Below are 483,966 nucleotides of genomic sequence, written 5' to 3' on the forward strand. Positions count from 1 at the left end.
GTTTCACTTGCATATGTGACTGTAGGTTTGATAACTGTGTTGTAGTGTCTGATTTTAGTTCCTTTTGACAGGCATTTTTTGTTATATATGCTTTGAACAAGTCCGAATGCTTTCTTGAATTTCTGTACTCGGTTGTTTTGTGCTATTTTCTCGAGTCCTGTTGGTTCAATAACTTTGCCGAGATACTTAAAGTGTTTGACTCTGTTGATTTCACCAAAATTTGTTTCCAGTTTCGGAATATCTAATTTGGAGCACATAAACTCAGTCTTCTCAAAGGAGATTTGCAGGCCAACCTTCTCTGCACATTCTTTAAGGATCTCAATTTGTTTTATTGCAGTTTCTTCACTGTCAGTTATAATTGCTAGGTCATCTGCAAACGCTAAATATGGGATGTTCAATTTTCCTTTACCTCTTCCTAGTTCAATTGGTTTCCAGAAGTTTTGTTTCCTTAGTTCAATTTCCCATTCTTCCATTACTTTGTCTAAAACTATGTTGAATAATAGTGGCGAGATCCCATCTCCTTGTCCTACTCCTGTTTTAATTAAGAATGGTTCCGAGATTTCGTCTATGATATTAATTTTTGATTTGGTTTCTGTCAGTGTTTGTTCGATTAGTTTTTGGGTTTTGGTGTCTAGTCCACGTTCTTCGAGAATATTAAATAGAGACTGTCTGTCTATAGAGTCATATGCTTTTTTAAAATCAACAAATGTGCACACTATTGGTTTAGACCGGATTGCTTTCATTTTTAAAATAGCTTTAAGGTTAAAGATCTGTTCAGGGCATGATCTGTTTGGTCGAAAGCCTGCTTGGTAGTCTGAAATTGTATGTTCTAGTTGTTCTTGTGCCCTCTTTAGTAGACACGCGGATAAAATTTTATAAGTCACAGGTAAAAGTGAAATGCCTCTGTAGTTGTTTACGTCTGCTCTGTCTCCTTTTTTGTGCAGTGGACGAATTAGTGCACACTTCCAATCCTCTGGAATATTTTCTGTCTGCCAGATTTCTATGATGATTTGGGTGATCTCTTTTAGGGAGTTTGGGCCAAGGTTCTTCAGTAGTTCAGCTACAATTCCATACTCTCCTGATGACTTATTATTTTTGAGCTTCTTAATGTGGCTATATATTTCTTCCTGAGTTGGCGCTAGTGAACTTTCATTCGTGCATTCTGGTTGTAATCTGGGGAATCTTGTTTTCGGTTGTGGGCAGTGTAGAAGTTGTGAAAAGTATTTAGCTAGTTCTTGGCAATTTTCTTTGTTAGTTAATGCTAATTTTCCATTTTCTTTCCTGAAACAGAGGTTTCGTGGATTGTATCCTTTGACTAGATTTGCGAACATTTTGTAAAAATCTTGTGTGTTGTGGTTCCTGAAGTCTTCTTCTATTGAGTTTAGTTGTTCATGAAGATATTTTCTTTTAGTTTGCCTAAGTATTTTAGCTGTTTGCTTTCTCACTTCGAAAAATGTCTGTTGCGTGGTTTCTGATTTGTCACAATTGTAATTTAGGAAGGCACGTCGTCTCTCTTCTATTGCATTATCACAATCTGAATTCCACCATGGGTGTTTGGATTTTTTCTTTAATGGGATCAGTTCTCTTGCTTTCTGTACAATTTTTGTTTGGAAATCTCTCCAATTGTTTGCAGGTTGCTTTTCCCATACTTCTGTAATTTTTGATTCTTCGATTTTTCTCAGATCAAATTTGGGAATTAGTGGAGTTTTCTTTCCTCCTTTCCTTTTTGGAGTGAATTTAATTTTCACTCTGGTAAGATAGTGGTCAGAATCTATATTTGCCCCTCTGCGGATTTGAACGTCATGTATTTCTTTTTGGAAATCATAGGAAATCGCAACATGGTCTATTTGAAATTCCCCTAGCTGAAGGATAGGGGATCGCCACGTTTTTTGTTTCTAAGGGTCCTTTCGAAATGATGTTGACATGATTTTTAGGTTGTTTTTCTGGCACAGCTCGATGAGCCTCATGCCATTCTTGTTCGTGAATTTGTGTGCAGGGTAGTTGCCGACTGTTTTTTATATTTCTTTTCTTTGCTGATTTGTGCGTTAAAATCACCAAGGAGAATTTTCACGTCCTCCTTTGGAATTCTGGACATTTCATTTTCAAGTTTTTCCCAAAATTTTTCTGTCTTCTCGGGTTCTTTTTTGTTATCAATGTTGGTGGGTGCATGAACATTAATAAATGTTTATGTTTTGTTGGTGTGCTTGACTCGCATGGTCATTAGTCTGTTACTGATTTGATTCACACCTATAACAGAATCAAGGATGTCCTTATTCACAATAAAGGCCATGCCAAATAATGCAGCTCCTTTGCATATTTTCTTGCCTGTTTTACTTTTAAAGATACGGTAGTTATTGTAGTCTATTGTTTCTGAATCGGTGAATCTAGTCTCTTGGAGAGCAAGGATCTGAATTTTCTGTTTGTTGAGTTCTGTCATCAGATTATGTAACTTGCCAGTTTGTATTAGTGTTTGGATGTTGAAAGTGCCAATAAATGTATGCGACTTTCGTGGCAGTTTACCAGAGAACTCCGACTCTCTCTGTCGTACTAGCCCAAGCTCCCCAGAGTCCGATAGCTTGGTTGTCGCCACAGGGCGAGTGGATTGTCCACCTGGGGTAATATTAATTTTACTTGTACGAATCATACTGCTTGTAATTCAGTTCCAGCTATGCTGGGTGGTTAGAACCAGGGATTGTTAGTTCCTGGAGCATGGTGTTCAGCCGCACCTCACATGGTGAACAGACGCTGGCCAGAGTACCGGTGGTTGCCACACCGGTCTGGACTTTGGATATGCTTTATCTTCTCCGTAAAGCTCGCCAGTTCCGCCGTACCGATGATCTTCATCTCCGTCTTCACTGGCGTTGAGGTCTTCATCGTACCCTGACAAGGGGCCCTCACAAGGTACTATCACCCGGGCCAGGTGAACCAAGGTTTTTTAACGAGGTGTTACTCCTCCCCCTCCTCCTTTTGCAACCGGGCTTGGGACCGGCTTTGGGGGAGTTTCAGAGTATTATTAAATAAATAATGCAATTTTTTTCCATGTCATAATGTATGTTGAGCTACATTCACTTACTGCATGTTTACAGTGGTCCTGAGCTTTTCAACTGCATGTGCTAAGGCATTTGCAAGCACCATTCTATATAGGTTTTGTTATTGTTAGTTTTTTATCTTCTTTATTTTTTGTACTCTGAATGCCTCTCTCTATTTCAGTTTTCTTTTTTAAGTAATATTTCCTCTTGCATTTCTTTCAACACCCTTTGAATATGAAACAACCTTCAACATCTTCACTTTTGAGCCCTCTTTGCTGAGTTTGGTTGCATTGTGACAAAAAAATAGGGCTTCTTTTTTTTTAAGAAAGAGGTTCATACCCTCATCTGACAATTTGTTTTCATGGTTTCTCTGACCACTTCAATTTTTTTCCATAGCACTATGTCTGATTTGATACCCAATTACTGGCCAACTAACCTACGGTGCTACAAAGCTAATGACCACTTACCGACAGGACAAAAACTCGTATCTTCCCTCCTTCAGACCACTACAGTCTGTTTTGACCTACAGCATTAATATTACTCATAACATAGATAAGCTCTTACTCCACCACTTACTATCACAGTTCATCTGAAATAAAAAAAAATGTCAAGGGGTTAGTGTACTGGGAAATGAATGTAAGAATTCCAAGATGCTTAAAAACAGATCAGGGGTACAGCCATGGGAAATAGGATGGCTCCTTCCTATGCCAAATGTTTCATGGGTTGCTAGGAGGGGGCTCCTGGGATCTATAGGTCTTCAGCCCCTGGTTTGGTTTAGATACATTGGTGACATCTTTACCGTATGGATTCATTGTGAGGCTGACCTGTCAAAAGTCCTGGAATATCTGAATACCGCCTCTCAATTAAATTTCACATTGTCCTATTCTGAATATCGAGCTGCTTTCCTGGATGTTAATCTCATCATCCATCATTTAATATCCCTACAAAGCTGGCAGATTCCAACAGTGACTAATTTATATTATAGTTACAGGATACAATGTTTTTAAATTTTTGAATGAATTGGATTTTATGTTGTTCAGACCAATGTCAGGGTAATGTGTTCCTAAATGTTCACACAAATACCACTGGGTGTCTTATATGATTCCTGCCAAAAGATCAGAAATTATCTGTGTTTGAGCAAACTTTCATCAATAAGGATTGACGATACTCCTTGTGGTATTTCATCTGTGATGTTGTTCTCCATCTGTTTTTGTTATGGCAGTGTTCAACAATGCTGGCACATTTGTGTAATTATTTGCTAATTATTCTGGTGTGCCTGTATCATACACTCCTGGAAATTGAAATAAGAACACCGTGAATTCATTGTCCCAGGAAGGGGAAACTTTATTGACACATTCCTGGGGTCAGATACATCACATGATCACACTGACAGAACCACAGGCACATAGACACAGGCAACAGAGCATGCACAATGTCGGCACTAGTACAGTGTATATCCACCTTTCGCAGCAATGCAGGCTGCTATTCTCCCATGGAGACGATCGTAGAGATGCTGGATGTAGTCCTGTGGAACGGCTTGCCATGCCATTTCCACCTGGCGCCTCAGTTGGACCAGCGTTCGTGCTGGACGTGCAGACCGCGTGAGACGACACTTCATCCAGTCCCAAACATGCTCAATGGGGGACAGATCTGGAGATCTTGCTGGCCAGAGTAGTTGACTTACACCTTCTAGAGCACGTTGGGTGGCACGGGATACATGCGGACGTGCATTGTCCTGTTGGAACAGCATGTTCCCTTGCCGGTCTAGGAATGGTAGAACGATGGGTTCGATGACGGTTTGGATGTACCGTGCACTATTCAGTGTCCCCTCGACGATCACCAGAGGTGTACGGCCAGTGTAGGAGATCGCTCCCCACACCATGATGCCGGGTGTTGGCCCTGTGTGCCTTGGTTGTATGCAGTCCTGATTGTGGCACTCACCTGCACGGCGCCAAACACGCATACGACCATCATTGGCACCAAGGCAGAAGCGACTCTCATCGCTGAAGACGACACGTCTCCATTCGTCCCTCCATTCACGCCTGTCGCGACACCACTGGAGGCGGGCTGCACGATGTTGGGGCGTGAGCGGAAGATGGCCTAACGGTGTGCGGGACTGTAACCCAGCTTCATGGAGACGGTTGCGAATGGTCCTCGCCGATACCCCAGGAGCAACAGTGTCCCTAATTTGCTGGGAAGTGGCGGTGTGGTCCCCTACGGCACTGCGTAGGATCCTACGGTCTTGGCGTGCATCCGTGCGTCGCTGCGGTCCGGTCCCAGGTCGACAGGCATGAGCACCTTCCGCCGACCACTTTCGACAACATCGATGTACTGTGGAGACCTCACGCCCCACGTGTTGAGCAATTCGGCGGTATGTCCACCCGGCCTCCCGCATGCCCACTATACGCCCTCGCTCAAAGTCCGTCAACTGCACATACGGTTCACTTCCACGCTGTCGCGGCATGCTACCAGTGTTAAAGACTGCGATGGAGCTCCGTATGCCACGGCAAACTGGCTGACACTGACGGCGGCGGTGCACAAATGCTGCACAGCTAGCGCCATTCGACGGCCAACACCGCGGTTCCTGGTGTGTCCGCTGTACCGTGCATGTGATCATTGCTTGTACAGCCCTCTCGCAGTGTCCGGAGCAAGTATGGTGGGTCTGACACACCGGTGTCAATGTATTCTTTTTTCCATTTCCAGGAGTGTATTATGATCATGGCGAAATCATGTTTGAATGATTATTTCAATAGCTGACCGATTCTAGTTTGTAGCTTCAGATGGACTGTTTGAACTATTCTTTTGTAGTCAGTGCAGTTCTTAAAACAGCCCCAATAGCTATGGAGGGTAAGGGTCCACATTACTGGGAAACAAGTACATGACACGAGGTCATTGTGCACAAAAGTTTTGCGCTCACCGAGGCATCGGGGGAGGTGTTAACTGTGGTTGCACCATGTAGTCTTGCAGATGCTAAATGTAGGCTGGGATAGATAACATAGCAAGGAAAGGTTGTGGCTCAGTTAAGTCACCTGTCAGGACCAGGGGCTGTCGATATACCCAGTTGGTGTGAGATGATTCCACATTGGCCTCGTGGGCAGCCTGAATACCTAACAATACCAGTGACAAAGCAGTAAACCATTTGCCATCACAGCAGGTAAGAGTGGATTTCAACAAGTAGTGGAAATATTCCACCACACCATTTACTGTAGGATGACAGCTAGTGGTAGTATGGACCAGGGTACTGCAGGTCTCAGCGAGGATTCTGAACAAATGCGAAGTGAATTGGTGCCTGTGGTTGGATTTTATGTGGTGGGGGAACTGAAATGTGAATCCCATATTTTGATGAATGCAGCGGCGACTATTTTGGCCAAAATGTCCAGGATGGGCATGGCTTCTGGCAGTGTGTGAACCTGTCTATCATAGTAAGGAGAAAGTATCAGCCATCTGAAAGGGGGCAAGGCACCGATAAGGTCAATGTAGAAATGGGGGAATCGGTGTTCAACAGGAGGAAATGAGGGCGTTGGTGCATGAAAGTGATGGCCCACTTTAGAATGTTGGCATGTGATGCAGACACACGTGGCAGTCCCATTAGACACTGGGCCAGAAAAAACCCTCCTGGACAAGGGCAGCAGATACAGACCCCATTATGTGCTAGCCATGCAAGTGGTTGAAAACTGGTTTGTGGAAGGCCAGGGGAAGGTAGGGGTGGATGCTGTCTTTGGAGCCTGTGGGATGCATGGGGTCAGACAGGAGATCACACCCAACCTGCAGGTCAGTGCCTGTGACTGGGTGGAGGTGGAGGATGAGATCTGAATTTTGATCCTGATGTAAGTGGGCTAGTACGGGGTCGGTGGTTTGGGCTTTTGCAAGGGCCTTGTAATCTAGCAAAGGGCTGAGGGTACATGAACAGCTGAGGTAACCGGCAACGAAGTTGTCGACGCCAGCTACATGGCACATATCAGTGGAAAATTGAGCTATGTGCTCCTGATGGCTGAACTCCTGAGGTGATATTTGATCACTGTCTTTCTGGTAAAAACCTGCTGTGAGTGGCCAGTGGTCCATAAAAATACAGATATCATGCCCCTCAGCAGAGGAGCGGAAATAGTTCACTGCCTTGTACATTGCAAGCAGCTCCCAATTGTACGCAGTCCATATGCATTGCCGCTCTGACAGCTTGGCTGAAAAGAAAGCGAGCAGATGCCAAGCATCCCTAGTGTGCTACTGCAGGGCCATGCCAATCACAGACCGACTCGCATCAGTGACAATAGCGAGGGGTACGAAGGGGTGGGAGCGCTCCATGAGGGCCAACTCGGCAAGGTCATGTTTGGTGTGCCCCAAACTGGCTGTAAAGCTTAGAGTCCATGGTGCAGGTCTGTTACCTTTCGTTTTGCTGTCTTGCAGTGTGGCAGTGAGGGGTTCCTGCAGAGGCTGTCTTTTAGAAAATGGCGAAAAAATTTGCCATCCCCAAAAGTCTACATAGTTCCTTGTATGTTGCAGGGAGTGGCAACAAGGCGACCGCACAGACTTTCTTGGTAGGGGGGATGCAAACAAGATATTGAAATGATGTGTCCCAGGAATTCAATCTTGGCTACCCTGAACAAGCATTTGTTGATGTTGAGGATGATTGCTGCTCATTCCAGGCATATAACCCCCCCCCCCCCCCCTCCCCCGAGGTGTTCTGGGCATAAGTAAGAAGTTGTCCAGATAGGTAAAACGTTCCAGTGTGCCGCAGAGGACATCTCCCAGGAGACACTGCCACATTTGCATGGCATTATCGAGGCCGAAAGGCATAAAGGGGCTTTCGAAGAGACCAAAGTGTCTAATAATGGCTGTCTTCTTGACGTCATATGGTGCAACAGGGATCTGCATAAAAGCTTGTTCAATATGGAAGAACCGAAAATTGATTTGCTGTAACTGCGCAAAAGGAGGAATGTGATAACGGTCGAGAATTAATTATTTATTCAGGTGCCAATAATCACCATAAGGGCACCAAGTGCCTTTCTTCTTGGGAACTAAATAGAGTGCAGAGGACGATGGGCTTTATGAAGGTCATAGGATTATGGCAGCAATGTAGGCTGCAATTCCTGCCCACACAAACTTGCTTACAGCCAGTGGGAGAGAATGAATGTGGCAGTGTACTGATGGGCCCAGTGTGGTCATGATATAGTGCACTGTGTTGCTGTGATATAGTGCACTGTGTTGTGCCTGGGGGGAGGGGGGCGGGGTTTGAGGACAGTAGAAATTTGGAGAGGACATTGGCGAAAAGACTGGAGTAGGACAGCTGCTTAACAGTGGGAGTTGGGACAGAGTGGTGCAGAGTGCAGAGCGATGTGCTGCTATATTGATCAGGTGACGATGCATGAGGTTTGGGTGGGGGGGGGGGGGGGGGGGGGAGATTGATGTAGGAAAGGAAATCCACACTGAGGATCGGGCTGGTGACATCAGCCACAGAAAGACCAGAGAAAGGTCAAGGTCAATACGATGGGTATGGGGCCATAAGTGAAGATCACGGAACGATTTGCAGCATCGAGCAGGAAGAGGGAGGGTGGGTAAGTGCCTGCGAGGGAAAATGGACAAGTCCAAACTGGCATCGATGAGGTAGAAATAGGGAGGGTGGAGCAATGGTGGTCCAAAAGGAAACTGTTGTTGTGAAATTGAGGAGAAAGCAGGTGTACCTATCACTGGCCATCGAGCATTTTTGGCTGCCATGAGCACGGCAGATGGCAGTTTGTTGTGTCGCTGGCAAAACCCTTGTGTTACCAGCACACAGGATCAGCATCACATGGCTCCTCCTGCTCGCTGGACGGGTCGAGGAAGGGATAGAGATTGTTTCACCTGCAGGGACTTGTGTGCTGGCTGTCATGCAAGTCATGTGGGTAGTAACTTTGAGCTGTGAAGGATGGAGGTGGGGGGGGGGGGGAGGGGGGGAGGCAGCAGTTAGGTTGGCCATCTCATTACTGAGGCACACCATGACCTGTGCTAAATCAGACTGCTTGTCCTGAGGCACAGGCGGTGGTATCCTCTCCAGCTGCGTGGCTGGGAGACTTGCTGCTGTGATGGTGGGGGGCGTTCGGGATGGCAGAAGGCAGATAAGAAGGGGCAGTGGCTACTGCCAGCGAGAGGTTGAGGGATTTGAACACTTGATGTGGTATCACTGTGGTCACATTTATTAGGTATGATCCTACATGGCGAGGGTGGTACATATGGCCGCCAGAAAGTGAGAATTGCAGTTGTGGAAGAGGAGATTGCCAGGCAAAATAAGGGGTTTGGGTAAGGCATGGAGGTGCTGCAGAAGCTGAGTGGGCCTCAGTTTGGAACATTTGCCTGATGGAAACAAGGCCTGGGAGTGCTGTGTTTCTAACAACACTAAGTATGTGATGAGGTGCTTTTTCATTTTATCGCAGCTGCCGGATGGTGGAGGTTTAGTGATTATGTCATGAGCTTTCGCTACGACCATGGGTCCAAGCTGAACTGTGGTAAGAGTGAATTTTGTTGTGTCACTCATAATTCCAGATCCGGTGAAGATTGGATGTAAACCATAGGCCACCTGAGATTGCAGGTGAGCAGGCCCATTTGCATGGCCAAGATCAGGGGGAATGCTTCCCACTGCAGAAGAGGTTCCGACGGTTTGTTCTGTGGAACCATGCCCGAAATGCTGCACCTCAGTAACAAGTGTGGCTGGATAGATGGGAAGACCAAGATAGCATGCTTGGTGCCAACATGAACGATGTGTAGCACAGAAGTTTACAAAGGGCACTCTAATTGAGAGATGTGCTGCATGGAAAAAATTCAAGAATTGGGATCGACAGGCTGGGTACATGTGCAGGGTCCCCATTGCTTACTGGATGGCTCACCTTACCACTTAATCTAAAGAAGTAGTAGTCAGGAATGCAATGGAATGGGATGCTTGTCTTAGAAACATGCACGAGGGCAGAAATTTAACCACACGATTATTTATTTAAACACAAACGATACACAATCAAAAAATACTTATGAATTGTTTGATCATCTGTTCACTACGGTTTGTGTCCTTGTTGGCACACAATTTACTGTCTCAGCATCTGAAGAGGGTGTCTACAATAACAAGGCATTTGTTTCAAGGTAGGTAGCTTGAGTCACGCCGGCGAGAGGCCGCCACTGATCCTGTTCGGCAAATGAGGCTCGCCTGCAAGCTAATTGCACATTACAAAGCAAGGCTGACAGGACGCCATCGGGTCGCAGCAATCACAAGTCTTTGTATGGCACTCGGGTCCTCATTGAAAACACTGCACATTCACTGAAATTGTGTAGTTGCTGTTGCTACTTCTCCACACTTGTGTACACGTAAGAATGGTGTCATTGCCAGCTAGCAGGAAATCTGACGGAAGCATCCGTTTTTGCACATTGTCGTAGGGGAAAGACATTCCTGTCAACATTTGCCTGTCACACCACGGGCTCTTTGGAGAAAGAGCAGGTGCGCCCACGTGGATAGTGTCGCTGCTAGGACACTGTGTGTGCGTCTCGGAATTTGGAGTTTAGTGGCATCACATTATTACTGTCACATAGGGGGATATTTCAAATGTGAGTGCAGAAAATTTTTAGCACAACTTGGCACGAAAATGATACGTCCAAGCACCAGGCTTTGGGTGCAGAGCAAGGGAATGATTTTTGCCCCAGGTTACGAAAATATTTGGTTAGCTGACAGTGCTGCATCAAATCGTATGATGTCACGCAAATATTGGTTCAGCTCTTTTAAACCAATTCAATATGATGACTACTATGTTCAAATTGGAGACAACTCGTTGGTTAAAGCAAAATACAATGGACCCATTGAAGTATTATCATTAGTTGAGGAAGAATGGCAACCTCACACTTTGGAAAACACTATGTATTCCTAAGATAAAGTAAAATTTATTTTAAGTGGAAGCAATCACAAATAGCGGAACGAAAGTTATCTTTCATGACAAGAGAATGGAAATTCGCAATTCAGGTCTCATTGCAACAGGAATATAGATGAGCAATCAGTGTTACCGGTACCAAATTTTGTTTAAATGTCCGGATCTACTACAGACGAACACTATTTCTTCGAATTCCACAATAATTTTGCATGAGAGACTTGGACAAATAGATCTAAAGAATATAGCTGACATGAACCTAATTCCTGGTCTAAAAGTAAGTAAAGATGAAGAATCTCATTGTGAGTCACATCAGTATGACAAGATGAAGAGAAAACCGTTTAATTCAAATTTGGAATCAAGATTGAAAGTACCTGACAGATTTATTCATGTAGATTTGAGTTGGTGGATGTGAAAAACCTTCTCTTGGAGGTGCACATTCGCACATAGTTTTCAAGAATGTTTGCAGTATTGCAGTTCTACAGATATGTATATTTTCTTAAAAGCAAACATGATACTTTCCTTACGTTTTGGAAATTTTAGACTCTGGTTGAAAGGCAAATAGGAAACAAAATCAGAGTTTCGAGAAGTCACAATGGAACCAAGTTCAAAAATAAACAATTTGAAGATTATTTCAGACAAAATGGAATAGTACATGAGAAAACAAAGCCCTAAGCACCACAACGGAATGGCTGAATTGAGTGAGAAAACAGGTCCATTGTTGAATGTCAATGCACTTTGTTATTGAGTACAGACTTGCCCTATGAACTGTGGGCAGAGACAGTAAATTGTGTTGCATATATATTAAACCGACGACAATGTAAAGCGAACAGTAACGTTACGCTGTGTGAAACATGGTTTGGAAAACCTCCATCTATAAAACACATGAGCACGTTTGGATCAGCAGAATATGTACACTTTCCTGACCAGTTTAGATCAAAATGGGATAGTAAATAGAAAAAATTGATTGTGGTTGGCTATGATGGATATAGCAACATTCATCCCATTTATAATCGTGAGTCGAAGATAGTTATAATCAACTGCAATGACTCTCTCAATGGAGAGGAAACCCTTGACTTGAACGTGGAACAGAGATATGCTGAATTTTACCTAGGAGGCCATCCTGCCAAAGATGTTCAAGAGGAATCTGAAGAAGATGATACTAGAGAATAAGTCAAAGAAAATGAAAGGATGAACCTGCCCTTTTTCGGGACCAACAAATAGCCTGTTATGCGATTACCTTTGAACCTCAAACTTTTAAAGGAGGATTGGTGTCACAAGCAGTGTTAGAGGACAATGGGGTCTCCGAAGAAGAAGAAAACTTGGGATCTGGTACCATTACATACAGTTTAAGGCAGTTGGATGTAAGTGGTTCTATCGTGTGAAGCAGAATCCTGAGGTAAAAAAGGACCACTTTAAAGTAAAAGGTTATTTGCAACGAGATGGCATCGATTATGAAGAGACATTCTCTTGTGCAGTGAGATGCGACATAATCAGAGTTTTACAAGCCGTAGTAGCTTCACAAGATATGGGAATCAGGAAGTTCGATGTTAAGACTCCATTCCTTAATGCTCTTCCTCCTGAAACAAAGACAGAGATTCATAAGTTGAGTAAGTTTAAGAAAGAACTAAAAATATTTCTGCTAGAAAAAGATTTTTACAGTCTAGATGAATTTTTAAGTAAATAAACTGTAAAATTTTAATAATACCAGTAAGAATATTATTTAACTTGAGCTCTGTATCCGTTTGTGCTCTGTATGTTTTTTGTGTAGTGCTTTAATGATTCTAAGAAAATATGTATAGTCTTTTTTCTGTATTGCCACTCAAAGAATTTACTGTACAAATTTTGATATAATTAAGTACTCAAATGTCTGTATATTATCAAATTGTATTTGTAAAAAACTGACAGGTTCCACGTCCTTGTGAACCCAACACAGTTGGACCTATGGAACACGAAATAAAATCAATCAATCAATTAATCAATCAAATCAAAATCAATCAAAACGATTTGTTTCAGAAGACTGAAATACTGTTTGCAAATTGAAGAAGAGTGTATATGGACTCAATAAATCACCATGTTATTGGAATCAAAAATCTGTACAATTTCTGACAATGTTTGATTTAGATGTTCAAATGTATGTGAAATCTTATGGAACTTAACTGCTAAAGTCATCAGTGCCTAAGCTTCCACACTACTTACCTAAATTATCCTAAGGACACACACACACACACACACACACACACACACACACACACACACACACACACACACACACACAAAGGGAGGACTCGAATCTCTGCCAGGACCAGCCATTTGGTTTAGAGCAACTGCATGCAGGCAAATGCATTTTCGATACTTTAACAGATGACCCAATGGGTGACGGCATGCTTATTTGTTAATCTCCAGAAATATAGGAAAACACTTTGAATGCAATGAGATCAACGTTTGAAATTACTGTGGATAATTGAAAATAGTTCCGTGGACTTGAAATTGAAGACAACCATTCTGAAAAAGAAATCTGCGTAGATCAGCTAGGTTACATGAATCGTCTACTTCACAATTTAAACATGGGTGATTCGAAACCGAGCTCCACTTCTTTTGATGCTGGAACCATGCTGCAAAGTGAACAATCTCCTGCAAACCAAAGTGAGGTAAAGGGTGTGGACAGTAAGCCCTATTGACAGGCAGTTTGTAGCTTAATGCTTGCAGTAACTTTCTTGCTGCTGGACATCACCTTCGCTGTGAACATGGTGAGTAGGTTTCTATATAATCCAGGTCATAATCACTGACATGCTATTAAAATGATTAGGAAGTATCTGCAACGTCCAAGATCCTGGCTATAAGGTATAAAGCCGACTCAACTGGAATGGTGGTCAGGACTTTGCTATCTGCCGTTAATGACACACCAGTGTGTCAGTACAGGACACATCACCTCACAGTACATTTTGGATTGCAGCGCACTTGCAAATGGAATTTTGTGATTGCCGATGTATCTGAGCCAATTATAGGGGCGTATTTTCTTCGTCATAACAAACTTTCACTAGACGTAGCAAATGTACTACACTACTGGCCATTAAAATTGCTACACCAAGAAGAAATGCAGATGATAAATGGGTATTCATTGGACAACTATATCATACTAGAACTGACATGTGATTACATTTTCACGCAATTTGTGTGCAGAGATTCTGAGAAATCAGTACCCAGAAAAACCTCCTCTGGCCGTAAAAATGGCCATGATACGCCTGGGCATTGAGTCAAACAGAGCTTGGGTGGTGTGTACAGGTACAGCTGCCCATGCAGCTTCAAGACATTACCACAGTTCATCAAGAGTAATAACTGGCATATTGTGACGAGCCAGTTGGTCGTCCACCATTGACCAGACGTTTTCAATTGGTGAGAGATCTGGAGAATGTCCTGGCTAAGGCAGCAGTCAAACATTTTCTGTATCAAGAAAGGCCCGTACAGGACCTGCAACATGCGGTCATGCATTATCCTGCTGCAATACAGGGTTTTGCATGGATCGAATGAAGGGTAGAGCCAGGGGTCGTAACACATCTGAAATGTAACGTCCACTGTTCAAAGTGCTGTCAATGCGAACAAGAGGTGACCAAGACGTGTAACTACTGGCACCCCATATCATTACGCCGGGTGATACATCAGTATGGCGATGACGAGTACACGGTTCCAATGTGCGTTCACTACGATGTCGTCAAACACGGATGCGACCATCATGATGCTGTGGCTGCGTGGGATTAGCTGAGCGGTCTAAGGCGCTGAAGTCATGGACTGTGCGGCTGGTCCCGGCACAGGTTCGAGTCCTCCCTCGGGCATGGGTGTGTGTGTTTGTTCTTAGGGTAATTTAGGTTAAGTAGTGTGTAAGCTTCGGGACTGATGACCTTAGCAGTTAATTCCCATAAGATTTCATACACATTTGAACATGATGCTGTAAACAGAACCTGGATTCATCCGAAAAAATAACGTTTTGCCATTCGTGCACCCAGATTCGTAGTTGAGTACACTATCACAGGCACTCCTGTCTGTGATGCAGCGTCAAGGGTAACCGCAGCCATGGTCTCTGAGCTGATAGTCCATGCTGCTGCAAACGTCGTCGAAGTGTTTGTGCAGATGGTTGTTGTCTTGCAAATGTCCCTGCAGCTCTGAACAGGCATTACATTAGCACATCCGGTAGAGGGTACCGCTTTAGGCTAGGCGCAAACTGAGACGCGTGTAGCGCGGCGCTGCGCAGCGCGCATTTTTGTAACTACACAGGTTCAAATGGGATCGCGCAAATTGCGAGGCGACGCGACTGGGACGCGACACGCGCCTTCGCCAGGTCGCGGGGCGCTGTGATTGTGGCACAGTCTCTCGCGCCGCGCGTCACGCGAACACTGGGGGAGAGGTGAGGCGGGGAGCGGGAAAGCACTCCTGCCAAATGCTGACTTCGGCATGGCGCATATGGGTAGTGGAAGTATTGCCCATCCAAAAAATACGGCCTTGCGGTATACTGACTTTTATTGTCAATGAGCACTGTTTCGTTTTTCGCCGTTTAAGCGCTCCATCACTTTTCGTTAGTACACTATAGTTTTCATTTACATATATCTGTATACTTCTTTGTTTTGTTTGTTCTTTTGTCAAGAACAATGCACAGTTCAATAACTGGTGAGCCATTAGCCACTATAATTATATCTTTGCATCCATAATGTTTTCAGATCGTAAAAAGGGGCAGACGATTTATCGTAAGGGTAGTGAATAAGGAAGTACGGAATATTATAAAATAATGTTATCTAGAAGCAAGGCAGGATAGTAAAAGAAGGTTATGTACTTGCTGCCTGCTGACGTATCTCTACGATCTGTTAAAAAGTTTGGAAAGCGTAATTTCCACAGGTATGACGCCTTTGCGCTCCTGATAAAAAGCGTCCGAGATATGAAGTATACAACTTTCACTATCATTATTTGCATATGGAGGTAATAAGAGATATTATACTACGTACATGTTTCGACTGCAATCTGTAAACAGTCGAGAAGTCCTCATGAATAACGAAGTTTTAATCGGCTCGCCGTGACGAGAAGCATTTTAGTGGTTGCATACACACTGTCAGCATTAATAAACTAAATATACAACAGGTTACACAAATGAGGTAGTGGTCGGTATTATTTCGAAAGTATGAGTATCCTGAAAGAGTGTGGTGATTTGATATATTTAATTTGTTGAAATGTATTGCTAATAAAGACAGATCTAATTACATGACAACATCTTTCGAAAGATACGAACTCTTCCTCTCACAAAGCACACTTGGCTAGCTTCCGCATTCCTGTCGCGCGCGTTATTCTCAGGTGCTGATGATACACTGACCATTGTGTTGTGTCACGTATCAATTGTTTACTTTTTTCAATAACAACCATTTTATTCCGGAATCACACGTTGTCAGTTTGGCAAGGCGTAGGTGAGTAACCAGCATCTGGTATGTTTGAGTCATTTTGCCCGAAGGGTACACTCGTCATTATTTTAATATTACTGAGACGAAGAAAAGGAATAAAATACTTTGGTAAGTTTCCATTCCAGTCTCTCAGCGTGAAAAATACGACGGGTTATGTGATTAAACCAAAATTCCAACAGAATTGGCGATTTATTTTTGTGTGAATTGTTAACCTTTTCTCCTTCGAAAAAGCATCAACTATTTTTGAGTAACGACCATATTTATCTTTTTGACAGTTTTAATTGTACTTACTTCGCCAATACACAGTATAATTTGCACAAATTCATTTTTGCAGCGGCTACTGTGACAGAATTGTGAAACAGAGTGTCTCATTAAACAGTTAACCAAAAACCTCATTGCGTCGGTTTGTGGTAGCATTTTCATACTATGAAACTCTTGTTTCACTAGCTGTCGATAACTCTTAAGGAATTACAGTCACTGGAATGAAAAAAAAAGTAGACAGTACAACTTCAGATATATCGCCATAGATTCGAAAGTTCAATGTGTTGACGAACTGACAATGGACTCTCCTCCTTGGGTTTCATCATTCGCCAAAACCTCGTTTCGGTGTCTCGAGCGGTTTATATGTAGGGCAATTGACCTATGTCAGAGGGGGTATGGGAGGACAGGTAAGGGACACCTAGCTACACTGCATCATCAATAATATCACTGGAAATATGGTAACAGTGCACCATGTGCCAGAACTGAGACTGTCTATCTACTTGCCACTGTGTGTAACACAATCTCCTCTGGTTCTCACAGCCAATATGGGGACAGGGGCCATTACATTTCTGATGTGGTGAGGCCAATGGCAGTGTCCTATTTTCAAGGTCTATGTGACAACAAGACCACATGCTGCCTGTGCTGTTCTGACCTATCTTGATACACAGGCCACTTAACTTGCCCTGGTCAAAATATTCGCCAGATTTTTCACGACTCATCAGTCATAGATTTCGAGAGACTGGCATGTCACTACCCATCAACCACTTTGAATGATGTGCTGCCAGAGAACGCAATTCTAGCACAACATGTGGAAACCTATGCACCCCATATCAACTACAAATTCAATCCTGTATGATCCTAACTATATTGTAAATGAATAACAAGTAAAATTTCGTTAATCGCTATCCTTCCTGGTGTTGCCGTTTGAGTGGCCAGCAGTGTAGCATCACTACACAAATAAGTTACGACCGGAGTGATTGCAATGCGGTATTTCCGTATGAATTTTGTTGCCATCCGGTGCAATTTATATTGAAATGACCTAGTATTAACTGTGGCAGTTCTGACATACAAACCACCAAGTGCAATACCAGAATATCGTATCAAATGGTTGTTTGCAAAAACTTAAACCGATGCACTAAGGGCGCATCCGCTCGGAAGTAACACCATACAACGGTAACCACAATGTTTTAACTATCGCCAAAAAGTATATAACTATGTAATTAATTTTTTATTTGTTTGCAGGTAAATGTCAGATGACCTAGCATGCAGTTACATCCCCAAGCCTGAGTCCATCATTACTTCGCCAGAGGAGCCAAAACAAAATAGCGCTGCTCATCCTCACTCTATTTCAATTTTTAACAGTATTTCAGACATGTCACTATAGCAAAACCAAACATTAATTATCTGTGGGGTGGTTATAATTAAACTCCAGCTACTGTAGAGATTCCCCGTTAAAAACGAGTTATTAGAACAATGAAACATTGTGGAAACATTTTGTAACGACATGAGGAAGGGAAAGAGTGAATACACCACTGATGAAAATACATTTAAATTTCTTCATGGAAGGGTAACAGTTGTTAACTGCATAAAATGTTTATGTCCCAGGGTACAAACGTTGCCCAACGTAATGATCATCTGCGTCCACAAAAACCTGGATACGATTTCACAGCTGTTCGCAGTGCTTTTGAATGGTGGACAGTGGAATGTTCAGCTGTCGTGACACAGTTCGTGCACTGCTTGAAGAACACACATTGTGTCCGGCATTCTCAGCCATGGTAACAGTAACTTCTTCAACAATTTGTGGAGCAATTGGCAGTTGGCTTCTCCCAGGAACATTTCCAAATTGTGCAGTTAATTCGAATTTTTGAGTCATGTTCTTCAACCCTGACCCAGAAAGATGTCTTCTCTGTATTCTATCAACTTGTCGATATTCGTGAAGAGCAGGAGCACTGTTTCTGTTGTTTTGATAAAACAGCTTAACGTGTAAACTTTTGTCTGCAACTTAATGCAGACTGATGGTTGTGGTTCAGTCCTATGTCGCCGTACTAGTGCCGGCACCTAGCGGCAAGTCGTGACATTGCAAATCATGCAGTACAGTCTGAACAGCATTCCTATAAAGTTGGGTACTAAACTAAACCCTGTACGAACAGGCCTTGGAAGGCCCACCAGTACCGACCGGTTCCTTGTCATCCTCGGCACACAGGCGTCAAGGAAATGCTTCAAATGGCTCTGAGCACTATGGGACTTAACATCTGAGGTCATCATGCCCCTAGACTTAGAACTACTTAAACCTAACTAACCTAAGGACATCACACACATCCATGCCCGAGGCAGGACTCGAACCTGCGACCATAGCAGCCGCGTGGTCCCGGACTGAAGCGCCTAAGAACCGCTCGGTCACCGCGGCCGGCCCCACAGGTGTCACTGGAGGTGGATATGGAGGAGCATGTGGTCAGCTACTCTCCCGGTCGTATGTCAGTTTACGAGACTGGAGCCGCTACTTCTCAATCAAGTAGCTCCTCAGTTTGCGTCACAAGTGCTGAGTGCAGCCCGCTTGCCAACAGCGCTCTGCAGACTGGATAGTCACCCATCCAAGTGGTAGCCCAGCTCGACAGCGCTTAACTAAGGCGATCTGACAGGATCCAGTGTTACCGCTGCGGCAGGGGCGTTGGCCACAAATGTGGGTTCTCACACAGTAAATAGTTTTACTCTAGTATAGTGTTGGAGTCGATGCTCTGGGCCTCGGTGCCTGTGGCTGCCAGTTCGAGGGTCCACAGTGGGATGATGAGTACTTAGACATAGGTGGCGCGGTTAGTGCGCCTCCAGATGTCTCCAGTATCGCCACAAAGGAAAAAGGGAGATTGATATGTATCACGCGCACACACATGCAATAAATATACATAATCAATAATTTCAGATACTTTTTAAGCTTTCTATGCAGAAGTATTCTCTTTATATGAGAAAACTGAATACATTGGTTTGAAAAACTTTCCCCTCATGTAACGTGTGTTTTAGAAAAGTATTCAATTGCTGAGCAAAACTGACTGTTGGTTGGTTACCCTGTGTTACCCATGTGAACAGTGTCATGAATCAGAACTTTAAACTTCATGAAATGCAAAATTTGAAATAAAAAAGAGAACCCAATTAAATGCCAAAAGAAACTAATTCTAATTGTGCCGTACGGGATTAGCCGAGCGGTCTAAGGTGCTGTAGTCATGGACTGTGCGGCTGGTCCCGGCGGAGATTCGAGTCCTCCCTCGGACATGGATGTGTGTGTTTCTCCATAGGATAATTTAGGTTAAGTAGTGTGTAAGCTTAGGGACTGATGACCGTAGCAGTCAAGTCCCATAAGATTTCACAATTTTTTTTGTTTATATTCTAATTGTGTGCTCAATGTAAACTATAAAACTCAGTACCAAAGCACATTATTTAACGATGCTTGGTATAAAGTACAATATTGGACTAAGAATATGCAAAAAAATAAATTGCTTCTGTACTGTCGCGCGCATTATCATGGCTCTGAGCACTATGGGACTTAACTTCTGAGGTCATCAGTCCCCTAACTAACCTAAGGACATCACACACAACCATGCCCGAGGCAGGATTCGAACCTGCGACCGTAGCGGTCGCGCGGTTCCAGACTGTAGCGCCTAGAACCGCTCGGCCACTCCGGCCGCGCATTATCCTTCGCTGCTGACAATACACTGACCATTGTGTTGTGCGACAGATCAATTGTTTATTTTTTCTCAATAACAACTATTTTATTCGCGGTTACGCATTGTCAGTTTGGCAAGTCCTAGGTGCTCGTCATTATTTTAATACTGCTCAGATCAAGAGAAGGAATAAAATCCATTCCCGCCGCTCAGTGTTAAAAATAGGATGGGTTACGGGGATTCCACCAAAATTCTAACAAAATTGCCAATCTGTTTTTGTGTGATTTGTTAACCTTTTCTCATTCGAAGAAGCATCACCATTTATGAGTAAAGGCCACATTTCTCTTGGTGACTGGTTTAATTGTACTTCCTTTGTCACAATGTAATTTGCGAGACTCATCTCACAGCAGCTATTGAGATAGAAATCCGAAACGGACGGCCTCATTAAACAAGTAATTGGCAATCACAGAGCCGAATAGCTTTCGAAAGACGTCATATTATCGGTTTGCAGTAACATAAAAGAAGAAATTTCATGTTTATTTTCATACTAGGAAGCTCTTGTTTCGCTAGCTGTCGATAACTCTTAAACAATTACAGTCACTGGAGTGAAATAAATTAAAAAATAAGTATAAGTAGTGATATATCGCCATAGACAAGAAAGTTCCGTGTGTTTAATAATTGGCAAAACACTCTCCTACTTGTGTGCTATCATTCGCCAAACTTCGTTTCGATGTCTCGAGAGGTTTAGAAGATACGAGAGATGTTGCGAGTATTTCATTCTCGCGGGCGTGAGATCGGAAGTGAGCGCGCTACATGGGATCCATTTTCTCGAGATCGGAGGCAGATAGAGATCTCCTCCCAAGTCTAAACAAAAATTCAGCATGTTAGCTGAATTTCATACGCAGCAACATGTGGTGTAACATGCACCAAACGCAGAATCATAGCGACCCCTAATTTTCGTTGCAAACTTTTTGAGTTTTGCGTAGTGTCTTACTAAAATGTGTACATCACAATAAGAATGGTCATTAGCGCGGTGAGGGGCAATTCGTCACGAAGCTGACATATAACGCTACAAGTAAGGCAGAAATCATATATTTTCAGAGAATAGTTTTCTGTAAAATCGTTTGAGAAAGGTAAGAGGTTGCGCGCGCTCCGGTTGAGTCAGCGCAGAGCGTCGCCAGTCTGCTCGTGCGAAGTATGTATGGCGTACGCGTCGCAATATGCGCTGCACCCGCGCGACCTGTGCGGCACGTGCGTGTCGCGCTGTAGTGCCGTGTCACGTCACACGTGCTATACGCTTCTCAATTTGCGCCTAGCCTAAGAGTATGCTACGACTTGCATATCGCAGGCAACGGGTTATACACAATGCTGGTGACTACTTTGAAGGTCAGTAAAACTTTGAAACACGCATCTTTTTAGAGTTACTTATTTAGAGTTACTAATGCATTGATTCTTCATTAATCCACCATATCATACGTTCACCTCAATATTTACTGTATTACGGGTCTTATTTCAGCATTTCTCGCAGCGACTCCACAACGTTTCGATGTGGCACCGATTCGTTACTGGACGACAAGAGCCTGCAGCCACTCAGAGAAGTAGTGCGAGTTTTTCAAATCAATCATACTGCACTGAACGATCGTCGAATTGCGATATGGAAGTTACATTTTATGAAAGTCCATTGGTCCACATCCTCTGTTGCGCCACTCCCAACACGTCTGGGAGGCTTACAAATTTCATTTTGGTAAAATTTTGAAATATTTCAGTTGGCGAACGTGGAATCCAACTGACAAGGGCCTCCCTACAGTCGAAGAGGAAGGTCATCATAACTTTATGTGGTGCCATCTGTTGCGACTGTGCAGGTGCACAATCACCATCGAAGAGTCTTGCGGACAATATAACAAGTCCATAAACCACCAGTTGTGCACTCACAAAGTTTTTGGAATTGTCCTTAGAACCAGCAATGCTTTTAACCAGTCCGTTGCTGAATTATCGACACACGTGCAAACACTAACAGTACCAACTTCTCATCTATTGTGCATATACTATGACCAACAGAAACATGTGCAGTGAAATGTAACTTAATTTGAAGAACTGATGTCTATGCAATTATGAACATAAGAATACAATTACAAAGGTACAAGATACATAATAAAAGAACATAACAATACAGATAACATTTGTAGTAATAGGGGCTTTACAAAAGAATAGAAATAAACATATACATCAGTGTCACAGGAATTATGACATAAGTAAATACATAAAAGGTCTGAATAACTTTCGAAACATCAACTTCACATATGAGCAATAAAAAAAAGAGAATAAATAATGTCTTAACATCTTTACTAAGTAAATAACATATTATAAATGCAAATTATATTTGAGGATAACATTATTCCTCATCATAGTGAATGTAGATGAGTATTAGAAAAATTCTACAACATACGTCTTATCAGATAAACACATAAAGACAGTAAGAACACAGATACACAAGGGTACATAAACACATAGCGAAATAACATAAAAGGATAGGACAGGATTTGTTTTCAGTGTGACGTTTGCTATTGCAGTCCAACCCAAAACTTCATTTCATAGATGTGTCCTCTTATTTCACTTTTTTTGTATACTTTGTCAATGCATTTCTTCCAATTCATCACAACTCATTCTCTTATGTAGCCTATCCCCTCTTAACAAAACTTAAATCTACTGAGCTCAGATGCTAAACTAAGGGATGAGGCAATGCAGCAGCACAAAACAATTAACACAAACAGCAATGGCAAAAAATGCAAATTGGCAAAGCAAGCAGCAGTAAATATAAATTAGCAATGCAAATGCAACATTACAACTAATATAAGGCAACATGTAGCAAACAAGAAAAATATATCAGTAGTAAAACTGGCTTAATAGAGTAATACAAAGTGAAATTCAGTAGCACTATGCCTGGCAAACAGCAGCAACAAATGCAATAACTTAGACCTAAACATGATAAAGCTCAAGCAGAAAGAATATTTCAATAAAAATGGCCATATTTAATACCTATGTTACATCTTAACACTAGAGTGATGTATCACATTAACTTACACCACTAAAAAGTTACCAAATTGTTGAAAAAATTATATATGCAGGTCCTGTGAAGGGAAATGTCTTTTTGTGCTCCCTCGTTTTTTTGGAAGTAGATCATAAAATTATTATTTATTGGATCTGTAGGCATAAAATATCTATATTAGTACATCTATTAAATTTTATTTTAACCAATGCTGCAGTGCAGCTAGAAACTAGATATTAAACAAAATGAGCAGTCTCTCAACTAGAAAGACAGTAGTCATAATCAGGTGTATGAACATAAAAATTTCTCGTCAAATCATTAGGCATTTCAGTAAATATCATAAATTAAGAGCTCCACAGTGTATCCATATGTTTTCAAGTTTGAGCGTGTCGTGTTTGCGATGCTTTCTACAAAGAAATGTCAATAGCGAGGATAATGGCCTCCTTTTTTCTCCATCTGTGCCTCTGAAAGGCACACACTAATGGCTTTTTTCCAGGCGACTGTCGCGCAGCTGGGTGCTTACAGAGCATTAAGTCAAGGTGACCTACCTTCCTAACTGAAATATTTACGACGTCAGTTTCCGTTACAGTGACAGTTTGATACAAATAAAACTTCACAGGTCGAAATATTTGCGTTACGAATCTGTAGAAACAAAATCCTAAAAAAATAACACTGTCCAAAAACATTTCGTTGGCATTGTGATACATTCACGCATTTACACACATTTCTGGGATCAAGAAAGTACTATACTGTAACGTATTGTTGTGCTACGAAAAAGGCTGTCTCATTGTAGCTATACCACAAAAGTTACTACTAAAACATGTTCTCCTTTCCAGAAGAATTCAGAAAAATTGTGCAGATATAAAACAGATACACCACAAAAGCAACAATGTAAATTGTGTCACACATTAGTAGTGTCGTGATATAATTCTGTAGCTGTCAAAGAAACCAAATGCTAAGTCATCTTTAATCTCACATAAAGTACTTCAAATGAAGAATGTCTTGTCAAGTAAACCAAAATGTTGCATTAAAATCTCCTTAGCAGTATATGTTCTAAGTGTGTAAGCCTTATAGTCATTACGTAATCGTGCAACTAACAAGTAAGAATGTACACACACAGATCACAGCGTCGTCTTTTCTCTATAACAATGCATTTGTAATTAGTTGTCTAAATAAGTTGCCTAGTTTCTTGACTGGATAGTTAACTTTAAATCATTGTTGTATGTTAACAGTTTCTATGTCGAAGCGTACTAGTAATGTGAAGTGAAAAAATTTATAGTAAAGACTAAGTTAAAAAGCAGATTATCTCTCAATGAACGGTTTTACATGTGGAATGTGGTGCAATCTTTTATCCTTTCGAGTGTGCAGAGTTTCAACTCCAAAGCAATTATCATGTTCTATACGTCGGCAAGGAATGCTAAAATTTTTCTCAAGGTTAGCGTCAATGTTATTTTTCTCTGAGCCAGCCGGCGCACATGGCTGCCTGCAGTGCGAGTCATTGTCTGTCTCTTTGTTGGCGCGCGTCGTTATTAGGATTAGGAGACCTAACTTCTACAAATTCACCTTGCCAAGAGGACCCAGACCTGTTTGGATCCCGCCAGATCTGATGAAATTCAGGTCTGTAGTTATGATTATATCGTCTGTCGTCATGTCGGTAATTTCTGTAATTAATTTCTTGTTGGTCACGTGGTGGAGAACTTCTCCCTGAGTCGTAACTGCGCGGAGGACCGTTGTGTCTGAAGTTATTCTGTCTCCATTGATAACAATTGTTTTGGTTCCCATATTGTCTGTTTCTATGGTTGTCACATTCATTACTATGGAAATGCGATCTTTCTCTGTAATTATTACTACTCTGCCAACGGGTGTCATACGGGTGGTGTCTGTTTTGGTCACTATTTGCGTTGTAAGAATAGCCTTGTCGTGTCCAGTTATTATTTCTTTCATCGCGGAATTGTGACGGATGCGACCTGTAATTGTTGTGTTCCTGTTTTCGCGCCCCGCGATTGTCAGTGTCAATTTCCAAGTCTTGTAAGAGTCCCTGAAAAGCTTCAATGTCGTCTTTGAAACGTCCTGCCAAAATAATATGTCGTAAATGTTCAGGCAATTTGATTAAGCAAATGCGGATGAGTTCTGAGGGACTTTATGGGTTTGACAGGTACTGATTCTTGTGCAACATGTCTTCAAAATATTTCACAAGACTGGAAAATTCAGATTGTTCGAAATGTTTCATCATTATGATGCTATGTTTTACTCGGTCTTGTGTAACTTGAGACCAATATGCTGACAGGAAGGCATGATAAAATTCTCCTTCACTGTGACAATCGTGAATGACCGATCGCATTCTTACAGCTGGTTCATTCTCTAAGTAGCCACACATAAATTCTAACTTGTGCTCCAAAGACCGGTTGGGAGGAAAACAATGAGAGAACTGATGAAGCCATGCTTGTGGATGAATGTCGTTGCCAGAATTCTTAAATGTTTTGAATTTACATGTAGTAATGAACAATTTATAGTCAAAATCATCAAGTCGGCTTGTCGCATGTCGGTCATTGTTACTTCGTTTCGGCGGTTCAATCTCAAAATTCAGTGTGCCTTGCCAATTTCTTTCATAACTTCCGAAATGCCCTGTGTTATTATTTTGTGACTTTTCCGTATTTCTATGTCCCTCTTCCCGTTTTGGAGCGCGAGTGTCCTCTGAAATATGTAATTCTTGTATTACCTGTGTCAACTGATCTTGTACTTCCCGGATTTGATTCGATTTTGATTTTGTTTGAATTTTCTAATTTGTTCATACTCTTCTATGTCAGTGAAGGCTATGGGTCTTGTGTCATTCAGTTCATCATCTACATTTGTAGATAAGTTAGTGAACTGATCCGAAAGTTCGGCTACTTTCTTCGATAATGAACTGATTTCCTCAGTGTGTTTTTCTGAACCAAGTTTCAGAGTGTCCATTTGTGTTGAAATCGTATCTACTGTGTCCTTTAGGTTTTCCTGAGTTTTTGAAAGTTGCGTAACCGAATCGGTAGATGCAACTGAGTCAATTTAGCTTGCAAGGTGTCGTGATTTTCATGAACAATAGTTTGCAGTTCTTTTATGGCTGCTTCGTGATTCTGTAATGCATTTTCATGGCGCCAAAAAATAGGTTGAAAATGCTCACATATTTGTGTTTTTACGTCATTACAGACTTTTTGACATTTCGATTCGATTTTAAGTAACTCAGCAGTAAAATCTTCACGTGTTTGTTCAAGCGTGGTGCCTAACTTTTGAAGCTGTTGCTGTGACTGTTTTTGATTTTGTTCCATTGCATCTAATTGTTGCTGTGCTTGTCTCTTGTGTTGTTCGATTGTGGCTATCTTTTGAAGATTTTGTCCCATTGTGTCTATCTTGCTGTGTTTGTCTGTGATTTTGTTTCATTTGTTGCATTAATTGCAATAATACTGTATTAGTGTCTGGAATCTGTTCCTCTATGCTTTTCCGCAGTGCATTTGCACCGGCAACATTCACATTTTGACGAGCAGAAAATGTGTCTTGACTTCTTTGAGAAAACGCTGAGGACGCAAAACCTGGCTCTACAGTATTTGTAAGATAGTGTCCTGTCATTTCGGATTCCTGAGGCGAACTGTTGCCGACCGATCGATCGATAATGCTTCCCTGTTCAACTAATTGTTTCACTGTCTACACCATTATTTGTCGCCCGCTCCATTTCCCTATGCACAGTTACCAAATTACTATGTTGAACATTAGTTAGTTCATTACACGGTGCTATCGTCTTCACTGTCATTTCTCAGTTTACTTTGGAGCCTAGTACTACGTTTTTACACGCCATAATTGTCACAGTGTTTCGCACGATAACACAGAAAAGCACAATTGGAAAAGTAAAATAAGAAAACACATTAACATAGCACTGAAAATAATATCAAGTTAATTGCAAGCGCAACTGCAAAATACTTGGTGCAAATCTACATGCATGCCACAACTGTTTTACTGTACAACAATGAAAAACTACAACTACAAAGAAGATTCTCTCTACAATTACGCGCTATCAATAAACAATAGCTGCTCTAATTACACAAACTACAAGAAAAAATCAGAACATTCCAGTGAGGTATCCTCGGCTAAGGGTCGACATATATAACGTCCCCTTAGAAAAATTAATGAATGATTGTGCTTATAAACCTCTTACATTATTTGATTTTGAAACAGCTGAGCAAAACTGAACGTACTCAGACATTTACTAAAGTGAAACACAATATTTTTAGCGCAACGCATTCTGACTTTCAATAATCCCTACAAAAGAATGGCCCTGACTAACAATAACCTATACCTTTCATGAATCACTTCCCTCACAAAAATCTTCGTTACTCGAACTACTGTAATACAGCGAGCGCCACTACTGCCAGCTAAATAAAAGTCTAACTACTGAAGTGACTAACTACTGATAGGCATAGTTAGCAAATGAAAGATTTTGATAAAGAACAAACAATGTATTTACCTTAATAATGTTCAAAAGACGTCATATATATGTTTCAGTTCATGATATACAATAATACAAATTTACTGTCTGTGATGGACACACGTCCAGATCATGCGCTCTCAAAACTCCACCATCTCTCTCCCCACATCCACCACTGCTGGCGGCTCACCTCCAACTGCGCAACGCTATGCGCTGTTAACAGACAACTGCCCAACACTACAATAGCGAACAACAATGCTAACCAGCCACAGACTGCACACAGCACAGCCAGTGATTTTCATACAGAGTGCTACGTGGGGTTACCAATAAAAAAACCTAAACAGCCTACTTACAAGTTCACTGTCGATGAGGTGTGTGACGAACTTCACAGGCGCTCGACGGAAGGTTATAGGTTCTGCCACTCTGACGGAAATGTGGATGTGGTAACGCCTGAACCTGCTGGACTAGGAATACAAAACGTGCGCGTGTTCGAGCTACCATTTGAAGTTCCAGCGGATCTGGTCACCCTTCTCTTCAACACCATGGCACAGTCCACGGCCATACGGCCGAAAAATGGAAGATCTTCAATACTTACTCTGTCCCTAACTGGATGCGATAGGTCCGTATTGAATTGCACCGCCATATACCTTCGTATCTCACGATCGCTGGTTGCCGGTCGATAATTATTTACAACGGCCAGCCGAGGACCTGCTCCGGATGTGTACAGGCAGGACACGCACCAACCCAATGCCTGCAATGGCCGGCTGTTGTGACCGAGTGGTTCAAGGTGCTTCAGTCTGGAACTGTGTGACCGCTACGGTAGCAGGTTCGAATCCTGCCTCGGGCATGGTTGTATGTGATGTCCTTAGGTTAGTTAGGTTTAAGTAGTTCTAAGTTCTAGGGAAAGCGGTCTGCGTGGCGCCACCTGGGGGAGGTGCGTTACCTTCCAAAACTGAGTTAAAACCGCCAGGAGACCCTCTGATTCCCGGAAATCTTTAGATTTTCTGAAGTGCTCTGTGGCTCAGAGGAACGTGAGTGGGGCGGGGAACCGCAATGTCCTATCCCGTGGCCTTGACATTACCCCAGTACTCAGTAGCCCCCTTAGATGGGGTGAAGCTAACATGGGAAGGGCCGTAAATGCATGACGTTAAAAGGCTAGCCCTTAACTGGGTGCAATCCTCACTGATCCGCACTGGCCCACCATGAATTATCAGAAGCGGTGGGTGAGACATGGTCAGCCAAGACCCCCAGTACGTGTGGAGGCCCTCTGGGGAACGTAACTAGAGTTTGAGTGCCACACCATCTCAATGATGTCAAACTCCACAACGTAAGACTCGAGCCATACCATCATTCGTTCAGCATCATCACAACTTCATACCATCTCTGGGCTGTGGAAAGGTGAGGGTTGTCGTTGTGTCAAGGAAGGACGATAAACTTCCGTCAAGGTAGGGCGTTAAACGCCCCCAACCTGAGGCGAAAGCAAAAGGTGCATGGCGCAGGGGAAGCTGCGTTACGAGAGACACACCATCTGTCTCTCTTGAGTCGAGCTTGGCAGCTGGGCGAGGGCATGAGGATAAGTCAAACGACGATCCCAGAGCCCTACAGCCTGGCTGCTGTAGTTCCCTCACATCCTGGACGACGTTTAAGGTCTCCCAACCCAAAGCGAAAGCAAAGGGTGCATGATGCAGGGGGCGCTGCGCAACAGGGTACACTACACCTGTCCCCTCCAGGTTCTGGGTTGAGAGGCAGTGCGGGGTGGGTGCAACGTGATGTTAGCTTTGGCTGCGACATGTTGCGCTAGCCTGGCGCTGCTACTCCCCAGAACTCAGGGGCACGCACCAACTATGTCCCCATGCCAATGGCTGGCTTTCCGTCGTGGGATCCTGCCCCAAGTCGGCAAGTGTGCTTCGCCGCGCCTCTGGTTTTCCGAGGCGTGTTCCGCCAAGCCCAGGAGGTGGTAACACAGCCTGGTTAGATGGGTCCAGACCCCCGAACGGCTGGGTGACCGACCCACCACCTGAGTAGAAGTGGGTCCTTGGTTGTCAGGTGGAAGCTCGGGCCAGTAGGGGGCAAAGGGCGGGAGGTGCATCCACCTCCCTGGAGTGCGGGGTATACTTGCCGGTGCGAGAATGTTGAAATCGGAGGTGGATAGTTATCGAAGGGGACCAGTGCGCTGGAAACGTCGCGCTGAACCTGGCAGCTCTGAGGGGTCCTTGGTCTAGGGGCGAGGCCGGTGGACGAGTTTGCACTTTAGTCCCCCCCCCCCCCCCCCCCATGCCAGAGGAGCCGGTCCGGGGCAAGAGACGTGGCTCCCAATTCTTTCGCTTGTCAAATATGAAATGATGGCTGCAGATGAGACAAGCGATTCGAGTGTGCCCTCGAGGGCCTCTATGCTATCTGATCTCTCGCCACAAGATGGCTTGAGTCAAGCGATGGACGAAAGTACGATGGAACGTTTTATGAGGCTAAGCCAATTTATCGACCAGAATGTTAAGAACGCGAATATCAGCCAGGCTGCCGTTCAAACACTCAAGAATGAGCTGGCGGCATGGTCAATCGCCAACGCCAAGGTTGAGGGCAGAATAGAAGAATTATAAAAAGAGAATGGCAGACTTAGCAAACAACCGACAAAGACATGGGCTGGCGTTGTTGCGCAAGCAGCAACAAAGGCTCAAACTACAAAAGAAACAATTGCGGAAGTGTCGAAACGACCTGACACAGCGGTCTTTTTAAGACCACTCCCAGGACAGGACATTAAGAAAGTTCAGGAGCTCTTTGCAACCTCAGAAAACCCAGCTAGAGACAAGATTAAGATCAACAGGGTTAAGGCAATCAAGAATGTTGTTATTGTTGATGTTGCCACAGAAGAAGATAAAGACAAACTACTTGCAAATCAGAAACTCTGTAAATCAGTCCGATGTGAGCCCCCACGAAAGAGAAATCCACTGGTCATCCTATACAATGTACCAATATCACTAACAAACGAAGACCTCTGTGACACTCTGTACCAACAAAGTTTAGACGACATGGACATTGAAAGTTTTATGAAAGATTTCAAGTTAAGATATAGGACAGGACCGAGGGACCGAGATGTAGTCTACCACGTGGCAGAGGTCTCAGGGGCTCTTTGGAAGAGGCTAACGACAATGGGCAAGGTATACATAGGCGTTCATGCCATAAATGTTAAAGACTTCCTGGTGGTACCTCGTTGCTACAATTGCGCGGATATTGACCATATACATAAATACTGTACTAGGAGGCTGGCTTGCTCCAGGTGCGGTTCTGAAGATCACCTCAGGAAAAACTGCAGCAAAACAAGCGTTTGTGTGCCATGTACATGCAGAGGTAAAAAGTCCTGCGGGGCATCTGGCAGGAACTGCCCAACTTACAAGATGTTGGAACAGCCCTTGATAGCCAGAACTGATTATGGTTGACGCTGCAAATCAAAGCAAGACAGCTAAGAAAAGGAAATCCTCCAGTAAATAAAGAAGAGACACTGGAAGAGCACGTAAATTCAAAGAATTCATAAATCAAATACAGAACACCAAGAAACAAGAAATAACCGTGACAAACGTAAGAACACAAACAGAACCAGCAGAAAGTAGATATATCCATACAAACTGAACCCGTGAATCATGCTCCTCCAGTTGTCACCTCTACACTCAACCCTGAAACGGCAAATTTTGTCGCCCGATCAGCAACAACAAGCCAACCTACCTCAACACCAAACAGCCACACGCCAGATAATAACTAAAAACCCCAAAACACAAATACCACAATCCCTACACAAGACGACACATCCAAAGCAATCCTACAGGATAGCTCTGTCACAAGTACAACACTACTGGAGGCAGCAACGTCAAGACCCACGGGAGTAGACCCTAGGAGAATCTATCCCAACCTAGAATTCTCAATGCAGCTCTCCCACCTGGAGCAGCCGACTGTCCTCACTACACCACTCAGGCACGTCGTACTTGTAGGACATAAATACGGAAGAAGGGTCGCCTTCTCCACAATGCAGACTGTAGACAGGATACAGTCAAGGTCAATGAATATCCCCACCGAATTCGGAGCCCTGCATGACTCGCTCAAAAAAGTGTTTGAAAGGAGAGGGGGAAGATTCAAAATGGACGAAATATATGCACAGTCTGTCCTGGCTAATGGGCGAATAGCGTCAGACTGGAACAAACCCTGGCCTGAATGTAACTTCCACACATACTTCCCATAGTGACACCAAGCGTCACAATTGGACAAATCAACACCCACAACAGCCGTCTTGTCATGCAGGAGCTGCGAAGGATAGTGGAGGAGCTGAGACTGGACGTCATCTGTCTGAAGGAGCCATATTATCAGGCTGGGCAAATCCCCTTCATGTCAGCCTCCTGAAAAGTCATCTCCACTGAGGAAGAACCTCATGCAGTTATGATCATCACGAATAAAGGGCTGGGGGCAACAACAATAACGCAGTTGTCAAACAGCCACTGTAACGTCGTGGAGTTACAGACGCCTCTTGGCTTGGTATACGCAGTAAACATGTACTTCCAGTACGAAGGGAATTTTGGAGACTACTTAGATCATCTTGCAGAAACAATCACAGCGTTACAGGGAAAGAAGGTTATCATTACGGCAGATATGAACGCGAAATCCCCCCTATGGTACAGCGGTAATAGAGACACAAATGGTGAAAAGGATGAAGAGTTGATCATGGCCCAACAGCTTGTTGTGGCCAACAAACCAGGAAATCCCCCCACCTATACAGTTGGAGGTGGTGTAGGGGCAAACGAGGTATCACAGAAGGTCTTGCGAGACTTTTTAAGAAACCAAGACGGATAACATCGAACCCGGATTAGACTGAGATGTACTCGCCATACCGCCGGATGCGGAGCAGGCCAGCCTCTCATGACTGGAATCCGCCGCACTTCTGGACCAGGCCAGCGGGTGCATCACCCACCAGGCTACGACAACTGCACTCTACTTTAGATATAGGACTAATTAATCAGTAGTAGTAGTAGATTAGAACACTAACAAATACTAACAAGTAGGGACTGCAGCGACATCACAGACTTGGCCAGCCCAGTACCAGGGGCACGCTCACATGGGTTTAGCTCAGTGAGCAGACCTTTAAACAGTAGGTTTGTAATACCAACTGGCACACCCGTAATCGCTGCAGAATAGCTAAGTAGGATAGCCTAACAGATTAACCTTGCTCACAGTCAAGCCAGTTAAAATAATGAATTGTAGAAATTGTTGTATTTTGTTGTAGTATAATATATAGACCCACTAATTATTGAGGTGGTGGGTTATGTTGTACACTCCTGGAAATGGAAAAAAGAACACATTGACACCGGTGTGTCAGACCCACCATACTTGCTCCGGACACTGCGAGAGGACTGTACAAGCAATGATCACACGCACGGCACAGCGGACACACCAGGAACCGCGGTGTTGGCCGTCGAATGGCGCTAGCTGCGCAGCAGTTGTGCACCGCCGCCGTCAGTGTCAGCCAGTTTGCCGTGGCATACGGAGCTCCATCGCAGTCTTTAACACTGGTAGTATGCCGCGACAGCGTGGACGTGAACCGTATGTGCAGTTGACGGACTTTGAGCGAGGGCCTATAGTGGGCATGCGGGAGACCGGGTGGACGTACCGCCGAATTGCTCAACATGTGGGGCGTGAGGTCTCCACAGTACATCGATGTTGTCGCCAGTGGTCGGCGGAAGGTGCACGTGCCCGTCGACCTGGGACCGGACCGCAGCGACGCACGGATGCACGCCAAGACCGTAGGATCGTACGCAGTGCCGTAGGGGACCGCACCGCCACTTCCCAGCAAATTAAGGACACTGTTGCTCCTGGGGTATCGGCGAGGACCATTCGCAACCGTCTCCATGAAGCTGGGCTACGGTCCCGCACACCGTTAGGCCGTCTTCCGCTCACGCCCCAACATCGTGCAGCCCGCCTCCAGTGGTGTCGCGACAGGCGTGAATGGAGGGACGAATGGAGACGTGTCGTTTTCAGCGATGAGAGTCGATTCTGCCTTGGTGCCAATGATGGTCGTATGCGTGTTTGGCGCCGTGCAGGTGAGCGCCACAATCAGGACTGCATACGACCGAGGCACACAGGGCCAACACCCGGCATCATGGTGTGGGGAGTGATCTCCTACACTGGCCGTACACCTCTGGTGATCGTCGAGGGGACACTGAATAGTGCACTGTACATCCAAACCGTCATCGAACCCATCGTTCTAACATTCCTAGACCGGCAAGGGAACTTGCTGTTACAACAGGACAATGCACGTCCGCATGTATCCCGTGTCACCCAACGTGCTCTAGAAGGTGTAAGTCAACTACCCTGGACAGCAAGATCTCCGGATCTGTCCGCCATTGAGCATGTTTGGGACTGGATGAAGCGTCGTCTCACGCGGTCTGCACGCCCAGCACGAACGCTGGTCCAACTGAGGCGCCAGGTGGAAATGGCATGGCAAGCCGTTCCACAGGACTACATCCAGCATCTCTACGATCGTCTCCATGGGAGAATAGCAGCCTGCATTGCTGCGAAAGGTGGATATACACTGTACTAGTGCCGACATTGTGCATGCTCTGTTGCCTGTGTCTATGTGCCTGTGGTTCTGTCAGTGTGATCATGTGATTTATCTGACCCCAGGAATGTGTCAATAAAGTTTCCCCTTCCTGGGACAATGAATTCACGGTGTTCTTATTTCAATTTCCAGGAGTGTATTTTCATATTGTTGTTAATGTATTGTGTTAATAAAGATTTTAAAAAAAGTTCTAGGGGACTGATGACCTCAGAAGTTAAGTCCCATAGTGCTCAGCGCCATTTGAACCATTTTTTGAACCGATGCAGTAGAACGGCCCGAGGCAGCAACGATGGACATCATCCATCGTTGAGGTGCGTCAGTCGATAAACTGATCCGACACAGGCGGTACTAACGTACCACACGCTTCGACGTCTTCTCTCGCTAGCTGTGGGTCTGCGCACTGTGGGGATGCGGGAAATCACCGAAGCTCCGACCTCGGGGATGCACCCACCACTATGTCTGCCTCTAGAGATCCGCTGGTATCGACGTCCCTGGGAGACTGGGTTCAGGACATGGAGATGCAGGATGCGTTTCAGGACTCTGACGATACATCGATGCCGTTGGCAGCATCTACGTTGACGGCGACAAATGCCTAGGTCGGCATGACCCACACTCGTCGCTTTCTAGCTCTATGCCTTGAAGACGCTCTATGCCGCGACTACTGCCGCCCTGTAATACCAATGACAGCCCCCGCGACTTACTGGAACATGAATACCGCCTCGCCACGCTTAATGTCAACGGCTTTACTTCTGCTCTCAAAACCCGTATGCTGCAAGATATATTACGAGCTTCGGATCTGGATGTTGTTTTCCTTCAAGAAGTCCGATCAGGACTCTGTATCGATACTGCGGATATGACGCCTACGCTATGCCTTCAGATGTAGGGAGGAGGAGGTACGGCTATTCTGCTGAGGGATGCTGATGTATCCTATTTACCGTCGGCCCGGAGGGTCGCACTCACGGTTGGTACAGTACGTCTAGTGGACTTGTATGCTCCTTCCGGCATCGATAGAAGGAAAGAACGCCGCAGCTTTTTTGCTGAAGACATAGCACTGCTCTTAAGGGAAATGCCGACCACTTGTTAATAGTAGGAGATTTCAATTGTGTGCTCAGACCATCTGACCAGATGCCGCACTATACCACCTGCCCAGCACTTCAGGAGCTTGTAAAGGCTTTGTCGGACACTGGGTCATACAAAACGGCGACCGAAAGGCGTACACCTACTCTAATAGTCATTCCGCGAGCCGTTTGGATCGAGTCTGCGTCACACGCGGCCTGCGATCGGCAGTTGCCGACGCTGAGATGGGCCGGCAGCGTTCACGGACCACATAGCGTACGTGTGTACTCTCACCCTCCACCGACGAAGCAGAGGTCCGTGGCGCCTCAAAGTGGCCCTTCTTGAAGAGGTAAATTGCAGACGCGAAGTTGAGTCCACATGCAGCAGATGCCACCGGCGATTTCCTGCCTACGGTTCCGTACTTCAGTGGTGGTTACGGTGTGTCAGACCCGCGTTGTGCCGCACATTAGCCAGCTATGGACGAGATAGAACGCGCTGGTATACCGCGACCACTGATTTCTACTACACTGCGCCCCGCGAACTGGCTGGAACGGCAATCGGCAGTACACCACATCGAGGCACAGTTGCTACGTATCACCGCCTTACGTCTCGCGGGTGTGCAGGTGCGAGCGAGGACAACTGATGATGTTAGTGGAGAATGACATTCCCTCCACCATATCATTCAAGATAGGAGAAGGCGCAAGAGGCAGCTCACTACCGATGCCGAGACGGAGGATGTACGACGAGCTGAAACGCAAATGGACATTGTTCGAGAGTTCACACAGTCATATACACTTCTCTGCGAGCGAGAGTACAACATGGATGTAGGAATCAGGGAAGTCCTATCTGGCCTACCCGTCTCTCGGAACCCACAAGATGATGCTACGCTCTTGCTGTAGGTGACTTTGATAGAACTACGAGAGGCTATGTTGCGCGGTGCCCCCAACAAAACGGCAGGCTCTGACGGACTCCCTCTTGAATTTTACAAAAGCCTTTTTGATCTTATGGGCCCAGTGGGGGTCAGGATGTACGGACAACGCCTGAACCCCGATTTTCAGGTATCATCTGATTTCACTGAGGGTCTCTTGATTCCGGTGCCCAGATCTGGAGGAGACTGTCGCCCACTTGATTTTCGCTCATTGGCAATGATAAACACCGACTACAAGCTGTTGACATGCATCCTCCGTGATAGGCTCAAATCTATGGTAATTGCGGCCATCCACACTGATCAAACCTGCCTCGGAAGCGACAGCAATGTGTACGACTTTAACCACCTATAGACACGTGGTGGCGCAGAAGCAAACATGCCGCCTCCACGGCGCTCTTGTTGCGCTGGACTTTGACCTTGGGTCGAGCATGGTTTCCTACATGCAGCTATGAAACACATCGGTGTCCTACGCAAGACGACAAGTGTTGTGCTTCGTTTAATCCATGGGGCAGTCACGAGGATTATGGTAAACGGATACCGGTTCGCCCTCGTCCGTGTCAACAGGTCCGTCAGAGAGGGTTGTCCTCTTTCTGCCATGTTATTCACCATTTCCCTCGAACCAGCTCTTCACGGACTACGGAGACGCTTGGAAGGTCTTAGCCTCCGCTCCGTGACCTTTCGATGTAGCGCATACGCCGATCATACGATGCTCTTAGCACGGACAAGTAACGATATATGAACGGCGCTTTCCTGGCTCCAAAAGTATGGGGCGGTGGCAGGCAGTGTGATCAACCTCCGGAAATCACGCTACACGGATGTGAGACGAGGCATGCCTGCAGAACTGGATGTACCCGTGACGAAGGTCCCAATGCTCAAATGTTTAGGGATATCACTCCATCGACAAATGCAACGTACGGTGGCCTTTGCGTATCGTAAGGTCTTACGACGATTCCGCATATTGGCTCGCCTCAAAAAATTCAGATCGTTGGACACTTTGCAACGCGCTCATTACGTCAATGTGTACATGGCTTCTCAACCGCTCAATGCGGTGACTCTGGCTTTCACCAACAGACCAGATAGCAGAGGTGGCCCCACACACACTGTGCCCGCCGGTACCTGTTGGACGTTTATCACCCTCGCTATCATTGTTTTTCGTGGAGCACAGCTGGGAGTTACACCTGAGACACGGAATCCGACAGCAAAGACATATTACAGTGTTCTCCAACGCTGGAAAATGGCTAATGACATGGTAAGACGCAAACCAACGGTCGACTGAACGAGGGTTTGGCGAGCCCACACGGCCTTCCTGTCAACTTTAGAGCGGTCGACGTGGTATGTGGTCACTAACGAGAAAATTCCGACCCGACGAAGAGTAGCGTGCCATTCACCTAACTGACGACCCTATATTCCCCCGTTGCATGACAGTAGACACGGACAAACACAGACTGAAATATGGCCCCGCACGCGAGTGCTGGAAACTAATCCGCCAGATACTGGCTTCCCTTCTACGCCTCCCCTATTTTTCGATTGTGCCGCTGGACCTCTCTCATCCCGACGCCGTCTGTTTCCCGATGACCCGGCTGAATGCGGCCAGTTGGGTACAAGGAATAGCGATGCACTACGTGTACCGTGACGGCGAAAAGGAAGTCCTCGAATTGTAGCAAAACGTGATCGACGAATTCCTGGTCTTAATAAACAAAACGCAATACTTCAAAATTTGTATTAACTGTTTGGGATCGTCATTCATGGACCCACCGCCCAGCTGGGGTGTGAAACGTGTGAGAAGAAACTGACTTGCAGACGTGATGTTTCCACCATTCTCCTAGGGCAACAGATACAGTCTCTGTGTGCAGCAACCCCGGACGCTCCGACGGTTGATGACTGGTGATGATCATTGCAGTGACGACCAACTCTTACTGGCCGCCCGCTTCGATAAAGCGACCCCAGCGGGCAAGATCGCCCTTTTTAGTTCGCATTATCGGCATAATTTTTGGCGTATGGGTAATTTGTTTTTGTTGCTTATTATAAAAAAAAATTAAAAAGGAAACAGAAAAAAATGTGATGGTGCGCTTCGGTGGTAGGAGGAGAGAGACATCGTGGCCAGGCCTGGGAATTCAACCCCTATCTGCCTTGTGACCTCCAGCCTGCCGCTGACTGAGCCATTAAAATAAAATTAAAATAAAATAAACTTGATAGGCGGCGGGGTTCGATTTCCGGCCGATGTATTTGTTTTTAATTTATTGTTAAAAATGGTAAGGCGACCGCTCGCAATAAGTGGGAAATACGGATTCGACTCCCGGTCTGGCGTAAATTTTCAGCGTCGTCATTCCCTTGTACAGCTGAAGGTAGTCCTTATTCGCAACTGCGAATTCATATCGTGTGTTTCGTAATGGCTGTGGTGGCCAAAGGAACTCTGCATCGTAATAAGAATAACACAGGCTCTGCAATATCGTAGGTATATTTACGATCGCTCTCCTGCATATCGAGCATTAGGAAACCAGAGCTTCATCGTCAAACTATAGAGATGCCATGTTGCTGTCTTGCTCAGACATACGTATGAGAGAATTGAGATCATCGAGAAAAAAAGAATCTTATAAGTAGTGTCTACAGAATTTTTTAAAAAGAAAACACAGGCGTACGTATACTTCCATTCCTGGGGGAAAGCCATACTTTGTTCATCAAAGAGTGGTGACGGTATGTCGTCGTCACTCAATAAACGATACCGCTCACCTGCACTTCCGCCATTAGCACTGCCGGATTGACGTTTCATTTTCGCACGTAAGTCGACGATAGTAATGGAAGTGAAAAGGAGCTGCTCAGGTCGTCTCATTTGCGTCTAGCACCGCCATGCATGCCCCATCCTGCTCATGCTGATATTCTAATAGTCATCTTGCTCGTATCACGTATTTCATTATCTCGACATATTCTACAAAGGAAAAAGTGCTACTGCGTATTGTTTTTTTTATGGTACGAAAGCAGCCAGCATGCATATGCAAATTTAAGAAATCAAATCAATCATTGTTCTTCTTCAGTCAGCTTGCAGATAATGCACATTTAATCATTTCTACGCTATCTGCTAGGAAAGCAGTCGGCTGTGCGTGATCTCATATACTTAGCGTTCCTTTTTCTCCAACTAATGCTCCGGCTGTGCACTTACACGCGGTATCGGAAAGTCGATCGCGGCACAGCGCCCACATGTGGATTCGGGCAGCAAGTTCAATATTTATCGTGGTGAGGCCGCCGCGTGCATTGTCAGCGCGGAGCTTGGAGAAGACAGTTCACTTCCCACATGAGGAGCCTGCATGGATTCATATATTGGACGATTAGCCTTTTACTGTATGCAGGGAGGCCAGCATTGGAATATGGCAGCCTGAAAGACCGCCTCCGATTTAATCGTCATATAGACGAAGTTTCGAAATTTATTTTCCTCACTTTTTCAAAAGCAGCATAGGCGATGTATGTTACTTACCTGAAACCTGGAAGTGGGGAGCTGGTGAAAATGCGAACTGAATAAATAAAAAGCTCTTTTTTTTTTAAAAAAAAAGAACGAATTATTTATTGATAATATTCCGACTCCCAGATCAAGACATTATGCGTGTTTACTTTTCCGGAGATGCGAAAAGTGGCTTAAGCGGAAAGCAAACTTCAGTAAGACACTCGTTGTTTGCATCGATTCGTTCCAACATGTTGCTACCAAACTAAGCACTTCTGGGCCTATCAATTGGCTGCAAAGCATGCAGGAGTTGCGCTTTGTATACATGTAAATGCAACAGTTTGTGTAAAAACTTCACCACCGTGCTGTGAGGTGTACCCGTTTCTCTGGGAACAGGAGGTGTTGATTTCTGTGGACTGCTTTGAAATGCTATACGCACGACATCAACGGTGTCGTCACTTACTCCAGGTCTACCGGCTCTTGGCCCGTCACCAGCCCTGCCAGTCTCTTTAAACTTTCCATACCATCCCTTGATGCTCTTTACATTAACCAGATGTCGACCATAGGCACTGCGGAACTGCCGCTGCATTGTAACAGGTGACCGTCTTTCAAGAAACTACAAAACATATTGCGATTCCTCCTTGAGAGACGCCATTGTGAAGGCACCGTTCCTAGATTGGGCTGACTGTAACAAGAGACAGAGAAAAGCAGCAGACGCTGTCAGAGCACATGTAGAAGTAAATGGGAACCCCGCTGCGTAGCCTTTCCTTACATACAGAATGTACAGAATATACGTAGAATGCGTCACTCCAACCTACTTTGGCTGCGCTGAAACGCTAATCGTTTCCATAGACAAGCACTCGGTGCCCTTCATGCGGCTTACATATTTCACGCATGCCACTCTCAAATGGAAGCGGCGAACCACAAAAAGTTGAGTAAGGAAACACGGAAATTGAAAGCGCCTTTAATATTAAGAGAAAAACTAACGAAAAGACTGATTTTCCTGAAAGGACGCGGAAAGAAGTGAAAGGAACAGCATTTGTCTCCTTTACACACTCACGCACCCATGGTCTGCAGACTTGTGTTCACAATCACAGAGCTCAGGGAAATGGTAATAATGACGAGTGCACACTTGGATTCTATGTTATAGCAAATGGTGCTCATGTGACGCTCAGTGTCGATGGAAAGCATCGCTTTCTTTTCTGTTATAAATACAGTGATTTTTAAAGTAGAAGTGATCCCAGATTAGTTTAGTGCGATAATTGTTTTATCGATATGTATTAACAGGGACAGTAAAGCTCGAAGAATAACTAGTACTCGAGTAGCGACAGTATTAGCCTGAGCCGTGCTGAGGCGCTGCTGGATTGCTGTTTATTCTTCGGGTCAGTACATATCGATAAAAAGATTATTGTGATAGACTAATCTGGGAGCGCTCTATCGGATGGGCACGTAAAATTCCGATTTAAAAATAATTTTGTTTGTAATGGAAAACAAACCGACGCTTTCTGTTGATACAAGGTGTCGAATGAAAGACATAACAGAGCAGTAATTGTTTGGGTAGACTGCAGCTACACAACGTAAAAACGAAATAGGAAATACGTGCCAAAACACCAGAGAAAATACGCCTGACACCCTTAGAAAAGACACCGGGTATACTTCTCAAATTTTCGGAATATGCACCTCAAGTACTAAATTTCTCTGAAATGATATTTCGTGGACGTTATGCTATAGAGGTGCACTACCAAGTTAGCACTGAACAGGTTACATTGTGGAAAAAAAATTCAATGCCCTGAAGGACTGAGTTCACTGGCACCAGGATATTACACGTGCCGTTGCAGTCTTACTGATATAGTCGTCACGATCAGTGGCGATCAGATGGCGCTCAGAAGGACTGAATCTGCAGGCAGTAACTGCGCTGATTTTACAGGTGACCAGTACTTGTAACATTCATCATAGGGTACAACCATGCCCAGGTACGAGTACATACTCCGATTGAACAGCTTGAAACATTTGAAAGGTGCCGTATTGTGGGCTCGCGGGAAGCTGGATGGATGTACGGGCAAACTGCTGCCGGTGTCGGCCATAGCATGTGGGTGGCGTATCGCTGCTTTCAGAAGTGGTCTGTAGAACTTCCCCACGCCTAAAGACCCGGTTCTGGCCCCGCAGGGTAGCCGCACGGTCTGGAACCCCTGGTCGCGGGTCGTGCGGCTCCCTCCGTCGGAGGTTCGAGTCCTCCCTCGGGCATGGGCGTGTGTTGTCCTCAGCCTAAGTTAGTTTAAGCCTAGGGACCGATGACCTCAGTAGTTTGGTCCCATAGGAATTTACCACAAATTTCCAATTCCCCGGTTCTGAACCTTCGCGTAATACAGACGCACGTTAAGATCGAGGCAATGTGCGAGCAGCTGTAGCCTACCGAATATAATCTTGGGACGAAATCCCAGCACATGTTGCGCCTGCTGTGCCATCAGGGACCACTGAGAATCGCCTGCTTGCAGTAGGATTGAGAGCAGCCGTGCCTCTGGCCAGGCTTCGACACTGCCAATCTTGGCTAGTCAGCTGTCGGAAGCTGACTGGAGGATGGAAGGCGCGCTGTTCTCTCCAGCGACGAGAGTAGATTCTGTCTGTCTGTGGACGTACACACGTTGGCGTAACCTGGCGAGAGACCTATCGCAGAGTGCATTCGCCCACAGCACACAGGCTCCAACCCAGCCTTCATCTTGGAACGGGAGGATGGGTAAAGTAACCGTTGGCTACTGGTTGCTTAGTTGCACAGGCTTTTATCCTCGTGCTACTGCTATTTCTTCGATAGGAGGGTGACGTGCTTTTTCAGCAGGACAATGCACGTGCACATAAGGCTGCTGCGACGTTGGTCTACACGGTGTACAACAACTGCCCTGGCCAACAAGATTACCAGATCTCTCTTGCAGAGGAACTTACGCCTTCTCCACAGTCTGCAAGAACCATTGCTATATTGCAAAAAATGGCGCAGGATGCTGGGGACAATCTAGGCAGGATGGCTTTCGGCACTTTTATGATCGTTCTCATGCGAGAACACATGCCTGCGTTGCCGCCAGAGAGATGTACACTGTGTACTGATGCGACTGTTTGGGTACCGTTACTGATCTGAATGCGTTATGATGTATCCTTACAATGTGAATTACCTGTCATCTCAGCTGTCAATAAAATGATGTCGTTGAGGCTGTTCCATTTTTTCCCGGAAATGTATTATTCTATTATTATTATTATTAGTTAAATCTCCCAATATGTCGAAAACGTGAAACGACCCCTTAGAAAAATTATACATGACTGTGCTTAAATTGACACACACAATATTTTTGGCGCAACGTAATCTGACTTTCAATAATCCCTACAAGAGAATGGCCCTGACTAAATTAACCTATACGTTTCACAAATCACTTACCTCACAATAATCTTCGTTACTCAAACTACTGCAATACAGAGAGCGCCAATACTGCTAACTACAGGGTATTGAAAAATGACCGGTTTATTTGAAACAGCAATAAAAACTAAACGAGCAGCCATAGAAATACACCATTTGTTGCAATATGCTTGGGACAACAGTACATTTTCAGGCGGACAAACTTTCGAAATTACAGTAGATACAATTTTCAACAACAGATGGCGCTGCAAGTGATGTGAAAGATATAGAAGACAACGCAGTCTGTGGGTGCGCCATTCTGTACGTCGTCTTTCTGCCGTAAGCGTATGCTGTTCACAACGTGCAAGTGTGCTGTGGACAACATGGTTTATTCCTTAGAACAGAGGATTTTTCTGGTGTTGGAATTCCACCGCCTAGAACACGGTGTTGTTGCAACAAGACGAAGTTTTCAACGGAGGTTTAATGTAACCAAAGGACCGAAAAGCGATACAATAAAGGATCTGTTTGAAAAATGTCAATGGACTGGGAACGTGACGGATGAACGTGCTGGAAAGATAGGGCGACCGCGTACGGCAACCGCAGAGGGCAACGCGCAACTAGTACAGCAGGTGATCCAACAGCGGCCTCGGGTTTCCGTTCGCCGTGTTGCAGCTGCGGTCCAAATGACGCCAACGTCCACGTATCGTCTCATGCGCCAGAGGTTACACCTCTATCCATACAAAATTCAAACGCGGCAACCCCTCAGCGCCGCTACCATTGCTGCACGAGAGACATTCGCTAACGATATAGTGCACAGGATTGATGACGGCGATATGTATGTGGGCAGCATTTGGTTTACTGACGAAGCTTATTTTTACCTGGACGGCTTCGTCAAGAAACAGAACTGGCGCATATGGGGAACCGAAAAGCTCCATGTTGCAGTCCCATCGTCCCTGCATCCTCAAAAAGTACTGGTCTGGGCCGACATTTCTTCCAAAGGAATCATTGGCCCATTTTTCAGATCCGAAACGATTACTGCATCACGCTATCTGGACATTCTTCGTGAATTTGTGGCGGTAAAAACTGCCTTAGACGACACTGCGAACACCTTGTGGTTTATGCAAGATGGTGCCAGGCCACATCGCACGACCGACGTCTTTAATTTCCTGAATGAATATTTCGATGATCGTGTGATTGCTTTGAGATATCCGAAACATACAGGAGGCGGCGTGGATTGGCCTCCCTATTCGCCAGACATGAACCCCTGTGACTTCTTTCTGTGGGGACACTTGAAAGAGCAGGTGTACCGCCAGAATCCAGAAACAATTGAACAGCTGAAGCAGTACATCTCATCTGCATGTGAAGCCATTCCGCCAGACACATTGTCAAAGGTTTCGGGTAATTTTATTCAGAGACTACGGCATATTATTGCTACGCATGGTGGATATGTGGAAAATATCGTACTATAGAGTTTCCCAGACCGCAGCGCCATCTGTTGTTGACAATTGTAACTACTGTAATTTCGAAAGTTTGTCTGCCTGAAAATGTACTGTTGTCCCAAGCATATTGCAACAAACGGTGTATTTCTATCGCTGCTCGTTTAGTTTGTATTGCCGTTTCAAATATACCGGTCATTTTTGAAACATCCTGTAAATGAAAGATTCAAACTACTGGAGGCACTAACTACTGATAGGCATAGTTAGCAAATGAAAGTTTTTCATAGGGAACAAACAATGTATTTACACAATAGTGTTCAAAAGTAATAATGTATAAAGCAGTTCATGGCATCCAGTACTACAAATTTCAAAATTCCGCCAGTTCTCTCCCCACATTCACCGCTGCTGGCGACTCACCTCCAACTGCGCAACGCTAGGCGTTGTTAACAGCCAACTGCCCAACGCTACAATGGCGAGTATTACAACAATGCCAACCAGCCACAGACTGCACACAGCACAGCCAGCGATTTTCATACAGAGCGCTATGTGGCGTTACCAATAAAAAAACCTAAACAGCCTACTTAAATAGCCCCCATGCTTCCCACAAAAAATTTTACAAATGGTTTTGGGCACTGGCCAATACAGATTTGAAATTTTTTTCATAATTAGAATTACAATAACAAAGAAATCAAATGTACACACTTATTGATACAATGTTGGTCAAAAGCTAAAATTTTCTCACAGTCCATAAAGACAGTCCTGATTATCCATCATAGTAAAATAGCAGTGTTTTTGCTCAATGTCTGAGCAGTAAAAGAAAATGCACATGGAAGTAGTGAATTTCCATGCAGTCTTGAAGAAGTAGTGTTGTCCTTCCAATGGAAAGACAATGCTGACTCTTGACATGCAGACAGGGCCCCACAACAGAGCAAACCCACAGCAGAGTCAGTCGAAGTTTTGAAGAATATTGGTAGGTAGGTCGTCACAGAGTAGACCCATTGTAGTCCTGGTAGAGATTACGGTATTGGTGGGCCACCAGAGGTGCAGACCCACTGCAGTCCTTGTAGAAATAATGGTATTGGTGAGTCATCAAAGGTGTAGACCCATTGTAGTCTTTGTAGAGATGGCTAGCAGCCAACTATTGCGACTGTGCAGGTGCACAATCACCATCGAAGAGTCTTGTGGACAATATAGCAAGTCCATAAACCATCACTTGTCCACTCACAAAGAATTTGTTTGAAATGTCCTTAGAACCAGCAAGGCTGTTATCGAGTCCCTTGCTGAATTATTAACACACGTGCAAACACTATCAGTCCGTACTTCTCACATATTGTCCATATACTATGACCAACAGAAACGTGTGCAGTGAAATGTAATTTACAAGTTACTTAATTTGATGAACTGGTGTCAATTACAATTTTATAACATAAGAATACAATAACTAGGGTGCAAAATACACCATTAAAGAACATAACAATACAGATAACATTTGTAGTAATAGTAATTTGTAGTAGTAGTAATAGTAAAGAATAGAAATAAACATATACACCAGTGTTACAGGAATTATGACATAAGTCAATACATAAAAGATCAGAATAACTTTTGAAACATCAACTTCACACATGAGCATTAAAAGAAAACAGAATAAATAATGTCTAAACATCTTTACAAGGTAAATAACGCATTATCAGAAAAATTCTACAACGTAACTCTCATCAGATAAACACATAAAGACAGGAAGAACACAAATATGAAAGAGTACACAAACACATAGCGGAATAACAGAAGGGGAAAGGAAAAGGACAGGGTTTGTTTTACTGCAGTATCTTGCAAACAAAACTTTCTTTACTTCTTGAAGATCTCCCTTCATTCTTCATTATTTCAAGAAGTGCTATCTATACCTGCTTTCTGCACTTTTTTCGTAAAACTCCTCAATGCATTTCTTCCAATTCATCGCAACTCATTCTCTTATATAGTCTACCCCTCTTAAGCTAACTCAAATCTACTGAGCTCAGATGCTAAACTAAGGGACGAGGCAAAGCAGCAGCACAAAACAATTAATACAAACAGCAATAAAAAAATGCAAATTTGCAAAGCTAGCAGCAGTAAATGTAATAACTTACAGCTAAACGTGATAAACCCACAAGCAGAAAAAATAGTACACTTAAGACAACAACGCAGATAATGGAAATGTATATTCACATTTTAATGTCTATATAATTAAAGTGGTGCACCACAAAAACTTATTCTATGAAATAAATTACCAAGTACTTGAAAAGAAAATTATGTATGCAGTTCCTGTGAAGGGAAATGTCTTTTTCTGCTCCCTCATTTTCTTGGAAGTATATCACATTATTATTATATACTGGATCTGTAGACAGAAAATATTTATATTAGTACATCTATAAAACTTTATTTTAACCAATGCTGCAGTGCAGCTAGAAACTAGATATTAAACAAAATAGGCAAAGCAAGGCGTGAAACGTCATTCGCAAGCAATATGACGTTTCATAATGCAGTAAACAATCTTTCGACTAGCAAGACAATAGACGTGAAATGTTTCTCATCATTTCATTTCAGTAAATATCATAAATTAAGAGCTTCTCAGTATAATCTTATGTTTTCAAGTTTGAGGGTGTCGTATTTACGATGCTTTCTACAAAGGAATGTCAATAGCGAGGATAATGGCCTCTTTTTTTCTCTCCACCTGTGCCTCTGACAGGCACACGCTAATGGCTTTTTCTCAAGGCGGCTAGCACACCTGGGCGCTCACAACGCATTACGTGCACATGGTCACTTAACTTACTTGCCGAAATATTTACGACAACAGTTTCCGCTACAGTGACAGTCTCTTATAAAAATATTTCACAGGTCAAGAATTTGAGTTACAAATCTGTAGAAACAAAATCCTTTAAATATAATAGTGTCCAAAAAATTTTCGCCAGCATAGTGATACATTCACGCATATACACACATTTCATAACTCTTAAAGTACGATTCTCGGTTTCCAACATCCTTTTTCACAAACCCGAGTCCCTAACCACTACTCATTATTCCTTACCTTATTATACATATACATATTCCTAGACACTTCTTCAATATTTCATCATAATAAATACGTAGCATAATCAAATTCCTCATATAGCATCAGCTTATTGATCATAAACATACCGCAACAGCGTAATACACATCGTCATCATAACATCATAAAACCTCAGCCAAATCTCAAAATCGTCGTAGCTTCCTCCAATAATTTCAAAAGCTAAAAAAAATTCTCTGCTTATGTCAAAAGTGTCATCTACCTCAAACGTACTTTAAAAATCATGATCCCATACCAAATATGTCATTCAAAGCTCTCATAGTATCACAATTGTTCCGAATAAATATGAACAGTTCACAAAGTACAGACAAAATACAATTTCGTAAGTGTGAAGTTATCCAACTGTGTAATTACGTAAACATTTGTCACTGATGTAGTAAAATGAATGTTTGTCTCCCCAGTTAAATGATCAGATAGCTGTGTAATTAATGTGTTAGAGAAATATGGTACCGATGTGTAAAGTTGCATAAGCACATACCATATTAGCTAGGGTTCCTTGTGCTTGCCATACACATGGTGCACAAAGTAAGCGTGTACCCCCCTGAGGATTAATGTACACTCCTGGAAATTGAAATAAGAACACCGTGAATTCATTGTCCCAGGAAGGGGAAACTTTATTGACACATTCCTGGGGTCAGATACATCACATGATCACACTGACAGAACCACAGGCACATAGACACAGGCAACAGAGCATGCACAATGTCGGCACTAGTACAGTGTATATCCACCTGTCGCAGCAATGCAGCCTGCTATTCTCCCATGGAGACGATCGTAGAGATGCTGGATGTAGTCCTGTGGAACGGCTTGCCATGCCATTTCCACCTGGCGCCTCAGTTGGACCAGTGTTCGTGCTGGACGTGCAGACCGCGTGAGACGACGCTTCATCCAGTCCCAAACATGCTCAATGGGGGACAGATCCGGAGATCTTGCTGGCCAAGGTAGTTGACTTACACCTTCTAGAGCACGTTGGGTGGCACGGGATACATGCGGACGTGCATTGTCCTGTTGGAACAGCAAGTTCCCTTGCCCGTCTAGGAATGGTAGAACGATGGGTTCGATGACGGTTTGGATGTACCGTGCACTATTCAGTGTCCCCTCGACGATCACCAGAGGTGTACGGCCAGTGTAGGAGATCGCTCCCCACACCATGATGTCGGGTGTTGGCCCTGTGTGCCTCGGTCGTATGCAGTCCTAATTGTGGCGCTCACCTGCACGGCGCCAAACACGCATACTACCATCATTGGCACCAAGGCAGAAGCGACTCTCATCGCTGAAGACGACACGTCTCCACTCGTCCCTCCATTCACGCCTGTCGCGACACCACTGGAGGCGGGCTGCACGATGTTGGGGCGTGAGCGGAAGACGGCCTAACGGTGTGCGGGACCGTAGCCCAGCTTCATGGAGACGGTTGCGAATGGTCCTCGCCGATACCCCAGGAGCAACAGTGTCCCTAATTTGCTGGGAAGTGGCGGTGCGGTCACCTACGGCACTGCGTAGGATCCTACGGTCTTGGCGTGCATCCGTGCGTCGCTGCGGTCCGGTCCCAGGTCGACGGGCACGTGCACCTTCCGCCGACCACTGGCGACAACATCGATGTACTGTGGAGACCTCACGTCCCACGTGTTGAGCAATTTGGCGGTACGTCCACCCGGCCTCCCGCATGCCCACTATACGCCCTCGCTCAAAGTCCGTCAACTGCACATACGGTTCACGTCCACGCTGTCACGGCATGCTACCAGTGTTAAAGACTGCGATGGAGCTCCGTATGCCACGGCAAACTGGCTGACACTGACGGCGGCGGTGCACAAATGCTGCGCAGCTAGCGCCATTCGACGGCCAACACCGCGGTTCCTGGTGTGTCCGCTGTGCCGTGCCGTGCGTGTGATCATTGCAGCCCTCTCGCAGTGTCCGGAGCAAGTATGGTGGGTCTGACACACCGGTGTCAATGTGTTCTTTTTTCCATTTCCAGGAGTGTAATTATATCCTCAGGTGTTACAGATTACAGCAATGGAATGAAATGTATCACGGAAAACTTTTGTATCATTGTACTTCAAATATCTTTAAAAATAAATGTTTTAAGTACAAAATTAGTCACTCAAATACGTGTACTGTAGCGCTAAACTGTGCGTCGTGTTGTAAGATAATCTCTGTGGAAGTGTCGTAGTTATCGTCCAGCGAAAGCGAAGGTCTGCAGAAGTCAATGTACTTACCTCACGATAAACAAAAGTGAAATGCTTTGCGTATAAATATCTTAGTTACTACGCTTACTGCCGTGGTGAAGAAAGTACTGTGCTGTAACCTATTGTTGTGCTACGGAAAAGGCTGTATCATTGTAGCTATACCACAAAAGTTATTACTAAAACATGTTTTACTTCCCAGAATAATTCAGAAAAACTGTGCAGGTATAAAACAGAAACACCGCAAAAGCAACATTGTTAATTGTCACTCATTAGTAGCGTCGTGATAAAATAGTGTAGCTGTTACATAAACTAACCACTGTGTTATCTGGTATCTCACAGAATGTACTTTAAACCCAGAATGTATTTTCAAGTAAACCAAAATGTTGCATTAAAATCTCATTAGCAGTACTGGTAAATGTTCTAAGTATGTGAGCCTTATAGTCGTTACGTTTCTCACACGCCATAATTATCACGTATTTCACACGATAACACAGAAAAGCACAATTTGAGGAGCAAAATTAAAAAACACATTAACATGACACTGAAAATAATAACTAGTTAATAGCAAGCGTAGCTGCGAAATCCTTGTTGCAAACCTACATGCATGCCACAACAGCCTACTTACAAACGTTAAGCAAATAACTCAGTCAACTTTCCTTTAGGTTCTTCTTGTTGTTCCAATAGGCTCTCATTCTTTCTGAGAAGGCTTGTTTACGTTCTTCCGACCACTCTTCTCTGTACTGTTTTTGTTTTGCCCACTCTTGAAAACTTCCCAGTTGTCTACTTTGTGTCCAAGGATGTCTCTTTCCAAAGCCTTGGTTGATCTTATATTTGCGTTTTTGAGGTCCTTTCGAACTCGTTCGGCCAAGATGTTGAGTTCTTAAGTGATGTTTCGTGGTCTATTACCCTTTTTGTCAATCGATTTTCTGGTAGTCTGTTGAGATGCCCAAAGAATATCATTCGCCTTTTCTTAATGTCCGTTTCGAGGTTTGAAAACTTTTCTGTTGTTTTGAATGATGGTTGCCTGTAACCGTCTTAACCGTCTTGGTTACGTGTTGCCATTAAAATTTTCACAATGATTTTTTTATGTTCTTTTTTGACTTCTTTACATTTGCGTTTCGCTTGCGTAGCGGGCTGTTAATTTTATGACTGTGTTGTCTGTCTTAACGTGGATTATTTATTGTAGAGGTTTTGGACTAATCCCGAGGCTTTTTTATTTTACTTTTTCTAGGCGATTTTATTCTGTGATTTTTTCAAGGCCTATTGGTTCCATGATTTCTTTGTGGTATTTAAAGTACAGGACACTGTTGATTTTACCGTAACTCGTCGTCAGTCTCACGATTTTTGCCTTTGAACATAAGAATGTAGTTTTCTTGACTGAGATTTGTTATCCTGATTTTCCTAACCATCCTTTGAGTATTTCGAGCTGTTTGACGTACTCTCTTCGTCCTTCCTAAAAGGTCGTCCACAAAAGCGAGGTAGTATTATTATTGTTTCCAGAATGAGATTTTCACTCTGCAGCGGAGTGTGCGCTGATATGAAACTTCCTGGGAGATTGAAACTGTGTGCCCGACCGAGACTCGAACTCGTGACCTTTGCCTTTCGCGGGCAAGTGCTCTACCAACTGAGCTACCGAAGCACGACTCACGTCCGGTACTCACAGCTTTACTTCTGCCAGTATCCGTCTCCTACCTTCCAAACTTTACAGAAGCTCTTCTGCGAACCTTGCAGAACTAGCACTCCTGAAAGAAAGGATACTGCGGACACATGGCTTAGCCACAGCCTAGGGGATGTTTCCAGAATGAGATTTTCACTCTGCAGCGGAGTGTGCGCTGATATGAAACTTCCTGGCAGATTAAAACTGTGTGCCCGACCGAGACTCGGACTCGGGACCTTTGCCTTTCGCGGGCAAGTGCTCTACCAACTGAGCTACCGAAGCACGACTCACGTCCGGTACTCACAGCTTTACTTCTGCCAGTATCCGTCTCCTACCTTCCAAACTTTACAGAAGTTCCTCTGCGAACCTTGCAGAACTAGCACTCCTGAAAGAAAGGATACTGCGGAGACATGGCTTAGCCACAGCCTGGGGGATGTTTCCAGGCAGGAGTGCTAGTTCTGCAAGGTTCGCAGAGGAACTTCTGTAAAGTTTGGAAGGTAGGAGACGGATACTGGCAGAAGTAGAGCTGTGAGTACCGGACGTGAGTCGTGCTTCGGTAGCTCAGTTGGTAGAGCACTTGCCCGCGAAAGGCAAAGGTCCCGAGTTCGAGTCTCGGTCGGGCACACAGTTTTAATATGCCAGGAAGTTTCATTATTATTGTTGTTTGTATCACAATCCTAGATGTCTTTGGTGCTTTACAACTGAGAGCAGCGCGAAGCTAAATTTGGGGACGCGGGAGACAGAGGAAACTGCGACGCTCCCCAGAACAGAGCAAGATCCGTTGACCAGCCTTATCGTAAAAATGCCGTGTGAAGAGACTCGCTCAAGACGGCAGACGTGTGTAGCTGACCATTATGACGGATCAGATGGAGCCCAGGACCACATGTACCACGAGAGGTGCGAGTGTACGACGACATGACGTCATCGCTATAGGGGGAGTGTCACGAGGATCGTAACTCCCAGTAAAGATCATTTTGTTAGTACCATTTATATTTCTACATGTGTAAATTTTCCAACTTTCGAGCCAATAACGTAACATGAAACTTAGAGTTTCGAAAATGGAAAGGCATTTCACATACTAGTATTAGCTGCTCGCCTGAGGGCTAGGGGAGGTTGAAGGGCTTGTGGCCTCACCGGCTGCACAAAACATTCCAGCCAGGTAAAAGCGGCCACCCAAATGCTGACCGTACCTGCTGCCAATAATAAGTCGACACGTTAATCAGTTCAAAGAAACTGAGTGAAAAAAGACAGAAAGGGAAAGAATTACCACTCACTGAAGAATAGTAGAAAGATGTTCCAATATGTCGGCGGAAATAGGCAAAATAGTGAAATTGACCTACATACTAAAAAACAACAAGTGTAGGCGGAAATAGGTAAAACTAGTGAAATTAACCTACGTACTGAAAAACAACAAAAATATCTTGAGAGGTGTAAGTGTCACACTCATCTTGTTCCCCGTAGTAGAGATACTGAATGTAGTAGGCTAAGGGCGGCATGACTCCAATTTAGATATCAAATTGAGAAGCAAATTAATTAAATTGATAATTAATTACCCACAAACACGCCCACACCCACACCCACGCCATCTCAGATGACATCATGTGTTTTTCTCAGCCTGCACATGGGTCCCTGCACCTTCTCCCTCCCTACCCCTCCCCCTTCTCTATTGGTGGGCATTTTGAATTTCGGCTGGAATTTCGAATTTTAGCTTTAGAATTCAATTTTCAATTCCGAGTACGTAGTATTAACGGAAATTGTTTGTAAAACGGGAATATATGGTAGAAATCGACAAAAAAAATTCAGAGGACGGTAAATCGGTGAATTACGCTCTGAGAAGGACATAATTCGCATTTCGTAGGACATGGATACTCTTGTTTAAGTTCCGATCACTTCATCGGTTTCATAAACTGCGATTGCAAAGTCATTAAAATACTCCGCGGGACGCTGCCGGGCGCGGGTGCACTAGTGGTGCGCCAGGCTACATCCCTTCCCCGCCTCCTGCAGTACACCGCCTCGCGTGTGTGTGTGTGTGTGGGGGGGGGGGGGGGGGTGTTCGGTGCATCCTCCACTGGATCGCATTCATGACGGCTGCTGCAGCTGCCTCGCCTTGCGGGACATTGCCGGACCCACCTACCGCCTCCTGCCCTGCTCTGTGTTCATAACTTTCTGGCAGCCTTAGATGACACACCTCGCACCACATGCGCCGCTTGGCTTGGTGTCTGGCGGTCTGCATGGTGACCACTTGTTTGCCTCCTGCACCCACACTAACAGTCCCCCAGCCCGCGACTTCCACGCCACAGCGGGGCGGCAGCCAGCAGATGGAAATCGGCAGATGACTGTAATGTTATAACGGTGGTGGAAAACGGCCAATCTTGGGGCAATTGCCATGTAACTGTTTTATAAAAAAAGTTATGAGCTCAAATTGCGACAGTTTAAAATTTGAAAGCAAAGTATCCAAATTTTTCTAGATTGTGATACATTTTCGCAGCAAGCGATTACAAGAGGTCTTTTTTTCCTTGCTACTGCAGCATTCATTGCTGAAATGTTGGAAGAAATAGAACGTCAGCTGGTAGCTGAATGTCACGAGCAAGCTGACGAGGTTGTGCTACCACCATGTAAGTACATATCAAAGTTCTATGGTGGTAGTCTACATGTTCAGAAAGAATCTCTTAAAGTATTCAAATCGTAACAAGTGCTTATATCATTTCTACTGTTGTTCTAGCATTAGAGCAACAGCAGCTGAAAGCTGAAAGTCGCCAGCAAGTTGAAGAGGTTGGGCTACCACCATGTAAGTACAAATGGTTCAAATGGCTCTGAGCGCTATGGGACTTATCATCTGAGGTCATCAGTCCCCTAGAACTCAGAACTACTTAAACCTGACTAACCTAAGGACATCACACACATCCATGCCCGAGGCAGGATTCGAACCTGCGACCGTAGCAGTCGTGAGGTTTCGGACTGAAGTGCCTAGAACCGCTCGGCCACCAGGGCCGGCATGTAAGTACATCTCCAAATTCCAGATTCTGTGTGGTAGTTTACACGCTCAGAAAAGAGCTCTTGACGTATTCATATTGTAACAAGCGTTTATAAAATTTTTGATCTCGCTGTTGAGCATTAGGGCAGCAGCTGGCAGACATTGAGCGGCTGCTGGAGGCCGAAATGCAACAAGAACGTAAGTACATTTGTAATATATTGCTGTTAGGTTTATTTTTTTTTCTTGTATACACTTATGTGAAGGATATATTATCCATATTTGTGTATGTTGCCATGGATCAAGAGCAGGATGAATTTCTAGTAGGGCTATGCGTCGAGATTTTTTGTTTTTGTTTTTGTTTGAATACACCTCAATATCGGCGATTGCTGCGCAAACAAGTTCTCCACGTACGCGTACACCACCATTACTCTACCACGCAAACATGGGGGTTCCACTCGGCTGGTGTGAGACGTTTCCTGGGGGGGGGGGGGGGGTCCACTGGGGGCCGAACCGCACAATGACCCTGGGTTCGGTGTGGGCCGGCGGAGGGGTGAAGTGGACTGCGGTAGTCGTCGTGGGGTTGTGGACCACTGCGGCTGCGGCGGGGACGGAGTCTCTCCGTCGTTTCTAGGCCCCAGGTTAACATACAATCCAATACAATACACGTCAATATCTCGCTGTAGGAAATTCAGTACAAACTTTTTGTTGTTGTTGTTGTTTACTATAATCAATATCTTGTTGGAGATGACTTCCGTGAGATGGATCAGTGGCTCCACAACAACAACAATTCTGTCGAGGATGAAATACAAAGCACGAAACGATGGCTGCTGAAAGACAGTGTGAGCTCTCTCTTCTGGGAAAAGAGATGGAGATATTTGACTGGGCGGGAGAACTAGCAGGAAGATCAACTGAGCTGCTCAATTCTGAGACGAAGAGTGTAAAAGGTGAATGTCATCGTTACATCGTTATTATTCTGGAATTATGATATACTTAATTTTTGTTATTTGTTTAGAGCATATATTTTAAAAATCTTGAGCATTGTATTTAATTTTTTTCTGTTGTTCGTATGTTACAGAGATGCCACCAACACTGCCACGACAACAGCTTGCAGTGGCACGTTACGGTATGAAAGGTAGAATGAATTGATTGTTGGTGTTAATAACGATCATCCTCCTTTACCTCCTCTGCATTACTGCAGATGACGTGTCACTGAGCACATTTGATCTGTGCATGCAGTACACGTGAGGTGCCTAGTTGTTTCCACTGCACTATGTGGAATACGAAGGTTCTGTTATAGTTCATTAACCTGCTGCCTTCAGGTTGATGTCCCTAGCGCAGAAAACAGCACGCAGGTCGTAGGTTCTGTATCTTGAGGCTGAAACTGACTTTTAGCGAGGTTCTGTTGTGAAATAATGTGCCACTTCTTTGGGATGCCACTCGCGTATTTTAATATAGCCACACGAGAAGACTACATGATCTTAATATAACACCTTCTGATACAGAAAAGTACACGATCAAACACACTGTTTACGAAAATGTATCTTTACACAATTTGTGGCACGTGTCTGTGCCTCATGACTACTGGAGTGAATCTTTTAATAATGAATACTGGCAAACACATCCTGCCACAGACAACACGACTGTAAATCTCGACTGCCTAATCCGGAGTGACGAACAGAAACTTAAATACAAATTGGAAACACATCCTGCGACAGATAACATGTCTGTTCTTCTCGACTGCCTAATCCAGAGTGACTAAGAGCCCAAAACACTTCGCGCGCCATAGCAGAAAAGGCGTGACCCGAACCCTTCCGAAGTGCGTCTGCAATTTCGTCAGTATTTTGTTTTTGATTTAAATTGTTTTTAATAATTCTAAAATGACTTATTGATGGGTGCTGAGAGATATTTATATTAAAAAGTGAAGTCATTCCAATGAGTAGTTTAACTAATAATAATAACAATACTTTAACGTTTTGGCGCCCTTGCTCCGAACGCAGCGGCCAATCACAGAGTAGTAGCATTATGCAGGCGGTCTTTCTCACAGGAATGGTACCGAATCTAACATCTGTCACAGGTACCTCACACCACATTTTGTCATCTATACAGGATGGTCCACTGATAGTGACCGGGCCAAATATCTCACGAAATAAGCATCAAACGAAAAAACTACAAAGGACGAAACTCGTCTAGCTTGAAAGGGCAAACCAGATGGCGCTATGGTTGGCCCGCTAGATGGCGCTGCCATAGGTCAAACGGATATCAACTGCGTTTTTTTAAAATGTTGTTGTTGTGGTCTTCAGTCCTCAGACTGGTTTCATGCAGCTCTCCATGCTACTCTATCCTGTGCAAGCTTCTTCATCTCCCAGTACCTACTGCAGCCTACATCCTTCTGAATCTGCTTAGTGTATTCATATCTTGGTATCCCTCTACGATTTTTACCCTCCACGCTGCCCTCCAATGCTAAATTTGTGATCCCTTGATGCCTCAGGACATGTCCTACCAACCGATCCCTTCTTCTAGTCAAATTGTGCCACAAACTTCTCTTCTCCCCAATCCTATTCAAAACCTCCTCATTAGTTATGTGATCTACCCACCTAATCTTCAACATTCTTCTGTAGCACCACATTTCGAAAGCTTCTATTCTCTTCTTGTCCAAACTATTTATTGTCCATGTTTCACTTCCATACATGGCTACACTACATACACATACTTTCAGAAACGACTTCCTGACACTTTAATCTATACTCGATGTTAACAAATTTCTCTTCTTCAGAAACGCTTTCCTTGCCATTGCCAGTCTACATTTTATATCCTCTCTACTTCGACCATCATCAGTTATTTTGCTTCCCAAATAGCAAACCTCCTTTACTACTTTAAGTGTCTCATTTCCTATTCTAATTCCCTCAGCATCACCCGACTTAATTCGACTACATTCCATTATCCTTGTTTTGCTTTTGTTGATGTTCATCATATATCCTCCTTTCAAGACACTGTCCATTCCATTCAACTGCTCTTCCAAGTCCCTTGCTGTCTCTGACAGAATTAAAATGTCATCAGCGAACCTCAAAGTTTTTATTTCTTCTCCATGGATATTAATACCTACTCCAAATTTTTCTTTTGTTTCCTTTACTGCTTGCTCAATATACAGATTGAATAACATCGGGGAGAGGCTACAACCCTGACTCAATCCCTTCCCAACCTCTGCTTCCCTTTCATGTCCCTCGACTCTTATAACTGCCATCTGGTTTCTGTACAAATTGTAAATAGCCTTTCACTCCCTGTATTTTACCCCTGCCACCTTTAGAATTTGAAAGAGAGTATTCCAATCAACAATGTCAAAAGCTTTCTCTAAGTCTACAAATGCTAGAAACGTAGGTTTGCCTTTTCTTAATCTTTCTTCTAAGATAAGTCGTAAGGTTAGTATTGCCTCACGTGTTCCAACATTTCTACGGAATCCAAACTGATCTTCCCCGAGGTCGGCTTCTACCAGTTTTTCCATTCGTCTGTAAATAATTGGTGTTAGTATTTTGCAGCTGTGACTTATTAAACTGATAGTTCGGTAAGTTTCACATCTATCAACACCTGCTTTCTTTGGGATTGGAATTATCATATTCTTATTGAAGTCTGAGGATATTTCGCCTGTTTCATACATCTTGCTCACTAGATGGTAGAGTTTTGTCAGGACTGGCTCTCCCAAGGCCGTCAGTAGTTCTAATGGAATGTTGTCTACTCCCGAGTCCTTATTTCGACTCAAGTCTTTCAGTGCTCTGTCAGACTCTACACTTAGTATCGTATCTCCCATTTCATCTTCATCTACATCCTCTTCCATTCCCATAATATTGTCCTCAAGTACATTGCCCTTGTATAGACCCTCTGTATACTCCTTCCACCTTTCTGGTTTCCCTTCTTTGTTTAGAACTGGATTTCCAACTGAGCTCTTGATGTTCATACTGGTGGCTCTCTTATCTCCAAAGGTCTCTTTAATTTTCCTGTAGGCAGTATCTATCTTACCCCTAGTGAGATAAGCCTCTACATCCTTACATTTGTCCTCTAGCCATCCCTGCATAGCCATTTTGCACTTCCTGTCGATCTCATTTTTGAGACGTTTGTATTCCTTTTTGCCTGGTTCATTTACTGCAGTTTTATATTTTCTCCTTTCATCAATTAAATTTAATATTTCTTCTGTTACCCAAGGATTTCTACTAGCCCTCGTCTTTTTACCTACTTGATCCCCTGCTGCCTTCACTACTTGATCCCTCAGAGCTACCCATTCGTCTTATACTGTATTTCTTTCCCCCATTCTTGTCAATTGTTCCCTTATGCTCTCCCTGAAACTCTGTACAACCTCTGGTTCTTTCAGTTTATCCAGGTCCCATCTCCTTAAATTCCCACCTTTTTGCAATTTCTTCAGTTTTAATCTACAGTTCATAACCAATAGATTGTGGTCAGAGTCCACATCTGCCCCTGGAAATGTTTTACAGTTTAAAACCTGGTTCCTAAATCTCTGTCTTACCATTATATAGTCTATCTGATACCTTTTAGTATCTCCAGGATTCTTCCATGTATACAACCTTCTTGTATGATTCTTGAACCAAGTGTTAGCTATGATTAAGTTATGCTCTGTGCAAAATTCTAACAGATGGCTTCCTCTTTCATTTCTTAGCCTCAATCCATATTCACCTACTATGTTCCCTTCTCTCCCTTTTCCTACCGTCGAGTTCCAGTCACCCATGACTATTAAATTTTCGTCTCCCTTCACTACCTGAATAATTTATTTTATCTCATCATAGATTTCTTCATTTTCTTTGTCATCTGCAGAGCTAGTTGGCATATAAACTTTTACTACTGTGGTAGGCATGGGCTTCGTGTCTATCTTGGCCACTGTAATACGTTCACTATTCTACATGTTGTCAGGCTTTGTCGGTGAATCGCGATAGCAAATATCCTTCAACTTTCCCCACAGAAAGACGTCAGATCCGTGCGGGACATGGCATGGTACTTTCACGACCAATCCACCTGTCATGAAGTATGCTATTCAACACCGCTTCCACCGCACACGAGCTATGTGACGGACATCCATCATGTTGGAAGTACATCGCCATTCTGTGAAACATCTTGTAGTAACATCGGTAGAACATTACGTAGGAAATCTGGATGCATTGCATCATTTAGATTGCCATCGATAAACTGGGGGCCAATTATCCTTCCTCCCATAATGCCGCACCATAAGTTAACCAGTCAAGTTCGCTTATGCTCCACATGTCGCAGCCATCGTGGATTTTCCGTTGCCCAATAGTGCATATTATGCCGGTTTACGTTACCGCTGTTGGTGAATGACTCTTCGTCGCTAAATAGAACGCGTGCAAAAGATCTGTCATTATCCCATAATTTCTCTTGTGCCCATTGGCAGAACTGTACACGACGTTCAAAGTCGCCATGCAATTCCTGGTGCACAGAAATATGGTACGGGTGTAATCGATGTTGATGTAGCATTCTCAACACCGACGTTTTTGAGATTCCCGTATTCTCGAGCAATTTATCTGCCACCGATGTGCGGATTAGCCGCGACAGCAGCTAAAACACCTACTTGGGCATCATCATTTGTTGCAGGTCGTGGTTGACGTTTCACATGGAGCTGAACACTTCCTGTTTCCTTAAATAACGTACCTATCCGGCGAACGGCCCGGACACTTGGATGATGTCGTCCAGGATACCGAGCAGCATACATAGCACACGCCCGTTGGGCATTTTGATCACAATAGCCATGCATTAATACGATATCGACCTTTTCCGAAATTGGTAAACGGTCCATTTTAACACGGGTAATGTTTCACGAAGCAAATACCGTCCGCACTGGCGGAATGTTAGTTGATACCACGTACTTATACGTTTGTGACTATTACAGCGCCATCTATCACAAAGCGAAAAAAGTGGTCCAACTAAAACGTTCATATTTCTTTACGAACTACACGAATATGTAATAAAAAATGGGGGTTGCTATTTTAAAAAACGCAGTTGATATCCGTTTGATCTATGGCAGCGCCATCTAGCGGGCCAACCATACCGTCATCTGGTTTACCCCATCAAGCTAGACGAGTGCCGTTCTTTGTAGTTTTTTTCATTTGACCCTTATTTCGTGAGATATTTGGCCCGGTCACTATCAAATGGACCACCCTGTATCCTTCTTGCGTCCCCACTGCTCTGGGAACAGCTTGTTGGAGGCTAATATGATACCTGACTAAGCCAGAAATATTACAACGTGTACCTGGAGTGATGGTTGTGGGGACAGGTATTAAACTCGTACCTGAGCGACACGCACCGTCATGCAAAGTGCCGCTCGTTGCTGCATGAGAGGTAGCTGCGGATGCTGAAGTGCCAGCCCCCAAACCATGGCATACCATGTGGAGTCCGTGGGTGGTTCAGTCAGAGCAACGGCCTCCCACACTCCAGACTGGCGTTGGTGCTCTAACATGCAGCAGCAGCAGCATCAACGAGCGCCCTCTCCACAGCGTGAGTTCACCGCCCCCACCTGCTCCTACTCCATCTCCAGATGTTCGCCCTCGCCGGCAGCAAATGGTATGTGTGCCTCAGCGCATACCCCTCCCCCCTGAAGGCGCCTCTTCCCCAGCGCCCTCATCCCCAGGGTGGATGCAGTCGTCTCCTAGTTGTAGTATTAATGATAAGGAACCCGTGGCTAGTGGTGGTGTTCTACCCCAGCCAGATAATGAGAGACATCAGGTTAGTGGCGTCACGGCTCCTCTAGATACTCAGCGGTTGCTAGGGCCTTTGAAGGGCTACCTTGTTTACCAGAACTGATAATCCTGCAGAGGGTGTAACGCGAACTAGTCAGGTTTCTGGAAGCATGCCTCCCAGTGATGGAGGCAGAGCTCCTCAAAGCCCTAGATAGTCCGAGAAATAATACGTATCGTCAAGTGTAACACAGTACTCTGCTGCGAGTTGACTCACCCTCCCAAACAGCAGGCTGCCGGTGAGGAGAAAAGCCTGCACTACATCTGGGGTTACAATGGCGTTTTATCTCGGAGGAATCGCCGAGTGGTATCGTGAATCCACCTTGGGTGCTATATTTGCCCGGTTTTCCGATATGGAAGTAAGAGGGTCAACTAAAGCACTCAGCCAAATACTAAACCTCAACCTACATATTCATCTCAATGATCCGTTAAATGCAGGGTCCAGTTACATCAAAATCCCTGAGGATATGAAGAACAAGCAGGCTTGTAGTAACGTTCAAAATTAAAAGGATATTGCTTGCTTCGCATGGGAAATTCTGGCTTGCGGAAGAAATTACCATTTCAGTTACCATCCTGAGCACACAACAACACAGAATGTACCTAAGAATAAAAATCCCCAGATGTTATAATTTTGATAGTATCGAGTTCCCTGTAAAGATTCAAGACATACAAAAATTTGAAGCACAGTATCTTGGAATATTGGTTCACGTTTATGGCCCGAAGAAGAAGCAGAAAAGCAAGCCAGATGAACAGGATTAACATACTGTAGTTGCACCACTCCATTTTTAGCAATATGCATGTGAGCGTGATTTTTATGTTAACATGCTGCACTTCTCTGAAGGTGATAACCACCATTACATATGGATCAAATACATGTCCTGCCTCCTTTACAGCCAGTTGTCGAAAAAACAACATAAAAAACACATTTCACAAGAAACGTATTTAAAAAGGCATATGGAGGACTGTGAATCCAAGGAATAGGTACGTGTTGTTATGCCTTCAGAAGAAAACAAGTTCATTAAATTCAAAAATGCTCATCACCAGGAACAATGTCCATTTGTTGTGTCTCCTTTCCACTATCACCCGCTGTGAAGAGAACTCCCTTAAACTCACAGGTAAAAACCTTCAGGTAAAAACACGTATCATATTCGACGGCGTACCAAATTGCATGTTCATATAATTCAAGTTTTAGCCGCTAGGAATCTTATGTCGTGGATAAGCCTGCCGTTTGGCTGCTCACTGAGCTTGAAAAACTCTCAAGGACTGTTCACAGGCTTTACAGCACCAGCATCCCCAAGACAGAATCGGAGGAGGATAAAAAAAATATACAATGATGCGGTTAACTGTCATATTTGCGGGCTGCCGTTAGAGAGAAAAGCTGAAACTCCCTGTAGGGACAACTGTCATCTTACAGGGAATTTGCACGGTGCACCTCTCAATTCATGCAAGTATCAGTTACCATGACACAATCCCGTTTTCCCCCAAAATTAAAGTGGGTATGACGCTCACTTCCTAGTTAAGCAATTGGCTAATTTCGGCTGGGGGAAAAATCTGGTCAGTGTGACGCATGAGAGTTTGAGAAATATATTTCATTCTCCAAACGAATGACGACAAAAATTACTGCCCAATTCCTTGACACGCTACGTTTTATGCAGGCGCCACTTGAGAAACTTTATGATAATCTACATCGGGAGGATATGGCCATGACTAGTGTAGATTATGAGCATGCAGCAAATGTTTGAAGGGAATTCGGCATTCCCAATTTGGGTGAATACACAAGACTATACATGGAGACTTGCTTGTGGATGTTTTTGAAAAGTTCCGGAGTGTATGCATAGCCACGTACTCTTTGCACCCTGCCTTTTATTACAAGGCACCTAGGTTGTTCTGGAACACAGTGCTCAAGAAACAGAGGCGCAGCATCGAACTTTTGATATGCTTCTTTTCTTTGAGCGCGGGATTCGTGGTGGACTTCGCCTGTGTGTCCATAGAAACGCCAACGTAAATAATCGACTTATCGGAGCAGGGTTCAGCGCATCCCTCGATTCAAGTTATGTTCTATATTTGGATGTAAATAACTTATACGGGCACACCATGACGCAGCCACTGCCGGTTGGCGAGTTTCAACATGTGGTCGAAAATACCCTCGTATACCCTGTTAGTATGGATAAAATGACAAGCGACTTGCCGTTATGTCCAGAGCAACAAATTCCGCGAGGAAGCACTACCCCTAAACTGATAACCACGGTTGAAGAGAAGCAGAGGTATGTAATTCACTGTCATAATCTTCAGAAATGTCTCAGCTTAGGGATGGATATAGGTAGAATCACCTGGGCTATTTCCTTCAAAAAGCCCCCTGGCTGAAGGAGTATATTGAATTAAATACCGAAAAGAAGTGGGCGACTAGTGATTTCGAAAAAGATTTTTACAAATTGATGAATAATTCCATTTTCGGTAAAACCATGTGGTTGTAAGAAATGAAAGCGATATTTTAGTTAGGATCACATGGGATGAGCGTTGGGCATAAGAAACTGCATATCCAGAGCAAGTTTTAGGCAGGTCACTATTTTCAATGAGGACTTTGTTGCTGTGGAGATGTCAAAGTTTCAGTAAAGTTTACGAAACCAATCTATTTGGATATGCGTACACTGGACATCTTCAAACTCCACATCTACAGCTTCCGCTGTGAGTTTTCCAAAACTTATTTCGTGGAACCAAAGTTACATATGGGTACAGATAGCTTCAACTATCGGGCGAAGAACTGCAATCAAGATGAAGTAATTAGATGTCACTGTAATGAATTCGACACATCGGGATGGAGAGCCTGTAATCCTTACGGTATTGTTCCACATATAGGTAAGAAAGGGAGTTACTATATTTCAAACTACCTAGTTTCAACTACTTTTCAAGGTCACCGACTATGCACTCTCCCTATCCGAAATACATGCACATGGAGGATTGTATGTAGGAAATATCTTAGGATTTCTGGTACGTTAACGAATAATACAAGCAACTTTTCTAGTACAAAATCTTTATTAACTTTTGCATATACATTTACATACAGAAAACAACTGTTTCCTTGTTTTTGTTAAGTGCAGTTTTAATAATGTCCAATTTAATTTTTAACTTATAACTTAAATCCCCATGTGAATCATCAGTTTCTTTCTCCAGCCAGTAATCTTACAAAAACAAAGAAAATATGTTCTCGAATTCCAATAGGTATTTAATTTTTGTCCTGTAAAAACCTCTTTTATGGCTCTACCAATTAGTTATGTTCCCTCCGGCAGTTCTTCTAGACGAGAGCACACGGTAATTTTAATACATCCTCTTACTTCCTGCCTTACACTGTTGTTATAACATCCCACATATTCCTGGTTGTAGGCTTCCAGGTTTTCTGCTGCACATTCTTGTTGAATTTCGGTCAACAACGGTAAGTTCACAACTTTTGCAAACGAATTACCATTAAAGGTGGTTTTCCCTTGCTTTTAAACTCTGCAAACAATTGTTACGTTGCTAAGTGTACGACATCAAGCGCACCACATTCCGATAGAAGGTAACCATCCTTTTTAAGCAGGTCCGAGGAGGAATGGAGTTCGACAAACAGATTTTTCGTGTGTCCTTTAACATGATAAACGTGCTCCAATCCCCCGTTTTCGGCCAGTACTCCAACATATGGCCACTTACCACTGCTCTTTACAGTAAATGCTGTTATATCGTATTCCCCAGTCGTAGCCAGATTTCTCCTTACGGTGTGTTTAAAGCCATATGTAAATCTGGCTTGCACATCCGCAACAGCTTCTTCCTTTTCCATTTGCAGCTTGTATTCTTCCTTTATGGCAGTTGTCTTTTCCACATACTCCAGTTTTCTTTTCATTACTTCGACGTCCTCCATACACATTAACTGTACTTAAAGGTGTAATTTTTTTAATGGGGAATGGCTTAAGTCTGTTTGACACATTGATTCTTTTTCTTAGGACTTATAGTATAACATTATCTGTATCAACAAGTCCTAATTCTGCAATATCGGAATCGGACGGTATTGTGGAGAACAGTGTTCTAGGGTGATAAAATAAGTATCTTATGCTTTAACATAACATTTCTGTATAATGCTTATATGGTCGATATTGGAGGCAGAGTTAAGAATCTCCACGTAGTTTGTAAATGGCTAATTAAACTGTGCGCAGACAGAACATAGCCGATGAGCTTTTCTCGGTCTTGTTGTTGTTGTTGTGGTCTTCAGTCCTGAGACTGGTTTGATGCAGCTCTCCATGCTACTCTATCCTGTGCAAGCTTCTTCATCTCCCAGTACCTATTGCAACCTACATCCTTTTGAATCTGCTTAGTGTATTCATCTCTTGGTCTCCCTCTACGATTTTTACCCTCCACGCTGCCCTCCAATGCTAAATTTGTGATCCCTTGATGCCTCAGAACATTTCCTACCAACCGATCGCTTTTTCTGGTCAAGTTGTGCCACAAACTTCTCTTCTCCCCAATCCTATTCAACACTTCCTCATTAGTTATGTGATCTACCCATCTAATCTTCAGCATTCTTCTGTAGCACCACATTTCGAAAGCTTCTATTCTCTTCCTGTCCAAACTATTTATCGTCCATGTTTCACTTCCATACATGGCTACACTCCATACAAATACTTTCAGAAATGACTTCCTGACACGTACATCTATACTTGATGTTAACAAATTTCTCTTCTTCAGAAACGCTTTCCTTGCCATTGCCAGTCTACATTTTATATCCTCTCTACTTCGACCATCATCAGTTACTTTGCTCGCCAAATAGCAAAACTCCTTTACTACTTTAAGTGTCTCATTTCCTAATCCAATTCCCTCAGCATCACCCGACTTAATTCGACTACATTCCATTATCCTCGTTTTGCTTTTGTTGATGTTCATCATATATCCTCCTTTCAAGACCCTATCCATTCCGTTTAACTGCTCTTCCAAGTCCCTTGCTGTCTCTGACAGAATTAAAATGTCATCGGCGAACCTAAAAGTTTTTATTTCTTCTCCATGGATATTAATACCTACTCCGAATTTTTCTTTTGTTTCCTTCACTGCTTGTTCAATATACAGATTGAGTAACATCGGGAAGAGACTACAACCCTGTCTCACTCCCTTCCCAACCACTGCTTCCCTTTCATGTCCCTCGACTCTTATAACTGCCATCTGGTTTCTGTACAAATTGTAAATAGCTTTTCGCTCCCTGTATTTTACCCCTGCCGCCTTCAGAATTTGAAAGAGAGTATTCCAATCAACAATGTCAAAAGCTTTCTCTAAGTCTACAAATGCTAGAAACGTAGGTTTGCCCTTCCTTAATCTAGCTTCTAAGATAAGTCGTAGGGTCAGTATTGCCTCACGTGTTCCAATATTTCTACGGAATCCAAACTGATCTTCCCCGAGGTCGGCTTCTACTAGTTTTTCCATTCGTCTGTAAAGAATTCGCGTTAGTATTTTGCAGCTGTGAATTATTTAACTAATAGTTCGGTAATTTTCACATCATCAACAACTGCTTTCTTTGGGATTGGAATTATTATATTCTTCTTGAAGTCTGAGGGTATTTCGCCTGTTTCATACATCTTGCTCACCAGATGGTAGAGTTTTGTCAGGACTGGCTCTCCCAAGGCCGTCAGTAGTTCCAATGGAATGTTGTCTACTCCGGGGGCCTTGTTTCGACTCAGATCTTTCAGTGCTCTGTCAAACTCTACACTTAGTATCGTATCTCCCATTTCATCTTCATCTACATCCTCTTCCATTTCCATAATGTTGTCCTCAAGTACATCGCCCTTGTATAGACCCTCTATATACTCCTTGCAACTTTCTGCTTTCCCTTCTTTGCTTAGAACTGGGTTTACATCTGAGCTCTTGATGTTCATTCAAGTGGTTCTCTTATCTCCAAAGGTCTCTTTAATTTTCCTGTAGGCGGTATCTATCTTACCCCTAGTGAGATAAGCCTCTACATCCTTACATTTGTCCTCTAGCCATCCCTGCATAGCCATTTTGCACTTCCTGTCGATCTCATTTTTGAGACGTTTGTATTCATTTTTGCCTGCTTCATTTACTGCATTTTTATATTTTCTCCTTTCATCAATTAAATTCAATATTTCTTCTGTTACCCAAGGATTTCTACTAGCCCTCGTCTTTTTACCTACTTGATCCTCTGCTGCCGTCACTACTTCATCCCTCAAAGCTACCCATTCTTCTTCTACTATATTTCTTTCGCCAATTCCTGTCATTTGTTCCCTTATGCTCTCCCTGACACTCTGTACAACCTCTGGTTCTCTCAGTTTATCCAGGTCCCATCTCCTTTTTAAATTCCTACCTTTTTGCAGTTTCTTCAGTTTTAATCTATCTACCAATAGATTGTGGTCAGAGTCCACATCTGCCCCTGGAAATGTTTTACAGTTTAAAACCTGGTATCTAAATCTCTGTCTTACCTTGATATAATCTATCTGAAACCTGTCAGTATCTCCAGGGTTCTTCCATGTATACAACCTTCTTTCATGATTCTTAAACCAAGTGTTAGCTATGGTTAAGTTGTGCTCTGCGCAAAATTCTACCAGGCGGCTTCCTCTTTCATTTCTTAGCCCCAATCAATATTCACTTACTACGTTTCCTTCTCTCCTTTTTTCCTACTACCGAATTCCAGTCACCCATGACTATTAAATATTCGTCTCCCTTCACTATCTGAATAATTTCTTTTATTTCATCATACATTTTCTCGGTCTTGTACATCTGTCAATTTTCGGGTATTCTTATTATTGCAGTACAAAAATGCAGAATGTTATTAAACACAGCACAACAAATGTTTTAAAAAATGCCTGCTTTCTCCGGTGATCGAACCCGCTACCCCGGGCTCGGGAACCGAGAACGCTACCACGAGATCACGACCTGCGGACTGAGCACACGAGAACACACTGTAAATACTATTTGTTGGCGTCTACTACACGTTAACATTGTTGCACAGGGTCAAATACACGATTCATTCTGTGGTTGTATATTGTAGCCTTCAGCCTGGTAATACCATGCTGCTTAGCCAAGGAAGATCTAACAGTTTCTCGTAGTCACGTCTCAGATCACTTTATAAAACTATAATGTGGTTTCTAAAATCTCTGTTCACCCCAGGACTTGTGATATGACATATAAATTTGTTGTATATCTTTACAGTTGAGCTTAACCACGTTAGACAGTCTATTCCAACTGTCTTATCGTTGTCCACTATCACATTGTTGTTTCCCTGGCGGTCGCCTTCCAAGCAGAAGTCGTGGTTTGACATTAAGTAACCACACATCTCCATTTTATTAAAAATTCCAGCACAGTCTTGCGTTACGTCCAAACCCAAAAGGTAAGAGTCGTCTACATGTAACTGTTGCAACATTCCACGAAGCTCTTTCCTTAGAAGTTGGAGAATTTACTACGTTGATCTAAGTTAAATGAGCTACACATCTTCTTCTTTAAAGTTACAGACCGTCCTCTTTTTAACTCTTCTTGACAGTCCACCTGGCCACAGATTTTAACCACCATAATGTTATCACGAAACGGTTCTGTAATAGATGTAAGCTCATTTACATTCTTCTCGCTAAGTGGTATGCCGTTTTCTGTGTAATTTAGTAGCCAATGTCAGTAGCCAGATTATCAGGTTCTGCTGTAATAAGCAGAAACCGAAGCGTTCGTCTGTTGGTCTTGTCTTTCTCCCTCATAGCTGAGGGATTTTTATCGCTTTGGAGGAATCCATGTTGACACTTTTCAACTACCACGGAAGGCAGATCAGTTTCGGCTGTCAACTGAAATTCGAGAACGTACCATCTCCGTATTTGTCAAATTACTGGCTGGCGAAAGAAACAGATAATTCAGATGTGGATTTAAATTATAATACTCCGAAGAGGAAATGCATTTCAAAAATCACCTTCAATTGTTTACGAAGTGTGACCTCCTCCGTCACCCTTTTCGCACTGAACGGAGCTCTGCATAGACCTAGGGAGTCTCAGCAACCCTAAGAAACTATCTGTGACGCATCCCTCCCTAACACAATGTCGGTGCAATGGGAAACATTGTTCCTTTCGACAATATTGGCAGGGGTGTAGGTGTGCCAGGTGTCTCAAGCCCTGAGCAAGATGAGCAGATGGCGAAAATCTCTCTCGAGTCTAATCCGCAACTACTCCGCGAACATGAAACTTCCCTATTGCTCACTTTTCATGGATCAATTTAAGGCGTGCAAGATACCACATTCTCCGAACTACACAGGTGCTTTTGCCTCAGCAAAACACATTAGGTGGCTCAACGAGCATTCACAACAGCCTCACAATGCCGACAAAAGACCAAAGGCTGCCGCCAGCTTTGTAACCAGGGCGGGTGCTTCATCCAATTAAGGCAACATAATCTTACTTATGCTTGCTTGTAGCACGTAGTCGATGTCCTTCATATATGAATGTTTCTTCCATCCCACGTAATCTCCACCGTCGTAAAATCGTGTTACAGTTGATATTCGGCTCCAATCCACAAATTTGCCGGCCGCTGTGGTCGAGCGGTTCTAGGCGCTTCAGTCTGGAACCGCACGACCGCTACGGTCGCAGGTTCGAATCCTGCCTCGGAAATGGATGTGTGTGATGTCCTCAGGTAAGTTAGGTGTAAGTAGTTCTAAGTTCTAGGGGACTAATGACCTCAGCTGTTAAGTCCCATAGTGCTCAGAGATATTTGAACCAATCCACAAATTTGCCAATAATCCAGTAATCCCTATAATCAGTTAATTTAGTTATTTGCTTGTTTCATGGATCAGAGTTTTCGTCTGTCGATATGATGTGGATCGAGCCAGTTTTACAATCGTAGTACACTTTCCCAATGAAAGAAAATGGCAACATTCTCAAAAATCATTAACATGACTGACAATATTATGTTTGCAAAAACATACGCTTTTCCTAAGCTAATTGCCTTATTTTAATATTTATGCCTGAAGCTGGTCATGATTAGATAAGAGGCGCCTATCACATGGTTCTTATACTTCAGCAAAGCATTGAACACTGTCAAGTTCGAAGTTTTACTTGCTAAATTTAGCATGCGAATTTTCTCGCAAAGCGCAGTGTAATGGTTTCGCTCGTACGTGACGTATCGCCACCAATGCGTGCACCATATAGTCATCACTGAGGCAGGTAGTATCAGGCGCCCTCACGGTTCGGCATTAGCTGCTGTACTCCGCCGGCCGCGGTGGTCTAGCGGTTAAGGCGCTCAGTCCGGAACCGCGCGACTGCTGCGGTCGCAGGTTCGAATCCTGCCTCGGGCATGGATGTGTGTGATGTCCTTAGGTTAGTTAGGTTTAAGTAGTTCTAAGTTCTAGGGGACTGATGACCACAGCAGTTAAGTCCCATAGTGCTCAGAGCCATTTGAACCATTTTGCTGTACTCTTTTCCTTGTATATCAATAATGTGTCATTAGTTTCTCCTTATTGTAGATAACCCATGTGTGCTGATGACCTCCAGTTGTGTCTACGTGCAGAATCAATAAACTTGAAGACAGTTATCGAAAATATGAATACTCACCTGTGTGCACTATGAAAGTGGGAGCAGCAGCAACGGTAGCAGAAGTACTGACAGTATTATCTTATTTGTTCTTAGTTGGTACTGTTTATTCACGTTGTCTCTATATATGGCTCTGAGCACTAGGAGACTTAACATCTGAGGTCATCAGTCCCCTAGAACTTAGAACTACTTGAACCTAACTTACCTGAGGACATCACACACATCCATGTCCGAGGCAGGATTCGAACCTGCGACCGTAGCGGTCGTGCGGTTCCAGACTGAAGCGCCTAGAATTGCTTGGCCACCTCGGCCGGCTGTCTCTATATATATCCAACGCATTTTCGATTCTCATAAAGTTATTTGTCATTTTAAAAGTATTGTTATTTCTTAGGTAACTAGGAGGCAAAAAAATACGGTATGTGTGAAACCCTGGTACGATGTAAAAGAGAGTCTGAAGGCCCCAATCTGAAAAGATTAAATTAATTAATTAATTAAAATTAAACTAATAATTTTATCTCTAAATTTCCTACATAAGTTACTATATCTCCCTCTTGTCTACATACACTACTCTCTTTTCACTGTCCCTGTCTCTCTCTCTCTCTCTCTCTCTCCCACCGCCCCCCCCCCCCCCCCACCCACCAACTTTGACTCGCACCTCTCTCACTCCACTCTGTCTCTCATCCCTCTCACATCTCTCTCTCTCTCTCTCTCTCTCTCTCTCACCTGTCCTTGGACATCTCTCTCTCTCTCCCGCCTCTGTCTACATCCCTCCCCCTCTTTCTCTCAACCGCTATTCCCACCTGTTCCCTCTACTGACTCACTCACTCGCATACTCATAGACGGGGGTTGAGTTTTCTAGCAGATACGATTTAGTTTGTGTTTGAAGTTAATTTTATTATATATTAGATTCCTTACATCACTGGGTAGATGGTCCAAGGTAAGCACGTATAGCTTTAGACACAGCGCGCTTGATTGTGAAAGGGGGAAGTGTGCCAAACCTTGATCGAACCTGCACGGCGGGTTAAGGGTCACTGGTCTGATATACTGCCCGGTCTGAGTGCGGTTTTTAAGCAGTTTTACGTGCTCATTTAGGTAAATGTTGGACTGGTCCCCAATCTCCGCCTCGGCAAATACGGAACGGAAGCGGACATATAAAATACGATACAATGAACAAAATTTACAATATTCACAGAAAAATGTCGCACACGACTTTCCCTTCTAAGATTAGCCAGCGACTTTGGCGAGAAGATGAGCATCCGGTCACAAAAGCTAAAAATATAAGTTTGCCAAATCATAAATCTACGAGCACCTTAGTAGGGTGGATGCTATTGGAGAGTGATCATGTAGGCGGTCAAAGATTTTAAAATCTGAATACCCCATTCATTTTTACGGCACTCTATGGCTGAACGATGAATAGCGTAATTATTTATGAATATTTGTGTTGCTTTCGAATTGTAATGGATGGTTGATAACATACAAGCGAGGCAGTTGCCACTACGCCCAGCAGTTGAAAGAGCTGTCTTCGTGAGGTCCTGGAGCGCACACCTCATATTATTTTCATTACATTCTTCTGCGCAACAAAGCCTTTCTTCTTTAATGACGAGCTACTCCAGAATATGATACCATATGACAGTAGTAGATGAAAATAGGAAAGATAACTATTTTACATTTACATCTCCAAAATCTGATACGCGCAACACAGAAGTTTAGATACACAGAAAGATCCATAACATGTGATGTCCAGTTCAATTTCTTGTCTATATATAGATATAATAACGTAGAAGCAGGGGACCCTCGTGAAATTTTCGCACTTTTATAGTTTTAAATAATGACACTGTTTGGAATAAGTGTGGTCGTTGGGATAAGGGTAGTTGTGGGAATGCCGCCTTTCTCTCTGAACAAGCGTTTGAGCTGCTGCCACCCTTCCAGAGCGACGCTTCACACTGACATCTTCAAATGTTCCTTTGCTTGGCATCATCATTTATTATTTAGGTCAGTAGCATTTACAACACTCTGTTGTTGACAAAAGTTCATAATTAATGAGCAAATTCAGACACAAAATAAAAGATATAAAGAACCATAATTTACTGTTCATGACAGTATTTGACTGTCATCAACTGCCTGTAATTTATCACTGTCGGCCGTGGTATTTACATTTACCTGTTAGAGAAGTATAATGAGAAATACGAACATAAAGTTCAAACAAGTAAATAAATGCGAAATGTATAGGTTAGAACGTAGTGTTCGCTTTTTACCTCGTATATCACTAAGATCATAATAACCTCTACCGTAACTATTCTTAATTGTACTTCGTACTATATGCAAGCAGTAGGTAAATCACTATTCAAGGAGACAATTACAAATGTGTTTGTCGTTCCGAGAAAAATATTCGTTTAGAAAAGTCAACTTGTACGACGGTCAGAGATAATGGCATGGCCGGCCGCTGTGACCGAGCGGTTCTAGGCGCTTCTGTCTGGAACGGCACGACCGCTACGGTCGCAGGTTCGAATCCTGCCTCGGCATGGATGTGTGTGATGTCCTTAGGTTTAAGTAGTTCTAAGTTCTAGGGGACTGATGACCTCATATGTTAAGTCCCATAGTGCTCAGAGCCATTTGAACCATTTTTTTAAAATAATGGCGTACTGCAGTGGTCACTGTTAGTATCTATGACAATGCTGTGTACATATTGGCCGGTCTCTGTGACCGAGCGGTTCTGGGCGCTTCAGTCTGAATCCGCGCAACCGCTATGGTCGCAGGTTCTAATCCTGCCTCGGGCATTGTGTGCGTGATGTCCTTAGGTTAGTTAGGTTTAAGTAGCTCTAAGTTCAAGGGTGCTGATGACCTCAGACGTTAAGTCCCATAGTGCTCAGAGCCATTTGATCCATTTTTTGGGTAAATATTGAAACGTCCCTTTAGAAAAATTATGAATGATAGTGCTGGAAAAACTCTTACATTATATGATACAGAAACAGCTGAGTAAAACTCAACGTACTCAGACAGTTTTCTCTTTACTTATTGTGATCATCACTAAACTGACACATAATATTTTTAGCGCCGCACAATCTGACTTTCAATAATCCCTACAAAAGAATGGCCCTGACTAACAATAACCTGTACCTTTTATGAATCACTTACCTCACAAAAATCTTCGTTACTCGAACTGTTGGAATACACCGAGCGCCAATACAGCCAGCTGAATAAAAGATTCTAACTACTGAAGGCACTAACTACTGATTTCATAGTTAGCAAATGACAGATTTTGATAGAGAACAAAAATGTATTTACCTTAATAATGTTGAAAATTCATCACACACACACACACACACACACACACACACACACACACACATATATATATATATATATATATATATATATATATATATATATATATATATACGTCCAGGTCGTCCGCTTATAGTAACCTCTAAAAACTCTGGCATCTCTCTCCACATCCACCACTACTGGCAGTTCACCTCCAAGTGCACAATGCTGTGCACTGTTTACATCCATATGCCCAACACTATACAAGTGAATATTCCAACAATGAGTCGAACCAGCCACAGACTGCACACAGCGCAGTCAGTGATTTTCATACAGAGCACTACGTGGCATTACAAACATAAAACTCTAAACAGTCTACTTACAAAGCCCCCACGCTCACCACAAAAATTTTTAGAAATTGTTTTGGGCAATGGCCACTACACATTTTCTAAAAAAATTGTTATAGTAACGCTAATAAATATACTAAATGCACACACTTATTGATACACTGTTGATCAAAAGCAAAAATTGTCCTTACAGTCCATAAAGACAGTGCTGATCATTTATCACTGTAGTAATTGCAGTTTTTTTCACAAAGTCTGAGCAGTAAAAGAAAATGCACATGAAAGTAGTGGATTTCCATGCAGTCTTGAAGAAGTAGTGTTGTCCATCCAATGGTAAGATAGTGCTGGCTCTTGACATGCAGACAGGTAATGGGCCACAACAGAGCAAACCCACAGCAAAGTCAGTCGAGTTCTGAAGAATATTGGTAGGTAAGTCAACGCACAGCAAACACACTGTAGTCCTGGTAGAGATTGTCGTATTGGTGGGGCACTAGAGGTGCAGACCCACTGAAGTCCTTGTAGAGATAATGGTACTGGTGGGCCACCAAATGTGCAGACCCAATCTAGTCGTTGTAGAGATGGCTAGAAGCCACACGTTGCAACTATGCGGGTGCACAATCACTATCGAAGAGTCTTGCAAATAAAATAGCAAGTCCATAAAACACCACTTGTGCACTCACAAACTTTTTGGAATGTCCTTAGAACCAGCAATGCTGTAAACCAGTCCCTTGCTGAATTATCAACACACGTGCGAGCACTAAAAGTCCTTTTTTTAACTTCTCACATATTGTGCATGACCATCAGAAACGTGTGCAGTGAAATGAAACTTAATTTGAAGAACTGGTGTCTATACAATTACAAATATACATAATGAGAATACAATCATAAAGGTACAGAAAACATCATTAATGAACATAATATTACAGATAACATTTGTAGTAATACAGGCTTTACAAAAGAATAGAAATAAACATATACATCAGCTTTACAGGAATTATGACATAAGTAAATAAATAAATAAATGTGAATAGCATTAGAAACATTAACTTCACACGTGAGTATTAAAACAGAACAAAATAAATAAAAACCTAAACATCTTTACAAAGTAAAGGACGTATTATTAATGCAAATTATATTTGAGGATAACAGTATTCCTTATCATTGTGAATGTAGCTTAGTATTAGAAGATAAAAAAATTCTATGAAAAAGCACACAGACACAGGAAGAACACAGACACACAAGGATACACATAGCAGATTCACACAGAAGGAAAGGACAGGGTTTGTTTTCAGTATAGCATTTGGTACTGCAGTATTTATAGTATTTGATTTGCAAACAAAACTTTATTTACTTCTCAGAGATCTCTCTTTGTTCATCATTATTCCCAAAAGTCCTTTCTATGCCTGCTTTCTGTATTATAGTTATATCCTCTTTCAAAATATATTCTGCATTATACACTATCCTATTATTTGGCCAAACTTTTTCACATAACTTCTCAATACATTCTTTCCCCATTCTTCATACTTAGTTTCTTATGTAGTATTGCACCTCTTAAGCTAACTTGAATCTACTGAGCTCAGATATATAAACGAAGGAACGAAGCAATATAGCAGCGCAAACATTAACACAAACAAGAAAGAGAAAAAAATCCAAAGTGGCAAAGCAAGCGGCAATAAATATAAATTAGCAAAACAAATGCAACATTAGACTAATATGGGTCAATGAGCAGCAACAAGAAAAATAAATCAGTAGTAAAACTGGCTTACCAGAGTAATACAAAGTGAAATTCAGTAGAACTATGCCTGGCAAACAACAGCAGCGAATGCAATAACTTATACCTAAACATGCAAAGCTCAAGCAGAAAAAATATTATGGTAAAGATAGGCGTGTCTAATACCTATGTCACATCTTAACACTAGAGTGGTGCATCACGATACCTTACTCTACCAAAGAAGTTACCAAGTCGTTTAAAAAAGTATGTATGCAGTTCCAGTGAAGGAAAATGTCTATTTGTGTTCCCTTTGTTTTAAGAAAGTAGATAATAAAATTATTGTTTAATGGATCTGTAGACATCTATTAAATTTCATTTTAACCAATGCTGCAGTGCAGCTATATTAAACACAATGAGCAAATATATACATAAAGCAAGGCATGAAACGTCATTCACTAGCCATATGGCATTTCATAAGGCAGTAAAAAAATCTCTCAACATAATCAGGTGTGTAGACGTAAAATATTTCTCATCATTGCATTAGGCATTTCAGTAAATATCAGAAAGTACTAGCTCCAAACCATAATCATATGTTTTCAAGTATGAGTGTGTCATATTTGGAATGCTTTCTACAAAGAAATGTCAATAGCAGGCTAATGGCCTCTTTTTCCTACACCTGTGCCTCTGAAAGGCCCCCACTAATGGCTTTTTTTTTTCCGGCGACTGCCACGCAGCTGCGCACCCACAACACATTACATCAAGGCCACCTACCTTCTTTACTAAAACGTTTACGACAGCAGTTTCCGCTACAGTGAAAGTTTGATACCAATAAAATTTCACAGGTCGAAAAATTACAGTAGAAATGTGTAGAAACGAAATCTCATGAATAACAGGGTTCTGATACTCACATTAACACATGTACACACATTTCATAGGTCTTAAAGTATGATTCTTGATTTCCAACATCCTTTTCGCAAAGCAGAGTCCCTAACACTACTCATTGTTCCTTATTACACATATACATATTTGTCGACACTTCTTCAATATTTCATCTTAACAAATACATAGCATAATCAAATTCCTCATATAGCATTATCTCATTGATCATAAACATACCTCAACAGCATAATACACATCGTCATCATAATATCATAGTACATCAATCAAATCTCAAAATCGTTGTAGCTTCCATCAATAATCCCAAAACCTTTGAAAATTATCTCTGTTCACTTCAATAGAGACATCTAGCTCAAATGTACTTCAAAAATCATGATCTCTTGCCAAATACGTCATTCAAAGCTTTCATAGTATCACTATGGTTCCAAAACAATATGAACAGTTCACAAAGTACAGACAAAATACAATTTCAAAAGTGAGAATTAATGGAACTGTGTTATTACGTAAAATTGTCACTGATATAATGTTGTTCATCTTAAATGATCAGATAGCTATGTAATTCTGTCTTAGAGAAATATGGTACCGATGTGTAAAGTTGTATAAGCAAATACCATATTAGCTAGGGCTCCTAGCACTTGCCACGCGCTTAGTACACAAAGTAAACGTGTACCTCCTGAGAATTAATCTAATTATACTCTCAGGTGTTACAGATTACAGCAACGGAATGAAATGTCTCAATGAAAACCTTCTTTGTCTGTTTCTTATTAAAAAAAATCTTTCAAAAAATATGTTTCAAGTACAAAAATTAATCACTCAAATGCGTTTATGTAGCGCTAAACTATGCATCTTGCTGTAAGATAATTTCTGTCATCACTTAACTGTAAAAATGTGCCAAGTGTCGTAGTTATCGTCGTCCATAAGCAAAGTTTCGCATATACTTACCTCACATAAACAAAAGTGAAATGCTATGCGTATAGATATCGTAGTTATTACGATCATTACCTTGACCAAGAAAGTACTGTACTGTAACGTATTGTTGTGCTACATAAAACGCTGTCTCGTTATAGCTATACCACGAAAGTTACTACTAAAAACATCTTTTACTTTACAGAAAAATACAAACTGTTCAGATATAAAACAGATACAGCGTAAAGCAATAATATAAATTGTTTCACTCATTAGTAGCGTTGTGATATAATAATGTAGCTGTCAAACAAACCAAATACTAAGTCATCTGTAATCTCTCAGAAAGTACTTTAAATAAAGAATGTCTTTTCAAGTATACTAAAATGTTGCAATAAAGTCTCATTAGCAGTATATTTAGCTAAGTATATAAGCCTTAAAGTCGTTACGTAATCGTGCAACCAACAAGCAAGAATGTACACACAATAACACTGTGTCGTCTGTTCACTATAAAAATGCAGTCGTAATTATTGTCTAAATAAGTTCCCTAGGTTCTTGCCTGGATAGTTAACTTCAAAACATTCTTGCATGTTAAGTGTTATTAAGTGTAACAAAGCGTACTAGTAATGTGAAGTAGCAATTTTATAGCAACGACTAATTCAGAAAGCAAATTATCTCTCAATAAATGGTTTTACATGTGAAATGTGCTACAATCCTTTACTCTTCCTAGCACGCAGAGTTTCAACTTCAACGCAATTATCATGTGGTATACGTCGGATTCTGTAAGGTCCATTGTAAATGAGAGAGAATTTGTGACTCAAGTGTTTCTTCTTATGCGACAATGACTGAGCTTTAACGAGAATTTTCTGACCAATATATAGTTCCTTAGCATTTGCTTTACCGTGTAGTTTTCTCCTTTTATCTGCAGTAGAATTTATATTTTTAATAGCCAAATCAATTATGTCTTTGTGTCGAAGTTTACGTGTATTCGGAAAAGGTACAAGTTCTCTGATTCTGTTTGGTGGTTCCTCATTCTTCAGTACAATAATAGGTGGTAAAGCAGCGAAGACATGAGGCATTTCAGTCAGCACGTTTTGAAATAAGTGTAAATATCTGTCCCTATACTGATGCTATCTGTGACAATAAAGTCTGTAAAGCTTATTGATTTCTTTCATAATGCGTTCAGACGCGTTACAATGTCGTGAAATAAAAACAGGTTTGATTTTATGATTCTGTAGCATGCGTGACCAAACAGCAGATCTGAATTTGCGGTCCGTTGTCTGAAATGTGTCTAACTTCATGTAAGAAATTTTTAACAAAGGCGTTGGATACAGACCTTAATGGAGTGAAAGAAAGAAATTTTGAAATAAGTTCAGCAGCGACTAGAACGTACGAAAATCCATTCGATGTTCTGACAGGGGGTCCCAAGAGATCAACAGCAGCAAATTCTTTTAATTTAGATGGAATGATAGGAAACAAAGGAGCAGGATGTGGGATGGTAGATGGTTTAGCCTTTTGAAAACGTTTACAAATAGACAAGACTCTTCGAATTCTCTTTTCCATATTGTTAAAATAACACGTCGTCCGAAGAATTTGATAGCATTTTCGTGGACCAAAATGTGCGTAGCTGAAATGAATGTACCAAATGAGGTTATTAACAAAATCGTGAGGAATGCAAAGTACGCATAAATTGTCACCAACAGCGCAAAGATTGATGAGTCTGTTGTTTCTGGCCAGATAATAATGCCGAATCTGTGTGTGTCTGTTCATGACATTTACTTTTGATGTCTTTCCAAATCGGATCTTTACCTTGATCATGAGCAATGTCCTTTAAAGATGTGGTGATGAAATTTTCGAAGGTGACTTTCTGAATGTAAAGAATACTGAAATTATTCTCTAGGGTGCCTTCTGTGCTACTTTTCTCAAGCCCAGCCTGTGCAGACAATGCGTCTGCAAAAATGTTCGCCTTGCCGGTGATGTAGACTATTGTGAAGTGGAATTCTTGCAGAAAAAATGCGCAGAGTTTTAACCTGTCATGATTTAATTTTGAAGACATAAAAAATTGTAATGCACAATGATCACTGCACACTTTTATGTGTTTACCAGAAAGAAAGAAACGGAATTTATTAACTGCCCAAACGATAGTTAAAGCATCTAATTCATTAACGGGTTAATTTTTTTCAGATTTTGTGAGCACGGGGCTAGCAAAAGCAATGGTTTTCTGAACAGTAGTATCATTTTCTATAGATACTTGAAATGGGCACCAATACCGACTTTAGAAGAATCCGTGCTACGGCAGAAATCTTGTAACAGATCTGGATGAGGTAGTATTGGCGCATTAAGTAGCGCTTTCTTCAAAGAATTGAATTCCTACAGTTCTTGTTCGTCCCAGTTCCAAACAGTATTTTTTCCAGTGAGAGAACAAAGTTTTTGTGTAACTAGAATTTACATATTCAGAAAACGACGGTAAAAATTTACGAGACGTAGAAACCTGTGGACTTGTTTTTTTGTGGATGGAACTGGAATGGCTCTCATTGATTCTAACTTCTCAGGATCCGGCTGAAAGCCTTCAGAAGAAATAATGTGTCCCAAAAACTTCACCTTTTTCCTACCGAATTCAGATTTTTCCAAGTTGACTGAAATTCAGATTCTGCAAAAATACGTAACACACTGTTGAGTATGCGATTATGTTGTTCCCATGAGGCTTCTGCTATTAGAATATCGTCCACATATAAGGTGATAAGACGTTTTAAGAACTCATGTAATATGGAATTTAGCCCACGAATGAATGCTACCGAAGAAATGTTCAAACCAAAAGGAAATTTCCGAAATTGGTAACAAACGCCAAAACAAAGAAAAGCTGTGTATTGTCTACATTCTGAATGAAGTTCGATCTGATAAAAGCTGGATCTGATATCAATAGAAGACAACACTTTTACACCATTAAAATTTTGAAGTTCTTTCAACGTTTGCGGTCTGACTGTTTCAGGAATGATGATAGTATTGATTTGTCTCGAACCTAAGACAAGTCTGATCGATCCGTTTTTCTTCTCAACAACATGTAATGGATTGTTGTATGAACTTACTGCAGGGTCAATAATGCCCTCGTCCAGCATAGATTGTATTTCTGTTCTAACACGGTCACTATAATGTGCCGGAATTACGTATGTTCTAACACAAAATGTAGTATGCTCACGAACAAGAAACTGGTATTGAAATCCCTTGATTGTTCCTGTTTTGTGAGTAATAACTGTGGAACGTTTTTGTAAAATATCAAAAATGTCCTGCCCATCAGTGTCATTACAGTTCTCAATTCTTCGAATTTTATTCTGAATGAAGTCATTAGTATCAAATACGTCGTCGATATCATCCCTGTTAATACTTGCAGAGTGATTGTTAGTGCCAAGTTCCGTCGAAAGCTCCGAACTGTTGTCTAACAGAAGGTAAAGCCGATTAATTTCCTCGTCATGGTTTGCGAGCCAATCTTCAAATTTCAAAGCTATTGACTTACCTTCTTTCCCTAAACTTATTTCAGCATCGTGAAAGTTCAGGATTGCTTTATATTCATTCAAAAAGCCTACTCCCAATATAATTTCCGTCGACAATAATGGAACAATAAGAAAGTTCATAGAAAATCCGTGGTTTTGACAAAAGAATTCTAAGTTGGTATGTTAGCATAGATCTACACTTTTTCCAAAAATTGCACCTTGTAATTTAATCTTACGTAATGGAAGTGTGGGGCAATTGTTGGATTTGTCGCAATTGCCATAGTCTGTTTCACTAATTACTGAAATGGGACTGCCAGAGTCAAGTAATGCTCTAAATTTTACGCCATTTACTGTAATGTGAATTACAGGATATGCAATGTTATTATGTTTTACGTAGTGTTCCTGGATAAGATGTGCATAATATCTTCCATTTTTACGTAATTAATAGCTACGTCGTCAGCTTCATAAGTACGTTTTGTGGCTGCCAATGGTGTGAGTCATGACCAGTTGGAAGGAAAACAAGAGAGAATTGATCAAGCCATGGTTGTGCATGAATGTCGTTACCGGAATTCTTAAATGTTTTGAATTTATGTGTAGTAATGAACAGCTTATAGTCAAAGTCATCATGAAGGCGAGTCGCATATCGGTCATTGTTACGTCGTGTTGGCGGTTTCATCTCAAAATTCGGTGCACCTTGCCAATTTATTTCATAATTTCCGAAATGCCCTGTGTTATTATTTTGTGGCTTTTCCGTATTTCTAAGTCCTTCTTCCCGTATTGGAGCGCGAGTGTCCTCTGACATATGTAATTCTTGTATTACTTGTGCCAACTGCACTTGTATTTCCCGGATTTCTCTATTGCGTTGCGTATTAATTTGATTCTGATTTTGTTTGAATTTCCTAATTTGTTCATACTTTTCTGTGTCAGTAAACGCTACCGGTCTTGTGTCATTCAGATCATCATCTACCTTCGTAGATAAATTATTTAGCTGATCCGAAAGTTCGACTACTTTCTGTGATAATGAACTGATTTCCTCCGTGTGTCTTTCTGAACCAAGTTTCAGAGTATCTACTGTGTCCTTTTAATTTTTCCTAAGTTTTTGCAAGTTGCGTAACCGAATCGGTAGACGCAATTGAGTCAGTTTTAGCCCACAAGGTGTTGTGATTTTCATGAACGATGATTTGCAGTTCTTTTATGGGTGCTTCGTGGTTCTGTAATGCATTTTCATGCCGCGAAATTGTGTCTTTACAAACTTTTTGACATTTCGATTCGATTTTAAGTAACTCAGCAGTTAAACCTTCACGTGTTTGTTGAAGTGTTTCTTCAATTGAGAATGAGATTTCTTTAATTTGTTTCTGATTTTGTTCCATTTGTTGCTGTGACTATTTTTGATTTTGTTTCATTTGTTCCTGATTTTGTTTCATTTGTTGCAATAACTGCAATAATAATATATTAGTGTCTGGAACCTGTTTCTCTATGCTTTTCAGCAGTGCATTTGCACTGACAACATTCACATTGTGGAAAGCAGAAAACGTGTCTTGGCTTAATTGAGAAAAAGGTGAGGACCGACGCAAAACCTGAATCTACAGTATTTGCAAGATTGTGTCCTGTCTTTTGGGTTTCTGGGGCGAGCTGCTGCCGACCGATCGATCGACATACAACCGTGTTCACTAGCTGTTTCACTGCCTACACCATTATTTGCACCCCGCTCCATTTCCCTGTGCACAGTTACCAGTTACTATTCTGAATATTTGTTAATTCATTACACGGTGGCGGTAACACACTACTCTCATCTTTTCTGTCATTTCTCAGTTTACTTTGCAGCCTAGTGTTACGTTTTTCACACGCCATAATTTCACAAGATAACACAGCTAATCACAATTTGAAGAGCAAAATAAGAAAACACATTAAAAGAACACTGAAAATAATATCCAATTAATTGCAAGCGCGCTGCGAATTACTTGGTGCAAATCTATATGCATGTCCGAACTGTTTTATAGTACAACAACGAAAAAACTACTACTACAAAGGAAATTCTCTCTACGCGCTATCAATAAACAATAACAACACTAATTACTTAAACTACAAGGAAAAAGTCAGAAGATTCGGCAAAGGGTCGACATATGAAACGTCCCCTTAGAAATATTATGAATGACTGTGCTGGTAAACTTCTACGTTATTTGATTTTCAAACAGATGAGCAAAACTGAATGCACTCAGACTGTTCTCTCTTTACTTATTCTGATCATCACAAAACTGACACATAATTTTTGTTTTGTTTTTTTGTTTTTGATCAACGAAATCTGACTTTCAACAATCCCTACAAAAAATGGCCCTGACTAACAATAACCTTTACCTTTCATGAATCACTTAAACTCACAAAAACCTTCGTTACTCGAACTACTGCAATATAGCGAGCGCCAATACTGCCAGCTAAATAAAAGATTCTAACTACTGAACACACTAACTATTGATAGAAATAGTTAGCTAATGAGAGGTTTGATAGAGAACAATGTTATTACCTTAATAGCGTTCAAAAGTCATAAAACACACACAAAAACACACACACACACACACACACACACACACACACACACACACACACATATATATATATATATATATATATATATATATATATATATATAATTTTGTGACATCCAATTAAACAAATTTTCTTTTTTCTAATGGACACACGTCCAGATCGTCCGCTTATAGTAACCTCTAAAAACTCTGGCATCTCTCTCCCCACATCCACCACTGCTGGTGGCTCACCTCCAGCTGGCCAACGCTACGCGCTATTCACATCCAACACTACACAAGCGAATATTCCAACAATGTGTCCAACCAGCCACAGACTTCACACAACACACTCAGCGATTTTCATACAGAGCACTACGTGGCGTTACCAACTCTAAACAGCCTACTTACAATATTATTCAGTTAATAAGTACATTAAAACAAATAAAATGGTATTTGTAAGAAGAGTACTTGAAAAGGGAGTCTTTTAGTCGTGATTAATAAGTTAGCAGCTGGAAACATAGGTATGAGGCTGGGCATCTATGGTGCCCTGCTTGCCTTTGATAGTTAAAACTCTCTTTTATGTTAAAATTTTTCTAAAATAGTAAGCTTTAAAAAATCTTTCTAACGGCATCTCATTCATCCTTGTTCGATTGGTATGTGATGAGAAAAAGGGATGTTGAGTTGAGAAATTATACGTGTGATACTCTGTTTTATTTACTGATTTGACCTCCTGCATCATTTCTAAAGTTGTGTCTAGGCCTTGTGTTACGCCGAATTGCCTATATTGTATTTTATGTAAGTTCAGTGGCGGTGCACCTTAAGAGAAACAGTTACAGACTATTTTTTAAATGTTTAACTTTTAAGTGTTGAAGTCTATGCTTTTAAGCTTGATTTGCATCGTCAGCAAAAAGATTTATGCTTATTAGATATGTGATGGCAGATCATTAATATGTAGGAAGAATAAAAGCTGACCCAATATCGATCCTTGTGGTACACCTGTAATGCTTATTCCAAGTCAGAAGATGCTATTTCGTTGACTTCACTCTACGTGTTTCTTAATCCGATTCTCTTCATCCATTTACTCAGGCAGGTTGAAAAACAGTTTCTTGCAAGATATGTGTGTTCGCTGATCTGCCTGTTTCCTTCCAACTCTAATATTGTATGATTAATGCACTCAACACACAGTCCATTATACCTAATATCTGGCTGCACGGACTGTGTAGGAACACCACCTGGTCTCTACATCCGCATCTATATTCCGCAAACCACCATGAGGTGCACGGCTGAGGGTACGTCCCCTTGTACTAGTTATTAGGGTTTCTTCCTGATCCATTCACGCATGGAGGGCGGGGAGAATCATTGTTTGAATGCCTCTGCATGTGCAGTAATTATTGTAATCTTATCTTCGCGATCCCTATGTGAGCGATACGTAGGAGGCTGTAGTATATTCCTAGAGTAATCAATTAAAGCAAGGTTCTTGAAACTTTGTGATCGGATTTTATCACGATAGTTTACGTCTATCTTCAAGAGTCTGCCAGTTCAGTTCCTACAACACCTCTGTGACACTCTCCCACAAACAAACCTGTGACCATTCGTGCTGCACTTCTCTGTATAGATTCAATATCCCCTATTAGTCCTATCTAGTAAGGATCCCACACATTTGAGCAATATTCTAGAACCGGTTGTATGAGGGATTTGTAAGCAATCTCCTTTGTAAATTAGTTGCACTTCCCCCGTATTCTATCAATAACTCGAAGTCTTCGTCCTGCTTTACCCATGAATTATTCTTTGTGATCATTCCATTACACATCCTTACGAAGTGTTACACCCAGGTATTTGTACGAGTTGGCCGGTTCCAACAGGGATTCATTGATATTAACTCATAGGATACAACGTTTTTTCGTTACGTGAACTGCAAAATTTTACATTTCTGAACTTTTAAAGCAAGTTGCCAATCTCTGCACCACTTTGAAACCTTATCAATATCTGGCTGAATATTTACGCAGGTGGTGTGAAACATAGTGGTATGTCACGTATCTCAACAGGTTTTGTGAGACCTAGCCACAAGTTAGCCCGTACAATGACATCATTTTTCTTGGATCTCAAAGGTCCATTGACAGAGGGGCATGAGTGCGTAAACAGGTTCATAATTTCATCAGTCACACCAAAGATCTTCACTTCCAGAATTAATATGTTATTTGGGATGCAACATTGTTTGTATATGCATTAACTACTGTGCGACATTTCATTTCAGTCAGTCGGATTGTTGCTTTTGTCTTTTAACATGATACAAAAGCATGAATATGAGGTATAATAATAATAAAAAAACAAGTAAATATTTCGTAGCTGTTTGTCTGGTACTATACATCCCCAACATGCTGAGGCCATAACTAAATCAGCAGGGTCCGTTTTGTGGTAGAGTAGTATGTAGAGTAACAAGCCGAACGGAAATGGCAAGACTATATTTTTATCGAGTAGCCTTTTCAAGCAGCGCCCCAGCACTGTGGTACTGGTACTCTTCTTCTTTATCTGTTACACCAGTTTCCCAGGTTCTATACTGAATACGTAACAGAGACTACCACTCTAAGAAGCTGTTTTGCTCTGTGGAAATTCATGTGATACAAGGTCTCTTAATTCTTCTCTCAAATACACATTTTATTTCCTTTTCGATTCCAAGTGAGTTTCTTCGCTTTAGTTTTCTATTAGCTCCAAATTGCTGTTACGGGAACAATACGCATTCAACAATAACATTAACAGATATTACCACTTTCATACTTCTTTAAATTTGGACATCGTCACAAATTAGTATGAAAACAACAATCTACATCTACATATCTACATATATACTCCGCTAGCCACCAAGCGGTGTGTGGCGGAGGGCACAATTCGCGCCAAAGTCATATTCCTCCTCCTCCCCCCCCCCCCCACCCCACCCTCTGTTCCACTAGTGGATCGCGTGAGGGAAAAACGACTATCTGTACGCCTCAGTACGAGCTCTTATTCCCCTTATCTTTCAATGATGATCATTATGTGATTTGAAAGTTGGCGGTAATAATATATGCTCTGCATCCTCGTTGAAGATTGGATTTCGGAATTTAGAGAGTAGCTCCTTCTGTCTAGCGCGTCGTCTATCTGCAAGTGTGTCCCAATTCAATATTTTTATGAGATTCCTAACGCTCTCGCGTTGGCTAAATGTACCAGTCACGAATCTTGCACCTCTTCTTTGGGCCATCTCAATCTCTTGAATCAGACCCAATTGGTAAGGGCCCCATACAGACGAACAATACTATAAGACTCGACGAACTAACGTATTGTAAGCTATTTCCTTTATTGACGGACTGCAGCGCTTCTACCAATAAACCGCAATCTAGAGTTCGCCTTACCCGTTACTTGTGTAATCTGATCATTCCATTTGAGATCATTTCGAGTAGACACACCCAGATACTGATCATTTATTTTGAACTCATACATTAATGGGGATTTTCGCCTTGTTATACACAGGAGATTACACTTACTAATATTGAGAGATAACTGCCAGTCATTACACCACGCATTTATTTTCTGCAAATCCTCATTGATTTGTTCACAACTTTCGTATGATACTACTTTCCTGTAGACCACAGCATCATCGGCAAACAGTCTAATAAGGCTGCTGCCAATATCATCAACCAGATCGTTAATGTAAATTGTAAAAAGCAGAGGACCCATTACGCTGCCCTGGGGCACACCTGAAGTTACGCTTGTTTCTGTTGCAGTTACCCCGTTCAGCACGACATACTGATCCCTGTCTGTTAGAAAACTTTCTATCCAACCGCCTATGTCACTGGATAGACCGTAAGGGCGCTCTTTTTGTAGCAAGCGACAGTGCGGAAGTGAGTCGAACGCCTTTCGAAAGTCGAGAAATTTGGCATCAACCTGGGAGCCGGTATCTAGAGCCTGTTGTATATCATCCACAAAGAGGGATGACCGCTGTTTCCTAAAACCGTGATGGTTTCTGCAGATGAGCTTCTCAGAATCTAGAGAGGTCATTATGTCTGAACACAAAATATGTTCCATGATTCTACAACAAATCAATGTCAGCGAAATTGGCCGGTAAATTATGTGCATCCGATTTTCTACCCTTTTTATAGATTGCTATGACCTGGGTCTTCTTCCAGTCTCGTGGAACTTTCCGCCGTTCCAATGATCTCTGATAGATGACGGATAAGAATGGTGCTATATTTATAGCATAGTCAACATAAAATCTTATGGGGATACCGTCTAGGTCAGAAGCCTTTCTGGCGTCTAAGGATCTTAACTGTTTTACAATCCCAGATACACTAAACACTATGTGAGCCATCCTTTCGCTAGTTCGATATCTTAAAGGGGGAATGGTGCTGCAGTCCTCTATCGTAAACGAGTTTTTTAAAGCTAGTTTTAGAATGTCGGCCTTCTGTTTATCATCATCAGTTACATTACCCGTACTGTCATCAAGGTAAGGTATTGAATTATTTGTAGCGTTCATAGATATTACGTAGGACCAAAATTTTTTGGGGTTATTTTTAGAATCTGCAGATAAAATATTGCATTCAAAACCGGTAAAAGAATCTCTCATTGTCCTTCTGACAGCTGCTTTCATTTCGCATAATTTCTGTTTGTCAGCGGGGCAGTGACTACGTTTAAAACGACTGTGCAAAATTCTCTGCTTTCTCATTAACTTCCTAATATGGATGTTATACAATATATAACATACATAATTCATAAGAGTCCACTACACGAGTTGCATTGAATATGGCAGAGCATGTCCCTTTGTTCGGCATTTGCCGTCTTGATGAATAGAACCGCAAAGTGGTAATGATTGTAATCACATTCTGTAAATGAATCAAAAATATAAAAAAAAACTGTAGAGTACATCAGTTACCTTTAACCATTAGCAAAATGTTTTTCTTTTTTCTTCAGAGTACTAGCTTTTCCTAGAATTAGGGTTATCACATTCTGAATCCCAAAATGAGGACACCCTCAACGACATTGATCAACGCGCTTTAGGGCGCTTTCGGATGATAAGAGGGTAGAATAAGATAATCATCTCTGACATCATACATGTATATGGGTGCTACAATGTTTTTTTGGTTTTAAAGAAAAAGGTATGATTGCCGTAACCTTTTTCTGTAGTTTAGCTCAGGTAATTGGTCCTAGACTGGTTTTAAATAAAAAAAAGTACAATAGCCGTAAAAGAGTGAATGTCACGTTCCTCTCGAGATCCGGACTAATCCCTTTGTTCTGCCGAATGAAACATTATTAGTTCAATTTTATGTTGTCTAATTGCTAATTACATACGAAACAAGCAAAATAACTAATATTACACACATCGTACATACCTACAGTACTTCAGAGCCTATGGCCCGTGTGCATTCTTCACCGGATAGAATTTTGTTTAAAAGTTTCTTTTGTTGATACAAATACTTAAAAAAGTTTTGGCAATTTAAATGTGTAACATTAAATTTTACCATTGCAATACGTTTTACAAATTCTACTGTGAATCTATTTTCTCTTTCGCCGACTGTGCCTATATTAAATAGAACAACCTCTCAACCGAAGCGCTATGGGCTGGCAATGCAAAGAAAAACTGCGCAGTTTTAATTACTGCACTAAACTACTTTCCATTTATACTCGACTCAATTTTCTGGATGGCGTCATGATTTGATATTGAAACATGGGTCGCACGTCAGAAAACCACACATCGTGTTTCCCATAGTACTCACCTGAGACGAAAGCTTGGGTATTATTCGAGTTTATTCTTCAATGTGCCTTTCCTCTTCGGCATGATGAGAAATTATCAAATTATCTTAAACAAAAGCGAAACAAAGAATGATTAAGAGGTGTTGTTCAGTATTAAAAAAATCTTAACTTATAAAATAAAAGAATGTTCTGTGCCGTCGCCTATAGCCTGTTCTGAAAATCATGATTCTGCTGTTTCAGCTTACCTAATAAGACGATTTATTGTTTGAATAATACCTAATTTAAAGAAGTTGCAGCTGGATGAATACACCAGTTCCCTCAAATACGTGTAACGCACAAAAATAATCTGTTAAGTGAAAATCGGAGGTAAGGGGAACCGTCGCAGCCAGGGGACACAGACATCATGGCTATCTCTAGGCCGAAAACATGGACGCAACGAATGTAAGCAATATAAATCGATAGCTTCGGTTTTACTACTGTAATAGATCGGTTGTAAACAAACAACAGATGTTATGATTCAATAACCGAAGTAAAAAGTGTATAAAGTGTAGACGACACGAGATGAAAACAAGAATCGAAGTAGGGCCTATATACGAGGGTTGGAACTTTAATAGTGGCATTTATTTATTTACAGCTCGTACAAAATAGATACGTGTTTCAAAGCTTTACTGACCTTCAAAGTATTCACCAGCATTGTGTATAATCCGTTGCCAGCGATGTGGAAGTCGTAGGATACCCTTAGCAGTGCCAGACGTGTTGTCAGTTCGAGCGGCGCGATCTATTGCCCGACGAATTTGTAGCAGTTCTAAAGCGAATGCCGTGAAGTGTTTCCTTCAGTTTCGAAATCGAATTGAGCCTACGAGGGTTTGAGTCAGGGGAGTGCAGTAGGTGGTATAGCACTTAGCAGCCCCTTCAGTCAAACAAATCAGTAACAGCTTCCACTGTACGTGCTTGAGCACTGTCCTGCAAAATGATGGTTAGGTCCTGCAGAAAGTGTCATCACTTCTGCTTCTACGCTGGTCCTAGGTTATGTTCCAAAAATGAACAGCATAGAGACCGAAGTGATGACACTTTTGCAGGACCTTATCATCATTTCGCAGGACAATGCTCAAGCACGTACAGTGAAAGCTGTTACTGATTTGTTTGACTGGTGGGGCTGCTAAGTGCTATACCACATACTGCACTCCCCTGACTTAAACCTGCGTAAGTTAAACTCGATTTCTAAGCCTAACGAAACACTTCACGGGATCTCTCTTCAGAATTGCTACAAATTCATTGGGCAATAGACAGCGCCGCTCGAAAGGTCAACACAACTGCCCTGCTAAGAGTATCCTACGACTTCGACATCGCTGGCAACAAGTTATACCCAATGCTGGTGGCTACTCAGAAGGTCAGTAAAAGTCTGAAACACGTATCTATTCTGTACGAGCTGTAAATAAATAGTTGCCACTGTAAAAGTTCCACCCCTCGTATATTGCCAAAACTAAAAACTATGGACGTCAGCAGAAATCGTAAAAACGTGTGCGGATGCTGCATTAGACGGCGAACACGCGAACATGTCCGCATAAATGTGGATGTGTGGTAACCCTCACGAGAACGTTCTAACATTGTCTTTGGGGTACACCCGAAAGTACTTCTGAAATTCGCGCTTTCCACGGCTGCTGCCGAAACGTCCCGAGAAGAACCGAGCGCTCGCGCTTGCGCACAGCGCAGGAACAGCAGCGCCGCCACCGGCCGCACTCGCGCACAGCGGTCGCCGGAGCCCGCCGGCAGGCGGCAGCAGCCGCGGCGGCCGCCACGGTGGCCGCCCGCTCGCCGCTCGCCAGCTCGTCGGCGCCGTCGTTTTTTTTTCCTCCGGCAGTACCTCAGTGAGGCTTTCAAGTTTTTTCCCCCGGTTCTCTTTTTGTGGGCGCCGCTCCCTCCCCCCGCGCTGCGCACTTGCCCCCTCTCTGCGCCCTACCGCTGCCTCTGCGGCTGGCGAGTTTTTACCCTTCCTCCCCGCCCCGCGCACTTATATCTCGAGCATGAATCAGACGGCATTCCGCCGGCCGCCGGTGAGTGTGTGATGCGTGTGTGTGCGTGCACATGGACCCGCGCGAGTACATGAGCCCGGGACCCTCGGGTCTGCAGCAGCAGAAGATCCTCGGCCGCAACAACAACGGAACGCGTGAGTACCTCGGCGACAATGTTCCGCGCTGTCCGGCCGCTGTTATGGCTCCTGCGCGGCCGCCGGCGTCTGTTGCGGGCGCCGCTGTCCGAAAGCCCGGAAAAATCCTGCGCTAGTTTGCTCGCCAGGACACGCCTCCCCGGCGCACGCATTTCGTGCGTGCGTGCTCCCTGTGACAGCGTCACACGCCTCTGGCCTCGGTCCCATTATTTTCCGGGTCACGCGCGAATTCCGCGCGAAGCGTTTGTTTACGTGTCTACAAAAGCAGTCTTATCCAACTAACAGCGTGTTCAAATAGCACCTCTGACTCTTTTCCATTACAACATATTTTTTTCTCGATCTCTCATGGTGAATAAAATTATATGACTTGTTCCGTCAACTGTAAGCAAATGTTTGTTTATATGTATACTGAATTCTTTTCTACTTGTATTCTGTTCCCAAACGCGTACTATGACTTACGCACCAAAAGTTTTATGTCACCCGTAACAACGTACTTATCCCTGTCTACGTGTTCAAATATCATGAAGACTACGCTCTATTGCGGTTTGTCCTCTGGTTGTTGGCCGCCAACAATACAATATTATTGACGTCTTTTGCAGAAAATTTTTAACAACAGGCAAATTATAAGTAATCGGACCTAAAAACGCCGTTATTAGTATAACGATGTATGGTATGTAGTTCTGATTTCAAGCTACGTTCCTATTGTTGCTGGCACAATTTTCTGGATGTGTAGATGACAGGGTTCACCGTGCCCAAAAGTCATTGTAGTACATTGTTCTTAATTACTACAACATAAAATTGGTGCTAAATTTTTGATTCGTTCAAACTATTTTAACTTCCGAAGATTAGAGTTCTTGACATCTGCAACTAGATGCAAATACAATTTAGCAGGAATGTAAGAATGTTAATTACTTATGTATTCAATATTGATGCATAAATACCTTTTACCCCATGCAGAAACAAATGGTGTTCCTTACACTTTCCATTATATTAAAAAAAATGATTGTATTATCTCGATTTAGACCTTGCGTCTAATGCAATATCATTAGTTTGGAAAAAAAAAGAAAATAAATGATTACCCACTTTTTAGAGGGAGACACGTATCTAGTCTCTAGATCAGGATTTCCCAAACTGTTTGTGGGACAGTTTTCCGTGTGAAGTGAATAAGTCCTTTGCTAACAACTATTAATAACATGGCGTTTTTTTTCTTTCTTTTTAACATTGTATTAGAATTTTTGTGTTATTAATTATGATTTAAATTTGAAGTAGTCACTAAATAAAATAAGTGTTTAACATTTTTCAAAATTATTGATTTAGTAACCTTAGAAAATAAAACAAGGTGTTCCATCAAAATAACAGGATTCTCAAAGTGCTTCGTGAGAGGAAAAGTTTGGGAATCCCTGCTCTAGAACGTCAGTTACATCCTAGAACGCAGTTCACAGTAAATAGTTGTAATCTTGTCAAAAGCTCGTGTTTATTTATATGTAAGAAAGTACTCGTAGGCATAAATTACAGGAACGACACTGAAAACAGTTTATAGAGAATTGTGTTAAATTCCAAATTAACTACTTTTGTGGTTCGTGCATCGTGTTCAGGACTTCCTAACATGTTGGAAAATAAGTTTAACATTTTTATGCTAGATTACTGGTATTGGCTGGAGTTCTTATTGCGCACACCAGAAGTGCTAGAAATAGAATAATGGGAATGATCACCGAGATCGACCTATTGATATGTAGACTTACCGAACTAGTCATCATCAGCGGTATCTCTTGTTCCAGAAATACTGATGTATCGATATTGTCACTGTACTGTACGGTTACAATCTGGCCATCCATTATGTGTTGTATCATGTTTTGAGAAAATAAATTAATTTATGAAAGATGCCGGGGAGTGAGGGGGGGGGGGGGGGCGGGAGGTATGGAAGTAAAAGAGGAAAGAATCTATTTTCTGCCAGAGTCACCATTCTGAATCTCGTTATGAAATACTTTATAGCATGTTTAACGACTGTTAGTGCTCCCATGAAGCGTGTTTAGGAAATGAGATTGAAATTAATGCATTAATATCTATTGTGAAATGTAGCTCTGCTCTTCCATATCTTCGATCAAGTCATGGCAGAAACGAGCATTTAACGCAATTGCTACAGGCGTTGTACTGGTCAGTTACATTAAAAATCCACTTCAGCCACCACAACACACAGGGTGTCCAACGGGAATGGTCAGTATTCAGGGATTTAGTAGGAACGATCATTCGAAGTAAAAACTCTAGTAAACATGGCCTCTGAATTGTGTACCTTAAGAGCCGTGAGCACTTCTTCATGTTCGATACTGTGAAACAAATCTGTTCTACTACAAGCTCTTTGCTTTCCATATACTGGAAGGTGTTAGTATGGACCAAACCAAGAAAAAAGTATCCCGTAAACATGGGATGTAACGTGTATGCCTTAAGAGCCGTGAGAATTTGTTCATCTTCGCTTCTGTGAAACTCATCTCTTCCACTGAACAAGTGCTCATAGCTCTTAAGGTATGCACTTTAGTCTGAAAAAGTTGCAAAAAATCAGTCAACCAGTAGCAAGCTTTAGAGAGTCCCTGTTAGCAGACAATTTTTGCTTGTTTTGGTTCGTAGTTACGTCACCGAAAATATGCAAAGCGAAGAGCCTGCAGTTGGAGAGATTTATTTCGCAGCATTGAAGTTGAAGAAGTGGTCACATCTCGTAAGGTATGGATTTTAAGCCCATGTTTACCATACTTTTTTGCTCGGAATGATCGTTCCTGCCACATCCTCGAGTAGTGGCCGTTGCATTTGCGACACCCTGTATATGTGTCGGTCTAAGTCAGACATAAACAGTACATGAGAGCCACATTATTAGTGTTTTATTCACATAACATTCCTCGTCTAAGTCAGATTTACGTGAGTCACATTATTAGTGTGATATTCACATAACACTCCATCGGGTAACTACAGGTTGCTCTGAAGGCGTGGGAAGGAAAAAATAGTGCCCTTCGTGTATCCGACATTTGCTAGAGAATTCACACCTTTCACATTTTTTTTAATACCATAGTTGACTAGCTTGGTGTAGAAATTTTGAAAGTTAATTTCTGTTGTTTTTTTCCAAACACAATAAACAAATATCAACTAGAGCGTCCGTTCATTAAAGAAAATCACTTAATCGATTGTAGGATTTGTGCAGCCTTCGAACTTGGTCCGGCATTTGGGTTCGCATCGTGGCCATGCTACTGACTAAAAATAACACCATCTTAGGGAGTACAGTACCTAACTAAGTTTTCACTGCGGGTAAGGCAGCAGCCTACCTGCTTTTGATGCGGGTCATGTAGTCTGAACACGGCGTCACTTGCACGAATAAATGCTTCGTGATCTACCTGTATCCCATTTAAACTATGCAGCAAACAGATTTCTAAAGAGCTGCAACACATCCCACACATTTGTGAACACACTATTCGTTAGTAATAAGCGATATCGTTTTAAATTGTTCACTGGAAGAATATCTACATCGTCAAATACGAATATTGATGTCAATTTCTTACGATGTCTCCGGTTTGGTTCTAGTGCACAATGAACCGGTCGTGCAACGGAAAATACAGCGAATTCGCTAAATGTCGCGCTACACAGGACAGAGAATTACGAAATATGCACAGCAATACAGGGCAGGTCTCTTAATAATTTTCTTATAATGTTTACTTGAAGAGAATGTTCAGAGTGTGTAGGTTGAAATTAAGCACTACTCGAATTGTAGCGAACGGTTTGTCTAAAGCATCCACGCCGTAAATATAAATATGAGCCCCCTTTAAGAACAGTGATCGAAGACAAGTCGATATTTTCCTATAGTTGTGACAGCAGTGGAACTCAGATGTCCTAAAGGAATCATTATTTCTCTCTATGAATGATTAGCCTTCTACAATGATATGGAACATTGACATAGCACTCTTTTTAAATTTGTTGGCTTTCGGAATGTGCCCAGACATGCTATTTCAACACTGGAAATGTTATACTACAGATTGGACAGATTCCGACAAAAAACTGATTCAAAATCCACAGTGTTGTGAAACGAGTAAACAAGAGAAAAATGTAAGACAGGGTACTCAGAGGCAATATTCTATAAAAATCCTACTGGTAACACAATAAGAAATGATAAATCGTTGTTGGTACACGTTTGGGATATAATCAATTAAATCTATATTAATGACTATGTATCTAAATTATCACTAAAATGTTCTTTTGTGTGCCCTGTAACAGCTGTTTCAAAAGCTGCGGATAGAGAATCGAATATTTGCGTAGGTCCTTGTACCATCAAGATAGAACTGAGAAGAGTATACAAGATCCAGATTTGGGCATTACAGCCATATCGAGACAGCTATATCGAGACGTTGGCACTGTTGACGAACTCGTTCAGTATTTTATACGTTGTTATATCGTTGGACGCTTAGGAGGTTTGGAGGCTGTCGGGGTACGATGACCAGGAGCCCGAAGATTACTTGCAGGTACGTTTATGTTTTACGTGGTCCAAGGACATGTAGCAATATATGGTTTGGATCTTCCTCTACGCAAACGCATAGAAGAGTGGTGCTTAAGTTCGCCAGACAGACGTGTTTGTTGAATTTCCATTGATTAAATGTCAGCCGTGCTACAAGTGTCGTGAAGCATTTTGATATTTGTGTTTTGTTATACCAGGGTACACAGGATGAATCAGTGTGTAGTGTATGCCTTTGATTTTAGATGTCCTCGACCACGCCTTCTGAGGAAGGGTATCATATCTGTGAGAGGAAATTTGTCAAATTTAATAGCTCCATGTAGAGCTGCTTGCCTTGCTAGGACATCTACTTGTTCATTTCCCGGTATCCCAGAGTAGCCTTTCACCCATACCATTACGATGTTCCCATACTTCCTCCATACCCAAAACACAATGCCGGTTAATTGCAGAAACTACGGGGTTGGTACAACTTGTATTACATCGCACTCCCAATATTACATGCAGTATGGTAATTTAGCTTTCAGAATTTCAGTTTGTTATCGTTATTATCACTTGAAGTTTCTGAACACTTTACTGCTTATTAATTACAGTGACTAAAGTAGTTTTCCTTCGTCCATCTGACCCCGATGGAAGCAAACAAATGAAAACGAATGTGGAGCGAGCTATAAACTTAATTTTTCACCCTAATCCTCGAATGAACATAAATAAACATTTCGCTCAGTTTGGTCCTACAGCAGAATTAACGCGAATTTAACAATCAATGTGATGTATTGCATGTGACATTCGGCTGTATTATACTAGCAATGGGAGTTTTTCCATTTTGGCTTTCACTCCTCTTAACGCATTTCCCTTTCTGTGCCATATGTGCACCGCAGACTTACACCCTTCATACAAACGAATTCACAAACAACTGAAAATGGCACCTTTAAAAAAAATCTACACAAATTGTGTTTAATATGTTGTGTGTTGGTCATAACTGTGCAGTTTGCATCAACTACATTCGTGCGGTGGACGTCAGTGATAGAATATCGTGGGTTAATAAGTATGTATACCACATCAAGTCTAAATGTCCCGAGCTGCACTGCTAAATACGAAATTATCAGTCAGGTGCGTTTAGAACATTTGAAGCGTCACTTCACTATCTAACTGAGCCAAAGTGAGAGAGACAGACTAACAAAAACAACCCAAAAGTTTCTTGTGTAACGATTATTTTGTTACGAAGATAAAAGACATTTTAAGGCTCAGCAGTAATGTATGTGGCTCAGCAGTAATGTATGTGGCTCAGCAGTAATGTATGTGGTTGACAGTAATTATTCAATACGTATATTCAAAACATTTCTAAAATACACTGAAAAGATTGACAGTTTTTGAATTCACTATATGAACTCTAAGAACATGGCGTAGAACGAAGTCTCTTCACCGATCTGCATCAAAGCATTCGTGTCTTCCTTTAGAACACGGAGTATGGGCTGCTATGATCCTGGTAATCGGTATCGCTGTTTTGTTTCACGCTACTAGCAATGTCAGTTATGATCGATTCTTAGATAGCGATAACACACAGCCAAAGTGTTTCATCGATTTGCAAGCGAAATTACAGTTAAATTGAGCAGGCAGCCATTGCAGGATAGGTGATTTATCAAAATTTCTACTCATATGAAATAAATTAATCTCTTTAGAAACAGCCCAACTAACAGCATCTAATGTTTACAGGACGCTAAAGGCGCAGTAGTCTTTTGTGAGTGTTAAGTTAATCAGATGAATAACAGCTGCGAAACACAATAGCCCTCGGCTTCAGGTCAAGCACAGGTATATCATTTGTGGACCGAATCTAGATCTTGACTATGTAGTGACGACTGTTGTGTATTTATTTACTACGCATACAACAACCCTCACAAACGCTCATTTATTGCAAGACCTAACAATATCACTGAAGTAGGAAACTGTATAGGTTCTGTATGTTAATGCAGTTTGTTTAAACAATTTATAATTTTCCCTTCTGCCAACGATTCTAAAACTAATCCGTTTCCTAGGTAATAGATTGAAATTCGGGCCATTAGTTCGTATGGGAATTCCTTTATGCAACAGAATGGTTTTTCTATGACTTTTTGAGTTGTTACTCCACTGCTTACGAATATGTTAGCCAGTAATAAATGGTACTATAGATAAGAACCATTGTATTTTCGCATACACAAAAATGCTGCTGTTTCCGCGAATGTGGCCCATTGCCTTTCACGTGACGGTCTTACCTTTTCAACTGCAGTTACATAGGACGCAGAGGTAAGAGAAAAGAAGAATAATACCTGTACGTTATCTGAGGGACATGGGATTCAAGACACACCGTTTCCCTCATTCGTTACCAGTATTAATTAGCACGTAAGAACACGAGAGCAACAACAGCGGAATAATTAAAGCACCGTAGCGATTGCTTAAAGAATTTACGTATATACAGACGCTGTTACAAAATATTCGAGGTCTAGAAAAACAATGTTGATTATGAACAAAGAGCACGATATTTCCGTGACCGCTTTACCACTCAATACGTTCGAGTTCGCTTGTACACAGTGTAGTTGACAATGAGATAGAGCGAAAGTTATAGAAATTAGTAGAAAATAATTCTAACACCTCACATCAAATGGTTGTATATTTAGCACATCCCTGATTGACGTTCATGAAGAAAGGAGCTCCCTATCCTCGCAGAAAGGCCAAACTTCTTCAATTTAGACATTACCATCGACATCAGTAACCAACAGCATTTATTTAAGATACAAAGGAAAGCAACCTCAAGATACACAGTAATACCGGCTGGTTCCCAGCATCCCATATCACATAAACATGCAGCCTTACACTCCATGTTGCACCTCCTAGTATCTGTACCCCAAACCAAACCAGATTTTGAAAATGAGTTCAGAATAATTAAAGAAATAGCAATAATGGTTATAGTCCTACACTGATTGACAATATACTCAGGAAAAAGAAGAGACAGCGGATGATAACAGCCTTCCTTTATCTACCTCAGACAGTACAAAACCACGCTGATAGCAAATGGGCCCCGATGCTGTATACGCGTACGCCCTCACAGGTTCTTGCCAGGAAACTAAAGTCCAGGAAATATGCCCAGCTTTTTACAATAGGAATGCTGTTGCCAACCTGTTCAGTATCAAAGATAACATTTTTTTCTTTAGGACAGAGTTGAATTTATAGAATTTCCTGCCATCTGTGTGACAAATTATATGTAGGTCAATCAGGTAGGGCTTTAACCATTAGACTGATTGAACATGAAAGGAATTGGAGACTGAGAAAGAAAGATTCCACGTTTTCTGAACACGCTCTGAATAAATGGCATTCATGCGATGCGAAAGGTGATGTTCTCTGTAAAGTAGCTAAAGGAAGAAAACAAACATTACTTGAAATTTTGGCCATTAATAAAACACCAATCAAATAATCCAGATTTGGTCCTTAATGACCAAACACAGTTCCACTACTCACCGTTATTAAAGCAGCAGACAGTGATTACTCCTCTCACTATTAGCTAATAAGCTTGTTATAATTGTTCCACAGCCACATTCAATAGACGTCTTTCTTCCCCTCCCTTTATTCGGCCTTTTCATCACCTTCACCAGTTTGTCCATATGACATAGCGGCCTGTGGCATTACTCACTTGTAGAACATATCTACTTTATACACTCACTTAGATTTAATATTGGAATATACTGTAATGAAAGATTTATTTGTTCAGAGTCTCTTTAGGTGTTTTGTATCGATATAATCAAAAAATGACTATACGTTCATAACGAACTAATAATGTTATTGTGGAATGTTAATACGTTGTATTACAGTTATTAACATGTCTACGTTCCTCTAACAATCAACGGAATATTCCATAAATAGTATAAAATGTTCTTGTAGTTACTTGGAAACACACACGAGTGACTAACATTTTATTTATGAAAAAATTATAGCATGAACTGCTTCCAAACTAAGTATGTTTGCATGACTGCAAAACTGTATCGTTCCAGAAAAAAATTCACTTACTATGGCTTTAATATAAAGAAGCGGAACGTGTCTAATAATTAAATATTAAACTGCGGCAAGAAAAAGGACTTTGATTTATAAAACGTGTTTATGGAACTGCTGCAAAAGACTACTCCATCAAACTTGTCGATAAATGTTGCTTTAGGCAAGTTCAAAACTGAACACATTCAAAGCCAAAGTCAACGAGAGAATCTCTTGTAACGCGAGGACTACTCAAAGACTACACGTGAATTGAGCGCGTGGATTGGAATGGGCTCAACAGGGCGACGCCAAAGCGGAAAATAAGTCTTGCTTTAATCCAGAGTAAGTTACAGGATTTCAAACTATTATTCCACAGCTAATATACGATAGTAAATTATAATCCGTTTTTCTTATGTTATTTTTTAAGTAGCCTAAACCAGGAGCACAGTCAATGAGGTGGACTCTTAAGTTAATGTTATTACATGCAGCTCATTCCTCAGAGAAAGATAAAACACACGCGAAATTCGTGTAAAGCAATAAAGAATCACGCTAAAGTGGGAATCAGTTGCAAAAATCTAAGAATTTATCAGTTAGGTAATAATCTTGATGGAGATCGCTTTGTAGATATGAAGAGTAGACAATACAAATATCAAAACTAAACGGTGACTTCAGCTCCTAAAATCATTACTGAGACGCTGTTTACAGTGCTGTGGACAGACACAAAAAGTTTCATCTGTGATCACGAAGTTTTGTCTTTCTTTGCAAGGCAAATCTCCTTTGGAAAAAGTAATCTTAAAGTGGAGTTTATAAATACGTAAAGTATATGTCATAGAAGGGGAACGAAGGAATTTTGCTGTACGAAAAATTTATCTTTCTCCTAGGTGCAGAGAAATAGCTGTGAGAAAAACACTTTGTGACGAACACAAAATTAAAAAAAAAAGTTTCGTTCTGGATTTTTCCTGATTGTTACACAATAATCATTAATTATGTTTGAAATAGTAGGATTTCTGCAAAGGCATCGTGGAATATTTGAGTTCTTAAATAATTTTCCTTTGTGATCAGAGTCATTTGTTTTAAACAAATGGTATAATACAAGGGTGTAAGAAAGCATTGTATGCTAGTGCTGTGAGTAAAGTGAAATAGATAAGGTCCTTCAAACAAGCGGACTACACAATCTCAGGAGTTCTTAGCATCTCTTCCACCGGAGGTTAACTGTTGAAGATCATGATTCCAGTGAATTCGTTCCTTGTAATACAACCATCATGGAAGAGAGAAAAGACAGTACAGATAATAAGACAGCAATCAAATCATCGGGGAAGATGTAGGAAAGTACTGGGTCTCCGTATCCAGTTGCATAATTTGAGGTAAGATCTGGTGATTCTATGTCCTTAAATTTCGGAACAAACTTTTGTTTTCAGTTTATGTTCCTATTATTTGCTTGTTAAACGATCCAGTAAAAGACTACGAAATTGCGCCTATGTTTGTTTTAATGTATTTCTTCAATTAGGATTACATATCGTACATTTTTACTCGCTCCAGCTGTATATGGAATGCCAGGAGCATGTAGCAATATTAGAAGAAACAAATATACAAAAGTCTCTCCTTCGATATGGGTACTTAGATTACAGACGTATTGTAGATGTGAATGAACAGGCGGCCCAAAAAACATATAACGACTATATAGTACGACCATAGCACGTTAAAATTTTTCCACGAGTTCAACACAGGTGTAATAGCTTTCAGAGAACTCGTAAGAATAGAAGGAAGATATCTTCGTCTGCATCTAACGAATGTGAGTGATTAAGTAAAGTGACTAATATAAGGTTTTGGTCGCCACCATTCCGAACGAAAATCTTCATCAAACTCGATTTCAGTAGAAGATTTATATAGGCAATATTGAGATTTGAGGAGACAGACTAAGCTACACGTGATTCTTAAGGAATCTACGATAGTAACTTAGACCAAAGGTAACATTTATCGTGAATATCTTTGAGTGTTAGCCATTCTGTCAGCGAAAAACCGTAACAGAACATAGGCCTAAAATCTTGGGACTGTTAAGAGCTGACACCATAGATGCTATTGTCTAGATGCTATTGTCAAGATGAATAGTAGAAAGAGGGACATTCATTTTCTCTTTCGATATTAGGTTATCGAATTTTGCAGCTGCGTGGAAAGTCAGAATATGTGGATGACGTTTGACAATCTCTTTTAATTTTTTTGGTGGAAGATGTTCAGTAGGTAAGTGTAGTGGATATTAAAAGGTTTACCTTGCAGTTTTAACTACATCGGTACAATTACTGTTTTAGTCAGTTACTATCGAACTTTCGAACTTACTCCAGTAGATAGTAATGTTTTAGGAACGTGATTGGACGGGGTGATGTCATGTCGATTCATAGGGAAAGTAATAAGTCAGATGCTCAGTATTTCTTTGGGGTTTGAAGAAATACGTTAATATTTCCACGGATCGAGACAATAAATGACGAATGTTTGTAACATTAGAGATAAAATGGTGTAGAGCGAATAAAGAAACTTACGACATCCCGAAAGTGGCATAGCTCATATAGCTCATAGTTAACGAAGGCACATCGGTCAATATCTAGAAAACAAAACAGACATATTAATTTTGGTGTAAATAAATGTTTCGAACGAATATACATGGAGTATTCTTTATGGTAAATTTGCATCATTTCGTTCCGTTTCATGTTTGAGTGTGAGCTGTGCTCACGAATATGGAAAACTGTCAGTAAGACAGTATGTTATTAAACACAGTTTTCGCGTGCTGGAATCTACATCCCTTGCTCATTTCTTTGGAATATCGTGTGTAATCAACGGGAAGAAATGTGACAGTTCATCCTTCCAAAAATCACAATAAATAAGAACGTAAATAATTTTATTACGAATTTGACGGGACATGTCAAAGACACAATCCGTGAAGGAGAGAAGAAGATGTATTTGACCGTTTTATGTGATCGGCTCTTATGTCTGCTTCTCTCTCACTCTCACTCTGTCTCTCCTCCTCGCATGGGTACACACAAGACCTTGCAAATAAAAGCGTTTGAAAACGTGTGTTAAATCGACTAGATGTGAGAGCGGTAGTTTAAATTAATCAATAGGAAGGTTAACAGAATCTTCCGTCGGTTCTTTGTAAAACAACATTGTATGTCTCTTGCTTCAGAGACATAGCAACTAGGCTGGCTGAACATGAACGCAGCTGGAGGTTGTAGAATTCTGTCTCAACATTTGCTGAGCATGTACTGAGTGAGGGTCACAACTACCAGCCAGTTTCCCATGTACTTCGCTTAGCAAACAAAGGCCTGGAAATTAAAAAACATCTTGCTCACAGTTCAGATCTAATCCTAAATGAGCAGACACAGCTCCACACTTCTCCTCTCCTAAACTTCATATAACCATCTCTGTTGTTCATCACTTCCCGCACTGTGTGTTCCTACATATTCCCAATTTACTGTATTCATTAAGTTCTTTTGTTTTATTGAAGTTGTCTGTGTTTTCCATATAGACTGTAGTTCAATTGTTAATGCTTTCTTTTAACTGATACTGTATTACTGTCCAAGTTTAACAACTCTTGTCATTGTCTCATCAAATACTGTTTATATTTTACTTGGTTCATTTATTTAATGCAAACTGTTACATAGCCACAGTTTTGAATATAATGTTAATGTTAAAACGCAGTACCACCACACTCCCAAAGATTGCATTTACTGTATGTTCCCTCAAACTCCTCCATTTTCCTGCAGTTATTTATTTCTGTTTATCTTATTGATATTGCTTAAGGTCCTTACGTATTGTGTAGTTACATTGACAATTGTTTCTTCTTTCAATTGGTATGTCTACCACTCTCCATGTTTTATACCTCCTGATGTACCCTTGTCAAGTTCTAATTTTATATTATTTTATTACTTTTGTTTATTAATGTCTAATGTAGACTTTCCTGTCTACTCCATTTTTATTTATTCACTGTTCAATTTTTTTACCGTCACACTGTCAAAGATGTTACTTACGGTATGTTTCTGCTTCAGTCTAGACATGTTACTTCTCTTCCAATGTTGTTTGCAGACAATGTAACTTCTTTGGTGACAATACTCAGTAAAAGTCTGAATGACCTTGCAGGCCGAAAACTGATTAGCACAATAAAAGTAATATTGTAGAACAAAAGTAAACTCGTGCTTTTTATTTATGAGTAGGAAGGTTTTCAGCAACAAAATATTACAGTAACAAGCTACACAACAACTACAGCCAAAGTAGTGCATGTGACTGACTGTGACAGTCTCGTTGATGTGTTAATCTGGAACAAGTGTAGATCTTTTAACTTTTCGTGTACATCAAACATCACAAAATAACAATGAGAGAGATCAGACCATTGTGATGGGAACTGTGAGTCCCTCTGCAAAATTCGACTAAGTAGGCTAGATTTGCCTGCAACAGTCATGCTGCAGGGTAGCTGTTTCTTGTTGCCCTACACATAAGTGCACACATGTTACGACGTGTCCATCATTTAGTAAATGAAGTAAATAAAATTTCACCTCTGCCATAGTATATTTTGTTAATTGTGAAATTAGTTTCCGGGGATTGATCCTCGGTCTTCAGGCACTTTAACGTGGCTTTCCCAAAGACAATAATGACTCCGTGCACTAGACGCTCGATGTATGGGTTCTTGATGCTAGACTTGCTGGTGCGATGAGCCAAGTAAATTTGGAGGCCGTTAAATTATTCTTTGTCAGGTGGCTGTAACTGTTCACGTTAAAGTGCCTGAAGAGGAAGGGCTGATCCTGCGAAACTGGTTGCATAATTCATAAAAGACATGGTGGCAGAGGTGGGATTTTATTTACTGTATGTAACGTTAAAATTTCGGTCACTATAACTTCCCGTAGATGGTTTATAAGTATTGAAAGAATTTGGTTTATAAGTATTGAACGAATTTGGTGGTAAATGTCTCATCACTTACAAAAGAATGAAAGAAGCAGATGTAGAACTAAAGAAGAAGGCTTGACAAATAGCGCCCCGCGACGAGAGTGATCCTCGAATATTTCCAGTAAACGTCGAAAGACCTGACGTCAAATTCCAAGTTCATGTCAGTATTTATGTAGATAATCGTGACACGATGTAGAAACACAGTATCTGCCTAATCCCAATTCAGCAGCAATCTGAATGAAACCATTCGTTTCTTAATGTGGATACACGAATGAAACAATAATTAACCAGTCACTTTTTTTTGGTTCATTGCTCATTTCGATTGTTACACAATTGTCAATAAGTGGGTTACTTTGTCTCTTACATGTAGAATTGTAAGTGGCACGCAAGTGCATTATTTTCAGCTGCTAGCGATATGTTCAGAAGTTTAGCTGATGTCTTGCGGTAATAGTAAGATAGGTAACATCGGCCTAATAGGTGTTATTCTTTTCTCTGAAAATATAGAACATTTATTACTGCATTGATTACTTTGTGTTTAACATTTCGAATTGTAAAGAGCATGTGTTATTGGTTACCAACGATGTGATGAGAATATTGACTACTGCCTTGCATAAGTGGTAAAATACTGTTTTCCTTTTCATGTGTAGTACCTATCTATTAACTACATCATATACTCATTGTATGCCTGCCTAACGTGGCACATGTTTGTCACTGCGCATACAGCACACTAATATTTTGAAACATATTATATTAAAAATTAATTTTTATTTTTAATGGAAAGCTGCGTTATGTACGTGTTGGCAGTGATGAACATACAAAGAATTTTTATAACCCATATTACATACGTGGAATGTTTATGACGGAGTATCATGTCGTACACTCCGTGTTTGTTTTCACTCTTATAGTCTGTGTCCTACTGCAGCAGTGCTTGGCTCTGTACTACGTTACCAGTACATACAGGGTGATCAGAAACAGTCTGAAAAACCTGTAAGGGTGTATAAGGGTATGTTGTCCTGAGAAATAGCTAACAAAAAAGTTCAATACGTTACGCCTTTCCGAGTTAACTACATTTAAGCTAGCCAATCAGACCGTTGCTTGCGCAAAGTCAAGTGGCGCATCAGAGATAGTCGTCAAACGTGTTTTTCGTTAGTTTTCCTAAAGCCGGACAAGAGAACGATACGAAAATTGGACGTAAGACAGTACTAACGATCGAACCAGAGCGAAGGGCTGACCAGTCCCGTGCACTATCATCTATGCTATGAGAAGAACTCACACTAATTGTAAAAAGCGGCTCGCCTGAATTCGCGCGCGCAGCCACCTGATTGGCTAACTTGAGTGCTAATTAACTCGAAAACGGCGCGACGTATCAAACAGTCTTCCCACAAACTCCTCGCAAACTGTACGAACTGATGTTTTCTGAATGGTCGTACTGCACTACTAAGTGGACTGTGCTTGTCAATGTAGACTAACCGTTTCGTGTCTACGTGATCACACTCCGACGCCTGACCTCCCGCCCAGGGGAAAATATGCGTTAATGGCTTGTCGCATGTACTTGCAGATACTAATCAACCCAAAAACATACGACTCGTAATGACTACAATTTTTAGTTTGCAAATGACGTAAATATTGATGTAAAGTTGTGCAGTACACAGTCCTCAGTCACAAATAGAAATATCTGCACGTATACCTCTTACACCCTATATATATATACCACACTTCCTGTGACCTGTCGAAAAGCGATTGAGCTTCCAACAAGCTTGGCTGGGCATATTGGAAACCACAACCTTCTTTATTGTATTCTGAAACAAGTGAGCATTGTTGGATTTATGTTAATTCTAGCGTTGCCCCCACTTGAACGTCACGGCGAAAGAACCGATAATTTATGAATCAACCAGGGGTGGTTTGTGTTGTTTGACCTTGAAGGGTGTCGTGCAAGGGAGAGTTATGAGAAGTGATCTTCCTGGGCAATTCTACCAAAGCTGTTTTCCTCCCTAGACCCTGCGGAGCAATTTCAACTGGGACAGTTAATGTGAAGATCTGTTTTCAGCAGTTCCAGTGTTTCATAAAGCCATCTTGTCCTAGAGGGATGATTTGTTAAATGACGTCTTGTATGCTATTTAGAATAAGCCTTTCTAGGAGTTTATAGATCACCCTGAGCAGCGATACAGGACAGTAGCGAGAAGCATCTTTGCCTGGTTTCAAGATTGTGATTATATTAGACGGACTGAAAAGATATGATAATTTTCCAAAATAGGCTAAGATAATTGGCACAATAGTTACGTTTTTACCTATGTAGTTTTTTTTTATTCGAGGGATGTAGTAATTACATGACCAACAACGAGTTGCTGTCTCTCCTTTATTCAGCAGTCTTGGAAGAGTGGAATTCAGCGCTTCACGTTTCTGCTCATGTGGCAGAGAAACAATACGTTCCTGTTTGAAAAACTTGTTTTTCTCCGCTATAAGCTTGTGTGTTGTGGGTATTTGGGAACAGACTATATATTTTCATTTTTTACAGAAAGTGAGATGTGACGGTGAAGATATCTAGGAATCATTTTACAACGTAGGGTGTACAAAATTATTCATGGTGTTGCAGTATAATGAATATTGCAGAGTACAATTTATGCAGTATTTCCACGTTATTGTGCGTATTAAAATAACGCTACATGTTATGAAAAAGAACAAAATGTAATGAAAGTTTCGGATAATGTCCTTAGTAACTAATACGTTCTTGTGTTTGATGACCTCTTTATGTGTTTCTGGAGACGTGTACGTTATGAGTCGCTTTGGATTTAACCTTTCCTTTTTATATGTGTTCATCTACAAGAATGTAAACGCAGTGCTTCGCACACCTCGTGTTTCACGAAGGTACCCGCACTGTATGAAGATTTGTAGATTTGGCACGAGAGACGACTACGAAAGGCAACGGAAAAGCACCTCCATTATAGTTTAGAGCGCGAGGGCAGGCGGGATTCCCGAGAGTGCTCCTCGAGGCAGGCAGAACCAGTATGGGGCACGCTGTTTACCTCCTCTTTAAGAGTCAAGGTCTTTGCACATGACGTAAATGGCCCCCTGCGACGAGCTGTCCGCATTCTCACCGGACCTTCCCTGAATCGAGCTTCGCATGATCCCTCTATGTTGCTTGCTCTCAGGTTTCTGTCGACATCATTAATGACGGGGCGCACTAATTATCTGCTGAAGAGAATTTGTATCAAAGTGCGAGGTTGGGTTGAGAAATGTGATTACACTCTGCGGAATATAAAAAAATTTTGTTGCGATGTGTGACTTCGAGACTTGTGTTCAATTTCCAGCCAGCTGCAGCTAGCAATTATATTATTTAATGGCGAATGTTTTGAGTGATTCATGCCACATACTTATTAGAATTGCATAAATGCGGATATAATGTAGTGTTGAGGCACTTATCTTGAGACATATACAAACCGAAAAATCCCCCATAAGGCCTCTTCTTGGGAAAAAAAAGTAGCGAAAATTTCATGATATCGTGATAGAAGTAGGACACATTAAAACTAACAATATCGTTGAGATATAGACGCTTTATATGTATAAAAATATAATGTCCTAAATGAGGCGTTGCATATAGTAAAGAAACTCATATTGTACGTGTATGTCTATAAAGAGTAACAGCAACAGCTGGTGCGCTAATAACATCACCATTGAACGCCAGTAAATCCTCAAACACACAGGCATGTGCGCACGTTACTTTCAAACACTGATATGAAACGCTGTCTCCTGAAATCTTGTAATAACTCACGTTCTGTTTATAAAATTTTGTTATCGGATTTCTCCCATACTCGATTTCACAAATAAGAAAGAAATCACAAAAATACCGATAGCTTACAAATTTGTGTGCTGATGATATCAGACTCAGAGTGTATAATACACATGTTTGGGAAGAACGAGAGCTAGGGGAGAGATGCAGCTTTGAAAACGGATCGTGACTCCTGCAGTGGTGTATTATTGGGGCACAAGATACGCAACTTAATTTTTCTGCATATTGACGTTTTAGCTGGTCTTCTCTGGACTGGCACTGAGAAAGATACTTGTGACTGAAATGACTGTTAAGCTGTAGATTAGGCAGAAGGCAATACGTAAATGATTACGACTACAGAACTGTATACGATATTTTACTCTGAAAATTGATTACGATGAGAAAACTCTATTAACTACAAATGTCCTGTCATGATATCATAGGCGGTCGACAGACGTATCCAGGGAAATTCGAATTCCATCTGAGTCTACAAAGCATCAACAGTGACTGCTGGAGGTTTGAGCCGAGCTAATTGCCGACCAACCTACCTCAGAGATATGTGGTGGGTGGCATGTAAGACGAACAAGGGAAACAGTGACATTATTCAATATTCGAAGCTAGGGCATCGCCCTGGTACACCGATGAGCCAAAACATTACGACCACATGCTTAACAGTTTGTTTGCCTGTATTTGGAAGGAAATACATCACTGATTCTGCATATCAGGGATCCGACAGTTTGTTGGTAGGTTTGTAGTAGTATGTGAGACTAGATGTCTAGGCACAGGTCACATAACTCGCGTAAACAACGGGCCGCTGATTTTCGCACGCAGTGATGGTGTCCGATAGCGACCGAGGTGGACTTCATAGGACTTACACCAGGCGAATCTGGTCACCGAGATGACAACGTGAGTTCACTAGAATGCTCCTCAAACCACTATAGCACGGTCCTGGATGCGACGCAGGGACAATCATACTGCTGAAAGATGACATCACCGTCGAGGAAGACATCAAGCATGATGGGATGCAGGTGGTTCGCAGTTGTAAGCATGTCTTAGGTTACCATCATAGGTCCCATACAAGCGCAGGAGAATGCCTCCCATATCACAACACTCCTCCCAGCAGCCTGCGTTCGTGGCGTGCTGCACGTTTCGAGCCACCGTTCACCCAGATGACTGCGTTTGTCGAGACGACCATCGACCTAAAGTATCAAAAATGTCATCCATCCGAAGAGCCGACACGCTTCCATTGATCTACGGTCGAATCACGATGGCCGCGGGCCCACTGCAATCGTAACTGACGATGTCGTGTCAACATGTGAGCACATAGTGGTGGCCTGCTGCGGAGCTCCATGTTCAACAATGTGCCCTGAACGGTGTGCTCCGAAACACTTGTGCGTGCACCAGCATTGTGCTCATTCGCCAGAACTGCCAGAGGTCACCATCCATCCTACTTTCCAGAGCACACAATCCTGCAACCCCCACATTCTGTGAAGAATTTTGGACGCCCAACCATTTAACGCCTAGTGGTGGTTCCTCTTTCCGTAGATGCTCACGACAGCAGCACGTGAACATTCGACCAGCTTCGCCGTTTTCGAGACACTCGCTCAGAGGCTCTTCATAAAAATGATCTTTCTCACCCTTTCTCAAAGTCGCTTATCTCAACGGATTCCCCATTTGCAGCCCATATCTTCGCTAGGGTAACCCCTCATCCGTTTCTGCTTCGCTTCCATGCTTTTGTTACCGCATTACGCGCCCTCAACGCCACTAGGTGGCATCCATCGTCGCGGTGGGCAGTGGCAGTAACTTTTCGGGTGATCAGCGTATACAGTGTGTGACGTGACCTGACGAAGAAGCGGTACTCCAGCCCAAAAATCTCCCTGATGTAGGGATTTCTATTGAGATTACCGTCGGTGCGTGGGAGTGTGTCTCTCCAAACCATGAGACCTCTCCCGAGGTTGCTGCCATAGCCGCCGACGATGATCGCCAGGGGTAGTATAGAACCGTAAGTCGTCGCTGAGCACAGTGTGATGCCATTCATTAGCAATCCACTCCAAATGGAACCGCTTGTGGTGCGGTACTAACGCCAGCCTACATACGGGACAGTATTTCCCTACTCTGGGTGCTGTTAGTCTCACGGCAATGGTGTGGGACGACAGAATGTTGAAGGGAGTTGTTCGCGGACCGCAGCTGCAGATGTGAAGAGGTTAAGATGTGCTTGATGCACAATATGGCGATTCTCTCTTGCAGTGATCCCACGTGATCAACCAGAACCTTGGCGACGAGTACGTCTGCCCTCAGGTTCCCATGCAGTCTAACATCGGCCCACCGTTACGTCCGAATATCCCACAAATCTGGATATTGCACGATTCGACCAGCCGGCCGAATGGAGACCCACGATGAGTTCCCCATTCAGCGTGTGTGATGTGCTGATAGCGCTATCTCATACAGGTACGCGGCATCTCCATGTCCTTCACAGTAATAACTCAACATCTGATGCGCTCTGTTTACGTTTCAACTCTAATTATTCACATGCTCGTCGATGCTATGAACGTGTAGGAATTTACATTGACTTCCAACCACGTCAGAGGTGGAGTGATTCCTGTGAAGGACACGGAGATGCTGCATACCTGTGTGAGGCAGCGTTATCAGCACTTCACACAGTTTGAAAATGGACTCGTTGTGGGTCCATTTGGCCGGCTGGTCGAATCATCTAGTAGACAGTTACGTGGGGCATTCGAATATGACAGGGGCTCGATGTTAGACTACATGGGAACACGAGGGCAGGCTTCACATTTCTTGCAGGGAATGTAGTTGATAGTCGTAGGTCGCAAAGCGCCAGCATTAGAAAAATGCTATAGATACGTTCATTTCACTGTTTTGCAGCACTTCATAACATCCAGTTTTAAATGTTTCATAACAGCAGGCAGCATAAGTCACCAGTTGGCGCATAAGCCCACCTCAAACTCTTCGATCTCAGGTCACGTGCTTCGTCGGCCATAAGAAAAGAGCAGTAGCACACAAAAAAAGAAGGAAAGTTATCATATTGTATACCAAAGTAGTGCGAAGCGTCTACATTAGTTTCGACAAAATCATCAGACTACAGCAGGGAAAGCTTTAATTAAACGCGGCACTGCTCCATGACGAAAAAATTTTTATGTACATTATGCGGGCTGGTCATCCATCAGATAGACACATAGGTTATCCCTTACTGATGATTTAAGCAGGTTTTTCAAAAAAGGTTACACTGCAACATGATTGAAGGAAAACAGCAGTGGCCGAAAACAATTCGCCAAATATTATTAAACTTGTAGATGGAGTGTCATCACCATGTCGCAAACCTCGTTTTCCATTTCAAGAGTTCAGACTGTTAGGTGAACGTTATCATGTATACTTGCTCGGAAAGTGCCTGTCTCACGTAGCATTCGATGCAGACATCCGACTGTTTCGTGCTGTGGTGCCCTTCGGTTGGGAAAGCGCTGTCGATACGCTCTCCCTGCAGCTTGTCTATTTTCTTTCACAGACCCCTATATGATGCATATCAGCCTTTCAGCATATGTAAACCGCTCAATGTTCATTGCTGTTGTCATAAAGCGCTGATGTGACTGTACTGATGTGTTTACAAGGAAGCCACCGTTGTTGTCACAAGGCGTTGATTGTTGCGAATGAATCTGTGTGTTATGCAGACGCCAGAGCCAGGCATTCTTACACAGAGCAATTTAGCAATTTTGGATGTCTACATACCCCAGTCTGCGATACCGACACATCAGCTTACGCCATTACCACTGACAAAATGTTTCCTAACATATTTTCGCTATTGAAATATACTTGTTTTGATGTTCCCTACTTCTTATATTAATTTGAACGAATATTTCCGGAACACCCTGTATAGTCCTCAATCCACCATTCGGCGTGTGGCGGAGGGTATTTTCTGTAACAGTGTGTCTGCCCCTTTTTCCTGTTCCAGTCGTGTATCGTTCGTGGGAAATACGATTGCTGGTACGCTTCCGTGTTGGCTAGAATTCCATTTTATCATCGTTGTCTATTTTCGAGATATAGGTAGGTCGACACATTGTATTGTATGACTGGGTGTTGTGTGCTGTCCTTAGGTTAGTTAGGTTTAAGTAGTTCTAAGTTCTCGTGGACTGATGACCATAGATGCTAAGTCCCATAGTGCTCAGAGCCATCTGAACCACTCTTCTAGGCACGTACGCTCTCGGAACTTTCTAGACCTACATGTACATACATATTGCGTGGCGGAAGGTACCCTGTACCAACTAGTTATTTCCTTTACTGTTCTACCCGCAAATATAGCGAGCCAGTGGTCCTTACACTGAATGTACGTTGGCGGCAGTAGAATCGTTCTGCAGTCAGCCTAAAATACCGGTTTTCTCATTTTTCTCAATAGTGCTCCTCGAAAAGAACAACGCGTTACCTGCAGTGATTCTCATTGGTGTTCCCGAAGCATCTCTGTAACACTTGCGTGTTGTTCGAACCTACCGGTAACAAATCTAGCAGTCCGCCTCTGAATTCGTCGAGCATTCCTGTAAGCCGACCTGATACGGAACCCGGACACTCGAACAGTGCTCAACAGTGAGTCGCAGTAGTTTCCTATATGCGGCCTCCTTTAAAGATGAACCACACTTTTATTAAAATTCTCCCAGTAAAGTGAAGTCAACCATTCGCCTTCCCTACTACGGTCCTTACATGCTCGTTCCATTTCATATTGCTTTGAACGCTACGCGTAGATAGGTATGTAATCGACGTGACTGCTGGTAATGCACTCGAACATTATAGGTTTGTTTTTCCTACCCACCTCCATGAACTTATCTTTTTCTACATTTAAAGCTTTAAGAGCAGAGCATGCTGTGATGCTGAGTCGTGGCGCCTACCAATGGAGTTGGCTGACCATCTCCGTGACGCTTTAGCGGCTTATCAAATGAACCCGTAAAGAAACGCGCTGCTCTTCCTTGGATTTCTGTGTTTCCCCTGACGGTCTTCACGATTAGGGAAGCAGGGGAAATCAGACTATCTGACAAGAGCTTCATTAGAGGTACTGGCTATGCACATACAGTAGTAATCCACGGAAGGGTGCAGTTCATAAACAACGATAACATAGGGAGACGTCATAGTTTGTCGCCTGATACGAGGGGTGGCACTGCAAGCGACGCTGGACGGCGAACAGACACGTAATAAATGGACGCAGTGGTCGCTACCTTACATGTCATTATGAATACTCAAGCCAACCAGGCGCCGTCGTCTGGACATAAAAGTGGAAGCTTCACTAGGTACACGACAGTCAGTCTTAGTCCCTAACAACGATGATACAGGTCGTCACCGAAATCTTGGGATTTTATCCGTCAAGCTAACCGAGAACTTTGAATCATTATTACTTGTTGCTTGTACACTTGTTCTAAATTCGGACTCATTTAGGCTAATCCTTCTTTGCGTTCAATTTCTTCAATCACAAGTGTAGTTTTAGTGGTTTTTGAAATTATTTGAGCCTCTTCCTCCGCCGTTACGGCCAACGCAGCACTGCACGTTCGCACTCGCCCCGAGCGCGCTTCTTTCCGCCGGCTCGCCGTAGCGTCCGGTTTATTTCGAGTTGGCGCACGCGACGGCACTCCTCCGGCACGCCGTTCTTTTTAAAGCCGGCAAAAACGCGCTCGCATTTCCTCCTTCCTCGGCCCCACATCCTTCACGAGCGCCGCACTTTTTCTTCCGGAATAGGTGCGCTGTTTGTATCCCCCTGGCTGCTCCCTCCCAAGAACCCTCCAATTCTTTTTTATTCCCTTCCTGCCGCCGACTCTTTGGCTGCATCTTTCTTCTTCTCTCATTCCTGTCCCACTCTGATGTCGGTCGTTAGTTGTGTTTTATACGGACACTGTCAGCGCCAGGGAAAATAAAACCTTTTTGGAAAAAAAAGCGGAGCCATGTCTGAAAAAGTAACCGCTTCGTGGCTCGAAGCCAGGGTGAGAAAACTGCCCTCTGTGTCCCGGGATGGAAGTACTGCCAACACTGTCTGCTGGTCAATAACGCTTGCATCAACTGAGGTGGTGCAGCCCTCGCATTTGGATGCACGAGGGTTCGAATTTCCACTTTTTCTGTGGTTTTCTTTCTCTTCGCTGTATTCCTCTAAACGAGCTTACGCAAAAAAATTCATTGTTTATTGGAAGATGAGTTAAGACCTATATTACGAGTACCGGGTAATGATGAGCCATTACGTGACAATCCGATGCTCAAACCTCCTTTTTTTCTGTTTTTGCCCCGCGTCGGCGCAGGGTCGGCATGTTTATTAACGGATTTGGCATGCTTAAAGTCTGGCCCATCCTGTAGCCACCCCGTTAATCCGTCCCCTCTCTCCTCTCCAGGGACGGAATACGTGTACCCCAAATGACTGCGTGTAGTGTTCTTCAGGTGAAAGTGAGCGAAAGATTTCTAAATGTTTGCGTTAGTGTAACACAGGCGGTACTTGGGCACCAGCTCCTTACTCAGCTACTGAGATGTGGTAAACCGCATGAAAACCACATCCGGGCTGTCCAGCTCAGTGACCCACGTCGTTAATCCGCCAGGCGGATTCGATTTGTGATCAGCATATCTGCCCGTCCTGGAAACGGCTCTTTAACACGCACGGGTATCTAGGCGGGTGCGACTATGAAAGCCAATTACAAAAAGGAAAATACACCTTCTGGTTGGATTCACAACTGACATACAGCGTAACTGATGCACCGCCGATATTCTCAGTGCAATTGTAGGTTCTGAAAAGAAAGTAAGTCTAGAGTACGAGTAAAGCATGTATGACGAAATTAATGTTAGCACCATAAGCAGCTTTTAGAGAATAATATTTTATTGATGACTAGTTTAGGTACGTAATACCATTTTCAAGTCTACTTTAAAATACATACTAACAAAAACATTTTGTTAAATTAGGTTAACACATAAAACATCAGATCGAAGTTAACAGTTGTCTTTGTCAAGAAAACTTTACGTCAAAACATTCTGTACTGCTGTCGTATACTCTCCATATCACATTTGAATACAGCTCTGTCACAGTTGTACGACGTCCACAATAGGTCTACATCTAGGTGAGACCTGTTCATATATGTTCTCCCGAAAGGTATCAGATGATTTCGTACATTTTCGAAGCGTGTGAATGAACTGTCTCTGCGCGTTGAATATTCTGTATGCGAATTAATTTTACAGATGCCACCACACATAAAGTCCAGAGGACTGTGGTCGGTTGAACGTCTAGGGCATAAAGTGGTCCTCAGGACCTCAAAAATATGCAACCGTTTACCGTGTAGTAAGGCCATCAGAAGGTCGAAATCTATTGCGAAATGATTTACACATAATATGTGTTGAGTGCGAAAAGTGGCAATTATTTCTGAACAAGGAAAAGTGTGATGTCATCCATATGAGTATGAAAAGAAAACCGTTGACGTTCGGTTACACGATAAATCAAACGAATGTAAAGGCTGTCAACTGAACTAAATACCTAGGAACTGCAATTACGAACGACATAAATTGGAATGATCACATAGAAAATGTTGTGAGGCAGGCAAACCAAAGACTGCGCTTTATTGGAAGAACACTTAGGAGATGGAAGATGCAGCGGGTCTACTAAAGAGCCTGCGTATCAACGCTTGTTCCTCTGCTAGAGTACTACTGTGTAGTATGGGATCCTTATGAGATAGGATTGACAGAAAAAGTCCAAAGAAGGGCAGTTCGTTTTGTATTATCGCGAAATAGGGGAGAGAGTGTCATGGACATAATGAGAGAGATGGTGTGGCAATCATTTCTTTGCGACAGGGTCTTCTCGTGAAATTTCAGTTAGCAACTTTCTCCTCCGAGTGTGAAAATATTTTATTGTCGCTTATCTGCGTAGGGAGAAGTGATCATTGTAATAAATATTTTTAATGCAATTGTGCTGTTCCTCGGATCCTCGAGACACGATCAGATGTGCATGCCCTCCCCACAGACGAACAGACAATGAAGCCTGGGAGGTCGCGTGCATAATCAGCATCGCAGTGCAGGGAGGGTGTGAGCACTGGCCCTTACCTGCGCATCGTGCGGTGCTGGCTCAAGTTGTTCTCTGCGGCATGTGCTCTGAAACAAAGGCGTCACAGCTGGTGTAACTTCCCATCGCGGGAAATGTTACATGAGACTCCTCGATTTGCTTTACGCTGAATAACAGTTTCGGCACCCATTATGTTACAATGAGCAACATCATGGGTACAAAACAAGAAATATTACGTAATGATATATTGAATGTTTTGTACTCTAGAATCCATACGTATTATAAAAATGTTCACATGTTTGTGTGTGTGTGTGTGTGTGTGTGTGTGTGTGTGTGTGTGTACATCTCCTAAAACACTGGGTTGACCAAACGTGGTGCACATATACCTTACTGTCAGACAGCAATCGCTGTGAGTATAAGAACCATCTACCTATCATAGTTCACGAAATACGACGTCGTAAACAAGCAGACGCGTGGGAAACGGCCGTATCATGCATAACGTTTAAGTGTATTACTTTTTTTTTCACCCGACTCTTTTCGCAACACGTTTTGCAGCAGTATACACATATGCCGCTGAATGTACCCACCACCTCTATTCGTAACATATTTCGCTGACAATATCCAAATATGCCGATGAATGTACTTACACAAATGTATAATTGTACAATACATAGGCCAAGAGATATGACGTCATAAACTTTGAGATACGTGAAAAATGCCGCTTCAGGCATGAAATTTTAATACGTTTTTTCTTCGCCAAGACACTCCTACAGTCGATTCAACATAAAGAAGGCCTGACAGCTGGTAGGGCTTTTGACGGCTTTCAACCACGAAGCGTAAAAGCTTTACGCGAAAAAGATTGCCGTCTATGGAGCTATGAGGAGGCGTTGCCAAAGAGATGTTTACAAAATCACGTTGTAGACACGCGAAACAGCTGCGCCCAGCGGACAGAAACTGCCCGGGATCATATTTCTTAATTTAGACACTGTACTTATACATTTGTGCAATATGCATAGTTCTTTGTACGACTGCTTCATAATTTCAAATGTGTATTTACGAATACATCGAAACGAAATTTTTTCGATACTTCATTTCAAAAGCAGTTTACTTTTCCTAACAGAAAATTTGCAAAATGAATACCCGGAAAATGCCGAGTTTGTCAGCTAGTACGACTGTAAATACGAAAGTCCATATTTGATTGACGTAAGCACGTTTAAGTGGTTCTTGGAAATAATACGTTTAGAAGCTATCGCTGATGCGTGGACTGTCAGTTCAGTCTTAAATTACCTGACGATGATCTAGAAAATCGAAGGTGTTTCACAACAAATTATAAAATATTATCGTGGAACATTAATACTACGTTTTTCAGTTATATATATATATATATATATATATATATATATATATATATATATATATATAGAGAGAGAGAGAGAGAGAGAGAGAGAGAGAGGAACTATGTGTGTGTGTGTTCCTCTAAGCACCGATGTTAACGGTTAAAAGAAGAAGCAAGAAAACACATAGATTGAGTCATTATGAAAGAAGATTAAGAAGCGTTACCGACTTAGATCAACTTAGAAAATCAACCTTTTCAGACCTACAGAATGCATCCCATGTAATAATAATAATAATAATAGTAATGTGTGTTACACATCAGGAGGTCAGCTCGGACAATATGCTCTGAGCGACGTCATCATTACAGATAGGTAACGAGGAACCAATTCCACGTAGTGCGCTTTCATCAGACCTGTCTTCTGATCTATTATCTGTAGATTCGCCGAAACCAATTACCTTATGGAAATAGGATTAGGTAACAGTTATGGCAAAAATACATTGCAACACAAATTAGCGACAACTGAAGATGATTTACTGAAAAAGTCTTATAATACTTAAGGGGGGACGAAAAAATTCGCGAGTACATATAAGTTAATGTATCTTTTAATGTATGAGAGGTAATTGAACCAAATTTTGCACATGTTGTCATTATGATATTTGCTATGATCTCGTTTTTCAATTTTTTGTCAAATAATTTTATCAACATGTTGCTGGATACTTTTAGAGCGCACACTATCATATGAGGAACATTACTCATCGCTATCAAAATGTGGTGGGTTATTCTTAATAAGTAGACAAAGAAATCCGTGTATCAGTTTTTTTAGTTTCAGTCTTACAACTGTCGCAAAGATTTTTTAAATTTTTTGCACTATACAAAGGAATTTTTATTCCACAAAATTTACATAAATTTTGCATAATGCCCTTTGGAAAACTTAGCAGCACAAGAAGTTGTATTATAGTAAGTACAAAGTCTGTAGCAATTTCAGCGTTTTATGGTTCAGCAGAAAATATCCCTTACACACTTAAAAATATTTTATTATTGCTCATGGCAGAAACAAGTAACTTAACGTTGCCCACAACAATACATTTGGTCACTATCGTCTTCATGTAGCTCTTTTCTTCTAATCTGATACTTCTGACGTGCCCTTTTGGCAATATCCTTCACTGACATTTCAGAACTAGCAACACCAACATCATCAATCTTCTTCAATAGGTTTTCATTGAAGAAATCTGCATCAAATCCTACTCTCATAAGAGTTCTAGTTCTTCCAGTGTTACCAACACAGAAAATCATAAAAGCATCATATGACGAAATTTTAACAGTGGTACATGTGTAAAATGTTATCTTCAGACGTCTCTTCTAAATGAGCTTATTAAGCTTTCCTTTGGGTTTTGTGTTGCACTATGTGGCATTGCTTTAATAAACAGAAATTTATCAAATTGTAAGTGGGCTCACAGCATTCTATACCCTACAGATGTGTTCTCTGATGGCAAGAAATACTAAAAATTGCAAATATGGACAGAGTCGTGTAATCCAGTGAATGATGACTAGCATCACCTGTATAAAGTCCAGTTTGACTACTTGTTGACAACTGTAGACGAGGCGTGCGGTACTAACTTTAGGTACTATCCTGTGGTATTGTCTAATTAACTGCTGAGTTGAGTCGGTTGTGTGCTAATTTCAGTGTTTCAGTGGATATCCATTTGGGAAGTACACTGTTCAAAACAATCAAGGTCTGTTATGTTAATCCCTTCTGATACAGGTGATACCTGTGATCTTATTGCATGGCTTGAGATCTTCGCTTTCAGTGTAGCCAACAATTAAAAACATTCGCCACCTATTGGCTGTGTTATGCATTACAGTGCCGGAAGATTCCCTCAGAAGGAAGACAGTACCGGTGTCCCAAAGATTTCTGGTGAGCTACAGAGATGGCAGTTGTCATGTGTGGACGTTGTATTGTACCAAACATATACAATGCGAAATCTTAATACAGTGCAAGTAGCAAAGGCGGTCGGTTTGATCCAAAAAGGATTGATTTTCAGCCTTGTTTCTGTCTCTCCACGTGTCATCCATAGGTTGTGAATACGCTGCAGGGAGACAGGCGAGTTGGACAAAGTCGCAGGCCCATTACAACCCCAAGTGAAGACCGATATCTGGCCATCTCTGCTTTTCGGCGTCATGCGGATGCAGCCAGAGCACTGCAAGGAAACCTCAGAAGGATCACTAGAGCCCCTGTGCCCAAATCAAACTGTAAGGAAGAGGTTACGAGAAAGGACCTTACATCCCAGACGTTCTGTTCCGAGTACCAGGCTTGACACGACAACATCTTGCAGCTCGCCTTCCCATGTGAACTGCCAGCTTCGTCACTGGCGAAACGTGTTCATCACAGACGTGTCCAAATATGCTGTAACGCAAGGTGATGGGTGTGTTCATGTGCTAAGACCCTTGGTGAGAGGTACCTGCAAAATGCTGCCCAGGTTCTGTGATGCTGTGGGGAGGCTTCAGTGTCGACAGTCATACGGATCTTGTCCGTTACCCATGGTCGCCTTACCGCCAGGCAGTACATCGAACAGTTTCTGTTGAACCGAATTGCTTCTAATGCCAGGGCCCATGTAGCGGGCATCAGCTAAACTTGGAGACTGAAGTAATGGATTGGCCGGCTGCGAGTCCCGAGCTAAGCCCCATTGTGCATTTGTAAGACATGCTTGACAGATCGTGATCCACCACAGACCATCCAAGAACTCTCATGGGCTCTCATTCAAGAATGGGAACGGATACCACAGGGAGAACTCCACAGACCTATAAGGAGCATGCCAAGTAGGTATAAAGCAGTGATATGCGCTCACGGAGGGTGTACAAGTTATTGAAGCTCTCAAAGTCAAATGGAAAGCATCCAGGATAACGAGATAAATGATAATTTCCACTTTTTTTCAACACCTGTCGAACATTACAGTTCTTTCATGTAAACAATCGAGGATGTAGTGATGTTTTGCGGTGTACTTAATTTGTGAGTTACAAAGATTAAATTTGGTAACATATCCAGTCCTCGATTATTGCGCAGTGGAGTACTGCGAATGCCCAGAGTCACATTCCCCTAATTCTTTTGAGCGCTGTATTTTTGTGACGCAAGGCGGGTCCGCAACACAATCATTGTTGTCTGCGCCCCTTTTGGGGCTCAACCACAAGTAAGTTGTGCCTGAGATGTAGGCAGCTCGGCGCTCTTTTATGTAGGCTGTGTCCTGTATGTTCTGGGAGACACAGCAGGAACCATCCCGGCCTTTTGTCTTTGGCGGTTTAGGGACTTCCACGGACAACTTAAGTGTGGATGGCCAGATAGGGGATTTGGTCCATCGCCCTCCCATGTAGGAGTCTAGTGTCTTACCAGTGCGTCATCTCGCTCAATAGGAAAACAAGTTAGCACTTCGTGATTATCTTTTTAATAAATCGGCTTCATGAAATATTGTTACACTATTATGTCGGATAATGACACAAACTTGCCACCCAGCACAGCTCTGACAGTGATCCAGTCGCTCTAGAAACATGTATTCCTTGATGCATCTGCTGTAAATACACAATACGCTGACAAAATTTTGGTAGACTTGTATATGTCACAGTATTATCACCTTCGTAGATTCTAGCAATCTCACGATTCCAGATCCTTTTTTTTTCAGCAAAAATATTAGTGAACGTAAAAGGTAACAGCAAATAAAATCGTGAGCAATGTAAAATTACGGCTTATGTATTTCGCTTCATAGATATATATTTACCAAAGTGTCCACAGTTATCAACAGACCCCTGAGGCTTAATTATTGCTGACAAGATAAATGTTCCATTAGGTTTTTATGACGTGTTTAATCTGTTACATACGCTTCTGTTTCAAGTGAGGAAACTCGTGAATGTCCTTCAGCATTTCCTGCAGCTGCTTGGCGTGAGCTGCAGAACCAGTAGAAGCAAGATCCCCGGTGAAAATAAGTATACCGTGCATGTCACCCCAGTGTACCATAAAAGGGTGTTGAAACGAACAGCGGCTTTTTCACCTGTCTGTAGTGGTTTATTTTCGCAGTGTCAGCTGTTGAGAGATAACTGCATTAGACGCACTTCGATGACAAGAGGCCTCACGAAGTTTAAACATATACTAATAACATATCACTGAGTTAGGAAAACTACCACTGCCGGAAACAGCCGCTGTGGCTGCCGATTGCTCGAGTCAAATATTTTATCTAATCTGAGACTAAAAATAAATACATGTTGTAATCCTTAGTGCACTATCGACGGGACAGCGATCGTGTTGGTACCACAGGTTCCCCATAGATTGCAGGAACACCTTCTAGTAACCGTGAAAGATGGTTTGGTAGAAGGCTACCATACTTGTGCGTGTTCAGTATTCCGTCTATGAAAAATGGGCCTATGGACTGATGGTTCACTATCCCATACCACACGTTTACACTATGGACGCTGACTTTCCACATGACGAAGCCAATGGGGATGGTCAACAGACCAATAGTGCATGTTTCGGCGGTTTACCTAGCAACGATTGGTAAATGTGGCTTCATTACTAAACATCATACATCTGGCGTACCTGTCTTACTGCCCACGTACAGAGGCTAACACGATTCTCAAATAGTTTCCAAGCAGCCCTTGATGGGGAGAGATGTGATAGGGTTGAAACCTATGTCGATGGAGAATGCGTAGGGCACGCGGCTGACTCATATCACTTCCTCATGTGATTGCTCGGAAGCTAACATGTAGATCAACTGGAAGAGCAGCAAGAACATTAATTTCCCTCTCATCTGTCGTCACTTGTTTTCTTCTATCGTGTTGTCTACACTCTCACGTAACTGGTTGAAGAGCCTGTTAAATAATTGCCGAGATGTCTATATCTTGCCGCATACACCGTACAAGAAAGAACTGTATTCTTCCTCCAGTCGTACACCATGAGCACGTCGGTTTTTTCCGCGTTGGTAAATCCCATCGTCCACTCAGGATCGTCTGCTTGGAGTGTGACGCACAAACTGACTAACAAGTCGCAATGGACTGAAGGAACACACAAGGACACTGCAAGCAAACGTAACAACGTCGTACCTAGCAACTATGCAGGTTGAATGTTACAAACAAGTGTTGATCTGGGGACTTTTCAAAATACGATATCTCGTATATGACTCGCAGTAGGATCCTCCAAAATACACCACTGATGATTTACGCTACTTTTAGTTAACTAATGTCAAGAGGCATTGTTCCATTTTAAAAAGTGCATGTTTGCCAAAAATACAGTTTCTAAGTATTATTAGAATCTGTTAATTGGGTGACAATACGAACCCTCGGGGTTACCAGTCCATTTTGTGAAAACCACAGATCAATTTCCGCAATATTTGCGGTACAAGTTTTAGGTGATTCGGCCTGTACACCCCAACAGGCTTGTAAATAACAGTAAACACCAAAAACGCTAATAAATGTTTGTGGCCATTCTACTTCTACCTGTCACATAGAACTGCAGATCTAATGCCTCAAATGGCTCTGAGCACTATGGGACTTAACTTCTGAGGTCATCAGTCCCCTAGAACTTAGAACTACTTAAACCTAACTAACCTAAGGACAACACACAACAGAGAATCCCTGACACCGCCGGGAATCGAACCCGGGAACCCTGGCGTGGGAAGCGAGAACGCTACCGCACGACCACGAGCTGCGGACTATCTTCTGGGTGTTTTACTTTTTTTTTTGTTCTGTAGTGTTCTTAGTTGTTACGATATATAAGCTGGGAACAGGCACTTAACTCACACATATTGCTCATTCGAGATCTCGCACTGCCTGAAATATTCATTTTTGCCGTTGGTTCCTTATCTCAAAATACCCAGTTTAGGCTTCTGTAACGTCTGCACAATTTTTACCTAAAGTTTCGAATTCCCCTGTACTTGACGGTTCGCTGTTGTACCAGTATATAGGGTACACCCTCATAGGCTTGCAGAAAATAAAAACAGAAGTATAAACAGCGATGTGTGTGGAATAATGCCTTATGTAATTGTGACACAGTTGATTCTCTTACTTCTATTTCCCGAGACTTTTCTCCCTAGACATTTGAGGAAGTTGGTCAGAAATCTATGGACGGTTGCGTAGAGAAGACACGCCGTGTTTAGACTGTGCTCCAGTAGTCAAGGAATGGACGATCTGGATCCTACCAGGTAGCAACCAGACTCAACTCGGTGGTGTGGGGAAAGAGGCCGTGTTCACTAGTTGAAATCAGATCTGATGTCTGTTATACGATAGTGTTAGCACTTCCAAAAAAAGTCTGACACGAAAGATAGCGAATTATGTCACATAGCGTCTGGAATATCTCTTCTTATGGTTATCAGTCTTCTAGTGTTATTCTACTTATAGATTCTGTAATTTTTTATTGCTTTTGCTTACTACGGGCAGCATGAAATAACGTGTTTTCTTACTTTTCTCCTCTCTTTCTTTTCTGTGTTTTTCATTCCTTATATATGTTATTCCCTTCTTTCTTCTGTCCACAGCCGGCCGCGGTGGTCTCGCGGTTCTAGGCGCGCAGTCCGGAACCGTGCGACTGCTACGGTCGCAGGTTCGAATCCTGCCTTGGGCATGGATGTGTGTGATGTCCTTAGGTTAGTTAGGTTTAAGTAGTTCTAAGTTCTAGGGGGCTAATGACCATAGCAGTTGAGTCCCATAGTGCTCAGAGCCATCTGAACCATTTTTTTCTGTCCACATCGCTCCTGTCTTTTTCTTTGTTTTCTCCTGGAAGCCGCTGAAACTTTTTACTTTTGCTCTGAATTTTCCTCTTTCCCCTATTTCTTCTCCCGTTATTTCCATTTCTCTTAGGTCTACTTTAACTTCTTTGACCCACATCACTGATGTTTTTGGGTTTCTGCCAAAAAAGTTAAAAAGTTTTTTTGTTATCCTGTCAGCATCTAGCAATTTCCGGTGTCAATACAGTATAACTTTTCTCTTCTTCTTGTGTGTGGTATTGGTTCTGCTTGTCTTAAACTTATTTATTACTTCTTAATTTCCAATTCCCGTTCACATATTTTGGCCCAATAACTTTCCTGATTATTTTGCTTTCATTCTTTTCTGTTTCGCCTTATTATTTAGCTGTATTTTACAAAAGGCATTCTGAATCAGAAAGGCATTCTGGTTTAATGACAGCGTTGTAGTACTGGAGTTTCGCATTTGTGGAAATAGAATTCTCTAATTTTTCTTTTTTCTTTTTACTGCTATTGCAAAGAAAGCAGCGAAATACTACATTCTTAATAGCAGTTACTGTTGACGTGAGAGGTAAACGAGCATCGCGTGAGAGGTGTAACTGTGTCTCTGCTCTGAAGAGCTCTACAGTTCGCTCTCAAGCGCATCCATAATGGGTCCATTCTGGTCGGCATGACTCAGCTTGAGAGAATTCATAACGGGGCTGATGCTGTAGCAGCCTTTTCCTGAATAACGACCAGTTTATTTTTCCCCACCGTTATTAAGCTGTATCCTCAGAAGCGACAATAGCTGTTCCTCCAACCGGATGCAACAGTTCGTTTCGCCGTTGCACTGGATAGAGGACGTAAAACATAAGGTAGTAGCCGTCCACAGATGTGCCGACTACGAGAGTGAAGCAAATTGCATTGTGCGCTCATCCTACTCCAAACATAGATGTGTGCTTTCAGTCATATTTTTTATCGCCGCCCGATTTTTCGTATTTCTGACATATCTATAGCCTTCCTTTTTTTTAGAAGAAAGCGTTGCTAGAATCCGTTTGTAATGGGAACTTGATAGAGACGAAAACCGGAACAAAGTAAACGTATTCAGGCTAAATAGACTGTATCAAGAAAACCCTGAAAACACTTACTCCACAAATAATTGTTAAAAACAAGGCGACTAATCTTTCTGCAGTGCACGTTGCATTCTATCCGCACGCATCGTAATCAGATCCACCAAAAGTTGCACTTAACAGACAAGGCCCATGTCCTTGTAAAAAAAGATTTGAACACGTGTCAACAGCAAATATGTTTCCAGTTTTGCATGTGAACTGTTCCCTTAATTTCAAAATGTGTGGGACAGAATTCGTCCTTCTCTTTTCGTATCATTTTTATCTTTATTAATGAAAAGATAATCACAGAACTCCAACTTAAAATCATTTTAAAGTATACCTTATAGCCATCTACCAGTAACCTCCGCGCCCCCGTTGATTCTTTAAAGAATCAAGCTCCCCTTTATAAAACAGTTTCAATGGTCTGATTACAAATGATTTAATGTGTTAAAATTTTGACATTAAGCATGTAAAACCTTTATTGTTGAAGGCTCAAAACCCGATTTATGTTGGTTTTACTAGTTTCCGATTATTCACCCGTAAATTAATGAAAAACTGTAGAAAAGGTTTGAAAATATACTTAGAGTTTCTTGGAAATCGCTAACTGCTCTCGTTGTCGAACACTGTTTGAGTATTGTCTGGGTAATTTGCTCTCCGTTTTCATCAAAAGCTACTTTTTTCACATATATAAATGTTTATGTCGTCATGTTTATGACGCCTCCTGAACAAGAGGTCGTACAATGATACAGTTTTTCGAGTACATTCTGTAGTATACATGAATAATGTTTCCAAAATATGTGGCGAATAGGATCAGTAGTGAAGTAGTAATTAACTAAAACGTCTTGTACGATGCTGAAGTTTTATTGCATGAGCAGCGAAAATGAAGTAAGCGATAATTTTTTCCTTTCGTCCCTTTGTGGGGTATGTCAGCGAGAAACAGTTTCGTAAAGGTTTGAAAATAAGTGTAAAATTTGTTGCAAGTTACCAATCACTATTATTCTCAAAAACTGGATGAATGTAGTCTGGATACTTGCGCGCGGTGAGTTGCACTGCGCCAAGACTTGTACATAGTTTTTTCCTACAATACTCGTCTTACCTTTAACAAAATATGATACTTGTTAACGCGTAGTTTATAAGAGCATTTTGAATTTCTAAATTCGGTCAGTAATATTAAGAAATATCGAAAATCAAATTTTGTTTACCTTACAAGCCGTTACACAGGGACCCTGCAGCTAGGACCAGTTGCCGTGAACCGGGTTATTCGCTGATTAATACAGATATTGAATAGTTGCACATGACGCATCATAGACAACCCAGAGTCAGGCGATAGCCAACCTTCTCCACTAAAAACCCGGGAGGTGTCCCTCTTAACTCTTTCTCCCCAAAATTCCGTTGGGCATTGAAGGTATTGTGATCGGTTGTCACACAGACGAATGTTCACAGGAGCTAAAAAAAAACATTGACAAGAGTATTTCGTAAACTTTGTATGAACCTTGCTAAGGATGTAACATGCTATGCTGATCGGCTAGCATACAGAACTTCTGAATGAAACAAATGCAATGATATAATTATTTAGAAAACTCTACACGGATTTAGGGACTAGAACTTCATTTAAACCTGTAGACTTTGTGGAGAATTGTATCACGTGTCATGCGGCAGTTTATGCAACGCTGAAGGATAGCGAGGGTAGGCGAGGTGGAGTATCTTGATTGAGTGCTAGAGTCCGCGAAGTTTTAAGAATTTTTTGCGTCAGTCAGACCATGGACTTATCCATTTCATATAATTTTCCATTCTGCAATTGTTATGTAGATACTACAGATGAAAGTTACTGTTGTTAGACACATCTAAATGCAGATTGATTCAGCTCAACTCGAGAACTACAGAAAAATCCAACTGTAAGTGCGTCTTTGCTCAGTAATTTCTTGTCAGTGCAACTACACAGTTATAGCACTGCATTTGTCCACGAAGAACTTCCATTACAGAACAATAAACTACCACAGTTATGCATGGAAAAAAAGTTTGAGTGAAATGTTAAATTCTTGATAAGATGTAGTTGGACAAAATTTTAATATTTCACGACCACGGCCTCGCCTTCAGCTAAAATGGGAAATTCTAAACTGTAAAGTAGGTTACGGAAATACGTATTTCACTATTTCACGAGACTCGTCGAGTGACGTACTAGTCTCTCATTCGGTATGAGGGGGTATTTAAATCCCAGTCCAAACGTTTAAGTTCAATCTCGAGGTATTTTCTTTGCTAGTACCATGGTACTTTTTCTGTTCTTGTACAATCTGAGCTGAGCTCGTACTCCTTCTCCAATGACCTCGACGTTGACGGTACGCCAAAACATGATTTTCCTAATTTTTCCCTTGCAATTATTAGTCTAGACGAAAATTTATCGTATATCGTCAACAGATTAACTACACGAACGCATGTTTCCTCTCCTTCTTTGTGTCCAGACCTGTACCGCGATAATTGCCACGGAGCAAAAACAGAGCGAAGTTATAAAAACATGAAAAAAGTAGAGATGAGTGGAGCACTGAAGAAGGGTAGACAGGATCTGAGTTTCAAACAGGGGACTCGGCTGGACTGATTGGCTGGTCGCGGCGGCGTCTTGGACGGGAGCTGCAGCCCGGAAAACACACGCGGCCCAGAAAAAGACTGACCCGGATCAAAGCACCGGCCGCCACGGCCGTATAAAGCTGTCCCGCAACACCTCCGCCCCTGCTAGCAGCCAGCAAGTCACGTCTCTAGTTTAATTAGTGTAAGTCTAGGTACCGACGACCTCGGCAGTTTGGTCCCTTAGGAATTCACACACATTTGAACATTTGAATAAACACAACAGGTACAGATAAGAGATACTTTAGCCATCAATCACATATTCTCTTTCGCTACTTACAACAGTCTGCCAACGTTGGGGTGACTTTTCGATTTCGCGACTGTAGAAATGACGTGGTTTTGAGGCGAAGAACTCGTTGAGCCACATTCGTAGCGCATTTTCATCTGGAAAGCATGTTCCTTGAATGTTTTTCGATAGAGAGCGGAAAAGCTGAAACTCTGAGGGTGCAAGACCAGATGGATAAGGTGGGTGAGGAATGACTTCCCAACCCAACTCCTGTATAGTGTTTTTTGTCAGTTTAGCAGAACGCAGCCGGGCGTTATCGTGGAATAGCATCACTTCACGCAGTCTTACAGGTCGTTTTTTTTTTTCAATTACGTCTGCAAGACGTCTCAGTTGTTGATAATAAATGTCAGCATTGATGGCTACACCTCGGGGAAGCAATTCGTAGTACAATACACCGTCAGTGTTCAACAATATGCATAACATTATCATTTGTGGAAGAGCGCAGGTCTCTGCGTGGACGAATGATTCCCCAGACAATGCTAGCGAGACAGCTGACAGCAGTAGTGGTAGCAGATCAGGCGACAGAGGTACGAGCGACGACACGACAATACAGAAAAGGACTAAGAGTAAAGTAGTAGCATAGGCAAGATGTTGTAATAGAACCGCTGACGTAAGCAACCACAAACGTAATGATTGGTCAGCAGCCGTAGCATACGTACACTAGTGTTGTTACGCTCTTGGATGTAGCTCCCACTTATGTATTAGATATCTTTTTACTGCGGTATTGTAAATTAAACTAAGATATTCTAATGTATTAACAGTCATCAAAGTTATTCTTAATCGTACTTTAGCTATGAAGTTTTTATTTCAAAAATCTTATACAGTCGCAGCCTGTAAATGCTTTGTGCTCTGATTATCGTGCTGTTAATAGGTATTGGAAAAATGACTCCCGTTGCTTCCTGCCCCGTAGTAAAACAAGCGCATGGAGACGGCTAAAATGGCAAGAACCAGACAGTTCTTAACGTTTTTCAAAAAGTAACAGAGAAAATCAGCTTTGAAGTTTTGCGAGCAAGAGTGTTTAATATAGTTAAGGTACTTTCGTTTGAGAGTGACGCGTCGTGTAATCGGTAGCGTCGCTGCTAGCTCAGTAACTATCGTGTGGAGTGCGGGTTCGAGACTCGCTGTTTTTGTATTTTGTTTTTTAGATTGCTTTCGTTCAATTCGAATACCTACATCGCATCAAATTCATCAAATATATGCTAATGAACACATATCTAATCATAGTTTTTAATGAAAAACATAAATCTACTTGTTTCTAATTACATATCGCACGCAAAATTCCAGTTTGCATTAGACATATAAATTCATGATTAATGATATTTTATAAAATATTGCTAACAAACATTTAAATTAAGAAAACATTGCAAATAAATTCTGTGGACAAAAATAAAAAATCAGATACTCGTTATTTGGACTATTTCCATTATTTTATACTGTAGATGTGGTCTGACATGAACTAAAGTTAAAAGCGTCGGAAACACGGAAAACCATAATTTTAAGGCATCGAGCACACCGTAGAAATGCTGCTCTTTTACAGCTGTCACCTTAACATTGCAATCTGAAGCCAACAGAATTGATCTGGAGCCAAGTTAAGGGATTTGTCGAGAGAAATAACGAGACACTTAAACTGTTTGACATTCTGGAACTAGTGTACGACCTCTCTCACACGTCGCTGTCGACGGTGGTGGAATGCAGAACAAAAGGTCATAAAAGAAAAGGAGAAAACAGGGCGCTTGGTTGTCTTCGCGAATTCTGTTGTTGATCAACACATTGCCAACGGAGCGGACGGCAGTTTTAGTACTGAAACCGGATATGGAAGGAGCTCAAAGAATACTAGACGACTGACTTACCTTCAGTGGCTTGGAGTTCTGCATATTCACTGTTTGCACATTGTTTGTAACTTGTGACCCAAGAGGGAATGCAAAATGAAACCATAGTGAGAGACTATCTTCCCAAAAGACTCTTTCTAATAGTGACACTTAGTAAACGAATATGGTAGTAGTAGTAGTAGTAGTAGTAGTAGCAGTGTCTTTATTCATCCGGAGATCACTTCTTACAAGTGTTAAAGATCGCGAGAAAACAGAAATAAATACTGGTGACATGTGTAAAGTGTGTGTCAAAAAAGATGTAAAAAGCATTCGACGCTCCATCTGCAGTTACTGGTACCGAGAAAAGTGCGCAAAAGTGTCTGTAAAATTTATAACGTATCATTCCAAGTGAACATGCCAGAACTGCATCACAGAATCATTTTAGCGTGTAATAAAAAAGGTTATTAGGGACAAAGAGCAACTAATAAAAGTGGTTCAAAGTGATATGGACACTTTATACAAGAAGTATAGCACCCTAAGAGAAAAATACGCAAATTTGGAAAAGAAACTGCCACCACAAGATCGCGGACGTTTCAGTGACGATACTTGGCGCCAACTTATAGTGTCTCGCTAAATGCTGTACGTAATACTTTTGCAAAATCCGTAAACGTGAGAATTAAATTCGATCCTCTAGAAGTTCAAGAGCAGTACTGCGAGATTAACACTAATGAAGGTATTGTTTCCCCTACATTCAGGTGCGTGAACAGTCTAAAGAAAACGCAAACAAGCAACATCACTTCAAATTCGGTTCTGAAAACTGATTCAGTTTGTCAAACAAAAAAAACAGTGAAAGTGCAAATAAACAAAAACTAGTCTGTGTTACAAAGAAGAAAAAAACAGAAATCGACCCTTTTGGAGACAGTCACGGGAAGGGAATTTCTCAAGAATTGCAGGTGAACAGTAAATCGTCAACAATTACAGGTATGATTAAACCAGGTGCTGGTTTCAAAGAAGTGACAAAAGTATCGCCAAATATAATTATGACAGGCAGGACAGGCTTGTAATTTTTGGTGGTGTAAAAGACGTTTACGAGAATAATGCTTTGAAAATGTATAAACAGCTCTTGAGTCTTTTGCTAGTACTATCAAATACAAATATTTTACTTGTAAACTTTACCCGTAGGCATGATTTACCCGAACGGTTATGTGTAAATAAGGAAATTCACATAGTTAATCCTAAACTTAAAAGTTATTGTAGGCTATTCATTAATATGAAATTAATTAATCAGGCACACTTGATAGAGAACGTTTTACTGATCATGAGCTTCACTTAAACAGTAATGGGAAGGCCAGATTAGGGAACTTAATAAAGGAGCAATTACATGCAATTCCAAAATAACAGTCAGTGAACTGGGGTGGTATGAATTTCCAATTGTAGTAAGACCATCGTCACCAGCATAAATAACAGCAGCATCCCGACCAGCTACCCAAACAACAGTAGCAACAGAGGAACCTACCGCAGAATCAACAATAACAGCAGCAGCAGAACCAACATCAGTAACAGTAGTACAACAACAAACCAACCAAAATCATCGGCATTCACCGCAGCAGCACACAGCAGCAGCAGCAGCAGTCGTCACATCAGAAGCAGACAGCCACCCTTGCGAAGCCAGGGTTTTTGCTAACGCGAACCAGTAAACAACACCACATAACTGGGAAACAGTTAAATGTTTGCAAGCAGAGGAATCTACAACAAGGTATAAGAAATTTAAATCGAGTAAAAGAGAGTGTATTAACGGAGTGTAATGACGTAGGAGAGTCATTTCTTTCAAATCAACTAAGTATTACGAGTTTCAATATTCAGTGTCTTAAAAATAACTACCTTGAAGTTGTGATAGCAGGCTAATAGTGACAATATCGACTGCTTATTTGTTATGGAACACTGGTGTAGGAACAATGAATAAAAAACAGCGTAAATTTAAGTCAATATTATCTTGCCACTCAGTGCTGTAGACAAACTGCCAAAGATGGAAGTGTATCTATTCATCTAAATCGCAAACTTATGTTCAAACTAAGATCTGAGGAAGCTAAGTCATCAAGTTCTGAAAAGGTTTTTGAAGCAGTAGCTGTTCAGTTGTATACCTTAAAGGCGAAAATAATTATTGCAACAGTTTACAGATCACCATCTGGGAACACAGCTTTCTTAATTGGAAATATTGCTCAAAACTGTTTGTAATGAGAACTCTACCATAACTCTCTTGGGCCAAAGTTCGGTAAAAAGACAACTTTCCAGACATTTTAAAAAGCTTCAACGTGTTTCCCCCACATATCAGATCCCTCTAGAGCAACACACTCCAGTGAAAGTTTAGTAGACAATATCTTTTCCAGTGTGGTAACAAATGAAGTGACAGTAACAAATGTAAATATAGGATTATTAGCTCATAAATCACCAACCCTTAATCTCACTGTAACTCCCAAGAAGGAAAATATAGTACAAAATGAGTACAAACGATTTTTAGCTACCGAAAATTGTAATCAGTTCAAAACTATCTTCAAAAACGAAGTTTAGTCAGAAGTCTTGGTACAAACGAACACAAACATTTACAATACATTTGCTTCCACCTTAACGAGAAATTTTGAAATGTATTTCCCAAAAAAGCTTATGAGTTACAGATCATCTGTATCCAAGGTGCCAAATTCCTGGATTACACCAGGAATTGAAAAGTCAAGTGCAATCATGAAAGTTCTAATTTTGAAGCTAAAAACATGTCACATTCTACAGTTTGTTGAGTATGTGAGGTTCAACAAAAAGTAGTAGCAAAAAAAAAAAAATTATTCAATGGTAGATTAATAAGGCAGGCAGGTAACAAGTCCAAAATGGTGTGGGAAATTATAAAACATGAAACTGAAGTACATAATAAATAACAGGAAATGAATCATTAAAATAATGAAAATATCTGTACAGAAAAAGAAGTCATGGCAGACTATGTAAACAGTTATTTTATAAATGTTCACTATACTTTAAATAGAAATTTTAAGAAACAACAACAGTGACGGCATCAATGGCAAATATCAGCACAATGGCAATGCCAACAAGTGAACATGAAGTGCTAAAAACTATTAAAAGCTTGAATCCATAATGTCATCTGGAGTGGATGAAGCATCTGTGTCAATAATAAAGAAAACTGCATTATGTATTTTTAAACCGACAGTGCACATAATAAACTTGTCTGTTAGTGAAGGAATATTTCCAGATAAGCTTAAAATCTCTAAAGTTATAGCACTATACAAAATGGTGACAGACACAAAATAGAAAATTACTGACCTACGTCACTCCTCCTGGTTTTTTCAAAAATACTTGAGAAAATAATGAAAATCAGATCACAAAATATCTAGAAAAATATACACTAATGAATAACAGTCAACATGGTTTTTGAGCAGGGTGCAGTATAGAAACAGCCATCTTCGACTATACAACAGAAATAGTAAGAAATTTGAAGTTAAATAAACATGTTATTGGAAGTAATTTAGATTTGTCCAATTTCGATAGTGTGAACCATGAAATACTACTACTACTCTTGGGGAATCCCGTAGCCATTTCTCCCCAGTCAGAATTGTCTCCGGGCTATATTGATTGAATTACAAAGCACAACTTTCAGCATTCTTTGGGTTAGGTATAACAATTGTTAATTTTAAGCATTTCCGTTTCGTAACTTGTTTTAAGGTTACAATTATTTAAAGCTGTAACTTCGTTAAAATACTAAGAAACCATATAATCTTCCTTTTATGTGCATCTACAGTATAATATTGTGAAAACACAACCTGTCTTACTAAGTAGCAGGTCAAATGTAAATGGCAGCAAATCAAAATAAAACAGATCCCTACGGGAGCGATAAGCAGGAGATTCCGTACTACATATTGATTGTTGAAAGTAGGCTTTTGCGGGACAGTAGTAGCCTGTCTGCAGTTGTGTGCCAGTTTGTCAGCACTTCCGCGACGCCCTGTCTTGGGTCAAAAAAGCTGTCACCATTCTTTGTATACGTACGCCATTTTATGTGGTACGGATCCCGCACAATTGGGCAGCATTCCAGGAAGAGTCGCGCGAGACTTTTGTAAGAAATCTACTTCGGAGAACGGTATCCTACCATTGAACTAAAATCTGTCAACTGCTTTACTTACGAGTGAAGCTTTGTGATCGTTCCATTCAATACAAGCACGTATTGTTACGCCCAGGTATTTTTATGAGTTGACTAATTCCAACTGTAACTTATTCGCCCTGTAGTCATACTATCTTTTTTCGTTTTGTGAAGTGCAAAATTTTGGAGATGTGAATATTTGAAGTAAATTGCTAATCTTTGCACCTTGTTGACATTATATCGAGATATAACTGAAAGTTTGCGCTGCTTCTTTCATTATGGATAATTAGAGGATTTGTAAAAAATCTCGGGTTACTATTAATATTGACTCTAAGGACATTAACATACGAGGGGAGTGCAGTAAGTAATACAACACATTTTTTTTCTGTAGGCAGGTTGGTTTTATTCAGGATTCCAATACACCATACTATTCCCCACTCTTCTGGCTAGAAAACTCTATTTTTCAACATAGTTTTCGTTCAATGCGACGGCCTCACGCCGCCTTACTGGGAGACCTGTACGACAGCATGCTACCAGTCTACTCGTCGACGTCGGAGCGAACGTCTTGCTGCATCAATAATCTGCTAATCATTCGCGTACTGCTTCCCGCGGAGTGCATCCTTCATTGGACCGTCAGATGGAAGTCGGAACGCGCGGGATCCGCGTTGTGGAGTGAATGAGGAAGACGTTTTGTGAGCTCCTCTCAGATGCGCAGACATGTGTGAGGCCTTGCGTTGTCACGGAGAGAGAGAAATTCATTTGCATTTTTAAGACGGTGAACACGCTGAAGTTGTTTCTTCAATTTGCTGAAGATAAAACAGCTGCATGCGGCTGGCCGGGACGTGGGTGATCGGGCAGGTTTGCTCGACCTTGTTGCGATGATGACAGACACCTCGTGCAACGAGTCACAGTAATTTTATTCGCTGCCAGGTCCCACAGACATTCTGAAAGGTGTTTTGAATATCTGCAATGTTCTGGTTTCCAGCCAAAAGAAAATTAGAGTTCTCTGCTTGGAAAGCATCTCTGTTACAGACGCCATTTTGAAGGCTATTTATAGCGCCGCCACCTACCAGAGCTTCGTGAAACTACAGGGGCTGAAACGGGGATATTCCACATCTACATCTACATGACTACTCTGCAATTCACATTTAAGTGCTTGGCAGAGGGTTCATCGAACCACAATCATACTATCTCTCTATCATTCCACTCCCGAACAGCGCGCGGGAAAAACGAACACCTAAACCTTTCTGCTCGAGTTCTGATTTCTCTTATTTTATTTTGATGATCATTCCTACCTATGTAGGTTGGGCTCAACAAAATATTTACGTATTCGGAAGAGAAAGTTGGTGTCTGAAATTTCGTAAATATATCTCGCCTCGACGAAAAACGTCTTTGCTTTAATGACTTCCATCCCAACTCGCGTATCATATCTGCTACACTCTCTCCCCTATTACGTGATAATACAAAACGTGCTGCCCTTTTTTTGCACCCTTTCGATGTCCTCTGTCAATCCCACTTGGTAAGGATCCCACACCGCGCGCAATATTCTAACAGAGGACGAACGAGTGTAGTATTAGCTGTCTCTTTAGTGGACTTGTTGCATCTTCTAAGGTCCTCCCAATGAAACGCAACCTTTGGTTCGCCTTCCCCACAATATTATCTGTGTGGCCTTTCCAACTGAGGTTGTTCGTAATTTTAACACCCAGGTACTTAGTTGAATTGACAGACTTGAGAATTGTACTATTTATCGAGTAATCGAATTCCAATAGATTTCTTTTGGAACTCACGTGGATCACCTCACACTTTTCGTTATTTAGCGTCAACTGCCACCTGCCACACCATACAGCAATCTTTGCTAAATCGCTTTGCAACTGATACTGGTATTCGAATGACCTTACTTGACGGTAAATTACAGCATCATCTGCGAACAACCTAAGAGAACTGCTCAGATTGTCACCCAGGTCATTTATATAGATCAGGAACAGCAGAGGTCCCAGGACGCTTTCCTGGGGAACACCTGATATCATTTCAGTTTTGCTCATTGATTTGCCGTCTATTACTACGAACTGCGACCTTCCTGACAGGAAATCACGAATCCAGTCGCACAACTGAGACGATACCCCATAGGCCCTCAGCTTGATTAGAAGTCGCTTGTGAGGAACGGTGTCAAAAGCTTTTCGGAAATTCAGAAATACGGAATCAACCTGAGATCCCCTGTCGATAGCGGCCATTACTTCGTGCGTTGCTCAAGAACGATGTTTTCTGAAACCATGCTGATCACGTATCAATAGATCGTTCCCTTCGAGGTGATTCATGGCTCTGAGCACTATGGGACTCAACTGCTGTGGTCATTAGTCCCCTAGAACTTAGAACTACTTAAACCTAACTAACCTAAGGACATCACACACATCCATGCCCGAGGCAGGATTCGAACCTGCGACCGTTGCAGTCGCACGGTTCCGGACTGCGCGCCTAGAACCGCGAGACCACCGCGGCCGGCCAGGTGATTCATAATGTGTGAATACAGTATATGCTCCAAAACCCTACTGCAAACCGACGTCAATGATATAGGTCTGTAGTTCGATGTCCCACAGCAAATTCCGGCCGCAATAGAGAAGTTAGCCCCAGTTAAAATGAGTGGCAACTGGGATGCACCTGTCAGCAGTTGTTCTGAAGTGGCTCTTTACGTCCACCATGGTTGTCTTCTGCTAGCTCTGTTATTGGCATTACTACCCCGTGAGCCATTGGTAGCACTTCTTAACGATGCCCAAATTGTGAAAATGAGGCTCGTTGACAGAAGGGAAGATTTGTAGCTCGTAATCAGCAAAATTGTCACTGATTAGCTGAGTGAAACCGGAAACCATTCTAATACCTGAAATATCGCGGCTAACGAACCACTTATTATAGATGAATATTGATACACCGAGAAAACCTTCCACTAGATAACGTCACTGTTGATATTTTACGCCGAGTAAGTAAGAAAGGCGCGGAAATTTTAAAGTTTGCAGGCTATACTTCGCTTATGGCTAAAAGTAAGAAAAGTAGAAGTTGTATTGAATGGAAGAGGCTAGCTACTTAGCACTGACTTTGTATTGTGGAAAAAGTATAGAAAAGTAAAAGAGCTGAAGGATTGTAAAAAGACGAAAGGTCAAAATTGAGGAGAAATGATAAATGATGAATTCTGTTACATAGGAAATAAGATAATAAAACCAAGCCAAAGTAAGCTTAACACTAAAAACAAATTTCCGCAGACAACGAGAAGTCGTATGAAAGTGCAACATTAATCTCCAGAATGCCACAGATGCAGGAAATGGGAGCATTAAAAAAATCAATGGAGCACTCTTACAGGAAGGAGAGACGGGTGAGTGCAACTCGGTGTAACGAGTCCAGAAATGGTAAAGAGGGCACTGGAAGGAGCAGTATAGGGTGGTGATTAAGGGGAGTGGAGTAAATAATGGCGATGACAGTTACAGGGCTAGAAAACATAGATTACATAATGGAGGACATTAAGCGTGGTCAGCAATAGGCTGGACACCAAGAAAGAAGACGTGAAATCAACCAGAAGATAAATTGCCGAAAAATAAATTAAAAGCAGAGAAAAGAATGCAGTAATTAGTCATGATTGAATTATTTAACACTGAAGGCGTGTCGAGGCTCAATATTCCATCTTCCAGAAAAGGTCATCTAGCAACGCATCAGCGTCAGTGCCCGTCTAATCACTGTTTTAATGGCATCGCCTAGCGATGACAAACGCTAAATGAATATCACTCAATCGGAGCCCGTCACTGATTTTTCAGATGACGTGTACCTTGAAACGCGTCGTATAGTATTACTAAATTAAACTAAGACTGTGTAAAGTGTAGAATCTGATATTGTTATGTTACTCTCTTACGTAGCCACGACAAAACTGATCTCTCTCGACCAAGCTATCGAGGCACATGTTTCAGCCCGAGTGCAAAGAGAAGAGTGAAAGACTCGTTCTAGAAACCAAACCTAAACCGTGACTTACATACTGCCCCGTGATATTGTTTCTGCAGAGAGAGTTAGTCTAGCAAGGACTGCAAGGCATCTGTAATGTTTGTTAAGTTATAAAGAGGGGTAGTGAAGCTGTGAGGAAAGTGCGTCAGTCGTTAATTAATACATCAGTCGATTAGGCTGTTGTTCGAAAGGAACGGTTCTGGGATCGATTCCCTATTCGGTACAGAGTTTTAATCAATCAGGAAGTTTTAAATTAAAGCAATTGTCTCAAACTTAACAGCAGCACTGAGCAGAGCAGAGGTTCATCTGCACAACCAGCCCCATCGCACAAAAGACGTCACGAGCGCGTGTTTTACCGGGAAGGAGTGAGATTAGTGTCCTCGCAGGAAAGTTTCCTTGCAGAGAGGTAGGCTGCCCGTCCCCCGAGTTCCGTCATAGGACGGCTGTGTTCTTTCTGCGTAGAGACGGGCAAAGAAACCAGCGGAGCGAGACTCATCCGTCAACGCGGAGACCTTGTGGGGAGCAGGACCTCTGACAAGGGGCACATCACCCACGTCTGGAAGAATTCCCACGAGCGCGCCGCCTGTATTTGGAGTAGACGACTCAGACGTACGCAAAAAGGCTGTGCAGACGGACCGGTGCTCCGGCAATTACGCACACGGACGCACGTACGCACAGCTCCGGGATGATCCGCAGCCGTATTTTACACGTGTCGCCACCGCTGCGGCTCTTATGGGCCACTGGCGTTTTAATTACTCCGTCTGCCACCAAGCGGGCGTCAGCGCATCTTTAAGTTCTTCAGTGGTATCCGTTTTAGGTTCTGTCGCCTGCAGATACGTCTCTTAATGGTTTCGATGACATTCACCTGTTTCTATTTTTTGTACTGATTTTATTTTACCGCTCCTCCGCCTTGTGAAATATTGCAATCCCAATGTTCTACAATAACGAATCCTGTGTTAACACTGAACTGTTATGGATTTGTAATTAGGTTATTATGGTAGTGTGTATATATTTTCTACTTACCTTAGCGATAGGGGATGAATCAAAATCGGTTTTCCTCTCCTTTCTTGTTACAAATTTATCCATATTTAGGCAAACAGCACAAAAACAAACTCTAGCACTTATATTAAATTCACCTGTAAGACGTGAACTGATTAACAAAACGACAACTGAGCTCAAGTAAGGCCAACCGTTGGTTTTGGCTAAAATAGGGATGCGCGATATTTGATAGTGTTATGGATGTACAGACAGTTTAAATTTATTCTTGGCCTTGCTGACTATCGACAATGTATATCCCTATTCGTCGTATGATTGAAAATCGAAATATCTTTCAATTTCACTACACAGCAACTAGGTTGTGTGTAATTTCATTTAGGTGATAGGTTTCCGGATCCCTTCGACTCCCTCCCCCCCCCCCCCCCCCCCCCCGCGGCCATGTCCTTGCTCTTTATCGCGGGCTACAAAATGGTCCATGAAATTATTTAACAGCGTCCCACATATGTGTTCGATACACCTTCTCCTCTCCCTCTCTGTGTCCATATCATTCCTCCTCGCGTCTGTCCACCTCATCATCCCACTTCTATCTATCTACCTCTTTCTCCCCAATCTCTCTATCTCTTAATCTCCTCCACCCCATCCCTTTGTCAGTTTCCCCACCTCTCTGATCATATTCTCCCATACCCTTTCTCTTGCTCCATGCCTGGCTCCTCTCTTCCATTTTCACCCGATCACCACACCTCTACACTTTCCACCTGCCGCATGGATCTCCCCCTCCTCCCCTCTCTCTGTCCATTTTCTCCCCCTCCCCCCCCCCCGCCCCCATCTCACTCTGCCCATCTGATCCTCTGTCCATCTCAGTCTGTCCTCAGCCATGTTCATCTGCATATCTAGCCCCTGCAATACAATTCAATAAAGTAAGCCAATAATACTCCCAAAGCACACTTGTCATGTTAATCAGCCTACATATTGGGGCTTGGAAAACCAGTTCTTGCCACTGAGACGTAGGCTGCCCTGCAAATGAGGGTGATTTCGTAGGCCAACACTGTTGCTACACAACATGCCTGTTGTGCAGGGCAGCCTGCATTCCAGTGTTTTTTCGCCTTTTGTTTTCTAAAATATTGTTGGTCTTTCTTATTTATTAGTAGAAGTATTATTCACAATATTCGATGGTATTTATTATAAATAATGCATCTGCTGCAATTCTTGTTGCAACACTAACAAATGGAAAGGTCTTTTACGTGACTGCCTGTCTATAAATGTACATATCTCTTGATTTTATCTACTACCTTACGTTTGTATCTTTCCAGTAAACAGCTTTTGCAGTGACGGTGAACAGCTTCGAAATATTTGCACTTCCATTCAAATCAAAATACGAAACGAATCTCAATCTTGAAATCTTTGTGATGAAGTAAATTACTTCAGAGTGATGGTATTAATGTGACACCGAGAATATGGATATTATGCATGTGCAAACCGACGTTAGACCTTATACTTGAACTGTATTCAATTTAAAGGCGAAAATAGGATGAAAATTCTGTTGAGTTAACGAATAACTTCTATTAGTGTGTACGAGGGTTATTCGGAAAGTAGGGTCCGTTCGGGCACGAGATAGAAACCACAGTGAAAATCCGATAAAGCTTTTCACAGATGTGTTGGGCAGTGTCTGTAGTATGCCCGTTGATCACGGTACGTCTCTCTTTTCAGTTCTCAGCTCACAGTGAGCACGTAAAAATGCCTAGAAAATTGTGTCTCCTGCCACGTACGATGACCTGGTGAGAGACTTTGCGTGGTGTCATACAACGCCACATAACGCAACTGTCATTTGTTTCCTTCTTCGTGACAATTATCGGCTGCACACTGCAGAGGCAATGAGATGCTCCAGGTGCGTTTTCGATGGGAAGTGTTTGATCACCCACCGTACAGCCCGACATAAACCACTAGCTACGAAGACACCATTTGCCTTCTATGACGAGGGTATAGGAAAGTTGGTACAACGCTACGAAAATGTCTAAGTCGGAGCGGCGACTATGTGACGAAGTAGCTGGAATGTGTAGTTAACTGTTACAATTGAAATATTTTTGATTTCCAAGGTGGTTTCCATTTCGTGACCGAGCAGACCCTACTTTCCGGATGGCCCTCGTATCTCAGATCGTTGTACAGCATTACCTACCTAGTGTCCCCTACCAGCAGTTCACTGCTCAACAATCGACGAGTCCAGAATCTTCTATGCGATTTTCTCCGCTCTACTTCGAAAGTCGCTAACACAGTTAACGCAGTTGTTTCAAGCGCGTCCGTTTTCGTAGGGAAACTATGTTATTTGCGCGCCAAATTCAGCCGCGAATTGCCGCTAGAGAGCGCTGAAGTCGCAAATCACGATGAGAAGCACGTTCCGTGAGATGTAGCAGGTCGTTTCAGAGTGTGCAGCAACCACAACGGACACCACATCTGGTTCGCTTCGCGATGAGAAACTTATTTAGACATATTTGGTAGTGTAGAAGAGCAGAAAAAATCCAGGTTCAGCAGTTAATGATTCCGATTAAATGCGCAGTTCGTCGCGCAGTTTTTGTCGCGCACTGCACGTCGCCGAAAGTGCGTTGATTGTAGACGCGACCGTGAACGGTTTCGTTTGAAGTACGAACGTAAAGCCGTCGGCACCCGGACCGTGCATCCGGACGTTGGGCGTTGAGCGTTCCGAGTTTCTGACGTCATAGTGTCGAGTAGTGCGTTCGGGAGTCTTTACGAACGTGCAGAGCAATATCTGGCATGTCAGATAATCTGAGCGTGCGTCTGAGCGTTGACCAATGAGATGGCACGACGCCACCTACGTCACACGCACTCCGTCTCCCTTCAGTACAGTGTCGTGAGGCGCCATATTGGCATTCATTTCAGGCCTATATGCATATTTGCCGTTTCTGAGCACCAGAAAATTGAGAATCACTGGAAATCCCGTTGTTAAGTGTGTGATTCGTTCCAATACAATAATGAGAAACATCATATTCGTGGCCAAAGAATTATTGTAACTTGTGTATTATGAGAGTGGCTATTTGAAGGCAGCGACACACTGAAGATCCACTCAAAACGCATTGTTCTTGGTATAATTTGTTATAATTATATTGCAACTAGTAACATATCTACGATTAAGGGCCCGCATCTCGTGGTCCTGCGGTAGCGTTCTCGCTTCCCGCGCCCGGGTTCCCGGGTTCGATTCCCGGCGGGGTCAGGGATTTTCTCTGCCTCGTGATGGCTGGGTGTTGTGTGTTGTCCTTAGGTTAGTTAGGTTTAAGTAGTTCTAAGTTCTAGGGGACTGATGACCATAGATGTTAAGTCCCATAGTGTTCAGAGCCATTTGAACCATTTCTTTGAACGATTAAGGTTTTCAGCAAGGCCTAGAATATTAAGATTAGATATAAAGAATGTGTTGCTGGTTCAGAACCAGCACGGTAGCTCAGCGTATTCGGTCAGAGGGCGCCGGCACGGTAACTCAGCGTGTTCGGTCAGGGGGTTCGTTGCCCTCTGTAATAAAAAAAACTGAGTAAATGGATTAGCGACGAACTGAAACGGGTGTTTTCCGACGTCCGCCCCGAGCAGATACAACGAACGAAAACGAACAAAATGAGATTTCCAGAGTAAAAAAAAGAGGGCTAGCTACCCTCTGTAATAAAAAACTGAGTGAACAGATCAACAAAGAGCCTGAAAGGCTGTCATCGGACGCCCGCCACGAACAAATTAATCGACCAATATAGAGCAAAATAGGATTAAAAAAAAGTAACACGTAGTGTCACTGATCTGTATTGAGTTAAATTTTTTTCCTAACATTCGCGTTTTTTTAGGTTCTAATACTTTATTATTAGTTTAATATAAGTATTGCTATAATATTTGATGTTATCTAAATATAAGTTCACCTTTTTTTTTTTTAGAGGTGACTTTGTTCGAGTGGCTTAATTTACAGGACAGCTTGCGCTACGTGTATGAAGATATTTTGGTCATTTTTCTTTTCCGCTTCGTAATTCACGTGTTGCAAAGATTCTGCTACTGGGTAGGAACAGCGGTCAAGTCAGACTGACCATGGGGTTTTACTAAAATGTGAGAAGAATGAAATAGTGTTTATCTTATGCGGAGAAATATTCCAAATTTGTACCGCACTGTCTGTAATGGCATTTTTATAAGCCTGTGTCCTTATTGATTGGACATGGTATTTTTCTTTTCGTGGACGATGGAGGAAATGTGCGTTTTAATAGAGCAAACGTGGAAATTTTACTCGCGTCCGTTGAATAAACAGTGTGATTTACGAACTAGAAACATCCCTCAACTGCCACTGGAGTGCGTTGCGATCGCGTATACCACGTTGGGGCCCACGTACCGTCGCATCGTTCCTGAGCGTTCAGCAGCACGTTGAACTTGGCACGCTCAACGTTAACGTTCGGGAGCACGGTCCGTGTGCCGACGGCTTAAGGAGCGTTTCATGTTTCGGTTATTGCATGTTACAGGCTTTTACTCTGTTGTGAAGGTATCTTTCACAGCAACAAAAGTAACTGGGTTAACAAACCGAATAAATCGTAAGTGCGCAGCTGCAGCCCCATTAAGCTACGTTCGCGATGACGTCGTACGCTGTGGCCAATCGGCAGGCAGAGGCAGTGTGTGGCATCATAGAGTAAATATCTCAGGAGTGAGCATTCACATGCGCAGAACAGATTTTGTGTTGTCAACATACATTGCGGCGTGGTCACGTGTTCTCGGGACGTCGTGTGTTTGCCAGTATAGCGCCCTGTATATTTAGAATGTCACTACATCCCTAAAAAAGACGGATTCATTTCGTTCGTGTCGTAAATTATTTATATATGACATTTTAACAGTGTCCATTTGATACCGGGAATAAACCAGATACGTAACTTTTAAGAGCAAATGATATTACATTCTGCTTCTTTGCGATACATGTCGCAGTTCAGATGCACTCGATTTTTGGTAGTTTTCGGTACGATACGGCACTTTTTAGTATTACAGATCCTGACGTATATTTTTGCAGTGATAGTCTTGCAAAACGACTTGACAGTACGCTAGTACTTTTGCAAGTGTCCGAAAAACACCGAATTTGCCACACATTAGCGATTATATCCCTACTAATTCGTCCTTTTTTTTTGCTATTTCTGCGTATTTATTTTCTCGTTTTTGCGACCTAAAGCACAATTTTTCTTACTGGTGACACTTTGAAGTATTAATTTAACGCATTTTACGTACTTGCTCCCAGTTTATTAATAAATAGTAGACAGAGTAATCTATATACATAATCGACAAAGACTGAGTAATCTACTTATATACATAATCGACAAGTCACTTATAAATGCTTGGAGGATAGTATTTACTGAAACAACTAACCATTCCCTTTCCTGTTCCACCAGCAAATTTACGAGAGGGAGCAATTGTTTGTAAGCTTTTGTACGAGCCGTAATATCTATTATATAGTCATAAAATCGTAGAAAAATAGGTCTATAGAATCAAGCCTTAATTATAATGTTCTCGAAATTTTTAAATATATACAGTGTCTCTTACTAACGTGATAACTATAATTAGAACTACATGGTATGTACCCATGAAAAGTTACTATCCGTCCTTTCACATATTTTTCTTTGCATCCGTAGCAATAACAGTAATTCACCATCGCTATTACACTATCAACAAACGGTAAAACACAAGAGAAACTCTTGATATTATAAACTTCAAATGCTGCAGAAAGCACACACGCACAGCGAAGTCCCGAAAACACGTGACAATCGTGGTTTAATGTTGACAACATGCGCAGAACGCAATGCTCACTCCAGAGATATTTGTGTGTGGCACACGTGCAGCCTCGCCTGACCGCCGGAAGCGGCCGCCTGCGGCCAGTGGTGGGACAGCGCGGTGCTGAGTTTTTGCGCCGCTGGCAGTGGCGCTGCAGCGTATTTCCGGTTTCCGCGGACGCCGGCAGTAAATCTCGGCCAGCGCTGGCCAGTGCGGCGCAGCTACAGGTGGCCACGCCCGCGTGCCTGCCCCCTAATCCGTCAGCGCTGTCAGCCGCTGTTGCTGACGAGGCGCTCCACTATTCCGTGACTACTGGCGCTACTCACTGCGGCCCACCGTACTCGACGTATGAGGGTCAGCAGGTATCCGTCACTCGCCGAGATGTCGCGGGAGAACAGGTGTGGCCATCAGTTTCAGCAATCCGGGCCAGCGATCGTCACCAGTAGGAAAAGAGACGTGGCGGGAAGTTCCTGCACATTAGATAATGCGGCAGTGTCCTTCGTTAAATAGCAAACATATTCACAAGTCTCATTATAATGACACAGCTCACTCGGGTCGACCTAACACATTCCCTTTCTTTTTTTTTTCCGCTACGAAATGCTCTCCCGTGCCAACCTCGTCGTCTCAGAGTAGCACTTACACCATACGCCCACAATTGTTTGTTGGACGCATTCCACCGTCTTCCTCTAGTACAGGGCTTCCCAACCTTTTCAGCTGGTGGACCCCTTCTTCAGTCGAAAATCCATGGCGGACCCCTAGCCAGTCAAGAGCACAGTAACTTTAAATTTCAAAGCGAAACCCATGGGAACTGAAAGCTATTTAATGCAAGTTCCACGTTCCCAATGCCCCCCCCCCCCCCCCTGTAGTATCAATAGTCTTTGGTTTAGAGATTAATGAAAACAACTTGAAGGTCAAAACTCGACTTATGAAATAGGTGGTGCACTGACAAAGCAAGTTTAACATTTAATGATGCCTGGCGCCGCATACATGTCAGCGAGCGCTGTGATTGGCCGACAAAGCTCGCTCCACGCATGTGTAAAAGGTTTCAGCGCATCTACCGCCGTGAGCCGGCGCACAAACGACACCCGTACTGTTGCGAAACAGTCGATCAGAGAAACCGCGTTCTCCGGCACTAAACTATGTATGCGTTCTCACTTAGGAACCGCAGAGGTTGCTTGGGAATACGACCTGAAGAAAAAGTACACATGGTTTTCACACAAAAATTATAGTGATGAATCTGATGTTCACATTTTTATTCATTACTTTTACTCATTATTTTACACGATTTGGTGTAGGGTGGCTGCGGACCCCCTAGAAAGAGTCGGCGGACCCCTTTAGGGGTCCGCGGACCACACGTTGGAAGCCCTGCTCTAGTACCATGGAAGTAATTCCGCGATGCCTTAAAACATGTTCTAACATCCTCTCCCTCCTTCTTGTCAGTGTTTTCTACCTGTTCATTTCTTCACTGATTCTTCCAATAACGTCCTCATTTCTTACCCTACGAGATCACCTAGTTTTCAGCATTCATCTGCAACACCATATCTCAAATGCTTCGATTCTCTTCTGTTCCAGTTTTCCCGCAGTTCATTTTTCACTACCATACAATGCTGTGCTGGAAATGTACATTATCAGAAATTTCTTACTCATTGTTGAAACTAGTGGACTTCATTTGGCCAGGAATACACCCTTTGCTTCTGCTAGTCTGCTTTTTGTGTCCTTGTTTCATATGTCGTAGATTATTTTGCTTCCAAGGTAACAAAGCTCAAGTTCGTCTACTTCGTGGTCACCAATTTTGCTGTTAATTTTCTCGCTTCTCTCACATTTGCCATTTCTCATTACTTTCATGTTTCTTCAATTTACTCTTAATCCACAATCTGTATTCATTATATCAGGAGCAGCCAAGATTTCGGCTTGTGGGCCGCACGGGGGCACGAGTGCCAAGGTGCTCCGCCTGGCTGGCACGTTTCCCCCACCGACACGCCACGCTGTCTGAGCGTGTGGCGTGGGAAGAGCGGAAAACTGTGACCGTACCTCATTTAAATGGCAGTCCAGTCGCACTACATACGACTTGGTTTTATCACAAACAAAACAATTATTCAGTTAGATCCCACATGGATAAAATAACATTATTTACTTATTATTGGTGCGCTGAAGACATAAGTTTTATCTGATACAAGCTGACGGCATGCGGACAAATGGAGACAATTTCAAATACTTTCGCACTCAAGTTCCCACGTAACCATAAGTTACTTAGTTTCTTAATCGAAAAAGGGTCTTCCACACAAATATGTCGATCGACATTTTCTAGTACCAGTGCTTTCGCAGCCTCATTATGAAGACTTGGAAGCTCTACCTAAGAAAAGCAGTGTAAACGTCCTGGGCAGTTTGAACGTAAAAATGTTTGTTTTTAAAAATGGAATTAACTTTGCAGGTTAATAAATTACTCTGTCATTAAAAATGGAGTTAGCTTTGCAGATTAATCAGTTACATCTGCACATGTGCAGGGGTACTTTTCACTGAAATGACAAACAGTCTGGAAAACAACTCGAAAATAGATGTAAGATTTACAGTGTTCTCAAAACCCTTATAAAACTGTCCTTGTAATTCTTTCAAGGTCACACTCCATCTTCAAACCTCGTGTTTTCTTTAACGCCAATGGACTTAGGAACCTGGATTGTCGTTGTCAGAATGTGTCCCTTCCATAACACCGATTGTTTTTTAAACGCATCCCCATTAAATCAGAAATAACTTACCTTGTAGCGTCCTATTGCGGTCAGTGTGCAAACAAATCCACTTAAAATGCAAAGTCTGTAATCCATTCCGAGTGTTCTAATTTTCGTTTGTGCACTCCTTTCTCCGTCATAAATTCAACAATAGGGAAGTCGTTTCAACCAACAACTTGACTTAACCAACATAGTTTACAGTAATAAGTAAAATCTCTGTGCCCTTCCTTCAGTTCCATCGAAAACTATTTCAACTGACAATGAAATAATGATTACGATTTCAGAAATTTTACTGTTCGTACCAACAATTTCTTCATGTGCTCCATGCCTGAAATTGTAGCATCAAATGTTTCTTGATGTACAGAACAATGAATCCCGTCTGTCCATCGTTGTAATTTTTGGTCTTTCATTGTCAACTAAATCTTTAAATTCTTTCTGCATGGTACTGTAATGATGGTTCATAGCAAAAATGCAGCATCCGTTACTTAGGCGACCTCAGAATTATCATCCCTCTCTTCTGTTGTTCCCATTAATTTTAATGGGTTGCGACGATATGTCGTTAGACTGTCTCTTTTTATCCAAACAGTAATTGGACCTGTGAACGTCCTTCATACCACGAACAAAGCACTGACACCACGAGTCTGCCGAATTGAGAGGGTTGTGCCGACTGAAAAATTGCGCATTGCAGTACTCAGTGAAACGTGGCGCTGTTGCGGGTACTTAACGAGAGGGGCCGAGGGAAACTGAGTGGCCGGTGCTTGAGCAGCAGCCGCTCGGGATTAGCCGAGCGGTCAAGGGCGCTGCAGTCACGGACTGTTTGGCTGGTCCCGGCGGAAGTTCGAGTCCTCCCTCGGGCATGGGAGTGTGTGTTCGTTCTTAGGATAATTTAGTTCAAGTAGTGTGTAAGTTTAAGGACTGATGACCTAAGCAGTTAAGTCCCATAAGATTTCACACACATTTGAACATTTGCTTGAGCAGCCCGCGGCACGCACACTGCACTAGTCAAATTTGGCACGCCGCGACTGGCGTTCCATTCAACAGATCCTATAATCCTTTTTCACTTTCACTGAGGATAGCAAAGTCATCAGCGAATCTTATCACTGGTGTCCTTTCATCCTCAACTTTAATCCCATTCTTGAACCTTTCTGTTATTGCCGTCATTGCTTCTTCGATGTATAGGTTGAACAGTAGCATCGGCAGACTGCATCCCTGTCTTACGTCATTTTTAATCCGTGCATTTCATTTTTAGTTTTCCAGTCTTATTGTTCTCTCTTGGTTCTGGTACATATTGCAAGTTACCCCTCTTCCACTATAGCTTACCCCCATCTTTTCTCAGAATTTTGAACGTCTTACACCATTTTACACTGTCGAACGTGTTTTCCATGTCGATAAATCCTGTGAGAATTTCTTAATTTTACTGCAATCTTCCTTCCATTATCAAGCACAACGTCTGAGTTTACTCTCTGGTGGCTGGCATATTTTTTCCGCCCTGCCTCTAAACCTGAGGTCGCACATCATCAAGAATATAAAACAGGGATGAGCATCGGATGCAATAGATACGCCGCTTTTCATGACACCAACAATTTATTTATGTAACAGTACTCTTCACTTTGGTGAAGATATTCACGACATTGGCAGTTCTATGGTTTTTTCCACCTCAACCATACAGTTTTTTCTTCTTTAAAAAAGCTATGTTACTTTCAGCCGAGCTGTCAGTCTTTGAGGACAATACATGGATCGCTGATTCAATAGTAGTTAAAGGAACGTATTTGTACTAATCGTGTATGCCTCTTTCACTTTGCCGGCCTGCCGGCTGGTGTGGCCGAGCGGTTCTAGGCGCTTCAGTCTGGAACAGCGCGACCGCTACTGTCGCAGGTTCGAATCTTGCCTATCGCATGGTTGTGTGTGATGTCCTTAGGTTAGTTAGGTTTAAGTAGTTCTAAGTTATAGGGGACTGATGACCTCAGATGTTAAGTCCCATAGTGCTCAGAGCCATTTGAACCATTTGAACCTCTTTCACTTTCACAGAGACCGAGTGTATTTATAATGCCAGAGGCAGCGCCAGAGCACTGTATTCTGTAGAAACGCATTCAGCGTATATTCCTCAATTTTTAAGTTTATATGTCCAAACTTTTCGCGTTCCCGTACGTTTCACATGCTGTGGGTATCAGTGACACATGGTGTAGCTAAACAATGAGACACCAACCTCCGACACCGCAAACCGTGTAGTACCAACATAGAACGGTTTCGCAGCAGTGTATTACGCGGGTTCAATATCGTGGCAGTTTTAGGTGGGGAGTGTTTTGATTTGTGGTTTATGAAGGACTGGTAGAGGTCGGGCTGGTACCTTGGCGTTTACAGCACAGCCAACCTTTGCCGAATGCCTCGTGTGTCTTCTACTCTGCTTTGTTTTGCTTTGTGTTGTGCGTTGCTTGTTGTTGCTTTTCTCTTTTTTAATAGGATGAAGACAGTGCTCCAGGTCCATCACGTGACTCGAACAAATTCGCGCGACCCCTAAAAGGAAAAGGAGGTTTGTAATAAGAAGTGGTCACAGAATATTGATGCACAGTGTACTGGAGTGCTGCGAGGTGGAAAAGGAGCGCAAAAGCTCTTACACCATATTGCTAAGGACCACAGAAGATTTGCCGCGTACACCGGTAAATATTTGCGGAGCCTAGATAACATTAGAAATTTTGCCGGCTCTGCTCCAGATGAATCGCCATGATCTTCTGGAACGGAAAGGGCAGTTTCACTTACAATTTGTACAGCAAAAGTTACAAATGTACTATAGATGAACAGCGTATGTGGAGAGGAGCTCCAATTCCTGTCCTGGTCACCAACCTTACACCCAAAATGAAGATCGTAGAATTACTTTACAAGAAGGTCAAGTATCTGTTCCTGCGATTTCAGAGTGAGAACAAAAAGCAATTTACACAAGTACGAGGCGTTTCTTCTGAATCAACACAAAACAGACATCATAACCGTTCACGAATTTAGATCAACAAACGGTCACACTCAATGCTGAGATGCAAATGGCTACAAAGGCAACGCTGTTCTACGTCTAAGCACGATGTATCGTTAGTGTTGCCAAACCACCTTCATTTCCTGTAAATTTTTGAGCTGAGCGCCTTGCGTGGTAGTCCCTTGTACATATTTCCATTATTTTTCAACAGTCACATCTGCAAAATTTTTTAGATAAAACGGAGGAAAAGAACCAAGGATTTAGAAAATAGAGGACACTGTGTCACTAGAAAACTGAACCACTTGTGACAAACTGATTTCATTTTCGAACCCGGAACCAACGACACAGCAACGAACACCATTATCTTTCTTTATAGCAAAAATCTGTTTGACTGACCAAAGAATATCAATAACGACATGTTTAATTGTGTTTGCTGCAGGAAATTGATTAGAGTGTGTGGAATTACATCATAAGGAAATTATGACGAAAGTCCATATTACACAGCGTAGGAAATTAACATAGTTTCTGTCATAGAAAATTATAGTCATTCGGAAATAATGTATTTGTAGTTACAGTCTTGTTAATAGCAACGTCTTTTATTTAAAAAAGATGGATAGTTCTTTCCCGTACAACTATTTTCCGTGTTGTGCACCAGCAAGGGATTTTGAATTTTTTATCTTATTTTTTAATCTGTTTTATATATTTAGCCAGAAACTTGCGTAGGTAGCATCGATGAAACCTATTCATAAACTTTTTTACAAGTTACGCTATACATTTAATGTTGTATGGGTTAAAAGAAAAGCGAATATCGAGTTTAGCAACCGTGAGTAAATGTCCGTTTTTGCTACATTAAGCTATGTGAAGATCGTCAATTATCTTCGTTAAAAAAATCGGAGCTTTATTTTTGTTGGAAATATTTACGCACAGATAATAATATTAGACGGCCGTTAGTCTAGCCGCAAACGGCTAGTAGGGGGTTATGGTACAACGCTTTAAGTAGGAAGGGGAAAAACAATTCTTTTTTTTCGTCCAGAAAATGTGTGACCGAACGAAACCCTTAAGCCGCACGTAACTCTGAGCCTTTGAAAGAACTGTTTTGCATACAAATTCCCTCATAACAGGCACGGGACTTGAATGCTTTTTGTGTAACTGTTGTTTCTGTAACTGACATTGCTGCTTTCTAACCCTCACATGGGAAACACGTTTTCGTGTTACTGCCGATGTTTTAAAAATGCCCTTAAGAGTATATATTTTGCAAACAAAAGCAATGATCATGGCCATTTTCTGTACTGAAGCGTCTGAAAGTTCTAAATTACTGCGACATGATACACTGCCGTAAACACAAGCATGCATGATATGCAAGATTGTTACTGGTACGGTGCACAGTATGACGATATCAAACTAATTACACTCACTGTTTGCAATACTTGTCTCTGCGTCTGATTGCGATCCCTGTGCAAAAGAAACAAGGCATATGAATCGTATATGAAATATGCGCTTTAGGCAAATATGTAGCTTTTGAAAAAAATCCTCTATCATATAAATCTCTGGTAACTCTAGTGTATCTGTTTCAATTTTTGGCGAGGGTATAAAATGGACGGCTGAATTAGAGAATAGTGAGTTTCCTCTACTAAAACTTTATCGTACTTACGTTGTTCCATTACACACTCAGTGACATGCCAGGTTACCTACCATTATACAAAAATGTGCACTATTACCCAGCAATGAAAATGGTGTAATTCCATACACCACAGCCCTGCCCAAGGTTTTTCTTTAAGGATTTATCTTACTTGCAAAGCGTATACAGGAACTGTATATCAACTACTGCATATTCACCGTGAAACTCCCATAGTCCTACAACTAGTGCGCTAAAATTTAGCCAGAGTAGTTCAGTATGAAAGATACGAAATAACTCAAGTATAATGTGGTATTCCTCTTCCCTCCAGATTTATCAACAGTATCTCACTGTGATTAACTCTTGTTAAGACAAAACATAATTGCGACTAATTTAGGGGGGAAATTTGAGTCCTACTACTTGTATACACAGGAAAATCAAGCTGAAAGTCGGAGTTTGGAAACTATTTTTAAATTTATTGCTGGACTCGTCATCAGATTGATAGCGTGATGAAATGTTGCTCACGTTTTGTTTATGTAAGTTTCTGATGCATAATGTGTACATATACCATTATTTCGAGAAATATAACTGTTCAAGGCGTTGGCATTACTTATAGAAATATCTAGGATTGGAGAAGGAAAATTGGGGAATAGGGGAGGGAGGGCGGAAGGAGAAATGATTATTTTCATTTGTTTCTTCAATTTCGTGTACTACATATATGAAAACGCAAGGCACAAAGAATTATTAATAATGAGAGTATTGGGGTGGGAAAAGACTTTTATGAAAAGAAAGTATCTCAAAATGTGAGGCGTAGTTAGTAACCATTTTGTACAGATGCGCCTCCCTATTAGACTGCAGAGACTCATGGGGATTTTCTTACATCTGCTATTATAACTGGTTGAGCTTGTTAACAGATAACATAAAAGTAACCACAAAATCAAACATATTTTCACGGAACTCAATGAGATAGCAATACACTCCTGTTAGGAAAGTATCGTAAAAACTGTACTTCACTTTATTACAGCGAATGAGCAGTTATGAGTGATATGTTGAGGAAACAATTTTCGAATAAGATTCAAGTGGAAGCCAATAAATTTTCTTATCATCATGAAATATACACATTGTAATAATTGCTAATTATGTTGCAATTGCAACGTTCGCGTTCGTTTCATCATCGGGACATCAAGAAGATAATTGGACACAACATAAACTTGAATATGTGGACTAGATGGTTCCTAAGGTAACAGTGTGAAGGAAAGGAAAAAAACTATATACAAAACCTAGAAACAAAAAGTTCATTTAACTTTTGCACAGGCTCCGACTTTCTGTATAGTGTTTTGCTATTTATTGCAGCATTTTATCGCACTAAATGACAGATAATGATAGTGCTTCTCGAAGTAGTGACCGCAGATTACATGCGAAATACCGGGCGAGCGTTCTTTGGCGGCTGCTTCTGGCCAGTATTTCTCACGGCGATTACCCTCCTTTTTTAGCTTCTAGTTATTGGACGTAACTATAGGGGAAATATATGCAAACCGGTACATACGTAACTGATTTTGCGTGCTGACAACGATGACATCACACCGAAAAAAAGCATATTAATTCAGTGCAGCCAAAGATATTTGTAATTTTGATCTGGTACGGTCGTCAGAAAAGAGTGAGTGCACCAGTTTTCCGCCCCATAACTTCTATTTACAGGTTTTGTAGAACGTAAGATTTCTCGCCAATAGCAAAATCGGGTAAGAAGCGGTTTCTAGACAGTGAAGTGATGCTATAACTTTGTGCGAGAATGTATGTGCGTAGAGGGTATGAGACTCTTAAACGTCGAAGAGTTTACGACGATTCTTCACACTCTTCAGATGCATTGCTACTTTCTTGTTCTAGAAATATCCTGAATGTACAAAAGAGTTACGAATTTAGTATTATATTATGAACAATAATTATTAAAAAACTCTGTCAGTTAACTGAGAGTAGTAAAATACTTTTACCCGACGTTACTGTTCAAATGGCTCTGAGCACTATGGGACTTAACATCTATGGTCATCAGTCCCCTAGAACTTAGAACTACTTAAACCTAACTAACCTAAGGACAGCACACAACACCCAGCCATCACGAGGCAGAGAAAATCCCTGACCCCGCCGGGAATCGAACCCGGGAACCCGGGCGTGGGAAGCGAGAACGCTACCGCACGACGTTACTGTAATTTTCGTTATTTTATTGTAGAATGCCTGTGTTTATCCTCCGGGATCGGCTTAACCACTTTCTCTTTGCGCTGAAGGAGCCAGAGCGGTAAGCTTCAGGCTGTTAGTGATAGTGCAGAGCCGAAGCTCGACGCCTCTCTAACCTCGTCTCAGAACCACTCCCTCCGATTTTTGAGCAGGAAGTCAGGTTAAACAAACAATTCTTATTCATACAATTGCACAGTTCTAGGGGTAAAGAAAGTACCTAAACAGCAAAAACATGTTTTCATCAACGTGGCGACATATAAAGCAGTTGCTCAAGCTTTGCACATTGCCCATTCCTAGACCGCCCTCTGTGGCAGGGAGGGTGAGCGTATTGTATTACACTTTGATTATGTAACTAACCTGTAACTATACTGCCTGCTTTCATCTTCGGCACCGGGATGATCGTAACCAGATGGGGTATCACGGACGTTGATATAAGCCAACCTCTGAACCTCTGAACCATGTACAAAGCCCGCAGCAAATTACTGCGGACTACCGTGCGAATGCCTTGTAGGAGACGAGTGGAACAACTTCGGCTATCGATGCACGCCTCCCGCACCGACGCAAACCTACATATGCCGCATTTGTTCACACTTCCTAATGCTCCCACTCCCATTATGTGATTCCCGCAAGAGGGAGGGACATTCGTTGTGATCGTCGTTTTAACCCATCGAGGCAGGTAATACTTATTTTTCTATTATGCACTGTCCGTGTTCACAATTCAGATTATACAATTTTCCTTCAGCATATCGGTCCGGGAGGCGTGCCGAAGTGGTTAATGCGACCGCTCGGAATAGACGGGCAATCCGGGTTCGAATCCCAGTCCGACACAAAGTTTCATGCGACGCTCATAAATAGTACAGCTGAAGTCCACATAGATTCTTAATTTGTGAATAAAACTTCGTAATATTTAAAGAGCATTTCGGGTTGTCAGCAGTGCCTGTTCTTCAGACATGCATGCATGCATGGCATGTTTAATACAGCTGAACTCAATTTAGATTCGCAATTCGCGAAAAAGGTTTCGTAATATCACTGTAACTTCGACGCTATTATACTGAAACAAGTAACAAGTAAGTTACACAGGACTCTGTAGCCGACGTGGTGTAATCTTTGGTTCCAAGCAATCATGTCCGAAATGTCGAATGAAGTTTTCAGTGAAATCGTGTTGCAGCACTAAAGTCTGCGTTGTTCTTTTAAACTGGTATATTGCAGAACGTAACTTACCCCCGCATCTACACGAAACTGTATGGTTTACTGAAACGGAATGTTGTGTACTTACTGTGAGGCGTTGTGCGGTAGAAAAGATTCTTTGGTGACTTTCTGCAGGCGCTATCGCCTTTCTTCGACCTGTGATTGATGTATTGAATACGTTAATGCAAACTGTGACTGCTTATGAGGATAACCTGTATGTTATAATTGGTGAGTATGGAGTGCAATTAAATCCAGACCTGGAACATTACGTATTCCTCTCGAGTAGCACTAAGGAAGACGCCGTGTGTAAGGTCCTTATAGAATGGATTAGTAGCGTCACCCCATCAATCACTGCGTGCAGATTTGGTACCTAATGGAGGACAAACTGCATGTTATCACATGCTCATCCACTTGCTGGCTTTCTCTGTCTCGTGATGACTGGGTGTTGTGTGATGTCCTTAGGTTAGTTAGGTTTAAGTAGTTCTAGGGGACTGATGACCATAGATGTTAAGTCCCATAGTGCTCAGAGCCATTTGAACGACTTGCTGACCAAAGTCTTTCGATCAAAATTTCTTCTGCCAACAGAATTCGAGCTGACTAACTCCCTTGTACCGATGTTTAACGTCCTTGACTACAGAGGTCCATTTGTTTCCGTCGTTCGACGACCAGTTTCCCAAGGTAACTTGCTTCACTGCTGTCAGCTAATCAAAGAGCAAAAGATATTTTGAGAAAAGCTATGCTTTGAGAAACAACGAAATAAGTAAAGAAATTGGATACACGATTAATTAAAGCTGCTTACAGTAATTATGCCTGGCGAACTATAGATAATTCTCAGTACTATGCTCCATAGGCGAGGTGGCTCATTCGGTCATGTGTAATGACGTGTGACCTATAGATACCGAATAGATACCGATCTCATTGTCGCTTGTGAATAAATTTCCATCACCTGTACGTGACCCGCAAAGCTAGAAGAGGCGATGGTGTAAAGTTCCTGCACACAAACAGACGAATGTGCTAGATTAAGTCTCAAACCTCTCTTGAGAGTCTCAAGGAGTGAAGGTGTGTGTGACAGTTGATGGTGCTCCCTTCGTCGTGTGGGACACTAAATTTACGGAAACTGGCACCAAACAACGGATGCTCAACATCCGGAACAGGATTTTCTGCTGCATAACGGTGCATTTTCTGTGAGTCCACATTCTGAGACAGATACAAACAGGCTCCATCTGAAAAAATGAAATATAGTGCACCCAAATTCCCTAACCACTTATTTCAGGGACCACCGGTAGAATTGAATACTCACCGGCTGATCAACAAACTTTCAACTCATGCACAACAAAACATTCGTAAGACAGATATGCAAGTCCTTTTTGAAAGTGTTCTCACTGACGAGGCATCAGTTGTCACAGGCGCAACAAAACGGCGCTGCCTTTGTGTCAATTTTTTATACAGGCTATTTTTCAATTGAGCAACGTTTTCTGGTGCTCGACTGGTTTTCTAATGACAAGTTTTCTTATAACTTTGCTTGTTAGGTCACTTTGTTACGATATGTCGAAAAAAAATTTCGGCCAATTTCACTTTGGTCCACTTTTCATTATATTGGTTTCTGCCAGAGTAGCCACAGTCTCATGAGAAGTCGGGACAGTAGCAACCGTGTGGATCTATACTGCAACATCTCTGTCTCCTTTCATAAATTCCACACGTTATCACAAATGGAAACTCAATTTTTGCTAGAGTGCCACTCTTTGACTCTATGTTTTCGGTGTGTAATTCAATAAATCAATTAAAATACAACAATACTTGTTAAATTTCTTGGTGTCTTCGAGCGTTTCCGGTGATTCCTGGCTACTGTCTCCTCAAATACTGCCTTGTTGCTAACCATGTCTCACTATGCACACTTTATATTGCACCATGAGCGTTGGCAGGACCCACGTCTTGCTTCAGAACAGAGAGCAAGAATCTGGCGAACGCTGCGGAGACCCGAACGTACGGGAGCTAGCATGGATACAGCGTTCGCCCTTGGTTCAACTGAGGCGTTTTACCCTCATCGTGTTTCCTTCTTTTCTCTTCGTTCCCTTTTCTTTTCTTGTTCCGTGTGGAGTGGCGCGCCAGGAATGTGTAACTCCCGTCTCACGCGGCAATAGTATCGATCGGGCAGGCAGTGTTTCTTCGTCGTAGGTTGGGGAATGAGGGGCGGGGGGGGGGGGGGGAGGGAGAAGGGAGGCAGCTCGGTGTAGCTTAGAAGGAGGGTGCTCTGTGGGCCTGCGGAGGGACACACCCTATCTCATGACAGCTTCCGGCTTAATATCGGACTCCTAGATTATTCACAAATTCTCCGCTTCTATCCTTCAACCCTTTCTTGATATGACGAAAAAAAGAAGAAATCTTAAAATGATCACCCAAGACCAGCGCTCCTTGAAACCGGGAGCACTGAACGACTTCCAAAGTACTTTACACTTTCAGACTTTTTAGAAAGTTTTTCTCGCGGATACTCCCACAAAATAATAAAAAAGAAAACCAGTTTATCATTTAGTAAATGTTTGTTTCGCTATCCTGTGAGCGTATAATCCGAAACTAATAAAAGCCACATAATTAGGGTTTTGTATCTTCGGGCCGTAAAAGTTTTACATACTTATCGTCAAATAATTAACATGCTAAATCAATGGAGGAATCATACATTTGAAATTATTTCATACGGGAGTTCGATCCTTTTAAAGATTCGGGGATGGGGTGCCCCTGGTTTTAAAATTATCACGCATTAAACATATTCGAAGACCATTTATTTACCGTTGTACTGGATAACAAATAGTAATCTTATGTAATAAAGTGGGCGAAGGTTAACGTCTCATATACGATTCAGTAAAAACTAACAGCTCCATCACTTGAGATTTACAGCCGCACCAGGGAGGCCTCTCCGTCATAAATGCGCAGTAAATAGCGAAAATATCTTCATAGTGGACAGGAATGGAAACCTCCGTTCTGACAGACCGACTTATCTGATAATCTGTGTAGTAAAGCAGGGCTGGCGGCGGGAGGCTTGATGTGGCGTTTACTGCCGCCCGCGACATTTACGGCCGGACAGTTATCGCGCAAACAAGTTCCCTCGGACGGCCCGCTCTCTTGACAGACAATCGCGTTGCCTCCCGGACGCACTGTACTGTGGCTCGGGAACACGTGCTGAGGTCAAAGGGCAGTGGCTTAAGAGTAGCTACTTAAAGGGGAGAGCGCAACATACTTATATACAACGAATGCGATGCGCTCCTCAAGACAGGGATTCGAACCTTTGGTGGACGAGTGGTCTAAAGACTATTACTCACTCCGTCCGAAATGTCCCAGAAGACCCTAACGGTACTGACCGAGGGCCGTGTCATGCTCAGCCTACAGGTGTTACTGGGTGCTGAAATGGAGGGACGTGTGGTCAGTTTTCGTGACCGGAGCCGCTACTTCTCATACAAGTGGCTCCTCACTTTGCCTCACAAGATCTGAGTGCAGTCCGCTCGCCAACAGCCCTCGGCAGGCCGTACGGTCGCCTACCAAGTGCTAGCCAAGCTCGACAGCGCTCAACTTCGGGGATCTGAGGGGGAAAAATGTATATATAAAGTGGCAGACTGCGTCGACGAATGGGATATTGGCGACTGCGAGAGGATAGTGGAGACTTAATATATATTAAGTACTCGACCATCCCTTCGCTGTCGCCAATATCCCATTCGTGTACGTAGTCTGCCACTTTCTTTCACTAAGTCAAAGACAACACGCTCTGCGAGATAAGATATCGTCAATATCCAAGTAATGTAAATCAAGGATCGTACATTAGCTTTAAATAAGAAGCAACAAAAAATAGAATACGGTCCTTACAGGTCTTCTTCCATTGCAGGGCATTAGGTAAACAGAGTGAGATATTTAATATGCAGTCTGTATCAGTCATCTGGCAGTGCTATTCGGAGATAGTTCAGGAAAGTCACATTATATTTCTTATGAAATTGCCCCTTCAGTATCCAGTGTTGTTAAAGAAGTAGTTAGTTATCTGTAGTATACTTTCAGTATGCAGTAGACGCACTGTCCGACAGTTCAAAAGTGTTTTGCAAAAGAGAAGAACTTCCAATGTGGCCTTAGCACGGGAGTGATATTAATCTGTTGAGGAGTCGTCCCTGTTATCAGTACCAACGTCTTTCCAGTCCGACTGCAAATGCGCATGGCTTCGTGACAGAGACAGCAGCCGACATTGTCGGGTACCTAATTCCATGAATTATAAAGTGGACTCGGTATGAGGTTTAACTTAATTTAACTTTCCTATTTTAATAGTGTTTCTGTGGCGGACTATCCAATCATTGTCGTATATTCATGGTGAGGTGAAATCGAGACGTAGTAATAAATCATGATGAAATGAACTCGCAGGATGTAAACGGCAACTGATTACAATAACCAGAGAACAGTCTCCAACTACTGCACGGAAATCATTGGCAGTCACCTACAAAACCGTGGCTGTTTCGTTAAAATAGAAGGTCAAAGTTCAGCATGCAACAACTCATCGAAGGAATGCCTCTGGGACCTGTCCTGTTGCCCCTGCTCTTTATACTCTAGGTGAACGACTTACCAGTGCTCCCCAGTGCTGATCAGTAGCCGGCGCATCACCGCACCAATCACAGAACAATAGGCGACGTCCATCCACACTGCTCAACGCTGGGAAGACTGAAGTTATCATGTTCACCAGGCGTCGTCCCGATCTGCGAGACCGCCTAACGATAGGAAACGTAGAACTTCCTTGTAGGAACGAAGTTAAGTATTTAGGTGCGATTACAGACAAGTTGCTTCTTTTCAAGAAGGGGACTCATATCGTAAGGCTGCTTCATCGGCTCAATCCACACGAGCTTCTGCACTAAACTGTACTTATATCGAGTAACGATCCTACCAGCCATCGTTTGTGGTTGCAACTCAAATTTGAAGCCCATTCAGACCATACAAGAAAGGTGTTTGAGGATGTATTTAGGAGCACCTGTCAGATTTACATCACGAACTGCGCATAGAGACTCTCCGAGGAGCCATAGAAGCACCCACAGGGAGACTGATAAACAACGTCGGCACTTCGACCGACATCTCGCCACTCCGTGGGGTCAGTCATCACAGAAAGATGACATCGCATCCAGGTACCTCGGGCCGTCATCGAGGTGCCCCACTGAATGCAGTCTACTAAAGTCACACCACCTCAGAAGGGCTTAAGTACTCTGGAAGCCTGCAGTTTTTCTTACAAGTTAACAAAGAGAAAGTTACCCTTCCATCTAAAAACCAGAAATTCCAGCCGCACAGTGTTAGCACTTCTGCAGGGGGGGGGGGGGGGGGGGGGGGAAGGGGGAGGAGAAAACTGTTTCCAATGTACCACATCGATGTAGGGGAAGTCGATACGAACAATTTGATATAGAGCGCCTGTGATCTTTGAAGCCTGGAAACGACGTAAAACTGGCCTACAGACTTCACCTAAGACCACTTTCCGGGGCCGAGGTCGCTAACGCACGCTTATGCGGTACCACTCAACGACAGGGAAAGCTGGTTTGAATCCTGGTGGTGGCATGGGGAGGAGAGATGGTAGCTTAAAGTTCCTGATCACCAGACCTTGCATCAGTGTCCTGGTTCAAATACCAAACCTCTCCGCAGTGTCTCTTCAGATTGGACATATGACACTGCTGTGACGGTGATCCGTCCGGCGGATGGCGACCTTAAGCTTAGTGCTCCCCTTTGACCCATCATCATACAGCATAAACATTACACTACATACGCACACACACACACACACACTTAGTGTTACTCGTATTGTTACAGAGAATATTGCAAATAAATAAACTAACAAAAAAATCCGCCACGCGAAGTTTTTCTCGCTAAAATCGGCCTTAAATGTTGAACACATCTTGTTCTTGCACTTAAAAACCGTAAAACCGATTTTATGTGTGATTTTTTTTTACCTACAAATTTTGAGAAATGTAACGGCGAAAAACAAACAATTAAATCGTTTGTTTCAAATGGTTCAAAGCACTATCAGACTTAACATCTGAGGTCATCAGTCTCCTAGACAGAACTACTTAAACCTAACTAACCTAAGGATATCACATACATCCATGTCCGAGGCAGGATTCGAACCTGCGACCGTACAGTAGGGCAGTTCCGGACTGAAGCGCCTAGAACCGGTCGGTCACAATGGCCGGCAAATCGTTTGTTTCTCTGCCATTCTTACTACGAAGCTACTGTGCTTGTAAGAGTTAAATTTATATCGAGTTGTAAATGTAATTAGTCTTTACTTACAAACGAAACAACAAAGTTCGAAAATCTGAACGATAAAGCCGGTGATATAAGAGAGCGAGAGGATACTGAAAACCACGCGCGGCGTGCATGCGCCATAGCTTAGGTGGTCAATTTGGAGCTGTTTCCGTGCTTGATGGACCGCAGTCGTTCTGCATCAAATATTTCGCCGCGGTTTCCCCTACGACACTGTGGCACTCTGTAAGGTAAATTTATGGATTCATGGGCGTATCGCAAAACGGTGTACATTTCTAAGAGCATGAGGAACTGAAACCAATCACAATTTTAAAAATGAATTAAATATAGGAGGACAATAAAATCTCGTAACATTTTGAATCTCAATTCTTGAAAAACACTTGAGAAGCCATCGCGCTAGAGCAACATTTATTACAACTAATTATGTACTACAACCGTCCTAAGGATTAGCAACCTCGGAGACTCGTTGAGTGTACGCTTTCCTTGTAAGTTTCGTTCTCTCCGCCTATAATAGTGCGCCGCAGGTGTTATTAAGTAGTTGTTAAGGTCAGATGCGAAACTATGAAATTCTGTGAGCTGTTGAAGTTGTTATAGAGGACTTCCATCAAGCCAGGTGGAACATTTACGAAAAAAAAAAAACATTTAAAAAACATTTGAGACTCATTATGTGGCCCGAAGTTCCTGAACAGCGCAATCACGGCGTTTTCATACCTATAGATGGATGCAGTATCATCGTATTAAAATTTTACATTTGCGAGTGCACAGTGCATCGGTCTCTGCATTTTGTGCCTGAAGACGAGCTTCACGACCTCAAAAAGATAGTAATTAAATTAGAAAACGACAAATACTGCAGTTTAGGTATAGAAATAAAAAAGCGATGAATTGTATTTACACTTTAAGATAAAAAAGACGCATAACGGAGGAATTATCCGAATTGGACGGAAAACGGTAGATGTGATGTACGTACAGACAAACAAAGAATTATAATTTAAGAGAATTGGATGATTTATTTAAGAGAAAGGCTTCACAAATTGAGCGAGTCAATAACGGAGTGCTCCACCTTTGGCTCTTATGCAACCAGTTATTCCGCTTGGCATTAATTGATAGAGTTGTTGTATGTCCTCTTTGGGGATGTTGTGCCAAATTCAATCCTACTGGCGAATTAGATCGTCAAAATACCGATCTGGTCTGATGGCTCTGCCCATTATGCTTCAAACGCTCTTAATTGAGGAGAAAGATGACGACCTTGATGGCGAAGATACGGTTTGGCAAAAACGCAAGCAAACAGTAGAAACTCTCGGCGTTTGCGGGCGGGTATTATCTTGCTGAAATGTCAGCCCAGGATAGCTCGCCATAAAGGACAACATGTGGCGTCGCAACTAGTGCGCGATGGCCCATTTGTCTATTAAAAGCTTTACTTCAGAATGTATGTGGGCTGCAATGTGAGCCGGTAGAGTATTATACGGTCAGTAACGGACGAGTTGTGTCCTGCAGACTGACGTCACGACCATGCGTTGCAGCTGCGCGTGTGAAAGCAGTGGAGTAGCGCTGGCAGGCCACTTACATTATACGAAAACAAATAATATTAATAACTAATAAAGGAATAACCTGAGGAATGTCATATTTGATGTACATTCTTCTGTTGTGAAAACAAACAATATGTCAAAGCCTGAGATCAAAAACAGTTGTATTTTGAAAGTTAGTAAAACTAAAAAAAATGTAATTTTCCGACAGTCAAGAATTTAAATAAATACAGTGATGTAATAGTTCACCTTCAGTGACTATGTACGATGATCTGATAACACTTTCAGTGTTCATTTATAAATTTGGAAAGTTTTTAGTTTCAGAAAATCTCTGTAACTTTTCTACAATAATAATTTCAAGAATTCTAAGTAAATATGTGTATTGTGTGTTAGGGTGAGAGTGAATGAGAATGCGTGCGTGAGAGTATGTGAGACGTCCGGCATTATTAAAAATCATTCATGTAATTCTCTACAGGAACTGGCAAGTGCTCCAACTCTCTAACGTGGGAACGAATCCACTAGTGGTTCCCCAAATAGTGAATGTCGGATGTCCAAGTATGTATGTTTACGTATAAGACAGAACATTCGCGACTACTATTAAATAAATTTCCAGATGTAGAGTAAAGCTTGTAGTTAATTTTGTTTTGTTTATTTAACTAGAGAGTTTTGTGTTACTTAATTTGATGACGTCAATGAGCCTAGAGAAGTGGTTGGTGCTTGCTAGATTTTGGCGCGAGCCGCGCCCTAGAAGTGAGTTCTCATTGGTCGTAAGTGCTGACAGACAATGAGAAGCGAGACGGTTGGCCGCCTAGCGAGGAGATAGAGTTTTGAGTGTGGGAGAATGAGGAGAGAGTCGCGAGCTAGCTTTGATTGGAGGCGGTTGTGCTGGATGTGACCTTTCGCATTATGTGTAAGATGAAGTCTTGGGATGACTTCCGCGTTATAGTCCAGTGTTAATGGTATCTGGTAGTGACCAGAAACTGTTTATGAAAACTTTAGAGTGTTGTGGTAATTGGTTCCGACGGAAATCGAGAGTGAACTTTGAATTATATAGCGCGCGGTACTGAGTATATTCTTACTGATTATTTTATGGCGAGCATAAACTTTAACTAAAGACAATCACTGAATATCGTGTGCAGAAGTAATTGGCCGATCATTAACTGTGTTACATGTAATTGGTTTCGGAATTTGGGAAGGTAAAAGTTCTGGCTGTTTTAGGTATGGTGATAACTGTGAGCAGAAATTTTAGTAATTTTCGTAAATGTGGGCTGATGATCTTGCTTAACGGCAATAAAGATCTATTGAAGGTTTAAATTTGAACTTCATGTTTAAAGGACGAGTGACATCCCCTCTCCGAATCATTTCTGTAAAGTACATAGAAAATTTTCAGTAAATTTTACTTATAGCGGCCTCCGGCGTGTAGCTATGAGGTTACAGTTTCCTCAACACTGCTTTTCTGTGATCTCGCAAGTAGCTGCAGTCAGGAGTTTACGTGCGAAGATCTACCGCTGTAAAGAGGTAGGTGAACAAAAATTATAAAAGAAATTGCATTGCAGCAGCAACGTATAATCCGTCGCAATTGGTGCATCGCACGCACGCACGTAAAAAATCCGTCGCAAACAAAACGGTGCGTTAGAACGTCGCCGATGGACCGCTGTGCTGTAAGGATGCCGCGGGTAACAACCAAAGGGGTTCTAGTTTTCAGGCCGTACGGCGGGCATCAGTCAGGTTGGTAGCCCACTGCCATCCAGCGCATCTGCAGACACGTCTTCGACCTGGAATCCCATTGACTGGAGTAGATCTTCAGTGATCCGTCCGCTGAGCCCCGATGACCATCGAAGAGGTGTCTGAAGACACTGGGAAAACTGTTCTTCAGTAGGAGACTCTCCTCTTGGAGGAGCACACTTAACCACTGACTGCGGACTTACGCCTGCCCAAAAGGAAGCGCATGGAGATGATGTCACCTTGGCCTAGTCAAATATTCAAATATGAGTGAAATCTTATGGGACTAAACTGCTATCGGCCTAGTCACACTCCATCATGCATCCATGTAAAACTGCATCGGTATGCGTACAGTGAACACGGCGACGGACTGTAGACCTAGTAGCAGCAGAGTGTAGTTGGCCATATCTCTCGCTGTCGAGCCTAGTTTAGCATTGGTTCACCATCCACATCATACGCTCTCTGGAACTTAAAGTGGCAAACTGAGTCTGTTTCATTAACCTGCCATGCAGCTTCGTGTCCCTATATTTGCTAGTGGTGCCTGGAACAAGCATTAACGCGCAGTCCCATTCGGCTCTTTTAGGAACTAGTAATATTAACTGAAGCAAAACATGAAGTACTAGAATAATTGTAGTATAAATGTTATGAAATAGTACGTTTTAAGCTCGCCTGTTTCCCAACATTTTAATCGGACACCAGCTGTTAGGATCATGCTCTCGGTCTACATTCATTGCGCAAGAAAGACATGAATTCATTCATTTGGATAAGCTGGTGAAAGACGGGACACGCTCCATCTCCTGCAGTAACAAAATTTCTATAATATATACCTAGTACCGGCTTATGCATTTTTCATTTATTACAAATGTAACGGATGAGAGAGATGGAGAAATACACAACAATTTGCTTGCAGTAATGATAGTACTGGTTATGTAAATTTTTGTTTGGCCTGGGAAGCGGAAGATTCATGATGCGAACTCAGACGAAATTCATGCCCCTGTTTTTGTGCTGTTAGCTCTACCTGCTGCAATAGATCTTTATTAGTGTCTGATTACTGTTAATCCAGTTAGCCAATATAGCGGAACGTGTAGCGCTCAATTTGCCAGACGGAAAAAACCTGCGTGCTAGGTCAGGCCAGAAATCTTTTACACAACTCTTATATAAATAATGGAACAAGTAGGTTCTAGAACACAGGATCTTTGTGAGGTAGTATCACCGATCGTTTGTTCTCCGCGACTGTCGTTTGTTATTCCAGCGAAGGCAGCTGGAGTTGCAATACCGCACGCAGTTTATGACGTGTACCAGGCGTCGAGGCCAGGACTTGAGGCAAAATACAAGGCATATTCTATCAGCTCCATTGCTCCTCTCAAATGGGTTAAGGACAAGAGACAGGTTTACATTTTAGGTGAATAAATGTATCCTATGCTCTAGTGTTTGGTCCATACTGTCATAGCTTCTTCTAAGATGATAGTTCCATAGTTCACTCTGGTTAAAGGTCATTACTGATTTGCGTCGCCACACCGCTGGTTACGATTTAGAGAACTATTCGTCTTACCAACAGATTATTCAAATTTAAACAATGTCGTTGAGAGACCCATTAAAGTGAGGCTTCCTATAACGCTTACTAGTAACGCTTACTTGTCCGTATGACTAATAGCTTGGTTTGAATTGCTCCCACAATTATTTATATACCTTTTCTACAAATAACGATTGAAAATTATTACAACGAATTATACTAAGAAGTAAAAAAAGGGACTTGTTCCGAAAATGTGGTAGTAAGCTTTCTGTGAATAGCTGTTCACAGCGGAATTCCCGTTACTTGTCGGGACTGATCCTCTTCACTATGCACGAGCAGAAATTTAAGAAACAGCTATATCACTATGACTAAACAAAATGTGATTTATAAAAAAAGATCGTGGTCAAATAGTCGCTAGCAAGTTTCTCGCTTACACCCGGGTTAATACGCCAGCATGGGCTGTCTCAGGCACGCCACGATAACTTTCGTATCTTTCCCCCGAGACTCTGCCACAAAGGAAAATTGCGCGGGCTGCCCCTCTTTCGAGAGGGTTGAAAGTAACGGGGTGGCGATGACTCATTGCACCCCGCAACCAAGAAATATTTCATGGCGCGGAGACGCAGCCGTGCTTTCTCATCAGAGAAATAGCGGTCGATACTAGCGGTCCGTGCTTCTACAAAATGGCGTACTGCTGCCAACACTTTTTACTAGTTTAGAACGTAATACAGTCAATGACTTATTCAAATAAGAGTCTCATGTTTAGAAATCCTTTCGTCATCACTCCAAGACCTGGAAGCTGTCTGAGACCGATGAGGTATAGATTTTATAACACAGGTATTACATTCACGTGCGGTGTAGTTGCTCTTGTTAATTTTGTACCAGATCAGAAAATGGGAGTTGCAATAGTTACAAAACCAGTCCCAATAGTGCCGCCATGGATGTGTGAAATTTTCGAAATATGCAGACAGAATTAAAGAATGTTCCTGTCGTTCCTACCATGTAATGACTTGTAGCTTTAAAGTACGAATTTTCGCTTTGCATTAATTTGGTTATTTTCACTCTGAGAGTAGCGTCGATCTCTATGTACCCATAAATATGTTTTCCCTTAACAATATTTTGAGAACTTACCTTTAACGAAGTATTTTATGTGATTTAACGTAGTCTGCCGGAAAAAAGTCAATTTTTATTGAGAAGTTTGTCATGCACACCTGAATCGTAAGAGTTATTCCCTATCTGCGACTGTATGTTGTGAACTGGAACTGCATCTCCACTTTAGATAAGTTTTCTCGTCATAGAAGGTCAATGTTTTCTATATTAAGGTTCCACAATTCAACAAACAACCGTAGGAGACTCTTGAATTTTCATTTTCACGATTTCACAACCACGACACAATTTTGTTTATCGCCATCTTCTGAAGACAGCGCCTTGTTGTCTTAAGCACGATCCTCTATTCGCGGTAGCTACTTTGAAATCCTGGTCCACGGGGAACCCCATGACACTTTTTATGTTGATCAGGAAGTTGTTTTTCTGAATCTCTCTCTCTTTCCCTTCGCTCTGGCACCTTATTGCACTGTCTTAAGTAGAAATCCGGTGGAATCACATAGACCCCTGCAAACATAGTCAACTCGAATAAATAGCTTTTGGGTAAAGTAAAATGCCATATTACTATAAGAGGAGCCAATATTTCGACCGACTGGGAACGTTTACCGCGGTGAAGACCATCTCAAGTCGGCCGAAACGCCATTTCGTCCACGCAAGTACTTGTGACCAATTTTTTTCGAAGCTACATATCCATTAACTGGACTCCGATAAGGTTTCGACTTTGCCGTTCATTCAGTGTCTCATATACTCGAAATAAATATGGTCTCCACAAAATTTTTCTTTTGTATTTATGTGGTTGCTTGAAGACAGTTTCTCTCACGCTGAGGCATCTCACACGTATATTTCAGTGACTACAACTGAATACTGCCGTTTGACTTATGTGACTTTTCTTGCCGGTGCCCGACATGTAAAAATGTAAAAGTTTCTATTGCAGTGTGATCTAGAAGGTAGATGGAGGTTCATATCCTCCACAACCCTTCCTTGCGTACATGACTGTCCACGACACGTGTTATTTGCTTCTGCCGCCCGTCTTAACAAGTTACGTTTGTTGGCATCCGTTGGTGTCTGTTAATTTTCGTCCCAGTCTACTGGTTTACAATATTTCATCGATATGCTGTGGCAACCCTGCACCTGATTTGTTGTTGAAATAGTTTTCACCCGCTTTTCTTTCTTTCGGGCACTTCCGAGTCGCACGAGAACCAGAAAGTGTCTTGTGACACAAGCAGCGACGTTGATCGTGCTGGACAGTTACATTAAAATTGGCAGCTTTGGAAGTTAAGCAGCTGAGGGTGAGAGATTAACATAATTTTAATGAAATTTCTTACGAGTTCCTGTAAATCGTATTGAATTATTATGAGTAATTAATTCCAAACGAGTGGTAGATCGTTGGTTATTGCCTAAAGAATATCAAAGGGAGATGCACTGCTTCCTTAAATGGATAAAGGGACTGGCTAATGAAATAAGTGGCTCGCAGGGTTTGTAACCGCGATGATCCCCGGATTCCCCTAACTTTCCTTCCTCTAACCTCTTTGCAGCCTTTGTTGATTGGCATGTTTTAACAATCGATCAGAGAAATGTCACTCACAGCATCTTTTCCGCGTACGGAAGAGAGAACTCTTGAACCACGGAAGTACACGAGAAGTGGTGCTGGTTCTGAGACGATATCTCTATTTGTTGCCAGAAGAGTTGAATACTTCTCGGATTTTCTTGTCCCATGACAATAATATAGCGGCAGTTCTTCTTGGTGCAACTTCTCAGTGATAAACACACGAAATCGTACAATAATTTGGAACCTTAGATCCTTAGTCAACCTCGAGCATTACTTAGGGAAACTAATTAGTACGATTGCATTTCTCTTAAAAAAAAAAAGGAACTGCGCTTAGACGAAAAGCTTCTGTTCTATAAGTCTGTCAAAAATTGGAATTTAAAGCTGATCATTAGTTACCTGTAGTAATAACAAATGTAAAACTGTCGTGTCTACCTGTATAACAACACTTCTACAAAACTACTAGACGAATTTTTATGCTGTTTTTGCAAGTAACTTGAACATAGCTTGGGACACCGTACATGCATTATTTCATCAAAATCGGATCACGTAAAAAAATAATGATGCCGATAGTGGAGGTTTGCTAAGAGATATTAACAAAGATGTGTATGAACTTATTTTATTAATTAAAATAACTGGCCTTCTTTACAACGGCTGACTTTTCACATACAACAACAGCAATGCAAAGAATCCTACTACTGCAAAGAAGACAAAGATAAACAGCTGCTCTCACATAAACAAACTCTATACTCTAGTGGTCAGAATGTGAGCATAAACAAGAACTGCAAACACATGCAAATGCAATTGTGCAAAACCTTTTCAACAAACATATTGTGGTTTTCTCCGTTTGAACATGCTTATCTCCAAAAATACTAGACGAGTTTTCATGGGGTATTCACAGATAAGTTGAGAATAGCTTGGGGGACTATATGCTTTATTCAGTCAAAATAGGATCGCTAAGAAAAAGATAATTGAAAGTTTTATCCATATTTCCATATTAACATTGTATATGCGAAAGTAACTCCTGTTACGTTTTCACGACTTAATCCGATGTACCGATTTCGATGAAATTTGCTATGGATATAGCTTGAACCCTTAGGAAGAGCATAGGCTACTTTAGAAAGTGTGTAGTACAGGGTACATATCGATTTGAAGTGTATTATACGAAGTAGCTGTAAATATTTACTCTCTGAGAAAGCTAATTACTCTTTGGCTTTTGATCTTTATCATATCTGTGAAAATGATTTTGTTGGTTGATATGTGCTGCGTGATACGATTCAAAGCAGTGAGTACAATACTTACACAACCTTCAGTGTGTTTGATCCGCACTTCCACACGGTTTGTTGCATAATGTACCTGTTGTATAATGTACAGCTAATTCAGTAGCGCGATGTACAGACGCACCGCCCTATGAACGCACTGATCAGCAGCGACGGTGCACATGCCGACGCATCGTGCGTTTGGACAGCTTGCGAGCGCACATCACGATAAACTTTTACCGCGACGAGAAGACACATGAGGGCAGCTGATGTTATTGCTTACTTAATCACCGTCACTCGTCATTTGCATGGAGTTTTCGCAGGTAACTTCAGAATAGCTTGGGGCAACCTATAGGCTTAATTTCACCAAAGCAGGATCACAGAAACAAATGAGATCGTGATTTAAAGGTTAATTGAAAACTGCTGTGTCTGTCTGTTTGTCTGCCTGAAGACGCTAACCTCCAATACTACAGAAAGAATTTTCATAGTGCGTCCACAGGTAAACTGAACGTATATTGGGGCAAGGTATAGACTTTATTGCATCAAAATCGGAACACGGAAAAAGATATATGGTAATTAAATGTTTTATTTAAAATTGTTTGCTCAGCGTAGTAGTTTGGATGTTTAACAGTACAGAACACTAAACAAAAACTCCGAAGTTTATGTCAGTGACAGAAGTAAGCGCTGCTGCGTTATCTTTACGAATGCAAACAAACAGTGAATTTACTTGGCTAGCACGTACAGATTTACTGATTTCCCTTTGTGTATTAAAAAGTTAACGACATCGCTTTACCTCTTTCGATAGGTTTTATTTATATTCGTTGCCAGGAAAAACGAATTAACATTTCTATTGATTTCGGTGTCTACTCATTACATTATGATTTCGTTTTGTGTACGAATAAAAATTCCTAGAAAACTGTCGAGTCTTTCTGAATATACCAGTACTCGCTCTTTGAAAACTCCTTCCGAAAGCGAGTCATAACGTAACTCTGATTGAGAATCATGCTATATCTCGCTCTTCACAAACCTAGTTCTCTCCAACGTATTACCATAGAAGCGGAAATTTTGGTGGTAATTGGTGCAGGTGAGCGAGCTTTTATAACCCGAGCCCCGTTTGTTACTAACAGTATAGCACTTCGCTTTAAACTCGTACAATTGCTGATGAGCTAATGTGATGGCAAACCATACAGAAAGCCACGTACTGCGTGTTGCGGGCGTGTCAGTTGCTTTCTCCAACGGGCAGCTCTACATGGCTCTCTCCCATGTTAGTCAAGCAAGCAAGCTCTTCATTCATGTCCTCGATTCTGCTACGTACTACAAATATTGTGTACAAAGAAGCTTTATAAGTCAGAAATAAATTCCACTTAAACGAAATCATGGGCACAGCTATCAAAATTGCTTGGGCAACGTCGGATGTCTCAGCTAGTACACTATCACATGTTGTTTCTCAGCGAGGTGAATGAGTATGCAATTTTTGTGAAAAATATGCGATTTTCCCAGTCATCATGACATAGTATTTGCATCTTGTTAAAAATATTTTAAAGGAGTAAACGTAACGTGATATGAACAATGTTGTTTTTGTGCAGCTGATCAACTGAGCGTATTCGGTTGCAAGCTTACTAAAGTGTCTGTCCTTCACATAGAATAATATCAATTTGTACGTGGAGACGTTTTCACTAAAGTGATGCATAACTTTTTTAAAAAAAAATTATATTGCCGGCCTACCTACGTCTAATGTGTAACTCTTCCTGGCAACAAAAGTGCTTTCCATGTATAATAAAGGAGAGTTTGTTTTCTGGGGACGTACACGCCCACATCTCTCACCACATTTACGATTGGTTAAAAAAAGTGGAGTATTTCAGAAGTACTCCACTCTGGATGTCTGGTTACCTCTTGAGTTTCAAGCCAACAACAGCATTAAATAGTGATCGCTTGTAAGCTGTAATTGAGCGGCAGCTATTACAATACTTCTTTATTAACGCTGCTCTTCCGTAAACACCTTCCACAGAGTACTAATACAATTTCTGACGTGCGGAACACATTTCGAATTACAGCAATACCGTATAACAACGAGTTACACTTCATGAAACGATAGAGCTATATATTTATTCCAGCCAGCGACGAGCTGTGTGATTAGATACGAGTTTCTTACGACGAATTATCCCCGTCTTGTCCAAAAACCAAACCAGTATTGTTTTCGTGTTAGTTCTCGCCTGTTTTGCTTTTTCAGTCGTGCTGATGAAGCGGTCTTCCGCTGGTTCGATTGTTGTTTAGTTCCTGCATCACATCCGTAACAGCACGTCTCTTCACCTGTTTTCTAACAAAAGCTTCCTGTTAGTACATTGTTCTGTCATGTTTTCACAACGAGCATCTGATCTCATACTTCTGCACGGATGAAGTTTGGTCAACTAATGCAGAGGTTTCGAGCGGAAAAACCCGCCACTGCCTGATATACTGCTGCCGAAAAGGACATCTAGTTACCTTAGGATCCACCGTTGTACGTATTAATATTGCGAGGACTACTCCTGAGAGCCAAATTTCATTCTTACTATGCATGCTTCACCAGTTTATGTTGCTAGTGCACGCTAATGTGGTAGCACTCGATAAGGGAGAAGCAGTTTCTGATTTTAACGATTCTATGAAACTGTGATCATTGTATTTGTCCGGAAAGGAAAGGTGATATTGTACATACCGTGAACACTGGACTGTGATTCGTCCGACCGATGGGAAGTAGGTCAGAAGGGAAATAAGCCTATGTGCTTTCACCGGCTGAAAACACGACTTCGTTTCATTCACATTATAAACAATAGTTATGCCATTGAAGCATACGTAAGAGGAATCCGCCAGACATTAATACACCTTTGACACACCATGTTAAAGGAAGGATGTGGGCGTCAGCATTCAGTATGCCCCACAATCACCCATAAAAATCGACTGCATTACATCGTCAGCGTAAGAACGAGTAACGTCCATTGGCAGGCCAAACATTCGATGCTAGCTATGGCAAGACACTTGAAAGTGTGCGCTTATGTTCCAAAAGTAACGATTTTTGAGAATAATGCTATTGTAAACCCTTTAATCAAAGTGTGAGGAGAAGTGCAACAGATAACTCATCAATCTAAGAAGAGTTACACGCGCTCTACGAAACACCTTGTTTACAGACTGGAGTAGTGGTAGCTACGGTTTAGTTTCATTGTTATAGCAGCAGCTAATAGTAGCTAATAGCCTACGTGTAACCTGCAGACAGTTGTGCAGCATCGAGGTTTGCTCAATTGCGCAATAGCCTGAGTTATTTGTAATATGTTAATATATGTAACAGCAGACGGAATAAACAGGAAAGTAAAATTTTCATTCTGTTCGTTTGGTAAACTAATTTTCAAAACTAAACTTCTGATGTGTTTGTAAATTAAACTTTCCAGTTAGCGTGTATTATCAAATTTTTGACATGGTATTTAAATACGAAAAGCAACCAAAAACTGAGTTTGTTCCGTGCACAAAGTTTGATACATATTGGAATTTACCTGGATCGATAGAAAAACAGACAAATGGAGCCAAAGACAAACTGGTGTCGGGCCGTCGGAGAACGGAAAACTTGGACACTGCCAGTGTTCTCGGCAACTGACATCAAGTATTCGGTGGTACGTGCGAGGAAAAGACCTCCAATTTCAGGCAGCGGATCAGCTCGTCACGAAATTTGTGCTACAAAAGTTGTCTCTAATCTGAAAAACAAGAGAAAAACATTACAAAATGTAACAAAGAAACATATTGCAGCTTCTACATAAGACATTTATTATATGTATAAAAAGAAACCTGTATTATAGGCCACTGAAGATGCTTCATAAATAAAAGAAGCGACACGAGTATGAGAAAAAAAACAAACTGCCTTTCATTTAGTTGCATAGACGGAACACACCTCCATGAATGTCTGATATTTTTGAAATTTTGATCTACGCTGAAGAACAAAATGTGACTAATGTGTCGTTTTGGAGCGTAACGTCCATGTGCATGGCACTACCTTAGTGAAATGAGTACAATTCTGCATGTGTGCTCTGTTCTTGCCATACAGTGTTTTGGATCAGTTGGCCAAACTTTATATGTGCGGAAGTATGAGGTCAGATGCTTGTTGTGCAGGCATGACAGAACAATTTGCTGTTTAAAGACTGTGTTGCCCTTGAAAATGGCTGAAAGGTCGGGACTGCAATAGTTGATTTTATAACTACGTAATTTTTGCAGTCAGAGGCACCGATGATATCTTTCAAATAGTTCTCGGGTGTGTTCAGTTTCTTTTCATTTTCGAGAAACCCTCCATTCCTTGAAGTTATCGGTTGTACCCATCATAGGAACTGGTTGGTGGACGTAACGAAAATGAAATGTAGATGTCTGTGATATGCAATTAGGCGAATAAATGTTATATCGACCTAGCATGTCATTTCCTGTATACCAAGAGATATTAATGATCTAGTCGACGCGCTATTGGAAGTGATGTTAGAAAACATGTTAGAGCAACATGGATTCTTATATATGAAGACTATAATATATTGAAAAGTCTAGAGTAGGTCTTTAGCCTGCAGAGGATGTTGGATAGCTGTGATGATACAGGACGAAAGTATTTAGACGAAACGTCGGAAGATTACTTGCAAGAAGACCTTACGAACTGGCCCTCTTCGTTTTGCTTCAAACATGATTTGATGTTCAGTGACCGTACATCGGTTTCGTTCTCAGAAAAAATAGAAAAATCACCTTTGATGATCAGAAGATTTCCGAGCACTTTTAACTACACAACCATTCACACTTATTGAAAGAACTGGTGGTAACTGAGTGCGCAACATCAGAGTCTTGTATGTGAAATGTCCTTGGTTCGAATTCACTAGTCCCAACTATTATTTTTACTTTTATTTCAGTTCTATTTCTATTATATGGTTAACTTAATTAACAATTATTAAACCATAACTTTCAATAAAACTAACATTTTTTAAAATCACTACTTGCATGAAAATAAAATTTAATGATAAATGAAAAAAGTATATACGTCGATAAATCTAATGTTAAATGAAAAAATTCGCAGTTTCATGTGATTATTAATTAAAATAAATCAGTTTAGTTATATTAAAAATTTATAATTCAATATTTGATAATTAACATAAGGAATTTTTAAGTAAAATTAAAAAAGTTTCTACCAGTAAGAACCGAACCAAGGACCACAACAACACAATTTCAATCGATGTGAGCGGAACCATTGTAGGATAATTTTTTTGTCCGTCTTTCTTGTCCGTCTGTCTTTCTGGTCGTCTCTTAAAAACCCTTTTTTATATTCGCAAACTCACTCATCAAAACGTGTAGGTTACTTCGCGCTGGCCTAGAGCCATGAAATTTGGTAATAAGAAATAAGGACAATTTAAGGAAAAAATTCGGAAACTGTAAATTTGTAACTATATAAAGCGCAAAAATAGTTTGTCATGTGTTATCCGACTCTTTGTCTGTTCGTCCGTCTGTTAGGACACCTTTTTCTCAGGAACGGGGAAAGGTATCAAGTTGAAATTTATGTCACATGTTAAGGTCTATAGCCCTTGGTAGTGTAATAAATGTAAGCTTCTAAATCGATGAAGCGAAAAGATACAGCCATTTATGTCACATATTTGCGTACTCGCAAACTCTCTCATTAAAACCTACGGGGTTCTTCCCTCTGCCGTAGAATACTGAAATTTGGCAAGAAGCAAGGTTTGAGCAGAACAGACAAAGAAATAAAATCAACAAATTGTACGTCTGTAACTATACCACGCGGGATTAGCCGAGCGGTCTAGGGGCTGCAGTCATGGACCGTGCGGCTGGTCCTCGGGCATGGGTGTGTGTGTTTGTCCTTAGAATAATTTAGGTTAGGTAGTTTGTAAGCTTAGGGACTGATGACCTTTGCAGTTAAGTCCCATAAGACTTCCCACACATTCGAAATTTTTTTTTGCTGTTTTTTAAATCCGAACTCAAATTTGAAATTAAAACGTTCTCGAAAATCTCGGACGGCTCCTCCCGCCGGAGGTTCGAGTCCTTCCTCGGGCATGGGTGTGTGAGTTGTTCTTAGCATAAGTTAGTTTAAGTAGTGTCTAAGTCTATGGACCGATGACCTCAGCAGTTTGGTCCCTTAGGGATTCATGCACATTTGAACATTTTGAAAATCTTGGAATCTCTGGGGACCGATATCTTGCCAGTGCCAATGTCGATAGCAGACAAAAATGGTACAGATTCTCGATCCCCGGAATGGATGAGCTGTCTATATACAAAATTAAACACCTGGCCATATTTTATTTTTATTTATTTCTTTTTGAAAAAGTGGTTGGTTGATTTGTGGGAGGGAACCAAACTGCAAGGTCATCGGACTAGGGAAGGATGGGAGAGGAAGTTGGCCATGCCCTTTCAAAGGGGCCATCCCGGCATATGCCTGAAGCGATTTAGGGAAATCATGGGAAACCTAAATCAGGATGGCCGGACGTGGGTTTGAGCTGTCGTCCCTCGAATGTGAGTCCAGTGTGCTAACCACTGCACCACCTCGCTCGATTTTTCAGAAATGCGTAGTACTATTTTACGAAATTGATGCTCAGACCCTATGTGCGTGGAGAAAATCGAAGAGCGTCCCCACGTTAGCGGAAGAAATGCCACTCGAGTGTGTGGAATGCTCGACGAGAGCCCCCATGAGAGACGGCCGGCTAGGATCGGCGCGTGCATTAATGAGGGCGGGCGGCGGCAGGTGACGTTCCCACGGCCCTCGCCGGACGCTGCGCTCCGCGTGGCGGCCAGCCAGATAGCAGCGTGGTTTGATTACGCCCGCGGGCCGCGGCTGTGGCTGCGGCCGTAGAGGAAACCTGCCCACGCCGCCCTGCCCCGCCACCTGTCCCAGCCAGGCGGGAAAGTTCGCGCTCCCACAGATAGCGCTTCGCCGTATTCGGCTCCCATCGCTTGACCTGGAGCCAGCAGCCGCAAAAACCTCGCCGCGTCCCCATTTGGAGATCCCCGTACAATTCACTAGAGGATGATTACAAAGAACGCGACAGAGAAGTACTCACAAGGGGAGGCCACGACGCTGGGACCACGGATTTACTTCAAACTTTGTACACCTTTAGTAGGCCATTAAAACAACATAATATGCAAGTAGCAAGGTGCACTACTCTGGCAATTCTGACAAAATCGCAAAGAGAAGTTTACGCGTCTATTGCACTGGCCAATAAAAAGAAAATTTTTGGATGTTTCGTGCACTTCACGAGTCAATTCTTACAAATTTTTGGTCAAAAATTACGAATGTGACAATGAAAAATTTTCCTTACGTACTTCCTGTGATACGCACTAGGTGGAAGTATTTGATATTAATGGATTAAGAGAAATATTAACGGATTAAGAGAAAAAGATACATTTTAATTACATATGCTAATAACATTGAAAGTGCATTTGAATTTTTTAGCCGGCCGGAGTGGCCGAGCAGTTCAAGGCGCTATAGTCTGGAACCGCGCGACTGATAAGGTCGCAAGTTCGAATCCTGCCTCGGGCATGGATGTGTGTGATGTCCTTAGGTTAACTAGGTTTTCTAAGTTCTAGGGGACTGATGACCTCAGAAGTTACGTCCGATAGTGCTCACAGCCATTTGAACCATTTTTGAATTTTTTTAAATGATAGTTGCATTTTAGGTGTTCTACATTACTGGAAGAATACCTCGCAGATGGTTGGGTCTGAAGAGAATCATTTGGTGGGTGCATGAGATCGTCGTCCTTTAGCTTCCCTCTTGCAACTGAGTTCCGCAGCATCCCTACACAAAGACCAATAGTAATCCGCAAGCATTGCTTCGTTCCAGTGGCCCTGATAACAGAAAAGTCCTGATGGAATCTTTCTCCATGTTCATCACTGACAGCTCCACAAGTGGGAGGGATAAAGTCTAGGTGGAAGTGGAGAAAATGGATTTTAAGGGACATGCTGCATCGAAGGTCACGATATTTTTGCAGGAGCGTAGTTATCATCTCTTTTGTTGCCTAAAAATCCACGAACAACTCCCTTGAAGGCTTCCCAAACTTCCTTTTCTTTCCCACCGAAACTTGGTCAAATGCAGGATCCTTAACAAGTTCTCGAATTTGTGGCCCGATAAAAATATCTTCCTTCACTTTTGCATCAGTAAATTTAGGAAATTTCTCTCTTACGTACTTAAAGGCCCGTCCTTCTTAGTTCATACCTTTGACAAAATTCTTCTTAAAACCCAGCTTGATATGCAGGGGTGGAAGAAGAACATCTACGGGGTCTACATAAGCTCGGCAACGACATTTTACTCGCTAAGGTTCAAATGGTTCAAATGGCTCTGAGCACTATGGGACTCAACTGCTGTGGTTATCAGTCCCCTAGAACTTAGAACAACTTAAACCTAACTAACCTAAGGACATCACACACATCCATGCCCGAGGCAGGATTCGAACCTGCGACTGTAGCAGTCTCACGGTTCCGGACTGCGCGCCTAGAACCGCGAGACCACCGCGGCCGGCTACTCGCTAAGGTTTAGATTTCTTGTACGCCAGTCTGATTTAATATAATGCGATTTCCTACCCCCTACTGTCCCACAAACATAAGAAGCAGCAGTGTTATGTGTACCCCAGCTGCGTTCCTAAGAGCATGGCAATGACTTGCATAACCACAGATTTTCCATTTGTGTTCATGACATTTGATTGAATCTAAGAGGGCTGTCATATTTGCATATGTCTCCTTGAAGTGAACTGCATCACCATCGGGAATGGAAGGAAGACGGTCTCCATTGTGAAGTAACACAGCTTCCAGACTAAGCTTGGAGGAGTTTATGAATAGCCTCCATTTAATTGGATCATGTTTCATTATTTTTCTTCGCCAAAAAGGGAAGCAGTTCCATGTGAAGTTTTCTGTTCTATGAGACTGTGACATCACTTACGAGAAGATTTCATTGCTGTAGTCGAGACGCAAGAATTTCTGCTTTCTCCTTTGACAGGTCAAGGTCTCTGATGAGACTCAGTTCGTGTGGTTTATCATCTTTTTCCTCAAAATCAGGGTCACGGGATGTGGAAGACTTGTTTGGTTCTTTTTGAGTCACACTTTCATTTTCTACTTCAGAGACTCAATTTTCGGGTGGAGTAGGATCTTGTAAACTACGGTATTTGAACGCGGAATCGGTCGATAAGCAGATCAAAGATTCGGGTACTTAACTCTTCTTCTTTTCTTTATTGACAATTCTACCTTTGTAGGTGGAGTCAATCAGAAATATCACTCACCTGTATTGTTTGTAGGCTCCCGCCAAAACATAGGCACAGCAAAAGCCATAGATAATTCCCTATTTTTCAGCCATTCTCGCAATGTAACAGAACAAGCGTTGCAACATGTATGTGGGGCACAATACTTATCCTGGTTCCCTACTTTCATACCGAAATAAACCTGATAAGGCCGGCCGCGGTGGTCTAGCGGTTCTAGGAGCTCAGTCCGGAACCTCGCGACTGCTACGGTCGCAGGTTCGAATCCTGCTTCGGGCATGGATGTGTGTGATGTCATTAGGTTAGTTAGGTTTAAGTAGTTCTAAGTTCTAGGGTACTGATGACCACAGATGTTAAGTCCCATAGTGCTCAGAGCCATTTTTTGAAACCTGATAGGCAGTTTTCACAAGAGGCGTCAGATTGCTTTATGTGAGGAAAATGTTATTTCAACACAAATGTAAGAAAAATTATTCGCCTTATTAACACATTTTCGTGTCATTTTTACGAATTTTACAGTACAAAATCACTCTCAAATCAGAAGTTCTCCTTTAATTTCAGTAGAAACTATATGAAATCCATAGTCACAGCAACAGTATTTATATGACTTACAAACAGCTTAAGAGCATTTGTGTTTTGTTGTTGGACAGGTGTGCCAACTCCGATAAAAAAATTCCCCCAAACTAAATATGTTGACTACAAAAGTGAAATGTCACTTTATATCCAAAGCAAGAGCTAATCTGTCATTTTCATGGTGATTTTTTAATTGAGCAGATGGAAATACATGGGAATTAAATATTTTTGAGCCCGAAGAATTTTCATTGTTCGTCTGTATTATGCAAGTAACGTACCTGTGCATAGGCACCAGAAGTTACAGTTCATGGTGGTCTAGTACATTACCCCGAGCTCACATATTGCCCCAACACCACTGACAGAAGTCCCAGCGCCCTTTCTCTACATGAGCCATTCCTTTCTTGAATGTAGCTACATCAGCACAGTGCTTTTATCTCCACGTCTACCGATGGCCAAGAAAGCGTATGCCTCGCTGCAATCGCGGCTTCCACCGAATATGATTGAAGAAAAACATCTCCTCGTTAGGTGGAATGCCGTCTGGCGGGCAGTGCGTTCCCCTACTCTTGCGTCGGACATCCAGTCCATCTGGTATGTAAAAATTAGTGGGAGCAGGTCTGCCAGTCGGGTCTCTCCGGATCCACCTGGCACCATCACCATTATGTACCCCGTGTGGCGTGCAAGACGACGGTGGCTATCGACTTGTGGGGCGAGTTGAGTATGTTTGGCTTTCGGCCTGCCATATGCTGGAAGACAGTGTTTGAGGGTGTAGATTTTTCCGGCAATGTACGGAGTGATCAAAAAGTCAGTATAAATTTGAAAACTTACTAAGCCACGGAATAATCTAGATAGAGAGGTAAAAACTGACACACATGCTTGGAATGACATGGGGGTTTTGTCAGAAACAAAACAAAAAACCAAAGCTCACAAAATGTCCGACAGATGGCGCTGGACAGCAAAACGTCAGTGACTGCGCATGACAATTGTGTATAAAAGGAGCTGTAATAAGAGAGAGAATCAGATGCGTCAGCAGTCGCAGTATGTTGACGTTACCTGAAAAGGCGCTTTTAGTGAAGCTGTATTATCAGAATGGGGAATGTTCTAGTTCAGCGTTACGATCCTATCGCCACAGGAAGGGGATTCGAACGGATAAAGATCCGTTGACAAATACAGCTGTGGCGAGAATGATTTAGAATTTCGATGCCACGGGTTGTTTAGACGATAGACCCCGTAGTGGCCGACCCAGCACAAGGTGTAATGCTGCTGAGACAGTTCAGGAAGAAATGGAGACTGTAGCGAGTTCGTCTATGCACGGGGAAGTCAGCGCTCGTGCAGTCGCACGTCGCACCGGCATTCCATACACTAGTGTTTGGCTGGCACTGAGGCGTACCCTCCGAAGCTATCCGTACAAAATCCATCGGCATCATTTAGTAAAGCGGAGGGCATTTGCGGTGTAGGCGTTTCAAAAGATGGCGGAAGGTGACGATTGGTTGAGTAACGCGTTGTGGACCGTCGAAGATCATTTCACTCTCCTAGGGCCTGTCAACGCCCACAACTGCAGAACTTGGGCTACCGAAAATCCTTGAACTGTCGTGGAAACTCTATTGCACGACGAGGAAGTCACGGTATGGGTTGGATTTACCACATCTACCGTTACCGGGCCACTTTTCTTCGAGGAAATGCGTGATTCTGGTTTTGTAACTGCTACCGTGACAGGTGAGAGGTACGCCGATGTGTTACAGAATCGCATCCTCCCCAGCCTGGCTGATAAACACCTGCTGGAACGTACGATGTTTATGCAGGATGGCGCTCCACCCCATACTGCTAGACGCGTGAAAGATCTCTTGCGCGCGTCGTTTGGTGATGATCGTGTGCTCAGCCGCCACTTTCGTCATGTTTGGCCTCCCAGTCCCCCAGACCTCAGTTCATACGATTATTGGCTTTGGGGTTACCTGAAGTCGCAAGTGTATCGTGATCGACCGACATCTCTAGGGATGCTGAAAGACAACAACCGACGCCAATGCCTCACCATAACTCCGGACATGCTTTACAGTGCTGTTCACAACATTATTCCTCGAGTACAGCTATTGTTGAGGAATGATGGTGGACATATTGAGCATTTCCTGTAAAGAACATCATCTTTGCTTTGTCTTACTTTGTTACGATAATTATTGCTCGTCTGATCAGATGAAGCGCCATCTGTTGGACATTTTTGTATTTTTTTTATTATAATAAAACCCCACCTCATTCCAAGCATGTGTGTCAATTTGTACCTCTCTATCTACATTATTGCGTGATTCATTCAGTTTTCAAATTTATACTGACTTTTTGATCACCCGGTACATCCCCGAGGACGGTCTGTTGTTTGACAGATACTAGTAGCATGGCAAGATCACGGGTTTCGATAGTTCCCATCAGGCGTGATATCGTGGTGGGGAGGCAGCGTGCGGTCGCCCGACCCGCTTACTGGAAAGTAGCGCGACCGCCACGTGCTCGCGCGCGGTGCTACACAACACGGCGGGGCTGCGTGTTCCCACGGCGCGGCGCCCGTTCGACTCCGCGTGGTTTCTCCAGCACAGCCGCGACCGTGGCGGGGCGTGCCGCCTTCGTACTGCCTGCGTCCGCTGCCGCTGCCGCCGCTTCTGCGGAAGACGTTCGCTGCGCCCATTCCTCCCTTCGCAGAAGCTGCGCGTTTCTTTCTCGGTTCCCGCATTTCATCGAGTTTCACTGAATTTTGCCCGTCCGTCAAACGGCTTGCCTCTTTTTTCCTCGAGTGAAGCTCTTCCCTTAATTAGATCCGCTACAAGCAAGCAGCTTGGAAAGTACCGGTCTTCCGGCAAGACGTTTACAACTTGCAAAAACTCACAGACAGGAACCAGTATGCATGATCTTCTCCCTGACGCACGTCCTCTGCACGTCCCTCGCATAACCAAGATGGCGCAGTCGTAAGCCGCTGGTTCCATAATTGACTGGATGGAGGCTCAAACCACGGTCTAGCCATCCAGATTTGAGTTTTTTCGTGATTTCCCCATATCGCCTAAGGCTAATGCGAATGCTGAGATGATGACACTGCTCATATTCTTCATTGTTTCCGTATCTAATGATCTCGTCGTCCTTTGTTAACGAATGTCTTGAACATCTAAAAAGCTAGAGGGCACACCATTATTTCTTTCTACTTCATCCATATCTTTGAGTACTTGCCTTATTGTCTTCAGCATGCAACTACTTAAAAATTTCCGATACACGAGTATCTTTGAATCATTAATAATTTGTTTCGAATTTTACATTTTCAATTATACAACTAGAAACTGCGTGTGATTTCACTTTTTATCCACAAAGACATTATCAGTCGTAGTTTTTCTGTAATTCTTACTTTTGCACATGCAATTTCGTTGTTCTTGCGTTATAAGAACCTCATTAGTAGTAGGAGGAGATAACTGTTTAACGTCTCGGCGACAGCGAGGTAGTCAGAGACCGAGCGCAAGCTAAGATAATTCTACTCCAGTCAGTGAGATTCCAGGCGAGTATGGGTTTGCACATGCCCCGGACAGCGGTAGGATTCCAAGCTGCCTGTCGCCGGCCATACAGCCCGATGGTCTAGAGGCCATTTCTTTTCAGAGCAGGACCCCTTTGGTTGTCGTCCGCGACACCACTGCAGTACAGCGGTATGTCGACGATTTCTACCCCCTGTTTTGTTGCTCTTCGTGACAAGCTTACACTGCAGCAAGGTAATGCCTGTCCCCGCATGGCGAGAGTTTCTAGTCCATGCCATTGTGCTTGCCAAACTCTACCTTGCCCAGCAGGGTCGCCGGATCTCTCCCCATTTGGGAACGTCTGGAGCATTATGAGAAGTGCTAGGAATTTTGACGATCTAACACGTCAATTGGACAGAATTTGCCACTGTATCCCTCAGGAGGGCATTAAATAACTCTCTCAAAAGTCCGAATACCTGCTTGCATAATAGCTTGGTTGGTTGGTTGGTTGATGGGGGAGGGGGGGGGGGGACCAAACAGCGGGGTCGTCTGTCCTATCTGGTTAGGGAAGGATGGGGAGCGAAGCTGGTCCTCATCCGACGGACGGATCACGATCTACATTGTCCGCGGCCTTCATCTACATCTACATCTACGTGATTACTCTGCTATTCACAATAAAGAGCCTGGCAGAGGGTTCAGTAAACCCCCTTCAAGCTGTCCCTCTACCGTTCCACTCTCGAACGGCACGCGGGAAAAACGAGCACTTAAAATTTTCTGTGCGAGCTCTGATTTCTCTTATATTATCATGATGATCATTTCTCCCTATGTAGGTTGGTACTAACAGAATGTTTTCGCTATCGGAGGAGAAAACTGGTGATTGAAATGTCATGAGCAGATCCCGTCTCAACGAAAATCCTTTGTTTTAATGATTGCCACTCCAATTCACGCATCGTGTCTGTGGCACTATCTCCCCTATTTCGCGACAATACAAAACGAGCTGCCCTTGTTTGTACTTTTACGATGTCATCCGTCAGTCCCACCTGGTGCGGATCACACACCACACAGCAGTACTCCAGAATAGGGCGTACGAGCGTGGGGTAAGCAGTCTCTTTAGTAGACTTGTTGCACCTTCTATGTGTTCTTCCAATGAGTCGCAGTCTTTGGTTAGCTCTACCCACAACTTATCTATTTGATAGTTCCAATTTAGGTTATTTGTAATTTTGAGCCCTAAGTATTTAGTTGAATTTACAGCCTTCAGGATTGTGTGACTTATCACGTAATCCAAATTTAGGGGATTTCTTTTAGTACTTATGTGAATACTTCACTCTTTTCTTTATTCAGGGTCAATTGCCACTTTACGAACCATACAGTTATCTTATCTAAATCATTTTGCAATTCGATTTGGTGATCTGATGACTTTACAAGACGGTAAATGATAGAATCATCTGCAAACAATCTAAGAGGGCTGCTCAGATCATCTCTTATGTCGTTAATATAGATCAGGAACAATAGAGGAGCTATAACACTTACACGGGGAACGCCGGATATTACTTTTGTTTTACTCGATGACTTTCCGTCTATTACTACGAACTGTAACCTTTCTGACAGAAAATCACGATTCCAGTCGCACAACTGAGGCGATATTCCATAAGCACGAAGTTTGGTTAGAAGACGCTTGTGAGGAACGGTGTCGGAAGCCTTCTGGAAATTTAAAAATATGGAATCAATTCGAAATCCCCTGTGGGTAGCACTCATGACTTCATGAGTATAAAGAGCTAATTGTGTTTTACAATTGTATTGTCTGAATGCGTGCTATGTGTCAATAAATCGTTTTCTTCGAGGTAATTCATAATATTCGAACACAATACATGTTCCAAAACCCTACTGGAAATCGACGTTAGTGATATGAGCCTGTAATTCAGCGGATTACCTCTATTTCACTTTTTGGATATTGGTGTAACTTGAGCAATTTTCCAGTCTTTTACGTACGGATCTTTCCGTGATCGAGCGGTTGTATGTAATTGCTAAAATGGAGCTATTGTGTCAACATACTCTGAAAGGTACCTGACAGGTATACAATCTGGACCGGAGGCCTTGCATTTATTAAGTAATTTAAGCTGCTTTGCTGCACCGAGGATATCTACTTCTATGTTTATCATCTTGGCAATTGTTCTTGATTAAAATTCAGGAATACTTACTTCGTCTTCTTTGGTGAAGGAGTTTAGGAAAACCGTGTAACTTTTCTTTAGTGGCACTGTTGTCCGTGATTTCTCCGTTGTTATCGCATAGTGAAGGTACTGATTGCGTCTTGCCACTGGTGTGCTTTATGTATGACCAGAATAGCTTTGGGTTTTCTGCGGAGTTGTTTGGAATTTAATCCGGGACATTGCCACAAAGACTTTTACGCCACCACCCCTGCTCCCTGTGCCGCCTAAATACTGGTAGAGAAAATTTCATCCAACACCAGGATTCGTACGGGTCTACCTCCGAGTCGAGCGTCAACGCACCAGGTGTGCGTTAGCGATTTCGACTACGGAGGAACCTACTGTAGAGATTTTTTCGGATTTAACACACGGCACTGGTGCATAGTGAGAGTATTAGAAACAGTGCACAACCACACTTCTTCACTTTTCCAGGCATTCGAGTGAAAATAACGTCTTGCATCCCCTTGATTCTAGCCGCGCATTTCGAAATCTAGCAGCAACCCAAGCGGTACTGTCCTCACCTACAGAGACACATAGAATTGCATAAGTAATTGGTATGCATTTTTCTAAACGTGATCTCACATTAAATCAGATCAAGCTTTTCTTGGAAACAGATCGAATTCTATGAACAAGAAAATGAAAAAAATACTACAGAAGTCACGTGAACGTATCACACCAATTGTGTGATTGGATTGAAGAGTCCCTAGATAACAGAACGCAGCATGTCATTCTGAATGGAGAGAAGTCTTCCGAAGTAAGAGTGATTTCTGGTGTGCCGCAGAGGAGTGTCATAGGACCGTTGCTATTCGCAATATACATAAATGACCTTGTGGATGACATCGGAAGTTGACTGAGGCTTTTTGCGGATGATGCTATGATATATCGAGAGGTTGTAACAATGGAAAATTGTACTGAAATGCAGGAGGATCTGCAGCGAATTGACGCATGGTGCAGGGAATGGCAATTGAATCTCAATGTAGACAAGTGTAATGTGCTGCGAATACATAGAAAGATAGATCCCTTATCATTTAGCTACAAAACAGCAGGTCAGCAACTGGAAGCAGTTAATTCCATAAATTATCTGGGAGTACGCATTAAGATTGATTTAAAATAGAATGATCATGTAAAGTTGATCGTCGGTAAAGCAGATGCCAGACTGAGATTCATTGGAAGAGTCCTAAGGAAATGCAATCTGAAAACAAAAGAAGTAGGTTACAGTACGCTTGTTCGCCCACTGCTTGAATACTGCTCAGCAGTGTGGGATCCATACCAGATAGGGTTGATAGAAGAGATAGAGAAGATCCGACGGAGAGCAGCGCGCTTCGTTACAGGATCATTTAGTAATCGCGAAAGCGTTACTGAGATGATAGATAAACTCCAGTGGAAGACTTTGCAGGAGAGACGCTCAGTAGCTCGGTACGGGCTTTTGTTGAAGTTTCACATCATCAAGCCGTATATTCCTCCATCCTACGTTTATCTCGCGAAGAGACCTTGAGGATAAAATCAGAGAGATTAGAGCCTACACAGAGGCATACCGACAACCCTTCTTTCCACGAACAATCCGTACTGGAATAGAAGGGAGAACCGATAGAGACACTCAAGGTACCCTCCGCCACACACCGTCAGGTGGCTTGCGGAGTATGGATGTAGATGAAGGTGTACATACCCACCGAGCCCTTTGTCAAACCTTGTTTCCGACCGTCTCTGAGCGCTACGAGGTAACTGGGAGGAGTGGAGAAGGCATCGGTGCATCCCGCCACGCTTTTTGGTGAGTCGGCGCGACTCGTTCCTGGAGGCGGCATCGCAGAGGTGCACAATGCGGCGCGGAACGCTACCGGCGCAGGCGCAGCTGCACCGTGGCAATGGATTCCGCACACGAGCGGTCCGTAGGCAGGTGCACCAGAGAAAACACAGCGCTTCGCATACGAAATACGCCATTAAATTCGGGAAACATTTTTGCCATCCGCCGCTAACGACCTTAACATGTGATAAACGTCGCGCGACGGTGGCAGATGTGTCCGAGAATGAGGAATAAAGGCGGGAAGGGTTGTATATGAAGACGTTTTGGGGAAAAATCAAATTACGGGTGTCGAAAGGAGACGGCAGGTGCAGTACGGGCTTGACCACAGCTGCGTACCGACAGCCCGGCCGCCACAAATGGAAGGACTTGGTCTACGAGACGACGTGTCCAGTTACTGGATCTTTAAAACGAGCGATCAAATATTGTGCGCCGCATTTGCCGCAGAGCTCCTGGTGTCGATATGGCGCCCATTGACGACTTAGGGTGCAGGTCGAAGGAGTAGCAGTCAAACGACGTCGAACAACCCCCCCCCCCCCCCCAGACTGATTCGAAAACCGTATCCAACAATGCGTACCTATTTGTATCCTGTTCCTTTTGCGTATTGAAATTGAACGAAGGGGGTGGGGTGGGGGCGCGGGAAGGAAGTCGGTTTATATGCCTCTGCTCGCTCCTTAATATGCCTCTTGTGTAACTGTCACGCTTCCTAGGCAAGATATACGACATCGGCAGCAAAACAGTTACACAGTTTTGCTTGAATATCTGTCCTCTAAATCTACACAGCAAGATTTCGCGAGAACAACGTTGCTTTTCTTCGAAGTGTTCCAAATTCCGCCTGTGGCGAAATGTAACATACTCTCACATTTTTTTTCTGATTTTATATTTAAAAAAATATTGTCAAGTTAGCTCAATTTGGAGGTGTGGTTTAAACATGTGGTAGTCATAAAAGTATTTAGGTAACACTGAAAACTGAGTAAAATAAATAAAAACATTTTTAATGAATACAATATTAGAAACATTCTATAAAGTAGTTGAAAAATAATATAAACTATTTTTATTTTTAAATCACTGTGGTTTATCAAATAACGAGTCAAATTATGTAAAACTTCCTATTCTGACAGAAGTCACTAATCAGAACAATTCTTTATCAGCCCTTGCAAATTCGTTCAATGCCCACACATTACACGATACACGTAACCCACAGTTCTTCTTCCATGTCATAATAAAAGTTTCCTTCACAAAAAAGACATCATACGTCATCAGTGTCTCGCTTGATTCTTTTTCTGTAGAAAAATATAAATGACTGAAATCATCAAAGAGTGACGAGGCCAGTTCACCTGTCTGAGTTAGTTAGTGTTTAACGTCCCGTCGACAACGAGGTCATTAGAGTCACCTGTCTGAGACTCACTTGAATTATGTTCTTGGTTTTTTGGTTCATTTTCGTTTCTCTTTTCTGGTTTTCTTTGATTTTTCTCAAACATCGCTTGTATGGAAGGGATTTCGTCTACAAATTTCCATTCCTCTTTCATAGCATTTAGTTTGGGAGAATTAGATTTGGCTTCAGTGGCAGCATTTTATAAAGCGATTTTTGAGGAGTACCAGTTATCAGGACAGATTCCACGACTTTGCGTCCTTTGTTGCTCTTGACTCTGTTTGTCGTAAGGACTAAAAGCCGATGAGGTAGACCTGTTTGGCTGAGATTCCTCAATTAGAGGGCTGACAAGTGATATATTCGCGGCTTAGGACTGTATGAAGTGGATGGAAGGTCTTTGGAAGGTTGTTCTGGGTCATCCTGCCGTGGTACTACTTTTTGCTGCTTCACTCTGTAACTGGAAACAGTCGGCTTCAGTAAAGATATAACCTCTTCACTCTCAAACCATTAAGTGCAATTTGTTGTTTTTGTACTTCCTGCACGGAAACGGCACAGGTCAGTTATATTGGCAAAATGATCCAAAATGGGCCTACAGTCAGAACGTAGGCAGACGTGAACGTAGGCTCGAAATGTGCAGCGCCCCACTGGCACAGGCTGGTGGGAGCAGTATTATGCTGTGGGAAATATTCTTCTGCGCTTGCATGGGACCTGTGGTAGCAATCGAAGACACGCTGATCGCTCAAAACCACCTGCATCCCTTCATCTTCATACTAGATGTCTTCCCCGACGACGACGTCATCTTTCAGCAGTATAGCTGTCTATGTCTCGGAGCCAGAACCGTGCTACGGTGGTTTGAGGAGCGTTTTACTGAATTCACGTTTATATCTCGGCGACCAAATTCGCCTGATAAATCCTATGGAACCCATCTGGTTGTTGCTTTGTAGGTAGGATTTATGACATGACGGTTTCTGGAAGAGTAATTTCTTTTCAAACTGTGGGAATGGCAGGTGTGAAAACATAAAAAAGTAAGAGGTGAAATGAGATTCAGGCAAACGGATGAGCGCGAATAAAATGGTACACCTTACATTGGCTGGAGCTGCTGGAAAATGGAGAAAACTAACCCAGCTGCAGAATTTGGAATGAGAAAATGGGGAAAAAACTGTTACCTCGAAAAAGAGTTTTCTAATTTGGACGTTTTTTGTTCAAACTTTTTTCTGCGCAGTTTCGATAATATAAAAAAAACTCGTCTTGGTAACATGGTACCCCACACCACTCCATCGAAGCCAATGGAAACTGTTGAATCTGGAGTGAGCAGAATATCTTCCGGAGAACCCCAAGAAATAGTTGTTTACGTCTGTAGCATATACATGTTCAAATGTGTGTGACCACCTAAGGGACTAAACTGCTGAGGTCATCGGCCTCTAGACTTACACACTACTTAAGTTAACTGTTATGCTAAGAACACATACACACACCCATACCCGAGGGAGGATTCGAACCTCCGGCGGGAGGGGCCGCGCGAGCGGTGACATGGCGCCTCAAACCGCGCGGCCACTCCGCTCGGCCATACGTGTTCAGCATGCGTTAAGTGAAAATTAGTGCCATATAAGAATCGCTTTCTGTAACTGGTTTCTGAATCAAAATCTGAACTTGATGAATGTCTTACTGTGAACTGATGAAGTCACTTTCACATTTAACGGCAAGATAAATATCCACAGTACTCATTATTTTAGTCAGAGGAATACCCTCACTGGTTACGCCAGCAAGAGAATCAGCATGTCAGGACCATAAACATCTGGTGTAGACTCATCCATGATAAAGTTATAGGACTTTATTGTGTCAAAAACGGTCTCCATTTTTAACTACATTGATTACTTTTTTGGGGTGCAACAAAAGCGCTGTGTATCAGTAGTACCCCACAAACTGAGATGAGACAAAAATATAACTCGCGAAGCATAGGGTAGCATCCTAACCAACGGGAGATCGATTATCACTTGCTTTAAATGAATTCCCTCGCAGTCGGAATGGGGGAGGAATTACTTGCCAGTACGGTACCGGAAGAAATCCGGTTTGAACTCCCTCTACACAGCTGTGAGCCGTTCTTGCTTACACCTGAGACAGGGCAACCGGCCGCCACCTCGCGAAAACACCCATGGCTGTGTCGCAGCGGTTCAGCTGGCATAAGTTGGTAGCAGGAGTAGCTACCATCTCGCTGTTCTCCGCGCTAGCGTTCCACCCGCACGCGTCCTATGCTTATGTGCGCGCCATAGTGCAGCTGCACCGCCCTCTTTGACACTCGGCTCTGCCTGTAACATAACTGATACACCAGGTTTTTGTGCGGTTTGTTGCTTGTTATTACTGGCTATTGTGAACCGAATACTACCCAAGGGAATTCAGGGAACTCATGGAAAAATTTAAACTTAATGAAATTCTTTGTCCATTTCTCAGCCTTATCACGCAAATCATCATGTGATGAATTACTAAGAGATATAAACCGGTGAGGATACTATTTGTGTGGCTAAAAAACGCAATTCAAAAACTTCGTTATGATTCAAATGGCTCTGAGCACTATGGGACTTAACTTCTAAGGTCATCAGTCCCCTAGAACTTAGAAAACTACTTAAACCTAATTAACCTAAGGACATCACACACCTCCAAGCACAAGGCAGGATTCGAACCTGCCACCGTAGCGGTTGCGCGGTTTCAGACTGTAGTGCCTAGAACCGCTCGGCCACCCAGGCCGGCACTTCTTTACGGGACGGTCACTAAGGCATTATGTCTTGTGTGTCTGAATCTTAATGGCAAGACATTGTTTTGAAATCAGATCGTCTATACGTCCAATGGCTTGAACAATGCGCCGTTTTGCTCGTAATATTGTAGAAGGGTTCAAATGGCTCTGAGCACTATTGGACTTAACATCTGAGGTCATCAGTATGCTAGAACTTAGAACTGCCCGAGGCAGGATTCGAACCTGCGACCGTAGCAGCAGCGCTTTTCCAGACTGAAGCGCCTAGAACCGCTCGGCCACAGCGGCCGGCTTCATCTTCCACTTGCGTTCCATTTCCGTAAACATTCACAGTGAAAGCACTACGCTGCACACGCACTTGCAGTAATCCGGCAACACAGAAGCACACTGGATATATCAAACTAGGGAGGAAGAAGGAGGCTGCTTTAGTATTTCAATATGTTCAGCATTGAAATTGTGCCACAATGGTCAACTTCAGACAAAGTAGTAGGAGCATTATTCATTTGACGAGCCCAGTTAGCGAAACAGCAGCTACTGTTCAGCATTATACGTTTAACATCCGCTCAGTGACGATGTTCTTTTACAGTTCACCTCTACGAAAAGAAGTACATCGAGTCAGCAAACACGTAACGATAAGAAGTTCCGTTTATTCACTCATTCAAGCAAGTCGTACTACTTTCTGTCAAGCTCGATAGCGCACTGCTATTTCCACAGATCCCAATTCTTGGTGCAATGTAAGACTTTAAGTGGTAGCTGCAAAAGACTCTTGGGTAAGTGCAGTTTTACTGACTTTCATGTTGGCTGTGAGCGGAAATAGCGCAATAATATAGCAGTGGCTTTCCCCTGCGGCGTGCTCGTCGCTATTCTGTGCGCCTCCATCAGAAGTGGGACGCACTTTCCAGCATTTGCTCGGCTGGAGAAAAAAAAGTCTCCATGTTTGGGATCGGAAGCCATTTAAGTCGGTTTGGTGCAATCCATACAACGATTTTCTCTCTGTGGGAGCATTGTCGGTGGTAACAGCGGCTCCCCCCGTCGGAGGTTCGAGTCCTCCCTCGGGCATGGGTGTCTGTGTTGTCCTTAGCGTCAGTTAAAGTTAGATTAAGTAGTTCGTAAGCCTAGGGACCGATGACCTTAGCAGTTTGGTCCCATGGTCCTTACCACAAATCTCCACGAAAGCTAACAACGACCGGTAGAGCAGTGTGCTGTGCTGACCACTTGCCGCTCCGTATCCGCGTCCAGTGATGCTTACCGACTGGGGATGACACCGTCGGCACCGATCGGACTTCCGAGGTCTGTTCGGACGGAGAGAGAGGAACTGCAGGAATAATCTGGCTGTTTTTCAAAAGTAGACAGAGTTTTCAGGCATGAAGCAGAGAGTTTCTCCGCTCTCTATTCTGGTTTGCGAGCCTCGGGATAATTCTTATGACTCAATTGGGATAGATATAATCGAAATCAACATCTGTGACACAGAATATTCCACTCTGTACTCGAGTATCACTTTCCTTACTTTTACCGCCTTTAGTTGCTGTAGCAGTTTTTGAGATGGGACAGGTAAACTAATCTGATACTTGCCGAGAACATAATGAGATATCATCTTTGCACCTCAGTAACGTAGGCCGCGGTTTATATGGGACTTACGGGGAACAGCATATTATTAGTCTAGTTACCATACTACACTACTGGCCATTAAAATTTGCTATAACAAGAAGAAATGCAGATGATAAACGGGTATTCATTGGACAAATATATTATACTAGAAATGACATGTGATTACATTTTCACGCAATTTGAGTGCATAGATCTTGAGAAATCAGTACCCAGAACAACCACCTCTGGCTGTAATAACGGCCTTGATACGCCTGGGCATTGAGTCAAACAGAGCTTGGATGGCATGTACAGGTGCAGCTGCCCATGCAGCTTCAACACAATACCACAGCTCATCAAGAGTAGTGACTGGCGTATTGTGACGAACGAGTTGCTCGGCCACCATTGACCAGACGTTTACAATTGGTGATAGATCTGTAGAATGTGCTGGCTAGGGCATCAGTCGAATATTTTCTATATCCAGAAAGGACCGTACAGGAACTGCAATATGCGGTCGTGCATTATCCGGCTGAAATGTAGGGCTTCGCAGGGATCGAATGAAGGGTAGGGCCACGGGTCATAACACATCTGAAATGCAACGTTCACTGTTCAAAGTGCCGTCAATGTGAACAAGAGGTGACCGAGACGTGTAACCAATGGCACCCCATACCGTCACATCGGGTGATACGCCAGTATGGCGATGACGAATACACGCTTCCAATGTGCGTTCACTGCGATGTCGCCAAACACGGATGCGACCATCATGATGCTGTAAACAGAACCTGGATTCATCCGAAAAAATGCCATTCGTGCACCCAGGTTCTTCGTTGAGTACACCATCGCAGGCGCTCCTGTCTGTGTTGCAGCGTCAAGGCTAACCGCAGCCATGGTCTCCGAGCTGATAGTCCATGCTGCTGCAAACGTCGTCGAACTGTTCGTGCAGATGTTTGTCGCTTTGCAAACGTCCCCAGCTGTTGACTCAGGGATCGAGACGTGGCTGCAAGATCCGTTACAGCCATGCGGATAAGATGCCTGTCGTCTCAGCTGGTAGTGACACGAGGCCGTTGGGATCAAGCACGGCGTTCCGTATTACCCTCCTGAACCCACCGATTCCATATTCTGCTAATAGTCATTGGATCTCGACCAACGCGAGCAGCAATGTTGCGATACGATAAACCGCCATCGCGATAGGCTACAATCCGACCTGTATGAAAGTCAGAAACGTGATGGTACGCATTTCTCCTCCTTACACGAGCCACCAGAACAACGTTTCACCAGGCAACGGCGGTCAACTGCTGTTTGTGCATGTGCAATCGGTTGGAAACTTCCCTCATGTTAGCACGTTGTAGGTGTCACCACCGGCGCCAACCTTGTGTGAATGCTCTGAAAAGCTAATCATTTGCGTATCACAGCATCTTCTTCCTGTCGGTTAAATTTCGCGTCTGCATCACGTCATATTCGTGGTGTAGCAATTTTAATGGCCAGTAGTGTATTACGCTCCTATTTTTTCAAGGATATTTGCGAACGGTAGCAAGAAAGTCATCTGCATGGTCTTTATTCCACAAACTGAATTCGTTGTTGGTTGCTTGATTCGGGGGAGGGGGCCAAACAGCGAGAACATCGGTCCCATCGGGTTATGGAAGGATGGGGAGGGAAATCGACCGTGCCCTGTCAAGGCACCATTCCGGCGTTTGCCTGAAGCGATTTAGGGAAATCACGGAAAACTTCTATCAGGATGGCAGGACGCGGATTTGAACAGTTGTCCTTCCGAATGCGACTCCAGTGTGCTAACCAGTGCGCCACCTCGCTCAGTCTGACATCATGTTGAAGCCAGTTGTTCTGTGGCTGACAGTCACACTCTGTGCAGAACGGTAAATGATAAAAAAGGGGCACTAATTCTTAGGATTGTGAAGTCCTCAATGCATACTTAGTGTTGCTAAACGCGTGTGATTGATTTCTACGTGTGTCCTTGACGTGCTCCTTGGCTTTCTGTTCCCGCTGTTACCGCACCAGTTTAACTGAATGTTTGAGGAGTAGCTGATGCCACTTGATGTACTCCAGTGAAAGACATAAGGAATAAGACATGGAATTCTTTTACCGCTGCAGCATTTTAATATTTCGTTCTAGCGTTGATCACAATAATTACACACAGCACTGTAATTATAAATAACACATTACAGACGTCTACAGCTGAAGTAGACTGTGTGTCCCATCGTATTAAACTTTCTACTTTTACTGCTATCTCGACCCAGTTGAAGTACTCAAAAGACATGGGATAACCAACTGAATGAAACTATGAACACCAGTACAAGTAGTTGACAAAATTTATGTTATTCGAAAGCTAAAAGTACTGTAATTGTTATTAAAAATTAAGGATATCTGTTCTAAATGGTCTTAATTTGAATGTAATCTTCGAAAGAATATTAAACAAGCGATTTCCAATAGCGTATCCACGCTGGCATTGTCTACACTCTTACTCAATTTCTATAGCGTTGGTCTCTGCTACACTCCTGGAAATGGAAAAAAGAACACATTGACACCGGTGTGTCAGACCCACCATCTTGCTCCGGACGCTGCGAGAGGGATGTACAAGCAATGATCACATGCACGGCACAGCGGACACACCAGGAACCGCGGTGTTGGCCGTCGAATGGCGCTAGCTGCGCAGCATTTGTGCACCGCCGCCGTCAGTGTCAGCCAGTTTGCCGTGGCATACGGAGCTCCATCGCAGTCTTTAACACTGGTAGCATGCCGCGACAGCGTGGACGTGAACCGTATGTGCAGTTGACGGACTTTGAGCTAGGGCGTATAGTGGGCATGCGGGAGGCCGGGTGGACGTACCGCCGAATTGCTCAACACGTGGGGCGTGAGGTCTCCACAGTACATCGATGTTGTCGCCAGTGGTCGGCGGAAGGTGCACGTGCCCGTCGACCTGGGACCGGACCGCAGCGACGCACGGATGCACGCCAAGACCGTAGGATCCTACGCAGTGCCGTAGGGGACCGCACCGCCACTTCCCAGCAAATTAGGGACACTGTTGCTCCTGGGGTATCGGCGAGGACCATTCGCAACAGTCTACATGAAGCTGGGCTATGGTCCCGCACACCGTTAGGCCGTCTTCCGCTCACGCCGCAACATCGTGCAGCCCGCCTCCAGTGGTGTCGCGACAGACGTGAATGGAGGGACGAATGGAGACGTGTCGTCTTCAGCGATGAGAGTCGCTTCTGCCTTGGTGCCAATGATGGTCGTATGCGTGTTTGGCGCCGTGCAGGTGAGCGCCACAATCAGGACTGCATACGAACGAGGCACACAGGGCCAACACCCGGCATCATGGTGTGGGGAGCGATCTCCTACACTGGCCGTACACCTCTGGTGATCGTCGAGGGGACACTGAATAGTGCACGGTACATCCAAACCGTCATCGAACCCATCGTTCTACCATTCCTAGACCGGCAAGGGAATATGCTGTTCCAACAGGACAATGCACGTCCGCATGTATCCCGTGCCACCCAACGTGCTCTAGAAGGTGTAAGTCAACTACTCTGGCCAGCAAGATCTCCGGATCTGTCCCCCATTGAGGATGTTTGGGACTGGATGAAGCGTCGTCTCACGTGGTCTGCACGTCCAGCACGAACGCTGGTCCAACTGAGGCGCCAGGTGGAAATGGCATGGCAAGCCGTTCCACAGGACTACATCCAGCATCTCTACGATCGTCTCCATGGGAGAATAGCAGCCTGCATTGCTGCGAAAGGTGGATATACACTGTACTAGTGCCGACATTGTGCATGCTCTGTTGCCTGTGTCTATGTGCCTGTGGTTCTGTCAGTGTGATCATATGATGTATCTGACCCCAGGAATGTGTCAATAAAGTTTCCCCTTCCTGGGACAATGAATTCACAGTGTTCTTATTTCAATTTCCAGGAGTGTATATCAAAAGTCATGGTAATTGATTCGTGTATGCGCACATACTGCAACTAGCTCCATTCTGCCCTAAGTTTTGAGTAAACAGTCAAGACCTGTGTTCTTGTGTTAAACAGACGATTAAACCTCACCGTATCTTTCTGGTCAAATGTCCTCCTGACGCCCATAATGATCCATGTCTCGATCGATCCAGATGCTGCTTTGACATTTAATCAGAATAACAAGGCTTTCGTCGCCTAACGTGCTGGGTGACGTTGGAGGTTGATATTGGTACTTAATTTCCGTGAGGGAAAACAACCCTACGTCTTTCGATCTCCTTAAGCACACTGAGGTAACAAGTCATGGGATGGCGATATGCACATATACAGTTAGCGGAAGTATCGCCTGCGCAGGGTATAAAAGAGCAATGCATTGGCAGAAATGTCATTTCTACTCAGGTGGATTCATGTGAAAAGGTTTCCAACGTGACTATAGCCGCACGTTGGGAATTAACATATTTTGAATGCGAAATGGTAGTTGGAGCTAGATGCATGGGACATTCCATTTTGGTTATCCTTAGGGAATTCAGTATTCCGAGATCCACAATCTCAGGAGTTTACCGACGATATAGAATTAGAGTCATTACCGCTGTGTGCTGTTAAATTTTTGCATGCTCGTGCGAAAACACCATATATATATCACAGGAATCGGTGAAGAACATTGGGAGATTTACGATTTTGTACAACTGGACATTTATATCTACGTAAATAAAAATGAAAAGTTAGTTCGTTCTAAATCATAAATCTACGAATGTTCTTCACCGATTCCTTTATATTTTTTACACAGTGGTGCAGTAGGATACGTGAGTGCTTTTATATACCTACTGGATCGCAACATACAGTAGGCCTATACAAATATATATCTAATAATTATGGAGGAAATCTACATACTAACGTAAACGTAAATGTTAGTTGGTTCAAAATCTTACTTATTAGTAAATAAACTTGAAATGTATACAGGCGAGATTCTAATGAATATGAGAAAGGACATAGAATAAATATTTCCAGTAGATATAATAGATAAATATGTATGGAATATGTAACAGAGCAATGTTGTTACTAAAAATGTGAGAAAGTACTCGACCAAATTACTTCAAATTTTTACAAGTTACTGTAATAAACGTTTGGACACATTCGCGATATACTATATTTTAATGTATGTAATATGTACCTGTAAATATATATAATAGAGAAACGTTGTTAGCAAACAGGAAAGCTGTATTTATGGCTTACCAGGCTATAACTAGAATTCTACAACAATAACAATTGCAATAACAGTGAATAAGGCTCAAGGTCGGAGAGAGCGGGGAAGTGGAGACGGGAGAAGGGCGAGAGGAAACTGGAATAGAAAGCGGGAAGGAGGAGATGATGAGAGAGAGGGCGCAGAAGCAGATGGAGTGAGACGCGAGAGGAGAAGGTGGACATACAAAGTATGAAGGAGGCGACGGACAGAGGGGGGGGGGGGGGGGGGATACAGAAGGGGCTGGAGGAGACGGAAAGAGAGAGAGGGCGCTAGCACGCGGACAGAGTGGGGGAGGGAGGGGGCGTAGGAGATGATAGACAGAGGGAGGGAAAAGGAGGAGCAGGTGACGGACGGGAACATGGAGGGAAAGAAGATAAGGACATAGATTCAATTCCGATACGTGTCCTTTCGCTTGTCCTTCTCTTCCATTTCACCAGACTTAGCCACAGCAACAGCTACCGTAGTTGCCAATGATTTGCATCCTACTGTATGATGACCGTGAGGTACAACGGTAAGTTAAAACTTCGTTATCATGCCAAGCGCCAACGGCCTTGCCACAGTGGTAGCACCGGGCCCTTTCAGATCACCGAAATTAAGCGCGTCCGGGTCTGCCGAGCACCGTTAGCAAGCGGGGTGCATTCAGACCTTGTGAGGTCAATTGAGGAACTACTTAACTAAAAAGTACGGACTCTGATGACGAAAACACAACGGCTGGGAGAGCGGTGTACTGTCCACATGCCCCTTCAAATCCACACCTAATGACGCATTTCGCCTGAGAATGACGCGGCAGTCGGTCTGTACCGTCGGGCCATCCGAGGCGTGTTCGGACTGGGTCCGTGCCAAGAGCGTTTGGAAGAAGTTGGAGAGGGAAATGGGACGCACAGCGACAGCCATTACTGTGTGTCGGCCAGAGCGGCGTACCGAGACGTTTCGCCCTCGCAGCAGGCGCGCGCTTCGGCTGCGGGCGGGTCGAGCTGCTGGGCCGCAGTTAGCGCGCGGCTGCAGCGAAATTCCTGCCATGCGCCGCCGCTGCCCCCTCCTCGCCGCGAGCCGGCTCGGCCGTGGCACGCGTCCCGGACGTGAATCAGGCGGCCGCGGGCCCAGCTGCTAATTGTGGACCAGCCGCTGCGCTGCAGCGCCGCCGACCCGCTGCGCTCCCGTCACGTGTCGCGTTTCCCCGATATTCGCCAACGGCTGCTAGCTCTGTGCAGTGCCAACCCCGGCCAGGGCACGCCACATTACTTAAGTGGTCATTTACTCGATCCTACGAGCGCGCAACATGTGGTCAGACGTGTCACAAAGTTCACGTCTATACATGCGGCGTCGGCTGCTCACTGTATCAGCCTCTGCTGTATTACACGAAAAGGATAAAAACGGACATTACGGCAAAAAGACTGGATGATCGACAGAACCAGAGGAGAAGCCGAAAATTTCTCCGAAAATAATTTTTTTTTAGAGGACGAATATTTGTTTCAAAATTAATTGAGAATCGACGATTGTAGTTATCAATTCGCAGTAGGACTTCTGCAACAGTAATCAATTATGCTTCCTTTCAGAGTATGCTTAGCAATCATATACAATCGTTCACTAGTCGAAAGATCCGTAGGTAAAGAGTGGAAATTTGCACAAGTCACTCCAGTACCCAAGAAAGGAAACAGGAGGAATCCGCTGAATTACAGACCCATATCATTAACGTCGATTTGGAGCAGAATTTTGGAACCTATACTGTTTCCGAACATTATGAATCATCTCGAAGAACGGTTCTAGGTAGCCGAACGGTTCTAGGCGCTTCAGTCCGGAACCGCGCGACTACTATGGTCGCAAGTTCGAATCCTGCCTCGGGCATGGATGTGTGTGATGTCCTTAGGTTAGTTAGGTTTAAGTACTTCTAAGTTCTAGGGGGACTGATGACCTCAGATGTTAAGTCCCACAATGCTCAGAGCCATTTGGACCATTTTGAAAGAAAACGATTTATTGACAAATAGCCAACAAAGATTCAGAATATATCGTCCTTGTGAAGCGCGACTAGTTCTTTATTCTCGTGAAGTAATAAGTGCTGTTGATAGGGGCTGTCAAACTGACTCTATAGTTTTACATTCCCAGAAAGCTTTTCACACAATTCCTCACAAGCAAATTCTAATCAAATTCCGTGCCTATGGACTACCGTCTCATATATGTGACAGGATTCGTCATGTCCTATTAGAAAGGTCACTGTTCGTAATTAATGACGGAAAGTCATCGAGTAAAACAGAAGTAACACCTGGCGTTCCCCAAGGGTTATATTCCCTCTGCTGTTCTATATCTACATAACCGACATAGGAGGAGGAAGCGTCTCAGAATGTTTGCACATGATGCTGTCATTTACAGTCTTGTCAGGTCAACAGACGATGAAAGCCAATTGCAAAATGATTTAAACAAGATATTTTAATAATGCAAAAAGTGTCAACTGACCCTAAATCAGGTACACGGTTTGAAGCGCCGTGTCATGGGTGTGTGTGTTGTTCTTAGCATAAGTTAGTTTAAGTAGCGTGTAAGTCTAGGGACCGATAACCTCAGTAGCTTGGTCCCTTAGGGATTCACACATATTTGAACATTTTGGCTCTAAATCATGAAAAGTGTGAAGTCAGCCACATGAGCACTAAAAGGAATTCGCTAACTTTCAGTTAATGATAGATCACAAATCTAAAGGCCGTAAAATCAACGAAATACTTAGGGATTACGATTACGAATAACTTAAACTGGACGGATCACATAGATAATGTTGTGAGGAAAGCAAACCAAAGGCCTGCGATTTATTGGCAAAACACTTACAAAATACTACAGGTTTACCAAAGACACTACATACGCTACATTGTCTGCCTTCTTCGGGAGTATTGTTGTGGGATGTGGAATCCGCATAAGATTGACGGAAGACATCGAAAATCTTTAAATAAGGGCAGCACGTTATGTATTATTGCGAAACAGGGGAGAGTGCCGTGATATGATAAGCGAGTTCGAGTGGCAATAATTAAAACAAAGGCGTTTTTCGTTGCGGCTAGATCGTTTTACAAAATTTCAATCACCAACTTTTTCCTCGGGTGGAGGGAGCAGGAGATTATTTATTTATTTATTGTTCCGTGGGACCAAATTAAGGAGTAGTCTCCATGGTCATGGAACGAGTCAATACATGAAATTATAACACGATAGTAGAAACAGATAAAAGGAAATATGAAAAACATATTCAGGCGACAAGTAGTGAGTTTAAATAAAGAGAATCAACAATGTAACACTGGAATTTGCTTAATTTTTCAGCTCTTCTAGGAGCTCCTCGACAGAATAGAAGGAGTGAGCCATGAGGAAACCCTTCAGTATAGACTTAAAAGAGTTTGGGCTACTGCTAAGATTTTTGAGCTCTTGTGGTAGCTTATTGAAAATGGATGCAGCAGAACACTGTTCTCCTTTCTGCACAAGACTCAAGGAAGTTCATTCCACATGCAGATTTGATTTCTGCCTAGTATTAACTGAGTGAAAGTGTTTAACGTCCGTCGATAAGGAATGTATTAGAGACGGAGAATAAGCTCGGGCTAGGGAAGGTTGTGGAAGGAAATCGGCGCGGGCCCTTTCAAAGGCACCCGGCACTTGCCTGAAGCGATCTAGGGAAACGGCGGAAAACCTAGATCAGCATGGGCTCTGAGCACTATGGGACTTAACTTCTGAGGTCATCAGTCGCCTAGAACTTAGAACTACTTAAACCTAACTAACCTAAGGACATCACACACATCCATGCCCGAGGCAGGATTCGAACATGCCTTTGTAGCGGTCGCTCGGCTCCAGACTGTAGCTCCTAGAACCGCACGGCCACTCAGACCGGCTAAATCTGCATGACCCGACACGCGTTTTAACCGTCGTCCTCCCGAATGCGAGTCCTGAATGGTAACCACTGCGCGATCTCGCTCCGTTTTCTTCAGAGAGCGGGGAAACATTTCGTTGGCGCCCACTGACGTAGGGAGAAATAATCATCATAATAAATTCAGACCTCGCACGGAAATAATTAAGTGTTAGTTTTTCCCACGCACTCTTAGAGAGTGGAATAGTTTGAATCTAGATGAAGATATAGATTAAGTAGGATACTGATGAGGAAAGCAGTTTCTCCGAGGAGTTAAATGTGTTAGTGTGAATTCCTAAGGGACCAAACTGCTGAGGTCATCGGTTCCTAAAGCTGATTGTGCGATAATTTTCGCACTTGTCAGCTCTTGCACTCTTCGGAATTGTGTGGATGATATTTTTCCGAAAGTCAGTTGGTATGTCGCCAGACTCATACATTCTACACACCGACGTGAATAGTCGTTTTGTTGCCAATTCCCCTAATGAATTTAGAAATTCTGATGGAATGTAATCTATCCCTTCTGTATTATTTGATCTTAAGTCCTCCAAAGCTCTTTTAAATTCTGATTCTAACACTGGATACCCTATCTCTCCTAAATCGACACCTGTTTCTTCTTCTATCCCCCCGCATAGAGGCTTTCAATGTCTATCCGCTCTCTCTTTTGCATTCAGCAGTGACATTACACACTTCTTAAACTAACTTATGCTAAGAACAACACACACACCCATGCCCGAGGGAGGACTCGAACCTCCGGCGGGAGGGGCCGCGCAATCCTTGACATGGTGCCTCTAACCGCGCGGCCACTCCGCGCTGCCCGAGTAGTTATCGGCTATTCCGTGCTACTGTTGAATCGAAGACACAAAACTACACTTTTGGTGCCTAAATATCCTTACTGCCAGCAAAAGTTCTCTTCAACGTGTCATTGACATGTATTTCCCGGCAGACTGTCAACCAGAGATTTTATTCTCTTTTTAATTTTTTCCACTGTTTCCTACGTTCTTATAAAGTTTTGGTTTAGTGCTGTATCACGTTTCTTCCTGTTGTGATAAACATCACTCCTAATCTCAGAAAGACACAGCTTCAGTTACTATTGTCAGTTCAAACTCTCGCACGCTTTTTGCACCAAGTTTTCGTGTTCTGCCTGCTTTCTGATGGAAATCACTTTTGTCAGCGTGTCACAGAAACTGAAAGTGCAGTACCGCAGATGTCTTCACCGCCTGAAGGCAGACGTATGCGTAAACACTTGGTCGTATTCGTGTAATATCGTGTTTGCTTCATACACGGATGAAGAGTTGGCTTCGGTTCTGTGCAACATGCAGCAGGAGGGAGAAAGCGAGTTTAGGTAGTCGGGATAAATCTGCGGACTCGTGTTGTATGCTAAAAGTAACTTGTACGTTGACACTAGTGGGATACACTGCTGATTTATATTTCTCTATATGGATGATATTAATTTGAAACTAAATATTTGTCCCGTTCGTGGATTAAGAAATCGCGGTACAGTTGAATTCCCATCCCACCTAGCACTTGTTGCCAGCACTAGTCATGCAGAGAGCATTTGTACCCGCTAAGTTGGCAAGTGCAGTGCCACACTGAGGCTAGGTGTCATAATGTGTGACAGTGGGGTGCTAGTCGTTGTTGAGTGAAGGTAGTGACATGTACTTGGAGAGAGAGCTGTGGGCCATGGATAGTAGCGGAGAAGGCTTCGCATATGGCACCGCGCCGTGCATGCTGCGCCAGCCGGTCTCGTTTTTGGATCGGTGCCGCTAACCCAGACAATTTGTCGGAGATGGCGAGAATATGAAGGTGGTGGATGGGGCAGCAATTGTAATCATCAGAGGCAGCCGTAGCAGAAGCGTGAGTGTCGATAAGGCTACTCAAGTAGGAACTTCCGAAGAGGGAGCCTGCTGGACGTGCCGAAACAGGAAGATCGTGCAACAAAGCAATGAGGAATCCTGCCCGGCGCTGCGGGCTTGGCCCGTGGTGGCTTGCTGTCAACACAGGGCATCGGTTCCAGCCTGGACGAGCGGACGGTGCTTCGCTTCGTGTATCCTGTAAACATGGTGCTACCAGGATACAAGTTATTATTAGCGGCAGAGTGTCTTCGGTTACGACAGTTAAGGAAGATTGTACCGGCTGTGCTCTGTGCAAATCTTTGTAATGCAGGCAATTGTGTCTGCCTTGATCAGGACGAATTATGCAAGAGGTCACAACTGCGACGAGGCCACTGTAGGACCCAGTGCATTAATCCTCGAGAACCTGGACTTTATTTATAGTGTTCAGTGAATTTGCACTTCTCATTTATTGTGGCTATGATCAGCAATATCTGGCCTTTGTTGGTGTCCAACAGGAAAGACAACGATATCTGTCGCCGTGGTCATGCGGGATCACGCGGTCATGTAATTATGACTTGATTTTGTCCACAATGATTACGAGGTGCCATTGGAAAGATCTGTGTTAAAATTGCGGCTCTGTCGCATGTTTACTGGCTAAATAACTCTAGAACTTAGGCGCTTCGAAGGTCAAGCAACCATCTTAAGAATTACTGTACAAGGAACCTCTAAGAGCGATCCATATAAAACATAAACAAGAACAATAAAAGTAATAAAATAATGTGGCTACTTCCCTTGGAGCGGTGTATTCTTAAGATGTACATCCACATCACAGTCAGCTGATGATTTTTTATATGTTGACGGTGATGTGGATGTACATCTTAAGAAGAAACGACTGCAAGGGAAGAAGCCACATTATTTTATTATCTTTATTGCTATTGTTTGCGTGTGGTATACGTCGCTCTTAAGAGGTTTTTTGTACAGTAGTTTTGAAGCTGAAGTCCTGACCTTCGAAAAGCGTTAATTCCACTTTTTTCACACTGTAAATACGTGAGCCGAAATTTTAATGTTAATGTCCAACTAATTTTAACTGTGAGGCCTGTAGTAGAGTTATGGAACGTATCGAGACAAACCAATCCTTACTTGACGTTTTGAGAAATCACCACTGTTGAACGATTGTGGACAATATCGCTAACATCACTCCCCCACCCGACATGAAAAAGACAAATATGCGAGGACACTCATTGGTTTTGGTGATATGTGTTGTTTAGTGATAGAGCAATGGTTCGGTTCCAGGAAAAATGAAAGTTATAGTTTTACGTCTTGTCGCCATTATAATCATTAAAGATTTTGCAGGTGTTCAGTTGGAGCAAGGTACGTCCTTCGCATCTTTAAGGATCCATCCTACATTCAATTGAAATGGCTTAATCAGCATCAATATTGGGTAGAAAATCTCAAGAGTAGAGTCTGCCGCTTAACGGAAAATGATTTTTGTCTGTTCTTCAATTTGTCATCTTTCATTCACGAAGTGTTAGTGTCGTTTTCAGAACCAGGAGAGAGATACTGAGTCTGGATTGCTCAGTCAGCAATAGCACTGTCCGTAAAATCCAAGGTGCCGGGAACGATTACCGGTCCAACACATAACTGAAACATTTCATGCAGTTTGTGTTGAGTCTTAACTATAAAAGTTTAGTGTTGGTAGCTGCAGTAAAGTATACTGTCGTATTTCAGTTGTTGATGAGATTTGTGTTACGTCTTAACTATAAAAGTTCAGTGTTGGTAGCTGGTACTGTCCAATTTCAGTTGCTGATGAGATGGAGAGGGTGCAAGTTGGCGCCACCATAATAGACTACACCTCTCGAACAGTACCGAGGGGCCACCAAGCTCAGCGTCCCCACCCCACACACGTATCACATACCCTCACTCCATGTGACACTACAGAGACATTTGAGGTGTTACACAAGAGATTTGTTTGTGGTTTGTCGAACAGATCCTTCCGCCCTTTCCTCCCTCTTCATCCTTCCTCGCAACAGCATGTAATGTATTAGCTACGTGAGTTACAGAACCGGGTAGGCGACTTACAGACATCAAGATTTTCAAAAATTTGGATCATGTTCCACCCAAAAGCTGAAAGAAACAAAAGAAGAAGTTTAGGGGAAAAAAACAAGACGTAGTCACTGGAGACGAAGCACAAGGGTCGAGAAGGTGATCATCACTCGTGTCGTTTTGAAAGAAGACGTCCACGTATTCGCCTTAAGCGATTTACAAAAACCACGCAGAGTCTAAATCTGAATGACCGGACTGTGATATGAGGCCCGTTCCTACTTCATGTGGTTTCAGTGTTTCAACAACTGCGTCACCTAACTTGATGGGTTTAGCCATTGGTTTGTTTACTCTTTGAGACGAGAAATTCCCTTTCACATAGCAGGGGCAATTATCCATCCCTAGTCGCAAAACACTTAAACGATACTCATGTTTCTAGTGATCATGTACAATCTCTTACTCAGGCGCAGAAAATTAAAATTTGTTTCTGATTATTAAACAGAAGAACTCATAAATGCTTCCGATATTAACATTCGCGTCGTAAAACACAGAAACCATAAAAAAACTGGAATATAGCCAGTGAATTTATAGAATGCCCTTACATGAAATTCTGGAGTAAGCATGAAGTACAGCCGGATAACAAGCTACCACGTGAAAGATGTGTAATTCTTTGCATAAATTACCCCAACAGAGCTAACGCCCTGAGGTTCTCTTCTTCTGTGACTCCCTTCCTCTGCGTTGCTTAGCGTTCCTCGCTGCGTGAATACCCAGTGCTGTACCGCCGCAGCTCAAGGAGAGCAACCTGCCTGCCAGTTATGAATGGACTAGCCGGTCCAATACGGCTTTCGGCTGTTGCCACACGGACAGAGAGGAAACTGGTAATAATGACATAACTCATCTCTGCCGCCGCGGTAATCAGTTGTGCACGGACGGGAGAGTTACGCAGAAATATTATTTTCACAAACAAGCTATATGACAACCGTATGTTTCAACCCTCCCCCCCTCCCCACCTCCCCCGGCCATGAACCGTGGATCTTGCAGCTTGCGTTCCTCAGCGATACAGATAGCCGTACCGTAAGTGAAACTACGGTGGAGAGGTATCAGCTGAGAGACCCAGACAAACGCGTTGTTCCTTAAAAGAGGCAGCACATTTTTCTGTAGTTACAGGGGCAAAAGTCTGCATGACTCACTGATCTGGCCCTGTAACATCAACCGAAAGGGCCTTGATGAGCTGTGTTGATGACATCCTCTTGGATAAAATGTTCCGGAGGTAAAACAGTCTCCCATTCGGATCTCTGGGCGGGGACTACTTAGGTGGACGTCGTTATCAGGAGAAACAAAACTGCCGTTCTACGGATTGGACGGTCTAAGGCGCTGCAGTCATGGATTGTGCGGCTGGTTCCGGCGGAGGTTCGAGTTCTCCCTCGGGCATGGCGTCCGTCATCCTCGCAACAAAATCGCACAAACCTGTCTGATATCTCACTCGCAGACTGGCCACACATAGTTGTGACTCCTGCGATGTTAGAACCTGCGAACGCTCCCATTCAAAATGATCGACGGATCACCATCAAACACCTCACTGCTCACTGGACGTCTTTGTTGGTACTGCTAACACACACGTCCACCTTATGGGGTACTCAAAGGTGTCTGCTCACTGGGTTCCTTGCTGCCTAACAGAAGATCATAGAGAGCAACGAGGGACGTCTGTGCCGAAATGCTTGCGCGTTACGAGGGTGAACGCGAAAATTTTTTGTTGAACATCGTCATAGGCAGTTGATCATGAGTTCATCACTTCGAAACGGAAACAAAACGGCAATCCACTGAGAGGCGCACATATTACCTATGGACGCACGTGCCGACTTCAACCTGTTTGGTTTAATGAAGGATGAACTCCGCGGGAAACAGTAAAAGGATGATGGGAAGGTTATTGATGCAACAACACATTTACTCCGACGTCGTTCAGTATAGTGGTACCAAGCGTGTATACACGTCTTCTCAGTAAGGTGGCGTACGGCCGTCGCGTTGTAGCCCAAAGAGTTGGGAATAATGCGGTATGTTGGAATCGTGAATAACGCAGCCTGCTTTCAGAAAAAAGTGTTGAATTACACTATGTGATTAAAAGTATCCGGACACTCCCAAAAACATACTTTTCCATATTAGGTGCATTGAGCTGCCGCCTACTGCCAGGTACTCCATATCAGCGACCTCAGTAGTCATTAGTAATCGTGAGAAAGCAGAATGAGGCACTCCGCGGAACTCACGGACTACGAACGTGGTCGGGTGATTGGGTGTGACTTGTGTCATACGTCTGTACGCAATATTTCAACACTCCTAAACATCCCTACTGTTGTAGTAGGCTGAAGAGCCAACACCGTTTTACTACTGGAGGCCGAAATTCACGCGTTTAGCTCACGCAGACTGGCGTGAGGAGGGAAGGGCTATACTGACGTGAGGTCTGGAACATGACAAGGAATTAGAATTCAGAAAGCGGACGTAATTACTTTGATACTTAACTTTAATCCATTAATGATGAACGTCACTCTTGACGGTACATGATTCACAATATTATCTGTTCAGAAGACATATAGTAACTGAATATGGCGCCTTGCAAGGTCGTAGCAAATGACGTAGCTGAAGGCTATGCTAAACTGTCGTCTCGGCAAATGAGAGCGTAGGTAGTCACTGAATCATCGCAAGCAAAGTCGGCTGTACAACTAGGGCGAGTGCTAGGGAGTCTCTCTAAACTAGACCTGCCGTGTGGCGGCGCTCGGTCTGCAATCACTGATAATGGCGACACGCGGGTCCGACGTATACTAACGGACCGCGGCCGATTTAAAGGCTACCACCTAGCAAGTGTGGTGTCTGGCGGTGACACCACACCTACATCCACTGTTTCCGACGTGATAGTGAAGTGGAAACGTGAAGGGTCACGTACAGCACACAATCGTACAGGCTGACCTCGTCTGTTGACTGATAGAGACCGCCGACAGTTGAAGATGGTTCAAATGGCTCTGAGCACTATGGAACTCAACAGCTGTGGTGATTAGTCCCCTAGAACTTAGAACTACTTAAACCTAACTAACCTAAGGACATCACACACATCCATGCCCGAGGCAGGACTCGAACCTGCGACCGCACAGTTGAAGAGGTTTGTAATGTGTAATAGGCAGACATCTATCCTGACCGTCACACAGGAATTCCAGAGTGCATCACTGCAGGTACTATGACAGTTTGGCGGAAAGTGAGAAAACTTGGACCTCATGGTCGAGCGGCTATTCGTAAGCCACACATCACGCCGGTAAGGGCCAAACGATGCCTCGCTTGGTGTAAGAAGCACAAACATTGGACGACTGAACAGTGGGAAAACGTTTTGTGGAGTGACAAATTACGGTACACAATGTGGCGATCCGATGGCAAGGTGTGGGTACGGAGAATGCCCGGTGAACGTCATCTGCCAGCGTGTATAGTGCCAACAGTAAAATTCGGAGGCGGTGGTGTTATGGTGTGGCCATGTTTTTCATGGGGGGGGCTTGCACCCCTTATTGTTTTGCTTGGCACTATCACAGCACAGGCCTACATGGATGTTTTAAGCACCTTCTTGCTTCCCACTGTTCAAGACCAATTCGGGGATGGCGATTGCATCTTTCAACACGATCAAGCACCTATTCATAATACACGGCCTGTAGCGGAGTGTTTACACTGCAATAACATCCCTGTAATGGACTGGCCTGCACAGAGTCGTGACTTGTATTCTACAGAACACCTTTGGTATGTTTTGGAACGCCGACTTCGTGCCAGACCTCACCGACCGACATCAATACTTCTCCTCAGTGCGGCACTCCGTGAAGAATGGGCTGCAATTCCTCAAGAAACCTTCCAGCACCTAATTGAACGTATGCGTGCGAGAGTTGAAGCTGTCATCAAGGCCAAGGGTGGGCCAACACCATATTAAATTACAGCATTAGCGATGGAGGGCGCCACGAACTTGTAAGTCATTTTCAGCCAGGTGTCCGAATATCTTTGGTCACGTAGTGTATGTACTGGACGCCCCTAGTACAAACGAGTAATAAGATCGGTATGGGTGAGGGACTGATAATTTAAATATGTTTTATGCAGTAGCCGAAAATGTGTGTTTGTTACATCACAACCATCTTTCGTTACGTAGAATTTTAGGTTTTAGGTTATGAAGGTGTTCATCTGACACAATCTATTTGGTAGATTGAAGGGTCGTCTCCTGAAAAGAGCGGTGAGACCAACAGAATTATATCACAACATCCAGGAGGACTTTATTGAAAGTGACAGTGAAAGTAGAAACTCAGATTCGTGTGCAATAAGTGCGTAGCCCACGTCATTTATACTTACTGAAACAGCTGCTGCGTCCTTCCTCTGGTGAGCTGTATGTTTATTTATGAGCACAAGCGCTGCTAGCGTGCGCTTGCAGCTCGAGGCATACAGTGGATCAGGTAAATCTTCGGTTTAGCTCTTGGAGGAGAATGGATGCGTGTGTTTATTTACTTAATAAACAATTAGGCTGCTGACTTAGCAGATGATGGAAAGGAGGAATCTAGAAACAAACTAAGCTATAAATCACAGCAGTAAACACAGCAGCAGTTTTTAAAAAGGAATCATTCAGACTCAATGCGTACGGCCTTTAGCCAGGTTTGACTGGCATTCACTCGAACACTTCTATAGATTTGGCATCGAGACAAAGATTTTCGTTATCAGTTTTCTCAAACGGAAAAAAACTATTTCTATTAGCAATTTCGTGCTTGTGCTTTGTGATGAATGATTATTTTTCTTAGCATTTTATAAATACGGGCGCACGCTGAGAAGTAACGCCTCCGAATTTTTTTGGTGGAAACTCTTAAAGCTTTTTAAGTAAAACAAACGTCATTAACATTCTACATCTTTTTTCTTCGGGCCCGCATATTTATTTCTCAACATAGTCTCCCTGACGACGATTACACGTTTCTCCTAACGAGAGACCAGTTTGCTGATACCGTCGCTGCTGAATGTTTGACTTTGTCGACAGAACCACAACCTCACAGTTTTTTCATTATCAAAGTAAAGTCCTCAAAGGTGTTAAAGAGCAGATGAAAATCGGATGAGACAAAGTCGGAAACGTATGGAGGATGAGTGATGGCAGTGAACCCAAGACGTCGAATTGCTGAAGATGTCGCAGCGCTCGTGTGTGGCCTTATATTCTCATGCTGAAGGAGAGGTTGCTCCATGTGTGGAGGAACTCTTCGAATTCAAAACTCCATTACAGCACTTTGTTTCTCAAGCACCGATATAGTTACCTTTGCACACCACCAGGTTACACACTACAATTCGGAGTCCTCTATCGGCAGAGGGATGCAAGTACGTAGACATAAAGAATAAACGTGTAGGACGCTAATACCGTTTATTTTACTTAAAAGGCTTTAAGAGTTTTCCTATAAAAATTCGGATGCATTACTTTTCAGCTGGACCTCGTAGGATGAAAAAGGAAGAAGGCAAAACAGAAAACGGTGTTAATATAATTGCGTGTCGGATATCCAAGTCCCAAGTTGATCTTGCAACTTGTTTTCTTCCTCTTGACGTTGCTTTTCGTGAGACAGCTTTCAGCGCGTCTCAGTTATGCCGAGTTTCATCTTGATTATTCCTCATAAGGCAGCAGGTTCTCTTCTCTCCGGCCAAAGGGAGGGCATTCCATATCATCTCCAGAGGAATCACCTTCAGCAACAAGCTGCAGTATTCAGTCTTCTGTGTTGCTGAAACATTTCCAGAAGTTGAGATGAATCTTTTCAAACGACCAGGCAGTTTTCCTGCCCTATCCTTTGCGTCTTCGAGCTGGCGCTCCGTCTTTAATGAGTTCGACGTCGACGTACCGTCAGATGATTATCTCCTTTCCTTTCAAATATCAAAGTTTTACTATATCGATCGCAGAAATAAGTACTTGGTATTCCCTTCGATAAGCTCGAATTGGAATGATCTCGTCGTACATTCCTCTCAGTTTTTGACATTTTACAGATTTAAAGAGAAGAAGAGTGTATTACAACTTAGATTTTTTTAATTACTACTACTAACGCATAGTATAACATTCTCAGTGCGCAAGAAGGATCGTAAATACTCAACGAACTGTGTGTAAAACACAAGCTCATGATAAGTATGCAAAGGGACACTTAAAATGTTTTTTACTATGTTTTTCCTCTTTTTTTCGCTCTTTCCATGTTCATCCCTTGGCAGCTCAACGACTTTGCCTTCGAGTCCAGAAAAAAATATTGAAGCCCTTGATAAGCAGATCGAAGTCCAAATGATGACTCGAGTGAAAAGATCTGCTCTTTCCGCAGACAAGTTTTTAGTTTTTGTTGCTGCTTCAGAATTAGGCGCATTGACATGAGTGGTCTGATAGTTGCGGAATTAAAGCATATCTGAAGAAGTTTGCATATCTGATGAAATTTTCTGCAAGGAATTTTCTCCTGCGTCAGCTTTACATGATGAAAAACTTCATTTTCCTAGTACAAAATTTTTCTTTTACATCTCGCCACAAGAGGACGAGGCTTCTCGCCATGTAAGAAGCGTATCGGTGTGTGACTTGGTACTACGTCAGCATCCTGTAATAAGCGTCATCATAATCCAGCTCGACTGGCAATGGAGAAGCGGTATACGAAAGACGTTGCCTTGCTCTTCAACATAATATGTCATTTACCAGGTCTGACACAAAAGAATTAGTGTACTTATTAAATTGGTTCAGTTAGGGATGATGATCTTCAGGTTAGATCGAGGGTCCAGCAAGAAGCACTGAAGACATATCCAGTTAAATTTAACCTTTATTAACCTTTATGCTTTTAGTATTGTTGTGCTGTTGTGTGACGATACTTGAGGATAACACAGAGGCAGATCATGCATCTACTAAAACGCACTGCGACAACTGCCTCGATTGTCTAAAGCTGTTAGAACATTGTCGATTATCATCACAGGTTTAAGGTAAGTTAGAAGCAGCATTTCAGAATGAAATTTTCACTCTACAGTGGAGTGTACGCCGATATGAAACTTCCTGGCAGATTAAAACTGTGTGCCGGACCGAGTTCGAACTCTGGACCTTTGCCTTTCGCGAACAAGTGCTCTATCAACCTTTTTTTATGTCATTTTGTTCGTGATTGTCCATGACACCCATCGGAGTTAATCATTGATCCTTCGCTCAGTTTTTATTACAGAAGGCCCTCTGACCGAACACGCTGAGCTACCGTACCGGCCACCAACTGAACTATCCAAGCACGACTCACGAAACGTCCTCACATCTTTACTTCGTCCAGTACCTCGTCTCCTGCCTTCCAAACTTCACAGAAGCTCTCCTGCGAACACTGGAAGACTAGCACTTCGGGAAGAAAGGATATTCCGGAAGTGTCCTGAAATTAATCTACCAGAAAGTTTTAGGAGCAGCATGCCACTACACGGTCTAAAAAAATGATTCAAATGGCTCTGAGCACTATGGGACTTAACTGCTGAGGTCATCAGTCCCCTAGAACTTAGAACTACTTAAACCTAACTAACCTAAGGACAACACACACATCCATACCCGAGGCAAGATTCAAACCACAGCGGCCGGCAAAGAGCATGTTATTTGCATGCTTGCAAAGGGGACAATTTTCCGAAACGGCTAAGTCTGTAAACTGTTCAACTGCCGCCGTCGTTAACGTATACCGTGCATAGTAAAATTGCGCTATCCAAAACCAGTGCCAAGGCAACAGGGGTGAACGACGGCTGCGGAGATTAGTACGGACAAACAGACGTGCAATTGTTGAGCAACTGATCGCCCAGATTTCCAAGGGGCTACCAGCAGTGCCTCCTCACCCGCCGTTCGGCGAACGTTGCTGCTTATGGGCCTTCGCTGCAGGCGCCCAGTTCATGCAACCTCGCTGACTGCTGTTCATCGGTGACGAAGACTGGAATTTGCACACCAGTACCGCAACTGGACGTCCACCGACTGCCGACAAGTGGCCGCTTCAGATGAATCACGTTCTGTGCTCCATTGGACAGATGGTCGTTAGCGTGCAAGGCGTGAAATGTCTGAAAGCAAACAAACTGCAGCAATCGTCAACCTTGTCAACCCCTATAGGCAGTTCTCCTCGGCACTGTGGCATCAACTTATATGACAATGCGAGGTGTCACACCTCGCAGTGAACGTGCGTTGTTCGTAGGACACCGGGCTGAGTTTACTATACTGACCTGGCCACCAGACCCCCTCCCCCCCCCCCCCCCCCCCCCGGATTTACCCAACCAAGAATCTGTGGGACCACCTCGATCTGGCTGTACGCCACACGGATCCTTCGCCGAGAAATGAAGAGCATATGGGCAAGGCACTGGAGACGGTATGCCTGTTGGTACCTTCCAGAAGATCGTTAGCTTCCTAATTTTCAGTTGTTGTGACTGTACAAATAGCCTACCTTGATATTTCTGCAAGGGAAAAGAACGGCTTAAGAACAACGCACAAATCGACTTTGTAGATTGGTCTATTTATAGAAATACTCTTATACGCACAATAGACTTTAAATTTTTATCTGAATCATCTCCAAGAATTAGATAAAAATATTTCCCATACATCAGTTCTGGCTAAGGTTTTCGGTAGGTTTTCCTGAATTCTAAGGTAAATGGGAGAACTGGAGCCGGCCGCGATGGCCGAGCGGTTCTAGGCGCTTCAGTCCGGAACCGCGCGACTGCTACGGTCGCAGGTTCGAATCCTGCCTCGGGCATGGATGTGTGTGATGTCCTTAGGTTAGTTAGGTTTAAGTAGTTCTACGTTTAGGGGACTGATGACCTCAGATGTTACTCCCATAGTGCTTTTTTTTTGAGAATTAGAAATATTCCAGACGGGGTCTCCAACTGTGCCACCAGCAGTTTGCTGGTATTTGGCTAAACAGGCACTGCATATGTAACGTGTCTTTATTCGAACAGCCGTGAGCCAAACCTATAACGCCCTTGTGTCGTTATTGAACAAGCCGGTCTTTATGAGACTGATCAAACTCTCTGCTAGGTGAATGTTAACGACCGTCGAACGCCTTGAAAATTTAATCTGAGGGAAACGGTAGGATTCAGAGCTTTCTAGCAATTTGTAGCGCTATAAACGATATTTAAATAAGGTTGCCGGACGCTTTTAATATGCGAAAAGTAACTAATATACACACATTTTCTAAAAGTTTTAGAACATGCTTTTTATCGCCAGCTCTTGTGTTGCTGTTTTGATATGTTGCTTTACAGGGTCATCATTTTCACCGAAGTGGGAAAGTGAAACTTTTTCGGTATTCTTGAAACAGCCGTCCTTGTAACGCTACGAATCTAGAGTGGCTTGTTTCTTTTTATTTATTTTTATTTGGTAATTTTGTTAGTAAAAGTGGAAAGGTCCAAACACAAAGAGAAAAAGAAACATAGTGGCAGAACAGCAGCAGTATTCGAGGCGTGAGAGGTAGTGAAGCGCTAGTGTGGCGCAGTTCTATTAACGGTACGCGCTGGGCAGTTGTTGGCGAGCGCAGTAGTAGCGCCCAGTGAGAATACTTTGCGTCAAATAAATAGCTTCACGCGGTAGGCAAGCCAACCGTGTGCCGTACTCGCGCGGATAACTGACTCGAACTAAATGCAAGTGGAGACCTCACATATTTTTCGTGACCATTAAAGAGAAATATGGCGTGCTAATTCATAGTCTCGTACACTGTTCGGTGGGAAGCTGGCTCTCATTTGTTAGTAAGTATGTGTTCCATAGAAGACTAATTGATATGCATTTTACTAGCAAAGGAATAGGGAAATTATTTGTTCGTGATTATTCTGAAAGCACTATCACCGTTTTGCGTCCACACGCAATTACGCTAACATACTGCTTTCTCAGTGGTTCGTATGCGGACACATCCTCCCGTAGAGAATTGCAATTGGGACGTATACTTCAGTAAAACAACACAGTTAAAGGGAAAAGGATATTCACAATGAGTTTAACCGACACAAGCGAACTAATAGACATACATTTTTTTTAATTTATAAAATATTTTTCATTGTTTCAGAATATAATTTTTCTTCTTTTTATTCTTATTCCTTTCAATCCGGCATCAATCTATTAATTTCGTGTAGTTGGTCAGTAGCGTTTCAAACTCCACGCTTGTCGGACAATATCAAATTCTCTTCCATACTGGCCACTGAAAAACTCGGCCAAGCCATGAAAGTGTCAGCGGCACATGATGGACTGGGCCTTTGTGTTCCGTAGCTTGGATACTTGTCATCTTTACAGCCTGTATCGAGAACGTCTCGTGACAGTTTGCAGGAGCTTTTTTGTTGTTACAAGCTGAAGAATAATACTCTTACATTTTGTAGACGTACCGCATTTCACAAATTATTGAGTCAGATTAGATTCAATGAAGCGTACAGCACCGCTCATTAATTCCAGTAAACCGTGACTGTTATCCTATATTTCAAATATGAACAGAAGCAAAACTTTATTTCTCCAAAAATGTAATTATATACATTTAAACACATATAATACAAAATAAAATATTGTATTTTACTTTCATCATAGTATCCTCCCTTGGATTCAGTGGCTGCTCATAAACTCGAGGCATGCGGACAACAGCCGGCCGCGGTGACCGAGCGGTTCTAGGCGATTCAGTCCGGAACTGCGCAACTACTACGGTCGCAGGTTCGAATCCTGCCTGGGGCATGGATGTGTGTGATGTCACTAGGTTAGTTAGGTTTAAGTAATTCTAAGTTCTAGGGGACTGATGACCTCAGATGTTAAGTCCCATAGTCCTCAGAGCCATTTTTGAGCCATGCGGTCAACAAGTTTTTGTAGGTATATGATTCCAATCATCCTTAACGACGTTCCTTACTTTTTATGTGAACTTTCCGCATATGTCTGTTCATTTCATCCCAAACCGTATAAATAGGATTATAATCAGAGCTTTGGGACAGCCACACCAAATCTTTCAGTCACCTCCATTTTTTCTTTGGTGCAGTCTGCTACTTACAGAACGCCAACCGATTTTTAGGTCATTATCCGGTTGTAATGTGAACCCATTTCCTATTGAGCGCAATTCGCGTGGTGTCGTACGGTACTCAAGTAACCGATGGTACTGCTTCCGGCCCATACACTCTTCTGTTTTCACAGTGTCACAAATTCTATCTCCTCCAAAACACCCCCAAACCAGAATAGAGCTCCTACCGCGTTTAACTGTACGTAGAAGTCTCTTTTAGGCCACCCTTTGTTCTTCAGATCGGCGAACAAATGGCCTCCTGGTACCAAAAATCTCAATTTTCGATTCAGATGTGAGCAGATTTAAGTCTTTTCTTTTTATTTACGGTTCTAGGCGCTTCAGTCTGGAGCCGCGCGACCACTACGGTCGCAGATTCGAATCCTGCCTCGGGCTTGGCTGTGTGTTAGGTTTAAGTAGTTCTAAGTTCTGGGGGACTGATGACCACAGATGTTAAGTCCCATAGTGCTCAGAGCCATTTGAACCATTTTTATTTACGGGCTTGGAAACAGGTCTTCTCGCTGTCACACGTTCCGTTCAAGCTGGCATCAGACAGTCTCCTTTTTACTGTTACAACGGATATATTTTTCACATTCATTTCTACCAATTCTGCGCGAATTTGTGCATATTTCTCTTACTAGTAATATTGATAATTGTTTCATCACTTTTAATTGTTTTACAAGGTTGCTGTGGTAGGTCCTTATTATTAACTGTACCTTCAGGTGCTAAAGGGTGCCGGCCGCGGTGGTCTCGCGGTTCTAGGCGCGCGCCCGAGAATTATCGCACAATCAGCTTAACAGCTCAAGCATCCAAGTTGCTGACAAGAGCCGGCCGGAGTGGCCGAGCGGTTCTAGGCGCTACAGTATGGAACCGCACGTCTGCTAGGTCGCAGGTTCGAATCCTGCCTCGGGCATGGATGTGTGTGATGTTCTTATGTTAGTTAGGTTTAAGTAGTTCTAAGTTCTAGGGGACTAATGACCACAGCAGTTGAGTCCCATAGTGCTCAGAGCCATTTGAACCATTTTTGCTAAAGGGTATTTTGCATCCCCCCTATAGAAACGTCACATTGCTTCGCAATTTAGGGCATAGATAAACTTACTTGTCTGAGTGCTTCAATTGCAGCGTGTTTGCTTGTGGATATCTCAACTCTTGGAGCATTAATAAAGATGTGCTCACTGTCACTAAGGAACTGGACATCACATTATAGGTAACAACAGGACAGTATGGAATTGGCATTAATTCGTCACACGGCTAACCAAACATACCAGTTTAGGTAACTATTTTGTATGTACATTACACTGTTCTGGATAATATTGCATGTAAATGAAAACAAACACATAAACCCGACATGTTTAACATTATTGTACCATTACTTTATTTACTCAACCTTAGCCACAGTATTATATGGTTCAAAAATGGTTCAAATGGCTCTGAGTACTATGGGACTTAACTTCTGAGGTCATCAGTCCCCTAGAACTTAGAACATCTTAAACCTAACTAACCTAAGGACATCACACACATCCATGCCCGAGACAGGATTCGAACCTGCGACCGTAGTGGTCACGCGGTTCCAGACTGAAGCGCCTAGAACCGCACGGCCACAACGGCTGGCTATTATATGGTATCTACAGGGAATTAGATGCCAGTTATTATGTTTATTAAAATTTATGACCGGGAGTGCAGTTCCTACTTGCGATGCGTCTTCTTTTAATATAGTATATGATTTGACAGTTTCTCTATCTTCGAAAACAACCAATTGGTGGTATGCACGTTCACGGGTAATAGTTATAGATAGTCTCTGCTGGGCTAAAAATATCTGATAACTCGCAAAGGGAATGTTGTTGCATTGTAAAACTGCCTATTCTGTAGCCAGAAGGTTAAAAAGAATCGAGTTAAAATTTTCTTCCAGTTGTATTTATTGACGTAAAAATATTATATGCCATCCACCTCAAAGCTAATTCGCGCCATCGGACACCTTTACTTGCTTAAATCGAGAGAAGAAAGAAGAATAAAAATAATACTGTATTGCAAAACTGCAGGGGAATTATATAAACAATGTAAAAAGCTGAAGTTAAAACATTGGGGTTACGTTATGGATGATGAGCTCTTCTGTGGGAAATCTTTCTTTATACACATAAAAATTTCGATCTTATTTTCCTGTTTAAAATCGATTGTTTTCGCATTTATGTAGCGTAGAGTCCCTCAAAAGTCCATTGCCATATTGGTGGTGAAAGAAAGTGGATACGCAGTAAATAAGTACGTGATTAAACTGCGAAAGGGGCACGGAGAAAGGGAATAATACAGAGAGGAAGAAATCGTACGAAATAAAACTGCAAGAAATTAATGTCTACATCTTTCGGGATGTTGAAGTAAGAAGCAAAGGAAAGGAGAGTACTTCTTCAGATACAACGACAACGCTCAGAGATGAGCCACAAAAAGAAGTCGCCGAATAAGTATTTCAACCGCGGCTGGCGTCCCTGACCGTTAGTAATACAGCTATGGAGATGCCTTCGGCAGCACAAAAACTGCCTGTATAAATTTCAGTGTGTTGTTACCGGACAAAATAAGACACTGAAAAGCCGTTGCTAGCCGTTATGTGTGTGTAGTCGTTATTTCGAGGTAAACGAAGCAAGCCGTGAATGAAAAGAGAGCATCTAAATACTGTCGCCGCGCGCGTGCAAGACCTCCGGAGAACAAAAAGCGTTCTCTGTTCAAGTGAGCGCGTGGCAGCGACTATACGAAGGCCATGTTGAAAAGAAATTGGTGGGACGGAAGGGGGCGAGGGGAAGGGGCGACGGAAGGGGGTAAAAACTTTTGTCCGCACTACCCTGCAAATCCGCTGGCGATATTTAAAAAGTGGTAGTGGGGCGCGGAAGCTCGAACGTCCCCTCGTTAGGGTAGGTTAGGGAGGGGAGCCTTTTTCATTGGTCGCGGCGAACAAACCGGCAGAGACCGTCCCTAGCTATTGGCGAATGCGACGGGTGGTGGGTCGGTCGGTCCGAGGGGGCTACGACCCCTCGGCTAGTGCGAAAAAAATGCAGCCCCCTTCCACGTCTCCCCCCCTCCCCCCCCCCTCCGCCTAGGATGACGTGTGCGTCGTTTTTGCCTGCTGGCCACGTCGCGAAGTGCCCGACCCGGAACTCGCGATAGTTTTTTGTTTTCGGCCAGAGGGCGCGCGGGTAATTATGAATACGCGCCGCGTCTGTCCCGTGTTTCCCCTCTCTTTTATTTTTTTTTTACCTCACTGGCTGCTGCCAGGTAGCGTACGCCGATATGCATATGCTCGGCCGATAATGAGAGGCCGACTGCTTTCCTCCTGCGAGGCGGGACTGTTTTTGCGGACGTCCGCCGTTGTCTTCGGACCTGTCTTCGGCCGGTCCCAGGGCGACGCTCGTCCTCTCACGAGTTTTTCTAGCCGTGGCGTGCTTTTGTCCGCGTGGACCGGTGGCTGTGTTTAATTGCTGGCGCGAGAACTGCATCTTCCCACGGGGCAGTGCTCCTCATCGCCACATACTACGCCAGAGGCGTCCTTTTCTTTCGACGAATTCCGTTTGTACCTGCCTTTGTCTGTCGCGGATAACATTCTCTGTATATGCTGCACGTACACCTGACTTGGAAAAAAAATGCTCTCCCCACATCCGTCTTTCACACTGGATAAGAGCCGTTTGTAGCCGACGGCGATGAAAAATTCTCAAGACTTGACGGACTACTACAGCGAATACTATACCTTTTCGTAGGGACGGTTGTTGACCGATAAGGTGGAATAGCATTTCAAAATTAAACAATGTCTGTGGTTACATAAATGGAGAGTGATGAAAAAGTAACGGGAATTTTTGGTTCGCTTAAAGAATTTTTATTTATTTATGAACATCAACTTTGTCCCCTTAAAAGTAGTCCCCCTCAGATATAATACACTTGTGCCAATGCTTTTTGCAATCATTTAAGCTCTTCTGGAACTCGTTTTTCGTTATGGTGTTCATCCGTGAAGCGACTCTGTTTTTATCTCATCAGTGGTTGCAGAACAACGTTCTTTCGTGGTTCTCTTCAGCCCCGGGAACAGAAAGAAGTCGTAGGGCGCCACGGCTGGCGAATACGGTGGCGGAGGCAGCATAACTGTTATGTTTTCTGCCAAGAAATCACAAGCAGAGATTGATGTGCGAGCTGGAGCATTATCGTAATGCAGTCACGACGAATGGTTTTGCCACAGTTCTGGTCGTTTTCTTTGGCTTGCCTGACGCAAACGGCGCATAGTATTCCTTATTGACATTAGGAGAGGAACTCGTGATGCACTAGTCCATTGTAGTCGTAGAAAACAGCGAGAAGAACCTTCACATGTGATCGAATTTATCGAATTTTATTACGTTATGGCTCTTCAGGCAATTTCCATTGGAACGTTTGGGTTCTTGGTTTCGACGTCATATGCATATAACCATTTTTCGTCACCCGTTATAACCTTCTGTAGAAGTTATCGATCATTGACGACTTCATTCAGCTATTTCTGGTGCAATAATTTACCAACAGCCGTATGTGTTACAGAAATTTATTTTATGAACTTCTTATATGCTACCAGCTTCGGCATTACATTGATGCCATCTTCAGGCCCCACACGTGTTAGTCGTAAAATCGCTATACACGGAAGGAGCTATATAGTTGGATGCGTGAGTAAAATCGTTATGCAACAGCTCTTGGTGCCCAGGTGGCTCAGACTGCGGCGCCTCAGTCTGTGTCGCCTGGCTTTTGCATAACGATAACCGTACCAATCACATACCGATGTTAAAATAAATTCCGGCTATCTCGCTTGATCCGGAAGCATGTTACTGACACCTTAAGCCTGGACCTCTAGGAGAGGTTTTCCGGTGGGCCTAGGAACATATGAGATGTATTTTATGGCTTACATGTCCTGTACCAGGGAATCTCTATGTTAGCCCCTGTTAGTTGATTTGTATGGACATTCTACGAAGCTCAATATAGGTCTGTTGTCCTGAAACCTGGTTGTGTTTTTCTTTTATTGAAAAACAAAAAATTGTTACGACTGCACCGAATGTTATCAACCATGATACAGACGTTTAACTCTCGTTAGCCTCGAAATTCATCTGTGATGTGTGTTCCATGCCCAGTCTGTGAGCTTTGGGGAACAATAATGGCATTCAGGGAATTCTCCTAAATTGATAGCGTTTCGATTTGACACCGCTTGGTGGCAAGAGCACGAATTTCGCTGCTTACTTAATCAAAAGTGTTCTGCTTTATTCCCACGACTGGACCCCGTTTCAGACGACCCATCTAAAAATTTGTTGTGCTCACGGGATACCGGCGTCAGCGACGAGCAGTTCTAACCATCTGACCGTGGAGGCAGTCTGCCACAAACGTGCTTTGTTATGTGTCCTACATGTTGTGGAATGCTACGATAGCTGAATTTTCAATGCTGTGTGTCGTTATGAGTCACTAACGGAAACATATTCAAGAAGTTCTCGTGCTAGAAATCTCACTCACGGCGGAGCGCCACTTACTGTTCAGTGCAGACCGATGGCCGTTGAGATCCGAAATGGTAACCTCTCATTCCCAATTAAATGTCCTCGGTGTCACACGCCATCTTGTAATTATTGCATATACATGAAGCTAACGACATTCCATGCCCTCCAGGAATTTGAATTAAAGTAGTTACTGTTACGGCTTATGAACACAAACGTCAAACGGCTGTGATTAGACGTACACATAAAGAATGTCATTGTTTACACGAAACTTTATGATTACTTTCACTGCTTTGTAGCTTCTTTTCTCAGGATGGTGTAAGTGTTATGCTTTCAATTTAAAAAAAATTGAAAGCATGCATTACTGCATTGGAAGTACTCTTGGAAAAAGAAACGAGTAAGAGGACAAGTAAATTGCATTTTCTCATCTTTATAGCATAAGGTCATAGAATGCTCATTTGTATTTCATTGCAAGCGTCATCCCAGTTCTGGCAATACAACAATAGTGTTGAAAGCTCAAGTAAGCGTTGTCGAAGACAGCTTTGTAACAAACCAAAAGCGGCTCCTAGTAACCCCCCCCCCCCACACACACACACACACATTCACACACATTCGCATGTGTCAAAGTTCATGTATAGAACAGGAAGAAAACTAAAGTGTAAACATTTGAAATGGGTTTCTAACAGTGGTTCGGCTCGCTATAATGATTTATTTCGTTGAATAGATTCGAAGCGATGGACATGAGTATGAGTGTTACAGTCTGTTGCAAATTGGAGCAATGCGTTGACGAATGCTTTAAACACCGATGACCAAAGAACTCATGGGCGCAATGAGCTGGATTGTTGACAAGAATTGGGAGCTAAGACCAGAAGTTGTTGTCGGTATTAATGATTAATGAAAACAAATCCAACTAGTATGTTATTTTGCAATTATTTGCTAACCAAGCTACGAACTCATCGGAACAAAATAGCCAAGCCATCTACTTCTAGACTCCGCAAGCCACATTACGATGTGAGGCGGGGGGTGTTTGCGGTGGCCACCCTCTGCCCCCTGCTTCGCTCTTCTGCTCACGAATGGCGCTTGGGAACAGTGTCTGTTGGTAAAGGTCTGATGTTTTTGGTCATGTTCATTTCACAAGACGTATGCGGGAGGAACTTAATTTGTTTGCCAATTCTTCCATTACGTACTCTCTCGGAATTTAAATAGTAAACCTTTCCGTTGTGGACAACGACTCTGTTGTAGCATCTGTCACTGGAGTTTGTTGAGCTTCTCCGTAATTCTCTTACGATGACAAAACAATCGTTATCACGAAAGAGTTTCGCTCTGTGTTGCGTCTTGCCTGCATTAATCCAGCCCGATACGCATCCTAGACCGACGAGCCGGACTCAAGAAGCGGTCAAACAAGTGTTTTTAAGACATTTCTTTTGTAGCTGAATTAAGTTTCCTTAAGATTCTTCCAGCGGTGCCTAGCCTGGAATTTGCTTTTGCTGGGCTTCGTTTTACGCGCTCGTTCCATTGGATCAGCGATCGTCAAACCGCGGCCCACGGGTTGATAAACCAGAATCAGTTATTCTTGCGACCCGTGGTTCTCAACCGTATTTTATAATTTTATAATAACGTGCATTAAATAACCAACAGACGAATACGCAAATGTCGAGCTTCTGCAGTTTCCTTGCCCAGTAACAAAACAAAAATAAAGGAGGAGTAATAATTTAAAACGACGTTGGTGGATTCTGCAGTTTACCTCTGCGTACCGGTCAGCTGCTATGGCATATATATTGACACGAAAGTAACATGGATCCGTGAACGCGCATTATAGAGCCGATCATCTTAAAATGCGATACTCATTTGAACCAATGAATATGAAATTAAATCAAGGTTGTTGTAATACAATACTATGAGTAGATGAAAAATGACATTCGAAACGTTTGTTAAACATCTGTGATCGTGTCTCACCTTGCATAATGCACATTATGATTCCTATCACCGCGTAGGAAACCTTTTGCCGTCAAAACAGCTTCATTCGTCTCGGAAAGGATAATACAGGTCCTGTACTGTTTTGGAGGGAATCTTATATTATTCTTGGGGCATCGGCCTTGCAGCAGTGGATACACCGGTTCCCGTCAAATAACTGAAGTTACGCGTTGTCGGGCGTGGCCGGCACTTGGATGGGTGACCATCCGGGCCGCCATGTGCTGTTGCCATTTTTCGGGGTGCACGCAGCCTCGTGATGCCAATTGAGGAGCTACTCGACCGAACAGTAGCGGCTCCGTAACGACCGAGAGAGCGGTGTGCTGAGAACACGTCCCTCCTTTCGGCATCCTAAGTGAGGATTACACGGTGGTCGGATGGACCCGATGGGCCACTTGTGGCCTGATGACGGAGTGCTTTTTTATAATATTCTTCCTGCTAAATAGTGGCAAGCTCAGGAAAGAATGTTGGATGTGGATAGCGATCACATGCCCTTCTCTCCAAAGCAGGCCACAAAGGCTCAACACTATTGAGATCTGGCGACTGAGGTGGTCAATGGATTTGCGCCAGTTCAGCCTCGCCACCACAAAACCAGTTCTGGACGATGCGAGTTTAGTGAACCTGAGCCCTGTCATCTTGGAATAAAGCATCACCATTAGGGAACAAACATTGTAGGATGGAACTGATCAGCCAAAATAGTCACATAATTCTTGGCAGTGACACAACGTTGCGGCCTAAGCATGGAACGTTAGAGTACTACGATATGGCTGCCCGGTCCTCGCCGAGCCCCCGCTATATTTTACTCTTGGCACGTAAGCTCGACCAGAAGTTGGAAACAGTGTGGAACAAGACTCATTCGACCAAATGACTTCCTCCCTCTGTTGCGTAGTCCAGGTCTTATGACTCCGGCCCCACATCTTCCTGTTAGGGGCGTTTGCATCACTTATGAGTGGTTTTGGGATTCCAGATAGCCCTGCAATTCCATACCTATGGAGCTCCCTTCTCGTTCTTTTGGTACTGTCGGATTCGGGAATGCGAAATTCAGTTCTGCAATGACTTTTGCAGCTGTAGTCCCCTTACTTTTCGTCGCAATCCGCATCAATGTCCGTCTGTCGCAATCATTCAGCACGTATTTTCCTACGCGTTGTGACATAGCGGATGATGTTTTTCCGCTTTCCCTGTATGCGGTATAAATCTTCGATATGGTGCCTCTTGAAACAGCCAACACTTCGGCTACCTGGGTTAGGAAACCATCCACCGTATGATCACCAATAATTTGCAGTCATTCGAATTCACTTATATCCGAAAAATGGCTTTGAGCACTATGGGACTTAACTTCTGAGGTCATCAGTCCCTTAGATCTTAGAACTACTTAAACCTAACTAACCTAAGGACATCACACACATTGATGCCCGAGGCAGGATTCGAAACTGCGACCGTAGCGGTCGCGCGTTTCCTGACTGTAGCGCCTAGAACCACTCGGCCACTCCGGTCGGCACTTATCTCCGACATAATACACTCACAACTACACAGAACAGTGTTCTGACTACGGCTGACACTTGCAACGTATTGAGGATAATGCGCAGGTGTCATTCGTGATCGAATACAATAGCGCAACCTACAAGTTTGACTACCTTCTGTATTTATATTCAAGTATATATTTCTCGCGGTGTTCCCGTATTTTTGTCTAACACCTGTAAGTACAGTTAGTGTCATTAATCAATTAAACAGCCGCTCATACAGACAACACAACAGCACTTCGTCAGGCAATTACGGTGTCTTATATTGTTGAAGGTGGCAGAAATTTGGAAAAGAGAACAGTCAACGCGATGTGTTTCGTTCCGGATGAGGTCGACTTTTAACGATCAGTTCATCATGCCCGGCGGCCAACTTATCGCACCCTTACTATAGTTAGTCTACTGAGAGCTCATACCATACTAATTTACGTGGTTACCAGTTAATAGTAAGATCGGTACATATGCGGCCACAGGTGTCGCTCTACAATGTCAGTATTGGCCCTTGGACAAAATAGTTTGACGATCACTGCTCTGGGTGGCTACTCCTACGTGTGTTACAGTAATTACTGCTTACAGTAATTTGTCTCCAATTACTGTATCTGTACAGCCTTTTCTCTGTTCCTTTTTCTTTTCAACTTTATGGTATAAAATTGATCGATAAATCGCAATAATAAGACACGGCTTAGGCCATGGGTTCCAATATTTATTCCCTCAGTCTGGATTACTCCTACATTTTCCTGAATCATGTCAGAAGAATACCGTGACGATACGCCTCTCTCTTCATCGTGTAACTGAACTCTTGTCCTGTCCTAGAGACCATAGTTTCAAGTGACGTTGAACTACGAAGGACTACTGTTGAGTGATATATACTTCCAGATAATCTGTTAGCAGCATCCGAAAGAGAATTATGCATGCGTTCCTTTGGTTACTAGATTATTATTTTGATTCGTAACATTTGCGTTTGCAACAAGAAGGGTCTGTCCTAACTCCTGTGTCATATAAGCCACTGATACTACGGCGTCTATAACTACACCTCGTGCCTTACTGATAATACAAAAAAAGGACGCATTAATAACGGACAAAGCACAAGAAAGAAAGATTGTACACCACTGGCAATTAAAATTGCTACACCACGAAGATGACGTGCTACAGACGCCAAATTTAACCGTCAGGAAAAAGATGCTGCAAATGATAAGCTTTTTCAGAGGATTCACACAAGGTTGGCGCCGGTGGCGACACCTACACACGTGCTGACATGAGGAAAGTTTCCAACCGATTTCACATACGAAAACAGCAGTTGACCGGCGTTGCCTGGTAAAACTTTATTGTGATGCCTCGTGTAAGGAGGAGAAATGCGTACCACCACGTTTCCGACTTTGATACAGGTCGGATTGTAGCCTACCGCGATCGCGGTTTATCGTATCGCGACATTGCTGCTCGCGTTGGTCGAGATCCAATGACTGTTAGAAGAATATGGAATCGGTGGGTTCAGGAGGGTAATACGAAATGCCGTGCTGGATCCCAACGGCCTCGTATCACTAGCAGTCGAGATGACAGGCATCTTATCTGCATGGCTGTAACGGATCGTGCAACCACGTCTCGATCCCTGAGTAAACAGATGGGGACGTTTGCAAGACAACGACCATCTGCACGAACAGGTCAACTACGTTTGCAGCAGCATGGACTATCAGCTCGGAGACCGTGGCAGAGGCTACCCTTGACGCTGCATCATAGACAGGAGGGCCTGCGATGGTGTACTCAACGACGAACCTGGGTGCACGAATGGCAAAACGTCATTTTTTCGGATGAATCCAGGTTCTGTTTACAGCATCATGATGGGCGCATCCGTGTTTGGTGACTTCAGGGTAAACGCACAATTGAAATGTGTATTCGTCATAGCCGTACTGGCCACCCGGCGTGATGGTATGGTGTGCCATTGGTTACACGTCTCAGTCACCTCTTGTTCGCATTGACGGCACTTTGAACAGTGGACGTTACATTTCAGATGTGTTACGACCCGTGGCTCGATCCCTGCGAAACTCTACATTTCAGCAGGATAATGCACGACCGCATGTTGCAGGTCCTGTACGGGCCTTTCTGGACACAGAAAATGTTCGACTGCTGCCCTGGCCAGCACATTCTCCAGATCTCACACCAAATTGAAAACGTCTGGTCAATGGTGGCCGTGCAACTGGCTCGTCGCAATACACCTGTCACTACTCTTGATGAACGGTGGTATCGTGTTGAATCTGCATGGGCAGCTGTACCTTACACGCCATCCAAGCTTTGTTTGACTCAATGCCCAGGCGTATCAAGGCCGTTATTACGGCCAGAGGTGGTTGTTCTGGGCACTGATTTCTCAGGGCCTATGCACCCAAATTGCGTGAAAATGTAGTCACATGTCAGTTCTAGTATATTTCTCCAATGAATACCCGTTTATCATCTGCATTTCTTCTTAGTGTAGCAATTTTAATGGCCAGTAGCGTATTTCCCTCGCTCTGTATCTGATCCGTAGCGTAAACTTCGTGTACGGAGACTTTGGTCGCCAACAATCATTCTTCCCACGTACCGTTTGGGCATGGAACAAGGAAGAGAGGAACAGATAGTGTGTCAGAAGTATCCACGGCCACACACCGTAAGGAGGTATGCGGAGTACCATTGTAGGAAAGAAATTTTAACGCCGGCGAAAATTCCGAAACTGCGGCTTCCACCCCAGTCAAGAGTTTCCGGATGCGACGAGATTGGTGAAGCGACTGTGATGAGTTGCTGCGGTATGCAGAGAGGCGTCCTTGAGGGTCCGGCGGGCCTCACGGGGCGGCCGGGACGGCCTCCAGATTCCGTGCGCTATGCCGCCGCCGCCGCCGCCTCCGGCGTTCCCATAAGCAACCGGTCGGCCCGCCACCGCCACCGCCACCGCCACCGCTGCGGCGCCTGTCTGCCGTCTGGGCGCGTTTTTAGCGCCGCCTCTCCGCGCCGCGCCGCTCTGGCCGGCCGCTTTTTGCGGTCATCACCTGCGCACAGCGCGCCGCCGCTCACCGTAATATGGCGCTGCCATTGGCGCTCTCCAGATTGCGCGCTGCGCCTCTCTGGGTCCCACCCTGTCGCTGCGCCACTTTTCCCGTCCTGTTTCGATACTAATCCTATTCATTTTCGAGTACGACGTGCTAAGCAAACTTCTCGAATTTTCATAAATTAGGGGGAAAACTGAGTTGAAAGTCCCTGGCAGATTAAAACTGTGTGCCGGACCGAGACTCGAACTCGGGACCCTTGCCTTTCGCGGGCAAGTGCTCTACCATCTGAGCTACCCAAGCACGACTCACGCCCCCTCCTCACAGCTTTACTTCTGCCAGTACCTCGCATCCTACCTTTCAAACTTTAAAGTAGCTCTCCTGCGAACCTTGCAGAACCAGCACTTCCGAAAGAAAGGATAATGCGGAGACATGGCTTAGCCACAGCTGCGAGGACGGGGCGTGAGTCGTGCTTGGGTAGCTCAGTTGGTAGAGCACTTACCCGCGAAAGGCAAAGGTCCCGAGTTCGACTCTCGGTCCGGCACACCGTTTTAATCTGCCAGGGAGTTTCATATCAGCGCACACTCCGCTGCAGGGTGAAAATCTCATTCTAAAAACTGAGTTGAACTTAACCTACTGATGCCGGATGTTGTCTTCCTCCCGCAACGTGAATACGATGTGGCGTGTGATGTCATATGTGCGAAAACAGGAAGAGAACTGAACACTGACAATATATTTGTTTTGTGTTTTTGGAATTCAGGATGTCTCACCGAATTGTAGCGTCGCCCGATGTCTAGATTAGATTGAAACATGACGGTCTCGCTGTGAATGAGCGAAGTGGTATCGAATGCTTCAATTAATCCAAAAATTATAATAACTTTGCAACATCCGTATTGATTTCTGTTTTATATGTGATTAGGTCATGGTGTAAGGAATGTTTCTTGCCTGATGTTTCGTCTTCCAAAGCTTGAGACATGATCAGAGACTATAGAGGCGTAACTGGTTTATTGTTAAACTTAAATAAATATACCAAGCCGAGTTGTTTGCACGCAACCGCGTGAAGGTTGGATGTTACATCATGGAGCTTGTACTGCGGAAGTGTTTGCGTTGTTTGCTTTATGTAGAACTGATATGTTCCACAAAATGTGTAATTGGTAGCCTTCTTCTTTCCTATTGCAGTCTTTTTTCAAAAATATCTATTCCCTTTCTGTTCATGTTCTGAGAGTTACCAGTAACTTCGATCAACACTCGACTACTACGGCAGTGCTCTATGGGAATAGCTGGAGGGCTGGGTTGGGCTGTTTTGGGGGATGAGACCAGACAGCGAGGTCATCGGTCTTATCGGATTAGGGACGGACGGGGACGGAAGTCGGCCGTGCCCTTTCAAAGGTACCATCCCGGCATTTGCCTGGAGCGATTTAGGGAAATCACGGAAAACCTAAATCAGGATGGAAGGACGCGGGATTGAACCGTTGTCCTCCCGAATGCGAGTCCAGTGTGGAATCCCTGGAGGGAAGAAGGCCTTAAGGAAGTTTAGAGAACTGGCGTTTGAGACTGACTGAAGAACGACCCCAACAGCAGTTGTACGGAATCGACAGTCTTCAAAGGAGGATAGAAGATGAATATCAACAAAAGCAAAACAAGGATAATGGACTGTAGTCGAATTAAATCATGCGATGCTGAAGAAACTGGATTAGGAAACGAGATACTTAGATCAGTAGATGATTTTTACTGTTTGGGCAGGAAAATAACAGATGGTGGCCGAAACAGGGACGATGTAAAATGTATATTGGCAATGGTGAGAAAAGCGTTTTTTATGTCGAGAAACTTGTTAATATCGAACACAGGTTTAAGTGTTAGGAAGTGTTTTCTGAATGTATTGGTCTGAAGTGCAGCCATGTAGGGAAGTGAAACATGGACGATAAACAGTTTAGACATGAAAAGAATAGAAACTGTTGAACGTGGTGCTACAGAAGAATGCTGTGGGGGTTTGGATGGACAGGCCATGTAACCAATAAAGAGAATGGAGAGAAAACTTCGTTAAAAGAAGGGATCGGTTGATAGGGCAAATTCTGAGACATCAAGGGATCACCAGTTTAGTACTGAGGGAAGCGTGGGGAGCAAAAATCGTAAAGGTAAACCAGGAGCAGCAGATTCAAAAAGTTGTAGGTTGCAGTAACTAATCAGAGATTGTCCAGAGATGAAGAAGCTTGCACAGAATAGGGTAGCAATCTTCGGATTGAAGACCAAAACAATGCAAGGACGACAAAGACGAGATAAGCGAAATCAGGAAGCATATAGATAACTGTTTTCTCCTCGCTTCGTTTGCGAGTCGACCAGGAAACTGAATAAGTAGCAGTAGTAGAAGGCACTCTCTACCGAGCACCGTGTGGAGGCTTGCCTAGTATGTATGTAGATGTGGGTATGTCCAGCAGTACGAGACAAAAAATTGGGCACGGAAATATGTGTTAGACGTCGATCTGTTGCCAATAAAACAGAAATCTTTAAGGAAATAAAAACCGGCCGTGAAAGCCTGCATCCTAGATCTTTTGTTTACGTAAATAAACAGATTCATGGGAATCGATATTGCTGAGCAGACAGTGGGTCTTCTATATTGTTCGTCGAATGGGAAGTGGAGAAAAAACTTGGTACCATTTGGAAACAATTACTTAATAATTAGGTACGGCACCGAGCAAGATGCAGAATACGACTAAACTAGTAAGCCGTGCTTGACCCAGAGGCTTGCATAGTAGGTATGTCGGGAATTAAAACTGAGCTCCAGTAGAGTAGTGCCACTCCAATAGGCGCCCTTACACAGCGTAGGCAAAATTAAACTGGAGATGTTTATCTCTATGACTTGAATTAAGTTATGCTACATGTTACATACTTCTTACAACAACAAAAATGTTCAAATGTGTGTGACGTCTTATGGGACTTAACTGCTAAGGTCATCAGTCCCTAAGCTTACACACTACTTAACCTAAATTATGCTAAGGACAAACACACACACCCATGCCCAAGGGAGGACTCGAACCTCCGCCGGGATCAGCCGCACAGTCCATGCCTGCAGTGCCTCAGACCGCGCGGCTAATCCCGCGCGGCACATACTTCTTACTAAAGATTTTCGAACGGGCCACCGTTTATGTCGATACAGCGATTGAACGATATATCGAATTTGAAGAACACATGGAAGATCTGTTTGAAGGATGACGGCAATAGTGTTCTTAGTATTAATCGTGTCGCTCTTCCAATCTGTGAGGATGACCTGAGTACAACTGATCCTGCAACGTTCCCAGTAAACACCGTAATAGAGGGAGAGAGCAGCGTTGTCTTGGATACCAGGACATTTGTGTGTGTTTATTTCTTTCAACTGAGCGAGTATTTCACTAACGTCGTGCCAAAGATGTATGGGCAGTGTGTGCTGTCTCCTCTCGCTGAAACACAGGATGTCTCAATTACACTGAAGATCCGCAGAAACTGGTACACCTGCCTAACATAATGTAGGGCCCCCGCGAGCATGTAGAAGTGCCGCAACACCACGTCGCATGGATTCAACTAATGTCTGAAGTAGTGCTGGAGGGAACTGACACCATGAATCCTGAAGGGCTGTCCATTAATCAGTAAGAGTACGACGGGGTGGAGATCTCCTCTGAACAGCACGTTGCAAGGCATGCCAGATAAGCTCAACAATGTCTGGGGAGTTTGGTGGCCAGCAGAAGTGTTTAAACTCAGAAGAGTGTTCCTGGAGCCACTCTGTGGGTCTTCTGGAAGTGTGGGGTGTCGCATTGTCCCGTTCGAATTGTCTCAATCTGTCGGAATGCACAGTCGACATGAACGGATGTAGGTGATCAGACAGGATGCTTATGTACGTGTCGCCCGTCAGAGTCGTATCTAGACGTATAAAGTGTCCCACATCAGTCCAACTGCACACGCCCCACGCGATTACAGAGCCTCCACCAGCTTGAACACTCCCCTGCTTACATGCAAGCTCCATGGATTCATGGCGTTGTATCCATACCCGTACACGTCTATCCACTCGATACAATTTGAAGCGAGACGCGTCCTACCAGGCAACATGTTTCCAGTCATCAACAAACCAATGTCGGTGTTGACGGGCCCAGGCGAGGCGTAAGGTTTTGTGTCGTGCAGTCATCAAGGGTACACGAGTGAACCTTCGGCTGCGGAAGCCGTTGAATGGTTCGTACTCCGACACTTGATATCTGCAGCAGTTTGCGGAGGGGTTGCACTTCTTTCACGATGAACGATTCTCTTCAGTTGTCTTTGATCCCCTTCTTGCAGGATCTTTTTCTGGCCGCAGCTATGTGGGAGATTTGATGTTTTACCGGATTCTTACACTTTTGAAGTGGTCGTACGGGAAAATTCCCGCTTCATCGCTACCTCGGAGATGCCGTGTCCCATCGCTCGTGAGCCGACTATTACACCACGTTCAAACTCATTTAAATCTTGATAACCTGCCACTGTAGCAGCAGTAACCGATCTCACAACTGCGCCAGACACGGTTTGTCTTATGTAGGCGTTACCGACCGCAGCCCCATATTCTGCCTTTTTATATATCTGTTTTTTTTTTCATATGCCTGCTTACACCAGTTTCTTTGGCGCGTCAGTGTGTCCCTAATGTGTTTCTCTTAAGTTGTCGTAAAATTTTAATTTTGGCCCCATTGTCTGTTTATTCTGTGTATCATGGCGTACGAAATATTAATCATGTTCTGCTGTGCTCAGATCTATGTTAGATTCTTCATTACATATTATTTACGGTAAATGCTCGTCCATTCTGTGGCAGTTCTACTGAATGAATAATGTCAGTAAGAAAGAAAACAGAAACCGAAAACTGAGGACGTACTCTAAATTAGCAATTCAAATGAAATACATCTGGCATCTGCAGGGTGCTGAGACAAATGCTTTGGTGATTTCTGCAGGAGGAGGAGTTTCGAGGAACTTCCAGAAAATACTAAGACATTACGGTAGAACAAATAAAAGAGTTTTCATCGTGAGTGATAGTGTTTAATTATCCAGTCCCAGACTTCATAATGCAACCACAAGAGAGTCTTTAACCAAGGAAGGAGGAAGCCAATGTATTACAGATTTGTAACATAATTTTAAAAATGTTCAAGAAAAGTATGCGTACCTGTTGATGACTTACGTTTTCCCCGGATATTATCTGTCCTTACAATTGCAGACAGGTACATTTAACCACTGATAAAGTTTTGCGACAGTGAAGACGTATGCTCCAGGCAGTACGTTGCGCAATGTGGTGACACATCGCGTAGAATAGGAAAGCAAGCAGCTTAAAATGTTCAAAAAAAGCTGGTCGAAGCAAACAGTGGCTGTGCGGATAGCCATCAGCTATATGCATCGCTGCTTAATGGACGGCTGTTGTAAGGGCTATAAGGTTCCGTAAATTAAACTGGAGCGTAACGATGCGAGCATGTCCTCAACATATGTCCCAAGCAACACTCGAGGAATGCCTGAGCATATGTTTATTGTTCGTATACAGAAGCAGGCTGAAATAAGTTGTATTCTTTAGACAAAGCGAGGTACGTTAGCGGTTTACGCTTTGGATGCACTTTCTGGAGGCCACAGGCTCAAAGCCCCGTCCAGCCATCAAAATTTAGGTTTTTCAAGGCGTTTCAGAATTCATTCCAGTCAAATCCCGAGATGGTCCTCAGTTCATTTCCAAGCTTCTGCTCTGTGATTAATGACCTTGTCATCGACAAGACGTTTTCCTCTTCTTTGTTGTAGAGTGAAGCCGTATAACAGTAGCACTGAGATCATCATTGTTATCACCGTCAGTGTGTAAATTTCATATGCTACAAGCAAAATTAAGACTTCTCTGTTGCTGGCATCCCGTGCTTTCTCTTCTATTGACGTCAGTACTTGCGTCTGTAATCTAACACTTCTTCGACTCTTTTGAAGTCAAACGAATTACACAGTTTCTCTCGTATCTAACATTCAGAAAGACAAAGGGTACATGTAGTTAAGAGACAGAAAGTGTGGCATAATAACGTTGAATATGTGTCATTAATTCCGCGCCCGCCGCCGAACCAATATGAGAGCTCTGCCGAGAAAGTGTTCTTTAATGATTTGATGATCAATGTTAACCATGTGTTGACAGAATTGTTGAACAATAACGACAAAAATTATGTGCTTTATTTTGCTGTACTTACGCGTCACAATAAACATACCTTGATGAAAGACACATATAAGTCATGTTTACGTAATATAAGCTGTAGCGTTACATACTTCTCACAGTAGGAATTTAAGGATGCAGATGAATTAATCGTTGGCTTTTGAGTAATTACAGCAATACTTTCCTGGCATGTGAAAAACATAGCAATGTAATACTTTTAATCGAGTGTCTGTAGACGTTCAGAAAACAGTCCCTTTTCTTCTCGAAGCACAATCATTACACTTCTTGCGGACAGTTGATGGACCTTTGCAGTTCGGCATTTTGCATCTGCGCCTCTTCTCAGACACATTGTCCTGACGAATAACTTCGCTCTGAAACTTACAGAAAATTTGGGATATTGAAAACTGCAGTGCAAAAAACCGCTGTAAAGAACGTAGCAGTACACACCCAGAGATAAAAGCTAATAACTTACCAGAATGAGAATTTTTTAATAACTTACCGTCTCGATAACTGCTACATGTTGGCACCTTGTCAGTCATCATTACTAGAAAAGACGGGCGACCATCGTCATTATCTCCATCATCTAAGCATGCCACACGAGCAATTACATTCCTCTTCTGCCCTTCAAAATTCTGCAGAATTAATTTGCTATAAAAACAATAGTTATTCTGCATATACCTAAGTTGAAAAATTTGGAGCGTAAATAAATACGCTAAGAAAATTTTTGAATAACGTTTACCATAATAAACTTTTTTTCCAGATAAATCTCAAAATTATTATTTACATGATATAATGTTTTAAAAGTTTATAACATACCCTTTATTGAATCAATAATCCATACATATTATTAAAAAAATGTATGTATGTATGTGTGTGTGTGTGTGTGTATGTGTGTGTGTGTGTGTGTGTGTGTGTGTGTGTGTGTGTGTGTCGCATCTCCTCGTAAACCAAACTTGGTACACGTCCCTTACTGTCGGATAACTTAAGTTTATTACTTCTGCGTTACTAACTCTATTTGCAATAAATTTCGCAGACAGTATCCACATACGCTACTAAATGCACGCACAAAATTATATCATGTTAACACTCATAGTTCAGGAGATATGACGACATAAACAGTGAGACACATGATAAACTGCTGCATAGTGCATGACGTTTAAATTTGTTACTTCTTTGCTGATAAATCCATCCACAAAACTTTTTTGCAGGCAGTGTCCACATATGCAGCTGAACGTACCTACAAAATTATATCATTATATGACACACAGATTATGAGGTATCACGTCATAAAGGCTGAGTGCGTGAAAAACTGCCGCGTCATGCGCCACATTTAAATTTATTACTTCTTTGCTGCTAGTTCTATTCGCAGCACATTTCGCAGATAGCATCCACATATGCTGCTGATTGTACCTACAGAAAAACATCACTGTAAGACACATAGTTCAAGGGATATGAAATCCATGAAAAAATGCCGCATCATACATGACGTTGTAATACATTTATTCTTTACTACTAAGACACTCCTACAGTCATGTCAACTTAAGGAAACCCATGAGCCGGCCGGGGTGGCCGAGCGGTTCTAGGAGCTACAGTCTGGACCCGCGCGACCGCTACGGTCGCAGGTTCGAATCCGGCCTCAGGCATGGGTGTGTGTGATGTCCTTGGGTTAGTTAGGTTTCAGTAGTTCTAAGTTCTAGGGGACTGATGACCTCAGATGTTAAGTCCCATAGTGCTCAGGGCCATTTTTTTGAAATCCATGACACCTGCCAGCGCTTTTGACAGCCTTCAACTGCGAAACGTAAACGGCTGCAGTCGAAAACTTTAGCCGTCTACAGACATATGAGAAGGCGTTGCCATAGAGACGTTTACAAAATCGCGTTGTAGATACGCAGAGCAGACGCAATTATACATTTCTACATCGCGTATATTTCTTCTAATGACTGTTCCATAATTTCAAACACATTTTTACGAATACTTGGAAATGAATTTTTTTTCGATATTACACTAAAATCTCAATTTATCTTTTGCTTCTGTTTCTAATAGAAAATTGGCAAAACGAATACTTAGGCAATGGCGGGTTTGTCAGCTATTAATAAACAGCTAAAACAAATGCTTGAACGCCGTACAGAGGTATCTAGGTGGAACTGCTCAAATGGTTCAGTAAGTTGTCACAGCGCGGCGTCACGACCTACATTTGTGATCTGAAGCGCTTCGACGCGTGGCAGCTGCGAGAAAGTGCTTTTGGCTATACACATGAAGCAGTGTATTGGTATCGTTAGAAATCTGCTGAGATCGTTCACAGAGGGTTCACCCTGTCTCTCTTTTTCAGTCGGGCAGTCGAACAGTGGTTTCATTGCGTGAATGCTATAAACGACTTTCAGTTAATTGCTTAGACATTCATGTTGTATCAAGGTGGGAGTAAGCAAAAATTTAAGCGACGTCAACGGAAGAGAGGGGCGGAACGTGGAAGGTTGAATGCAATGTAGGCACCAAAAAACACTGGTTGACACACTCGTGTGTCATGTAGTGGGGGGCAGGACATTTTTGTGCTTTTAGAGACACAAACAAGTTTATAACCGAAGTGTCCGTATGGTAGGTGTTTGGTGTGGTAAGAACATCGGTGATCGGTGTGCCGAGTACGGGGCGAGGTGGCACTGACCCAGCGGCAGCCAGACGGCACTTTTCTTAGGAGGCCAGGGGCTGCGCTGCCGGGCTGCCGCTATACGACCCCGCCCGGCGTAGCCACATTGTCCGGGCGCGCAACTTCTTGCTCGGCGCGCAATGCCAGCTGGAATTTCAGTGCGGAGATGTATTGTCTGTCATTTCTGCTGCTCTGCGTGTCCCGAATACTGGACACCAGGCCGCGGCCGACACGCCGGGGCGACCGCCACTGCAGTCACACCCATCTCGCTTGCACTTCTTGTCCGAGACGGTTCCATATAAATTCCCAAATTTAAGACAAAAAATGGCAGAGCTGTTGCCCTGCAAGTGAGTCGGGAGTCACTGGGATAACTTGAACGTCGCCGTACCTCCGACGGTGTTTTTTCACTGGAGGAAGATCTACAGTTTGAAACTGAATTGCGGCACTGAACGCAATAAGGACCTAAAGCACAGACACAAAGTTTTTAGCGGAATATACGTTTGTGTAAATCAAATTTGACAAACCATAAATCTCATAGGACTGACTTGTTTTTTAACTAAATTTCAACACACAACTAGTAGACAACAGTCCTGTGATACCTTCTAATATCGTGTCGGACCTCCGTTTGCGCGGCGGAGTGCAGCAGCTCGATGCACGGATGCATGGATGCAACACGCCAGTGGATGTCCCCTGCAGAAATATTGGGCCTTGCTGCCTCGAGAGCCGTCATTAAATGCGAAAGTGTTGCTGATGCATAATTTTGTGCACGAATTGATCTCTCGATTATGTCCCACATATGTTCGACTGGATTCATGTCGGGCGATCTGGGTTGCCAAATCATCCGCTAGAATTATCCAGAATGTTCTTAAAACCAATAGCGAACTATTGTGGCCCTATGGCATGGCGCAACCATAAAAATTCCATCGTTGTTTGGGGATATGAAGTACATGAATGGATTGGATTGTTCGGGGGAAGAGACCAAACAGCGAGGTCATCGATCTCATCGGATTAGGGAACGACGGGGAAGGAAGTCGGCCGTGCCCTTTCGTAGGAACCATCCCGGCATTTGCCTGGAGTTATTTAGAGAAATCACGGAAAACCTAAATCAGGATGGCCGGACTCGGGATTGAACCGTCGTCCTCCCGAATGCGAGTCCAGTGTGCTAACCACTGCGCCATCTCGCTCGGTCCATGAATGGTTGCAAATGGTCTCCAAGTAGCCGAACGTAACCATTTCCAATCAATAATCGGTTCAGTTGGACCAGAGGATTGAGTCCATTCCATGTAAACACAGTCCACGCCTTATGGAGCCACCACCAGCTTGGGTCCATGGCTTCGTGGGGTCTGGGCCACACTCAAACCTCACCATCAGCTCTTACCGACTGAAATCGGCACTCAACTGAGCAGGCCATGATTTTCCAGTCGTCTAGAGTCCAAGCGACATGGTCACGAGCCCAGAAGAGGCGCTACAGGTTATGTCGTACTGTTAGCAAAGGCACTCGTGTGCCATAGCCCCTTAACACCAAATTTCGCCGCACTTTCCAAACGGATACGTTTGTCGCCCGTCCCACATTGATTTGTGCGGTTGTTTCATGCAGGGTTAGCACTCACAAATCTACGCAAACGCCGCTGCTCTCGGTCGTCAAGGGAAGGCCATTGGCCACTGCGGTATCCGTGATTAGAGGTAATGTCTGAAATCGGATATTACCGGAACACTCTTGACACAGTGGATTTCGGAATACTGAATTCCTTAAAGTTTTCCGAAACGGAATGTCTCATGCGTCTAGTTCCAACTACGACTCAGCGTTCAAAGACTGTTAATTCCTATCGTGCGGCCATAACTTGAGTCACCTGAATAGAAATGACAGTTTCGCCAATTCACTGGACCTTTATGCCTTTTGTGGCGATACTGCCGCTATTTGTATACGTGCCTATCGCTATCGCATGACTTTTGTCACCTCAGTGTAGTTGAAAAAGTAGTGTACCCACTTTAGGATTACTTTTGTTGTTAATGTTATTTTTCCCTGTATAAGTTAGTGACAGAGAGTCTTTCGACAGTTTTAAAATTTTTAATTAATGTAAAACTAGAATCAAAACTTAAAGAACAGATACTAATTCATCACACACAGTTATGACCTCGTCATCATAATTTTCATTACGAGTATTCTACGGCTTGTGGTTCACATAATTCTACCGATATGCCTGCTACCTACATGATGTAGACATCAAATTAAGTTGCCAACCTTAGATAAGAGCTGAGCAGCGCAGAGCAATAACATTATGCCTTGTCCCTTGGGCCCATACGAAAATAAATATCCGAGTAATCGGTGAGACAGCTTTTCATGAATGTTCGTATATACAGTGCGGGGCTACGGATATAGATAAAGGTGGTTCGCCGTAAGATCAACATATGTCAGGGGCAAGCAGACATGCTATGGTCTAAAAATCGCTGACATTGTGCTTTAGGTGGCTATGGTCCTCAGCGCCTCAGTTATAGTCTGATTTAAGTTAGTCAGCATTTGATTTATAAGGGCCAAAGCCCTTGCAGTCCCCTAGGGCTCTACTCTCCGGGGCGATAGAAAATAGATTTGAAGTATTTATCTCATACAAAAAGCGTGTGAAAAATTCCAACTTGAAGTGTGGTGTAGATCTCTTAGAGACTTTAACCTTGTCAAAAATCTTTTCTTCATTTTAATTAGTGCCAGAGTTACGTTTACTTTTAAAGCGCGTGTAATTTTCCCGTCCATCACGTAATATCTCGAAAACTATTGGACTCACTGAATTACTTTTTTATCGTCATTACCAAAAACCTCCTTCGGCAACGGATGTATTCAGAGTTGCGTATCACAATGCCCCTGATATGTGTAATCTTCAGGAAGATTTGTTTATTTATTTTTCACTAATTAATTCGCAAAATGTATGAAGTTTGTCTTTTTCCTAAACATTCTGAAATTAATGTGTGTTATAGATATGTATAGTATCTCCCCTATGCCCTTCTTTTGACTAATTTCATCGAAGATAGTAAGGCACGCGAAAATATAAGTTACAAAAATCTTGTAGTGCATCAGCTCACTGAGAACTAGCAGGCTGTAAAGCTTACAGCAGCTGAAGTTAGTTTAAGGTCCACGGATCATTTGCACAATAAAGTGTAATAATGTGGAACGAGTCATTTTACATTCACGGTGAAACTAACTCGTTAATTTTTTTATTACTCACTGACATACAGAAATTCCCCTGACAGAGACAACTCAGTCTTAACCTATTCATTTATAACCCACTGTGCGGTCTTGCCCACTCGTGCCTACGGAATACAGCGTTCTCGGAAAGCTATACAACAATTTCAAATAAATGACATTACTAGTTTTATATCCAGAAAGCAAACTGACAATACTTAACTTTCTTTGCAGCAAATGTCGCTAGCGAGAGGCGACGTGAAAACAGAATAGTTCTTGGTATACACAGAGTCCAGCCCGGAGTGGGCGAGCGGTTCTAGGCGCTTCCGTCTGAAACCACCCGACCGCTACGGTCGCAGGTTCGAATCCTGCGTCGGGCATGGGTGTGTGTGATGTACTTAGGTTAGTTAGGTTTAAGTAGTTCTAAGTTCTAGGGGACTGATGACCTCAGATGTTAAGTCCCATAGTGCTCAGAGCCATTTGAACCATTTTTCCTACCACAGAATCTCTTGCAGAGGGTGCAGAGCGCTATCAGCGATATTAACACAGTCTATAGCGCTGCCAAGATACAAACAGGCTACTTACAACGTCGCAAATTAATTTGCAGATATGTCTATATACTGAACATTTATGTTTTCTGCTTTTTGCTGTTATTACCAAATATACAAAAAAATGGCTCTGAGCACTATGGGACTCAACTGCTGTGGTCATCAGTCCCCTAGAACTTAGAACTACTTAAACCTAACTAACCTAAGGACATCACACACATCCATGCACGAGGCAGGATTCGAACCTGCGTCCGTAGCAGTCGCACGGCTCCGGACTGCGCGCCTAGAACCGCGAGACCACCGCGGCCGGCTATCAAATATACAGATGTGAGTTATCAAGTCCCTCCCACCATTTTCTACACATTACATAACAGGAATTCTTCTATGGAATATAAGAAGTTGTCAGAGAGAAACTTTTTTAGTTTGTTTTTAAATTTTACTTTGCTTTCTGATAGACATTTTATATTCTCGGGTAAGTGATCAAAAATTTTAATTGCAGCATTGCGAACACATTTTGTGCTAAAGACAGCCTTAATATGGAGTAATCGATGTAAATTTTTCTTGTGGTATTGTAATCATGTACATCATTTTTCCTTTTCAACTGCTGTGAATTATTTACAACGAACTTCATGAGGGTACTGTGAAGCAGTAGTGAGAATTCTCAGCTCCTTAAACAGATGTCAACAAGGTGATCGTGGGTGAGCACAACTTATTATTCTTACAGCAAAAGAAGTAACAACACAAATGCTCACAACACACACCCATGTCCGATGGAGGACTCGAACCTCCAGCGGGAGGGTCCGCGCAGTCCTCCTGTCAGAGTCGACAGTGCCAGGCTCCCATTGGCGTATAACAGGAAGCAGCAGTTGAGGTCGATAGCTGTCAGATGCCGACTACTTAAATCGGACGTAAGATCCCTTCGTTGTCAGTGAAAAGATAATAGTACATGTATTTGACACTATTGCTCAACATAAAAAAAATTGTAGCTCGACAGAAAATCTAAAAGTCCATCTCGAGAAACTCATGTCAGTACTGTGTTTGCTCATCAGTCTGTTACATTATTGATCTACTACACACAAAAAAGCAGTAAGTGAAATCAAATTAAGTATAAGTATTATGAAAAATCAGTTATAAGTTGAATTTTGAAACGGAATATATTGGAAAAACACACGAATTTCCACTTCCATAAGGGGTGAATTTGCTAATACGTTAAATAAATTCAGTTCGTCTGCACGTAGATATAATTTTACTTCGTATAAAATTCCGTATCTGGAGAACATAACTTTAATATACTGTACAACAGTTAAATCTATAGATTGCAAAATATTTACGAATGCTGCACAAAACACAATCTCATGTCTATCAATGACAAAAACTGTGGAAAATGGCAGATACTGATTATGGTGGTCTCTGGTGCGTATTCTTTCGCATTGTTCTAAAATCAGTCACTACACTGAAGTATCAACCAAAAAGCGTCGTGTGTTCCTAATTATACTATCCTCAAGGTAAAACAGTTTCCTCTTATTATGAAATGTAACAGTCAGTAGTTTTCAGAAGGGCTCCATATCTTTCCTAAACGATAACCACGTCTTTGTTGTTAGGGAAACACAAACAACATTTCATAGGTGATCTAAAATGCGTCAGCATTAATTTTTTATGATAGCGTGTGAAAATAAGAGGTGTAACTGATTGTTAACGTAGAGAGCCCTTAGCTCGGCCAGTCCTCCTCACATTTCCTTTTATTTTTCTGAATTGCTCGAACGAATACTGGGCGGTTCCTCATTTGCGGTCGCAGACAGGGTTATCTGTCTTCAGTTTGGATATAGGTTGCAACATCGAAGTGCTTTATTGGACATGATCCTAACCCTTTAGTACGACCTTTGGAATGAGTTACCCAGTTACGAGTATATGGAGACTTATCATATAGCACTGACACTTAACTGCTGTTTAAACTGATACTTTTACAAAAAAAAAAAAAAAAAAAAAATGGCTCTGAGCACTATGGGACTCAACTGCTGTGGTCATTAGTCCCCTAGAACTTACAACTACTTAAACCTAACTAACCTAAGGACATCACACACATCCATAAACGAGGCAGGATTCGAACCTACGACCGTAGCAGTCGCACGGTTCCAGACTGTGCGCCTAGAACCGCGAGACCACCACAGCCGGCAGTGCTTTTACATATACAGATCACCCACAGGGGCGAAAGAAACAAATCCTAAGACTGACTGAAGACCGAACAACGTACCTTTGGATACGTAGTCTGAGTCTTACCGACTTCGTTAGCAGTCCTCCAGATTCTGGTAAAAACTGTGCTTTGGTCATTTTAGTAAGATGCACATTCTTTATAACGTGAGTTCTCCTACAGCGCTGACAGTAATTCGCCTGAATCGCCTACCTGTCTCTTTCTCGGCCAGCCTCTGGTGCGTAAATCACCGAGGAGAAAGCCAATCAGGCGTGCCGCTGGAATGTCGTCTGTGACAGAACGTGAGGACGTGGGTCGACCTGCACTCCGGCTGTCTGCAGTGCTCTGCAGTTTTCAGTAAAAAGAAACACCTTTCAAGAGTCAGTCGCGGAACACTAAAAAAAGCCCGGGCCACATTGTTTTTATTTCCCGTCTGAACAGTGGAACTGGAGATAAAAGACGTAAACCGTCTTTCGCAGCAATAAGAGCTGATTATTGACGCAAATGGTGGAACACGTTCCCTCAAGTGTAACAGGTTTTTCACTGGCGCAATCACATCAGAACTTCATAAGGAGAGTTGGCGCTAAAACGTTCTGATTCTCTCTTCCACACAATTTAACGTTTTATGATACTTCCGTCTCCAGCAGCTAGTCCAGTAGCTGCTTACATACGATAAAAAAAATATGTTTTAAAGTTATGTCTTATTAAGGTGCGATTACATTATGCAAGACTTGCTCCACGAAACAGTTTCGCAGGGCTGCTTCGCGAAAATAACTGTCTTGCTCTTTCATTTACACGTAGCGAAAGCTTGCGCGAAACAGACGAGAAAAGATGATAATTTAGTTTGAGAGAGACAACCATATCTGCACGCTCTGTCATGTCACAACCGCGTTCGTTCTCATGACGATCTACATCTACATCTACATCCATACTCCGAAAGCTACCTGATGGTGTTTGGCGGAGGGTACTTTGAGTACCTCTATCGGTTCTCCCTTCTATTCCAGCCTCGTATTATGCGTGGGCTCTAATCTGTCTGATTTTATCCTAATGGTCTCTTCGCGAGATATACGTAGGAGGGAGCAATATGCTGCTTGACTCCTCGGTGAAGGTATGTTCTCGAAACTTTAACAAAAACCCGTACCGAGCTACTGAGCGTCTCTCCTGCAAAGTCTTCCAATGGAGTTTATCTATCATCTGCGTAACGCTTTCGCGATTACTAAATGATCGTGTAGATGAGAACGGTCAGAAAGGAGGGTGCTAGTAAAGGTCTTGTCTACGTGGAGGTCGTCAGACACGGAGCGCTATCTGAAATAGAGAAGGATGGGAAATCAAGCGGCTGTCTTTAAGAATCGTCACGGAGTTCATCGTCCGAAGTGATTTAGAGAAACTATTGAATATAAAAATCAGAATGGACGGAAAGGAAAGAGCAACGGATTCTGTCACTTCACTACTGTGTCTATCGCTCGGTAACCATAGAAAATGATTGTCAATAAAAAGTACATGTTAGAGATTAGATGTAGATTTTGTTCATGTTTGGATAATTACTGCCAGCTGTCGGAACCAGTTTCAGTATTTCAGATTTCTACAGTGCTGGTTAGGCAACGTGACTGTTTAGTAATTGGCTCTGACGTTACCAGAATAAAGAGATGGCAGACCATTGTCGTCTACTCTGATTTTCTACTACGTTACAACTACAGAATTTATGTGAAACTTTTGTTGTCTTTAGTCATCGGAGAGAAGTCTTCAAAAATGTTACACTGGAAATTTTCATTGTGCCAAACACTCTGTCTTATGTGCAAATAATTAGTTGATTATTTATTCTTTGCCACACTACAGACTTCTGCTGAAAATAATCACACAACATGAAACATTAAAAAACCATTCTTAACGAAGAGCAAAAGAAGAAAGGATTACACTTATTAGATTGCAGCAGGCCAGAATTTGGCAATCTGAAAAACACTAGTGTTATATTTTGCTGTATGAACGTATACAGGGATAGGGATTTCGCTGGTGCACGCTGTAATACCGCTCTAGTCCAAAACTGAGGCTAGCTTCAGAGTTACCGTGTAATCTTGTGCCCATTTTAATCAGTACTTTAATTGAAACTTAAGATCCTGAATGATGGCTATTTAGGGCTGCTACTCGAGTAGCCAAAACAACTGCAGTTCAGACATGAGAGCCTAATGGATGACGACCTTGCTCGTAAAAGACAACACTTCGTGCCATCCTGGAATGAACCCTACATGAGCTTTAATTTAACATCCCTATTACCTTCATAAACGCGAGTGCGATCCTAACTGCTAGTTAGGCGACCACCGCGCTCTCTGTATGTTTCAGTATTCGTCAGAGCACAACGTGCGCATCCAGCATTGTTAACTCTAAAAATAGCTCGTTTGTCACCAGTGGGTAGGGATTTCGCTGGTGCATTTCTGTTATGCAATGTAATGCCAGCAAAACATCAACGGACGTGTAGTAGTAAATAAATAAACAAAACTATAAATGAATGCTATTGTGAGCGTAGTAAACTCAAAAATGGCCAACGGTGGGAAGAGGGCATGCCTGATTTTCTTCCCTATCCTTGTCCGTGTCTGAGTTTGTTTTTCGTCTCTATTGACTTCGTCGTCGATGGGTCGATAACCACAATCTTCCTGTCTGCCTTGATACACGAGGTTTGATATTAGCGGCAGTGTAAAGAGTCAGCTGATGTCTGATCTGTTCCACAGTTACAAAACGTTTGTTCTTCTGACATCAAGGCATTATGGCATTGTGGAATGTTCGTGTGAGTGTCTCGTAAACGAGTAAAAGGAAAACATAAGTCAGTCACTTAATCTCCGAGACAGTATATCCTTTCTGCAAAGAACGGAATTGGGTGAGTGGCTCATAGGTGACCAGGAGGGAATCTCTTCCGGTGTCAAACAACTGGAAGTTTTATTCAAGGCATAGTCACTTTTTCTGAGATGATTCTGAGAGTGCCTGAATTCTTTTATGGATATTCCATTTAATCGTGAATGTGCCTGTTTCTAGCCAAATACAGGAGGAGCTTCAGATGTTATTCCATTGATATTCCTATTTATTGGCCGCTGCATATTGTAGAATGTCATGAAGAACGATTTCGTCAAGACAGTGTAACTTTTCCAGATGTGTGGACTGAGAACAGAAAAAAATACATTACTATCTCCGCCTGACTGTATTCGTACACCGGTAAATTGATTACGGGCGTATTTTAGATGGAAGTGTGGGCTTTAGCTACAATAGACGAAGGATATGCTATACTGACTATTTTTTTTATTGCAGTAAGTCGTCTTTCGGCGAGTTTCAAACAATCGTCCGTTCCACAGACTGCAGTGTCCAGCCTGATGGTAGAGGCCTGTTAACGGCCAGCAGACGAAACAAAACCTCACTAACGCTGGGAACCTTCATCAGACCCTTGTAGAGAGACCTGTTTTTGCGCTGTTGGTACTTCTTCAGCAAACCTTGAAGCCACTTGTTTCTTGTCGAGTTCGTGCACGACGAAACGTTCCGAAATAGCAACACGCTCCCGCGCCGCCGTGAGTGGCAACCGTTCGTTGCCTGCCCGTGATTTTTTTTCTCCCTGCAACCTAATGTCAGTATCTGGGGAGGTTCGCAAGACCTACAGCATTTACCTGGAAAGCTGTTGCCCTCATAATGGAGCGCGTCTCCATTGACAAATTGTTCGCCACGTTTGAGTCTTTGCTATCGTTGTTCGGTGTAGGACACGAATTCTTCTCCTAAGTTTTCGTCTTCATTCGCTCAATTGTGCTTCCTCTCCCGCAATGTCTGACACGTGCTGCGCATTTAGAGCTTAATAGTGTCTTTCATTTACCAGTTCCGTTCCAACCATTCAGTTTTCAAGTCAGATGCCAGAGAATAAGAAGACCTCGCTCTGTTTTGTCTAGTTTCTTTTTTATTAACTGCAATTCCCACCCTCTTTCCGAATAGATGAACAACGGACCTGTATCGAAGAGCAGGTCCGTAACTGCGGTAGCTACCGTTACATGCTCCGTTCCAGCACAGAATCGGTTTCGCAGTACGTGTCTTATTGCTCTGAGGTTCGTTCGTTAACTCAATTTAGTGATTAGAGCCCAAGCGCAGGTTAACCCTAACCAAAACGACTTTTCTGCTGTCCGCAGACTCCCCATACTCAATTACACTGCTTGACAGTCGCTAAGGAACAGAGACATTGTTGGACAGGACTAATCACAGGCAAAGATCAAGAACAAAAAATGGTTCAAATGGCTCTGAGCACTATGGGACTTAACAGCTGAGGTGATCAGTTCCCTAGAACTTAGACTACTTAAACCTAACTAGCCTAAGTACATCACGCACACCCATGCCTGAGCCAGGTTTCGAACCTGCGACCGTAGTGGTCGCGCGGTTCCAGACTGTAGTGCCTAGAACCGCTCGGCCACAACGGCCGGCATCAAGAACATGAAACGAACATGGGAAAACCGCATAATAGACAGTAACATTCATATTTGACACAGGTCAGACTACCAACATAAATGTCGATATAATTATGACCCTCAATAAGGAATACACCCTCCTTGGGCACTAAGGCATATTTTGGACCTGTTACTCAAGGTGGCTACCAAGCGGTTGAGGAGTCCTTGGGGGATAGTGCCCCATTCCCCATCAAGGCGGTTTCCAGTTCTTGCGCTGTTCAGGGAGAGGATATTCGTTGAGAAAGACGTCTGCCTAGAGCATCCCAGACATGCTCTATACTCGCGCAAAGATAAGCAGCAGTGTTCGGTCATTGAGCATAATGGCTGCCCACACCCTAACGCCTAAGCCATATTGATGACGTTCTTGAACATTCTGTGTTGTGTGACGTGTTCCCCTGTCACTCCACAGTAACTGGTGGCCAGAATCACTTGCCATAATGAAGCAAGAGAACATCCCCCTGGACCACTGTTGCTGACAACCACTAATAAGCTCCCTACAGCAACTAACTCTTTCTCAACGATGGCATGGATGTAGGGGGATGCGTCTAACAGGCTTCTGAGCATACAAACCATCCTGATTTAATCGTGTCGAAATAATTATGGTAGACACACGTGTACCGCAAGCGATTGCAAAGTCTGCAGCGATCTGCCTAGGAATGAGGTGTCTGTTCCATTTCACAACTAGGACTACGTATCGAGCGTCTTGTGGTGCAACATAACATTTCCACCTTCAGCGACCTTTTCTAACTGCGAGATGACACTTTTGGGCATACCCGTTACTGTGGCCACAATAGTGACACTTTTGATCGGCTTCGAGCCGTCCAACCGCTCTTTCACGACCGTAAACATTCTGAACTTGTGGAACACGCTGTTTCTCGATTTCAACTTTTTGCAGAAAATGGTGTACAGCATATTGAACATGTTTTGCGCCAGTCACACGGAAATTAATAATCCGATTTGATTTTGATTGATGCTTTTTATGCTGTTTTTCGCCTCAGGGAAATTAAAAACCGATGTGATTTATGCTTTTTATGCTATTTTTGGCCTCAGGACAATTAAAAACCGATTTTTCCCGTCCGATGTGATATGATCTTGCCATGGTGGATGGGCTTGCGTAACTAACAGTGTCAAATTTGTACAAGCACGCACACTGAATAGTATAGTCCAACGTACACCGTAGGCATTGTTGTATGATTCATTTGTCATTTGTAGTCGATCACTGTTAAATTATAATGCTTACAGCACCATCTACGGCTACACCTTGTAACTATTTATTTTTCTTTTACCATACGTTTTCCTTATTCGCCGACAATATTTCGTTGCAGTTTGGTGCCATTCTGAACTGTGGCGTTATTTCTACAGCGGTTTGAAAGTTTAACTTTATTTATAATCATCCTGTACAACAGACACATCACATCCACTGTTTTCAGATATGTGCATGTTGAGACCCGGAGTTCCTGATTAAGGATTTGAAGCGAATAAGCGTCTAAATCATCAGTCACTTATTCAGACCGCCCACTCCTTACCAGGACGGAATCGTGTACCCCATCTGTCTGCGTCCACGTTAAGTTACATCTACATCTACATACATACTCCGCAATCCACCATACGGTGCGTGACGGCGGGTACCTCGTATCACAACTAGCATCTTCTTTCCCTGTTCCACTCCCAAACCGAACGAGGGAAAAATGACTGCCTAAATGCCTCTGTACGAGTGCTAATCTCTCTTACCTTATCTTTGTGGTCTTTCCACGAAATATAACTTGACGGCAGTAAAATTGTACTGCAGTCAGCCTCAAATGCTGGTTCTCTAAATTTCCTCAGTAACGATTCACGAAAAGAACGCCTCCTTTCCTCCAGATACTGCCACCCGATTTCCTGAAGCATTTCCGTAACACTCGCGTGATGATCAAACCTACCAGCAACAAATCTAGCAGCCCCCCTCTGAATTGCTTCTATGTCCTCCCTCAATCCGACCTGATAGAGATCCCAAACACTCGAGCAGTACTCAAGAATAGGTCGTATTAGTGTTTTATAAGCGGTCTCCTTTACAGATGAACCACATCTTCCCAAAATTCTACCAATGAACCGAAGACGACTATCCGCCTTCCCCACAACTGCCATTACATGCTTGTCCCACTTCATATCGCTCTGCAATGTTACACCCAAATATTTTATCGACGTGACTGTGTCAAGTGCTACACTACTAATGGAGTATTCAAACATTACGGGTTTCTTTTTCCTATTCATCTGCATTAATTTACATTTATTTATATTTAGAGTTAGCTGCCATTCTTTACATCAACCGCCGGCCAGAGTGGCCGAGCGGTTCTAGGAGCTACAGGCTGGAACCGCGCGACGGCTACGGTCGCAGGTTCGAATCCTTCCTCGGGCATGGATGTGTGTGATGTTCTTAGGTTAGTTAGGTTTAAGTAGTTCTAAGTTCTAGGGGACTGATGACCTCAGAAGTTAAGTCCCATAGTGCTGAGAGCCATTTGAACCATTTTGAACCTTTACATCAATCACAAATTCTGTCCAAGTCATCTTGTATCCTCCTACAGTCACTCAACGACGACACCTTCCCGTACACCACAGCATCATCAGCAAACAGCCGCACATTGCTATCCACCCTATCCAAAAGATCATTTATGTAGATAGAAAACAACAGCGGACCTATCACACTTCCCTGGGGCACTCCAGATGATACCCTCACCTTGGACGAACACTCACCATCGAGGACAACGTACTGGGTTCTATTACTTACGAAGTCTTCGAGCCACTCACATATTTGGGAACCAATCCTACGACCATGTGTGAAAACATTCTCGGAATATTTGTGTAGCGTATGTCTGAGGGGGTACATGGATACCAGGCTGATATTGGTACTGGGATGTGGGAAACAAAACTAGAAGCAGGCTGGCCGGCTCTCCAGCCCTCGTCGTTAATCAGCGAAGCGCATTCGATCATTGTCAAGCTCGCCTCCACGAGTCCCGGAAGTAGCGCGTTAACGCGCTCGGCTATCGGCACAGGTGTTGGCATCCCTTATACTAAAATACTCAGCAAATATCCGAAAACGGTGGGTTCGCTCTGTCCAAAGGAATTGTTGGTGTACAATGTAGCTAGGGATTCGCCGTCGGAATCGTGGCGCCGCAGAAGACGCGCGGTGCCGTGGTGTGGGCGAGACGGGCAGCACGTGCTGTGGGTCGCGTGCCGGCGGCAGTGTGCCGCGGGCGACGCGGCCGGTCGATACCAGCCGGCACAGTTGCGCTAGGTCAGGCACGACGCGACGCCGCTGACGTCACCGGCCGCTGTTTACATACACGCCACGCGGCACACGCTGCGGCGATCTGTCGCTCCGGGGACACGTAGTGGGCGAAGCGTCTGTCCCGTTTTCGCAACCGCGGGGCGCTCCGTCTTACGGGGACTGTTCACAACAACATACAAATACGAGTACTTATACAGGGTGACTTATGTACCGGGTGGTTGTACTTAAAGAGCAGGTGCTGAAAGAGATCCAACGTGGGCTGTAGTTATCATATGGCTGCGAAACTTGGTAGATATTTTAATGCATTAATGGCGAACCGATTTACACTGGCAAAAGAATTATTTCGAATTTTGGCCACCAGGTGCAAATCTGGCGCTGTGAATGCAAGAAAGACGTACAGAAATGTTTCTATATGCAGTGGATTAGGAATGGGACGTGTGCAGAAACGGTCAAAGAAGAAAGAAAGGCGTAACGTTGTTTTTATCATTACCTTCAGCTCACACAATTTGTTCAATGTGAGCAGCGTAGAGGTGGATGAGAGGCTGCATCTATAAAACGACTCGATTAACAGTTGCTCACAGAAGTTCCAGTGAATCTGACTAACTTTGTATACTGGCCTTCAGATGAGATAGGGACCGAACGTATCCCCGCTAAACATGTTCTTTTAGATATCACAGAGCCAAAAAGTCTCATGGATTCCGATCAGGTGTTCTTGCAGTCTATGTATCTGGAAAACTTCTGGATGCAAAACGTTTGTGGGAGGATACATTAAGCAGACCTTTCAGTGGCTGAGCGTCATGAGGTGTGGCCCATCTTGTACTGAAACAGTGTCTTCCACACAGTACCAAAGCAGGACTCACATGCTGTACAAGGAGGTCTCGATAATGTGAAGACGTCACGGTATATCTGACAGGCCTTCTGGGTTTATTCTGTTCAAAGAAGAAGCGACCGAGAATAAAGGTGCTTGTGAATCCACACCACACAGTCACATAAGGCGATTTCAATGGCTCTTAGCGCACAACACGCGTTTCCCCAAATTCGGCAGTGCACCCTGTAGCATGGATATCATAATGTCATACAAACAGCGTACAGCGCCTGATTTGCACCTGATGGCCACAAGTAGAACTAATTAGTTTCTAGCGTAAATCGGTTCCGCATTAACGCATTAGAATATCTTCCAAGTTTCGATGCCATATGATAATTGCAGCCCACACTGGACCTGCGTGAGTAGTTGCACTGTAATTATAATCACGTGCTATTACGGAGATGGACTGTTGTTCCTAGCCGGCCGGTGTGGCCGCGCGGTTAAAGGCGCTACAGTCTGGAACCGCGGGACTGCTACGGTCGCAGGTTCGGATCCTGCCTTGGGCATGGATGTGTGTGAAGTCCTTAGGTTAGTTAGGTTTAAGTAGTTCTAAGTTCTAGGGGACTGATGACCTTAGAAGTTAAGTCCCATAGTGCTCAGAGCCATTTTGAACTGTTGTTCCTTATGGCTGTAGATGCTGATAGACATCTAAATCATGGCTGATAAGTCCGCTTGCACCGTGGAGGAAAGTGTTGCAATGAGCATGTGAACTCACGAAAAACCCCATACGGAAAAATCAATGAGAGATATTTAGCATGATGTCACTGCAGGGTTTCAGGAACCATCCCCACGAAAACCAACAATTTTACGGTGGGAAAAAAGCTCTTCCCAACTTGTTGCATTAGAGATAAGCCCTGGTCAGGACGACCGACAATACAACCTGAAATGTGTTTTGAGGCAGCAGCTTCTGTCGAACTTTCGCCAAAAATGTCCGTTTATAAGCGATCACAGGAACTTGTAGTTCCATACTCGACGTTACAAAAACATAATAAGAATGACTTGAAGTTCAAGGCATTTAAACCTTCATTTGTAAACGAACTGCGTGATAATGACATGCAAAAACGTCATCAGGCTCGTGGGGGAATGCTCGACGTCTTTACAACTATTCCTTCAAGGGGGTAAGCTTTATTCAGAAGAGTGTGCAACCTATCGTAAAGCAAAAGTGAGAATCATTTATTTCTAGAGCAAAGAAAACACACATTTTTATGAAAAACGTGAATACAACCGACTATATGTCATGAACCGGGCTGCAATGTCTGAAATCCACCTGATAGGTCCATATTTCTTCTACGGTGCTGTGAATCACTTTGCATGTCTCACTGATCTCACTATCTTACGTAATGGATGGAGCACCAGCCCAGTACGCTATAGTTGTTAGAGAATATCCCATTGAGGTATTTCCTGAGAAATGAATTGAACGTGGTTCTGTCCATTTGCCTGCGCCTTTGGAGTGGCCATCTCGAAGTCCTGAGCTGTCATCTTTCGACAATGCATTATGGAGTTTCATTAAACATGAGGTTGCTGGCACAAGGTAAGAGAAAGCTGACGAACTTAAGGATGCTGTTCGATGTGCATTTACTGCCATCGAGCTAGCAGTGTTGAGGAGAAGCTCACATCGCTCATGAACGAAAATCATACTCTGTTATAAAAGCGATAGTGTGTACAAAGGCGCTTTGAAATACATAACAAAGAGTAATCACACTACCTTTAAGTAGTCGTCTGACGTGATTGCACATTAATACAAGGTGAGCATCTGTGAGTGTCTGAACACGCGGTAGTGGATAATGAGACTTTGTTGCCACTCTGTAGAAGTTGCTCTGAGCTGGAATACAAATCACGTATCTAGCGAAAATAATTGCTATGAAGGAAATAATGATTCCAATAAAAACTTTAATTGTTACATTTTTTCATTTCTACTTTCTGTCGGTGTTCTTTGTCAGTCAATCTATGTGCAGAAGGAAGATTTCTGAAATTGTACGTTTGGAGTACAACATTGCACGGTTGTTGTAGAGCACTTCTATAGTACTAGAGGGAGTTGTAGAGCATAAAAACTGCAGAGGAAGACAGACACGTATTGGAACACACCTAAGAATTGAAGCTGTAGGATGCTACTCAGAGAGATGAAGAGGTCGGCACAAGAAAGGAATTCGTGTTGAGGTGCATCAAACCAGTCAGAAGACTGATTACTCACACAAAAAGAAGTGCGTATAAATAGTATTCCATTACTGACTTTTGCGTTACTAAGCATTTTCGCCATATGACGTCTAATGTGCTGCACAGTAACATTTCTTGTGTTCTCCTAGATAGATAAATATTTATTATATTGAGCTGCGAGACGAAAAATAGTTTAACTGTATTATGCTGTATATCCAAGCTCATATGGTCGGCTTTATTTCCTCGTTGTAAGGAAACATTGTCTATGGAGAACAAGAAAATCGAAATTTAACAATGGTTTTAGGTGCAAATATGAAAATGCATTGTAATAACTTTGGAAAACATGCATGTTCGATCGTGCTGACAACAAGGAAACTGTGTTTTCGGTACTCTTCTAGCACAGTGAATTTGTACTGTGACGTCACAAAATTTCATGGATAGTGAAGTCGAAAAACATCCGTAAGTGAACAGTAGCCCCTTTACTGAAACAAAAGCCTATGAGAGATACACCACATAGTGATGGACAACGTCTCATAGGTGACAACGTGTTTGTCTTTGGCACTGGAAAACTCTTATGTTGTATACGTCTCGGCCTCTATCGTCATTGAAGGTAACGTACTGTTGTCGCAGTGTGCCTCGACTAAATCCACTCTTGGTCTTTTTTATCCAGTTACCTTCGATCTCTAGCTGTGGTAGATTTTTTTCGACTTTATCCCAACTTTGCTTCGGGGTTTCCTGGGGCCTTATCACTAGGCGCTTCAGTCTGGAACCGAGCGACCGCGACGATAGCAGGTTCGAAGCCTGCCTCGGGCATGGATGTGTGTGATGTCCTTACGTTAGTTAGGTTTAAGAGTTCTAAGTTCTAGGGGACTGATGACCTCAGATGTTAAGTCCCATAGTGCTCAGAGCCATTTGAACCATTTGAACCATTTGAACCTTATCACTACCAAAGCCTCGGCTTGAAAGTGTTCGTGTATGATAGCACGTCATCAAGGTTCGTCGTCGTCTGCCTTTGTCGTACTTCGAAACCCTGGTTTCAAACTGTACCAGTAAAACCATTGTTGCAGTTCAAAATAGTTCAAATGGCCCTGAGCACTATGGGACTTAACTTCTGAGGTCATCAGTCCCTTAGAACGTAGAACTACTTATACCTAACTAACCTAAGGACTTCACACACATCCACGCCCGAGGCAGGATTTGAACCTGCGACCGTAGCGGTCGCGCGGTCCCAGACTGTAACGCCTAGAACCGCTCGGTCACCCCGGCCGGCCATTGTTGCAGTTATTTTTGCTATTTTCATATTGCTGGAGATAGGGCGGCAGGCAGTCGTCTGTTTCATACTGCTGTAAGTAGTGGGTGCGTGGATAATTCGTCGTTTTATCTCCAGCTTTACGTTGTTGCAGTTGTGGAAGTTCGTTAGTAATAGCTCTGCCACAGTCGATCCCAGACCCTCTACTCGGAATAGGTACACTATGCCTTAGCATTGCTTCGTTGCACGAGTTGCAGCGATACAGAGGAGTCATAAAAGACGTCGGCCGTTAATCTCAGTGAGCGCCACTGTAATGGCAACATCCAAACCAGGTCACAACGTTCCATTGTTGATGTGTCCGAAAGCATAATTTCGCGGTCAGGGAGAAGACCGTTACAAATTCCCGCCTAAAGCATAAGGACCGGGCGTTCTCGTAATTTTTTTCCCGTACAAGTTTTGCTGACGCGTTATTCCGCTTCCGTAGGAGCCAGCGCATCTGCGTCCACGGTGGCAGAGATTGCCGCGGGGCTCCGTAACCTCTGGTTCCCTCGCAGGCTAAAGAAAATTACAGCGACGGTGATAAAGTAAATATTCATTACGGGAAGCGGTGGGATTAGGTGGGTCGCCGGCGTCTAATCCTGGGGCCGGCGGCGCAGTTCGTGCTTTTTTCTCCGCCGCCTTTGTCTTAGGAGTGTGCGCGCGCATACCGATGGCCTAGCGCCCAACGCGCGGCTATACCTGGCGGCGTTTTTGCCGCGCGCTCGCCGTATGCAAATAGGCGCTTCTTCTACTCGCCCGCGGCCGGCAAAAAACAAAGCTCGCCTCTGTGTCTCGGCTGAAAGCGATGTTCGGCCGGTTGTTTAAGACGCGCGCGCACGCACGAAGCACCTGACACTTTTTACGCGCGGCCGTCCGGTGCCGCGGCGTTGCGCCCGGCGGTTCCCACGGCAGCCCGGCCCGGCGTGCACTTCTTCTGCCGCGGCGCCGTAATGCTATTCCATTTAAGGGCGCGGCGAGCTCGCCTCTTTAGCATGCTCGCGAGTGTTTTTTCCGGGCGCGGATGAGGCTGATTAAGGCCAAGGACAAAGGCCGCTCTTTTCAGGCCCTCGGACTGTCTGCGTGATTGACGAGCCCGGGGCCTTGGGAACTGCACTGTGTGCGCTATGGGAACTGCGACCAGCCACAGCCTCCGCTTTGTCTCTAACCTCGATTTTTTCCCTTCCTTACTCCTGTCTTCTCCCGCTGGCTGGCGCTGACCGTACAACCTCGCCTCGTTTTCATTTCGAGTTCCGTTACTTCTCGCCACGGTCGCAAAAACAGTTCTTCCTTTCAATACAGGTGTCCTTCCGAGAGACAAGTTGGTGCGTGTGTAGTTTTGTGGGAAAGTGCTGCAGGTCCGGAGTACTCTCTCTGTCTCACACTCACTCAGTTAGTCGTATACTTCTTTAGCACTCAGGAATATTGTGGCATTTTACATCTATAAGATTGCCCCGCAGTTAACACTTATATTGATTGGCGACTCCATGGAGTGTTCTGTGCACCACGACCAGATAATGGATATAATTGAAAGGAGAAACAGCATTGGTCGTATTTTTTTGTTTTATTATCCGCAAAATCGATTTTCGGTCACTTACTGACCATCCTCAGTGCTGTAATATACAATTAAAATTGGTAGGCACTGCCATAAACAAGCTTAGAGCGATCACATAAACTCAGTTTAAGCTTGTTTATACCAGTGCCTACCAATTTTAATTGTAAATTACAGCACTGAGGATGGTCACTAAATGACCGAAAATCGATTTTGCGGTTAATAAAACAAAAAATACGACTAATGCTGTTTCTCCTTCCAATTATAACACTTATATGTTTAGCAACAACTTTCAGAATTTTTCTCTTCCATGCGAGCTCTGATTTCTCTTGTTTTATCACGATGGTCGTTTTTCCCTGTGTGGATTGGAGTCAACAGACCATTTCTGCATTCGGACGAGAAACTTGGTGATAAAAAATTCGGGAAACGAACTCGGAACAACGAAAAAGGCTTTGTTTTAAGGATTGCCACACCGACTTGCTTACCATATCCATTACACTCTTCCCTTATTTCGTAATAATTACGAGCTGCTCTTCTTCAGACTTTCTCGATGTTGTCCGTTACCCCTATCCGACGAGTATCCTATACTCCGCTACAGTATTCCAGAAGAGGACGGGCAATTGTACCATAGGCAGTTTCTTTTTATTAATTGCGCGAACTAGATGTTCTGCCGATAAAACGGTCTTTGATTCGCCTCTTCTACAACATTTTCTATATCGCATCTTCACATTTACTTTATTCGTAGTTGCCATCCCTAGGTATTTAAATGAATCAACAGACTTTAAATTTGCATGATTTATCATGTAACCGAAATTTCACGGAATTTTTTCAGTGCTCATCTGGACGACCTCACACCTTCTTTTGCTGAGGGTCAACTGTGGCTTTTCGCATCATACAGATATCTTGTATAAAGTATTTTGCTCTTCTGACGACTTTAGTAGACAGTAGTCGACGGCATCAGCTGCAAGCAGTCTGAGTCTCGAGGCTTGCTAAGATTATTTCATACATGGATTAATAATAATGGAGGGCTAATAAAACATTTCTGAGGAATTCCAGCTATACATTTGGTTTCACTAGATGACTCTCCGTCAGTTACTACGAACTGTGACTCTTCTGCCACAGACACAGAATTTCATTAGAAACCTCCTGTGAAAAATGGCGTCAACTAACTATAATTCAAACGTTGCTTTGAACAGTTCCATACGTACACTATGACAATCGATGTTGATCGATGTCTAGCACTCCATAAATAGCCAGAAGCTATTATCAGCTACTTGTATATTCAGATACATTAGGAAGCATAAAATTAAAATGATCTTGTCACAAAAAAAAAACCATTCTGTACCACATCCGTTCTTACACTTCCGTATAGCCTGAACTGTATCTGTTTGGTCAGACTGGCACGTACGTACACGCACGCGCGCACACACACACACACACACACACACACGCGCGCGCGCGCGCGAGCTCGCGCGCGCGCGCGTTATCTAGTGGATAAAGAAATTACTGCACAGTCACTCTAGTTCAACATAAATGATAATGCAAGTCGAAAAATGAGAGGAAAATTGTAAACAGAAACCGTTTGACTAGTTGGGCTTCGGGAGATGCAGGAACAATTTTAGCACTGGTGATAATAACAGTGGGCAGGCTTAGGAAAAAATACAAGGAAGCTTACAGTGTGTTCGCAGATTTGGAAAAGGCTTTCCATTGATATGGGGTCGAATAAACCGTTTTTCTTTTTCAAAGAGAACACGTTTCACGCATAGGCTATATTTAATCGTAATTACATTTGCAACTCGCCAGCCACAAAAAGTATCGTCAGTGTTATGTTGGCCTGCGAGGTGCCACAATTTTTGTATGTAGATTGATTGCTGAAACTGTTTCACTGCTCCCCAATTGAGATATTCCTTTTTTAAAAAAATAACTTTATTTTCGCATCCCTGCATTAGTCATCCTGCTTACCATTGGCGCTATTCAGGAGGAGGGGAAAAGAGAGCTATCTGGAATACAGTTTAGTTAGACACTGTAACTCCTTTCTAATTAAACCATTTTTTCTGAGTGAGGTCTCAGTAATTGTGAGAAAGAGACGCGCCAATTTAAAAAATGGCTCTCAGCACTATGGGACTCAACTGCTGAGGTCGTAAGTCCCCTAGAACTTAGAACTACTGAAACCTAACTAACCTAAGGACATCACACACATCCATGCCCGAGGTAGGATTCGAACCTGTGAGCGTAACACTCGCACTGTTCAGGACTGAAGCGCCTAGAACCGCTCTTCCACTCCGGCCGGCGCCAATTTAGAGATAATCTCGAATACAGCAGTGGAATTTTTAGAGACCACTTGCCCGCGAAATGCAAAGCTTCCAAGTTCGAGTCTCGGACCGGTATACTGTTTTAATATATCAGGAAGCTTCATATCAGCACACACTCCGCTGCAGAGTGAAAATTTCGTTCTGTAGACAGTTTTCTTGTTTAGTTCCATACTGCCTCCTCCCACAGTATAGAATGCAACATGTTTGTTTTACATTATCAAAGGTGAAGAAGTGTTCATACCTCGTAAAGAATGCATTTTGGAGGCCATGGTTGCTAGGGCATTTTGGCTTCGTTCCTCTCCTGACCATTTTTCCTGAGGCACCCTGTAAATGGAAATACAGGTTTCTTAGAGGTCTGCGTCGACCGAGAACCAGATGGGTATGTTGAGTCAAGTAGTACGTGCAGAAAATGGGCTGTAGGTGATGGAAAGCTCCAGCGTTGGAACGTGATATCTGATTGGAGAACTGCGATACGATTTTGTAGTGCCTGTGTTGTTCATAAGTACGATGCAACGTTCCTTCGGATATGCATGCATGTCCAAAGGAACATGCATTGCAGTGACTACAGCCTTTATGAATACATGAAATGTATTCGCAGCTGCGAATATGGGCAGTCATCAGCTGTATAATGGAATGACAACAATGAAAATTTGTGTCGAACCAGGACTTCAACCAAGATTCCCGCTTACTGTGAGCGGTCGGGTTACCATTAGACTATCCGAACTTGACTCACGGTGAGATTCAAATTTCCGTAAGTCGTCAACAATGTGTCAACAACCTGCATTCGTACATTCATTATGTATATGCCCGTACAAAGGAGATATTTTAATTGAAAGTCGCTTTCCCGGTGTCGGCGGATAAATACGTTTTTGCAATGTATTTAGACATGGAAGCATGTTAAAAATCTTCTTGAATGCAGCTGATCAAACTGTGTGAAGGGAAAAAAATCAGGCATAGTATGACTGCAGTTTCAGTTACTTTCATGAGTGGCTCATAATACATGGGTGATAGGTAACTAGCACCACAATGTATTTCATAAGCCGTGATTTTCACGTTTTGCATGAAGGAGGGTGGTTTTGTACTACAATTAGGATTGTTCTTACCTGTGTGACTTGACTGTGTCTCACACTCACTATATATATAAAAGAAATATGCACTCCTCTACTAGGATGTGTTTTCATATATGATTATTTCATGCATTTGATTGGTTATGTCACGTCTCATATTTTATGTAGTTTCTGTTAGATGACTTTTATGTGTAATGTGTTAGTTTGTTGATGCCAATCAGTATGTTAACATGTACTGTTATAGTGTGGTTTGTTGGAAAATTTAACTCTGTATTTTCCTTTATGTTACATTTGGTATAGTGTAGCGACCTTTGCCGACCTTGCTTTGTATCTGTATTGCTATCTTGTATTACATACACTACATTGTGTATATGTTGATTTCTAATACGTTTGGGGCAACGGCCTTGCCGCAGTGTAAACACCGGTTCCGTGAGATCACCGAAGTTAAGCGCTGTCTGGCGTGGCCTGCACTTGGATGGGTGACCATCCAATCGCCATGAGCTGTAGCCATTTTTCGGGGTGCCAATTGAGGAGCTACACGACCGAATAGTAGCGGCTCCGGTCGTAGAAAACCATCATAACGACCGGGAGAGCGGGTGCTGACCACACGCCCCTCCTATCCGCATCCTCAACTAAGGATGACACGGCGGTCGGATGGTCCCGATGAGCCACTTGTGGCCCGAAGACGGAGTGCTTTTTAATACGTTTGGGGCATGAGGATGGCGCCACTGAAGTGCCGAAACTGGTAGCTTAAAGAAAAATAAATGAGAAAGGATCGAAAAAATGCGATGTTGTTTGGTTTTTGCTCTACGTATAATTGTTGAAGAGTGCAACATCCACTGTGAACTATAGAGCCATACGAGAAGAGGAGGGAGAAGAAGAAGTAGTAGGTTTGTAGTAGAGTGAGAATTGGGAAATACCTCTGAGAAATAATTCGCTTTAGTTGGGAACGTTTCAGAGACAGATGACCCCGCGCTTATGTTAGAAAGATACGCTGCCCAGTTTATTTAAATAACAACAGGTTACAAGACCCCGACTGGTGTGCGTGTTATTGAATCTCTCTCGCCGCAGGGTGTCCTAGGGCGCTGCAGTCCGAGCTGAGCAGCTGTTGGCGCTCCGCGGCGCGTCCGCAGCGCAGCACGCCGGACGAATACTAATGGTGCGGCACTTTTCACGCAGGCCGCTATGCTGATGAGGCGCCACAGACCAGCCCGGAATGCAAGCACCTGCTAATTCCGCGAATTAGCGATTCCGGCGCGCCTCGCGGCGCTTTGTGCGCGCTCGCGCTCGCGTGCCTCAATGGGATTAGCCGCCCCGCCCTGCCTGGGGACGGCGCTTCCTTCTTACCTCGCCCAGCTCCTGTTTGTCTTACTGCCACAGGGGGCTACGCCGTACAATCCGCCAGCGGTTCTTCTGCACAGGCCGCTTTCGAGAGCGTACGAAACCGTACAGCAAAACGTATTCTAATCAACCATTGTAGTTGCCCCGTCTTTTAAACCAGGCGAAGCGCTGCAATGGTAGCACACTGGACTCGCATTAGGGATGCCGGTGATTCCAACCGCACACCGGCCGTTCAAATTTAAGCTTTCCGTTATTCCCTCAAATCGCTGAAGCCGGTTGTCCCGTTTCAGCACATGGAAAATAGGTGATTTTCGCGACTTTTTTTTCAAGTAAAATAAAAAATTAATAGGAAGGTCAGTGTTCGCCGTAATATTGATGTTTTATTGATAGCAGAATCGATTTTCGATCACATAGTGATAATCTTCAGTGTTGTTCAAATTAAACTCAGACACTGGTATCAAGTTGTCAATAACCAAGACCAAGGGAGAACTGAATCCTCTGGGACTCCATTTGTGATTTCTGCCCAGTCACTTAAAATTTTCTACTGTTTCGACATTTTTTGATTTAGTCAGCACATTGTTTCTTTCTTTGAGTCAGTCGCCGAAATATTGTGCAGAGGACATATTCGGTGGCCATGCAATACGAACTTTCTGGAGAACCAAGATATCATCTATAAATTTGTTCAAATGGCTCTGAGCACTATGGGACTTAAAATCTGAGGTCATTAGTCCCCTAGACTTAGAACTACTTAAACCTAACTAACCTAAGGACATCACACACATCCATGCCCGAGGCAGGATTCGATCCTGCTACCGTACCTGTCACGCGGTTCCAGACTGTAGCGCCTAGAACCACTCGGCCACCCCGCATCTATAAATACCAGCATGGATTCTGTAATCAGAGATCTTGCGAAAAGCAGCTCTCTCTTTCCGCCCATAAAATATAGAGCGCGACAGCAATGGCGACAGGCTGATACCGTGTTCCTTAACTTGCGGGAGTCGTTGGATACAGTTCCGCACCAACGTTTATTGAACAAAATACTAGCTTCCAAAGTATTGGACTAGATCTGTGATTGGATTCAGGTCTCTGTAAGAGACAGAAGTCAATGCGTTATTCATAACTGAATGAAAAAGATGTAAAGAAAATTTGTAGAGTACTATAAAAATGTGTTATAGAGCCATTAGGGCATACTGTTTCAAGTATTTATAAATGATGTAGACAACGTTGCGAGCTCTGTTACGCTTTTTGCAGACGTTGCTGTTTCTATAGGAAGGCTACTACGCCAGAAGACTAGCGAACTGGAGAAAGAACTGCAGTGGATGGGCGATTGATGCAACGACTGTAATTTGACACTGAACGAAAGTAAATGTAACATGGGAAGCAAATACGAGAGAAGATTCATTACTGTCCAGTTACGCTACCTGGTGAAAAATGGGTGGAAAGAGTAACAACCGTAAAGTACGTAGAAGTAAGCGTCCGGATCAACGGAAATAAAAATTGGGAATTTGTGGTCAGGTCTTATGGCGCGAAACTGCTGAGGTCATTGGTCCCTAAGCTCACACACTATTTAATAACTTAAACTAACTTACGCACCTATGCCCGAGGGAGGACTCGAACCTCCGACGGGCGGAGCTGCGTGGACCGTAACAAGGCGCCTCAGACCGCGCGGCTACCCCGCGCGGCGCCAGAAGTGGAGTGAACACATAAAAATTGGTTCAAATGGCTCTGAGCACTATGGGACTTAGCATCTGAGGTCATCAGTCCCCTAGAACTTAGAACTACGTAAACCTAACTAACCTAAGGACATCACACACATCCATGCCCGAGGCAGGATTCGAACCTGCGACCGTAGCACCAGCGCGGTTCCGGACTGAAGCGCCTAGAACCGCTCGACCACAGGGGCCGGCAGCACATAAAACAAATAGCAGGAAAATCAGATGCCAGACCTTCATTGGGCAAATCTTAAGGAAATCTGTATAATTCAGCCACAAAAAAAGTAGATAACAGAACAATTGTTCGACCGTTTCTTGAATGTTGTTCAACAGTCTGGGAATCTTACCAACTAGGAATTGTCGGAAGAGATTGAAAATGTCCAACATAGAATATCACTTTCCGTGACAGATTCATTTAGTCGGTGTGACGGCATTGTGGAGGTGCTGAACAAACTCCAGTGGGAGTTGCTACAAGAGCGGCGATCTGTATCACGGAGAAGGTTACTGTTAAAATTCTGAGAACGTATGTTCAAAGAAGAGTTGGGTAAAATATTATTCCCTTCCCCACACGCGTCTCGCAAAATAACAAATACGAAATAAACAGAGAAATTCGAGCTCATACGGAAGTTTGTCCCATGCACCATCCGCGAATTGAATAGAGGAGGAGTAAAATGGGCTATCAGAGGTACCCCTTCCAAACACTGTAAGGTGAGCTGTAGAAGATAGATGCAGCAGGGATCGCCATGCCGTCAGGAGAACTGGAAATATATCACTGTCATCAAAGCCAGGAGAGAATCATCAGACTCCGCGCAGCCACATGAATCGAATATATTAGACTTCCAGCGGCCGTCGGTGAGCAGGCAAATCACGCCGTCTGCTCCGTTCATTAGCCGGCGGAAGGTCCCGAGCGCGGCTCCGCAGCTGCGCCGGGCAGTGCCTGCCCGCCGCATGTCGCGGCCCGCGGGGCAGCTGGCGCCTTTTGTCCAGACACCGGCCGCGGCGAATCGCTCATCCTGCCGCCGCACCGCCCTTAATTACCCACCCGCCTTAAACTCTCGCCTTGCCCCCGGCGCCGTACCGGTTATCCTTAACCCGAGAAATCCACAGTTCCCCTTTCTTTCTTCCCTATAAATTTGTGACTGCCTCGAATGACTTTTGACTAATCTACATACACCGTCCGGCCAGAAGGTTCCGAGACTGATTTTATTCTTACAATATAAACATCAGTGTGGTAACTGCGGTGGCAGCAGGAACAAACGACAGTAAACCACAGTGTGAGTTCGAACAGCCAGTTGTGAGCACACAGTGTTAAGAAGTGGACCTGCGGCCATAGTATGTTGATTCGTCAATCAAAATGAACCAACATAACTTAATGCAGTATGTAACACATTCTCCAGAATGTTTTGGAGAAGTAAAAAAAGCTTCAAAGTTCGTCCCGCACATCTTGATTCCCGAATAAAAACGACGCAAAAGCTGACAATTCTCTTCTGGAAAAAAATCATCACTCGGGACTTGTGTTACCACTGCGAACCTCCTACAAAACGACAAAGTGCAGAAATTCACATGTAGGGTTAAAGCTTTGACGACATAACCGACAAACAAGTTAGCTGGAACAACATCCCAAAGAAGGACTTTCCTGACACTTTCACATGGTTGTATGAACGTTCTGTGCATTGTACAAGTAATGAAAAGGGCGGAGGCTATGTAGAACGCCTGAAGAATTAACACCACCATCTTTGCGTTTCCCTACAAGAATTTTTTTTAAGTCCAGTCTTGAAACTTTTTTAAATGGCGACGTATATATCTACACCTGCATGATTACTCAGCGTTTCACAGTTCAAGTGTTTGCAGAGGATTCATTGAACCACTTTCAGAGTATTTTTCGTCTTTCCACTCTCGAATAGCATCTGGGGAAAATGAACAGCTAAATCTTTACGTGCGAGCTAGGATTTATTTTACTGCAATTGTAAGTTCTCCCTGTGTAGTTGCGAGTCAACATACCTTCGTGACATTCGGAGGAGAAAGTTGGTCATTGAAATTACGTGATAAGATATCTCCGCAATCAAATATATCTGTCAAACTCTCTCCCCTATTTGGCGGTCATGCAAAACGAGCAGCACGTCTTTGGACTTCGATGATCTCCGTTAGCCCTATCTGGAAAGATCCCATAGTGTGCATGTATACGAAATCCTCAGTAGATTTTTTGTATCTTCTAAGGGTTCTGCCAAGAAAGTGCAATCATTTGTTAGCCTTAACCAAAACATATCCGATGTGAGATGCTCTAATTTACGTTGTTTGTAATTCTAATTTCTAGCTATTTAACTGAATCGACAACTTTTAAATTTTTTGATTTATCGAGTAACGGAATCTAGTTCGTTCTCACTGTGATGACCTCACACTTTTTGTTGTTGGGGATCAGTTTCTACTTCCCCACTACGCAGACATCTTCGGTGAATAACTTCATAATTTTTTTTTAAATTTCTGATGACTTTGCATATAGTACACGATGGCATTATCCCCAAACAATCTAAGAGGGCGGCTGAGATTATCTCCTAAATCTTTTATACAGATTAAGAAAAGCATAGGGCCTATAAGACGTTCTTGGGAACTCCAAACACTTTGGTTCCATTACTGTCAATTGTTACAAACTTGTGATCAGTATTCCATTAAACCTCAGGTACTACAGGGTGTATCATAGTTAATAGCGAGAACTGATTGGGGTTAAAGTATACGATATAGGAACAAAAACGTTGGAGAGAATATGGGTCTGCAAACGATTTGTGTCTAAGACAGTTCTCAGTGTGTAGTTACGAGTCCTCGCCAAATTCAGTACGAAATATTGTGCTACCTGGTATAAATGTTTTTGAAATGTAAACTTTTTTGTTCAGTCTGTATCTAATTGCATTCATGTTTCACGTTGATGAAAGGTGACGTATGACACGCTTTCTTGTTCGAGATGGAGAGTTCGAGCAGGGCCTCTACAGGAAGAGGGAAAGATAGTGTGTGTGTGTCAGTCTGCGAACAATAACGGTGCATGTTGGTGGTGCTCTTCGTTACAACATGGCCCGTAGACAACATTTTGACACCTTCACACCGGGAAGAGCCGTCGGGAAACTGGACGAAGGACTAAATGTAACAAGCATACACCGTGCGTTTGGTGTTGTTCACGGCGTTGTTTCACGTGGATGGCGAGCCAAAGGCACGGCTTTCCGAAGGTGGTCGATCACGCTTAACTTCAGCAGCAGATGACCGCTACATTGCGCAACGGGCAAGATGGGACCCACGCCAAACAGCAGGCGCAGCTGCAACCACATTTAACGGGACTACAAGGTTTGCAATCTCACGCTCCACAGTCGCAACGGCGGCTGCAGGGGGTGGTCTTTCTGCTCGAAGACCAGTACGTTGTGTGCTGTTGACACCCGTACATCGGCGGCACCGATTGCGATGGGCCAAGAACATAGGGATTGGAACTACGAAGAGTGAAGCCGCGTGCTGTTCTGATGTGAGCAAATTCTGATTCTGAACGTGGCCTCATACGACGAGAGGTCGTAACACGTAATACACCCAGGAGCATTGTCGAACATGGTGGTTTTGGTGGGCTAGATGTTTTGTTGTAGTGATCTCGTAATCTTTGAACAAGATACTCTCACCAGTCAGCGTTATTGTGACACGTATTCTTCCCCAAGTGCTTCTTTTAAGGAATGCATTCAGCCTAACCGCATCGAGCAGCGCAGGTGCAGGAGTTCTTGGTTCGAGAGGATATTCGGCGAATGGACAGACCTGTCCGTACCACCGACTTAAATCCCATCGAGTACTTGTGGGATACCTTGGGGAGGTGCGTCGCGACACGTGCACGTGCACCAACGACCATCCAGCAGTTGCCAACCGCCTACCACAAAAACGCCTTATAACCTTTTGGCAGCGTGGGAGCACGTTGCAAAGCATGCGCTGCCATCAAAGGTGATCACTCATGTCTCCTCTGTCATAAATCGCGGTGATTTCACAATAATTGTGGTATTCGAATAAAAGGGTCATTCACAAGCTGCGGCATGGTCGCGAATCGAACAGTGATCCGGAAAATGTAGAATAAATTTCTTTGTTTTCGCCGATGATCACAAAATTTTAGGTCGTCAGACTACTGGTTTCGGTCAGCAATGACCACCTTCATATCTGTTTTAAAATGGAGTCGTAGTGGCATCGTCAAAAGATAAATTTTGCCTTTATTTTTTGACGATGACAATATGGCTTCATTATACTAGGACATGTTTTTAAAACAGATTTGAAGATGGTCACTGCTGACCGAAACCAGTACTTTCACGACAGAACATTTCGTGGTCATAGACTGAAATAAGGAAATTTATTCTAAAAGTATTATTGCATATTTCTTTCTATTGCCATAAGTACTATACCGCAGCAGCTATTTTTATGTACGGTCCACGTTTTATCATGCTGTGTTGCGTAGCAGTGTCAGTCACGCAAAAGTTACACTCGTCGTTAAGTTTTGCACACCAGTGGACATATATCATTTTTTCAAATACATTGCACCACAGTTGTGACCCCTGAGAGGCTGTTTGTTTATTTCATCCGAAAATACAGTAGCAGAGACTTCGGAATATGTGGACCACATTATTACTGCTGTTTGCACTGTGTCCATACCTGTTACCTTTAAATTTCCTCTCCGGCCGGGTGGCAGAGTGGTTCTAGGCGCTACAGTCTGGAGTCGGGCGACCGCTACGGTCGCAGGTTCGAATCCTGCCTCGGGCATGGATGTGTGTGATGTCCTTAGGTTAGTTAGGTTTAAGCAGTTCTAGGTTCTAGGGGACTGATGACCTTAGAAGTTAAGTCCCATAGTTCTCATAGCCATTTGAACCCTTTAAATTTCCTTATGTTATTTCTGTGACTATCGCTTTCAGCTAAAAATATATGATAAATGTAGTGCTTCATCTGTAACACTGACCTGCTCAAATAGTATCTTTATTAGAAACGGAAGAAAAACGTTAATTGTGGCAAGAAAGCGTTAGCATGTATCAACTTTGGTGTATTGAGTTCGTACTGCGCTTGCTCTGAGCTGTATCGGTTGGGTTATTGACTTCCTGAGACCCCACAATGCAGCTTTCATGTTATTGGCGACTTAATCGTGTTACTCAATCGTGTATTGTGAAGGAATAATTTGATGTAAGCTCTTCACATAGTGTGTGCGCTTGTGTTTTCAGGCTCCAAGCTTTGTAGAAATATCTGGACTTGAGCAGTTAAGGTTGTAATAATTCCTGTTGCGTAGAGGTTCTTTCACTCGACCTTGTACTGACTTAAAAACGAGCGTTTCCTGTGCCAACGAATCGTCGACGCAGCCTTGAGGTGACACTTCGCGGCACGTTCAACGGCAGTGACACTGCGACCTGTGTCCGCTCAGCTACAAGGCACGCGAGGAGTCTTCTTCTTCTTCTTCTTCTTCTTCTTCTTCTTCTCCTTTTCTCAAATATTAGGCAATAAGGACTGTTTCGACTTCTATTCCTTCACCCACCGGTCAGTTGGACGCCCTGCGTCTTCAGGCTGTCAGTTTCAAGATACTTTGGATATCCTGCTGTCATAGATCTCTTTTACGTGGCTTACAACTTCTTTTTCGTCAGCTGTTTCCAGAATATTATACGGAGACTGACTCTGATTCTTTCATGTGATTACCTGTGAGACTCCTTCCACTCATCTAAGAGGGCATGATGAAAAGTAAGTCCACCGAACTTTTTATGTGAAAACTCTCAAAGCTTTCTAAATAAAACAAACGTTAACATTCTACATCTCTATTCTTCGTATCTACATATTTATGGCCCTCTGCCGCTAGAGGACTTCGAACTGCAGCGCGTAACATGGCGGTGCGTAACGATGTCAGTGCGTGAGCAACAGCGTGCTATAACCGAGTTTCGAATTCGAATGGTTCGTCCACACGTGGAGCACACTCTCCATCAACGTGGCAGCGCCACACCACACACGAGCGCTGCAACTTCTGCATCAATCCGGCGCCTTGGCTTCAGTGTCCTCCTTACAGTCCCGACTTCACCCCACCCAACTTTCATCTTTTTCCAACACTTAAAGATCACCTTCGAGGATTTCATTTTGATAGTGATGAAGAGGTGCAAGCAGAGGTAAGGCCGTGTCTCTGTCAACAAAGTCACACATTCTACACTGACGGTATCAACATATTGATCTCTCTTTAGGGAGATGACTATGTTGAGAAATAATTATGTAGACATGAAAAATAAAGATTTAGAATGTTAATAACGTTCGTTTTATTTAAAAAAGTTTAAGAGTTTTCAAGTAAAAAATTAGAGGACATAACTTCGTAGCACGGCCTTGTAAGTAATAGATTTGGACTGCTTAAACTCTTTAACTTAACATCTTGCGATATCATGGTCAATGTTTTGCTTCCACAGAGCCCGTCGTTATTGCCATTGCTACGTATTTGTTAGTGTCCTCCCTGGATTTATTTTTCAGTAGCATCTACTTTGTAAAAAGGGGGTCCATATGAGCTAAGAAACGCAGTGCTGCTCCTTCGAAACGCAGAAAGCATTTCCTATACTGATGGTGCAGTTTCGGTTCTGACGAAATCTTAACACGCATTCGTGTACAGTTAAGTACTCGGCAGGGAATAGCAGTTCAGCCGAATATTTCAGAACCAAGTACTCGTAAAGAACATTCTGTTCTTTTTTATGGGGAGAGACGCGGGGGGGGGGGGGGGGTTAGTGTTCATCAGTCTGCTGAATTGTTGCATGCGGCCCACCACGCTATCTCTGATCTCTGTCAGTCGCTTCATCTCAGAATAGCTCTTACACACAACGTTATTAATTATTCGTTACACATGTTTTGGTCTATGTCCTCCCCTGCAATTTTAACCCTCTATGACTTCTTCTAGTACAATGGAATTTATTTATTGATAACTAACTCTCATTTCATCATCCTTTCCCTTCTTCTAGTTAGCGATCCCACATATTCCTCTCTCGACCGTTTCGTCGAAAAGCTACAGCATTTCTTATCAGTCTTTTTCAAAATCTTTCGGTAACACCGTATCTCAAGCCCTCCCATTCTCTCCTTTACCTGTTTTTCCACCACCCATGCTTGACTTTCACTCAATGCTGTCCTCTGAACGTATATTCTTAGAATTTTGTTCCGTACGTTAAGCGCAACGGTTGATGCTAGTGGACTTCTTTTTGCGAGGAAAGTTCTCTTTGATTGTGTTGTTCTGCTTTTTATGACCTCTTTCCCTCGTCAGTTATGTGTTATTTTGCTTCCAAGACGATAGACTTCCTTTGTTGCGAATCTCAATTTAGTACTCCTGTGTATTTTCGCCTTTCTTTGATTTACTCTCAGTCAAAATTCTGTGTTCTGGTCCTGTAGTTTTATCTTTCAGAGGGCGATACTAGCTAAATTTACGTTGATAGCCCTTGACCTTGAATTTTGATCCCACTTCTGAATACTTTTTTAATCTCCTTCATTACTTCTTCGATATACAGGCTGTCGTAAAGGGGTCTAATGAGTGTGCCACTAGCGTAAGGAATAAAAGACCAACTTTGTGAATGGATTCGAGAATTCCTAGCCAACAAACTTCAGCTAGTCGTTCTGATCGGAGAGAGATGTTTAGAAGCCTCGGGTGTATCCCAAGAGAGTAACTCTGTCTGACCTTGAGAATTCTTCTTGTGCCACCAAATCTTCAGCCCATATTGGCGCCCTCTTTCTTGTTCTCCTACTGTCGAAGTTTAATACGCGTACAGGACCAAACTCAAAACAATTGACTGCATGATCCGTTTCCTAATTTCCAGCCTGATGTTCTTGCTCGTCAAACCTTTTTCATATGAAATGCTGTTTCTGCCTGATATATTCTGCTCGCAATTTCTTTCCGGCTTCTACCATCCCTTTTAATCCCGCTTCCCAAATAGATAAATTACTCTAACCGCATGTAACGCTTCTCTACCAATTATTTGCTCTTAGAGGTTCACATTCTTCTTCAGTACTGCATACCGTCATTTCAATCTTTCTCTTTTTTGTCCTCATACCATACTGGTTACAGAAGGTCCTTTACATCTACATTTACATCAATACTCTACTCCGAAAGCCACATTCGGTGTACTCATATAAGGGAGGGAACTTCTGGTACCACGAACTGACCTCCCTTCCCTTTTTCTGTTAGGGGGAAGAATAATTGTCGGTATGTCTCTGTATTGACTGTCTAATTTTTCGAATTTCCTCGTTGTCGTCGTTTCGCGAGACGTGTGTGAGAGGAAGAAATATGTTCTCCGACACTTCCAGGTTAGTACGCTTTCAGAATTTCAATAGCAAACCTCTCAGTGATGTAAAATGTCCCTTTTTGTACAGTCGCCGGAATTTGTTGAGCATCTCTGTAGTGTTCTCGCGCCAACTAAACAATCCCGTGACGAAACGCCCCTCTCTTCGTTTGACCTTCTCTATCTCTTCTATCAGTCCTATCAGGTATGGGTCCCAGACTGATGAACAGTGCTCCAGTATCAGCCGGACAAGCGCCTTGTAAGCCACGTCCTTAAGATACTTTCTGTGAGTCTCAGTCCGGCGTCTGTTTTATCTACTATTAATTTTATGTGGTCATTCCACTTAAGGTCGCTTCAGATTGTTATTCCTAGATATGATTGTTACTCCTAGATATTTTACAGTATATACTGTTTCTAGCAGTTTGTCATCAATGGTGAAGTTGTACAGTAGTGGATTTCATCTCGTATGTGTGCGCACTAAGTTACATTTGTTTGTGTTCAGCATCAACTGCCAGTCACTGCACCATGTGTAAATCCTGTGTAGATTCTTCTGCAAATTGTTACATTCTTGCGATATTGCTACTTTCTTATAATTAGTGATTTTCATGTTCCATTGATCATTTTTCATGATAAATCAGCCGCGGAGTCTAAGGGCGCCTTGCAACGGTTCACGCGGCTCCCCCCCCCCCCCGTCGGAGGTCGGAGGTTCGAGTCCTTCCTCAGGCATGGGTGCGTGTGTTGTCCTTGGCGTGAGTTAGTTTACGTTAGGTTAAGTAGGGTGTAAGGTTAGGGACCAATGACCTGAACAGTTTGCTCTCATAGGAACTTACCACCACCACGATAAATCGTAATGATGCGGAACGATTAACTTTACCAAAAAAAAAGCGTTCAAATGGCTCTGAGCACTATGGGACTTAACATCTGTGGTCAACAGTCCCCTAGAACTTAGAACTACTTAAACCTAACTAACCTAAGGACGCCACACACATCCATGCCCGAGGCAGGATTCGAACCTGCGACCGTAGCGGTCACGCGGTTCCAGACTGAAGCGCCTAGTAATCTCACATTCAATAGCAAATTAATTTGTGAATATGTTTATATGCTGAAAATTTGTAACTTTATTTATTTACCTTCATCAGCTGCAGATAGCCTTCAGTGATTCCGATGCATTCGACTACGCCGTTTGTATAATAGACGTTCCGATTAGAGGGACACACAAACACTTGTTTGTATTTCAGTAACTATTAAGGTTTATAACTTCATTTTTCCGTCATTGTACACAAGAGCTCAAACATTTTTATGCATATTGGCGCCATTCAATGTGGGCACCTTTTGTAGCTCGACAGATACCGCAACGTTTCTCCACTTCTCACCGCATGTTCACTAGCATGACAGGTGTTATGGCCTCTACTGCGACATAGATTCGCTATCTCAAATCTGCCAGATCTCGAACGCTTATTCTGTAAACAGTGTCCTTCATAAATCCCCATACATTGAAATATAGGAGAGTCAGATCGGGAGACGAATGGGCCAGGCAATGGGATCACTGCCCCCTTCCGATCCAACGCTCAGGAAACGTCTGACGGAGAAATATGGGAACATCCTCATGATAGTTGGGTAGGCACCACCCTGCTGGAAAATGACGTCGGGAGGCATCTGTGCAACTGCCTAGTTCGCGAATATATCGAGACAGGTGTGCCCTGTCAATGGCGCTTATGTGCCATGTAACTCGGCGCTCTTCACGAAATGTTGAGAATTGCGTCCTGGAAAGTGTCTCTATCGATTGAGTATTTACCCAACAACATAAAATGTCAAGTTCTTTCGTCATAAGGATTTCTCTATGTGTGTCTACAGCCCGCACGCTGTGCGTTGTAAACAGTAACGGTCCTACCACACTTCCTTGGGGTACCTCCGAAATTACCTGTACACCTGTAGATTTTGTTGTGCTAAGAGCGAAGTATTAAGTTCTGTCTGCAAGGAAGTCTTGAATCCAGTCGGAAATCTGGTCTGATAATCAACAAGCTCTCATTTTTTCAGTGTTTTGTGCTGACGACCTTTATAGGGTGGACATTAATAAAACCGACAAACAGTAGGGACTGATTTCTGGCTGGAAATGTAGGGAAAAAGGTCCTATGAACAGTAGCCGGAAATGGACGGGGCGCGTTAACGACAATAAATTGTCCCGGAACACAGTACAGAGTTTCAGCCCATCCACGTCGCAACAAATGTTCAGCGTGGCCTCCGTGGAATGCAAAACATGCGTTCACGTTGCAGTATGGATTGCCGCACTCCTTCACACGTTCCTGTCTCTCTCCGAATACCGTCACAGGCGTCGTGAACACATCACGAACTGGTTCAGCACACACAATGCTTTTCAGATGCCCCAGAGATATAAATTCGGGAGGTTTAAATCCGGTGATGTAGCAGACCACGCTACAGGACCCTCACGTCTTATCCATCGTCCGAGAAAGACGTTCGTGAGGTCTCGTCGAACTGTGGGGTGGTGCTCCGTCATGTAGAAACGACGAATCGTGTTGACAAAGGCAAATTATCGAGCAACAGAGGCAGAGTACTCCGCAGGAATTCCTCCGTCGAGGCATTGTAGAATAATAACCGGTCCAAGTGTGTGGTTGACAAGAATCCGTGCCCGCACATTGATGCAGAACCGATGCCGATCAGACGCGGCAAGCGTTGTCCGAGGGTTGTCTGTAGCTCACAGATGACGATTATGTACCTTGATGACGCCAGTTCTGGTAAAGCCTGCTTCTTCGGTAAAGACAGAAATCCCATAATTGTTGGAGTCTGGTGCAAGAACCATCGAAAAAATCCTTCCCGTTGAAGGAAGACCGCTGCTGATAATCCTTACACTCGTAACAGGGGACAGTAATAGTAGGGACTGTCATGCAGGATACACACAATCTTACCTTTGGCTTACACCATGCCACTTGCCTGCAGCTTTTACTAGGAGAAAACAGCCCTCGGTCACTAATTTTTAACGAAGTAACCGGGTTTCGACACTGCTAGTAGTGTCTTCATCAGAATTTAAACCAACATGGTCTATAACATGGTCACAGAATTACGACTAAAAACGTATGATACAAATTATAAGTACGGAATTATCGTGAAAGACTGGCAGTACTTATATGTCATTTATGAAATAATAAATATGCTAAAAGGGTATTAGTCACAAAGAAATTTCAGATAAAAGAAAAACTGATGGCGAGCCACTAAGGGCTGCTCGTTACCAACTGTCCGTTTACAACCTGCACCACGCAAGTAACGAGCAGCCCTTAGTGGCTCGCCATCAGTTTTTTTATCTTAAATTTCTTTGTGACTAATACCCTTTTGGCATATTTATTATTTTATAAATGACATATAAGTACTGCCAGTCTTTCGCGGTCTCTGAACATGCAGCCATGTACAAAATTTTGCTTGTACTAGGGTTCGTCTCAATATCCTGTAGAACCCGATCCTCCAAATCTGGTGTACGCACAGTTCACCACCTCCCTGCACGTTCATGTGTCTGGAAGGACCCATGATCACACAAACAGCCAAAAAGAGCTTGAAATGTTGTGTGACGTGGTTGGTATCTGTGAAGGTACTTTCCATCTGCTTGGCCGTACACAAACACCGTCTCGGCTTGTTCCCGACATGAATATCGGACTATCCTGCTACTTACAGTACTCTCCGTCAATCACACAGCCTGCAACACAAGTATGACACGACACGTGGTTAGAGGAACTTTAACTAGTCAACGCCATCTACCGCGGCAACATTGTATTTCCCGACACATGTTCTTACGACGTGTTTTTCCCCCCATTTCCACTCAGGAATCCGTCCCTGAAGCCTGTCGTGTTTATTGATGTTCACCCTGAATACCTTTTTTCGTCTCCAAGAGCACAGCTGTATCTTCTGGATATCGCAGCGTGCCTATCTTCTGTGCATTAACGGCGACCGCCAGGATGAGGAGTAGGGCGCCGCTAGCGCGGCAGAAAACGCCGCCAGCATGCGAGCGCTGGCTCGTTACAAGGCGCTGCCTGGGATGGTCCGGTGCCGAGCCGTGTCCGGCTGGTGCTCGGCGCTGGGCGACCCCTCACCCCTGCGGGCCGTGGGCTGTCACGCGCTCACAGCTTTTTTACCTTTTGGCCGGCCTGGCCACGCCGCGTCTTTCTGGTTTTTTTACGCACGGACCGGCCGCGGCGGCGCCTGAGCCCAGCCTGCGTGGGCGAGATCCGGCCAGACCTGGACACACCTGCGCAGCGAAAAGGCAGCCGGCCGCGGCACGCTACCTGTCGTGGTAGCGCGGCCCCGAGCGGGCGCCGCAGCCACACCGTTTATTTTGTCAACGTTTGTCATGGTGGTACGGAGCAACATGGAGCATAGAAGTACACTTGCACATCACGATTTATTAACGGATACCTTTGGTAGGCATGCGTCTTTTATCAAGCTTCCTGTGACAAGACAAATTCCAAAGTTATTGACACTAACGACTAAAATCTACAAGAAATCTGCTTACATACGAGATGTCTTCAAACAGTAATGCAACACATTTTTTCCTCACCTAATTTCAGTTGAAGAAAGCGGTATTTATTATGGGATATCGTGGAATAATCCCGCTTCACCTCCTGTAGTTTCATGAAGTTACCAATAGGTGGCGGCACTATACGTAGCCTTTGAAATGGCGTTTGTAGCGGAGGTGCGTTCCAACACAGACTCTATGGTTCCAAGCAGAGAGCTGTCATTGCGTTTTCTTTGGTGGAAAACCAGAGCATCGCAGAAATTCATAGGTGCTTGCAGAATGTGTACTGAGACCTGGCAGTGAACAAAAGCACGGTGAATCGTGGGGCGAGGCGTTGGTCTAATCGCAACAAGGTCGTGCAAACCTTTCCGGTCTGCCGGAAAGGCCGGCTGCATGCAGCTGTGACTCCTGCAATGTTGGGACGTGCGGACACTCTCATTCGAGGTAATCGACAGAGCACAATCGAACACGTCGCTGCACAACTGGACGTTTCTGTTGGTGGTGCTGACACACGCGTCCGCCATTTGGGGTACTCAAAGGTGTGTGGCCGCTCGGTCCCTCTGACGCCTAACACCGTAAAGAGCAACGAAGGACCACCTGTGCTTGCGCATTACGAGGTTGATCACGATAGCTTTTTTTTTCGAACGTGATCACATGCGATGAAACATGAGTCCATCACTTCCAACCGGAAATCCATGGAGTGGCACCACAGTATCTCTCCTCCGAAGAAAAAGCCGCAACGTCAGCTGATAAAGTCATGGCCACGGTCTTCTGTGACTCTGAAGGGGTTATTCTGTTTGACGTCTCCCCCCAGGGTGGAACGATCAACTCTGAAGTGTATTGTGATGCCCTCAGAAAACTGAAGAAATCACTTCAGCGTGTTCGTCGCCACAAAAATGCTAACGAACTTCTTCTTCTTCTTGATAACGCAAGAACCCGCTCAAATCTGTGCACCCGATAGGACCTCACGAAACTTCATTGGACTGTTATTCCTCATCCAGCCTACAACCCAGATTTCGCCCCTTTCGACTTCCACCTGCACTTCGCGAGAAGCAGTATCCGGCCGCTGTGACAGAGCGGTTCTAGGCTCTGCAGTCCGGAACCGCGCTGCTGCTACAGTCGCAGGTTCGAGTCCTGCCTCGGGCATGAATGTGTCTGATGTCCTTAGGTTTAAGTAGTTCTAAGTTCTAGGGGACTGATGACCTCAGATGTTAAGTCTCATAGTGCTCAGAGCAATTTTGAACCTAAAACTGTAGAAGTTGCAGCATCAATACACCACGTAACTGGCATAACTGCAGATATATTTATATATGGTACCTTAATTATGTACTCGCATCAGTGTGTTGGTTGTTTTTCCTCTGTGTCGAACAGACTTTCCAAAGCACGTCACGAGCTTTACGATCTGAAGTTTTCTGCATGGCCGTTATTTCACCAGCGACTGAAGCACCAGGTGGACTACGCCTGTCAGTATAAACTGACCGTTTTGCGACCACGTGGCTATACTTTAGTCAAAGCTTAACCTAAAATAGTGGAACTCTACAGGTATTATTTTCTGTTCTGTAACTACGTGACAACATTCTACACCGCTTAAGGAACATCTGTGCCTATAAAACTTCTTCAGCAGGTTCTGAACGGCCAAACGTAATGAACAGTACTCTGCCCTCTAACTGCTCTCTTACCAGTGCTTTATGGGATTTTATATGAAGACCTCAGCTATAAACAGTGGTAAGAGATAAGTCTCTTGTTTTGAGAAATAAATTTCGCCATAAAGATTCAGTAAATCTCATAAATTGGATAATTGAAGTATATCCATTGTGATTAGCTTATTCAAATAAGTCATTGTTTTCAAATATTTCTAGAGTAACTACATATTTTTAAATGATAAATTCTATCCAGGATTTTATTCTTCAAAATAAATCAATGGGTACTAAACGTTGTTTACTTGGAAACTTAGTGCTCTTACCATGGGTAAGTATAGACTTACCACTGTTTACTTCCTAGGCCAATTATAGAAACATTACTGTGAAACATTACAAAAACAAAAAATTTAAAATATCCAAATTTTTTCATTTATGATACAAAGATTTGAATTTCGAATCTTGCATCAGTGAAGCATAACAACCTAAAAATTAATCTGTCATTAGGCACAACTTAAAATTAATTTTGCTGTCGCCTCTCTGTAGAACGTAAACAATTTTCGGATTGCCCTTAATATTTTACGTCATGACACTGTCACCTAAATCCACATACTCTATGGTAAGGAACAAACTTGACATTATTTACTTGCTTGAATAATTATTCAGTTTTATCTAATTACCAACAACTATGGAAGGACACTTGTGTTCAGTAACATATTCAATATTCAGGATCTTTATCTGAGTCCTGCTTATCCACATCATCCTCAGATCTGTACAAATCGTCCCGGAAAAACTCTTTGTTTGCACGAACACTGCACACATTTTACTAGCACCCAGGTTTTGGGATTTTACATTTGTTTATGTGCACACTTTTCGACCAGGTTGCCATTAATGAGAATCTGAAATTAGAGATAAATCTTCCCGTTCTCAGTTATCGTGGAACTATCAACTAATACGAATAAAGCGCATTACGTACCATTTTTTACATGCAATGAGAAGGTTTTTCATCGACAATTCTTTACTACTGCTTACAACCGAACTCTAAGTATAACATTACGAAGGAAATAACTTTTCGGTGGCTCTTGCGGTTATACAATTACATAACAGCGACAGATTTCATGTTTCGTAGTTAGTGCTTCTAGAACTGCAACCGTCACAGTGAACCCTAAATCTGTTTCGTTATGTTTTACTCTAAGCAGAGGAAGATTTGTCTGGGCTATGCGTTTTGCCTGATATCTTTACATAATACGTTCTGACCCCCTCATATGTATTGCCCAATGACGGAAAACACAAAAGTGTAGTGGGGCATCTCTTATATTCAGCAGTGTCAAACGGGTATAGATTAGGCTGTCTCCTGTGAGCGGCTGGACTGTGCGCTCCCTCGTTCTAAGAAAAGCAGTCTGGGAAGCAACTACAGTCGTTCCGCAGTGCCAGCTGTTGACGGGGTATTCCCTCTTGTTTTACTTAGCCGTTCCGGGTAAATGACGGAACAATCCATTCATAAAAGGCGATCACCGTTTGCTACTAGAGTCTTGGGAAGACAGCAGCTATCCAGAGGAGCGTGAAGCAGAAAAACTCAGCTGACAGACACTTCTTTGGCCGGCGCTACAATGTCGTGTATCTCGGTGCGGCGACTCGCCCAGCTTCCAGCGACCTGTGTTCCAGCAGCGATTCTCCTTGTGTTCATTGCCTGTGTTTACAACAGTTTATTTAAAGACACAAGCAGGCATTACGGACGAAACGGCTCATTTAACGCTTCGTTAGTAGCTCTTTGTGTCGATGCGATCGTCGGTTTTTGAGCTGAGAACGAAATGACTCGATATTTGAACGTGTGCGGCGAAAATTACCGTAATGCGATCCAGTCACTTTATCGTTTTCAACTGATTCAATTATATTTCCCTAGAGAAATATGAGTCTCAACTTTATTTCCGATAAAGATAGGAGCTGAAGCAGTGAATTAAAATATGTGCAACGGCCAGGATTCGAACACAGATGTTCTGTTGAGTAGGCTAGTGCTAGCAACTACACCACGGTAACATTATTGCAACGACAGCTGCACGGACTAAGATAGTCCTTGCCCTCCATAACATAGACTTCAGTCCCCACCTTCAGCCCATTTTCCCCTTCTTAAATCGTCAGTATCGCCGAGGCTGTCTGGCAGTGGAATAGCATCCGAGCTGTGTACGTAATGGGAAAATCTTGTCTGTACCGCAGGTGTAGAAGATCTGTTGATATGGTGGTGTTTTAATTCCGTTGTTTGTTTGAATCTTGTTTCCTGTTTCAGTTCAAATGGCTCTGAGCACTATGGGACTTAACTGCTGATGTCATCAGTCCCCTAGAACTTAGAACTACTTAAACCTAACTAACCTAAGGACATCACATACATCGATGCTCGAGGCAGGATTCGAACCTGCGACCGTAGCGGTCGAGCGGTTCCAGACTGAAGCACCTATCCTGTTTCGGTGTTCATGGTTAGTTCATTTGCTTTGTTAGTAAGTACAGCACCTTGAAGAAACTCTAGATCGAAACTGGATGTAAATAAATAATTGTATCAGACAGCGTTGTATTATCATCCATTGTTCTAATTATATCGATGCTGTTAATGATTGCCCGAAAAATGTTCGAAATATCCAGCCTGCAACAGATCTTGCAGCTTTATTAAGTAAAATTTTAAGCTCTCCAGGTAACTTTGTGCCGCTGTTGAACGTCGGCACCCGAGGAGGGGAAAAAGATTAGTGTTTAATGTCCCGTCGAAACGAGGTGATTAGAGACGGAGCACAGGCTCGGATTAAGGGAGGGTCGAGAAGAAAAGAGGCCCTGTCCTTTCGAAGGAACGTTTGTCTTAAGCGATTTAGGGAAATAATGGGAAACCTAAATCAGGACAGCCGGACGCGGGTTTGAACCGTCGCCTTGCCGAATGCGAGTCCAATGCACTAAACACTGCGCCACCCTGCTCGGTTCGAGACTCGAGCCAGCGCAGAGGAGACCTGGGGTATACGTTCTTCTACCACGCTAGTTCAGGGTTTTAGATTATTATTAGACGATGTACAGTACAACTGCAAAAAAATTGCACTTCAAGAATTGTATCTATTGCGTTACGCATTGAGAAAATCCTTGTCACTTCGAAACTTAAATAATTTCAGACAGATTATGTTTATTCACGAATGGGTCAGATTTAATGTAAAGCAGAAACATTTCAATGCATAAAAACCAGAGTCATAGTCTCTTATAAACTCCCAAATTAAACTGTCAATATTAGGTCAGGCTTTAATGGTTACCCTAAACAGTTTAACACATTCCGTGACGATTCTTTTGGGAAGGACACGGGCGATTTTCTTTCTCATTCTAGTCTTTTCTGCCTCCAGCGAACTCGTCGTGGACGAAACGTTAAACGCTAATCTTCCTGCCTTCATTTCGAATCGCACTGAAACTTCTCTGGATGGGTGCGCATCCCCGTCAACAGGGCGATGCCTGACGCACGACTAACGCGTTGCAAATTGCGGCGTAATGTCCGAATCGGAAAGCGGGGACCTCCGAACGGCTTCATGTTTTATTCAGGGAACCAGGAAACCAGTCGCGGGCCCACGGAGACGCCGGCCACGGCCGGGCGTGCCGTCCCGCCGCCGCGTCTTAATCAGATGCCGGCTGCGTCTGCAGCTGCCGTCACTCGGACGCGAATATTCTTTATGATGCAGACGACGTGCCGTTGTTTTTCCTGCGTCCGGACGAGGACGTCTTACTAGAAAAAGGACAGATGCTCACAATCCTCGTCCACGCGCACCTGACGTTTCCAGGGTATTTTCTCCCAGGAGATGGGATGTTGTGACAAGTAGCTTTCCACTTGTTCTTACTTTCTCTCTCTCTCTCTCTGTCTGTCTCTCTCTAAGTCTTTACATAAAACTGTACTCCATACCCACTTTTCTAGAACAGTCGACAAGGAGCACAATAATTTACTTTATGGAATGACGGGAGATTAGGGTTCAACTTCTCGACTACGAGCTCATTAGAGAGGACGCACAAGTACTTACTGAGGAAGCGAGGTGAGGGAAATCGGCCGTGTACCTTCCAGCGCAACCACCAAAGCATTTGCCTTGAGCGATTTAGGGAAACCACAAAAATATCCAACATCATTTCGCTCGGTATTTTCAGCTGACCTCTCCACCGACTGTTAAATACTATTTATTAGGTTGGTTCATAATTTTGGAACATTTTTGTTTCGCATGTTGGTATTCCGGTTGCTGTGGGTTTATGGTTTATTTATCGAGCGTCATTTTTTATTTTTAGTGCACTGTTGCTATTTGAGTTTATATTTTGTCATTTGGAGATACTGAATGGAGCTGTGGACAGTAGAAAATGGAGTACCAAGTGGACAAATCGGAACATTTCCGCCATACGCTTCTGTTTGAGTTCAATAGACGGGCGGAGCGGGTCTAGGTGCTTCAGTCTGGAACCGCGTGATCGCTACTGTCGCAGGTTCGAATCCTGCTTCGGGCATGGATGAGTGTCATGTCCTTAGGCTCGTGAGGTTAAAGTAGGTCTAAGTTCTATGGGACTGATGACCTCAGATGTTAAGTCCCATAGTGCTCAGAGCCATTTTTCAAAAGACTGGTGACAGCGGTGGAGACAGCCAGAATCTTTTCCGCCGTGTATGGGGATAAAGCCGTTGCACACCGCACGGCAAACTTACGATTTTTTTGTTTTATATTAGGTCGTTTTGATATTAGTGACTCCACGTTCAAGAAGACCTTCAGGATTTGACGAAGAACGTGTAAACGCGTTAACCCACAATGAGCCAAGTCATTGTACTCGAGTACTGGCAGATGTGATGAACTGTGATTATTCCAAGACCGTGCGATATTTGCATGCAGTAAAGAAAGTTAAAAAATCCAGAGCATAGGTATCGCAGGCTCTAAGTCAAAATCACAAAAATCAGTGGGTGACCTTATGTGCGTCTCTGCTTGATCGTCATCAGTTGACTCGTGAATAATCCGAACCATTCCTATGCTGTATTTATTTATTTATTCATTTACATTTACCGGTCAAGTTCCGTAGCACCAAATTGATGAGCAAATCTTCAAGGTCATGAAACATGTCAGTATATGAAATTACAACATAAAAGTAATAACAAACAAAAATTAAATGTGTATGAACCCGAAATAGTCAATCCATAAGTTTAAGTAAATGCAATCAACAATGTAACAAAAATCAGCTTAATTTTTCAAGGAATCCTCGAGAGAATAGGAGTGATCAATGAGGAAACTCTTCAGTTTCGATTTGAAAGCGCGTGCATTACTGCTAAGATTTTGGAATTCGAGCGGTAACTTATTGAAAACTGATGCAGCAGTATGCTGCACACCTTTCTGTACAAGAGTTAAGGAAGTCCGATCCAAATGCAGGTTTGATTTCTGCCGAGTATTATTCTTGGGAATAAGCTAATATTGTTATCAAGAAATGACATTAATATATATATATATATATATATATATATATATATATATATATATATATATATATATATATATATATATATATATATATTGAGAGGCCAATGTCAATATACCCAGACACGTGAACAGTGGTCGAAAAGATTTTCGTTCTGAACCAAAAATATCCCTTCAGAATGGGAATAATTACCCCAAAATATAATACCATACGACATAAGCGAATGAAAATAAGTAAAGTAGACTAATTTTCGTGTCGAACAATCACTCACTTCACATACCATTCGAATAGTAAAAATGGCAGCATTAAGTTTTTCAACAAGATCCTGAACGTGGGCTTTCCACAACAGTTTACTCTCTATCTGAACACCTAGAAATCTGAACTGTTAAATGTCACTAGTCATATGCCCATTCTGTGAAACTGAAACGTCAGGTTTTGTTGAATTGTGTGTTAGAAACTGTAAAAACTGAGTCTTACTGTGATTTTGCGTTAGTTTATTTTTTACAAGCCATGAACTTAGGTCGTGAACTGCACTATATGAAACCGGGCCAATGTTACACACAACATCCTTTACTACCAAGCTAGTGCCGTCAGCAAACAGAAATATTTTAGAGTTACCCGTAATACTAGAGGGCATATCATTTATATAAACAAGGAACAGGAGTGGTCCAAACACTGATCCCTGGGGAACCACTCACTTGACTGTACTCCACTCAGACTCCACATCACAGCCATTCTCAACATTGTGAATAATGACCTTTTGCCTTCTGTTGCTATAGTAAGAGCTGAACCAATTGTGAGCTACTCCCCGTATTCTGTAATGGTCCAACTTCTGGACCAATATTTTGTGATCAACACAATCAAATGCCTTAGTTAAATCAAAAAATATGCCTAGCGTTCGAAACATTTTGTTTAACCCATCCAGCACCTCGACAGAGAAAAGAGAATATAGCATTTTCAGTTGTTAAACGAATTCTAGAGCCGAACGGTACATTTGATAGCAAATTGTGTGACATAAAATGATCAATTATCCTTACATACACTGTCTTTTCAATAACTTTAGGAAACACTGATGGCATAGAAATAAATCTAAAATTGTCTACATTATCCTTTTCTCCCTTCTTTAAAGTGGCTTTACTACTGAGTACTTTAATCGTTCAGTAACCTGCCCATTCCTAGAGGAAAAATTACAAATATGGCTATACACAGGGCTAACATGCACAGTGCAGTACTTTAATATTCTGTATCATGAAGAGAAATGGTGTCTTTATGGTAACAGAAGGAAAAGAAAGGGAAGGTTGAGCCCGAATAAAGCAGCAACTCCAAGTGCAAACATCTGCACTGCCACAAAAGATAATGTAAAGATAAGGTCATGCATCTGGCGGAACAGCGACGGTGTAATATACCGCAAATTGTTTTCCTGGGGTATGAACATCACTGATGATTTTTTTTTCTCAACAACTGAGACGTCTTGCAGACGCAGTCCAAGAATAACGACAAGGAAGACAGCGTGTAGTGACGGTTCTCCACTTTTAACTCATGCCCGCATTTTCCTAGATTGACGAAAGAACACTGTACAGGAGTTGATTTGGGAAGTACCCACCTTAATCGATTATCGTCTTTTCCGTTCTCTATCGTACAACCCTTCCTTTCCAGATGAAAATGCGCTCTGAACGTGGCTCAACGAATTCGTCGCCTCAAAACCATGTGATGTCTACAGTCGCACAACCGAAAAGTTACGCCAGCGTTGGTGATTGTTGTAAATAGTGAAGGAGCATATATTATAATGACTAAAGTCTCTGTTATATGTATTGTTGTATTTATTAAACTCATGGAAGAACGCTTCGAATTTCTTACTCTGAACTGAACGGCTCAATTTGTTGCATAAGTAATGCAGCCGACTCTTGCTAATTGGAACCTTAGTAAAACTAACTTTTTACCATGTCTTTGTGAAACACCTCTACAAATCGAACAAATCTTCTGTGTTTTGATTGTATTGAAAGTCTTAGCCCACAAGGTTCACATGTTGCTGCTCATCCCACCAGAGAAGAAAACTTTGGGACAGTGGACAATGTCTTATTCTTTAGCTGGTGAGCGTTACTTTCTTTCGTCGGAATGGCTGGCATAAGTTTTCCATTGACGAATGACCCTTCTGTAAGATATTGAGGTCATAGCCTAAAGGAGGGCTACTAGCCGCGCGGGATTAGCCGAGCGGTCTCAGGCGCCGCAGTCATGCACTGTGCTGCTGGTCCCGGCGGAGGTTCGAGTCTTCCCTCGGGCATGGGTATGCGTGTGTTTGTCTTTAGGATGATTTAGGTTAAGTAGTGTGTAAGCTTAGGGAGTAATGACCTTACCAGTGAAGTCGCACGAGATTTCACACACGTTTGAACTTTTTTTTTGGGGGGGGGGGGGGGGTTACTAACCCATTCGCAACGCCTCCTCTTACTTCTCCTTGCCTGGTTTGTTGGCTTGCGTCAGTTCCATGTATTGTGATTGGTCCCAGTGTTGTTATGGTCTTTAATTCATACAATGGTTGATACAGCTCCCCACGCTCCTGCGCAAACATCTTTATCTCTAAACAACTACCGCAATCACATCCATTTGAAGTTACTTACTGTGGTCAAGCCTTGGTCTTCGGCTACAGTTTTATCCCCCCTTCTTGTCCTCATTTCTCCCCATTACCAACTTCACGATTCTTTGATACGTAAGGATGTGACCTATCGACCGAGGCCTTGCTTTACTCAAGAGGTACCACACATTTATTTTCTAAGTAATTCGACTCAGTAATTTCTCAACATTTATCCTATCTACCTATCTAATTTTCAGCATTCTTCTGTAGCACCACGATTCAATACCTTCTATTCTCTTCTTGTCTGAATTTATTGATCACGTTTCACTTCCGTAATATGTTAAACTGCAGGCAGAGACCTTGCGATAATAGTTTATAACATTTAGATTTGTATTTGATGGTCACGAATGTCTGCATTTTAACACGTACTTCGGTAATCGTCATTTTTTTTCCTGTCCACGCGGCACGTAAAAGACACATTGAGACAGCTGTGTGCCATGTATTTCAGAAAATACCTGACACCTGTTGCGAATCACTTTTAAAAAAATGCCTTCTCTAAATCTACAAATGCTGCCTACACAGGTTAGCCTTTCTTCAGCCTATCTTCTAATAAGTTATAGTGTCAGTGTTGCTTCGCGTGTTCCTACATTTCTCCGGGATCTGAACTGGTTTACCCGAGGTCAATTTCTATCGGCCTTCCCAATCTTATGTCCAGTTACTGAGCAGAATATCATTTCTTTGCTTTTATTTTAAGGCGTCTTGGACAGCGTCACTCGTAGGTATGGACAGTGACACAAGTCGCGCAGCCTGGGGACGAGGCCAAGCGGCCGGAATGTGTGTGTACTAGAGAAGATTGCGGGGCAACGACTCGATGTTGGCCAGAGTGGCGTCGGAGTAAGTAGGCGGGGGGGGGGGGGGGGGGGGCGAGCGGGCTGCGGTGGGCCAGCTCCCAATTTCGCCGCGGTATTAGGCGGCTAATGGTTCCGGCACGACCCGCTCCGTCGCCGGGAAGCCCTTCTAGGACCGTGGCCGGCCCTGTTAGCCAGGCCCACCCATACGCAACAAACCTACCAGCTCGGTCTTAAACGTTATTCCTCTTCTCCCGACCTTCGATGAAGGCTTTGAGCCGCGTCCTGTTCCTTCCGTCGTTCGATGTAAGTTTCTGTTTTTATTTTCCGGGCGCCCTTTCAAATGTTGATCCGAAAAGCACGATTACAAGCTACATTAATATGTTAAAGACTCCAGTGTCGTTTCGGACTGTGGTCGTCGGGTTTAGAAACAAGTAGAGCTCTCTGACTCCACACCGCTTTTCTCCTCAATTCTTCACCGTACCTACAACATGTTGGACACCTACCGAGACACTCAGGTACTTCTCCGTGCTTTCCGAATGCATATCCCCACCCAGGAATGTCTGTCTGCCTCAAGTCCATGGACTGGAGCATCTCGCTACCATTATACGAGTTACGGAGCACTGTATTTTACACCTTGTGATTAATTTCTACCTATGATGACCATCATCAAGAACTTACCACAGACAATTTTGCAATCGCATCGAGTTAACATATGCAAAAATGGTGTAGCCACTCGCTACGGTAGGTACTTGCCTCTTCGTTACATTGAATGGCACCCTTCATTTCGCCGCCGATAACACCAGGTCGTCGCAGGCATGACCTGAACGCTCATGCTGGTCATGAAAAGTGCCGTGTCGTCGGCGTACAGCACAATCTGTACGCATAAACACGATAGCAAACTCACTGTGCGCAGAGTGTTTGCGATTACGTACTGCAAAAAAGTACCGTCAAGTGATCACTACTAGTACAAAAGGAACTAAAGAGGAATGGGAGGGCATACTTTTGTTCTTTGGTTGTTGCGCATACATCAGAAATAGAGGAGAAATCTATCATTCGTCCGTTTATTGCCATCGTTCTGTAGCACAGGACACACGGTCAGTTGTAAAAATAGACTTTCGAATAATAGCGTGCTAACACCAGATGTATCTTCGTTCCTTAGCTAAACTGACTGATGAAACATTACTTTTACCACTGAATCACCGAGAGTGTACCTTCCAAGAACAGATAAACAAGTCACTTCCTCACACGTACGTATATATCTCGGAATGACCGCGCCGGGGAAATCATAGCGAGGCTGGACGGCAACGGTACTTACCGCTCACTATTCGGTATTGAAGCAGGAAACGCGGAAAGTGAGCGTGGTTCCAGAAGTACTGTTGTTCTAAATATTGATATTGCAAGGGTTATTGATATGCTGCGTGGGCAATTAGTGTTTCGCAGTGGGCGTGTTAATTTTACGTCAACTGATGGTTATGTTCAGCCCGGTCGAGGGCTTCTTGTCGCTAGTGTCCGTGTCGATTTGGGCACTGATCGCTAATGTAGCGGGGACGACAGAAAATTATCTGGCACACTATGCCACACACAGTAAGATGGTTTGTGGAATACACACTACCTGATAAGAAGCGTTCCGACACTCCTGTGTTATGAGGAATTGACCACTAGATGTCACGAGAAGTGCACGCGACAGTATAGAAGGAGACTGGGAGTATTCGTGTTGTCAACAGAGAAATAAAAACGGCAGACTGGGTCGTTCAGGAGAGCTCAATGGCTCTGAACGTGGATTAGTCGTCGGATGTCAAGTGAGCAAAAAATCAATGAGGGACATTTTAACCTCTCTAGAGCTGCCCAAGTCGAGTATTGGAGATTTTATTGTGAAGTGAAAACTCGACGGAAGAACCACACCTGAACCAACGCCAGGCACACCTCACGTACTGATGGACAGGGACAGTCGAGCACTGCTGAGTGTTGTTGTAAGAATCAACGGAAGTAGTCTCTCGTCAGTTTCAAAGTGTTACCAGTAGCACAGCTAGCACAGTCACTGTGCGTAGGGAATGAAAAAGAGTGGGGCATAGTTGTTCGGCGGCTCGTTGTAAGCCATAAATTTGTGTGATCAGTTCCAAGCGTCGCCACTAGGCAGTGGAGTACTGGAAACGAGTAATTTGGACTGACGAATCACGCTATAGCTTGTAGTAATCCGCTGGAAGCTTTGGTTTGGGCGAACGTTTGGAGAACGTTACCTGTCATGTGTAGTGCCAACAGCGAAGTACGAAGGACGTAGTGTTTTGGTATGGGGATGTTCTCCCTTATTGCGGTTAAGAAAATGTTAAACGCGGAAGGATATGAGAACATTTTACAGCACTGTTTACTGCGTGGTGTAGAAGATGATGGTGTTTGATTTGTGGCGCGCTCAACTGCGCGGTCATCAGCGCCCATGCGAAGTCCCAATTTTGACACAGTCCAATTTTTTTTACCCAGTCCAATTAGCCACTGTTACGAATGATGATGGTGATGAAATGATGAGGACAACACAAACACCCAGTCCCCAGACAGAGAAAATCCCCAAGCTGGCCGGGAATCGAACCTGGGACCCCGCGATCCAGAGCCGCTAGAACACGAGCTGCAAACGCGTAGTGTTGGGGAACACTTCGAGACTATGATTGCATCAGCGTGACAGTGCGCCGTGTCATAAAGCAATATCTCGGACGCAATGGTTTGGGGACAATAACGTTCTTGAAATGAACTGGGTGGCCCAGAGTCCCGAACGCAATGGAACACCTTTGTGATGAGTTAGAACGTCGCCTTTGCTCCAGTCTCTGACAGCACTACTTCTCTGGTTTCGACTCTTGCCTTCCTGCACAGACATTCAGACACTTCATTCAAGGTGTTCGCAGCAAAGTTCAAGCTGTCATAAAGGCGAAGGTTGTTCACACGCCATATTAATGACCACTAATATACGTCAAGATACTTCTGATCAGATAGCGTAGATTACACGAACCGACAACATCCACCGGCGTTTACCCGCCGTCTCATTAGTTTGCATCAGCAAGGAGGTCGCGGTAACGGCTCAATATACGTTGGAACACCAGAACGCGTGGATTCAGTTGATGTACTGGTGTTAACATGAGCTGTTGGTTCTACCTCGTGATTGTAACAGGTTACCACGTATTTACAGGGCTACATTTTTCAAATTCTCTCTTCCCCCTCCCCGTCCTCCCTCCCCCCTCGACAAAAGCGATTCTGAGAGTTACTAGGCAGCATATGTGCTACCAACCTTGATGTGATCAGTGTTAGTGTAAGATTCTTGGTGACGAGCTTGTCCCGAACAATGGCTGAATAACAACAACTTAAACGTGTTTTAAAAACGTCGTTAGCAGCTTCGCCTATTAAGGTAGACTGAATTTCGTTTGCAGTCAATGCATAGTAATAAGGCCCTAGTAATTACCTTGGCTACGCAACACTTTTGATACTGAATCACTGGCACCCACAACAGGAAAACGCGAAACTGTGGAAAATGTGATAGCAAATATCAGCGAATGCACGTTGGAGGAAAGGGGCACCCTGGAGCGAAGCTAACACTTACGAACAGCAAATCCAACTCGTTTTCACGAGAAGCATGAACACCTCTTCACGTACACACTATTCCGGTGGATACTGTTACGCAGATATTCTCTGAATTCACACATATACGCGAGACGTCATTTCAAATAAGTGCTCTGCTGGTTTATGTATGGCATTATGCAAGATGTGAGGTGAAACGTTTAATTATGAAAAACTTTAGTTGGTCTAAAAAGGACGGTGTAGTAGCCGTATGCACCCTAGTAATTTTCGACGTCCTTATGATCCGTGGCACACTGTGTCATCGTTTTTAGTCTGCAGTGTGGAGGGCAGCTGTAATGCTCGTGTGTAACCCGAGTGCATGGTCGTGACGTCAGCAGGGCTTAGCGCGTCATAGCACTGATGCAGGCACTGAGCGGAGAGGCAGCGAGCACCAGGAGCGTCGCACAGAGCAGTGCGTGATCCATGTGTCGCTGGCTACAGATTGGCTCTCGACATTCGTCACTCACGACAGATATCTGTCTTTATGCTGGTGAGGTGTGAACACTACTAAGAGCAGTGGGCGTCATTTCGTTTTATTTTTGCTCGTGATACCTGATTCTGTTATTTGAAATTGTCAAATGATAGTTGAATTACTTTGTTGACGTATAACACTATTCTTCCATAGGCTACATCGTATTGTGGAAGTGTACCATCAAAGTACAAGAATTAATTTTACTTTACTTTCTTACGGTCTATAAAATTTTCCTTCGATTTCGTAGCTTCGTGATAGAAATTAAAAAAAAAAAAGAAAAGTCCAGGAGCAAGTAGGTCTCGCGCACTGAGGTTTCTGTATAAACTTAATTATATATAGAGTGAGTCCATCCATTCCAGGGATGGAGGGTGTCGACGATTTTTGTCTGTTATCGACATTAATACTGGTGTCATCAAAGTGCAAGAATTAATTCTACTATCTCTCATACAGCGTACTATACCGCCTATAAAACTTTCTTTACATTTCGTAGGTCCGTTACGGAAACTAAAAAAAAAAAAAAAAGGCCAGGTGCAACGAGGACTCGCGCACTGAGGTTTATGTACAAACTTAATTGTGCGTATATGTTGTCTATGCATTCTAGGAATAGAGGATGACGACGATTTTTGCCTGTTGTCGACATTAATACTGGTAAAATATCAGTCCCATGGATTCCAAGACCTTTGAGATGTAAAAAGATTATCACTTACTACATTTTAGCTGTTCGTGCAGTATAATTCAGTATCCGGCACGACGCTTTCACACATTTCCTTACTACTGACTATTCGGAACAAATTTTGGAGACTGTATCCACAAACACCACCGAATATACCTGAAAAATTGTAACACTGTACGACACATAGTTGAGGAGATATGATGTCATAAACGTTGTGATGCTTGAAAATTAGCTTCTCCTTAAAACGGAAAGCAAATTACACAGATTATACTCACCCACTGTTTCATAATGAGAGAAGTTAGCGACTTCAAACAAATTTTAAACATAAAAGTTCTCTCGCCTACAAGCTTAACGTCAATATATTAAAGATGTTCGGCCAGCCGGTGTGGCCGTGCTGTCCTAGGCGCTTCAGTCTGGAGCCGCGTGACCGCTACGATCGCAGGTTCGATTCCTGCCTCGGGCATGGATGTGTGTGATGTCCTTAGATTAGTTAGGTTTAAGTAGTTCTAAGTTATAGGGGACTGATGACCACAGATGTGTGTGAAATCTTATGAGACTTAACTGCTAAGGTCATCAGTCCCTAAGCTTACACACTACTTAACCTAAATTAACCTAAGGACAAACACACACACCCTTGCCCGAGGGAGGACTCGAACCTCCGCCGGGATCAGCCGCACAGTCCATGACTGCAGCGCCTATTCCGCTCGGCTGATCCGCGCGGCCAATATATTTAACACATCAACTCATTTGTAAAGTAATCAGGCAATTGAAGCTGTTTCATACATTGGAGTTGGATTCTTTAAGAAATCAAGGGTTTACTGGTGATCATCAGATATTTGGCTTCAGTTATATTGGCGGAAGAATTAACCTAATGATGCGAAAATATAAACGTTCGTCTGTAATACAAGAGCCATTTGTAAAAGAAGAAAGACAGAGGTTTACGTTCCCTTGACAATGAGTCATCAAAGAAGAATCACCACCTAACCGCGGCTTTTTGAAGAAGTTGTTTTTCCATTCGACTAATGTAGAAAACTGCGGGAAATGTAAATTAGGATAGTGGAACTCGTCGTCCAGACAGCGAGGCCATCGTGTTGATCACGGCCCCATCCCACTAGCTGTGTGTAATTCCTAGATACTTCACACCTGACGGTTCTTACACACTACAAGGGAGCGGCTGTTGACCGCAGAGATGACGCTCGTCGATTGCCACTACGTCGCTCGATCAGCCAGTTGTAGCAAGTTTCAATTTCTTCACAGTACTGTGCTCTTTTTCTTCGTAGCCGAGCATGAAACACGTGTACCTGTTTTGTTGCTGATAAATGTGACAGTTTGCGGCAGGCGGTACCTGCGCTTGCATGCGGGCTGGGGAAAAGCGTGGCGTGGCGTGACGCGTGTTGTGTGCCGTGTGTTGCAGTGGTGCTGACGTCGGCGCCTGGCAACGAGGCCGAGCTGCAGCTGTACCGCGTGATGCAGCGTGCCAGCCTGCTCGCCTACTACGACACGCTGCTCGAGATGGGTGAGTACCCCAGTCACAGGTCTCCTCACCATGTAGCACGACCGGATGTTGGGGTGTTTTAGAACCATATAGCGTGAAAAGTATTTAAACCGATAGACTCTGGGAGGTTGCATGGGACGTCAAAACAAATATTTTTCCCTAATCTCATTTTTTCCTATGAGGATTATTGAAACCGGTGGAGGCCGTATTACGCTCTTCAGTTGTTAGAGGCCGTATTACGCTTTTCAATTGTAGGCAACTGCTGTCCACCTGTGTAGTAATGCACTGTCTCTGTTTACTATTGGAGCGTTGCACCTGGAGTGAGTACACTGTTATGGTTGGTGCGTACTACGTACCCGCTGCACAGCGGGTTTACCAACAACAATACCCTAATCGCCGTATCCCGCATCATACGACCTTTGCTGCTGTGCACCAACGTCAGAAAGAGACCGGGTCATTTAGCAGATTACCTGGACGGGGGCGCCGTCGCACGGTAAGAGCGCTGCAATTTGAGGAATCTGTCTTGCAGCATGTGGAGCGGGATCATTCAATCAGCACTCGTGCAATTCCACGTAATATGCTGACGAATCAGGCGAATGTAAGAACAGTTCTTCGAGAGCAATTGTTACTTCCATTTCACTTACAGCGTGTCCACAAGTGGTACCAGCTGATTATCCACCCAGAGCATAGTTCTGGCAGTGGTACCTGGAACAGTGTGAAATGCATCCTACATTTAAATTCTCTGTGTTTTTTACCGACGAAGCAACGTTCGGGCATGATGGAGTCTTCAACATGCACAATTCGCATGTTTGGAGTGAGTACTAGCGCTCATCAAGTGCGGTTCTTCGTTAATGTGTGGGTCGGTGTTGTTGGGGACTGTTTAATTGGGCCGCATCTGCTATCTAGGCCATTAAATGGCAAGCACTATTACAATTTTCTCGCCAGAGCATTGGCAGAATTGCTGGAAGACGTCCCGCTCCCTAAAAGACAACGTATGTAGTTCCAAGATGACGGGGCGCCGTCACATTTCAGTCGTCGTGTGCGTCTATTCCTGGACCGACGATTGCCAGAAACGTGGATTGGCAGAGCTGGTCGTGTACCAGATATGTCCCCTCTGGACTTTTTGTGTGGGGACAGATGCGCAACCTTGTTTACGCAACTCCTGTTGCATCAGAAGAGGATCTGGTTGCCCGGATAGTAGCAGCAGCAGGAACAATTCAACATACTCCTGGTTGTTTTGCCCGTGTCAGACAGAACGTGATCAGACGGTGTAACCTTTGTTTACGTGTCAATGGAGGCATTTTTGAAAATCTACTGTAATTGACATTGGGTTGTGTTATTGCGTTGTCTCTGGTTCATAAAAAGATGGAAAAGTGTTTGTTCGTTTAATTAATTTGCCGCCAGAGAAATCTTCCTCTACCGGTTTAAATACTCCTCACAGGAAAAAATGACATTTGGGAAAAATATTTGTTCTGATGTCCCCCACAACCTCCCAGAGTTTGTTGGTTTAAATACTTTTCACCCTGTATAACGGGTAATGACTAGAGACCGGATTATATTTTTGAACACATTATGGGAGTGACAGTGATCAATATGTTACAAATATTTACTATTAAAAACAGTCTTGATCACAATTTATTTAGTACGGTGACCGGTTTCGATCACTACTGTGGTCATCTTCAGACCTACAAGTCGTATACAAAGCTTCAATTAAAGGGCTACATACATTAAAGAAAATACATAAAGTTATAAAGCTATAAAACGACGAATTACCAATGAGTAAGAACCTCTTTGAGATTTTCAATGATCTGCTTCAGAATGCTCACTGTTCTGTCCTTTGTTTTTAAAATTATTAAGACGTTTACGAAATATTTTATCTTTACTTTGCAATTTTATTTCACCGAACATTATTTTATGACTATCTGTTTTAGAATGTTTGCTTATATGCTTTTAGACTAGATATTGCTAATTCACATCCTTTTATTTTTGACACTACGGCCCATAGTATTATAATTTTAAATTCCTTCCATTTTCATTATTTTTATTTGTTTATAAGACTGGCACGCAATTTAAGTAATATCAATGCCTTTTTAAAAATTATCACATGTAATTTAAAAAAAATGCAGTCTACATACGAACTTCATAAATATGAACAACTACTTCGTCTCGTATCTGTGCAGCACGTCAGCTACAGATTATTGCAGCCTACTCATTGGAAATCGTTTCAATAAAGACATGTTACTGCTCAGTGGTACATCGTTAGACGTGACAGTCTTTGCCATTCCACTTTCGCAACAACTTCGTTAGAAACAAGCCTGCTGCCACATCTTTGCACTGGCGTTTATTTTCACCATGGCAACCGCTAGTTTGCCTATCGACTTTACAGCAACTTCAGTGGAAAGAAGCCTGCTGCCTCATCTTTGGAACGGCGTCCAACTTCACCGTGGCAATCAGTTGTTCCAAATGGTTCACTAACACGCCATGAGAGGGCAACTCATGTTCTGTCAACACGAAGTTCATTTATCCTACATGTTTAAATGTTTTTAATGCTTCTTAATTGACAATAGCTGTTAAGTAAGCTAAATTTAGTGGGTGTTTATTTTTATTTCTTGACAATGTCCTTTTTACTAAGAAATTTTACATTGTTATTCGACTTATAACTCATTGGTTAGTAATGACATCATACCGTCAAAAGTGGGCGGAGCCTCCATTATATATAGTAAGACGTGCACTGCTTTTTCCAGTAGTGATTCTCTAGCAGAAGGAAGTTCTTACTCATTGGTAATTCACCAAATCGCTACTCGAGATGCCACTGCCAAGCGAAATGATTACAGAAGAGGAACAGGAACAAGCAGACAGTCAATGCTCTTGCGGCCGCGCCCCCATTAATCCCCTTCGCTGTCATACCGTACGTGTCAGTAACAATCAAATTAAACTACGCAAGCTTTTAGTCGCACGTCCATCATTTCAGTTTGGCTTTCTATTTACTTGTACAGAGTTGAACGTGTTTACTACGTGTAGTGTGTAACGTGTTGCGCGCCATGCCGCCCGAAAAAAAAAAAAAAAAAATGTCGTTTCATGGATAGCTGACCTTCCTGGAACAATTACATATGACGGAATTGTTTTATACTGTCGAGTTCGCGAGAAAAGGGTTTCGTGGGAAAAAAAGTTTGAAATAGACCATCAGTCAAGACAAGTGTTCAATTCGCAGGACTGTAGAAGAAAGGACCACGATAACAACTTCTGATAACAGCAAGTTGCAGTAGCAGGGTTTGTCTAAAGGTAACCAAAAAAGTAGGTTTAACATGGATCTATGTGAAGCATTCGTTGCAAGCAGTATTCCTCTTCACAAAATTACAAACCCTGTCCTCAAAGACTTCCTGCGCAAATATTGCTTAAATCAAAATATACCACATGAATCAACATTACATAAAAATTACATACCGACAATTTACGTAAATGTTCTGGAATAAATACACAGTGAACTGAAGGACTGGACTATCTGGATTTCAGTTGACGAGACTACAGATACTTGCGGCCGTTACAGTGGAAATTTAATTGTTGGTACTTTGAAAGAGGAGCCTTCTTCTTCCTATTTAGTGGCCTGTAAAGAACTTGAAAAAGTAAATCAATCTACGATCGCCAGATTTGTGAATGAGGGTATTAGAAAAATATTCCCAGAATCTTCTGCAGATGAAAGGTTGTTTGTGTTTATTTCAGATGTTGCTTCCTATATGATCAATGCAGGGAAAGGCCTCCGTGTATTTTATCCCAATTTGATCATGTGATGTGCTTTACTCATGGAGTACATCGCCTTGCTGAAGAAGTACGTTCCACGTATGTGAATGTAAATACACTGATTTCATCCACAAAGGAAGTGTTTCTAAAGGCTCCTGCTCGCATCAAGACTTACAAAGGAAAACTACCAGGTGTGCTTTTTCCTTTCGAATCAGTGGTAACTCCCTGGGGTACGTGGGTCGAAGCTGTGTTGTTTTACAATGAACATTTCGAGACCATTAGAGGGCTAGTAAACGACTTCGATAGCGTAGAGGCTTTGGCAGTGTGCCAGTGCAAGGGAGCTTTTAATGATTCCAGTGTTAAAAAAGACATTGCTGTGGTTAGCACTCATTTTTTCCAATATACCTGCAAGTATTAAAAAGCTTGAAACTCAAAGTTTGGTGTTAGATGATTTTATACAGGTAATGAATAAAATTATTCTAGTGAACTCCTCATTGCCGGAGGTATACCCAAGAAAACTCAAAGAAAAGTGTGAAAACATTTTAAACAATAACGCAGGCTTTGAACCCTTGTGCCAAATTGGTAGTTTTATTAATGGGGCCGGCCGAAGTGGCCGTGCGGTTCTAGGCGCTACAGTCTGGAACCGAGCGACCGCTCCGGTCGTAGGTTCGAATCCTGCTTCGGGCATGGAAGTGTGTCATGTCCTTAGGTTAGTTAGGTTTAATTAGTTCCAAGTTCTAGGCGACTGATGACCTCAGAAGTTAAGTCGCATAGTGCCAGAAGCAATAAGTGCTAACAAAGCACCCGAGTTCAAATACTATTCAGTTACCTAAGTTGATGCAGAACGGTCATTTTCTGCATATTAAAAAGTTTTAAGTGATCTAAGACACATTCTTACTACCGAATATTTGGAACAGTACTTGATCGTTTATGTTTACAATAGAAATAAAATGTAAATTAACTTGGTTCAAGAGTATTAATTAAAACTTAATGCTGTTCAAAAAAATTCATAATTGAATGTTATTTTTTAAATAAAGTATTACGGAGTTTTTGAGAGTGCCCCTCTGCTTGCGATATATCTCGAATTTGATCCTGTACATATCGATTGTTTCGCTGCGAGTCACTCGTATCGTGTCCGCTTGTAACCGTCAACAATAGCAAAGAAGGAACAATTCTTGAAATATGGTATGCGTCCCCATTTTGCAAATTTTTAGGATAAAATCCCAGAAATCCTGCCTTTCCAACCTCTTCCAGAAAGTAATCAGAATGATATCGGAGTTCTAAATGTACCTGTTTTCCGCATGGCCGGCGCTCTTCTTCGTAATTGATAAGCATGGGAGTTCAGAGATGTAATGTTCGCAGTAACTAAAATATTTTTTTATTATTTGATCTTACATATATGAGACTTTTCATGCATTTTTATACATTTTTCATGCACATTTTAAGGTTCTTATGACGCATATAATCCGATCTCTAGTAATGACATACCACCTGGACAGACGTGCGTGGTAAAACGTCGCTTCCGGGACGGGGCTGTGCTCCGGCCCCAGATCGAATCCGTACGGCTTATTAACGCTGAACGTCAGCGTGTCGGCCTGCCTGGATGTGGTTTTCAGGCGGTTACCCACATTCCATTGGGTGAATACCGAGCTGGTACCCAGCCAATCCCCGTCTCAGTTACGCAATTCGCAAACATTTCGAAAACTTTCGCTCTCTTTCACACGCAGACTCATATAAATATTCCGTATCGGGTGGGTGGGGGGGGGGGGGGGGGGTTAACAGCGTGGAGATAGGAGGGGCATCCAGCCACTCCTTACGCTAACCATGCCAAATTCGTTAATATTAGACTGATGTACAAGTTCATAGCGGTTTTGTTTTGCATGTTGGCATTCTGGTTACTATGGGTTTATTTAGCGACTGTCATCTTTTGTTTGTAGGTCGCAGTTGCTATTTGAGTTTACGTATTGTCATTTTTTCATCTGGAGATAGGGAGAAGATCTGTGCACGCTAGAAAATGGAATGACAAGTGAAGAAAACGGAACATTTCCGACATATTCTTCTGCTTGGGTTCAATGGAGCGGTGACAGCAGCGAAGGCAGCCAGACACATTTACGACGTGTGTCTCTGGACAGGGATTGCCAAGAAAATGGTTTCCTCGTTTTAAGGAGCATCGTTTTGATATCAGCGACTCTCCACGTTCAGGAAGACCGTCGGGGTTTGCTGAAGATCGTTTAAACGCATTAATCTACATCGATCCACGTCATTGTACTCGAGAACTGGCACTTATGATCATTCCACATTGTGCGACATTTGCATGCAATGGGGAGAGTTAAAAAATCGGGTATGGTTTATGTGTGTACCGCATGCTCTAAGTCAAAATCACAAAATCAGCGAGTGGCGTTATGTACGTCTCTGCTTGCTCGTCGTCAATTAGCTCGTTAATAACCCGAACCATTCCTATCCTATATCGTCACTGGTGACGAGGAATGGTGCCTTTATGTTAACAGAATGATAAGAAAGGAATGGCTGAGCGCAAATAAAGCAGCAACCCCCCGTACAAATACCTGCACAACCACGAAATATAATGTTATGCATCTGGTGAAACAGTCACGGTGTAGTGTTCCACAATTTGCTTCCGCGGGATGCAACTATCACTGATGACTTTTTTTGTCAACAACTGAGACGTCTTGCAGACGCAGTCCAAGAACAACGATCGTGAAGACAGCGTGAAATGATGCTACTCCACTTCTAATTCCCGCTCGCTTTGTGCTAGACTGACAAAAATACAGAAGTCATAACGCACCCAAATTCTTCACCTACTCTTGCGCCCTCAGATTTTCACCTCCTCGCACTTTATCGAACAACCTTCAGGGTGAACTTCCTTTCCAGATGAAAATGTGCTCCGGACAGCCACTAGTCTTATATTCACATCCGTTGTCCTCGCCAACTCACAGTCAAAATCTCACATTCCAATCTAACAAAGATGCTGGTCTACACTATAGGCCAATAGGCGGGTTGTGACATTAATTCATACATAATACGCACGACGAGTTAGAGCAGCCCACCTCACTCCCCTCCCCCAGCTAGTGTTGCCGACTGTGCTTTTCCTCCCTCGTCCTCCTCCTAACACAATACGAAACGACCACATCAAAATTTTCATTATTTTTGTAACTTTTTGTAGGCGTTAAAAACCCTGATGGCCAAACAGTACTCGAAACAAATAGCTATGTGTTGAACTGGGACAAAATAAATAATGAAGCTGATAACTGAACAAAACAAATAATTTACTCTATCAACTGGCAGACTGTCATAGTGTAAGCAGTTTGCCGCTTCTTCTTGTTGTGATCTTAAATGCAAAGGCTGGTTTCAAGCAGCCCTCCACGATAGTCCGTCCTGAGAAGGGCTATTCTTATCTGCAGGTCTCCCTCTGGAATTTCTCACACCCTTCCCGTTCTCTCTCTCTCTCCCCCCCCCCCCCCCCCCCTCTCAATTTTTTCAGTTACCGTATTGACGATTGCTTGATGCCGTAGAATGTGTTGTATCAACGGACCGCTTCTTCTAGGCAAATTGTGCCATAAATTATTTTTTCTCCACAGGTCGATTCAGTCCCTTCTCAATAGGTATTCAAGCTACTCCTCTAATCTTCAGCATTCTTCTGCAGCACCACATTTAAAAAGCTTCTATTCTGATCTTGTCTGAACTGTTAACCGTTCACGTTTCACTACCGTACAAGACTAAACCTTCAGAGAAGACTTTCTAACAGTTAAATGTACATAAGATGTTCACAGTCTATCTTTTTCAGAAATGTAATTCGTGTCGAAATAGTTCACAGGTGCACTATCACGACATGAAGTACGCTGGGGGAAGCTACAGAATCACAATGTGATGCCGGCCGATGTGACCGAGCGGTTCTAGGCGCTTCAGCCTGGAACCGCGCGACCGCTACGGTCGCAGGTTCGAATCCTGCCTCAGGCATAGATGTGTGTGATGTCCTTAGGTTAGCTAGGTTTAAGTAGTTCTAAGTTCTAGGGGACTGATGACCTCAGATGTTAAGTCCCATAGTGCTCAGAGCCATTTGAACCGTTCTCCATATTTCCCTAATCCGTGCTTGTGCTCCGTCTCTAATGACCTCGTTGTTGAGGGACGTTAAACACTAACCTCCCCCTCATCCTTTAGAATTTCACAGTATATTCCAGTCAATATCGTCAAAAGCTTTTCCTAAGAATACAAATGCTATACAATGAGGCTTGCCTTTCTTTAATCAATCTTCTAAGACAAGTCGTAGGGTCAGTGTTGCCCCCCGCGTTCCTGCATTTCTCCAGAATCCAATATGATCTTCCCCAAGGTCGTCTTCAGTTTTTCCATTATCTTGCAAATCATTTTCAACCGAGTCTTAGTAGTACGGTAATATTAACACCTTTCGTATTCTGCCAATATAATGCAGTCTTCGCTTCGCCTATCGTACATCATTTCCTAAATGATAGTTACAGTTCAAGTATTTCTTAATGGTAATGTATAGACACTTGGTTGAACATTTTGTGCCGTAGCATGATACAAACTTGGCAGGCGGGAGCCGTGAACCACGTAGCGCGGGAAAACCATATTCAACGCCAAATCGAAGACAGAAAATGCGGTAGGGAGTGAGCATTGCGACAGCACATAAAGTCAGCTCAAATTATTACAGATAAACAAAGGTAGAATCTTTAACACAGAAACACACAAACTGAAATGTAGCTGTAAAAAAGCGAAGTAACCATTACATTCGAGACTTGGTGTAACAAACACTTCAGTCCACCCACCAAGCCGGCTATTTATATTCCCAATAGGGCTGACAGCCATCCACAAGTGACGTGTTCCTCGCTACCGCAGGGGTCGCCCTGACACAGGCAGAACTCTGTGCTTTCACTTTCGTAATGTATCTCCATATGGCGGAAGTGGCGGCATATTAGACAATCGATAACCTCTAGTAACAGAAATTATAGGAAATTCTTTTAGTATGCAAGTGGAACACATCACACTGTTTTACTGAATCAATAAATTGTCACTTTCCTTGTCATCCACATATACTATCAAGAGCATATAGTATTTTTTTTTTAAATTTCTGTTGGCTTCACTAGACGGTAAATGACCTCGTCGTAGAAGAGAGAACTTTTCCGATTTCTCCTAAATCGTTGGTACAGAAGGTTTCACAATTTCTAATACGGACTTCTATGAATTGTAGAGAGCATTTAGTTTATAAAGCTTCGCTCTGGAACCCTTGCCCGGAAACGAACCGTTTGAATATGAAATAAGTTTGGTTGACTTGCAATCGCTTGAGGGAACGAGCACAGCGGAGGCAGTGAGTAGTGAAATGGGCATGGGTAAAGTTTCGGGTCTTCATCGTCGGGTTCTCTTCTACGTGACGAAGGAAGTCATAGTCAGAGTCTAGAGTGCGGTGCGTCCATGGTTCACTACAGCTATCCCTCCTAACTGCGAACGAATCAGTTTCTCATAACATTTTTGTAATCGGACGAAAATGATACGTGGTCTCACAATTCAACAGGGATTGACGATGGCGCCCTTTTTTCAGTTTTTGTGCGTATCGCGAAGCAGAATATTTGTAAGTGATGGGATCTTCGAACTTGTTTTACATCGGAACTGTACATTTCCGAATATGGGTTCCTTAACTTATCCTACTAAGTCCTTTTTACAGCCGCTACAAGCCTGTAATACGAATTGTGAAAAATTGTGAAACACTCTGTATAGATAAAGAGACTAAGTCATTTCCTTACGGAAAGCCAGGTATAACTTCTGTTTCATTTAATTAATTCGAGTCAGTTATTACTTTTACTAGTATGACAGGAAATCACACATCCACTCGGTTAGCTGAGATAATATTTCATAGCCACACATTATGATTAGTAGCCGCTTGTGACGAACAGTGTCCAAAGGCAGCTGAAAATCCGGGAATATGGAATCATCCTGAGATATTCCATCGATAACTCTCTTTAATTCGTGCGAACAGATAGCCAGTTGTGTTTCACAAGAACGATATTTTTTGAATCCGCAGGTGCATCATCAGACGTAAGGACCAACTGAATGCATTGCACCGTTATGCAAGGTGAATCAAGCCTAGCTGTCAAGCAGGACCATACGAACGTGAGACATATGTTACTGTCGTGGTTTTTAATCTGGTCTTGCGCTTGTATGTGCACGTTATTACTTGGAAACTGTTTGTACACGCTTAATGTTTGGACTAGCGGCTGTATTCATGCCTGGGTGGACATTTGCATTTGAGACTTCTTTTGCTGATGATGAGTGGTAACATTCGAAATTGCAAAAGCAACAAATAATTTATTTATTTGACAGCCGGAAATGGAAATAACAATGTATAATGAAACTAAATAGTTCAGCGAATGAATTGATACCCAAATGGCAAAGTATGATTAAAAATTCTGTCATGTGCATACAAATGGAGAAACTTGTCGAGGAAACGTGCGTAGCGTCGGACACCCTAAACCTGTAGTTAGTATACCAACAGAGACTGTTTCCTGAGACCTTGATCTGCATGTGAACTCTGTAAGCCACCGAACGGTGTGTGGCTGTGGTTGCATGCTGTACTGGAATAGCTTTTTCGCCTTCCTGTTTCATTCGCGACTGCCACACGGGAAGGAGAGTTGCTGGTACAACTCTCTATACGCCCACCTGTCATCACGCGAGGCACAAGTCGATATCATGTTTCCTGACTTTCGGAAAGACTTCGATACAGATCGCTATCTTGCAAACAAATAATGTGTTTATGGAGTGTTGGAACAAATAAGCGATTGTACTGAAGACTCCCTGGCAAAGACTGGAGACAGAGAGAGAGAGCATCAAAATAAAAATTAGCGTCTGCTGTGCCTCAAGACACTGAGATCTAGCATCGCTCCCTTCCTGTTCTGAACACACATTTACATATGTAGAAAATTGCTGTGTTAGTGTAATGCGAGATTAGTTTTTGCTACGCGGAACAGCATAAAACGAATGCGATACTTTTTCTCATTTCCAAACACTAGATATATCTCAGAATCAGATAGTATAACTATTTTTAACAGTTGAACACAGTTTCGAAATAACCTAGATTCGTATCTTGTTCTTTACTCAATCAAAGAGAGAGTTCCCAAACCGGTTGTTAAGTTCAGTCTTTGTTGGTACAAGTTTTTGAGAGGAGTGCATGACGGCGTAAACAGCTCCGACACCAAAAAAATTGCGTAGCCAGGCGCGTGAGGCGAGTGTTTAGCATGTCTCCCCCACGACACCCACGTCCGCTGTTTTGAAAGTCGGACGAGGCCAGCGAATTATTTCATCTGCAAAAGTTTTTTACGATTGCCTTGGGTTATTACTGCTTCTAAAATGACGCAGAAGTGCCTGTGGTTTCGTCCATTCTATGCAGCAGTGGATACACCCACGAATAGTTTCTACGACTCCAGCAGAACTTGCCGAAGAGCAGTACAGTTTAATCTAACAGCATTTAAAACTCTCCAACACTTTTCCTCATTGCCAGTAATGGTATCGAACTGAAATACGCCGTCAGGCTCTCGATTTCTGCAGTGTCAAAAAACTGTCGTCTATATACCGGGTGATCCATTTATCTTGATCGCCCCAAACAACCTTTTGTTCAAAAGCAAAGTAAAAAAGAAGTCTCAAACAAATGTGTAGCTGTCATGGGGCATTTCTTGAAACTTTGTTCGTTATGAACAAATGAACAGCAGTATGCCTTGTTAAATAGCAAACTGCATACGAGGAATTTATTCGGTAATCCGTACCCTCACATTTGTTTTATACGAAAACCACGGAAAAGCTAAATCTCGATGGCATCCTACTCCTCCCGATTTTGAGTTCAGTGTCTGCTCCGCATCGCTCGCTGCATCATGTATTAAATTCTGCAAAAATACATTCTTTTAGACGTATTGCCTGTTGGCTTGTTCGGCCGATGTTTGCTTATTGATTTTTTTTTTCTGCCGTCTCCCCAGTACGAGTCGGTGGCATTGCCAAACCTACAATTTGACAGTCGCCGCTAGAAGTGGAGGCCGAGGACCCCGAGACAAAAAGCCAGCGGGTATCACTGATATTGTGAAATTAAGCTTGCCCCTTTCTCATGTGGTATCGTACTAACCATGGATGTAGGGTAACAGATTTCTGGAAGTTGTCTCATATTGTGCGCCACTACAGGCTACTGGCGAAGGTCCGAGCATGTGGATTCCTTTCCCAGGTATGTCAGTAGCTCGAAGACGTGTTCTCGATGGCGAGTGTTCATGAGAGACAAAGGTATCTTCAAGAGAGCCCCAGGGAAGTATGATAGGACGATTCTTATTCTCTACATACGTAAATGATCTGACGCACAGGGTGAAGAGCAATTTACGGATGTTTTCTGCTGACGCTGTGGTGTATGGGAAGGCGTCGTCGGTGAACGACTCTAGGAGGGCGCAAAATCATTTAGGCAGAATTTCTAGTTGATATGATGAATGGTATCTAGCTCAAAATATATAAAAATATAAGTCAATTTAGATGAATAGGACAAACAATCCTGTAATGTTGGAATACAACATTAATAATGTACAGCTTGACACAGTCACATCGGTTAAATATTTAAGCGTAACGTTGCACTGCGATATGAAATGTAATGAAAACGTCAGGATGCAGTAGTGAGGTAATCTCGGCTTGTTTTTGATTTAATTAGGAGAATTTTAGGAAAGTGTAACTCGTCTGTAAGCGAGACGACTTATAGAACGCTAGTGCGAACCATTCTTGAACACTGATCGAGTGTTTGGGATCCCCACCAGGTCGGATTAAAGGAAGACACCGAGGCAAATAGGAAGCGTGCTGTTAGAATTGTTACCAGTAGGTGCGACGGAGAGGCTTCCTGAATTCAAATAGGTATCCCTGGAGGAAAGACAACGCCATTCACGCGAGGCACAATTGTGGAAATTTAGAGAATCAGCATTTGAGGCCGACTGCAGATCGATTCTACCGGAAGACACCGGCCACTACTTGCTAACGGAACTATGTGGGCGTCAGCTGCACTTTTATTTAGGAAAGCTTTAAACATAATCCACACAGCCCAACTCCTCTTCAGTAATCTGTGTTTTACCACGGCGCTAATCGACCGCTATTTGCTCTCTCTATCTTGTTATGTTCCGTGTGCTTTGGAGACTGAGCTTACTAATTATAGCACCAAAGCAATGCCGGTAACCTATGGCAAACGAGACTGTTGACTAGGTAAGTACTTAACTCGTTTCAGGAACCTTAGAGTCTGGCTTTTGAGGAGTTTTCTTTTGCTTGCCGGCTAACCGCGACTTCTTCATACAAGGTGCGATATCAAAGTACAGAAAAAAATACATTTCTATAGTTGAACTAGGACTTTTAGTTTTTGTTCTTGGTTTGTAAAATGTTATGTACACAAGTGATAGGCAGAAAAGGATGATTGGAGTTTATCGTCTCGTCATCGTCGAGGTAATTAGAACACCAACTCAGATGGCGAAGAAGAGGGGATCAGGTGGCTGATGCCCATTTACAAAAAAAACTTCATATCCGTAGTGCCACAAAACGTAAAACAGGATCGTCCGACATAAATTCCAGTGCCGCACCTCCCGATTACTAGTCCATTGTTTTAATTCCTGTGTCACTTCGCTCGATGTAAGTGATAAGTATTTCATGACTGTTCTGTAAAATGTGAAATATAATGGCTAATGCGTGCGTCCATTAAACGCCGCAAGCGTTTTCTAGCAGCTAGCATCGTAGTTTTTTTTTTTTTTCCTTGGAAGCCTTGGAGAGAGTAATAGATGAAAAACCATAAGGAAATGGGTAATTACGAACCCTGTACACACTTAATTACTACAGACTCATATATTTTCACGGAAAATCTCTAGACACTGTAGGCAGCATTTGCACGAAATAGCGTTTAATAATGAGCGCTGTTAGTATTTGTACCCGTTCACTCCTGACCTTTAGTCGCAGAGGTATACCGTATTTAATGCTAAAACATCTGCGTATGCAGGTACAAGTTCTGATCCCATGCCCAAAGAAGGAGCGTCAAGGATTTCATTTGTACCCGTACAGTGCCGTGCAGCTGTATGAGAATTAACTTGCCCCCGACAAGGAGTACAGCGTATTTGAGTAAGTACGTCATAGCGATAAAGAGGGGCAGTGCTCGTTGCGGTTACTTCTTTGTGGCTAAAATTCCCTGAAAACGACGTACCAAAAAAAAGGAGGCACAGTCATATAGACAGAAGAGTGGGATAGGTTGCGAAGAAGGAACCCACCACATGGGACGCCTTTCCACTCATCGATACCTGCCCACCCACCCGCACGCATTACGCACTGCAGAGTAACCCGAAACTGAAACTTCAAAACAGCCAAAATTAAGGTTGATACTGATCATGTTAAAAAGTCTCATTTCTTAAACTTTCCAAGGTGTTTTAGGAGAAATAGCAAATACACTCTAAGGGAAAAAATTGCCGCTCAACGAAAGAGTTATGCAAATTGGACACAAACTGAAATTTATGCTGACACGTATCGACGGAAAATGCAAAACTATAAACTTTCGCGATCGATGGATGAATGTGTGACGCTTAGCGCACTGCGCAGCTGCGGGGATAGTAAACAGAGGACATACCGACACCAGGGCATAGCGACATTGCGAATGTCATTCCGTGTACTCAGTTGGACAGTAACTACGCCTCGCAGACAAGCACGTTAACAGCATATGCAGATGTCAGCATCTGAGAGAGGACGTGCATTAGGACTGAAAGAAGCCGGTTGAAGTAATCGGCGAATCGCTCGACATTTCTATGGGTGCGATGCCACTATTTGACGATGTTGGCAGGAATGCATAAACTATGGCCGAACACAGTGTCAAGAAGCAAGCAGTCGACCTAGGGGAAAGACAAAACAGTGAGCTCAAAGATAATCTGCAGGCAGTACTGTGTATTACGAAGTCGTGACGCTTGAGTTCTTTGCTTTCCATATTGATTAACGTATATCTGTCTTCCTCTGTTCAATTGTCAGTATATAGCTGATTAGCAAACAGATTAGCAAATTTTACTTTGCCGTTGTCATAGGCATGATGTATCACGCTTTATGTGAAATTTGTATTTTTGACATGCCTGATTGCTCTATCAAGCATTTATTTGCACATTAAATACCCATACAAAATAAGCATTACTCTCTTCACATTGCCCTTTACATTAGCTGAAAAATTATTACATAAAAGTTCCTGTAACTTCTGTAACTTTTATAAGCCATCAAATTACAACTTACGATACCTCCATTCGAAATAAAATGCGTTACGTGCTTACAAAAAATTTAACGTTCTGAAAATTCTAGTTCTCTGTTCTAGTTGCTTTTGTGGGAAGTGTTGAATAAAATTTAAAAGTAAACAATATTCTGTTCAGCATTCATTTTTATTTATTATTTCTGCTGAACACTTGAAAAACAGAATGATTTTTGTCTGCTTCTGTCGCACAGAATAGTTTTTTCAGAACTTTGCTAGTTACAGTTTTTGCTTTAGCTCTTAATCCAAGTCCAACATATATTGATGCAATCTCTTTAATGAGTTTTGTTTTGTGTATGTCTTGCAGGCCGAATGCAGAAGTTATTGAATGCGTCTTAGAAACATTTTTTTCATTAACAGAAAAGTGGTGTCACACTGAATTCACGAACTGAGCATAAACTTATCCCAAATCTTCAACAATACGAAAATTCTTGTCACAATAAACTATAATTTTGTATTCATCTTCAGAAGAAATTTGCTGAGTAAATGCAATTGTGTCACACGAAGGCTTTTTGCAATATGTGAGGTCACTTTCTTGAACATTCTCAAAAATTAACAAGCTACTACCATTTTAACAACAAACCCTACTATGTGATACAATATGCTGTATTATTAACGTAGTTACTGAGATTTGTATCGTTCAGAGCACTGCACTAATTTAAACATTGGCTCGCTGAAGCATCATTTAAATCAGCATTTTTACTCTGAACATGATGGTACCTAAAGTGGGCAAGGAAGAAAACATAATTTGATTCAAAATCAAGAACATTTGTCTCGCATCCAAATGTTATGCTATTTTATAATAATAGAGCTTTGAGAGCTGACTGTAACTGAGTGGTGTTTGGATTGTTATTTCATGCTCGTTTAGCTCTAATACATGAAAATAATAATTCAGTTGTTCCTGTTTGGATTGTTATTTCATGCTCGTTTAGCTCTAATGCATGAAAATAATAATTCAGTTCTTCCTGAGACACTTTATATGTTAAAAATTATTAAAATGTTTCTGTCTCTAGGAAAAGAAATTCTGTACCTAACATTTCTACACCTTTGATTGACAGCAAGAAACCCAGAGCAGGTGGTGGGTGACTTTATACCCGTATAGAGGATGTTACAAAACGATACCAACAAACTTAGTGTGATTGCAGAGGGTGTCTTGAGGAACAAATTGAGGATAGAAACCCATGTCCGGAAATGTCATCCAACGACACTACAGAGCGTCCAAGCTGTAGGCGCCGGAACTTGTCAGTAGGCAACCCCGTCGCCAGTAAACGTGACTGTGTACGCTGGTGCACCGTAAGCACATCTTGGAGTGTTGTTTGTTATATACTGATTGCTACTGATTGTCACGCTCACCAATGGAGAAGATGGATCTAGTTGCTGTGCAGGTGGGCCTTGTCTCCTATACAAGTGCTGCCTTGTTAAGTGCCGATTTAGGACACGTGTTTCCATCCACAGTTTATTTTTCTCCTGTATACTGAAAAACCTTGGGGGCTTTAGAGAGTTCCAGAAGAAAAATCAACTACGGATGGAAACCCGTGTCCTAAACAGTCATCCATTGAGGAAACAGAGCGTCGCATTCATACGAGACAAGAACTGTCTACGCAGCAGACAGCTTCAGCTTATCCACTAGCGATCGTGGCATTCAATCACCATATCTAAATAGCACATAACATTGCGCGACGTTCCGCCTACGGTCCATCAGCGTACAAAGTGGCAGGAGCTAGCCCATGAACGTAGCGTCGTTGGATGACACAGTTTCCTATCCTAAATTCGTTCTTCAAGATGTAATGAAGTGTTGTGGACGACATCACGCCACGGAAAATACATTGAAGTGCCAAAGAAACTGGTATAGGCATGCCGATTCAAATACAGAGACATGTAAACAGGCAAAATACGGCGATGCGGTCGTCAACGCCTATATAAGACAAAGAATATCTGGCGCAGTTGTTAGGTCCGTTACTGCTACTACAATCACAGGTTGTCAAGATTTAAGTGAGTTTGAACGTGTGTTATAGTCGGCGCACGAGCGATGGGACACAGTATCTCCGAGGTAGCGATGGAGTGGGGGTTTTCCCGTACGACCATTTCACGAGTGTACCGTTAATATCAGGAATCAGGTAAATCATCAAATCCTCGACATCGCTGCTACCAGAAAAGGATCCTGCAAGAATGGGACCTTCGACGAGTGAAGAGAATCGTCCAACGTGACAGAAGTGCAAGCCTTACGCATATTGCTGCAGATTTCAATAAAGGCCATCAGCCAGTGTCAACCATTCAACGGCACATCATCGATATGGGCTTTCGGAGCCGAAGACCCACTCGTGTACCCTTCATGACTGCACGACACAAAGCTTTTCGCCTCGCCTGGGCCGGTCAACACCAACATTGGACTGTTGATGACTGGAAACATGTTGCCTGGTCGGACGAGTCTCGTTTCAAATCGTATCGAGCGGATGGACGTGTACGGGTATAGAGACAATCTCACGAATCCATGGATCCTGCATGTCAGCAGGGGACTGTTCAAGCTGGTGGAGGCTCTGTAATGGTCTGGGGCGTGTGTAGTTGGAGTGATATGGGACCCCCTGATACGTCTAGATACGGCTCTGACAGGTGACACGTACTTAAGCATTCTGTATCATCATCTGCATCCATTCATGTCCGTAGTGCGTTTCTACGGACTTGGGAAATTCCAGCAGGACAATTCGACACCCCACATGTCCACAGAGTTGCTGCAGAGTGTCGCCAGGAACACTCATCTGAGTTTAAACACTTCCACTGGCCACCACACTCCCCAAACACGAACATTATTGAGCATATCTGGTATGCCTTGCAAACATGGTGTGTAGATCTCCACTTACGGATTTATGGACAGCCCTATGGTGTCAGTTCCCTCCAGCACTACTTCAGACATCAGTCGGGTCCATGGCACATCGTGTTGCGGCACCTCTGCGTGCTCACAGGGCCCCTACATGATATTAGGCAGGTATACCAGTTTCTTTGACTCTTCAGTGTAAATATCCGTATATAAATAAATTATGTTATCCATAATAATAGAAAAGTTTATATTTTTTACGTAGAATTACGAGGCGATGGTGAGTCACCTATCTTGAGAGCTCTGTACATCGGCTCGTTGGCGCACTCACACAGTCCAACGTTCCTAAATATTACAAAGTTCGACCTTTACCTTTTGACTTCTTGTGTTCCCTTGTGTCGCCATTTCTTTCACAGTTACTCTCGTGTTAGCTTTATTGGAGGCGAATCGGACTCCAGTGCTGTTAAGTATTTTTGACTTAAAGTAACTTCATGTAGTATTAGGTGACAAATAAATCCAGACATTCGTGTGTTTTATACTGTATATTTGCATGTAGTTTGTACACCTCACACTTTTCAGAACAAAGCAATAGATATTCACCAAGAAGAAACTGTAAAACTTCACTTTTTCTCTTACATCGATTCTCTTACATCGATTCTTTGGCAACTTCAGTGGCTAAACCGTCGCAGCTATGTTTCTTCAGTAAATACATACTTCCTTTCACAAGACACCCTCTACAACCCATCGAAGTTTGTCGGTATCGTTTTGTGACATCCTGTATGTATGGAGAAAGAAGAAGAAAGAAGATTTAAAAAGAAATATGATAGCTGTAAAAGCTCGTAGTGTTAATGAATGCCTTCTACACGTACTAATGAATTTGAAAATACTGCCTTGAAATCAATTTGTTATGTAAATAAATCACTAGGAATGGGCACTGACGCTATCATACTGAAGACGTGTACTGTAAACAATCAAAAAATGGATTATTACGTAACTTTATCTTTTCGAGGCGGTAATTACAGTTTTATGGCTACCGGGACCAATCGTAGTAGTTCTAAAAGAGCAACATCAAAAAGTAACGAAAAATTTCGGTAGGAATCGACCCCGTAAAACGTTAAGAGTCCGCCGAGCTGCAGTAACTAGGAGCCAACGCAGGAAGGGTATATAAATTGCGAACACATCGGTGCGCCGGCAGCGACGACATCAAAGCAGCGGTAGTCGAGGAGCATTTGTCGCAGTCGTGAATGGGAGCCGGGTGAGTTATGCAGCGCAGCCCGCCACTAATGGACGTGGGGACACGGCCGAACACGTGCTCGTCGCCGGGCGTGCTCCTCGGCAGCCGCTGAGTTACTGCCGGTGCGGGCGGCGGGGAATACATCTGCAAATCTGTCAGCGGACGCCGCGGGAACATTCTAGTGCTTTCAGACTTCCTGGAACAAAAAGAAAATAGTCGTGTAACTGACCAGGATTCAAATTACGAGCTTCCGTGTGTAGCGCTCTTTTCAGCAGTGGTATCGAGACTCCCTACATGTTTTGACTGGAAGCTTCATTGCACATGCGGAATGCAAAGTCCTCCAAACAGCTGTTCTTTGCCATGATGCGCCATTAACCCTAAGCCGGCATAGCGGAGTCTCTGGGACTCCAGGGAAGCACAAAAATTCGCGTGACGTCCTCCTCGGTAACTGAGCGGTTGCGCGCCAGGTTGATAGCGAAGGGGACCGGGTTCGATTCACTGCCGAGTCGGAGATATTTCTTCGCTCGGGGACGGGGTATTGTATTGCCCCTACATTCGTATCGTCATAACTGTCATTACAATGGAGCTGGCTTCTTGGGCACTCCCCAAAAGACACTAAATTGGAAAGAAAAAAATGTATAACTTTCGCAGTTATTGAACACCGTACAGTGCCTTCCTATGGTGGCGAGACAGATCGCGTACAGAGGCGACTCCAGTCGGTTATGAACACAAGCAGTGTAAAGAACGAACTTAAGACTCCCTGGGTATCCACGACGCCGGCCGTTGTGGCCGTGCGGTTCTAGGCACTGCAGTCTGGAGCCGAGCGACCGCTGCGGTCGCAGGTTCGAATCCTGCCTCGGGTATGGATGTGTGTGATCTCCTTAGGTTAGTTAGGTTTAATTAGTTCTAAGTTCTAGGCGACTGATGGCCTCAGAAGTTAAGTCGCATAGTGCTCAGAGCCATTAAATCTTCGTATCCACGACGCAGTTAGTATTCAGTTTAGTGAATATGGCCGTTGCTATTCTAAGTGATCACGAAACAGCAGGGAATGTTTCTGGTCATGAATCTTATGACGAAGATGAGGTACAGGTTACTGAAAGTGAAGACGAAAATTGTGTGTTGAATGGAAATCTACAAGACCCTCACACATTGTCTCTATTTATTTGCGTGCTTGCACCGTTGTCAATATTTTATACTTTTCCTACAAAAGTTAATATATGCAAATTTTCTTATAGTTTAGACCTGACCAAAGGTTTATTCGATAAAAAAATATTTGTCAGTTTTTTCTTGGAAAATAAATATATCAGAAATTCTATGTTTATTTTTGTAATGACTTTAGTTTTAGATATTTTCACCGCTTCAAAAGCAATCCAAACACGTAATCAGTTGAACCACACGTGTTTAATTTACAGGTAGCGTACACGACCTTTTCTCCTTAACCAACGCGAGGCTACATCGTGGCAGAACGTCTGCAAAACACTCTGAAATAAAGCGGGGGATCACAAGGGGAGAAATATAATTATATCATTAATATACTGCAACCACTGCATTCACATTACACTGTAGGAAAAAAAACGCAACACCAAAAAATAATTAATGTAGAGTAATGAAATTTCGAGAATACATTTGTCTAGGTAACATATTAAAGTGATTAACATTGCAAGATTACAGATTAATGTAGGTGTGAGACAAGCTGTTGCAAATACTAAATGCTGATACATTAATAAGCGGCGTAACCGCCACAACGTTGAACCATGCAAACGTTACGCAGCGTGTTTTACAGGTGCTGGATGTCAGTTTGTGGACCGGAGTTCCACGCCTTTTGCACTTGGTCGGTCAATGCAGGGACGGTTAGTGCTGTTTGTGAATGACGGTGGAGTTGTCTTCCGATAACGTCTCATGTGTGCTCGACTGGAGACAGAACTGGTGATCGAGCGGGCGAAGGCGACATATCCACACTCTGCATGTTGGGTTACGAAGGCGATATGCGGGAGAGCGTTGTGCTGTTGGATAACACCTCCCGGAATGCTGTTCATGAGTGTTAACAGAACAAGTCGAATCTCAAATTGACGAACAAATTTGCAGAACCAGGTTTCATCAGAAAATACAACAGATTTCCACCCTATCCTCCAATGAGGTCTCGATTGACACCACTGAAGTCTCAAACGGCATTGGTTTGGGGTCGGTGGAAGGCACGCTACAGAGTGTCTGGCTCGGAGCTGTCCTTGAAGTAATCGATTTGTAACAGTTCGTTGTGTCACTGGTGCCAACTGCTGCTCGAATTGCTGCTGCAGATGCAGTGTGATGCGCCACAGCCAGACGCCGAACACGAAGGTCTTCCCTCTCGGCAGTGCCACGTGGCCGTTCGTTGCCCGGTCTTCCAGCAATCGTACATTCTCGTGACCACCGCTGCCTACAGTCATGCAAAGTGGCTAAATTCCTTCCAAGTCTTTCTGCAGCATCGCAGAAGTAACAGCCACTTTCCCGACGCCCTATTACACGACTTCGTTCAATCTCAGTGAAGTATTGATAATGGCCTTTTTGTCACTTTAAAAGCGTTCTTGACTAACATCAACTCACCACGTCCTGTCTCAAAGGTAACTAACACTCGCGACCTTACAGCGTATATTTAAAGCAAACCTGATTGGCATCCTCATAGTGGCCCTTTTATGCGATTGATGCGAAATTTGAATAGACATCGTTTTTCATGTGTAGAAACAGGCCTACCAACTGCTGTTTATGTCGCACAATTCCTTAGCAATGCGATTTTTTTTCCGCCAGTGTTTTTGTAGCCAATGAATTATGGCCAACGTTTCTCTACCAACGTTTTTCCACTTTCTGTTACGTGAGTGAACGTGTTGCGCTGGTAATCCGCTTCTAAAGTAAACAGCGTGTAAGCAGAAGAAAGGGAACGGGTGTCAGGTAGCGAGACCGGGGTGTGACAAGGTGGTGATGAAGCGAGACCGCGAGCAGCTGACCAGGGGCGGCATGTGTTTGGGACAGGAATAACGCGGCACGTGTCGCCGCACCCCAGCAACTGGCAGACAGGGTCCAGGGGGGGGGGGGGGGGGGCGCTGCTCCCGGAAGCTGTGGAGCCGCTACCAAGCGGCCGACTCCCCGCGCCGTCTCATCTCTTTAGGGAACGAAAGTTCCAGGTTCCAGTCATGTTTCGGCCTTCGGTGTGGGTTATATACAGTGTGACTTCTCGATGTATGTGGAAGATCAACAGATAATGCTGAGAGAAATCGAAAAACTGTGTCAATTTTTTTCATGTAAAATGGTGTTTACAGAGGTATCATTACTTCTCGGTAGGTCAACAAACGACAAATGAGAAGAACATCACTAATTCATATGTGTCGCAGTGTCTTCAGGAAGTAAGCTACTCACGTTGCCCCAGCCAAAGACGATTGCGCAACAAATGTGGCGCGGACACGCGGACACAGTTATGCTGCGGTGAGGACAACGGGTGCCTCACGGTTTGGGAGTGAAATTTCGCGGCAATTAGAAACGCACTCCAAAGTTGTCGCTCGCAGGACGTCCGATTGTTATGGGTAAAACGTCTAAATTGTACACAAATTCACGGTGAAATTCTGGTGGCGTATGGACCAAATGCAATGCCGTATGCACCCGAAGAGAAATGGTGCCAACTGTTTGAACACGGCCACAGAGACATAGGTGATGCTGATCGGGAAGGAAGGCCATCGACATTTCCCACAGGCACCAATTTCCAGGCAAACTCTCCAACAAGAAGAAAGAACATTTGGGGGAAACAAATTTTCCAACGAGAAGGTCATTCACACAGTGGCTCTCGAATGGCTCTGTGATGAAGGAGCGGATTTCTACCGTCGAGAAATGAAATATTTGGTAGAAACTCCCGGCCATTGCTAAATGAGTACCTGTGTCACTGTTAAGTCTAGTGCATTCAGTGAAAGTTATCAGACCTGCCATAATGATGTGTAACTTCCTTATTGAAGTCCCATCGTACATCTTTTAAACGAAGCTTGTTGGTCACAAAATACGCGAAAATTTTCAGTTTTTTGTATTTGTTTCAGTTTCAGGCCACAGTCTTAAATACCTAAGTACAAACAGTTTTTAAGTGACAGCGAAGATGTTCTATAGTGTCAACATGCCTGTTCGTGAAGATGATATGTGGTACTTATAATTTTACGTTATGACTGTACCATATCTATATATGTTTGCTCAATGTGAATGGAAAAAAAATTGTACGTAGGTTTTGAAGACTGTCATCGTAAATAGAAATTAGTTACCTGGTCTAAGATATTTTGTTTCGTAATTGAAATAAATATGAAAAACCTTTCTCCCATCACTGTGAATTTTGATGCGGCTATGTAGCAACACTTGAAAAAGTTTCAGCAGTCAACCAAAGTGAAAGAGAGTCGTAGTTTAGTAAACAGCGTTCTTTCCCTGGACTTGGCTAGCAGTGCCACTGCCGGCCATCAGTAGCAACCGGCGTGTACTGCCACTATGAACCGAGAAGTTTCCCGTCTGGCTGCTTCTTCCAACATCGCCTCTGAGCTACCTCCTCTGGCCACTGACGGTTTCGGAAGATGTTTCGTGCAAATAAATAGCTTTGACGTGAATTATAGACTGAACTGTTGGCGAAACGAAGAAAGCAAAAATGAATTTTCGTCCGAGAATGGTCCATACTTTCTGCTGACATTTCCATAAGAATCTAAAAGTCGCCCTGTATCACTGTGAATTAATGTGTGTTATCAAGTACATTGCCTGCCAGAAATGTGAATTACCCACAAGGCATAGTCCGATGTCAATGTAACTTTGTACACTTAAAATCCATCGGGAGATACAGGCTATAAATAAAGTTACAATTCCCTGTGACAGGAAGGACGGCCATCAGAGTGCTTTGGTGGTGTTTATGTTTAGCGTTGTTACCAGGCCAGGTAGGTTATATAAAAGGCGTCAGCAGCGTCAAGTGTTGACTGATTACTATTGAAGGACACGAAGATAGCGCGAACGCGTGTGAGAGAGCATCATCAGCACCTCTCAGAGTTTGAAAGTGGCCTCATTGAGGATCTCCGTTTGGCCAGCTAGTCGAGTAGTGCAATATTGAGATTTGTGGGTCATCCGGATGTGACTGTGACTCAATGCTGGATTGTATTGGAACGTAAAGGCAGACATACACGTCGCCAAGTTTACGGTCGACCATCTCTGATCACCAAAAATGAGAGTCGCCGTATTGTGTCTCAACCAAATCGTAACCCTTCACATTTGTGCCTGCCATCTGAGAACAAGTAATGTATTCCCTGTAATATTCTGTGTCATCCTGCACCATTGATCAGAGAGTGGCAGCAGCCGGACTAAGGATTACCGTCCCAAGTGTAGGCTGTCGTCAGCATCACAACATAGACAGTTGCGTTTAGAATGGTACGTGTCCAGGAAATGTTGACTGCTAATCGACAGGATCGCATAGTGTTCAGCAATTAATCGCAGCCCTGCACTGTCGCGAATGACCATCATCTGCGAGAACTGCGGCGTCTTGGGAAGATGTCCCACTCTTCAAACGTCTTGAAGAGGCACAACGGTGTTACTCCTGGCGATTTGATGCGGGGAGCCATGAATTATGACATCTGATCACGGTTGGTAGTGCCTGGTGGAACTCTGGTAGCACAATAGTATGTCACAGTTCCTGTCTCCTCATGTGTTACATCTCAAGCGACAATATAATGATGCATTTTTCAATGGACCAATGCTCGTCCACACTTGGCATGTGTGTCTGTGAACTGCCCCATGTCCCCAGTAGGTTCATGTGTGGGAGAAGCTCTGATATACACTCCGTCCTAATGTCAGTGACCAATATATCAAGGACCAGTTAGTACAGTTGTGCACCAGCTTGCCTCAGGAGAGGATACAACGGCTTTTTGGCAGCCTTCCCAACCTAGTCAGCGCCTGCGTCCGGGCCAGAGTGGTTGCAACCTCCTAAGGCCGCATACTGGCAAGTTCTTTGCAGGTTTTACTCGATACTGTGTTCACTGTAATCGTTTTCTTTCCCTTCTCTGTCTCCTTCACTTTTTATCAGGTAGTGTATATCTTTGAGTGAACGTTAGACAGAAAACTGAAAACTATCTAAGAGAAACAACTGAAAGCGATGGCGAAACAAAGTCGATGGCATTACATTACTTAATAACTTATTTGTAAGAAAAAGTACTGTATAACAGGAGTAAATCTAATTATTGTCTCTAACTAGAAGTCTGTAAATGTATGTGTATGCGAATAAGCTTATTTCAAATTGGTCTAAACTTGTAAATACTTTGACATGTCCTATATCTTTGTAAGAAGAGATCTACAGATGAATAATGCTACTACTACTACTAATAATAATAAGTCGACAAAACTGCCCCTTATGTTAGGTGGTCTGAAGCTCGCTGGGTGCATAAAAAGCTAGAAGTAAAACAGTCGAATTGCAGGTTGTCTGCGATGTGTAAGGTGTCTGTAATTGTAGCGTCAAATTTAGCGAGAGTGTTTACTTACTGCAATGAGACAAACCGTAATTCTGGCAGTCACCACAAAGTAATAACTGTGGTAGAACCTACGGTGACTTGGCACAATTGAAAAGTGTCATAAATGACGTGCGATACCTAACTGGTCAAGTTACCGTTAAACGTTCGATACCCTAGCACTGGTAAGTACCGTAGTAAATTACAAATTCTAGCTTCCTACAGTAAGAAGAGAGGATTTTTATTTTTCTTGTTAATCACTTATAACATTCCTTCTACCGGGGAATGTCGGGCGCTACAGTCTGGAACCGCGCGACTGCTACGGTCGCAGGTTCGAATCCTGCCTCTGGCATGGATGTGTGTGATGTCCTTAGATTAGTTAGGTTTAAGTAGTTCTACGTTTTGGGGACTGATGACCTCAGAAGTTAAGTCCCATAGTGTTCAGAGCCATTTGAACCATTTTGAATGTCGGGCGATGTCGAAACTGGCACTCTTAAGCCACTGTAAAATTTTACAGTTTTAATATAGGAGATGTTTAGAAGGTAAATGATATTTGTGACGAGATGATGGTGCTGTGATGCACATTCTCGTTTGTGACGGGATGATGGTGTTATGATGCACATTCTCTTTCTTATGAGCATGAAACGAAGGGGCTTCTGGTGCAGACAATAAGTAATTGTGAGTAAGGATTGGGATGCGGGAAATGTTGGGGGATGTTCATGTGGGTAGGAACTAACAGATTGGATGTGGGTTCAAATGGTTCAAATGGCTTTTAGCACTATGGGACGTAACTTCTGAGTTCATTAGTCCCCTAGAACTTAGAACTACTTAAACCTAACTAACCTAAGGACATCACACACATTCATGCCCGAGGCAGGATTCGAACCTGCGACCGTAGCGGTCGCGCGGTTCCAGACTGTAGCGCCTAGAACCGCTCGGCCATTCCGCCCGGCTGGATGTGGGTATTAGGAGGCGAATGGGCTGTCAACTGATAAATGAAAGTGTGGATTGGAGCCTTAATTCGTGGGAGGCGAATGGGCTGTCAACTGATAAATGAAAGTGTGGATTGGAGCCTTAATTCGTGGGAGGCGAATGGGCTGTCAACTGATAAATGAAAGTGTGGATTGGAGCCTTAATTCGTGGGACTAGGTTATGGTTGGAATAAAGGGTATATTTGATTGATGAGTTCGTAGTTCGCAAATGAGAGGACAATTGAAACTGCGTTGGGTGAAGATCCAGAGTTTCGAGATGAACGGAAGTTGGAATGTGTTGGTAGAGGTACTACCGCGGACGAGATTTCTCAAAGGACACTGGAGACTTCAGGGTATTGGGATTCACATTTACGGGAGATGTTGAAGCATAGATGAGCTGGAGAGAGAATGCAATGGCCAGACTTTAGATTATTGTGAGGAGAGCGGAAACTGGCAATTGGCTGTTATGTTGGCTGTTGTCCGGAAGAGGAGGGCGCTGACACGCGTGTTTTCCCGTTACAGGAGGCGACGACGTGCAGCAGCTGTGCGACGCGGGCGAGGAGGAGTTCCTGGAGATCATGGCTCTGGTGGGCATGGCGTCCAAGCCGCTGCACGTGCGCCGGCTGCAGAAGGCGCTGCAGGAGTGGCTCTCCAACCCTGGTCAGTATGCGGCCGGCGCTGCCGCCTGCTGGTGCTCTTGCTGCGTGGCCCGCTGCTTTCCTAATCCGCCTGGTGCCTCTTGATGAGCTGCTACTTGTTGCTGATAACGGCTCCAGCTCTCATCGTTGTTGCCTCCAGCCGGTAACGCACGCTCATGCAGAGGTACACGTTATGGACATAGCTGGTTGGAATCCTGGTGGTAGGGAAAAAATTTGTCACCAGCATCTGGCTGCAAAGGGGAAGGGAAGTGACGACGTACAGTCGCTGATCATGAGACACTACACTAACATCGTGGACTAATCTACGCAGTGTCTCACGAACGAGGGCGTGTGACAATGTTGATGCAGATCTAACCATGCGCCAGCCTCGGTGCTGTGTACCGGATTCAACACGCTTCCCTACCTCTCATCAACGTTAACAACACAAACAAGTACACGTCAGCCACATACACTCAGCACGTACCGTTACAACACAGCACTCATGAAGAAAAGATGACAACATGTGCGAAGATACAAAGTATTTCCAATTAAGCACCTGAACCTATTCATCGGCGTCTGCCGCACACAAAAGCCGTCCTTTACTTTGCTCCTCGCTTTTTCCATTGGTTTATTCAATTGAAATATCCCAGACTCGCCGACATTAAGAAGGTTTTCCAGATATCAAGCTGGATATTTGCACATTACTTCGACGATTAACAAGTCTCTTTGGGCGCCAATCTTGGGGCTGCCTTCGATCGGTGCTACAACCGGAATGAATCAGTTTCTACGCGTCTAATAGTCTGCACCCTGTGCTACTATGCGTGACGTGGACTACTGCATGCATCACCAACGTTTCCAATTTTTGCTGTCCCATCATTCGCTGATGGTGCGCGGGAGGAGCGACTGTCAATAGGGATGTGCAGGAGCTGGAATGTGTCTGATTTTAGCATCACGGCCATCTCGCGATATATGTGCAGCAGGAAGTAAAGTCACTTTTGATGCTTCTCAGCCGCCCGGGATTAGCCGAGCGGTCTGGGGCGTTGCAGTCATGGACTGTGCGGCTGGTCCCGGCGGAGGTTCGAGTCTTCCCTCGGGCATGGGTGTGTGTGTTTATCCTTAGGATAATTTAGGTTAAGTAGTGTGTAAGCTTAGGGACTGATGACCTTAGTAGTTAAGTCCCATGAGATTTCACACACATTTGAACATTTTTTTATGCTTCTCGGAGCGCAGGCTCTCTGCATTTTCCCCATAAACCGCTCAGGAATGCTCAACGTCTTTTGTAGCGTCAGATACTGGAATTGGATTAACATCTTCATGTCGTTCTTATTAAACAAACCCGTCACAAGATGTGGTGATCTTCTGTGTATCTGCTCTATCACCATTAGTAATCCTACCTGTTAAGTGCATCAGACTGACATGCAATACTCGAGAATCCATCGAACGAAGACTTTTTCTAAGCCGTCTCCTTCTTGAGTCAATTACATTTCACTAGGATTCGCTCAGTGAATTTCACTCTGGCATCCACCTTCCTCATGGACAGAATTACTTGATCGTTTGACCCTAAATTGCTCCGGGCCGATACAGCTAGATAGTCGACGGCTATGACTCATTCCACTGATAGATCGCCGATCAAATAACATCGCAACTTTTCGTTCCATCACGCACACTACATCACGTTGAGTTTTCTTCAGGGTAATGTAGATCTAAGCTGATGAATAATGTAATATTCCGGTAAAGGCTAGCTGAGTTTTGGAACCCAGTTAGAGTGTTATACGTACTTGGGAATGCACCAGTCATGGGCGCTCGAAGTACTCCCCGTGGTGTTGAAATTTGATATCGAGGTGCTATGAGACAGAAGTGAGGATAATGGAAATATTATGGCAGTAACCTCGACGAATGTCCTGCAAGGAGGCTCTGTCAGAAGTGAAAGAACCAAACAACAGTGTCGCTCGGCGGGTGGTGTTATTCTCTGCTTGCTTGTGGCTTCAGCGCAACCTGCAACCAGTAGCACGTCGTAGTAGACATACAAAATTATTGCTTAATTCGCGGTTGTTGAACCCGAACATTGTTGCTCACGGAGAACGTTGTGGTATAGTGACCCAGTCCTAGTATTTAGAAATAAAGGCACTAATATAAAAACGAAGCAAAAGCTCGGTTTTGGGATAGAATAAAGCTTTTAGTTTCTGAAGGATCCATACCAGCATTAACTGTAATCGATTTAGGAAAGCTACGGAAAACCCAAAGCTTTATTGTTGTATGAAGTTTATTTTATTTGATTTTAACTTCGTATCCGGATACTCTAATTGTCACCACAGTTGCAGGAAGGTAAGTCATATGCTCCAACTACCTGCGAATTGTTTTTTCTGTGTGTCATTGTGATTTGCCTGTTTGAGTATCGCATTTTCTAAGTCGGAGGTTCGGGCCGCCATTTAAACGAGCTGCCTGGAATGCTGGACCAGTCCACTGCGTGTATATTTTTTTTTATTCACTTCTTTTTTTCTTTGGGCGGCAAAGACCATACAGCCAATAGTAGTGATAAAAGTGACATGTTAACATAAGTGCAAATTCCAAAGTAGACCAATAAAAAAAATCATCGTTTAAACGCATTACTCCACATTGAGCCATGTCATTGCACTCAAGAACTGGCAAATGTGATGAGCGGTGATCGATACACCAATTTGCAACATTTACCTGCAATGGGAAAGGTTCAAAAATCAGACGTGAGGGTGCCGCATGCTCCAAGCCAAAATAAAAAAAAAATCGGAGTGTGTCCATACCTGCATCTCTGCTTGCTCGTCATCAACTGGCTCTTGAACAACACCGACCATTCCTGTATAGTTGCTGAAAAGATAATGTAATGGATCAGGTGGAACAGCGACGGTGTGTTGTCCTACGAATTACTTCTACGTGGTGTAACCATCACCGCTGACCCTTTTTGTCAACAACTGAGGCGTATTGCAGATGCAATCCAAGAACAACGACCTGGAAGACTGCGTGAACTGATGCTACTCCACGAAACGTCCGCCCGCCTTCTACTAAACTGATAAGAAACTCTAATCAGGAGTTGGGTGGGGAAGTTATTCCGGACCCACGTTATTCACTTGATCTTGCCACCTCATATTTCCACCTTGTTCGCTCTCTATCGATCAACATACAAGGAATTTCCTTTCCCGTTTGAAAATGCACTCCGAACATTGCACGATCAATTCTCCGCCCCATAATTACGCCATTTCTAAGTCGCGGAATCTAAAAGTTACCCCAACGGTGTCAGTCAGTTTGGAATAGTGAAGGAGAACATATTATTGATGACTAAAGTCTTTGTTATGTATATCTGTCGTGTAAACTTCTGGGAAGAAACACTACGAAGCAACCTAATACATTTTAATCATCGTTGTACATCCTAATTGTACATCACCTTTGTGACGAATGCTCAGGCCTGGTGTGGTCAAGAAGAATGTTCGATACGAGTCGTCATCTTTGGCCAGTGACGTAATATTAATGCTTGCTTTCACCTTTTGTGCATATATTCACAGGTTTCTTGTTAGTTGACTTAGCCAAGAATCGGAAACAAAAAAAGACTGTTTGTGATGACAGATTGTTCTGTACCTTAGCCCGAGGTATACGTTGTGTTGGAAGACGACAGTTTGGTTGTGATTTGGCGAAGCCAACGAATGTGAAACGAAATAAATCTGGTTGTGCTAACAGACTGATCTGTAGCTTATCGCGTCTGAAAATATCGCCAATCACATCACTTTATAGTCACCATATTGTCGAAGGCGTTTGTCGCACATTTCCTATGTCACTCGTCCAATCCGACGACTCGGATCGAACATTTCTCAATCTCCGCGTTGGTGCTTATGGATCGTATTCGCGACGTTGGTATGACAGTTTCACGCTCCGGTTTACACCAAGGTTAACAGCCTACTGCAAGGAACAGCTGCAGGTCTGCACGAGATTCGACAGTGTGGAGATTGAAATATTAACGAAATTGATGTCGATGTCGTGCAACGATTAATGGCAGACGTCTATTGAAACTTGGCAGTTGATGCATAATTTATGGGCAAATATCCGCATGTGTCTGATCGGTGATAAACAACCAAACAAAAAAGGACTGCTGGTTCGTACGCTGCCACGATGTGCGCGGCGTATGTTCTCAGCTCTTCTACTTCTCTGGCAGCAGTAGCTGATGATGATAGAGCGTGACTAACAGTTACGTGCGTAATTGAGGATGCTGTTCTTAACTAACTCTATGCGTCTATCATTCTCAGAGTACCGTGAGATGCGTGGGGAGCGCTCTAGAGCGGTTGAAACCTGCAATTTGTCTGCATGATTATGCACAGTAGCGTGACCAAAAAAGTGCAGATCGCTAACACTATACTTAAACATCACTACATGTTATCTGCGCTACTAGATAAAACTGAATATATACGGTTAGTAAGTTGGTAATTGCTGAGCGAGTCGTAGACTTCTCTCCAGTCACTCGTTGACCACTCTCATGTGGCAATAGGAGAAAGAAAAAGAAAAAGCTAAAGTTTTATATTCCGCGTTTGAGAAATCGTTCACGCAGGATGCAGCATGGCTGGTATACCACAGGACGCCATTCGCACCATCTACACGTCGATGTCATCACGCATGGGACCGTGCGGGACCCTGTGCCTACTAGACGACAGTACACGTGCTGGACCGAGGTCACTGAAATACTAATCGTTTCTGCAGAACAAAGTAATGCACGTGTCCTGTTGGTATGGACGTCCTGTCTCTAGTCGTTCAAGGTATTGTGTTTTCTCTGAATATGATAGTACTTGCCCATAGAAAATTTTTAGGAGTTTAAAAACTGGAGAATCTAAAGTACGTGTTATTGTTGTCACATCTACTGTATTCACCAAATCCAACATCTTCTCAATGCAGCCCCTCCAATGTTTAAAGAAAATCTGTGGCTCTAAAATATTTTGATTTCAGTGTAGAGGTTACGACACCCGTATACATGTATTATGCAGACCTTTCAGAACTGCGATTCAGAAACGGAATGTGCCACTAATTTTTTTCCAAGTGTATCGTAGCTTTTAGATGTTGATGAAACTAGTTTTATGGACAAGGGAAGAGAAAAAATACGATTATCACTGCTGCAGTGTTGAAAACATATTGTGTTATTGGAAAATAATTGTGTTCACGTAATTTTTAGCTGCATATAGTTCGTTAGCCTGGTGGCCAGTGCCATACGTAACCTGTAATGAAATCACTGACCGAGATAACGTAGCAGTGAGCTGCACACATGAAATATCACTCCGTTTTCTTCTTAAATTTTCTATAGAAAGTTCAATGGCTTCTTACTTTAATAGCACCTCAGTGCTCATTAATGTGCAATCAGACGGCAGTAGATTCCAGTGGCTACTTTTCGCCTGTCACATGGCGCAAGAGAATAACGTTTACCCGCAACTGATGCAATAAAACATCGCGTTCCCCGACTGACAGAATGAGGTTTGCTTGTAGCCCAGCAGCAAAAACACACACAGCGAAGGTCCTTTTTCTTATCTACTCTGTAACCAAAAGAGGGAGGACAGTAAGGAATACATTGCTGGCTTCGCTGTACATGACGAAGCGTTGAATCGTTTAAACATCTGCGTTAATGTTAGGTGCATTTTTCACCGTTACTTTGAACGGTATCTTGCGAAGATGGAGCCATATTTTCCATAGAAAGATATATTTTATGTTTTGCTGCATTTGTGAAATTTTTGTGTCCACCCCACAAACAGTTTTTTCTTTCGGGTAAAGGAAGTTTTCAGCCCGTCTCATTCCGTATTGCGTCCTTTAGAGGAGAGATTTTGAGTGACACTTGCCAGAACCCTATTAGTCCTTTACGAATTCTTAACATGCTATTTCAGCTTGGAAATAATAATTTGTTTCTATGATAGTTTTTCTAGTTCACCTTGTTGAAAGTAGCCTGAGTCATACCTTGTGAGCCAAACATTATAACCAACTGCTTAATAGCGTGCCGTTGCGCCTTTGGAACGTGATACAGCAGCGTTCTGGGTGCCATGGATTCGGCAGTCCTTGATATGTTTCCAGAGGTTCAAAATGGCTCTGAGCACTATGGGACTTAACTTCTGAGGTCATCAGTCCCCTAGAACTTAGAACTACTTAAACCTAAATAACCTTAGGACATCACACACATCCATGCCCGATGCAGGATTCGAACCTGCGGCCGTAGCGGTCGCTCGGTTCCAGACTGTAGCACCTAGAACCGCTCGGCCACCCTGGCCGGCTGTTTCCAGAGGTATATGGCACCAGACGCATATGAGCAGGTCACACGTACCCCGTAAATTATGGGCAGGTGGATTGAGTTCGCTGAGCTGATGCCCGATAGCGCCCCAGACGTGTTTAACCGAGTTGAAATGAGGCGAATTTCGTGGCCAAGACATCATCGTGACCTCACTACCGTGCTCCTCAAACCGCGGCGGCACGATTCGGGCCTTGTAACACAAACTGTTGTCCTGTTGGAAGATGCCATCGCCGTCGGAGAAGACATCAAGTATGAAAGGATGCAGTTCGTGCGCAATAATGTTTACTTAATCCACAGCTGTGATGGTGCCATTGACTACAATCATTCGTCCCTTGGAAGCCATGGAGAATGCTCCGTGTGGCATAATAGCGCTTCCAATGGCTTGGGTCCGTGAGGCAGTGCGTGTTTTGAGCAGTCGTTTGTCAGGATGACTGCGGATCCGCACACAACCATCCGACCTAATGTAGCAACGAAAGTGATGCGTCCAACATGCTCCAGTGTCGAGGACCCGTAACCACTGCAATCGTAACTGTCGACTTTGTTCGATGTGCTCTACCCTTCATTCGATCCCTGCAAAACCCTACATTTCAGCAGGATAATGCACACCGCATGTTGCAGGTCCTGTACGGACCTTTCTGGATACAGAAAATGTTCGATTGCTGCCCTGGCCAACACATTCTCCAGATTTCTCACCAATTGAAAACCTCTGGTCAGTGGTGGCCGAACAACTGGCTCGTCCCAATGCGCCAGTCACTACTCTTGATGAACTGTGGTATCGTGTTGAAGCTGCAGGGGCAGCTGTACCTGTACACGCCATCCAAGCTCTGTTTGGGTCAATGCCCAGGCCTATCAAGGCCGTTATTAACGGCCAGAAGTGGTTGTTCTGGGTACTGATTTCTCAGGATCTGTGCATCACATTTCGGTTCTACTATAATATATTTGTCCTGTGAATACCCGTTTATCATCTGCATTTCTTCTTGGTGTAACAATTTTAATGGCCAGTAGTGTATATGTAATGGATTAGGAGCAGAGTGAGGGCAGAAAAGATCAAACAAATGGGAAACGCATAACGTTGATTTTATTATTAACCACCGCTTACACAGTGTCTTCAATATGAGCACTGGAGACGTCTACGAGATAATGACTCCGTAAGACGACGTCATCGATAGTTGCTCGCATTAGTTCCGATGGGATCTGAGCAACGTGTTCCTATGCATTGGCCTTCAAGTCAGGTACAGACAGAACGTGTCCCTGGCAAACGTGTTCTCTTAAATATCCGAAGAGCCAAAAGCCACATGGATTCACATCAGATTTTGCAGGCTACGCATCTGGAAAACGTATGGAGATGGCACGTTGGTGGAAACTTGCGTTAAGCAGATCCTTCACTGGGCGAGCGACATGAGATGATGTCCCATCTTCAATGAAAATAGTGGTCTCCGCACAACTGCGCTCGTCTAAAACAGGAATCACATGCTGTACAAGGACATCTCGATAACGTGCAGACCTCACGGTAAACCTGACAGGCCCTCTGGGCGTCTTTTCTTCTAAGAAGAAAAGACCGAGAGTAAAGTTGCTTGTGAATTCACACCAGACAGTCCCATACGGCGATTGCAACGACTCTTCGTGCACAACACGCAGTTTAACACTACCCCAAATTCGGCAGTTCTGTGTATTCACTACACCATGTAGCGTAAAGTGTTCCTCATCACTTCAGAGAATATTGCCCAGCCACAAGTCATCAACCTCTATCTGAGTCAGAAGACGAAGAGCAATTCAGAACGCTGCTGCGTATCATGAGCTTTCTGTTGCTGCACCATACGGATCTTGTACGCGTACCGGTGTAATACGGACCGAAAAACTTGCCGCACAGTTGACCACGGGATGGACGATTCTCGTGACACGGCACAAGCACTAGAACCATCCGGAGCACGTGCTGCATGGTCAGTTACAGCAATAGCAACCTCGGCAATAACTTCCTCTTCCAGGTGCCACACCAAGCTCACCCATGTTTTCGACTTTCATTATCATCTTCTTAAACCATTTAATGACATCAGGCCTCTGCTCAGAGCTTTTAATGCAGCATTATAATTGCTGCCGTTCACATAAAACAGTTTCACTAACAGCGACTCTCTTCTCGATAGTCATACTATTTTCTCACGTTACTGTTTGTCAAATGACAGCGTGTATCTCATACAATCATATCAACAGTGTACAGCCCCAGATTTTCACCTGGTGGCCAAAATTAGAACTAATTTCTTCCCAGATTAAATTAGTTCCGCATTAAAGCATTAGCATGTCTACCAAGTTTCGGTGCCATCCGATAATTACAGCCCACACTGGACATCCGTGAGTAGCTGCACTTTAATTATATACACCCGATACTTTGCTTACCACGTCACGTGGGCACATTGGCAGCAGAGACGCCATTCAGTCTCTGGGCGATGATCGTCATGTTTTGGTTCATCAGTGCAACACATTAGTTAAACATCCTGCGATGTACAGTCTTCAGTTTGAAGGACAAACATCATCTTAGATGTTTTAAGATACTCGTATTCACACATCTTCAGTTTTTCAGTAAACCGTGCGGTATAATAACAATTATCCTATAAGAAATGTTGGGTACCGTTACGGACAGTTTTGCCCAATATCTGAAGAAAAGAAGAAGTAATGTTAACAACGTGTGTAGAGGTCATGTCAAAACGATAATCTGCGGCTATGTGTGTAGATATACAAACAGAAGTGCAAATCTAATGGCCAACCAGATTACTAAAACTGATAATGGATTCAAACGATATGGGCTCCTCGGGGAAAGATAATCCGGTTAAAATGTAACGTCCGTAGAAGTCGAGGTATTTAGCCGTGCAGGACGAGCAATTTTTGGATAATGTCTGAAAGTAAATCAGCCGTGACCGTCCTAAAGCAACTATTCCGGCTTTCACCTGCAGTGATCAGGGAAACTGTACGAAATGTAATGCATACTGAGTGAATGGGGATTAGAACCCAGTTCATTCTAAATATAACCTCAGTGTCTAAAACACCCTGCCAACTCGCCCATGAGATACTGAAAATTTGTTCATTGACCAATATGGTTAGATGGGTGTGGAGGGTAAGTCTGATGAAGAGGATGTAATGTTTATCTTGAGCAGTGTGTGGGGTAATGATTACAAATATAAATGCATTACACTAGATGAAGTACTTGTAACTCAAATACCCGAATGTGATGGTAAAGTTTGTGGCTAGCTACGGCTGGGAGAAAATCCTTCTTATTGATTCATGCTCGCTGTCTGTTCTTTCATATTCCCTTATACTGTCCTAACTGGAACAGAAGTCTTTTACGGTGTGATTGGTTGGATTCCGGTAACAGTTTTGCTTGCCGAAATATTGTGCCTGTTGGACACCGATTATCGGCAGTACATAGGCGGAATGTTCTATCAGCATTTTATGGTGCTTGCTGCGTGCAGTTTGGTTAAAGGGTACCGTTGAATAACTTGAAAGCGGACGTTCTAAGTTTCTTTAGGCCTTATCATTCATTCCTTCTGGTGTAGACACACTTTCACTGAAGGCTTGTACTCATTTTTTGTGGTAGGACGCGCCTGCTGACGTCCCAATATCATAGTTACGGGGAATAATCTGCTTGCGAATCATGTTAAACGTTCCGCATGTGTTTACTGGTTGTGTGTTTTGTTTATGAGAAGGAAGTTCAAAGCGATCCCGTCACTTTCAGAAACAGCTGCTGTTCTTGACTCTTCAACACCTGACTCATCTTACGTATTCACTGCTTACCTTCCCATCCACACATTCGTGCTCTGAGAACTCGTGCTAATGTTACCAATTAAAGATTTTTGTGTTATAGGCATTGCATATTTCATTTTACAGTGGTACACCAAAATGTTTCATAATACAATGAAAATAATTATTTTCAGTATTGTTATATTTACGATATTTACCAACGCATGACGTATTCCATATCCGAGGTCCTGCAGGCAGCCTTTCACGTACCACATACCACGTTGCGGAGTACCTCGACCGAGGGAAAACTACCCCCACAGACTGAACTGTTGTGGGCGCAACGTGCAAAGAACACAAGTTACAGTGCGTAATTGGGAATTTTAACAACACTCAGGCGTTTTCCAGTGTGGCAAATCACTCTCCAGTTGACTATTTAGACAACTACAACAAAAATTCACGAATGACCATAAGATCCACGTCATCCTCGCAGAATAAAACTGTGCGCCCGGCCATGTCTCTAACCCAGAATGTTGCCTTCCGCTGGCAATGAAACCTACCGGCTGCGATATTAGGCTCAGCTCAGGTCCAACTTTACCGCTCTACTTCCGTTAGAACCTCTACACCTACCTTCTAAATTTCACAGAAGTTCTCCTACATGCCTAGAGGGGCTAGCAGCACTTCTGAAAGAAATGGCTCAGCCACAGTCTAGGTGGTTGTTTCCAGAATCGGCCACAGCTCCAGCCAGTCACTGTGAATTTGGATGTTGGTTGGATGACCCCTAACGCTTTTAGTGTGTTGTCGAGTCCAGATCAGTCTCTTTGAGATTTAGATGTTCGTTGAACATTCGTGATTGAGGATGACTTCCCAATAATTTCCGTGTGTTGTTAAGTCCAAGCTGACCTCTGAGATTTGTAATTGTTGGTTGAGCGTTTGACGGTCAGGATCTCTTACCAGTGCTTTCGGTGTGTTGTCCAGTCGAGACAAATCCCCGTGAGCTGTAAGTGTTGGTTAAGCGTTCGTGGTTCAGGATGACTGCCCAATGCTTTCGGCGTGCTGTGCAGTCCTCGCCACGGTACATTAACAGTGTCTTCCAGCAGAAAGAAGGTGCTGCATTCTGCTTCTCACTTGTCTCTACTTCAGTTGTACTTGTGTGAACATGTATCATGTGTCATTGTTACACTCCGGTATTACTTGGCAGAACTAGGTTTAGAGCCCCTGTTCCCATGTACCAATCACACACGTCGACAACACAGGTACTGCGGTGACGAGATTACTGTTCTACTCGTATAGCGTGATTAAATGAAGCAGAAAGCGTCAGATTCGAACGGAGATCATTTTAGTTTTAGGTCAAAGTCAAGGTCAGTCCCGTACTAGGAAAGTGAGCGCCGGCTGCGGGCACGCATTGCCGTCCTGGCTGAAGTCATAAATGAGATGGGTTGCTGTTGCCTTCCTCCGACCTGTTATAAAGTGTCGGGTTTGTACTGTGTCACGTGAAAGAGGATGACGCGCGCTTTTACCGTGTAATGTTTGATTTATGTTGTTCTGGATGTGAGAAAGGTAGAAGGTAAAACCCGATGCCGCCCATAGCGTACTCCTCTGGAATAGCATCAAGGGAGCCTCCGAGCTTAACGTCGCCATTCGAGGGACCGATCACCATCGAGAGAATCAAAGGGCCTCACTCCATGAGACACAGTGATTTGTAAGTTAACCCACGACTCTGTAGCAAAGTCTCACTACCAGGATCTGTACACCGAGCGAGGTGGCGCAGTGGTTAGACACTGGACTCGCATTCGGGAGGACGACGGTTCAATCCCGCGTCGGGCCATCCTGATTTAGGTTTTCCGTGATTTCCCTAAATCGCTCCAGGCAAATGCCGGGATGGTTCCTTTCAAAGGGCACGGCCGACTTCCTTCACCGTCCTTCCCTAATCCGATCAGACCGATGACCTCGCTGCCTGGTCACCTTCTCCAAACACAAACAACCCCCCCCTCCCCCCCACAGGATCTGTACAGAAGGAGGCTAGCGATGAGCCAGCTAGCTCCGAGTCAAGCGACACCCTACGCAGGCGTGCGTTAGTCACCTGTGGTACGGAGGCGGGCTCAGTTTTAGGTCACGTATGTTGTTAATACCGTATCCGTTAAAGCGTGCGACGCCATGTCGTCCGAGAGACGCGCGGTGGCAGCTAGGTGGGAAAAACAGTGGCTCTGCTCGTTGACGTCCATAGACGTCTAGATCTGTGGGCAGGGCGTAGGGTAAGCGTTCATTAGCTTTCGAAGTAACGTGTCATCATAAACCAATTGATCTGGCGCGGCAAAAAACGGCGCAGGGTCAGGCTAGGCGGCTCCATTCTGCGAGGGTCGGCCAGTGCTGCGTGCCTGCGCCAGCCGACTTTCCCCGCCTCTCCCGCGGCCGCTGCTGCTGCTGCGTATTTCCGCGTCTGCCTTTTTTGTCCGGCGGATTTTCTCTTTTATTGCGTGGTCTGCCTGCAGATGGCTCTACAGCGGCCTGAGGCTCCGCAACTGTAAAGAGTACAAGGGAATAGCGTCAGTGTTCTCTGAGAATTTCTTCCCCGTGTTGTAGGAGGGAAAAGCACGGAGATTCGTTATCACATAATCCGTCAGAGCGACGGTTTAAACGAGCAGGTGGAGAATAGCGATCAAAAAAGTCTGATCGCGCCCACTGAGTGACCATCTCTGTCGGGCGATACAGGAGAGATAGCTCGATGTAAAAGAAACTAATCTGGTTTCATTACTGAGGAATTACACTATCTGATCAAAAGTATCCGGACACCCCTATGTATTGCGTGATTGACCATTAGACATCAAGAGAGGCGGACTCGCCAGTATAAAAAGAGGCGGGGAACATTGTGTTCTCGGTAGAGAAGCATTACCAGGAGAATGGGTCGATCAGAAGCGCTCAGTGATCTCGAACGTGAATATTGGATGTGACCTGAGCAACAAATCCATCAGGGACAGTTCAGTCCTTCGAAAACTGTCCAATGTCACTCCTGGTGATGTGATTATGAAGTGGAAACTCAAAGGAACAACGATAGATAAATAGAGACCAGGCAGACCTCATGTACTGACGGATAGACCGTCGAGCAGTGTGGAGGGTGATTGCAAAACTTCATATGAAATGAATGGAAGGAGTAACTCGTGAGTTCCAAAGTGCTGCCAGCAGTCCAGCTAGCACAGTGACTGTGCGTTGGGAGTTACAAAGAGTGTGGGAAATCGTGGAACAGTATTTCAGAAGCCACACATTTATGTAGTCAATGCTAAGCGATGCTTTAGGAGGTATAAATACCGCCGCCATTGCGCAGTGAATGACTGGAAACGAGTGATTTGGAGTGACGGATCACGCTATACCCAGTGGCAATCCGATCGAAGGATTTGGGTTTGGCGAGTGCCTGGGGAACGTTACATGCCGTCATGTGTATTTCAAACCGCGAAGCGCAAAGGAGGTCGTGTTATGGCATGAGGGTGTTTTACGTGGTAAAATATGGAAATGCCTTGTTGCTAGGGCCTCCCGTCGGGTAGACCGTTCGCCTGGTGCAAGTTTTTCGAGTTGACGCCACTTCGGCGACTTGCATCTCGATGGGGATGAAATGAAGATGATAAGGACAGCACAACACACAGTCCCTGAGCGGAGAAAATCTCCGACCCAGCTAGGAATAGAACCCGGGCCGTTAGATATGATATTCCGTCGCGCTGACCACTCAGCTACCAGGGGCGGACTTTACGTGGTTATGGAGTGGTCTCCCTATCGCACTTAAGGAAACGTCAAATGTGGAAATATACGAACACGTCCACAACATTGTGTACTGGATACAGTACAGGAACATCTTAGATACGATGCATGGCAGTTGAGCCTGTCACAGAACAGGATCTGTGAGACAGTATGGTTTGTGGATAACAACATTCCTCAACTGGACTGACCAACCCAGAGACCTGACCTGAAACCAATAAAACGCCTTTGGGATGAGTTAAAACGTCCGCTCCGCTCCAGACCCCATCATCCAACAGAACTGCCCTCTGCTTTCGTATCTCGCGGAAGAAGGAGCTGCTATCCCCCCACAGACATTAAGTGTCCCCAGCAGAGCTCAAGCCGTCATAAAGGCGAAGGGTGGACACACTCGGTACTAGTGTCAACTAATAGAGAGCCAAATACTTTTGATCAGATAGTGTGTGTGTGTAAAGTAAGCTCCGTGTTCTGACCCTAGACGCCTCAACCTGCCCCGCTCGACCGCTGTGTCATCCTCTGTCAGTGGCGTCATCCAACGTTGTATGAAGGGGACACTGTGTGTGCAGTGGCTCATTAATGCCCTGCTGATTTTCGACTATAAACTTTTTCTTTACTTTGTGATAAGTTAAAAAAAAACGGATCAAGTTAGTGGCGCAACTGATAGTAACATTACATAAAGTGTTGAATAAGACCCACAATACTTTCAAATTGTTACAACTGTATTATTATGTGGCTATAATAAAATGTATGTTTTATACTTGGTCGTATAACACAGCGTGGAGGGCGCTGCCTTGGACGACAAGGAGTCGAGCCAGATCCAGACCGAATCGGCGCAGCAGGTTAACGACCGTGGGTTGAACTCGGGCCTGCCGGAGTGTGGTTTCCAGGAGTTTTCCACTCTCGTTTAGGTAAATCCTGTGCTGTCACTATATTCGTCCTCCAAGAATACGATACACAAACAGTTAAAAAGTACTATAACACAGAGAGCAAAGTTTACACCATTTACAGACAGATGACGTACACGACTTTCCTCCCTTAGTTTACCTTGAGAACTGTGGCGTCAGGAAGGCATCGGCTACGAAGTTAAGTAATAGAATAAAACTTGCTATATCCTACATAAGCGGAGGCCGTGATAGACGGGATAAACTCTGGGGGACAGAAGTAGAAAGAAGATTATAACACACATATTCTAAATGCTAGCCGTTGAGGATTTGTTTTACATCAGTTACTTCCTCTACATGCCCCAGTAATAATCACAAACTTTCTGACCTCGTAGATACTCCACGTACTTGGCGTTGAAGGTTTATTTTACGTTACGCGCCCTAGTACTGAATACACATCTCCCAGCCCTGTTGCGGTTACCATGGAACATTCGTAAGCACACAGATGACTGTGGACCACAAGGTTTTAAGTGTATCGGATATCTCCCTCCTTCCGCGACCGTCACTGGAAATCACAAAATAATTATCCTTCCTTTGGTGTGGGTCGCCTCTGTAAATCCATTGACCTAAGAAATGATCACGCAAGCAATCGCGAGAGTTAGTTGTATGATGCGAAGGTTCACTAGTCTGCATAAAGTGAATGTGCCACATTGAGCAGTCAGTGGCGACACTTGGTCTGGCATTATTCCCAGATATCGGTTCTGCGAAACAGCGAAGAGCCAAAACTGTACGTTGCGGTAATCCCGCACCAGATTTGTGCCTTTGGATATCCCTGTGCCTTTTCTATGCACATAGAAGGATTCTCACTCATCCGAAAACGATGATTATTTTGTAGTTAAGGCTAGGCGTTAGTCTGCAGATCCAAAAGTTAAGTCATCCATCACTTTCGTTCCTTTCAGTTCGGCTTTTGACTTACACATGAAAAGAGCCGAGCCAAGTCGCTGCGTGGTTCGGAGTGCACTTTAAACTTTATAACTGCTTAACTTGGTAACTCTGCTCAAAGGTTGAAGGTAGCAAGATTCTTCCTGTGAATCTCAGTCTATCATCTGCTTTTCCTACAGTTTGCTTTCCTCTTTAGGTTGCTCCAGACGATTACTCCTAAGTATTTTATATTTTACTGTCATTGCTGTTTATTGTGTTTTTCACCAACAGCGTAATCGAAAGATAATGGCCGTTATCGCCACATGCAGTACGTTATGTTTATGTGCGTTCAGTGTCAACTGCCAGTCGCTTTTGCAGGTTATTCTGTAATTTACTCCAGTCTTTTCGTGTTTCAACCTTTCTATCGACAACATCGTCTACACAGCGCTTCATAGAGCTTCCGAAGGTATACTTTCTTCCGCGTATGACCTGTCTGCGAAGTGCTACCGATTTTGTGGCTGGACTTCTGTGTGTGGGGTAGATGGGTAATATTATCTTTATTTACTCATCATAAGGACTATGGGCTGTTTGTGTTTGAGCCCTTATATTGTGTTGGTTCTTCTATACGTGTCATGTCATTGTGGAACTTCTATAACAAGCATGAGGCCCTCTAACCCGGTAACAGTACTAGGGGTGGACAAAGCCTGTGTATTCCAGACGACGAGATGTGGGACGTAGGGCCTCGATTGTATCGGTAAGTCTCTGCATAGAACGGCCGACGAAGTCTCGGATCGTTGGTTGATTAAGTTCGTCGTGAAGGTCGTGAGCCTTCTCCCATATAGGTGCTCCAAGGATTAGACGGAGGCAGCGATTTTGTGTCGTTTGAAAGAGCTTGAGATTTGAGATACTGGTTGTCTCCCATGTTAAGCACCCATACACTATTGCTGGGAGGAGCGTTGTTCGGTATAGGCGAAGCTTAGTGCTTGCTTACATGTTTGTTCCCTTGGGGTACTTCGGAAATTACCTCTACACCTTTCAACCTCATACTGTTGTGAATGATGTATTGAGTTCTATCAGTTAGAAACTCCTGAATCCAGTCACAAATCTGGTCAGGTACTCGGTAAGCAAATATTTTGTTCACAATGCCGAACTGTACCACATGCCTTTCGGAAGTCAAGGAACTTCGTATCAACACAGGCGCTTTTTTCTGCGGCACTGTGTATTTCATGGACGAACAGGGCGAGTTAATGTTTCGCAAGATCTGTGTTTATGGAATCCATATTCATTTTTATGGAGGATTCTTCGTTACCAGAAATGTCATAATGCTCGAGCATGAAACGTGTTTCATAACTCTAAAACCCACTGACGCCATTGATATAAGCCTATATAAGACTTTTTTCCAATCCCTTATTACCTTCCGTTGTTCCAGGGACCTACGTAAACTACTGCATAATCTCTGTAGAATCTCAAAGGTGTCATATCCGGTCCAGATGTCTTTTCACTACTGAATGATTTTAATTAATTTTCTATTCTGCCATCACTTATTTCAATATCTACCACATTTATCAATGAAAAGCTGAAACCGATCTTACACGGTAACGCACTATCATAATACTAAATACAGTACTTCGGCCTTTGCTCTCACTCACAGAACCCACGCACATAGTATCACGCCGCTGCATTGAGTATCTCTTTCTCATTTATTTTGGACGCTATACTTTACCCGCAACAAAGAAAAGATCTCGAAGTCCAGTGTGTCGAACGACTAACCTTTGATGTAAACATTCCGTTAGTAATAAAGTTACAGTAACTTGAAGCATGGGATGACTTATCAAGAACACTTTACGTTAATAACCAAAGTGAGGATAAACTGTACAGAGACTTTCAAAAACGATGATAGATATCAGTGGTCGCGTATTCAAAATGCCAAGTTACAGATATTTTCCGTGGTCTGAAGACATCTCGTGACAGTCATCAAAGAATGCTTCCAACATACTAACATTATTTTGGAATGGTGTTATTTTCTCATACTATCAACATCGAATGCATCCTTATGATGATTCGTAAATAGGTGGGAGCAGTTACATATTTTCGTTTCAAATCATTTGCCTTTCGACTGGCTTTGTGCTGCCATCACTCTTGTGCTAAACTTCCTCTTAACTATCAATTTGTTTGGCGTATTGTAGTCCATGTCGGCATCTAATATTGCCCACTAAACTATTCCTTTCAGCGGCAAGTTAGATATTCATGCCTGCCGTTGTGGCCGAGCGGTTCTAGGCGTTTCAGTCCGGAACTGCGGTGCTGCTACGGTGGCAGGTTCGAATCGTGCCTCGGGCATGGATGTGTGTGATGTCCTTAGGTTAGTTAGGTTTAAGTAGTTCTAAGGCTAGGAGACTGATGACCTCAGATGTTAAGTCCCGTAGTGCTTAGAGTCATTTGAACCATTTTAGATATTCATGCATGCTTTAGCAGATGTTGCGCTAACCTGCCATTCTTCTGGTAAGAATCTTCCATAGTTTCCTTTCCTGAACTGCCCTTTGCAGTACTTCTTCGTTTCGTATTTTATCTATCAACTTAATTTTTAATATTCATCTGTAGCACCACATTTCAAATGCTTCCGGTTACTTCTTCTCCGGATTGTCCGTGGTCCACATTTCGCTTCCAGGACAACGCTTTATTTTAGACGAAGACTTTCAGCATCTTGTTCCTCATGTCCGTATCAGTGTGCGGCAAAAGTTGAATCTGGGTACTGAAGCTCTCTCCGCCGTCATAATCTACTTCTGAAACTTTCTCGTTTCGCACACCCTGTGTAATCACGCTTCCTAGATGGGGAATTTCTTTTATGGGTTCGACCATTGCGTCGTTCCAAAATTCGACCTCTGGTTTGGTTCCCCTTTCTATATTCGCTGTCTGATCAAAAGTATCCGGAGACCTATTAGAGGACATTAATAAGGGGTGTGTCCACCCTTCGCTTTTGTCACGATGTGAACAGTGCTGGAGACACTTTCAATAAGGCGTCCGAAGAGGAATGTCAGCCCCTTCTTCCTCAAGTGGAGAAAGCAGAGGAGGAAGTGATATTGGACCCTGGGGTCTAGGGCGAAGGCGACATTCTAATTCATACCGTAGGTGTACCACTGGGTTCGGGTCGTCACTCAGGACAGATCAATCCATTGCAGGAATGTTACAGTCCGCAAACAGTTGCCTCACAGACGCTACATTACGACAGAATGCTTTGTCATATTGATACAGGCAATCTTTGTCGCCGAATATTCCTCTACTTTGCACAGCGCACAATGCTGTAAAAAGTGTTTATATTTTTTCGCATTTAACATACACTACTGGTCATTCAAATTGCTACACCAAGAAGAAATGCTGATGATAAACGGAAATTCATTGGATAAATATATTTTACTAGAACTGACATGTGATTACATTTTCATGCAGTTTGGGTGCATATATCTTGAGAAATCAGTAACCAGAACAACCACCTCTGGCCGTAATAATGACCTTGATATGCCTGGTCATTGAGTCAAACAGAGCTTCGATGGCGCGTACAGGTACAGCTGCCCATGCAGCTTCAACACGATACCACAGGTCATCAAGAGTAATGACTGGCGCATTGTGACGAGCCAGTTGCTCGGCGGCCATTGACCACACGTTTTCAATTGGTGAGAGATCTGGAGAATGTGCTGGCTAGGGCAGTAGTCGAACATTTTCTGTATCCAGAAAGGCCCGTACAGGACCTGCAACATGCGGTCGTGCATTATCCTTCAGGGATCGAATGAAGGTTAGAGCCACGGGTCGTAACACATCTGAAATGTAACGTCCACTGTTCAAAGTGCCGTCAATGCGAACAAGAGGTGACCAAGACGTGTAACCAATGGCACCCCATACCACCACGCCGGGTGTTACGCCAGTAGGGCGATGACGAATACACGCTTTCAGTGTGCGTTCACCGCGATGTCGCCCAACACCGATGCGACCATCATGATGCTGTAAACACAACCCGGATTCATCCGAAAAAATGAAGTTTTGCCATTCGTGCAGCCAGGTTCGTCGTTGAGTACACCATCGCAGGCGCTCTTGTCTGTGATGCAGCGCGAAGGGTAATCGCAGCCATGGTCTCCGAGCTGATTGTCCATGCTGCTGCAAACGTCGTAAAACTGTTCGTGCAGATGGTTGTTGTCTTGCAAACGTCCCCATCTGTTGACTTAGGGATCGAGACGTGGCTGCACGATTCGTTACAACCATGCGGATAAGGTGCCTGTCATCTCGACTGTTAATGATACGAGGCCGTTGGGATCGAGCACGGCGTTCCGTATTACCCTCCTGAACCCACCGATTCCATATTCTGCTAACAGTCGTTGGATCTCGACCAACGCGAGCAGCAATGTCGAGATACGATAAACCGCAATCGCAGTAGGCTACAATCCGACCTTTATCAAAGTCGGAAACGTGATGGTACGCATTTCTCCTCCTTACACGAGGCATCACGACAACGTTTCACCAGGCAACGCCGGTCAACTGCTGTTTGTGTATGAGAAATCGGTTGGAAACTTTCCGCATGTCAGCACGTTGTAGGTGTCGCCGCTTGCGCCAACCTTGTATGGGGACCTGAAAAAATCTGATGAATCATACGGCTGCATTCAATTAAATCATCTATGCCTGGGTTTCAGACTGGGTACCCCGGTTCGCCCGAAACTGAGATGCAATTCCAAATGCTTTTAGAGTTTAGGGGAAATATCGAGAGAGCTGAGGAGTTAATAAGAATTCTGATTGAGAAGGGTGACGTGATACGGTAGTCAGCGCAGTTGTGTAAAGCCATCTTGCCAGGGTGGCGCAGTGGTTAGTGCACCTGTCCAGGAGCAAGAGGGCCGGGACCGAGATGGATCTGTGTTCACTGACAGCAACATCTTCAGTCAGGTTTCACACCAACTGTCATTGACAAGACGTCACACTCGTCCAGTACATAGTTCTTCAGCTGTATTACATGAAATAAAAGAAGTTTTTTAAAAATTTTCTGGCGTTGTGACCGCATTGCCAGTATCTAAAATTACCGACGTTTCTTTCCCTGTTGCAAGTGAACTTCTTCACGGTAAACACAGTAAATAAAAACACCCTGAAGAAGGTCACTTGCAACGTCGGTAGTTTTACATATTGACAATGCGGTCACAAACCCAGAAAATTTTTATTGAGTGTGAAAATAGCCGCGGAATCTTGCGTTTATATGAAAGAAGTTTTGTTACTGTAAGAAACTCGTAATATATGGACAGAGAGACAGCTGTTAGAGGAATTTCTTTTTATACTCAATTTCGGTTTTTTAGAACAGCTTCAAACACAAAATTATCACACCTGTATATACATGTTGGGACTACGGTTTTTGACATTTATGTTTAGTCAATCAGTCAAAAGTTTCTTAAAATCTCATTCATATTTACTTAGTTACTAGGTGAATTGTAGGTAGTCTAATTCCATTGCCGAAGACAGATAAGACTTGATATCAATTGAAATTTAATGAAGGCAAATCTCTCTGAAACCTTGGAAGGCACCGAGCGCGTATTGCAGTTACTATATAGAGGAAGAAGCCATTCGTCGACCAAAAGCGAAACAGTTATCTCCGAGCATCCATATTTATAAGAGGTCGGTGAGCTAGTATAAGAGATGGCAATTAAGTCTTTATTATCGACAAAGAGCGACTTATTAAATTAATTAATTTTCCTCTTCCTACCGAAGTATAATGAAAGTTGCGGCATAGTAAAAGAGACGGCAATCAGAGTTTGCCTCTGATATTACGTGCCACGAAAGTACAGTAGAACCTCGTTTATGCGACCCTCATTAATTCGAATCGATGTTTTTAGTACAATAACTGTACAGTATTTCATAGTCCGAAAGTAATAGAGGCAATAAGCGACGACGATAATCATTACATTTGAACTGAGCCGCCTCAGTGTCTACCAAGTTAACAGTTTTAACCGTACAGTATTGCCTCAGTTTACCGCGAATGTAAAAGAAGACGTCAGTGTTTGAACAAAACATTTGATGCGCTGCATGACAGGAATAAAGAAGAAATATTGGAAAACATGTCTGGTGAATTCGCTATTTGAATTTATCAGTGTCCGATTCTGGGAATATCTGGAAAGAAGTTGAAGAGTTGTTTCGAAATGTTGATTTCTGATGACGAAATTATTGTTGTTTTACGTCTGCAGACGATGACGATGCTGATGGTGGCTTATAAGACGAAGTTTGCGCCCAATCTAAGGACATTATGACACCTTTAGAAGGAACAACGCAGCTGGACTACATAGGATTCATTTCGAACGTCAGGCGGAAACAACTTCTGGCGAACTAATGGGTCGAAACGCCTGCGTGGTGATGTCAAACAACGACGACAAACCAGTCTGTTTCACATAAAAGATACCGGCTATAAAAAGTGAATAAAAGTCACTGTTTTTAGGCTCCTGTACCTCAGTTGGTAAAAACCGATCACTGAGAGGCTCACTTTGTTGTATGTCTATCTGTCTGTCTGTCTGTCAGACTGTTAAAAACAATTTCCCGAAGGAAAGAGTAACTTGTCACATACTAACTCCTATGGTCCCTTGCCAATGTACAAAATTGAAGCTTCTAAGTTAAGGCAATCAGAAGATACTGGCATTTATGTCACATATTTTGATACTCGTAAACTCACTCATCAAAATCTATACGATACTTCCCGTTGACCTGGAATCATTAAATTTAGCTAGCTGCAAGGCTTCACGGTACAGCTAAAAGAAAAAGTCCGAAAATTGTTAAGTTTTTAATTTGTTTTCATTTGTTACCTTACTATCTGTCCGTCCGTCTGTTAAGACCCCTTTTGCTCAGGAACGGGTAAACGTGTGAAGTTCAAGTTTATGTCACATATTGAGCTCCACGGTCTTTCTGCGGTGTAAAGCATTGAGCTTCTAGGAAAATGAAGCCAAAATACAGGGCCATTTATGTCATGTACTTTGATATCCTGCAAGTATCGATATCGATAACAAACAAAAATCGTCGAAATGCTCGATTCCCAGGATGGATGAAGTGTCTATATACATAATTGTGTACGGAACCCTCAATGCATGATCCTACTCGCACAGTTAGCCGGATTTAGTATCAAAATCTGGTTTAAATTAATCATTAAATAATGTATAATTCCTGTGTTTTTGCTCAAATAAAAATAACGTGTGTTGCTATGACATTTGAATTGTTTCTCAATTTCCGATTGTCCTGGTATTCCATAATCCGAATAACGTAAGCTCCCCACCCAATCCGGATAAATGAGTTTCCAATGAAGTGCAATTTTTAGAAATGTCAGAGGAAGACTTGATCTAAAATCCGGAAGGCAGAAATCTCTATTAGTACGCAGAAGCGATTGATATAGTTTCAAAAAGTATAAACCGTTTGGGATGTAAGAAATGCGATATTTTAAATGAGTACACTTTTACTGTAAATTCCCTCCTATATTTGTTGGTAGAATCAAAAAAGAATGCTTACCGAAGAGACGGTCATGTGCATCGAATGTCTGTGGAATGTCGTTGCTGCCTCTGATCACGGGGTGCCGAGTTAGATTTTCTCTGCCAGGGGACTGCGTGTTTGTGTTGTCCCCATCATATCATCATCATGATCGCAGTTGAGCGCCCCACAAACCAATCATCATCATCATCTGTGGAACGTACTGTACGTTGCTAACTATGACCATAGGATTTTCTTGGAGTTAACATATGGTTTCACTGAAGTGTTTACCTTTTCCATCCTCGCCTCTGTTCCGTCTCTTAATGGCCGTATCTTCGATAGGATGTTAAACCGTCACCTTCATTTTTCCCTTACTACTGAAACGCATTCTTTACAAATTCTGTAGCCACATCCCAATAAGCCAATGCTGCTTTAATTTTGGTATGCTTCAATGTATAGTTATTTCTATATTTTAATTCCCATAAAGCCTTACCTAGTTGTTAGATTAGATATCGTGTAACACGCTAGGTACCGCGCACGTTTCCATACAATTGCGATTCTAATTATTTTATCTCTTCTCAGTGATAGTTCGTGCATCTCAACTCTTTTGTATCAGTCTTCCAGTACGTTAATTAGTCTAATCTGGTGTCTCCAAGCGTTCTCTTCGTGACATCTCTGATCTCATACGCCCTATGTTGTAGCCAAACACGTTCAGACTTCATCCACTTCTCGGCCACGACTTCTATATCATGGTGTTGAACACTAGTCGTATGCTTATCTAAAATCGACTCGCAAAACATTCACACGAATATTTCAGAATTATAAGATATGTAAAAATATTACTTACTAAGCAAAGGGCCTGAGTTGCAAGGTAAGTACTCTCACTCCTAGCGATTGAAATATCGTCTACGAGTAGATCGAAGGTGAATGGGGTACCAGTTTGTAGAGTTATCAGAAGGCGTACATGTCTTAAAGCCCTTTCTACACGATCTACATTTTGTTCTCAATTGACTACTGGTGAGAAGTGAGTCTTCTGTACTGAGTCTCGCCCGACACGAGTAGTCGTTATCGATTACACATCAGCGACAGAATTTCATGTGTCGTGTGGGTTATCTGCTGTGCAGCTTGGCACATGAACGGTATAAGTGTGGTTAGGCAACGTATCTTCTAAATGTATTTACATCTATCTGCTCGAGGAAGTATATAGTTAAAAACATGTCAAACAACATTTACCAAGTAATAAACAGAGCCATTTCACTTCAACCTTTGTATCCTGTTTACTTCCTAAATGCCACATAACTTCGAAACTTATTTTTCTTGTAGCAGTTCCAACTTTTTCATCGTGGAAATTTCACTGCGCAACAGAATGATAGGGTCACTTTTCTTCAAATCCAGTTTTTTCCCCCATTGCGATGCAGAAGTATGAAAACTGTCTCAAGGTGCGTACAACAAAAATGTGTGATATCTTATGGGGCTTAAATGCTAAGGTCATCAGTCCCTAAGCTTACACACTACTTAACCTAAATTATCCTAAGGACAAACACACACACCCATGCCCGAGGGAGGACTCGAACCTCAGCCGAGACCAGCCGCACAGACCATGACTGCAGCGCTAAGACCGCTCGGCTAATCCCGCGCGGCAGCATACAACATACTTCTGTAATTGCACAAAAGTGTGGCGCCTTGTGACGTCACCCTCTGGCTCGGCGACACTTCCAACAACAACGTGACGACACACGCGAAAAAAGGCCAGAGCTCAGAAGTTCTGTGAGGTGTCAGGTGGATTAATGATGTCGCAAATTTCACTACAGTTCCGCCCAACTCCGACGTGGACGTGTCTCACGATGGGAAGGTTGTTAACTCCCTCCGCTTTACCCAAATCTCATCCCTTTGTCTTGACCCCTGTGCAGTGGCGAAGAGAACCGCGATGCCCAGTGGAGTACGGAGACCTTCACCGATGTCCCGGTGCAAGCGGGTAGGCAACCCTGTCCGACGCCCTTAGTTGAGTGGCGCAGAGCTGCTGCTCCAGCGCGTACTTGTGGGCCTGGCGAAGCTCAGATCTCAAAAGTTGTCAAGAATGTCGCACTGTAAACTGTCAATTACGACCGCCCCAAAAGAAGGAGTGGTTTCATTTACGCCGTATGTACTACCTCCTGAGTCCGCTTCACGTGCACTGTGTCCGAAATGTTTTCCTCGGACATACATCAGAAAATAGCGTGTCTTCCACGCTGGGCGTCGTGCTTTGTGGTTTCGATATCCATTGTGGAGGTGTCAAGAGAAGTGATGAGTTGTGGGTAAGGGCAAAAATGTTATAACCTTCTCATCATGTGACACGTCCGCGGTGGTGTTGGTAAGAACGGTGTTGGTAAGAACTGTGTTGAAATTTGGTGCCAATGTGACTCTAACCCGCCTTACACCTCACATAAACTTCAGAGATCTGGCCTCTTTTTTCACATGCGTCGACACGTTGCTGTTTGAAGCGTCGCGGAGCCCAAGGGTGACGTCACAAGGCGTCACGATTTTGCCCCATTGGAGAGGAAATCTGTAGGCACCTCCGATCCAAATTCCACACTTCCACACTTTGGGGGAAAATGATGCGGTTTAAGAACAGTGACCCTTCAATTCCTTTGCGAAGTGCTATTTTCATTAAGAATGGTTATCTATGTACGTCCTTCTTTATGTTTAATGTAGGCTTTTTCTTCGTCCAGATACCCTTTTGCTTTCAGACGTTTCGCCTCTCCTGTGGGAGAACACTAGTAAGAAAGTGTATGTCACGAAAAAAGAAAACATTAAGAAAACAAAATCTATCATAGGAGTGGGCTCACCAAGAATAGGATATCTTCCATCTTGAATTATAACCGCTTGGTTGCTCTTGTAAATTACTGCCTCGTGGGATTAGCTGAGCGGTCTAGGGCACTGCAATGATGGATTGTGCGGCTGGTCCCGGCGGAGGTTCGAGTCCTCCCTCGGGCATGGGTGTGTGTGTTTGTCTTTAGGATAATTTAGGTTACGTAGTGTGTAAGCTTAGGGATTGATGACCTTAGCAGCTAAGTCCCATAAGATTTCACACATATTTGAACATTTTTTGTAAATAACTTATTTATTTTACGACCGGTTCCGTAACCTAGAAGCCATATCATCAGGTTTGATATGTTAAATCATGAAGTTATAGCTGCGACATGGACGGGACCGAGCATCCCTGGTCTATGAATAAATGACGCTATTAGCGAATAGTAAGGTAAGCGGAAAGTACGGGTCAACGTTTCCTCGACCTTTTTAAGAACACGAATTCAGACCGAAGAGCTTCCCTTGTTAGCAGACGACCCGAAAGTCTCCTGTTTACGCGCATGCGAATCCCGCAGCATACTCGAGATTTAACAACTCCACAGTCGGCAGCAATTTTCGGTCGTTCGCTGACGATACTGTGGTGTACGGTCAGGTGTCGAAGTTGAGTGACTGTGGGAAGATGCAGGATGACATAGGCAAAATTTCTATTTGATGTGATGAATGGCAGAAAGCTCTAAATATTGGAAAATGTAAGCTAATGAGGATTAGTAGGAAATAAAAACTTGTAATGTTCGGATACAGCATTGGCAGTGACTTCTCGACTATCTGGACGTAACGTTGCAAAGCGGTAAGAAATGGAACGAGCATTTGAGGACTATGGTAGGTAAGGCGAATGGCCGACTTCGGTTTATTGGGAGAATCTTAAGAAAGTGTGGTTCATCTATAAAGGAGACTATATAGGACGCTGGTCCGAACCATCAAGCTAACTATCAAGTCTAAGCCGGCCAGGGTGGCCGAGCGGTTCCAGACGCTACAGTCTGGAACCGCGTGACCGCTACGGTCGCAGGTTCGAATCCTGCCTCGAGCATGGATGTGTATGATGTCTTTAGGTTAGTAAGGTTTAAGTAGTTCTAAGTTCTAGGGGACGGGTGACTTAGAAGTTAAGGCCCATAGTGCTCCGAGCCATTTGAACCATTTGAACTAAGTTTAAGAAGGCACTCTTCAAGTGCGAAAGACCTTGATAGTAAGGAAGGAAAAGCGTATGAAATACAGAATGCGTTGTAAGTTTCAAACGAACACGTTGTATTAAGCTAAACACTATAAAAAATTTTGATAGGCAGATAGTTTTCGCAATTATCTCGAGCAACTAGGTCACGTTATCGATGAGGCAAAGGCCGCAGCGGGCTTCAGAGACCAGAACATGCCCGGTTCTCATACTGACACACACACACACACACACACACACACACACACACAAGCGCGCGGCCTCGTAGCCGTAGTAATAGAACGCATTGTGTGGGTGTCCGCTGGTGGGGGCCCCACAGTCTGCAAAGAAGCAGCAACCGTGCCCCGCACCTCGAAGGAGGAGGAAGAAGAAGAAGAAAAGAAAGAAAAAAGAACGGAGAAAAAGGAAGGACAGAAGAAAGGAGACGAAATAAGTAGAAGGTCGAGGGAAGGGGGAGCAGTGTGGAGAGGTGGCTCGCTAGGGCAGTCAGTATCGAACTGCCTCCGCTAGCAGCTCCCCCCCCCCCCTCCCCTCCTCCCACCCACCGACTGCGCAGTCAAAAACGCACACAAAAACGCGCACCATCTCCTTGGAGACGCCTGACGTCAGTTATTTTATTGGCCGTTAGATTGCAGCGGTGGAGGCTAAGACGGCGGCGGCAGCGGTGGGCAGGAGGGGGAGGAAGAGGGGCTGGTGGGGTGGGGGGCAAGGAGGCGGCCAGGACGAGGGGGAGGCGGAAAAAGCGCCGTGGCGAGCGGACTGCAGTGTTTTTGCCGGGCGCAGTGGTCCGGAGAAAGAAGGCCGGAGGAACGCGGAGGAGGCGCAGAGGAGAGCGGGAGAGGTTTTTCCCGGCTGCGCCGCTGCCGCTCGGTTCGGCTGGCGCACTTTTTTCTGGCGATCGCCGTCGCCGCCGCCGTCGCTTTCTTGCGCCTCGCAGCGCGGCTGTGCCGGTGAGCCGTCCGACGCGGCGGCGGCGGCAGGGACGGCGGCGGCTATCGAATCCCGCGCTGGGGCCGGGATGGGCCGGCGTCGTGAGTTATGGGGCCGCCGCAGCCCTTGCAGATACCGCCGGCTCTCCGACCGTGCGAGCGGTCGCTGCGGCTGTCCCGCCGTACAGGAAGCGCTTCTCTAATAAACACGACGCGGCTCAAACACCGTCGCTGCTACAGCGAGGCTGCTCCTGTCCTGCTGTGCAGGTAGCGTCTTGTGTACTGCGCAGTTGTCGCCTGAGATCTCTTGTGGCTAAAGCCAGTTTTACTACGGACTTTAGATGATCATCGATATTTACAAAATATCGATGTGGCGTTTGTAAACATCGATGTTTCAGTATCAATACTAAAGTCCTTGAAACGTCGTAACATCGATGTTAAAAAAATGTCAACCTTCGACGTTAGCAGAAACATGTGGCTACTGTTGCTTTATGAAATAGGACAACCACTCATTTTTATGCATACTTCTCTACAAAAGTTAAGGACGAGGTAGATAAAATAACATGTTAACAAGTCGGTGGAAATAAATTAATGTGAGGTAGTATATTGCCAGAGATCACCCAGTCATTGACAGCAAGAGAAATGCAAAATGGTGCCATATCAGTGGCTCTATAGTGCCAAACGGGGCTGGCCCGACTACACGAATGTTTGAAAGAACGGGAAAAGACACTGCGAGTCAATCAGAGAGCAGTTATTGTGCGCTGTCGTTTGGTGCTTCATTATAACATGGTCCGCAGACAACATTTGTATGACTTCACACGGGAAAGAACCTACGGGAAACAGGAAGAAAGACAAAGTGTGACGTACGTAGCGCAGTAGTTTGATATTGCTCACAGTGTTGTTTCACGTGTTGGGGAGCGTTCCGAACCGCGGGCATTGGTGCCCGAAGGAAAGGACGGGATCTACCACGGTCAAACACAGCAGCACATGGCAGCTACATTGTGTGACAGGTAATAAGGGACCCACCTCAAACAAATGATGCAGTTGCGACCACTTTTAACAAGTCCGCAATGCATGCAATCTCCTGCTCCACAGTAGCTCGGCGACTGCATGGAAGTGGTCTATTTGCCTGACACCCATCAATCGACGCCACCGTTTGCGATGGTGCCGAGAGCATCGGTATTGGAGCAACGAAGAGTGGAGTCGCGTATTCTCGGGTGTGAGTAAACTGAATAGTGATTCTGAACTTACCGTCATATGACGACATATGGGAACACATAATGCACCCAAGAACATCGTCGAACATCATCGTTTTGGTGGTCCAGGTGATATGGTGTGGGGAGGCATAATGTTGCATGGCGTACTGACCTCCAGATATTTGAAAATGGTACACTCATCTGTCAACGTTATTGTGACATTGTACTCTTTCGCCATGTGCGTCTTTTCGGAGTTGCATTCGATCGTGACTTCATTTTTGTGGACGACAATGTGCGACCGTATCGAACAGCGCAGATGGACGACCTCTTGGAATGAGAAAATATTCGACGACTGGACTAGCCTGCCCGTTTCCGCCACATAAATCCTATCGAACACGTGTGGTATGCATTGGGAAGACGTACAGCAGCGCGTCCGCTTGCAACGAGCGTGAAGCAGCTGTCAACCACGCTGATGGAGAAATGGAACTCTTTACCAACCATGTGATCAGCATGGGAGCACGTTGCGGTGCATACATTACCGTCCGTGGAGATGATACACCTCATTAAGAATCGTGTCTCGCCTTTTGTAAGAATCATAGCAGAAATAAAAGGGCGTTTACTACCAACAGAATACGTTAACATATCAGCCACATCAACGTTGCTTGATACCAGGTTCAAGGAAATGTATTTTCAAAATGTTTTAGAATTTTCGAAAACAATTAAAACCACCAAGGATTTGCTTGCAGCTATAGAAACGACTGTCATTGAGGAAGGGCAACACATTGATAATTACAGAACAACAGAGACGCCAAATTTGATTTATGAAGTGAACATTACAAAACAGCACAGGGAAAGAGTAATTTGTAAAGTGGAACACAAAGGATCCTACCGTCACAACTCAGTTATTATCTGAAAGCTCGCCTTCTAGGTCTTAAAGGAGGTCCATTACAAACATGGAATCGCATCGTATTTAACAATCAGCTTCTGAAAGACTCTTCTCAAAAACAGGACGTTTTCTCTGTCAATAGGAAATTTGTGTCAAGGATATTTTTACAGTCTGTTCAAAAAATGGCTCTGAGCACTATGTGACTTAACATCTGAGGTCATCAGTCGCCTAGAACTTAGAACTACTTAAACCTAACTAACCTAAGGACATCAAACACATCCATGCCCGAGGCAGGATTTGAACCTGCGACCGTAGCGGTCGCGCGGCTCCAGACTGTAGCGCCTAGAACCGCTCGGCCACCCCGGCCGGCTACGGTTTGTATACAGAAAATTGAGCAATATGTAATGTTCATTTTAGCTAATTCGTTGATTAATAAATATATCAAATATATTTGCACGTTCTTTTTTATGCCATTCTTTAAATTCGTCACGTAATATCGACGGTTGGAAACCGATGTTTTGCTGTCGATTATTGTCTGCATCGACATTTAGATATCGATGATAAAATCAACAACGATCCTTCGGTAACATCGCACTTCCCTATCTTTTATAGGAGCGACTTTCCGGTCGCAGTCGACTATCCGTGGCAACTGAGAAGCCTGCAGCGCTCCAGGCGTTTTAATCCTGTGCTGAGTCTCGCCTATCATGAGCGGTTGTTTCCGTTTATACGTCAGTTCCAAAATTACCTGTTTTGTGAGAAGTGTCTGCTGTGCAACTTGAGACCCGGGCAATGAAGCTACGAGGATGAGAGACCATTATTTTCACAAAAAATCGATTTTTAGCAACAGAATTATGGGAACAAGCAATATTAATAGACTTTACTAATGACCAAAGAAAAATTCATAATGGATGTTGCTGATTACAATTCTTGTGTTACATTATCCACACTGCTGAGGACTTAAATAATACGATACGTGACGACCAAACCTTTCAAAATGTCTACATTTATCTTCTCGAGAAAAACACGCTTACAAATACGTCAAACAATGTATAGAAGGTAGTAAATAGTGTCTGTCTACTTCATTCTTTTTGTCTTGCTTACTTTTTAAGTACCGAATAACATAGAAAATTACCACTCTCGTCAAATTATTCTGACTATCCACTGTCGAAACGATTTTCATTGCTCTTCCTTTTTTCCTCGCTTTATCTAGTTTCTATACAGAGTGGGAATTTTAATCTGGATTCGGTAGTGTTAGCGATAGAAGGTGCCAGCTTCCCCTAGTGTCCTATGCCTTTGGCGGGCTGAAAATTCTACTGTTGCTGATCACTGTGTAGATAGCGATCACAGCATAAACTATGTGGAGACCTGTCCGTCTCGATCTTCTGGGACTATTTCTTGCTGTTAACTCACCAAATCTACAATTTCGTTACCAAATGCCTGCTTTATAGCATAAGCTGTAATTGTGCAAATGTTCTAAATACCATTATTATTATGTTACTTGTGCCGTTTTATATAGGAATTGTGACCTCGTATTGCTGGAACAGCTGGTTCTCCAGCAGTCAGCATCTATACCCATCGATTCAAGAAAAGCTAAGTATAACAATTCAGTGTACCAATACGCTATGTTACTAGCTATAAGACTTCAGGCAATAAGTTACTCATTTATCGAACGCTACACTGCATTTCAAAGTGTCACAGATAAATGACACTATTTTCCAACTTAGTCACCAAGTCTCAGTAAAATACGGTTGGACAGAACGGACAATCATTGAAATCCTCGGCGACAGAAATCCGCTCGTTGGTACGGAGCCATTCGGGAAACGCTGTGTGAACAAAAAAAAGGCTCTGAGCACTATGGGACTTAACACCTGAGGTCATCAGTCGCCTAGAACTTAGAACTACTTAAAGCTAACTAACCTAAGGACATCACACACATCCATGCCCGAGGCAGGATTCGAACCTGTGACCGTAGCGGTAGCGCGGTTCCACACTGTAGCGCCTAGAACCGCTAGGCCACTCCGGACGGTATCCCGTTGTAATTCTCTGTACATCACCTCGCTAAATGCCTTACAGGCCATAACAACATTTCCTTGACATATAAAATGATGACATAATGTTAATGAAAAGTAGATGAAATGAGGAATACGTACATCCGGATGAGAGATGACCATGTTAGATGAACATTAATACTGTACCGTCTCACATTGCCGAACGTCAAACTGAATGTTAGACTCGCGCCAACTAGTCTTTGTTTTTGGTTTCCTTAATAACTTAAATTCTCTAGTTTTATATGGATGCTGTCTGAGTTACACGTTGAAAGTATGAAAAAGCAAACAATAGTTCCTATCGAAAGGGCGCTACACTATTTGATCAAAATTATCCGGGCACCTCCAAAAACATACGTTTTTCATATTACGTGCACTGTGCTGCCACTTGCTGCCAGATACTCTATATCAGCGACCTCAGTAGTCATTAGACATCGTGAGAGAGCAGAATGGGGCGTTCCGCGGGACTCATGGACTTTGAACGTGGTCAGGTGATTGTGTGTTACTTCTGTCATACGTCTGTAAGCGAGATTTCCACACTCCTAAACACCCTTAGGTCCACTGTTTCCGATGTGATAGTCAAGTGGAAACGTGAAGGGACACGTACAGCACAAAAGCGTACAGGCCCATCTCGTCTGTTGACAGACAGAGACTGCCGACAGTTAAAGACGGTCGTAATGTGTAATCGGCAGACATCTATGCAGACCATCAAACATGAATTCCAAACTGCATCAGGGTCCACTGCAAGTGCTATGACAGATAGACAAGACGTGAGAAAACTTGGATATCATGGTCGGGCGGCTGATCATAAGCTACACGTCACTCCGCTAAATGCCAAAAGACGCCTCGCTCATTATAAGGAGTGTAAACATTGGACGACTGAACAGTGGAAAAACGTCGCGTGGAGTGACGAATCACGGTACACAGAGTGGTGATCCGATGGCAGGGTGTGGGTAAGGCGAATGCCCGGTGAACGTCATCTGCCAGCGTGTGTACTACCAACAGTAAAGTTCGGAGGCGGTGGTGTTATGGCGTGGTCGTGTTTTTCACGGCGGCGGCTTGCACCCCTTGTTGTTTTGTGTGGCACTATCACAACACAACCGTACAGGGATGTTTTAAACAACTTCTTGATTTCCACTGTTGAAGAGCAATTCGGAGATGGCGATGGCATCTTTCAACACGAACGAGCACCTGTTCATAATGCAGGGCCTGTGGTGGAGTGGTTACACGACAATAACATCCCTGTAATGGACTGGTCTGCACGGGTCCTGACCTGAATCCTATAGAACACCTTTGGGATGTTTTGGTACGCCGACTTCGTGCTAGGCCTCACCGACCGACATCGATATCTGTCCTCAGTGCAACACTCCGTGAAGAATGGGCTGCCATTTCCCAAGAAACCTTCCAGCACCTGATTGAACGTATGTCTACGAGAGTGAAGATGTCATCAGGGCTAAAAGTGGGCAACACCATACTGAATTCCAGAATTACTGATGGAGTGTGCCACGAACTTGTAAGTCATTTTCAGCCAGGTGTCCTGATACTTTTAATCACATAGTGTATGTACCACGTAGAGAAGGAGACTGTGACATTGCCTACTTAAGAAGTAGGAAAAAAAGCGATGAGTATACGACGTTTAGGTTGGTAGAAGATTTAGGAACCAGGCTTTAAATTGTAAGACATTTCCAGAGCCAGATGTGGACTCTGACCACAATCTATTGGTTATGAACTGCAGATTAAAGCTGAAAAAGGTGGGAATTTAAGGAGATGGGACTTGGATAAACTGACTAAACCAGAGGTTGTACAGCGTTTCAGGGAGAGCATAAGGGAACAATTGACGAGAATGGGGGAAACAAGTACAGTAGAAGAAGAATGGGCAGCTTTGAGGGATGAAGTAGTGAAGGCAGCAGAGCATCAAGTAGGTAAAAAGACGAGGGCTAGTAGAAATCCTTGGGTAACAGAAGAAATATTGAATTTAACTGATGACAGGAGAAAATATAAAAATGCAGTAAATGAAGGAAGCAGAAAGGAATAGAAACGTCTCAAAAAGGAAGTGCAAAATGGCTAAGCAGGGATGGCTAGAGGACAAATGTAAGGATGTAGAGGCTTATCTCACTAGGGGTAAGATAGATACCGCCTACAGGAAAATTAAAGAGACCTTTGGAGAAAAGAGACCCACTTGTATGAATATCAAGAGCTCAGATGGAAACCCAGTTCTAAGCAAAGAAGGGAAAGCAGAAAGGTGGAAGGAGTATATAGAGGGTCTATACAAGGGCGATGTACTTAAGGACAATATTATGGAAATGTAAGAGGATGTAGATGAAGATGAAATGGGAGATATGATACTGCATAAAGAGTTTGACAGAGCACTGAAAGACCTGAGTCGAAACAAAGCTCCGGGAGTAGACAACATTCCATTAGATCTACTGACAGCCTTGGGAGAGCCAGTTCTGACAAAACTCTACCATCTTGTGAGCAAGATGTATGAGACAGGTGAAATACCCTCCGACTTCAAGAAGAATATAATAATTCCAATCCCAAAGAAAGCAGGTGTTGACAGATGTGAAAATTACCGAACTATCAATTTAATAAGTCACGGCTGCAAAATACTAAAGCGAATTCTTCACAGACGAATGGAAAAACTAGTAGAAACCGACCTCGGGGAAGATCAGTTTGGATTCCGTAGAAATATCGGAACACGTGAGGCAATACTGACCCTACGACTTATCTTGGTAGCTAGATTAAGGAAAGGCAAACCTACTTTTCTAGCATTTGTAGACTTAGAGAAAGCTTATGACAATGTTGACTGGAAGACTCTCTTTCAAATTCTAAAGGTGTCACTGGTAAAATACAGGGAGTGAAAGGCTATTTACAATTTGTACAGAAACCAGATGGCAGTTATAAGAGTCGATGGACATGAAAGGGAAGCAGTGGTTGGGAATGGAGTGAGACAGGGTTGTAACCTCTCCCAGATGTTATTCAATCTGCATATTGAGCAAGCAGTAAAGAAAACAAAAGAAAAATTCAGAGTAGGTATTAAAATCCCTGGAGAAGAAGTAAAACCTTTGAGGTTCGCCAATGACATCGTAATTCTGTCAGAGACAGCAAAGGACTTGGAAGAGCAGTTGAACGGAATGGACAGTGTCTTGAAAGGAGGGTATAGGATGAACATCAACAAAAGCAAAACGAGGATAATGGAATGTAGTCGAATTAAGTCGGATGATACTGAGGGAATTAGATTAGGAAATGAGACACTTAAAGTAGCAGATGAGTTTTCCTTTTTGGCGAGCAAAATAACTGATGATGATCGAAGTAGAGAGGATATAAAATGTAGCCTGTCAATGGCATGGAAAGCATTTATGAAGAAGAGAAATTTGTTAACATCGAGTATAGGTTTAAGTGTCAGGAAGTCGTTACTGAAAGTATTTGTATGGACTAATGAGGAAGTATTGAATAGGATTGGGGAGAAGAGACGTTTGTGGTACAACTTGTCTAGAAGAAGGGATCGGTTGGTAGGACATGTTCTGAGGCATCAAGAGATCACCAGTTTAGTATTGGAGGGCAGCGTGGAGGGTAAAAAGCGTAGAGAAAGACCTAGAGATGAATACACTAAGCAGATTCAGAAGGATGTAGGTTGCAGTAGGTACTGGGAGATGAAGAAGCTTGCACAGGACAGAGTAGCGTGGAGAGCTGCATCAAACCAGTCTCAGGACTTAAGACCAGAACAACAACAACAGGTTGATAAAAATTTTGCTTATATCTTTAATATTTTTAGTGCTCGCTGAAATTACTAGATGGCTACTTGATCATTACCTCTCGAGTATCGGTTGCAAAATTTGACTTTTCTGACACATCTCAATATCCATTTGCCCCTTTAATAAATTCATTTGCAACCGGCGGCGCAGAATCGCTATGCGGGTTGCATAGAACGTTTGGCTAGGGGCTGCGTGTTCTCCAGGGAAACACGCGCACACGGAAAAGCCTACAGACGATAACATCCTTATCACCATTTGAAAATTACAAGTCTTTCAGTTTTGTTCATTCAGTTTACACATAACTATCGCCAATTTCATGGTTATCACTTTATTTTAAGTTACGTGATAACAATCATAACTTCAGTGAGGAGCTCTGTGATACTATGGTTCTTGTCAAGTACTACGAGTTCGAAAGAAATAGGTAATAGTAATTGGAAAATTAGTACAATAAAACAACGATAACACTTACGTGACTATCAGCTGACAAGTTAAAGCGCTGTCGTGCATTGCAGTAGCCCGATATTAATGAAAACATGGATATGGATAATGCTTGCTTGCTTGTAAACTTGCTGACCGTACACCGACGTAAAGATCTATGGAAACCTCCAAACACATTATTTATTTCTTCCTTGATCGTGGATTCAGTAAATTTGTTGTTACAATAAATGTAAAGACATATCCGCAGACGTCCGCTTGACTGCAGACTTATAGAGGCGGTCTAAGAGACTAACAACCACATCAGTGGCTTCCACGATTCTGTGACAAATGACTTGTGTACCAAACACGGAACCTCCTTTACTTAGTAGCTGGTACTCTGTTATTTCGCATCTCACCTACACTAAAGTAGGTTTCGGGGACTGAAGTCGTTGTGGAGCCTGCTTGGGGCCTTACATTAACTGAAACGTGTTTTGCAGCGAACGCTCAAGCACAGATTTTTAAGTGCCCGAGAGTAATTAACCATGTCAATTTTCGCATGGAGTTACGTAGGGTAATCTACAAGCAGTCTGCTCGGACATATCCCAGCACTAGTTACATTACAAGGAAGAAAGATTATGTTCTAATGTCCCGTAGCCATCAAGGTCATTAGATACAGGGACGCAAGAGTTGGATTGAGGAAGAATAGGGCAGGAAATTGGTCATGTCCTTTCGCAGAAACCATCACTGGATGTACTCTGGTCAATTTAGGAAAGCCACAGGTAAAGTACACCTGGGTGGCCAGACGGATATTTCAACCGTCACAGCCTCAAACACGAGTCCACTGGCTTATCACAGCGGTAACTCGCTCAGTACTAGGAATATGATGTTTTTACTTCTCCACATATTAAAATCTATTACTGTACCTCATACTGGCCTTATAAAATACTAGTTTTGATATGAAAAGTATATCTAGTCTGCAGCACCAATAGCTTACATGTACAGCTGTCGCTCATATTTTAATCGTCATTCTTTTGACCGATTAGCAACTATTTATACTAGTATAAGCTTCGGTCGAATTCGATCACTTGTGTCGACGTCATACAAAGATGTGCATAACATGTAGAAGCTACTGGGCCTGATCTGTGATAAAAATGTCGTGTATCTTAAAGTGATATACTCAACGTAAAACTGTATCTGAAACTTCAGCCACAGAACTGCCCATAGTAAATGCTGTACTGTAGCTACTCTCAAAAACACTGAAAGATTGGAGCCTCTCCCCAGGTCGCCACCATAGTCTCCTTCGACGGTAATCAGTGGTAGGACAGAACCGCAAATTATCGCCGAAAAGAATGCGACATCATTCGTTAGTAGTCCACGCTTCCCCGTCACGACGCCATTCTAAATGCAGCTGTTTTTGTTGTCGTATTAACGGCAGCCTAGCATGGGATGATAATTCCTTAGTCTGCCTGGTGCTAGTCTCCCACTGATGGGCGGGATGACACAGAACGCTGCAGAGAGTCCATTCCATGCCTCGGATGGTAGGCGCGGATGTGAAGTGATGACTATGTTCTTGGTGCACAACACAGCGATGCTCGCTCGAGGTCGACAGACGTGCTTGATCGGATCCTTGATGACGAGTATGCGAGTATGTCCACCCTCACGTTCCATAGATTCTCCACACATTTGGATATTGCATAAATCCACCAGCCGGCCCAATGCACATCTACAGTGAGCTCCCTTTCAAACTCTGTTGGTAATGATAAAGCTGCCTAACAAGAGTACGCAGCATCTTCGTGTGCTTTACAGTGATCATTAAGTATCTACTGCTGTTCCCTCCAGTCCTGTAAACGAGACTAATGCACTCTAGTGCCCTTTCGAAGTGTCACAGGCAACTGCAACTCTACTCAGTTACTGACCCGCCGATCATGTGCATGAGTACGCAGTTACATAAGCATTCGACCATCAGCGTGCTTCACGTTTTTGTCGGGCAATGTATTTAGAGTTAATGCTAAGAAGCAATATGTAATGATAAAAACATGTAGTATTTGAAGTAGGGCAAGGTGGGTGGTAGACTTAGGAAAGCACAGTGCCTCTGCGAGAAAACTGCGTATCAGATGCTAATCGGTCAATTCTAGAGTTACGTCCAGGTTTGCAGACGTTTTTAAAACGCGAGTGAAGTAGTAATGTCTTATTTTCCAATTTATTTGAACAAAATAATTTTCAGGTAATAACTGCCGTTGGAATGCGTTTCGGCAAGAACTGTCAGCAGTCCGCAATCAGAATGTTTGGTACGGTATTTTTCTTTTATAATAAAGAAGTTAATGACATCCTTCACACAATGCCAATTAGAGTTTCATAAAAAATGTTACTGTTGAGGATAACATTTGTCAAGCAGATCTTTCATTATATGAGTAGTATTTCATTAGACAACCAACTTCGTAGCGGCCGGCCGGTGTGGCCGAGCGGTTCTAGGCGCTACAGTCTGGAACCGCGCGACCGCTACGGTCGCAGGTTCGAATCCTGCCTCGGGCATGGATGTGTGTGGTGTCTTTGGGTTAGTTAGCTTCAAGTAGTTCTAAGTTCTAGGGGACAGATGACCTCAGATGTTAAGTCCCATAGTGCTCAGAGCCATTTGAACCAATACATGAGCAAAGAAATGGGATACGGAAGAACTAAGCAATGAAGAGATACGTTCAGAGTTCTCTGAGGCTATAAATACTGCGATAAGGAGTAGCTCAGTAGGCAGTTCTGTTCAAGAGCATGGGTATAAACAAGGTACCTGTGGAGGAACCACGGGTAACAAAAGAAACACTTCAGTATTTCAGTTAAAGAAGTAAGTACAAAAATGTTCAGGGAAATTCAGGAATACAGAAATACAAGTCACTTAGGAATGAAACAAATAGGAAGTGCAGGGAAGCTAAGGCGAAATGGTTGCATGAAAAATACGAAGAAATCGAAAAAAAATACTTGTCGGAAGGACTGACTCAGCATATAGAAAAGTCAAAGCAATCTTCGGTGACACTAGAAGCAAGGGTGGTAACATTAAGAGTATGATGTGAGTTCCGCTGTTAAATGCAGAGGAGAGAGCACATAGGCGGTAAGAATACGTAAGTTGAAGGCCTCAGTGAGGGGGGGGGAGGGGGAGGAGGACCTGTCTGATGACGACGTGATAGAAGAAACAGGAGTCAATAGGGAAGAGAAAGGCGATGCAGTATTGGAATTTAAATGAGCTTTGGAAAACTGTACTCTTTCCGTGCCTTGAGAGCTGGGAGAGGGGGGGACGGCCTCTCCTTGCCCATATAGGTATGGGCGTACTTCAGCATAGGGACGGTATTTGTTTTTCACTTGAGGAAACGTAACTTTCCATTTTCTGGCCTGAAAAATAGTCAGCGTCCCTCTACAATGAGTGCGCTATTGTGCTCAGACCTACGCACGAGGACCCTAAGATGGGAAAGGAATGTCAGCGTGGCCTGTGTGTTTTGAGTTTCATAGTATCGGTGCAGCTGTAGGAGCAGGGTGACCTGATGAGGGGACGGCTTCTGAGGCGCGTACGACGGCGGAGCAGGCGGCGCGCCGCGAGGAGCAGCGCACAGCGCAGCGGCGAGCCGAGCCGAGCCGGGGTTTTTGTGCGGCGCGGCCGGCGGGCAGCGGCGGAGCGCACAATGCGCGTTCTGTTGCGCAGGGCGCGGGCCGCGGCGCGGCGCGGCGTGGCGCGATCATCCGCGCGATACAGCAGCCCCGGCCCCGCGCCATTCACATGCAAACGCCGCGCCTGTGCGGGGGGCGGTCACCGGCCGGGCGGGGGGCGCTGCTGACCCACGCGCGAGGGGCGCAGGCCGGCTGCTCTGCTCGCATGGCCAGCCAAACGGTTCCCGGCGCCTCCCGTCGCCCCCTCCCCTCCCCCACCGAATCCAGTAGTAATCCCATCTCTTAACCGGTTCCTAGGTGTGAAGTTCTGTGCGCAACCTGGGTCGCGGTTGGAAATGCATTATGCCTATTCGGCGACAGTTGCCTTGATTAAAAGTAACGCCTTCTTGGACTCAGGAGCGTGGGGCAGCGGCTGGTCGACCAACAACCGCTATTTTGATATTACACTACTGGCCATTAAAATTGCTACACCAAAAAGAAATGCAGATGATAAACAGCTATTCATTGGACGAATATATTATACTAGTGTATTTTACTAGGCAACCAGTTTCGCCGTCCAGTCATGTCATCTTCAGGCCTCCCGCATGACTGACCAGCACCACTTCTGCATGTATAAGACAAGTCACCAATATTCGTACCTGCTTCGTTTGGCAGTTGTTGTCACGTACGTGAATAGCATACACGATCATAAAGTTCGGATATCTACAGAACCAGATACAAATATTGGAGCCTTGTCTTACACTTGCGAGAGTGGTACTTGATGTCATTCATGTGACCGGCCTGAAGGTGACGTGATTGTAACGTCGAAATTAGTTGCCTAATAAAACAGATTTCAAAATAACAGCTGTTGGTAGGGCATTGTCACATTTCAGTGCAGTGAGCGTAGGATTTTAGTGACGTCAGTGCAATTAACTCCACCGTTTTACTCAGGACAGTCCCGGGTAAGGGTGGAGAAGGTGTAATTGCACATTAGCTGTAGAGACTGAAAAGCTCTAATGATTGGCTGCCAGTTTCTTGTACAGGCGATACGAAAAGCTATAACGCACGATGCAGGTGTGGAAGTGGGTGGGGTAAATGAGGTCAGGACATCTGCCTACTCAGAAACACTTTAGTAGAAGCGTATACCTTCCGTCCAAAAGATAATGATTTTATTCCTAGCGTATAAGCGATGTCAGCGCAGTAGCTACGGTTGCAATCTCAGCAATAAATGTGCATTCGAACAGTCATTTGACGTTACATTACTAATTAATGTCACTTTACCAACTACACAGGAGTCCTCGGACAGCGTCTGCACATAGACAAATGATGGTAGTATCGCGTACTCAAGGTATAAAAGGGCAGTGAATGGGCAGACCCGACATTTATACTCGGTCATCCATGTGGAAAGGGTTCCGACGTGATTATACACGCACAACGGACATTAACAGACTTTGAATGCGGAATAGCAGTTGAAGCTAGATGCATGGGACACTCCATATCGGAAATCGTTAAGGAATTCACTATTCCGAGTCCACAGTATCAAGTGTGTGTCGAGGATACCAAATTTCAGTTATTGCTTTCACCACGGACAACGCAGTGGCTGACGGCCTTCACTTAATGAACGAGAGCTGTCAGTGCTAACAGACAAGCAACACTGCTGAAATAACCCCAGAAATTAATGTGGGATGTACGACGAAAGTATCATTCAGGACAGGGCGACGATATATGATGTGAATGGGCTGTGGCAGCGGACGATCGACGCGAGTGTCTTTGCTAATGGCACGACATCGATTACTGCGCTCTCCTGGGCTTGTGACCATATCGGCTGGACACTAGTCGACTGGAAAACCGTGGTCTGGTCAGATGAGTCCCGATATCAGTTGGTAAGAGTGATGGTAGGGCTCGAGTGTGGCGCAGATCCCACGAAGCCATGGACCCAAGTTGTCAACAACAAGGCACTGTGCAAGCTGGTGGTGTTTCTTCTGTAATGGTACGGACTGTGTTTGCATGCGATATACTGGGTGCTGTGGTCCAATTGAACTGTTCGTTGTCTGGAAATGGTTATGTTGCGGTACCTAGAGACAGTTTGCAGCCATTCATCGATTTCACGATCCCCAAACAACGTTTGAATTTTTGTGGATGACAATGCGCCATGTCCCCGGGCCAGTTACTCGCATTGGTTTGATGAATATTCTGGACAGTTCGAGCAAATAATTTGGCCACCCAGATCGCCCGGCATGAATCCCACCGTACGTTTATGGCTAGTTCTTGCACAACATTCTGCACCGCAACACTTTCGCAATTATGGACAGCTATAGAGGCAACAATGGCTCAATATTTCTGTAGGGGACTTACAACTTGTTGAGCTTATACCACGACAAGTTGCTGCATTACACGGGGCAAAATCTCAGCGTATCTGCGCGACGATACTAATTATGAAGTATACGCAGGTACGGAACTGTTTACTAATAATGATTTCTGGCTCTGAGCACTATGGGACTTAACTTCTGAGGTCATCAGTCCCCTAGAACTTAGAACTACTTAAACCTAACAAACCTAAGGACATCACACACATCCATGCCCGAGGCAGGATTCGAACCTGCGAGCGTAGCGGTCGCGCGGTTCCAGACTGTAGCGCCTACAACCGCTCGGCCACTCCGGCCGGCAATGATTTCTCATTCTATAATTTATGTAATTTGGAAATACTGTACATCAAGCTACCTCTGAAGATCTGAAGAATGTCATCGTTGGCCGACGTTGATTACCTGATCAGTAAACTTTTGTGGTCCATTTGTAATAAAATACATCTTTATGTAGATAATGCGCTACGATACTTCGGCCATGTTTGCAAAAAATGCTGATACTCCCCAAGTGAAGCGTAGTTGTCGAAGTAATTTGCGCAATGTTTAAAATTGAAAAACTTTGAAAAGATTCAGGCATACAACGTTAAAATGAATGTGCGGTATTGAAAGAGTGGAAATGAATATAACTCCATAGGTTATATTTAATTTTAAATCTGAAAGTCGAATTTGAAGAAAGTTACAGAAGCAGGCGTCTAATACGAACGGAGCAATATATGAGGTAGTGAATAGCAAGAATACGATAATTTTCACCAAGGAAATGGAGATCTATGCAACCCAAAAATGTTTAATCGTGGAAACTTTCTGTTGGTCCGCGACGAATTAACATAATTTTAAAGAACATCCAAACCATTCTAATCTGTTGTGTTGTGACATGTTGGTTCTACATTAATAAAATCATGTCATACAGATGGTGGTTCGCGCAAGTGATACAAACGTGAGATAATTTTCCTGCGGAAGTTCACAATAATCATTCCTCGCTTGACGGAAAACTTTCGATCCGAATGACGTCCCTCTGTTCATGATATAAACAGGAATCGCCTACTTACAGTACATTCAGTGAAGAGGATTCATCTCTTGGAATTCAGTAATGTTTCTGTTCCTTCCTTGCTTTACCGTTTCTGCTGCCTATGATGCCTTACATGTATTACAAGAATGTGGTCAATCATAAAAGGCAATACGATCAGCCACTTAAGAAGATTACGCTTTACATTATTTTTGTCTGGATATCTCTTTAGTATATAAGTTATATTTCTGAAAGGCCGTGGTTAAAACCGAGTCAAGCTTGGAGCAACGAGAATGCTGCTCAACTGAATTTCAAGAATTCAGAATTTCATTCTGTTCATCTGCACTTTTCTTCCGTGAGTACTGCAGTGGAAAATGTTATTGGATTTCATATGGACGACTGTAGCTCTACATTTTGCGCATTCCACAAGTTTCTACAACTTTAGGTTTAAAACATCGTTCACGCCCTATCTTGATTGTTCGGACACTGTCTTCTTGGTTGGTTATCAGAAAAATGGATGAGATTTGCTACTATTTGAACTTAGAGGAACGCGCTTAGTCAGCACCTTTTTCTAAAGAGCCGACATATGAGAAAGCAAGTGCCGCAGTAAGGCGTAATCGTAAACACACTCTGCTTCAAGATGTGAAAGAAGCGTTCACAAACAACAGATAATTTTACTGTGTATATCTCTGTCCGGTTAAATTTGCCTGCGAGCCCAATCATTTTCCTGCCGCGAAGGTTCTTGCGTGCAAGTAACAACTCAAGATGTCCACTTTTTTTAAGCTCTTGAGAGAATAGTACTAGAATTAGTCACAGGAAAAGCAGTGGCAAAAATACAGGCATCCTATCGGAAGGAACATTTCTCGAGAAATTCATCTCCGTATTTGAACTTTGCTTAAATATTTCAAAGGTAATACAAGACAAATGAACCGCAAGTTGGAGTCGGCATAATTTTCTTTTAGACTTCTGACTGGTTTTAGAGTAGCACTTGCAGCCGGCGTCCTCGGTCATTTGCTGGATTATTCCAGCCTCTGTCTTCCGTTAACAGTTTTTACGCTCTGCAACTTCTTCAGGTACCATTGAAGTTATTCCTCAATGTTCTAACAACTGTCTTTTCATCCAGTCCCTTCTTCTTGTCAAAGTTTTCTGCATTTTCCTCTACTCGTTGATTCTACGGAGAACCTCCTCATTTCTTGTCTTATTCGTCTGCATCATTTTCAGAATCCTTCTATTAGCTCGAAATCACAAACGCGTCGATTCTCTTCTTTCCCAGTTTTCCCACAACCCGCGATTCGTTTTTATACAATGCTGTGCTCCAGACGTGCGTTCTCTCCTCAAATTAAGACCAATTTTTGATGTCAGAAGACCTCTTTTTGCGAGAAATAATATTTGTGCCAGTAATTACTAGCTTTCTGAATCCTCCTCGCTTCGTCCATCACATGTAATTTTGCTTCCAAGTAGCAGAATTTCTTCACTTCACCTACTTTGTGCTACCCAATTTTGAAAAGTTTATTTCTAACCACATTTTCGCTGCTCATCATTAGCTTCGTCTTCCTTAGGTTTATTCTTTGACCGATGACCTCGCTGTCTGGTCTCCTTTTCCAAAAAACAACAAGTTTATTCTTAATCCATAATGTATTAACTGCCCGGGTTCAAAAATCTCAAACATCACATTTTCAATAGGTGGTGCCCCACAGTTGATAGATGCTTATGAAATCAAAACTTACATTAAAAGAAAGGTTAGAGTTTGACGTAACGTCAATGACGTGGTAAATGGAGACAGAGTACAAGCTGGGATTGGCAAAGAGTGGAAAACGATATCAGTCGTCCTCTCTTCCGAGGAACCTTGCAAGATGTCACTAGGCTATGGCTAAATGAAAACAGTGCCTCTGATCTCTATAGAATAAAATTTCTCGACATGAGACTCCGACTCAAAAGTGATGTGACAACTGTGCACAACGGAAACGATTTGGAAGTTAATGGTTCTGACAAATGAGTAGTGTTTTTTTTTTTTTTTTTTTTTTTTTTTTTTTTTTTTTTTTTTTTTTTTCAGGGACCAAACTGCTTAGGTCATCGGTCCCTAAACTTACACACTACTCAAACTAACGTATGCTAAGAAAAACACACACACCCATGCCCGGGAGGCGGGAGGGGCCGCGCAGTCCGTGACATGACGCCTCAAATCGTGCGCTCACTCCACGTGGCTGGATGTGGTCCTTGCCAGAATCAATCGCAATAAATAGAGCTATGGGTTTCATCTGCGTACTGAAACCCAAGATATATTTATTTTGACTACAGTTTATTGAAATAAAAATGTGAAAGGGAAACAAAGACACGATTTACGAATGGAACAGTATCTTCTCCAAAACCAATGGAGATAAGAGCAAATTGAAACATCAACTTCTTACAACACATTTAATTAAATACAATCACTGAGCGGTGAAGTCCACGGGGAAGAGTTTGAGAAAATAATTTGGTAATTAACCCGCAGCTCTTTAAATTCAGTCAAACGCACGGTTCCGTATCGGATATGATGATTGCACTGACCTTTGTAGGGTGAAGGGAAACACGCGAAGAGCCCCAAATACCTGAACCACGAGTAAGCCCTCGAACGCAACGTAATTCCTTAACTTGAGAAAACTTTCCACTGTCTCGTCACTCTCATCCCGCTCTGCTCATGACAGCGAGAGCTTACTATTATTCTGCGTTGCGAGAAGGTGGATTGCAACCCTTGTGGAGGAAGAGGCGTCTGTGTGAAGTCCATCGACGTAGAGCGTCTAAAACGAGGCTAAAAAGAAGTCCTCGAAATGATGCTCCTCCGAGTTTTCCGTTGAGAATCCGCCAAAAAACTTCCGTTTGCCAATCAGAAACTTAGTTAGCCGAGCTTCCAATGAGATGCAACGCAACAATCCTTGCCCTTTCTCCTCCGAAAAGTTTATTTACCCGCTAGACAGTCTCTAATTTTTCCAAGATAAACAAAATACTAACAAATTAGCAGCAAACTACCACACTCCAAAAAGTTCTCAGACTAATTGGAGCAAACACACGCTTCCTATTCTTCGAAAATTGTGCCCGATCTCCCATTCTCTCTACTTTTCTTTTAGTCACCATCCAATCATCAGGTGCCCCAGTCTTTACGCCGGAAGTCGGGTCAACAACCTCCGTGCACTGGCGACGGAAAGCCGCGCCTGCTTTTTTCAAAGGTGGGCCGAACATTCCACAAGTTTTACAGTCCCACAGAGCTGGCAAGATGTTATCTGCCATTTCATCCGGCTGCACTCTGTTCTTTTATGATCAACGTCCGGGCTCTATCCAACAAGCACTAAAGGGGGGGGGGGGGGGCAATTGGGTTAAATAAGACACAGCTTAAAGAAACGCACAGGTCTCCCGGAGTTCCAGATATTTATTTGTTCCACAATGCTGTAAGCTATTTTGTGTGGCCAGTTCACTGACGCCTATCCAATTTCCGTGAAAGGTTACTCTGCTTCGCTTACGCGGCGCCCGGTGCGCAGTGGTCAGAGAAGCTGCCTTGTGCCCGTGGCACGGGTCTTACAGTTCGAGAAAGTCTGCCCCTAGGGGCGTTCAGCCTGTGGCTAGCAGGGCGCTCGTTGCTACGACGGCTATTTTACTAGCCTAGCACATCACGTCGATCCCAGTATACAATTGATCGGAATTACATTTTTAGAGGTATGTTATGACTTGCGCAGTCCCATTTGAATATAAAATCTTGCATCACTTAAGCAAGGAAAAGGAAAAAAAATTAATTATTGCATGATCGAAGAGTGAAAGTAATAAAAAATGAAATGACAAACTGGCTGTAGCCCGAATGCTTCAATCTTTCGGCATTTTTCTTAAGCGATTTAGAAAAAACCTGCAGAACCTGCATCTCGTTGGTCGAAATGCCGAATAGGAATCCAGTTACTTGTCACCTTCCTCAGTGCAAATCATATCGTACCACCACCAGTTGATACGAATAACCTTTATTATTGTTACATTGTTCGGGATTTTTTGTTTCTTGTTCCGATGTTCACTTTGAATTTTAAGACTGCGTACAGTACGGTTGTACGTCATGTATGTATCCACAAAAATTTTTTGCTAAACTTCCTGTGCCTGATGACGAGTTGTGACAATGGAAACTGGTTGCAGTGACAAAGGCTTTTCATAACAGCTGATGGAAGTTTTTTTTATATGTCCTCTGACATCCACAGAAAACTTTAGGGTCTGAATTAATTTCCTGTTCATCCTATACAACACTGACAGCCTACGAAAGATGACAACTTCAAAAAACAGGCCAATGAGCTGGCTGATTAAAACAAAGATGTCGATTTGAGTTGTTCTGTTGGTAGTCCCGTTTGTTGGCTTAGTAACAGCGCAGGGAGATCTTTTATAGGAAACCATGCCATTCTCTGAGTCCAAACCGGAAGAAAGTGCTTCGCTTAAGCGATTTTTGACTAAATATAAAGATAGAAAATTTCGCCTGAAATGTCTTCACGCGACAGAGAGACGGGATGACTATAGCACAAGGAATACCCGTTTCCTTACTCGATCATTTTGGTTTACGTCTCCAGATTTCGCGACTCCCTATCGTGCAATTAGTCTTTTATGTGACCCAAAATTAATTAATCTTGCACGATTGGCTTCTTCTTATTGCCATTCCAAATTTTCGCGATACGGGGTAACCCGACCAGGAAAAGCATGATTTGGCAATGCATATTACATGGCTGCGAGTTGGTAGGTTGGTGCCCCATCGCGCATTAAATCCATGTCCACTGCTGCAAATTGTGCTGAACGAAAGTTTCTAGCGTTTCCACGTATGATATCACATCTTACAGTCAGATCGACATCACTGAAGTTTCTCAATTGTAATTTGGGCATTTTCTTTCGGAGGAGCCGAATACTGGCCGCTGTGGCGATTGGTGAGTTCACAGTCGTGGAAGGTGCCGCCATATGACCACGCAGGGTTAATCTTTCATTTAAGGTAGCATAGGTTCAATGAAGCCCTTCGAGATGTAGCATTCCTCCATCGATAGTTTTGAACAATGTGCGTCTTCCGTGGTTACTAATTTGTATCCATCATCTGCTATCACGACTTGTACTACGTTCCAAACTCCCGTTAGTTTTGCACTAAAAACCTCTTCAGAATTTGTACAAACGACAAGAAAGCGACAGTTCTGTGAGAAGCGTTCTCACACGTTTGTTCTGCTTCCGCTTAGCTGCACGCTTGCGGTCAGATTTGATGTAAGATGTGTATAGTGTTTACTACCCAGTTCCTCGTGTCCCTCTACTACTCTTTTCCGTCACCAGCATACCATTACTGGCGACTGCCACAATTCCATTCTACGTGCAAAGCAAACTCGACCAGATTTACTTATTGTACCACACTCTATTTTATGTGGGTAGAGCTGTCTTCACCACGAAGGTAGGTTTATACACCGCAGTGCTTACTACGCAAGGTTATATTGGAGATGGTTGCCCTCGTGCTTACAACCTTTCAAATGACTTACAGAAGGGCCTAACGGTTAACGTGGACTCCAGAGCATGATGCAACTTGATATTCTTCATAAACCTGTGCCAGAATGAAAAAAGTGGTAGGTCTGTAAGCGACATGCTGGGTTTGAATAACGCATTTGCTATGAAAGTGGATCCGTATATGTCCTGGTTTTAGAAGGATGCTCTCCCGTAAACAAGGTTTCGAAACATGTGTTAAATTTAGTAACGCGACCTGATTGCAAAATGTTTGTAGAACATTACCTAGATAGTAAACACTGCTTTAGAGCAACGATCTACAACGGCCATAGCAAAAGGATAACTGAATTTAAGTGAACACGAGCAATCGTACCAAATTTCTCAGCAAGCAAACAGACGGTGTAAGCCACGTTGCTTCTAACACCGTGCAAAGGAAATGGGCATGTGGTCCCAATCTCTTCTAATGATACACAAACATAAAGCATCGAAAAACACACATTCTGTAGAACAAAGCACCGTTTCTCTGCGACCTGCATCAGCACCAAAACCTATCTTTTCTGATGAAAAGCATGCAAAGAGGTGAGTACTACTGTCGTTGACATAAATTACAATAATTGCGGAAGGCAAATAGTACGTATCGCATCAAGTTACCGAATTACAACTGCTTAGTGCAAGTAGGCCACATCCGTTTAAATAGGAAAAAGCTTGGCAAGGCAAATTGATTCGGAAGAAATTTGAATATAAATTCACGTAACTAACTTCAGAAATGCGAGTAATTCACTAGGACCCATATATGACTGGTACGAAGTAAACATATGGCATACAGAGTTCCAAATATAAGAAAATCAAATTACATTTATTTATTTAATCTGAATTAATGTAATTAGAACCATCAGGCCCTCACATCCGGCCAGGTTTTCACAGATACAGCACCCTTTTTATGTCATATTTACCTAATAAATAACGATTTTAATATGACAGATAATATTAAAACGATTTGAGTGTCTACAGTGACAATGTAAGTAACACTGCCTGTGAACTAATGAAATTAATACTAGCAGTACTTGTGCTACTGCTGCCACTACCAGTTATGAATAATAATAATAATAATAAAAATAATAATAATAATAATGACAATCCTTAAAAGAATTCACTTGTATGTAGAGTGACCAAATTGACTGTAGTACCGCTCGGATGAACTGATTCTGCACCGAGCTTTGAAACACACTGGCCTCACGAGGACCCGATGTCACACGTGAGTCGGGTGTCCAACACATGAAAGTCGCAGCAACTTCGCTAAGCATGAACCACACGTACGTGGTGAATAATGAACAAAATCGTATTGCAAGTGGGCGCTTTCTGCACACAGTGATGCTACATCTCACAACCAACAAACAGCACCATTCGACAGCAAACACGATCTTTCTCAACAAGGCAGAAGACAAGAGTGCCTTCTTTATGCTCGTGACCCAAGACTGTCAGCGAGGTGTGCAGTGACCTGACTGATCGACTCCCCCCGGAACCCAAAGAGGACTGGTGAATGCTTCACAGACTACCCAAAAGAAAATTAAGTTTTTCGTAATTGACACTAGGTACGGCAGTGCTGCTTTGAAAAATAAGCCTGTGATAACTGGTATGCGAAAATAAAAGAATAGTAAAAACATCCAATTAACTCTGAAAGTTACGATGTAACAACCAAAAAATGCCAGAAAAATATGTCCTAGGACTGGCGGAATATCGGACCACGGACTTTTGTATTCGTAGTTTCGCAATTAACCACTGAGCAGTCGAGGCGCATTTTTTAATGTTTTTATGTTTCATTCCTGAATCAGAGATGCTGCTTCCTAACACACTTCCAAAATATGCATCGAGTTTTAAATTGTGCGGCGTGTGCTTTGAATTCATCGTGGCCCCCTAAAAGAGTGGAGCCTCCGTACTCGCGCATTACCCTACCTACGTCTTGCGCAGGGCCCCTTCATCTCCAGACACAGCATCTGCTGTGAGCAAACAGAGCCACCCCACCCCTCCCCAGCCGACGCCAGTACAGGATATGAAACGAGACACCCACCTGCGCTCTGTAACCACCGACCGGTCTTAAGCCGCAGCAACAACCATCGACCTGATACGCTAGACCGTAACCGGATGAACTGATAAAATAATCTTGTCAGTTAACAATCATTTAATTTTTCCTATACTTTAAATCAGTCCATGCGATCGTCGCCAAGCACCATTGAACTTAATGTTCTTACTAGACGCTGTTTAAGCCCTTTCTCGGCGAACTTAACAGTGCAAAAAAAGTTCGAGTAGAATGATTTCTCACGATACCGTGGGTACATTAAAGTGCTGCGGGTAACGAAACATATGGAAGTAACATCTCTGTCTGCCGAAGTATTATAACAACAGTACGTGAACATCGTAGAACTGAGAACTCGCCTCCTTTCCGTAGGAAAGAAGAGGGCTATTATGTAACTTCCATACTATGGAAGATGGCGGGAATATCAGGTAATGAGACTTAGACGATGAGAAATAAATACTATTTATTTTATTACTTTTTAATTTTTATATTCATTCAGCAGTGTTTATTATTTTTTTAATTTAATTGCAATTCATTTCGACAACCGACTTCAAAAAGTAAGTTGTATATTAGTTCGGCAGGCCATATAATTTTTATTGAATGCTGCACTACGCTTCAGAGTGAATCAGATACAGGTCTCTGTAAACAACAATCGAAACGTTATACCAGTCCTTCAATTCCTTGACGATAGAAATCCGCTCTTTGGTCACGGAGCCATAAGAGAACCGCTGTGTAAACATCCTCACCGTTCATAAATTTCTTCCCTCCCCCCCCCCCCCCCCTCGCCACAAATGTTTTTTTTTTCAGGTTACTGAAGAGATGGAAATCGCGTGGTGGAAGATATAGGCTTCCTGACCGCATCGCCTACCACTTTGCGGTCTTTCTCAAATTGTTGAGACGATTTCATTGCGGCTGGACACGACTTCGCGTTTGGTCCATATATCGCCAGAATTTCACAGTGAATCTCTGTGAAAATGAGATATTTTGCCCATAAGAGTCGTACTGTCTGGCGTGCTTCAACTCTGGAGTACATATCTAGCTGCCGCGTGACGCACCTGTTGTCCGTAGCGCAGCAGAACTGTCTCTGCAGGAAACTCGGAATAAATTTCATGTAGCTCACCGGCCTGGTGCAAGTATTTCAATTGGACGCCACTTCGGCGACCTACCCCACTTATACAACCGGGGAAAGTGGTCCTACTGTTTGTAGTGGAAGGCGAACCACGTGTCGTTTCTGGCGACTCTTCACATCGTTGGGAGTTGAAGGCTAGATTAAAACGTAAACTGAGAAATCCCAGCTCCGATTGGGATTCGATCCCGCGACCTCCTAGTCTGCAGTCAAGCGCCAGACAGTCAGGCCCGACTAGGAAACCCCGAAAATATTCTATACCAGCTTCTGACAGAGCGGCACTCATGTTGCACAATGGTCTCAGTGTGGCACCACTTGCAGAAGTCACAATGTATTTTAAAGAGAAGTCTAATTGAAACTTCCTGGCAGATTAAAACTGTGTGCCGGATCGAGACTCGAACTCGGGACCTTTGCCTTTTGGGGGCATGTGCTCTACCGACTGAGGTACCCAAGCACGACGCAGGACCCGTCCCCACAGCTTTATTTCCGCCAGTACCTCGGTAGAGCATTTGCCCGGGAAAGGCAAAGGTCCTGAGTTCCAGTCTCGGTCCGGCACACGGTTTTAATCTGCCCGGGAGTTTCATATCAGCGCACACTCCACTGCAGAGTGAAGATATCATTCTCGAAATCTAATTGACGCTGACACATAAACGTAAACATTCCACAGAAGGATGATCCATACCATTATTTTGCGATTCACAGTTAAAATCTTGGAATGTGAACTAGTTAAGTTATTAATGTCTACTGAGTGAATTACAGTGTCTTTTTAAAATGTGACTGGAATTAGCAACAACAGTTCGTTAATGGCGCGAATTATTGTGTAACTCGACTTGGTTCACTACTGCTCCTCGCGTGCGCGCAGATAGAGCACGATTTGAGTGCGGAAATGCCCTTTGTCCTCTAGCAAGGCTACGTGACAGAGTCCGCCCAAGTAGGAGGCCCTCATCGGGAAGGCGCCTGGACTCACTGACGCGGGAGGAATGGGGTTCACTTTCCCATCAGATGATTCCGAATTCCTGCAACAGGGGTACGGCCGATACCATTCTCAATATATATCCATTTGAATCCCCGACTCTTCTGATCGAGCCATTGATGTAGACGAGACGCTGAACTCTTAACTTTCCGTGAACTCACTAACAGTGGCAGCAATAGTTCGCTATTAATGTTCTCGACTTCTTCGTCTGCGACTGTCTAGATACAATGAAGAGTAACATAGAGGACAGAGAAAGTGAGAGAATATTGGCGTGCGGAGGGAGGGATAAGTATCTGAACGTCACTGCGTGATATGCAAAAGCAGACATGCATCACTTGGCTTGAATTATTCCCGGTTGTTTACTTATTCACAGTTTATTACTTTGGTTCATAAGTTCGTGGCGTTTTTGTTTTGTCTGTTGGTATTCCGGTTGCTTTGGGTTTATGGTTTATTGATCGATTGTTATTTTTAATTTGTAGTTCACTGTTGCTATTTGAGTTTACATATTGTTATTTTATCATTCGGAGATAGAGGCTCGAACTGTGGACACTAGAAAATGGAGTGACAAGTGGAGAAATCGGAACATTTGAGACATATTCCTCTGTTTAAGTTCAGTGGAGGGCTGACGGCAGCAGAGGCGGCCAGAAGCAATTGCGCTGTTTATATGGATAATGCCGTTAGACGGAGCAGGCAAGAAAGTGTTGTTTTTTTTCATTTTAAGGAAGATCATTGTCACATTAGTGACACTTCACGTTTAGGAACACCTTCGGGATTTGATGAAGATAGTTTGAAAGCATTAATCCACGATGATCCACGTCATTGTACTCGAGAGTTCGCAATTGTGGTGAAGTGTGATCATTCCACCATCGTGCGACATGTACATGCAGTAGGGAAGGTTCGAAAATCGGGTATGCCCTAAGCGAAAATCACAAAAGTCAGCATCTCTGCTTGCTCGTCATCAATTGGCTGGTGAACGACACCGACCATTCCTATCCTTTATCGTTACTGGCCAGGAAAAATAGTGTCTTTATGCTAGCCTAAGGAAAAGAAAGGAATGTTTAAGATCGAACAAAGCAGCAGTTCCCCGTACAAAGACCTGCGCGCATCCACAAACGCTAATGCTATACATCTGGTGAAACAGCGACGGTATTACGCATTACGAATTGCTTGCCCAAGGTGTAACCGTCACTGCTAACATTTATTGTTAACAACTGCGACGTTTTACAGATTCTGCCCAAGAATAAAGACCAGGAAGCCCACATGAAGAGATGCTGCTTCACAATAACGCTCGCCTTCTGCTAGACTGACAAAACCGCCTGGGAAGTCATTAAGCATCCACCTGATCTTGCGTCCTCAGATTTTCACCTTTTCCGCACTGTATCGAACATCCTTCAGGGAACTCCCTTTCCGGATGCAAAAGCACTCCAAACATGGCTCAACTAGTTCTACGCCTCAAAACCACCTGATTTCTATAGTCGCGGCAGCGGAAAGTTACCCTAGTGTTGGCAGACTTGTAAATAATGAACGAGAATGTATTGGTGCTGACTAAAGTCTCCGTTGTGTGTATCTGTTGTATTCATTGAACTTATGGAAGAAACGCTGCAAATATATGCACCAGTTCAATACAATGGTGATGGTTGACAGTTACAATTACACAGTTTGTAGCATAATTCACTTCTGAAAAGCTTTTGTATTAGTTGATCCAACACTGGTTTATCAGCTGAGTGCACATCGTTTTTTAAACGACAGTTAAAAGAAAACGAGACAGGTGGAAAAATGTAAGTAAGCTGTTCGTTATTTCAAGTGCCATAAGTGTTAATGAATTTATCCCATTGTGAGAGAAGACGGTAAATGCATTCGTGACAAAATGTTTGCGGTTGCCTATGGGACCATGACTGTATCCAGGAGAGCGCCTTTTCGTCGGAAGCAAGTAGAGGACAACGAATATCTTCCTCCAGCACTCAATAAATATGGAAATTGCATGGGGAGATTTTTGAACTGTATTGAGGATGTGTAAGGGTTTCTCAGCGGGTGCACATGGTGCTGCAGAAGTTTCGCTGGAAAACCCTTATACATCCTCCGTACAGTCCCGATCCCTCCCCATTCGATTTCCGTATTTATGGAGCCTCGAAGAAAGACAGTCGTGGTCGTCGATTTGCTTCGGACGAAGAAGAGCGCGCTTGGTGACAACCATGGCTCAGTACCAACCGCAAACTTTTTTCCATGAAGGCACTGTCTGTCTTGTCCCACAGTGGGACAAATGCGTGAGGTAACCAGCCATGGATAGGAAGGTAAAGTTTGCCCAGCTGTGAGTGTCCGGCTGAAACGGCTGTCTTCAGTTGATTTAATCAGTAACTGCGCTATTTAGCTCAAGAAGTAATTGTTTGGCTAGTTAATTTAAATACAGCACTTCCTCTCGCCCAACGCTGATTTATTGGAACGTTATGGCCGTAACTCCATAACGGTACATTTCTGTCCCATGGTTATTCGGAAACCGACTCGATATCCCCTACTCTGCTGTGACCTCCTCATCCGATTGTTTTCTCCACCTTGCATGTTGTCTGTTTATGTCTAGAGTGAACTGAAGTCTTCGTACAAGATGCTGTTCATCTGCAAGTCTCCCTGCATTTCATAACATTTTTCCAACGATGTGTGATCCCTGTGCAGAATAGCCACAGAGAGCTAAAAAGGTTATTTGTTTGGTTATTTTAATGAAGCGGGAACTGTAGTCTCGAGCTACATCAGATAAGAGTTTCGATTTTGACCGCGTATTCACTTTCCTTCTATATTTCTTTCTTCCTTTCTTTTTTTCTTTTTTTTAATAAAAAAATTGGTACCTTTCTCCTAAGACCTCTTCAAGCCACACTGGACTCGCATTCGAGAGAACGTTCAATCGCGCGTCTGGTCATCCTGATTTAGGTTTTCCGTGATTTCCCTAAATCGCTCCAGGCAAATGCCGGGATGGTTCCTTTGAAAGGGCACGGCCGACTTCCTTCCCTAATCCGATGAGACCGATGACCGCGCTGTTTGGTCTCTTCCCCCAAACAATCCAATCCAATCTTCAAGCCAGACGCATATCAGTTCGGATATTCCGTGAATATATTGTGATGAGAATGTCGATAGCAGCATGTCATGACCTCACACAAATGCAGGATATTTTTCGATCGGTACCCCTGGGATTTGCAGTGGGATGATAGAGGCTAGCACGAGAGGGGTGGTTGTAGGAATCTGGAACATTCTGTAATAATTAGTAGTTGAATACTTTAGTAAATAACTTTTACTTAACTTTGTCCTGCTACTGCACTCCAGGAACGTAACTAATAACAACTATATTTCTTGAATACAAATGACTCATTAAAAGACATAACTGGACTATACAACAAGCAAGATAACAAAATTCTGGTATTACGTGCGTAATACATGCGCGAACTAGAGACTGCGAACCTAGCGAGCTGAAGGCTATTCTAACCTGACTTCGCTCATGACCTGTAGCTGACTCGGCCGGTGCGATCTGCAAGTCTCTGTCCGTGTCATACGGCGGCACTGCAAGCGTCAGCGAGTCCAGAGAGGTTGCAATTGCTGGACCGCTCGCTCTCGATTATCGCAACCTCTAGCATGGTGTCTAACGTTGACACCACATATTCTTTGTTTACCAGGCGGCAGTACGGAAATGTATGGGAGACTTTGCCGAACAACTTTATTACCTGCTTCCTTCCGTATATCCCGAACGAAGAAAGCAATTTTTTCCCATGCGATACCGTGCCGATTCCTGCAGACAAGTTATTTACCTCGAGAAACATATTTATACACGAGCACAAAATATGTTGTGTAATGACTGACATCATTTTTCCCACGCTCCATTCGCGAGCGGCAGACGAAATAACGCGGCTACTAAAGATAAAAAGTATCTTACGACATGCATTGTTTAGTAGATTCTGCATCTAAATTTACATATATACTTTGCAAGCTACTGACAGTGCATAGCAGAAGATACATAGTATAAATGTTGTTGATTTTCTTTTCTGTTCCATTCTCGTACTGAGCGGGGAAAACGACTACACTTGTACGCCACTGCACGTGTCCTAATCTCTCTTATCTCATTCTCATGTGTGTCATTTCCTTTACAGACGCATTATAATTTCCCAAAACTTCTCCAACCAACCTAAGTGTACCATTTGCCTTCCCTAATATTATTTTTATCATTCACCTTCCCTAATATTATTTTTACGTGAGCGTCCCGTTTTATATCGTATATTAGTAGCCTAGTAAATACGTATAGGATGCGACATTCTCAAGATGTTCACCACTAACCTTGTAATCAGACAGTACCGCATCGTCCCGTTTTCTTGTAGGCATTACCTTGCACTTATCAAGATCTAAAAAGAGCTGCCATTCATTATACCAAGTGGAAAATTACTCCAAATCCTTCTTCAGCCCCCTTATGATCGCTCATCGCCCAACAATTATAATTTCCTGTATGTTGTTTATAGTGCTATTGGTACTACCTGACAAACCTTTCTTTTATGTAGACCTAAACAGTGCACCTTCCATTAGACTTGCGCTTCATTGTGGGACAGCCGATGGTTACTTTCGTTTCTGCAGAACATTCGCCATCCAGTATAATGTACTGGTTTGTTTCAGTCCAATATTCCTCGAGTCAATCACATTTTTGTGAAGATACTGCCCACGGTCTTATCATGATTAGTAGCCAACTATGTGGTACAATTTCGGAGGCCTGTCGGAACAGTGGGAAGATGGCGTCTACCTGCTCACCTGCATCTGTTGTTTGTAAGATGCCGTGAATGTTTTCACAAGGATGGTTTTCCCTGAAACGGTGCTGGTTCTTTCAGAGAAAATCAAATGAAACAAAAGAAACTTTATGACTCCAGAGATCTTTTTATGTCTCAGACATCTATGACGCACATATGCAAACTGACGCTACGAATGATAATTTGTACCGAGCCCGGGATTCGACTCGGGGTTTCCCATGCACTGGGCAGATGGGCTAACCACTAGACCAGCCAATGTGCCAGGGTGGCACAATGATTAGTGCATCTGCCTAGGGAGCAGGATACCCGGATTCGAACCCTGACCTTCGTAAAAATTGTCATTCGTCACTTCAGCTTTCATGTATACATCTTTCAGAGCTTAATTTCCTCAAGGTACGTCATAATATTAGAGAGTGCAATGTGTTCCGAGATACTGTAGCGGACGTGCGAAGTGTGAAGATTGTTGTTGTTGTTGTGGTCTTCAGTTCTGAGACTGGTTTGATGCAGCTCTCCATGCTACTCTATCCTGTGCAAGCTTCTTCATCTCCCAGTACTGCAACCTACATCCTTCTGAATCTGCTTAGTTTATTCATCTCTTGGTCTCCCTCTACGATTTTTACCCTCCACGCTGCCATCCAATGCTAAATTTGTGATCCCTTGATGCCTCAGAACATGTCATACCAACCTTTCCCTTCTTCTTGTCAAATTGTGCCACAAATTCCTCTTCTCCCCAATCCTATTCAATACCTCCTCATTAGTTATGTGACCTACCCATCTAATCTTCAGCATTCTTCTGTAGCACCACATTTCGAAAGCTTCTATTCTCTTCTTGTCCAAACTATTTATCGTCCACGTTTCACTTCCATACATGGCTACACTCCAAACAAATACTTTCAGAAACGACCTCCTGACACTTAAATCTATACTCGTTGTTAACAAATTTCTCTTCTTCAGAAACGCTTTCCTTGCCATTGCCAGTCTACATTTTATATCCTCTCTACTTCGACCATCATCAGTTATTTTGCTCGCCAAATAGGAAAACTCATCTGCTACTTTAAGTGTCTCATTTCCTAATCTAATTCCCTCAGTATCATCCGACTTAATTCGACTACATTCCATTATCCTCGTTTTGCTTTTGTTGATGTTCATCCTATACCCTCCTTTCAAGACACTGTCCATTCCGTTCAACTGCTCTTCCAAGTCCTTTGCTGTCTCTGACAGAATTACAATGTCATTGGCGAACCTCAAAGTTATCATTTCTTCTCCATGTATTTTAATACCTACTCCGAATTTTTCTTTTGTTTTCTTTACTGCTTGCTCTATATACAGATTGAATAACATCGGGGAGAGACTACAACCCTGTCTCACTCCCTTCCCAACCACTGCTTCCCTTTCATGCCCCTCGACTCTTATAACTGCCATCTGGTTTCTGTACAAATTGTAAATAGCCTTTCACTCCCTGTATTTTACCACTGACACCTTTAGAATTTGAAAGAGAGTATTCCAGTCAACATTGTCATAAGCTTTCTCTAAGTCTACAAATGCTAGAAAGATATACGCGTAGAAAGAGCGAAGGAGGGAGAGCTAACAAATTTAGTCGGAGACATTCGACGTGCTCACGCATGCAGAACCTTTCCGCATACTTTAGGCGGACGCGCTGGAAGCTTTCCCTAAAGAAGAAGGTCCTAAAGAGTGCAGGTCCTCGAAAGACACGTAGGTGGAGATCGTTTTTTTTTCTATTTTTCTTTTGCTCCGCGAAAAGAACGACCGCTCCTTATAAACGAGAAGCGCGAAATCCAGCACACTTTTCTTATAGCGGTGAGCCCGAGGCGGAGGAATTTTCATCAGCGCGGCGGCCGAATGCCGTGGAGGCGGCGCAGTGGTGCGGGCGTGAAGACTCCGGCCGGGCCGCCTCCGGTGCAGACACCGCCGCCGGAGGCCGGGAAGCCGCGCTCGCCGGAGGAGACGGCTTTTTGTCGGGGCGCACAAAAAGCCGGGGCGTCCACGGTCGCTAGCTGCTGGCCGGTTCTTCTTCCCAGAAGAAGACCTTGAGGCGCGCCGGGCGGCGGCACACGGGCTGCATGTTAATTGGCCGCCGCCGCCGCTGGCCGCTACAAAACGCCGAGTAATGCCCGGACGGCGGGGGGCGCACAAAAACTGGGCCACGCCGCTTTTTGCCGGCTCGCCTCGCCCCAGCTCCCCTCCCGCCACAGCGAGTACGTGGCCGCGCGCAACGAGAGCCGGCCGCCTGCCGGCCACTGCCAGCCTTCATATTCCCCGGCTTCACTCTCCTGGCCGGCTTTCTGTGTCGACGTCCTCTACACTGAGGTGCCAAAGGTCACGGGACACCTCCTAATATCGTGTGTGAGCTCCTATTGCGCGGTGTAGTGCAGCAATGCGAAGCGACATGGACTCAACAAGTCTTTGGAAGTCCCCTGCAGAAATATCGAGCCATACTGTTCCTGTAGCCGTCCATAATTGTGAAAAAGTTTCCGATGCAAGATTTTCTGTTCGAACTGACCTCTCGGTTGTGTCCCGTAGTCCGCCCCGGTAGCTGAGCGGTAGCCAGCACGGTAGCTCTTGCGTGTTCGGTCAGAGGGCTGCGTGCGCTCTCTAATAAAAAAACTGAGTCGAAGAATCAACGATCAACTTGAACGGATGTCTTGTGACGTCCGCCCAGACCAAAGGCAACGAAAATATATAAAAAGTGGTCAGCGCGACAGACTGTCAATCCTAAGGGCCCGGGTTCGATTCCCGGCTTTGTGTTGTCCTAATCATCATCATTTCATCCCCATCGACGCGCAAGTCGACGGAATGGCGTCAAATCGAAAGACTCGCACCAGGCGAACGGTCTACCAGAGAGGAGGCCCTCGTCACACGACATTATTTTATGACCCGTAAATATTCGATAGGACCCATGTCGGGCGAACTGGTTGGCCAAATCATTCGCTAAAAAGGTCCAGTGCGTTCTTCAAACCAATAGTGAACAGTTGTGACCCGGTGCCATAGAGCATTGTTATCCACAAAAATTCCATCGCTGAATGGCTGCTAATGGTCTCCAACTAGCCGAAGATAACCATTTCTAACTTGAAATGTGATCATTTTAGGTTAGGCTTTACGTGACTGTTATTGACATTAAATGAAACAACAAGTTTATTGTTACCAGTCACCGTTTTATTTATTTCCACGACGCGTTTCAAAGGTTTAAACCTCCATCGTCGGGTGGATTTATATTAGTTAGCATGACATTTTGAAACGTCACCTTAGAAAATATTATGAATGACTGTGCTGATAAACCTGTTACATTATTTGATTTTCAATCAGCTGAGCAAAACTGAACGTACTCAGCCATTTTGCTCTTTACCTATTCTGATCAACACTAAACTGACACAATATTTTTAGCGCAACGCAATTTGACTTTCAAAAATCCCTACAAAAGAATGGCCCTGACTAACAATAACCTGTACCTTTCATGAATCACTTACCTCACAAAAATCTTCGTTACTCGAACTACTGCAATACAGTGAGCGCCAATAATGCAAGCTAAATAAAAGATTCTAACTACTGAAGGCACTAACTACTGATAGCCGTAGTCAGCAAATGAAAGATTTTGACAGAGAACAGGCAACGTATTTACCTTAATAATGTTCCAAAGTCATCATATTTATATATCAGTTCATGATATGTAATATTACAAATTTACTCTTTCTGGTGGACATACGTCCAGATCGTCCGCTCTCAAAACTTCGCCATTTCTCTCCCCACATCCAACACTGCTGGCGGCTTACCTCCAACTGTGCAACGCTGTGCGCTGTTCACATCCAACTGCCCAACACTACAATAGCGAATATTACAACAATGCCAACCAGCCACAGACTGCACACAGCACAGCCAGTGATTTTCATACAGAGCGCTAGGTGACGTTACCAACATAAAAAAAACTAAACAGCCTACTTACAATTTGTGTGTGTGTTGTGTTACGATTTTTTGGAGGAACTTGTGGCACTGCCTAGTGGAGAAACAAGACTCTATTTCAGAACATGGTTTTGGATTTCTTCTGACAAAAAATTAAACTGATATCTAATGTTAAACATAAAATAAGTAAACTAGAATTCCTCCAGTGGTCACAGGTTCCTTTCGCTGTCTTAACACCTCACATGTATACTGTCACATTTGTAAACAAATATGGCGTCTGGAATTTGCGATTATGTCTTCTCTCCTGCTATACGAACCTTGCACCCAGCAAAGTGCAAAGAGTATACATCATAACAACATTATTACAGAATAATTGTTTAGAGCATTTGGAGGGGTTTGTTTCTAGTCAACTATCCGTTCAGTCATACCAGAAGACCGAGTTCATTCCATGTGACTACAGCGAACACCGTTATGAATCCACCATTAGCTTACACAGTTCTTTGTTAACAACTTTGGTCCAGGGCTTTATGAGGTCTGCATCACACTCAAACCCTACCATCAGCTCTTACCATCTGAAAAGGGGTCTCAGCTGACCAGGCCACAGTTGTCCAGTCGTGTACGGTCCAATCGATATGGTCACGAGCCCATGAGAGCCTACAGTGTATGTCGTCCCGTGAGCAAAGGCACTCGTCTCGGTCGTCTCCTACCATAGCCCATTGACGCCAAATTTCGTTGCACTGTCCTAAAGGATACTTTCGTCGTACGTCCCACATTGATTGCTGAGGTTATTCCTTGTAGTGTTGCTTCTCTGTTAGCACAGACACGTCTCATTCATTAAGTGAAGACCGTCGGCCACTGCTGTGTCCTTAGTGAGAGGTACGGTTTGATATCCGATCTTCTCGACGCATCTTGACACTGTTTTCCTCGGATTATTGAGTTCCCTAACGATTTCCGAAATAGAATGTCCCATGCGTTTACCTCCACCTACCCTTCCGTGTTCAAAGTCTGTCAGTTCCTGTCTTGCGACCATAATATCGTAGTTACGTCGGAAACCTTTTCACACAAGTTACCTGAACAGAAATGACAGCTCCACCAATTCACTGTCCTTTTGTAACTTGTATACGCGGTACTTCTGCCATCTGTATATGAGGATTCGCTATCCCATGATTTTTTCACTTCAGTGTAAACGGCTGGCTGCCTGAATTGCAACACCAGGAAGGAAAGCTAACGAGCCCTTCACATGCTCAACATTTATTGCAAAATTATTAGTACTGCGCAATAATGCGCTTACATGCTTGTTCAGGCGAGAACTATATAGATTGTCTTAACAAAAGTACGCTGACACCTACCAGCGGACATTAATATGGGATGTGTCCACCCTTCGCTTTTTCGATGGTTTGAGCTCTATTGGCGACACCTTCTGTAAGGTGTCTGGATCCTTCTGGAGGGATGGCAACCCATTCTTCCTCAAGAACTGAAACCAGAGAAGGCAGTGATGTTGGACGCTGCGGTCTCGAGCGATGTCGACGTTCTGTCTGATCCGAAAGGTGCTCCATTGTGTTCAGGCCAGATTTCTGGGCACAAACGAACTAACAGACCACATCTCCAAGGCAGGAAACACCATCTATAAACATGATACCTTACAGACGTCTTCAAAGAGACGACTGCGTTAGTTCAGATGAGGCCTCCAGTACTACAGACACCTCCAACACGGACACAGAGGGCATAACAGACGAAGAAGAACACTTAGACAACCCTGTATAGGAAGATTAATCATAGATCAAACCAGAGAGATATAGGTTATCATACGATCGTTGTTGGTTATTGTACCAGACTGGCCGGCCGGTGTGGCCGTGCGGTTCTAGGCGCTTCAGTCTGGAACCGCGAGACCGCTACGGTCGCAGGTTCGAATCCTGCCTCGGGCATGGATATGTGTGATGTCCTTAGGTTAGTTAGGTTTAAGTAGTTCTAAGTTCTAGTGGACTGATGCCCTCAGATGTTAAGTCCCATAGTGCTCAGAGCCATTTGAACCATTTTTTGTACCAGACTCCACGTTAAACCTGTTATTATAATAATATAGATTTTTCAACACGTAGCATAAGTTGTAATAAGAATAAACACACGATAAAACACATGAAGAGACAGACTACATGGCATACAAAAAACATATGAATAGTAATCCCTTATCACATAGTATACAGACACGATGTAGAATGTATAGCCTACTGTGGCCGATTATAGTACTAGGCGCCAAGGTAAACCTGTAAAATACTAAGCTAGAATTAAGTGGACTATCGTGCCGACATACCTCAGTAAGTAAACCTTTGAAGGCACTCCATAGGATGTCGGCCTTGAGATCACGTTCCGACACTCCTCCCCGGGCAGTGCAAGCGAAGGGACCTCTACTGCTCAATCTGCCCTGTCTTCTTTAATCGCTCTTCTTAAATCAGTTTTTGTTCTTGTTTTTGTGATTCCCTATTTCTGATATGATGTATAATAGTTTGTTAAGTATAATACAGCTGCCATTAACACAAAGGAAGAGGACAAAAGATCTCCACAGGACACCACCTCCAAGTGGTGTTGCATGGGCAACGGAGACCGCGGCCTCAGCTATGTAGCATCAGGTCAGGGCTGCGCCGTGGTGGCGGGGGGGGGGGGGGGGGGGGGGGGGGGGGGCATTGATCCTGGCTAAGTGGACTGCATGGAGATCTACGGCCCGCACAAAACTTCTTAGGCAGATGCCCCAGTAGTGAAAATCTAGCAAGAAGAGAAAAAAAAAAAGAATAAAATAATCCGAAAGGTGTTAGATTGCGTTCTGGGCAGGCCAGTACATTTCTCGGATGTTACTGTCTACAAACCATTGCTGCTCTATGATAGGGTGCTTTGTCACGCTGATAATGTCATCTCAGAACTGTTCCTCTACTGTATGCACTACGCAGTACTCTAAAATGCGTTCGTATCCTTCCATATTTAGCGTTTTCTTACGCACAATGAGGGGACCCCACTCTATCAACGAAAAATACCTCCATACCCCACCTCATACATTCTTCACTGTTGGCACTGCACATCACGACAGGTGACACTCTTCAGGCATTCGCCAAACCCGCACCATTCCATCGTGTTGCTACAGGGTGTATCGTGATTCACATCCCAAATCATTCGTTTACATTCGTCCGTTGTCCAGTGACATCGCTCTTTACATCACATCAAGCGTCGCCTGTCACAGAAATGTATGGCCTATGAGAAGCTGTTCGACCACTGTGCTGCGTTATTTCGAACCCCCACGCATAGCCATTGTGCTAGCTGAGCTGCTCGTAGCGCTTTGGGCCTCTCGAGCAACTACTTCCGCTGATTCCACACGACTTTTTTACAACCGCCCCCGCAACACTCGACGGTCCCTGTCCGCCAGTACATAAGTTCAGCATGGTCTCAGCTTAGCTGTGATTGTTCCTTCGCGTTTCCACTTCATAATCACATCATCAACAGTCAACCTGGACAGCTTTAGAAGGGTTGAAACGTCCCTGATGGGTTTGTTTCTCAGGTGATATCCAAACAGTAGCGCACGTTCGGAGTCACTGAGTTCTCTTCACCGGCCCAGTCTGCTCTTACTGCTTCTCTACTGACAAGACAGTACTCCCCGCCTCTCGTGATACACAGTGATCAAATCCGCATTACATAAGGGTGTCTAGATGCTTGTGATCTGGTAGTATAAACTCATTTCGCTACGGACGAATTTCCGCAAAGAACTGAAAAATGTAAGTCTCAAAAGATCAGGAACTGGGCTCGAAGATGTATATGAAAGCACTACTTTCAAGAAACGAAATTCGTAGTTGATAAGTAAATGTCAGGTACCCCATTGACCACAGTAGCACAGAAAACAGCAAATCGCGATGTCACGACAGTAAACAGGTAAGTTTATATTTGTAGCAGTTCTCATAATTAACAAGTAAGATTATGTCAGCAAGCCAGTGAACAAAAATTTTTACTTCCTTCCTCACTTGGCAGAGTAAACACGTAAGATAATGTAAGCTTTCAGTCAGCTTAATTGTTTTATTTCGTTGGCAATTGTAGTTAGTGTAGAGAAGTTCGCAGAAAACAGCAAATCGATACGATAAATTACACAGTCCATTTGTTCAACTAGTTATTAGCTGTCGTTGCTGCACATGACAGTGCTCCAAGTCCGTTGAAGTATTCGCAGAAAACTTCTGAGCCTTGTATCGCTCCTTCTATAGAATTTCTGCTTGTGTTTTGCAAGGCAAGCAGCTCAGTCGCAAAACATGCGAGTTCCACATCATCGGATGCCGACGTATTTCCTGTATTGCAGAATCCCGGGTGTAAATATTGCGCAATAATATTGTGCTGTTCATTGTCAAGGACTTTCGCGCAATATACACTCTAAGGCAGAAAAGACGCACCACGAGCGAATTATCCGAATGGAATAGAAATCGATAATTGTAATGTACATTTGCAAACAAACAGATGATTAGAATTTCAGAAAAACTGGATGATTCATTCAAGAAAAAGAGCTCCATACACTGAGCAAGTCAATAATGATTTGGTCTACCCCTGACCCTTATGCAAGCCGTTATACGGCTTGGCATCCATTGATAGAGTTGTTGGAGGTCCTCATGAGGTATATCGCACCTAATTTTGACCAATTAGCCTATTAGGTTCCCATAATCCCGAGCTGCTCGAAGGACCCTTCCCATAAAGCTCCTAACGTTGGGGAGAGATCCGACGATTTTGCTGCCGAAAGTAGCGTTTGGCAAACACTAAGACAAGCAGTAAAATCTCTCGCCCTGTGCGGGCAGACATTATCTTGCTGAAATGTAATCCCGTGACAGCTTGCTATGAACGGGAAAAAACAGGGCGTAGAATATCGTCGATGTACTGCTGTGCTGCAAGGATGCCGCGAATGACAACCAAACGGCAGCAACACATACTCTGAGACACTAAGAGTGTTGAAACATTGGCACCTGTGCACACGTCGTATTGGCGAAACCATTGGTCTCCAGACCTGTTCGTTAGGATTACTTGCTTGTTTCATTTACCTCCACTCGCCTCATTTGATTTGGACCTATAACAGACGAACATCCTGTATACAAAATACACATTGCTCCATTATACTTTGTGTGGTTGCGCTGGAATGTTGATCATTTGCGTATCCGATTTGCGATTTGTGTACGGCGGCTTGATGTTGTTTCAATTTCAGTGACTGGCAGTATATTTGGGCCATCTCATCCCGCGGTCTATACCGAACGAATTTGCGGAAAATACCTGCAACAGTCGGGATTCAACAGAATGGAGTATTCGATGTCTTGAACGCTATCTAGTGTGCTTGGAACTGGTGGAAACAGTGCGCCGCGACAGGAACCCTCCTCATCGAGGAGTGGGACACACTTAGAGTTGCTACGTGTCCGGCCTTTTTCGGTCGTGTGCAGCATTACACAACGATTTTTTTCCATCGTGTACGTTAAGGTTCAAATGGCTCTGAGCACTATGGGATTTAACAGCTGAGGTCATCAGTCCCCTAGAACGTAGAACCACTTAAACCTAACTAACCTAACGACATCACACACATCCATGCCCGAGGCAGGATTCGAACCTGCGACCGTAGCGGTCGCGCGGTTCCAGACTGAAGCGCCTAGAACCGCTCGGCCACTCCAGCCGGCGTACGTTAAGGGATTGATCGATGAGAAGATACGGATGGAAAAAAGATCTAATGAACTTATGTCCGAAAATGCATGGTTTCCATGCTAGAGTCCACTTATACAGTCACACATTGTTTCAGAGACTGTCGTCTAAAACCCTGTGTACCTTGCAGGCACAGTTACAGTATATGTTGAAAATAGTTCCCATATGCTTCAACGAATGGGTGTACGTGCCTTAAGCATGTTCTGTCTCATACGTTCATATCGACCGTGCTGCATCCGAACAGTGTCAAAGGCAGAGTGAATACGCTGCTCCATTGTCTCCACATCTGAAAAGAGACCTGCATACACGATACTTTTGAGATGGCCTCATCACCAGAAATCTCACGGGTTGAGATCCGGTGAACGAGCGGGACAAACAATTGGACCACACCGTCCGATCCATCGACCAGGGAAGACACGATTGAGATGCATCCGGACGTTAACGGCGAAGTGTGCTGAAGCACCATCAAGTAGCAGCCACATAAACCTTCGAATCATCAATGGTTTTTTTCCACCAGGGGAGCAAAGTCACGCGTAAGAAATGCCAATAGATCCGATCATTTAGGTGACGTGGAAGGAAAACTGGTCCCAAAATACGGTCGCCATCTATCCGGCCCACACATTCAGGCTGCACCGATGCTGATGATTCGCTGTCACCATACCATGGGGGTTCTCCATACTATCCCACATATGACTGTTATTAAAGCTGAAGATGCCACTCCACTTAAAGGTGGCCTCATCTGTGAATAGGATGGGTGACACAAATTCCAGGGTCGTGGTTGTCCGGTGAAGAAACCCGTGACAAAAATGCTCCCGATGTGGAAAGTCTGTCGCTGTTAAGCCGTGCACGCGCTGTCAGTGATAAGAGTAGTAACAATTGTCATGGGGTGGCCGTCTAACTTGTCCTGTACTGGCGGACCAACTGCCTGTTGCTGACACGGCGGTCGCCTTCCGCAATGTTAATCACATTTTCCTCCGAGTCTGGTGTCCGAACATTTCGCGTACGTACCTCATAGTTTCCTGCTTCCTGAAACGATCCTGCTCAGACAAAATGCGAAACACTGTTGCAAACATTGAATGCTGTGGTGGTTGTCGGCGAGGATAGGTCTCCTGATCTTAATTTTGCTGCCCGCCGCCCGTTGTCATTTGCCTTTCCGTAAGTAAACACCATGTTGGCAAGATCTCGATTCAAATACGGAGCCATTGTTTACAACGCTGTATCACATCCACTACAAGGTGAGTCAACAACAAGGTTGCTACAGTCAACAAGAGAAGTGAATCGGACACAACATTACCAATGACTATGGCAGGAGAGGGCGCTAGGGCATGACGTAAAAGGAACAGTACCACCGTCTAGTAGGAAACCATGTATACTGTAACTGTGGCTGCATGGTACAGTGCGTGTTACACCGCAATCTCTGTAACAAAGTATGACTGAATAAATGGACTCTAGCACGAAACCATGCATTTTGGGGCAAAAGTTCATTACAGCTTTTTTGTTCCGTATCATCTCATCGATCAATCACCAGAGCTTGTACACAGTGGAAAAAATTGCCCTGTATAACCAAGTCACACCTGCCCGGATTTTTAGCGATGAAACAGAGAGCACACCACTAACGCCAAATCCAAGCTAAGTGCGAGGAATGAGTATAAGGAGGATTAAGGAAGGATAAATTTATCCCTGTGTCCTATGTTTATCTTCGTAGACCGAACGAGCCTAACACATTTAAGAAGAGTGACTATTTAGTTGTTGTCGTCACTACCAAATTATAAGGCTGTTTAGTGATTTTTTGTTTAAGCACGTTTAAGTGATTATTAATACACGACTAAAAATTCAAGACTGACTCGATTTCTATTTAAAATAGGTAGTCCGGCTTTCCGGGCAAAATTTGCGGCTAAATATGACGCAGGGCCCGGCTTTTCCGTTTTTGGACCTGCCAACCTTAGACACGCCTGAGCAGCAGCGTCTATATCTCCTCGTGGAAAGCCTTCCAAGGAGGATTCAATCACATATCAATGTAGTGGGTGCAGTAACACGGTACTGAGAGTTACCCAGAAGCAGATTTTAAATTTACTCGTGACAAAGACGTGCGTTTTCGAACAGACTACCTTTGCTTTGGTTATTTTTATGTTTTTGTTTCACAATACAGTCTTTTGTTTTAGTGTCATAAGGCTTATTCCTTCAATCCTGCTCTCCTCGAATCGAAATCCACGTCCTTGTGCAGATAACCAAGTGATGGAAAACTTTCCTTGGGCAGTTTATTATATTGCTGTGCTTCAACTAAACAGCTAAAAAACAGTGCAAAGCACTACATCGTGTCCCCAATAGAAACACAGAGCTAAAAAAGCAGCTGATGGGTGTAGAATCACATATACCAAGTGGGACCACACTTTTAACAGAAAGTAATGGCGAAACACCTTCATTCGAGTCACCCCGCTTCGCTCACCAAACTCTCGAACAGCGCGCGATTATATCTCCGCATTATATAAGTAGCTGCTTGAGTCTACCATAATTTGCTACTAGTTCGTCACGCACACTTCGCTAATATGTAACCTTAAAATGACTCGTAATATCCGCCAAAATACTCTGGAAGCAGATTACCTAGCGGCGGCCGAGGCTTCTACTCGCGCGTTCGCATTTCCTCAGGCGTTTATGCTTTTGACAGCGACTGTAAATAATATTTAAATTACACTAAAAACTACAGATGCTGAAATTTCAAAATTGCTATACAACACAGGGTGCAAGCAGTATTATCATCATCATCATCATCATCCTTTTCATATCCACCTCTGGATGAAGACACCTTCCAGACTTAATCAATGAGCTCCAGTCTTAAGCTGTACGCGTCTACATTGGACCTCCACGTTTTCCAGTGTCATCTCTCTACCTTCTATCAGGCCTCACAGAGTAACAGCGATGTCGACATTGCCTCGTTTAAACGGCTGCACTTCGGACCGCTAATGACACGTGTTGTGGCCATTCAAGACGACAAATTTCTTTATAGTGCGGAATGGGCTCTCTCCTCTTTCTACTGGATATTTGAAGGTATCATGGTACTGATCAGTAATATGAAATGCACACGGTATTCCAAATTATTCTCAGAAAATACTAGTTGGTTGTGTGGAAGGCGCTGGACAGATAATACTTCGAAGATGTGTCCATTTCCGAAGACGTATTATCCTCGTTGTCAGGGGAAAAAAACATTGACAACGATCACGTTTCTGATATTGTAGCTCTTTTGATTTCCGTGACTGCAAAGAAAATTTTGAGAAAAGTTTTATTTTCTACAACATACAATTAATTTTATGTTTCTCCAATACGTGTTTCAGCACTTAATGTGCTATCTACTATGAGTTCTTTTTAATCTGTCTGAAAAAATCTTGTGATATGACAACGTGTTTTGAAGGTTCATATGAATACTGCCTAAAGTCGTAGCTTCATAAAAAGTAATGAAAATCTGACCTTAATTCGCGTTAGTACACACACACACACACACACACACACACACACACACACACACACACACACAGCTGAAACAAGAACCACATCGCTTTATACGTTGTCCCGTCACATCATTGTCACCTCCTATCAAAAGCTTGAATAATCACCTTTCGGAGCATGAACCGCTGTGAGACGTGCAGGATGAGAGCCAGTGAGATTCTAGAAGGTACAGACAGGGATGTGGAGCCATGCCACCTCCTGTGCAATGGACAGCTGCGCTAGGTTCAAATGGCTCTAAGCACTAAGGGACTTAACATCTGTTGTCATCAGTCCTCTAGAACTTAGAACTACTTAAATCTAACTAGCCTAAGGACATCACACACACCCATGCCCGAGGCAGGCTTCGGACCTGCGACCGTAGCGGTCACGCGGTTCCAGACTAAAGAGCTGCGCTAGGCTTCTCAGCTGAGTATCCATGGTGCATTTGCCCGATCAAGGCGGTCCCACAGATTCTCGAGTTAATCCGGGCAATTTGGTGCTCCTCTAACTGCGCACTTAACACTGCGAACTGCATGACAAGTTGAATTGTCCTGTAGATAGATGCAATCGTGCCGAGGGAAAAATGTGCCTGTGGGGGAGTAGGCATCATCCCTAAGGGTACATGCGTACTTGCGCTGATCCGTTGTGCCTTCCAGAATGACGAAATCACACAGAGAAAGCCGCGAAGACACTCCGCAGACCATACCACTCCCTCATCCGGCCTGGACACTTCCGATGATTGCTGCAGGCTGTTTGGTTTCACGTGTTTCATGCCGTACATGCCAACGGCCATCTGTCCGATTGAGCATAATGATGACGATGATGGTAGTATGACATTGTTGGCCGGGAGGTCCCTTAGGGGGGACTTCGGGCGCCGTATTGCAAGTCCTCTTTAGTTGACGCCACATCGGCGACTTGCGAGTCAATGATAATGCTAATGACACACAACACCCGGGCTCCCTGCGCGGTAGGCGGTAACGCTACCACTACGCTACGGAGGCGGACCGATTGAGCATAAAACATGATCCATCTGAAAAGGCCACCTGTTGCCACTCGGTGGACGTCCATTTGTTGTTTTGACGAGCAAATTGCAGCCTTCGTCGTTGATAAACAGTAGTCGGCACGGGTGCATAAAACAGGCGCCGGCTGCGAAAGCACATACACAGCAATGTTCGCAGAACGGTGGTTGAGGACACATTGTTGGTAGCCGCTTGGCTGATCTGGGAGGTCATCTGCTCAACAGTTCCACGTCTATCGCCCGTAAGACATCCCCGCAGCCGTCGTTCACACCAGACATCCACAGCCCGTGGTGCGCCATAGTTGTCCAGACGCCGATCGCGGATAGCGTCAGTTTGACGAGCACGGCGGCACACGGACAGTTTTCAAACATAGCCGTTTCGTAAAGTCTTCATCCGAATCCAATGATGACGCCGCATTACAGTGACGACTGTACTGTTTTTGCGCCCGAAGGACACGCTTTGTATGCGCGGACAGAATAAGGAACTTGAGTTGACGCACGCTCCACAGGGACAGCAATAAAGCCAGCCGGTCTGCAAGCGGACCTGTCACCCCGAAGTGTTAAGAGACTGAGGTCTACCCGTCAGCACAGCGTGTCCCAGCCACTCCGCTTCAGGAAAAGGAGTCTCAATAGAGAACCCGCTCCGATGCCACAATAGCCCTTTGTTGAAAACCTACTCCGACTTTTCCATTCCTCCGTACCGGCACCAAGGAGTTTTCCCCCATTCTTCATGGATTACTTTCTACTAAGTGGCCTCTACATTAAAGCTCCCCTAATCAGCTTATATTTGTATCCCACAAGCCACTGTTCAATATGTAATGGAAGATACTTTGTTACCAGAATCACTTCCTATTTCCGTCTTTGCGGTTTCATTTGTGTATGGTACATGGGAAAAACAACTACCGTTATCCATCTGTATATACCTGTAGTTCTATGATTTTACCGCTTTCGTCATTAAACGCGTTGTGTGTTCCAGAACGTAATATGTTTACTGAGTCTTCACTTTCATTTCACATCCAGAAAAACAGAAACTTAACAGCACAGCACATTTATTCGGGCGAAACCCAAAGAGATTTGACACTTTTTAATAGGTCGAAGAAAGGCAATGACAAACGATCTCCACTTAACCAGATAAACAGTGCCCGATTCTTGCATGTCTCCAATGCTCATCTTCAAGTACGGAAATGAATTTGATTTGAAATACCGAAACGGTTTCTCAGGAAAATCACATTACGCTTCACCCTGGATGACAACCAATCTGAAGGATCGCATCATTTGCATCATTTATGTAGAGCTCGCTGGCAATAGTGTCTTTTTTTGTGCTATAAATTCCTGTTTACATTGTGTGAGTTTCTGTGTAACAGTCTAGTCGGCGCAGCACTATGTAGGGGCATAGGTGTGTGTGTGTGTGTGTGTGTGTGTGTGTGTGTGTGTGTGTGAGGGTGGGTGGGTGTTTGTGTGTGTTTGTACACACATCAAAAAAAGTTTTGCATCACCTCGGTTCCGAGAGTTCCGGAACCTGTGCACAAAATTGGAATAGAGATCAACATAAACATAATTCCCGCCCTTTATATTGCTCATGAAAAACACACATCGCATGTGGTACCACTATAAAGAGGTGGTGGTCCAGATTTCTGTACACACCGGTACCTCTAATATCCAGTACCACATACTCTTGCGTTGATGCATGCCTATATTCGTCGTGGCATACTATACACAAGGTCATCAAGGCACTATTGGTCCAGATTGTCCCACTCCTCAACGGCGATTCGGCGTGGATCGCTCAGAGTGGTTGGCGGATCACGTCGTCCATAAACAGCCCTTTTAAATCTATCCCAGGCATAATCGATAGGGTTCATGTCTGGAGAACATGCTGGCCACTCTAGTCGAGCAATGTCGTTATCCTGGAGGAAGTCATTCACAAGATATGCACTATGGGGGCGCGAATTGTCGTCCTTGAAGACGAATGCCTCGCCAATAAGCTGCCGTTATGGTTGCACTATCGGTCGGAGGATGGCATTCACGTATCGTACAGACGTTACGGCGCCTTCCACGACCACCAGCAGTGTACGTCGGCCCCACATTATATACCATCCCAAAACAGCAGGGAACCTCCACCTTGCTACTCGCTGGAGAGTGTGTCTAAGGCGTTCAGCCTGACCGGTTTGTCTCCAAACACGTCTCCGACGATTGTCTGGTTGAAGGCATAAGCGACACTCATCGGTGAAGAGAATGTGATACCAACCCTGAGCGCTCCATTCGACATGTTGTTGGACCCATATGTACCGTGCTGAATGGTGTCGTGGCTTCAAAGATGTACCTCGCCATAGACGTCAGGAGTAAAGTTGCGCACCATGAAGTCTATTGCGCACATTTGAGTCGTAATACGACGTCCTGTGGCCGCAAGGAAAGCGTTATTCAACATGGTGGGGTTGTTGTCAGGCTTCCTCCGAGCCATAATCCGTAGGCAGTGGTCATCCACTGCAGTAGTAGCCCTTGAGCGGACGGAGCGAGACAGGTCATCGACAGTTCCTGTCTCTCTGTATCTTCTCCATGTCCGAACAACATCGCTTTGGTTTTCTCCAAGACGCCTGACCACTTCCCTTGTTGAGAGCCCTTCCTGGCTCAAAGTAACATTGCGGATTTGATCGTACCGCGGTATTGACCGTCTAAGCATGGTTGAACCACAGACAACACGAGCCGTGTGCTTCCTTCCTGGTGGAATGGCTGGAACTGATGAGCTGGCGGACCCCTCCGTCTAATAGGCGCTGCTCAAGCGTGTTTTTTTTTTTTTTTTACATCTTTGGGCGGGTTTAGTGACATCTCTGAACAGTCAAAGGAACTGTGTCTGTGATACAATATCCACAATCTACGTCTATCTTCAGGAGTTATGGGATCCGGGATGATGCAAAACTTTTTTTGATGTGTGTATTTTATTGTAGCTCGTCGAAGGATAACTCCGACAGCTGGCAAGTTTTCCTTCTTTTGCGTGTGCCTGTCGACGACTGAACGCTTCTACTTTTCGGTGAGTGGTTTTCTTTAATCCTAAAGTATTTATGTTCTTCAAGAACTTTCCTACAACATATATAACAGTTTAGTTTCTTTTTATGCAACACTTATGCAGCTTGCCACATCGCCGCAGGAGAACGAAAAATCTACTGCTGAATCAGAGGTTTGCCGCTGATTTGCACGTCGATGAAGTATTTGAGCGTAACACGAGGAAGCAATATCTTAATATACGAACTCTGTTGCGAATTACATCTTAGCAAATCGCACTCCGCCAATCTTTCCCATATAAACCAGAACACTAGAGTTCCTATTTGCAGTTTATTTATATGTTCAATAATTACAAGACTTTTAATTTTGTTCTCTGACACAACAGAAATAGAAATGAACTATTGCTAATGCCTATATTAAGAACGATCACGCCCTCGCTTACCCCTCCCCCCCTCCCCCATCGTTCCCGCTAGGCTTAAATTACGTGAGTTTCTTAGCAACGTTGGATTAAAATGCTACTTTTGCTCTGTTACTCGTAAGTCTAAGTTACTTTGTACGCCATGAAATTTCGATTTTAATACTGTTTTATAGTTACAAAATTTCAGTGATGAAACCTTGCCGTTCAGTCAGATACTATCCCTGTAACATATTTCACTAACATGAAATTCGCAACAGAGCTCGTGGATTAAAATATTGCTTTCTCGTGTTACGCTCAGATACTTCATCGACGTTCAGGTCAGCGGCAAACCTCTGATTCAGCAGAAGATTTTTCGTCCTCCTGCAGCGATGTGGCAAACTGCCACTCAATATAATAAGGCGGCAATTTGGTTGCCACTATAGCTACTCAAAGGGATTAATTGTCTGCGGAACATCTGTGTAATCTGTTCTCACTGAACAAGAGGTCACTTGCGAGGTAGGACATAAAAAGCGTGAAGTTACTGTCAGTGGAGGTGCAATGACTAAAGCACTGACTAGAATTGCCTTCGCAAAGAGAAGGATCATAATCAGTATTGATCTTCCAATTTCGATGTTCCGCAGTTTTTGTAAATCTCTTCACAGTGGGATAGCCTCTTGGAAAAAGTCATCGACTATTTCCTTATCCGAAATTTTGCTCCTTATGTACCGAACTCTTCGTTAACGAGTCGAGAAACCTAATCTTACTTGTCAGTCATTAGCTCTTGGGTTTCATTATGAAGTTAAATATCTCACCATGAAAAATGATGACCTTCCGATAGCAACAATTTACAAAAATCGTAAGTCTGTTGCCAGATTTTTGTTCTGACTTTTGAATTCACATCGTCATAATGTACAGCACGTATTAGATAACACTTAGCAGAATAAGCTCACGCCATAGACATGGCAGTCTTTATGGAGATACCACAGGCTGTAGCTTCTCACATCTAAGCCAAGATGGCGAATGCATGAGAAAAAAAATGGTTAAAGCAGCACGGGGAAAAATAGGCAAACAATGAGGAAGCCTGACAACTGTTGTCGCCGGCCGTTGCTAATAGCCCTTGATGTCTCGATCATCCTGATGCTTTGCTTCGTGTCAGCGCGGGAGCGTCGCGAAGTGTTGTCGCTTCCACTGGGCGTCGGGAATTACGAGCCGATGAAAGCTAGTTATTACTGCAGACAGGCGAGCTGTCGGCAGCTTCTTGCTGTGCCCCCGGCAAAGATACGCCGGCTGCGAGCGAGGTATGCTGCCCTCGGAATCTGCAGGCCCTTCCTCCTCACGTTCATTAGGGTCAGCACATTCCTCTCCAGATGTAGCTGTCGGCGGACGAGTGACACTTTCGAACAGAAGTAACAAGAAAATTTGGAGAACACCTCAAATTGGAAGGACATGATTGAGAGTCAAACACGATTTCCTATTAAACTTTCTGGCAGACTACGTGACGGCCGGCCGGAGTGGCTGAACGGTTCTAGGCGCTACAGTCTGGAACCGCGAAACCGCTGCGGTCGCAGGTTCGAATCCTGCCTCGGGCATGCATGTGTGTGGTGTCCTTAGGTTAGTTAGGTTTATGTAGTTCTAGGGGACTCATGACCTCAGAAGTTAAGTCCCATAGTGCTCAGAGCCATTTGAACCATTTGACTACGTGGCGAATCAGGACTCAGACAAGAGACCTTTGCCCTTCGTGGGAAAGTGTTCTACCGACTGGGCACCCAAACGACGCAGCTAGGTTCTAGGCTCTATCCGACACACAGTCTGCCAGGAAGTTTCAAATCAGCGCACACTCCGCTGCAGAATGAAAATTCAGTCTGGAAGTGATTCTCAATATATACACTGGTCTTCTAGCGTCGGAGGTAGTCGGTTCTAGTCATGGTGTGGATGTATTTGCATTGCCGTTATTTGATAGGCAAAGGGGAGGTGAGGTTGTGGCGTACAGTTTCAGACCTCCAAACTTAGTTCTAATATCATGGTTCAAATTCGAAACCTCTCCTCAGTATCACAAATTGAGGGCACGCGACTTTTCGATCCGCCCAACAAATGGTGACGTTAAGCTCTGCGGTAACCACTGCACTATTCAAGAGGATTGAACTACATGCCGGCACTGGGTTTAACCATATCACGCTGTCTCTCTCACCGTCATTAGTAACTCATACTCGATTCATCATTCTACACGCATTCATCGTTGTCACACGTGTCCGACAGATACACGTTACGCACTGCCCCGAAGAAATCAACAATGCCGTACAACTTCCGTTTTAGTAGAAAATCGGAAATGAAAACCCTGAAGCAATGTTCCCACGGCAGTTACACATATCCATCGAGGGGTGTCACAGTAGTAAAGACACTGAACTCGCATTCGGGTAAACGGTGGCTCACATCGCAGTGGTTTCCGTAAAGCGCTTAAAGTGAATGCCGCGATGGCCACTGATAACCGTAGTAACAATTACTTTTTAGCACAAAAGCCTACGTCGATGTGGATATAGGAGGGTAAACGCAATAATAATTGCTTGTGGTTCGAAGTTGAAGAACAGTGCCAGTATTACGACTTCGTCCGTTTGCATGACGTGCGATAGATAATTGTAACTGTAACTGACAGGCTGTTCGAGGCATCCACGGCGTAAAAATTCTTAAAAGTTTCTCGGGGTTGGGTCAGATGATGCTGTGAGAAATACACAATATTCAAGTTGCACATGAAGATAACAATTAGCTGTTTCGTAGAAATGTTGTGCAGTTCCCACAATGCCATCTGACGCCTTCAGAACTGTTGTTAAGACAGTATTATTGCCCATTTAGAACTAAGTGCCACTGTTGGCTTCAATGTGCTGTTTACTGCAAATGGTAGATGCGCTGTTGACGGCTGCAAGATCCTTTTTCCTGGTTTTTAGTACAGTTACACGTGCATCGTGTTTCCGTCGCGCCAGCAACTGCCTTACGTCTGAGACATTCCTGTTTCGGTTGAAGTAACAGAAGTCACTTTCCATTTAACTAAAACTACCGCAAAGCTAACTAATGAATATTGTAGGATATTCCGTTCTCTGGAATCTCGCTTCGTAGTGTGACTCCTGTTTGTGTGTCACATACGTCACAAATAGTGTTCGCTGTAAAATCGGTGAATCTATCAATGTTCCTTTGAAATGTATTTGCAAATACCCAGCGCAACGCTTTTTAATTTGTAAGTGTAGCAAGTTGACATTATTCAACATTATGATACATTAATGTACATTTGATAAGTGAACTATATGACTAAGTCCAAATAATATGCAACATACGATAACACGACACATTTGATTTTCCAATATTGCAGAAATGTCAATTTTATTAAGCACAGTGGAAAAGTTATAACGTAAGGAACGTATTAAGAATATGACAGTCTACGTTATCATGTAAATTTCATGTAAACTGAATGTGGACGGGGGAGAAAGCAAAGGAAAGTTAAGGAACTATTAATGTAAGCTGCATCGAGACTTTGTGGAGAATCAGCGGCGACGAGTGCAAATGTGTGCTGGACCGTGATTCGAACCTAGAATATCATAGTTACTAGACAGTTGCGCTAACCTCTCCTCAGGAAAGTCAGCTTCAAGTTGCGTGGGGAAGGTGGGCAGGGGTCGAATCCCGAGGCCTGGCTACGGTACCTCCCCCCAGCCTGTCACTGCGCTTGTCCTAGACGTGATACTGTCCTTTTCTTAAATTTTTTTATTTGTATTTGTTTTTTGTGTTGAAACCTCACAACGTAGTACTCAGAAGGGAAAGAAACAGAATCGGACTTAATCCTACATGGTTTGTGCCACTGAAAAAAGGAAACAAAATCATTTCAAGTTGCCACCTGCAACAATTTTTTAATTTTTTCTTAACTAAACAAAAAAGGGAGACAAACAGGGCCACAAAAATGAAATGAACTTTCTAACAATACACCTGTAAAGAGACCAAGACGAAAATGCCATGGACCAGTCAATCAACACATTCTTTTTTTGTCGAATCTACCAAAAGCAAGATAACAAGAATGAAAGATACAAACAGAAAAGTGACCCCACATTTCATCCGTCGCCATTCGAACACAATGTCTATCGCATTTGCGCGGACTACCTCGTCACACCTCCCGGCCGACCCACGTTATCGTCTAGTGCCTCCTATCCGCAGTCCCTGCCAATGTCCTCCATACTCGCTTCTTTCAGATTCGCGCAGAAGGTACAACGTAACTGCGCATACACAATGAAGGTGTTGGATTCATTTCCTATGCCTGGAGGTCCCGGGTTCAATACCGGCTAGGTACACGGATTTTTCCTCATTCCAATCCCTCTGGCACGGCCGAAGGTCCTCTCATCCTGCTATCAAATGGATGCTGGGGTTCTTTCCAGGGGGATAAAAGGCGGCGGTAGGGGCGATGGCCTTGCCACCCTCCCCGTCCCACCGGCGGAGACAGCTGCTCTCTACCTGCAGGCAGGTCGGTAACCCGGTCATGGGTTGTGCCCCGCAGACTTGACCTTTCTGTGTTATACCACAATGTGGTCGCGATTAGCCTCTATGTCCTCTGTCAATGGAATGTAAATTGCGTAGCTGAACATCAGCAAACGAGAATTTAGATTTAGGGCAGTCCTACCGCCAGGGCTCTGGCATACCAAACGGCTTTAAGTGGCTTAGATATTTTTATTATTTATTACGAATGCGGTACGGATTTCATTCCTCTTATCCGCGCAGACGTCAGGCCACAAGCACCCACTAGCCGAGGTTCGGTAAAGAAGTCCGAAAATCTCGGACAGTCACTAGAGTCGCCAGCGCTCCAGAAACGCCGCCATACTGTCACAACTTCGCGTTCAAATCTAGAAGAAATGTTGTAGTCTTAATGAGTGCGTTCTGTGTCTTAGACGCAGGTTCGACAACTCCAAAAGACTGCGCCGCGGTTCCGCCAGGGTATATTTAGCGGACGCCGCCCTGTTCTCGCGCCACTCTGCAATTCGCGGAATGCTTTGGACCTCGCGCGGCGGACTTTCCATAACCTTATCGCTGAGTCTCGATGAAGCCTGCTTTTAGTGTCAAGCGGTGAAACAGACGTCAGCTGTGTCCTAGACGGACCGCCATTCTAGGCCCCACAGCTGCAGTTCACGCCCGATGCTCATTGCACATCGTTGCAAGATTCTGTTAATCAGGCGCAATTATTTTTGCGGAGTATACGCGTCGAACAAAATGGCTCCGAAGTGGGAGAAGCTGTCCAAACTTTGTAAGAAATCGAAAGGCGGCAGTAACAAGTTCGTGTTCTGGATACGCCAGTGGGACGCTTTTGGGTGGCGTACCTCATAGTAACTCGCAACCACCGTGTTCGATTCCCCTACCGCTACACAATTTTACCTATTCTCTTGTAAGCAGTCTCTGTTCTCCACGAATATTCTGGCATTCCACCTCCTCACAGACCATTCAAACCCCCTTTGGGATCTGTGGAAACCTCAGCTATCTAAATATTTTCTGAAAGAAACGACGTTCCGTTTCCGGAGAGGGTGATAAGACTTAATGTAAAGTATTATTATTTTAAATTCTAATATACGACTCAGTCACTTTTTTATTATACAATCATGACCGCTTACGACCTTTCAAAGGCCATCTTCAGATCGTATAATAGAGAAAAGCTTTCTGTTCTCTATTGTAGCATCTGAAGATAGCTTTTGAGAACCAAATGATAGTCGGGATCAGGGGTTGGAAATAATTTTTAATGTATGTCCTTTATTCTACACGAGAATCAGTAACAAGTGTGCAATGTGTACTTGCACTTTCTCGCTTGTAAACTTGACACCATCAGTCAAGTATTCAACTGCGAGTGTGAGTTGTGTTGAAGATACTGTAGAGTGAAAGTGTCACATGAAATCGAATTCTGTTAACGGCCAGTCAATAGCTAATTTCTTTAATAAAGGCAGTAATGCCAAATCAATCTATTGAAAATATGAACGAGTGACGGAATTTGGTTGGAGAAGAATAAGTGAAACTCTTGCTGCTTGGAATGAAGAAATGTGCAGGACATTTAAGGAGATGTGAGCTGTGGATCTTCATAAGACACCGCCGGCCGGGTGCAGCGCTGATGACTGGCCAGAGACAGGTGGCTGTGGGCCAAGGGGGCGCAGCACCTGGAGCTGAATTATTTAGCCCACTCGGTCCTCGCTTTATTTACAGATATGCAAAGTGGATCGCCGCATCTTAAACGAAGGCACGGGGAGGCATTTTCATTTCTCTTGTGAATGGACTGCATAAAAGAAGGGATTCGGACTGGGAGGGCTGTCTATATTTCTGTGGGACGTTATCGTCGCTTATCAGAACTTCCGCTCGTCTGGAAGGCGCGGTACACCACAAGGACTGCTTCACCTCAGGCGGTAGTACTATGCCGTGCTGCCTCAGCTCCATCGTTGCTATAACTACCACATCGAACAAAAGCTTTGCACTTAAGACTCGTCACATTTCAACGCTAACACAGCGTACTCTCACTAGTATACTTCCAGACGCTTCAAATCTGATGAAAATGGTGCAACAATTGAAAACCGCAATGGATGACACTTTTCTTTTATATAGCCCAGTCGGGTAACAAATCATACTGTTATCCTTATTCGAGGCCTATTCGGAAAGTAATAACGATCGAAATGGGAACCACAGTGAAAATCAAAACTGTATTACCTGCAACAGTAAGATACACCTTTAAGTTACGTCTGTCGTAGCGTTGTACCAACTTTCCAATACCCTCGTCACAGAAGGCAGACTCCTGTGCTTTCCGACAAATTTCTAAACAACTCGTTGTCTGTGCCAAAATGTTTTCTCCGTAGCCAGCGGCTCATGCGAGCAGGGGTGAAACTCATGGAGAGCCAATCGCTGGCTGTCGTGGGGCTGATCAACCACTTCCCATTGAAAACGCTGCAGCAGCCTCTTCATTGTCCCTGCAAAGTGCCGCCGAGAATTGTCATGTAGAAGGAAACACATGACAGTTATGTTATGTGGACTGCGTGGCATCAGGCGACATCTCTCAACAGGCCATCCTACTTGGCGGGATACACTATTTTCTAGGCATTTCTAAGTGCTCACAGTGCAAACTGAGAAGAGGCGACTTAAAGCAATCCTAAGGTGTACTAGAGACACTGTCCAACACGCCTGCGCAAAGCTTCCTCGGATATTCACTATGGTTTCCATTTTGTGACCAATCGTTCCTACTTTCCGAACAGCCGCCGTACTCTCATTTATCATCACGTTGTTAACAGTTATTTGAAACAATAATCTTCGTTTGGTATGGAAGCTCTACGAGCAGACGTGTTTCCAGACTAAATTATGGTAATTCACCTCTTCCTATTATGCAAACAACTCTTGCTTATAAATGCCCAAACCTGTTTCGACACATTCGTGTTATCATCAGTGGGTATATCTGAACAGTTTTCATTTTACAGAACTGAATGGAAGTCCCCACTGACGATGGCACCAAGGTTCTGAAACAAGTTTGGAAATTAGAAAGAACAGTAGATTGTACAATAGGTGGACGTGAATTCCCTTTGTATTTGAAGGCAGTGGTTGGCTACAGGGTGCTTCACGTCCGAAGGTTGACAAGTTTTGAACCGTTCTGCGCATCGACAGCCGGTAGTCAATAAAATTCAATCTGCTTCGTGAGAACAGGCTTGTGGAAGGTGTGTCTCATCCCCTCGCTTCCAGTTTTCTCTCTGTTTCATTGCGTACTAGCAGAGCCCTTTCTCGCTACGCTTCCCTATCTTCACCTCTCTTTGCGCGACACGCCTTCGAAAGTGACGAGTACTGTTGTGCAATGCGGCCTACTGTATAACACAATTGCGCAAACTCTCTCGGCATGCTCCCCGGCCGACTCACATTCCCACCTAGCGCCACCTATCCACAGAGCCCGTGCTTGTCCTCCATGCTCGTTGGTTTTAGATTCCCGCTGGAGGTAACTGGGCATGCGCTCTGAAGGTTGTGGATTCATTGCCCATCGAGGCGAATCAATCATGTGAACACATTCATGTAATCTGTACAAAGCATTTACAGACAAGGACGGTCATAGATGTGTCCTGACCAAACGAAATATTGTGCACCCAAGGTTAGCGACACCTCTACACCGTACTCCGCAAGTGTGTGTAGCGGAGGGTACTTCTGGTACCTCTAATTGAACCCCCTTCCCTGTTCCAGCCGCAAATGGCGCCTGGGAAGTATTATTGTCGGTAAGCTTCTGTAGTAACTCTAATTTCTAGAATTTTCGCGTCGTGGTAATTTCAAGAGATGTGTGTGGCAGGAAGAGCACTTGCCCGCGAAAGGCAAAGGTCCCGAGTTCGAGTCTCGGTCCGGCACACAGTTTTAATCTGCCAGGAAGTTTCATATCAGCGCACACTCCGCTGCAGAGTGAAAATCTCATTCCGGAAACATCCCTTATGCTGTGGCTAAGCCATGTCTCCACAATATCCTTTCTTTCAGGAGTGCTAGCTCTGCAGGAGAGCTTATGTAAAGTTTGGAAGGTAGGAGACGAGGTACTGGCAGAAGTAGAGCTGTCAGGACAGGCCGTGAGTCGTGCTTGAGTAGCTCAGTTGGTGCCGGCGCGGTAGCTCAGCGTGTTCGGTCAGAGGGCTGTGTGCTCTCCGTAATAAAAAAAAACTGAGTCAAGGAACCAACGAACAATTTGAAAGGATTTCTTGTGACGTCCGTCCCGACCAAGCGCAACGAACTATATCGAACAAAATGAGTAAAAAAGATAATAATTAAAAAAATTGGTAGAGCACTTGCCCGCGAAAGGCAAAGGTCCCGAGTTCGAGTCTTGGTCTGGCACACAATTTTAATTTGCCAGGGACTTTAATATTGTATGTTGTCCGACATCTTCCAGAAAGTGTTCTCTCGAAATTTCAAATGTAAACGTCTCCGTGATCCACAACCTTCTCTATATACAAGAACCACCTCCATCCGTAATAGAGGTTTCCGTGCCGCAGTGTTGCAGTTTGTAGCATCCACACTGTAGGAATGTTGACAGCAGCACTATTTCACCCACATAATCCTTAACTGCCGAACAGCTTTTGTGGTATACCTTGCACCTGGAAAAATAATTTGTGAAGCCTGTCTGAGGAGGAGTGGCTCGGTCACTGAGGGCGGCCTGCGGACAGCTCTGTTCCAGACGCCGCTGGTGCCCGGCTTCCCGGGCGCGGTCCCCGTGCCGGTGACGGGCGCCGTGCCGGTGACCGCGGCCGTGGCCGTCGCGGCGCCGCTCCAGAACCACCACCCACACCCGCACCCACATCCGCACCACCACCACCATCACCACCACCTGCACCACACGGCCAGCTCCACGCAGCCGCCGCAGGCGCACCAGCAGCAGCAGCAGCAGCCGCCGCAGCCGCAGGCGGCACACCACGGCCTGTCGTCGCCCGCGGCCGCCACCGCCACTGCCGCCGGAGCGACGCCCGCCGCCGCCACCTCCCCCGCCTCCTCCACCTCCACCCCCACCGCCACGACGGGCGTGACGCTGGTGCCCTCCGCCGCTCTCCTCGCGGCCGGCGCTCTGCCCACCACCGCGGCCGGCCCCACAGCCGCCGCCGACCACTCGCCTCATTCAGTCTCCAGCGTCGCCTGCGGACTCCCGTCTCCCGGCCGCCAGGTAACACTATACGTCAGTGGTCGTCAGACTTTTTTGTTCGAGAACCGATATTGATGTTCTCTAGCGCCACATCGGGTCGCGCATGTACCGATTTTATAATTAATTGGTAAAGCGTATAAAATAGGTTTTCTATTTGCGTCATCTTCTGACTGCTTTGACGCAGCCCGCCACGAATTCCTCTCCTATGCCAACCTCTTCATCTCCGGAGTAGCACTTTCAATCTACACCTTCAATTACTTGCTGTATCTATTCCAATTTCTGTCTTCCTCTACAGATTTTACCCTTAACAGCTCCCTCAACTACCATGGAAGTTTCCAGAATGAGGTTTGACTCTGCAGCGGAGTGTGCGCTGATATGAAACTTCCTGGCAGGTTAAAACTGTGTGCCGGACCGAGACTCGAACTCGGGATCTTTGTCTTTCGTGGGCAAGTGCAAGTGGGAGGTCGAAGACGAGATACTGGCAGAAGTAAAGGTGTGAGGACGGGGCGTGAGTCGTGCGTGGGTAGCTCAGTTGGTAGAGCACTTGCCCGCGAAAGGCAAAGGTCCCGAGTTAGAGTCTCGGACCGGCACACAGTTTTAATCTGTCAGGAAGTTTCACCATGGAATTTATTCCCTGCTGTGTTAACAGCTGTCTTATCATCTTGTCCGTTCTTCGTGTCACTGTTTTCCATATATTCCTTTCCACGTCGATTCTGCGGAGAACATCCTCATTCCTTACCGTATCAGTCCACCTTATTTTCAACATTCGTCTGTAGCACCATATCTCGAATGCTTCGGTTCTCTTCTGTTCTGATTTTCTCTCAGTCCATATTTCACTACCATACAATGCTGTGCGTCAAACGCCCATTCTCAGAAATTTCTTCCTCACATTAAGGCCTATGTTTGATGCTCGCAGACTTCTCTCGACCAGGAATGCCCTTTTTGCCAATGCTAGTCTGCTGCTGATGTCCTGCTTGCTCTGTCCGCCATGGGTTATTTTGCTACCCATGTAGCAGACTTCCTTAACTTCGTCTAATTTGTCATCCCCACTTCTGATCTTAAATTTCCCGTTCTTTTTTCTGCTACTTCTTATTACTTTCGTTTTTCTTTTGTTTACTCTCTATCCATATTCTATGCTCACTGGATAGTTCATTCCATTCAACAGATACTGTAATCTTCACTTTCACTTAGAATAGCAATATCATCACCTTGAATTTTAATCCCGCGGTTGAACGTCTCTTTTATTTCTGTCATTGCTGCTTTGATGCACAGGCTGCACAGTAGGGTCGAAAGACTACATCCCTGTCTTATACATTTTTTGATCGGAGCACTTCGTTTAACCGAGCGTGGTGGCGCTGTGGTTAGACACTGGACTCGCATTCGGGAGGACGACGGTTCAATCCCGCGCCCGGCCATCCTGATTTAGGTTTTCCGTGATTTCCGTAAATCGCTCCAGGCAAATGCCGGGATGGTTCCTTTGAAAGGGCACGGCCGACTTCCTTCCCCGTCCTTCCCTAATCCGATGAGACCGATGACCTCGCTGTCTGGTCTCCTTCCCCAAATCAACCAACCAACCAGCGCTTCGTTTTTGGCCCCCACTTTTATTGCATTGCTAGTATGGTGTGTCTCCCACTCTTCTTGTTGTCTTAATACGTTATGGGCCTAAAATAGACTAGCTCTAGTAAGGGCGCGATAGGTTGGCCGCCGGCCACCAAGTACTTACCGTTCAAAGTCGGTAATTAGTGTCGACTGTACTGTTTCAGATTCCTACCAGCCTCAGCGACACCAAAGTTGTGACACTGTAAATGCCTGACGAAGTGGCGTTGTATTGTCTTTTTGAGCGAATGATTGTTTCGTTAATAACTGTAGTTACCCAGAATGAAATTTTCACTGTGCAGTGGAGTAAGTGTGGGTGGAAATAAAGCTGGAACGACGGGTCGTGAGTCGTCTTTGGGTAGCTCAGTCGGTAGAGGACTTGCACAATAAAAATTATACGTCAGGGAAAATGTCTTATTAATTCGCGGTTCTCTGTTTTTCTTTTATTACAATATTTTTTAGATAAATGGGAAGTACTAAGGACCTCTCAGCATTCCTTCGTACTCACGAAAATAGTCATTAAGTTTTACTTACCACCTCGAAAAAAATAACGTCACGTAATTAATATTTGGCTTGTTTTGCAGAAACTTATCTACATTCTCGGTACACGTTGAAATCCCCGCGCCGCAATATCGAAACAAGCCGCTAGAGGAACCAAAATAAAATGATGCTGCCTATTGATAAATTGGAGATGGGATGCCCATTTTGTGTTTCTCCTCTTGCTGCGTTCTGCGAAGGAATTTCAAGGTGTACCACATGTACGTGCAAACAAACAACAGATTAATTAGGCAACTTTATTTTTCTGAGGAGGTAATTAAAACCTTAGAGTCGCCCTCGTATTAGCTCCTTTAAGAGCGCGTGTAATCCAACCTGGCTGTGCAGTTCGGCGCCTACTTGGCGGGAGGTGGCGGGCGGCTTGACCCCGGTGCACCTGAATTATTTCTTCTTCCGCGGCTGACAATGAGAAGCAGCGGAGGGGCGCGGCGCCAGCTGCTGCCAAGTGAATGAACGCCGCCTTTTGTCGTGCTGTTTGCTTTGTCGGTACCCGCTCCTTGCACCCGTGACAAGAGCGGGAGAAGACGTCCGCACAGAGCGCGGCTCTCAACACTTTTCGAATCAAATTATCCGTATTATTTGTCCTAACTTCTCCTCACCCAGTCTTTAACAGCGTCCTCGGCAGCTCAAAATACTTAGACTCGCATTAATAAAGCTGGGAAAAGCCTTTGACCACATGCTAGAAGACATGGAAAGGTTTGGCCTCCGTCAGAATAGCGGAACTGTTAAAATTACCAACTACAAAATAGTATGTGAAAATTGCAGCCCAAGGAGGAAAAACGGCTGGAATGAATCAAACTCCCGAACAGTACACGCGCAGCAAGTGGTTGAGATTGTAGCAACGTGGCGTGTAGGCAGACCAATCACTGTACTCACTTGTGTGACTTACAAAAGATCAGCGTTATGACAAGCTCGAGTGGTGAACAGCCGTCATCTAAATGGAAACGTGATAGCAAGTGACAGTATACCCTGTCAAATCTCATGAGAGCAATATCAGTTTTTGTGTGAATTAGAAGGGGCAGAATGATTGGCCTCCAGGACACGGATATGTCAAAATGCTATATTTCGATTCCCAAAGGGCATACAAAAAAACATTGGGGACGCTGAGCTTTAGTGCTAATCGGAGATAGAGCTAATTTTGAGATAGTTCTCGTATTTTTTTTCCTTTTATATCTTCGTGATTATATCGATGACATTACTCCATTTTCAAACATTCTACATACTAAGTTCCGCCAGCCGGGGTGGCTGAGCGGTTCTAGGCGCTACAGTCTGGAATCGCGCGACAGCTACGGTCGCAGGTTCGAATCCTGCTTCGGGCATCGATGTGTATGATGTCCTTAGGTTAGTTAGGTTTAAGTGGTTCTACGTTCTAGGGGACTGATGACCTCGGCTGTTAAATTCCATAGTGCTCAGAACCATCTGAACCATTTTTACTAAGTTCCTCCAATAATTTTAAAAGCTTCAAAGGAATGTTGTCTATCCCGTCTGCCTTGCTAATTCCGAAAATAAAAACCTCCCCTCGCCCCTTGTTATTGCTAAAATTGGCACCTACCCTACGGCTTCCTCTCCTGACTGACGCAGACTTCAGTAGCTTCCTCTCGTATTTGTAGGAGCCACTAACTTTGGTCTCTCGCTTAATCACTGTGACTGTGATGAAATTACGAATGGAAGTTGAGACCTGGAGAGGAGATCAGAAAGCTACATAAGTTAGAGTAGTTATAAGAAATAAAACCCTCAGATACACGTCCAATAAGCTCCTGATGAAAGAGACTGAAATGACTGGCAAGGCGTACTTAAACTGTTCAGCGTATGCAGACTGCTAGACTGGAAGGCAGTGCTCGATCAACAGGAGAAAATCACACGAAATAAATGCCAAAATACCAGAGAAAGTGAAGCCGAGAGTGAGAGAAATTTTGTCAAATGATGCTACCGCGGAGAAGAACTCTTAGCATTACGTAAGTGGCAGTATGGATAACTCTGAGGTTCGATACAGCATAGTAAAATCGATTAATGAAGTTGACACAAAAAGTGTGAAAGAGGATGCTTAAACGACTTGCTCCTTGTAAACCAAAACTTCTGAAGCTTTAACACCCAGTAACACTGCTACAACGTGGCACCTAAGCTGTTTGTCCGCGTGGTATGCAGGCTGACTGCAGGTATCGCGGAAACCCATATTGATTTCTGAAAAGAGGTCCAGAAAATGAGAACCACGATTTGGGTGTTGCTGAAAACGTAGCCTCTCAAAGAAAACAGCCGACAGACAAAACTGGCGTTACTTTGTTATGACCAACCTAACTGTTTCTTTTTTTGCGTTTGTAGAAGATTTGGAACGTTAATCTGTCAGACACAGGCGTCTCCTAACGGCCAACTCTACCTTGTTAGTGTTTCTACGTGCGTAAAAACATTCAAGCTCCTACATTTGTTACCTCGCTTATTTTGGCGATAACTAACAAGTTTTTTTATATAAGTTGGTACTGACCCATGAAAATCTGGGGAAAATAGCTCTGTACCTACGTATCAGCATTCTCTATTTATCATCTCTCTTAGCCTCTCTAGCATCAGAACTAAAAGCGATATGCAAATACGCCCACTCTAAGACACCTTAGACCTTCACGGAGGTGGAGCAACATGTGGAAACAACCTCGCCTCCCTCTCGCAGGACTGGCAGATTACCCATGAGTTTCGCGCTTCTGCGAAAGCACAAGTGACGACGCATGTTCATTGCGATCACCGGTCCGTTTTGGGATAGATCGTGCGAATCGTGCTCGAACCCTGTAACGGACTTTGGGTCATTTAAAAATAAGAAAAGAAAACAGCGAGAAACGCACAACACACCAGTGAGTACCCGAAGTAATGGCTACCACAGCTGCTTGCTAAGCTTGGCAGTGCCATGAACGATGTAGTACGGGCCAGGCCTGTAGCGAAGAGTTATCTCAACGCTGTGTGTGCTGCCTCACCCCAGCCAACGTACGATGGTCACAGTCTAATTGACTTGGTATGTACCGTATATTTGTAAAAAAAAAAAATATGGGGTCTTGCCGTTATAGGTGTTGATTTTAGCCTTTGACTATGCCTATTTAGGCAAGCTGTTTTATATTTGTTCTAAAGAAGGCGTGGTTATCCACGCTGAAACCTAGGTAAAAACCAGGTACTTTGTGCAGTCGAGGCGGATTTTTCATAATTATTTCTATAGTTACCATTGCTGACGCGCTGCAATGCTGAAACTTCTTAAAATTTCTAAATTCCATAAAAAGTGAAGTATATATAATCCAAGGGACTTAACAGCAAATATGTAAATTTCACGTAAAGCATTAGGCAAAATTTGATTAGCACATTTTCGGAATTGTGCATGAGATATACCTCTTAAAGTGTGTGTCTTTCATGAATGTCCCTCCTTTAATGTGGAAACAATACACGCTGGAAAAAAATAGTTCCAATTTTGTCCACCAGGCGCAAAGCTGGCTATGTACACCATCTGTTTGACGTCTCTGATGCTCATACTGAACAAACTGCGTACTTTCTCACTTGTTTCGGCTTTTCTGTCCACGGCCCGTTCCCAATCCGTTACATACAGCAACATTCCAGTATGTCTTTCTTGCATTCGCAGCTCCAAATTTGCTGCTGCTGGCCCAAATTGGAACTAATTTTTTTTTTCAGCGTAAATCGGTTCCGCATTGTTGTTGTTGTTGTGGTCTTCAGTCCTGAGACTGGTTTGATGCAGCTCTCCATGCTACTCTATCCTGTGAAAGTTTCTTCATCTCCCAGTACCTACTGCAACCTACATCCTTCTGATTCTGCTTGGTGTATTCATCTCTTGGTATCCCTCAACGGTTTTTACCCTCCACGCTGCCCTCCAATACTAAATTGGCGATCCCTTGATGTCTCAGAACATGTCCTACCAACCGATCCCTTCTTCTCGTCAAGTTGTGCCACAAACTTCTCTTCTCCCGAATCCTATTCAATACCTCCTCATTAGTTATGTGATCTACCCATCTAATCTTCAGAATTCTTCTGTAGCACCACATTTCGAAAGCTTCTATTCTCTTCCTGTCCAAACTATGTATCGTCCACGTTTCACTTCCATACATGACTACACTCCAAACAAATACTTTTAGAAACGACTTCCTGGCACTTAAATCTATACTCGATGTTAACAAATTTCTCTTCTTCAGAAACGCTTTCCTTGCCATTGCCAGTCTACATTTTATATCCTCTCTACTTCGACCATCATCAGTTATATTGCTCCCCAAATAGCAAAACTCCTTTACCACTTTAAGTGTCTCATTTCCTAATCTACACTCCTGGAAATGGAAAAAAGAACACATTGACACCGGTGTGTCAGACCCACCATACTTGCTCCGGACACTGCGAGAGGGCTGTACAAGCAATGATCACACGCACGGCACAGCGGACACACCAGGAACCGCGGTGTTGGCCGTCGAATGGCGCTAGCTGCGCAGCATTTGTGCACCGCCGCCGTCAGTGTCAGCCAGTTTGCCGTGGCATACGGAGCTCCATCGCAGTCTTTAACACTGGTAGCATGCCGCGACAGCGTGGACGTGAACCGTATGTGCAGTTGGGGACTTTGAGCGAGGGCGTATAGTGGGCCTGCGGGAGGCCGGGTGGACGTACCGCCGAATTGCTCAACACGTGGGGCGTGAGGTCTCCACAGTACATCGATGTTGTCGCCAGTGGTCGGCGGAAGGTGCACGTGCCCGTCAACCTGGGACCGGACCGCAGCGACGCACGGATGCACGCCAAGACCGTAGGATCCTACGCAGTGCCGTAGGGGACCGCACCGCCACTTCCCAGCAAATTAGGGACACTGTTCCTCCTGGGCTATCGGCGAGGACCATTCGCAACCGTCTCCATGAAGCTGGGCTACGGTCCCGCACACCGTTAGGCCGTCTTCCGCTCACGCCCCAACATCGTGCAGCCCGCCTCCAGTGGTGTCGCGACAGGCGTGAATGGAGGGACGAATGGAGACGTGTCGTCTTCAGCGATGAGAGTCGCTTCTGCCTTGGTGCCAATGATGGTCGTATGCGTGTTTGGCGCCGTGCAGGTGAGCGCCACAATCAGGACTGCATACGACCGAGGCACACAGGGCCAACACCCGGCATCATGGTGTGGGGAGCGATCTCCTACACTGGCCGTACACCTCTGGTGATCGTCGAGGGGACACTGAATAGTGCACGTTACATCCAAACCGTCATCGAACCCATCGTTCTACCATTCCTAGACCGGCAAGGGAACTTGCTGTTCCAACAGGACAATGCAGGTCCGCATGTATCCCGTGCCACCCAACGTGTTCTAGAAGGTGTAAGTCAACTACCCTGGCCAGCAAGATCTCCGAATCTGTCCCCCATTGAGCATGTTTGGGACTGGATGAAGCGTTGTCTCACGCGGTCTGCACGTCCAGCACGAACGCTGGTCCAACTGAGGCGCCAGGTGGAAATGGCATGGCAAGCCGTTCCACAGGACTACATCCAGCATCTCTACGGTCGTCTCCATGGGAGAATAGCAGCCTGCATTGCTGCGAAAGGTGGATATACACTGTACTAGTGCCGACATTGTGCATGCTCTGTTGCCTGTGTCTATGTGCCTGTGGTTCTGTCAGTGTGATCATGTGATGTATCTGACCCCAGGAATGTGTCAATAAAGTTTCCCCTTCCTGAGACAATGAATTCACGGTGTTCTTATTTCAATTTCCAGGAGTGTAATTCCCTCAGCATCACCCGACTTAATTCGACTACATTCCATTATCCTCGTTTTGCTTTTGTTGATGTTCGTCTTATATCCTCCTTTTGATACACTATCCATTCCGTTCAACTGCTCTTCCAAGTCCTTTGCTGTCTGTGACAGAATTACAATGTCATTGGCGAACCTTAAAGTTTTTATTTCTTCTCCTTGGATTTTAATACCTACTCCCAATTTTTCTTTTGTTTCCTTCACTACTTGCTGAATATACAGATTGAATAACATCGGGGAGAGACTACAACCCTGTCTCACTCCCTTCCCAACCACTGCTTCCCTTTCATGCCCTTCGACTCATATCTGCCATGTGGTTTCTGTACAGATTGTAAATAGCCTTTCGCTCCCTGTATCTTATCCGTGCCATCTTCAGAATTTGAAAGAGAGTAGTCCAGTCAACATTGTCAAAAGCTTTCTCTAAGTCTACAAATGCTAGAAACGTAGGTTTGCCTTTCCTTAAACTAGCTTCTAAGATAAGTCGTAGGGTAAGTATTGCCTCACGTGTTCCAATATCTCTAAGGAACCCAAACTATCTTCCCCGAGGTCGATTTCTATTAGTTTTTCCATTCCGCATTAATACATGAAAATATCTACCAAGTCTCGCGGCCATACGATAATTACAGCCCACATGGGACCTCTGTGAGTGGCTGCACTGCAGTTGTAGCCACTCGCCGTGATCCAGCTGGAACAGGTAACGTATGCCAGTGGTAGGGCTCGCCTGACGGACGGTTGTGTGCCGGGTGCAGGGCTCGGACAGCACCAGCCCGGTGCGGCAGGCGCCGTCGCCGCCGGGCTGCCCCGGGTCGGGGTCGGGCGCGGGCTCCCCGCTGCAGGTGACTCCGGTGCTGCTGGAGGCGCAGGTCGCCAGGCTGGCAGAGGCCGCCGACGCGCTGGTGCGCAGCCTGCCCCACCTCGAGCCGCGCCACCACAACCCCAAGAAGAAGGTCTGCAAGGACCTCGAGGTAACTGCACACGCGTCACTCTAGCCACCACAATAAAACTATTTACAATTATTTTATAATAATTTTACTTTCATCTGCTACTACACCAAAGTCCTATTTATAAGGGGAGGCCACGATGTTTCATTACACATCTTTTCAAACGTAAAATGTTGTGAAATAATATGACTAGTGTTCAAAAATCCATAAATTAAAAAAAAGGAGTGGGACTTGATGCCAACCACTCGACCACCGCCAGCTCCTGCTCAGGGTGGCAACGCAACGGTACGTCACTGCCGTGTAAAAATTCTGGTGCGATTTTCTCGAAATCGCCTAAGCATTGCTACACTACTGGCCATTAAAATTGCTACACCAAGAAGAAATGCTGATGATAAACGGGAATTCATTGGACAAATATATTATACTAGAACTGACATGTGATTACATTTTCACGCAATTTGGGCGCATAGATCCTGAGAAATCAGTACCCAGAACAACCGCATCTGGCCGTAATAACGGCCTTGATAGGCCTGGGCATTGATTCAAACAGAGCTTGGATGGCGTGTACAGGTACAGCTGCCCATGCAGCTTCAACACGATACCACAGTTCGTCAAGAGTAGTGACTGGCGTATTGTGACGAGCCCGTTGCTCAGTCACCATTGACCAGACGTTTTCAGTTGTGGAGAGATCTGGAGAATGTGCTGGCCAGGGTAGCAGTCGAACATTTTCTGTATCCAGAAAGGCCCGTACAGGACCTGCAACATGCGGTTGTGCATTATCCTACTGAAATGTAGGGTTTCGTCGCGATCGAATGAAGGGTAGAGCCACAGGTCGTAACACGTCTGAAGTGTGACGTCCACTTTTCAAAGTGTCGTCAATGCGAACAAGAGGTGACCGAGACGTGTAATCAGTGGCACCCCATACCATCACGCCGGGTGATACGCCAGTAAGGCGATGACGAATACACACTTCCAATATGCGTTCGCTGCGATGTGGCCAAACACGGATGCGACCATCATGATGCTGTAAACAGAACCTGGATTCATCCGAATAAATGACGTTTTGCCATTCGTGCACACAGGTTCGTCGTTGAGTACACCATCGCAGGCGCTCCTGTCTGTGGTGCAGCGTCAAGGGTAACCGCAGCCATGGTCTCTTAGCTGACAGTGCATGCTGTTGTTGTCTTGCAAACGTCCCCATCTGTTGACTCAGGGACGAGACGTGGCTGCACGATCCGTTACAGCCATGCGGATAAGATGACTGTCATCTCGACTGCTAGTGACACGAGGCCGTTGGGATCGAGCACGGCGTTCCGTATTACCCTCCTGAACCCACCGATTCCATATTCTGCTAACAGTCATTGGATCTCGACCGACGAGAGGAGAAATGTCGCGATACGATAAACCACAATCGCGATAGGCTACAATCCGACCTTCGTCAAAGTCGGAAACGTCATGGTACGCATTTCTCCTCCTTACGCGAGGCTTCACAACAAAGTTTCACCAAGCAACGCCTGTCAACTGCTGTTTGTCTATGAGAAATCGGTTGGAAATTTTCCTCATGTGAGCACGTTGTAGGTGTCGCCACCGGCGCCAACCTTGTGTGAATGCTCTGAAACGCTGATCATTTGCATATCACAGCATCTTCTTCCTGTCGGTTAAATTTCGCGTCTGTAGCACATCTTCGTGGTGTAGCAATTTTAATGGCCAGTAGGGTACTTGCACATCATGTTGTCCTAATGAACTATTAGAAGTGTACAAACTTTGACGTAAATCCGTGGACTGAACGTCCAGGCCTCCCATTATTACTTTCAACTTATTTGCAAAATGTGAACATAATTTGGTGAATTTGTCTCACTGGGATGTATAACTCCTCAATGTGACTTAGCGATATGACATGAGAAAAAGGGTTAGAATTATACAGAAAATAGAGGGCCTTCGAACCATTGTTTGGAAATTAATATTTGAAATTGAACAATGTCTCAAATAAGCAGTGCGCATGAGGAACGTGTTTCTAGCCCGGACTTACAATTCGTAGCTGCCTACCCATAAGCGTCACCAAAAGCGAGAGGGATGGAAAGAGAATGCAATTGTGGCCTCCTCCGTTCTGAGGTATACCTTCTCATTCAGCTCAGAATTCCGGTGCATTTCTGGAAATAACTGCCTGTGATTACACAAAACCACAAATTTAATATTGCCAAGTACAAAGGGGAACACTGTGGATTTAGCAGTCCCTACATAGTTTAACTTTATTTGGTTGTCAAACTGTTTGCGACAAGCAATACAGTTTACCTGGCGCAGCAGCTGATTCGGCACTGCAATTAAAGGAGGATTCAAACCTTTTCAAACATTTCCTTTCATTTATTCTCCATAGTCAAATACAGGATTTGTTTTGGATTGCGGACATATCTTACACTTCGTGTCGTAGCTTTGTGGTAACAGCTACACTACTGGAAAATGAAAAAAAAGAATCCCAAGAATTCGCCGATTCAGTAGACAGACAATCTGAACAATTTTATTGACGTAATCTCCTAGATGTAAAAAACAGATTCTGTGTTAGAAGCGACCATTGACATGCGCCATCCACTTGTTTCTAATGTCCCGTTTCATTCGATTCACCCTTTTTATGAGCCTTTCAAGGACATCATTGTAACACATAGCATCCTTATTGTTAAACGTCTGTCTAATCTCACAAGAGCACCCACACGTTAAACATTTTCGTCGGTGTTTGCAGTTGAAGGTCTCCCTAAGTGAGGTTCATATTCAAAGTATTCTCGGTCTTTCAAAAATGATTTGTGGCACCGAAAAATTTGTGTTCTGTACAAGGAATGTGCCCCATAGTTCTATTTCAACCTTTCAAAGTCGCTCTCGCGGATTCCCCAAGTTTAATACGAAACTAGATTCCATAATGTTTCTCTAAATTCCGCTATTCCATGCCGTTCTCATATCACACAACAAAAGCACAACTTCAGTGATGGTTGTCTCAAAAATCGCTTGATGGCAGTACGGAGCTTAAACTCGGACTGAGCATCTGGAAGGGATGAACGGACCAATCCACACAAGTAGAGCAACACAGCATTAGCAGACTTCTTGCAGGGTGTCAGTCTCATTAGTTTTCTCACAGACCTCATACAACAAACAATCGCATCGACATAGCCATATGCATCTGAGGACAGTTGACAGGGCACAGGAAATGTCAGTGCTAGTATCCTCTGTATAACCTCCTTTTGCAGTAATACACACTGCAGTTCTTCCATGAAGACGAGTGTAGTCTTGTAGAATGGCCCACTGTACACTGTACACCCGGTGCCTCGATTCACTCAGATCTCCTACTGGTTTTGCAGACTGTGCAATACGACGTTACATCCAGTACCTAATGTGCTCAATGTCTTAGAGATCTGGGGATAGAGCCGACCTGGGTAGTTGATATACATCTTGGAGAGCCTGTTGGGTGGCACAGGATATATGTGGGTATTCAATGTCTTGTTGTAGAGGCGTATTTCCTTGTTGGTGCATGGTCACCAGAGGAAAATGGCCACTGTAAGACACTACTTTCCGTATCATGATGCCAGGTGCTGGCTCTGTCTGCTTCTGTCATATACACCCCGGATGCTGGTGCTCACCTGTGCAACACCACACACACACACACACACACACACACACACACACACACACACACACACACAAACACACACAACCATCATTGGCACCAAGGCAGATGCAACTTCATCACTGAAAACAAACAAAATCTCCATTTGTCCTTCTATAAGCACCTCTTCTTACACCACTGGAGGCAGGCTTCACAATGCTGGGGCATTACATGCAGCATCATAGCTCGCTTCATGGAGACAGCTGTCAATGATTCTCGCTGATACCCTGGCACAAGCATACCTAATCTGTTGTGAAGTCATGGGGAAGTCCGATGCTTCACTTTGTAAGATGCAATGTCTTATTGTGCAGCTGTGCATGGCCGCTGTCTGGATCCAGGCTCATGGGCATGTGCACCTCTTGCTGAGCAGTGGTGATAACATGAAAGCAGTGTGGAGACCTCTTGTCCCACGTGTAGTGCAGTTCTGCAATATGACCATCTAACTTCCCATAGACCCACTATAAGTTCTTGCTCAAACTTCATCAACTGCACAAACAGTTCACATCTACACTGTTCCAGAATGCTAACAATGCAGCAGGCACAGATGGATCTCTGCATGCCACGCCAAACTGGCTGCTACTGGCTGTTGAGGTGAACAACTGTTCTGTAGCTTGCAACATTCCACAGCTGATAACACAGTTTCTGGTTTCTCTGCTGTGCTGCACATTTGATCATCAGATTAACTGTGCACTTGTAGTGTCCTGTGCAAGTATGGGATGACTTAGTCACTTGCACAAAGGTTTTCTTTTTTCATTTTCCAGTAGTGTATAAACAATTTAAAATCCACTATATTATACTGGTACTTATCATTAAAAATGAAAGAATTCTACTCATTTCAAAGGAATTCCTTAACACTACAAAAAGATTTATTGGTAAATTGCTAAAATTATCCCCAATCTTCCCACTGTTGCTTTCCGAGGTAGCCCTTATTGAGATGCAGAAAATGACCAGTTCAAATCCGACATAGACTCCAATGCCATATGCCAGAATACTCTTCTCCTCCCTCAACAGTAAAACGACACTCCTTCCCCTTGCTACACAACTCAATCATGGCAGTAGTTCACCATTTGCCCACAGACAAATGTGACCCACTTGTTGGGGCTACATTCAGTTTTTATACCAGAGTAATTCCAGTAAATCCTAAATTTAAACAAAAATTGCAATGTTATACTATAGATTTGCACATATATGATTCATCTGTGGACAAAATGCAACAGATGGTACAAAAAAATGCCATTTTCTACATTATAAAAAGAAAAAGGCATGAAATTTCAAGGTGGGACAAGAATAGTCTCCAGAAATTGGCACCTTCTCCACCTCCACAGGATGCAACCAAGCACAACTTGCAGTCATAAGGTTATGACTTTGACATCGAGTTGGCAGAGCTGTACAATAAGATCTCAACTTTCAGATGGCGAAGACAGCAAGAGTGATCCAATGGCATTGTAAAACAGTTATTATGATTACATTAAAATATTTAATCAAATTATTGAGGGTGGGGGCAGAAGAAGACCTGGAGAGAGAGAGAGAGAGAGAGAGAGAGAGAGAGAGAGAGAGAGAGAGAGAGAGAGAGTTTACTTTAGATGCGATCAACTTTGATGTCTTTTCAAACTTCATCTATGTTACTTAGACACAGTTGTCAAATCCACAGATATACCATCATCTAATGTTGTAAGTATAACTTTGTACATTTTCACAAATTTGTTACACAATATGGGCACTAATCTGTTTCCATTTTTTATGAATATGGAGTGTGCATTTGGACCTGTGTGAAGCAGTAGTAGTGGGCTGTGTTGCAGCATGTGCTCAGCATGGCGGAGGATGACCCAAGGAGGATGGAAGAGATCAGGAAATACGCAGCCATATATGGCCGCTTTGACTGCAAGCGCAAGCCTGAGAAGCCTCTAACACTACATGAGGTGAGTAACCAAACTTGCTCTTGCAATTAATTCAATTTTGTTTGACATTGGGTGAGACAAAAATGAGCTTGACCATCGACATGGCATAAAGAATTCTGGAAGAATCAGATAAAGCTTTAAAAGCATTGTATAAGGTGTATGATGTCTATGTTGATATATTATATTGCAGTAAGGAAATAAGTTGAAAAATTAGAGTACAGCAAGGAAAGTATTTCCACATCCACTGGATTTTCAACTGGACTGAACAAGTCTAACACTTATGAAGTGTGAAAGAAAGGTCAAAGCCAATGTAGATAAAAGTTCTCTTAACATAATTTTTAGAGTAACGTGGCTTATTAATTTGAATTTTTTGTATTTTTGTGGACTGCTATAGAGAAGTGAAAGTAAAGTATTGGGTGGAAATATGCTGATTCAGTGCCATCAAATATAAACTAATCCACATTATGAAAGAAGTTAAACACTTACAAAGTAAAATGACAGTACAAAAGATTTTGTTTACACTTACTAAGAAGTGTGACTGGGAACTGAGTGGGTTAGTGTCAGTCTGCAACTGCAAAGATCCATGGATCAGTTCTCAGCCAGTATTAATTTTTTTTAACTCCTGTCACTTATGATTTCTTTCAATTTTTGAAATGATTCACATACAAGAAAAATGCAGAGTTTCTCCTCTGGCACAGTACAACAAGTACATCCCTCTGTAGCTGGCTGGGTAAATCAGTTGAAAAGTCAGAGGAAGACAAGGACATACCACCTCTAGAAGGAACATGCCAAGAAAGGTCCTATGGTACTTAAACCAACTTTGATCCTGATGTCAGCTGTACTTTACCCCAACATGAAAGAGAGTTGCAGTTTTCCACAGTATGATAGGAATCACAACATTGGATTACATGACATGAAGATCATTGTGTCTAATACAAGACTACTGTATATAAAAGGAAGGTACCATTATCACTTACATACATATATGATGTATAGGAACTGGCTGAAATGCGTAGGTTAAAGACATTTCTATTCATTTCAGAAGTGTCATATAGTAGGCCTACATAAAACTTACGGGCATGCCCATAAATATTGATTACAAACTGACCAAAGTGGAATAGTGCATTTCAATACGGAATAATGATTATGACTCCAAAGCTTTGGTTCCAGTTGTCATAGTATACAAGTAGAAGATATGCTCATTATACCATGTGCTGTAACAGATTCAGCTACAACAACCCCGCAAATTCTTCAATCAATGAAGGCATTAATAGCATCTTTGGTATCATAAAGGGCCATTCAGAGGTGACGATATGAAGCTGGCTCCAATCAAGATGTTTACTATCAAGTCTGCATTATGTGGTGCCAACAATGTGAGTACTGGAAATAGGATCGCATCATTGTGCCTTCCCAAGTGAGTCATGCTTCATAGCAGGCCACAACACTGGTTATTTGAGAATGTGACTACGATCAAGTCACTGTAACAATCCTGTCCATTTCATACTATGATAGATTAGATTTACACTTGCAGCTACAGTGTGCAACCCAACTAGTTATTGCACAAGAGCCTCTGTAGTGTATATGGACTGTTGATTGAAAGCCAAGTGTGACTTAAGTTTGATTGCATTAACTTGTGTTTGCTATTTAACTGGTGCTCCAGTATCTCAAACTAAACTTAGAGTCTCACGTAAACCACTTTTTAAAATCTCATGTATTTACCGTTTACTGTGTATCTGTATTATGGAAACATGTTGCCAAAGTTGTTTTGACCATGCTGCAGAAGTTTCACTAGAAAGCCCTTGTACCTCCTGCACACAGTCCCAATATCTCCCCATAATTTTGAAGCCCTGAAGAAAGACATTGCTGCCCATTGATTGTTTTAAAGATGAAGAGGTGCATGCCTGCATACAGTCATTTTTCCATGAAGGCATTGGTCATGTCTCACAGTGCGATACATTTATTAATAGTTTTGGTGATTACTTCTGAAATAATAAACAGGTTACTTACATTTTTCCCATTGTCTCATATCCATTTGACTGCCCCTTATAAGAGCAATAACTGAGGTAAAGATGTGCAGAGAATCTTTACTGTCATATATTGACCTGTGCAAAGTGGTGCAATGCTTAGTACCAGTGGACTTGCTTTCAGGAGGATGACTACTCAAATTCGCATCCTGCCATCCCGGTTCAAGTTTCTTGTTATTTCCCTAAATCACTTAAGACAAAATGCTGGGATGCTTCCTTTGAAGGAGTATGGCTGATTTCCTTCTCCATTCTTTCCTAATCTGAGCTTGTGCTCAGTTTCTAATACCCTCACTATCATTGAGTTGTTAATCACTAGTCTTTCTTTTATTTTTGAATATCTGATGCCACAGACTGCTTATGTAGGTAAGAGGGCCAATAGAAATACCAGTACATTGGCATTCTGCAACAGGATAATGTTGCCTGCCCCCCCTCCCCCCTCAGTGTCTGTAAAGATGATCCTCATGACACACCTTGGTCTGGCCCCGGACCTTCTGTGAGTAGGACATTATGTGGGACCAGCTAGGATGGTGAATGTTTCAGAAGCAACATCCTTCAAACAATCTTACTTGTGCTGTGCTTTTGGCTTTAATAAATATTGTTTGGACTTTTATATGCAGTATTGTAGTATCCTTGCTGGGAAACATATGTATATCGCCTGCACTGTTTCAAGATAATTGTGAGATGAATGCTGTTTCTGTGTGTGATAGGTGTCAGTGAATGAGGCAGCAGCACAGATCTGCAGGTACATGCCAGCACTGCTCACCAGGAGGGATGAGCTGTTCCCTCTGGCACGACAAGTTGTACGTGACTCTGGCTACCACTACAGCAAGGGTCACTCCAAGTAGGTCCACATATATTACTCTTTTACAAAGCATACTCTCTGTAAAGGTATCTAAAAACTGCTCACTTTAACAATATTGTGCCTAGACTTAGGAATAAAGTTTTTACACTCGGCCTATTTTATTTTCAATATTTTACTGATAAATTTCTTACCAACTGGTTACATGAAAAGCACACATTTATACACATTATATAGCCAATGTTGTGTGGCTTAGTGGGTAAGGGTATCTAAGACTACAAACGAGAGTTGTAACACTAACTATTCTACTAAGTGTGACTACGGTAGTTTTCCTAGTAGTTTTGGTCAGTTACGGTGTACCCAGTATATTAGGTGAGTTGCATACTTATTAGGCATTACTGCATTTCAATCTCTTTGTTTGCATATGTGATCTAGCAAGATTCCCGTAGAAACAGGATGTGGTGAACTGCCTAGAAGTTGAGTGAAGATATATAAAGGGCCAGTAACCAATGGCACATTTTTGATTTACATAGTTATCCTCCTGTCTACTACTTAAAAATAAACAGAATTTATAGCAAAATTAAAATTGCCAATGTTTAATTCAGGTTTTATTTAAAAATGGTTAATTTGTAACATGAAACAGAGGGACTTTGTAGTAAAAATAAATACAAATTTATCATACAATACTAGAAGATGCAATTTCCTCAAAATAGATAAAATAAGAAACTGTAAATATATATCAAAAATCACTTCAATACTTTGTTGAATTTATATAAAACATATTTCCATTATTTATACAAAAATTTTACATTTACCAGTGATAAACAGGAAACTTTTGCTTTTCATCATGATGAATGTTCTGTTCAATACAAAATAAACTGCATTTCTGTACTTCTGTCAAAAGTAACTGCTGTGGTTAGATAAAAACACAGATATTACATAATCAACTAACTTTTATTACTTATAAAATGCAATCTTTATTGTGTGAGGATGTAAAATACACACTGGGCTTAAATGAATGATGTGCAGTTCTAATTGTGTGCAAAACAAATGACCAGACAATCCAAAAACAAGAGAACTTGTAAGCTCCCAGTTTCTACATTCGTTTATGTTTCATTCCCTAACAATGTTACCAATACTGCTGGTAATGCTACCATTTACTACATCATTTATGTACTGTGGCCACAGCTTATGAAACATAGTTTTGGAAGAGCACAACTCTATTACAAAAGCATCTATTGTCAATTATTCCTCTGTCTTTACCCTCTGATAATAAATTTGTAAATGCAAAAAAAAAAAAAAAAAAAGGCAGTTTGCACTGGAATCCATGTTAACACTGTAGGCCTCTTTATAAGTGGCTGGGTAAGTCAGTTCAACAGTTCGAGGAAGGTCTGAATTACAACCTCCAGTAGAGAAATTCCTATTAGAGCACTGTGGTGTTCAAGCATACTTACAAGTTGAGGACAGCTTTACCTTATTGAAAACTTAAAAGAAATTGGATTACTCAAAAATAAAAATACAACAAAGATACATGTTGTTACTTGTCTGAGAGCACATATTTCATCAGTTGTTAGCCAAATATGACTACTACCTGATTTCAATGTTCTGATTTTTTCTTTAAAGTTTATTTACTATCATAATACATGTGCTGCTGTTCGAGCAAAACTGTTCTGGTATGTGACCACCTGGTACACTTGTTCCTTAGTGGACATGTCTACAGGCCATGTCACAGTATGTGAGTAGTGACTGTTTACATAGCTCTGAACAGCTGTAACTGCATCAGTAAATACATGTTACAGTGGGTATTGGAGGTGAATATAGGCCCTATTCTGATAAACAGCATTTTGTTTATAGGTTGGTGATTTGAAATATAAAGGAGGAATATCATTTGGTATAATAAAGATACCCAAAATGTCAGTGTGTGGATGAAAAGTAACTGGAATGAATTTATTGTCACCTATGTGATCACAGAGCTCTTTCTCCAAATGCACAGTATAGGATGGCTGGGAAACACCAAGTCCAATGAGGAATACACTATTCTTTCCTACTGCCATTCCTAGGTGACTCATCACGCTACATTAATGAGTGGAGACTATCCCAGGAACTACTTCTTTATCCAAATAATTTCCAAGCATAATTCTGATGACCTTCCAACCTTCTTATGTGATAACATTTAGTAAAAAGCAGCAAATGACAAGTGTAATGAACTGGAGTTGCAATAGACACATTAATGCATTTTCTGACTAAAACTTGTATAGATATTTCTTCACATTTTTACATGGAGAATTGGTCACTATTTTGGATGAACCTGGCAATTCTTGGTTTCCAATATAAAAAGAACTTTGATGTGGGAGACGAGGAATGCAAATTCTCTGATTAGCCTGATGATTAATGACAGTCTTGTAATAGAGTTTTGGCCCTCCTGATGCACAAATAACAGCTGAAACTATCATCGTATGGATGTATAAGTCTTCCATACATCGCCAGAGGCAGGTGGCACTAGAAGACTACATTTCTGTCACACATCTCCTGTAGATTACTAGGTGATGCTCTATGGTATATAAATTCAGAAAGGTGCTCAGTGACAATGCTGATGTGGCTGGTGGCTTTGTTATCTGGTGAATTTTGAGTCCGGGGCTTAGCACTAAAACTAAAAGGGAACTGTGCTGCTGAACCATACCATATCAAATAGTGAAAACATCAGTCATGGAAGGATGTATAATTCACCTACACAAAGCTTGTGCCTGTAACAACAACTATTTATTTTCAGTGTAAGTAATGTTAATAAGATGCATCCATCATTCTTAACAGTTAAGAGCCGTGTGCATGGAACAAAGTAACAAGACCAAAGCAGCTCATTTTTAGTATTGTTGTGTGTGCATATGAGGAGCGAGAATAAGATCAGCCACACCATTTTCCATTAGCTCTTTATATTCAACTAGCCACCACTCTTGTACACTGCAAGCAAAACAATGCATAATGATACCCGTTTTGCCTGGCTTGGTTGAGATGTAAACAATATTAATAATACTGATGAATCTATAGCTGTAATAGTGGCTTCTTTGAGAGCCACAAATGCTGCAGAGGCCCTGCTGAAAGCCCCCCCCCCCCCCCCCCCCCCCCGGCATAACAGTGCCACCAACTATAGGCCTGTGTACATACAAAGGTGCATATCTTGAGCAGACATTGTCTTCAAATGTCTCATTACATGACTAATGGTTCACTGCAACAGGCTGTGTAAAATATGTATAATTAATCTGCCATGAGGCAGCAGTGGCCTATCTAAGGATCATCTGCCACAGAAATAAACTGACCAATGAAATATGTAATTCTAAGATGGCTTCTCATCTCTTTGTGGTGATTTACACTGATGCTGCATGAAAGAGTCTCTTAACAATAAGTTAAAGACACTGTTGCTCTGATATTCTTCCTGTGATATTTGCACTCTCTCTATGAAACATATCTCTTGATCTATTTAACATTACTAGAAGACACTTCAAGTCAGGAATAATGTCACTATCTCATTGGTAACCATTAACAAACTATATTTGATGTATCCAGAAGGTAGAGTTAATTTTTCATTGTCAGACTGATATTTCTCTTGTAAAATCTTTAATTATTCCTGGCTATCATTAATATTTCTGTAGCACCCTCCCCAAATCTGGCCCATAAACTAGTTATCTAAATGATAACCTGTTCCATAATATTAGTTTTGTTTTTTTAGGACTATACTTCATATCATGTTTGGGTATATGCTTGCTAAATAAAGTATCTGTTTATGGCACTGTAAATTGATAAACTGGTATACGTGCAAAAAAGTTGTTGATATTATGAAAAAGAATTCATTATTTCACTTGTTTCTCATCCCTTAACATTTTCTGTGAATTCTGTATACAGGTATTGTGCTGGTAACTTTAAACCTACATGAGTTAATACTGTGTGATCTTTAATATTATTATGTATGTAATGACTAAGGAGAGCTATACACAACATGATCTTTTTGTAGCCTGTCTGCTTGCTTGCGTCCACATTCTGGTAGAACCAGCAATGGGGATGAGAACCACAGCAGCAAGAGACCTCGTTTATCACCTTCACCTGCAGATCTCTCTGACCATGATTCACAGGGCAGGCTTCGACGACAGGTACGTGATCTAAACAAACAGTAGACTTTATTGTTGAGAGACTGCCTTCTTAATTCAGCCATAAATGACACTGATTTCTCAGTCATTTCACTTACAATGTGAGGAATCTAGGGGATTGAAAATGACATGAACAGAGTAAATCATTTCAGTCTAAATTAACATGATTTCAATTTTAATTAATTAGCATGTTACTCCTAGTAACTTCTGCCATTCATTACCAATTGAGAAGTAATGGAAGCTGTAGCTGGGTGGTTCATAGGTTTTCCATATTCATATCTGAAAGATGGAAAAATACCTAAATAAAACACTAATAAACAACAAACAATGGAAAGCCCAAGACAGAATAACAATGATAAGGAAAGGCTAGATTGCTCTTCACCTCACAGAAGGGGCATTGAGTTGCAGACAGGCACAACAAGTAGGTGTACTAGAAATGTTCAAGCTTTTGGACAAAGATATTGCTTAGAAGTAGAGCTCACACAAATTCACACAATAATTACTCCCTCACACATAGCTGCTGTCTTCAAGCACCAAGGCCTGGATATTACATGAGCAGCAATCTGCTGGGGGAGTAGTGAGGTAAGGAGGACGCATGCGACACATAGGGGAAGAATAATAGGAAAAGGGCAAGGATGGACAAAGTTCTGGTGCTGCTGGTGGGAGCATGCAGGATGTGGTGGGGACAGGACTGGGCTGCTAGTTGCAGCATCAGGAGAATGCACTGGGTGGAAGGGAGGGGGGGGGGGGGGGGGGGAAGCAACAAGGGGGCTCGAAGAGAAATAGAAAAATGCATGTATTGTAGTGGGAGCAGGATCAGGGAAGGGAATAGGCAGATGGAGGGCAGGGACAAGTGAAAGTTAAAGCTGGGGGGTTATGGAAACGAAGGATATGTAGTAGGCAGAGTTCCCACCTGTTCAGTTCTGAAAAGCTGATGTCAGTGGGAAAAATCCAGATGACATTAGTTTTGAAGCTGTCATTAAACCAAACCACATCACGTTGGGTGGGATGATCAGCAACTGCCATTCATGCAAAAAGACAGCTCATCAGAATACAGCACAGTGATTGTAGCTAAGTTTGTATATCACATGGCTGCTTTCACAGGTAGCCCTGCCTCTGATGGGATTAGAGATGCCAGTGACAGGAGTGGAGTAAGTGGCAGTGAGCAGGATGTATGATACAGATCTTGCTTGCATCTAGGTCTGTTGCAGGGAGAAGAGCCATGAGGCAAGGAGTTGGGAGAAGGGGTGGAGTAGGGCAGACAATTCAGTATCCTTGTCTGGTTAATGAAATAATTTAATATGGTATAGAACATACACAATTTTGTGCTTCTCATTTATAATTAGATTATTATCCTGATTCTATCACATTTTGTACTGTTACATCATGAAAATAAGAATCAATCACAGTCATTACCATAAAATCTTACCTTTTCATTCATACAGACATCAAGTGATGGGGACATATTTAAGATGCAAAGATTTTATAACTCATAAATTGAAGACAGATAATTTATCTGAATCTCTTTTTCTTATTCTCCTCTCCAAAACAAATAATATTTAATGATAATCATAAATAATTCTTTTCCTTTTTTCCTTTGATTTATTAGGAGAGGTTGGAGCAAATAGCAGATGAATTAAGAAGTTTGGCAGAGCGTTCAGAAGAACTTGTTGCTGCTGCACAGCAAGTGCGTGATACAGGCTCAGAAGATCATGTTGCTTTGCGCTCACTGCAGCAACAACTGGAATTAGTACAGAGCAGACAAACCCAGTTGTTAGCTGAGCAGGGGGAGCTCAGTTCACGGCACCAACACAACACATTCAGGTATGTCAGATGTATTTTGCCTTATGCAGCACACATCAAATGCTAATCAGTTTCAATTAACCTCTATTGTGGGTGGTAATGTTACCATATGAAATGAGGAAAAAATTTATTTATGTTATATTTGAGACAGAAACAACAACCTACAGGTTAAAACCCAAAGAATTTGTAACAATTATCATACAAAAAATGCATAATGCCTGCCGTTGCAGACTACACTAATGACTAATTATCATTAATACAAGACTCCACATTCATAAAATTGTTTGATACTGTAATTATATGACCTGTAAATGAAAATTAAATAGACACTTTTATACCCTTACTGATACCACAATTCCCACAGCTCTGCACTTAAAAATATCCCTAATTTTGTTGACTTGCAAACAAATTTGATAGTTCATTCTGAATACCTTCTCTTCACGATTACTCAGGTATAATTTTCTAAGGTAATACACTACAAATCACTGAAGCAGTTATATTACAAAAACAAACAATAAAAATGTTGTGTAACATACAAAGCCCAGCCACTTGTATGGTCCTCTTTGAGTTTGTTAAAGTTCTCATTTTATATTACAGTTTGTCATTTCTGTCATTTGTAATTCATAATACATCACTTTATGATGAATAGTGCCATATAGTATAGTCATGAAGGTTAACAAATTGTGCACAAGTGTAAGATAGAAAATAAGGAATTATGAAGATAACTTTAAAGTCAGTTAACCACATTTGCATAAGCCCATGTTTGTACACTATTGAAATAATTACTTCTCTTTTTAAAAGAGTTACAAGGTAGAAACCTCCCTTCTAATCAAACAAGATGTCTTGAGCCATTTCAAGAATTTGCAGTACACAGCAAAATATTTTAGAAATAAGATACATGTACTGAACTGGTGATACTTACTTGTTAGTGTAGCATTAAGAGGTAGGCAATAATGGTTTCTCTTTTGTAATGTGTTCCTTGGCCCGTATCTGAAAGTTCACCACAATTATGACACCTGATTGTTACATGCTTATTACTACATGTTACTGTTCCTCAGTACATATTCTTCAATTCATTGTTAACACTTGACAAGATAAGTCTTGCAGTTTCCCATACATCACTCAGTATGCCTTAATCATAGGAATAAGACTTTTGTTTCATGCATATATTGCAACTGCACTACACATGCCCAAGATTGTTCACACTTTCAAAATATAATGAATAGGAAAGGTGATTGAGACTATCCATGAAAATCATAACAGTTTGACACCTTACATAGTCATCAAAATATTTTGGGCAAAAATAAAATATTAACTTGGCTGGACACCTGAAAATGTATCATCTATCAATGGAGCCAAGAAGAACTTAGAAACAAACTAAATAATACCTGTCACAGGAATATATAGATCATTAGTCAGTAATAAGTTTCTATTAATCTTATATATGGTAAATAATTTATTTACTTTCTCTAAATTTGAAGGATTCCTAATTTATAATAGCTCATGCTATACTTCTGGTTATGACAGGTCTTTTAGATCAAGAAGTGGAAAAGGATCATCCTGTTTTGATTCTGAACGTCCTGACACTGATGACACCGATTCTCAGTTTTCCTTCAGCAATGTTAGTTCGCCATCACAAGTAAGACAATCTTCCACAAACTCTTTGTTATTTTATTCATTCCTATAGCAACTATTCATAACATCTTGCACATAAACAAATTATTGATAAGCATATAACACTCTTTATATTATTATTACTATCCCGTACAGAAAAATTAAACATTTTATAATTTTATTGACTGCAGTACAGTTTTCTGACCTGTGCTTGCCTTCAGCAGGCAATGTTCCACCACTACTGATAGACACATATCAAAGTGAAAACACTAATTCTAGCTTTCAAAATTATTCTTTACGTCTGCATCTACATACATACTCCCACAAGTTACGATCTATACTACTATATAAAGGCAAGTCGTAGTTTAACATTGTTACCAAAAAGCTCAAGAAGTTCTTTACAGATTTACATCAGATTTTTACATGTTTCTTGAGTTTATACATGATACTCTAATAAATGTTTCAGGTCGACATAGGCTACAATTTTTAATACATATATACGAAGGGAAAAGGTTTCTTTACCAATTATCTCAGAAAGTTAATGACCAATTTACTTCAAATTTTTACATTATAGTGCTATAAACATTCAACAAAAACAGTCAATTTTTGAAAATATAATGTAATTGGATAGATAAAAAATCTACTCATCAAGTGGTGGCAGAAGGGTTGAAGGGCAAGGGAGAGTGACTGGAGAGATCTCGGAAAAGGGGTAGATTTGGAAAAAGTCACCCACGCAGCAGGTAAGGGGAGACTTACCAGATGGGATGAGAAGGAAAGGCTGGTTGTTGGATGACAGTCCCCAACAATCAGTCTTTTCTTCTCACCCCATCTGGTAAGTCTCACCTCACCAGCAGTTCTGAGTGACTTATCCTAAATTTACCCTTTTTCCTAGAGTTTGGTCTTTTCCTTCACCTGTTCTTCCTTTCCTTTCAACCCCTCTGCCAGAAGAAATAGCCACTGGCTCCGAAAGCTTGCCTAATTATAACCTCCTTTTACATGCGTGTTCTGCTGCCCCTTGGTGAGTAGATTTTATATCTATCTTATAAACATTTAGATAGGCATTGGCTACATACTTTTTATATGTATGGTACGTGAATGTGTATAAAAAATCTGTTCTTGTAAATGAAGGCAAGTTGTAGTTTAATGTTATTAACAAATACCTTGAAAAGCTATTGAGTGATTTGCTTCAAATTTTTACGTAATATTCTAATAACCGTTCAGGTGGTCATATGTCAAATATTAGACAATGTGTGTGTGTGTGTGTTTCTTCAAATTTTGTACACAATACTCTTTTTTTTAAACAAAAGATGGACTTAGATAACACTTTTTTAAAATATATGTTATATTAATATGTATACTTTATATGTATAAAGGGGAAATAGTGTTAGCAAAAATCTTGAAATGTTCTTGTCCAATTTATTTCATATTTCTACACAGTACCCCAATGCACACTTGAAAAGACATAGACCATATGTTTTTATTATATATACATATGTCTACACTACTATAGAAGGACAAGGCATTGTTTAACATTGTTAACATAAATCTTGAAAAGTTCCTGATGGACGTACTCAAATTTTTACATGATACTTTGCTAAACATTCAGATGGGCAGAGGCCGCATATTTTTAAAAATATATATTCTATATAAACACATGTGTAATGTACAAGAAGGAAACACTGTTATCAAAAATCTTGAAAAGTTCTTTCCTATTTACTTCAAATTTTCACATGATACTCTACTAACATTTGGATGGTTGTGGGCTATATATTTTTTAAAACATCCATAGTATGTAAATATACATCTATACAATACAATAGGCAAATGTTGTTGGCAAAAATCTCAAAAATTCTCCATCATTTTACTTCAAATCTTTCACAACACTTTAAGGAACATTCAGAGAGACATAAGCTATATATTTTTTTAAACAACACTGTACATGTTTTATATTAAACTGACTGTGAGAAGAAAATGCTGTGCTGTGAAAATGCATGGTTTAATTTTCTTTCTCATAGTCAGTTTTACATATGGTGTCATGGTATTTAAACCATCTCCTTATGTATAATTTTAAACAAAATTTGCATACATAACAGTTCAAATGGTTTGGACGACTTAAAGTGTTGAAGTATGTATGTGAACTTCCACTTCTTTTCCGAGATGACTTGAGATCCTCGGCCGACCTTCCTTGCTGGTTAGCCTGCTGCTGCAAAAACTCTTTCACTTCTTCTCCAAGGTATGCTGCTAGGTACAGGAATTTCTTAAGACTCTTTCTACGTATAAAAATAAGTAGAAATGCCAAGTTTCATTTGCTTCAATTAACGACGTGTATTTAAACATCAGAAATTTTACAAATTCCACACTTCACATAAATAAATACTGTTTCGTAAGCCCCTCATGTCTCCAAGCATTAGAAACAAAATAAGCTACATATGAGAGAAAGTTGGCTTAAAAACCATGTCTATTCTCAATATGAGATCAGAATACAAGTCTTCCCTTCACCAAGGCTAAGACAAAAGTTATTAATGGTTCTTTTTCAACTGTTCACATTACTATAACAATGGTCAAAATGCAATTAGAACAGAGTAGCATAAACACTCCATGGTTCTTCTGTCCACTTCCACTAAACTTCCATGGATCGACCAACAAGTACTTGTCGGTGCAGTTTGACCACTACATCTAAATTCTGCTTGCAACTCATTTCCAACCTGTAAACTCAAACATGTGATGTGCAGTAGGTAGGATACCACTCTCTCACACTCATATCTAAAATACCATGTGTTTGAGATGGTAGAAGGCCGAGTTCTTCTAGAATTTATGCAGAAAATCAACTCTGAGGGATAATACAGAACAACACATTGTGTAATGATTCGACACAGTGTGTTGTTCTGTGTTATCCCTCAAAGTTGACTTTAACACAGAACAGGAAAGTTGACTTATGGTTTATTGAACAAAGAGAGAGGAAAGAAGGAGAAGAAGGAGATGAGCAGAGAGAGCAGGAGGAGTAAATGACAGAGAGAGAGAGAGAGAGAGAGAGAGAGAGAGAGAGAGAGAGAGTGAGAGAAAGACAGTAGGACAACAACAGAGAGACGAGAAGAAGGAGATGAGCATGGAGGGGGATGGGGGGGGGGGGAGATATTACAACATACATCCAATTCCCAAACATATTTAGAATTTGTGAAGCATTGCTAGGTTCACTAGTACTGTATGTGGTGGAAGGTACTTTGTGCCACTACTAGTCATTCCCTTTCCTGTTCCACTTGCCAATGGAGTGGGGGGAAAATTACTGTTGATATGCCTTCATAGAAGCTCTAACTTCTCTTTTCTTGTCTTCATGGTTGTTATATGAAATTTATGTTGGTGACAGTAGAGTTATTCTGCCGTGAGCTGCAAGTGCTGGTTCTCTAAATATTCTTGATAGTGTTCACAAAAACAGTGTTGTCTTCCCTCCAGGGTGTCACATTTGAGTTCACGAAGCATCTCCGTAATACCCACACATTGATCCAACCTACCATTAACAAATCTATCAGCACACCTCTGAATTTCTTCAGTGTTTTTCTGTAATCCAACCTGGTTGGATCCCAAACACTTGTGCAGTATTCAAGAATGGGCCACACCAGTATTCTTCATGTGATATCCTTTATAGATGCGCTGCACTTTCCTAAAATTCTCCCAATAAACCAAAGCCAACCATTCACTTTCCCTACAACTGACTTTACACATTTGTTCCATTAAATATCACTTTGCAATGTTATTCCTACATATTTCAACAATATTACTGTGTCAAGCAGTGCACCCCTAATCCTGGTTTTGAATATTACAGGATTGTTTTTTCTACTCACCTCCATTAACTTATATTTTTGTACATTTAGAGCAAGCTGCCATTTATCACATCAAACAGAAATTCTCCCTAAGTCATCCTGAATACCCTTACAGTCACTCAGTGATTAGACTTTCAAGGTACTATGTCATCAGCTAACAGTCGTCAATTGCCACCCATCTATCTGTCAGATCATTTACGTATATAGAGAACAAGAGTGGCCCTGTCGCACTTCACTGGGGCACTTTTGATAATACCTTTTCTCTGATGAACCGTCAAGGACAAAATACTCTGTTCTATTACTTACAAAGTCTTTGAGCCTCTGATGTATTCGGGAACCCATTCCATATGCTAGGAACTTCTATAGCAGTCTGCAGTGGGGGCACCATGTCAACCACCTTCCAGAAACCCAGGGCTATGGAATCTGTCTGCTGCCCTTCACCTGTGATATGCAGGGTATCACATGAGAAAAGGGCAAACTGGGGTTTGCACAAGTGATGCCTTTCTAAATCTGTGCTGATTTATAGACAGAAGCTTTTCTGCCTCAGGGAGGAAAGAGGGATATGTTGAAAAAGGTTAGAAAAGAGTGGCAGGTCATGGAATCCCAGTATGAGAGAGATCTGCTTGTTGTGATGATGAAGGGGAAGCAAATGTTTTATAGTTTTATCAAGTGATTTTTCCTTTTGATACACTATGTAATGAGTAATACTGTAATATTTTACTGTACACTGCCAGTAAACTTTATATGGTTTTGTAAGCAATAAATCTCTAAAGTATATAGTTTTCTTCTTTCAGAATGTGTGAACCTCATTTTACTTGTAATTTCTGTAGTGAAGGTTCTCTGGTGTACAAAATCACTGACTACTTTATTCTTATTTATGAAATTTTTAATAATTCATACAAAATTTACAGTGTTGTTCCTGGAAGGCCAGTGTTGTTCCTGGAAGGCTGAGGTCGCATTGTAATTTACTTTTGTACATGGTGCAGCAGTTTACTACCACCTTTTATAACTATGTTGTCATAATTTTCCTGCCAAGTTACCTAATGCTTTTCAACCTCATACATTATTGTTATTGACTGAATCTCTTAGTATTTGGTTTGCACTTGCACCTACTTAGTGTTAATTGAACTGAAGTAAAAAGGATATTGTAGCACGAGGAATGTGATATCTAGACATGACCCAGACTAATTGATCAGCATTACTAAGAAAGATGTTCCATTATTAAATAATCAGTTTCACACATTTAAGGCTGTGCATTTTAGCCATTTCCATCCATTGCTATTACCTTGTGTTCAGTTTTAAGTGTTCTGTTCGTAAAATGGTTTATAGGAGGTGAGTGACTCCAGAGACTCATCCGTTCGTGAAATTGAGGGAACAGGAGGAACAGAAATTAAAACAGAAAAGAATCCATGTAAGATTTCCAAGCAGGTAAGTCCATCTGAACTTCATTGTCCACCTTTTTTGTGGCATGAAGGTTTATTCATACAGAATGAATAATGACAATTAAAGATTTATTGTTGTGTGTAAGCATGTTATGCTTATGTATTACTCAGTTGACCCAGTTTTTCTCTGAGCAACTGTTTATCACACTCACTATGGACTGAAGTGTTGTGAGTAAATAGTTTTTGCTTCTTATGTACCTTTCCTTTCCTCATTAATCAACTCTGTAAGAAAGAGCATCATTATTGCAGAGGTCATATATTAAGGCACAGAGTAATTTTAATGGCGAGTTCTTGTTGCTACACGAAGGAAGTGCAGTCTTTTTTTACTTCTGCCACTATAGTTAGCTCTAGATACAATAAATGCAAGAGAAATGAATCTCCCATCTCTAATTTTTGTTTATGCACTGATGGCTGTTTTCCACATATTCTTTCTTTTGCGCATTTATAACTGCTGCCAGTCACTATCGATGATGATATCAAAATACTAGAAGTTCAAATATTTTAAAGAATAATAATTTTAGTATAGCAGTCTATTATAAACTAAACATTGTGTTTTCTTTTTTCTTGACATTATCATTCAGTGTATCCATAAACCACATCCATGCAAATAATTTAAAGAGCTCCTTCATGGAGGGAGAGTCTTAAACACAACCATTGCCAAAATAGTTAACAACGAGCTATCTGTATTATGATAGTTATATTCACACTTGTGCATTTCTTTTTGACTCAGTTACTTGTTAGTTCTATCATTTTTTACTCCCAAGTTTTCTATATGAGTTCAAGGAGAGGTCTACAGTTCTGAAAACTTTAAATTAGTTTTCAGCAGCTGTATATTTTTGCTGGACCCTCTCAGGGTTTCTTCTGTTAGAAGTAGCTTAGGTATGAATTTTTGCACCATGTCATCTGTCTTTTTTGCATATACATATAGTGTGAACATCATTCATGATTTGGATTTTTTCTCAATAAATTTTTGTTAATTGTATCCAGTTCATATTCCTTGCTTTCTTCTTTTTGTAAACAACTGTGTTCTGAGCTTATTAAATGAACCCACTGCTTCAAGTTGTGACTGTGAGAAAACTGAAACACTTGCATACATACATTGTATGTGGTTAAACCCAAAAGTGATGAGCAACAGATACAAAGTTTTTCATTCTCTTGCACCTTGTGGTTAAAACACATTCAGATTTATCATTCATTTTGTGTCTCAATTAAGACATGTATTCCTGAATTCCAGTTTTTCATAAAAAAGTTTCTTTTTATTTAATAGCCTGAAAATGTTGTTTTCAAACAGTGTTAAATGAAATAAGTGCATCTTTGACAACTAATCAGAAAAATCTAAACGTTTCTGTAAACTTTGCATTGACATATAGTATCAACTTTGTAAAATAATGTTACCACAAATACGAAGAAAAAGCTGCTTCATATAATTCCAGTTCATATCCTGCAGAGTAACAGGTGATTTGTATATGTTTATCAGTAATGTGTTTACTTAGATAGAAGCCATAAATTAAAAAAAAAAGTAGAAACTGGTACAAAAGAAGAAATGGAATGTTCATTCACATACACTACTTGAAACCATGTGACCATCCACAAAAAATACAAAAATGTTTTCACATCCATTTTATTTGACGACAGCATGACAAGAAAGAAAATTAGTAGTATGTTTTTAAGAAATATGGTAGTGGGTGACAAAGAAAAAGTAACAGTCTTACTTAATGGTCTCTCTTTTGTCTTCAGATTCTACAGAGGTCTCATAACCATCAATTGGACATCATTATACGAAAGCACAAATTTTCTCCCTTTTTACAGTAAACTGATTTCTCTATCTCCTTAGCACAAATAGATTTGCTGTAGAAGAAAGAAGATGAAAGAAGGAAGGATGAATATAGTTTAATACCTCATTGGTTCTTAGAACATTAGAGATGGGGCAACAGCTCTACTGGATAAGTATATTCAAGAAAGTTGGCCATACCTCTCTATGTTGAGGGATCATCGTAGCCTTTATTTTAAGTATTTACGAGAGCTGTTGAAAATCTGAATATGCCTAGGCAGATGTGAATCAAAGCACACTCCTGTGGGATATAAGTCCAATGTCACCAGTGCACCACTTCTTTCTGTGATAATGAAAATAATAATAATAATAATAATAATAAGCATGACATAAGGGACATTAATGTTTATGTGCTCAACTCAGTAAGTCCACTCTCCCTCATTTCGCTCCAAAAATCTTTGGAAAATGTGGGAAAGAAGCATGTGATATAATATGGACAGTGATTTGCATTATGTGTATTTAGTTGTAGATTACAGTTTCTACTTCTTTTTTTTTTATCATATGAAAACGAAGAATTCTAGCACTTTCTCAGGGGACTTATTTCCAAACATCTTCAGTCCTACACAAATGGCCCTAATGGACTTTTTACTATGCAGGAATGTATGCAGGAATGAGCAAACTGTGACAAGATGCCTCAGACTGCACTGCTACCCTGTGGGCTGTGTCTGATGGGAGGCATGCTAGGGTAGTCCATGTGGCTTTGGTGACCACTGTGTCTGGATGGTATAGTACTCAGCACATATGCCTAGTAAGCAGAAAATCTAGGTTCAGATCCTAGTCCGACAAAATTTTCAACATGCCACACTGATATAAATGAATGCCCACTGGCAGCTATTGTCCATAACTCGTTTGTATCGTGATTCATTGTGACTGCAGGATCAAAATGGTGTCTGTTCTTTAAAACATATCTGAAAACATATATAGCTTTAAATATTCACAGATGCAGAATTTTGTACTTCACAAAACAGAAAAATGTAATAGCCAATGACCATAAGATCAATGATTCACATTTAAAATAAATCAATTCATGTAAATTCTTGGATGTAACAATTTCCAGGGATATGAAATGGACACATAGGTTCAATCATAGGTAAAGCAGGTGGTAGACAGGGAAAATGCTATAAGTCTACAAAGGAGACCACTTACAACCTTATAGTGTTGAATGTTTTTTTAACACTTTCATTTAGGCCTGACTTAGCAGTAATGCCTACAATTACTTTAAGCAACTTTTGGTAATCAGTTTCCTCAGAAAAGAATGTCTACAGTTGCTTAGCAGGATCTGATTGTGGTCAAGGTTCCCTCAATGATGAATTTCTTGATGTTTGTTCACCGAAATCAGTTGTTATTCATAAAAACTTCAATGTTGGCCTATTGATTTGCACTGTATTACCTTGACAAGGGGCAACAAGAGTTGAGGGCCAGGAAAGGGAATCAGTGGTTGAGAAGGGAGTGAAACAGGGTTGTAGCATATCCCGATGTTATTCAATCTATATGTTCAGCAAGGAGTAAAGGAAACAAAAGAAAAATTTGGAGTAGGATTAAAATCCATGGAAAAGAAATAAAAACTTTGAGGTTTGCCGATGACATTGGAATTCATCTGATGTGTTTTGTAATGGCTGTGGTTGCCACAGTGCATCGTCATCAGAATAACACATGCACTGCATTAGCATATTGTAATCCTGTTAGAGACAGCAAAGGACATGGAAGAGCAGCTGAATGGATACAACAGTGTCTTGAAAGGAGGATACAAGATGAACCTCAATGAAAGCAAAATGAGGATAATAGAATGTAAACAAATTAAATCAGGTGATGCTGAGGGAATTAGATTACAAAATGAGACACTTAAAGTAGTAGATGAGTTTTGTTATTTGGGAAGTAAAATAACTGGTGATGGTCAAAGTAGAGAGGATATAAAATGTAGACTGGCTCTGGCAAGGAAAGCGTTTCTGAAGAAGAGAATGTCGAGTGTAGATTTAAGTGTCAGTAAGTCCTTTCTGAAAGCATTTGTATGGAGTGTTGCCATGTATGGATGTGAAATGTGGACAATAAGTAGTTTACACAAGAAGAGAATAGAAGCTTTTGAAATGTGGTGCTATAGAAGAATGCTGAAGATTAGATGGGCAGGTCATGTAACTAATGAGGAGTTACTGAATAGAATTGGGGGGAAGAGAAATTCATGGCACAACTTGACAAGAAGAAGGGATCGGTTAGGAGAACACATTCTCAGGCATCAAGGTATCACCAATAAAGTACTGGAGGGAAGTGTGGACTGTAAAAATCATAGGGAGAGACCAAGAGGTGAATACACTAAGAAAATTCAGAAGGATGTAGGTTGTAGTAGTTACTTGGAGATGAGGCTTGCACAGGATAGAGTAGTGTAGAGAGCTACTTCAAACCAGTCTCTGGACTGAAGACCACAAAAACAACATACCTTGACAAATCCTGTATCATTGTGGGATGGTCCATGGATGAATAAAGATAAACAAATATGATTGGATTGGCATTTTTGCCCTACCATGAGCCAGAAGCATCCTTAAGTATTTTGAAGACTGCAGCATTACAATTGTACATGAATCTATCTCCGTGAAGAAGATTTGTCCCCTTGGATATGCATAGTTTGACTGAAACTCAAAAACAATTTTGTGTCAGTTGGTGTAAGGAAATACTCAACACAAATGTGACTGATAAATTGCAATATCCATATCATCCAGATCAAAGAACTGTTAATGGTGGCTGCTACACAATAACTGGCTTGCCACAAGTCATTCATGAAATTGGGAAAAACAACAGATAATATCAAATCATTCTGTGACAATGCTAGCTGTCACGCTATTATTTGCCAGAGAAAAACATCATATTATTTCCTCATTGTCTGCATTCACCTGACTGATTGTCTACCAACTTATTTTTGTTTCATTAGACAACGATTTTCACTGCCATGCTGTTAAACGCTTCCAAAACCATGATTTCGAGATACCAAAAGCAAAGTGAAAATTTTTTTTCAGAACTGGTTCAGATGTATGCAAATGTGTACAATTTTTAAAGATGAGTGACTTGGGAAAGAGTAGAATGATTTGTCATTTTTTCATGAAAACTTTAAAGGTAGCATTTGTAAAAGCTCTCTGTTTGTAAAGGGTATCTACTCTGGTTTGTAACTGGATTTAAAACTTCTAGGCAAACAAAACTGAGCATGTTATACTAGTGAGAAGTCAGCCACAAATAATTCAGGTTTGCCCAAGGGAAATGTGACAGTGCAACTGCTATTCATGATGTTTATTAAAATCTTAACAGACAGTTCTAGCTATGGTTTGAGACTTTACACAAATGAACTGATTATCTGTGAGCAATCATCACCCAGTAAACATTGTAGCACTATCCAGTGTGATTTGGGCAACATACAGGGAGTAACAGGTATAAGTTTGAATATTTATACTGGTGACAGAGGACAGTGTTCTGGACAATATTACATCAGTATTTACTTCATTTGCAGGCTAATAATTATAGATATTAGGAGTAGTATGTTTTTAGTTTCGTTAGTACCTCCAAGTACATGTGGCAGGAGTGAACCATTAATGCTTATTTTCCCCTGGATAGCAGGTCAGGTGTGGAAATAGGGATGAAAAATGGACTGTCTATACTGACATGCATAGTTACAACCATGCAGAAAACATCAGGTTTGTGAAATGTTTGTGCGAAGACTGTTCAGTATCTACATATTAAGGTACCACATATAAAAATATCTGCACATATACCCATTATATCATGTGTAAACCTGATACAAAGATTGGCAACCAAACTCTTAATGTTGAGGGGAATAAAGTTATGCACTTTAATTTAAGTAAAAATGAAGCAGCTGTGGACTATAGCATTAATGATACTTGACTTGATTTAGCCAAGCCATACAAATATCTGGGAGTAAAAATCTCTGAGAAGAAGAAGTGTAGTGGACACACATGTCCAGCTGTAAATAAAGCTGACACAAGATTTTATCAAACAATGTAAAATCCAGTATGGAATAATGACAATATTATGCTAATGATAATTCACTACTCACCATACAGGGCAGACACTGAGTCACATACAGGTTCAACAAAAAGACTGCTACATTTAAGCTTTCAGCCAAAAGGCCTTCTTCTACAGTAGAAAATGCATAGACATTCACATGAGCACTGTCTGTTGCCACTGGCCAAAAGCTTAAATATATATCAGTCTATTTGTTGTGTCTGTTTGCAACTCTATGTCTTCTCTACATGTTGTATAACAGAGGGTTTTGATATATTAGTAGGGTATTTGAAATTACAGTCTGTCTAAAAAACAGACTTATTGCCAAGTGTGTGTATAGCTCACATTAAAACACTGCTGGAATGTATATGATCCATATTGGGTCAGAATAACAGAAAACATTTAATACATAACAATAATGTCACTGCAAGTGATCATGCTTGTTTGCCACACAAGAGGTGAATAATCTTATCTTAGCAGCCATAAACTACAAAAGTTGTCAAATATGTTCCAAAAACTTACTCAGAAAGTTCCTAGAACCAGTTTTTGGGATGAAATCTATGAGTATCCTCCAGCTGTCTATGTGTTGTTCCTATAGAGATCTCTAGTATAATGTGAAGTTAATAGAAGCACACAGTAATATAAGCAACCATTATTTTAAGCACCCTACCCAGAATTGCACAGGAAGAAACTTGAATATTTAGTACAATTAGCACAATAAAAAGTATCCCTACACACTCTTTATACCAAATTGTAGAGTAAATATGAAGACAATTGTCATGGAAAAATGGTATTCCTTTTTACCTTGACACGTGGAATAATTCCTTATAGCACACAAGTGTGAAATTGTCAGACATTGTTATCAACATAAAAGTGATAAGGATGCAAAGGTTGGGTCCAACATGAGATCTCAGGCCATTTGACCATGATTAGAATTTCAGCATCACAGGCCTGAAGCACATTATTTCTGAGATTTTGTGGACAATAGGTTTGTCATTGTTCACTGTGTCAGAGGTTTATCATGACAGCCTCAATTTCTTAAACCACTGCCACCAGTGTCAACTACTTAAATTGGCAACATGTGTGTTATAAAGGGTTATTCAACATAATCTAGAAAAATGTTTGTATTGAGGAAAGGTATTATATGAATATATTTAGAGAAACAGCAACTCAAGAAGTTATTTGTGTCATAGTCATTCATAGTCAATGAGTGAACCATTAGCTACATGGCATATGGCTAGTCTGTAGTTCAATTCCACCCACACTCACCCTAAACGGTCCACATTGACATGAGTCACAGCTGCCTTTACAAAGGCACCTTGCTTCCATGAACTTCTGTACTCACTCATAAATGAATCGTTAAGATATATGGAGGCTTGTGAAATGTGATCCTAAACTTACAATGCACTTCAGTTATGGACTTGCTCTTGCAAAACTCTATCATACGAAATGCCTTCTACATGAAGATGACTTGTTGGGTTGTGACAGGCACAACTAAAAGACTGTTACACCTTTAGCTTTTGGCCAAAGCCTTCTTCAGAAAGAAAACACACACACACACACACATATACACAAATTCACACATGCAAGTGTATCTTACACACACAGATGACTGCCATCTCCAACAACTCAGACTGGAGATAGCAGTAATGTCTGCATGAAGTGTGCTTGCTCATATGAATGTGTGTGTGTTTTGTTTTCTGAAGAAGGTTTTTTTTCCAAAAGTTAAATGTATAATAGTCTTTTCATTGTGCCTGTCTGCATTTACTTTATGATGAGTAGCAATCTATCCTTTTCCTAATATTGTTAATACTCCAAGGTGGAATTCCTATTGTTTGAACATGATTTCTCTGCAACCATGTTCTTTGTTGCTACACACACACACACACACACACACACACACACACACATCTGGAGTTGTTGTATCCATACACATGGAGGCACTTCTGAGGCATCAAATTTACACGTTCCACTCTTAATCAATAATTATGCCTACGAGTCATGGAATAAGTAACAATTAGAATTAAACTGAACCACAGGGCCATCAGTGGCTAGCTGGGAATGTAACAGTAGATCATTACACTAAACGTGATGCTGGGTAACAGCCAAAAAGGACCATCTATTACAAGAGCACCATCTTCTCATTGTGGGTACCAAAGCCATTCTCTTTGCTAACTGCAATTACAAGTGACAGATTTTAGTACAGGCACTGTGACTCACTGGTGGGTGCACCATAGGAAAAAGTTATCTGGAGTCAGAGACCCACAGTATTTACTCACGTGAGTATGTTAAAAATTAAACAAGTGATGGGTTCACCCCCAAGTCTCCTTTGTTCTCATATTGTGTCAAGGCAAATTGAATCCGCGATGACAAAAAAAGAAAACAATGAGGTAATTAGATATGGGCCATGAAAGCTGGGAAATCAGCCAAGCAGTTTTAAAAAGCATCACCTCAGCAATTGAGTGAAATCATGGAAAACGTAAGTCAGGATTATCAGACTCCTGCTCCTCCCAGACATGAGCCAGCGACTTAGTCAGTGTGTCAGTGCTCCTAGTTGCTCCCAGTATGGTCGCAAAATGCTTTCTCAGTCTCAACAGTAATGTAAGTAAGATGGATGTGCATGGATTGCAACAAGCCACTCTCTGAGAAATGGGTTTTTGTTGAGTAGTCATCAGTCATAATGGCTCTCAAATACTTCCAGTGTCTTGTGAAGTCCATGCAGCGATGAGAAGTCATCGTTGCAGAAGAAACCGGAAGTGTTTTGTATTACTAGAGTAAAGTGTCAGTTTATTCATTACTGTATGCATGCTTCACACTTTGGCATTACCATTGAGCTCAAAGAGTATTCTAAAGTTGGCAAAATAAAATTATATCTGTATTCAGATTCTGTTTGGTATGAGCATGTTGAACATGGAAGTTTTTAGAGTACTGAAACAGTTACATGAAATGACAACATGGGGCAAGATACCTACAGGAAGACTGAGGGATGGATACATTGTGGGAGTACCTTATAATAGAGCATCAGGAAGAAGTGCAGGACCTGGGTATAAGCCCACCATAATTACTTAAGTGTTGTTGACAGGAAGAATGGGACCCACATTTTTTGGTTGAGTCGAGGACTTATGAGTAGGTAGGACTAACAAAATATATGATTAGTGCTTAAGTGTAATACAAAGTTCTCATGGGCATATTGATTACTTATGAAACTGTTTCCATACAAGGAAACCAAAGTGTTTACCAAGAACACACCTCTAATTGTATTACTGAGTGTGGCCCAGTAATTGCAACCGATCGAGGTGGCGCAGTGGTTAGCACACTGGACTCGCATTCGGGAGGACGACGGTTCAATCCCGTCTCTGGCCATCCTGATTTAGGTTTTCCGTGATATCCCTAAATCATTTCAGGCAAATGCCGGGATGGTTCCTTTGAAAGGGCACGGCCGATTTCCTTCCCAATCCTTCCCTAACCCGAGCTTGCGCTCCGTCTCTAATGACCTCGTTGTCGACGGGACGTTAAACATTAACCACCACCACCAGTAATTGCTGAAACAAATTTGATGAGAACTTAAGAAATCAACTCCTGGATTGGGAAAGGTATGGATGTACAAGAAAGAACTTCAACAACATGCAGACTATATTGTTGTATTGAGAAAGATTGGCAGAGACAAGCAGTATTTAGCACCAGAAGAAGGGCATCAGGGGTAAATGGGGATAGGTAAAGGAATCCACTGATAAAAGAGCTTATTGTTACCCTAATTATCTTATAAAAGGTGTTATGGAATGGGTTGTACTAACTGAAAACTCATGGCATATATGGAGAGTAATTATAAAGTCCATGAACCATTTCTTAAAATTGGTATAGGTAAATGGCTAAACATAAAATAATAAATAATACATTACGTGAAAGACAAACTCTCAGAGTTTGCGTTACTGGCAAGTTAGTTTGTAAAACCACCTTCAGGGACTTCATGAACTATAGTGTCTGAAAATGGTGGTAAATTGGGTAGAAAAAGCATTTGTGTGCTAAACTTTACAAGTAGCCAATCAGTGGTGAGTGTGCAAAGAGCTTCCCATGGCAAAGACACCACCAGTCTATAACAGCATACTGCAGTGGCACAAAAAATTGAGGAGACTGGTTGTCTGTGTGATGTATAATGTTTGTAGCAATCATGCATTTTGAAACAGACAGAGACTGATGTGAGAGATGTAATGTTGCAAAGTCCCAGAAAATCTACTTATCTGGGCTGGGACAGACTGAACATTCCTCAGCCTATAGTATGGAAAATAGTACATCTGAATGAAATCATACAAATTGCACTCCTGGAAGCCACAGGCCTTGATGATAAAATTGCACCATCTGCAGTTCTGCATGCGCAGAACCATCTTGATAATGATGACATCACAAGCAAATTAATCTGGAATGACGAAGCCAATCTTTCTTTTGAGGGGTAGGTCAACTGACACAATACACACCTCTAGGGAACAGGCAAATGTTGAACATGTCCAGGATTCGGAGAAAGTTAACATGCTCTATGTGGTGTCTTCTTCTCTGAGAGAACTGTCAGTTGTATCACCTACCTCAACATGTGCAATTCCAGCTCATCCCAAAACTTGAAACTGATAGCAGGGATTTCATCTTCCAACACGATGGCACCTACCCACATTACCACAATTGTGTGCAAGATTACCTGACTGAGAAGTAGTCATGTCATTGGACAGGCAGTATTGCAGCCACTGACATGGTGCTACTTGAGTGGCCACCATGGTCACAAGACTTTAAGCCTAGTGATTTTTACTTGTGGACTTACACCAAGAATACCATTTATGTTCCACCTCTGTTACAGAAACTCAAAGACATGTGACACTGATCACAGCAGCTGTACTCACTTTTTCACATGATACACTGAGTTGAGCATGGGCAGAATTCGACAACTGATTAGATGCGTGCCATTTGACGAAGTATGGACATGTAGAACATTCATAAATATTGTGAAAAACTTAGAGAGCTTGTCTTTAATGTACTGTATTATTTTTTAAATTGATCTTGGCCAATTATCTGCAACAATTTTTTGAAATGTCTTGTGGACTTCATAATAACCGCCTATACTGTAGGGAGATTCAAACCAGTGAGCCATGTTACCTGAGTCAGTACACATCTGCAGGCATGGAAAGACTGAAAAATTAAAAACCTAAAATCCTAGTATGGTAAAATGAGGGTTGAGAGATGTGTGGTAGCAAACTTTGTGACTACTGCTGTCAGGGAGGCAGAAACAAGTTAGTCTTTTATGTGTCATAAACAGCTGAGTTCATAGGAGGTGGTGCACTCTTGCAAAATTTGTACATACAAATCATTCAACATGTATGTTTCACATTTAGAGGTTTATGAATGCCTGGTCTACTATTTAGGTTATGTGGGTTTATCATTCATGCCATGCATTGGTTTTAGAACTCATGAGGTAGTAAATGTTTTTCAGAGATGCTTGGTTTCTATTTGATATGATAAATCCTGTGTTCTATTCCACTTTTTTAAAGCCATGTTTTTACTGGTCCTTCAACATGTCCTTTCTTGGACCCCACACTGATTTTTCTTTGCAATATACCTCAATTTTTCTTTCTATCTTTCTTATTAACATTTTCCTGCCCTTTCATTTCTGTTTTTGTTTCTACTTATATATATTTTAGCTCCAGTTCTTTTCCCATGGTTGATTCTTCTATCCTATTTGTGAAGGTGAAGATTTTAATCATGATTGTGGTGTGATATTATCATCTCACTCCTGTTGTACTCTTTAACACAAGGAGCTAAGTGAAATTTCTCCATGTATTTCTTGCACACCTGTTTGTGTCCCATTTAATTTTAATTTGCAACTGAAGAAACTAATCAATCCATAAATGGCCTATAATCAACAGTTGTTATGGTGCTACTTGAGTGACAAAAATGCATATGTCTTTTTATAAAATCTGAACACAGTTTATAATTTTATTACTTATTTATTTTATTCTATTACTAACTTTAACAATAAGTTGTACACTATAGGTTAAGATTTTCAAGTTGGAGCAAGACATAGAAATTATGAACATCATTGTTCAATATTTAGTTGCCCCTCACTAAATACAATATTTTATGTCTTATGTTAAACAGCAGATTGGTTCGTTCCCATTTTTGTCGAACTATTTGAGCTACAGGACAAATACACAAGATTTCCAAGTTTTTATTCATATTTAATGTAATTTACCTTTGTGTGCCTTCAGTGTCATCACAGTATTACAGTCCAACAGGATGTTAAACAGAAGTTGAAAATAATGTGTACCTATAGTTGCAGAGCAGTCTCAGCTGCAAGAGCTGAGAAAATTAGTTGTAAAGCTATTTAAATATAAGTGAATACAACAGTGATGCCAGAACACAGGTAAAAATGTATGTGATGAAAAAATCTGTAGGCAGCTAATGGAGGAAAGTAGAAAACAACTGTAGATAGTTGAGTAGAGGATTCTACTGGTATATGGTTTGTAGTTATGGATCACAGATACCAAAAAGTTTCTTCTACATCCACCATATATAAGTATTGATGTTCTTTATGTAGGTGGTGTATGTGGCATGTTTTAGCTGCGTAGTTCAAAATTGTCAGTCTTGCAAAATCATTTATGATATAAAGTAAGGAATATAGTATTGGATCGTAGTAACATTCTAAAGTAGATATTAAAAACTTCTGCTAAAAAAAAAATAATGAATGCAAAGCCATTCCCTTTGGATATCAAATACACTTTTTAAACAAATTTATGAGTATCTTCACATGCAGTACAAAGGCAAAACCTCATTCATCCCAGCCAAAAAAATAGCATCGAAAGTAAAAGTGACCTCTAATGGTACAAAAATATGTGCAATGTTCATTAGTATTTGTTAATTGTCAAGACACATTTGGAGGTGCTTTGTATTCAGCCTCCACTTTCCTTAATCTATTTTTTTATTCTCCATCACTCTATTTCTCCTCCCACCTCCTTCCTGTCACCAATCTTTATTTTCTTCATAGCAGATGACAACAAGCATACCAATTTCCTTCCACAAAACTGATTATATTTCTCAGAGCACACAACAATTTTTCAAGGGTATACTATGATTTACACTTTTAATTATGGAATCAGTCCTGCATAGAAAAAAATGACTGGAGAATAGCAAAGGCATGGCAGGAAATTGATACAGAAAAAAGAAATATCATCTGTTGATAACCATCCAAAATTCATATCTAGTAGTTTTTTATTCAGTAGTTTAAACAAGGTATTCATGAGTGAATTGGATGGAATGGATGTGAAACTTTATATGTAGCCAACAGTGTAACACTGATTTTAAGTAAATAAATGTCTTGTGACTAGGGCCTCCCGTCGGGTAGACCGTTCGTCGGGGTGCAAGCCTTTCGATTTGACGCCACTTTGGTGGCTTGTGTGTTGATGGAGATGAGATGATGATGATTAGGACATCTCTGACCCAGCCGGGAATCGAACCCGGGCCCTTAGGATTGACATTCTGTCGCACTGACCACATTTCCCCCCCTCCCACGTGTTTGTTGTATCTACTCGGTGTGGATGTCACAAGACACCTGTTTCAGTTCATCGTTGATCCATTAACTCAGTTTTTTTATTACAGAGGGCAGCTAACCCTCTGACCGAACACGCTGAGCTACCGTGCCAGCTGTCCACTCAGCTACCATGGATGCACATTAATTTTAAGTGAAAGATACGCTAAAGTGAATGTATTTTAGAATAAAGCACTGAAAAAAGTTTCACCTGTGCAGTCATCTTTCAAAAGCAGCAATTTAGTGCCATTTGCAATCATTAGACAATGTTTCGTAAGCATGCACGAACTCAAACCATTGAAATGGAAAATGGGAGAAAATGAAATACCAGTCTCAGTGTAGCATAATCCAGTAAGGATTTAAAGGAACAAAAGTGACTCCTACAATGCAAAGCAAATAAATAAATAATAAGATAAGTGGTATGCGGATTAACTGAAATCAATACACATGCAATGTACAAAACTTTAAAACTGAGACATAAAGTGTGGGTGCCAGGATCACAGTGAAATGCTGAAGATCAAGCTCAGTGAATGCTGAAGCTTCCTGGGTTATCAGAAGTGATTCTGAGTGAGAGAAAGGCCTCAAGATTTAACACTAGTTGAGGATAAATTCAGATGGCCAATTAATGTAATAAGATTCGATGGTAAATCAATATGCTGTGCTTAATATTTCTAAACAAAAGGTTGAACAAGTTACACAAAATATAAATTACACACAATAAAAAAACATCTTAACTCTTTTTCAATGTATGGGGCAAATCTAACAACACATTACTTCCACTATTGTGACAGTTTTCTTCTGGAACGTCAGACTCATTCATCTCAATCATGTAATGGTATGACCATGATTCTTAACCAGTTGTGATTCCTTCTAAGAAACTGTGTACTTCTGCAGCTTAAAGCATTTAGTAATCTTGTATGTTGTCCTTCCACTAGTCTTTCAGTTTCCTTGGCACCCAGCACATGCAATGACTTCATGAAATTTTAGTCATCAGCGGCAATATTGTACACTATGATGTAGCATTAATGCATCACTCTTATAATGTTTATAGACAGCTCAACTACTTGTTCTAAGCTGCCCACTCAGTGGTTATGACAAACTTGCTTTCAGTCTAAAACATCAACTAGACATCTTTGCTATTTACTTCTGGGTGATAGTAATATTTACAGACTGTTCGTTCACTAGTTCATTCATTCGCCATGAGCTAAATCTGATTGAAAAGATAGTAACTGTAGTATAAACTTGAAACTATATATTTGTAACATCTAAATAAGGCTGCACTACAGTAATATGTACATTATTTAGAGAACTCCTCTAATTTCAAGACACTGTGCTCCACAGCTGTGTCCTTTTTTCACAACGTACAACATCCTTTCTTAGACCATAAGAATAAAGTGACGTCTATGACAAGCATTAAAATTTCATTACCAGCAATGGACAAATCGACAGTCTTCCTTATGTGGTTATGTAGTGTTTCTCTTGAATTCTTTCAGTCACTTTCCTACAGCAAATTTTCTTTGTATTGTTCCAACCTAATTGTAGTTTACTTTATCACACAAAAGTAGTGGGGAATTGGTGGCACACATTGTAAGACAACTGTTGTTGATAAATTGGTACTAATTCACATTCTTATTTGCAGATGGTAAATGAAACATTAATGGATGAGGGTTTGCGAGTTGTCAAGGAGATGGTTGCTAATCAAAATAAGGAAAGTGTAAATACACAGTCAACCAATTTTGAAGATCCTTATCAAGAAAGCAAAGTGCAAGTATGTTTTCAATGAAAAATGATAGATTAACTGAAAGTTATGTTTTTATTTAATAAAAGTAGTTAGTGGATTTACTTTATAATTATGAAGTTATAAGTTAGTATGAGAGGACAGTTACTTGTATATGTGTCCACCACCCTTCATCTTGCAGATGCTGTATTTGCTTTAAATGTTTGACTTCTTATTTCTCCTCTGTTCAACTGATTATCACTGTCAAATCATCTTATATTTTACTTAAATTAATGCCATTGTATGACAAATACTGAACAAACATGGTACATTAAGATATTAATTAATTATTTTTAGGGTGTATATAAATTATATTTTATTTACAGGTGATAGCATCAAGTGGAGGAAATATAATAGCAGTTGCGAACCCTGCACTTTCCATGTCTCCAGCCATTGCTGCTGATGCCGCTGAGGGGGCATTACTTCGTGGACCACTCATCCCTTTGCTAACACAAGAACATCAGTCTGCAATATCAACTGTGACACCAGAAAAAATCACATGATGTGTGTGCCCTGTGTCATTTTCTATAGATCTCAAAGTCTTATAGTGAATGTATAATGTCACTATTGTACTTCAGTAATATTGTATAAAAGAGGACTTGTTATTGAAAAATATCTTCTATGTACTATAAAAACATTTTGAAGTGTTTTAATGAAAATGGTGCTTTCAATACTAAATATGGTGGCTTCATCTGTTCCTGGAATCTTTGCTTGATGAAAATTTATGAAGATGTATGTTAAAATAGTCAATCCCAACAACAAATACACTGACTTTGATCATAAGATTAATTCACAAACTGCTCAAATGCTTTCTTCTTGTACTGTTTGCTGATAGAACAGAATAATATGGTTCCTGTTTACCATGTGTTCATAAAACAAAGAAGACTATACTGGCCCTGTCTGAAGAATATTCATGTTGAAATTGACTGTTCTCAAAAGGTTCACACGTTTTTGTACTAGTAACTGTTTAGTAGTATTGTGTTTAATCATTTGACATAAGTGCAGTTTTTACTTTTGTCCATATATTGATTTTATTAATAACTGTGTCGGTTATGTGAACAATTGTAAGAACCATTAGTGCATTGTTCACTGGCCAGAAAAACCCAGTTTTCGATGCTGGCAGTTATAAACACAACCACTGCAAACATACAATCCAAAACTAATTCATATTTATTCTTTTTTATAATGAATGCAAACAGGACATGAAACTGTATATCAGTACCAAATTTAGTACCTTGTTCAAAATAGAAATGGACCTTTCCAGATGTGAGATGCATGACAAATATTAAATAATTTGAACAGAATGTTTACTTGACTTAAAAATACCATTGTTGGGATAGCTTTGATAACTGAGGTACATGTCTCTGTGTGATATAAAACCAAAACCAATTTGAAAGGTATGACTTGTTCTTATGATGTGCCAGTAAAATCATACATCAATTGCTCACATGCCTACAATCTAGCAAACTGCGGTCTCACAGAATAGTTAGCAACCAAACTGTCAATGTTAGTAATAGACATGTTTATTTCTTGCATCAGGTAAAATAAAAAAAAAGTGCCCATGCTACATACAGTTTCTTTGACACACTGGCAAGAAATTCAGTTTGCCATCAGATGTCAGCATATTCATTTGTGATAGTCTAACATCACTTGAAAGGATTAAAGGTATTATTTGCTTCCAGCTTTTTTTCTGTTTTGTACAGCATGCTTACATTTATCAACATAACATTACATTCCCTATGTTTTCTTTACTTTGATGTGCTTTATTTGTGGACAGGTGGATGTACAGAAAACTTTATGATGAATTCAAATGAATTTTTTCAATTTATATACTCCCATTATAGATCTAGGAACACTCATTGATATCACTGTTTTAAACTCTTAAGAGCTTTCAAGAAAGTTTCGGTCTGTGACTTTCAGGCTACAAAGTGTAATGATTATTATGGAAAATTTATTAGTTGAGCTTCTGAATTGGTAAAATTATGATCAGAACGTTAATATGTGGTATCACTTGCAATATGATAATCCGGGGAAAAGGCAAGCTAAATGTAGCAAGCAAGGAATGATCACAGACACCAAAAGATAACAGGCTAAATTATATGGATAAAAGGAAAACAAATAAGTAATATTTATCAATTAAAAAAATGACTGACCATAGGTGAATAATAAGCAACTTATGTTTAAATATTTCTTTCAGTCATAGAGAATTTGTACAAAAAGTTGTCTTGATTTCTGAAATGAGATACCAATGACAGTTCTGTTCTTATTTCAAGCCACTGAACAGTAAAAGAAAATTGTTATGTTGCATTAAACAGAAAGTATCTGGTAATATACTGAATGAAATAAAAACAAATTGTTGTGAAGTGGTCAATAAAAGATAATATTTTTGATGTAACAATAAACCATGTTAACATGTAAAAAAATGAGATCACAGGAAAAGAGAGAAAAAACATGTTTTTAGATGCTCCATATTAAAATGAAAATTAAATATATCATGCCAGTATCCTGAAAAAATACCATTCCTTGGCCTTCCTACACATTACTCTTTGAGTGCTATCTAGTGTTCTTTGAAACAATCATTATTGTGCAAAATGTGTTCACTGGAGTTATTAATAGTTTCCAGACTCCTATGTTCAAATCCCCCATATTGGAGCACTGATCACTTTTGTCACAAGACTGTTATATGTTTAAGTTGAAACAGAATGACAACAGAATAAAATAATCTTTCAATTACAATACTATCTTTGTGAGAGTATGGTTTTATGCACTGAATAATTTCCTTTTGTGCTCTAACAGAAGATGTAGTAAGAAATACTGGCTTCATACTTCTGTGTCTGTTGCCTCATGGGCTTTTGTCTTAAATAATCAGTAATATATTTACCAAACTAAAATCAGGTTACAACATAAAAGAACATGTCACTCCTGATAATATTGAAGTTTTTAAAAAAATGGAAGTATCAGCAAAAGATTCCAGTCTAAAACTAAAGCATTACAAGTGCAATTTATTTAGATTGATTAAATGTACATGTGTTTGGAGTCTATTATATTAAAACTGTAAATTTATAGAAGCGTACTGCTGTTTCGAATCTTTTATACATGGTTTCGACATTGGAGACTGATCAACACCAGTCTGATGGAAAATATTTTCTGTAAGACAGAGAATATGTTTGAAATATTATATGTACTTAATTACATTGGCAACAGAAAAATATGTTTTGCTTCATTCATATTTTATGTTGGAAGTGTCAATATTTAAATTCAGTATTAATATATTTTCATCCCAATAGTTTGTTAGCTTCTCTTAAATATTAAAAAGAACACAAAAATAATGGAAAGCGAAAGTTAACAATGCTTTTTTGTAGTTTCAGGTGGGAATAATATCAAAATGTTCTTACATTTTAGATGAAATGATAACAATTGTAAATTCTGTCAAAAGTGTTCAAAAAAATATTGTGAGGGCTTCTAGTGGAATCACCATTCTAATGGAATGAATTTATATTTGTACAATATGTACATAACAAATGAAGCAAAAATCAAATATTATTTGTCAAAGCTGTGATAACTGGTAGCATAAAAATTATTATTAACTTCTGTGTATGATTGAGATACTTTGCTGTATTTTGGTTTTGCACATATGTAAATAAAACTTGTGAAATATAAACTGTCAATGATTTTTTGTGTTTATTCGTTTATTGCATATACAATAAGTGAGAAGTATGAGTAAATGAAGGGTAGAACATAAAAAAAAATCAACACAAAATTTGGAAACTGTTGTGCCACTTACTTTGCTTACATCCTCCACATGGAATTCACACAATTTCACAAAAGGCACACTGATTAAAACACTGGAATTGCTTTCACAAGAACAGCTCGGCCATTCAGATTGAGGTTTTATGTGGTATCCTTAAAACACTTTAGGCAAATGCCAAGCTGTCCCTTTAAAAAGGCATGGCCAATTTCCTTCTCCCATCTGATCTTATGCTCTGTCTCTCATGACATGGCCATTGCCAGGACATAAATCCCTACTGTTCGTTTATTTAGCTTTACAGAAATAAGAAAAATGGAGAAATATGTCAAAATATTTATATTCAAATAAGACATCTAGTTTCAAAGGACAGTATACTGCTTTCTTATAGGTATCAAATTTTCCTACTGCCGTGTTCCCTTGTATAAGTATTATATGAACAAGGAGATGAAAAGAATAATAGTGATAGATTAATGATATCCTAAGAAAATTATTCTCAAATGAGAAGAATTAAAATGCATATGTGATTTCAAATGTGGATCAGTGACTACTTGGGACACAGCCTTTGAACTCAGCCCTTTAGATGGATGATAGATGTTGGGTGCATGATATCAGGGTCTTTAGCACCCTAAAAAAGATCTTCAAAATTAGTGCAGTTAAAAGAAATCCAAAACTAAGTGAAGCCAGTTCCGTAAAAATCAGTAATCAATAGCTCAACAGCACAGTCTCTCTCTCTCTCTCTCTCTCTCTCTCTCTCTCTCTCTCTCTCTCTCTCTCTCTCACACACACACACACACACACACACACACACACACACACTAAAACCAGTGCAATTGTCTATTTTAAAACACAAACAAAGAGAGAAAAGGCAATATGACACAGTTATTTACAATAAGAAGTAATGCATGAAACTAGTATCACTTTGCAATGAAATTTTAAAATAATCAGCAAACTGACTTTTGATGCAACCTTAAGTATCTTTCAAACTAAAATAAAGTTTAAAGAAAAGTACTTTCATACAAACTGAGTTCAAGGTTAATGAATTACAAATGGAACCACTGGAATTATGAAAAATACCTGGCAGTAATAATACATGGGGTGCAAAGGATGTTGAAGATGGCCTGATTTGGTCAGGCAGCTTTGCTCAGTTCAGACACAGTAATAGGTCATGTGTAGGCTTGTCTTTGAACAGAACCCTTTTTAGGTCTTGGATGGCTGTGCCATGGGCCATCCAACCATATCTGACCATCTAGTACTGTCAAGTCAGACGGCTCCACATTCGTGCTGTGGGCTTCTAAGAGCGAAATCATAAATGAGCACATTGCTATAGAGGTGTACAGAATCAAGAGCTTTACAAACTACTAGCAAAAACAAAGGTAACAGCACATGAGACTGGCGCAACAAAGGAAAAAAAAAAAAAAGAAATTAGAGAATATCAGGACTGCCTATAAGAGCAGCAGACCCCGGCCCTGTCGCATCCTGCATTGTGTAAATAATCATTCTCCACTGCATTCTGTCTGTTGCTGTTTCCTCCCAATTGACTACATTCAAAGCTTCCACACCTCTCTTTATGTCATCTTCCAATTATATTCCTTGGCCAGGTTTTTTTTGTTATAATGTGTGTAATGAAAGGTTGCTTAAGAAGTCAGTTGTCCTAAAGTCCAGCTCTCTGAGCCATAGAGGACAATGGAGCATATAACAGCATTGTAAATATTCATTTTGACAGAATGTGATATGGTTTTAGTCTTGAAGTAATCTCTGAGGGTGTATAGACAACTGGAGCTTGCAAAATTTCTTTCATACACATCTAAGGGTATTTGATTAAAACAGTTGTACTAACTTCCCCGGTACTTCAGAGATCAAAGGACATGAATTTGTCTCCATAAACTGTAAACTGCTGTTGTTCATAGTTCTGACTACTTAAATATGTTCTGATTTCATCTGTTGATAAGTAGTTCTGCTTTACTTGCTGCTACGGTGAACCTTTCATACGTCTCTCCAAGATCTACTTCACTCTTGCTCACTAGCACTATTATCTGCATACGCAAATATCATAAACCTGCCATCTTCCATTTGTTGTCCATTACATTCTTCAAATTTGCTCTGTCTTATTACTTTCTCCAGGATGAGGTAAAACAGAATGCATGCCAGTGCATTCCCCAGTCTTAATCCAGTTCTTATGGCGAAAGTTCTTACTATCACTCTTGATTCACCTATACATAATCTAATTAGTTCAATGAGTTTATATGGGATACGGAACACCTTCAAGGTTAATAGAGGCCATCTCAATGAATACTGTCATAAGCTCTTTGAAAACCTACAAACAGTACATGAATTTTTCTCTCTCTTTCTCAATATTTCTCAAGAATTTGTCTAAGTGCAACACATTGTCAGTAGTTGAGCAGTTTTGATGGAATCCAGTTTGATTTCAGCTTTTCTAAAATTACTGTAAAAAGGATCTTCTATGTCATGTTATGTAAACTGATTCCTCAGTACTTAGAGCAATCTACTTAGCTTCCTTTCTCATATATTGGACAAATGACTGCTGTCTTCCAGCCTTCTAACATCATCTCAGTCTCCCAAATAAGCTGAATGAGTTTGCACAGCTCGGTCTGTAGTCTGCCTTTTCCATACTGCACCATTTATGTACATGCACTTCATTGCTTTTCATCTTCCTTATGACTTTCTCAGTGTTATCCACCATGAAATAAATCTTGTCTCATTTGTTTCTTCTTCGTTTTCACTTAAATGTAGCTTTGTGCTAGGGCAGTCAAGAGCAGATTGTTGAAATATTCTATCTGTTGCTTTAAGACTGATTTAGCAACAATAATGTTGCCATTTATCCACTGATGTATTGACTTCTTGTTTGCAACCCGTTTTAGCTGCTTCCACGTGTTAGAAGAATCTCCCGTAATCCAGGTTTTGGCTATCCATTTCCATGTTTTCAAAAATTTTTATTAGTAATTTTCTTTTTTCAGTTCTCAGTACTCTTGATGTCTCTTTGCATGCCTGAAGACATTTTATCCTCTGTGTTTCATTATCTGTATCCTGTAGCCATAACTGAGATGTGTTCTTTTATTTATTTTATCCTCTGTGTTTCATTCTCTGTACCCTGTAGACGTAACTCACATGCATTCTTAGTTCTCTAAATTACATCCCTGCATTCCTCACTAAACCATCTTCTCTTTCCCTGTCTTTTCGTCTACCCAGCACTTTATTTGGATCATCTGTCTGTCTTTACAATGTGCTGCACTTTCTCCACATATTCTTCATGTGCATTTTGCAGTATGTTGAAATGGTTATTTATTTCTAATTTGTACTCTTAATGTTTTTCGTCATGCTTTAGTTTTGCCACATAAGACCCTGGGTTTCCATTTTTTTTAACAAATCTGAAATTATCTAGGTCTAGTTTTTCTTGTACCAAGAAATGATCAAACCTACGCTCTGCTCCTCTTCAGACTATGGCATCTTTCACTATTTGCAAGTTCTGCATGTCTGTCATTACATGTTGTATGTGACTGAGAGTTTTTCTATCCAGTGAACACAACATACCTAGATGAATTTTCTTATGTGAGAATTTTGTTGAGCTGATAACAATGTTAGCTGTAATGGCAAATGTAATTATCCTGAATGGTTTCTTCTTGCAAGTTGTGCTTTCCTATGGTCAGAGCACAGATATTTTCCTTTCCTACTTTGGCTTTAAAATCACCTAAAAGTACATTTGTCTTTCTTTTTGGAACTTCTTTGTACACACAGTCTAGTTCTTCATAAAACTGTTCTTTTTCATCATCAGTCTCGCTATCAGAAGGGGAATGGACATTAATGAAGGTGACACCATGGATTTCCTGCTTGAATGTTATGAACGACAAACTCTTGCTGACAGCTTTAAACTTCTTTACTTGGTTCGCCATGCTCTTACTGATGGCAAAACTCATCCCAAACTGCCTTCAGGTCCTTCGTCATAAAATGTTATAGAGTTTCTACTTGCTTCACATACTCCTTTGCCTATCCATCTTATTTGCTGCAAAGCCTCTACATCTACCTCACAATGTGTTATCTTTGACACTACTATTGCAGAAATCCCTGGACGGCTGAGGGTTTTGACACCCCAGTTAGTTATGATGAAATCATTTTTTCATTTTCCCTTGCCATGTTTGTCTTCCAGTTACGTTACCTGATATCCAAGACTGATTTGTCGGCTTTTTAACTTGATTAAATTTTTCTGCTGTATTATCATCACTCCAATGACCAACTCCAACCTTGAGGACCAGGGACTCTTCTATCAGGGTTGCCGTACCCTAATTTAAAAACCAATTTTAAGGTGTCAGTCATTTGCCCTCACCCTTTCCACCAAGGGCTAGGATTTACATCCTTCACACACAGCTACCATGTCTGCCAAAATCTTAACTTGAATTTCAGCATTGATATAACCCTCAAAACTTGTGATCCAGTCATTTATTCTCCACCTTCCTCATAGAGGCTTTAGTCTGGTTATGGCCCCGTCCTGCATCATCTACACAGCCTTTGTCTATTGACGTTGCCCAGCTCCTACACCAGTGAAGTAGATGATGGAAGGGAAATCAGGGGATGGAAATGAAAAGGGAGTGGGACATTGTGAGGCCCACTTTGTCTGGCTCCTCTGCTGAGACCTGTCCTCCTAAGTTAGGCCTGCCAGTAGCTATGCTACTGCTGGTACAAGTCTGGGATTCATAGGAACACAGAGACTCACCTGCCTATACAGACAGTGCTATGATAAGGAAAATGGATACAGGAATGTAAAATGAGCATTGAGATATTGGTGTTTATTAGCAGAAATAATATTTTTTAGTCTTGGCCATTATTTTTGAAAGTATCTGTGGTGAAATTGTAGTGTCATATTTTAGATATGCACCAGTAACATCCCCCAACCCATTTCTTTAACACGTTCATGCCAGCAAGTTCAGCCAGTGGTCACACTTAACTCTAACAATTATGCTACCAGCAATACATTGATATATGATGTATTAGCCATCAGCCAGGCACAGCAAACAGCTGTTAATACAATTTTGTATGACCATTCAACAAGAGAGCTTTCTGAACATATGAGATACCACATAATTTGTGTTACTCTGGTGTAAAATAATTTTATGGATCTCCCTTTTTTAAAAAAAATAATGGACTCCTACTGCTTTCAAAATAAAATGTCAATATATTAAAACAACAGCCTATGGCATTTCAAAACCACTGCTGGCCCATTGTGAGAAACAGGAAAAGCAGCTCCTCTAGATGAAGGGAAGTGTGAATACATATGCCACCCCACAGAAAGAAACACAGTTCTCAGTGCTGGTGTGAATGTTTTAAGGAATCAAACTCACAATGAAATGTTTTCATTGTAGCGTGCTCACATATCAGTTGGTCTCTGCGAACTATGAACCTAAAATCTCAGTTGTGGAAGTGCATTTGGATTTGAAACTGTTGGCTTGTTAATTTATAAAAATTATGGACACACAACATTATAATACATGGGCAGTGTATTCCCACAACTTCTTCTGTTAAATACAGCTGCATGGTTAAATGCTCAGTACACAATTTTGTTTGTCTGCCATTGTCATTACATTAGTAACACAGGTCTTGAGAATTCTGATAGTGTTGCTGCACAGTACACTACACATCAGTCTTCAACATAGTCCATGCTTTCAAATGACTCTACACCACTTAACTTGACTGAAGCCGAACTTACACTAATTTATAACTGCCTTATTCTGGCTCATGTCCAGCTATCTATAATCTTACCCTTTTGCAGGAATGCATCACTTCATGGTTCTAAGTGATTTACAAGAATATCCTACATTAATTAATAGTATAAAAAGAGAGAAATTACACAGATAATAAGTCCAGAGTTTTTGGACTATTTACTTCATGTACTCAATGGTTTGTACCCTCATTCACAAGAACACAGGGTACTGTTTTTTTGTACTATGATGATGCTCAATAAAAATTCCACAGCTTCTAAGAGAGATGCCATTTATAATTTACTTAACAAAACTTTAAACTTTGACTATTTCCTTTAAAAATAAAAATACGGGAAATCTAAGAACATCACCAAGTGTGGAAGTTTTCAGGCTTCAATATTATTGGAGCAGATTTTGGAAAAATTGTTGGTGCCTATAAATCATACCTTAATTAATTAAAATTAACTAGTTTGTTGGTTCTTGTTTCAATTCTGAAGCATCACAGCACAGTATACCTTCAAATCCTGAATTAATTAACTTCAAATGAAAACAATTGCACCATAATGTTTATGGGTATGTGCAGTACTTCTGCAATAATAAGAATATAATATCCTTTACCAAGTGTGAATGTTGATGAATTCATTTACAGTTATGATGCAATCATTTTATATTTGTGATGATGAGGGATGTCTATAGCATGATAAATGGTTGGGTTAAATATACTTTGTTTCAACACATGTAAAACACCTTCAAATGTCTGATTATTTTACAAGCAAATGTGTTAAATACACGATGTTAATCATATAAAACATTTTTGCTTGCAGATGAAAAACCATGAATACGTTGGTTTTATTAGTTGGAAGTGCTCTCATTACATTGGTTAATAGTAGATTTTTTTGAAGACGCCGAAGTAGACAGTCTTTACAGATTTTAATGCAAAGAATACAAATATCATAATTAAAATTGTCTTCCAGTTCAGGGTTACAAGTAAATCGGGACTTTACATTTCACGTATATTACTACTATAATCAATAGAATGTGGACATTATCTGAACTTAACTAGTTTATTCACACTGTTTCTTTGCCTTGCTCTTGTGGGTGGTGCCTGGAGCATTTCTCTGTAGCATCCAGCAGAAATCAGCAGACAGTAGTAATACACCCTCCTGTGTACCACTGATTGATGAGTGACATGCTGCTGGAACCACTTCATCTACATCTACATGACTACTCTGCAATTCACATTTAAGTGCTTGGCAGAGGGTTCATCGAACCACAATCATACTATCTCTCTACCATTCAACACCCGAACAGTGCGTGGGAAAAACGAACACCTAAACCTTTCTGTTCGAGCTCTGATTTCTCTTATTTTATTTTGATGATCATTCCTACCTATGTAGGTGAGGCTCAACAAGATATTTTCGCATTCAGAAGAGAAAGTTGGTGACTGAAATTTCGTAAACAGACCTCGCCGTGGCACAAAACGTCTTTGCTGTAATGACTTCCATCCCAATTCGCGAATCATATCTGCTACACTCTCTCCCCTATTACATGATAATACAAAACGAGCTGCCCTCTTTTGCACCCTTTCGATGTCCTCTGTCAATCCCACTTGGTAAGGATCCCACACTGTGCAGCAATATTCTAACAGAGGACGAACGAGTGTAGTATTAGCTGTCTCTTTAGTGGACTTGTTGCCTCTTCTAAGTGTCCTGCCAATGAAACGCAACCTTTGGCTCGCCTTCCCCACAATATTATTTATGTGGCCTTTCCAACTGAGGTTGTTCGTAATTTTAACACCCAGGTACTTAGTTGAATTGACAGCGTCGAGAATTGTACTATTTATCGAGTAATCGAATTCCAACGGATTTCTTTTGGAACTCATGCGGATCACCTCACACTTTTTGTTATGTAGCGTCAACTGCCACCTGCCACACCATACAGCAATCTTTTCTAAATCGCTTTGCAACTGATACTGGTCTTCGGATGACCTTACTAGACGGTAAAGTACAGCATCATCTGCAAACAACCTAAGCGAACTGCTCAGATTGTCACCCAGGTCATTAATATAGATCAGGAACAGCAGAGCTCCCAGGACGCTTCCCTGGGAAACACCTGATATCACTACAGTTTTATTCGATGATTTGCCGTCTATTACTATGAACTGTGACCTTCCTGACAGGAAAACACAAATCCAGTCGCAGAACTGAGACGATACCCCATAGGCCCGCAGCTTGATTAGAAGTCGCTTATGAGGAACCGTGTCAGAAGCTTTCAGGAAATCTAGAAATACGGAATCAACTTGAGATCCCCTGTCGATAGCGGCCATTACTTCATGCGAATAAAGAGCTATCTGCGTTGCACAAGAATGATGTTTTCTGAAACCATGCTGATTACGTATCAATAGATCGTTCCCTTCGAAGTGATTCATAATGTTTGAATACAGTATATGCTCCAAAACCCTACTGCTAACCGATGTCAATGATATAGGTCTGTAGTTCGATGGATTACTCCTACTACCCTTCTTAAACACTGGTGCGACCTGCGCATTTTCCAACCTGTAGGTACAGGTCTATCGGTGAGCGAGCGGTTGTATATGATTGCTAAGCAGGAAGCTATTATATCAGCGTAATCTGCTAGGAACCTATACAATCTGGACCTGAAGACTTGCCCATATCAAGCGATTTGAGTTGCTTCGCAACCCCTAATGTATCTATTTCTAAGAAACTCATGCTAGCAGCTGTTTGTGTTTCAAATTCTGGAATATTTTATTCGTCTTCCCTGGTGAAGTAATTTCAGAAAACTGCATTCAATAACTCCGCTTTAGCAGCACAGTCGTCAGTAACAGTACCATCGGCACTGCGCAGCGAAGGTATTGACTGCGTCTTGCCGCTTGTGTACTTTACATACGACCAGAATTTCTTCGGATTTTCTACCAAATTTTGAGACAATGTTTAGTTGTGGAACCTATTAAAGGCATCTCGCATTGAAGTCCGAGCCAAATTTCGCGCGTGTGTATATTTTAGCCAATCTTCGAGATTTTGCGTTCTTCTGAACTTTGCATGCTTTTTCCGTTGCGTTTGGACCTGTTTTGTGTACCACGGGGGATCTGTTCCATCTCTTGCCAATTTATGAGGTATGAATCTCTCAATTGCTGTTACTACTATATCTTTGAATTTGAGCCATGTCTCGTCAACATTTGCATAGTCAGTTCGGAAGGAAGGGAGTTTGTCTCTTAGGAACGCTTCTAGTGACGCTTTATCCGCTATTTAAATAAAATTATTTTGCGTTTGTTTCTGGTGGATTTGGAAGAAATGGTATTGAGCCTAGCTACAATGACCTTTGTGATCACTAATCCCTGTATCAGTCATGATGCTCTCTATCAGCTCTGGATTGTTTGTGGCTAAGAGGTCAAGTGTGTTTTCGCAACCATTTAAATTCGCGTGGGTTTGTGGACTAACCGCTCAAAATAATTTTTGGAGAAAGCATTTAGAACAATCTCGGAATATGTTTTCTGCCTACCACCAGTTTTGAACAAGTATTTTTGCCAACATATCGAGGAAAGGTAGAAGTCCGCACCAACTAGAACCATATGAGTGGGGTATTTATTTGTTACGAGACTCAAATTTTCTCTGAACTGTTCAGCAACTATATCATCGGAGTCCGGGGGTCTGTAGAAGGAGCCAATTATTAACTTAGTTCGGCTGTTAAGTATAATCTCCACCCATACCAATTCGCACGGAGAATCTACTTTGACTTCACTACAAGATAAACCACTACTGACAGACACAAACACTCCACCACCAATTCTGCCTAATCTATCTTTCCTGAACACCGTCTGAGACTTTGTAAAAATTTCTGCAGAACTTATTTCAGGCTTTAGCCAGCTTTCTGTACCTATAACGATTTCAGCTTCTGCGCTTTCTATTAGCGCTTCCTGCGCACATCACTGAATGCACCACAGTGGGAACACAATGAAGTAGGAAGAAAGGAAATGCATTTTCAGGGTCATGTTGTAGCCATTGGCCTTATGAGCATAAACAAGTTCACCCACATTGTCCGTTTAATTTTTGACTCTTCTGTTTCTCAAGAACGATGTTATCATGTTACAAAAATGATGCCTCAGATGCAGCTGATCATGGGTCAGAGTGGACTCAAAGTGTGTGGAGCTGGAATATCTGTGGACCAATGAATATCCTATTAGTAATCTTCTCTGTGCTGAGTCATGGAAACTTCCTACACCAACACGCAAATGCTTCTTCATTCCCGTCCACAGCCTTAACAAATGCTGTCGTGAGTCCCAAAGTAATGTGCAGTGGTGGAAGAACAATTTTGTTTGAATGCACTAGAGGTTCTTTGGCAATATATTTTTGATCCAGGCATCAGAGCTGTTTGTGGTGGCCATTCCCTTGCATGACTGTACAACTCACAGAGGTAACAGCAATACTTAGTGTAACACCCATGCAAACCCAAAAGCATCACAATAGGTTTGAAATCTCCACATAACAGCTATTTGTGTTTATTGTAATGAACACAGTTTACAATTGATCTCAATACGGCAGCATGTGTCACAGGGATGGATGGCCATTCATTACTATTATGTAACACTACTGCCTTCAGGCTTGTTTTTGAGTCATCTATTAACAGTCTCCACTCTTCTGGTTTGTATGTAATGTTCAGGTCTTCCAACAATCCATCAATACCACTGCAGAATCTAATGTTGCCTTCAGTCCTGAAATGACATTTGAGTTTTTTCTGATGCTCCTGGAACACTGACACACACACTGTGTCAGTGAGGAGATTTCATTGTTGCAGTCATGGGGCCAAGGGTTCAGCTTTATGCTTTGAAAGATCTAAATCCTTTAGGGTCCACTGAGTTCACGCTGTGTGATCTAGTGTGGTTGACAATGTTGGTGTATCTATAGGGTCAGTGTCACTGGTGGATAACCAGACTTTTTTGGCTTTATGTGTCAGTTCAGCACCAACACCATCATGCTTGATGGTGGTACATGTGGAGGAACATATGCCACAAGGTGAATGACAGATGGGATCTCAGGTTACTGAATATTCTTCCTCCTGATATTGACTCACTTCCTCAAGACAGGCACCATACAAAAATATCACTCTGACACATGATTTGTGGATTCACATCAAACAGCAAGCATACCATACTTCATGGAGATGTTTTTATCATGCTTCCAAGGATTAAGTGTAGATGAACACAAGGTGCAACAGAAGTATGGAGCCCATGACTGAGCTTGGTCTCTAAATCGACACTTGAAATGCAAAGGTGTATGCTTGTTTTACTGCTTCACTCAATGGTTGCCTTCTTGAACCATAAATAATTTCTATACAAATGTAACAAAAATTAGCAGATTTGTTATTGCAGGTGTGTGGCATTTTATGAAAGCATACGTTTACACACTAACACAATTCTTCAATTCCAACACTTTACCTCACATACATTCACTGCTAATTGCCACGATGCTCATTCCAGTAACAAAACTAATGTTGCACAAGAGCATACAATTGTGATGAATAGTAATTAAAATTGTGTCTGGTTTCTGCGTTCAACAATGCTTAAGTGGGATGATGTCCACACGAATCATTGTGTAAAGCAGTGTTGCCCAATTGAAAGCATCCAACTCACTTACAGCAAAAGAACTCTTGTCGCAATGCCTTTGCAAATAGCTCTTTAATGTCCCATACATGTGACAGTGAAACATAAACATCTTACTTTCTTATAACCCTAAGCTAGGAGACAATTTTAACCTTGTTATTCATGTTCAGTATAACTGCATGTATAAATAACAGCTGCTTTTGTACCTGTGGAATTTGTGGACCAGTGAATTATCAACACTGGATGACTATAGTTTTTCACACATCTCAATTTTTGTGATGTCTCCTGAACTATGCTGTTACAATGATATAAGTTCACAGATACATTCAGTGGTATAAGTGGACAACACCAGTAAAATTCTTTGTAAACAGTTTTTGTAGTAAAGAAGTAAAAAATTAAAATATCATGCCGGAAGCAGAAGTTTTACTGCATGAACAGTATAAATATAGCAAGCAACAAGCTTTTTTTCCTCTCACTGTGCTGTTGGGGAGGGGGGAGGGGGGGTGCAAAAAAAGTATCGAAAATGTTTGAAATTATTTGTAAATTTGTTGGAAGCTGCTAAGTGCTCTCATTCACAAAGACTGGGGTGAATATGATGTGGTTAACTTGTGTACTGTGAATTACAGTGCCTCAAGGCATTTGTGCAGTTTCTAACTTTAATACTTCACTACGTCATTGAACCCTGAATGAATATATTATGACAGCAATTCAGATTTTTAAATCTGCACAATAAAAATATGAAATAACAAAAATCAAATTTTTGTTGAGCTGTTTAGTAATACATTGAAGTTGGTCTTTCCCTGTAACCAAGAAACTTAAATTGGCAACTAGTTTTTTTTTAGTATTTCTTCTCTTATCATACTGTTCTGCTTCACATTCAGTGGAATCACCAAACATACTAATATAATGAAACTGTTGGGATCCATTCATGTATAATTCTAAAAATTTTGCTTGTTGAGTTCTTCAACCAAACTGAATTTGTTCCAGTGAACATTTTAATACTTATCTTTCTAACATTAGTTGCTTAGAGTAGCGTAAACAGCACAAAGCTAATTCCTTTCTCTTCTGATACTACGGGAGGCATGGCCTGCACATGTGTGTGTTCTCCATACAAATTAAGAAGTGGCTATGAAAAACATGCTACATCTGGCTGTCTGAATGCCACATCAGGCTGACTAAACCAGATTGTCTGCAGGGCATTTATCTCAACACAGTCATATGTGAGTTAAGTGTGCGGTAAGTTTCAGTTTATTGAACAAACAGTTTCTAACTTAAAATTGTCGATGAAAGAACCTAGTCACAAAATACTTACATAAGCATTCTTCCAGAATTACTTAAGCCTGAAGTACTAATCAGCTTGAATTAAAGGGCGACAATGAACCTGTGCAATGAAATGGTCAACAATTCATTCAAATTAAAAGTTTCTATAAAATGGAGAAATATCAATTAAGTAGTTGTTTATTAAGATATAGTCAGTAAAGTGTATGAGGAATGAGATAGTGGGTTTGGAGTCTGAAAGACATTGGGAGAGGCAGTGTTGAATATTGGCAAGACTATGGTCATGGGGATGTTGTTTTATAGGGAAGTAGGGTCAACATTGATAAGTAGAAAACTAGGTGGTGTGGGGCAATGAGGGCTTCAAATTTTTTCAGGAGGAGCACAATAATGAGCTAAAATGGGGTGTCCAGGACTGTTTGGTTTGTGGATGTTGGGGGGATGTAGAAGGTGGGTGTGCAGGTAATCATAGAGGTGAAGAGGAAAACAGATTCAGCAGAAAGATTCTGGGAAGAGCCTAATGCTTTAAGCAGAGACTAGTTATGCTGGACTTCAGGGATGGGATCACTCTGTAAGAGTTTATAGGTGGACAAGTGAGATAATTGGTGGAGGGCTTCTAGTAGGTACTCACTGTCATTAATAATTACCGTGGTTAAACCTTTGTCTGCACATAGGATGATTAGCTCAGGGAATGTTTTGAGGCTGTGTTTTGCTGTCCTTTCTTGTACTGAAAGGATGGTGTTCTTAATAAGAGACCTGGGGAAGGACAGTGAGGCCACATTGGAGGTGGCCAAGGGGTGCTTATACAGGACAGGGGGAGAATCACAGCTGGATGGTGGTACGAACTCAGAAAGACAGAGTTCACTGTTGGATTAGGTTGGCTTTGGTTGGAAGGATTGGTAGCAAAAAAGTTCCAATTGCAGACATTGCAAGAAGGAGAGTAGATCTTTGTTAAGTCCAACATGGTTAAATTTTGGTGTAAGGCTGAAGGTGAGACCTTTTGATACTTCTGTGGGGCAGAGGATTTTGGTGAAAAGATTAACAACAGTGTTTTAGAACTGTTTTGGCTCTGTATTTAGTGGGTGGCCAGAGACAGCAGTAAAGTTTGTATGAGGTGCGCTTACTTGTGTGAATTTGTGTGCATTTTTCTTTTCTGACCAAAAACTTAGGCCAAATGGTTACATGTAAGTCTTTTCTTCCTGCCTGTCTGCAAATCAATGTGTCATATACATGGTGAGTAACAATCTATCCTTTTCATAATATTGCTGATATTCCAACCTGGAATTTCCATTGTTTGATTTTGCCTAATTGTTTTTCTATCACCCCACAATCCAGTGATGTTTTCCTTTGTTACTTTTCTCTAAAACATTATGCTACTCAATGTCCTCTCTTTCTCAACTTTTCTGTGTTTTTTCATCATCTTCCAAACTGTACATGCTCTGAGCACCACTGCATTAATGGTCTCATCTTTGCACAATGCACACCTGCCTAAGAGCAGACTGTTGGTGCATCTCATGCCACAAGTTATCCTTCATAATAATTATAATTATTCATGTTAATCACATTTCCTGCCCCATCCTCTCGTACTTTTGCATGTTATTTTTTGCAATTACCTGTGCCACATGAACTTAATCAATCTCCCCTACCCCTCTACGATTACCCCAACATGTCCAGTCTCCCTTCATTCATTACGTCCACTGTTCCCTCTTTTCGGTTCATATTTGTGGGTATTTTTATGTATTTGTGCATATCTTTGAGTATCTAAAGAGTGTTTTTATGAGTCTTTTCGTGTTATCCAGCTCGCTTCACAACTACCTAATTTACTACATCATTTCCCATTTTCCCAAAATCATCCCTGCCACAATGGAATCCTACTCCACCTTTCTGCACCAGTTCAGGGAAGTATCCCTTTCCCTGGCTAAAACCCAGTCCCACATTCCATTCTTTAAGTGATGCCTGAGCCATCAAATTCCCCCTCACTCCCCCAACAGCCTAGCCCTAAAAATTCCTTTCTCTGGATCTCACCCCTCCTTTCACAATGACTTTCAAATTTTCAGATTCTGCCAGCCCCTGGCCCTCACAAATATTACATCTCTGTGGCATAAGAAACCCAGAATTATCTCTGTTCCCTCTGTAAGATACTGTCACTGAGCAATCCCTACAACTTATGTCACATCTCTAAAACTGAATCCCTTGCACTGCAGCACCTAGAATAGCATTCCAGACACCATCTCCATAAATTATCCAGACTGCAAACATCCTGTTGCCACCTTGGAGCAGAACGATCCTAATCTTTTCATCCTCCTCAATACTCATAGCACCCAGACCCAGCTTAGCTGACCTTCTCAGCTTGCCACTTCCCTCAGAACTCCCTTCCAACACATCGCTAAATCCAAAGTGGACACAATCTCAGAACACTGTTGTTAACCTTTCCATCAAATTCCTTGGCCTCACAGAAGTTTCAGACCTATCCAAAGTCCTCACCTTCAGCCCTTCACCAAACTTTAACCATATTGGTCTTGTCAAAGACACAATTGGAACACTTCTTTGCTACCAGTCCCTCCGGTCAAAGCCAACCTAATTACAACAATGAACCCTACCTCTCCCAGTCCATACGACCTTCCAGTTGTGTGCACCCCTCCAATCTAAGAACTCACTGGTCACTGTAGAAGAATTCTTTACCTGCAACATGATATCACCACCACTCAACAGGTTCTTCCCTAACGATACCAATATTTCTCAAAACAGATCTTGATCTAATCACTAACCATTCTACCTGCAGACAAAGGTTCTACCAATGTCGTTATTAGTCACAGTGACTGCCTGCGAGAAGGCTTCCAGCAATACTCGAGTGATCCCATTTCAAAAGTCAAAACATAACCACCAATCACTGCTTAAAGCGTCAGGCCCTTCCCAGAACCTCTCCCCTGGATCCATTTACTTCTCACCCCTAAGACAGCCTCTACACCTATTTTTTACATGCTCCCAAAAATCCACAAACCTAACAACCCCAGGCACCCTATTTTAGCTTGTTTCTGTGCTCCCACTGAAAGAATTTCAGCCCTCATTGACCAACACTTCCAATCTACTGCCATTAATCTAGTCTCCCCATCAAAGATATCAACCACTTACTTCACAGACTCTCTACTATCCCAAACCCTTTACTTCCTAGATCACAGCTTATCACTGTTGACAGCACTTTCCTGTAACCAACATCCCTCATGCCCACAGTCTTGCTGCTATTGAACCCTGTCACTCCCAAACTTCTTCTGCCCCAACCCACTACCTCATTTCTCATACACCTCAGTAACTGTATCCTAGAACACATGACCTCTCCTTTGAATGGAAGGTATACAGACAAATCCATTGCACAGTCATGGACACCTGCATAGTACCCTCCTATGCCAACTTGTTTAAAGGCCATAAAGGAAACCTTTCTAGCTTCCCAGAACCTGAAACCTCTCATCTGCTCCGGATTTACTGATGATATCTTCATGATCTGGAATCAGGGCCAGGATACCTTACCCTCATTCCTTCGCAACCTCAACAACTTCTCTATCATCGACCTCAGTTGGTTCTCCTCAACACAGTGTGCCACCCTCCTGGACATTTACCTCTTCTCTGATAGCTTCATCCACACCACAGTCCATATTAAACAAACCAACCACCAATAGCATCTGCATTTTGACAGTTGACATCTCTTCCACACCAAACAATCCCCCCCAAGCATACAGACCACCACAGAATGTCGTGTCTGCAGTGATGGGAGCTCTGTAGCCCAGCATGCTGAAGGTCTCACAAGGTGTTTCGCAGCAGCCACTATCACCTCACATCTAGTCTGCAAACAAATTTCCTGTGCCATATCCCTACACATCTCCAATCCTCCCACTATCCTCAAGAAACAGTTACAAAGGACTGCAACAACTGAACCACTTCTTTAGTCAGTGCTTTGATTACCTATTATCATATCCTGAAATTTGGGGCATCCTACCCAAAATCCTTTGCACCCCTCCTAGAATGGTGTTCCAACCCCATCAAACCTCATACACACATCCCAGTCCATCCCAATCTCGGCATCTCGCCACAGTGATTGTGTCTCAATGGAAGACCCAGATGCAAGAATTACCCACCCAGCACTTTTTATTCCAGTCCTGTCATGGGCTAATCATAACCTATAAGAGGCCAGGTCATATGTGAAAGCAACCATGTCACATACTAACGATGTGGCAATCATGGTTCAGCTTTTTATGTTAATGTAACAACCAGCTGTCCAGCAGGATGAATGGCCACTGGTGAACTATGGCCAGTTGAAAAGTGGACCAATCTGTGGCACAATAAGCAGCTGAACATAACATGCTTGGTTTCAGTGTCTGCTTCACAATCTGAACTATCTGGATCCCTCCCTCCACCGTCAGCATTCCTGAACTGCACAGATGTCAGTTGTCTTTACAACACATTCTTCGCTCCCAAAATTATACCAGCCTCAACCTACAGTAACCTACTGTCCCCACATCCTCCACCCAACTATTTCCGTTCCCTCCTCATAATTTGCTCCCCTCACCCTCATTTTGGCTCCCTGTTTTCCTCCCTCTCCCTCCCCCATAGCCTCCCTATGTTCCATCTGGCAGCCCTGCACATAACACCAGGCAGCAACAATTTCCTTTCCTGACCCATACCCTGCTATCCCTCCCCCTTCCCCTCCATTCCAGATTTCTGCTCCCCTTCAAAGTGTTTCACTTGGATTCTGGTGGGAGTGAACAGAGATAGCAGTCATGAGGGGTGTGTGTGAGGTTTGCTTGATGGTATGAATGTTTGTGCATTTTTCTTTTCTGAAGAAGGCTTTGGCCTAAAGCTTATGTGAAACAGTCTTTTCATTGTGCCTGCCTGCAACTCAAGGTGCCATCTTTACAGTAAGTAGCAATCTATTCTTTTCATAATATTGTAGATATTCCGATCTGGACTTACCACTGTTTATAATCAATAACTTCCTGTGCCTCCTACTCAGTATGTACAAAAAAATCCCATTTGCAGAGCCATGTACTTCCCAGTACATCTAGCCCAGAGTCGACATCTAAGCTACAATCATTATCATTCAGCGACATAGATACTGTTACACTCAAATCATTATAACCTACCTTGCAACACATACTCATTTACCCAGTGCAGCAGCACACTCTTTGTCTGGTAGCAAGGGCACTTCAGACTCCTCATTACCTCAAGATACTGGAGCTGATTATCCCTTACAGATAAGGCTGCCAAAGAGGGGAAGAAATCCAGTGTGCACTCTATGTGCATAGCAAGAGGAGTCATGCCAGATGCAGAAAGAGAGCTTCTGGATGCCATGAAGAGCACAGAGTGCAGCAACCTGCAGGTGGCAGTTCATGTTGGTACTAATGATGGGTGTCACTTTGAATCAGAAAAGATTCTCTCCGGTTTCAGGCAGCTGGTGAAGTGGTAAAGACTGCCAGTCTTGCTTACGAGATGAGGGCAGAGTTCACCATCTGTCACATCATCGATAGATCCAACTGAGGTCCTTTGGTGTAGAACAGAGTGGAGGGTCTTTGAGGCTCAGATGGTTCTGCAATCATGTAGGCCATAGATTCCTTGACTTGCACCATATGGTGATGGTATTTGGGTTTTGCTTAACAGGATAGGAGGTCCACTACGCACAGTAAGTGGTAACATGGGGTAGCATGAGCTGTGTGGAGGTGACTGGCTGGTTTTTTAGGTTGGACAGTCTCAGGAAACTACAGAAGGGCGTTATTCTAAGAGGGTGTAGAGCAAATAAATTAAGAAGGTAGAGCTAGCAACATTTAGAGTTGTAGTTGTATACTGTTTTAGCTGTGTTGGGAGGGACCCAGACCTCCAAGTGCTGAGAGAAAGCATGGGAGTTAAAACTGTTATAGGTACAGAAAGCTGGCTAACAAGTGAGATACATTCAGCTGACAGTGTTACAAAGGACCTAACTGTGTTCAGATAGGATACATTAAATGCAGTTAGTGGTCAGTGTTTGTTGGTGTCAGAAGTAGTTTACCTTAAAGCAAAATTGAAGGTGATAATCCCGTGAGTTTGTATGGGTAAAGGTAATGCTCGACAACCAGAATAAGTTCATAATTGGCTCCTTTTACCAACCACATGACTCAGATAATAGAGTTGCAGAACAGTTAAAAGAAAGCTTGAGTCTCATTACAAACAGAAATCCCACTCATACAATTATAGTTGGTGCTGACTTCAATACATCCTTGAGATGTTGGTGAAAATACACGTTTAAAGTCAGTGGTAGGCATACAATGTTTTGCAGTTATCGTACTGAGTGCTTTCTCAGAAAATTATTTTGAACACAGTCCAGAAGCCCAGTCAAAGTGTAAATGGTTACAAAAACATATTTGAGCTCTTAGCAACAAATAATCCTGAGCAAATAGGGAGCATTGTGATGGATACAGGAATTAGTGATGACAAGTTCACTGTAACAAGACTGAATACCATTACATCCAAGCCCACCAAAAACAAACGAAAAATACATACATTTAAAAATGCAGGTAAAAATTCACTTGATGCGTTTCTAAGACACAGTCTCTACTCCTTCAAATTGATTTAGGAGGCACAGGCCACATGTTGTTTAAATTGAATGAAATAGTACTGACAGCAGTTTAGAGATATGTTGTTGTTGTTGTGGTCCTCAGTCCAGAGACTGGTTTGATGCAGCTCTCCACACTACTCAACTCTGTGCAAGCTTCTTCATCCCCAAGAAACTACTGCACCCTACATCCTTCTGGATCTGCTTCGTGCTTTTGTTGATGTTCATTTTATATCCTTCTTTCAAGACACTGTCCATTCCATTCAACTGCTCTTCCAGATCCTTTGCTGTCTCTGAGAGAGTTACAATGTCATCACCAGACCTCAATATATACCAAATAAATTAATAAGAGATGGTACTGACACCCCATGGTACACAAAAAGGTCACAATACCTGTTGTAGAAGCAATGAAAAAAGCATTCCAAATTTAGAAGAATGCAAAATCCCTATTAACAGCTTCCACAATGAAACTCTGCCTAAAAAACTAGCATAAAACCCAGAGTGACTCTGGTTGTACATAAAGTATACCAGCAGCAAGATGCAATCAATACCTTCACTGCACAATAACAATGGTGATGTTACTGATGACAATGTCATTAACAGAGTTACTAAATGAGGTTTTCCAAAACTGCTTCATAAACAATATGAGGTAAATATTCCAGAATTCGAATCAAGAACAACTGCCAACATGAATAACTTAGAAGCAGATTTCCTCTGTGTAGTGAAGCACCTTAAATCACATAATAAAGACAAGGCCTCCACTCCAGATTGTACACCAGCCAGGTTACTTTCAGAGTAAACTGATAGAAGAGCACCATATTTAACAATCTTTTACAATGCCTTGCTCGGCAAAAGATCCACACCTAAAGCCTGAAAAGCTGCACACGTCACACCAATACCCAAGAAAGGAATCTGCTATATTATATTCTCACATCAATAATTTCCTATCCTGGAGATTGTTAGTGATACAGGAAGTGACCTTAAGAAAAAGATTAAATAACTCTACAGTCAGGATCTGGAGCATCAGAAGTCTGAACTTGGTAGAGAAGCTAGAAAAGCTGAAGAGAGAAACGCAAAGGGTCAATCTAGGTATTGTGGGGTTCAGTGAAATGAAATGGAAAGAAGACAGGGATTTCTGGTCAGATGAGTATAAGGTAATATGAACAGCAGCAGGAAATGGTAGAACAGTAGTAGGATTTGTTATGAATAGGAAGGTAGGGTACAGATTGTGTTGCTGTGAACAGTTCTGTGATAGTATTTCTGTCATTAGAATTGACAGCAAACCACACTGACAATGATAGTTCATGTCTATCTAACGGTCTGACAACTTTAAGTGTGAGTGTGGGTCTGGGTTATATCGATTTAGTTCCCCAAACCACATTCCACTTCTTTACACTTTACACTACTTTACTTGGAATTTTGCAGCCACTCTTCTTCACGGGATAGTTGGCTGCTTGAAAATCTCGACTTTTCCTCTGTCGAATAGTGCTAGGTACAGGAACTTTTAAGCCTTCTTTCTGCTTATAAAACAAGTAGCCACACAAACTTTCCTTTTTGTCAGTTAACAATGGATTTGACTTTCATGCACAATATAATTCACACTTTCAACACACATATGTAACTTTCTGTAAGTACCTCGTACCGTTGAACATTAGAAACAAAATGAGTTACAGTTACAAGAAAGTTGGCTTAACTACCATGACTTCCTTAAAATGAATCAGAAAATTCATATTGTCTCTACCAAGACTGAGTCAAGAGTCTACAAGAGTACTTTTTCAACTGTTCTTGTTACACATAACAATAGTCAATGACACAGTAAGCACAGAGCGCCATAACAACTCCATGGCTCTTCCTTACATACACACTAAGACCTCTACGGATTGCCTGACAGGTACTTGTCGATGCCGTTTGACTGCAGCATCTACTTTCTTCCCGCGACTGATTTTAAACCTGCACACACAAACATGTGACGTGCAGTAGGTAGGATTTTACCGTCCCACAGTCGTATCTAGGATATCACGTGTTTGAAACAGTGGAAGCCTGAGTGGCTCCAGAATTTACACAGAAATTCTCAAATCACTACATGTACATGCCAATGTTGCAAGCTGAAGATGAAGAGATAGAAGAAATATTTGAGGATATTGAATGAGTAATTCATAATGTAATGGGAGACAAAAATCTAACAGTCATGGGGTGCTGGGATGCAGTTATAGGAGGAGCAGAAGAATGGGTTAGGGAGAATATGGGCTTGGTAATAGGTATGAGAGAGAAGAAAGACTAATTGAGTTCTGCAGTAAATTTCAGCTAGTAATAGTGAAAACTCTGTTTAAGAATCACAAGAGGAGAAGGTATGCTTGGAAGAGGCTGGACGATATGGGAAGATTTCAGTTAGATTGCATTATGGTCAAGAAGGGATTCCAAAATCTGGTACTGGATTTAAGGAGTACCCAGGAGCAGCTATGGACTCAGATCACAAACCAGTAGTGTTGAAAAGTAGACTGAGATTTAAGAGATCAGTCAGGAAGAATCAGTATGCAAACAAGTGGGGTATGGAAGTACTAAAGAGTGAAGAGAAATGGTTGTTGTTCTCTAAGGCTATAGATACTGTGATAAGGAATAGCTGCATAGACAGTTCAGTTGAAGAGGGCACTCTAAAAAGGGCAATCACAGAAGTCAGAATGAAAAATATAGGTTCAAATACGATAATTGTGAAGAAACCAAAGGTAACAGAAGAAATACTTTAGTTGATCAACGAGAGAAAGAAGTACAAAGATGTTCAACAATACAGAAATACAAGCTGCTTAATAATGAAATAAGCAGCAAGTGCAGGGGAGATAAGGTGAAATGACTGCATGAAAAATGCGAAGAAATAGAAAACGAAGTAAAGAACTTACTCAGCATATAGGAAAAAAAAAAAAAAAAAAACTTCTGTCACACTAAAAGCAAGGGTGTTAACAGGGAGGCAGGCAGGCAGCAGTAGCCAGTTGAGACACAAGTAGCAACAGGGAAGTAACCGATGTTGTGACTTTTACGAGTTCCTAACCAGGAGCGAATTTTATAATATCATCTGTGTGCTTTAATAGTTTAGTTTCTTGAGTTTCTGCATGTTAATTTAATATAATAGCCACAGTTCTCGCATTTTTGTTTGCGTCAGAAAGTAAACAATTTTCGTGGCATATTACAAGTTCCTAATCAGGGGCAAATTATTTAGTTTCACCTGAGTGCTTCAGTAGTTAGGTGTTTGAATCTCTGCATATTAATCTAATTTATTAGACACAGTTCCTACATTTTTGTCAGGGTCTACAGTAGAGTTGCACAGCATGTGCCAACAGTTCGTTTATCTGCATAGTTTAGTTTTCAACGGTCTTTAGTATGGACAGGGACTGTGATTGTTGTGTGTGGATGCAAGCAGAGTTTGTGACACTTCACTCTCAGCTTCAGGCTGCAATGGCTTCAGTTAGACGGCTTGAGGCTGCAGTGAACGGGCACCGCTATTGTGGGACAGCCAGTGGGATCCAACGAATGTCCAGCATGCCTGAGTCCTCCAATCAGTCCTCATCGGCGGCCAGCCCAGTCACTGCTGAGTGGGAGGCCACCCCGGGGTATAGCAGGCAGCGAAAGACTTCCCTGCATGTAAGGCCTCCTCAGTTTGTCTGACAAACAGGTTCCAGGTGCTGTCTGTGGCTGACACTGTCACTGAGCCATATGCTGCCGCCTGTCCAGTATCAGAGGAAACCCCTCAACCTGCAAGATCCAGACAATCACAGAGGGTGAGACTATTGATTGTTGGGAGCTCCACCATTAGGCGAGTTATGGGGCCCCTAAGGGGCATGGCTGCCAAGAAGGGAAAGAAAACCAATGTGCACTCTGTGTGCATACCAGGATGAGTCGTTCCAGATGTGAAACGGGTCCTGCCAGATGCTATGAAGAGCACAGGGTGCAGCCAATTGCAGGTGGTTGCTCACGTTGGTACCAATGATGAGTGTACTTTGAATCAAAAGAGATTTTCTTTGGTTTTGAGTGGCTAACAGGAGTGGTAAAGGCTGCCAGTCTTGCTTGCAAGATGAGAACAGAGCTGACCATTTGCAGCATAGTTGACAGGACTTATCGCAGACCTCTGGTAAAGAGCTGAGCGTAGGGTCTGAATCAGAGCCTCAGACGGTTCTGTGACCATGTAGGCTGCAAATTCCTCTCCTTGCGCCAAAGGGTGGTTGGATTTCAGGTTCTGTTGAATAGGTCAGGTGTCCACTATAGGCAGTAGGCAGCTATATGGGCAGGAGGGTCAGTGGCGTGGACTGGGCATTTTTTTAGGTTAGAGGAAGTGCCTCAGTCACAAAGGGTGCAGCCCGAACAAAGGCAGAACATAGATACAGGAACCATCAGTATAACAGTTGTAAATTGTCATAGGCGTGTCGGGAAAGTATCAGAGCTACAAGCGCTAATGGAAAGCACTGATGATCAAATAGTTATACGCACTGGCTAAATCCGGATATAAGCTCAGCTGAAATTTTTGCGCGGAACCTAACGGTGTTCCGAAAGGACAGGCTAAACACAGTTGGCGGTTGTGTGTTTGTTGCTGTTAGAAGTAGTTCATTTTGTCACAAAATTGAAGTTGACACTTCCTGTGAGTTAGTATGGGCAGAGGTCATTGTTAGCAACCAGAATAAAATAATAACTGGATCCTTTTACTGACCTCCCAATTCAGATGATAGAGTTGCTGAAAGGTTCAAAGAAAACCTGAGTTTGATTGTGAACACATACCCAACCCATACAATTATAGTTGGTTGTGACTTTAATTTAACCACAATATGTTGGCGAAAATACATGTTTAATTCCAGAGGTATGCATAAAACATCATTTGAAATTGTGCTAAACGCATTCTCTGAAAATTATTTTGAGCAGTTAGTTCATGAGCCACACTTGACCTCTTAGTAACAAATAATCCTGAGTCAATAATGAGCACCTAAATGGATACAGGGATTAGTGAACACAGGGTTGTCATAGCAAGACTGAATATTGTGACCTTCAAATTGTCCAAAAATAAATGAAAAATACACCTATTCAAAAACACAGATAAAAATTCATTCGATGCCTTCCTGGGAGACACTCTACACACCTTCCAAATTAATAACATAAATGTAGACCAGATGTGGTTTGAATTCAAAGAAATAGTATTGGCAGCAATTGAGAGATTTGTACCAGATAAATTAACAAACAATGGAGCTGATCATCCTTGGTACACAAAACGAGTCAGAACACTGTTGTAGAAACAATGACACAAACATGCCAAATTTAAACAGATGCAAAATCCCCAAGATTAGCGATCTTTCACAGAAGCTCGAAATTTAGTGCAGACTTCAATGAGAGGTGCTTACAATGGTTTCCACAACTAAACTTTGTCTCAAACCTGACAGAAAATCCAAAGAGATTCTGGTTGTATGTGAAGTATGTTAGCGGCAAGAAACAATCAATGCCTTCTCTGAGCGATAGCAATGGAGATACTATCGAAGACAGTGCTGCAAAAGTAGAGTTTCTGAAGAAAGCCTTCCGAAACGCATTCACAAAAGAAGACGAAGCAAATATTCCAGAATTCAAATCAAGAACAGCTGCCAACATGTGTAGCGTGGAAGTAAATATCATTAGAGTAGTGAAGCAACTTAAACCACTTAATAAAGTCAAGTCTTCTGGTCTAGACTGTGTACCAATTAGGTTCCTTTCATAGTATGCTGATGCATTAGCTCTATACTTAACAATCACATACAACCGTTCACTTGACAATAGATCCGTACCCAAAGACGAAAGTTGCACAGGTAACACCAATATTCAAGAAATGTAGTAGGAGCAATCCACTTAATTATAGGCCCATATCGTTGACGTTGATATGTAGCAGGATCTTGGAACATATATTGTGTTCGAACATTATGAATTACCTCAAAGAAAATGGTCTAATGACACACAGTAAACATGGGTTTAGTAAACATTGTTCTAGTGAAACACAACTAGCTCTTTATTCACTTGAAGTGTTGAGTGCTACTGACAAGGGATTTCAGATTGATTCTGTATTTCTGGAAGGCTTTTGACACTGTACCCCACAAGCGGCTTGTAGTGAAATTGGAATACTGTAACAGTTATTTGACTGGAATTGTGATTTCCTGTCAGAGAGGTCACAGTTCATAGTAATTGATAGAAAGTCATTGAACAAAACAGAAGTGATTTCTGGCGTTCCCCAAGGTAGTGTTATACGCCCTTTGCTGTTCCTTATCTATACAAGCAATTTGGGAGACAATCTGAACAGCCGTCTTAGGTTGTTTGCAGACGATACTGTTGCTCATCAACTAATCAAGTCATCAGAATATCAAAACAAATTGCATAATGATTTAGTAAAGATATCTGAAAGGGGCAAAAATTGGCAGTTGACCCTAAATAACAAAAAATGTGTGGTCATCCACATGAGTGCTAAAAGGAATTCATTAGACTTTGGTTACATGATCAATCAGTCTAATCTGAAGGTCATAAATTCAACTGAATACCTTGGAATTACAATTATGAGCAACTTATATTGTAAGGAAAACAGAAAATGTTGTGGCGAAGGCTAACCAAAGACTACATTTTATTGACAGGACACTTAGAAAATGTAACAGATCTACTATGGAGCCTGCCTACAGTACTCTTGTCCGTCCTCTTTTAGAATTGGACATCATTAAAAGAAAGACGTTTTTCGTTGTGATAGAATCTTCTCATGAAATTCCAATCACCAACTCTCTTCTCTGAATGCAAAAATATTTTGTTGACTGCAACCTACTTATGGAGAAAAATCAACATGATAAAATTAGGGAAATCAGAGCTCGTACAGAAAGATATAGGTGTTCGTTCTTTCTGCATGCTATATGAGGTTGGAATAATAGAGAATAGTCAAGGTGATTTCATGAACCCTCTGCCAGCTACTTAAATGTGATTTGCAGAGTATTGATGTAGAGGTAGATTAAATCTGCAATGGGAATTCCACCATTAAATACAGAGGAGAGAGCAGTTAGGTGAAAAAGGGTATATTCAAGGCCTCTATGAGGAGGAAGGCTTGTCTGATGTGATTGAAGAAGAAACAGGAGTCGATATAGAAGAGATAGGGAATCCAGTATTAGAATTAGAATTTAAAAGAACTTTGGAAGATTTAAGATCAAATAAGGTAGGAGGATTACAAAACATTCCATCAAAATTTCTAAAATCATTCGGGAAAGTGGCCACAAAATGACTGTTCATGTAGATGTGTAGAATGTATGAGTCTGGCAGTATACCATCTGATTTCAGGAAAAATATCATCCACACTCAATTCTGAACACTGCAAGAGCTGAGAAGTGTGAGAATTATTGGACATCAGTTTAACAGTGCAGGAAAAGTTCGTCATAGGAATAATAAATAGAAGAATGGAAAAGAAAATTAAGGATTTTACAGATGACAGTTTGGCTTTGGGAAAGGTAAAGGCACAAGAGAGGCAGTTCTGACACTGCAGCTGATAATGGAAGCAAATTAAAGAAAAATCAAGACATTTTCCTAGGATTTTTTGACCTTGCAAAGTGTACAAGAATGTCAAACTGTGCAACATGTTTGAAACTCTAAGGAAAACACAATTATGCTATAGAGAGAGATAGGTAATGTACAACATGTGCAAGATCCAAGAGGAGATGATAAGACTGGAAGACCACGATTGCAGTGCTCAGATTAAAAAGGGCGTATGACATGGAGGTAGGCTTTTGTCTCCACTGTCCAGGTTACACAACGAAGAAGCAATGGTGGAAATAAAAGAAAGATACAAGAGCAGAATTAAAATTCAGGGTGAAAGGACGTCAGTGACAAGATTTGTTGATGATATTGATATTCTCAGATTACAGGATCTTCAGAATGGAATGAACAATCTAATGAGTACAGAATATGGATTGACAGACTATCACAGAAAGATGAAAACAATGAGAAGCACCAGAAATCAGAACAGCAAGAAACTTAACATCAGTATTGATGGTCGTGAAGTAGATGTTAAGGAACTCTACTATCCACGCAGCAAAATAACCCATGATGGACGGAGCAAGGAGAATGTCAAAAGCACACAAGCAATGGCAAAAAGAGCATTTCTGGTCAAGAAAAGTCAACTAGTACCAAGCATATGCCTTAATTTGAGGAAGAAATTTCTGAGAATGTAAGTTTGGAGCATGCTAGTGAAACTGTTAGAAAACCAGAACAGAAGAGAGTTGAAACATTTAAGATGTGGTGCTACAGACAAAGGTTGAAAATTATGTGAACTGATTAGGTAAGGAATGAGGAGGTTCTGTACGAAATTGGAGGAGAAAGGAATATATGGATAACACTGACCAGAAGAAGGGAAAGTGATAAAGAAATTGTCCGTAGTATAAATCAAGTGTTGGTCGATCATGATAATGCTATTACCACCCGTTTATAGCAGGAGATCGATGCAGTAAAATCCACTATTGAACTGTTAAAAAACATTCCAGTTCAGGTCAATAGTCTTCAAACTGAAACTGAAATAGGTAGACTAGAGAACCAATTCAAAGCCTTGGCTACCACTGTGGAAACAATGCAGGAGGACATTCCGTTCGGAAATCCGAAAGCAAGTCCGAACAGAAGTAGCCAGGGTGCTGAGCTCTGAAAATCAAAACTTTGAAAATCCAACAGTATGCAGTAATGACAACACCGGTACTGACAGCCAAAAGATCGCAGATAATCTAACGGTGAATTTTAATGCACCACAAGGAAGACCAAATTTTGGTAATCAACCTGCATTACCAGAGCAATATGTGACCAAGGAACAATAATAGTGGAATAGAATTTACTTGTAATAAAGTAACCACACCACCTGCGAATGATAGTCATTCCATGCACTTAACTATTTTGATGCATTAAGAAAGCCTGATTAAGCATAGACAGTTTCAAATATTTAACGAAGAAATCAAGAAAAACATACATCCAGTAGTTTTCACTCGAAACTTCAAAAGTGTTCTTCCAAAATCATGGTCGGAAGTACAGAAAATACAGTTTGTGGTTTCACATATTTCTGGTGGTGCGTCGCTCTGGGCATTAAATGCAGCAGAAACTTGCAAGACTTTCCACGACTTTTAGAAGGCATTCCTTGATCAATTCTAGTCAGTGTCTACTCAAGAGCGACTCTGTGAAGTTGTTTACAATGCAGAAATGTACTATCCGAAGTCAGGTTCCTTAAGAAAGCACTTTGAAAAATATATTAACATGACCTGGTACTGGGATGAGCCAGTAACCACCAGAGACTTATTGTGAGTGTTAAAAGCTAGATTACCCATACATATTAGAGAAAAATTATTTAATGTTACAGACACCGATCTGAAAGAATTTCTGTCTGTAATTGATTCTCTGGATCTAGTGCAAGAAGACACCAGAAAA

The 483,966-nt window shown here is 42.7% G+C and overlaps 1 protein-coding gene across 2 annotated transcripts; it reads left to right on the plus strand.

Moving 5' to 3' along the window:
• Nucleotides 1-91,356: 91,356 nt before the first annotated feature.
• Nucleotides 91,357-455,279, plus strand: LOC126353980 (NGFI-A-binding protein homolog). Of its 2 annotated transcripts, none has more exons than XM_050003286.1 (13): nucleotides 91,357-91,785; nucleotides 294,384-294,485; nucleotides 321,505-321,642; nucleotides 405,949-406,439; nucleotides 415,067-415,282; nucleotides 420,692-420,826; nucleotides 423,537-423,670; nucleotides 427,635-427,770; nucleotides 429,377-429,591; nucleotides 431,098-431,209; nucleotides 436,332-436,430; nucleotides 451,481-451,609; nucleotides 451,945-455,279. In XM_050003286.1, the coding sequence occupies exons 1-13, from the start codon at nucleotides 91,704-91,706 to the stop codon at nucleotides 452,119-452,121; spliced, it is 2,166 nt and encodes a 721-aa protein (XP_049859243.1). In that variant the 5' UTR covers nucleotides 91,357-91,703; the 3' UTR covers nucleotides 452,122-455,279. The 2 variants fall into 2 exon arrangements, with proteins under 2 accessions (XP_049859243.1, XP_049859249.1); XM_050003292.1 differs by having other exon boundaries at nucleotides 91,385-91,785; nucleotides 420,707-420,826.
• The last annotated feature ends 28,687 nt before the right edge of the window (nucleotides 455,280-483,966 follow it).

Source organism: Schistocerca gregaria, chromosome 1, assembly GCF_023897955.1.
Source record: "Schistocerca gregaria isolate iqSchGreg1 chromosome 1, iqSchGreg1.2, whole genome shotgun sequence".
Classification (NCBI taxonomy): domain Eukaryota; kingdom Metazoa; phylum Arthropoda; class Insecta; order Orthoptera; family Acrididae; genus Schistocerca; species Schistocerca gregaria.

Bases quoted from the DNA above. Each gene is read 5' to 3' on its own strand.
- LOC126353980 (XM_050003286.1), top strand. From the start codon at position 91,704: ATGGACCCGCGCGAGTACATGAGCCCGGGACCCTCGGGTCTGCAGCAG. The intron at 423,671-427,634 runs GTAGGTCCACAT...ATCTTTTTGTAG, and splicing joins TACAGCAAGGGTCACTCCAA to CCTGTCTGCTTGCTTGCGTC. The intron at 436,431-451,480 runs GTAAGTCCATCT...TCTTATTTGCAG, and splicing joins CATGTAAGATTTCCAAGCAG to ATGGTAAATGAAACATTAAT.